The sequence below is a fragment of the Harmonia axyridis genome, chromosome 4, assembly GCF_914767665.1.
Source record: "Harmonia axyridis chromosome 4, icHarAxyr1.1, whole genome shotgun sequence".
Classification (NCBI taxonomy): Eukaryota; Metazoa; Arthropoda; class Insecta; order Coleoptera; family Coccinellidae; genus Harmonia; species Harmonia axyridis.
Genome location: NC_059504.1, coordinates 10,679,721 through 11,244,566, shown reverse-complemented (window position 1 = coordinate 11,244,566; position 564,846 = coordinate 10,679,721). Strand labels below are relative to the sequence as shown.

At 34.7% G+C, this 564,846-nt stretch overlaps 27 protein-coding genes across 45 annotated transcripts; 15 read left to right on the top strand and 12 right to left on the bottom strand.

Annotated features, from left to right (window-relative positions):
• Nucleotides 1–8,135: 8,135 nt before the first annotated feature.
• Nucleotides 8,136–26,317, top strand: LOC123679289. Of its 2 annotated transcripts, none has more exons than XM_045616797.1 (4): nucleotides 8,136–8,315; nucleotides 21,801–21,902; nucleotides 24,150–24,489; nucleotides 26,011–26,317. In XM_045616797.1, the coding sequence occupies exons 1-4, from the start codon at nucleotides 8,286–8,288 to the stop codon at nucleotides 26,043–26,045; spliced, it is 507 nt and encodes a 168-aa protein (XP_045472753.1). In that variant the 5' UTR covers nucleotides 8,136–8,285; the 3' UTR covers nucleotides 26,046–26,317. The 2 variants fall into 2 exon arrangements, with proteins under 2 accessions (XP_045472753.1, XP_045472754.1); XM_045616798.1 differs by lacking the exon at nucleotides 8,136–8,315 and adding an exon at nucleotides 17,464–17,502.
• Nucleotides 26,318–26,430: 113 nt separating this feature from the next.
• On the bottom strand, nucleotides 26,431–34,172 carry LOC123679249 (zinc finger protein 271-like). Its single transcript, XM_045616742.1, has 10 exons — nucleotides 33,664–34,172; nucleotides 33,187–33,594; nucleotides 32,746–33,024; nucleotides 31,765–31,857; nucleotides 31,530–31,704; nucleotides 30,010–30,379; nucleotides 29,460–29,655; nucleotides 29,231–29,398; nucleotides 28,834–29,154; nucleotides 26,431–27,921 (listed from the first exon to the last, which is right to left on the bottom strand). The coding sequence occupies exons 1-10, from the start codon at nucleotides 33,817–33,819 to the stop codon at nucleotides 27,640–27,642; spliced, it is 2,448 nt and encodes an 815-aa protein (XP_045472698.1). The 5' UTR covers nucleotides 33,820–34,172; the 3' UTR covers nucleotides 26,431–27,639.
• A 405-nt stretch (nucleotides 34,173–34,577) lies between these two features.
• On the top strand, nucleotides 34,578–35,822 carry LOC123679287 (DNA-directed RNA polymerase II subunit RPB7). Its single transcript, XM_045616795.1, has 6 exons — nucleotides 34,578–34,734; nucleotides 34,790–34,899; nucleotides 34,951–35,110; nucleotides 35,169–35,219; nucleotides 35,298–35,435; nucleotides 35,711–35,822. The coding sequence occupies exons 1-6, from the start codon at nucleotides 34,723–34,725 to the stop codon at nucleotides 35,759–35,761; spliced, it is 522 nt and encodes a 173-aa protein (XP_045472751.1). The 5' UTR covers nucleotides 34,578–34,722; the 3' UTR covers nucleotides 35,762–35,822.
• A 596-nt stretch (nucleotides 35,823–36,418) lies between these two features.
• On the top strand, nucleotides 36,419–37,956 carry LOC123679276 (mitochondrial uncoupling protein Bmcp). Its single transcript, XM_045616781.1, has 6 exons — nucleotides 36,419–36,627; nucleotides 36,683–36,830; nucleotides 36,992–37,271; nucleotides 37,327–37,445; nucleotides 37,575–37,635; nucleotides 37,691–37,956. Exons 1-6 carry the CDS (start codon nucleotides 36,564–36,566, stop codon nucleotides 37,895–37,897), a joined length of 879 nt encoding a protein of 292 aa, XP_045472737.1. The 5' UTR covers nucleotides 36,419–36,563; the 3' UTR covers nucleotides 37,898–37,956.
• On the bottom strand, nucleotides 37,875–39,079 carry LOC123679293 (ER membrane protein complex subunit 5). The gene is made up of 3 exons (XM_045616801.1): nucleotides 38,807–39,079; nucleotides 38,699–38,751; nucleotides 37,875–38,644 (listed from the first exon to the last, which is right to left on the bottom strand). Exons 1-3 carry the CDS (start codon nucleotides 38,886–38,888, stop codon nucleotides 38,429–38,431), a joined length of 351 nt encoding a protein of 116 aa, XP_045472757.1. The 5' UTR covers nucleotides 38,889–39,079; the 3' UTR covers nucleotides 37,875–38,428.
• A 298-nt stretch (nucleotides 39,080–39,377) lies between these two features.
• Nucleotides 39,378–42,495, bottom strand: LOC123679255 (zinc finger protein 20-like). The gene is made up of 4 exons (XM_045616747.1): nucleotides 42,185–42,495; nucleotides 41,632–42,108; nucleotides 40,993–41,471; nucleotides 39,378–40,131 (listed from the first exon to the last, which is right to left on the bottom strand). The coding sequence occupies exons 1-4, from the start codon at nucleotides 42,356–42,358 to the stop codon at nucleotides 39,540–39,542; spliced, it is 1,722 nt and encodes a 573-aa protein (XP_045472703.1). The 5' UTR covers nucleotides 42,359–42,495; the 3' UTR covers nucleotides 39,378–39,539.
• A 186-nt stretch (nucleotides 42,496–42,681) lies between these two features.
• On the top strand, nucleotides 42,682–43,709 carry LOC123679286 (protein FAM210B, mitochondrial-like). Its single transcript, XM_045616794.1, has 3 exons — nucleotides 42,682–42,923; nucleotides 42,978–43,275; nucleotides 43,326–43,709. Exons 1-3 carry the CDS (start codon nucleotides 42,854–42,856, stop codon nucleotides 43,513–43,515), a joined length of 558 nt encoding a protein of 185 aa, XP_045472750.1. The 5' UTR covers nucleotides 42,682–42,853; the 3' UTR covers nucleotides 43,516–43,709.
• A 127-nt stretch (nucleotides 43,710–43,836) lies between these two features.
• Nucleotides 43,837–47,006, bottom strand: LOC123679263 (probable serine incorporator). 3 transcript variants are annotated; one of them, XM_045616757.1, is made up of 9 exons: nucleotides 46,654–46,911; nucleotides 46,416–46,580; nucleotides 46,160–46,362; nucleotides 45,715–46,012; nucleotides 45,467–45,650; nucleotides 45,021–45,215; nucleotides 44,717–44,731; nucleotides 44,318–44,465; nucleotides 43,837–44,196 (listed from the first exon to the last, which is right to left on the bottom strand). In XM_045616757.1, the coding sequence occupies exons 1-9, from the start codon at nucleotides 46,687–46,689 to the stop codon at nucleotides 44,061–44,063; spliced, it is 1,380 nt and encodes a 459-aa protein (XP_045472713.1). In that variant the 5' UTR covers nucleotides 46,690–46,911; the 3' UTR covers nucleotides 43,837–44,060. The 3 variants fall into 3 exon arrangements, with proteins under 3 accessions (XP_045472713.1, XP_045472714.1, XP_045472712.1); XM_045616758.1 differs by lacking the exon at nucleotides 44,717–44,731 and having other exon boundaries at nucleotides 46,654–47,006; XM_045616756.1 differs by lacking the exon at nucleotides 44,717–44,731 and having other exon boundaries at nucleotides 44,318–44,483; nucleotides 46,654–46,910.
• Nucleotides 46,976–56,793, top strand: LOC123679248 (extended synaptotagmin-2-like). Of its 3 annotated transcripts, XM_045616738.1 has the most exons (20): nucleotides 47,046–47,198; nucleotides 50,369–50,413; nucleotides 51,102–51,343; nucleotides 51,858–52,052; nucleotides 52,107–52,148; nucleotides 52,208–52,333; nucleotides 52,389–52,465; nucleotides 52,550–52,756; nucleotides 52,807–52,927; nucleotides 52,982–53,140; nucleotides 53,820–53,905; nucleotides 53,961–54,096; nucleotides 54,269–54,352; nucleotides 54,450–54,764; nucleotides 54,820–54,919; nucleotides 54,974–55,109; nucleotides 55,273–55,389; nucleotides 55,517–55,610; nucleotides 55,673–55,810; nucleotides 55,988–56,793. In XM_045616738.1, the coding sequence occupies exons 1-20, from the start codon at nucleotides 47,186–47,188 to the stop codon at nucleotides 56,069–56,071; spliced, it is 2,517 nt and encodes an 838-aa protein (XP_045472694.1). In that variant the 5' UTR covers nucleotides 47,046–47,185; the 3' UTR covers nucleotides 56,072–56,793. The 3 variants fall into 3 exon arrangements, with proteins under 3 accessions (XP_045472695.1, XP_045472694.1, XP_045472696.1); XM_045616739.1 differs by lacking the exon at nucleotides 50,369–50,413 and having other exon boundaries at nucleotides 46,976–47,198; XM_045616740.1 differs by lacking the exons at nucleotides 47,046–47,198; nucleotides 50,369–50,413 and adding an exon at nucleotides 48,212–48,349.
• Nucleotides 56,794–58,187: 1,394 nt separating this feature from the next.
• LOC123679241 (protein eyes shut) lies at nucleotides 58,188–68,905 on the top strand. The gene is made up of 17 exons (XM_045616723.1): nucleotides 58,188–58,274; nucleotides 58,591–58,936; nucleotides 60,501–60,731; nucleotides 60,795–60,908; nucleotides 61,219–61,387; nucleotides 61,444–62,374; nucleotides 62,427–62,737; nucleotides 62,790–62,991; nucleotides 63,470–63,621; nucleotides 63,673–63,809; nucleotides 63,880–64,125; nucleotides 64,176–64,349; nucleotides 64,996–65,224; nucleotides 65,286–65,449; nucleotides 65,806–66,198; nucleotides 66,347–66,873; nucleotides 68,353–68,905. Exons 2-17 carry the CDS (start codon nucleotides 58,657–58,659, stop codon nucleotides 68,749–68,751), a joined length of 4,659 nt encoding a protein of 1,552 aa, XP_045472679.1. The 5' UTR covers nucleotides 58,188–58,274; nucleotides 58,591–58,656; the 3' UTR covers nucleotides 68,752–68,905.
• Nucleotides 68,906–69,335: 430 nt separating this feature from the next.
• On the bottom strand, nucleotides 69,336–70,577 carry LOC123679279 (polyglutamine-binding protein 1). Its single transcript, XM_045616787.1, has 3 exons — nucleotides 70,326–70,577; nucleotides 70,034–70,250; nucleotides 69,336–69,922 (listed from the first exon to the last, which is right to left on the bottom strand). The coding sequence occupies exons 1-3, from the start codon at nucleotides 70,384–70,386 to the stop codon at nucleotides 69,463–69,465; spliced, it is 738 nt and encodes a 245-aa protein (XP_045472743.1). The 5' UTR covers nucleotides 70,387–70,577; the 3' UTR covers nucleotides 69,336–69,462.
• A 589-nt stretch (nucleotides 70,578–71,166) lies between these two features.
• On the bottom strand, nucleotides 71,167–71,838 carry LOC123679292. Its single transcript, XM_045616800.1, has 2 exons — nucleotides 71,457–71,838; nucleotides 71,167–71,397 (listed from the first exon to the last, which is right to left on the bottom strand). The coding sequence occupies exons 1-2, from the start codon at nucleotides 71,683–71,685 to the stop codon at nucleotides 71,231–71,233; spliced, it is 396 nt and encodes a 131-aa protein (XP_045472756.1). The 5' UTR covers nucleotides 71,686–71,838; the 3' UTR covers nucleotides 71,167–71,230.
• A 2,553-nt stretch (nucleotides 71,839–74,391) lies between these two features.
• On the top strand, nucleotides 74,392–76,178 carry LOC123679267. Of its 6 annotated transcripts, XM_045616766.1 has the most exons (3): nucleotides 74,392–74,786; nucleotides 74,855–75,241; nucleotides 75,503–76,178. In XM_045616766.1, exons 2-3 carry the CDS (start codon nucleotides 74,899–74,901, stop codon nucleotides 75,889–75,891), a joined length of 732 nt encoding a protein of 243 aa, XP_045472722.1. In that variant the 5' UTR covers nucleotides 74,392–74,786; nucleotides 74,855–74,898; the 3' UTR covers nucleotides 75,892–76,178. The 6 variants fall into 6 exon arrangements, with proteins under 6 accessions (XP_045472722.1, XP_045472717.1, XP_045472720.1 ...); XM_045616761.1 differs by having other exon boundaries at nucleotides 74,392–75,241; XM_045616764.1 differs by having other exon boundaries at nucleotides 74,392–75,241; nucleotides 75,321–76,178.
• A 60-nt stretch (nucleotides 76,179–76,238) lies between these two features.
• LOC123679260 (U4/U6 small nuclear ribonucleoprotein Prp31) lies at nucleotides 76,239–77,937 on the top strand. The gene has a single exon (XM_045616753.1). The coding sequence runs from the start codon at nucleotides 76,326–76,328 to the stop codon at nucleotides 77,817–77,819; it is 1,494 nt and encodes a 497-aa protein (XP_045472709.1). The 5' UTR covers nucleotides 76,239–76,325; the 3' UTR covers nucleotides 77,820–77,937.
• Nucleotides 77,938–86,135: 8,198 nt separating this feature from the next.
• Nucleotides 86,136–118,543, top strand: LOC123678207 (galactose-specific lectin nattectin-like). The gene is made up of 5 exons (XM_045615103.1): nucleotides 86,136–86,349; nucleotides 110,708–110,841; nucleotides 113,898–114,125; nucleotides 116,546–116,708; nucleotides 117,755–118,543. Exons 2-5 carry the CDS (start codon nucleotides 110,802–110,804, stop codon nucleotides 118,188–118,190), a joined length of 867 nt encoding a protein of 288 aa, XP_045471059.1. The 5' UTR covers nucleotides 86,136–86,349; nucleotides 110,708–110,801; the 3' UTR covers nucleotides 118,191–118,543.
• A 1,269-nt stretch (nucleotides 118,544–119,812) lies between these two features.
• Nucleotides 119,813–143,102, bottom strand: LOC123678307 (C-type lectin domain family 2 member G-like). Of its 2 annotated transcripts, none has more exons than XM_045615294.1 (8): nucleotides 142,687–143,102; nucleotides 127,723–127,920; nucleotides 125,799–125,973; nucleotides 124,751–124,953; nucleotides 122,391–122,606; nucleotides 120,291–120,456; nucleotides 120,148–120,236; nucleotides 119,813–120,037 (listed from the first exon to the last, which is right to left on the bottom strand). In XM_045615294.1, exons 1-8 carry the CDS (start codon nucleotides 142,751–142,753, stop codon nucleotides 120,027–120,029), a joined length of 1,125 nt encoding a protein of 374 aa, XP_045471250.1. In that variant the 5' UTR covers nucleotides 142,754–143,102; the 3' UTR covers nucleotides 119,813–120,026. The 2 variants fall into 2 exon arrangements, with proteins under 2 accessions (XP_045471250.1, XP_045471249.1); XM_045615293.1 differs by having other exon boundaries at nucleotides 119,813–120,019.
• Nucleotides 143,103–149,916: 6,814 nt separating this feature from the next.
• On the bottom strand, nucleotides 149,917–164,747 carry LOC123678345. 2 transcript variants are annotated; one of them, XM_045615329.1, is made up of 5 exons: nucleotides 164,611–164,747; nucleotides 154,696–154,795; nucleotides 151,805–152,009; nucleotides 151,281–151,476; nucleotides 149,917–150,295 (listed from the first exon to the last, which is right to left on the bottom strand). In XM_045615329.1, exons 2-5 carry the CDS (start codon nucleotides 154,787–154,789, stop codon nucleotides 150,137–150,139), a joined length of 654 nt encoding a protein of 217 aa, XP_045471285.1. In that variant the 5' UTR covers nucleotides 154,790–154,795; nucleotides 164,611–164,747; the 3' UTR covers nucleotides 149,917–150,136. The 2 variants fall into 2 exon arrangements, with proteins under 2 accessions (XP_045471285.1, XP_045471286.1); XM_045615330.1 differs by lacking the exon at nucleotides 164,611–164,747 and adding an exon at nucleotides 164,239–164,260.
• Nucleotides 164,748–180,889: 16,142 nt separating this feature from the next.
• On the top strand, nucleotides 180,890–183,460 carry LOC123678088 (tudor domain-containing protein 5-like). Of its 2 annotated transcripts, XR_006747191.1 has the most exons (3): nucleotides 180,890–182,770; nucleotides 182,823–182,941; nucleotides 183,306–183,460. XR_006747191.1 is itself a non-coding variant. In XM_045614889.1 (2 exons), the coding sequence occupies exons 1-2, from the start codon at nucleotides 181,019–181,021 to the stop codon at nucleotides 183,402–183,404; spliced, it is 2,022 nt and encodes a 673-aa protein (XP_045470845.1). In that variant the 5' UTR covers nucleotides 180,890–181,018; the 3' UTR covers nucleotides 183,405–183,460. The 2 variants fall into 2 exon arrangements, 1 of the variants encoding a protein (XP_045470845.1); XM_045614889.1 differs by having other exon boundaries at nucleotides 180,890–182,941.
• Nucleotides 183,461–189,070: 5,610 nt separating this feature from the next.
• On the top strand, nucleotides 189,071–191,099 carry LOC123678138 (40S ribosomal protein S4). Of its 2 annotated transcripts, none has more exons than XM_045614978.1 (5): nucleotides 189,071–189,153; nucleotides 189,372–189,630; nucleotides 189,893–189,990; nucleotides 190,045–190,346; nucleotides 190,940–191,099. In XM_045614978.1, the coding sequence occupies exons 1-5, from the start codon at nucleotides 189,151–189,153 to the stop codon at nucleotides 191,061–191,063; spliced, it is 786 nt and encodes a 261-aa protein (XP_045470934.1). In that variant the 5' UTR covers nucleotides 189,071–189,150; the 3' UTR covers nucleotides 191,064–191,099. The 2 variants fall into 2 exon arrangements, with proteins under 2 accessions (XP_045470934.1, XP_045470935.1); XM_045614979.1 differs by having other exon boundaries at nucleotides 189,111–189,231.
• A 409-nt stretch (nucleotides 191,100–191,508) lies between these two features.
• On the bottom strand, nucleotides 191,509–192,359 carry LOC123678139 (V-type proton ATPase 21 kDa proteolipid subunit-like). Its single transcript, XM_045614980.1, has one exon. It carries the CDS (start codon nucleotides 192,264–192,266, stop codon nucleotides 191,640–191,642), a length of 627 nt encoding a protein of 208 aa, XP_045470936.1. The 5' UTR covers nucleotides 192,267–192,359; the 3' UTR covers nucleotides 191,509–191,639.
• Nucleotides 192,360–194,825: 2,466 nt separating this feature from the next.
• LOC123678012 (dynamin-like 120 kDa protein, mitochondrial) lies at nucleotides 194,826–200,932 on the bottom strand. Of its 2 annotated transcripts, XM_045614774.1 has the most exons (15): nucleotides 200,734–200,932; nucleotides 200,427–200,673; nucleotides 200,236–200,371; nucleotides 199,999–200,121; nucleotides 199,803–199,847; nucleotides 199,324–199,744; nucleotides 198,895–199,085; nucleotides 198,276–198,325; nucleotides 198,087–198,185; nucleotides 197,898–198,029; nucleotides 197,700–197,845; nucleotides 197,122–197,471; nucleotides 196,412–196,884; nucleotides 195,959–196,358; nucleotides 194,826–195,191 (listed from the first exon to the last, which is right to left on the bottom strand). In XM_045614774.1, exons 1-15 carry the CDS (start codon nucleotides 200,760–200,762, stop codon nucleotides 195,127–195,129), a joined length of 2,907 nt encoding a protein of 968 aa, XP_045470730.1. In that variant the 5' UTR covers nucleotides 200,763–200,932; the 3' UTR covers nucleotides 194,826–195,126. The 2 variants fall into 2 exon arrangements, with proteins under 2 accessions (XP_045470730.1, XP_045470732.1); XM_045614776.1 differs by lacking the exon at nucleotides 199,803–199,847.
• Nucleotides 200,933–201,307: 375 nt separating this feature from the next.
• LOC123678118 (F-box/SPRY domain-containing protein 1) lies at nucleotides 201,308–205,531 on the top strand. Its single transcript, XM_045614930.1, has 4 exons — nucleotides 201,308–201,735; nucleotides 201,814–202,052; nucleotides 202,424–202,514; nucleotides 202,665–205,531. The coding sequence occupies exons 1-4, from the start codon at nucleotides 201,393–201,395 to the stop codon at nucleotides 202,757–202,759; spliced, it is 768 nt and encodes a 255-aa protein (XP_045470886.1). The 5' UTR covers nucleotides 201,308–201,392; the 3' UTR covers nucleotides 202,760–205,531.
• Nucleotides 205,532–205,652: 121 nt separating this feature from the next.
• Nucleotides 205,653–213,704, bottom strand: LOC123677702 (transmembrane protein 164). Its single transcript, XM_045614383.1, has 6 exons — nucleotides 213,472–213,704; nucleotides 210,239–210,561; nucleotides 209,843–209,959; nucleotides 207,982–208,060; nucleotides 207,828–207,928; nucleotides 205,653–206,514 (listed from the first exon to the last, which is right to left on the bottom strand). Exons 1-6 carry the CDS (start codon nucleotides 213,485–213,487, stop codon nucleotides 206,269–206,271), a joined length of 882 nt encoding a protein of 293 aa, XP_045470339.1. The 5' UTR covers nucleotides 213,488–213,704; the 3' UTR covers nucleotides 205,653–206,268.
• A 9,703-nt stretch (nucleotides 213,705–223,407) lies between these two features.
• LOC123678411 (farnesol dehydrogenase-like) lies at nucleotides 223,408–226,024 on the bottom strand. The gene is made up of 4 exons (XM_045615426.1): nucleotides 225,636–226,024; nucleotides 224,754–225,215; nucleotides 223,676–223,819; nucleotides 223,408–223,620 (listed from the first exon to the last, which is right to left on the bottom strand). Exons 1-4 carry the CDS (start codon nucleotides 225,741–225,743, stop codon nucleotides 223,579–223,581), a joined length of 756 nt encoding a protein of 251 aa, XP_045471382.1. The 5' UTR covers nucleotides 225,744–226,024; the 3' UTR covers nucleotides 223,408–223,578.
• A 46,874-nt stretch (nucleotides 226,025–272,898) lies between these two features.
• On the top strand, nucleotides 272,899–276,020 carry LOC123678173 (farnesol dehydrogenase-like). The gene is made up of 6 exons (XM_045615042.1): nucleotides 272,899–273,065; nucleotides 273,662–273,799; nucleotides 274,126–274,378; nucleotides 274,651–274,859; nucleotides 274,990–275,127; nucleotides 275,849–276,020. Exons 2-6 carry the CDS (start codon nucleotides 273,704–273,706, stop codon nucleotides 275,897–275,899), a joined length of 747 nt encoding a protein of 248 aa, XP_045470998.1. The 5' UTR covers nucleotides 272,899–273,065; nucleotides 273,662–273,703; the 3' UTR covers nucleotides 275,900–276,020.
• Nucleotides 276,021–276,434: 414 nt separating this feature from the next.
• Nucleotides 276,435–282,286, top strand: LOC123678172 (farnesol dehydrogenase-like). 2 transcript variants are annotated; one of them, XM_045615040.1, is made up of 6 exons: nucleotides 276,435–276,626; nucleotides 278,642–278,841; nucleotides 279,482–279,737; nucleotides 279,857–280,065; nucleotides 281,419–281,568; nucleotides 282,069–282,286. In XM_045615040.1, exons 1-6 carry the CDS (start codon nucleotides 276,596–276,598, stop codon nucleotides 282,108–282,110), a joined length of 888 nt encoding a protein of 295 aa, XP_045470996.1. In that variant the 5' UTR covers nucleotides 276,435–276,595; the 3' UTR covers nucleotides 282,111–282,286. The 2 variants fall into 2 exon arrangements, with proteins under 2 accessions (XP_045470996.1, XP_045470997.1); XM_045615041.1 differs by lacking the exon at nucleotides 276,435–276,626 and adding an exon at nucleotides 278,347–278,490.
• Nucleotides 282,287–301,163: 18,877 nt separating this feature from the next.
• On the top strand, nucleotides 301,164–561,875 carry LOC123678984 (neuroligin-1-like). 3 transcript variants are annotated; one of them, XM_045616288.1, is made up of 14 exons: nucleotides 301,164–301,354; nucleotides 372,774–372,804; nucleotides 442,287–442,335; nucleotides 483,150–483,210; nucleotides 499,047–499,370; nucleotides 500,984–501,201; nucleotides 509,554–509,706; nucleotides 515,235–515,450; nucleotides 521,624–521,786; nucleotides 523,420–523,906; nucleotides 540,897–541,176; nucleotides 550,493–550,636; nucleotides 559,373–559,537; nucleotides 561,383–561,875. In XM_045616288.1, the coding sequence occupies exons 5-14, from the start codon at nucleotides 499,141–499,143 to the stop codon at nucleotides 561,802–561,804; spliced, it is 2,478 nt and encodes an 825-aa protein (XP_045472244.1). In that variant the 5' UTR covers nucleotides 301,164–301,354; nucleotides 372,774–372,804; nucleotides 442,287–442,335; nucleotides 483,150–483,210; nucleotides 499,047–499,140; the 3' UTR covers nucleotides 561,805–561,875. The 3 variants fall into 3 exon arrangements, with proteins under 3 accessions (XP_045472244.1, XP_045472245.1, XP_045472246.1); XM_045616289.1 differs by lacking the exon at nucleotides 372,774–372,804; XM_045616290.1 differs by lacking the exon at nucleotides 483,150–483,210.
• Nucleotides 561,876–564,846: the final 2,971 nt, after the last annotated feature.

Below are 564,846 nucleotides of genomic sequence, written 5' to 3'. Positions count from 1 at the left end.
ATAAAATATAGATAATATAGCGAGGAGTAAATGAGTAAACAATTTTTATTACTTAAATATTGTAGTCATTTTTTGCAAGTTTTTAAATTTTACAACAAATAAGCTGTTCGAGCAGATCCGAAGTCGATGTTTAGTTGTTGTTAAAATGCCCAGAGCACGTGTACGCGGAATTTATCACTTGCTAAGTAAATTTGAAAGAGGTCAAATCATTAGTCTACGGAAGGCGCGGTTGTCATTTCGAGAAATCGCTAACTGTACGAACAGAAATCCAAATACTGTTTTGAGATGTTGTCAAGCGTGGTTTGATAATGCCCAAAATCGAAGAAGAGTAGGCACCGGACGTTGAGGGGGCACAAATGAAGTTCAAGATCGACTTCTAAGAATTATGGCCATTAGAGTGGTTAGGAAAACAAGGGCATCCTGTAACTGTCCGAACGGTTTACCGCCGGATAAGGTCTTTGGACTGCAGCATTATCGACCCCATCTCTTGTTACCTCTGTAGTTGAGCATCGCCGGCAACGATTACAGTGGGGCAGAGAACGTCAACATTGGAATGTGGAATGGCATCAGGTCATCTTTTCTGATGAATCTCGATTCTCCTTGGGTGCGCATGATGGCCGAAGAAGGGTTAGACGACGTCGGGAAGAAAGACGTGAACCTCAGTTTGATGTTGAGCGTCATGTACAACGGACAGAAGGCGTTATGGTGTGGGGTGCTATAGCACATGCAAGTAGGTCATCTTTAGTCTTTATTCGAGGTTACATGACAGCACTGCATAACCTTCAAGAAATAGTGGAGCCATATGTTCTCCCTTACCTTAACCGGCTCCAGAAGCCAATTTTTGAGCAAGATACCCGACCTCATGTTGCCAGAGCTAGTTTTTCGAAGCGACCCATGTGAATCTTTTGCCATGGCCGCCCAGATCCCCCGATCTTTCGCCCATAGAGCATGTTTGAGACATCATGGGTAAAAGGCTTGGAAATTTCCCCCCAGCCTCCACGGACTTTGGTGGTTCTGAGACATGAAGTATATGTAGCTTGGGATATATCCCTCAAGAAGAAATAGACCATCTTATTACATCAATGCCGAGACGTGTTCGGGAGTGTATAGATAATCGCGGTGGATAAACACATTATTAACAAATTTATTGAAAAAAGTTGTAAACCCTTCGTTTTTTTTCTGCAAATTTCAATCATTTATTCCTTGCTATACTGTCTATGTTTCACCAAAAAAAAAAAAATAATAAAATTTGAACAGCTCCTTCTGGGTGTTGCAGTTTCTTTGTCAGTTAGTATATTATAACATTAGTTTTTTCACAGATAACTGAGTCGATTTCAGGATGTTAAACGATAAGAATAGCGGCAAATTTGCATATCGCGTGTGTCGTTTATAAGGAAAACTGTTCTGCAAGACCAGATTAACACATAGAACTTCATTACTTCAGGCATGTTACATTGTCTCTTTCCAATTAAAGGAGATGTGATTCAGTTCTTCACAATTATCGTTAGGATGTACATAATAGCTATGCGTATTTAATTATGTATCTTGGTTGGCTGTAATTTTCATGATTTAAATTGAATTTAGGATTTGAATTCTTGAGCACGCGTTCCCTGCAAAAAGCCCTCTATATTTTCGTCTGTAATTTTCGAATTTTCTGCCAGGAATGGTCAGAACCTTAGAAAATGTAAGCAGAATACTGAATGTGGTCCCTGCCATACATTTTTGTGTCCTTAATTGGAGTTCTAAAGGAAAATGAGAGATTCCTTCGATAATTTCAATAAAAATGTCTTTGAATATGGGCCCGCGAACGCTTTGTTTTCGAGATACAGGGTGTTTCTTGTGGTCCCTCTTCTTTGTGATGATTATACTAGTTTATCGAATCTTCGCTACAGAGTTGGTAAATAAGTTTCACAACTTATAATTGATTTATTCATCACAGCTTACTAACTGAATCTTTATAATAATTTGGATTTTCCTGAGGATTGCTAGAGAATACTTATTTGGACTTGTATGTATTTTTAGTTTCCTGAAGAAGATTCCAATTTTGAACCGACATATAACCAATAAAAATATAAAAAAATTCGACTTTATTCATCAACGTATTCACTTCCAAGAATAATACATACACTTAAAAGCCATTGCTTAGTATTTTTCCGATCAGAAAAAAGTGTTTTACCAATACACAAAACTCGTTTTTATCCATTTTTCAAACAACAACGAATAAAGCGTCACTTAACCTTCAACATCTCGATCCAACTTAGGTATTCACGACTTGGCTTGATTTTCAAGCTACTTGGCTTGAGCTTGATTTAATTTCAAGCCAAGTTCAAGTCAAGTAGTACTTTTTCAATCTCAAGTCAAGTCAAGTAGTAATTTATCAAGTATTTGAATCATCTCAAGCTACTTGATTCTTAGAAGTTTCATTGTGTAGTGTCACATCAATAAAAAAATGATAGAATGAGAAGGAACCTTGCAGAAACACTCATATTCATTAAGCTTATTGTATAAAAGAACCGAAAATATCAAATTTTTTGAAATAGAAACATAAATTAAATCACTATAAATCATAACAAAATGAAATATAATCAAAAAATTAAATTTCTTGATATTGAAAAACTTCCAGGCTTTGTTTGATTTCATAATTTAACTAAACTAAAGGCTAAACGAGACGATCTAACTCAATGTTCTGAAATTTTCCATGTATCTTTAGAAGTTGTGGCCCCCAAGAATTTGTGCATGAATGCACAAGCCCTTGAAGACTCCTGCCTCAAAGTCGGTATGATTTCCTAATTTTTTATTCATTGAATTCTTGCAAATGCTGTTAGTAAGTTAGTTAAATTTGTGGCAGTGATGAATTTTTTTTCGATTGTTTTATATCGAAAGATAAAATTGTTCTGTAAAAACTTGAAAATAATTATTTTTCAGTGGAAGCAAATTGATTTCTTCCTCCAAAAAAAAATTCTTCTCAACAATTTGGGTTTGTTACAGAGTAATTTAAAAATGTCGTGAGTAGCCCTTCAAGAACTGTAAGATCCCTATCAGGAAGTATATGCGGGACTTATTTAAATAACGCTCGAAATTTCCTCCATGTCATAACCAATTGCAAAACAGATATTTCATAAAATAGCATAACATTACAGAAATACACACTAGGATACTCTGAGATCTTTCAATGTCATCAAACAATTGCTAAATTGTTTGAATAGGCGCATATGATGTATTACCAATTATCATAACTTATATACACGAGTTAAATACGTCAGCTGTCATAATTTGTAATACCCCGATCACATATTTACCTTCCATGGATTTCAATTACTATTTATCTGTTGGCAAAACTGTCGATAATGTAAGAGCTATTTCATTTTTAGCGTCCGCAAATCTGGTACTTCCCAGTTATGTAATTTAATGCATTCCAATTGATCATTAACGATTGATACTGTCATAAAACAACGACGAAGACATCTTCAGATTTGAAAACAAAAGGCAAATTATGTACGATTGATGACATCAGATATATTTGAGGTGTGTCGTTTGAATAACTATACTAAAGAAATCATCTGAAAATTTGATGATTCACTTAATACATATTTATTTAGTAACTGACACTTTTTCTAATATTTTGAAGTTTTAAAAGACAAAAAAACAGTTCTCCAAAATAAACTCATAAAAGCAATAAGGCTTTGCAATTACATCAGATAAATACCTACACATGTCGACTTTTGCAGTCTTCACATTTCAAAATATTGGCTTTTGAAGGGGAGTTGAATTGTTTTCTTGAAATGACTTCAGAGTCTTATATTGAATAAAATATTTTTTTTTAACTCCGTTTTCGAAATGTTCGCTTGCTAAATGCATTTCCGACCATTCTGAACAAGTTTCGTGTCTGTGTGTTCATCAGTCTAACAGGCCAATTGAAAAGTCCCCAGTCTGCCATAGTAAAACACACCTTTTTGGCAAAATTCGATTTTATATTCAACATAATTGCCTTCGAGGACGATACAGCGATTATAGCGATCTTTCAACAATTCGATACCATTTTTGTAGTACGATTTGTCTTTCGCTTCAAAATAGGACTCAGTTTCGGCGATTACTTCTTCATTGGAGCTAAATTTATTTCCAGCGAGCATTCTTTTGAGGTCTGAGAACAGGAAAAAGTCGCTGGGGGCCAGATCTGGTGAATGCGTTGGATGCAGAAGCAATTCGAAGCCCAATTCATGCAATTTTGACATTGTTTTCATTGATTTGTTACACGGCGTATTGTCTTTATGAAACAGATTTTTTTTTCTTGAAATGGGGCCTTTTTTTAACGATTTCATCCTTCAAACGATTCAATGACGCTTTATAATAATCGTTGTTGATGGTCTGGCCCTTTTGGAGGAAATCAATGAATATTATACCTTGCGCATCCCAGAATACTGATGACATAACCTTGCCAGCTGACTGTTGTGTTTTTTCTCTTTTTGGTTTCGGTTCATCGTGTGCAGTCCACTCAGCTGACTATCGATTGGACTCCGGAGTGAAATTATGGAGCCATGTTTCATCCATTGTCACATATCGACGCAAAAATTCAGGTTTATCACACTTAAACATCTTCAAACACTGCTCAGAATCATTAACACGTTGTTGCTCTTGATCGATCGTGAGTTCGCGCGGCACCCATTTTGCACACAGCTTTCTCATGTATAAATATTCGTGAATTATATGATGTACACGTTCAGATGATATTTTCACAATGTCTGCTATCTCGATCAACTTCACTTTACGGCCATTCAAAATTATTTTGTGAACTTTTTGTTTTTTTCGTCGGTGACAGCCTCTTTTGGGCGTCCACCGCTTTCGCCGTCTTCGGTGCTCATTACACCACGTTTAAACTCAGCATACCAATCAATGATGGCTGATCTTCCTGGTGCAGACCCCGGAAACTCTTCATCAAGCCAAGATTCTGCTTCAACTGTATTTATTCCCTTCAAAAATCAAAATTTTATCAGCACACGAAGTTCTTTTTTCCCTTTTTTTTTCAAATAACAAAAGTAGCTACACTCACAACGCAATATCTCTCAAACTAATTAGATGTTCTATGAAGTGTCACCACCATTGTCAGAGTTTTTATGATCGTCTCAAACTCAATTCCGAGTAAAAGCAAGGTACCTACTTATAGCTTTAAACATAATCATAAATGTCTACTAATTAAATTGCTTCGATCCCATAATTCTAGCCTCAAAATGGATCATTATCTATTTCCAACTTCAATAAATTATTTCCTTAATTCGAAATTCCAGCTAGATTTGTCGAGATAATATGAAAATCAGGAATATGCATTGAATACTGTTTTAATATAATCAATGAGCAATTAACTCTGAATTATTATTCCATCAAATAGGTAATCCAACCGTTTGGGATGTACAATATCAGATAAAATCCAATCAAAGTCGTTCCATATTGATGCCATACATTTAACTGACCTTGAAATACTTCGTGTGTAGCTATCCCCTTCATTTTTTCGAATGTGTTATTCCATTGTCAAATGAAATTATCTTACCATTCGTCCTCTTAGCTGAATATTTGAACAATTGAGGAAAAGAAAACAAATTGGAGATAAGTTCTGAAATCCTTCAAGTAAATATGTTATGATATATGGCTTTTATAAATTCTAGTATGGTCTTAAAAAAAATTGTTAATCTTACACTGAAATTCCCAAAATTTGCTCTACAGGAAATGAGGATTCAAAAATTTGTAAATTTGTGAACTGTGACTGCAAAATTTTCAACATTTTTGTGGTGAATTTTAACAATTTCAATGCGCCGTTTTGCGAAAGATGTAGCGGTAAGTGGTAGTCGAAATAAATAGATCGTAGAGGTCATACTATAAGCTTAGGTATTTGTAAACATAGCGCCATCGAAATATTAGTCGATTTGTGTCTGCACCATAAAGTTATTCTCGATTAAACAAGTCAGCTTAGGATCCAAATTCTCATTTGCGGGAAGTTTTAATTATCTGCTTTAATATGAAGAAATCTGCGGCTGAGGCTCCTCGAATGCTCTCAAATACCTGGGGTGAGGCCGATATTAGTAAAAGAACGGTGCCGAGAGTGGTTTCAACGCTTCAAAAACGGTGATTTTGACATCGAAGACCACGATATGGGTTGGGAGAGAGAAGGTTTTCGATGATGCAGAATTGAAGGCATTACTTGATCGAGACTCGTGTCAAACGCAACAAGAGTTGGCAGCATCATTGCGAGTGAAGCAACAAGCAATTTCAAAAACCCTGAAAGTCATATAAATAATTCAGAAATAAGGAAATTGGGTGCGGTACGAGTTGAATCCGAGAGATGTTGGACGGCGTTTGTTTGCTTGTGAACATCTGCTTGCAAGAAAAGGACTGAAGAGATTTCTGCATCGCATTGTGACTGGATACGAAAATAAGGTTCATTTCGATAATCCCAAGCGTAGAAAATATTGGGGATATCCCGGCCATGCTTCCACGTCAACGGCAAAACCGAATATTAATGTTTCCAAGATCATGCTCAATATTTGGCGGGACCAGCTCAACGTAGTGTGTTATAAGTTGTTAAAACCGACTGAGACAACCACAGGCGATCGTTATCAAACGCAATTAATGCGTTTGAGCCGAGCGTTGAAAGACAGACGGCCGCAATAAAACGAGAGACATGATAAAGTGATTTTAAAGCATGACAATGCTCGACCCCATGTTGCGAAAGTGGTCAAGACATCATTGGAAATGTTGAAATGGAAAGTCCTACCCCACCCGCCATATTCTCCAGACGTTGCTCCCACGGACTATCACTTATTTGGATCAATGGCACACAGTCTGGCTGACCAGCACTTCCGGTATTATGAAGTAGTGAAAAATTGTATCGATTCGTGGATCGCTTCAAATGATGACCAGTTTCTTCAACGCGAGATTTGTACGCTGCCTGAAAGATCGGAGAAAGTAGTGGCCAGAAATGGACAATTTTGAATCATAAATGTACCTATAACCAGTTTTTTTACAATAAAGCCTCGAATTCGAAAAAAAAAACGGCGGAGCAAAGTTGTACGCCTATGTTAATAAATAAAATTTTATAGAATGTTTTTCTTGTTATCTGTTGAAACAAATTCTTACAAGTGTTCTTCTTTCACGTTACAAGAAGCTGGATGAACAAAAAAACAAGATAGGGTCTTAAAATAAGATGGAGAATAATTCTAACAATGACAAAAATCATTAAAAATTCTTAAAATTCCCAAATAGGTACCACCATCCAGTGATATACAGGGTGGGCAAATAAGCGAGGTAAGCGGCTATATCTCAGGATCCACTCATCGTAGAAACTAGGTAGGTGAAACTTTCACCTACCCTTATTTGATGTCGTAAAATCGAAAGTGACAATTTAAAAAGATAGAGAATTTTCCAAGGATTACAGTGATGATATTTTTTCTTCAACTTCATATGAAACATTTTCGAGTAAAATACATTTTTCTTCTCGACGGTAGCTATTACGCCCCCTAGCGGTAGAGGTATGAACTTCTAAACAATTTCCAGTGTGTTTTCTTGTACACTTTAGTGTACAAGAAAACACACAATTAGAGTAGATCCTGAGATATAGCCGCTTACCTCGCTTATTTGCCCACCCTGTACACCTTAAATGTTAAAATTATATATGAAATAAACCTTAATAACCATTTTTCCAAAAAATGAATTCTAAAATTTCATAAAATATTCTTCTATTTCTATTTCTCGAAACGAATTCTCACAAGAGTTCTTCTTCCACATTACAAGAGGCTGGTTGAACAGAAAAAAAACAAAATATGGTCTTAAAATGAGATGGAAACTAATTTTTAATCCTTACCTAATAGGTATAAATAAGAAATCCTTATTATAAAATTTCCCAAATCGCTACCATCATCCATCGATCTACAAAAGACAATTTCAATCAATAAATCATTCAAAGGAGACATTCCGCATTCCTAATTTTTTTTTTCACATTCACCTCCGTCCCATTGTACCAATTAGCAATGCTGAAGTCTATACACACCACCCCGTACACGTGCGTGCAAAGATCCGTCTTGGATCTTGAAAATCCCAAAGTGGCGGCGGCAATCAAGATCGCTTTGATGAAATCCTCTTAAGAAAGTGCGAACCGGATGCTGCACTCAGTACGTCGCGAATCGTAAGTCAGTGCAGTTGCTGGGCAACTAACGTAGGACGAAAACAAGAGCGAAGCTGAGAGTGGTGTGCAGTGGATGATATCTAGGTGCTCTAGTTGACAATTCGAAGAAAAAAAAATGGAAAACAAAAGTTTTGTACCAGATAACGTAAGTGAGAATCGAAACTAAATTTTGAAAAATTGTTAAATCATTTCTGACCCTACCCAATTTATTGGGTAGGTCAGGGTGAGTCAGAAATGTGTACTGAGCTATCTGGGGGTGATAGTACGTTGAAAAAGAAGTATAGTTTGATCAATAAACTTAAGGCCCAAAATGCATATCAAGGGAGATATATCCTTCCAAAGTTGATAAAATTTTTAAAAATTTTGCCTCATAACTTCTAAACAGTGAATGCCACCAGATCGAAATTTCGTGCATAAATGTTTGTTGAAATACATGTTTTTATTACACTTCCACATTTCTGATATTGTTATAAAGGGTGTTTTAAGAGGGTGAGTCATGATTTCTTGGAACAACTTCTATGGTTATCGATGAATCTCGCGATGAATGAATCTGCTGACATCGTGTGATTACAAAAACTTAAATATCTTTTGTATTTGGATAAGAGTACCTTTTTCATGTAATTATCTTCGATCAATCGAATGCTCCTATTTTTTCACCAAAAAGAATACAACGAAAGAAGTTGTCCCAAAAAAAATCAAGACTCACCCTCTAAAAACACCCTTTATAACAATAGCAGAAATGTAGAAGTGTAATAAAAAAATGTATTTCAACAATATACATTTATGCACGAAATTTCAATCTGGTTGCATTCACCGTTTAGAAGTTAAATGGAGAAAGTTTTTTAATTTTATCAACTTTGGAAGAATATATCTCCCTTAATATGTATTTTGGGGCATAAGTTTATTCATCAAACTATACTTATTTTCAATGTACTTTCATCCCCCAGAAAGCTCAGCCTGTATATACTTGCTGAAGGCTCTCAATTTACAAAAAAAACAATACAAAATCTCCGATTTGACAGTAACACAAAGAGAATACGAATAAAACCTAATACCTACTTATAAAGCTGCTATGTCTATGACAGAAATATACCGACAATTCAAAGATTTCAATGCCCTAAAGATCAATCAAGAATTTTCTACCAAGAGTCTGATAATTTTTTTTAAATGAACTTAATATCGGCAAAACCCACTACTTTGCATTTTTAGAGACAAAAATGTATTTTTGAAATTCAACTTCAATTAAGTACATTGAATTATTATAGGTTCGATTGAATCAGTTGAATTGTTTAGAAATTAATCCTGTTCATATTTCTTGATTATTTGGGTTCTTCTTCTTCCATGTGTTCGCATTTTTTGTCATCAGTTTTTAAAATATGTCTTTCCATCTGCGAGTACTTTATATGCATAAACAATTATATGACTCGAGAAATCCAATCAATCAATGAAGATTTCGTTTTTTGAACTAATATATCGCTCTCATTTTTGCAATTGATATTCATCTCGTACTTTGCCTCTTTTACATGAATGGAATCAATTTTCAAATTTGAAATAAATTAAGACAGATATTAGTTTTTTGTAGTTGTATTTTTCATCTTTTTCAAACATACTCTCTACGCAATAAATTCAAAATAAATGTTTTACTGATTTTTCTTAGTTATGCGTAATCCAAAAATTAAAAAAAATTGTTCGCCATACAATATTTCTCTCGAAAACTTTGAAGCTATCCACATAAAATTTGCTAATACATGTTATGAATTTTAAAAACTAAAAATCAATGAAGCATAATTCTTCTTGGAGTTAATAAATGGGCGATAAAATATTGATGAAAACATTGAATTAGAAACAATTGATAAACAATTTATGCTTGTATTCATAAATAAATTGCAAAATATTCAAAATTATGTGTCACATACCCCTATTACATTTAATATGATGCCCCCCTTCAAAAAAATAGGCCTATCTCGGCGTTTTATAAAATACTGTTTTATGTAATAATGATACTATGATGTTTGTGAATTCCGTAAGTCCTAGTCGCAATAGTTTACGAATTATGAATTTTTCGAAATTTATTTTGGATTATTCCTGTTAGAATCCGGATATTTAGTGAAAAATGTTTTTTCATAGATACTCGTTCAGTTATAAAAGAAAAAGAAATAAACTGCAGTCTAAATTCGATATACTTTTAGTCCTCCCACTAACGTAAAAAATTAATTCAAATTGCTGCTTGGGTTCAAGTTTAGCTATAAAAAGTTCGACAATTTAGTATATTATCCTATAGCATTGACCATCTGTTCTGGCAGCAAACAAACTCACAATCCATATTGTTCAAATTATGTGTCTCCCCCAAGGATTTTTCATCTATCATTAACATTTGATTTAATAAATTGCCTTGTGCTACTCTTTCCACCCATCTAATGTATTCCTTAGTATATCATATCAACGGTATTAACACCTCATTGTTGTGCAATGTGAATAAATAATTATGAATTCAATGAAAATCATCAGTGAATCAACTGAATAGAAGGAAGAAAATTCAGTTCCATATAAGTCTTCAACAAGAAAAAAAAATATTTTTTGTATATCTACTTTTATTATGAGGGAGTAGGCAATAAATTTATTGAATATTTCTTCTTTAAATGCAACTCTATAAATTAACACATTTAATGAGAATACATGAATTAATAATTCCATTTCATTGAGAACATTCCGCATGTATCAGTTACATTACATATGTGGTGTAAGTACTTTTGAATAATTCAATTTCTTGAGGAATCCTGCATTAATTATTCATTTTAATCTTTTTTCTGCGAAAGGATCGAATAATGAGGTATAAGCATTTAATTTGAAATATTAAAAAAAATCGATTACCTAAATCCTACTCTGAAGGATATAATTATGATGGGTACGTCACTCTCATTTGAAAATAATAAAACTTAACTAATCAATAGGCCAATTGAAAAGTCCGCGGTCTACCATAGTAAAACCAATTTTTTTTGGCAAAATTCGATTTTATTATTCAACATAGTTGCCTTCGAGGCCGATACAGCGATTATAGCGATCTTCCAACTATTCGATACCATTGTTGTAGTACGATTTGTCTTTCGCTTCAAAATAGGCCTCAGTTTCGGCAATTACTTCCTTATTGGCGCTAAATTTCTTTCCAGCGAGCATTCTTTTGAAGTCTGAGAACAGGAAAAAGTCGCTGGGGGCCAGACCTGACGAATACGGTGGATACAGAAGCAATTCGAAGCCCAATTCATGCAATTTTGCCATTGTTTTCATTGATTTATGACACGACGCATTGTCTTGATGAAACAGCACCTTTTTTTTTTCTTCAAATGAGGCCGTTTCCAGAATACTGATGCCATAACCTTGCCAGCTGACTCGTTTTGGATTCGGTTCATCGTGTGCAGTCCACTCAGCTGACTGTCGATTGGATTGAAATGATGGAACCATGTTGCATCCATTGTTACATATCGACGCAAAAATTCGGGTTTATTTCATTTAAACAGCTTCAAACACTGCTCAGAATCATTAATACGATGTTGCTTTTGATCGATTGTGAGCTCGCGCGGCACCCATTTTGCAAATAGCTTTTTCATGTACAAATATTCGTGAATGATATGATGTACACGTTCAGATGATATCTTCACAATATCTACTATCTCGATCAACTTGACTTTACGGTCATTCAAAATTATATTGTGAATTTTTAGTTTTTTCGTCGATGACAGCCTCTTTTGGGCGTCCACTGCGTTCGCCGTCTTGGGTTCCCTTTTCACCACATTTGAACTTAGCATACCAATCAATGATGATTGATTTTCCTGGTGCCGACCTCGGAAACTCTTCATCGTTCCAAGATTTTGCTTCAACTGTATTTTTTCCCTTCAAAAAGCAATATCTTATCAGCACACGAAATTCTTATTATCCATCTTTTTTCAAATAACAAAAGTAGCTACACTCACAACGCAATATCTCACGAACTAATGGTCGGACTGCTGTCAAATTCTGACACGTAACGTAACATTTGAAGGTTGGTACTAACTAAAAATCATATGGATTTAATACTAGCACCACCATTTGTGCATCAGACCGGGTACTTTTCAATTGGCCTAATAGGAAAAAAGCTCGATTCTTCTACTCTCAATATATTTCATATAAAAAAATTGTTTGATTTTGTCTATTTGTATCTTTTATGTCATCAATGTTATCACATTGATCATCTAATTTTTCTTCTTCTTCTCTCTTTTATTCGTGAACCATCCAATTCCCAATAGAATCCGAACATAGAAATAATTATTAAAACATGATTTATATAGAAAACAACAACTGTTAATTTAATATTGAGACTTGCCTATAATAAAATAGCTTCCAATAATTATATTGAACGATAAATAGGTGAATGAATAAAACTATCACTTCGAAGAGAATATAAAATTACCCAACTCCAATCAACGGAAAGATCAGTTTCCCAAGAATTCTTCCAGTCGCACCAACCCTAGAAGCCTTGAACAAATTCTAATCGTTCACTGATACAGTTACAAGAATCATTGAATAATATCGCAGATTTATTTGACTATCTCCAAGTGACTCTTTGTCCGACGTTGAACTTGATATTTGGCTTTTATTTTATTTCCCAGCCAGTTCAAAACCGCCTACAATAAGGAATTGCAAATTATGCAATATACACCCAACATTTTCTGACGAAAAAAACAGGCAGGTATAACGCGATTCCTATTATAATTTTTGGGGTGTGGTACCCGCCATCCTAATGGGAGCATAGAACCTACCCGGAGATCCCTGTTGTTAACCTTGGTCGAAACCACGATTATCTGGTCATTTTTTTTTATGTTCCTTTTAAAAATTAAACTCGTTGTCGACGTTCTTACCGACATAATTACAAGTGGTCACTGGGAGCATTTCTTCCTCGAAGACATGCAATTAGGTACAGCATTGTTTTAGCAGGAAAAAGTCAATGGCTGTTCTGTAGAAGGTTATCTCTCAAAAATGATATATCTACACATGCATAGCACCAGTCTTCAATGTCGTAGCTGCATCTTGTACTCGCAATAAAAAGTTAATTTTATTATGAAATTTCGCATGAACCTTCAAATCGCTACTATAATAGGTTTTCCAAATATGTAGTTATAATGGCAACACTGTGTATCATTTTTTGACATTTCTTCTTATGTCATTTATGTTCGGTAGGTATTGCCATCATGTAAAAATACACGCTTCAAGCGATTAGAAATTGTTGAATTGTTTTATCGAAATCATTGCTCATTTGAGAATACTAAGAAAAATTTGAGAATAATTCATAAACGACATTTTTCGACTCACTACACATCGTATTGTAGACGATACTTGAGTACCTGTAGGACAGAAAAATGTACGCATTCCAAATAATATTGATTCAGTAGCAGCTTGTGCAAGAGAAAAGTCAATAGAACACCAAAAACGTCGTTTATTTTTTTATTTTGCTCTTGAAAAGCTTGAAAATCAACAATTCTATCGCAAACTTTTATTCAGTGATGAAGCTTATTTTTTGTTGAATGGATATGTGAACGAACAGAATTGCTGAATTTGAACTGGTGAAAATCCACACGAAACTATTGAAAATTACATCCAAATAAAGTCAAATAAAGTGGTAGTGGAAATAAATATATCGTAGATGTCATACAATAAGCTTAGGTATTTATAAACATAACGCCATCGAAATACTAGTCGATTTGTGTCTGCATCATAACGTTATTCTCGATTAAACATGTCAGATTACGAGCTAAATTCTCGTCATTTGCGAGGGGTTTCAAATTTTTACTTTAATATGAAGAAATATGCAGCTGAGACTCATCGAATGCTCCCAGATACTTATGGTGAGGCCGCTATTAGTGAAAGAATGTGCCGAAAGTGGTTTCATCGTTTCAAGAACGGTGATTTTGATGTCGAAGACCATCATGGCGGTGGAAGAAAGAAGGTTTTCGAAGATGCAGAATTGGAGGCATTACTTGATCAAGACTAGTGCCAAACGCAACAAGAATTGGCAGGATCACTGGGAGTGACGCAACAAGCCATTTCAAAACGTCTGAAAGTCATGGAAATGAATCAGAAACGAATAAATTGGGTGCCGTACGAGTTGAAGCCAAGATATGTTGAACGGCGTTTGTTTGCTTGTGAACAGTTGCTTGCAAGGCAAAGACAGAAGTTATTTCTGACTGGACTCGAAAAATGGGTTCATCACGATAATCCCAAGTGCAGAAAATCATGAGAATATCCCGGCCATGCTTCCACGTCGACGGCCAAACCGAATATTCACGGTTCCAAGATAATTCTCAGTTTTTGGTGGCACCAGCTGGGCGTAGTGTATTATGAGTTGTTAAAACCGACTGAAACAATCACAGGTGATCGTTATCGAACCCAATTAATACTTTGAGCCGAGCATTGAAAGACAAACGGCCGAAATATCTCGAGAGACATGAAAAAGTGATTTTACAACTCAACCAAAAACACATTGGGGCCAAAGGACCCCTACGGTTTCCCTGAAACAATCTGAAGGTGCCATATCAGGACAGTACGGTAATTTTTCGATGGTTTTTTGTTTTAGTTTTTAGCCTCAAATCCGTTCAATATAGCCTTGTGAGATGCTGCATTACAGTTATTGAAAATCCATGACATTTCTTCTACAAATCTGTTTTTTACTTCTCTGTCTCTCTCTCTCTCTCTCTCTCTCTCTTTACTTTCATTTAATGTCTTCTTTCATTTTGTATTTCGGCATTTTTAATATGTTTTATTGTCAGCAATATGTCTGGGTTAACCACTTGAAATACTCTTCCACGTACCCAAAGAAGGCCATAACAAGATAATTAATTGCTTTTAAAACAGAGACAATTAATTTCAATATGAAGAAAAACGCACTAAAGAGCTACTAATTTATTACTTCAGTACCTATCAGACAACTACATAATACAATTCGTGTTGGAAAAAATAACATCAACGACCCTGGTGTATTTGCTTCGGTTATTTGTTACTTTATGTTGTAGACATATTCAACTATCAGGGTTATGAATTATAAGATGGGTACGATGCAGAACGATTTCTCAATGATTTTACCTACATACTTGATTATAATCAAATTAATCAGATTCGTTACTCGCTTCCACGAATACTTTTAGCATTGGTCGATAAAAAAAGACATAAATGAGGAATATTATGAATATTGCGGATTACATCAATTATATTATACATTTGCCAAATACCTTCGGTTGCCTCTATTAATTCATTTTAATGACCTGACGGCAGATTCTTTGTTAGTAATGTCACAACAAAAATTACCTTAACCTATATTCACTATTCGTTGGTTTGTTCACATCATTTGGATTATTACAAGAATCGATTTTGTAGTTATATGCAGGTAAACTCAAATACATAGATAATAGATTATACAGGTCATTTCGAATTCATAAATGTTAGACATACTATTACTTCAATACCATGAATATGAACAATACATATCTATTCAATAATATCGACAGACAAATAGAAAACAATAAAATAGAACAATAAAAGCACTGACTTGGTGTCAGCAGTTTTTGAGGGCTCGTTATTTATGAGGCAATTGTACCGTGGAGAACACAGAACTGTATTAGGTTTATGGTTTATTCAAAGGTGAACGCGCTCTCAAAAGCTTCTGAGTTTTAGTCAGTGAGTTCCTCATTTTTTTTCGATATACGAATTTTGCATGAAGCTTTAAATTTTTAGATACTAACTTACTAAAACTAATGATATTCGATTGCCGCGCGAGCTCACAATCGATCAAAAGCAACAAGGTGTTGATGACTGTGAGCAGTGTTTGAAGCTGTTCAAGTGCAATAAACCTGAATTTTTGCGTCGATATGTGACATTGGATGAAATAGGCTCCACCATTTCTCTCCGGAGTCCAATCGACAGTCAGCTGAGTGGACTGCACACGATGAACCGAATCCAAAGCGAGGAAAAACACAACAGTCAGCTGGCAAGGTTATGGCATCAGTATTCTGGGATGCGTAAGGTATAATATTCATTGATTTCCCCCTAAAGGGCCAGACCATCAATAGCGATTATTATAGCATTATTGAATCGTTTAAAGGATGAAATCGTTAAAAAACGGCCCCATTTGAAGAAAAAAAAAAGGTGCTGGTTCATCAATACAATGCGCCTTGTCACAAATCAATGAAAACAATGTCAAAATTGCATTAATTGGTCTTCGAATTGCTTCTGCATCCACCGTATTTGCCAGATCTGGCCCTCAGCGACTGTTTCTCTTCTCAGATCTCAAAAGAATGCTCGTTGGAAAGAAAATTAGCGCCAATGAAGAAGTAATCGCCGAAACTGAGGCCTATTTCGAAGCGAAAGACAAATCGTACTACAAAAATGGTATGGAAAAGTTGGAAGATAGCTATAATCGCTGTATCGCCCTCGAAGGCAACTAGGTTGAATAATAAAATCGAATTTCACGAAAAATATGTGTTTTACCATGGTAGACCGGATAGTATTCAATTGGCCTGTTAAAAATATAAAAAATTATCTCGAATATTAAAATCCATATTTGAAATCCAAACACTCGAAAACCAGCAATATTTGTATAAAGCATGTTGGGCAGAATCGTCAGTAATATTTTGTGGCCTAGAATCTACATTTGAAAGGACATTCTTATCAATCATCCTGTAAAGAAATAGATGCTGTATAAGTAGATAGATTTTGTTCAACCAATTTTCTATTTATCTCTTCGTTAACACACAGGTTGTTCAACTCCTTCCTCATAAAACTGAAAACGATAAGAATGACTCCACTCATGAACCTTCGAATAGATATAGGTGTACAACTAATGACTTTCAGTGGCACCAACATAAAATAATAAAATTTTTAAGGTGTTACCTCTAAATTCCTTCTGTTATGTATGTTGTTAAGCGGTTCCTGACCGTGGCCAAGAAATACGTAACTGCCGAAATATTCAACTATGAATAGTAACCAAGCTGCCTTGAATGACCTAGCGTCGTGATAATGAATTGATGATGCTCATAACGAACACCAGACCGGAGTCTGTTGGAATATCCCGGATTCCGCTAACTTATTGGCGTCATTAGGATTCATCCGAATCCGGTACATGAAATTTTTGTCATTGAAAATTTTTAGGATAACAGAAACTGTTTCAGTATAATTTTAAAAGGTTGTCGCGAACGCTGACGATAAGGTGTTAAAATATAAGTGTTGTGTTTGTCATTAGAGCTACCGTAAACTGGTGACACTTTGAATTTGAAAAAGTGGTCAGAATGAACGCGGCAATTTGTGATTTTGTGAGTTCCTTCTAGTTTTATTTTTTATGAATTCGCATTTGCTAGTATAGGGTTTTATTTTAGAAATGTTTTTTTTTATTTTAGCTTATCATTTGCGTTTTCTACCGTTTCCTATTGAATGAGAAATATTTTCTGGTCAATTTATCAATGATTATAAACAAGAATCAATGATTATAAACAAAAACAAATCTCAGAAATAATGATTGCCTTTGTTGAATTTGTCAAATAGAATGAAGATAAAGAGAAGAAAAATATATAATAATTCAAATTCAATTCCAGGGCGGATGGGTTATTCACCCATATTTGCAGTTTGAAATTAACCCTGCCAAACAGAATTTCCTCCTGTCTTCTCAAATCTGTTTGACTCCTATAATATTTCCTTATATCTCATCATACTTGCATAACCAAAATAAACCAAAAATTCGGAAAAAAAAAGCATTGATTTGAAGGTTTTTTTATTGATGCGACACTACACAATTAAACTACTTAAAATCAAGTAGCTTGATATGATTCAAGTACTTGATAAATAAATACTTGACTTGACTTGAGACTGAAAAACTAGTACTTGACTTGAAATGAAGTCAAGCTCAAGCCAAGTATAGCTTGAAAATCAAGCCGTGAATCCCTAGCACTCATGTATAGTACATATATCCAAAGTCACTTGGAGGAACCAGAATATTTCTATTATACAAGGGTTGTCCAAGTTTCCATAATATCTTTTGGGGCCAGTGAATTTATTGCTCAACAAAACTTTCAAATAAACCCCGATATTTAGAGGATCGCGGTATCCATTTCAAAGCAACATCTGGCCAAGTGTTTTTATGGACTAGTTCAAGTGACTTTGGATATACTATACCTATTAATGAACTGTTGTAATATAAGAATTCACTCATTGAGTCCTGGACTTGACTAGTAAAAACACATTCCTCCTTAAAAATACTTCACCTTCAAAAGTGATGCTTGCACTCTAACGCTTTTCTAACTTTTCAATACCGTTCCTGTATAAAAATTCGTGTTAACTTTCGAAATAGGCTTCAACCTCGGCAATCACTCATTCATTCAATCGATTTCGCCAATTTTCTTTCCCTGGAGCGCCTTTTAACCATTCCTATGCACAGTTGTTTTTCCCATGAAAAGAAACAGTCATTTATCCAATACACCAAACTCGTTTTTGTCCATTTTTCAAACAACAACAAATGTAGCGTCACTTAACCTTCATTTCCTATCGAAACTTTACTCTATGTTCTACGAAATATAGACACGCATCTTCAAAAGCTTGATGCTTACAAGAAAAAAATTGGTATTGCAATGGTAATATCAGCTGTACGCCAGGCCCAGGAATTGAGATATGATTTATTATAAGATTACTGGTTTGAGACCAATCTTGGCTCAAAATTTCACCCTTTTTTCTTCAAAAACCTTATAGACTCCATTACAGCAAGAAAATTATACTTTTACAGCATCGACGAGAAGAGAAATCCTTAATTCTTAATTCACCTCAACTGGAAGCATTTCAATTAACTGTTATAGCTATGTGAAAAATTTTCTCTTTCATTAGTGAGAAGGAAAATAACACCTTCCAGAGCAACAATGATTATAAATACTTGGGAAGTATTAGGTTAATCACTAGTCGATTTACTTACTACAAAATCACTTTGATTAAAGCATAAATGATTGCGTTTACAATGGACAATTATTGAGGCTTTCTCTCGCAATAGTTTCTAACAACTACTCGTTTCAAATAAGAAAACTCCGAAAGCCAATGGACGGAATATTTTTTCTTTGTTGAATTCAATATTTGAAGATTCATTTGTGACGAAAATCATAGCTAGATATTCGAATAGAATCTACATAAAACATTTATTTTTTGTAAATGTTAGTTGTTGTTTCATAAAACTTTGACAACTCGTTAATTGCTCTTTGAATTCTATGGTTGGTCCAAAAATAGACCAAAGTTGAACACAGAAATGGGGAATTTTCAAGTTTTCTGTGGACTTTCAAGTACCTACAAAAATAATACCTGACTGAGGAATAATATTCTGTGCATTTTGATTATGACATTATTCACAATGCTAGTTTTGTGATATCTGCTATAAATTGTTCGTTTTTTGAAACCCTGGACTCCTTTTCAATGGAATATGACCCGAGACAGGTTTTCTTACCGTAGAAGAGCACATTGACAAGGTCAGAAGACCCAAATGATCTCAGTGAAATATTACACCTGACAATTTCTCCGGAAACTGGCCAATTCCCGTGAAATGACTCAAACTCGTATCCTGAAAGATAAAAAATTGGATTTTTCAATGGTAGATCGAACAAAACATGCTCTTTCCAATGCTAAATACCGAACTTATTAGCGATAATCGCTATTTGGTATTTCTCAATCATAAATCGAATTGGCCATGAAGATGAAGCAGTCGATGTTCTTTCTGACCTTAGCAATGACTCAAAAACTGTTTAAGTTATGGCAATTACACTCATCATCTTATGGTATTATGCGGCAATTAACAGTAGGTACATCTTGAATCTACATTTGGATGAACGTCGATTATGTATTTCCGATAACGTTGGTAGCATTGGTATTCCACGAATATCTGCATATGCGTTTTAATATGCATCTTCGCAGAAAATAGCGAGGAGGAAAATGGCAAGATTTCATTAAGAAATTAAGTTTGTTTGAGCAAGGTATGCTTCACTAAGAGCTTATTGGACAATATTGATTTTTCAAAATCTTCCGAGCATGCATTCATAATTTTTATGAGCTTTTTCGTAAACCAAAGAAATTTTTCTTAAAAAGTGATAACATTCTGTGAGAGTATCATTCTATGCTTTCATGGAATGTCACTTTGATGGTTAATATAGGATATAATTTTCAAAATCTTGTAATTAGTTAGCTATTCAAATGAATCGAAAAAATTTCAACTGAACAGCAATGTTTGTTTTTATTAACATTTAAAATTCTAAAAGAAATCATTAAATCTCCTTTTATGTAAAAGAAGATCATATTGTCGCTCTTTTACATTGCCTTATTCTATGGTTTTCACATTGCACGATCTTACGTAATCTTACATCCTGGATGTACTTTGAAAAAGTGGAGAAATGTCTCAGAATTAATCCAGCTCATTTAGAATTCAATAAAACGGACCTAGAATAACCTTCGTCTCCTGCTTTAACCACTTTTTCCGTGTTGTTACCATTTGGTGAAATGATTCATATACGTACCTGAAATGTTGAGGTGGACTTGAACTTTCGGTTACGAAATTGTGTTTCGCCACCTATTCATTGGAAGTCTTTGATTAGAATTCTAATTCTTCGATACCTAATACTTAAACTTCTACGGTGGTGCTTGTTGCGTAAACGATTGTTGTTATTGAGTGCTTACTAGGTTCATGACCATCAAGTTTTAATGGTGTACGAGTCAATGTTAATTCGATTTTTATATTTAGTCGAACCGTCCTCGGTATAATGCTCTTTAGCATAATGTTCATAATAGTGAGAAGATTTTCTTCGAGTAAATGACAAAAAGTTGAATTGTGCAATTTGCAAATTAAAATTAACCTTCCCATTTACTGGCAAATGTAGTAATGCAGTTTTTCAGGAAGAAGGCATCGATCATGTTGGGAACACTGTGAATGTTACTCTATGATTCAATGATTCATTATTCAAATTAATCATAGAGTATTTATGATATTTATCACGTCGAAGGGTTCGAACCTGAGGTTATTCGAAATCCAAATAAAATTTTCAAAAACTTATAACTCCAAAGCATTTGAGAATTCCAATGAAAAGTTTATTCTACATATTTTATTATTTTTGATTATAACCTTCGGAGTTGTTCGAAAACAAAATATGAATAGACTCTAGAGTTACGAGCTTTAGCTCGTCTTTAGTCTGTTCCTCATCGTCAACAGTCATAGAGACAGAAACTAAATTTAATCAGTGTTAACTCAACCATCTCTACTTATCTATGAACTCAACACTAACCATAATAACAAATATAGTTATCACCACCTACATATATTAGATAGAATTATATGAAAATAATTTGATTCAATAGAAAAAACTTCATTGTTATGAAAAGATTTTTGTTCTTCATCTTGGGGAGAATTCTGAAATTTCATATTTTGGAAGTCTTGTGGGTATTTACCCCAAGTCTCCCCATATCTACGCCCTTGGGGCATAAACATCTACTCAATGCCTTCTGTACATAAAAAACTATCATTAACTTAACATTTCATACATTATGGAATATATTTCGAGAGGGAATCATTTTTGACATATTTTTTTATCATTTTCAGATCCCACCAGCAGATCTCAAAAAGAGTTGGCATATCCCAAGGCCCACACTAGCTCGAGATTCGCCAAAATCGCCGGAATCTTCGAGTACAAATAGTAGCCATGTGAGTTGACCTTTATTTTTTTTTAATCAAACTCACACAACTGCATAAATTCTGAACTTTGGTTTCGTATTTCACCAATTTTTCGACAAACGGCTCATTTTGTCGCTTTTTAACATGTATTTATTTTTTTTAAGAGACCTTGTACTGATGCAATTTTCAATAGAAATTATCAATATGGATATTTAGATCGGATAGAAATTAAGTGATTCCATAATTATTTCAGCTCTTTCGGATGTAAATATAGTAGGTACAATGTACAAGCGCAAACGTGAAATTACCGGGATCTCAATATTTCGCGTTTTTCTTGTTTCGATTTTGATGAGAATCGAACGGTAATTGGATTAGGACATAAAAGTTTTTAAATGAATATTTTCGAATATACGGTGTGTCTTGCGCATGAGACAATTTGAACTTCTCTGGGATTGATATAAATAGTGTTACACAAGACCGAAAATATCGATGGCTTTCACAAGAATATATTGATGTCTTTTAAAAGCGAAGCATGAGGTAGCATATAGTATTTTTAGCATATCTTCATTTCCTTAAATACCTTTACGTTTATAGAGAATGTAGGTACTGAGTTGAACTAGTTCCGTTATATCATCGTCAAACACAAAGAAATATAACTATGATAAATAATCATTGTGTAAATCATCATTGCAAAAGCTTAATTTGACAAACCGCGAAGGTTCTACTGAAATACTATGCAATGAGAAAGGAAAGACTGTGAATTATAATAGCATTCAATCAGAAAGCTCGATTGCTATTAATTTTGCAGATGTAAAGCCCATAAGAGCGCTATTTGCGTGAAAATGGTGAAAAAATTAGTTGTTCGTACCAATCTCGAGAATATGATCCATGAATTTCAAAGGCAAAAATTCTAGAAAACATATTGAAAAAATTCAGTTTTCGAATAAGTAACAACTAGTCAAGATCATGATATTTAAAACATGTACAGGGTGGTCCAGATTTCAGTGCAATAACTTTGGCGTCGGATAGAACAACTATTTTCATAAAAAAAATCTATAAACATATATCCTAACAAGCTTCGTTTTCGAGACACAGGATGTTAAAATTTGAAAAAAAAATCAATTTGTCACTATACAACTCTAGTATTATTACATTCATTGTTTTAATTTTTAGGTATTGAAGTTTCGATAGTAATTGTTTTGATTTAGGTAAGTGTCTCCTGCCAAAATTATCCAATGGTGTAGATATAGGGGTGCAATGATCACTTTCCTTATTGAAAATCTACACCACTGTCTCTTTTTCAAAAAAATTGTTTCATTTCTGAAATCAAAGGTCCTTTATTAAAAGAAAAGGTCTCCTGAATTTTTTCATAGAATGTACCATTTTCGAGATAATCGAATACAAAGCAAATACTATCCACAAAAATCTAGAAAAAATAATTTTTCAAATTTTCCCATTTCTGTTATGTGAAAGTACAAAAATTGACGTAGTGTACGATAACGCTTTCAGATGACATTTAATTGAACATTTCAGAAAGAAAATTTATCAGACACTTAAACAATAAAAATTATACAAACAAAATTTTTTATATGAGTGTCTTTCAGAAATGTTTAATTAAATGCCATCTGAAAGCGTTTTGATACATTACATTAATTTTTGTACTTTCATTTATCACTAATGGGAAAATTTGGAACATTAATTTTTGTAGATTTTTGTGGATATAATATTTGCTTTGTACTCGATTATCTCGAAAATGGTACATTCTATGAAAATAATTCAATTGACTTTTTTTATGAAGCTCTGATGATTTCAGAAATGAAACAATTTTTCGAAAAAAAGGGAGTGGTGTAGATTTCAAAAGGAAAAGGATCGTTGCACCCCTTAATCTACACCACTGGATCATTTTGGCAGGAGACACTAACCTAATTCGAAACATTACATTATCAAGACTTCGATACCTAAATATTTAAACAATGAATGTAATAATACTAGAGTTATAAGTGAAAAACTGTTTTTTTTTTCAAACTTTAACACCCTGTATCTCGGAAACGAAGCTTGTTAGGATTTAGGATTTTAGGATCGAAATGATATACATATTGCAATTATTGAGCGCTCATTGATTCATGCGCCATTTGTTACCTTGTAGACCGCATAACTGGCGCATTTGACACATGAATGAAGAATGAACGAGCGCTTCAATGCTCCTAACTTCACGTCAGTATTTTCTTAATTTCTCATTGATCAACAGCTGAATAAATTTTCATAATTTCTTTTCAGAGTGCTAGATCAGGCTCGCTTCTACTGACGGCAGCCAATTTGGCTCAGGTCCAAAAGGCAGAATTGACGAAAGAGGCAGGTAACAGTACCAGAGATCAAAACATACAGTATTACCTGGACCAATTTCCACAAAACGAAAATTTCCCTGGATTGGTCCCCAAAAAGCAAGATCCTGACAGCGCTTCTTTAGCAAGCTCTACACATTTCACCGTTGTGAATATACATACTAGACCACCTAAACCAAGAAGTTTTTGCAGAAAACATCAATTGACTGTCCTTGTTGTTACTATGTCGACGCTTTTCACAATTGGAATCATGGCTGCCATTTGGTTTTTAGAAAGTAAGTAAAAGAGATTGGTCGTTTTAGATTCAGTGAAACTTGGTCCAATCCATTAATAAAAGAATTTCATCGATTTTTTAAATAATCAGTTTGTTTTCTTCTTTTATGAACTGCTTTCATCAAAATCAAATGTTTCTTTTGGTTGATATGAAAATTTTGAAATAATTCTATTCTGAACCAACGTACATAGAATATACATTACGTTATTGTTGGCAATGCCAATTGGAAAAAAGAGGATCTGTCTCTGCAAATCAAAATTCAGATGAACTAGACCGTATCATTTCGAATATGGAGTGTAGAGATAAGAAGAATAATCTTCCCGTTTCAACTGACCCCAATTGGGGGCGCTAGTGTAGCTAGAGGGTGAGTTTCATAGCAAACGTCGTGGAGTACTGATAGAGATAAAGCAAGAAGTCAACAAGCATGGAAGTATGTTCGCCTTCTTGGATTTGTTACCCTCTAGCTATGGAGGGTAGACATATCTATCTCTACCTTCCATACCTCTAGCTACACTAGCGGTTTGCCTTATTGGATTGGTTACCCTCTAGCTACACTAGCACCTCCTATTAATCATTTTCCGCTAGACAATTTCTCAACACTTTTACCATTATAGATCATTCTCCGTTATCTCTAACCAACCTGGGTTAAAGAGTGTGAGTAATGAGTCATCCGGTATCCATATCGCCATTGGCAAAGGTCTATAGATTAGACGTTGTCTTGTAACTTTCAACCAATCATCGTCAACCTCGTGACGTCACCCGGTATCCCCATTCTAGTTGAAAGTTAATACCTCCATAATTTTGAACACGCCTACGTGTACCCCCCCACCCTCAAGTCGATGTTGAAAATGACCGCATCATACTATCTTTATTTAACTAATGGGATTCCATCTCTGTTTCTCTCATTGGATATCTACAATATCAAGACATATTGTTGCCAATACATACATCAAATGTAGAGACATTACAAAGTTTAATATTTCAGTATTAGTTAAATTAGATCTGATCTGGTCAAGATTCCTTTATTTCTAACTATGGAACGTATTTGAGTCATTTGTTATAACATAACAGAGAAGGAAATGAATCACCTCATAAGAAAAAGCCCAACCCATTAATGATTAGATGAAATTATTATTGAATATCCTTTCGAAGTCATTTAGCATAAATTTATAGATTTTTTCTCTGGAAAAGTAACCAACTAGTTGTATAATAAAACTTCCTTAGCAAGAGGAAAAAATACTCTGCCATTGGGTGTGGCACTATGTTTCTCGTCTTTCACTGCTAAAAAATCGGTTCTCTAAAGAACGTTCTCTGTTTTGTAACACAAAAGATTTACGCATGCCCAACAATCAATAAAAGGAACAGAAGCAGTAGAACGTCAGACTTTAGTTTTAGTTGACCAAATTTTATTTATTTAGAGAGCTTCCTTCACCTTTGTTATACCAGAAAACAATAATCCGAATTTTCTGCAAAATTAGATGACTATGATCGCTTATTGAATGAAATTTTTTTTTTTTTTCAGAACGAGCCCAACAAAGAAGATTACAATGGTCATAGTGAATAGGAGACGATCTCTAAGTTTCTTAATGTTTTGTTTTATTTATTTCTGACATCTCCACTGGTGGAGCCTTCATGTAAAATATATCAATTAATCTTCTGTGATATTTTAAGAAATTTTAAGTGTGTTTAGTTTTAAAAAAAATAATGTATTATTTGCTGTAAAATTGAAACCTCCAGCATATTTTAAAAAAACACATGTAGATCAACTTAACCTTATTTATATATTTATTTGGATTGGGCAACTGAAATAAAGTTACCTTGTTAAATAACTGTATTTTTCTTATTTTAGCATACTGGTTTTGGGGGAAAATTATATGAATACAAATAATTTTAACAAGCGCGCAATCTGAGGATAATTTTCGGAAATGCAGAAAAAAAAGAGAATTTTAATATGTTTATTTGAATTAAATACTACGTATTACAATGTATAATTTATAAATATTTACAAATGTACACTAAGTTTACTGTGGTGTGAATTAAAAAAGAAAAAAATATATAGACAGTCAAACAGTGTATGGAATTTACACAACACTGAAAATCTGTGATGATTAATTATATCACTCTACTTCGGAGATTCATACTAAAGATTTCGCCTTTCAAAGTGAGAAATTACATATAAAGCTATAACAGCTTCAATTTTTTTCAACTAATATAGCTACCATTTCACACGAACTATTATTTCACTTCAATCGTTTTACCGAGAAACAAACGCATACAAACAGCATACATTGGAAGTGATAAACGAAATATTCTACTTACATATAAAATTTTGATCATGTGATTCACTAGAGTTTCGTCTCTAAAGTAAATTAAATCTTTTTTCTCTAGAACAGATATATTGCTAAGTTCGAATTAACAGTAGTGACCTTCATTTGTTACACTTATACTTAATTGTTTAAAGTTTAATTCAGTGAAGTCTTCAAAAATAACTAAATTAATATTATAAATATTCCTATCCGATACAGTTACAATAATACAATAGTACTGTTTAGGTGAATCAGGCAATCACCATCACATTTTAAAAATAGCAATACAATTCGTAAATTAAAAGAAAAAGGTTCAGATATTAACGAAAAAATAAAATTAAGACTCAATCGTTCGAAACCCGAGATTAATTAAGGTATTGAATGAATAGAGAAAGAAAACACCAATAAATTTAATAACAGGCTATCCGACATTATGAAACATATTTTCCTATTTGTTGACATACTAATAGATTGAATTTTTAAGAACGATATAAATTAATTTGAAAAACAAAATTATTTTTTGAGTATGTCAAGAAACTTAGAAAATCAAATAATTTGGACCAACTTGAGCCAACTTTCAACACATGTTATTGCATTATTTTTATTATTATTTCTTTCTAACCTCAGACGTGTATGGTACGAATGTATTGAATCAAAATAATCTTTTGAATTTTTAGTTGCTCAATAAAAATTACTGATTTAAAAATTCGTCAAACAACCTATTGCCTCTCGAAAATCAAGGATTAAACAGACGATAAAAATATTCAAATTGAGTCAAGTGATTGTCCAATTCCATAGAATTAATTTTTTCTACCTTAAATATAATTCCTATGAAATTCAGATGGCTACATATAATTTTGAAAGTAACCCTTCTGCAACGCAAATGCATCATGGTGGTAGGAAGTTTCGGCCATAGTTTGGTTTTCTTTCTCCGTACTCTCCATTTTTAGCTTCATATCTGGTGGCAAATTGTTGTGATCCGTTTCATCGGGACGAGGTGCCATTGCTGCTATTGCTTCAGGGGACAAACCGAGGCCTATCAGCTTTGGGGGGCCCGGCACTACCGAAACCATCTGATAGTTATTCATCATTTCTGGTTGCGGAACTGGCTGAATATGATTAATCATCTGAAAGAAATACTACTCTGTAAAACACTCTAACACTCGAATTCCAAGATCAGTCAAGTGTGTAATATAAAATATAGATAATCAATAATGCACAAAATATTGAAAACGAGTTAGTAGTAGATATGTTACAACTTCTACACTAAAGGTAACACATCACAGTAATGTGTATATATCATGTATGAATAAAATAATTGAAGAAATATGAAGAAGAAAATTTGTTGAAAATGTTATTGTTTTATTCTTGATGTAAAATCAAAATACTTTGCTAAGGTACTACTTCCCTAGTAATTAAAGGAAGCAATGACACATATACTCTTATTGCTACTATCAATTAAGGGTATGGTCCGTATATCACCTTGGTTACTATGGTTAGTAAGTTGGTAGTCCGTATAAGTCAAATTCCTCAAAATCCAGTGACAATTTCCTCAAACTTCAGTGAGTTATCTGTCACCAGAGCAACCGTACTTTTATTATGGTTAGGATCGATAACCACGCCCACTCGGTTTGGCAGTTGTCATTTTAATTTTCAGATTATTGTTTATGAACATTTTCCATGACATCTAACACTCAAAAACTTTATTATTTTAATTATGAAACGAATACCCTTCAGAGCCATTAAGAACTGTTAGTTGTTCACAAATTAAAAGTGATCAACCATTTATAACCTCCAAAATTCTGTCAAAGAAAAATTTGGTTGACCAATGACAAATGTCAAGAGGTCTGTCAATACGAAGCAGGTTACCTGAAATAATGAAAACCACTAGTAACCGCTCCGAAATTCTCAGCGATATACGGACCATACCCTGAATGCTCTCTGTTTTCACTAGGTTTTGGTTGTCATCGTTGATTGGGTTATGGGAATTTTTCTACCAGTCCGATATTTTGATTTTTATTTAAATAAAAAATAAATACCTGAGGAAGTGGTTTCTCATCTTCTAATTTTGGTTTGGTCCGGAATCTAACAGGAACTGGATCTAAAATTGGAGTAACAGGTTCTACACGATGACCTCCCTTGAGATCGGGTGGTGTTTCAATCCAATGTCCAGTCGATCTTCTGTGTGCTTTGAGTTGTCCCGACTGTATGAAACGTGCGGGACACATTCCACAACCATATGGACGAGCACCAGTATGTCTTCTCATATGCAAAGCCAAATCGTTAGATTGAGTGAAAGCTCTTCCGCAAATGCTGCAAACATATGGCCTTTCCCCTGTGTGCACTCTTGTGTGTCTCAACTGTAGAAATTAGAAATTGAGTTGGATAATCCTCTTTTTCACCAAACAAACAAAAAAAAATTTAATGACTACTCACCAACTTGTTGCTCTTATTGAAGGATTTTCCACATAATGTACAAAGATATGGCTTTTCACCGGAATGAGTACGTTCATGGCATTTCAGATCATGAGATCTCGGAAAACCTTTACCACACTGACTGCATTTATAAGGTCGTTCACCAGTGTGTCTTCTCATATGAACAATCTGAATAAAAAAATTAATATTACATCTTTCCTAGTGAACAAAAATTGTCAGTAATGCTTACCATATTACTAGAATTATTAAACTCTTTTCCACAATAAATGCACAAGTGCAATTTGGAAGGATCTTTGATTCCTGTGTGTATTCTCTGATGGGTTTTTAAATTGTCCAGTCGATTGAATGCTTTTCCACAATCGGAGCAAACATGACGTTTGTCTTGTAGAAGATGTACCTTAGTATGTCTTGCCAGATGATCAGATCTAGAAAAAAATAACATTGATTTTATTGGAGCGAAGTTCCATGACGTTGCCATGAAGTTTGCACTACAAGCAAGTTCACAGAAACATCACATAAGAAAATAACGTTATGGCTCCGCCAGTAACCTTCAACTATTTTTTGGAACTTTAACAATCTGTATTTTTGCACCAGAGCCAAATACTGGTAAATGAAAAGTGTTTTACTACAAGAATATTCATGAAAACTCAACGTGAAAACGAAAATACACAAATATAATCAATGGTAATCAATATATTTAATCACATTAAGAGTTGACAAAATGATGGATCCCCTATTAGATAGTTTTTTTTTTTTCATATTAGACTAGATGAACTCACCTTGTGAAAGTTTTTTCGCATATAGCACACTTCAAGTCTTCTTCACTGGAATTCTGATGGGTCTTCAAATGCCTAATTAAATGCTCTCCTCTACTGAACTGTTTGTTACACATAGTACAAGCATAAGGTTTATTGACATGGCCTTCTTCCACATGTTTCCTAAGATGCTCTTCCGTTGCATAAGCATTATCACATTGAGTACACTTATGAACGAGAACTGCCCTATGTAAAATCATATGGCGAGTTAAGTGATTAGCTCTATTGAACTCGGTCTGACAAACATGACAAACGTGGACTTTAGCCGGACGTTTCTTATCAGGCGATGGAAAAAGTTCCCCATCTTTTTCTAGTTTATCTTCTTCAGAATCACCTAAGAAAATTGATTAGAAAATTAAATTGTCATGTTATAACAGCATGAACGTTATCAAAACAGCTATTGGAAAAATTTAATTTTATAATGTGTAGTCAATACTATTCTCTATTGATATGAATTTAACCCGTTGACTGCGTTACATAAACTTCAAGATTCGTATCCCGGAGACTGAAACCATAACTTTCTTCTGGTGCGATATAGATATATTTTTCGATCCTCTTAAATTTCTCGAATGTAGCCTTGAAATTTAAAAAGTTTTTGCCAACTTTATCGATTTGAAATCTGCGTTTAGTGCCGCTTTATGCTATAGCAAACTATGTTACATCTAAATTAGGTTTTCTAAAACAGCTATAAAAATTGATTTGAACTGTTTTATTTTTAAGTGATGTCACTCAACATTTGTTTGATTACATTAAACTCAGTTATGCAGTTTGTTGAAGCACAGTAGACACATGCCGGGTTTTCCTGGACAATTCTCACAGAAACTCGTCACTTTGGATACTCTCTTACTCGCCTCATGGCTGGAAAAGCTTTTACGCAGTTCTTTGTAGCATCCCTTGCATAATCTCCTTTTCTTTCTTCCTGGGCCTGTCGGCTTCACAAATGTGTGGAGCCTTTTGCGAAAGTCTTCAGTTTTATTTTCGGAACATTTATCTTCGAGCTCCTCTGCTAAAATTGTCCTGAATGAAGTTATAGACATCCTTCCTGTACCACAATGTGTATATTGTGCCATATCCACAATTTTCTGCGCACGGTTAGGATACATTTTTCAAATTTTTAATTACACGCTTTTTGCAACGACTTTGTTCATCGTACTAATGAAAATCCGAGAAAACTTACTGACTCCTAGAATTGCTTAAATGTCTCCAAGAACCTACCCTGCACTGGATTAACACATCACTTCAGTGCGGTATAGGTTGCCGGAGACCGATACGATTCTTTTACATTGACCAGAATGTGAACATTGCAACAATTTTTTAGCTATATGTAACACATTCCGATCTTGAGCGTCCTGAAAGTTATGGAGTTAGCACATGAGAAAATATTCAATCTAACTTCAATCACACCAGAATACAGATCCGTATATTTCCCTGGGGGCCGATATCGCAGTCAACGTGTTAATTAATTTATTCTAATAATTTCTCACCAGTATTATCTGCATTAGGATTAGGTTTATCTTCCCTTTCCCTTTTAACTTTTTCTGCGATAGTAGAAAGGCAAACATCGCTATCATCACCGTCTACTCCATGCTCGGACTGCATATGATGATTAAAGCTCTTACGATACTTGAAAGTTCTATCACAAAATTCACACTGTAGCAACTAATATGAAAAAAAAAATCATTAAGAGGTTATCCAGCCATGGGAACATAATTTACTTACCTTCTTTTCTTTGGGAACAGGAGCTTCTATTATTCCATGAGTTTGTTGATGACGTTTGAAATGACTTACTTTCGAGAATGTTTTATTACAGATCTGCAAAAGAAACATAACATCACAATTAGAATAATTTGATTTAATATCTAAAATTTATCACGTCGCCTGCTAACCTAAAATTTCTGTTATATTTTGAAATATTATATCAGTAACAGTAACTTAATTAAACATAGTGGCGACGATTCATTCAAATTGAGTCTAAAAATGGCGATTGGGGACATAGAACTTCACTGAACTGAACAGACACACGTCAAAATCAAGATTATTGGGCCTGATAGTATTTGATTGTATACAGAACGAATTTATTTAACTGAAAAATTCTACAATTACTAAATACAATGGGCCTTTTTAAATAAATCCCAAAAGTCAGGTAAATGGAGAATGTAAACAAAAAGCCGCCATATTTAGGCTCAGCGAATCAAAAACAAGACCACACTTGTCGCCAATGTGGTTTATTAAGTCACTAATATCAGTCGACGAAGATCAATACTACAACTTGAATGTGGTGCAATATAGTACAACTTATACAAACTTTCATTTACAGATGTCCTACAAAACCAAATATAGCAACAAGGTGTGCATTCATTTTGGATCCAGGCTACTGATATTGTTTTAAGAAGTAGACAAATTTTAGGATATTTTAATACAGTTGTAAGCTTTTTCAGTGGTCATATCTGGGAAATTTCTCAGTTGTGCTGCTGAGATTGTTTGTGAATACATTTTCTTCATACATTACAGGAGTAATTAATATTCAACCTAATATGATATTCGTAAACAAAGACTGATACACAGTCAATGTGTTATATAATACAACAAAAATAATTTTCTCATTGGTGAAGTACAAGTATTAAAATAATCAATTTGAAGGAGAAAACAATTCAAAAGAGAGATTAAAAATGTCAAAATAAATATAATTCAGGTTTTTACCTCACATACAGATACACTATCTCCAGTATGTTTTCTCATATGAATTTTCAATCCGGTTTGAGTGTTCAATTTTTTGGAACAAATATTACATTGGAATTCTTCTTTTTGTTCCTGATTAGTGTCTTCCTCTGCTGGAATTTCTTGTTCATCATCACTAGCTTTTTCTATATTTGTTGTATTTATTTCCATGGCTTCAATTTTAATTTCATCCTTTAGTTCATCTGAAAATTCCTTAGAAGATCGAGTTTTTCTTGTTTCTTTGGACTCCTTTCTGAGAGCCTAAAAAATTTGAAATAGTCAATTCTTTGTACCTACTATAGCAAAATAATTTGAAGATGTACTTATATCAAAATATTGACACACCCCTACAATGAAAATTTTTAATTATTCATCAAAACATGCTGAAAGAATTATTTCACGACAACTAACATTAATATTTACCTTATTATTATCTCCAGTATGTTTTCTTTCATGAATTTTCAAACCTTTTTTAGAACGAAACTCTTTATCACATTGTGTACAGGCATATTTATGTTTCGATTTCTTTGCCTTTTTTGATTCGATGTCTTCATAATCACTATCTGAGTAATCTCTATCATCAATTTCCATTCCATCATCAGCCCCATTATCAAAATCATCATTCACATCAATATTAGGAAGTTCATCATTTAAATCAGGCTGTATTATTATATTCTCTTGCTTGATGTTATTTTTTTCAGATGCTGATCTAATTAAATCTCTTAACAATAAATCAGACTTCTCACTCAATTGCTTGAAGTCATAAGCTGTAATAAGTTTACCCTCACATGAGGAACACATCAAATTTGGAAGTCCATCTTCACTAGTGATCTAATAGAAAAATAATTAATGTAGAATATGAATATTATCATAATTTTTTTCAATGTAATAATGACTTACTTGGACTGATGTACAAGCCATAAGCATTTCAGCCAATTGAAGTTTGTTATCCTTGAAATATTCTTTATCCTCGAAAACATTTTGCATATTTTCGTTCGTCCCCATACAAGAACGACAGATATTGTTTATATCCACTGGTTCTGAGTTTTCACCCATTTTGATCAATTTTGAAGCGACTTTCTCACCCTATCTATAGAGGCGTAAATTCAATCGAAGTATTATCTCTCCTTAAATCTATTCGTTTGTATCATTTCCATTCAACTATTTTATTCTTCAAATAACAAAAATGTCCATCAAGAAATTCCTGGCTGTAGACAACAAAATAGCAATAATAAAAAAATTCTTACAAAACCGCTAGCGTCTGTCCTGAAAGGCACCCATTGTTGCCAACCTTCACATCAATAGATATTCAATTATTCTATTATTATAACATCAGTTCGTTGATTTCAGACAATTGTCATAATTCGAAAAGAAATAATTATCGGAGGAGGTAATATATTACATGGAATATTCTTCATTATTATTCAAAATTTCCTATTTTAAAAATCAATAAAGTCCGGCTCTGTTGATGTCTACCAATCAAGAAAACTCAAGTGATGAAAAAGTAATCTTTATTTTCAGGATAATTGTAGAACCGAAAAATTATTTATGTTGTAGGTTATTCATTTTTTCAAGTAATTAATTTAATATTTCGCTTTGATTTCAGAGTAACTGAAAATTAATTATAATATTTTTTATATAATGATAAAGTCCAATTAAAGATTACTACCACAGACTAACTAGTGAGTGTACCACTGATCTATGGTTCAACCCATAGACAAAATAATAATTATTAAAATATTTATATAATTAAATTATTTTACATGATTATATTATATTATTCATTAAATGATATTAAATAATATTCATATTATATGTCTATGACTCTATGGACCAACCTCATTTATTAGACAACTGCTATGCTAACAACAACAAACTAACCTACTGAAATTTTTGAATCTTTTGATGATATTCTAGATTTTTTTTGTACAACTTTTAAGCAATAAAATCTAATACAAAATGTTTTTCCATGTAAGTTATTCTAACTTTAGTTTGAAAATCAAATAATAACATCAATTTATTCAAGATATCACTGGAACATGAAATTCTTTTGCATCCCCAATATTTTGGACCTCAGTTACTGGAAATGGTCAAAACAAGACTCTACACAGAAGTAGAAGGTACATGTACGGGAAAGTAAGTTGTTGATTTTTGTGAAAGAATGCTTTTTTACAAGTATTGTTTCAGATATGGTTTCGTTATAGCAGTAACAACAATTGATAGTATTGGAGCAGGTCTCATTTTACCAGGAAAAGGTTTTGTTGTTTATCCTGTAAAATATAAAGCCATTGTCTTCAGGCCATTTAAGGGGGAAGTTTTAGATGCCGTTGTTCGACAAGTCAACAAAGTAAGTCAAATCATTAAAAAATCTCAAGAAATAAGCAATTAAATATTAATTTTCATAGGTTGGAATGTTTGCTGAAATTGGACCCTTATCATGTTTTATATCCCATCATGTAAGTTGTTTTCGCTATGACATATAAAAAATGTTAATAAATTAATGTTAATTTATACATTATTTTATTTTATTCCAGTCCATACCTGCTGAAATGGAGTTCTGTCCTAATATGAATCCACCATGTTATAAAACCAAAGATGAAGATATTGTCATTGCAGCAGAAGGTGAAATTAGATTGAAAATTGTGGGAACAAGGGTGGATGCATCTGGTATTGTAAGTGTTATAATTTGAATATTGCTATTCATAATGAAATTAATGCAATATACCAAATTCTCATTTAATAACATTAGTTTAAAAGTTTTTTATTGATCAAAATTTTATATTATTTTTTCAAAGACTTGTATACTTCTTAGCATGGAGAGTTTTTTAAGTATATGATTTTAATTCATAGAAATCAATTTTAGAACTAAATGATTTGGAAAGGATGATATTGCATTGATAAGGACAGAATTAATACATTATACTCATTTATATATTTTTTATTTCAGTTTGCGATAGGAACTCTCATGGACGATTATTTGGGTCTAGTAACTAACTAGTTTCATTAGTTTCAAACTGTTTTAATGTAATTAAGAAGAATATATATTTTTTAATCTAAAATATTTGTTTCATTGTTACCATCTTAATTCAGAATAATCACATTATACAAGCTATTTTCGAGTGTCAAAACTTAAGTACTTGCATTGAAATATGAGTTTCGCTCTTTCTTTAAAAATTACTTCAAAAACTGCATCCCTGGACTACTCTTAAACATGATTTTTCCTTTTCTTTAGAAAATTTAAATTTGGCTTAAAAGTATAGGTAGTTTTTTTATATGAAATATATCATTTTTTGCGTGATTTCATCTCGTATATTCATTAAAAATGTTGAAGCCTTATTCATATATTCATTGTTAAAAGTTGGTTGTTTCTTTTGATGAATTGTCTGTAAGGTTTTAAAAAGCATTAAGATAGGTAATTCTCTCGAAAAAAGTTTTTTATTGAGTTTGGATCCTCTACAAAAAGACTTTTTTTCATTTAATTCTTGAGAATTTGATGAAAAATCGAATACAGAAAAATATGGCATAGGTCTTACAGCTTTTCGTTTAGAAATAATTTATTGCCCGAAGCTGAATTAGCTGGCTAGTTTATAACAAAAAATGATAATTCAAATCAAGAAGATATCATCTTCATCTGGAGCCGAATCAGGTGAATCACATTCTTCTATGATTTATTACCTAACCAAACATTCTTCAAAGTTAATATAAGTATTAATTTCCTGTGATTTTTTTCAAATTGATATAAGGTATCATAATATTTCAATAATAAGGAATAAATTTTCAATTACAGTCCAATTAGTGGAATGGGCGATAGAGATTGGCGCCCTTTTGTTTATGGAGGACTCGCAAGCTGCGTTGCAGAATTTGGTATAGGTCCAAAAAATCATGCAATCATTCTTAATATAGCTTATCTCACTTTTAGGAACATTTCCAATTGATCTTACGAAAACAAGGCTACAAATTCAAGGACAAGTTCTCGACAAGAAACATGCTGTTCTTAAATACACAGGAATGGTAGATTGTATAGTTAAGGTTGCAAAACAAGAAGGTTTTAAAGCTTTGTACAATGGGTATGTGACTTGAAGTCTTGAATGAAATAAGTCAAGCTTTCAGTCAATAATTACTAAAATGCATAAAAAAAGTAGTCCTGTGAATTAAATACTTATTATTTTAATAACCTAATGATAATGATTTAATTGATCATATTATTACATGGTTTAATTCCTTCTAGAATTTGGCCAGCAGTTCTTCGACAGTCCACTTATGGAACAATAAAATTTGGGACTTACTACACTTTAAAAGACGTAATTTTAAAATATAATGAAGATTATGAACCATTTATGGTTAGTTTATTCTGTGCTGTGATAGCTGGAGCAGTATCTAGTGCAATAGCTAATCCTACTGATGTCCTGAAAGTTCGAATGCAAGTACAAGGAATATCTAGAAATCTGAATCTAGTCAAATGTTTCAGGGAAGTTTATACTCAAGAAGGAATCTCAGGATTGTGGAGAGTAAATATTTGTAAAATTCAATAATATTGAAATTTTCCAAACGCTCTGTTTTTAGGGTGTTACACCAACTGCTCAAAGAGCTGCTGTGATAGCTGCAGTAGAACTGCCAGTATATGACTATTGTAAGAGTAGGCTTCTCAATGTTTTTGGTGATAATGTGGCAAATCACTTTTTGTGAGTATAAGATGCTCTTCTCTTACATTGAATTCATCTTTAACTTTGTTATAAGGAAACATATAAGACCAAACTTCTGCTCTATAAAATAGTGAAACAATTTTTCAAAATTGAAACACTTCTTTTTAGGTCCAGTCTAGTTGCCAGTTTAGGAAGTGCAGTAGCTTCTACACCCATAGATGTAGTCAGGGTAAATGATTTCTTTGAAATTTTTTTGCACAAATACTTAGTCTATTAATTTTCAGACACGTCTAATGAACCAAAGGAAATTCAAAGAAAATTTGAAAACAGATACTTATTTGTACCGTGGTACAGCAGATTGTTTTTATCACACCTTCAAGTACGAAGGTTTCTGGGCTCTTTACAAAGGTTTTATTCCTACATGGTTTCGAATGGGACCATGGAACATAATTTTCTTCATAACCTATGAACAGTTGAAACATTTTTATTGAAATATCCAGTTTTATTGCATTTTTTGTATAGAAAAATTTAATATATTTATTTAAATACAGATGACTCACTACACTTTGAAACTATCCAATCACACAATACTGATTTCATTCTTGGTAAAATGTAATTGCATATTTAGGATAAATCCTAAGAAAATTAACCTTGTATTTCCACTAGTCTATTTTGGTGAAATGAGATATGAAATTAAAATTAATTTTTTCTAACTACACCTTGGAATACTAATTACTCAACCATTCTGAAGTCACCAAATAACAGTAGAAAAGCACTCTAGTTTCATATTACATATTATCATAAATGGTAGATATTTGTGTTTACATAGGATCTTAATGGTATAAGAGTAAAACTGAGTTATTGTATATCGAAATAACAATTTTTATAAGAGGGGGGCTTACAGCTACTTAACTTGCTTTCTATCCTTTAATAAATTACAGGGATAGTTGACAACTGTATATTATTTACCAACACAACGTACCTATATTGATCAATAAATAAAGTTTATAATTTGCACTTGCTTATTCAACTTCCATGTGTTGTTGATTTTGTGCAGTATGATAAACTGAAAACGATTTACCTCTATGACAAAACATGTAAAAAGATGGTATGTTCTTGAATGTTCCCCAAGACTTGTTATCTAATTCTGCGGATGCCTTGATTTCTTTGAAATTACCAGATATTTGGAGAACACCATAAACAATTACATATAAACTGAATATAGCCTGTAAACTAATCTGAAAAGGAGAGTTTAAACGTAAATTGAAAAATCAAAACAAATAAATACTTACATCTAGAGGTAGTGCTAGAAAATCCAATTCATTCAACCTCAAATAAGATCGATCTGAAAAAGTTATAACGTGAACATTCATTGAAAAAATATAAGAAAAGTTACTCACGTTGAGCTGCTGAATAAGCAGAATGAAACAACGAAAGGAAGCCAGCAATAATTACCATTCTATAAACAATTTCTAGCGTCATGTTAGCTTGAAGATAAACAAGTTTATGAAGGATATAAGACAACGAACCAAATGCTCGTTTAGTAAATAGTTACAATTATATCTTAGACCTAGATAACAATCTGATAGGTCTTTTATTATATAATATTATTATATTAATGTAGTAAAGTCATTATTTCTTTACAGATAGTAGTATTAAGGTTAAATATAATGACATTTTCCAGTGTCAATTAAATTACCTACTCCTAATGTAGTGTAGTTCTAGTGACCTAACACCATAGAACACTACAGAATTTGTCCAAAGTGTGGGAAAAAAGTGAATAAAGGATGAAGATGAATAGAATGAATTAATTCTTCATAAAATTATTATTTTATCAGTTATAAAAGGATAAATAATTTCTGGCAATACAACTTTAGTTCTATAGATTGGATAGTTAATTGAATTATTCATTCCTTTTTCAATTTCACTAGGTGAGGGGACAACAAATAAACAATAAGATCTCCGTTACGATTCTCGGAATAAATTTATCTAAAATGAAAGTTTATTGAGCAACATTTTTAGTTACACTTAAGTTTGAATTTTCGTATTGAAAACATATACTCTAATCAAAACATCTGACGATTATACTGGTAAAATAGATTGAAATATCTAAGTCTGACCACATTTGACGATTTATAATTCTGGATGCATCTTTTTCATATGTCTGGTGAGTCTGAGTTGTCTAACAAAAAATCTTCCACAAATTTTACAATCAAATAGCCTACTCGCTCTATGTACTTTCTGGTGTCTAGATAAATCAGTAAACCTTGACGTTTTGTAACTACATAATTCACATGAAAATTTTCGTATTTTAAAATGGTCATTCTCATGCTTTTTGAGTGAACTATTCTGTCCAAATGTTTTTCCACAATCTTTAAAAGTGCATTTAAATGGGTGTTCATTAGAATGCACCCTTAAATGTATATTGAAATCTGACAGAAATCTTGTTGTATAGGAACAATCGGGACAAGTATGAACAGTCCCATTATGACTTCTCAAGTGCTGATGAAAGTGGAATTTAGTCTTATATTTTTTTGGGCAAAGTTGGCATTCATATTTTTTTGTGGTAGAGTGAGTTTCCATATGCTCTTCAAAACTATTTTCCCCACTACAAATCCACATTTTACAAATTGGGCACTTATAATTGTACTGTGGATCTGTCTTATGGTGTTCATTCAGTGCTGCACTACATATGTAACTTGTTTTACATTTCCTACAGCGGTACCTAAAAAATTGAAATATTAGAGTATCATCTAAATGAAATAATAATAGTATATTCTAAAACAAGTTGCAGAATGGGCTCCTTTTCCAACACGAATGCGAAATTCGAAAACGAGCAACGAAGAAGCGAGTTTTTGAACGCAAGAGTGTTGGAATTGCCTTCTGCAACGAGTATTAGACGATATTTTCTCTATTTCAGTCAAGTTTTGTGAAATATTGTCGAAATTCACTGAAAAATTCAGATTATATATCATAGTGACTTTCGTACTGTATCTTGGCAGTTGGTGTGACTGTTACGAAAATTGACAGATTATGGAATTTGAATATGAATCGTATGTTTCGAATTTTAAAAAAAAATTACAATACGCATTGAATTCGTGAATTATGTCTGACGAAATCGATTAAACACCACCAGAATTAAGAGAATTTGCGAATAACCTTCCGAAACATTTCACCATATCCAAATTATATTATATTATATATATCGACGTTTATTGAAATTTGATAGGATTGGAAGTCAGTATAGGCAACCACAAAACGAAAAATATATCTGAAAACGATGCTGTGATTAGTTCATTACAGCACTGTTTTTAGAACTGTAATGAATTCATTACTATACTGAAATAGAGAAAATTTTACTTCTATATATTCTATTCTTATATTGCAGAACCTTAGTAAATTTTATCGCTTGAAGCAATTGATAATACAAGAGGATTTGATAAATTTGTTAAATAGCCTGGCTGAAGAATGAAATCAAAATATATACTTCAAGGGCTCATAGCCTTTTTGACAACAATATTCAAAGAAAAATCTTGGGATGAATTATTTTGGTTTAATAACTAAAACTAAACTATTTATGACATACCTTCTTCTTAAATGCTCAAGAGAATGTATCATCATTTCATTACTATTTGCGAAGCACTTTTTGCATAATAAACATTTGATATCTCCATCAATTTCTTCTTCAAAGTCCTCAATATGATTTTTTTCCAAATGAATTTGCAATTCTGCTACATTTGAAAACCTTATATTACAGTTCTGGCAACTTGATTCTTCTTTATTCTGGTGTTCGGAATTGATATGCTCATTTAATTCTTCTTGTGTAATACTCAGGAGACCACAATGGGTGCAAAATAATCTTTGCGGTACCAATCCTGCTGTTGCCTCCGCTACATGATCTATGTAATGTAAAACCCGTAGATCATCATTACTAAATTTTCTATCACAAAAAAAACATTGCTTGATACAGGTCGGTTCATCTTCTTGGTCTCTCATCTGCTTCTGCGATTTATACTTTACCAATTTAACATTCACGTCATCATTACTATTGGAATCCTGATGTTCCTAAAGCAATAATAAAACAAATAAATTATATATAGAATATATTGGCTACAAAATATTACTAATAGCTAAAGCCAAGACAATTCTGAATATTGAAGTTATTTACTCAAGCAGACCCATAATAACCACTGTCGTGGTTGAAGAAGAAGGAGAAGTTATTTACCTTGTTCTTTTCCAAATTTATATCTAGATAGATAGATCTGATGGAATCAGTTTCTGATGAATTTTCAGAAGGTACTTCATATTTTTGAGTAGATGTTCTAGGTTTTTTTACCAATAACTCTACCCTATCACCCTTTGAAGCCAAATTCAAATTTGCATCTTCTTTATTTTCATCTTTGCTCTCTACACATTTTTCAACATCGGCAAGCTGTTCAATAGTGTTCACATAGTCATGCTCAAATGCTATTATATTCGACAGACTATTTTCATTGTTGTGTGATTTGTAGGATTCATTATAACTTTTAGATGATAGTTTAACTTCACCTTCATCCTCTGAAGTATTAGTAACATCTTCAGAATAAATTAATCGTAGTAATTCTTCATTGCTTTCAATCTTTTCTACAAACAAGAAATATTCTTCTAGGCATTTTATACAGTGACAACATATTCCATTTGGTAAATACTCTGCATAATCAACCTAAAATTTTTTTCTGTTAAAAAGATAACAGTAGATTAAAGCACTATATGTAAACTATAGAAAGAATAATAAATACCTTTAGTGATAACTTCTTGAAAACCTCTGCAATTGTTAGTCTTCCTGCGTTTGGCCATTCAATTGGTGAATAATTGTTGACATTTATAAGATCATTAGATACCTGCAGACAAATTCTACATATAGAATTTTTATCGTTAGGTATTAAGATTTTCGTAGTCTCATTTCTCATCATTTTCAAAATGAATTTGAACTTAGTACATTACAATTACTATTTAGTTTTATCCTTTTTATACGATTTGTTGTGGAAATACTGCAAATGGAACAATTGTTTATTTACACAGATAACAGAGTAGCACAGATAACAGAGTAGTTTATTTATTACAGAAAAACCACAGATAATCAGTAAAATCCATAGAGTAATAGACATATGCATTGAACTAATCATATTAGTTGATTATTTTATGGACATATTTTTTTGAAAGAACATTTATTTATACACAGACTACTACCACAGACTAACTAGTAATCTGTGCTACTAGTCTTTGATTTATACCTACTCTATGCCTCAATCCACACTGACAAATAAATAAATAATCATTTGTATATCTAGATTTGGATTAATCTCACACAATATTAAATGAATCATAATTGAATACCCCTTAATAGTTTTATAAATTCTGTTATCGATTTGCCAAATTAGATCTCGATTATTCAAAGAGACACCATTATGATTCACAATTTCCGTATTTTGTGTTTATCAACTAATCGTAACCAAATAAATATAAATAATTGGAGAAGTGAGTTGAATTGAAATTTGAATATAATATCGAGTATAATTGGAATCATTCAAGGGCTCCACCTCATATCGACTTCGAAGAATACAAATCTGTCATCATATGACAAAGTTCTTAATGGAAATGCTTTTACTAAATGTAGTTTTATGTATGCACCAAAACCAAACAATTATTCATTGATGCCGGTTCAAAAATATTTATCTACTACTAATGTTATGATGGAGAAATCAGAAATAAAGTTATCCAAAAAAGATCAACTTAAGAAAGCAATCAAAGAATATGGTTCAACGGTTATAGTATTTCATGTGACAATATCTTTGGCTTCTCTTGGATTTTTCTACGTTTTAGTTTCTAGGTAACTATGAAATACAATAATTATTCATCAAGTAATATCTTTATTTTCAGTGGTATTGATATGCAACAAGTGATGAATTATTTTGGGGTAAATTATAAATTTGTTGAAAACGCAGGAACATTTGTTACAGCATATGCAATTCATAAACTGTTTGCTCCTGTGAGAATAAGTATCACATTAGGTGCAACTCCTTTTATTGTTAGATATTTGAGGAATAAAGGTATTTTACGTAAAGTTTAGACATTTTAAAAGTGATAAGTTTGGTTTCATTTTGGATGGGTATTTTTATCATATTATGGAAGTTTTTGTTATATTGAAACATCAATTATTATCAGTTCTGGAAGTGGTTATATTACTTGATAATTTCAAGTGAAAATATGAATGCACATGTTTTACCTTGTATATGTATAAATAAAGAATTTTATTTTTTTATAGCCAAGTTTTCAATATGAAATTTTATTCCTGATATTCAAAAAACATGTTTTGATTTAATCTATTAATTTGTTTTTAATAATAAATAATTAATGGTTACCGGTTGATGATCATGTAATCATTGAGTTGTTTTGAATCTTTATTTGATATATTCCAACATACATCACCAATCTTGGTGTTCAAACAAAAAATCAATTAAACTACACATTGACTTTTCCTCATAGTTGAATAATATATATATACATATCAATTTAATTGAAGCATTATTCTAGTGTATAAAATATTTTATTTTAAAGCTGAGAAAATGAATATGAATTTAATAATGAGAAAATACAGTTGAGAATTATATTTCCTTAAAATTCACGATCAACCAAAATTATGGGCGCCAAAAGACTCCAACCATAAAGTGCTATACATAACCAACTTGAAGTCACTTTTACCCACATTGAGGCTGAATTGGCATTCAATGTCTTCAGAGACGAGTTTGGACTGAAAAAGGATAGTATATAATATTTTACATTAATTATTTGTTTTTGGAAGGTTTATAGATTTGAATTTATCTATTATAAGTTAACCATTTTGTATAGAGATATTGATGCTCTGCCCTTACCTGTACCAATTGGTCAAAGTCATCATCACATACAGGGTGGCCAATGCAAACATCACATGGAAGAAGCTCCAAGAATAAGCCGTTCCTTCTTCCTCATTATCCCACACTTTTGCATTTCCTTTCTCTTCGTCGTTATGGTCAGTATTACCTATGATAGGGTTATAGCCTTCAATTACAGAAAAAAAAAGGAAGAAATAAAAAATAAAATAAAGAAAAATAGCAATAAATAAAAGAATTATGTCCCAAAAGCATTCAGATGATTTTCTGTGGATAAAACTGATGGTAGAATGGCGAATTAATAATTAAAGTATAAAGAAATTAAATTTTTAGAACTAATGGGATGAACGAAAAGATAAGACGCTATAAATAAATGAGAATATGTATATGATCAAAACTCACTGTTGAAGGTGGAATCTGCAAACAAACAAAAAATGACATTTTCAGGAAGCTGTGATAATGTTTGCATATTCAAATAATTTTCTTGTGAGTTACATATATTCTATTTTTTTATGGAATAATCAACTCCGGGACATAATGTTGAACCCCTATCAAAACAAAAAAGTTCTCCTGAATTAAAGACGATATCAAGATTTTAAGAAGCCTTTGAGTGTTTTATATTATATAAGCTCTTAAAAGGTTAATTTATTAATGTGATGTAGTTAGTAAAGAATAGAAAGAAGAAATAGTCAACAAAATGACTCACCACTGTCTCCAGTATCTTTCACCAAAATATTATCTGTACCAGTAATCTTAGAAGAGCTACTTGCAGTTCTTAAGGAGGAATATAACACACAGCATGTCCATATGACCAAGCCAATTATACTTTGACTGTCGAAAGATCCACCTGTTTTCTCTCCACCTTGTATCATGTTCATTAAGCCTGGATTACACTCTTTATCTGAAGAAAATTCAATTTATGTAAATAACTTTATTGTTATGTAAAAAAAGATGAATTTCAAAGTTTAAACCTGAATGATGTCGACTGATGAATGCATTTATGTCATGAAAATAGATTATTATAATCTATTGTTGTATTTAACTATCAGCTAAGTGTTATTACTATCAAAGTCTCGCACTGTGAGATATGTGAATAGTTTTTTGGAAAATTTCTCATGAGACATTATAATTATTTTGATTAGATATTTTTACCTGGAGAGTTAGATATAGCGGACCAAGTCAAAAAGATTACATATGAAGATACAACAGCTGATTGTAGAAGTCCAGATCGGGGTAGCTTTTCTTGAACATCAGGCAGAATCGAAATTATACTCACAATAACGCATAGGATGAGGTTGAATGAAATGAAAAATTTGTTCAGTCCACAATCACCTGACTGAAAAAAATTTAGATTTACATATTTTGTATTTAACTTTCTATAAATTATTTTGAAAAGTTACCTTTGAGAAGAAAACGAATAGCATAATAACTCCAACAATGACCAAGCCATACATTGCAAATGTAGCCCCAACAAGAGCTGCATACCATCCTTTACTCTCATTTTCCTCATATTTTTCAACCCAAGATTCAGCCCATGTGTGAGCAAAATCAACGATCAAAATGAGCTGTATTAAAACAAAAATAAAACCTCCTATCATACCGAAATACATCCAAAGTGACCCGAAGAAATAACCCTGAGGTATGAAAAATGCACCAATTGCTATCCCTCCAACTATGAGAAATTTCAATCCCCAGAACCTGTAAAGCAGAACAATCATATAAACTACTGACATTATGAAATAAACCTATCGTAACCATAAATTCAACTCAATAAATTTATGTATCTCCTTTAGTTTTTAAATTGCAATTTTTGTACTTCTAGCAATTACATAAAGTATTACTAACCCGTTTTGAATCCCAGCTCTTGGATCTCTTGAGCTCTTCACCCCAATCATAATCAGTGCCATAAATAAGAAGAATACAACAAGAGCAAAGCTCATTCGGTAAACAGCCAAATATCCTACAAATGTATCCTGGCAATTGAAGGTAACTTTATTTGTTACAGTATCCAAAAAAGACTTCTTCGCAGTATCTTTACAGAAAGGTATCTGAAAAATTAATGTTTATTATGGCAAGAAAGATCAAATAATACCAAACGAACCTTTTCCAATACATCTTGCAGGCCTGGAGATAACATGATCATGGATACAACAAGGCCAACAAGCAGCATGAAGGCATACATTAACCTCGCAGAAGTAGAATTTCGACATGATGGGCATGCAGCACAACACATCGAACAAGCTGCACTGCCACAGCAAGCAGCACACTGAAAGTTGTGAATAGTTTAATATTGGAAATTTTAACACCTTTTGGTCTATAGAATTGATTTTTTAAAATACCTGTGTTGCTGAACAAAGAGCTAGAGCAGCTCCCATTTTAGTAAGTTAAAACGTTGATGCAAAATAAAAACAAATATTCCGGATTTTCAATATGGACACTAACTGCAAGAAAAACTATAAGTTTAACACCTCATTAGAAATGAGCATTACACAAGGAAAACATTGATATGAACGATCAACAATTACAAATAATGCGAAGTTATACCAAAGATGAAAGATTTCACAATTGATTTACTAATAATGACAATAAGTGACAGTTAGCCATCCATCAAATTTCAAAGATAAACATAAGGCTGGGTTCACAACCATAACAAGTCCTACTTCGGACGCCAAAGAGGTTAGAAATTTTGACATCTTTATATTATTTACTTGGTGAAAATGTTTATTGAAAATAACCTCATCTTCCTTAATGCTCTTGAATTGGAAGGACAAAATTAATCTTTGAATCAAATCTTTATCTACTGGAATAAAATAATTACGTAGCCGGTTCAATTAAATTAATATAGTGAAAAAGGTGGACTGAAGTTTAAATATGGAAGGAAAAGGTATTGTAATTTTGTACAATCTATTTTTATAAAACAATTTTATCTTACAGCAAAGATTTGAAAATCGTATTTACTGAAATTTGTAGCATTTATCTAGACCCTATCATATTTTTGTCAGTGAATAAATACAGTAGTCGTTTGCAATTTTTAGGCGGTACAAGCTGAATTGGTACTTAATTATTGATGATGTAATTTTTTATTTTTGCTGTTCCCCCATAAACAAGATTTTTTTTTGCATTCTGAACGAATTCAGGACAGAGAAAATGAAAATTTATAGAAGTCCTATAATCATTTTATACTGTCATAAATATTTCTCATTTTTGTCAGAGAAAATTGTAAAATAAATGGAAATGATAACGTGAATCTTGAATTATTATTGAAATTTTTTTGTCAGTCAACTATATCCTAGGTAAAATTATTATATTCTCTTAATATAAAAAACCCTGAATTAAAATAGGTAGATGAATGCATCAGAGCTTTATTACGTTTGCATCGCGTTCTTTAATTTATATTAATATCTATAAAATGGTTTTAATTCTTAACTAAATAATTCTACGATTTATTGTTGATCGCAATAAGATTTTTTCGAATTATTGGATATTGATATGGAGTTCGTATTTCCAATTATGAATCTTCAAATATTTCATTATTATATGTTTTTTCATCTTCGTCTCGAATTTGAGGCGTTATATTCGAAATTGAGCGTTGGCGTGAGCATTTAGATTGATCAATAATTGTAGTTAAAAATATAACATGTTATCTAGATGATTTCATTGTTATTATCTACCGAATAGTAGCTTTAATTCTGCTGTTTCTAAATAAGTTATTTGGCGATAGGAACTTAGAAGGTTGAAGTGAAAATTCAATAACCAATATATAACTATATTCTGTTTTTTGTATGTTTCAATGTTCATAATTATTCGAAGCGCAATAACAAATCATGGTGATCTATTTGGAACAATTCTGTATGTTTGACCTTCAATATAAAGGTAGGGACAACGCAAATTGTTGAAACGTTTAAAAAGAGAAATGATCCACCTTTATGAAGTGGAAAATGTTTATTTTTAAGTTTATGTTCGGAGTAAAGTTCAAAAAAGTTAGACGAGATATTCGATTAAAAGATCAGAAAGTTTACAGATTGTGCCAATAAAGTAAGTTTGTTGAAGAACCCCAGTAGATGGTTTCAGCTTTAGGGCATAAATAAATCAAAAACCGGGCGCGCTCAAGCCAGTAGTATAAATCTATAATACCTTATAAAAATAATTGAACATTCTAGAGACGGGTATTTCATATAGGCAATACAATAAATGACTTTTTTTACCAATGAGGAAAAAATCTATATTTCTCTGAATACTTGAGAAAATAGCTTTTTCAGAAAAGTACCGGAAATGGGTCAATGAAACAAAAAAATCAATAAATGGGGGAAGCACTGACATGGAGTCTGAATCTTTTGAGCGCTCGTTATTCAATCGACAATTGCACCCTTGAAGAACACATAACCTTATATAGGTATTAGGCTAATTGAAAAGTCCCCGGTCTGGTGCACAGATGGTGGTGCTAGTATTAAATCTATATGATTTTTAGTTAGTACCAAACTTCAAAGGATACATGTTAAAATTTGACAGCAGTCCGACCATTAGTTTGTGATATATTGCGTTGTGAGTGTAGCTACTTTTGTTATTTGAAAAAAATGGAAAAAAAGAATTTCGTGTGCTGATAAAATATTGCTTTTTGAAGAGAAAAAATACAGTTGAAGTAAAATCTTGGCTTGATGAAGAGTTTCCGGAGTTTGCACCAGGAAAACCAATCATCATTGATTGGTATGCTAAGTTTAAACGTGGTGAAATGAACATCGAAGACGGCGAATGCAGTGGACGCCCAAAAGAGGCTGTCACCGATGAAAAAAACAAAAAAGTTCACAAAATAATTTTGAATGACCGTAAAGTGAAGTTGATTGAGATAGCAGACATTGTGAAGATATCATCTGAACGTGTTCATCATATCATTTACGAATATATGTACATGAGAAAGCTGTGTGCAAAATGGGTGCCGCGCGAGCTCACAATCGATCAAAAGCAACAACGTGTTAATGATTCTAAGCAGTGTTTGAAGCTGTTTAAGTGCAATAAAACGGAATTGTTGAGTCGATATGTGACAATGGATAAAACATTGCTCCATCATTTCACTCCGGAGTCCAATCGACAGTCAGCTAAATGGACTGCACACGATGACCGAATCCAATGCGAGGAAAAACACAACAGTCAGCTGGCAAGGTTATGGCATCAGTATTCTGGGATGCGCAAGGTATAATATTCATTGATTACCTTCAAAAGGGCCAGACCATCAACAGCAATAATTGGATCTTTTAAAGGATGAACTCGTTAAAAACGTCCCCATTTGAAGAAAAAAAGGCTGTTTCATCTAGACAATGCGCCATGTCACAAATCAATGACAAAATTGCATGAATTGGGCTTGGAATTGCTTCTGCATCCACCGTATTCGCCAGATCTGACCCCCAGCGACTTTTTCTTGTTCACAGACCTCAAATGCTCGCTGGAAAGAAATTTACCGCCAATATAGAAGTATTCGCCAAAACTGAGGCCTACTTTGAAGCGAAAGACAGATCGTATCACTAAAATGGAATCTAAAAGTATGAAGATCGCTATAATCGCTCTATCGCCCTCGAAGGCATTATGTTGAATAATAAAATCGAATTTTGCCAAAAAAAATGTGTTGTACTATGTTAGACCGGGAACTTTTCAATTGGCCTGTTAAATATCGCAAAACACTTGAAATGAACTGACTAAATGAAGCACTGAGAACAAAATAAAGAACAAATTGCACAAACTTCGCGGGAGTATAGAGGAGTGTTGTGCCAACTTAACGACAAAAATAAATTCGACAATCCCTTTTAAGCGCTTAATATCCTGACAGTATATAATTCGTCTTTTATTACATCTCCGTAATATTTGAATTTTGTGGAGAGGACTTTTCTCAATATTAAAATATTTTTCGCATGGAAATGTGTTTAATGCTTTAATTGTTGTGTTTATCCAGACTTCCCAGGGTTCTATAAGTGCTATCTCAAACTCATGTCATTTTTGAATTCATATCTTTCCTTAAGCATTCACCAAATATTGTTTTGAATTTAATCTCAATTTTTTCAATAGGAAAATGTAAAGCAAAATTGATTCTCTACAGACTAGATACATCTGGTGAGTCGTTTTGTTAGAAAATACCAATTTTCTAATTTGCAGTTGAATGCATACTAAAGATTTTTGTTGTGTTGTATATGAGGTGTGTCAGTCTGTATTAAATAAAGCTGATTAGAGAAATAATAATTACATTATACACACCTGGAAGAAAATTATGGAGTATCAAATTTTATAGAGATAGAACTAAAGGTACAAACTGATGAATTTTCATCTATTCAATTAGATATTTGATAATAAATTTTGTTCTTGTGAAATTGTAAAATCTTGAGTTTGCAGAATTTTCTTCCAGAGTTTTATGAGAGAAGCTCAAATGAGGATATTAAATTTTGGAAATGATTCATTTACTCAAAATTATTTTATTACCATATACATAATTCTACTTTTCCAAAGGTGAAAATTCATTTTCCTGAATCGTATCACTTAATGAGCTACTCAGCTTTAACACAATTGAGTAGAGCGTGCACAAGTTCAGATTTTGTTCAAAAATTTTGCAGAAAGCGATATCAATTGAGCAGTTGTTCCATTTGTGAAGTTGAAATCTTAGAACTACAAATGGATCAAAAAATTTACTCCTGAACTGCATGAATCAAAATTTGTCATCAAGTTTCGCAAACATTTAGAGGACCATCTTTTGTGTCTCATTCTGTATATTTCTGGAATTATCTGTTTATATTTGTCTTTATTGCAGAGTCAACACAAGACTTATTGAATGCAGAAGCTAATAAATCTCCCAAAAATGGTAAAACAACCGAAGAAAAAATAATTGAAAATGGAATTGACAATAAAAGACAAGGTGAAAATGAAGACATAGAACAAATAAAGTTTGCTGCTCCTGAAATTTGGCCAGAAAAAAATCTGAAACCGAAGAAGAAGAAATTTAGGCTAGGTTCCATTATAAATATGCAAGTTTTCTGTTCTTCCATTAGTAAAGTAAGTACATAATTTATTAGTTGTTGGTCATATACAAAATTAGATAAACTGGTATAATCATCACAAAAAAAGTAGGGTTTCAAGATACACCCTGAATCTTGAAAACAAAGCGTTTGCTGGCCCATGTTAATAGGACTTATTTTTCTTGAAATTACCCGAGGAATATCTCTTTTTTTTTGTGCCTCCAATTTAGGAACACCCTGTATATCCCTTTTTAGTTGAATTAAATTATGACTGGTGACATCACAATCGATACACATAAAAGAATTGAGTTGATTTGGTCCTAACTTAATGGAAACTCATTATCAATAAAATAAAATAGTTTCCATAAATATTTAGAAATTAATTCGTTTTATTTCATTCCAAAAAAAAAAAAAATCTTTGGATGAAGTTATTGACTTATTTTTGCATTGCATTGAAAAAAATTTGATGTATGCTTGTAGAATCTTAATCCAAGCAACTTCCTGAACTTAACATTGATTTAATCCAACTTATAACTTGTATCTTAACCCAGGTGTGCCTTGTACTCTTAGGATATCTTATATCTTGTGTGAGCGGGGCCTTAATACTTCTTCCCTTGACTGTGGCTACTTTAATATGGTATGAAACTAAAACAAAAAAGAAAACAAACAAGATTAAAGCCAAAACTAAGGCTATCTCGAGTACCAAAGAACAGCTTCTTGAAAAAATGCAGGAACTTCCTTCATGGGTATGAGATTAAAATTTCTATTAATCATTACAACTAATTTATTACCTTTATTAGGTTTTATTTCCTGATAGAGAAAGAGCAGAATGGGTCAATGATGTAAGAATTTAGCATTCCTAGAAAGATTTCATGTATAAATAATGTTTATCTGACTTCAGATTGTACTCCAGTTATGGCCTAATATAAACTGTTTTTTGATTAAATTTGTCAGAAGCAAGCTCGAAAGCAAAATAAGAAAAAAGTATGACACTTTTAAATTCGAAGAAATATGTTTTGGTAGTATGGTAAGTTTTAAAACTGACGAAAATGAACGAATATTCAAATTTATTTATATTCAAGCCACCAAAAATTGATGGTGTCAAAGTATACAGTCGAAGCACTACTAGGGATTCAATATTGATTGATTTTGATATATTGTGAGTAAATTCTAAAGAAAAACATGGTATAAAGAGAATTTACTATTTCTCATCATATTAATTTTTTTTTAATTTAATTTTTAGTTATGATGGAGACTGTGATATAAACTTCTCGATATCTGGCCACCAAGTAGGTAGGTTGAAAAATTTTCAACTTAGTGTTGATGTCAGGGTGGTTTTGAAACCGCTAATGTTGAAATCTCCAATTGTTGGTGGAGTTCAAGTATTTTTTCTGAACACTCCCGAGATCGATTTTGAATTGGATGGACTTAGTGGTATTCCCGGACTAAGGTGAGCAAGTTTTGAAGCGATTAGCTATGTTACAACTTGAATCATTTCAGTCATGTTCTGAGAAAACAGATTGAAGAAAAACTTAAAAAGAAGATTGTTTTTCCTAATAAAATTACGAAAAGATTCACAAAGAATGTTGAAGCGACTGAATTGAAATCTTTAGAACCAGAGGTGAGGCAAGTAGGAGTTTGGATGATTTTAAAATTTAGTTTCTATATTTTTAAGGGGGTATTACGGATACATATAGCAGAGGCTAAGGATTTGGAAAGAAGAGATGTTACTGGCAAGTCGGATCCCTATGCTGTTATTACTGTGGGGGCTCAGGAGTATAAAACACAAGTGATAAATAGGTCTTTGAATCCAAAATGGGACGAGTGGTGCGAAGTTAGTAAAACAAAGTTATTTATTGTTTTAAAAGAAAGCTAATTTTAAAAACAAACAACAATAGCCGAGTGCTAAATAAAGTTTATTATTAAATTTTATACAAATGTTTTAGAAAAACTATAATACTTTATTTATTAATGAATAGTATGCTCTGCATTTAGCTATTTCATTATTCGTTCTGAAATCCAAATATAATTTTCAAACATCCATAGTCCCGAAAATACACTATGACATAAAAAATTCAATACCCCAAAGGTGTTGAAATTTTTTAATTAAACTTGGCAGAAATGTTCAACTAGTTGAAAGATTTAAATCTCATTCAAAATAATCTTCTTGCCATTGAAATTTTAAGTTTCAATTGTTATTATGATCAAAATTATATGGTGTATTTTTTGAAAGATTGATTCGATCACAGTATTGTTTTTGGTTGAAATTATTTTGTTTTTGTGTTCTTCTTTTCGTTCTGAGGCTTCAATTATACCTAGAGTGCGACAACGTGAAAATTATTGACAAATGAGTGAATTCGACGGAGGTTGCATTATTGGATAACTTGAAGGTGTTGCTTTTTATGTCACAGAGTATATAAGGATAGGACATATCAAAATTTTCTAGAAAACTCCGAATTTCTTCTATTATGAAATTTTGAGTATTGTAGTTGAATTCTTTCTTCTAATTGCAGTTTGTTATATTGGATCCAACAGCTCAGCAAGTGAGATTTAAACTTTTCGATCAGGATGATCTTAACGAGGATGACTTTTTGGGCAGGTAAAAATGGAATCCTGTAAAATAAAATTATTACAGGGGTGTTTACTTCTTTTAGTGGTGTTGTTGATATCAAGAGCGTTTATGATGGAACCATCGACCATTGGATTGTTTTAGATGGTGTAAAACATGGTAAAATTCATTTGAGGTTCACTTGGATGTCTCTCACTTCAGATTATTCTTCCTTGGATAAGGCAAGAATTTACTTTTTATTCATTTTGAACATAGTTTTACATCTTAAATATGTTTATTGAGGTATACAAAAAGAGAAGATATGAATACAAATCTCAGTTTTAATAAATTTTTCTAGATTATTTCAAGAAAATTGTAAAATTAATATTATTCTTTCAATATTAATGTTTTCAGGCATTACATGAAGTCAAGTTGTTGAAAGTGGCTGTTTCTTCTGCTCTATTAACAGTTTACATTGATTCTATAAGAAATCTCTCTGTAAGTACAATTATTTTTCAGTAAAATATCAACATTTATGTACAATGTGTTTGAATTGAAAACTTTTGATTTTTAAATGAAAAAATTCTATTTCCAGAAAATCAAATCTTTCAAAAAACCAGATCCGTACCTCCTCATGCAGATTGGGACTGATCTCCCTCAGAAAAGCAAAGTAAAGAAACATACTACTGATCCGATTTTTGAGCAAGGATTCTCCTTCTTGGTTAAGAATCCAGATAGTGATATCTTTTACATAAGCATCATGGATAAACACAGCAGTTTGAAGATTGATTTCTTTGAATATGAAATAAAAAAATTGGTTCAAGAGAATGAACTTGAGTTCAGTATGAAAGAATTTCCCCTCAAGAGTGGAGGACATGATTGTGTTATAATAATATCGATGCAGTTGAGGGTAAATTGGAGTTAATATAATTTAGCCGCAGTTATGTTACGTTCTTTCATTCAAGGTACTCACCAATGAAACATTTTCTAATGATGACGATTCTAGTGAATCAGTTTCTGACTATGATTTGTCAAGGAATGAATCTGTGAAGTCGCATGTCTCAGGTGAGTATGTATTTTTTTTATTATTATCAATTTTAACTGAAACTATATTCTCAGCCGATCGTCCTGCTGTACCAGAAACACCTATAGAAATGGAGCCACCTATATTTCCTAATGAAGTGCCACTTACTAGCTCCTCTCCTCTGAAAAGTCCAAGATTGAAGAGGTTCAATCTTTTAAATACTAAATCATTGTAAGTACAACCACAAATTTTTATTGAATGCCTGGATATCCAAAAATGCAGATGGGCAGTATTTTTTCTCATTCAAGGAAAAGTATTGCTGGATGATGGAGTGTTGTTGGCAGAAATTTCTTTGTTTGCAGAACACAATCGAAAAACTTGTTTTTTGTTTCAGGAGTACCGAATCTCATCATTCGCATCATAGTGCTAACGGAGATTTGGGTCGTATACATGTTGGATTACATTACAGTGATCGCAGACAAAAATTGATGGTTAATATAATCAGTATTGCGTGAGTTGAAATTCTTTCTTTTTGATTCATTGAAATTTTGATGTTTTTAATTTTATTAGCATAATTTCATTTCGAAACTGTGTGAAGTGAACTATTTCACTTAATTCATTGCTCTTTTATTTTTAAGGAATTTGCCAGTGAAAGATCCCAAGGACATTCCAGATCCCTATGTGAAACTGAAACTTTACTCCGTTTCTAGCACATTGAGGCATAAAACAAAGGTTTATTTTATTTGAGTTTTCTTTTTAGTATACTTTTTGCTTACTATAGTTTTAAATTACAGACTGTTATGGATGATCCGAATGCGGAATTCAAGGAAACATTCGAATACCTTCTATCTCCATCAGAATTAGCAGAACAAACATTATTATTGACTGTGAAAACAAAGAAAAAATTATTTTCTAATAATATGCTGGGTCAGGTAACAGAAATTTTATACTCCAGTTTACTAAAATATTTTTTTTTTTAAATGATTGATTTTATTCTTAAGTAATATAATATTACCTCTTATGGTTATAAAACTAATTTTGCATGGAATTTGAATTATTTTACTACTCAAAGAATCTACATTTTAATGATTATATTTGTATTATTTCAGGTGCTTATTAGTTTGAAGGATTTGGACTTGAACGAACATCTTAATAAGTGGTATGACATAGGACAAGAAATGTATCCAGAATAGATTGAGTTTTAATCCAGTACATAAAGAAACTTAAAATTTCCAGATTTTTTCCAAATACCATAATTGTACAATTTGAATACTCAAATGTGAATTTTAATAACTTGGGAAAATAGTAAATAATTGGTATATTTTGGTTATATACAGCTTTTTAATGCTATTATGAGAGGCTTTGATATAATGACAGACTTAAATAAGGTATAAACTGATGTTTTGAACTCATTCTGAAATTTTGTCAATTACTAATTACTAGATTATTTCAGTATTAGGAAATTATTCTTTCAATGATAGTAATGATAAAGAATTGATATTTTTGTATATATTCTTATACATCTGCAGATTCTATCTACTATTTAGTTCTAATATGGTATGCAAATCTGTTCTCAAAAATACAGCATAACAAATCAAAACTGATGAAAAACCTAAATGATTTTTCATATGTTTGCAATTCTAAAATGCAAGTTTGAGAAATAAATCCTTCCTAGTAGTCCTAACTAGTTGTAATTGTTGAAAAATTATTTTTTCTGTTGTTTACCGTCCATGAGGTGCAAGTACATACATCTTTTATTTTTTTATTGCTATTGATTTTTTTAGAGTTTACTTTTTATAGAACATAATATATTTTATAATATGTCTAATATCTGAGTATAAATCTTGGATTAATGTATCTTATATAGGAATTTCACTTATGAAAGATGTTGATGAAAATAAATGTTTAAACAATATACTGTTTATTATTCGAAAATAATTTTCTTAGCAACAAAATACATCTATTTTGAGTGAGGGATCGTTCTGTTCATTAATTTATGTCTGCAAAATAGCAGATTACGTCAACACAATATTAGATTATTTGAGTTTGATTCATTTTTAATTTTCCAAGATTTCAATTTTTTATTCATGGATCGCTCAGAGAATTTCTACGAGCTAGCAACTGATTTTTTTAACAAATTTTGTACAATTACTTCTATAAATTGAGAAAAGATATCTGGATGTCGACAGATCGATTTTTTTAATTAAAATTTTGGATTCTACACATAACAAAACATAAACTGTTGAAAAGGATTAAAATTTTTTGCCTGGGTGGTTTTAAAATATCATTATGGGAAATAATGAAGAAAAATAATGAAAATGAATCGTCTGAGGTTGACAATTTTAAATTTCTCATAAAAAAAAATATCCTCCCCGGCGGGGAATCGAACCCCGGTCTCCCGCGTGACAGGCGGGGATACTGACCACTATACTACCGAGGATATTGATAATATTAGCGCTTTTCAGATATTCTATTCGCGAAATATCATAACTATCCATAATAATTGGTTCTCAATGCAAAACTATAATTGTATTGTAAGTCTAAAATCCTCCTAGAACTTATCACGGTAGTAAAACAAGTTCAATCGAAAATTAAAACATTTTGGGAAAAATTTTATTGCTCCCTTTCCTTTAGAACAAGAACGCAAAATATTGCAAAGTTTATTAATTGATACAAAATCTTAGAAAAGTAGCGTATTATAAAAATTATCACATATCCATTAACATTATACCTACATTTTTCAATTTCATATTACAAAGCATTAAAGATATTTAAATTTTTTTTTTTAAATTGACTTTTAGGGTTTAAATTAATCTTTATAGAATTCAAAATCTTAAAATTCACCGCTCGATCAATGCTTGATATTAAAAAACGATATTTGTTCTCAATTTCTGGAATTTCATACACTAATATAGAATAATAAAGTGCAATTTTCTTTGAGTGATTTTTCACAAAAACAAATTTTCTCCGCAGAATAATTTTTAGAATGATGATTTTATTAATCATATCATTTCTGTTAAGTAAATTTATACGAAATATCACAGAGATTTCACCCTTAGATTATCGTTGAATACCTATATATATATAACTAATTACCCTATTTTTTTTTATTTATTTTAATCGATGTTATTAATATTTTACAAGGAATCACCTTTTTGAATCATTTATTTTTGGTACCAGGAAGTGAAAGTCTATACTGAATTAAACAACCCCATTTAGAGTTCATGACCTATAGTCATTTACGAATCATTCTCCTTTGAAATGCGTGTTGTTTACCAAAGTTGCCATGGTAACCACACCGCAGAACCTAGATTCACTAAATTTCTGAGTCAGTAGTATCACTGAAGGGTTTTTTACATAACTGTGTTACTTACTATCTATTCATTATTCCAAAATGTAAGTAGATACTGAAATCAGTTGAAAATTTTTTAGAAAATTTGAATGTTTATATGCGGGTATTAGATTTTTTTAGGAAACCTCATAATTTGGAGCTTTCAAAGTAAAAATAAAAACATTTTTAACTGTAATAATATTATTTATTGATGATACAAAGAAAAGTACATCATATAGTAACTGATAAAAACTAGGTATAGAATTTAATCTGTAACTTTATTGTTTTTATGGATTAAATCGGGTTTATATAGGTCCGATACTTTCAAAATAAGTAATTTTATGGTTAAAATTCTAAATTCTTCATTTGATATTTTTACAGGATTCTCAAATGACGATATTGAATTCCATCTATTGAACTTATCGTTCACGAAATTGCCATGGTAACATGAAGATTTATCCCAGCATCGATATGCTCGCTATTTTGATAATATCGATCTTAGTACCATCTGCAAATAGTGGTTTCGCCTGTCTTGAAAATCCATGTGTTCACGGAATTTGCGTAGACGATTTAAACTCAACATATTTATGTTATTGTATTGATGGCTACACTGGAATTCACTGCCAAACAAACTGGAACGAATGCTGGTCAAACCCCTGCCAACATGGGGCCACCTGCATCGACGGAATAGCCATGTTCAATTGTTCATGTCCTCCAGGATTCACAGGTAATGGACAACCTTCAATATCATGATTTTTTTCTCGATAATTAAAAAAAATCTGATAATTAAATAGCATTGAATGGGATAAGTGTCTGGATGCTTGGTCGCTCTATTATACAAACCTATAAAAATTTTCAAGCTCATTTGGTTACTTGAAATTTTCAGGGTGGAAAAAAGTCGGCCGGTACCATATCAGGAGAATACGTTAGCTCTTCCATTAGATTTTACGCTATTAGCTCGAAATTTCGTAAGAAGCTTAAAATTGTTATTCTTTGTACTTTTGGTATTCTTTTTGACTTTTATACGATGCTATTAAATACATATATAGGAGCACAACTTTGCTTCCGCCGTTTTTTTTCCGAAATTCGAGGCTTTATTGTAAAAAACTGGTTATACATTTATGATTCAAAGTATTGTCCATCGCTGGCCACTATTTCTCTCATCTTTCGGACAGCGTACCAATCCCGCGTTGAAAAAACTGGTCATCTTTTGAAGCGATCCAATTCATTACTTCTTCATAAGGCTGATGGAAGTGCTGGTTAGCCATTGATCGAAACAAGTGATAGTGTCGAGAGAGCAAAGTCCGGAGAATACGGCGGGTGGGGTAGGACTTTCCCCAACGTTTACAAGTATGTCTTGACCACTTTCGCAACATGGGGTCGAGCATTGTCATGCTGTACAAAACTTTATCATGTCTCTCGATCGTTGTATTGCGACTGTTTGTCTTTCAATGCTCGGCTCGAACGCGTTAATTGTGATTGTTTCAGTCGGTTTCAACAACGCTGATATGGTCCCACCACATACTGAGCATGACCTTGGAACCGTGAATATTCGGTTTGGACGTCGACGTGAAAGCAAGGCCGAGATATCCCCATGATTTTCTGCGCTTGGGATTATCGTAAAGAATCCATTTTTGCGATGCAGAAATCCCTTTCGTCTTTGCTTTGCAAGCAGCTGTTCACAAACAAACAAACTCCGTTCAACATCTCTCGGCTTCAACTCGTACAGCACCCAATTTTCTTGTTTCTGAATTATTCCCATGACTTTTAGGCGTTTTGAAATGGCTTGTTACTTCACTCCCAATGATTCTGCCAATTCTTGTTGCGTTTGATATGAGTCTTGATCAAGTTATGTCTCCAATTCTGCATCTCTGTAAATCATCTCTCCTCCACTGCCATGCTAGTCTTCGACGTCTAAATCACCGTTTGAAGCTTTGAAACCACTCTCGGCTTGACTTGACTTGACACTATATTCAAACTACTTGACTTGGGCTTGACTTGAAATCAACTCCAGTTCAAGTTAAGTAGTAGTTTTTCAATATCAATTCAAGTACTTGATGAATAAATACTTGACTTGACGAAAAAGTTCTACTTGACTTGAGTAGATTTCAAGTCAATGTCTTCACGTAAATGCTTTAATCCCTCCTTTTCAATGATCATCTTCAATTTTGGTTCTGTTTATTTTCTATTTAAAGATGATTGCCTCTTATCGAGGTACAGAACAAGCTTGTCAGAATTGAGTGTTTGCTTTATTAATATGAATACCTACACCAAAATAATTTATTATATAGGAGACAGATGCGAGATAGATCTAAACGAATGCGAGAGCAGTCCATGCCTTAACAACGGAACTTGCTTGGATGCTGTAAATGGGTATTTCTGTAGCTGCCTTCCAGGATATTCTGGAGACCATTGCGAAGTAGATGAAGCAGTATGTAACACCACAAGCGAGGCAAGATGTGCCAATGGTGGAGTGTGTGAAGAAGGGCCTGGAGAAAGTTTCACTTGTAAATGTTTACCAGGTGAATTTCAGATTTAAAATTTAACATTGCACGTGAAACTATAGTTTTCCCTTCGATTTTCAGGCTGGAATGATCCTTTGTGCAGAACAGAAATAAACGAATGCTTGTCAAATCCTTGCAGAAACGGAGCAGTGTGTGTGGATTTATTAGCTGATTATAACTGCGCCTGTTCTTTTGGTAAGATTATAATTTGTCTTTTAATCTCCCATATGAGAACTGTATGTCTGGAAAAGTTGAAACTCCTTGATACTCAATATGTCAGAGGCAGGAATTTCATGTTTGAGCAAGCCTATATCTGGAAAAGCTGAAATGATAGGAAGCCCAAAAAGGATACCAGCAACAAATCTCCATTAAGTCGTAAAAGAATTGTAGAAGACTGCTAAAATAATCCGCGCACACACAGAAAGACATATAGGTTTCCTCTATCTTCAGTATACTTCGAAACAAAACCACAGTGTAAAATTTGCAGTGTTTTTTCTTTCTACAGGTTTCATGGGAAAGAATTGCGAAGAAGAGATGCATATTTGTGAAACCAACAATTGCAGAAACAATGCTTTATGTTTACTAGAAGATGGCGAGCCAGTTTGTTACTGTGTACCAGATTTTCATGGAGATCTTTGCCAATATCAATACGACGAATGTCAGCTAGGTGTTAGGTAGGTACTGAAGCCTTTTTTCTTTAAATACACAAACCAATTTTCGAATTTCTTAGGTGTGTAAATGGAGGTACTTGCATAGACGGCGTTGATAATTTTACTTGTTCCTGCCTTCCAAATCTGACAGGGGTATTCTGTGAATGCCTGATTTTGCCAGATGGCTCCCAAAACTGCTCAATAGTCGACTTTGAGATGACCACAGTACCTTATACTACCTTTGGGACAAATTTTACATCGCAGAAATTCACCACTATGACTTTACCAGAAACTTCAACATTATTCACAACTACCATGATGGAGTCCAGTACAATATACACAAGTCTTATGACGCATACTCCAATTGTTACTGTAGAAACAACATTCATACCACCTGACACAACTACAATAGAAAATTACCAAAATTTCAGTACTACAGAATCTGTAACAATTACCACAGATGAATCTACATCAGAAACAGAATACATTTCAACGAAACAAACCGAAAAGACTGATATATTTTCTACCTCTGAATATACTTCAACAGAAACAGATACAACAGTTTCAATGCTGAACACAACTCTATGGAGCTCTTCAAGAACTGAATCTATATTTGAAAAGACAACTAGGCCTGATGAAGAAACTACTAGCTTTATGCCAACCGAATTACAAACCCTTACAACGGTTCATTCTACAGATACAAATATATTTACAAACTTTACTTCACTGCCAATCGAATATACATCGACTACTACTTCGAAAGAAGAGACTGGTGCTACAATTAAAGATATATCTTCAACAACTAGTGAAACTACCACTTCTGTTAAAGAAGAAATAACTGTCAGTACCATTACAAAAGGAAGAGAATTTCCTATTCCTTTATCTACTACCACAGAAGTAACAACACAAATTTTCGAGAAAACAACAATTTCAGACACAACAGATTGCTCCCAAGAAGGAAATGAGTGCCTGAACGGAGGAACTTGTATTTTAGAAGAACAAGGTTACAAAGTAAGTCTTAAAAATTTACTTCTTCATTGGTTCATATTATTTTTTATTCCAGTGTTTATGTTCTTTTGATACCGAAGGTGCCTTGTGCGAAATACATCTTGGTGTGAAAAATGCAGCTTTCAATGGTGATTCATATTTAGCTCATCGTTTGAGTGATCTTTCTCTGGTAGATATCGAGTTTGAAGCTAAGACTGTTACGTCTAATGGTCTGATTTTTCATTTGGTAGCAGATAAAATATTTATGAGTTTATATATAAGGAATGGATTTTTGGAGTTTAAATTTTCGTGTGGTTATCAGACTATGCTTCTGAAAGAGCTCAGGACACCAGTTAATGAAGGATATACGATGCATATAGAGGCGAAGTAAGAATAATATAGTAGTTGGTGCAGTGCATGTAATTTTTTTTTAATTTAGGTTACACTTTCGTCCAGATTTCAGTCATTGCGATGCTTCTGTGAATGTGAATAATACTTTATCAATGAGGGGAGATCAAATATCATCAGTGCCACAGTTCCAGAAGCCAACCATTGGGTTATACTTTGGAGGTGTGCCGATGGAATTGAAACACACTGATTTGAATATAGAAGGCTTTGCTGGTTGTATGAAAAATCTCAAGGTAAAAATTTATTACATCTTATATGTATAGGAAATAAAGAAATTATGTACTGTTTCCTCCCAAAGATTGCCATGGAATTTGTTTGCAGTTTTGTTTCTTACTCAATTTTTATATTTTAACATCAAAAAGTTTAGTTTCTTAATGTCATTCCTTTGAAAAAAACTTGGAAGTGTTCCTATCATAAACCTACTAAAGAGGAGTATAGAAATTCTTTTTTCATCAGGTTGTCACTACTGAATTCTTTACTCAAGTGAAGTTTGAGCGCCATCTATTATTTGGAGTATTAAAGACAGGTTTTTCAAGACTTCGATTGACCGATCAACTCGTTGATTGTAGTTTGAAACCTATGAAAGTGTCAAAATGAACATAAATTGAACACACAAATTCTCAGTACTTATTTGTTATAGTAGTAGGTTCGAATTGTTTCTCTGTATCAAAGATTCCTTTGAACTTATTTGATATTTTAATTTATTTCAAGATTTCTGGAAAATCTGTCAACATATTTGGTGATGCTGAAGATGGTACAGCAGTTACCGAATGTTCTTCACTAGCTTGTCTTTCAAATCCTTGTCAGAATGAAGCAACATGTGTTGTAGAAAAAGGAGAATGGACTTGCCACTGTAAAAATGGGTAAATTATATCGTTATACAACAATATATCCCATACATGATCTTTTTTTAGTTATTTAGGGAAGCAATGTGAAAAATCTGTTTGTGACAACAATCCATGTTTATTTGGAGGAACATGTGTCAGTCTTTCAAAAAGTGGCTACATTTGTCTCTGTCCATTTGGCAAACATGGTCACTTCTGTGAAAATGGTGGTTATCATTTTTAACTTTTCTCACTACTATATTTTTAAGCCCGTTCTCTAAATTCTCACAATTTTAGACATGAAAATAACACATCCACATTTCTCCACAATGGCCAAAGGATGGTCATCCTATGTTGCATATTCGGTGCCAAATGAAATATCCAAAAACCTGGAAATCAAATTCAAGTTCATACCAACGGACATGGACCAAATTTCAATGTTGCTATTTATTGGTCAAACTGGATATCATGATGTATTTTCAGATCATTTGGCTGTGAGTTTAATAAAGGGTTATGTCATGTTGACGTGGAATTTGGGCTCTGGTAAGTGAGAATGGGTTGAAAAATAAATTTTGTTAACTGAAAATGTTTAGGTCCAAGGAGGATATTTACGAATCAGCCTCTGCAGAAAGGTTTCAATGACTATACGATACATATAGGATTGAGAGGCAGGAGAGCTTGGTTGTTTGTTGAAAATGTAGGAAATATAACTGGAAAAGCTCCAGGATCTTTTGAAAATTTGGATGTCGCACCCGTTATTTTCATTGGTAAATATTTAATATTTATATTCACGATGATGCAAAGAGCACTCGAAGTATCGAAAAAATATTTTATTTTCATCTGTAAACAAGTTCATTTTCAATATTTTTCACTGATTTTTTAGAAAAACTGGGAAGAATATATCAATTTTCTGATAAGTGTAAAAATTTCATCAATTTAAATTCAGAATAGTATGAAAATCATACCAACTTATGAGGTAGAATATATTAATACTATTGCAATAGTGGAAGAATTCTTGTATGTGTTAATCTGCATATTATAATATGTAATTAATTACGAACTTCTTGTCGCGTTCCGGTAGATGGCGCAACGCATATTTATGATCGAAATTAAATGACAGTTATTCTATTTCCATTTTTTCATTATTTAAACAACAATAATTGTTTTACTACAGAAGCTTCTTCAGATTTCATTTGAATAACAGAAAAATATGGAGAAGCTACTGCGTAGCTTAACAATTATTTTTTGAATAATAGAATAGTGGAAATCGAATAACTTTTATTTAATTTCGATTAAAATGAATTTTCATCAAGTAAAAATCGAGTACATCCAAGCATATTTATAATTTCCGGGAAAAATATTGGAGAAAAATTTTCGTTAATGAATATAAATACATATAATATTTCAATACAGGTGGCCATGAATCTAGGTATTTCAATAAACTACCACATGACTTACCACAGCATGGAGGTTTTATGGGTTGTATTTTTGATATCAAGCTGAAGACTGAAAACGGACTGATACCTGTGAAACAAAATGATCGTACTGTTGGACGAGCGGTGAACCAGTGCGGGGTTTCAGAATGTTATAACAACAGATGCCCCAATAAAGCAGCATGTTTACATCATGGAAGCACTTTTACGTTAGTATTCAAGAAAAACGGCCATAAAGTCTGCTTGAAATTATGGAATTTCTTTTTTCAGATGCCTATGTCAAGATTCCTGGTACGGGCCACTTTGTTTGTCCAAAGTAAATCCTTGCGATTCAACTTATAATAAGTGTTCATCAGGGTCAACTTGTGTACCTTTAATTGAAGGTTATGAATGTGATTGTCCTTTTGGAAAAACTGGAACATACTGTGATAAAGGTAATTGGGTACTATAGCAAACTGAGCATTGACCCAAAGTAATTCAGTCTTTTGGAAAAATATTGAAAAATGTATACTACCATGTAACGAATTTTTTCCATTAACGAAATAAGATATTCGTACACTGAACTTAGTCTGAAAATTTCAAATCTCCAATTCCAATATAATGGGGGTTATCTTGCGATCTTGAATGCGAACCCAATCATTTAAGACAACTCTCAACTCAAAATTCTAAGAAAAAAGAAGTAACAACAAGAATAACACTAGTTCTGGACCAATTTTTCGCAACAAATATATTTATCTGAAAATAAAAACCTGATAATTTTCAGAAACCTAACCTATACACTCTTTTGTAGATGTCAATATTACGGATGTCAGTTTCAAAGGTACACGATCTTTCATAAATTTGGGAAATCACGAATTTCTCAACAACAAATTCAATTTCAAATTAGAAATAAAACCTTTGTCAAATAATGGTTTACTTATTTTCACTGGAAAGGAACATAACTTTGTTTCACTGTATCTACAAAGTGGAACTGTGGAATTGAGGATCAAAAGAGGAAAATTCAAAGTGAGTCACAATCTTGTTACTCTGAGGAGTAGCAGATTGTTAGTTTTAGGAGTATGGCACCAAATAAAATTCGGAATGTTTGGGAGGAAAGTGTATCTATCGGTGGAAAATGTTATGGATACCGCGTTGTTGGAAAAGGAAAGCTATGTGTTGGAGGTCAAAGATACCATTTATTTAGGTAAGGTTTCATTATTATTCTCTCCAAAATCTTTATTTCCTAATATTTTGCCTTTAGCATCTCAATCATGTGAAGATATATAGAAAATATATCAATATACCAATACTTAACATATCGAGTTGTTATACTTCTAATTTCCATGTTTCAGGTGGTCTACCAGATATGTCAAAGCTACCTCTAGATGCTCTCTCCAGCCTTCCATCCCAATATACAGGATGTATTCGCCTACTTGAAATAGACTCACAGTTTCTACCTCTTATTCCTCAAAATGTAGAAAGTGGTCGAAATATTATGGACTGTGACGGAACACCCTGTGGAGGAGATGTCTGTGCTAATGGCGGTACATGCTGGTTAGATTCCTTCAGAATATCCCATTGTCATTGCCCAGCACCTTTCTTTGGGAGTAAATGTGAGAATACCTACAATTGCTCCAATAATAAGTGCAACGATAAGGGAAAATGTAGTAATAACAAGTGCTATTGCATTCCTGGAAGGAATGGTTTCAACTGTGAAAATGAAATTATAGTTAAAATGCCCGAGTTCAAAAAAGGCAGTTATTTGATTATTGATAAGAAGAAAGATAAAAGGAGGGATGCTCTCAACACAAATATTGGTCAAATTTCCATAAACTTCACAACAGCTAGTTCAGATGGCTTACTATTGTGGCATAAAGAGGTTAGTGGAATGAATCTATTGAGTAAAATAGGTTGTTGTGCATCTAATTACGATCTGTGGTTTTAATGATACATCTTAGTTGAGGAATGAGTATGGCACTATGCTCCTTCCTTAACTCCTTAAAATTTAACTCTCCACAGAATGTAAATTTGGGGTAGGATTCTGTAACTTTCGTTATCATAGCAAACGAAAGCGATAACGTTACGAAGCGAAGCTAAGCGGAGCGAATGCGGTATTCTGTAAGCGTCTTTTTCTTTATCGTTTCGTTATCTTTACGCTTTTAGTTTCGTTGTCGGAGCTTACCGACTTTACACGAAGGAACATTGGCAAAGTTGCAAATAAGTAGATATTTGAGCTACTGTAGGATTCTGCAGGTTTTGACATATGAGGTACCTGAGATAATCTCTAATAAGAGCAATGAGATAAGAGTCCCTTTTATGGACTCTAGCTGTAATGTCCTTTGAATAATCCACAGTATTTAACTTGAGTATTGTCAGAAATTATATTTTGATTTATGACTCTCATTGGAAGTTACTTAACAAAGGGTTTCATACCATTTTAAACTGTTTAGTTTATCATTAAGAATGAATTAGCTAATTGAATACAGCACCTGAATGCAAATATTGAGTATTACAAAGTCTTATTTGAGCACTGGAAGAAATTCCAAATGGAACCTCGTTCAATGGATTATAATTTAAAACCTTCATTCTTATTCCAGTTACAAAACCTACCCATACTACAAAATAAGTTCGGGGAGTCAACTAATAGTGTGTATAGGTATAAAGAAATATTCATCATGTTTTCAATGATTCTGATCATCGACGAGGAAATCTCAAGAAGAGTTCGTCTAACTCTTACAAGAGAGGAGAATAGATTTCTTCGAGATAGAAATGATCCATTTAACTTAACGGATGAGAGATTCATAGACGTTTTCCGTTTGTCGAAACATTTAGTTCACGTTCTATTCGATGAATTGAAACCATTTATGGATAATTATTGGAATTGGAGGAACACGAGAACGCCATTTGAACAGCGAATATTGATAACTCTGATAACTTGATATCACTCAATTAATGTGCAGTTGATTTGCAATTCTAATATATATTGTGAAGCAAAACATTCAAAATTATAACCTCGAAATCGAAATCATTCAAGTGTCATAATATGACGCTTAAGACTTGGTCACGTGGTAAAAGTAAACCAATCAAAAACGTCGTCGGACTTTTCGTAATGAAAACGAACCCTAAAATGTTTCGTTATCGTCATGAGGTCGTTCTTTGCTTCGGCAAACACGACTATTGCCGAATCCCTTTACAGAATACCGAACCGAGCAAAACTGTCGTTTCGTCACGTTTTCGCTTCGCTTTGCCGTTACAGAATCCCACCACTTGGTCTTGTAATACTGTTATCTTCTGTAGTAGTTCCAATTTATGCATGCACAAAGCGCACCCCCCTTATTGAAATGAATATAATTTTCAGGAGAATTCCTTCATAGGGTTGGGAATCGAAAGAGGATATCTTAAATTGGCCTATTCTCCTGATAAAAATAATACTTTTTCTGCAATTCTATGGAACAATAGGATGTCAGATGGACTTTGGCACAACATACGTTTGAAATTTTCACCAATGTCCATAGAAGTTGACAAAACATCATTTAGGAAAAATTTACCACTCCAGAAAAACCATGACATGAATTTGACCAATGGAAGATTTTTTCTAGGAAATGTGCCAAGCCCCAAGAGCCTTTCATTTGAAACCAACGGATTTTTTAAGTATCCATTTGAAGGATGCATTGAAAGTTTCAGCGAAAATTCTGAAAAAATTAACGATTTCACAATATTCGAAGGACTAGGAATTGACATTTGCCCCATATTTTGATATAATTTGTCAATATATCAAATTTTTCTCTTCAATTTCTAATTATTTTCCCAAGTCCTATAGAATATTTCATATTGATGGAAAATTGTCTCAATTTATTTGTACAGCTATAGAGTGTTTCAGAAACTAAATGAATAAATGCCAAAGTAATTGAGTGAGTAGTTATTTCATACCTAATAATATAACAGACATCAATTTTTTTCATACTTCTCCCAGATTATCCATACTTTATATTCTGAACTGAACACAAAAATATAGATGAAATTTGATATAAAATCGATTCCTACAACACATTCATTGGGAATCTGACTTTTAACAATCCATTTCCTGAAAATTACATATAATAAAAAAAATTCCAGTCAATGCCTTCATTCAAAGTAAAAAAATAAAAAATCCTGCAGAAAAATGTTGATATCAGTTGTTTTTGTACAAAAAAAAAATGGCAGCACTGCAATCTATATTTTTCAAATGCGAATTATATAATTTGGAATATGCAATAACATTGATGATGCAACCTGTCTATAACGTTATTTCTATAGAATCTCAGAAGAGTGGGAGTTTAAAAGAGAATCAAAGTAGAGATATTTGGTGATATTTCAGTTTATTTAATAAAATGTACTTTATTAATATTTACAACGATTACCAAATATTTTGGTGCATAATATAATTTACAGGTAATGAAGAAAATATATACACGATATTCCATTTATCTCAATGTTTTTTGGAATTTTTATCCTTATTGCCTGATAAAACTTCTCCAGGGGATGGATAGGGCCTCTGCTGATATAAAACTCCAGAAGCTGTGTTATCAGCATGTGTTTTGTTATTTTCCAAACCATCACTCCAGGTTCCAGGTGCAATGTCTGAATATGAAGCTGGATCCATTGGATCTAGAACGTTATCTTTCCTAGGCCTTTTACCACTATTCTTCTCCTCCTTTCTGGACTTATCATCACTATCTCTTCGGCTTAGAAGGCGTGAATTAGGTTTTTTGAATTCTTTATCTTCTGATTCACTTTTATCATCTGATTCTTTCTCCTTATCTGCTTTTTTTGCATTTAAATATTGTTGCCTCAATTTGGCCACACATTTTGTTATTTTGGCTTTTGGATGTTTTGGAGGAAGCCATGATACTAAATCATTCTCAATATTCCAATAATAATATCTTCCACTAAAAAAATTAAAAAAAGAGTTACAATGTTTGTTATGCAATTTTTGTAAAAGTTTCTTCAATAAGAATCATATAAATTTCAATCTCAAAATTAGAAACATAAAGACTTACACTCCCTTATCGAATACTTCAATCCAATTGCTTGGTAATGGATACTTAAATATGAGTTTCTGCATACTCCTGGCATACAATGTATTTGGTGTTGGATGCCCTCTCCAGTTAGTCTCACAGAAGACAGTACAAATGTGAAACATGTTGACTTTATTAGGGCAGTATACATAACCTTTGTAGTCCTCTTTTTTAGTCGCCGCTTTTGTTGGTGGTTTTCCTTAAATGAGTGATAAAATAATTAAAAATGAATAACTAAGTCGCGAACTAATTTAGTGTTTGTCTCACTACTTACCTGGTGGTGGAACAATTCCTCTTTTAGAGAGTTTAGCTAATAATGCAGGTGGTAAAGGCATTCTGAATTTCTTATTATCTTCACTATTTGAAAACCGTCACCAAAACTACAGCTTTTAGTATATTCTCTAAAGTACAGGACTAATATCACATCAAAAGATACACAGTGAAAACATAAACAAACTTTGAAGTACTGTTTAAAATACCTCTGAATAACCAACACTGAATATTGTTTATGAATTTCAGCTCCACAGAATACAATTTACCTTTTCTTCCTTTTTGTGTGCTTGGCTGCGAGGCCATCTAGACATTGTGAAATGTGAATACAACTATTTATGTACTATTTATTTTCTTTTTCTATCCTTAGACATCAAAATTGACTGATTTATTTATGGTTTAATATAACTGCGTTCGGTAAATTCACACCAGTGCGAACGTTTGAACTGAACTGTCGATAGATCACGTGACTATGGTGCAAGAGGAATCTTATATTTTATGGTTTCATATGGCGCTCACTTCGTCTGTCAATGTTGTTTTGAGGTTAAATCAACAAAAATAACAACAAGACCAAGAGACAGAAATTTGTATTGAAGTTACAGAATGGAATGTTATAAGATGAATGGTTGAAAATGTTATGTAATCCATTAATAAAATCCACGAATTTTACCGCATTCATTTCTGTTCAAAAATTCATAGCGAACAAAACCTAATGAGACTTCAACCATCATTTTTCTCTTTCAGAAACAATCAAATATGTAATTATCGACTTTGCAATGAAAATGAATGTTCTTACATGTTTGTTTCTGGAAAACTACTAAGATGTTGTGAGAATTAAAAAATCATTTTCAGTAGGAATATATTTCTCTTTTTAGTTGGTGAATTATAACATTTCATTTCAAAGAAAATTCATGTAGATCCAAAACCCTTATGTAATGTTCTTGCTTCCTTCATAGAGAGGGGTTTCAAGCCAAATCCCACAAGTCGTGGCTCATGTTCAAGATCTCTAAGCATGTTCAATTTATCTTTCAGGGTATTCTGAAGAGCAGCTATGTCGTCTTCAGATTTTTCGATTTCTGAACCAAAAAATATATATTTTCAAATATTCAACTAAAAAATAATACTATTAGAATACCTTTTTTTAAGTGAACCAAACATTCTTGCCTAGGCCTTTGAATAAAAACTGAACCTTCCTTCATCCAGACATTCCTTTCATCAGAATGTTCAATAGCCCGCAAAGCTTCGCGAAATTTATTTTGAGCATTTGATAAATCTAATTTCATATCTTTGAACGTTAAAATATCTTGTGCCACTGTTTCTACCTCTCTCAAATAAGTGAATGTTTTCTGAGTTTCAACATCCATGCTGTTAAATGTATTTTTTCGAAAATTGAAATAAAACCAGTCTGATATAACATAAAATTGAACACTGATATCGTTACTTTTTATTATTTCAAATATTAACAATAAACCTTCAAATCCAAACAAGAATGAGCATAACCTACAAATCCTACAATAATAAATCTTGAATCATACATAGAATTTTTTAACATAGATTAGATCAATTTTTTTATGAAAATGCATGGACCTAATAGGCGAATCAAGATAAGCGCTACGCCACCTGGTGACAATCAGAGTAACTATAAATGTTGCCATGGTTTGCCTCAGAGATAGTCAGCCCTTTTAATTCCTCTGAGGTTCTGGCATTTTGCTTTGTTTTTGTGTGATATTCTACAAATATTTATATATTTTTTAAATCATTTCAATAGTTCTGAGTCGTTCGAATCGCTATTGTTCAGTTCCTCAGTGTTCTTCCTGGGAAAAAAAGGTCAAATATCAAGTTCCATGCTTTCCCTCAAACTGGTAATAAATATCGTGTTTGGATGGAAGGGAAACTGGGGAGTAAAGTGCTGATGGATCGACAAAAAGCTTGGCAACTGAAATTCAAAATCGATAAACCAGTGACAAGAAATATGAAAGTATGTTCCCTGCATTTTATCGATGATGATTATTTTTATCGAGGTAAGCACTGATATCACATGAAATTTTAGATTATATTTATGGGGATAATAAGAATGATAATAATCGTTTACAGGTTCCAGTTCTATACAGAAAGAATGTTTGAAAAAGACTGCTGTGCCTTCCAGAAATCTTCCTGTTGGATCCACTACCACAAAGGAAGAACCTGAATGTTCAAGTAGTAGATCTGAAAGATTGAATCAAAGAAATATCAACAAAGAAAAACTTATTGCTGAAGAATGCTCTTGTGAAGAAATTGAACCTGCTCTACAATCTACTTCCCAAGATGAAATCGAAGCTGCATAAGGTCTATTACAGCTTCTTCAGGGTCAGCCTGATTATAATGGGCCTAAAACTTTCAAGGATTTCGAAGTGCAAGTGAATACTCCTGAAGTATCTTCTTTGTGTGATCTGATAACAACAGATAGTGCTCTGAACAGTTTTACTGGTCTCAATAATATGAAACTATAAGAAACAATAGTAGAAGCAGTACAATCTATTTACAGTGATCAAAGATCAGATCGTTTAACAATCGAGCAGTGTATTGTTTTAGTTTTAACAAAATTGAAATGTGGTGTTTCATATGTGACATTATCTGTTTTATTTGGCATTTCACAAGAATTGTGCCAAAGATACATTGTCTTCAAATCTAAGGTACCTTTACACAATATTGGAAAAATTCCTCAGAAATATTTGGACATGTATTCTGAAATTCTATATATTTTTTTTCAGGGCACACTGATGATACTTCTCTATCACATTTTAATTATTTTAAAATAGTCATATAATATGCCGAATATATTTTCAAAATAAATACATTTCATAAGTGAAATATTTTCAATTGAATTCTCATTATTTTTTGATGATTCATTAGTCAAGCAATAATTTAATTCGATAAATAGGTATCGATATGAGTAGTTTTAAGTAACCTAGTTATTTAAATTTATTTTTAGAAACATTTTATGTGAATTGAGTTATCTCTTAATAAATAAATAGAAATGGATATGCGACTTTCTGTAGTATTCCTAAAAATATTCAATACATTAGCATTTGTAATATTTTGTTGGGACTGTATAATTGAAGGGTAATGTGAAATGATCAATTCGGATAAGTAAAAAAACCTTTCAACTAAAGTTTATTAGTCATGCAAATAACATGTAACATTTTTATTATGTGACCAGCATTTAAAACTTCTTCACCTTCATAAACACTTCTAGAAGTGTTTGTACCTTTAAGATACCCCAAGTATTCTACTCAGTCTTGCCATTTGGACCTAAAAAAGGTACTATTAGAATCCTGTAGTATAATAATGTTGATTGAACCGTTCACATATTATATGCACATGATTTTTATTCCTCATTTATCGAAGTCTTCCATCCTTGCATAACTTTCAATATCACTAGACTGAACTGAAATAAATGATGATACCTACCGCCTTTACCTAAAATGAAAATATTATATACACAGTAACACACTTGTTCACTATAGAAGTCTAAAAAGTTTTTATATTTATTGTAAAATCAAATTTTAATAACGCAAATACACACACAACTAATACAACCAAACACTCCAATGGCAACATTTATAGTTCTACGTTTGCTCACCTTGTCGCTGCATTCTTAATCTCAGATGCCTATCGGAAGCAAATAAAACAATGAATATCTTCGACATATCCATTTAATGAATAATCATGATTTATTGACAAAAAAATTGAAAATGTTCTGTAAGCTAGCTTATATATACAAATATATTCTATTTATTTTACTATTTTTATATAGAATATAAAATTCTGTATGACGTTTTACACAGAACACATGTTTCAATACAAGCATAACCATCAGCGTTGCCAACCGTACGGTAATTACCGTATTTGTACGGTAAATTGATGCCAAATACGGTATACGGTCCGAAGGGGCTACCGTACGCCAAAATACGGTAATTTCGTAATTTCAATTGCGATTTTTTTTTTGAGCTCATTGTAATAGTGGCTTTTGAAATTGTAATGTATCGATAAAAAGAAGTTTTATTTCTGTGTAATAGCACAACATTCTATGTTCATGTAAAATAACAACCTGTAAAAATCATCTCAATTATAATTTACCGAAAATATCAAATTTGAATCAAAATTTTCAGTCAGATAAGGTAGTACTGCCGTATTTGCATAAAATGATGGAGGAAGCTTATAGAAATGTTCTATTATGCTACATGGAAAGACAATACGTAACAAAAACTGCAATATCTGAAATAGATCCGTCTAACAAAACTTGGTTTTTACCAAAGAAAAATGTTTATGTTGGCATAGATGTAATGAATGAAATTTCTAAGCCCATTATTTCAGAAATGCCTACTGAGGCATTTCTAATAACATTTCTAATAACTGTATTAGAAATGTTTTTTGAAAGATGCCAGCTTTTCTACTCATGTCTCTGTGTAGAAATTAGAAAACGGTATGATTTCGACAATTTTATTTTGCCAAAATTGCAGATATTTGTGCCTAAAAATGCAGTTTCTTCAGATATACACCAGCAGTTCCCATCATTAGCTCATTTGCTCCAAAATATGACACGTTTTTATGACAGTAGTGAAGGTCAACTAATCGATGAACAGTGGAGGTTGCTGCCAGATTACCGTTTTACTGCTGATGAAGAAAAAAAAATAGACATCAACGAGGACATTGACATATTCTGGGGAAAACTCCAAAAATATACAAATGAAATGGGTGTATTTGAATTCCAGAAATTGTCACAGTTCGTACTGAATATATTATCCCTTCCACACTCAAATGCTGAATGCGAAAGAGTCTTCAGTAAAATAAACTTGGTTAAAACAAAATCAAGAAATAAGTTAATAACTAATACAATCAATGGTTGTTTATTAACGTCTCAGTGTGTGAAAAAAGATGGTAACTGCGTAGATTTTACACCTACTCAGAATATGTATGCAAGAATGAACAAAATTGATATGTATTCTAATTCTTCTAGTTCTAGTATCGAAGTTGATGAAGATGAATTTGTCATAGACGGTTAAAATATAAATTTTTGAAAAGAGGACACATGAATGCAAATCATATTTGTAAGTCTAGTTACTTGAAGTTGTTGAATGAAATTATCAATTCAAATTAGTGTTAAATGCAATAAGATGAAATTGTTTTTCTTTTTTCTAGATGTTACAATGGAATCAGAAGGTTTTACAGAAGCAAGTAGCAGTTCGGCCACCCCCAAACGTAGTAGTAGTAAGCTGAGCCCCTTAACCAACCAGAGAATTGAAAGAATGAAGGCTAAAATCAATTCTTTGAAGTGCAAAATATTTAGGCGTAAAGTTCCCAACTGTTTTTGCAAAGGAAGACCCATCGAGGCTACCAATAGAACAAATATCTCAAGATTGATATGTGAATCAAAACGATACCTTTCCAAAGATGCTCATATTATTTTTGCTAATGAGTTGAAAGCAAACTTTGTTAATAAATTCAACAGAAGATATGATGATGACTTGAAAGAAATGTGCTTGTTAAGTGAATACAAAAAATCAAAAACTAAGAAATCTATGCAATGAATAATGATTCACATTTAAGATTACTTATATATTACTTATTTTTATGTATATATTCTTCTGTACATTTTATTATGTTTATTCAATTGAATTAAAAATTCCACTAATTTGACAAAGCATTTTTTCTTTCTCTCCCTAATCTTTGATTTAGGGCTTAGTTAAATTTTGACAAGTTTAAATTACAATTTGTAGGTTAGGTATGGCCATAGAATAGAAAGAATTGTTTATCTCTTTCTCTATGTACTTCTGTGGTTCTGTGTACGGTAAAAGTGTCCCAAATACGGTAATTTCTTGTCCCTGATACGGTAATCTCAAGATTTTGGGTTGGCAACGCTGATAACCATAGACAAAGGAATTCATTTCTCTATGTTAAAGGTTAAAGCTGAGTGTAATATAAATAATAAATATTGGATTGTTGAGAATAATTAAGTTACACGATGTCTCTAGCTGATGAATTATTAGCAGATCTAGAAGAAAATGATGAACAGTATGAGGAAATTGATCCAGATGTGGAAATGAATGAAGCTGAAATTGATGAAAAACCTGACATCAAGGAAATAGAAAAGTTTGAACTAGACTGTACACAAATAAAATCAGTTCGTGAATTATGTACCTTGAGAGATTCAGTCAGACTTCTTAAAGTGATAAAAGAAATTGAAGATTATCAAATTAAACCCAGAAAAAACAGTGATGTAATAGGTCCGGTAGAGGCAGATCCAGAGTACCAGCTTATTGTAGAAGCTAATAATGTAGCTGCAGAAATTGACAATGAAATAAATACTATTCATAAGTTTGTGAGAGATAAATATCAAAAAAGATTCCCAGAGTTAGATTCCCTTGTTGTAAGCCCCTTGGAATATGTACGAACTGTTAAAGAATTAGGCAATGACCTAGACCAAGCAAAAAATAATGAGATATTACTTCAGTTTTTAACCCAAGCTACAATAATGGTAGTATCAGTAACAGCTTCTACCACACAAGGAACTCTTTTGAGTGATTTTGAGAAAAAACAAATTGATGAAGCTTGTGACATGGCCATTGAATTAAATAACATAAAACTGAAAATATATGAGTATGTTGAAAGTAGAATGGCCTTTATTGCTCCAAATATGTCAACTATTCTTGGAGCTTCTATTGCAGCTAAAATTATGGGAATAGCTGGAGGTTTGACTAAGTTATCGAACATACCTGCTTGTAATATTCTTTTGTTAGGCCAACAAAAAAAAACATTATCTGGATTTTCTCAAACAAATATGTTACCACATACTGGATTCGTTTATTTTACTGATATCGTTCAAAATACTCCACCAGATCTTAGAAGGAAGGCTGCCACTTTAGTGTCAAACAAATGTGCATTAGCTGCAAGAGTTGATGCTGCTCATGGGTATCCTGATGGAAATGTTGGAAGACAATTGAGGGATGAAATTGAACGTAAATTGGACAAACTTTTAGAACCTCCTCCAGTTAAATTCATCAAGCCTCTTCCAAAGCCAATAGACCAATCTAAAAAAAAGAGAGGAGGAAAGAGAGTGAGGAAAATGAAAGAAAGATACGCAATGACAGAATTCAGAAAACATGCCAATCGAATGAACTTTGCAGATATAGAAGATGATGCATATCAAGAAGATTTGGGATATTCAAGAGGAAGCATTGGCAAAACTGGCACAGGACGAATCAGATTACCACAAATCGATGAAAAGACTAAGGTGAGAATTTCCAAAACCCTCCAAAAAAATCTACAAAAACAGCAAATCTGGGGCGGAAATACAACAGTAAAGAAACAAATTTCTGGTACTGCTTCCAGTGTTGCTTTCACACCTTTACAAGGTCTAGAAATTGTCAATCCTCAAGCTGCAGAGGTTAAAGTGAATGAAGCAAATGCTAAATACTTTTCAAACACTTCAGGTTTTTTGAAATTAGAAAAGAATTGAGTTTTGTAAGTCATATATGTACATATAAGCTAGCTTTTAGAGCATGTTTATTTATTTTTTTGTAAATAAATACTGCAAATAAGTCATGAGTATTCATTAAATTGATATTTTGAAGTTATTCATTGTTTTGTTTGTTATAAACTTTTTATGGTTCTTGAACTATCTTGTTTCTGAATAGGAACATTGAATTTTTATCGAAGGAAAACATGAACAAATTTATGTAAAAATATTTTATGTAAGATTCAAGTTCATTCAATAATGAATGCCATGGTCATTCTAGTCTCGATTAGAAGTTTTAGGATTGATTTTTGAAATAATAAAAGATAACAATGTCATAGGTTCAGCTATATGTAATATTAATATCAGACTCGTCCCATTTAGCACAGCAAAAACATTACATAAGGGTTTTGGATCACGAATTTTCTTTGAAATGAAATGTAATCTGCATCAACGGAACAAAAACTATTCTTATGGATTTTTTTTTTTTTAACTCTGCTTCTCCTATTAAGAGTCTTTGCATTTTCTTAGTTTTATTCCAGAATAAAAAACACCTCGAACCAGTATAGTTTTCAGATACAAACATTGTATGAATATTCAATTTTATTGCCAAGTCAATAAATATATAGATATTTGACTGTTGGTCATAGTAACAAGGGTTTTATGATATGAATCATTGAGCAGAAATCAATTCGGTGATATCCATGAGTTATCTGGATTTCATTGATGAATTAAATAACATTTTCAACGTTTCAGTATATGAAATTCCATTTGAAATACAAATTTGAAGACTGATTCTCTGTTAGAAAATTTTTTTGATTGTAAAAATCACAAAACACATTTCATATATGACTTGAGAGCATGGAGCTTTCGAGTTATTTCATCGGACGCAACAGAAACTTAGATGAAAACGCAATGAAATGAAATAGTTTCTTGGAAACTCACTGCTCGAGAGCTGTAAAATCTCTATATTAGTCGTATTATAATTATACTTTTGAACGAAGCTTAGGGCAGGAAATAAGGGAGTTGCAATTAACTGTTCTGCTAATATCTGAGATTGCAGTGCATTTGATTATTTAATTATATGATTTCTTGACTACAAACCAATTATATACTTCGAATGTTTAAGTATTTTTCATACTAATCGTTTCAAGGTTTCATAACATACAATTTATCAATCTTATGTAGGTATAAGTACTCAAGCAATAATTATTATGGCGCCTATTTGCTTATTCAGTAATAAAAATACTCTACAATATTTCATTTTTCTCTGAATCTCTGAAAAATTATATCGAAATGATCCTTTTTCAAATAATTATTGAAACGAAATATTTTTTTGTATGAAATAAGTAAATTTATTGTATCAGTGAATGCCAAAGGGAAGAGTAATCGTAAAAGCAATAAAACTGTTCACAATAGATTTAGTCGCAACTATTTCAAGGTTCAAAGAACAATGAATCTCTGTTTAAAAATAACATTCGGCAGATCTGAAATCGAAACTTGCTGTCACTAGAAAATTATAAATTTCTGTTAATTAATTTAAGTGAACTACCGAATGATTCACCTTTCGTGTTTTTTTTTTTAGTTCACTTTTAACACCTTTAAATATTAATAAATATCATGACAGTTAATAGAATGTCTATAAATATCATTTACATACAGAGGCGTACAACTTTGCTTCCGCCGTTTTTTTTCCTAAATCCGAGGCTTTATTGCAGAAAATTGGTTATACATTTATGATTCAAAGTATTGTCCATCTCTGGCCAATACTTTCTTCCATCTTTCGGACAGCGTACGTATCCCGCATTGAAAAAATTGGTCTTCTTTTGAAGCGATCCACGAATCGATCCAATTTTTTACTTCTTCATAAGACCGGCAGTGCTGGTTACCAAGGTCGTGTGCCATTGATAGAAACAAGTGATAGTCCGAGAGAGCAACGTCTGGAGAAAACGGCGAGTGGGGTAGGACTTTCCCCAACGTTTCCAAGTATGGCTTGACCAATTTCGCAACATGGGGTCGAGCATTGTCATACTGTAAAATCACTATCATGTCTTTCGTTATATTGCAGCCGTTTGTCTTTCAATGCTCGGCTCGACGTATTAATTGCGTTCGATAGAGATTGCCTGTGATTGTTTCACTTGTTTTTAACAACTCATAATACACTACGCCGAGCTGGTCCAATCAAATACTGAGCATGACCTTGGAAGCGTGAATATTCTGTTTGGCCGTCGACGTGGATACATGGCCGGGATATCCCCATGATTTTATGCGCTTGGGATTATGGTAATGAACCCAATTTTCGTCTCCAGTTACAATGTGATGCAGAAATCCCTTCCGCCTTTGCCTTGCAAGCTGCTGTTCATAAGCAAACAAACGCCGTTCAACATCTCTCGGCTTCAACTCGTGCGGTATTCGATTTCCTTGTGTCTGAATCATTCTCATGACTTTCAGGCCTTTTGAAATGGCTTGTTGCGTCACTCTAAATGATCCTGCCAATTCTTGTTGCGTTTGACATGAGTCTTGATGAAGTAATGCCTCCAATTCTGCATTTTCGAAAACCTTCTCTCTTCCACCGGTCTTCGACGTAAAAATCACCGTTCTTGAAGCGTTAAAACCACTCTCGGCACGTTCTTTCACTAATAGCGGCCTCACCATTAAAATTTCAGAGCATTCGATGAGCCCCAGCCGCATATTCCTTCATATTATAGAAGGAAATTGAATCCTCCCGCAAATGAGAATTTGGCTAGTAAGCCGTCATGTTTAATCGACAATAACTTTATGATGCAGAAATAAATCGACTAATATTTCGATGGCGTTATGTTTACAAATACCTAAGCTTATTGTATGACTTTTACGATCTATTTATTTCCACTACCTCTTACCGCTGAAGCCGAAAAACAGCGGAATCAAAGTTGTACACCTAATATATACAGGGTGAAACATAAGTGGTTGGCCATATAGCCTAGTGTTGAATGCAGATCTTTTAGAAATGTAGCTTGTTGCAGTGGCGGGTCTAGGATTTTTTCAAGGGGAGGGGCGGACAGTACCGAATTCACATGAAAGTTATACAGGAGGATTTTTTTTCCATTTATCAATATGAATAGGTAGTATACCAAACCAATATATGGAGGTAAAATATATAAACCCTGATCTTTATTCATTGTTAAACAATTCACAATATGAAGTACATTCCAGCAAGGCCGTATTTTTCGAATTACAGATTGTGTAGGTATTCAAATTTATCATAATTTGCAAGAGTTGCATGGAAACCTATAATAATTATAGGGTGGCCATATTAAGTCTTTCAAAATGATTGAATATATCAAGGCTCTTGAAAGATGATAACCTACAATTATTATTGAATGCCTGAAGCTGTACTGATGGCATCGCCCATTACATCTCTTCTTTCTCTTTCACTTGGTATGTATAGGTATGGGCAAAGGGAAAATGTGGGAATTCAAGAGTTTAGATTGAATGTACCGGGTGTCCCAAATTCGTTGTCTATAGTGAGGGAATCTCAGAATCCCTATGAGCTCGATTTTTGAGAGAATTAATTTGGTGAAAACAGCAACCTCATAAATTTAACTCTTTTCAAGCTATAAGAGAAAATTGGAAATGGCGTGAAATGAAAAGTTCTCATAACTTCTTTATTTTTTCATGTTTAAAAGTCCTGAACTTAAATCCCGAGGCATAAGTGTTTCATTCATCAATTTTCAGTTCACTTATGATATTCTGCGCTATAGGAAGAAATAATGAAATACTAGGTGAAACTCTGTGATGTTTATTTTTCGAACGGTGGTAAAAATTAGTTATTGATAATAAATCATTTTATTTTCAGCATCGATACGAGAGTTTCAGTTATGATGAAATCGTTACTTGAAAGAATGCCAAGAAATTTCAATTTTCGTTCTTGTAAGTTTTAATTCGAGAAAATATGGCTAGTGATAATTATATTCGATCTCCTTGAGATTGCCAAAAAGTAACTGTAATGGTTTCTTTCTAGACTGACGTAACTATTTGTCTTATAACCATATATTGATTGATGGATTTGCATCATTCGATTTAGATTAATTCTTCCAAAATTCGAGTGGATGTCTGGTTACGAAATGGAAATTTTTAGGGCATATTCAGAGTCCGAATATCTCAGTGAAGTTCGTGAAGGAGCAATATTTTGCTTTTTCATTGATTGAATAATCTGCAATTTAGAAATCAGTAGCACAATAGTGAAACGAATGTTCATGCAGAATTTCGTGAAGGCCATTAAGATATAAAATAATTTTTTTTTTGAAATTTCAATATTTCTCTATCTAGAAGATTTAACTAAAATTTTGTGTGTAGGTATATGAAGTTCTTCGATAAAATGATTTTTTGGAAAATTCATCTTTAATCTTTAAAAGACTATACTATACAGAATGTTCCTAAATTGAAGGTACAAGATATTCCTTGGGTAATTTTAAGAAAAAAAGTCCTATGAAAGTGGTCCCGCAAACGTTTCATTTTCGAGATACGGAGTGTTTCTTGTAGTCCTACTTTTTTGTGATGTTTATACCAGTTTACCGAATCTTTATTAATATTCGCTACAGATTGAGTAAATAAGTACCAAAACATAATTATTTATTTATTACAGCTTACTAACTGGATCTTTAAAATAATTTGAATTTTCCTAAGATCACTGGAAAATCGGTAGCAGATACGACAAAACTACAAAAGACCAAACAGTGTAGTACTGGATCAAAGTTTCTTTTTGCATTTTTCTAAAATACCAGTGGTCCACCAAAAAAAGTTCTGGAGGAAAGAAGCGGGCACCATTCCAGAAAAAATATCACCCTGTAGATTTGCATTCAAAATTAGCTTATCAGATGATGTAAACTTTAAAGTGGGATATCTATGCCAAACTTGAGTAAATTATCTTGTGAAGAGAAGGTGCTATGAAGAAAAAATTCAATTCGAATTTGTGTTTTAGATGATCGAATTGGGTAGATTGAAGAAATTTACATGCGATATTTGTGTAAAATTACTTTGAATGAAAATTTGAACGAGCTCATCGCGAAAGCTCCCGAAGATTCATCTGTGCTTCTTTAATTTTTGTTCTTGAAGAACTATATTTGGATTACCTATATGATGTCATATAACTTGCCTCATAGTTAGGAGAAATCTAGTTTCAAGATTTGAATTCATTGTAATCGATTCGTCATCGTCAAAAAATATTTGTTGCATGTAGATAATAACGGCTGACGTAATTGTTTATGAGAATTTGTGATATCAGTATTCTTTATTTGATAATAAAAGTCAATTGGGGAAATGTATAAATCAATTCTACTAAATTAAAACTTGTATACATAATTGAATTGAGCACACTTATCTATCTTTCTGTAAAAAATATTGAGAAAGAAAATTATCATCTGAGGCGAATATTTTGTTTTGTTTAAGAGGAAACACCATCAAAACGTCATTGCTCAGTTCAAAACGAAATAAGAGATATTTCTTCTTATAAATCATCGATTTTTATGGGGTTTTCACAAAATCTGCCTTGTAGTATTTCAATATTTTTTGCGAATGAAAAAAAAAATTAATTTTGGTAACTTTTCGTTTATCGCAAAAGAATTGGTGATATGGTTTCCCTACAAAGCCCTGAACGATTTTAAAAATATACGTAAAAAAACCTACAAGTTGGAATTATTGTAATATTCGTACTTCTACTGATCTTTCAATTGTTTTGGCAACACTTCACATTATTTTTGTCCCTCATTCTCTGGGCGAATATCGACAGATGACAGATCGCGCGCACTTGGTAGTGTTCCCTACTAAGGAAACATTTACTTTGGTACCTACCTCTCTTTGCCCAGTTCTGTTTCAATAGCATGACATAATATATTAAATTATATGTTGTTGACAGATTCCACAAATAAATATTGCTTCATCATTTCACTCTCAATACCAACACGAAAATTGTAGTTACATTTTGAGCGCCATTTTTTAGTAGTTTCTCTTTTTTTGTCTTCAAATATTTGAAAATATATCTATATATTTCTTCTTCATTGACAGTCATTCTATTTTAATTTTTTCATAGTTCATTGAGTTTATTTATGTTTTTTATATTAGGTAACTAAAGTTGTTCGATGGCGAGTTACATTTGGAAATGATGGAAAAATTTATTCTGGACTGTGTTTCCAACTTCGGAATAATATATAGGTACATATAATATGTATATGCTGATATTATCACGTTGTAGAAACGTTTGTTTATACGTATGCTCCTTCACCATTTTGTACCTCGTAGCAGGTGCCTTTGTATTTAGAATGCATTCTGTTCACAAAAGACAAGAATATCTGGAAAAAACAAAAAAATTATTAATTTTACACAAATATCGCATGTAAATTTCTTCAATTTACCTAATTCGATCATCTGAACACATATTTTAATTTAATTTTTTTTCTCATAGCACCTTCCCTCCACAAGATAATTAACTCGAGTTTGGCATAGATATTCCAAATTGAAGTTTTAATCATGTGATGAACTAATTTTGAATGCATATCTGACGTGAAGTCAGTAACTGTATATAGAGTGTTTTCAAATTCGACGAAAACCTTGAAGGAAGTGATGTTTTAGCAGATTTTATTTGAAAGGGGAAAGGAGCAAATAAAGAAAAGTGCTCTATCAAATATTTTTTTATTGCAATTATTCTCAAAATTTCAGTTAAAAATGTATTCATAAATTATGTGTGAAATGACCTCAGACATTCCTTATACAAGCACATGCCCTATTTCTTATAGTTATTTATGCAACAAGTGCAAAAAGTGAATGTTTATTGCACTTGACGTGAAATTGTCTAATGCAATAAACAATTTTTGCACGAGTTGCATACAACATTTTTTCTACGTTCTTGCAAAAAGCAAAAAATGATTTGTTGAGATGCGGCACTAGATGTAGGAAAATGAAAAGCGCAACTTGAGTACTTTATTATTAATATCGATTTGCATTGAAACAGGAACTAATACGTTACGAACAATTTAACTCAAACTTTATTTTTACCCTCAATGTTGAAAGTGAATGAACAATTGGTGACAGTACGTTGAAGTAGAATGACAGATGAGTGCAATAAAACTTTATTGCAGTAGTGCAATAAAGAACTTCTTTTTCCACTAAATATAGTTCAATAAAGTTTTGCTTTTTGCATGAATGTAGAAAAATTCTTTTAATTGTTACTTTCCGCCTGAAATTTACTGTCAATATTCTCGCTGCTTCGTCGATTCTAAAGGTGTTAGATCCGGACTTCTCGCTGGCCACGAAAATAATCCAAAATTATAATCAAATTTGGTCAACGTAGAAAAAATTGACGGAAAATGAAGTAAGGTGAGACAATCTTTGGAAAATCACAAGAACTCAAATACCTTGTAAACTGTTGATTTTTGGTTATCACTAAAATGACAGCAAATGAGTCATACTAACACGTCCTCCAAGGTTCACGTCTAATTTAGAAACATCCTGTAGATGTGGTCTCCAAGCGTGCAATGAATGCGAACGCTCAAAAGCTCCTGAGTCCTGATTTCCTTATTTTTTTATTGAATAACCCCATAGAGTGATAAACATAGATAGAGGGAGTATACGCAATTTTTATATGTCCCCAAAATGGTTAGATTACGTTGTCGGATTGTGATATATTTTCAAATCCACAATTTTACTATATCGTTATGAATGTATATTATATTCTTTGAAATATATTTATTTGAGTGATTCTCAATTAAATATGCAAATTTGAATATTTGTCAACCGATATTTTTTCTAATTGTCGAATTTATAATAAGCAGAATATTTATTATTTTCTATATCTACCTGCTGAAATACAAGGTTTGGCAACTACTGCTCTCCTAGTGTCATACGTTGTTTCACGTCATTTGGCGTGCTTGAAGTTTGTTTTTTGAATTTCTGATATATTGAGGTGTTTATCTCAATATATTTCGAGTTAATATGAAACGTTGATTCACTATGGGACATAAGAAGTGCGTTCTTTGTGGAGCAACTCGCGAATTGAGTGAAATATCGTATCACTGATATGTCAAATTTGATAGTTCATGTTGGGGATAAAATTTGCTTACTGAAAATGACATATCTTACCTCTATCTATATTTATTACTTTGAGAATTTCCCCAATATGGCAGAAGCTGGATGAATGACATTCTTCAGGTAACCGGTTTTAGCGAAATTGAAGTTTTCGATAAAATATCACAAGAGGTGCGAGAACAAACCGAAATTGAAGCGTTTTCGAGACTTGAAGTCCCATCTCCCGTACATATCAAGTAGTCAGTCGGTCTGCGAACCATTTCGCCGTACTTCTCAACGTGGTTTACTTTTAGTTCGGTTCAGTTCACGAATTGTGCCGCTTGAAAGCCGGCACCGGTAGGTATTTCGCTGTAGTGATTGAAATAGTGGTCAAATTGAATCAAGTGACCGTCCCATTCTGAAAGTTCAGTTTATTCCACTCAGCATCTCGCATGTGACATTCAGAAAGTGATCATTTCGATCAGAGAAATTGGTGAGTTATTAGGGAATAAGTAATTAATAATTTTCCGCGAAAATTTTTGATAATAAATATGCAAATTTATTTTATTTATTTTTTCAATTTGAGATCTTTTATAATTGAAATGATAAATGATGTTCTGAACTTTTTTTTGACAATTTCTTTCGATTCTCTTAGTTTTATTACTAAGTAAAATGCATAAATTATTGCTGAAGTCATGAAGGACAATTTTTCATTGAAAAAAAAATAATTAAAAAAGGAATAAGATGTATACGACTATAACAGATATAAAGTATCCAGAAGCAATTGTGGACTGCTTTCACATCATTGCTAAATATTTCAAAGGGTTCTCCTCGAGCAAAATTTCAAGAAAATGTGCAATATCTTATTTCAGGAATTAAATATCCGCGAACCATTCATTTATAGACTTTTTTCTAATTTCAGCTCAGCATCACTGCTTTATAATTATAATCATTGGTAGCAAATCATTCAATCCAACGGTTTTTTTTTTGTGAATATATGATACGAATTTAATAATTGATGCCATTATGAAATTGCACTTCCCATTATTTGCCATCTATTTATATCTACGTGTGAATAGATAGGGAAGAGAATCAAATTTTCTCTGAAAATTTCAGAACGTCTTTTATTTTTCATAGTTTCATTACGAAAAAAAATGTATGAATCAATTGATTTATTTCCTTCCTGAAAAATCCTGAAGGAAAATTAAATCGGCATTTTATTCCCCACATATTATTGAATGGGAAAAAAATTGAGATAATAAATTATTTACTCGAGTGTAAGAGAAATAAAGTATACAGACATTTTTTTTGACTGCTTTCACATTATTGCGAAACAAAACGAAAAAAAGTTTACAACTGATTCTGAAAATTTCGAAAACATTTCAATATCAGTAAGACGTAGATCTAGTTGACTCGTATCTAATTTCAGGAATAATAATCGTTGATAGCAGAATATGAATCATTTCATTCAGCGGTTTGTTTTGTTTGTAAATATACGAATTTGAAATTGGATGCAGTTATAAAACTGCACTTCACCATTATTTGCCATCTATTTATATCTACGTGTGAATAGTTAGGGACGCGATAATATTTTTCCGTGAAGATGTGTCACTTTAATTTTAAGGACTTTTATAATTGAAATGAAAAATGTGGATCCGAAATAATTTTTTTTAGAAAATTTCTCGACGTCTTTTATTTCTCATAGTTTCATTACGAATTCATAAATCAATTAATTCATTTCCCTCCATGAAGAGTCCTAAAGGATTATGAGACGACATTTTTTACAATTGAATGAGAAAAAAATTGAGGAAATGAATTATACTGGTTGTTCGTAAATTGGAGGTAAGGAAAATGAGAGATTCGTTTGATAATTTTGAGAAAGAAAGTCCTATAAAAATGGGCTCGCAAATGCTTTGTTTTCTAGATACAGGGTGTTTTTTTGCGATGATTGTATCAGTTTATCGAACCTTCATTAATCTTCGATACAGATTGGGTAAATTAGTACCAAAACTATCAATTAATTTATTCATCACAGCTTATTTACTGGATCTTTATAATGATTTCGATTTTCTTAAAGATTTTTAGAGAATTGTTTGAAATTTTTTCTTGAAATTGCTAGCAGATAAGACAAGAAAACAAAAAGTGGACCGAAGTTTTTCTTACATTTTTCTAAACTACGAGTTACTCTATGAAAGAAGCACTGTCGAAATCGATAGCAGATACGACAAAACTAGAAGAAAGCAAAAAGTGTAGTAGTGGACCAAGTTTATTTTCATATTTTTCTAAACTACGAGTGGTCCACAAAAAAAAAAGTTCTGGAAGAAAGAAGGGCACACTGTTCCAGAAAAAATATCACCCTGCAGATATGCTTTCAAAATTAGCATTTCACATAATGAAAGCTTTGAATTGGAATGTCTATGCCAAATTTAAGTTGAATATCTTGCGAAACGAAGGTGCTATTGAAAAAAACCTGAAAAAATATCAAACCGTAACACCCTATATCTCGAACATAAAGCTTTTTCGGGCTCCTGTTTATAGGACTTTTTTTTCAAAATGATCCGAGATCTGTTATTTTTCTTTGTACCTTCAATTCAGGGACACTCTGTATATACGAGTATAACAGATATAAAGTATCCTGAAACACTTGTCGACTGCTTTCACATTATTTCGAAACAAAACGAAAAAATATCACAACTGATTCCGCATAAAAAAAAATTTCTAGAAAATGTCCAATATCAATAAGATATAGCATAGATATGTGCCCAATTTCAGGAGTTAAATATCCGCGAACTACCTATTTATTTATAGACGATTATGCTAGTTTCCTTCAGTGTTTATTAATGATTACCGTGGGTAGCAGAATATAAATTAGTTCATTCAGCGGTTTGTTATACAAATTTGACAATAGATGCAGTCATGAAATTGCATTTCACCATTATTTGTTGCCTATTATGTTGTCTATTTATATCGTCGTGCGAAGTTTGAAATTTTAATTTGGATGCAGTAATTTTGAATACAACAATACGACAATTCTTTTCTATGATATTATTATAGAATTACGAAATAATTATTATTTATTTTATTTATTGTTTTATTATAATAATATATCGTCGTTTTTTTGGTCACGGAAATATTGGGCAATTTTTTTCAGATATTCTTCTTGAATTTTCTATGGTTCTCTGACTAAGCTATAAATACGAAATTTTGCAAGAAGCGAATTGTTATTATATATTCAAAAGTAAAATGAATAGAAAAACACAATTTATAAAACATCATTTCATACAATAAACCTCTTTTGACATGTCTACCATTTCGAATGGGTAGAATATAAAAATCGAATAAAAATCCTAACAACGCTTAATGCCAGACTACTTCTCGGAAACTATAAAAGTTATTCGCATACCTCATTCATTTGAGAATTCGATTCACAAATTTTAAAGGCTGAAATTCAAGGAACCAAACTTAAAAGCATTCATATTTCACTGATTTGTTACTTGCTTGATGTACATTCATTATTAATAAAATAATAACGATCAGCATTATGATAAATTTATTTCACAAAACTGAAAAAATAACGTTTTCATTGTTATGATTTATGTTTTATGATAGGTACTCAATATAATTTGAACGTCATTATGCTTATTAATAGTTTTTTCAATGTGCCTCAATTATTTGCTTGTAAATATGGCATCCAATTTACGCTGGTTAAAAATTTTTATTATTTATAATTTTTTGATTCAATATTTGAATAATTCGTATAAAATTAATATAGTTAAAAACTGATATAGAATAAGAATTGAGATTATATATCATATAAATTACGAATTAAGATTATATTATAGTGCGTGTTTATGAATGTATATCATATTATAGCAACGTTGATGTTTTTTCAATATGAAAAAAAGGACAGAATCTAATTTGCATATATTCTTTCAAATCTATTTATCTGCATTATAAAAATGAATTAAATAAACACCGAAACAATTGAAAATAATTATCAATCGTATGAAATTTTGTATGCCTTCAAGACTAAGATTTCGATAAATGTATGTAAAAGAATGAACAAATATTTAATTTTCAAAACTTTTTCGTAAGGTATTGGCACAAATATATAATGGAAAGTTTTGAGTGAAGTATCTTACTGTTTAAAAGTTTTTTTTGAGAAGAACAGAAACCGTTGATCTCCAGATAGAATCGAGATATTTGTGCATCTTTTTAGTGGAATTTGGTTTGCAAATTAGCTGTTCAAGAATATAATAGATTTCGAGTTCTCTGTGAAGATATATCAGCAGATCCATAAATCGTGTTTTAAGGTCTTATATGTAGGAGTTTTTCGAGAAAATATTATGAGTTTTCATAAATTAATTGTCAATTGAATTGATAATGAATTGAACGATGAAGATAAATATTTATGCTCACCTGAATCTACCTACTATTTGTGAGATTTTTATATTCTTGAATGAGTTTTCATAAAATGATTTTTTTCGGAAATTTTCAACCTCTGTTGAATTGAATAAAAATAATTTAAGTGTTTGTCCGCTCTAATTATATCGAGAGAAACATGGGAAATTATTAAATTATTTTTTCTCATCTCACAAAATAGACCTACAATTAAGTCATATAATTTTTGGGGAAACAATAATTATAATAAGGATAAGAATTCAAAAATTTTCAATAGACCGCTTTTATCTCCTGAAACAATAAAAGCATGCGGTATGAAATATGAACAAAAATTTATGGCTAAAACAAAGATCCCAAATTTCTATAGCTAATTTTCTCCTAATAGTTTCGAAGTTATACAATTTGGAATATTTTATTTAGATTGGCTGTGCAAATTGCACATATTTTCCAAGCCCAACAATCACTAATATATTCAGTCTTGAATTTTATCCAAAAAAAAAACAGGATGTAATAATAAATCTTTATGTTGAATTTTCAGAATTTTATTACTTTTGTATTATTATTTTAAGTATTGAGCATATTGAATTTTATTGGTCGGCATCTTTTAGCTTAAACATATCAGAGCGAATAAATAGAAAATTTGATCTCGTTCATATCACTCATTTTGTTGATCCTAATCCAAAATGAAATCTGAAGCCAAAATCACTGAGTGTTTTGGCAATAAATATTGTTATTGTTCAAGTAGCAAAACTGGATAGTCAAATGAAGCTTCGAAAAAATACTTATTCAATTTTCGATTGGTTCATATTTAGGTGCCAACTATGAAAACTTCAAAAGAAGTTTGTTTTCATATCTCGAGTGTACTTTATGATTGACTTGCAAATAATTAAAGAAAAATAGTGACGATGATCTCGCTCTTATCAGATAAGGAAGCGTTACAAGGATTAACTTTTTTTTTTAATTTACCGAATGGAATCCTCCTCTGGAGGATAGTAGACAATATCCTATTTTTTCATAAAACTAGATGATTTAATCGTTTCATTCATTTCGATATGTCTACAAGTATTCAGAGATCTTTTCAAATTGTAGTTCTCTTATCTAGATCTGCCCTTGATTTTTTTTCTTGTGGAAAATCAAACTGAAAAATATTTATGGAATGTATAAAATAATGATACAATATTTAAAAGTAAAAATATGAGATCAACAAGTTTATTAAGGTATCAAATTTGTCGAAGTTTGAATTACCCTCCACTAAATAAGCTCCAAGCATAACCTATAAAAACATAAAATTTTTTGAAAATTCTACTTTATTCGTCAACATAGTCTCCTTCCAGTGTTGAATTCAAGGGGTGCTATAACACCCTCGGTGTATGAACATTACCCCCCAGAAGATTGTATAAACTGCCCTAAAGTAATTTTAAAATGAAGAATACTGAGAATTCGCAATTCCAATTATTGCCGTCGAGAGCGCTGCAAACTTACTTGTTTTCTTAGTTCAGTCTTTGAACGCAGGGAATATTTACATGTTTTTGTCGATTACCCAATATTTATCAATGAGTTGTATTTGGAGAAATATGGAATGAATTGTTCACTCATTCCTATATTTTCAATTATCTGATCTGAAGTTAATGTAACGACATTCTGTTATTCGTATATGTATATATTGATTATGGAAAATAATTTTAAATTATTTTAATTTAAAAAGGTGTAGAAAGATTGATTGACAGTCAAGTATTATTATTAATTAATGCATTTGCGCCTGAGAATCATTGATAATAGAAATACAGAACTACGTTTATGTTCATAGCTATTTATTGTTTTATGATTATTCAATATAATATGTAAATTTTATTCTTCACAACATTCCTTTTACACAAAAAATCAGGTAAAGGGCGGTCGGCTCCAAATTACCCTATTGGAAGCCTATTGTCTTGATAGCTATGCACTTGAACAAATTAACTTTTGACTACACCCTAGATGTTGAAATTAAAATTGTATGGATTCAATACTGTCACCTTTAAATGTGATGCAATTTTTGAATGCAAATCTACATGGTGATATTTATTCTGGAACAGTGTGAATCCACTCGTAGCTTAGAAAAATATGAAAAAAAACTTGGTCCAATACTACACTTTTTGGTTTCTTTTAGTTCTGTTGTATCCGCTATCGATTTTGAGAGAAAAATTTCGAACAGATCACTAGTAATCCTCAGGAAAATACAAATTATCAAAAAGATCCAGTTAGTGAGCTGTAATGAATAAATCAATTATAAATTTGTACTTCTTATTCACTTTATCTGAAGCGGAGATTAATAAAGATTCGATAAACTGGTATAATCATCACAAAAAAGTAAGACTACAAGAAACACCCTGTATTTTGAAAACAAAGCGTTTCCGGGTCCATGTTTATAGGACTCTCTTCTTAAAATTATCCAAGAAATCTATCATTCTAAATATTTTTTCTTTTTCGAATGCTGTAGTTAGTATTACATAGAGCGTAAAAGACATATAATAATTGAATATTAGAAATGCTTTTTTTCAGTAAAAATTTTGTTGTTATATTATGTTGCTTGGTCCAACCATGGTATCTGCAGTACAATAGAATTAAATGGTGATTTACATAAATTTTGTTGGAATTAAGATAAAATGCATGAATAGAGTGAAAGTTGAAATGTTAAGGATTGGCTGACTCATCGATTTGAAATCGTATCCATGCAACATGTAGAATATTCTTATGGTTTTTGAAGGCAAATTGTACAGTATTGCAAAATATTGGACATGAAGGTTAATTAATTTTGCAGAAATCCTGTAGTCACGATTTAATAATTGTAGGTAATAGGTATGTTTTGAGAAATTTGACCAGAGATTGAGTTTTGAATAGAACCTTATATTTTTATTTTTCTGAATGGATATATAGAATTTCTTGAAATGCGACTACAATAGTATTGCATTCAATTGACAACAAAGGGTGATATAAGGTATAACAAGAAGTAATGGTCTATTAAAAATTATGAGCGCACTTGAGCTTGATATGCACGCGTCTCACGGCATATATTTCTGCAATTTCGTGCGAGCTTGGACTAAATAAGGGGCTTCTTCGAGCGCAGAGAGACTGAAGCATTCGCCAATATGACTTTATCAGTAGTTTTCTCACATTTCTATGAAAACTATTGGAAGATTTTGGTAGTTTTAGAAATATCTTTTCAAACTTGGCCAAAATGGTCAAGGATTTTTTTCAAAGCCAGTATCTTCAGCTCCTATTGAAAAACAATTTTCCAGAGCTGGTCTTACAGTTACAAAAATCCGCAATTGGTTAGGCGACAAATCTATAAGATGCCTCATGTGTCTTAGATCCTGGATGGAAAATTATAAAATCAAACAAAGCCTGGAAGTTTCTCAATATTAAGAAACTAAATTTTTTTTTATTATGTTATAATTTATATTGATTTAATTTATGTTTCTATTTCAAAAAAATTGATATTTCGGTTCTTTTATATAATAAGTTTGATAAATAAAAGTGTTTTTTGCAAAGCTCCTTCTCATTTCATCATTTTTTCATTGATGTGACACTACACAATAAAACTGCTAAAAATCAAGAAACTTGATATGATTCAAGTACTTGATAAATAAATACTTGACTTGATATTGAAAGATTAATACTTGACTTGAGCTTGACTCGAGTTCAAGTCAAGTTCAAGCCAAGTAGCTTGACAATCAAGACAAGACGTGAATTTCTACACTGGATTAATGAAAATCTTATGCCAAAATTGATGTTCCTGGTGTAGGAATTTTATGAAGAGTGATAATTGGAGTTGTTTTATTTTCACGATTTACCGATATCTTCAATTAAAACTAGATGTGGTAGAATTTAGGATTCACTTTGATTTTTCATCAGGAAAAATGGAATCGATTTCAATAATTCAATTATAAAAATTCTAAAACATACTATTACATCATCAGTACCAACTGAGTGGAAATTTTGAGAGGTTGAGTATGTTTATCTAAATAGAATTTCTTGCCAACAGTTGTACGATATTAAATGGTTTTTATTTGCCTTATATATTTATAAATTTCGCACTCTTGGCGAAAATAGAAGATTGAATCATTGGCGATTAGAGCAACATTGTGTAACATAATAATTTGAAACTGAATATCGTTTCATATTTCACAGAAATATGGTTATCGTAAATTGTTGCATTGGAAACATTGTTCTAACACTTCTCTTAATAAGACTCGGGTATAACCAGTAAAAAAACATTTTTCCATAAAAATTCAACAATTTATCAACATAGGCATCTTCAACACGCTCCACTAACTTCAAATACCTTTTCTGTAGAAATATTCGTCTTTGCTCTTGAAATAGACTTCAACATCAGCAATCACTTCTTTATTTAAGCCAAAATTCTTTAACTGGAGCATTCTTTTGTGGTCTGCAAAAAGCCCAGGAATCCTTGGGGGCCAGATCTGGATAATAAGGTGGTAAAGCAGTTGGAGACGCAATTCATACAATTTGACTATGGTTTTCAACGAATTGTGACAAGGAGCATTGTTAATACACGAAACTCGTTTTTATCTACATTTCAAAAAACAAAAAATGAAGCGTTACTTAATCTCTAATATCTCTGATTTAGATTCTAAAATGTTGTTACGTATGTGTTGAAGCTTGGTACTAACGAGAAAAATGTGCTATGACACTAGTGATGTAATATGTGCGCTAGGCTCAGGACTAGTGATGATTTAAATTTATAATAGTTCATTGAGATTAAAACACATTGAATATATTTTTTCTATTCGAATATAAAATATCTCTCGAATAAAGTTTTACTTCCTCAGTTCAAGAAAACTGAGCTTTTCTTAAAACAAACAATTTTACGTGGTGTAAATGTTCATGTGTAAGAACGAAAATAAACAGATCTTTAATACCCGAAGATTTCTAAAACGCTGTTTTCTTCAGGAGATATAAATAATCTTACTATATCTAGGTGGCAGTACCTAAATAAATACCCGATCCTATTGAAATCATGTGTTGAAATTCTCGACATTGATCGAGTCTGTTTTTCTCTGTGTATGACAAAAGAAATGGAATCAGTAATTAGTCAAATAGCTGATCTCAATTAATTCAAATATTCACGAGGATTCCATCATTTTGGTGTTTAGTTTATTCAACTGAAAAAGTTAGTTGGAATGTTCAGGTATTTGTGATCACAAATCTGAAAGAATATTCTATAAAATGAAATTCTATGGGTGTAGTTGAATTTGCAAAACAAATTTTTCAAAGATGCTTTATATTTTCCATTCATGACTGCTTACTCATAGCTTGGATGAGGTAACGTAATACCTCTATAACAAGTAACAAAATGCAAATTTTACGATGGTGTAAATATTTATTGATGCAGTAAGGGTCAAGGAATTTAGTTGTGAGTAATACTCTTACTACAATTTCATGTCATTCATTCGTAAATTGTTATTGTTCGGTAAAAGTTCAGTATCTGCTAAAATAGTAAAGACCGGTATTCTTAAGCATTTATTCCATTCTCATTCAATATGTACAGGGTGGGCAAATTTCGATGTTTTAGCACTACAACTTTTGAACCAGAGTAGATAGACAAAATCTGATACCCACTTCTCGATCTCTTTTTCTGAGAAACTAACAAGGGTAGTATTCATTTTTGGCCACCTTCTTTTGTTTTCGAGTTATAAGCGAAAATTGGAAAAATGGCGATATCGAAAAACATTTATATCTCCGCTAATACTGATGATAGAGCTCTGAAATTAAAACATTATACAGGCACTTTTTTACGTAGAATCCAGTGGCGTGCTCGTATTTTCAAAAGGGTTTTTAGTTAGGAAGCTATGACCCAAAGTTATGTTTTTTTAAATGGGAACACTAGATTTTTGTGTCATTTTCTGAAAGCTTGATTTTTCCTGATTTCAAAAATATATAACATCATATGATTCGTATCAATATAAATAATAGAAAATGGCCAAAAACCTCTTTTCACCTAAGAGTCTCAATATTTCTATGGTTTCAACTGTTGATGAACACAGAAAAATTGAGCTTTCTATAACAAGACCAGTGTCCTTCCGTCAATCTGATTATTTCTATGCTTTTCACTTATTTCTACAAAATTCGAATCTAGATATTATGTTTTATAAATTTTTTATCTAAAAAATGATTTGGAAATAACGGAGAAACCACAAGATCGAATTTTTCAATCGAAAGAGTTGTATTGAGATGCATGTATCAGGAGATTATTTACATAGGTCTCCAGAATCAATACGCACAAGTACCAATCCATTTCAAACAGCATATGAAACAATGCATATATGATTGGACTCAACATTTTAATTACGAAGGGGCAAACAAGAAATAATATTTAACCTAATAATCACAACAATTGCACAATGCACAGTCGACACCTCTTCTCGATATTTCAATAGATGAATATTTGAAACTGTGTTCGAGCTACCTAGGAAACTTTTTTCAAGTTCGTTCATCTTTTCGAAACTATTTGTATAAAATAAATATAGATTCGAATTTTGTAGAAATAAGTGAAAAGCATAAAAATACTCAGATTGACGGAAAGACACTGCTCTTGTTATAGAAAGGCTCATCAACAGTTGAAACCATAGAAATATTGAGACTCTTAAGTAAAAAAAGGTTTTTGACCATTTTCTGTTGAATATTTTGATACGAATCATACGATGTCATATATTTTTGAAATCAGGAAAAATTAAGCTTTCAGAAAATGGCACAAAAATCTAGTGTTCCCATTTAAAAAAACATAACTTTGGGTCATAGCTTCGTAATTAAAAACCCTTTTGAGAATACGAGCACGCCACTGGATTCTACGAGAAAAAGTGCCTGTATAGTGTTTTAATTTCAGAGCTCTAGCATCAGTATTAGTGGAGATATAAAAGTTTTTCGATATCGCCATTTTTCCAATTTTCGCTTATAACTCGAAAACAAAAGAAGGTGGCCAAAAATGAATACTACCCTTGTTAGTTTCTCAGAAAAAGAGATCGAGAAGTGGGTATCAGATTTTGTCTATCTCCTCTGGTTCAAAAGTTGTAGTGCTAAAACATCGAAATTTGCCCACCCTGTACAGGGTGGGCAAATAAGCGAGGTAAGCGGCTATATCTCAGGATCCACTCATCGTAGAGACTTGCGGTAAAAAATTTTATCACTAAAGTGTACAAGAAAACACACTGGAAATTGTTTTGAAGTTCATACCTCTACCGCTAGGGGGCGTAATAGCTACCGTCGAGTGGAAAAATGAATTTTACTCGAAAATGTTTCATATGAAGTTGAAGGAAAAATATAATCACTGTAATCCTTGGAAAATTCTCTATCTTTTCGAATTGTCACTTTCGATTTTACGACATCAATTAAGGGTAGGTGAAAGCGAGAAATCTGACTGATTGAAACGCCTTTAACTTCAGTTGTGCTCAACATTTTTGAGCAAATTAGATCTCGTCTGAAAGATAATATCTTGTTGATTGAGGACAAAATGAAGTCATGATAAATTTGTTTTTGCTGCTTTCGATAGGGGGCGCTAAGTCAGAAGTTCATTGTTTTGTTCATTTTACTCCGAAATTTCAAATGTTCTGATATTATTTTCTCAACAGAAACAGAAGTTCCATCAAATTTGCATGAAAAAATGAAAAAAAAGGTCGTAAAGCGATAGCTTCAGGCGTTCTGGAGTTATGGCCGAAAGAAGACACAATTTAGTTTTTCAGTGCATCAGTTGAATAATATCTTTTTTCGTCCATAACTCCAGAACGCCTGGAGCTATCGCTTTGCGACCTTTTGGTTTTTTCATACAAATTTGATGGGATTTCTGTTTCTGTCAGAACTTAACACACAATTCGATTTTTCGCAGTGTATCAATTGAAGAATATCTTCTTTCGGCCATAACTTCAGAACACCTGAAATTATGGCGACCTTCAGGTGTTTTCATGCAAATTTGATGGAATTTCTGTTTCTGTTACGAAAATCCTATCATCACATTTGAAATTTCGAAGTAAAATGAACAAAACAATGAACTTCTGACTAAGCGCCCCCTATCGAAAGCAGCAAAAACAAATTTATCATGACTTTATTTTGTCCTCAATCAACAAGATATTATCTTTCAGACGAAATCGAATTTGCTCAAAAATGTTGAAACAAATTGAAGTTAAAAGCGTTTCAATCAGTCAGATTTCTCCCTTTCACCTACCCTTATTTGATGTCGTAAAATCGAAAGTGACAATTCAAAAAATAGAGAATTTTCCAAGGATTACAGTGATGATATTTTTTCTTCAACTTCATATGAAATATTTTCGAGTAAAATTCATTTTTCTACTCGACGGTAGCTATTACGCCCCCTAGCGGTAGAGGTATGAACTTCAAAATAATTTCCAGTGTGTTCTCTTGTACACTTTAGTTGTAAAATTTTTTACCGCAAGTCTCTACGATCAGTGGATCCCGAGATATAGCCGCTTACCTCGCTTATTTGCCCACCCTGTACATACGCCTACAACAAATCCTATTGTAGGATAGTAAATGATAGTTTCCTGAAAGACGATATTTTTCTACTGACCTGTATGTCACTTTGAACGCCATTCCGAGTTCTATATTTATCTGGAGATTGTCTCTTGATTGCTGTGGAGGTAATACCAAGCACCACACATATTTGGATGTTGTGGAGGTTGTTGATATATACCTAGTAATAGCAAGAACTCCATGTCTCCTACGATAAGGGTGGAACTTAATATTGTTTAATCTGTTCAGTTTCACGTTTAATATATGACGAATATTGGAAATAAATTCAAATAGATAATTTTCCTTTTATCTTACAATAATAACAAAATAAACGGGGTATAGTTGAGATATTTTCATGGAAAGATTTATCAAGAATTCGTCCATCTACTGTCTCGGTTTTCTCAGGAGTTTCTCAGAATTTTAGATGAAATAATTCAGTTCGATTTTGCTAGATTGATTGAATCTCTTATTGGATGCTCATGTGGTGTTATTACATTTCAAGAATGCTCTTCTCATAACTTTTTTTTCAATTAAATGACTAATTCTAACTCTTATCGGTGGCATTATGGTGATATGATAGCTCCCAAAATAATCTCAAATTTCACACTATGTGAATATTTCATTTTTAATTCATAAATCTTAAGTACAGCTATTTTATCTCTCTTCCTGGCAATAAATTGATAGCTTTGAATCTTGAGAAACGTAATACTAATGAGTGGCTTTTGACTCATACAGAAATCAATTTGACCAGACGAATTGAATTGATGAATCGAACAATAACGTCTGAAGGGTATACTAAAAGTCAATTAGAAGGCAATTATTCAATCGATTGAGTGAGAACCGTCTAAATCAAAGTGGAACTCTTCAATGAAGTCCAATTAAAATCGACAGATTATATGTAAATATTTATTTGGCACCGCCACTTGTATTGTGAGTTTGATTTATTATTTGCAGTGGGGAATCAACATTTAGAAAAATACCTCATTTTTTATTTCCTCTAGAAGCTTCCATTGACAATCAAAATTGAACGTTCATTCCAATCTTAATAATGAACGTTCATTAATAACTTGAATATTATTTAGTTACTCCTGAGGTGCCTCATTTACCATTCGATAGTAGGTATATCATAATAAAGGGTGTTTTTTTTAGAGCTATAGAACTTTAAATTGCAATAAAACAACGATGGATTATTCGATTGACATGAATTTTATTTATCCGCAAGAAAATCTTGTGGCATTACATTTTGAATATGATTTCTGTCATATGACCGCCACGGCTGGCTCGGATGTAGTCCAATCTGGACGTCCAATTTTCGATGACTTTTTCCAACATTTGTGGCCGTATATCGGCAATAACACGGCGAATGTTGTCTTCCAAATGGTCAGTTTGTGACTTATCCGCATAGACCATGACTTTACATAGCCCCACAGAAAGTAGTCTAGCGGTGTTAAATCACAAGATCTTGGAGGCCAATTCACAGGTCCAAAACGTGAAATTAAGCGGTCACCAAACGTGTCTTTCAATAATTCGATTGTGGCACGAGCTGTGTGACATGTTGCGCCGTCTTGTTAGAACCACAGCTCCTGGACATCATGGTTGTTCAATTCAGGAATGGAAATGTTAGTAATCATGGCTCTATACCGATCACCATTGACTGTAACGTTCTGACCATCATCGTTTTTGAAGAAGTACGGACCAATGATTCCACCAGCCCATAAAGCGCACCAAACAGTCAGTTTTTCTGGATGTAACGGTGTTTCGACATACACTTGAGGATTAGCTTCACTCCAAATACGGCAGTTTTGTTTGTTGACGTAGCCATTGAACCAGAAGTGCACTTCATCGCTAAACAAAATAAAATGGACGTAGTGCGCGATACGTTTTCCGCACAGAACCATTATTTTCGAAATGAAATTGCATTATTTGGAAGCGTTGTTCAGGCGTATCTATTCATAATGAATTGCCAAACCAAACTGAGAATAAATCACCCAACAGCTGTTAAATCAGTCGCCATCTTGAACAGTAATGCCAACTTAAAGTTATATACCTCGAAAAAAAACACCTTTACAATCACAAAAATATTCTCATTTCACTCGAATATAAAATCTAATTTTTTGTACGTGAAAAAACAGTCTTTTAAAATGCATGCTTTATTATCTGTATAAAAGGGGTAAATAGTGATTTGTATCATTTCCGAGATTAATACAGGAAAATGTAAAGAAATCATTATTCTGCTGGTAAATAGTAAAGGCAATAAATATACATCGATGATGTCAAGAAATCGCCCGAAAATTTAACACTGATGACATCACCACTGAAGAATTTTCAATGCCGAAATAAGAAAAAGCAAGTCACAATGATTATTGGTTGGATACAAAAACGCCTTTATCTGTTTTATGTAGCTATAAAAATTATTGGATGCTCAATGGGGTTGAATATAAAACGTCTGCTGGTTTTGGTCAACTACTTTGTATGATTTCATAATCACATAATTGATGTTGTGCTTTTATTGATGACAGTTCACTTTAAGTGATTTATGGTGAAGAGAGGGAGAGTAATTTATGATATTTGTATGTAAAATATTAAACTTCATTACCAGACAGAAGTCTAGCTGAGTGTATTTAAAAAATTCAGTTTCAAACTGAACTTGAGTCTATTCTCAACATATGAAAATTATTATGTAGAAGTGATTATGAATTAAAGCTTGGTTCTTCGTGAGTAAATTAGCGTAAATAAGGATAAATTTTGCTTTTAATAATCCTCGTTTTGATGCTTTTGAAAACTGAAGCTTTCTTTTTATTTCTTACTTTTCTACTCCAGAAAAGTGATTGTGTAGTGAATGACTGAAATCCCAATTATGTTCTTCTCGGAATTAACAATACCTATTCAAATTTTACTGGGAAATAGTTCCTATTTCCAGTGAAAGAACTGGTTCCTAAATATTTCAACAGATTTGTTGATAATAGCTTCGATCTTTCACACCTGTTTGTCTTCTTTTGAATAATGCGAATCAGTTTGTTAGTGACATTTGAAGGATAGTTTCATTAGTAAAATTCCGTTAACCTTATCTTTTCTAGAGTTACATGAAGGTGGAAGAAAAAAATGTCCCAATTGTTGTGAAAGTATATTTTTTTATCAATGAGATATTATTATGTGCCTCAAGAGAGGATTAGAAGAAAGTCAGGAAAATTTGTAAAAACTATTATTGGAAATTTTTTCTTACCTATATTAATGAAATATTCAATTTCAATTTGAAAATAACCTTTTATATTGTGTACCTGAGTCGCTTTATGTGTTCATGAACAAATGTTTTAATGTTTAGAAGATAAATCTCACCAACGCAATGCGAATGCAACACAATCGCTAGATCGCTTTATAACATATACTCAGCTTGATAAAGTCAAAAAAAATATAGTTAAATATCTACAATTTATTGAACTAATATGGTGGAGTTGCGTGCTTTTTCATTCACTTCTTTAGATAAAAACATGGTTGTTTGATTGGTTTTCCTTTGTATTCATCCATCGCTAAAGTTTGTCTACTGAAAATTATATCACCCTGTATATTTTTAGAATTCCCTGCTAATAATTGAATCAAATCGAAACTAAGAGTTTGTGGTGGGTTGAAGGTTAAGTGCCAATTTGCAGGAATTTATTTGACAAGTCGTTGACACTTAAGTTGGTATGTAATATTGAGTAATTGAACAATGAAGATCTATAAATTGAATATCTTGAATAATACATAACTCAACATATTTCGTATTTATACTTTTACTGATTTTCATCATTATAATCTCAAGGAATTAATTCAAATGACATGCGTACGTTTTTCGAAATTTCACAACATTTCACAGTCTATATTGATTTTATTTTTAGCCTATGATCCATTAGGCAACTCCTGTACTATAATAATTACTATTCGTAAACAACTTAAATGTATCTGTATATATTAATCAACATTGAAAAAGCCATCAACACGCTTTATTAAGCTTATAAAGCTATTAAATTATACATGTGATATCGCAAAATTGTCCAAGTTTTTGTAATGAACAATATCCATGAAAAGGCTGAAGGTTCCACATTTTTATTAGCATATGCTGTAGGCGTTGATGATTTATCATGAATATCAAAGATATATGATCTCAGGTGAATGTGATAATCATCAGCCATATGCTATTCCAAAAAATGGGAAGTGGCTATACCAAGAATGTTTTCGATGACGATAATATCGAAAGCAAGGATTCAGGATTCTTTAATGGAAACCTCCCAAAGATGTTAATCTACTCATTCATTTATGAATTGATTCATCAAGAGAATTTTGATTTTCATAATTTTGTGTGATTTACATTTGAAATGACTTCCTAAATACTCGAGTAATACGAGTTCATCAATGAATGAAAAGTTTTTAATCACTTTGGTGATTGAGATTCAAGTGACAACAAAGGACTATATACCTAATGGATAACTATATAATATGGTTTATTATGCATTATGCCTTTTTGTGTATACCTAATACTACTTATTTATTCACTAGATCAGTGAGAATATTATACTAGATTTGGTCTTCCTGGTGTGGGAATTTTATGAAGAGACCAGAACTAGACGTGGTAGTATATGAGATTTTCTTTGATTTCTAATCACAAAAAATTGAATCAATTTTGATTTCAATGATTTTTAAAATATATTATTACATCATTAGTACCTTCTGAGTGGTAATTCTGAAAGGTTGAGCATGTTTATCCTAATAGGATTTCTTGCCAACCAGTTGTTCGATATTGAATGGTTTTTATTTGTCTTATAAATTCATAAATTTTGCACTCTTGGCGAAAATAGAAGATTGAATCATTGATCATTCGAGCATCATTGTGCCTTGAAAGTGATTATCGTTTTACTGTATACATATAATGTAAATGCATTTAAATTGTTAAGTGAAAAAGATAAATTAAAATATTTCGAACTTTGTGAATTAATTTCGCAATTATTGATAATTGGGATATTTGCTAAAGCCTTAATTTAATTCAAAGAATATTGAAGAAGTTGTGATTTTTCATCATAGTTCTATTATTTCCTCCAGTTATATAATTTTCATTTGCAAATCTCTACCAAATTATCATTTAATACTCGAGTGATCTTAGAATGTAATAAGGTGCAGATTATATTCAAGGCTAGGATCTAAATGTTTTAAGTTCTGTAATGAAAATAATTTATGTATAGTGGTTTGAGGATGAATGATTATTATGACCGGAGTGTTATTTGATACATCAAACATCAGTATCGCCTGATGTATTTGTATGAGTGTTATATGTGATCGTTATACAATAAACTATCATTTAAATTGATCAGAAACAATGACAATCATAATTTCTTAATTCCAAAACTTCTCAATGATACTCGAAATCAAGTGGATTCTTATACTGATAAAACTCATGAGTGAAGGTAAAGAAAGGATAACATGTAACTCAATGAGTCTCAAACCTGACGCACATTATGGCACCGCTATAGCCATACCACATTCGAAGGTTGAGTGACATTACATTTGTTGTTGTTCGAGAAATGGATAGAACCGACTTTCTTGCATCGATAACAAACTGTTTTTTGATGAGAAAAATACTGTACAAGTAATGAAATGTTCAATTGAATACCATTTGAATGCGTTATAATACACTACGCCAATTTTTGTACTTACATTTATCACTAATGGGAAAATTTGAGAAATTAATTTTTGTAAAATTTTGCTTTGTACTCGATTATCTGGAAAATGGTACATTCTATGAAAAAAAATCAGAAGATATTTTTTCTTAATGAAGCCCTGTTAATTTCAGAAATGAAATAATTTTTCGAAGAAAAGGCAGTGGTGAAGATTTTCAATAAAAAAAGGATAATCGCATCCCTATATCTACGCCACTGGATAAGTTTGGCAGGAGACACTTACCTAATTCGAAACATCACATTATCAAGACTTCAATACCTAAAAATTAAAATAATTAATATAATAATACTAGAGTTATAACTAAAAACTGTTTTTTTTTCAAACTTCAACACCCTGTATCTCGAAAACGAAGCTTATTAGGATATATGTTAATAGGACTTTTTTTCATGAAAAGAGTTGTTTCATCCGACGCCAAAGTTATTGCACTAAAATCTGCATATCTTCATTAATCATAGATTATCTGCTGAAATATCTGCTCCTAATACGATGATATTCTTAGAGTTATCTTTGGGAGAATGCATTCTTAGAAGTTGTTAAAAACCATTTACGATCGTCTTGTGGTGTAAAATTTCATAAGGAGATCATTGTGTTCAGTCGTTATTTCGGACTTTATGTGTTTATTTCATTTGAATTTCAATGAATGCCCAAACCACGAGCTCCGGTTTTACAAATGTGAAGATACCACAATAAATTCTCGAATTGCTGATGAGGTCATCTAGTCGTGCCTATCAGTTTCTTTGAATTTAGATGAAACATTCAGAAGACGATATGTGACAGGATTTACCGAATCTATGAATGAATAAGTGTTTATACGGGCTGTTTCACGGTTCTGGTACTTAAAATCAGGTTGGGATTTTTTGCTGATAGTTCCTGGACTGGTTACACATCTTTATAACCAATCGTGCTATGTCAGTGAAAGTAGGAGTCCTCTACTGACATAAATAAGCTAGGTGTCCCTCAGGGCCCATTATTGGGACCCTAGCTTTTCATACTTTCCATGAACGCTTTGAAATAATAATTTTCACAATGCATTCATTTGACTTACTTAATAGGTAAAAAGGTAGTCAAGTTCCTGGGTGTGTAGGTGGATAATACGTTGAGATGGTGTCATCAGGTAGTCCATATTTGTGTTTATTTAGTTTATATATCTCTTATTCATTCGCCAATGGACCAGTTTTCATTTCTTTGTTTAGGATTAATTCTAAAAATTTAAGTAAAATGAAACAAAAATGTGGAAAAATCATTGAAATATCTCTAGAAATGAAAAAGTTATGGGACTTTGAAGTTGCGCTTGGAAGAATAATTTCATAGTACGTGTAAGTGTCGTGACGTCACACACTAGACGACTGGTATTAGCAGAGTGCTTACGAATTCATTGGTGTACAATCACTTGTGCCGTTCGTGTCGTGTTTTGTTCATTACACGATGGCTGAAATAACTTACTATATACATACATATAAACTAATTTTTTCTCTTTTTACTTTTTACTCCTCACATAAATATGTTTTGCCATTGATAGACTTCAACAACCAGTACTCAACTACAAACTGTTTATGAAACGTTTTTTAAATAAATCATCGTTATAAGTTGAACCATGATGAAGCAAACTCAAAAGTAGATACTTACTTGAAAAGTTTAACTCCTTTTATTTCAGCACTGACATAAGATGGATTTGAAGAAAAAACTCCATCACTGCGAATATATCTATTTTAGGCAAATTGTCACTTTGTCCTTTCACGAAGCCTTCTTCCATTATGGTGACAAAAAAGCAAAACTCGAGTTAAAACTACACTGTACAACTACAAACGGCGCGAGAGCCTTGGCGCGGCTAAGTATTTAAACGTAATTTATGGTGTAGCGATCACAGGCAAGAGCCGTGACGTCACAGACCGAAGACGTTCCGCGCCAAAATACGTAAATTTAAATAATCTATTTCTCAGTCATTTATTGATGGATTTTCAAAATTTTTTCACTGATTTATCAGTTTTGCTCTATATTTTAATTCTATCGTGTCAAATATCGTATTATCAACATCGCTAAACTAGTCCATTGCAACCATTACAGTATACTTTGTCTTATAGGTGTAATCAGCGCTTGAATTAACGAGTAACCAAAGGTGCTTTTTCTTTTCATTTTTTTGGCATGCTAATGCTACGTGAATACGAGTTGAAACAATCGTGCAGAACTTCAAGATTTCACATTTTTCAATTTTGTGAAATCTATGAGATATCCCAGGAGTTGTAGTTTGAATCATTTAAGTCTAAGTGAAATTTCATGTATCGAATTGAAATGTAATCATCAATCACAACAATATGATTAATTGTTGTCGTGAATACATATTAAATTTCTGATCATTTCCGGTTATTACAATACAAGTGGAATCTGGAAGGATAATAAATTGTTATTACACTATTCGAGCAGAAATAAATTACACTTCGAGTGATAAATCTTATTCTTGGGTCAGCTTGTTGTTTCATAACAATCAACATCTGTGTAAAGAAAGTGTGACTTTTATTAATTTGAGTCAATTTGAGTCAAATGTTTTTTTTTCAAGGTTGAATAAAAATGATTTATGATAAATTGATGTAATATTCGTGTCTTCATTTATGCCAATAAGAGAAATTTCATGAATATTGTCGCTTGAGGAAATTTTCATGTAATTGACAAAACACGCATTCATATTGAATGGTCACTATTGATTCTATAAGATATAATATAGAGGGAGAAGCAACTGAAGTAATCCAGTGATTATCTTATATTACGCAAGTCAATATTAAAGTTTGGTTGAAAGTGTTAAATACATTAAAAGAGGTAATTTACATTTTTGTTAATAAAGTGCCAATAATATCAATAGGATTTGATTATACCCTAGTCGTGTAAATAAATTAAATATCAAGAATAACATCCGTCATTTCAAAAAGATTATGATACTAGAAATATATTAAGATTATTTATACATTCTTCTAAGATCTATGATAAATAGTTTAGGATGCCAAATCCTTCGTAAACATTTTTGAACTTTTGCTGAATGACCTTATGTTAACCGATGGTTGACAAACTAATGAGTTAAGTTACTGATCACAAATAGTTTCGTAGTAAAACCAGAACGGAATCCTCGAATACATCAGTTGCTCGTTATTTCTGAATGAATTGTTTCGTTGACAAAATTAGTTCGACATACATATTTCACTATTTCATTGAACTTTTCATGTCGACTACTAAAAATAAAAAAAAACCATATTGATTGTCACTAGTAACCTAGTTTTCATCACGAAACAGAGCATTCATTTTTTATAAACACTGTATTATTTTTTGACATTTCTTATGTCGTTTCTGTTCAGTAGGTTAGGCCATAGTATAGTTCCTTATACTATGGTTAGGCCATGTAAATATATACGCTTCAAATTGTTAAATTGTTTGATCAAAATCAGTGTTTATAGTTGTGACTGTCGAGAGATATTCAAGAAGAATTCAAGGAAGACATTATTAAGTTAGATAAGACCTATAAGATTCAATTAAGGAGGTTCCGTTTCATTGCAACCTAATGGTCTATTGTGCCCCCCATCAGAGCTATTCTCTCCATAACGTGATCTACAGCTCGCCTTCCAGTTCCAGAGTTCTGATGAACTCCAAAATCTGAGATGGCTTCAAGGAGGCTAATTCCACACTTCTACAAGTTTCTTGTCCAAAGCAGATTTTGCGTTGGCTAGTGATGGCGAGGCATTCCATCACCAGGTGATCCGGAGTTTCTTCCTCCTTCCCACAGAATCTGCACTCGCCATTTTCTGCTAGACCCATTTTCGTGAGGTGTTTCCTAAGGTGACAATGCCCTGTGAGTAGTATATTCTAGCTAATATTCAAATACTTCTTGGATCTCGCAGGGTTAAAGTTTCGAAGAAACTTTTTGGAAATATCCAAACCAGGAAGATTCCGCCAGAGTATTTCTCTTTCGCTTTTTCCCTTCCCCTGAAACTATTTCTTGTAGGTATATATATATGCCTATACCACAGAAAGGTTTCGGGCCGATGAGAAGAGTTTATGCACTTTTTCTGGAAAGAGTGTTGGCCTCTTCATTCCCTCTTATTCCCGAGTGGCTGGGAACCGAGATTAAGAAGACCTTGTTATTCTTGCCTATTCCATTGAGTTTTCTTCGGCACCTCAAAATCATCTTAGAATCGATGATATGTGAGCTCAGTGCTTTGATTGCAACCTGACTATCAGAATGTATCGCTATATTACATTTCTGATAGTTTCTTGTTAGGTTCAGTCCCCGTCGTAGTTTTGGAACCATATGTGTACCATTCTTTTTGAGAACTGGGATTATGGACTTTCCCAATCTGCTTTTCTATACTTAGTATAGTAATGAAGGTTTTCTCGATGCTAATTTTCATTATTATTCATCTACTTTCATTATTATTTATCTTCTATTCATCGTATTGTAAAAAATTTGGAAGTGAATTTTCTTTACTGAGCCTTACTTCTTATCACCAAATTTGTCTACAATACGACGAAGAGTGAGTCTAATTTAAATTCTTCCATTCTTCCTGAATTTCTTTCGCGCAGTACTTACAAATGAGCACTGATTTTGATGAAACAATTTACCATTTCTAAATGTTGTTGAAACGTGTACCATTCCACTATTAAATGGCATAACCAATACTGAATACAAATGACAAAAAAAATGTTACAGTGTTGCCATCATAACTTGAATTTTGAAGTAGTGGAAGATAATCAATATCTGCTGTATTTTATTATATGTTGTATTATAAACAACTATTCTTTCACTTTACTTGATATGAAGAATTATTTACTTTGAAGGGAAAAATGATCTTAAACACTTCTTCGTTTCATAAATCCATATCCTTCAACATATTTCCGGAACTTCTAAATCTATTTAAAAAAATCACTAATGTTGCATCTGTTGAAAATTAGGGGTAATTTTTGCAAACTACTGAACTCATGTTACTGTTGTCGATTATTTATGTTAATTTTGTAAACTTCCATGCGTTCCAAGAATGTTCTCTCAAATTATAATCCCTATTCGTGCTCTTCTCATGATTGCAACTAGCTATTCAGTATGCAAGGGAATGTGCAATTTTCATTGCGGTAATCAACACAATGTGATGAAGTTCTTCGAAAATCGACGAAAGGTACAGTTACGTTGATTTCTGCTTTGGAAGAGAAATGGTTGAATTGGCATCATTAAATCAGAAGTTCATATAACTCCATCATGTGCTACAATCTCCTGTAACCGTTATTTGATATGATATAGAAATTATGTAAAAAAAAATGCTTGAACATCTCTTTTGGGGATGCAGGAAAGATTTATATGAATACCAAACATGATGAATGAGTCAGGAATATATAATGTTATTCTAGGCATCTGCAGTTCAAGGTTGTATCTCCGATTGCAGTATTTCATATTCTATCTACTATATTTGGCACATTCCGTAGAGGTTGTCTTTCGAAAGGAATACGTTGAAGCTTAAGTTTTACCATTTTTTCGCATTTAGGTAAATGTAGAATGATTATTCAAAAGTTCGTGCATAATTCCATGTTGATCGCTTGACCAGAACGATAAAAACTTCATGAAGATTATCGAAAAAGAATCTTCCAATATGTTTCGTGCAAGATTTCAAGCTGATCACACGATCAGGAGCATAGAAAATTAATGAAGATCATTGCGAAATAAATCTCCAACTTTCTTTGATTACAAATTCGAATGGGTTGAGATTTTGAATGAATATATCTAGGATAACCATATTTAGATTCGTGAAGAATATCGTGTTGATAGCGTCATGAGAACCATAAAAAAAATCAAGAAGGATATCGAAAAAAACTTGATAATTCAGTGATGAAAGATCCATCCTAGTTGAGATTTCACATGTATAGCTTTAAAGAATAACAATTTCAAACTTCTTGCACAATTTGGTGCTAATGCATAATCAGAATAATAAAAAATTAAAAAATTTCTTAAAAAAATGAGGAAAGTACTGGTGAGAAGTCAGCAGATTTGGACACTCTTTCATTCATTCGCCAATTGCAACCTTGGAAATAGTATTTACATACATGTATACTAGTTTATAGTTATGTGGCCTCCAAGGGTGCTTTTATCAAATAAATGAACGAGTGCTCAAAATCTCCTATCTTACGACTCATTAAAATTGAGAAAATAAAAAAAAATTATCAAATGAAAAAACTTTTTAAATCTTTTTCAGAGACTACAATTCTATGATATGAATAATTGGTGATGCTGTCCATCTTGATGTTAGGAAACTCTGGAGATTAATAGATGTAGTAAATAAAATTCCTATGATGAAGAGAATATTGATCTTATTTTCGTTATTTATAGGTAAGAAGACTTAATTATGTTAATAATTATCATTTTTCTTTGGAGAATTTTTGCAACTTAGATACTGAATATACATTTAATTATAAAGACCTTGAAGAAAGTGAACAGTTTGAAAAAGTAATAAGTTCTGGCAGTTATTATTTTATCTAGTATAGGCAAAATTTATGAGCTCAAGATGAATGAACTGTTGACTTCATTTTTTGATAAAAATTCTTTATTATCAACTACCCAACATGGGTTTACGAATAACTGTAGTACGGAAACTGCACTCTATGAGTTTTATAATGAGATTGTGGCAGATCTAGATTTTGGTATGCATGTTGTGGGTCTGTTTGTAGATTTTTCTAGAGCCTTCGATTTTGTTAACCATGAACTACTTCTGCACAAGCTGTACCGTTATGGGGTTCGAGGTCTTAGTCTGGACCTGTTCCGATCTTATCTGACAGGTAGGTCTCAGGTTGTGAAGATCGGTGGAGTTTTGAGTACCATGAGATATACTAATACAGGTGTTCCCCAGGGGTCGATTCTAGGCCCAAAGCTGTATGTAATTTTTAGTAATGATCTCCCAAAATTTTTGAAGAAGAAATCACCTTCATGTAATATAGTATGTTATGCGGATGACACAAATATTCTTGTTTCTGGTGCTGATATAGAACAAGTCAAAATCTCTGTTGCAAATACTTGCAATGATATTTTTGAATGGTCAAAAAAGAATAATTTATTGCTCAATTGTCCGAAAACTCATGCGGTACATTTCTCATTGAGGGTACCAAGGGTGATAGACAATGTAATTCCGATAGCTGATGGCGAGATTCATTTTGTTCAACACACAAAGCTTCTGGGTGTTGTTATGGATTCTCGATGTCGATGGACAGAGCACATAGAATTTCTGTGTGGTAAAATCCGTAATAGTTGTTTTTCACTCAGATTCATGAAAAAGTATTGTAGCAATACTACATTGAGATCAATTTATTTTGCTAGCATTCACTGTCACTTGAGATATGGTGTGTTGAATTGGGGTTGTGCCACTGATGTTGGGAGAGTATTCATACTGCAAAAGTACGCAATAAGAATAATTGCTGGGATTCCTTTTCGAGAATCATGTAGGTCATCCTTCAAGGATTTAAAAATACTCACTTTGGTAGGAATTTACATTTTTGAAGTTTGTAAATATGTGTTCATGAATAGATATTTATTTGTTAATGATATCAAACATTGTTATAATACCAGAGGAAAATTTTTGTTAGCACCAAAAAATCACAGTACTACGTATTATCAAAAAAATCTGCAGTATATGGGTTGTAAAATTTTCAATAGGTACCTGTAGAAGTACAAAATTCTCCAAATTTATTTATTTTCAAGAAGAGGGTTAAGTCATTACTTTTAGATAAGAATTGCTATTATATTTCTGAGTTTTTTGAATGAATGTATTTATTTTGACGTTTTCTTTTGTTGTATGCTCTCGCTCTGTATATTTAACATAAGAAATAAAGATTATTATTATTATTATTATGTTATTTTCGGGAATTTCACTTTTGAGCATGCTCAACAATTACTCTTCATTATGTAAGCTGAATTTTGTATGGGCCCAAACAAAATATCCATACCATTTCACGATATTGCACGAAAATTTTGATTTACCATCATAGTTAACTGATGTTTCGAATAACAAACATTATTTGCTATCAATGCACAAGTGTTCGTTGTTTAGTCTAATGTAGAATTAACTGCGTTAGGTATGTGTGTGGTCCTGCTAGATGAATTGATGGATAGATTGTCCAAACACCAAGATCTTTTCACGTCGAATGTTGAGAAGAATTTCACAAAAATTACGAGATACTGGTTCAACGAATGACCAGTGGTATTTTATGAAATCAAAGTCTATATACATTCTTAGAGAAAGAGAAGCTGATAAATCATAATCCAAGGACTAATGTCTGAAGAACATAAATGAAGATTAGTTCTTTCGTTTGTATAATTTTCTACTAGAACCTCGGTGCCTTGCTAATTTGCATTATCCTGGAATGGTAATGATTTTCATTCTACATACGATTATTTGGAATAATGAGGTTATCCTTGGAATCTGGATTTCAAGCACGTTTTTCATTCGATGGATTGCCGTTACGATCTGTGTTTTTTCAAACGGATTAACAAGACTGCTTACTCAAACTTATTTGGAACAAAATGTTTTGCACTAATGTAGATGGTATGAAAATACTCGAAGGAATTCGAGAACAATAATATAATAATCATGCCTACCTACTTATCCAAACAATTGTTCAGCATTATGATGTGTTACAGCAATATGGTCTCGTAGAGCTAGTTAAATTAATTCCACCTAAACCTTAGGAAATCAGAAAAAATTAAAAGTTACTTCATGTACTTTTTTATTTTTTATTGATCCAATTACGTAGATAACCAGAGAGTTTTACAGTTGGGCGATTAGTCCATTATTTCAGAAATTAAAGGTTACAAACTAAAATAAAAAAAGAGAAAAAATGGATAAATTTCTCGAGGCTGTCGGTGAGCGGAGTTAAAATTGACATTCCATGATCATTCAAATTTCGATCTCGCCCGAAAATTTTCAAGTCGAAAAATTTTTGTCAAATTTTCCATACTTTAGAAAATTTTAAAAAATTGAAAGTTCCTTCAATTGATCCGATTCAGTAGATCACGAATGTGCTTGCAGTTGGGCGATTAGTCCGTTATTTCAGAAATTATAGATTATAATCTGAAATTATCAAAAATAAAATTTAATAAATTTCCCGAGGCTGCCACCGCTCCTAGATGAAAGATTCGGACTTGACGCCTCATCATGTATTAGACCAGAACTCGATCTTCAAAAAATGTTTTCATTTGAGTGGTCTGTGACGAATATTTTAGGAGATATAACGATTTTTGTATAGAGATTCAATTTTGACGGTTTTTTCTCAAATTTTGAATCCAAATTTTCTTCAAACTGTCAGGTCTACGAAAAATACGAAAATTTTCAAGTAGAAAAATTTTTGTCGAATTTTCCATACCTAGGTTATTGAATGTAATTCAAATTTTTTCAGTAATAATTGCCCAAAATGCAACCAATTCCGACACACCTATCAAGAAGATACACATATGTCCAAAAAACTTCGTGAGGGTAGGAAGAAGGTGTTATTTCTTCAGTAGAAATTCTGTCACATGGCAAGAAGCTATACACAAATGTCGGGATCTTCACAGTAGCATAGCGATTATAAAAACTGCTAATCAAGATAGACGAATCAGGAAAATTTTAAGTAGACCTACACATGGTAAGTGACAATAATACAATCTTTGGTAGTATAATTATATATTTGGAATTTGAAAAAACAATGAGTCATAAATGTGTGTGAAAACATTTTTTATCTTGAGTTTGAAGATTCCATGTTATTTTTTCGGAATTTTATATGGAAGTGTTTTTATTTTTTTAAAATAAAGGAATTGTAAGAAAATATTCATCATTCGACCTTATTTTCTATCAGACTTAAGTTGTGTGAATTTGGAAAAAAATTAAAATCTCATTAACATTTTTTATTACCTACCCATCATATTCAATGGAATACTTTAGTGAACTCATGTGTTTTATGATTATGTTAGTTTTATAATAGCTGAAGTCACGTCTGATTCTTGTTGAAAGTAGTTGACCATTAGCTATACCTGTATTTGCATAATCTTCAGAATCATTGATAGCGTGAAGAAATAACAATGTAGCATAAACACCACATGAAATTAAATGGCGCAAACTAAACAGTTGGTAGCAATTACTTCCTTGAATTATACGTTACAGAAATAGGTATGCCTCAGAATGTAGCTATTAAGCCCTAAAGCCCACTCTGCCTATATTAAGACAATTATATAGTATGACATGATTCTTAATTTTTACTGACACAGATGAGAAGCGCTTTTCATATTAAAATATAACTCATTAATGCATTTATGCAAGCCTATAGCCAGCTTCCAGGCGTAAAACATTTTCCTTGAAAATTATATAAAAATAAAACTTCACTCAATAAGTCCCAGGTCTTACCAGTAACAACACATTTTTTCTTTATTGGTCAGCATTGTTACCTTCAAGACTGATACTTGTACTCCAACGCCTCTCTTACTTTTCAATATCTTTTCTGCAGAAAGATTCGTCTTTGCCATCATTAGAGCCAAATTTCTTTCCCTAGTTAAGCAAATGGAAGCTCAATTCGTTCAATACACGAAAATCATCTTCTCCATATTTTCGAAAGCCTTTCTTTCGACCTCTAGTAACCTCTTGAGATGCTGATGACCAACCATCCTTTCATCTCTTCGTAGAACGCCCCTTGCTCTTTTACTAGCTAGTATAACTTTGGCCAATCTCTCATCGCCCATTCTGGACACATGTTCTAGTATTAGTATCTTCTATTTGCACGTGACCTTCTCACCACATCTGAGATTCCACACTCCTCTTAGATGTCTTCACTTTTCCTGTAGTCTCTCAAGTCTCAATGTATTCCCTGTTATGGCTCTCAAGGTCCTCATCTCGTTTGTACTCATCATCATTTAATGAACGTTGGAGCAGCCTATATAGGCCTCAAAAATGTATGCAATGATTACAATAATCTTCAATTTCATAACTCATATTTCCATCAATGACACTTCTGAAATATATGAAATAATTTGTTTTGCATTATGTAGTGAATCTCTTATCAATCTTCAATTTCATAACTCAGATTTCACACCAGTGACACTTATGAAGGATATGAAATGAGTTTTTTTAGGCAGTATATCTCTATTCAATCTCCAATTTCATAACACAAATTTCACATAATTGACACTTATGAAGAATGCGAAATAAGTTTTATTGTATCATGGAGGAAATATCTAATCAAACAGTCTTGTTTTCTTCTACACTCATACATCGATTTTATGGCTTGAGCAGTTACATGGTTTCTTTCTCTACGCCGTATATAGATTACGGCTTTCTCCATTCAAGTCTATAAATCCTTCATTTTCAAAATATTCTCGTACATATTTCCTTATATGGTATACTTTGAATAGAGATAAACCTACTGAATTATTCCTCAATTATATTTGAAATATTCATTGGGAGTGACCATAACTGAAGAGCATGAAAAGTATTGGATGTCTGAAATACATAACTTGCAGGAATTGGTACATTCAGAACCACTTGATGTCAGTTACAAATCGATAACATTATAATTGCATAAGGGATATGGTTAATAAATAATGAAAGTTGAGTAATTCTTGCAATTCTGAAATTGTTATAGGAAAAGGGTCAGAAAATGCTGAGGATTTTGAAGAATTCCTCTGACCAAGTTATATGTTTCTTTCGATGAGGAATAATTCCATCTTTCTATCTGTAAAAAATATTTAATTCTGAATAATCTTATCACAAATATAATACGCGTATAATCCATGATCAATCAAAAACAATAGCGAAGCTATTCCATACCTGCATCATATCGACTCAAATGTTGTGTGAAAACTTCATCAAAAATATGACCAATCTAATTCGCTACTGCGAAAAAATCTCGGGAGTATATTTAAAAATACAATTGTAATCAGTTCATACGAATGAAGTAATTACATTTTGGCTGCGAATCAATGTTTTTGAAATGTTCTATTTCACCTCAAGGATCTTAAAGCACCAATCAATCAACAAATTTATGTTCCACATTTTTGATCATCATACCCCTTTCAGCTATTCACGAACGATGGATCGGTGGAATGTACAACTGGAAGAAAATGAAGTGGCTATGGGCTACAACTGGCAAAGCACTGACATATCAAGGATTTTATTCGCAGAATTTTACTGAAGTTCAAAAGTGGCACTGTATTATTATGGATCCCGCTGTTAAATATAAGTAAGTACAATCACAGTTCAGGCCTATTCTTTACTCCTCTGGTTTATTTGATTTAACTGACACCGTGAATTTAGCTGTCCTGATTACTACGGTTATTCTAGCAGCGTCCGTTGTCAGTGAAATATAGTGAATCTTAATAGTATAATGTATTGGGTGAAAAATTTGAATTAGCTTAAAGATTAAGATAAATTGCCAGAAATCAAGACGATAAGTCTCCATGTCTTTTCTATCAAAGAATATTTTCGATAATTCTTCTCATTTCTTTCAATAGTTTAAGAATATACCAACTTTAATATACTTTCAGTATGATTTGAGTTGTAAGAATATTGGTATCTAATAGTACCGTTTCAGTAGTTTTTCGTCAAAGAACTGGAATTGCTGAAAAATTAAGAATTATAAACATTAGGGAAAATTCATACGAATGTTGATAATATGTATTGAATCACAGAAGTGACCAACCACATTTCAATAAAATACTCACATACCTGTGCATTGGAATAATCGAAGTATTGATAGTCTATTGTGGAATCATGTTTTATTACTTTTGGGTCGATACAACTGCTGAACTATTGTAAATAATTCTAGCATAACAATTTCACAAGTTGCTTTATTACTTCGAACACAGTGGTCAGTGGCGGCTAGTCTAGGTTGGCCTGACGACTTAAGAAATCGAATATAAACATTGATTTCTGCTTCAACTGACTTGTCGAACAGAAGTATTCATTCTTCTTTCGAGAAACTCTAGAGGAATATGTGAAAATCAAATACAAGATCTAATATCTGTGCAGATGTGTGTTGAAACTAGTTCATTATATAAAAGAGATAATTGATAAATTTAAAAAAAAACTATCTTCTATCATGTTATAGAAATTATTTCAGTTATTTGTATTCGAAAACACAGTTGAATCCTCGGATTTCAGTAATTTACAGCCTCTAAAATCCACAGTTTCAGTTTTTTGAGCTCTGATAGCTCAATACGGCATAGCAGCCCAATTTCTGTAAAAAATTCCATGAAAATGTTTGACTGACAATACCTATATTTTTAGGTGGAATACCAGACCTTGCGTGGAAAGCAAACCATACATTTGTCACACCAAATCTAAGGTAGTCTTCCGAAAACCAAATGCAGATAAAAAATATTCGAATGACATTCTACTCATCAACAATGAAATCGGAGGTCCAGCCAATCTCAAAGAATATCCCAGTGATTTTCGATCTGGGAACCAAAACGATGCTCCAATTATTCCATCAAGGCCAAAAAGAAGAAGGAAGAATAGGAGAAAAAAGATCGATAATAAAGCAATCCTACTACATCGACCGAACTATGTCGCTTTGAACACAACAGATGGTGCTTTTAATGGAAAGCAGAATATCTCGATGGACACTATCAAATATGAAATTTATAAGGAGGATACTAAAATGACCAATTCGCTATATCCAATTCCTATTGTTGAAGAATATAGTTTTGTACAGAAGAACTGAAAGAGAACTTCCTATGATTCACAGCAGTTTTTTGGTTCTATTCATTCGAAATCTGATCCATATATCTTCAAATTTCTTTCATTTAGTCCATATTTAGAAATCCATTCAACGAAGTTTTGATACCTAATTAAGAGAATAGAAATTTCTCCCTATGTTGTGACAACTGCGATTGTTCATAAGAATACCAATAGTATTGTATATATTCATCTGTAGATATATTTCTGACCTTATTTTTTGTATTCATGTACTTTTCTAATAACGTAAGACTTTTTCATTTATATAAATTAAACTTGAAGTTTATTATTATTTATTTAAGGTTTAATGTGTGAGCATTAAAGAATTTCATTAGAAAATTCCTCATTTTTAACATTTGCCCCTAATTTTCTACACTGGCAGATATAGGAATATTAAGGGGGGGCAGACGAGATTAATTATAAATGAAATGTGGGCTTTGATTATTTTTGAACACTGCAGAATTTGTCGGTATTATTCTTATTTATAGGTTAATTTTCATTCAGTAGGTAGTTTTAATTAATGTTGAATATGTAAAAAAAAATATGGGGGACACGACTTCCATGCCCCCTTTTCCGATTCGACAGTGATTCTGCAGATATGTGAGTATTATTTTTTTTATTTTTACCTTGGTGTTTAATTTTATGATCTATTTCATTTAGTTTCTCAATTTTTGTTTTGTGTCTATCTTCACATACATCCACCAGCAGACTGCAAAACTTCATTACATTGTATTATTTTTTATGTTGATTGTGATTGATACAATACTGATGTTGATATTTATTGGTCACATTACCAAAGGAAAGGATTCAATTTAATAATAGTTTGTATTTATACCTCAGAGTAATAAATATAGATAGAGGGAACATATATCATTTTCAATAAGCGAATTTTGTCCCGAACATGAACTATCAAATTTGACATGAAGCGCGCGGAAATTGAAACAAATTAGTGATACGATATTTCACTCAATTCGCGAGTTTCTCTACGAAGATCGCACTTCTTATGTTCCTTAGTGAATCAACGTTTTATATTAATTCAAAATATATTGAAATAAATACCCCAATAAATCATCAGAAATTCATAAAACAAACGACGTGAAACCGATGACACTAGTAGAGCAAAAGTTACCAAATCTTGGATTTCGGCAGGTAGATACAGGAAATAATAAATATTTTGCTTATTATAAAATCGACAATTAGGAAAAATATCTGATTCAAAATTTGGATATTTAATCGGGAATCACTCAAATAAATATATTTCATTCAATATAATATACATTCATAACGATATAATAAAATTGTGGATTTGAAAATATATCACAATCCGACAACGTAATCTAACCATATTGGGGACATATAAAAAAATATAATAAAAATTGGTGAATGCGCTGTCATTGCATGTAGGTTGAAAAAATTGGATAGGATTTTAGTTTTTATGAATATTACACTCTACTCAAGAGCATAGCCGTAACGAGGAGGGATATTGGGAACATAAAATGTAAGATTTTGTTTTTCCAAAGTGGGGCTAAACTCCCCATAAGTAAACTCTTGCTACGCCACTGCTCAAGAAACAAGACTATCCCTTATCTTTATAAGATAACGATTGTATACCTACTACAAAATATTTATTTCAACTATAATTAATGTTATTTATAAAAAATAATACTTTATTTGACGTTCCTATGACTGTACAATATGTGAGATTTTGTAATGTTAATTTTTCGCCACTCATCTTCTTGTTGACTTGATATTTTCTTCGTTTCGTTACTTGGCTCTATGTTGTTGTCTCATTTTCATTTGATACTGCGTTATCTCCTGAAATTCAATATAATGCTGAAACAAACATCATTAAGAAGCTCATGCAGTTAATATTTATTTTTGGTATAAGAAATTTTTTTTGAGATGAGTTGTTTTTTAATTTGAGTACTATAAAATAAAATTACCTGTATTGAAATCACCCAATTTTGCGATCGTTTTCGCTCGTTTTTGACAGATGAAATACTTTTGTTCTGTTCTTAATCGGGAATTCCATCTGAAAATAATTGTATTGAAACTTAATGTAATTATGATCAGTTGTGAAACTCACTTGAATCTGATATTTGGATCCATTGTTATACTTTTCCATTCAAATCCTTCTCCTGTGCTATTCCTGAATTGAAAACCGTGGTATTTAAGGGGTGTTCCTGAATTAGCCCACAACCATCTTTTTTGCTTCCAGTCATAGAGACCTCCTAACCATCTTTCATATCTTCCTACGAAATTCAATCAGTTTTTGACATAAGTATCAGACTTCTAAAATTCGAAATTTAAAAAAAAAGTGACAACAGAAAAAAAACAGAAATTCGTATTATAATTATTTATTATTATTTGGGAGAAAGTTGAAGAATACAACTCAGCTATGGAAAGCTAATGCTATGGATTGAGAAGAAAAAAACTCAAAATAAAAAGTTCTAATTTTGAGAATTTACACGCTTTTCATGTCATGGAACAAGATATGATCTGAGAAAATTGTTTCTCCAATAAAAGTTTTAATCCATAGGCGTAGAAATTTGCTTCCGCCTTTTTTTCTGAAATTCGAGGCTTTATTGTGAAAAACTGGCTTTACATTCATGATTCAAAGTATTGTCCATCGCTGTCTTTCTCTCATCTTTCGGGTTTCTAATGAGTTTTTTATATTTTTTTATAACATTTTGATTAGTTTCTAATGAATTTCTGATTGGTTTATCATGACATTTTCATTAGTTTTTGATGAGCTTCATATTTGTTTGTAATGATATTTTGATTTATTATGAGCTTTTGATTCGTTTTTAATGAGCTTTTGATTTGTTTTTGATGACATTCAGATCAGTTTTCAAAGAGCTTTTGATTTGATTTTAATGACATTTCGATTAGTTTTTGATGAGATTATGATTTGTTTGTGATGACATTTCGGTTCATTTTTAATGAGCTTTTGATTGGTTTCTAATGGAATTCTAATATGTTTTTGATTCATTTTTAATGAGCTTTCGATTCGTTCCTAATGAGCTTTTTATTTGTTTCTGACGACATTTTGATTAGTTTCTGATTGGTTTTTCATGATATTTCGATTAGTTTTCAATGAGTTTCTGATTTGTTTTTCATGATATATTGATTCGTTTTTAATGAGCTTTTGATTTGTTTTTAATGACATCTTTTTAAGCGATCCACGAATTGATCCAATTTTTACTCCTTCATAAGACTGGGAGTGGTGATCAGCCAGGCAGTGTGCCATTGATCGAAAAAAGTGATAGTCCGAAGGAGCAACGTCTGGAGAATACAACGGGTGGGGTAGGACTTCCCATTTCAACGTTCCCAAGTTTGTCCTGACCACTTTCGCCTTAAGGAGTCGAGCATTGTCATGCTGTAATATCAATTATCATATTTCTCGTTTGTCGTATCGGCGGTTTGTCCCTCCGTGCTCGGCTAAAACGCATTAATTGTGTTCGATAACAATCGCCTGTGAATATTTCAGTAAGTTTTAACAACTCATAACACACTACGCCGAGCTAGTCCCACCAAAAACTGAGTATGACCTTGAAACCGTGAATATTCGGTTTGGCCGTCGACGTGGAAGCATTACCGGGATATCCCATGATTTTCTGCGCTTGGCTTCATCTCGTACGGCACCCAATTTCCCTCTTTCTGAATCATTCCCATGACTTTCAAGCGTTTTGAAATGGTTTTTTGAGTCACTCCCAAAGATCCTGCCAATTCTTGTTGCGTTTGACACGAGTCTTAATTAAGTAATGATCCAATTCTGCATATTCGTAAACCTTCTCTCTTGAAACCACTCTCGGCACGTTCTTTCACTAATAGCCTTGAGAGCATTCGATGAGCCTCAGCCGCGGATTTCTTCATATTAAAGCAGAAAATTAAAACCTCCTGCAAATGACGAGAATTTGGCTCGTAAACTTGACATGTTTAATCGAGAATAACTTTATGATGCAGACACAAATCGACTAATATTCTGATGGCGTTATGGCTACAAATACCTAAGCTTATTGTATGACATCTACCATCTATTTATTTCGACTACCACTTACCGCTACAGCCATCTATTGCAAAACGGCGGAAGCAAAGTTGTACACCTAATATAATTTGTTGCTAAAAGGGGGGTAAAGATTCACTGAAAAGCATTTCGAATATCAATATTTTTCCCTCAACTCACCCACAAAACCACTATCAAGGAACTCTCTCAATTTTTTATCTTGCGCCTTGTTGAGAATTACAGCTAAATAAGTTTTGTTGTCTCTGCAGGCCCAATATGCATCATTCCAGTTTAATTTCTGATGGCTGAAATGATAACATCTATTTTTTATGACAAACATATTCGATGGACAGACATATTCCTTCACATTCTTGGCAGTGGGTTTTGGAGTCTGTACTGAAAAAATGTGAGGATTAGTTCGCACATAAATTATTGTAGAAAATGTTATGAATTGCACATCAACGAAAATGTTTAGTAATATACGTGTTGGCAGTACTGTTTTGCGCTTATCTGTTGTTATTATCGAAATACAATCGAGTGTATTATGCGTAGTTTTTTCAACTTCTTCAATTCTCGCTTAGAAGTTAAAGGCTCAAGACTGAAGTAAAAAACCCTCAATGAAGAAGTAGTGTGTGGCTCTGTGGCTAGAAAATATTTTTTTTTTTATTAGGACAATAAAACTCCTATGTATTTGATAGTCATTTCTTTAGTTGGGTGCCAGAAAACTTAACTGTTTCTCACTTCCAAAAATAAGAGCAGTTCACTACGAATGCATTCTTCAGAATAACTCTGACTAATTTCTATTTATTCATTTAAACTGTAACTGGCTTTTTTGCCACAATATTTGTTTTTTTTTCACGAAATACTTATATATCATTATCAGTACTTTGCTATAAGAGATCTCATTTGCGATGGAATGTTCGGTTAAGATACATTTATAAATTAAATGGCATTAGAAGAAACCATCTGAGTATTAAAACACTTGAGACAATTTTTCAGAGTTTTATAGCTTGGCGAGGTGTTCATTTGCTAATATTCGTCCTCTCTCATGGAGTTGGGGTGTTTTATTCCAATACCACTGATGAAATCATCAGTATGGTAACTCAGTGGTCCCTGCCATATACACCTTTCACCTCTCGAGCTAGCAAAGAGTCGCCGCACTATGAATAACACTCAGTATTTTCTTGTTGGAATCATCGTTACAATACTTGATATAATGTAATATTTAATTAAGATAATACATTCAATGAACGTGCATTTCTAATAACGCAGGTGTTTTCATTGTAATCAATGTAAACCGCATAGAAGAACTGGAATAGGTTTTGTTCCATCAATTACACAATATGCAAGTTAAACATGCGAATTGGTGCAAATAACAGTACCTACATATAATTAATTCCTCATTTGTCAATAAACTCTTTTTCAATGGTCATCACGTATATCAATCTAGTACTGTATTCGAACTTTCCATTTGTTCGGAATAATAATCGCATTAAAAAGAGTTATCGGTAATGATTATTCATGAAGACACAAGTATATAGAGATATCTATCGCTTTCAAATTCAAAATTGGAAATAGCAATTTTGAATGAAGGTCAGAATTTAGAAGAATTTGACAAAACATCTCCTATTTTTCATCCACCTTGAATCTTGAATGTATGCAAATATATATTGCTCAATAATTGAAATGAATTGAGGTGAAGAAAATCATCTCTGCAATTGATTTTACTTGTAAGCGAATTGGCGATAATTTAATCAGGAATGACACTGTATTTTTTTTCACATTGTGCTAGAAACACTTCTTGATTTTTGAGGTTTTCCTTGAATAGCAAAAACAAAAAAAAGCTTCAAGAAAGAATTTTTGAGCGTTCGATCATGCATGTGCCACTTGCACCAATGGAGGCCATATACCTGTATATAAGTACATATATCTAAAGGTGCAGGTATTATAGAGCTTTCCTTCATGAGGTTCCTCATTTTTTTCGATATTGGTCTTGAATTTCTTATGGTTTTGACTTTTGATGTTTCTACTAACACGACATTCTGTACGAAGCTTGAAATTGTTATTTTTATATACATTCACGCAAAATCTCAACCAGATCGGATCTGTTGGCACAGAAATATTGGTTATTTCTTTTTCTATAATCTTCTCGACTGTTCCATGAAGTTTTGCTCATGTGATCAGGTTATAATTTCACACGAAGCTTGGAAATATTATTTTGATTTTACATATTTATTTAGGAACATTAGAAATCTTAAACCCTTCAATTTGCGTCAACGAAAAAAAATGTAATTATAGTAGAATAAGAAATATTCAGAATGAAAATTTGTTTCTTATATGAAGTTTAACACTTAGTTATTTAACTCTTTTACTTTTATTCATTGACAATTCATTTCTTTTACGACTTTCAGATACTGTCAATCAATATAAATTTTATACAGTGTGTTCGAAAATTGACACAGAAAATTTATATTCAAGTAAAATCTTCAATTTTAAGTATTAGGAATATCTCTTGTTATAAATAAATTACAATTACTCACTTATAGGTGCAGGAATATTCTGGAACATAACACCGCCATATCCTCCTACTAAACGAAGACACTTGACCTTTTGATTATCAGTAAGCAGCTTGGCAGACTTTCTACAGATTTTAGTATTGAAAGATTTTGTTTTTCCAATCGGATATCTAGTATTTTTCTGGCAGATGAAATGATTTTGTCTTGGGCAGCTGATGGGTGATAATCTGTAATAAATCTGCAGAATTAATTTTTATTCATCATAATAAATGATGAGAGAATGGCAATAGGTACACAATTGAGTGATAAAAGGATTCTTTCACTAGCTTGAATGAATTATAAATGAACTGTTTTGCATATAGTGAAAATGTATGTTGTAAATATTGGAATGGTAATTCAGAATATCAGTTTTGTTTGATATTAACAACAAATTTTTTTTTTCAATTCAAAAAATTTTCCAAATCCAAAGATTTTCCAATAAAAAAAAATTGTGAAATGAAAAAAAAATCCTATTCGGAATCGAACATAAAGTACCGATTTACTGAGAAAATGAGTAAGCTCCATGATTAATCGAGTATGATGGAAAACTTGATTGTGATGTTGATAAGATCAGCGTAGTATTCAAAGAGGAATAAAGAAAAAGTTATTATTCCGAAACTAATTGCGCTAGAATCTTGCGGTAAGAAATATTTTATTCAATTCAACGAAATCATTACAGGTTCGTAAAAATGAATTTTTCAAAATTTGAGTCCTTGATTTTTTGCCTTAAAAACTTATGGATCGTAATCACGAGTTTTGAGTATTAATGCGATATCACGGATAATTTTTCACCAATTTTCATGCAAATAGCTCCAATAGTTTCCAAGAAAAGCTCTGGATTGCATATGTTCCAAAAAGTAGAGGTTTATGATTGAAAATAAAAAAACAAAAATTATGTTGGTTCAACAATATCTGGATACATTTGAAATTTGGGTGATGTTCATTATTTGAACGGAATTGGTCATCTGCAATGTAGAGGAAAGAACTTTGTATTAACAGGTTGCAAAATATTTGGTTCGAAAAATTACTTTACTTGTTCATTCGGTTAGAATCCATCATCAAGCAAGACCAATGCAAAAGTATTGTGTTAGTTGGTAGAGTTTTTGGTAGGGTCTTCAACTTAACTGGCTTGCCGGTTTCAGCCCAAACCCATTTGGAATTTCTCCAGTCGTATTTTCCACCAATCCAATGGTCCATCACACCAAGACCTGCAGAATGAGATCATTCATCTTAAAAATATATTCAGAATCATTCATAAGCTGTATCATCAAATGATACATGGGTTTGAGTACAGATAACATCAGAAAACTTTACGAATCAAATTTTGCTCAGTTCTCTTGATATACACTGCGCAAAAAAATTAACGCACATTATGGAAATCTCAAGTTTATTCTACAACTGAAGGTGTTCTCAAGGATAATTATTTTTATCAGAATTATGCATGCATATGTTATCCACTTTCAACGATTTTCTTCAATACAGATGTTCTTTCCCAGCAGGAATAAAAAAAGATGAGATTATCAGATTTTGAATGTATTGGCCCCATTCTGAAATCAGTTGTTCTCGATCAATTCTAGTGATCAATAGTTTTTCTTTCGTTTGATTTCAGACAATAAGAAATCGCCGCAGAGAATATGATTTAAGGCCTCGTGTCGCGGCAAGAGGTCCAGCTCTTACCCCAGCCCATCGAAGGGCGCGTTTGGATTTTGCGAGAGAGCAGGGAAGAGGCTGATTGGGAAAGAGTTCTCTTTACAGATGAGTCTAGATTCTGCCTCTACCATTGTGATCAACGTTCCCCTGTATACAGACGTCCACATGAAAGATATGCTCAGTGCAGTTTCCTGAATACTACTGGTTTCGGGGGAGGAAACTTCAGAATATTTTCCTATGAATTCAAAACATTATATGAAGAAAATAATTTTTTTGACGAAAGACGGATTCAGTATCATATCATCAAAATATTGTGAATACTCGCAAATATCAATCTAAGGTTAATGCATTATCGACACCAACAATAATTTATACATTTATCTTATCCTTGTCATTTTTACCGATCAGAACTAGCTGCCAATTTCTTCACTTCAATGTTTTATTAAAAAATCTTTTCATTGATAAACTCCAAGTGATAAAGTTTACAAATATGTTAGCAGATAATGTTACTGGGTCCGTTATTGATTCTCAGTTATCAGTATTATTATTACATTATGTACTGATTGTTTTAAGATAGCATCTATATTTTAGCATCTATGATAAGGAACTAAAAAATACTTCTTTCAAACATTGCGAAAAAGCTCTATAAGACAGTTTTAGACTCATATTTTTTTTTCCATTCGAGATGTTGGCCTTCAGACATTCTTGTTTAGAAACTAGTGGACATGACAAACACATTATTCTATATTTATTTTGCTAAATTAATAGACACTCTCGAAGCAAGGCTTTATGAGTTGAATATGACTTTATTGATTTTTCTGAAGCATAATTATGGAGGTAACAGAAGGAATTGATAATTAAGTATCCGATCACATGATTTATGCTTCAAATTGATTTTGTCTAACGTGTATATGGCTTGATTAGAAATAATGGGTAGCTCCAGCCGTTTAAGGTATACGCACGTAGCTACTATACGGAAATAAAAAGTATATACAACATGATTCTATCATAAATTATCTTCACGAACTACGAATTCTACTATGTGTCCTGAAATAATAATAATGTTATGAATGGTTTTTGATCTGAAGGTTTTTATTAGTAGCCTTGACACAATTATAATGAAGGCCTTCTAAAATACTTTAAATTCTTATAAATAAAAATAATTTTTGTAATCGCTCTGTTGATGAACTTTTTGGTGAAATGAGAGAAGACTTAATTTTGGGATTGATATGAGGATGAGAGTTCTTGAAAATCATAGGAAAACCTTCAATAACAAATTTACGTTTGTTCCTGAATGAAGTACTTACTGTTTGAATGACGCTTCAAGTAGTTTCTCATCTGTCTATCTTCTTTAGTACTATTAAAAATTGCTAAAGAGCTATTTTTGCCAATACATTGGTAAAAAGCATCGTTCCAACTCAAGCTTTCTTTGCTGAAGTAATAGCATTTCGAACCAATCAAGGAAAATTCCAATGAACAAGCTGCACTCCTCTTGGCATAACATTCTGAAAAAAAAACGTAAAATCTCATTATATATATATAAATTTTGTTAATTCTATTTGTTTTCATGATAATAGTTTATATCTTTTCAAATTTATTATAATTATTTTTCAATTTATCAACGAAAACATTCATATAAAACTTATAACTGGAGAATACCAATCTGTCAGACAAAATAAAGGATATCAAAATCTCAGCGTAATCATAATTCATAACAATAATAAATGTCACTTCAAATGACATATTTCTCAATAGACCCAACGTTTTTTTTATAAAAATATTCTCAAACGCGCACTTTGAATGATTGCATCCATTAACATTCATTCTATGTCAAAGTAATTCCACACTTTATTAGGACAATCATTTTATTCATCTGTATCAAATTGTGCATTCAATCGTAAAATTGAAATATGGATATCTTATTGAATGAGCTAGTGAAGAAACAGAACCAACACTTCCTTGAAATCTCATCGTTCGATATAGCAAAGCAGAATAATAAATAAAATATGTGGGCAGTCGACCTGAAATATCAATGAGAACATAATTTAGATTGAATTCGATTCAGGTTTCTTATTCATTAAGATATGGGCAATTTTTCACAGGCAATTTCACGTTGATTTCCTCGGATTTATAGTGACATCACTATTTTAAAAATTCTGTCAATTTGATATACTAACTGACAAAGAAACTGCAACACCCAGAAGGAGCTGTATAGCGAGGAGTAAATGATTGAAATTTGGAGAAAAAAACGAAGGGTTTACAATTTTTTTTAATAAATTTGTTAATAATGTGTTTGTCCACGCGATTATTTATATACTCCCCAACACGTCCCGGCATTGATGCAATAAGATGGTCTATTTCTTCCTGAGGGATACTATCCCAAGCTACCTGTACTTGTCTCAGAGCCGCCAAGAACCGTGGGAACTGGGGTAAATTTCCAAGCTTTCTAAACATGATTTCCCAAACATGCTCTATGGGCGAAAGATCAGGAGATCTGGGCGGCCATGGCAAAAGATTCACATGAGTCGCTCCGAAAAAGTTTAAACTAACTCTGGCAACATGAGGTCGGTCATTATTTTGTTGAAATATTGGATTCTCGAACCGGTTAAATTGAGGGAGAAAATATGGCTCCATCATTTCTTGAAGGTAACTCAGCGCTGTCATGTTACCTCGAATAAAGACTAAAGGTGTCCTACTTGCATGTGTAAAGCACCCCATACCATAACCCTTCCTCGGTTTTCATGTGCACCCAAGGAGAATCGAGATTCATCGGAAAATACGACCTGCTGTCATTCCACATTCCAATGTTGACGTTCTCTGCACCACTGTAATCGTTGCCGGCGATGCTCAACCGTCAGAGATAACAAAAGATGGGGTCGATAATAATACAGTCTAAAAGACCCTATCCGGCGATAAACCTTTCGGGCAGTTACAGGATGGCCTTGTTCTCCTAACCACTCATTAGCCAAAGATGGAGATGCTCTAGGCATTGTAACAACAACTAAACATCGACTTTGGATCTCCTCGAACAGCTGGTTTGTTGTAAATTTATACAACTTGCAAAAAAGGACTACAATATTTAAGTAACAAAAATTGTTCACATGAAAAAACCTTCACGATTTTTTCTTCAAATTCAATCATTCCCTCCTTACTATACTATTTATGTTTTACCAAAAAAAAATCAAAGATTTCTGGGAGTGGCAGTTTTTTTGTGAGGTAGCATACTTCATATTGATTATTGATTAATTATACATTTTCGATAAATCTATGATCTTTGGAAAATATTCAGTAATAAATATTGTCCTACTAGACAAAAACAGAACACCCATCATAGGCAGTCAGGCAGATACATCCTATTCAGTTTAACCGATACAGACACTAGATAAGTTTTATTTAAAAAAAAAATGATGATAATAATATGAAGTTTTTCTCTTTTTCATTAATCTTGAATGTTTAGATAAGACTAAATTATTTATTGTTCACCAGACACTAATGAGGTGTTGTTCTATTCTGAATAAGTAAATTATGATTTGGAATAATTTATTTATCGATTTTCTGGCAATACATTAATTGTTTAGAATAGACATAATGATTTATATGAATTATATCTTGCTATTAGCTATATTTATCAGTGCACAACATTAAAATAAGATATCAAATTGAGACAATTCGTGCAATACGCTGATATTTTTTGAGGATTTTTTGTGATCTTGTTCATATTAATTTCACCTTGTTTTATTTTATCAATTTTTGGGAAGAATGATTGAGTTTTGTTTCTTAAAAATCTAAGTATTTGTCAACTTATTCACTTTCAAGAGTGATACTGATATACATCCATTTTAATTTCATACGAGCATTTAACTCCTGAATTTTGTAGTAAGAACTTACATAGGAACATCCTGTATGAACCTACTCCAACGTTCCTTTATCTTTTCAATACCTTTTTTGTAGAAATATTCATATTTGCTTCTAAAATAGGCTTCAATCTTAACAGTCACCTAATCATTACAATCAAATTTCATTCCCAGCAGAATTTTTTGAGGTCTGTAAAGAGGTAATAATCACTGGGGACCAGGTCCGAAGAATAAGTTGGGTGTCAAGCAGGTGAAAGCGCAATTCGTTCTATGTGTAAACAAATACACAAATCAATCACTACGGGGAGACAGAGTTTCTGCTGAGGTTTTTATCTGTTATCTTGTATCCTACGTTGAAATGTATGATGCCCAGTTCACATTTCCTCTGCTGATTCTGAGATTCATCGATCCATGCTTCATTGTTTGATGACACAACAACAATTTTTTGTATTGCTCTTTCTCGAAAGAATATGAAGTGCAAACATTGTGATCACTTTTGCGATGGAAAAAGAATTTGATTTCAGTATTCAAAATTTCCACTTGCAAAATGCATTTCATGCCATCCTGAACAACTTTGGTTTCGTACCTGTCTGTCGATCTGTATGTCTTAACATTCTCGTGATACTACAATTCTGTTCCTCATGCGCAAAAGTAAAATACCTGGGTTCCCGATAATTCGTGTTCTGCACAGTGCTGCCAACCCTACCTAAATTTAGGTAGATCTACCTAAATCCGAACTAATCTACCTATCTACCTTTTTTGAGCTCGATCTACCTTAATTCAGCTCCGCGCGAACTTTACGGTTTTAGATCAACGAAAAACCGTTTTACCGGTAACGTGACTATGAAAAAAATTTATTCCTTATTAACGATTTCACATCTTAATTTTTACGCACGCCATTGGATACGAAGATCTCCGGAGATCAGCGGCGGATTTTCAGAAACATAGAGATGCAAAGAAAGGACCGAAATTGGTAATAAACTGATAAATAACGATGGCTGCGCCTCAATACGCACTTGCTTGATAGAAAAATAGCGATAGTAAATATGGTTGCATGTACGTAGGAAAAATAGATAGGTTCGTATTGCTCGCAGATTAATTGAATCGATCATTATGCTTAAAAAAAAACCAGAATAAAATAAGATCGTCGAAAGGAATGAGATGAGACCCTCTGAATGCATCGAAGGCTGCTGTCGGGAAGCAATAAAAGACCCTTTTGGGTGTTAAAATAATAAAAGTTTTGGACAACAAGCGTTTTCTTGCAAATTATCCACATCTGATGAAATGAAATATTTGAAAGACTATTTATTCTTTCGTGTTCAAGTAGTAAAGAGAACAACTTTCTTTAAAGCAGGCTGCTTTAGTAGAATTGCTGAATCGGGATATTGCGATTTTGACGAAACAGATAAGGTGTCGTTTTGTATAGGTAAGTTTTTTGCTGAATTTATCGAAAATATGAGTGCCAGTGATAGTGGAGGCGTAGGAACAAGTCGTGGTCCATTACCGAAGAAAAGAAAGTATTACCAGACCTATAAGAGTGATTGGGAAAAATTATCATTATTTTATATATATTTGAATTTTAATTTTAAATTATTACATAAATATATTTCTTTGTTTTTCAAATTTTTTTTATTATGTGAATTCTTATATTTTTTTTATTAATTCATCAATATTTATCATTAATAAAGTATAATTCTATGGACTCAGTTCTTTCAAAACTCCTAAAAAAAAAGGAAAAAATAATCTACCTAAATTTGGCAACATCTACCTAAATTTCGAACCTCTATCTACCTTTATTTGAGCTCAGTGGGTTGGCAGCACTGGTTCTGCAGTAGGTAACAGGCCAATTGAAAAGTCCCTTGTATACCATAGTAAAACACATTTTTTTGGTTCAACATAGTTGCCTTCGAGGGCGATACAGCGATTATAGCGATCTTCCAACTTTTGATGCCATTTTTGTAGTACGATTTGTCTTTCGCTTCAAAATAGGCCTCAGTTCCGGCGATTACTTCTTCATTGGTGTTAAATTTATTTTCAGCGAGCATTCTTTTGAGGTCTGAGAACAGAAAAAAGTCACTGGGGGCCAGATCTGGCGAATACGGTGGATGCAGAAGCATTTCGAAGCCCAATTCATGCAATTTTGCCATTGTTTTCATTAATTTGTGACACGGCGCATTGTCTTGATGAAACAGCCTCTTTTGGGCATCCACTGCGTTCGCCGTCTTCGGTGCTCATTTCACCACGTTTGAACTTAGCATACCAATCAATGATGGTTGATTTTCCTGGTGCAGACCCCGGAAACTCTTCATCAACCCAAGATTTTGCTTCACTGTATTTTTTCCCTTCAAAAAGCAATATTTTATCAGTACACGAAATTCCTTTTTTTCCATCTTTTTTCAAATAACAAAAGTAGCTACACTCACAATGCAATATCTCACAAAATAATGGTCAGACTGCTGTCAAATTTTGACACGTATCGTGTGAAGGTTGGTACTAACTAAAAATCATATGGATGTAATACTAGCACCGTCATCTTTGCATCAGACCGAGGAAGCATATTGCTTCAACAACTGGCAGTTTTTTTCCTGTAAAGGTGATGATTTTCCAGTTTTATATTCATTGAATTAAACTGTGGCTGAAATTTATATCCACGGTTCTCTTTTTACTGAACAAATGGTTATTGTTACCATAATTTGATCGGATAATTCGATCTATCACGGATATTATTGATTTATATCTAAAGAATTTAAGATATTGGTAAATGATTTGAGTAAGTATAATCTAATTTGTACGATTAGGCCAGATTGTAGCTATCACGATAATCGAATTTGAAATCGTGTTTGAGCTATAAAAACTATCACGATTTCTCATCTTGGTAACCCTCAGCTACAATCTGATCAACCTTAAAGGAATGTATATCACATATATTTAACCCTCATTAATCTCCAAAAATCAAAATTCGGTTCTCACACCTGATTGTTATCTTACTTAATATATGGAGATTTGTGCACGTTTTTGAGAAATTATACGTAAATTTTCCCATCTGATATATCTTCTCGGAATCATGGATTTTGTATTGGAATGAGAGTCCGAGAATATAGCACATGATCACTTTAAGCTATTATTAACTGTGTTAAAAAGCATTTAAAAATTCGGCATCAAGATGATACCCTAAATTATTTCTATTAATATTGAGGAGCATGCCAATAGATTCCGACCCTGAACTTTCAAATAAAATTGAAATCGAAATAAAACAGACATTAGATCAGGAACAGATTTGTAACCAACGACTGGTTCAATTCATGTTGAAATAAGGAGGGTCATTCTTTGTCGACGATATCTTTGATCTGGTGTCTTATTTGGATGAGTGGAATGTCAATTCTCTTGATCATTATTTAAGTGGCGAAGTCTTCGATTCGTTGAAGTTTTTTGTCGGTTTGTTAACAAATTTTTGGTAATGGCGTTATCTGAATTTTAATAAGGACGGTGTTCCTTGAAATGTGCATACCGCAATTTTTGATGCATATCGTGAATCACATTAAAAGTGAATAAAGCAAATGCATGAAGTCGGTAGCTTTTGCATTAAAATCTTTTTGTACCCTCAAAACGTCATTTTATAAAGTAGTAATTTTCACATTGATCGAAAATAAATTTTCGGAGATATTTAGAGGGTGCTTCAACATAACTAATTTAGTCTTTTCAAAACTACTCTCGAATCAAAACTTTCAGTTATGTCTTAGTTAAAAAAATCATGTGTCCCCTTAATTTTCTTCTTAATGATCATATGTAATAGAATGCAATTAATCAATTGAACTAAAGTGAATTGCCGTGAAAACATAAAATAAAGTTATAATGGGTGTTTTCTTGAGAGTTTTAGAACTTTGAATTATAATACAAGACAGAAATATTGGTGGAATTAATTTTGGATTATTATAATTTGGTAGATAATGTCATAGCATTTATTCAAGGGCGTAGGTTTTTTTTTTTTCTTGGGGGGGGGTAATCGAAAAATTCTTTTTTAAGACAACGTTTACGCATATTTGTAATATGAGAAAGAAAGGTTTGATAACGAAGATTGAACCAACAAGTACTCGAAATAATAGCATTTTCTTATTCGATTGTTCTTAAATTGGAGGTACGAAGAAAACTGAAAAATTCCTTGAATAATTTTAAGAATATTTCATTAGTGAAATTTTGGCACGTAAGCCAAAATTATGACGTAGTAGAAGCGAGAGTAGAAGCACACAGGCCAACCAGTTGAGAATAGCGACGTATCGACATTTAGACATCTTCTTCAACACTTCGCGCTACAAAATCAATTTTCTCTTCGATTCCTTTGTCTTGTTGATGGTTTTGAATCGAGAACAGTAAGATCAGTGCAAATATGATCAATTACTGCACGAATTGCTGGCTCATCAGTATACTTAGATTCCTTCACTGTTCGTTGAAAGTTTTTTTAGGTACTATGTATGTATTATTTTTAGGCTAGGAATATATTCTTCACTTATTATGTATGTGAACTGAAGTTAGTTTTATCTATTGAAATAAACAATCCAAAGATTGAGTTCATATTGAACCTGAAGAAATTTTTCATGATAAAAAAATATAACTATTCTAATGAAGTAGATTACAATCAACTTGGAATAGTCTCCATTATACTGTCCATAAAATTGAAATTTCCAACGGGAATAAATATAGAAATTGAACGATTCAGATGTATTTCAAAGAGCAGCAGACTAACATAAATCGGCAATAAAAATCGCATGTTGGTTTCAGCAATATCCACTATATATAAATTTCTCGATCCAGATAATAAACAATAATTTTGGAAAACATAAATAGAATGTTCAAAACTAATTCGTGGATGTCATATTAGAAGTATATTATTACATCAGCTAGTTTCATTGAATATTCGATGAGATTTCAATTGGAATATTCTAATTTTGAAAATAATCAAATAATTGATAGGTTGGGGAATTGAAGTGAATTAGTTTATAATAAGTTTATAATCACTAAGGTTGCAAAAAATCAATAAAGAAAAAATTCAAAACCTTATAATATTTTCCTACTTCTCGTTCGATGTTAACTATGGCTCTATGAAAACTTTGAGAATAGATAGACATAAAATGAAAATTCTGGCCAGAAGATTATGTTATTAAAAACACCAATAAATATGAAAATACTAATTATATTCTTCTTCTTTTGTAGCTCTACAACCCTGGGTGGATTTTGGCTGACTGCACTACTGCCTTCCACTAATTCTATTATTGTTTTTAAACTTTGATCTATATAATTGCGAATCCTTGAGTATGCAGCTATTATAAAATATATTGTCACATTAATTCCTGCTTGCAGTATAAGTTACTTCCTTACTACCGTATTTTCAGTTGAATGGACAGAAATATATAGACCTTATATCTGAAAATAGACGGATATAATGGTGCATTAACTCTAAACAGAATGCATATCTTTCACATATCACTTACAACTTGGCTTCAATTCCAATTTTAAGTATTTTCAATATCTTGACAATCAATATTTTATGAAATTCTTAAGGTATAATCCAATATCGCATCGAATGCAGAGGAAAATGTAGATATTCGTCAAACATACTATAATTACCTTTAATGCAATCAGACTGATATAATTGTTCCATTGAATCTTGACCGAATAGTAATTAACGTTAATGAATAATAGGCGGTTTGAATGAATTAGCGGATAATTGTGCTTTTTGATCGGAAAAGTTGAACTAATTTCTTCATTCACAAGATTTTGAATATCAATCAATTATTTCCTTATATCTCACAGAAAATTTGAACAACTAAACATTATTTTGTCTATTTTTGTCTAAATTTTAATATGGTTTAAGTTCTGAAATTCAAACCATTTTTATGTATTAGCCCATTTGAAAAGCCCCCGGTCTGATGCACATAATATGGCCGTGCTAGTATAAATCCATATGATTTTTAGTTAGTACCAACCTTCAAACAATACGTGTCAAAATTTGACAGCAGTCCTATCATTAGTTTGTGAGATATTATTATTGTGAGTGTAGCTACTTTTGTTATTTGAAAAAAGATGGAAAAGAATAATTTCGTGTGCTGATAAAATATAGCTTATTGAAGGGGAAAAATACAGTTGAAGTAAAATCTTGGCTTGATGAAGAGTTTCCGGGGTCTGCACCAGGAAAATTAAGCATCATGCTAAGTTTAAACGTGGTGAAATGATCACAGAAGACGGCGAACAGTGGATGCCCAAAAGAGGCTGTAACCGACGAAAAAATTAAAAAAGTTCACAAAATAATTTTGAATGACCGTAAAGTGAAGTTGATTGAGATAGCAGACATTGTGGAGATATCATCTGAACGTGTTCATCATATCATTGACGAATATTTGTACATGAGAAAGCTGTGTGCATAATGGGTGCCACGCGAGCTCACAATCGATCAAAAGCAACAATGCTTTAAGGTTTCTGAGCATTGTTTGAAGCTGTTTAAATGCAATAAACCTTAATTTTCGTGTCGATATGTGAAAATGGATGAAATATGGCTCCATCATTTTACTCCAGAGTCCAATCGACAGTCAGCTGAGTGGACTGCACATGATGAACCGAATCCAAAACGAGGAAAAACACAACAGTCAGCTAGCAAGGTTATGGCATCAGTATTCTGGGATGCGCCAGGTATAATATTCATTCATTACCTCCAAAAGGGCCAGACCATCAACAGCGATTATTATATAGCGGTACTGGATCGTTTAAAGGATGAAATCGTTGAAAAACAACCTCATTTGAATAAAAAAGGTACTGCTTCATCAAGACAATGCGCCATGTCACAAATCAATGGAAACATTGGCAAAATTGCATGAATTGGGCTTCGAATTGCTCCTGCATCCACCGCGACATTTTCCTGTACTCAGACCTCAAAAGAATGCTCGCTGGAAAGAAATTTAGCGCCAATGAAGTAGTAATCGCCGAAACTGAGGCCTGTTTTGAAGCGACAGATAAGTCGTACTACAAAAATGGTATCGAAAAGTTGGAAGATTGCTATAATCGCTATCGCCCTCAAAAGCAACTATGTTGAATAATAAAATAGAATTTTGCCAAAAAAATGTGCTGTACTATGGTAGACCGGGTATTTTTCAATTGGCCTGTTATTACCTCTTGTATTTTCAAGGAAAGAATATTATGGATTTCCTTGATTTTTATAGTATTGTATTTTTGAGCTAAGAACACCAAATAACCTAGTTTTATATCAAATTGCGAAATAAAGTCAATGTTGCATTGAAAGAGAATTAAGTTCTCATTTTCCTGAAATAAAATTCAATCCTCAAGAAAGGAACAATCTTCTCAATTACTCTCAATATTTCTCTGATCCTATATTAACGATGTTTTGATTTGAATTATTCAGCGAAGGCTTTATGGATACTATGAACAATTTTTTGAGTTCAATGATCCTATTGGACTATTTTGCAACGATCCATTTCGAACCACAAACACAGCGTCTTATGAGTAATGGTCCTTCATACGCGATATCGTAAATTTTCATTCATCCATTTCGAGCAACGTGCATTTGTCCGATTTGGATCTACGTACAACTTTTATCATTATCAACAACGTTTAATGATGCTATATTTCGAAGGTCAATTGTATTTTTTTTCGGCGCCAAGGTTTATTGTTGTCGCTATGCTTCCGTTGCTCAATGTTTTGGGCTTACCTGTACCTGTTTCATTACACTTACGTATTTTCAGACAGTTTTTTTTTTAGTTTTTATATCGGATAATCATTTCGTTACAATGTCTGTAATTTTCGAGTTTTGAGCCCAAATGATAAGGTTCTACTCAGCGATGATGAATCCGTCCATAAATTCTGTCTGTCTGTTAGGTTAGATAAAGATCCTGAATGCCGCAAGATGAAAATTTGCATTTGGATGAAGAATAACAATTTAAAGCCTCGTGCAAAATGTCATGTAGACTGCGTCAGAATCATAGAAAATTCAAGTAGAATATTGAAAAAATAATGAAGAGACGACTGGCGTTGAAGTTTTGAGCTCTTGTTCGTTCATCGCCAATTGTGCCTTTTAGACCAATTGAAAAGTCCCTGGTCTACCATAGTAAATCACATTTTTTTTAGAGAAATTCGATTTTTTCATTCAACATAGTTGCCTTCGAAGGCGATATTTTATTTAATTTAGCTTTATTGCACTTAAACAGCTTCAAACACTGTTCAGAATCATTAACACGTTGTTGCTTTAGATCGATTGTGAGCTCGTGCGGCACCCATTTTGCACACAGCTTTCTCATGTTCAAATATTCGTGAATGATATGATGTACACGTTCAGATGATAACTTTACAATGTTTGCTATCTCAATCAACTTCACTTTGCGGTCATTCGAATTTTTTTGTAAACTTAAAAAGAAATATTTTGACACGTATCGTTTGAAGGTTGGTACTATTTAAAAATTATGTGGATTTAATACTAGCACCGCCATGTGTGCATCAGACCGGGGACTTTTCAATTGGCCCTTATACACAGATATCGGTACCTATATGTGGTCTTCAAGGGCGAATTTTTTTCGATATTCCTCTCGAATTTTCTCTCTCATAAAGATGCTATTGATGTGTTGGAGTTTATTATTGACAATTCATGATAGCGGAATCAAAGAGGTATACAGAAAGATTATATTAACGCCTTCAATCTTTTTTTGGCAACAGTATATTTATTTTAGAATCATATCATGCAATTATATCGTGCAAAATTCGGTATTTTATCGTTATTTTTTCAGTGAATTCTTTCAAAGAAAAAATATTTCGAATATCTGCAATTAATGTGTAACATATTCATTCAAAAATACACATGAAGCTGCAATTTCCGATAAATAAAGGAGATGCGTACATTTTGAACAAAATTTTCGACATATATAATTATATCGAAATGAATTAATTGGTTTCCATAATAAACCAATTATAATTAATTGCGATGAATCCATTACAGACACTATTGCTAAAATTATCTCTCATAAATAGATACATAATAAGTACAATGATTCCAATATAATTTGTGAATATAGGTTGCTGTATCTTGCGTGTCGATATCATTTCAAAAACTAATATCAGTTATTTCTACTTCCTCATTATTGTGTTCTGAATTGTGAAGGATTCTGGAGAAAAAAACAAAATAATGAGGATGGTTTGGAGAATCCTTTGATTGGTATATTTTATTCCATTCGAAGCTTCTACAGTATTTTTGTTCAAAACCGGTAAAGTTAACAAAGGAATAAAAATAAGTGGAAATATATTGAAGAATTCACTTAAGTGAGTAACTCGAACTTTTGACTTAATTGTTAACACTATGTTGAAGGAATCACGCAATTAGAGAAGCCCCAAATTGAAATTTAATTAAGAACATTATATTTATCCTTCATTAAAAAGTTTTGAAATGAATGAAAATTCATTATGTTTTTTTGTGTGATTTCGAAAAATTCGCAATTAATACGCTTCAAGTGATATTATTTGCTGATAATTAGAAAATTGATAAGCCCCAATTTCCACATTTTTCATATGGAAAACAACAATGATTTGAGAAACTTTCACGTTTCCGCTAATAATTTAAAAAGTATATTTTCAGTCCAGCAATTTCAACTGATCACCTTATCAAAATTATTCAAGAGATCATAGAAAATTCAAGAAGCATATTGGAAAAAAAAACAATAGCTCATACGATATTTCTTGAAAAAATTACATTATTATGAATTTGAACAAGATTTTAAAAAAATTCTAACTCTACGTCGGTGCTCTCCTCATAGTTTTTATATTGGTGTTTATTATATATTTTTTATATTACAATAAAGGAAGTAATAAACCAAAGAAAAATTAAGAAAACAGGGACATTTAGTCAGGAACTTCAGGGGGCTCGTTTATTCATGCTCCAATTGTGCTCTTGAAGACCATAGAATGGTATATAAGTATATGTGGTCTTCAAGGGCGCAATTGAATGTACGAGAGCTTAAAAGCTTCTGACTTTAAGTCAGTGCTTTCCCAATTATCTGAACCATACGAGCGAAAACGGTAACAGCACTTCTCCAAAAATTCATTTGCGTTTATAAATCGAGTTCATCAACCCAATATTAAAAAATCTTGTATATTTACATAAATGCAAAATTCCAACTATCTTCATTGCCGATTGCGTATGTCTTTATGCATTATAGATCGGCAATGTGACATGCTGTCCGATCTTGAAGTCATGACTAGAAATACTCTTCGAAGATTCTGTTGCATAAATCAGTATAAATCCCAAATTCAAATCAGATCTTGTCGTCATTTTCATTTTCATCATTCTTGCATCATTGTTTACGAACTATCTAGGTTTATGAGACACACCTTCTTTGTATTCGTATATCCAAATATTTCAGTATAAATCTATTGAGTAATAAAAGTAAATAATTATATCAGATCAATGGAAATTCTGCTGGGATTTTAAATATCTGTAATGAAGGCTTTTCCAAAAGATACAATTTAAAATGATTATAATAGCAACACTATGTTATATTGTTTTTGACATTTCTTATGAGATTTTTGTGCAGTAGGTAATGCCATTTGACCGTGGACACGCGCTTCAACAAAGCTTAGAAATTGTTGAATTGTTTTATCAACGTCAATGTTCATTTTTAAATACTGAGAGAGACTTAAAAAAGAATTCATGGACGATATTATTCAGTTAATCGACTCACTATTTGTATTGTAGACACATTTGAAAGTGGTAATTAGTAAGGCTTCTTGTTGGTATACTGATGGTATTCTTGTATCATGTATAGAATATTCTCTTTCAAACTTGTCTAAAATTCGCCAAATAGTGAATCGATCAAATGAATAAATTTCTCTCAGTATTCCCAAATGAGCACTAATTTTTATAATACCATTAAACAATTTCTAAACGTTGTGGAAGCGTGTATCTTTCCATAATTAAATGACATAAACTTCTGAATACAAATGACATAAGAAATGTTAAAAAATAATACACAGTGTTGCATTATAACCCTCTAAAAGTGTATCATTTCCATTGGAAAAACTTATAAAATAAAAATTCAGGCAGATAATTTCTGAAGAATAGCAGACAAATAACAAATAGTAATTTTGAAGCGAGTTCATATATTCCGAATTCGTAATGAAATTTTCAAGAATTGAAGACAGCTATTGGTTTTAATATCTCGCTTAAATTATCATTATATCAGTAATAGTTTCTCATTACATATTTAATGTAATATAGTGTTATTAAATACTTGCGTCCCAACAAAAACAACTTCGAAAATTTAGAGAAGGTTCACTCGAGTGAATAATGAAATGGGCCATTATCAAGAAAGGAAAATTGACATTCTGACCAAGAGACTAATCAATAACTATATCAAAGATTTCATATTGGAAATATAAAGGTTAATACTAAGAAATAAACTTCAGTATTTATTTATGTCAGGTGTTCATGAGATTTTTTTTTATTTAATCATATCGGATAGAATTCTCATTATATATTAAATAATTCAGTTTCTTATCCAGCATTACATTTCTTGGGTTTTTTTATTATGGTAATTATTAGAATGAAAAATGTTGATTTTACGAGAGAATAGAATTAATTCAGTTCTATGGAATTCATAGTAGGTATGTCAATTTTCACTGAAATTGAGCTATGTAACTTTTACACATGAACTGCAGCATTAATTTTTTTTTAATTACAAATTAAAAAAAAATTAAAAAAAAAGAGACCGAGTCGAATCAAGAATGATTCAATATAAACGATTTGAAACATTTTTTAAGCTTTTTCGTATCCTGAAGAAAATTGCCCAAAAAAATTAAAATGACCATTGTGTTGAGAGTATTAAATATTTTATGTTTTCATGGCATGCTATTTTGAAAATTATATGTAGATTAGATCAATCAGAATCTACTATTTAATTATAAATAGCGGTTTTAAGGTTCTTGCCAAATTTCGTGAAAAAATTACATTATCAAACCATGTCATTCGGTCATCAAAATATATTCAATGGAAGAGGGTTGTAGAATTAGAATTTTTTTTTTCGAAATACCAATTTGAAATTGAAATAATTCATTGTTTTCAAGAGCAATGCATTCTAAAGAAGTGCATTGTTATCTAGAAAACATCGCATCGTAAAATTGATTGAGTGAAATTCCAAGAAACCTCAATGTTCAGACCAAGGCAATAAAATATCATTTTCATCTCCGTAACAAACAGCAGAAAAATTTCAATACCCAATGGAATGTGTTTTTACGACATTATCATGGTTCTATTTCCACAACCAATAAAGTAACGCTTACATTGCACAAGCGATTAACAAGTGATGCCTGGCAAACACAATAAGCCAACAAATTTCCTATATTCTATACAGTTTAAGAGAACTGAAAACTCACCGGCACTAACCATCAAAACAAATACTAAAAACAGCATGTTTCTCGGAATGCACTTCGGAAAACTCATCGCAACATTTTCCTTAGGCACTCAGCGAACGCATCTACCGAACTTTTCCAATGAAAATGATCACAGCATGCCGAAGGATCAGCGAGGTGAGGTTGAATGTTTCGAGAGAAAGTCCTTTGAACTCTGGATCAGTTTATTGTTTGGGAGATTCTATCGGAAAAAACTCGACTTCGCGAAACTAGCTCGAATTGCTAGAGGCCGGTAGATTCTATCCAACGAGCTCTAGAATAGCGTTTGTTTATAAGAGAGACCGGCGAATCTAACTCAGTACACAGTAGTACATCATTGTTGGGGGGAGTATAGGAGTTTATGGTCTGACGATTGTCTTTTTGGGAGGTCCCCCAATTCCTAGGTCACTGGATTCGTGTGGTTGAGCTGTTGCAATTATGTAACGACATGTGAATATTGTAGTTTACTGTGATAACGTTATCTATTAATGTTTGATGCGAGCTCTTGTTACGTAACTTATCAAAAATGTTGTAAATTCCGGCACACCTTTTGTTGATCCAGAAATTTTTGGGGTATATCAGAGTAGTTTGCAATAAAATTTTCACAATTTAGGGTTTAGAATGTGTAGAATGGAGAAAGCTGAATTCGCTAATACAGGGTGGTCCAGATTTTAGTGCAATAACTTTGGCGTCGGATAGCACAACCCTTTTCATGAAAATAAATTCCTATAAACATACAGAGTGTATCAGATTTAATCGTTTAAGATTTAATGGGATATTCTCCTCGTTGTCCTGATTCGGAAAAATGTATATTATATACCTCTATCTAGATCCCTAAGAGAGATACAGGGTGTTGAAGTTCACAAGAAAAAATCATTTTTATGCAATAGCTTCCATAAAAAAGGTTGGATTCAAACGAAATTTTGCATGCCTTCCCTACTCCCTAAGGGCTATTTAATGAAGTTATTTTCGATTTTCGGGGAACATCAGTGGCGTGCAATTCGGTCACATCTCAAGTATTTCGAAGAAAAAAGTATACGGCGGTTTTTTTGAAGGAATGAATGAAGCGATATCGAACTGCTTGTTCGATTTGGAGTATAATTTGCTTTTACAGAACAAAATTTGAAATCCAGATCCAGAGATTATTAAATAAAGGTCTCTTGAATTTTTTTCGAAGAATGTACAATTTTCGAGATAATCGAGTACAAAGCAAATACTATTCATAAAAATTTTCAAAAATTGATTTTTCAATTTTTGCCATTAGTGATGAATGACAGTAAAAAAAATGGCGTAGTGTATTACAGTGGCAACGCCAGCTTTCAAAAATAGGGGTGGCCAAGAGGGGGCCAGATTTTTTTTGGGGGGCCAATGTGAAGCGAAACTATAGTTCTGCTAATTTTTCAGCCTTAGTATGTCACATTTTAGGGGGGGACCCGGGCCCCCCTGCCCCCCCTTGCGTCACAACTGGTGCATTATAATGTTTTCAAATGGTATTTAATTGAACACTTCAGAATGAAAATTCACCATCTGAAAGCGTTAAAATACAGTACGTCAATTTTTGTACTTTCATTTATCACTACCTGATGGGAAAATATGAAAAATCAATTTTCGTTGATTTTTGTGGATAGTATTCGCTTTGTACTCGATTATCTCGAAAATGATAAATTCTATGAAAAAAATTCAAGAGACCTTTTATTTTGATGAAGCCCTGTTGATTCAAAAAATGAAACATTTTTTCGAGAAAAAAAGACAGTGTAGATTTTCATCAAGAAAAGGATCATCGCACACCTATATCTACGCCACTGGATAAGTTCGGCAGAAGACACTTACCTAATTCGGAAAATTACATTATCAAGACTTCAATACCTATAAATTAAAACAATTAATGTAATAATATCAAAGTTATAAGTAAAAAACTGATATTTTTTCAAACTTTAAACCCTGTATCTTGAAAACGAAGCTTGTTAGGACATATGTTAATAGGATTTTTTTTTCATGAAAAGAGTTGTTCTTTCCGATGTCAAAGTTATTGCACTAAAATCTGGACCATCCTGTATAAGGACTAGGACTTTATAGTGAAAATTATTGTATTCATTCGTGTTTATTATGCGCTTAGAAAAACAACTGAAATCGTGATCAGCTTATGAATCATAAAGATAAGGACGAAAGTAGTGCACGTTTGATAGTAATTTACGTACCTACTCACTATACAAGATGTTCTTAAATTAGAGGTACAAACGAAAATGGTAGGTTCCCCGGAAAATTTCAAGAAGAAAATGTTCTGTATTTAGAAAACAAAGCGTTTCCGTCCCATGTTTATAGTAATGTTCATACTTAAAAATATCAAAGACATCTCTCATTTTCGAACAAGCGCTCTAAACTAAAAAATGTTACGCTCTTTAGGACCTACAACGTCCTAAGTGAAATTAAAATGAATAAATACTGACAACTCATTGAGAATATGTATTTTGGTGATATTTCAAGTGATTTCAAATAGGTGTCGACTTCATAAATCTTTTATAGAAGATGAAACAATTCTATTGTTGGCCAAGAATGCATTTGTACCTGTACATTTTTATGACTTGCTCACATCTGGCAATGATAGGCACACTTCAAGGACGTATCCAACGACTCAGTCGCCAAAAAATGTATTCGAAATACCTTTTGAAAAATGTTCAAATTTCAGCTAACTCATTAATTGTTTATTTATTTTCACTGGAATTTAAATTATGTTTGTTCCTGTTAATTAAGATAAATATCCTCCAAGTGATCGCCTCTAGTATCTCGGCAGACTGTCAATAACTTTTTTGTATATTTAGGTATAGGACAATTAGTGATATATGTTTCATGCCTCATAGGTGGGAAAAGTTTGAGGATAATTTATATAAATTTCACTTTTGAATAAACTACATAAAAGTTAAATTGTATTACCTTGATGGTGGACAATTTATGAAAAGGTAATTCACAAGAAGACGAAAGTATAGGTAAAGAAAAAGATTCATCAAAATTAATGAGTTCTAATGATCTATTTTTACAAATCAAGTAGCTGTAATTACCTTGAAGATGATAGGCAAATTGGAAAAAAGCTCGTAACATCATTTGAGTATTATCTATACCTATGAAGATTTTTCAACTACAAATATTAATGATATTACCTACACATTTCCGCCATTATAGAATTTTTATTCCCTTTAAATTAAATTTAAATCAGTAATTATTGAAACATCACATGGTTGAAATACATTTTTACATTTTATAGATTACTTCCGAATGTCTGTTACTCATTTCTGCAAAACTGGAAACTGAGAAGCTGAGAATATTATTATTTCGAAAATAGTTCCCGTAAATTCAAATAAAAATAATTCGCTGTAAATTGATATGGAATAAATATGAGTGGGTTCATGAGAAACATAGGTTTGGTTTTTCATGATGCTATTTTAGTGTTCTACTGATTGACAAAAACACTTTACATCCAATTCATATGCTTAGTTTATATATTTTCAAAATAAATATTAGAGCTGACTACATAATTGTATACTTTTTGTAAGGCATTAACCTTTTTATGTCTGAATACTAGTTTTAAATAGAATTACAGACTCAACAATTCCAGGTTATGGATATCATCAATTCGCAATGCATTTATAATGTGAGAAAAAATATATTCTGGTTAAACTTTCCTCTGGAATTAATCATATTCATATTCTCCATTTCATTCGTCTAATTATATAATCATTTCCAAAAATAAGCCTTCATACATTTTTTCATCAGTTGAGATATTTGAAAATTCTCGAATAGACTTCAGGAACCATGTTTTCGATTTTCAGAGCATGAATCAATTGAAGACTACTAAACAGAATGATCTCATGGTATGTACATGCTTCGTAAGGTATCTTATTGAATAAATCCGATGATATACGAGCATCTGCATGATCTACAATGGATAATGATCAGAGTTATTTCCATTCTCCAGTTGTGTTCAATAATTCAAAAAAATGTGTATTACTTTTCATGTCAATTAAATGTATCACCATTCATTAATTTTCTATTAACAATCGAATCTGTGTGAGGAATCTTGCAATTCCAGGCTGTGACAGAGCCACTGAAATATGTATGAATAGAGGACTCTCCTATTTTAATTGGGTATTTTGTGTCCTGATAGGAATTGTCTCATTGTTTCTCCCAATCTTTGATTTTTGCCGCCAAGGTTGACGAACTAAAAATCTAGAACGATATTTTCAGAAGTTATGATCGTTTATATCAATCCAATTAAATTTTATTACTTGTATATTTTATTTGAGTATTTACTATTCTAATATTCAGTTGCAAACGAGATTCAACTGGACACAAAACAAAGTTTGTTTTTCAAACTCGACAAATCAATAAAATCAATGTTTGATTTTGTTTTGATTTATCAGTTCAACGGCCTAACTTAAGAAATAGTTGGCTTGATAATTTTTATTGTGGGACACTCCTTTTTCCTTTTTTTCGAATGCAGAATAATTTACATATAAATGGAAGAAAAGGTGCTACGAGAGCTAGGAGAAAAAAACTCGAAAAAAATTAGCCTTTGACACCCCATTTATCGAAAACAAAGCGTTTGCGGGCCCAAATTCTTTTATATTCGAAGGAACATTTTTTTAATTTTTTTGTATGTATCTTCAATTCACTAACATCCTGTATAGAGACCAAAACATGATGTACAAATGGTAACAAATAAAATAGCGATTTATAAAGGGTTTCCCAATAAGAGATTTCATTTTGAATAGTTCTCTATTGGAGCAACTGTCATCTTCGACATTTGTCAATGGAACGATACACACTTCAACAAAGCATTGAATGTTAAAATTACTAACTAAAGCTCTTTTTGTTCGTCGTGAAGCACCTTCTCTTGGAAATTAGGCATTTCAACGACATAACACCGTATTTTGCATTAATACTTAGGTCTTAAGATATTTTTTGCATTCTCTCTGATCATTTCATGCAAGATGATACTCGAAACATTGCAGATACCTCGATTTTTTTCAGATTTAATGTTAGTATTGAAATGATAAGATTAGGTGGGATAAAATAATAAAAATAAAATATAGGTCAGAAAATAAATATGTGGTGAGTTAGGTGGAAATGAATCATTTAGTAAATAATGATTATTCACATGACAAGTTGTAAAGGAATGGAATAACAGAAGATCTTCAACTAATTTAGTAGGAATTGTATGATTAATTGAATCAATAAAAGCAAATTTTAAATAATTCCTGACATTAAGAACGTAAGATTGTTAGGTACACAAACTTCAGTCATCTTTTAAGTTCATTTCTTATAGTCGGATTTATCCTAGAATAGAAATATTTCCTTCTACATTCATCACAATTTATTCCATAGAAACGAGAAAAATGTTGAAATATAAAAATTTTCTTTAATTATCACCGCTCATAAATTCAAATCATCATATCTGTAAAACTCGACAAGTTTTGGTAGATATTTTTTCTGAATAACTGGAATTAATTAACGAAAATTAGGACCTTGATGAATAATTCGTATTCAAATTTAAATGTAACTGTCCAGCTGTAAGTAAACAACAACACCTAGGATGTAGGTTCATTAAGAAGACGTCAGTGAACTTCTATCATCTGCAGAGAGAATTGTTCATATCGAGAAGCTATGTTATTATTATTATGTATGAAGTTTTTTGGGTTCAAGAATTACCTCTTTTGTTTTCAGAGACTATTTCATGAATTTATCAAATTCAATCGGAAATTTTAAAAAGATAAAAAAAGTGGTTACCAAACTTTATTTAGAGTTAACTATTACACAGGGCAACAACAAAAAATTCTTTAGTGGTGCCTGTGATTTAAGAGCTGATTTTAACAATATTTGGGACCCTAAATCTGTACATGCAATTCGTTTTTCTCTATCAGTTATTTACCAATGTGGATTTCATTCAGTATATTCATTTATGAGAGTTCTTAAATTATTATAAATTAATTAATGTAGGTACAATGGTTTTATTGTCATTCTGTAATTAAGTAAATATGGTTTAATACCACAAGCTTAATCAATATTAAATTCTTAAGGATTTCAGTTACATTTTATTTTATACGTAGATTCTATCGTTTATCCTTTGTCAACTTGAAATCAAGGATAATACAAGTACAGAAAACGCATTTAAATTTGAAATTGGCACTCGTAGTAGAATGTGTGTGCTTTCTGCATTTGTATTAGAAATAATTCTATTACATTTTTCAATTGACACGTGAAAATTCAAATAGAAAAAAACATAATTTCCACCAAAATTTGCAATTGCCTTTCACGTAATACATTATAAGATAAATTTGATAATTACATGAAACGCAAACTGAAAAAAGAATATAATACCATAGCTTTGGTCAACATCAATGGATGATATGTGTAGACTTAAAAATGGTAAACTTTCTTCTTGGAAAGTAAAGTGGTTACACGAAATATCCGTGTTTCTTGTTCCTGTGGAATAGTAGGGATGAAACACACCATTGGGTTAGAAAATATTCCATGTTGAAATGGTTAACAAGATAGTTTCAAATCCTAAGGATACAATATGAGTATTAAAATACACTATTTACACAGCCACTTAGACCGTTTTCCAGAAAATTTAGGAGACATGAGTGAGGAACATGGTGAAAGATTTCACCAATATATTAAAGTTATGGAGGCCCACTATCAAGGACGGGGACATGCTCATGATGGCAGATTACCGATGGAGTTTAAAAAGGGACTGTTTAAGAAAAACATTCGAGAATGTCGCGTAAAAGAAGCTTTCGAAGTGTTGAGTGACTATTTGATTTCTTCAATGTTTTTTTTTGTTTGTAAGTTCGACATATTATTGTATTTTGTATAACTTAAATGAAAATTTCGTATCTAATTTTGTTTACTACACTTACGGATTTGAGTTAAAATAATGTAAGTTATATTTCTCTAAAATTATATATCTTGAAATTTTGAGCTCGTAGGTAAAAATGAATGATTTATTTGAATTCAGGACATCAAATTGATATAGAACCAGGTCAAAAAACCTCGACACCAAAAGAACTGTTTCCTTGTGTTATTCATCGAAGTTCCAGGAAATATATAGTATAATAGCTATAAGTCAAAACTTTTCAAGGAATTGAATTAACACAGTTACTAACCAAAAATATAACCAACTGTAGGTACACATAGAAAGTGAATAAAAAAGCCACCAGATATACATACATTGATTTTTTTATTATTAAAATATAATTTACTGAATAGATAATAATTACCTAAAACTATAAATGAAAGCAAATATTCACATAATGCAATTACAATTTCTGAAATAAATAGAAGAAACAGGACTCAGGATGAAGGAAGGATTTCATAGGAGGTGAGGGTTATGAAGGAATGGAATGGTTACTGGTATGAACAATTGTTGATCTGGTTTTTTTTACAATCTGATGCCAGGGTTTCTGGAAGCAACGAAGTTGAGGAGCTCTTCGCTGTCTTCGCAAACGAATGGTTTGACGTGGTGACAGGCTACATCGTGCCATTTGATTCCATCGTTATAGAAGTTGTTCAAGATGGATAGACAGGATTCATCATTACCCTGAAAAATGAATTTGTAAGTATAGGAATCTATGTATGCATTTCTTTAGTTTAAGTGATTTTTTAGTTGAAATCTCAAACTCATTTCTTTAACTAATGTTCATTTTAAATCTTTAATTTCCATAATTTTATATGAAAATCATAATTTTCAACTTTTTTTTTAATTCAAAATAACCTTTCTATACTAATGGTAATCACTACAATAAGCGATAGCTCACATAATATCTATCGAACTGGAGTCAACCTATATTTTACAACTTCTACATCTACAGATATTTTATTTTATATTAAGTTAGTGGCCTGCATCGACCATGTTGGTTTCTGGAATTGTGAAAATTAAAAAAAGTTGTAACTTCTATGAAATCATCAAAAAACCATTTTTTTTTTCGTTTCAAAATTTAATTTACCCTTCCAAGCGAAGAAATAAAAATTATTCTCTCTGAGTCAATTTTAGGAAATACGTATAAAAATATTCTCTTCAGATTTTTCCGCATTATAAAGTATTCATAAATTTATTTGATATATAAATAAAACTATAAAAGATTCTGTCAAAACCTGAATCTGTGTTGTGATAATAATTGAATTAATTAATAATTCAAATTCTTGGCTAGATTCCATTCTTCGTATAACTGCGTTTCATTTAATTATAAAATTTATCTTAATAGATCTTTTCTATTTGAATTTTCACGTGTCAATTGAAAAATGTAATAGAATTATTTCTAATACAAATGCAGAAGGCACACACTTTCTGATACGAGTCCGAATTTCAAATTTGAATGAGCTTACTGTACTTGTATTATCCTTAATTTCGAGTTGACAAAGGATAAACGATAGTACCAACGTATAAAATAAACATGTAACTGAAATCCTCAAAAATTTAATATTTCTTTCAAGATTTAACGTTACTAGACGTTGGAGAGTTGATCGATTCTTTAGCGATCTTTGTTATATCCACCAAATTCACTCTGAAGGAAGAAGAAACATACCTGGGCAGCTTCTCTGTTGTCAGGTTGAGCTTGGCCGAATCCACCAGTGCTGCTCCAGTCTCCAGAGTTTCTCTGAGTAGTTGGTCCAATTTTAGCTCCAGAACCAGACCAGAACCATCCGTTAATGTTTTGTGGTTGAAGATCTGGTCTGTCACAACCAGCGAAGTTACATTTTCTTCCTGAAGTCCAGATGTACCTACACAGAAAATTCATTAAACACTACTCATATAGAATATTTGGAAATACATAGAATTTCTCATAAAGGGAATGTAATTATCGAAAAATTGATGGATTGCAAAAAAGCTATTTTTCATTTTCGCTATCAAAATAACTTGGCTCGGTGCCGAACACAGCATTCTTTAAGGAAGAGGTATATAATAATGATGTATTTTCATACTTTGGTGCAATTATAACAAGAAATTTAACCATCATCCGATGAAAATACAGATTTGACAACCGAAATAAATAATTCGTTTTTTTGGCGGATGCGCAAAGCGATTCCGCCATTTTGTATTTCATCTTACCTCACATTACCACGAGCAATCCTCTGTTTGACGAATTCGTTTTCTTGGGGGGTTTCGAGAGATACGGCGTCCATACAGTGACGTCTGCAGATGTTTCTGGCGTCCAACCAGTCAACTTCTAATCCCCTGGTTGGTTGATGTTCCCAACTGAAGAAATATGAATGTGTTACTCCACGAGCATCTCTATACGTAGCGTGTCTGACTCCTAGAAGACAATTATATTATTAATAATTATATTTTCCTACAATTTTATATACAGGGTGTCCCAAGTTCGAGTTTTTTCTTCAAAAATCAAAATTTGTGCCTATTAGATGTTACTGGAGAAATGGGCTTATCTCAATTCTCAAAATTGAGATTTTGATATTATTCGATATTCTCTATAGAGATGAAAATAATTCTTCGACGTGAGTACTTCCAGTTATTCAGGGAATGAAAATAATTTTTATAAAAAAAATTTTTTGTTGAATTCATGAAATAACATCACATGGTGTTTCAAATATTGTGTCGAAAATTGTGTGCGTAGGATTCTGCGATGAATTGTAATTAAAAAATTATTATACCTACTTGTCGATAAAATAATTTCTGAGTCATTTAAGATATTCTCGACTTATGTTGTACGTAGAGTCTATTTTTTTCAATAGGTCAATACTTCTTATCAACAATATGGTCATAAAATATTCTTATGAAACACATTCGATGTGCAACATGGGTTAAAAATAATCAATAACTCAGAAATTATTGAATTATTATTCCATACAGAATCCAACGCAATCATGAAAAATGAACTATTCATTAGTGTTATTCGTCCTAGATCCGAAAAATATTTTCTAGAATATCGCAGAGTTTACCTACATATAAACTTATCAAATCAAATAGAATTATTGTAGGCATCAATAATTACGTGCTATACTCGTATGAAGATTCTATTCATAATAAACTTAATTGACGTAATAACGCAACCGTTATTGAACAGCTAGAAAAAAGTATTTAAAATTCTTAATTATCCTGACACTCTTTTCGCATAAACTATGACACATCGTCATTCGAAAACAACTGCTCTTAAATTTTTTTCGGTTTGATCGATTACAGTTAGGAATTTGGGCACATTTATAAGCATCAAATTGGCCAATAAAAGTTGTCATAAATTGATGTATATTAGCTATTCAGATATGGACAGGAAATGTGAATCATTCGAATAATCATTCGAATTCATCGTCAAATTCTTACTATTGTACCAATTATTTCTTGAGTTTCAGGCCAAATTCCGAGTTTACCAAAGGAAGAGAAAAAAAGAGAAAATTTTGCAATCTTTGGTCTCCGATTTCAGGATTTCCGTTCGCAAAATTGATTTTTGTACATTTTGAAATAGCTACTTTGGTAGTGTTTGAATTGATACCAAGTTTTTACGACATATATTTTTTTCATTTTCAAGAGAAATAAGTAGATCTTATTGTTAGTTGCATGCTAATCTTTTGTATATACTCCTATATAATGATAACCTCAGCATGATACGCTTAGCATGGGCAGCCTTCGACAAACTGAGTTTCATTTTTAAGGACCAAAATATTCGCCTACACAAAAAACGCGAAACCTATGACAGCTGCATATTACCAGAGGCAACTTATGGTCTAGAAACTATGGCAATAACGAAAAAAGTGTCAGAACAACTGAGAGTAACTCAAAGAGCCATGGAAAGGATTATGCTGGGTAAAGGCTAAGAGACAGAATTCCGAACAACAAAATACGAAAATGGACCAGGGTAACTGACATCATGATTAGAATAGCGAACAAGGCAGAGTGTGGAGAGATGGTCACACAAAATGGCGTTTTGGAGACCTCGAGAGACAAAAATTAGCATAAGAAGACCGAGGAAAAGATGGATAGACGACATAGTCGCTGTAGCCGGTAATCAATGGACAGCAAAAGACAGAGAAGCATGAAAACACTGGAAGAAACCTATATCCGACACTGGATGAAAAAGGGCTGAAGAAGAAGAAAAATGATAACCTACTACAGCCAAACCGTTTGCTAAATTAAATTACCCTTCTGATTTTCAATTCTCACGTTAATTTCAGTCATGAGAATCGCTGGTTTCTTTTTCTAACAACAGTGTCATGAATCGCAAAGTTCATTGGCGTTCATTGTGAACACGAATGATTTATTAACAACCGAAGAAAGTGGATTCACAGAGGAAGTCAACTAGACAATGCAAATAATGATTGTTATTTTCTCGAACGAGGAAATAAGAAATAATGTCTCAGGATTTAATCACAATTATCGAGCCAAGTACTATTGAAGTGAGTTGTAACATCCATCGATCTCCTCATGGTAGTGATTGTAATTATTTTCTTATTACAACATTTGTGAGCCATTTTCAACCATGCAATCACCTTCTAGCACGACATAAAAAAACATAATTTAGGATTACTTCATTTTGAATTAAGATCAAGTTGTCTGACTTGCAAATTCAATTGAATAACAAGGAGAATGCATTTGAAGGATTGCTTTAGGTGACTATCAGTATATTAACTACATTTTTCCCAGTAATGTCAACTTGTGGCGAAATTTGCAACGATATTGTGAACTTTCAGTATGGGGATGTTGCAGAATAAGTGTTTATATCTATCGCAATTAGTAGCTGTTTCTTTGGGAATTATGATTAATATCGAAATAATTGAAATGGTATTATGATGTTAGGTAACATAATTCAAAAGTTAGTAAAACTAGAATTACATTTCGTGTAATGTTCTAATTGAACAGTCTCTGAGTGTACTCAGTGAAAGAAGAGAAAAAAATTTGAAAGATATCTTTTTTCATTTATTCAAAGTTAAATTTATGATTGATCTTAAAGAATCATATGTTTTAATTTGAATTCCAATTAATTTACTTACTGTTTGAACAACTTCTAGGATCAGGGAGTGCCAATCTTCTTTGTGCCAAAACTACTGTGCCACCTATGGCAAGAAGCAGCAGTTGCTTCAACATTTTGTTCTGTAATAAAAAAATCAATTGAAGTATTGGATATATTAGTGAGTAATATCATGAAAGTCTTTCAATTATAAGCTGCTTTTACTATCTGAATATCACAAAAATTCAGAAGTACAAAAATTCAATACACATTGAGAAATAAAATGAAACTTAAAAAACCAATGAAGATGTCAGATCTATTTGAGCCTGTGAAAATTGAAATAAAATAGTAAATTTTCTCTTCACAATATTTCTTGAAGCAATACAAAATTTTGCAGAGCTATTCTTCATATTACAAGAAGCTCTAAATTGTTTTTTGATATAAAAATCCAATTCTCAATCTCAATTTTGTGGTGTAGTATTAGTTTGTTTTTGTTCGATGTTCTTCATGAATTTTCCATGGTTCTGATCGAGCAATCCATCATTGTCATTTTATATTCAAAGGCAAATTTTCGTCTCGATCGCATATGTAGTTTTAAAATTAACAATTCCCTATTCGCGAATTGATTTATATTCGATATATCGATTTCATCTTTACAGGTTTGTTTGCTTTAATTGTTTTTTATTCATTTAAGATGGACGATATTATTCGGTTAATCTACTCATTATTCGTCGTATTATAGACAAATTTGAAAGTGTATTTCCTTTACACGATACTAGAGGAATACTACCAAGTAGGTACTGAAGCCAATTAACTGAATAATGTTGTCCATGAATTCTTAAATTTCTCATTTTATTCACAAATGAGCTCTGATTTTGGTAAGGCAGTTCAAAATTTCTGAACGTTCTTAAACTTTATATATTTCTATGATAAAATGGCATAACCTACTGAACACAAATAACATAGGAAATGTCAAAAATTACACAGTGTTGCCATTACAACCATTACAAATTGAATCATTCCTACTGGAAAATTCTTCACATGGAAGAAGCAACAACTTCTGTGGATTAATCAACCACAAAATGTGATATGTTTATATTTCAGGTTAACGACTTGTTTGTCAATGTTGTACCACATCTTCTACACAAACAGTTTTCCAATGATTAGTTCTTGCCGTTGCCGATTTACGTCAATCTAGAAGAAAATATTAATAATCAAGCCAATCTTTATCGATTTCGACGATCCTCATCATCTTCATTCAGGTGTTCATGTTAGCGACCGATTGACCGTGAAAGTACGAACGCCTAGGGTCACATGGTGACCCAGATCAACCGGAAGCAGTTCTCTGAACCGGGCCAGGTAAATACCAGACCTGCACTTGACACGGAATACCAAACAATACCATCTGGTTGGTTTATTGGTCGCCCACGTTTTGGGTGATATCGATTTTGGAGACCGCTTTTGAGAAATCGGAAAAAAGGGTGAAAACGATGGGTCATAATGGTGGATCACCTTAACATTCTAGTGATAACAAAAGTAGTTGAAAATAATCGATGGCATTCCACCTGAACTAATGGTGGATTTTATAAAATTTTTATCGTGGTGGTTTGCTAGATCAAATCATTTCTGTGTTCAATTTCAGTTCATTCTTGATATTTCCATTGATTTAAAACTATAATATGTTGATTAGTCAATCAAAGTTTTATGAGACCCGTTGTAGGTCTTTCAAGTGTCAAGTTAGTTCAATTCCATTTAAATTTCAATTGAAGTCCTTCAGTAGGTATGTAGTGTTATGGATCGTCTATATTGTTTTTATAAAAGATTAGAATATTTAATTTTAAATTCGATATTTTGAACCATGGCGCCCAACGTGGGGCCGGAGCGCCAATTCTTCCATACTCAATATTGTTTTTTCATTTTAGAAAAGAATATTTAATTTAAAATTTGATAATCCGATCCACCTAATAATTTTTGGAAGATTTGTATTAATAGGTCAATTACTGTCATTCTTTACCTATGATGATTCAAAAACATTATTTTAGTAATATGTATCTATTAGAATCATTGTTCTCAACTTCAACATTTCAACTTCATGATATTATCAGTAAAAATACCGGAAAATGCTATTATACATCCAGAAAACCAAATCTTTATTCTTATTTTTCCTAGAAAGCATTCACCGATAACGATCTACTGAAATATTTTTGCTTAACGTTACTGTAACTGTCAAACCATGAAATGTTGGACGTTTCTATCAAAACATTAATTATCAACATGATGTTCCTTTATTATATAAAAAAATCGAAAAATGCGTCAGAAGCTTTTAGCTATTTTAAATAATTAAAAAGCATATTGCGTCGCTTTATATTCTTGTTTTATGAGTAACTATTGTTTTTTTTTTAACATAATTTGCATTTTTAAGAAGAATCGTGTTTCTCGTAAATTATAATCACGACAACATGTTACTGACATACTTATGAATTGAATTATTTATATACTAATTATTCATTTCCATTTGCAATGATATTTAGTGAAAGGAATTAAGCTTCCGTGAAAATTTCTGCTATTCAGAAATTATCGGTGAATCTATCATTAAATCCTTGAGAATTATACCAGAAAATGATGTAATACTTGTTGGCTATTATGCACAAGGGAAGATAACAAGAAATCATGAATTTAATGATTCGAACAAAAAAAGTACTAAAATTCACATAAAATAAACATCTTTCAAGATTGGTCAATTAAAACAAACGTAGGCTCAATTTAGTGAATTTTTTGCCAGAAAGATTATACGCTATAAGAAATGTCTTCAAAATAAAATACATTGCCAGACTTTTATTGTTCAAAAAAATATCTCGTACTTGATTCAAACATGATTTGGAACTTGGTCTTCCACCTATAAAATTTTTTTTTAGGTCTGTTCGATATTAAAGTCATGGGAATATGGTGATTAGTGAAAGTTTTTACGTGATTGAAAGTTTAATTATTATTATCAATAAGTTTCGATTCGATTCAATTATCAAACCCTTTTTGTAGTCTGAAACAAGGATGAAACTCATCACATACGGGATTAACGATGACTACGCCAGTATCATAATTAATGAAAGTAAAAGAAAGTTTTGAAGGGGTGGTAAAACAATCGATCGTAGCATAAGGTTTTCAACAAGACTCTTCCATGCCACATTTCTTCGCATTATTTTAACATAGAGCAATTATACTTTTACTTTCCGATCGTGAATCAAATGAACTTAATGATGGTGAAAGATAGATGTACCTACACAAGGTTGATTCAAATAATTTCACTCGCTCATTATTGTTTCATCCATCAAATTAGGCACGACGTTAATATGCCTATAACTATGTATTTAAAAATAACAACTTTCTTTGAGTTTCCAAGAAAAACTATATCGTGAATATGAATCTTTAATATTTCATAAGAATATGTTTGGTTTCGGAAATAATTCAATCAGTAAGGAATTCTTTTTTGGCTGACTTGGCGCAACTGTGCTCTATACTCACTCGGAGTTCGTTCCCTAAACACATCTCTCTATCATTCCGTATCAATGTTCATATTAATGGTCTCAAACGATATGATCGACCCACTGATGACCAATAGGAATGGTACAATCCAAAATGACAACACCGTGTATTTTTTGACATTTCTTATGTCATCATGTCTTATGTGCTTAGAAGGTTATGTCAATCATAAAGGATACACCCTTCAAAAATATTTAGAACCACTTTCAGATCTGTGATTCAATTAGAATAATGTTGTCCATGAATTCATCCCAAATTTGAGCAATGATTTTGATGAAGTAATTTCTAAACGTTGTTGAAGAGTGTATTTTTGCATGATTATTATGAATAACCTACATAAATGTTATAACAAATGTCAGAAGATAATACACAGTGTTGCCATAATACCTATTTTGAATAGTATCACATCTTATATAGATATAGCCCTTCCGCAAAGAATCCAGGTATGTTGGTACACAAAATCACAGCCTAAACGGGACCATCTAGAGCAAAAATTACAAGAATAAGACCTCCCTCGAAATCGTCTCAAAGCCCCAGGAAAACTTCCAAACTTCGATTTTCCTCGCGGTTTTCGAGTATACGGGGTGTTGCGGATTATTTTGACATTCAAGTCTCATTTCTCTGTGGGCAATTTGAAAGTACCACGACGAAAAATCTACTGAGGGTCACAATCTCATATTCGATTAGTTATTATCTCGATATTTGAGGTTTGATGTTTTCTTTAATGATAGAAATTCTGATACTCTTTCTTTCAACCACTTTTATCATAATGAAAAGTTGTTTGCATCAAATATTTTTATATAGGCAGGGGCCAAACGCTAGGTCCTAGGAAAAAAAGTCATATGGAGTACCCCTCCGAGAATCAGACGAGTATACCGGGTGGATCGTCACGATCCTGGGTGTCCGAAAAAAAATTTTTTCTTGATGGATTCCCAGTGAGGGATCTACCGGTATAGTGACAGGGTCCAAGAGGCGGAGCCCCTTCGGCGAGCAAATCAAGTCATTCCCATATAACTAGATGATTATCAGGATTATTTTCATGAATTTTTTCGAAACTGCAATCATATATTCTTCTCAAAACAAACTCGAACTTGGTTATTATGAAGACGTTGTAAATATACGAATTACAATTGGGGAAGAGTTCCAATAAATAAATAACCAAGGTTCAGTAAATAACTTGAATTTTAGAAGGCGGCTTTCATGACTCCATCACTCAATTCTGATTCAAGATAGTACTCAAGGTACGTTGTTGAATAATGCAAAACAGTAGTGAAATTTTTTGCGTTAACCATTGAATCCATTTGGTTCCGTAAGAAGAAATTCCGGGACATGTTATTTCTCCACTTTCACCTCTAGAAACATCTTCTCCTTCGTCCAATTACCTGTTTCCCAATGGGTACCATTGAGATTAATACCAGTGATTCAATAGCCTCAGATGGGTATGGTCAAATCCACAGAATGCGAGGATCTTCATAATGCTTTCTTAACGCTTTGGTGGATTCACTTTCAAATCGAAAAATACACTGGGTGAATGTTAGGTCGTTAAATTATTAGCCAAGGTGCATAAATGCATCACCAAATTTCCCAATAGCGATTGCGGCAGACGCATTATGTTTGTTGAATGACCACCGTTGTTAACAATCCGTAGAACAAGCTTCAAGATGTTCATAGTTGCGTAGATGACACAGTCCATCAACTCAGATTAGCGGAGAATTAGGTAATTTTCAATTCACTTTAGAAACATGAAAGTGCAATGGTTGTTCATTATGACAACATATGCTTATTTTTTTATCGAGAAATAGACAGACTAATGTGAATGAAGAGTTAAATAATTACGTAATTTGAAATAACAGCTTGAACAAATGCAATTGTCAAATTAAACAAGAGTGCAAGTGCTTCAAAGTAGTGTGTTTTTATAGAAATTTTCTGAATGAACTCTATTATCAGTATCACTTTTGCTTCCATTTCTACCAAAAGTAGAGGAAACATTGTGATCACTTCTTCGATTTTCAACTTGCAAAATGCATTTCGAGGACTTTGGTTTCGTGCAGTTCGTCTGTCAGTCTGTATGTCTGCACATTATTGTAATAGCTTCAACTTCTATGATTCTTATCCGATTTTAATGTAATTTGGTGTGTGTATTCAGTTTAGGCTGTAGATGATCCAATGCAATATTCAGCATCTTTAGATGAAGGAGTTTTCGTTGAGGATGCGCAAAGATGAGATTTCCGGGATTTCCATATATCGCGTTCTATACAAGTCCGATATTGATCAAAACTGAAATGCATATGCAAATAGGGTAATATCTGAGTGATTATGTAAAAATTTCAGCTATTTTAGATTTTTTGCAATCCTAATGCATAAGCATCAAGTAAGTACATAAAAAGATAATGCTATGGTTTGGGAAACTCATATAAAACGTAGGATATGTTTTTGTTTTTAATCGTTTTCGATTTTTCTTCATACGAATTAGGTCTTTTAGGTGACTTATGCTTTTATATTGCCAGTACTTTCATTACATGATATACAAGTTGTTCCTAAATTAGAGGTACAATGTAAAATGAGAGATTTGGGAAGAATATCGGAAATAATATCCAATATTGATGACTCGATCACGTTGAGATTTTTCGTGTAAATATACTGGGTGTTCCTTAATTGGAGGTACAAAAGAAAATGGGAGTTTCTTTGGATAATTTTGAGGAAAAAAGTCGTATAAACATGGATGTAGGTATTTCTTCCAGGTTATCGATTCTTCATTAATCTTCGCTACAGAATGATAATTTTATTATGTTTCAATTAATTTATTCATCACAGCTAACTAACTAGATCTTTATAATAATTTGGATTCACCTGAGGATTACTAGAGAATTGTTTGAATTTTTTTTTTCAAAATCTGTAGCAACTACAAGAAACCAAAAAGAAAGTACTGGACTTTTGATATTTCTTTTTACATTTTTTTCTGTATGATAGACGCGGCCACTGTACCAGAAAAAAATCACCCTTTGCATTCAAAATTAGCATATCACTTAAGGAAATCTTCAAATTGAAGGTGCTATGATGAAAAAACATCAGAAAAAGAACAAATTTTATCACCCTGTATCTCGAAAACAAAGCGTTCATAGGAATTTTTTTTCTTAATATGATCCGAAGAATCTGTCATTTTCGTTTGTACCTCTAATTAAGGAACATAATAAAATTGAATCAATTTAGGTAAATACGATTATAAAAACTTTTTTTCAGTTCATTCAATCAATTCCAAACTGAAAGGTATGCACCATTTTTGCTGAGATGCAGTTTTTACATTATTCCTGATTTGAGGAGCTATTTTTCGAGTAACAAGGAACTATCTATGAAATCTGAAGCAGTACATTTATCGTTCAACAATTAAATTTAATGCGAATTTGAATTTATGTAATCTACAATCTACAGGCACTTATATAACACCCACGTGAATGCAGATCGTGAGAACAGTTCTGCTGCAGCATCCTCAGATCGTTAAACCATAACAATCAAACACAAAACGTTTAACCATTTTTGGCGATACGTCGAACCATCAATAGCGAAACAATTGAAGCATAACCAGCATCCTTTGACGTGAATGTTGGATCTGTAGATTTCGAAATGGGAAGGTAATCATTGTACACTTTGAACAATTCACGATCCATAGGTACGTGTGTTTATGAAAAGAATAATTTACCGTTGAATGCTGGTACTTTTACTGATTAGGTACTTCGTGAAAATTTACATTGCGTAAGTTTCCTTTTTTAGTGGGTTGGTACTAGTCGTATAATCGCAGGTCAATGGCAGATGTGAGAATTTCCTGCTAAACTATGAACAATGTAGGTAATCATTTTCATTCATAATCTTTATGTCAACTGGATTTCCGGAAAACCCGAGACCATAGAGTTAGTACGAAAAGGAACTAATAATCATAGAGTAACTAAGTAATTAGAAAGCACCATTAAAGAACTTTATCCTATTCAAAGAAATAATTGATACAAATATAACAATTCTCTTCTTTACGAAAATAGATTTTGAAACTTTAACCTGACTGCTAATAGAAGAAATAGAGAAAGTTCCATGATGAATAACAAATAACAACAGAAAAAACAAAGTTGATATTATTGGAGAACAGCAAAGTGAACAAAGAAGAGGAAAAGTGAGGCAGTATTCATTAATATGAATAGGTACTATCTTTCTTTTTATTTCTGTTCTTTTTAAGTTAGAATTTATGATTACTGTCCAAAGTAATCCCCAATATTATGATACAAGACAAATAGAAAAGGAAAACCAAAAAATGTCTATGCATGCCATAATAACAATCTGACTACATAAAATTTCGATTATTCACTGTATAAATAATATAAAACATGTTCTCATCTACGCGATGCAAATAATTGTATATAATAAAGATATAGAAAACAAATAAATAATATTTAAGTAGAAGGTGTTAACAAGTAAATATGAAGGTATAATTATGATTTTGAGTAACAATTCGAAGACATAATCATACATGAGCTTGCAATATGACAGTAGGAGGCTGATAGAAGATGATATTTTCCCTATTAAAACAGTAGAGATTTCAAATTATTCGATTTTCAAGAAAATAAAAAAATATGTCCTATTATGTCGAGATAAAAGATTTCTTGAGAATAAAATTCAGTGCTGTATGATTTTTGGTCAACTTATCACTTCCTGATTCATTTTAGTCATTGAATCAAAATCATCCGTGAAAGTGTTTTAATTTTCAGATTTCTTTCTTAAAGGTATCTCAATCGTTCAATGGTTCTGAAGTTATTTCAAGGACGTTTATTCAAGAGCTTAACCGCTATAACCTTGACTGTTAATTATCTTGAGAAAGTTGGATAAGATGTCTCAGTGAGTATAAAATGATCGGAGAGTGTAGCTACTTTTAGGGATGTTACAAATTTATGTATTCATAGGTATTAGTTGAATTAAATTATTTTTAATCAACATTTGAATGTGAAACTCTTGTGTTATTTCTCGATGTTCGTATTTCTAGTGGAATAGATGAAAATTGTGTGGATACACAACTATAATATCTTTTGGAATTCCTGGAATTTTGGAGAAAAATTTCAAAAAAAGGATCAATCTAGAAATATAAAAAAATATACTCGATAAATAAAGTACTGAACTTGTAATACACTTTGATCCACAGAATTTTTAAAAGCATTTAAGGAATCATTCAATTATCAAGTTCTCCAATTATGGGGTTTAGAGGGTGGTAACTACAAATGTAGTATAATATTATTTTTACTGTGTATTCAAAAAACTTGATATTGGTAAATATAATTACTGTACATGAATTGTTCGCAATTGAAACATTATCTACACAGATCTAGTTATACAGTTAGTGCACTGTATCAATTCTTCAATTTTTTTTTTATTTGATTTAGGTGTTTCAATTCGAATACCTATCAAATAAAAACTAATTTCGATACGTTTTTAAATGTTTACCTTCATATATCTGTAACGGAGATGGATGAAAAGATTGGCGAATTAGGTTTGAACTTTCATTAATAAGCAATATTTTTCGAATGTTTCCATAATTTTCACTAAATTTTCTTCTCAATAATTCAAAAAATACTAATACAACTACTATTGAGAATAGTAACACTAAAGAAACAATTTTTTCTCATTGAAAACTTCCAAATCCCAAAAACAACAATGTATCTTTTCACGTACTCACAGAGAATCGATTAAATTGAATTATCGAAAAGAAAATCAAGTCAAGCAGCGTTGAACGAGGTCAGTATCAGGTTGGGTTAACGCTCTGTTTCACTTTTGGAAAAACTAAAAAATTAAAATTTCTAGGGTCTGTCTAAGGTATTTATGAAAAGTGTGCTAGTGAAAAACTTGATATTGAAATTTTTTGGTCACTCCTCAAAGATAAGAGTACATAACAAAAATTTTTTTTTATTTTTTTTAAATTTGTCATTTGAAGATGAATTAGATGTATTCCTCAGAACTCATAATTTTTTGTTCATTCCGGCCAAATAATTCACAAAATAAAAATTTTCCAAACTACCTAAAATCCACGAACGAAATAGGACTAGCACAACACAGGACTGCCACAGATAGGACACCAGACACACGCCACTGTTGCTTAACTGTATCTTCAATCATCTGACGACCGACCAACACACTTTTAATAAAACCAATAACTCTTCAGATCCTCACCGGTAACTGTACCATTGTAAACGAAAAACAGGTTTTAAATTCTTCCAGTAGGAACTTCCAAACACGTACCGAGAAAATAAGAACTCAATATTTCCTCACAAGGTTCACACCCCCCAAATATTAAAAACGTCGAATTAGCATTTTAATAGAAATGAAGCTCAAACTTTTTTGAGATTTGGATCTTTGGTTGGATTACGCGAGAGGATGTTCTTTCACTTACCAGTTTTTATGTTTGATGGTTACTGTGGAGAAACACTGTCTACACTGTCAGTCTGCTTGGTAGACAAGTGTATATAGCTTCGTTGTGTGCCCCCCACAATCTTTAACCTAGTTTTAAGACTATGGGGCCTGTATCGAGTCTATCCTCTGGCCATTCTGACATTTGACCAATGGTGCTTTCATGGTACTTGGTACCAGTGTGAGAGTATCTTCATCCTTCGTCAAATATTAGATATTATCAGAGATTAATTTCCTAAATGCCACAAATTGCCGAGAACAAACATGTGTTCATCCCTATATGGATTTTTCTTTTAATGACTAGAAGTTAATTGCAAATTCTATTATATCATATTAAATTGTTGGATGACTTGATGATTAAAATTTCTTTTTTGAATTCTTCCATGTACCTCTTCACTCTCGCTTACTCTGCTGGAGTTGTACATTAACCAACTTGCTTTTGATGAAAGCATACATTTTTGAGGTTCTATACTGATTAGAAATTTGAATATATGTAGATGTTCCAACAATGCCAGAAACCATATGCATCTCCAAAATATTTGCATTCTTTCTTTTATTTGTAATACTGTATTTATGGGTTATTGGCCCATACTCTTCAAGGTTTAATAATAATATTAATAACAATATGATCAACGGGTTTAGAAATATTATCTGACAATATGTTGGGATCACAATTTGTCCAGAAAGGTTGCCTGCCTTTGAAAGAATGTGAAAATTATGATTTTGATGTAGAATTCAGCGATTCCGGCTAGGAATTCACGGCTTGGCATGATTTTCAAGCTACTTGGATTGAGCTTGACTTGATTTCAAGTCAAGTTCAAGTAAAGGAGTATTTTTTCAATCTCATTCAAGTATTTATTTATCAAGTACTTGGATCATATCAAGCTACTTGATTTTCAGCAGTTTAATTGTAGATAGTTATAAATCATAACAAAATAAAAAATGATAAAAAATAAAGTTTCTTAATATTGAGAAACCTCCAGGCTTTTTTTAATTCAATAATTTTCCATTCAGGATCTAAGACACATGAGGCATCTTATAGATTTGTCGCCTAACCTATTGCAGGTTTTTGTAACTGTGAGAGCAGCTCTGGAAAATTGTCTTTCAACAGGAGCTGAAGATGATGTGGTTAAAATTTCCGATAAAAAGCCAAGTTTGGAAAGATATTCTTGAAACTACTAAAATCTACCAATATATTTCATAGAAATGTGAGAAAACTACTAATAAAGTCACACTGGCGAATGCTTCAGTCTCTCGGCGTTCGAGGAATCCCCTTATTTAGTCTAAGCGCGCACGAAATTCCAAAAATATATGCCGTGCGACGCGTGTATATCAAGCTCAAGTAATATGAAGTAGCTCGATATCAAACCAAGCAATAAATAGCTAAAATCAAGTAAGTCAAGCTCAAGTTGGTAATTTTTCACGAGCTTGATTTTCAAGTCAAGTAGTTGGTTAAAATGTCAAGCTACTTGGCATGATGAATCCTTAATTCCGACATCCAAAAATCAGATTTCAATTTAAATGAAATAAACAATTTGGTACAGTTCTGTGGTCTCCAAAGACACGAAAGGAAGTATGAATGAACGAGAGTTCAAAAGCTCCAGACTTGTCAGACAGTACTTTCCTCATAATAAAAAGCCTTTCAATACTTGTTGAATCTTTCGAAAATCATTTCGATGAAGTAATCAATTGGTGTCCAATAGTTTATTACTTAAGTTCATTCTGATAGTCTACCTAAGAAATAATACCTTTGGTATGAACATCCTGGTTGTACAATATCGAATGAAAGAATCCTTGAAATTGTTTATTAGGAATTATTTCATTTCAGACTATTTCGTTATTGTGTTCAATAGATAATTGGTTACACTTAATCGTCAATATAGAAATGGTAGAAAAGATTAAATTTTGGATTGGAAATTTCATGAGAAATTTTATATTATTTGCCCATCAATGGAACTAATATCTGAAATTCCATAACTCCAAAATGATTCCTAGCTTTAAGAACTCATGGATGTTTCATGACTGAAATGATAAATCTTAGCACAAGCTATATACGGGAAATTATTTTTCTCTAATTCTGTGGTTATTCCGTTCATTCTTCCACATCTTGTAGAACAAAATCGTGCGAGAAACGCACAGTTTTCATGGTTATATTTTATTATTATATGTTGGTACTCCAAACTTTCCGCCACGGCTTTATCTGTCAATTCATCAATTTGCCTTAAAGAGATCAGTTCTGGCAACCAACATTTTTCAATGCAAAAATCACTAAATGATATTTATGGAAATATTTCATTAATTTCAATAAAAATGCAATGAATTAGAGAAAATAATGTATAATACTCGTACAGAAGGCTCATTCTACCACTCGTTCATTCAAAAACTCGCCACTTCGTGGCTCGTTTTTGAATTTTGAACTCGTGGAAGAATATCAATGCCTTCTGCACTTGTTTTATGAATAACTATTCCGAAACTGCGTGTGTTCAGCTGAAAAAATGTTTGATATTGGAAAGTCAGAATTTTTTTTCATTTCACAACTATTTTATCGTATCCATCTTAAATAATGTATATAATGTATACCTAATGTATATTATTTTCTATCAATAGTGTTTACTGTCCACTATTTAAATTGTTAAACATTTGAAACAATAGACAATTTTTGCTCATCATCAAGGATTCTTGGTGTTCAAGATGACCTTTGATCTCTCACATCCACACCTTACAGTATTATTATTTTCTGCACAATTTCCTCATATAAGAGGTATGTCCAATTATCCATCGATTGAAGATGGGCTAAGTACCAACTTTCCTTTGAAATTTATATTGATATTTTACGTAATTGTTTTTATGTTCTTGTGTATGTCATCGCACAAATATAGGTATACAAACATTTGGATCTTAAATTATCAATCATGTTATCTTCCATTGAATTTCAATTCAGAATTCATTATACTCTATGTATTGTTAATTAACTCTATTTCCTATATGTATATGCAGAAAGCAATTAGTGTATCAATAAAAGTATGAGATTAAACCAATAAATCCAACAGCTATTAGGTATTAATGAATGATATATTTGGCCAATTGAAAAGTCCCCGGTCTGATGCACAGATGGTGGTGCTAGTATTGAATCCATATGATTTTTGATTTTACCAACCTTCAAACAATAAGTGTCAAATTTTGACAGCAGTCCGACCATTAGTTTGTGAGATATTGCATTGTGAGTGTAACTACTTTTGTTATTTGGAAAAAAAGAGGTGTTTAAGTGCAATAAACCTGAATTTTTGCGTCGTTATGTGACATGGCTCCATCATTTCAATCCGGAGTCCAATCGACAGTCAGCTGAGTGGACTGCACACGATGAACCGAATCCAAAGCGAGGAAAAACACAACAGTCAGCTGGCAAGGTTATGACATCAGTATTCTGGGATGCGCAAGGTATAATATTCATTGATTACCTCAAAAAGGGCCAGACCATCAACAGCGATTATTATATAGCGTTATTGGATCGTTTAAGAGATGAAATCGTTAATAAACATTTGAAGAGAAAAAAGGTGCTGTTTCATCAAGAAAATGCGCCGTGTCACAAATCAATGAAAACAATGGCATAATTGCATGAATTGGGCTTCGAATTGCTTCTGCATCCACCGTATTCGCCAAATTTGGCCCCCAGCGACTTTTTTCTATTATCAGACCTCAAAAGAATGCTCGCTGGAAAGAAATTTAGCGCCAATGAAGATGTAATCGCCGAAACTGATGCCTATTTTGAATCGAAAGACAAATCGTACTAAAAATATGGTATTGAAAAGTTGGAAGATCGCTATAATCGCTGTATCGCCTTCGAATGCAACTATGTTGAATAATAAAATCGAATTTTGCCTAAAAAAATGTGTTTTACTATGGTAGAGCAGGGACTTTTCAATTGACCTGTTATCTACTCGTATAAAATCCAAATTCAATCATGAAATTCAACTATCAAATTTCCATTCAGGTCCTTTTCAAGATTATAAATATTATTCCAAATGTTTTTAAAACTTTCTTTATAATAGAATACACGAAAGATTGAGATATAAGCAGATTCAGCCTTTGCTGAGTATTTACTTCAAGAATCAAGATCAGCATCCAATATAGTAATGATAATTCTAGATGAAGAATTTCATTCTGGTTGTTCGAAACACAATTATTTGCGAAAATTGAGCCCAGTATATTCAAATTTTAAATATCTAATTGCATTAAGTATGCAATACCGTAATTTCGCAAAAAATAGTCCATTACAAAGCTGCAGCATGCCACAAATCTTCCATGTGTGATGAAATTTGAGTGTTTTTCGCGTGACAATGGTCGACTTTCCCAAGTAAACTGAATAAAAGATAAATGGTGTTTAATTTTAATTTCAGGAGAACATTCGAGAACGTCCTTCTTCCCAACAACAATTCTCGACTAGACGTACACGATTTCCTACCGTTTAACTGAAGAAATGCATTAATTGCTGGATATTAAGGTAGGTAGCAACAATAGTATTATGCATAATACCAACATAGCATGTAATTAGTCCATTACTTCCTTCGCGGTTACCATTTCATCGTTTAATTGAGGATCCATATCATCTAATGGTACCATCGTCAGGAAACGATGAAGACGTTAGATATTTCGTGAACAGTTGGATTTGATATTGCGATATACTTTGAAGGTATTATTGGGCGTAATGGTTTGAATCGAGATTTCGATTATTTGAACCTGTGTGTTGACCAATCTGATGCCTTACATAATGAAGGGTGTTCCAATAATTGTTTTATTTTGATATGAAAAATGGGTATATTTCGAGAAATCAATGGATGTTTATTTATTTGTGAAGAGGAACGTATGCCATTACGATGGAAAACGATATGAGCCAAATGGCCATGGCTACAGTTGCAGCACCATGTCCTTTTTATGATCAATTTGCACATTTTCGGTCTATGTCCTCGAAGACTTCATGAATTCCATTTAAAGACTGGAATCGATTGTGAAGTATTGGCATAGACCTCAAAGTAATAAACATAGATAGAAGGAGTATATGTCATTTTCACTAAGCAAATTTTGTGCCCAACATGAACTATCAAATTTGACATGAAGCGCGCGGAAATGAAAACATATCAGTGATACGATATTTCAGTCAATTCGCAAGTTTCTCCACAAAGAACGCACTTCTTATGTCCCATAGCGAATCAACGTTTCATATTAACTCAAAATATATTGAAATAAATACCTAAATATATCAGAAATTCAGAAAACAAACTTCAAGCGCGCCAAACGACGTGGAACAACCGATGACACTAGGAGAGCAAAAGTTACCACCTTGGATTTCAGCAGGTAGATACAGAAAATAATAAATATTCTGCTTATTATTAATTCGACAATTAGTGAAAATATCGGATTCCAAATATTCAAATTTACATATTTAGTCGGGAATCACTCAAATAAATATCTTTCATTCAATATAATATGCATTCATAACGATATAGTAAAATTGTGGATTTGAAAATTTATCACAATCCGACAACGTAATCTAAACATGTTGGCGACATGTAAAAATTTCGTAAACTCCCTCTATCTATGTTCATTACTCTATGGCATAGACCTTATTCTTCATATGATTCCTAAAAAATAGTCTAATATAGTTAAATCACAAGATCTCAGTGGCCAATTGTGATCACCTCTTCGATACATAACACGTCCAGGAAACTTTTCTAGCAAAGTTGCGATTGTTTCGTTGCTTGTTTGGCACGTAGCTTCGTCTTGTTGAGAATAAACCTCCACATCAATTTCTTCCAATTCCGGCCATAAAAATTATCAATAATAGCTCGTAACAGGTGCACCAGCCTCATTTTCGAATAAGTAAGGTCAATCAGAATTGCCAGACAGAAGTGAAGCTGTAGCAGAACATGTAGCCAGAGATCAAGAAAATAAGTGGACTAAACGTTTGTTGGAATAGAGACCAAGAGAACAAAAACGGAATAGAGGTAGACCACAGAGACGTTGGGTGGATGATATAACCGACGAAATTGGAAAGAAGAGGATGAGAGAAGATCAGGACAGAAGAATGTGGAAAACAAAAGAGGCCTATGTCTAGGAGTGGGCTATGAGAGGCTTCTGATGATGATTATGAAGGTCAATAATACCACCAGCCCAAAAACCGCTATAACACGTTGAGGATGTAAAGGCTTTTCAACAACCATTATTGGATTTTCCTTGGAACAAGCTTTTAGCTTCCAAAAAGATTAATAAGAAGGAGATTCTTAGATTTCCCGAGCCCCAAATGTGACAATTCTTCTCTTTAACGTAGCCTCCAAGGTAAAATTGGACCTCATTACTGAAGATGATTTTGCCATGAAAATCCAGATCCTTTTGATGCATTTCAAGGGCACAATAAGCGAAGATATAACGTTGCTAGTGATCGACCGGCTTGAGGTCTGAACTTTGAGAGCCTCAAGGCCTTAGTCTCTATGCAAAATATATTTCAATGTCGTTTTTGAAATGCCTAATTCTTAACAACGACAAACCTGGGTTTTTGTCAACACTACAGGCTATAGCAGCAATATTCTCAGTTGTTTTTGAGCACTGTACACGGTTTATATTCTTCACATCACCAACTCGTCTCAACAGCTCCAATTTTTCCATCAGTTTCACAATTGCTGGCCGAGAAGATGCTTCACGATGACCCAAAATTGCTTTAGTTTTGCAAACTGTGACTGCGAAATTGTCACCATTTTTGTATTGAATTTTAACAATTTAATTGCATTGTTGGAACGTTTATCGTTCCATTTTTAGTAATGGCGTAGTTTAACTTGTCAAATGTCAAAAAAAGACAGTTGCCCAGATAACACGTCATTCAATAAGACCGGTATGTTTGAAAAATGAATAAAAACGGGTTTCGTGTATTGACGAAACATTGATTTTTTATGGGAAAAATACTCTGCAATCAAAGTAATGGCTTGATAACTTTTATTTAGACTCTGTTCCATAGACAACACCGATTAAAAGGTGATCCAGAGAAAAAAAAATTTGACTTTAACGAAGAAGTGACTGCTGGGTTTGAAGCAGCCTAACTTGAAAGCAAAAACGAATCTTTTTAGAGAAAAGCTATTGTGCTGACGAATAAAGTCGAATTTTTGAGAAAACATTGTTTATTTTTTCCTGTTATTTGCAGGTTGTGTGGTCTCAAAGGGCACAAAAGGACCATGAAAGCTTGAGCACTCAAAAGCTCCTGATGTCAGTTCTATTCTCGAATTTTTATTGAAATATATTTACTTTAGAATATGAAAAAAAAAATCTTCCTATAAACAAAGACATACATTATTAAAGACAAATGAGTGATTATTTAATAGAAATATGAACAAGATTTTACTTCGAAACAGAAGAATTGTTCATAATACCTGTTATTAACAATATAGTTTAAATCATCGAAAACTATATTCAATCAGGTTTTTTTTTATGACATTAATGAAATTATTTGGCTAGAGTCAACCTTTTGAATATTAAGTAGAGGATAATCTAGGTACTCATTTCAACCAATAAAACTTGCATATCTAATGCTTATAGGAATCTATCGCATCAAATGAAGAGTGAACAAATGCATTTAACAAATAATTCCAAGGAAATCTAGAATCGAGTCATTAATTAGATGTTGGTGCCTTCACCTTTGGGATTTATCTTTTGTCGACACCAAAACATACCATCCTATCGATACCGCAATTAAATGGTCATTCAATTAACAGCACCTCTCATAGGATGGTCAATTGGCCATCTCTAAATTATCTTAGAGAAGGTTAGTCTACATAAGATCATTCGATTTTTCCTTTTTCGATCGGGAATCGAAAGGATGTTCAAAATTTTCAAGGTGAAAGAGCTTCTTTCGCCTGAGTCATATGATCTTCATTCACTTTACTTACTATTTGGTCTTGACACCAAACGGATGATGAATGAACGATCTGGTTAATATTGGTCGTGATGATACATCCTACAGAACAAATGAGGTTCTCATAGACTGTCATAGAGAGTGAGATACCTATCTTCCAAATTGCTCGATCATTATTATTTACTTACTTCGCCACTCTAAAGGTTTTGGTAAAGAATAATTACACTTTTTTAGTTGATCCGATTAGTTGAATACATTCAAGACAAACAATTATTAATTATATGCCAATGATTGAATTGTAATAGATCCTTGTATTTGTTCCTAGAAAGACAGCTCTCCACACTACGTTATTTTCGAATTTGCAACACTTTTATTTTCTAAAAATTTTTCATTCACTCATATGCAACCTAAGACGTATAATTTAAAAATGCTGATATCGTATGGTTACTTCAAAGTTCCAAACTAAATACCATACCGTTTTCGTATGTCGAATAATAATATGACCTCCTGAACAAAAAAGTCTAGGGTCCAACTCTATGCAGGTCTATCCAGGTCTATGGGTCCAACTCAATCATATGACTAGTTTTTTAGATACAGGGTGTCGAAGTTGGAAAATGGCATTTCTTTGAAATAACATTTCTCATAGGGAAACATCTTAAATGGTACACTTTCGCGCGGTAAATATTTCTTATTCATTAGGTAATAATTTAAGACTGCTTTGATCACAAATTATTGTTAGATACCAGGTGAGTTGAACATTATTCAAAATGAAATTCACCTACATGTACATAGGTGTACAACTTTGCTTCCACCTTTTTTTTTCCGAAATTCGAGGCTTTATTGCAAAAAACTGGTAATACATTCACAATTCAAAGTATTGTCTATCGCTGGCCACTACTTTCTCCCATCTTTCGGGCAACGTACGAATCCCGCGTTGAAAAAACTGGTCATATTTTGAAGCGATCCACGAATCGATCCAATTTTTTACTTCTTCATTAGACCTGCTCTGCTGGCCGTGTGCTATTGATCGAAACAAGTGATACTCCAAGGAAGGAGCTTTTGGAGAATACGGCGGGTGGGGTAGGACTTCCTATTTCAACGTTTCCAAGTATGTCTTGACCACTTTCGCAACATTAGGTCGAGCATTGTCATGCTGTAAAATCACTTTATCCTGTCTCTCGTTGTATTGCGGCCGTTTGTCTTTCAATGCTCAGCTCAAACACATTATTTGCGTTCGATAACGATCGCCTGTGATTGTGTCAGTCGGTTTTAACAACTCATAATACACTTCACCGAGCTGGTACCACCAAATACTTAGCATGACCTTGGAACCGTGTGAATATTCGGTTTGGCCGTCGACGTAGAAGCATGGCCGGAATATCCCCATGATTTTTTGCACTTGGGATTATCGTAATGAACCCATCTTTCGTCTCCAGTCACAATGCGATGCAGAAATCCCTTTCGTCTTTGCCTTGCAAGCAGCTATTCACAAGCAAACAAACGCCGTTCAACATTTCTCGGCTTCAACTCGTACGGCACCCAATTTCCTTGTTTCTGAATCATTCCCATGTTTTGACATGTCTTGTTGCGTCACTCCCAATAATCCTGCCAATTCTTGTTGCGTTTGACACGAGTCTTGATCAAGTAATGCCACCAATTCTGCTTCTTCGAAAACCTCCTCTCTTCTCAGTAATTTTCAGAAAAACTTATACACACTTAAATATCCGATTGGACTGTTTTATAATCACCGCCCTGTATATCTTCTCTTCGCAAAGTTATAATGCATAAATTATTTCACATTCTCATCCCTTTTCATCTCAAGGTCATATCGAAACTTCGCAAAACATATCTTAAAATTATTCTCCTTATTTTAATCCGCTAGCCTCGTCAGAAGGTTATTAATACCTACCAAAGAGTATCAAATGATCTAATCTCTGTCACTACCATCTTCACCGTGGCATTGACTTACAAGCACTCTTCAATCCACTTTCAAGAACTCTCCTTGTATTTCGACTTTAATCCAGCCATTTCAAGTGTCAATTTAATTTATTTATGACGATTCGGATATCGGGTGTAGGTTGAACATAAACGTGATGCAGTTAAAACACGATCTTGGGTCTTGAAGACTTTCTGCTGGAGGTATCTAACGTAAACATGGGGCATCAACTTTATAGTAGTAGTACCTACCTATATATATTATGTGTTAACGAATTCGAAAGAACGTTTCTACTTTCTTGCCAAAGGTGGAAAGCAGGAAATATAAACTAGCTGTCATAAAAAATGTAACGTCCTGAATCGTTGATAAGCTTCAAACATACCTATATTTTGATTAGGCTGAAGCTTATAACTCGTTATGAACAATTTGAGGATTACGAGTATAAAAACAATTCCAGAATTTTACTTGTAATTTATACTTTTGTGATTCACCTAACTAACTATTTGAAATTCCATAAAAAATGAAGTCTTTAATCTGGCTTATTATTAAAGGAAAAAAAACTTGGATACGTTTAAGGAAAGTATTCATCTAACCCATAAAATAATAAACATAGATAGAGGGAGTATACGCAATTTTTACATGTCCCCAACATGGTTAGATTACGTTGTCGGATTGTGATATATTTTCAAATCCACAATTTTACTATATCAATATGAATGTATATTATATTGAATGAAATATAGTTTTTTGAGTGAATCCCGATTAAATATGCAAATTTGAATATTTGGAATCCGATATTATTGCTAATTGTCGAATTCATAATTAGCAGAATATTTATCATTTTCTGTATCTACCTGCTGAAATCCAAGGTTTGACAACTTTTGCTCTCCTAGTGTCATCGGTTGTTTCACGTCGTTTGGCGCGCTTGAAGTTTGTTTTCTGAATTTCTGATATATTTTGGTATTTATTCCAATATATTTTGAGTTAATATGGAACGTTGATTCACTGTGGGACATAAGAAGTGCGTTCTTTGCGGAGAAACTCGAGAATTGAGTGAAATAGCGTATCACTGATATGTTTTCATTTCCGCGCGCTTCATGTCAAATTTGATAGTTCATGTTGGGGACTATTTTGCTTACTGAAAATGACATATGCTCCCTCTATCTATTTTCATTACTCTGAGGTATTTCTAGATATTTCAACACCTTTTTTGTGTCAAACTTGAGGCCTATTTTCAAAACTGTAAGCACTGAATTTATTTTTCATGAATATTTGATAGATTAATATCACATTTTCTGTATTAATGCAGTTATACGCAAAGCTGCAGCCAGGGAGGTTCGTTGAAGAGGAGGAAAGCTTTTTTTCATTTCACAAATTTTTTATTGACTTATTTCGAGCATAAGAAAATGGTAAGTCATAGGATAAAATTTGGAGTAATTTTCGGTCGGCCATATAAAATAGTATATTATATTATAAGGATTAAAAGTGCATATTTTTTTAAGAGCAATACCATGTCAAAATTAAAATGAATTGTGTTTTATTCGAAAATCGTTAATGATTTGGTAATAAATTTGAACACCTATTAATTATAACAGCGATAGCAATTAGGTTGTTTTACTAAGTTTGTAAGAGACAATGTTTTCTTCTTCAAATTTCAATTAGAGAGCTCAAATGCAATTACTTTTAGTCCTTAGGATTAAAAGTAGCGTTTTTAATCCTAGGATTAAAAGTGTTGCTAAGCAACGAGCAAATTTTTGCACGGTAAGGGAATTGATGGCTTTTGCACCTGAAAATAGTACAAAAATGTCAACATTTTTTGATGGATGGAGAAAAATAAAATTTATTTGTTAATTACTCCCCTGAGTGAAAAATATGCTTCCGGCGCCTATGGAACGGGCTCCTTTCCTTCCGAGATACGTGTAATTATATCCCATCTTCCTCATATTCAATCTCGAGAAGATACCGTACTGCCAATCGCTGAAATAGAAAGTTTTTCGACGAAATTATCCATCGCATAAACTGTGATGGAAAATAACGATGAATAAGAAAACATTCCTAATTTCTTTCTGGAATAAGAATAAGGTAAGTCGCTAGGACCATCGCGACCTACAAGGAACCGCCATTGGGCAAAAGAAACTCTGCTTGGTTAGTGTGTATGAATAAGAATGAATAAGATATGAAAAACCGACCGTCATATCATGAATATATGCATATTTCTTATTCAACAGTGAGTCTGGTGATGTTCGTTAAAAATATTGCAAATGCGCTATGGTTTTATGATTTCATCCCTGTTTAAAACCAATCGGTAAAATAAACGTCCAAATTTGCCTGTTTAGTGTAAACCATAATAAATATAGATAGAGGGAATATAATATAATAATATATAAAAAAAATTTTTTTGCATACTGTTGTCACGACGTTCAAGGAAGAGAATTTTTGTTTTTTTTTTTTCAGAACTAACAGGCGAACCTCTAGTGAGACTCTGTTCATCATGTTTGTTTGCAATATTTAATAGAATATTATATTAGGTTGTGTTGAAAGCAAATAAACTTTATTATTATTATTATTAAGTATACGCAATTTTTACAAGTCCCCAACATGGTTAGATTACGTTGTCCTGTCGGATTGTGATATATTTTTAAATCCACAATTTAACTATATCATTATGAATGTATATTATATTGAATGAAATATATTTATTTAAGTGATTCCCGATTAAATAAGCAAATTTGGAACCGATATTTTTCCTAATTGTTGAATTTATTGTATGCAGAATATTTATTATTTTCTGTATCTACCTGCTGAAATCCAAGGTTCGGCAACTTTTGCTCTCCTAGTGTCATCGGTTTTTTCACGTCGTTTGGCTCGCTTGAAGTTTGTTTTCTGAATTTCTGATATATTTAGGTATTTATTTCAATATATTTTGAGTTAATATGAAACATTGATTCACTTTGGGACATAAGAAGTGCGTTCTTTGCGGAGAAACTCGCGAATTAAGTGAAATATCGTATCACTGATATATTTTCATTTCCGCGCGCTTCATGTCAAATTTGATAGTTCATGTTGGGGACAAAATTTGCTTACTGAAAATGACATATGCTCCCTCTGTCTATGTTTATTACTCTGAATGGTAAACAGTGATAATGCCACATGAAACGTCATTTGAAAGATGGTGCAAGAGAGATCAAAAAGTAGTCAACGTTTAAATTTTCAATAAATGTTTTAACGAACGGTGCATCTGGCTCAAATTTTGAGATATACAGATACTGTGACGAAATTATATTGTGTCCGCCCCTGGTTAACTAAAAGAGCCAATTTAAAGTTAAGGGCAGTATTTCAAGAGGTCCTTACTACTGTTCATCATATCAAAATATCTTTAAATTATATTAAGTAGTTTGAAATTTATTCCACTAAAATGGATTTCCATTGACATCATTTAGGAGGCCGTATCTCCGTAGAGAGATTTTCCACATTTTCCCGGACACCCTGTATAAAGAATTCGAATAAAAACTAAAACGATCTCGGAAGTTCCCAGATAAAATGGGATGTTTTTCTTTTTCCTTTCCATTTTGAAGTAAAAAAGAATTAACAAGAATTCGTTTCGCTTTTGAAGCCAAGAAAGACCGTAACAATCAACATTGTCAGTTGTCACTATAAAGAATGAAGTGAAATCGAAACGCTTTCAAAGTAAACAAATTTCATTATATTCTACATGCTGCAGCCTGAGAATCGTATCGATTATCGTTAATACAAAGACTAACCGCACCTAGGAAGAACAAAATAATTGTCAAATAAAACGATTGTGTACACTGGTCGCTGACAAATGAATAAAGGAGTCATTACAATCGATTTCCGGTTTGGTGATCGATTTCTACAACAAGACGAATATTTATTGGTCATTGATTAGATTTGCGGTGTTTGGAGAGAATTCTAAGAGATTTTCCGATGTGCATGAACGAAAAATTGCTGAAGGCGAACGGTTAACTAACATCACACTCAAAAATACCTTCCAAATATGTTATAAAAAACTCAATTTTATACGATAGTTTAGTATTTCCTGTTATGTCATCGAGAATCTTAAGTTCCAAAAACGCTACTCGAAAATTGAAAAAGAATTCTAATATATGAATTTAAATCCTGAAATATAGTAAATTCATTTTATAAATACATATAAAGGGTGCTTTTTTTAAAGCTATAGAACTTTAAATTGCAATAAAACAACGATGGATCATTCGATTGACATGAATTTTATTTATTCGCAAAATAATCTTGTGGCATTACATTTTAAATATGATTTCTGGCATATGACCGCCACGGCTGGCTCGGATGAATTCCAATCTGGACGTCCAATTTTCGATGACTTTTTCCAACATTTGTGGTCGTATATCGGCAATAACACGGCGAATGTTGTCTTCCAAATGGTCAAGGGTTTGTGGCTTATCCGCATAGACCAATGACTTTACATAGCCCCCAGAAAGTAGTCTAGCGGTGTTAAATCACAAGATCTTGGAGGCCAATTCACAGGTCCAAAACGTGAAATTAGGCGGTCACCAAACGTGTCTTTCAATAAATCGATTGTGGCACGAGCTGTGTGACATGTTGCGCCATCTTGTTGGAACCACAGCTCCTGGACATCATGGTTGTTCAATTCAGGAATGAAAAAGTTAGTAATCATGGCTCTATACCGATCACCATTGACTGTAACGTTCTGGCCATCATCGTTTTTGAAGAAGTACGGACCAATGATTCTAGCAGCCCATAAAGCGCACCAAACAGTCAGTTTTTCTGGATGTAACGGTGTTTCGACATACACTTGAGGATTAGCTTCACTCCAAATGCGGCAGTTTTGTTTGTTGACGTAGCCATTCAACCAGAAGTGCGCTAAACAAAATTGGCTTATGAAAATCGGGAACAACGGCAATCTCATTTTGGGCCCATTTGACGAATCTACGCCTTACTTGATGATCGTTGTCTATTCATGATGAATTGCCAAACCAAACTGAGAATAAATCACTTGACAGCTCTCAAATCGGTCGCCATCTTAAACAGTAATGACAACTTAAAGTTATATACGTCGAAAAAAGACACCCGTTATTATATTCATTATCATCTTAGCAATAGCCATAATACGTGTCTTTAATTCTTGTTTCATGCGAATAGCTCTTTTCTTTAGTTTTCAAAAAAGCTTTGAACGGCAGATCTTCCATTCAATTTTTCGATTCTTCAATTCCAAAACGTAAACTGTAAAAATTAAAGGGGGATTGATTTTTCCCCAAATGATTCAAATATTCTTTATTGGAAATACAAAACCAAATGATATCAAATAATGTAATTCAATTTTGAGGATATTGGAATTCATAGAACCAGTGAAATTGCGAAAACCAAGATTTTCAATGAATAATATCGATATGATTAATATGAAAATAAAAATTTCTTCGAGATTGTAACCACCATAACCAAATAATTCTACTCTAAAACAATTCTGCTCCTAACACCAGATTTCACTAATAATAATTCAGTACACCTCTGTGTTCCAACATGTTATATTCCAAACAATTATAAATGAGTGCAAATTCCTATGTGTCGGTTGAACTTGCTAAATATCAAATAGGAGAAATGATATTTTTTAAATATTGAAGAGCGTAAGGTTCAAACAGAAACAAGGACAATGAATCGTTTAATTCTTGAATAATAATTGTGGGTGAAATGCGATACTTATTTGGATCATTATACAGTGCAGAAACTGTATCGTTTATTTCAAAATGTAAAAGAAAATAACTAAAACCATTTCAAGAAGAAGTTAGATCCATACTCTATGCATCCATATACATAGTCTTAAAAACTTCTATAATAGTTTGGCGAGGCGTTCTCGAGCAAATTTCGAAGTTGCGCCTTCTATCTGAGCATTGCATTGTAGAGTCACTACAATAGGAATGCAGAAAATCTTGTTTTGTAGTGATGATCAAGTTACAGTGGTTGAGAAAAAATCTTCAATGGTAGTATAGTCACAGAATAGAGAGGTATTACCTCTCTATTCTGTGGTATAGTTTCTCTAACGTAATGTTTAAATATAAATAAATAGCTACATACACTCATTACTTATTATTTACGAATCATACCATCCATCAATGAATAAGCAAACCCTTTAAATTTTTACCTTAACGATATATGCGCCATCTGGAACTCTGGTGATCTCTCCAAAATCAAGTAGGCATAAATCTGAGAAATCTCCCGTTTTGTCTGAAAGTCTTACAGATATAATTATACACACTAGGGTTTTAATGCATCTTAGACAAAACTAATAACAAATTACAAGCATCTGTATATTATGAGTTTTGAGAATTATAGAAGAACAGAAGAAGAATATACTCTTTGAAATATTTGATCTACTTCCAATTTTCATAGAGAAAGTGTCTCTTCTCTGTCATCATCATCGGCCAGATCTATGGCCTACTTTGTAATCGATGCTCCATAGTTTGTTGATTTTTATGATATACTTTTAAATCTAATAGATAAAATACGATTTTCAATGATATAGTAATAAGTGACTTGATCGTTATGGCACAAATAGATGAGATTAAGAAAATTTTGAGGAGCCTTTTAGTGTCAGCTCCTGTTAAAGTTACAGTTTTTAGTTTGAATAGAGATTTTAAATCTCTTGAAGGATATTATATTCCCTTCAAAGAATTAGGATATAATTCATTACTACACTTATTACATTCAATACCAGACGTTTTGAGGGTGAATGGATCGTCCTTCGATTCAGAAGTTACCTTGGTAATAACTGAAAAGGTAGCTCATGTAAATGATATGGTGATGAAACAAAAGAGACCAACTAAGGGGAAAAATGCATTTGCCGGTAGAAAAAGTTTTATTCAATCTACAATCAAAGGTCCTTCTAATAGAATTAATGTATCCAGTTTCAAAAGTGGTGCAATTAAAAAGATTCAAAATAATATTAGATGTGAGACAGGAAAGTCTTCATTGTCCATTAATTATCTCAAAGGTGTAAGTGAATTATCACCTTTTCCAAGGTCCTTTCCGAACAATTTTAGTGGCCCTAGTTTCACAAAACATTCACAACAGAGGGTTCAGGAAAATGAATTAAATTTTCTTGAAAATTCAACTGAAGCTGTTAATAGTTTTTCTTATAGTAAAGAAGATAATTGTTCTATATCTAGAGCTTGTGAAGATGACATGAATTCACATTTGCCAAAAAAATTAATATCACCAAACTGTGAGAGAGTGCCGAGTTTAGTAAATCATATGCCACATAATACTCATATAAAAGAAATTGATGTTGATAAAGAATACTCAAAAATTCAGTCAAACTTTCAAAAACTTAAAATTAGTAGATTGAAAAATAAGCACACTGAAGACTTTAGTGAAAACAGAACAGTGAGAACAAAAAATGAAACGTCACCTTTAAATTATCATACGATAGAGGGTGGAGGAATAATAACTTTTGAAAATGAAAGCAGTAAGGTTCCAATTGGAATACAAAATAGACTAAGAAAATTAATCAAATTCTATTCTTCTGGAATACGATGTACAGACCTGCCTTCCCTATATAGAAAAATGTTTCATAGAAATCTTGAATATCAAACATATGGATTTAATCGATTAATTAACCTTTGTATACATTTAGATAGTATTTTTTATTGTGAAGAGGAATCAGACTGTGATTTTAAATTATATGATAAAGATAATCCTCCAGTACAAGAAGTACAAATGAATGAAAAATTGAATGGTTCGAATAGATCCGATATTATCACAAGGACAATTGATATTTCTCAAATTAAAGCTGTGAAATCTAGAGATTGGGATATTCACATAGATTGTATACCAGAAGATATTCTTGAATTGGGTGAAATTGTAAATAGTAATTCCCTGAATGAATATGTTGTTAATGATACTTTTCAAATAGTTATTAGTGAAATTTGTGATCCTAGTAAATTTTGGATCTATAAAAATGATGGACATTTAGATGAAATGATGAATTCTATGCAAAATTTTTACAAGGAGAACAAATCAAAATATCTTATTCCAGAATTTTTGATTGAAGTGGGTTTATATTGTGTTGTATATACTCTAAATGAATTTCAGAGATCAGTCGTTGTTGACCTTCTACAAGATGTAGGTGGACATGTCAGAGTATATCTCATAGATTTTGGAACAATGACGAATTTATCAAGAGAAAAAATTTGGTTTTTATCAAAAGAATTTTGTACTTTACCAGCTCAAGCGGTAGAAGCAAAATTAGCTGGAATTGAACCAAAAGACGGAGATGTTTGGACTAAACAAAGCATTGTTAGATTTAAAAATATGGTAGTTTCAAAATACATATTTGCCAAAATTTTAGATAAAAAAGATCAAATACTCAGTGTTGATGTTTCTGCAATGAATATACCCCTTAGAACTTTGAACGATTTATTGGTGCAGGAAGAATATGCTAAATATACTCCTAACTGTGATTTACAGGTAACTAAAAATATTTGAGTGAGGCTGATGCAATTATAAAAATGTAAATTTTTGTAATAAAAGTTCATCAGATGAAAAATATATCAAAATTTAATCGATTCACAGTTTTTGATGAAATTTGATCAATTCTTTCATCAGGAATAAATAATAATCAAATTGAGCATAAATTTCACAATATCAAGATTCAAGCGTCTCACACTTCACACATCAGTGGAATTTCTTTTCAAAAAGCCTTCGAGGTCATCTATCGTAGTAGTAGGCTTTAGATTGTAACATGTAGGGCCTATATAATTGTATAGTTTGATTCTGAAGAAACAAAATACTCTACATAATTTTGTGAATCTAATATTTTATTTTATTTCAGGATTCTACTGCCAGTAATGATGATATTGCAATTGCAGAAACAAATCCCAGGAAAAAATTTATTGACCGAATTCGATGGAAAAATATGATGAAACAATAATTATGTATATAATTGATATTGATGTATATTTTAGAATAATTTTAATTTTACACAGATATATTTGGTTTTATTCCTTATTAAATTTGCATATATATAAATAAGTATATATATACAGGGTGAGTCTTTAACTTGTACATATATTTCAACCAAAGATTCCTGAGGTCAATAGAAATACTTTTTTCCTTCACCATTTTTTCCTATTCGGATCTGTTAAAAAGATAGAGGCTGTTGAAAATCTATAAAAAAATTTAATTTTCACTTATATGTAGCAAATAGTTCATTGAAGGATATGATTTTTGGAATATAGCTTTTCCTTGGTGTGATGAATCTTCTCCGAACAGAAAATTCCATCTATATATATAGATATAAATTCCATGTATATATATATATATTTAGAAAGGAATGTTATTAATTGAACAGCAATGCTTCACTATTTGCACCTATCTCAGCATATTCAGTAGCGGATATATAAAATTTCAACATAGTGATATTTATTCTTAAAAAAATTATCATAACTTTGAAACTATATTAGAGTTTTGTCGTCAACACTGTTCTATTTTATCATTCGAAACCTTTTCTTTAAGATTTCTATACAATCAATTTTCTTTAAATTCAATTCATTATTAATTCCAAGGGTTTCAATTTTTTGAATTCGTCTTATGACCCAGTTGAAATTTTTGTTGAATTATTTTTTTATGAGACTGGTTTTTGCTCAGTGTGTATCCAAACATGCTGTGTTTTATTGAAGATTAATTTGGAAAGTGTTATACTAGTATACTGTAACAATGATATAATATATATATATTGGTAATTAGACTAATAAACTAATTATAAAATCACATGAAATATCAATTACCCTTTTTCTGTATAAAGTTTATTTGACAAATTTTTCAGTTCTTTCCAGATTATCTTAGTGAATAATTTTTTATATATTAAGATAGCAAACAAAAGCAAAATTCGAAGAGGCTGCCAAACCTCAATTTCAACTGCCAATTGAAGATTAGTTGGAATAATTCAAGGTTTTTTGCTTATTTTCTAAATTACCGTTAAAAATGATATAAAATGGTGAGAAAATCTATAATGTGAATTCAAATTTAACAATAATAAATGGAAGTAACAGGCCAATTGAAAAGTTCCCAGTCTACCATAGTAAAAAACATTTTTTTGGCAAAATTCAATTTTATTATTCAACATAGTTGTCTTCGAGGGCGATATAATTCTTTCTTTATTGATCCCTTCGACATTACAAAAAGAATGAATGGAACAAGTTATATACAGGGTGGCCACTTTTTCAATGGGATTGTATTGGTAACTTTTAAATCATAAGAGTTAGAAGGTCGGTCAAATGGAGAAAAAGTTGCATGCATAGAAGCATTATCAAGCAGTTCAAACAAATCGAGATTATCAGGTCCGGATTTCGAGATATCATAAGAAAAGTAAATTATGTCATTTTGATTTTTCTTTTTTTCCCACTTTATTTCAAATATTATCAAAAAATGTTACAGGAACTTTTTATTCGACAGTAAATTATCCTCAATTTGAAGTAATCAGATTTCGTATCCAACGTTTCGTACTCTCTGGGCCACCCTCAACCTCATTTTTTTCAATACGGACCTGCATATTTTATGACATTTTTCGAAATAACTTTTAACGCTGAATTCAATGATATATCATACAATGTCATTCAAAGTTGATTTTCAGGAGATTTTGACCCTCATCCAAATTTAATGGTGTTTATGTAAGAAAAAACAAGTCTATTAACGATATCAATGTTCTGACCCAAATTCAATCGAACCCAGAAAAATAATCGAGAACTGTGGCCAGTGAATGGAATTTTTCAAAAACTGCTGGTAATAAAATAGTCAAGAGACGCGAATACAATGATTTTAAATTTTAATACCAAGCCTTGCAAAAATTATATCGTAATGATCTCAAAATAAAGTTCGAATTTGTAATTTGTTTCAACGATTCAAATGACAAATACAACAATAGTGATACCTCGCGAGAAAATTGAGAATGTTTGGAAGGTATTCAAGGAGACCAAACAAGCAAATGTATAAGAAGTATGGGTTCCAGAACCGTAAAGTGCATTTTACAAAATGGTGGACATTTCAAACACTTACTTCATTAATTTTCATTTATTTTCGAATAATCATTTGATTTTTCTTTCATTAAATGATACTTTCGTTTAATTATTATGAATTGAAATATTTAAATGATTATTATAAAAGAAGAACCAAGAAACCAGTATACTGGTTTCTTTCTTTGATTCTAATATGTTCCATTTAGTTCAAGATGGGTAAGTTGATTTTCTTATCGAAATTTATTGCATATTGCATATTGTTAATTAAACTAAATGAAGGTAATACAGATCCGTCCCGAAGAAAATTGGATAAGGGTCAAAATCACCTGAAAATCTACTTTGAATGACATTGTATGATATATCGTTGAATTCAGCGTTAAAAGTTATTCCGAAAAATGTCATAAAATATGCAGGTCCGTATTGAAAAAAATGAGGTTGAGGGTGGCCCAGAGAGTACGAAACGTTGGATACGAAATCTGATTACGTCAAATTGAGGATAATTTACTGTCGAATAAAAAGTTCCTGTAACATTTTTTGATAATATTTGAAATAAAGTGGGAAAAAAAGAAAAATCAAAATGACATAATTTACTTTTCTTATGATATCTCGAAATCCGGACCTGATAATCTCGATTTGTTTGAACTGCTTGATAATGCTTCTATGCATGCAACTTTTTCTCCATTTGACCGACCTTCTAACTCTTATGGTTTAAAAGTTACCAATACAATCCCATTGAAAAAGTGGCCACCCTGTATAATGAAGTACAAAATAAAAAGCTACTTCTAAGAGAAAAATGAACACAAACATATAATACAATCTTAAAACATAATATGTGAATGAAGATCATCTGAAATGACCATCTGCTATGTATTCCCCCACACTATAATAAGCATTTTCAATTAATATATGCTTTATGTCATCCTTGAATTTGAATTTATTTAAAATCTTAATTTCATCAGGTAGATTATTGAAAATGTTAATACCCTTATAAGATGGGGACAGTTCAAATTATTTTGTTCTATGTTGAGGATCTTTGGTTTCTAATTGTGCTAATTCGACAATCCAACCAAGTTTCTCAGATAACGTCTAGTATGCAAAAGACATTTGTATATATAAATACAAGGAACCGTCAGGATGCAATGCTCAATAAAGAGCAGCATACTTCTTTTTTGTGCTATAAGAATTCTGTTTACGTCGAAGCTGTCAGGATGTTATATTGTAAATGACTGTTAACTCAACTGTAGTAAACATCTAGAATAGATTTCAGTGGCAAACATAGTTTTAATTTGTTTAACGCGAATATAGCAATCATCCAACTTTTCGATATCATTTTTGTAGTAGAATTTGACTTTCACTTCAAAATAGGCCTCAGTTTCAACGATTGCTTCTACATTGGCGCTAAATTTCTTTCCAGCAAGCATTCTTTTGAGATTTGAGAACAGGAAAAAGTCGCTGGGGGCCAGATCTGGCGAATACGGTGGATGCAGAAGCAATTCGAAGCCCAATTCATGCAATTTTGCCATTGTTTTCGTTGATTTGTGACACGGTGCATTGTCTTGATTAAACAGCACCTTTATTTTTTTCAAATCGGGCCGTTTTTTTAACGAGTCCATCTTTTAAACAGTCCAATAACGCTATATCATAGTCGCTGTTGATTGTCTGGCCCTTTTGGAGATAATCAATAAATATTATACCTTGCGCATCCCAGAATACTGATGCCATAATCTTGCCAGCTGACTGTTGTGTTTTTCCTAGCTTTGGATTCGGTTCATCGTGTGCAGTCCACTCAGCTGTTTGTCGATTGGATTCTGGAGAGAAATTATGGAGCCATGTTTCATCCATTGTCACAAATCGACGCAGAATTTCAGGTTAATTGCACGCAAACAACTGCTCAGAATCATTGTTCAGAATCAGAATTCATTGTGAGATCTTGCGACACCCATTTTGTACCCATTTTTCTCATGTCCAAATATTCGTGAATGATATGATGTACACGTTCAGATGATATCTTCACAATGTCTGCTATCTCGACCAATTTCACTTCAGGGTCATCCAAAATTATTTCTTGAACTTTTCTGATTTTTTCTTCGGTGACAGCCTCTTTTCGGCGTCCACTGCGTTCGCCGTCTTCGGTGCTCATTGCACCACGTTTGAACTTAGCATACCAATCAATGATGGTTGATTTTCCTGGTGCAGACCCCGGAAACTCTTCATCAAGCCAAGATTTTGCTTCAGCTATATTTTTTCCTTTCAAAAAGCAATATTTGATCAGCACACGAAATTCTTTTTTTTCCATCTTTTTTCAAATTGTTGTTTGGAAGCTACTCATAAACTAATGGCTGTCAAAATTTTGACTGTTTGAAGCTTAGAATATAGATGTTCTAATGTTTGAAGATTCTATGCTTGTATTGTAACAATCTTCTTACTCTGTCATTATATTCCATTGATTCCATTAAAATTTCGATAGGAACTGAATTGTAATTTATTGTGAAAGTTTGTAAAGTCGAAAATTAATATTTCATTTTTAAACGGCGCCAGGCAGATAGCGGGAATTGGAAAATTTCTGAAGAGCGCCTCCTTTCAGAACTCTGGTGAAGCAGAACTCCAAAACAACAGGTGGATATATCAAAAAGTTTGAAACAAAATCGAATCAGTACCAGAGATCAAGGAGTAGGTATACGATGCATCTTAAGTAGGTACTACTCCATATCTCTGATCAGTACACTTACACACTATGAATCTTAGTACTAACTAAAAATCATATGGATTTACTAGCACTGCCATCTGTGCAGCAGACCGGGGACTTTTCAATTAGCCAAATAAAAGTACAGTAGCCCCAAACAGATCAACTTATGGTCATTATTTCTACTTCTACTTTAGGAACTTAATTCCATTGAAGAATATTATATTTTTATCTTCTCATTCATAGTTTGAACAAGAGTTCATTCTTTGACTGCAATCATTAATTTTATCGAGTGATTCTTTTTGTACTGAGAAATTTTCGGGGTTGATAGCAATATTGAGAATTTTTATTATATATTTATGTATATTCATTCTGTTGGAGTACCTAAATTGTGATCAAATATTTATAGTTCGCTTTTGAATAACGAAAATATTTATCTAGAAAATTAGATTATTTATTCAACAAAAACTCAAAAACAGAACTTCAACCAGCACACTTGGGAAAACATAACATTAATCATAAATTCAAAGAACTTTACGTGTTCATTTCAACATATTCTATTTGGATGAGAATTGAAATATATGAAGGGTTATTCAAAGAAATGAAATGAATTTTTCGTTATTATTACTAACTACTTTTTTGGGATTTAATTAGCGAATTGCATGTTAAATGGGTGTTGTCGTTGGTCTTCATGTTATTACATGAAGTGATGTTTTATTATAGATGTCACCACCTATCCCTTACTGCTCTTCAATTTTTTTTATGGATTTGGGATATTTTATAATAATTAATATTTTATGTCCTGAGAAATATTTTGTACAAATTTTGAATTAACTTATAACTAAAACATCATAAAGATAATATTGAGTCATAAATACTGAGAACCTGATATGAAGATTTCTTATTCTGTGATCAGTACTCTGTGAGGTTGTCAACTGTCATTGCGTCTGCCTTTTTCTGATGAAGTTTGTTGTACCAAGATGGTAAGTCTTTTAAAGTGAGATACATTCTGTTATCATCTGTGTAGTTATCGCTCTTTTTTGTAATTTTAAGTGAAAATGGTAAATCTTAGGCATAATTTATTTTATTTAAACAAATATTTTCATTGAATATTTCCTGTATAGTGTGAAATATAAAATTATTTACTCTCGTGTTAGGTTAAGCAATACCATTCCGTACTCATGTTATTTATTTTTTTTAGGCTCGTGGTCCTAAAAAGCATTTGAAGCGTTTAAACGCTCCCAAAGCATGGATGTTGGACAAATTGGGGGGTGTTTTCGCACCAAGACCCTCAACTGGTCCCCATAAATTGAGGGAATCACTTCCTTTAGTTATATTTTTGAGAAATAGGTTGAAGTACGCTTTAACCAACTGTGAAGTAACTAAAATTGTTAAGCAAAGATTAATTAAAGTTGATAATAAAGTCCGTACTGATCCCAATTATCCTGCTGGTTTTATGGGTAAGTTGAAATCTCTTGAGCTCCTTATAGCTTACCGCAAATTTGATTCTCATATTTTAGATTAGTAAAATAATAGTAACAAGTTCAATTGGTTTTTATAATTTGAAGTAATCGTTTCATTTGTTAAGAAAATATGATTGAAAGCTATAATGCTCCATTTTCAGAACAACAATTCCTATATTATTAATGATAATGTACTAGGTGTAATAGTAATAGTTATTTTTTTTATTGAAATGTGCTTAATCAAGGTAATATTTTTCAGATGTTGTCACCATTGATAAAACTGGTGAATATTTCAGACTCATCTATGATGTTAAAGGCAGATTCACTATTCATCGTATCACAGCTGAAGAAGCTAAGGTAATTACTCTTCTACATTGTAAAAAAATTCGTATAACCTTTCATTGTTTTTAGTACAAACTCTGTAAAGTGAAGAGAGTACAAACTGGACCAAAGGGTATTCCTTTCTTGGTGACGCATGATGGACGTACCATCCGTTATCCTGACCCATTGATCAAAGTCAATGACTCTATTCAATTGGAGATTGCTACATCTAAAATTTTAGATTTTATCAAATTTGATTCTGGAAACCTTTGTATGATCACTGGAGGTAGGAATTTGGGACGTGTTGGTACAGTTTTGAATAGGGAACGTCATCCAGGATCCTTCGATATTGTACATGTTAAAGATGCTAATGGTCATACCTTCGCCACCAGGTTAGTAGATTTTTATTATATGTATTTTAGTATATTTATATAGATTGAATAGGGCTTTCCTGCAAATAATATAGACATGCTATTTTAATGAGCCCATGATTTGATCTCCAGTTCTAATATGTTCTTAAAACAGATACCTTTCTTTTGTACATCTTTTAAGGGGAAACTTCCACTGTTTGATATGGAATATTTTTTTGTATAAGTGTATAGGGTTTGGGATGCCTCATTAACTGATTGAGGGCGCGTTACAGCATTGTGGCCTTGGGAAATTTTTAGTCAACAGGGGTTTCGTAAATTTTAATCGGTAATGCACTATCTATGATTGTCAATTGCAATATTGCCAACATCGTGGTTTGATAGTTATTGTGAAGAAGTACAGTGAAAAGGAATTTTTGGTTGGTACCTTAATCTCATTAGTATGATGTCATTTCAAAGGCCACTTTGATGTTACAATAATTTATGACCCTTTTTTTATTTCCTTTTTAAGTAGTGGAAGCTTATATACTGCTTGTTTTATATCAATCTCAAGTTTTCTTCTATCAATTTAGACCAGCACCCTCAAACAAAAAATTTTATTTACTCTAAATTTTCAGGTTGAACAATGTTTTCATCATTGGTAAAGGAAGCAAGGCCTTCGTCTCCCTCCCAAGAGGAAAGGGTATCAAATTGTCCATTGCAGAAGAAAGAGACAAGAGGTTAGCCTCCAAAACCCATTAATTATGGATTTATAATTAAAGCTAAGAAAACCCTAAATAAATTGTTTTTTTTATTAATTTCCCATTGTCAATCCAAGTAAGAATGACTGATGCAATTGGGCTCTCAACTTCTACATTGACGAGTAGTTATTTACTTTCAGAGTTTTTTTGAACAACAAAAGTATCAATTTATGGATCTAATTTGGAAGAAATTCATTGAAGAATAAAAACATTAAGTGCGATTCGTCTTACTACTTTATTATTTCCTATAACAATTGAAGAGAATATCAACTTCTTGAAAAGACTACATATATTGGTAATTAATAGATTATTCATCTATATTAAAAAATAATAGCCACAAGTTCTTCCTGAATCATGAATATTCTATTTTGCGCTTAATAAAACTTGGAAAGAAATTATAGAGACCACACCAATGGCAATCCTGCCATCAGTTTGCTTCTAAAATGTTAAATTTAAAATACTTTATTGGCAACTTGTAACTTTACAGTATATTATGATACAGATAGTGGAATCTACATTCAAATTATAATAAAGCTATAATAGTTCTCTATAAACAAATATACAAACAGATAATATATTAATTGTTGCCCATGGATCCTTTTGATGTCAAATAAATACCAACAATGAGTCCAAATAGACCTATAGCACTTCCAAAGATCTCAATGATTAGAATTTTTATGAACAGAGAAGCATTGGCAGCATCTGCAATAGCGGCTCCGGAACCAACAATACCAATGCATAGTCCACAGAATAAGTTAACAAAACCGACAGTTAAACCAGCTCCGAAAATTATATGTGCAGCAATGATATTCTTAGCTATCAAATTCTCATCTTCCCATGTTTTTTGTGTCATTTCTATGAAATTACTTGATAAAACAATAGCTAAAATTAAACCATAAATTGCCACAGCCTCACAGAAAATGATGGAAACTAAATTTTTAGTTTTTATCCTTGGAGCCTTAACTCCTGCTCCTACGATACTAACTCCTGTCGTGTGAATACCCATTGCAGCACCAACAACAGATGAGGCAACCGATAATCCAATACCTACTGCACCCCACATATATGGGGACGTTTTTGAAAGAAACCATGCGAAGCTTATTTGTTCTCCTTTTCCCGTTAGAACATAATACAAAACTAAAATAGTTAGCACTGATGTTGTCAGTACACTGAATGTGGAAAGTAAAGCGTATCTTAATTGCATTTTATTTAATGATGACTACCTATATTATAACTGGTGTTCAATTTCGAGTTCTGTGGAATAATTATCACAAGAGTTCGATTGGAGAATATATTCACAGATGAATATTGTATTTAATAGAGAACTTGCCTATGCGTCATCTATATACAATTCACTGAACTAATTCTTATCACAGCCAACCAAAATTAGAATACTGTATGATCGCCATTACATAGGTGTGGTTTTGGCTATTTTTCCTAGATGGCGCCTAGAGAAAACTGGTTGATGTGCTATATTGAAGCGCATCCGCCATTTTGAACAATACTTCATGAAAATAGTTTCTGATTAGATCAACTTCAAAATTTGTTCGAATTCGATCGGGCGATTTTTTCGGAAAAACAAAGGCTATTACCTTGGATATTTTTTCACCAAAAAAAGTTTTTGGTTGGAACTGTAATATAAAATTTTTTTGGCGAAAATAAAAATTTGGCATCGGATCTCCTTCAAAATTTTATTTAATGAGTAAACTTCCATGCTGAATAACTAACTATCTGCAGTCGGTTTTTGTTTACATACCCGAAAAACTGAGATATTGCAAATTTTATAGAGAAATTGTGCTTTAAATTTGTAGACAGTTTTTTTTGTCCTATTTGAAATCTACGACTTCAATATCCTATCATGAAATGTTTGAATTGGATCAGATGATTTTTTCGAATCCTTTTTCGGAAAAAAATTCTTGATTCAGATCGACTTCAGAATTCGATATTATGAAATATTTTTATGCTGAATTCCTATTCGCAATCAGTTCCTCCCTAGAAGACCCCAAAATTGAGTTATTTCAAGATTTATGGGTAAATTTAGAGGCGGTTTGGTCTGCCCCCTGGTGGCATAAATTTGAGGCTTGGAAAATGGGAAAAATGATGCCCCACGACAGTCGTGTAAAAACTATGCTTTTAGGGTGTAGAAAATTTTTTCTGGTGAGAATCAATGCCTAATACGTAATCTACGACCTAGAAACCCTCTAAAAGTAGGATAAAATGTTCGAATTCGATCGGACGATTTTTTCGGAAAAACAATAACCTTTGATATTTTTTCGCCAAAAAAAGTTTTTGGTTGCGATCAACTTTGAAATTTGTTATTAAGAGGAATTTTTCTGCTGAATCAGTATTTGCAATCAGTTCCTACCTAGAAGTCCCCAAAATTGAGTTATCTCGAATTTTGTGGGAAAATATGAAGGGGGTATGGTCTGCCCTCTGGTGGAATAAATCTGACGCTTGTGAAATGAGTATCCCTGCCCCACAACTGAAACATTTCAATTTGCTTTTGAGGTGTAGAAGAAATTTTCTGTTAAGAATCAATGCCTGCTTCGGAATCTACGACCTTAAAACTCTATAAAACTATCATAATATAACCTTGGAAAGAGTTTCGCCAAAAAAGGTTTTTGATTCAGATCGACTTCAACATTTGATGTTACGAAGAATTTTCCATGATGATTTTCCATTTGTAATCAGTTCCTCACTAGAATTCCCCAAAACTGAGTTATTTTGAGTTTTGTGGGAGGAATTTTCATGGGTGATTTTGTCTTCCCTCTGATGGCCAAATTCTATGAATTGTAAACTGGGCAGGCATAGATTCACATCTCCCAAAACTGAGTTATTCCCTTGAACAAATTTCGAAAAAAAAATTTTTTTGGCTCAAAAATTTTATAGACGGATTATTTGACCACACCGAATTACAAATCTGGAATCAATTCGCTCCTGAAAAATTCAATTTCGAGTCTCGTGGAAAAACTTTCAAAAGGTTTGATTGGAGAATATTTTCACCGATGAATCTTGATTCTTATGAGACAGAAGTGATGACATATCAATAATGTCTGTTTCTCTTTGAAAATTTAATTAAAAATTAGAGAATTTTTGTGTAGCGTCATCTATACACAATTTATTGAACTTACTTTTAGCACATCCAACCACGATTAGAATCCTGTAACGTATACGTACTTACCTAGGTGTGGTTTAAGCTACTTTTCCTAGATGTCGTCTAGAGAAATCTGGTGGATGCGCTATATTAAAGTGCATCCGCCGAAAAGATGTATGATTTTAATACCATTTGCAAATATTAGTTCCCGAAGAGTTTCTGATCAGATCAGCTTCAAAATTTGATATTACGAAGAATCTTCAATCTAGGACACCTATTCGCCATAAGATGTTTCCTGAAAGAACTTGGAATCTCGAATAAATCTCAAAAATCAGGTAAACGAAGAATGTAAACAAAGAGCTGCCATATTTAGGCTCAGAAACCGGCATCCAATCAAAAACAAGACCACTAGTGTTGCCACTGTGTTTTATTAAGTCACTGTAGATTAGCTATATCAATCACAAACTTATCAGAACAAAATTATATGCAGTCGATAGCTAGGTTCCAGTGCTAAAGAAAAAATTCCTTCCTACACTGCTTTGGTTTCAATAAAATGGTTAGAGCAAGTACGAGTGCTACACAGGTTTGAACACCTCAAGTGTTATATGCAAAATTTCATGAAGAGACTTTGTTTTTTAAACGACCTAGGTAGGATTTTCAACAATGAGCTGAGAATAATAATTTATTTCATTGACATTGCAAACACATCAATAATGAGTAACAAGGAAAAAAAATAATTCTGTATTTTGAATAAAACAGAAACTTAAGAAGTTTGATTGTTTTATTCGTCCACACATCAGAAACTTCATTTAAAAAAATTGAATATGATGAATGTAAAAAGCCAATTCCACAACAGTAACAATTAAATTGAATCAAATTACATAATCATTCGAACGAAAAAAAAGAAAATATATATATGATTATACCTTAATTAATGAAATATTATTTGATCTTAAATTTAGGACTAGCTTTATTTTTCTTTATTGAGTGCCTGGATGAATTCTTCTAGTTTTTCTTGGATCTGGCGCACTCGTTCTGAAAGAAAAAACAAGGTTAGAAACTATGTCATGTAATAACATTTTGAAATTAGACAAGGTTATTTCTAATCTCCTAAACATTAGTTACTTATGTCTTATGTTACTTATTTTTCATCTCTGTTCCTGGAATTGGAAATCTATAACATCAAAATGTTTTCTTAAAGGGTATGTATGGTCCGTATATCACCTTGGTTACTTTGGTTAGTAAGTTGGTGGTCCGTATATGTCAAATTCCTCAAAAATCGGTGACAATTACCTCAAACTTCGGTGAGTTATCTGTCACCAGAGCAACCGTACTTTTATTCTGGTTAGGTTTGGTAACCACGCCCATTCCAGTTGGCAGTTGTCATTTTAATTTTCAGATTATTGCTTATGAATATTTTCCATGACATCTAACACTCAAAAACCTTAATTTTTTTAATTATGACACAAATACGCTTCAGAGCCATTAAGAACTATTAGTTATTTACAAATTAAAAGAGATCAACCATTTATAACTTCCAAAATTCTGTCAAGGAAAAATTTGTTGACCATTGACAAGTGTCAAGCGATCCGTAAATATGAAGCAGGTTACCTAAAACATTGAAAATCACTAGTAACCGCTTCGAAATTCTCAGCGATATACGGACCATATCCAAAGTTAACCTCACTCTATTGACCTTATGAAGGACAAACTATCTACCGCAAGCTTTGCTAGTAAGCCAATAAGGAATATATCAAGATCTGTGCAAATTAAAAAAGGATTTCATATATGGAATGACTTACTTAATTCTTCAGCTAATGTTACTCTCCTGCCAATCAATAAATTCTCCTTCTTTTCAGAATCTTGACTATATTCTTCGAGAACTTCTTTGATTTCTTTATCTAACCTCCTAGCCTCTCTGTTTGTTATTTGTTGCCTGAGAGCGTTTGCCGTAACTTTAACCATTTGTTGAATCCTGTGGAATAAAACCACATCGCCACAATCACAATCCATTTGTTGGTGATAGAAATAAAAGGCTTTTCTACAGTCATAAGCTCTTCCAAGGGCTTGATGAAGAAAATGTCGGCGGTATACAGGTCTCCACACTTCTCTGATGAAATCATTATCAACTTCCACATCATTTCTACCTACATTGTTTTTTATTACAGTCAATTCATCATAGCTGAGATCGGGTGGGTGTTTCTGAAAATATTCAATAATGCATTGATTTTATAAACAAAATCGAAAAGTAGTACCTCATTGGAGTATAGAATTTTATCAATTTCTGATTTAACTACGTTTCTTCTTGACTGCATTTCAGTTTGATATTTCCAATACATCCATCTTTCCTTGGTCGAAGGTCCAATTAGTTCTTTCAAAATATTTTCACTTTGCTGTAACTTTTCTTTGATGCTATTTTCTAAAAATTTAACTGCTGCATCCCAATCCCTTTTATCTCCTATAGTTCTATCTTCCAAAGTGTTCAACTGAATTATTCTTAACATTTCTGAAGCTTTATTTTCCCATGTATGCCTAACCATAGCTTCATTAACTACGGCTTCTTTTAGTTTATCAAAAATATTATCATGATCAGGGGTATTTTTTGCCTTGTCGAAGAACTTCAAAAATTCGGACTCTAAAGTTTGCCAACCTGACTCCACAGATTCTATGGGGAGACTTTGTTCAGCCCATTGTCTCAATTTGATATCGACGGCTGTGTTGAAGGTTTCTGTAAAAAAATGTGGTGTTATCAAAAAACTCCACCAAGATTAGAGTTTCACTTTGTTCTGGTTCTTTTATTTGGTTAATATTTCAACTCATTCTAGAACACAAAAAAAAATATGTTCTGAAGCTTAGAGAAGTTATATTACTATAAATGAATATCTTTGTATTAAACAAACTTAAAATGAAATTAATTTTAGTAATAAAAAATAGCTGTAATCCAACATGATTATGATCTACTAACCTGAACTTCCCGTTTGTGCTGCTGGTAAATAAATATTTTCAAATACTTTATCTGACATGTTTTGCCATATCCTAGCGGTCAAAACTTCCTCCCATTGTTTTGGACTGACCTGAGACAGATTAACAATTTCATCCAAGATTTCCGATCTTGCCTTTTCGAATAATTCATCTCTATCAAGCTCTCGCAATCTTGGAAAATTGTTTTTCCACTCAGTTTCTAGATTGAAGCGTCTAGCTTTGAAGGAATCGGCTTGTTGTGCTACGGTTTCCTTGACCATTTTCCAGAAGCAGTCCGCAACAGCTAAACTCAAATTTCTTGTTGTAACTTGCGTCGATCTGATGACTCCATCTCTAAGCAAGGGAATTAATACAATTTCCATTTATTGGATTATGTTGCACATACGAGGGCTACTATTTATGTATTGAGAATTGGAACACTGATATTGCCAGGTGAAATCTGATATTGACATTGTAAAATTTGAAATTTTTTGTGATAAGTACTCATAAAGTTTTGACGTACGAGCACAATCACCTTAGATCATCAAACACCTTAGACTTTAGATAATCAAAATTTCTTACTTGAAAAGCTTGGAACCAGTGAAGAATGTTTCCTCATAATCTTTGATAGTTTGGATCGAGTCATCTTGTCTACCTCTACCAGTAACAACAGCAAAGTATCCTAGAGCTTTCATTGGGAACAGTTTTCCAGCCAAAATTTTCCTTATCTGAAATTATGGATGGAAAATTATTGAATTTTTTTTCAAAAATAATTATTACCCTATCGGGATTAGCCAAATTTTCTTCTGCTAGATCCACTTTAGTTAACACAAAAATTGTTCTTTTACCACTGGGATCACAGGAAGCTACCAAATCTGTAACGTTGCTTCTTTCAGCATCTACTGAACCATCCTGAAATCAGAGGTGCAATAAATCAACAGAAATCATTAACTGGTAAGTGATTTTTACCTGAATACACAAAATGATAGCATTTGGGTTATTCATGTATGCTTGAGTCATCTGTTTGATACAATCCCTGGTGTCTGAAGCCATATCAGTGGTTTGAGTCTGAATTAAAAGTAAAAAATGAACCATTATTTTCTTTGAAGTTATTGGTATTTCAATAAAATTAGATAGAAGTCATATGAAATAACTTACTGAAATTATACCAGGCAAATCTACCAACACCATTCTTTGTATTCCAGGGCCTGTTAAATATATATTTTTGAGCTAACAACATACATGGATTAAATTTATCTATATAACATGTTCAGCAAATTGAATTAACGTGTTATATTATGATAGGAAAATTAAATACGGTTAGAGTTATTTGACAATATAGTTCGATTAATTCTACACACATTAAAAGTTAACCTTAAACATTTCAGGAAAAAGTACAGTCTTTATAAATCATTATAGCATCGCAGTTGCCTTTGAATCCCGCCCCTCACTAATAGTCATAGAATTTTGATCAAGGAATTGACAGCCATGACAATTTTGATCCATCAAACAAACTCAATCCTTCAGATTCCAATCTTGTCAGTTATCGAAATCTATAATGCCTTATGTTTTAGGACAAAACAAATTGGTGAATTAACCAAAGATTTATTCAGTAGTCATGTAAAAATGAATACCTGGCGAAATATCCTGATATTCAGATTTAACATATTTAACAGATATTAACACAGTATTTATACGAAGCGGCAAATGGGAATAATTCAAAGGCAACTGAGATGTTACAATTATTCATAGAAAACCTTTATTATTATTGACATACCTTTCACAGTCATAGAGATAACTTCATTAGAGACTGTTTTACCTCCTTTTACACTATTTCTCATTCTTAATTCAACTTCATGCCTTAATTCTGCCAAATCTTTTTCTTTAGTTAAATCGAATTCCCTATTCGAATCTCTGAACTGGGCTACATGATATGGACCTTCTGACAATGTTACCTTTACTGGTGCCCTGCAAAAAATGATTATGGCTATCCTCAATTTCTAATGAATAATGTACCGTTTTACTTCAATAGGCTATTTGACAGTATAAAAAATATTGTGCTGTTTATTGAAATTCTCATAGATTAAATCTTCAAGAAAGATGCATTAGTTTGACAAAATAAATTGACTTAAATTGGAAGGATTTGAAAATTTTGTCAAAAAGTCTATTTTAAGATTGTCATAAGAGGCCTATAACTGAAATATACCTAGTCATCATTTCTCCAGCTCCTCTCGGAAATATTCTAGCTTGGGCAATCATTTCCAAAACGGAAGTTTTTCCGCTGCTTTGATCTCCAACCACTACAACCCTCGGTAACTGATCTTGAGTGTTGTATCCACTATCAAAATCAGCTAATTCATCTAATACTTCACTGTACATATCAATTAGACTTCTTTTGACTTTTCTTAAAGGTGGTTTTCTTCCTTGACGCAATAAGAGATTCTGTTTACGTAATTCCTTATTCTCTTTTTCCAATTTCTCAAGTTCTTTCTGGTATTTAATTTGTGTGAGCATCATTTCTTCTTGTAAACTATTAAGTCGCTCTTGGTCTGATTTTTTGGATTTATCATCTTGTGCAGATGGTTTTGCATACACAGTGCTTCTATCTCTGACTTCTTTTTTAACCTCTGGGAATAATTAATGAATTAAAAAATAAAAATAATCAACACAATTCTTGCATCATACCCGAGTACAGTCTCTCTATAATCTGCAAAAGATTCTGGTGATAGCCTAAGGAAAAAATAAAATAGGTAAATAAAATTATTACTCAATTTGATTGAATGGGAACGTTAGGTGAATTAAATTACGGTTTGATATTTTACCTTTTAGAAGAATGAAAATTGAGAAAGAATGTACTCAGAGATGCCTTGCTGCATTTTACCTTGAATGTTTGATGGACTTGATTCACTATGTTCTGCTGCTTGAATAGCATCTTCAAGTCTTTGATCAAACCAATTTTTAAATTCATAGTATTTTGCTTCTGTCAAAGCTTTGAGTCTTGGATCTACAATATATTAAAATATTGAAACAAAATACAGATTCATATAGCTGTAAACCTCAGTCATTACATGGAAATGATACTTTTATAATAAGAAAATGTGAATTAATTTCAACTAACCAATTTCTATATTATTTTTGATGTTATCTTTTATATCTATCATGGATCCCCTCCATTCTTGCCACTTGTTATTTTCTGGTAGTACATCATTTAACCACTTCAAATCTGGTAAACCATCTCTCCATTCTTGGTATTTCTGAATGCAAAAATAAATGAATTCATTTATTTTTATCAAAAGTCACACCAATTACCTGATTTAATGCACTTCCTCCAGCAACAGCTCCACCAAGTAATAAATATCTAATTTTTAAAACACCTCTTAGAGCTCTCACAACAAACATACCATATTCCCTTCTCTGATATTTAGAATACAATATAGATTTTGGAATACTACTTTCTAGAACTCTGCCAGTCCAAAGCAAGCAAACTTTATTTTTATTGACGCTGTAGGGTCCATATTTGTAAGTGTGGTTTATACATGAATTTATTACCACACGGCTAAAAAAGAATTAAATAAGGAGTTGGATATTAAATAAAGTAACCTATTCCTAGACTCACTGGAATTTTCCCCTTATTAAATGTTCCATCAATTTTTGACCTAGGCACCTGCTTGTTGTATATGTCTATGAAACGTAATAATTAGATTTATTTAAAACATTACAAATTCTGCAAGAATTTGCATTGCGGGAAGATATATATTCTTATTAGACAATTAAGTACCAAAAAGAGCGATTGCCGGACTAACTTGACATTCTTCAAATTTTGACATCTATTTTTTTTTAGGTTAGAATTATCTCCTAAAGGTCTACATACATGTTTCATTTTTCTCTTCATACAAAAAAGTTTGAATTTTTCTAATTTAACAAAATGAATCAGTATGTGAATAATAATGTGAAAATTGAATACTAACAATGAATCTGTAGGTTCATTCAAATATAAGTAAGAAACCTAGGATTTTCATAATTAATAACATTACATTCTACTTGTTTAATTAGATGTTTCATATCATATTAGAAACTATATAATGTTTTGGATATTTCCACCTTTTTTGATGAAATCATTAGGAACTGGTTATATATGAAACTACTGAGATCCACTCTTAAAATGACATACTACTGACTGAATGTCATAAATCATAAAGAAATCTGGAAAAAAAAACCACTAGATTGAAAGTGATGGTTCCTAGATAATAAAATGAAAATATAGGATTATCTTCAATGGAAATGGATGGAATAATTAGTCTTCACGATAATGTATTAGAAGTTATATTTTCCTTTTTATCTTTACACGATCTTAGAAATTGTTCCCTAGTATGTAAGAGGTGGTATGAATTCTTGAATGATGAAAATAATGATGTATGGAGGTTACACTGCATTAGAAAACTTGCAGAAGAAGCTTTGAAATCAGATTTATTATCGTCTGTTCCTACTTACAAAGCGAAACTGCGTGCATTTCATCATGCATGGAACCCAAATGACTGTTCTAGGAATATTTATATTAAACCTAATGGGTTTACATTGCATCGGAATCCAGTAGCACAAAGTACTGATGCTGCAAGAGGTGACAAAATTTCTAAATCAACAGCAATATTTTCAACATTATTGGAGTCTATCTTTCAAACTGAAATGTATTTTGTAGGTAAAATTGGTTTTAGACATGGTAGACATGCATGGGAAGTCATTTGGGAAGGGCCCTTGGGAACAGTTGCTGTTATAGGAATAGCAACTAAGGATTCCCCATTACAATGCCATGGCTATGTGGCTTTATTAGGGACAGATGATCAAAGTTGGGGGTGGAATCTGGTTGATAATCATCTTTTACATAATGGAGATGCTCAGGGAAATTATCCTTTATTAAATAATGCACCAAAATACCAGGTTTGTGTATTCATTAAAACAAAGCAATTGTTGGTCTTTATTCTACTTGGGTCCACACCTCACCTCATCAGGATTCCCATTTTTATGCATGAAAATTATTTAGTATGAATCTCAATTATATTTTTGAAAGAAAATTTCTTTGAATGTTGAATTGTGATGAGAGTAATGCTTAAGTTTTTGTGAAAGGTTTAGTTGGAGAGTTTTCATATGTAGACTTTCACAAAATCATTCTCAGTTCCGATATGAGTTTAAGTCAATTTTAATGAGAGCACCTACCTATATAGATGAAAAAATATCAGTGGTGACAGTATTTGAAGTGGAGCCTATGATATAGTTTTCTGATTTTTTTTATTCTCATTTTCAATTTTTAGGTTGGAGAGAGAATCAGAGTTATTTTAGACTGTGATGATAATACCTTATCTTTTGAAAAGAATTATGAATTTTTGGGAGTAGCATTCAGAGGTATGTAAATATTCATTTATCAAGTTGAGAATCTATGAACAATTTGTATATTAAATCCAAGTGACTTATTTATGTTTTTCATGATTTCACAATACTTTATTTTTATAAGTTTTCAAACTTTTGAAATATTGAAGAACATTTTTATTTCAGGTTTACCTGATAAAAAACTTTATCCAACTGTATCTGCAGTTTATGGTAATACAGAAGTATCGATGGTGTATTTAGGTCCTCCTTTAGATGGCTAACATTGCTTTTTTTTGAGCAGAATGCTCAGAATCAAAGAAGCTGTTTAGAGAGAAACATGTCTGATACAAGATGGAATTAAAGGTCAGTTTGGTTTGCCCATGTGATATTAAAGAAATAATGCTCTTCTCTTGAAGACATGTGGAAGTGTTTATAATAAGGACTTTCCAAAAGTAAGTTAAAATAAAATTGGGATCAATGAAGTATTTGTCAGTCAACAAACACATACACTTTTATTTTCTCACATTTTCATTCAGTAGGAAATATTTAAATACAAAAATATAGTAATTCATATTTGAGATGACACTGAAATTATGTGTGGTAATTTCAATTCAACCTTAATTAATTCATTTAATAAATAAAACTTTGTGGCTACAATACGCTAGGGAATTAAACTTTTTTCTACTCCTATTTCCATTAATAAACAAAAATATAATATTTAAATATAATTTCATAAAAAAAGGTGAAATACATATTAGAAACACAATAACTTCTCTATTGTTTTCTAATACTTTTAAAAAGTAGGATACACACTTTTATTTCAATAAGTGCAAAGGCAATAGTAAATTATTCCATTCAGACTCGCTCTTTGTTCAACTAAACCATTGTTGACTTAATCTTAGTATGGATTGATGGACGATCATATACATTCTTTCAATATATCTCAAGGGCTTAAAAATTCAAAAAAACCATAATATAGCTTATCAGGAAGTTTGTTTTCTATTACCTTGAGATTCAGATAGATATGGGGTAATTTTTTTTTATGAAATAATATATTTAAATATAAAAATCTTCATTTTAATCAATCTCACTATGCCGATTTTTTGAATGAGAATGTTGAGATATGAAATCTACTTTTAGCGTTATTAGCTCATTTTGAGGGTTTACTAGTATTACATATTATTCAACTGTTTCAAATTTAGAAATTTTTTCTGGTTATCTTTCAAGAATGTTTGAAAGGATCATTCTTGGAAAAAATGAATCAAAACTGATGAATACTTCATGAGTTTCCATGGTTACATTATGTGCTCTGATATTTGTCCATAAATTTTCAAATCTGTTGCATTTTCCTGTTATTGGCAGAAGTTTTTTCCAATGGAAAAACAGTTATAAATGGAAGTTTCAGTTATATTGAAACAAGCGAAAATGCAACAAGATGATATGAGAAATGATTGTTTGCCCCCAAAAAAAGTCTTATTGCAGTTTTACTTTTTTTGTACTAAGTGAAACTAAAAGATCTGTTGTTTTCAGTTTCAAATTTCTTTATTTTATTTATACATGTAAATGCACAAGCTCCTGAAGCTTCAGGGATCTATTTTATGTTTACTTAAAACTTTAAACTTTATTATTATTTACTATTGAAATATTTTATCTATGTTTATGATTTTTGTGAAAACTATGTTGTTGGATAAAGAATGTATGAATTCTCGATTCCTTTTAGATGAGGAGGAAGTGTTCAATAATTCGATTGTATAGGTACATCAATGTGTAAATTCTCCTAACTTCTTTCTCTTTATGAACATTTTGGAATATTTATTATCTTGATGGTAGTTTATCACTTAGGTGTGATGCATCTTTTTGGATCATCAAAATACTCGTTTCAGTATTTTTATATGAAACTAGTTTTTTAAACAATTAAATTAGTATAATTCTAGTAATAACATTCTTCAGTACTAATTGTTTTTTTATGAGTTTTGTTTATGCTCATCTGTTATTGTTGCTGAAAGAATACTTTTATCAAAAATGTTCCTTGGCCAATGTCTGGTTTTCTTTTTTACTTTTCAAATTTTATATTTCTTCAAATTTGTATGAAAATTTTCACTTGATTCGATTCCAAATTTTTTTTTGTGGGGAAGACTTTCATTTCTCTCATGACATCAGCAAATAATGCAAATTTTATACTATACCAAAGTTCCATCATTGAAAACTTGAGTTACCTGTCCATTAAGTAATCTTGAAATATTGTATATAAATAACCATAACTATTTAGTTGAATTTAGCGTATAATATCTGAAATATCTTTTTTGATGAAATTTAGCACCAGTCTTTTTAATTGAATCCAATTACCTAATATAGGCTATGTGAAAGATTTCATACCTCAACCAATGTCCTCCAATTTTATTGCAGTTGGGCAAAAATATGTGAATATTACCTAATCCTGATTTTCAATTCCTTATTATTACATTTATCTGAAGTATGAAATCTTCAATGAATTGTGTGTACCGCCGCTCATCATATTTTATTTTATATAATTTTTGATACAACGACATGATATGATAATCATATTTAAAACGTTTTTATGATTTTAATGCATTTAAGCAACTGATTAAATTTTTACCATTTCAGGAACATTTTTTTATATAATTACTGCAATTTGATCCTGAACGAGTATCATGAGTTTATTTATAATTTTTGTGATTTTAATTGACGCTGTGATAATTTTTTTTTGTTAATTTCTTCATGTTATGTAATGTACTGTAATTAACCAAATATTCCCACTAAAAAAATTCTGCGAATGTAGATTTATCATCATAAGTTCAAAATTTGTGTATGTTGTGGAAGTCGTAGTGAATATCCCACCTATGTTGCGATTCATTTGTTATTATTTTGTATTTGAATATAGACATGGTGTCGATTACTAATTATTTGGAATTTATACCTTTTTTCTACCTCTTGATGAACCATACCATTATTGTAGGTATCAATACCATCTGATTGAATATTTGTTATTGTTGCTTCATTTTATTCTTGTAAATATACATAATATGATGTAATTTCTTTGTTTTATTTCAACTTTCAGAAACTGATGTACTTTATATACCGTATTGGCTTAGATAAGTCCAACACATTCAGTAAAGGTATTGACTTTGCAAAGGATTCAAACAGTAACAACACTTTCTCGATAATAGAATTTATTTTAAAACGTAACATTGTATAGATTTTCGTCATCTACCAAATTGCTATTTACAACTTATTGTTCTTTATGATCATAATTTTTACATCTATTTTTAGAATTTAGTTTCACAAATGCCACTGCTCTCAAGTTAATTTAGAATAATTGTGCTCAACGAAGAGATGTTGGCGTTTGAATTGATTGATTGTTCCATTTGTCAAGCTTAAGACTTAAAAATCAATGAAAAAAATTCAAATTTAAATTTTGACTAGGTCCTTTTTTCATTGAATGTTCCTCTGTTAAGAAGCTGTAATTACTTCAAGATTTTTTTTTTAACTATTATAAATAATAAGAATATGAAAATATTTTGCAAAATTCCTATTCGAGGAAGCTAATATCAGAAATATTGAATTTATATTGGCTAGAGAAAATTTTAGAATCACGCATTGTACACCTAATTGAATTTATCTGTATAAATTATGTTATTTAATTTCGAAATAATACCTATATATCATGATATTATTTGAGTGAGACTTAAAATTAATGAGTCATTTTTGTTGGTATTGTCGACTATGATAAATATTGCTTGCTATCATTTGGACAATATGTAATATCGAGTTAATCCAATTTTTCGATATCTTTTGAAGATATTTGTTTGTTCTCATCCAAAGCTGCCACTTCTCTATGTCTATATTTTATCAGCTCGAATATCAATAAACAAAATTCAGCACTAGCATACACAAATTTGCACATAAAGGGGCATAAAAAAGCTTGGTGAATTATACCACAGGTCCGATATAATTGACTGTCGAATGGATCCAAAATCGCTGGACACAACATGTGATTGAGATTGACTTCGGTGGGCTGCAAAAGATTGAACTGTTAATAAGCTTATTCAGTAACAAAAATTGAATTTTAAATTATACAATGCAGAAGAAGTGACATCTAGAAAAAGAACATGGAACTCAATTTTAGTTAGGTTTTCTGTTAAGAGATGGAAGACCGTATAATAGTATAGCATTCTATACTCAAACTGCAGCGGCGATGATTAGTTCAATCAGATTCACATAGATGTCACAAAAATCAATTTTAGACTTATTTTTGAGCGCAATGTCTGTAAATTTCGAATTTTGAGCCGGAGATTTCGCAGTCAATTCAAGTTTATATGTTCGTCGTTGAAATTCTGTTTCTTGAAAATTTGGAAAATTGGTTTCAATGGAGATGAAAATTTGTATTTGGTTGTAAAATAACAATTTTCAGCCCCTTGCTAATTTCAAGTTGATCGCATAACCAGAACCAGAGAAAATTCAAAAAGAACCCAATATTTCCCTTATTTCAAAACCGACGTAGTTGAGATTTTGGGTGATATAAATTGACAATTTCAAGCTTCGTTCGAAGTTGATTACATTATCATAGAAATTCAAGAAGGATATTGGGAAATAAATACACAATATTTCCGTGACGATTCCGATTGGGATGAGATTTTGAGTATATCATAGAGTAATAAACATAGATAAAGGGAGTATACGAAATTTTTACATGTCTCCAACATGGTTAGATTACGTTGTCCGATATTTTTAAATCCACAATTTCACTATATCGTTATGAATGTATATTATATTGAATGGAATATATTTATTTGAGTGATTACCGATTTATATGCAAATTTGAATATTTGGAATTCGATATTTTTCTAATTTTCGAATTTATAATAAGCAGAATATTCATTAGGTATTTTCTGTATCAACCTGCTGAAATCCAAGGTTTGGCAACTTTTGCTCTCCTAGTGTCATCGGTTGCTTCACGTCGTTTGGCGCGCTTGAAGTTTGTTTTCTGAATTTCTGAAATATTTAGATATTTATTTCAATATATTTTGAGATAATATGTAACGTTGATGTACTATGGGACATAAGAAGTGCGTTCTTTGAGGAGAAACTTCGAATTAAGTGAAATATCGTATCACTGATATATTTTCATTTCCGCGCGCTTCATGTCAAATTTGATAGTTCATGTTGGGGACAAAATTTGCTCACTGAAAATGACATATGCTCCCTCTATCTATGTTTATTACTCTGAGGCGTATACCTATATTCAAGAGCGTCCTCAGATTTTTTTTTTGCTTATAAAATCCATGCCTTCCGATGATACACTAGTGGTTGTTTCCAAGTTTTACTTACAATTGAAACAGTTTGCAGAATTCCAAAGTGATATATCATATTAATGCTATAACTGAATGCATTCCAACTGAAATCAGAAAAGCTTTCGGTATTGTATGGACCTGAAAAAGAAACAGATTAAAATCATAAATTCCTCATTTCATAAGGAATTTACCTCTAAGAAACAACAGATAATAAGGCACAACAAACATCATTCCATGCTGTATCCAATAGATAGCAGACTCTAAGGGCAACTTCAAACATCGAAATCGAGTTAAAAAACAACAAAATACAAAGTTAATGGTAACACACAGTTTTTTGAGAAAACAGAATATTATTTTGATAAGTAAATGTGATATTCAACTCCAAAATGGCAGATATTAGTTAATTAAAACCATAAGCAAGTTATAATGATGAAGGCTTTCACGGTCAGATTCGATTGATTCGAGATTGTTCGATTGAATTAGAAAATTCCTAGTCGGTTTTCACCTGATGTTTCGCTTACTACTGCGGTAAGCATCTTCAGAGGTTTCTAAATTGTAGATTGTAACTCGACACTGAATTGCTCCCCTGAAGATGCTTAGGCCAATGGAAAAGTCCCCGGTCTACCATAGTAAAACATATATTTTTTTGGCAAAATTCGATTTTATTATTCAACATAGTTGCCTTCGAGGGCGATACAGAGATTGTCTTTCGCTTGAAAATAGGCCTCAGTTTCGGGGATTTCTTCTTCATAGGCGCAAAATTTCTTTCCAGCGAGCATTCTTTTGAAGTCTGAGAACAGGAAAAAGTCGCTGAGGGCCAGATCTGGCGAATACGGTGGATGCGGAAGCAATTCGAAGTCCAATTCATGCAATTTTGCCATTGCTTTCATTGATTTGTGACACGGCGCATTGTCTTGATGAAACAGCACCTTTTTTTCTTCAAATGGGGCCGTTTTTTAACGATTTCATCCTTTAAACGAACCAATAACGCTATATAATAATCGCTGTTGATGGTCTGACCCTTTTGGAGGTAATCAATGAATATTATACTATATACTATTATTCTGGGATGCTTGCGCATCCCAGAATTCTGATGCCATAACCTTGTCAGCTGATTGTTGTGTTTTTCCTCGCTTTGGATTCGGTTTATCGTGTGTAGTCTACTCAGCTGAATGTCAATTGGACTCCGGAGTGAAATTATGAAGCCATGTGTCATCGATTGTCACATATCGACGCAAAAATTCGGGTTTATAGCACTCAAACAGCTTCAAACACCCCTCAGAATCATTAACACATTTGATCGAATATGACCTCGCGCGGCACCCCATTTTGCACACAGATTTCTCATATACAAATATTCGTGAATGATATGATGTACACGTTCAGATGATATCTTCACAATGTCTGCTATCTTGATCAACTTCACTTTACGGTAATTCAAAATTATTTTGAGAACTTTTTTGATTTTTTCGTCGGTGACAGCCTTTTTGGGCGTCCACTGCGTTCGCCGTCTTCGGTGCTCATTTCATCACGTTTAAACTTATCATACCAATCAATGATGGTTGATTTTCCTGGTGCAGACCCCGGATACTCTTCATCAAGCCAAGATTTTGCTTCAACCGTATTTTTTCCTTTCAAAAAGCAATATTTTATCAACACACGAAATTCTTTTTTTCCATCTTTTTTCAAATAACAAAAGTAGCTACACTCACAACGCAATATCTCACAAACTAATGGTCTGACTGCTGTCAAATTTTGACACTTATCGTTTGAAGATTGGTACTGAGTAAAAATCATATGGATTCAATACTAGCACTACCATCTGTGCATCAGACCGGGGACTTTTCAATTGGCCTAATAGTAGGTATTGAGCGAAACGTTAGTTGAAAAACAGATTAGACCTCTACTAAAAAGACCTGAATTCTTTAGTTCTGCCGAACAAGCAAGTTATAATAAATGAAAAATATTTCATTCATAATATTCTGTGCACTCTATTCAGGGGTTTCTGATTGCAACCAAATGAACATATATTAAAATGCGCTCTACACTTACAATTCTTGTATCTGTTTCTGGAAAAAGGAAAGCTAATAATGGTCCATTCAAAAGATTCATGTGGATTCGAAAAATTGCTGTGGTTAATTTACTTGGTACTGCAGCCAGTAAATAAATCTGAAAAAATAAATGTTACTATACATCGTGTGAAGAAAATATAGGGAAGTGATTTTATAAAAAATACCTTATATGGGAATTGTTAATTGTCTTTTATTTGCGAAATGAAATTTTGTGCCTATTTTCAGTTGATACATACAGAGAGCTTCATTATGGATATACAGGCTGAGTCTTAAAGTTGTACAATAAATTCAACTTTAGCTTCCTGTCACCGAAAAAACTTTTTTAATTTACCATTTTTTTCGAATTTGGCTCAGGTAAACAGTTATAAATATTTACCTGAATCGCGGTAGTAACGTGACAAGGATTTAGAAGGTATATCACAGTCCTAGATGAGAATTTGTAGCCTATTTCCATGCCCCAAACCACGCACATGATGATAAGGAGTACTATTTTAAAATTTCCCATTTCCCTTTTCTTATATACTATTTGATCAATACTGATTCTTTTGTAGCTCCAGTCGAAAAGTTTTATTGCTACTACAAGAATGAACGTGCTTTCAATTTTCCTCCATGTTGGATTCATGTAAGCTGCGCATTCTGGACCGGCATTTCTTGGTACAGTGGTGTTAACACCACCGTATGCCCAGTCCATCAAGGAACCTGCAAAAAATTAGTTCAAAGTAATTTATATTTTTACAGTATTTTTTAGAGTGAAAAAATATTGAAAAAAAATGAGGAAAGCACTGAGGTGTATCCAGTATATACCTTTATGTGGCCTTTAAGAGTGCAATTGCATGACGAGCGCTCAAAAGCTCCTGACTTTACGTCAGTGCTTACCTCATTTTTCAAATATCTACATTTTACACAATAAATTAGTACAAGCACACAATCGACATTACTGAAAATTATCGAATATATTTGTACAAATATCAAACAAAGTTTGTTATAACTATATCTTTGTATATTTATAGTTTTGTAGCAGTTTGTGCAAAAATATATATTACACCCAATTGTCTTTCAATTTGTCACTGTTTCTGAATGTTTCTACATTCATCTGTTAAGTTACCATTTTCGTCTTCGACAATAATACCAATATTGTAAAAACTGTAGAAGTGTGGTGTAATTATAGCAGTTTTTCCCTAATTTTTCAATCTAGGGATTTGGACTGCATTCTTAAAAAGATTTGTTCGTTATGGCATCCTTGCTATTATTTCCAGGAATGATTGAGGAAATGTCAAGATGTAAGAAGATGACAGGAACCCAGGCATTCATTTTTAAAATACCTTTGCCCTTAGGTCGTTCCGCCCTTAGTTCAAGAGATGCGCAACTGTATAAATTGCCGCAGTTGTATTTGACTTTCACGCTTGACCTATTCCCACATTCTGCGATAATGTAATTTCCTCAATAATATTTATTTATTCATTTTGTGATTAATTATAATGTTTCACTGGTTTGCGATGATGAATGAAGATTAAATAAAACTGCAACAGTACTGAAAGATGCAAAATGGCGAATGCACTAGGCTCAAAGTAAATTTTTAAAACTTTCGTACAATTTTTCTGTGATTATCTACTGCTATTCCAATATGCACGTTTTCGAGAAGTTGTTATAGGAAAAAGTTCGTCAAAGTCATGAGCTTCTAATTTATTTTTGTTTCGTATTTTAATTCGCAATGACAAATGATAAATCCTATACTACCTACTCGAGGCTCACAAAATTAATACTTGCTGTCCCAATCGATACTTTCTTAAATAAGTCAAATGGGTCCATGACATTGAAAAATATATTTTATTGAATTATTCATTGCTCAACTGAACAAACGTGAGAATAATTGCACCTGTAGATAGTATACGTTGGGTTTTACAATTTTTTTTGTTCTTGTAAAAAGGAATATACTGTAATGTTCAGAGAACATCGTGAGGAGCAATAGGAATAATACAATTTAGAATTGTTTTGATGGCAACACTGTGTATTATTTTCTGATATATCTTGTGTCATTTGTGTTCAGTAGGAAAGATACACGCTTCAACAACGTTTGTAATACTTAGAGAAATTTGTGAATACTGAGAGAAATTTGACAAAATTATACAGTTAAAAGAATTATTCGTCGTATAGTAGACTAATTTGAAAGTGATACCAAGTACGGCTCAGTACTTGATACTGATTCTGTTGTATCGTGTAAAGAAAATCAACTCGAAATTTTGTCTGCAATACGACAAATAAATAAAATTGAATTCAATTGAAAATTGAATAATGCGTCGTCCATGAATTCTTCCTAAATTTCTCTCAGTACTCACAAAAGAGTACTGATTTTGATTCAACAATTTCTAAACTATGTTGAAGAGTTTTTTTTTTATGGCACTACTTACTGAACACAAATGACATAAGAAATGTCAAAAATAATACAGAGTGGTCATCATAATCATTTTAAATTGTCATTTCTATTGGAAAAACTTTTAGATACTTTATATTTTAGAAACAGGAAGAAATGGAAGATAAGTTATGAAAGCTAGTTATGAGGAAGATAATGAAGAAAGTATCAAATCAATATGAAAAAATGATCTATATTCGAATAATTTTAATTTTGGTTATTCAGGCAAGATTGTGCCAAAAAAACAAGCATATGATGTTATCACATGTTTTTGCATGATTAAATCAGAAGTACACGTTTCTTTTCTGAAATATATACTTCTACATACATACAGGGCGTCCCAATGAAAATTTGACCCTTCCAAACTCAGAAATGAAGAATTTTCGAAGATAAAAAAAAACTGGCCAACTTCTGTTCTGAGAGCGAAGAATTTGCATCCTGAGTTTGTTCCGAAAAAACTTTTTTTGTTTTTTCTGTTCTCTAAACATCGCAGCAACACATCTGCCATCTCTTTCCCATAAAAAAAATTGGGGGTTGTTGCCACCCTCAGGTAGTTTTTTCGGAACAATGTCGTCATAGGAATTCTTTTTCTTTTTAATAAAGAACTTGAAAATTATTTTTGGATTCTCCAAAACTCTTAGTTTCTTGAGTCTGGGCAGTTCAACTGTCTTTTCAACATCACCTTTTGGCGATAAGTTCAATATTACATTATTTCGTGAATAGTGAACCAATTTTGAAAATTTCAACTGAATTGTGTACAGCACATACATAATTTTCAAACTAACCAACACTCGACATCTCTTCCCAATTCAAAAAAATGTTGGGGATTGATGCCACCTTCATGGAGGTGGTTTTTTCGGAATAAATTGAAGGAAATTCATCACCCTCAAATCAGAAGTTGACCTGTTTTTTAAATCTTTGAAAATTCTTCATTTTTGAGTTCTGGGGAAGGGCGTTGAATTTACGTTGGGACACCCTGTATGTAAACCTTCTATTATATCTGATTCGAAGTAGCAACAGAATTACTGCAGTAATTTAATGTTATCGACAAATCTAAAGAATACATTTTCGAAAAAAACTAATGACAAAAGAAATATTCTAAGTCATGTCCATAATTAATAAAAAAAAATTCAATTCAGGGCTACCTTGTCCCTAGAGAAATTAAAAATTCAAAGCGTCGGTTGCAGCGAATTGATTACCTTGAATAATCATCATTGAACGATATCCATTTCAACTGAATTTCAGGTTTTAAAAACGGAATCGTCAATTCCAAAATCACATTTCACTGTCATTTTCAACTGGATGTTTTCTCACTACAGACTTCCGGTTCCCGCTCTAATATTGTCTGAAATCACTGCTGTTTCGGCCGTATTTCCTGATCAAGCGAATCACTGTAGTTGCATTGCAGAATTATCGAGTTCCGTGTTGCACAACAAACGAACATAGGGACATCTGGGATCGATAAGGGAAAGTTGTCATCCTGAAAGCTCTGGATGTGCGCACTTAGTTTGGCTGGAGGCTAGAAGAGGTCGCTATAGGGGTGAGATTAGTTGAAATCTCGCGTTGTATAAGTCCGATCGGGTTCTAATGGATGGCGTTGAAAATATGGGATTTCTTACTACAAAAACTCTTATGACAGTTAAGTGATTAGTTGACTCAGTTGGGTCAAAGATGGACACTAGCAAAGAGAAAACACGCTATATTTTATAGTTTTTCTTTGATAAAGGTGAAAATGCAAGCCAGGTAAACAGTGTTTATGGTTCTGATACTGTAACAGCCAACTAAGCGCAATTATGGTTTCGTCGATTCAGTTTCGGTAATTTCGATGATGCACCACGCACTGAAAGACCAATTGTCGAAAATGTCGATAAAATCATGGACATTTTCGAGTCCTACCGTCATGTAAGCACTGTTTCGATTACCTAAGAGCTAAAGATTGGACAAAAAATCGTTTGAAATCATTTACAAAAGGGTGGTATCAAAAGAAGAAGCTCGAAGTACAGTACAACTTCGATAGTTCGGACAGTCGCTAGTCCGGACACTCCAGTATTCCGGACACTGCTGGGATTCGGGCATTTTGAAATTTTCACCTCTGAAATCCGGGCGCGAAAATATTCATTATGCAAAACAATAGCATTTTCCTGTCTATACATGTAAAAAACGGTTACATGCCGGTTGGAAACAGCGCGGCGGCAGCATCTTTCATTCTGCATTTTGTTTTTGAGCGTGCCGGACGCAATGGCTCCAGTCAAATGATCACATAAGACACTTACACTCATAGAAAAGTCTAGCTATCAGGTGGACTGAGAAGAATAATCTTACCCTTGAAGATTTATAGCTTTTGAAAAGGCTTAAAGACAAGGCAATTGATATAGATGCATCCAAAAAGGTCCAAACTAAAATTGATATGTATTTTTCAAAAAAGTAGAAGATATTTCATTTTGCATACATACATAATATATATGTATACAATATTATAAATACCTACATGTACATATTTACATAACGTGTTACATGTACTTAGGAGTTTTGTTTTATTTTATGAGAAAATAATTTTTTTTTGTGACTTGATTAATAAACCTTATTTTTATAATTTATAAGTTGCTTTATTTATTAACTTAAAATCACTCCAGTAATCCGGACGCCTCAATAATCCGGACAGGTACCGGAACGATATCTGCCCGGACTACTGAAGTTATACTGTATGGTACTAAACGAATTAACGCAAAAAAAAACTCATGAACCAAATTTCAAATTGCGAAGCGCAGCTGAATTGCTACAAAATCGACCCATTTTTGAAGCGGTTGGTGACTGGTGTTGAAAATTGTATCACTTACGACAACGTCAAGCGAAAACGGTCGTGGTCGAAACGCTGTGAGCCGGCGGATATGGTGCTCAAGCTAGGATTGACGGCCAGGAAGGTTTTGCTGTATGTTTGATGAGATTGGCAGGGAATTATCTACAATGAGTTACAGCTTTGGCCAATAGGAGAGGAATTGTGTTCCATCCGGACAACGCCAGGCTACACACATCGATAGAGACTCGCCAGAAGCTACGGCAGCTTGGTTTGGAGGTTCTTATGCCTCTACTTTATAGTCCGTACCTGGCACCAAATGATTTACCATCTGTTCTTGTTTATGGTGAACAATTTTGCTGGTGAAAACAGAGGCTTTAGAAATCGACTATCTCAATTTTTTTGCCAATAGGGACGAGGGCTCCTATGAGAGATAATAATAATAATTCATCACTACATAGTTGAATATTTAATAATAATAATATAATATAATGATAATTCCTCCAAAATAGCAACAAGTTATCGAATAAAACGGCACATATTTGACCTTAATCGAACCAATCTAACTATGGTAATTAAAGCTTTTTGCAAAAATAATGGATTACTTTTTACTACACCTTATACAAGGTGCGGTAGAGCCGATGGACGAGCTTTCACAGATCATTAATGCTATTTTCCTCTTCAACTCCATGGAAGACCACTCCATTCACCTGGAGTCGGTGTTTGTTGTGCTGTGCCTCAATTTGGAGTGAAAATGTCACCGTTACAGTAACTTCCCAGCGTGTCAAAGTTGGAAACCTTCCTACAGCCTGAATTGGAAGAACTTGCTGAAGAAGACGATCTTGGGAGTCTTCTAGGGCATCTAGGCTCGAACTTCATTAGCTATTTTGAGACAGATGTCCCCAGGAAGACTGGTCTCACTGAAAGTGGACATGGGTTGGCCAGTCCTCTGACCAGATTTGAGTATCTGCGACTTCTTTCTTTGGAGCCACCTTGAAGATACGGTGTTCAAACATCGTCCACACATCCTGCCAAAACTCAAGCAGCGAATAACCGAAGAAATCCGGGCCTTACCGCTCGAGATATGCCGAAAAGTGGTCAAAAACTTCTAAAATTGGCTTCATCAGTGTGTCGCTGCTGACAGCCGCCATCTTAGTCATATCGTTTTCAAAACTTGAGTGAAAAAAATATAAATCCTACTGCTTTGAATGAATAAAACCGTTTTTCTCTAACTTTCACCATTTTTTTTTAATAGCCCTCTGAAACTCGTCAGTCGGCTCTGCCGCACCCTGCATAAGATCCATAACGTGTATTTAATAAAGTTAATAACTCAATTTATACAATTCTAAGTCACACGACAGATCCAGAGTCGTCACACCAAGCAGACCTTAAAAGGAGACACGGCTGTGTATAAACCGAGTCCAAATATGGCTTTAATGCGAGACAGTTGTGGTGAATTTAAACCGAAATCGGCTCCTCAAGCATCCGAGTGAAGGTGACAGGATCATCAATATTCCAAGCAGGAGGACAAAACTGCCTATTCTATACATATAGAGAGCGGACGAATGCCGTTTATATTCCTGCAAGCGCGTTCCTGCGAGAGTTTGGTAATAGAAATATAGGGTTAAATGGTGGGTAAGTACCTCGATCTATACAAACTTTGATAAAGAGAGGACGGGGAGACGGGAAAGATTTTCGGGAAGGAGCGTCGGCTGCGTTTGTGTCCAATGTACCGTAGGAATATTCGTGATTTATCTGGCCGTATTAGTATTCAGAGGAATTCGGAGGTATGTGCTGATATTACAAAACTATAAATTACGATTTGCAGAGGGGCATATGTTGCGCTCGTATTCGAAAAATGGCGTTTTTCATGGGTGTGTGGGTTTGTGATTCGATGGAGGGAAGGGAATAGTTTTTATGGTAAAGTTAATATTAAAGTTTGAATTAAAGGGTTAAGAGCATTGAAATCAGATGACCAATTTGGACTAAGCCATCATTTTGTCTATATAAAGGTTGTTTTTTTTAGAGCTATAGAACTTTAAATTGCAATAAAACAACGATGGATTATTCGATTGACATGAATTTTATTTATCCTCAAGATAATCTTGTGGCATTACATTTTGAATATGATTTCTGGCATATGACCGCCACAGCTGGCTCGGATGTTGTCCAGTCTGGACGTCCAATTTTCGATGACTTTTTCCAACGTTTGTGGCCGTATATCGGCAATAACTCGGCGAATGTTGTTGCTTATCCGCATAGACCAATGACTTTACATAGCTCCACAGAAAGTAGTCTAGAGGTGTTGAATCACAAGATTTTGGAGGCCAATTCACAGGTCCAAAACGTGAAATTAGGCGGACACCAAACGTGTCTTTCAATAAATCGATTGTGACACGAGCTGTGTGACATGTTGCGCCGTCTTGTTGAAACCACAGCTCCTGGATATCATGGTTGTTTAATTCAGGAATGAAAAAGTTAGTAATCATTGACTGTAACGTTCTGGCCATCATCGTTTTTGAAGAAGTACGGACCAATGATTCCACCAGCCCATAAAGCGCACCAAACAGTCAGTTTTTTTGGATGTAATGGTGTTTCGACATACACTTGAGGATTAGTTTCACTCCAAATGCGGCAGTTTTGTTTGTTAACGTAGCCATTCAACCAGAAGTGCGCTTCAGTGATAAATCCATGTTTCATCCACTGTCACATATCGAAGCAAAAATCTCTTTTTATTCATTTTTGAAACAACAACGATATAGCGTCATTTAACCTTCAATATCGTGAATTCTTGAGAAGAGTGGTCAAAAGAACCAATCTTGAAGTATGCTAGAGGATTATCATACGAAAAAGTGAACCAAAATGAAATTGTATTATTTGATAATAATAATAATAATAATAATATATATTCATCATCAAAGTTTACATATACATAAACATACATATGAGGGACTAATGATATGAATATTAAAAAATAGAGAAAACCAAGTAAAATGGTTTTCTGTGAGTAAAATCACAAATATAACAAAATGATAGACATACACACACAAATATTTTTTTAACAGTATTTATAAGAGTACACCATTAATATGAATACGACTAGACTGAAAGCATCGTTAATTTGATATTAATTTCCAATAGGCCACGTACATTCTGCGGCAATGAAAACTCGAAACAATAACCATTGTACATTCCAAAACTGGAAAGGGGGACGATAACCTCTTTGTTTCGTTACACCAATTTCATTGAATCACCATGAATCGAGATGAAACTAATGAGCAGACCGTGAGTAACGACCAGATCTAACGGGTTATTCCGATTTTACTGGAATATTGCCATTTTTATTTCGTTATACGACCCCAATCAATTATCCTCACTGATTACAGATGATATTATTGGATTTCAGGGATTTGCAAACAAATATTTTTCAACGAGCATTCATTTCTCAGATTTTTCTTGAAATGAAAGCATATATTTTACTGTGATAATTACTGTACCTATACTTAACGCGTATACTAATGGATACCATAAAGACAACTGAATTATACTGTATATATATTCTTTTGAGAAAGAGCAATACAAATTATTAATTTCAAACAATGAAGCATATGTGTCTATGAATCTCAGTATTAGCAGAGGAAAATGTAACGGGGCATCATACATTTCAACGTATGATACAAGAGAACATATAAAAACCTCAGCAAAAACTCTGTCTCCCCGTATAGGTGTGGTGATTGATTTATGTGTTTGTTTACAAAATAGGCTGACACATTTATATTGAAGGGCTTCTTCTTCATTCAAATAAAATCCTTTTATCCTTCCTCTTCACCAGAAGTTGACAACGCATATATTGTAATTAAATCTGAAAACAAAAAAGAAAAGAACCAGAAAGGAGCAATAAATGTTATAATTTCCATCATATACAACATTGAATGATGACAATTGAAATCATCACAATAAAGGATAAGAAAGAATCAAATCGAAATTTATTGGCCAAAAACTAACTAATGATTTTCCAACATAATAAGCCAGAGAACAAACATAATTCCATAGCCAATATATCAATACATAACCTGCAACACCCAGAAAGAGCTGTTTAAATTAATTTTTTTTTTGGTAAAACATAGATAGTATAGCAAGGAGTAAATGATTGGATTTGGAGAAAAAAATCGCGAAGGTTTTTTCATGTAAACAATTTTTGTTACTTAAATTTTGCAAGTTTTTTTAATTTTACAACAAACCAGTTGTTCGAGGAGATCCAAAGTCGATGTTTAGTTGTTGTTGAAATGCCTAGAGCACGTGTACGCGAAATTAATCGCCAGCTAAGTGAATTTAAAAGAGGTCGAATTAATGGTTTACGGGAGATGGGGTTGTCATTTTGAGAAATCGCTAACCGTACGAACAGAAATCCAACTACTGTTATGAGATGTTGTCAAGCGTGGTTTGATACTGCCTAAAATCGAAGAAAAGTAGGCACCGGACGTCAAAGGGTCACAAATAAAGTTCAAGATCGACGTCTAACACTTGAGGCCATTAGAGACCGATTTGCGACAACTCGATCTTTGCTTGATTAATGGTTAGGAGAACAAGGCTATCCTGTAACTGTCCGAACGGTTTATCCCGGATAAGGCCTTTTGGACTGCAGCATTATCGACCCCATCTTGTGTTACCTTTGACGGTTGAGCATCGCCGGCAACGATTGCAGTGGTGCAGAGAACGTCAACATTGGAATGTGGAAAGTCATCAGGTCGTCTTTTCTGATGAATCTCGATTTTGGCGCACATGATGGCCGAAGAAGGGTCAAATGACGTCAGGGTGAAAGACGTGAACTTCAGTTTGATGTTGAGCGTCATGTACATCGGAAAGTAGGCGTTATGGTATGGAGTGCTATTGCACATTCAAGTAGGTCACCTTTAGTCTTTATTCGAGGTAACATGACAGCGCTGCGTTACCTTCAAGAAATAGTGGCGCCATATGTTCTCCCTTACTTTAACCGGCTCGAGAATCCAATATTTCTGCAAGATAATGCCCGACCTCATGTTGCACATTTTCAAAGCGCCCCATGTGAATCTTTTGCCATGGCCGCCCAGATTCCCCGTTCTTTCGCCCATAGAGCATGTTTGGGACATCATGGGTAGAAGGCTTGGAAATTTACCCCAGCCCACACAGACTATGGCGGCTCTGAGATATGAAGTACAGGTAGTTAGGGATAGTATCCCTCAGGAAGAAATATACCATCTTATTGCATTAATGCCGAGACGTGTTGGGGAGTGTATAGATAATTGCGGTGGACAATCACATTATCAACAAATTTATTGAAAAAAATTATAAACCCTTCGTTTTTTTCTTCAAATTTCAGTCATTTATTCCTTGCTATGCTATCTATGTTTTACCAAAAAAAAATTTGAATTTAAACAGCTTCTTCTGAGTGTTGCAGTTTTTTTTGGCAGTTAGTATATTTCAATGTGAAAGGTTGGACAATACAATAAACTTTCTCCAAAACAAATGACGGTTACAATAAAAGTTCTAACAATATCTTAGTGTCTTGGGGGTCTTCACTTGAACTACTAAATTATCGATGTGACACCATCTGGACAGGGTAGAATAATGAATAAAATCTAATTGATATTTCTCTTCAAGTTTTCTACAATCTACAGAAATTAGTTTTTCCTTTCAATACTCACTTTATATGGAACAAGTTAATACAATGTCCTGCAATATTTTTCAAATGGTTGTAGTTTACTACCTCGGTATTATATTAATATGTATTCCTTCAACGCTTTCTGTTATAAAATATTCCCAAGGGAACATCTTAACCTGGAGCGATATCTCTGTTTCAGTCGAAGGATATTTTATTGTCCACATTCCAATAAAGCGAAACTGGACTTTTATATTTGATGAAGTCATAAAATATGGTTTACAGGTTTTCTTCTTGGAGAAATATGAGAGGTTTCAGACATCTAGGAATTATTAATCAGGAAAAACTGGAATAGAAGCTTATCCCAGTGATCAAGCAGCACCTGCCGAGTTTGATTTTGGTTTACAGTCCATTCAGGAATTATTGACATCGAAGTAGGCCATGAACGTCTAGTCGCGGCTTTATTTCTGGTTACAAAAATATCACTAAAAATTGCTATGGTTCATCATAGAAATAACCAGTTTAAATTATTTTCATCATTTTTGTATCAGAAAGATCCTGAATTTTCGAAATTACGATTATTACGAAGGGACGCATACAATAATGATTTCATAAATTGAAATTCAGATTATATAACGTAAAAATATAGTGAAATGCTATCTCATTTCGAGGAAATCCAATGAAGAGATATCATTAATTTAAGAGTCGCCCATTGAAGATCATTAAAATATGCATATTTCTTTTCACCGAAGGCTCTTCAAAAATTGTTGCATTACTGATGGACACTGGATACCAACCTGCTTGCAAAATTCTTATCAAATAACTCTTATGGATCATTTTAACTGTGGTGTCTAAACTGGTGAAGAAAACAGAAAAAAACTGGTTGATAAATTTAAATAATGTAGCTTAGTGAATGGAAGAGCCATATCATAATAAGACAGAAATAAAATTCAAAGAATCCATTAAGTATATGAAAAATTTTGACATCACAGTTGTACTATAACTTTCAAAATTGGAACCAATTTATCAGCCGATGTGTAAATTTCTTTCTAAAGTCACTAATTATTGAAACTGTTCATGACATCAATGATTGATTAAACTTGTATGAAAAATATAGGTACTATTTGTACTCGAGTTTTCTGTTTTTTATTGAAATGATTTTATACTAGTTTCTATTAAATTACTTAAATTATTTTGCCCATAATAGCTTTAACTCACTCACTAAAAGCATTTTTGCATGAAATTATTTTTAATTTGTGAATTTTAAAATTTTATTGCATTCTATTATAATCTTCAAGAGGGTAAGAGGTGAAGAAATTCTTGAAGTTACTCTTCTGAATATATTTTTCGATTAAATACTCAGTAAAATTCTCTAAAGCAATTGGAATTTATTAGATTTTTGGATTACTCATTGAAGAACAGAAAACAGATATAACAATACTTAATTTCAATAAAGAATATAAATAAACTATAGATGCAATGCCAAGACTTTGTTTAGCAATCCAATTATAAAATAATTCTCTCTTCATAGATTCATATAATCCTCATGATCACCAATGTCATAACAAAACATCTAGGTAAAAATCCAAATATCCAGCATTCAAAATAGTGCTCCTTCTACTTTTACCCTTGAATATACTTGAAAAATATTTTGTTTTCTTTCTAGAGTCCACTGTTGAATAATGCTGGCATTTTCAAATAACCAAGTTTCCTCCAGATAAATGAATTTCACATTTTGTTGCAAATATTCTCTGTATTCACCATAAAATCGTACTCAACTTATTATATTTTTCTGTTTATCAATAAGAATTTTCTTTTTATTAACTGTTTTGAACTTGTAACCAATTAAGTTTATTTAATGATGTCTTTGATTGATTAAAATCCAGATGCTTTTTGGTCAAATTTCATCCAGGCTCGGCTTTTGGTAACAATCAAATCATTCAATGATTCTTTGAAGGTGAAATCGTATTGCACAGGTTTTCTTCCACTAATAATCCAGGTTGTAAGGACTTGTCTTCTTCTTTTTTGAAACAGTACTGTGAGAAATACTCAAATAAACTAATCAATGTGTTTTTGAAATGGATACATTTCCAAAATTTCTTCGATCAAAACCAATAGCACAAACAAACAAATCTAACCTCCTGTCAATGACATTTCCAATGCCAACCCGAAATCTGCAATTCAAAATGTTACTGAATGAGCCAGTACCAACTTAATTTCGATTTTCCAAAGCCACCCGGGATGTCAATAATTCCTGAATGGACTATACTTATATTTACGACGCGACGTTTGATATCATTGGAGGAAAAAAAATACTTGGTATGTAATATTGTTCCTTCCCTGAAATTATTGTGCCAAACCAAAAAGTTGGGGTAAAACGAAGCAAGGAAATATGCAAATGTATTTGGTTTACTTTCGTATAACCTTAATCCATGCAAATAAAGGTGCACATGAATATTTATATTCCGTCCTCTAAACTGAATCTTTGGGAAAAATTGAAAGCAGTGCCACCAACATACACATTATGGTTCGTTAGTTCATGGAAATATACGAAGGAAAATAAGAACGCATAAGGAATATAAGTAGGATCATAATATTTTCTGTCACCCGTTTTTATGTTGTTATACAGACTCCTCAGTGTCTATGTAACTGAAATGAAATTCTTGGAATATACATTTAATCAACACAAAGAAACATTATGAATGGGAGATTAAAATTTATTGAATGATAATCCACACACCTATTTCAAAAAGAAACCCACAATTCAACTCTGCAGATAAATTTTCCTCTGGATAAGAATTGTGTATAATATTATTATTATGAAAAAAGAATCACATTTGGATGATGAAGATTGTAGATCTCTTGTCAAATTCTTCATGGACCTGCACCAACTGGTTTGAGTGTGACTTCATGTACCTGGAAATTCCAGGTTATGTTTTTATTTCTCTTGATAAAATCATGGAAAACTCACCTGAACATGAGGAGGGGTAGAAAGAGCATAAATTGTTGCATCAGCGATATCTTCTGTTTTCAAGATGGGGAGATCATCAGTAAATGAAGTTGCTAATCCAGATACCTCAAATATTTCTGTTTCAGTGAGACCAGGGCTGATACTCTGAAAAGATCACAATACTCTCATTACAAAACAAATATTGATCAAAGTGTATTCACATGGATTGAATCCTAGAATTAAAAAGTCTAATCCATACTGGACATTCCAGTAATTTTAGACATCTCAAGTCAAAGAAGAAATAGATATTTATTTCTATAATATGATTTCAATAGTTTTGTCAATGAGGTACCGGGTTTTTCACCATAATTTGACCCCCCCTTTAATTTTGTTACTAAAAGAGGTACAAAAAAATGTTTTATACAAATCTCGTTGGCAACGATATGTGACATACTTTTGTCATTGAATGAAACTATTCATCGAATATGCATTACACAAAAGTGGAAAAATTTGAAATATTCCACTTTATGTGAAGAACAATAAAAATAAGAGAGCTACAATGAGAGAATATATGGAGTTGCATCCAAATCATCCAATTCCAATTTATAATGAAAAATGTATGTCATATCTCCGTCAACGAGATAACTCAAAAAAGGGCATTTTGAGTTATCGCAGCCTACCACTTGAAAACTGATTACTGAGCAAGCCAGGTGATTCTTAAAAATTGAAACTCTATGGAACTCAGAATAAGAGAGATAGACCAAACATATGTTATATATTCGAAATCAGGGAAAAAAGAGCTAGTCAAATTCAAAAAAATATACAGGGTGTTCCATTTGAAAAAATGAAGTTGCAATCAATATGTTGCCCACTCTGTATATATTTCGTATTGTGAAATCATTTCAAAAAACACTAGTCGATTTCGTGATACCTTTGTAAAAAACATTTTTTTGTACCTCTTTTAGTAACAAAGTTAAAGAGGGGGTCAAATTATAGTGAAAAACCCGGTACATGCTGATTTCTTCAGATAGGTATGGTTGATGACAATCACATAAATAATGAAATATTCTGAAACTATTGTATTGTGAACTATTCTTACTGTTATTTTGATTCTGCTTCCAACTTCAGAAAATTCGTGCCTCAGCGATTCTGTTAAAGCAGTAACAGCATGTTTACTAGCAGGATAAACATTGGTTATAGTGCTTGGGGGTATTCTATGTCCAGCTACACTATTCATATGAACTATATGACCATCAACATTATGCCTTCTCATACTACCTATAGCTTCTTTAGTTGCGCAGCAAAGTCCAATCACATTCACATCGAATACTTTTTTCCACTTTTCTACGTCACCATCCATTATGGTAGTTTTCTGCACAATGCCAGCATTATTGACAAGAATGTGAATGGGTCCATATTTTTCTTCTATGGTTTTGAATGTAGAAACTATTTCATCTGTGTTACTGATATCTGCCTTCAAACCATGGAATGATCCTTTTTTACCACTGAACTTTTCCTCGAGTTCTTTCAAACGGTCTAATCTTCTTGCTAAGCCCACCACCTGGAATCATTTTGGATATTTCCAATGAAATTCTGGCATCCCCTTGAAAATGGGATATAAATTATGGTGAGATAATCTTACTTAGTCAGAAACATCGTTAGAGAATAAGAAAAGGAAGAAGAAATTCACGGTGTACAATATGATTTCATGTTTGTAGCCCAGGTATGAAAACTATGAAAAGTGAGTTCAGTGGTGTATTTTACGAGGTGTTTCAATCAAAGAAAAATCTAACGATCTCATAACAGCCTGACCCCCTCAAAGGAGTCTGCTGAATTACTTGCATCCAGATTAAAACACACTGCATACATCTTGGAACTTGAACTATTAATTATTTCTTTAAAATGGTTCCTACCAATTTATTTCAAGCTGTTAAATTTCAATGGAAGTCCTCTGATAGATTTTTTGATAAGAAAATGTTACCTTCAATCCATGATCCACAAGTTGCTCAGCTATTGCTGCACCGATACCAGCACTAGCTCCAGTTACTACTGCAACTTTTCCATTCCATCTTTCCATAGACAGCACCATTTCACAAACAAAAATATGTCCCGTTTATTTCAAGAACGATAATGAACTGTTTGATAATAAGCGGTAAATTCAATATGGTTAGCATGAAAACATTTGATAAAAGAGATAACAAGCAGAAATATATTTCTTATCTGAGGATTGAATGGGCTATTGAGAATTGAATGAATTACAAATATGAATCACAATCAGTATGATAACGTGAATTTTCCTTCGATTGGAATAAGAACACTTAATTACTTTTTGGTTTTGCTTAAATATATCGATTTTCAATTATTCACCCTAGTACTAGATTAATTCATTGTCTAGAGAAGTAGGGAGTTTCAACCCTGTTCTCGATAGATTTATTTCTCTCTATTCATCCAACATTCTGAATACTGCAATGAATCATATATTGTTAAGTGGGTTTATAAGAATAGTTCGATGTATTCTGGAAAGGAAACCCAACATCATCGTTGTTTTGAGTCATATTGAATTCAACAATTACCTTGAATGATTGGGTTCGACTCACCGATGAAGAATTTGAGGTCAAAATAATTTATGTCCATCCTTGCGACAGGCTGGCTGCCGTATAAATACATCTGTGTTAGATTTTTCATTTTAAATTTAGTTTTCTGAATTATTCATAAAATGACCATCCAATCGTACTAAAGTTGAGAATTCAGTTGTGTTCATGTTCATACAAAATATTAGTTGTACAACTTTGCTTCTGCCGTTTTGCAAGTCGAAAAAAAAATAGATCGTAGATGTCATGCTATAAGCTTATGTGTTTGTAAACATAACGCCATCGAAATATAAGTCGATTTGTGTCTGCATCATGAAGTTATTCTCGATTAAACATGTCAGCTTACGAGCCGAATTCTCGTCATTTGTGGGAGGTTTTAATTTTCTGTTTCAATAGGAAGAAATCTGCGACTGAGGCTCATCGAATGCTCTCAAATAACTTATTCGAGGCCGCTGCTAGTGAGAGGACGTGCCGAGAGTGAAATATGTGACATAAAAAAATACAGCACCAAGAAGGCTTTCATCATTCAATATCTTTGAAATATTGATGAATTACTACCTTCTATCGTAATCCTATTTTGAGTAAGCAAACTTTTTTGGAAAACTTCTCCAAAAGAGGGAAAATTTATACATTTTCGCGTTTGAATACAACAGCTGACACTTCGACAAGTGAAAATCTCTAAATTCAAAGGAAATTGGAAATTAATAACCAATAATTTTTTCGTTTATAACTCTTTATCATCCCAAAGCTTATGTCTGGGTACGCCACTGCTGATATTTGAACATTTTGTCACGTAAAAAAGTGTAGTAATATATATTTTAAAATACTCACTTTCAATGCTCTTATTCAGTATGACTTCTCGAACCTTACTTAATAGTCAATTCTTATCAAATATAAGGTGTTCTTTGAGAATCTGCCAGTTTCTTACGATGAAGATTCCTTTCAAGACATCAAACGACCCCTCCAAGTTATGAGTCTAGCGAAGCCTCTAAGCGTGATATATATCCTTTGTTTCGACTCACCTTCACACCAAGATATTGAATTAAGAAGTGAATGAATGGGGGTAATATTACTCTCCTGACATGAAATGATTACCCCTCGTTCATTTTTTTCTAAAAGTAGTCATTTGAAATCGTTCGAGACTTTTTCAGAATTATAATCAATTGAAAACTAGGTGAATGTCTTTGATCTTGAGCAATGACAGCCCGTTACCTATTAGTATTAGGTGAATTGAAAAGTCCCCGGTCTGATGCAGAGATGGAGGTGCTAGTATTGAATCCATATGATTTTTAGTTAGTACCAACCTTCAAACGATACGTGTCAAAATTTGACAGAAGTCCGACCATAAGTTTGTGAGATAATGCGTTGTGAGTGTAGTTACTTCTGTTATTTGAAAAAAGAAGGAAAAAATAAAAGAATTTCGTATGCTGATAAAATATTGCTCTGTGTAGGGAGAAAATATAGCTGAAGCAAAATCTTGGCTTGATGAAGAGTTTCCGGGGTCTGCACCAGGAAAATCAACCATCATTGATTGGTATGCTAAGTTCAAACGTGGTGAAATGAGCACCGAAGACGGCGAAGGCAGTGGACGTCCCAAAGAGGCTTTCACCGACGAAAAAATTAAAAAAGGTCACAAAATAATTTTGAATGACCGCAAAGTGAAGTTGATCGAGATAGTAGACATTGTGAAGATACCATCCGAACGTGTACATCATATCATTCACGAATTTTTGTACATAAGGAAGCTGTGTGCAAAATGGTTGCCGCGCGAGCTCACAATCGATCAAAAGTAACAACGTGTTGATGATTCTGAGCAGTGTTTGAAGCTGTTTAAGTGCAATAAACCTGAATTTTTACGTCGATATGTGACAATGGACGAAACATGGCTTCATAATTTCACTCCGGAGTCCAATCGACAGTCAGCTGAGTGGGCTGCACCGAATCCAAAGGAAGGAAAAACACAACAGTCAGCTGGCAAGGTTATGACAGTAATATTATGGGATGCGCAAGGTATAATATTCATTGATTTCCTCAAAAAGGGCCAGACCATCAACAGCGATTATGATAAAACGTTATTGGATCGTTTAAAGAATGATATCTTTAAAAAACGACCCCATTTGAATAAAAAAAGGCGCTGTTCCATCAAGACATTTCACCGTGTCCCAAATCAATGACAAAATGCATGAATTGGGCTTCGAATTGCTTCTGCATCCACCGTATTCGCCATATCTGGCCCCCAGCGACTTTTTCCTGTTCTCAGACCTGAAAAGAATGCTCGCTGGAAAGGAATTTAGCGCCAATGAGGAAGTAATCGCCGAAACTGAGGCTTGTTTTGAAGCGAAAAACAAATCGTACTACGAAAATGGTATCGAAAAATTGGAAGATCGCTATAATCGCCGTATCGCCCTCGAAGGCAACTATGTTGAATAATAAAATCGAATTTTGCCAAAAAAATGTGTTCTACCATTATAGACCGGGGACTTTTCAATTGGCCTGTTACTAATGTTATCTTGGCTGATGAAATAAATAGTCTCCTGTCTTTCTTAGCTTTTGTGTGGGAAAAAATATCCCACCACCATGCCATGACAATAAATTAGCGCAAACAAATAAGTGTATTATTATAAAGAGGAGGTAAAATGGATCTGAAAGGGATGAGCTGTACCGGAAAATCGCTAGAAACAAAAGTGGCCGGAAATGATACACTTTCCAGAGCGTTGTAGAGGCTATAACGTGAATTTATTTTGTTTTCCTCTCTCCGAATACCTTTCTAGTTAGTTTTTTTGCTAACATGAAATCTTCATTTCGCGGGAAGCGCTTCAGCAGCTAGGAGATGAGATGGAGAATAAACAAAAACAAACGTCCAAGTTATAATTTCATGAATGCCAAGAGATGAGATTTTCAACTTCGTAATAGCAACGGTTCAAAGGAATAATTAAGCAAACGGTGATGGTGAAAACTAAATTTTTATGTCGCTTTACGGTAGCTTTTCTGTTCCTTAAACTTTAGAAAATATCTTTAAGAGATGCAGTGATGTCGATACTTTCGTAAATACCGATAAAAAAATAGTTCTCAACTAGGTTTTATCATATAGAATGAGCCTTGAGGTTGAACATTAACTTGGAGCATATATTCCTCTCCTTAAATGAAACACTTTTTTTATTTAACAATTTTTCAGATTCGGCTCAAGTGAAGTTTTTCATAACAAAAAGGGTCTTTTTTTGTAAAGGGCTTTCCAATTTGATATTAACAAAAAACGAGTATATTTCAAGAGAAATTTTTATCACATTGTTAAGAGGAAGGTCATCAACGATAGAATACGATACGATATCAGTAAAATGGCCGCCACGTCTACGGTTTCAGCACCATATCCTTTTCATGAAATTTTTCATGATCAATTCGCACATTAGTTGCTCTATGTCCTTGATAACTTCACGAATTCCATCTTTAAGGTCTTAAATCGACTGTGGAGTATTGACATAGAGCTTATCTTTCAAGTGACCTCGAAAAAAGCCCAAAGGTGTAAAATCACATGATCTCGGTGGCAGATTGTGATCACTCCTTCGCGAAATTACATACAAAACCAGGAAACATTTCTTGCAACATTGCGATTGTTTCTTATGTAGCACGTAGCGTTTTATTGTTGGAAATAAACATTGTCCATATCACTATTTTCCAATTTCACAATCTATTCACTGTAACAGTTGAACCAACCTCATTTTAAAATGAGTATGGTAAGCAATATTATCAGTTATTCTTAAGCAACCCACATGTTTTCGAATCTTGATATCACTAATATGTCTTAACAGCTCAAATCTTTCTATCAGTTACACTATTTCTGTCCGAGAAGGTTCTTCACGACGACTAAAAAATTCTTTAGTTTCGAGACTGTACCGCAAAATTTCCACAATTTTTGTAGTAAGTTTTAACAATTTCAACGTGCATTTTTTCCATTTTGAGTGATGGTTCAGTTTTGACTTGTCAAATGTCAAAATATGACAGCTTCAAAAGTGACAGCTACTTCAATAACGAAAGACGGTTCCAAATCACATAATATGAGTATGATTGCAACTTATGTTATATTGTTTTCGATAGAAATTTCTATAATACGTTGAAGTCGTATGCAGTTAAGCCAACACATTCATTTTCAAAGCATAGATTCGCGATTTTATATGATCTCGTAGACCTAGTTGCCTTAAGTGTATATCTATTCTAGATGTATATTACTCTCTAAGTTATCCTCACATAGCATATAATATTTTGACATGGGGAAGCTCATCAGATTTAAACAGAGTTCTGATATGTCAGAAGAGAATAATAAGGATGATCTTCAATATACATCCTCGATCCTCCTGTCGACCATATTTCATTGAGAATAAAATCATGACAGTGACTTGTATATACATATTCAAATGCTTACTTCATATGAAGAAAAATTTTAATTCTGCTACAAAATTATCTGATTTTCATTGTTATTCCACAAGGAACACAAATGTTTTAACTCTACCTAGTCATAGAACCTCCCGGTTTGAACGTTCACCGTCTTATCAGAGCATAAAGCTCTTTAATCATTTACCAGACTCTTTCAAGAATGAAAATCAAATAAAATTCAAAATTTTAATGAAAAAATTATTGTTGAATAAATGTTATTACTCGACTGCTGATTATCTTAGCGATGGATCGTTGGAATTGTGGTCTTGTAAAGTTGAGTGATATATACCTTTGTTTTAGTCAATTGTTATATACCTATGTATTAGAAATTGTATTAATTATGACCTGTCCTATACTGTAACAGTCACAAAGGATCAATAAACTTTATTATTATTATTATTATTATTATTATCTTTACATTGTACAATACCTATACCCTAATCAATATGAAGTCAACTTCTTTTTGTTCTTGCTTGACATACATTAGTAGAAGAATTTTGGTTTGGAGAGATATTATTAAAAAAAAACTAGCTTTCTGTAGCCAAACAATTAAACTTCCATTCTCTATAATATTTTTATGTTTCCGACGATATCTATTTAAAATAATATTGATGATTTGAATTTACATTTGAATTTACGTATGTTAACCACACGATGGAAATATAATTCCTAGTTGAAACCTGAGTTTCTAATAAAGAAAATAATAACAAAAATTGTTGAAAGCAGGGGCCTGGCCTGGCATGGTGGTTACGCACGTAATAAATTCTAGACGAAAAAAATTGGGAAAATAATTACGCTCTGCCATGAAACCCCTTTATAAGTGAACTTTAGACACACACAAAGGAGAAGTGTATTTATGAGGACCCTTTCAATTTTTTTCTCAAGTTTTAATCAGTTTTTCAGCTGCAGGCTGGAAATTTCACATACGTTTGGACTGCAAGAGATTATTTCGTTTATAGAATGCGTTGAATATATGGTCATAGTTGTCACATCAGAGAGAGGTAAAATAATTACCTTCTATTTGGCAAAAAATTTCTTGACAATATGTTGTTGAATCACAATGGTTACAAAACAGATTTGAGATTGAATTTGAGATCAGAATCATTTTTTTTTGTACTAGGTTCTCTGCAAAAATGGTTTCGGAACATGCAATTTTGTTTTCTTACTAATTAGGAAACTACTCATTCGATAGGCTAGCATAAAATGAGTCAATTGTAAAATATCAAAACAAATGTTTCTGCAAAATTTCGTCAAAATCGTATTATCATTGGGATATTGAGAATAAATTGGTAGATAGACTACCCATATGAAGTTCAATGATTAAATGAGTTATTGAAAATTTAGCTATGTTGCTTCCACACGGAAAAAACCAACTACAACAACAATGCTGATATGCAAAAAGGAAGGAATTTTCATGGAATGTGGACTTCATTATAAAAAAGTCAGCACTAATTTTTGAAAATTATAATGAGTTTTCGTCCAACAATGTGAAATGACATTGTCATTTTATGTTTTCAAGACATGTCCAAAAGCTGAATATTTGAGCGACACTTGTGTTTGAAATATTTTACTTTATTGAAGCTTGAATTTAATTTGTTTTAAGAAATTACATGAACACAAATTCAAACAAAAGCTCAAAAACTCCTGATTTCACGTCAATTCTTGACTGATCACCCTTTATACACTATACACCAATATGTTAGTTTTAAATCAACAAATAACTGGTCTATTTAAGTTATCTCATGCTGTAATATCCAGCAAAATGTTGATATTTTGCGAATGGAATGATAATTTTAACACGTTTACGACGTTTTCACATAACTTTGATTGATATATTAATTAATTGCTGAAAGTTTGAAATCTAAAAAAGTGTTGAAATTAAATGGAATTGACTCAATAACGATTTGATCGGGTGAGTCCTCACCATTAAATTTTGTGGAACCCAATATTAATTAATTATAATATAATATAAAAAGCTAATGGACAATATAGATATGCAATCAAAAAGGATGAAGACAGCTTTTCTGATGCTTTCTTGCGTTACTTGAGTTCATTTGGCAGGTGAGATGAATCTCAAACCATGAAACGATATAAAATAGATTATTCGGCTACAAAATTGTGCATCTTTCCATGTTCATCAGTTTTATAGATTCCGCAGACTTTAAAATTGTCATAATCTCCATTCCGATATTATGAGGCGATAAAATTTACGGCCAATAACTCTATCGATTTTTCTTACGCTATCAGAACTTTATGAAGAACGGAGTCATCATAACAAGGAAAAAGTTATTAGCAGCAAATGTCGCAGTAATATTGTTGAGTTCCCAATTAGGAGACTTCGTCGAGGATTTTGTAGCTAAACTGACGCCAAAATCTTCGACAATCAATGTTCATCCATGATGAAAACTTTATCAAACTACCTCGTATGATGTCGAAAATTGTTTTCAATTTTGGTTTATTGCGTCTTTGTTTGAAGGGACAGTTTTGTCTAAGTCCTTGGAGATTTTCGACGAATAGAAGAATAAACTTTGAGAAAAGCTCTGAAATGTGTGTTTCTGCTCTTGGAGGCCCCATAATTGGATTATAAGTGTGATGTGTTTTTTTATGTGAATGGACAATACTTTGAGTCATAAATGTATAATCAGTTTTTCACAATGAAGCATCGAATTTCTGAAAAAAAAAAATGGCGGAATAGCTACAAATATGATGTCGAACAGGATACTAGGGTAGATAATTTACTTTCCCTTTGATTCTAATTGGACATTCACTGATTTTGTAAGGGACTACATTTGTCTTTCGGTGTTATTTAAGAATTTATTTTTGACATTGATATAACATCCCAAGATACCGACTTATCAGCTCTGTATGCGAATTGTATTCCAATCTTGTCATATCTATTGTTACGGAAATATTGAGACTATCTTTTCGTGAGAATTTTTCAATTTAATCAGTTTTAATCTTCAACAGTTTTTTTTAAAGAAACAATTTCAACTTTTCATGATTTGTATACCTTTCAAACCTTCTGCTAGTTGAATCTCGTGCTATGCAAGATACTTAAAGGGGTTTCAACTTTCAACCCTGTTCATGGTAATGGCTTAAGATATATAAATTTATGATTAAATCAGATTCCTCCTGAAAGCAGGAAAGCCCATTTCTAGGTTCTACAGAATAAACTGAACATAATATGGACGGGCGCTTTCGATAAGACTAGGATCATATTAACGTTGAGAAAATTTTGACGGCAATAGTTAGCTACATGTGTTTTCCGAAAGTAACAGACTACTCAAATCAGTTGGAAATTGCGATTTTTGCTTATTTTGAGTGTCCCCTCAGATAAATCTCAAAATTTCAATTCAAAGTAAGATTTTGTTTGAGTAATCGCCCTCTTTTAATACGTAGAATTAACTGAAATAATGAAAAATATAGGTTGAAATTTGAAAATCCTGAGTTTTGATGACTTTGAGTTGTCCAAGTTCATGATCTTCTCTTAAACACCCTGTACATTTTAGGTCCAAACCGCGAACAGTATTATTAGGTTACGTATCGGCAGGATCAAAAATTAAAGAGGTTTTTTTCGAAAAAAAACCTTTTTTGCATAAATGTTCAAAACAATGTGCGTCCACGTAGCCACAATTTTTTCATAAGAATCCTATTAACTCATGAACTGTTGAGTTTTTTTTTTTTACCCAAGTTATGGCATATTGCTGAAATTTTCATTAAATAAACTATCTAATGGTGCAATAATATAATGGGTCTACCATTTGAAATAAAAAAAGTAAGTAGTAGTATGTTTTCGTTATAATCGGAAATTGTAGAGATCTCAGAATATTTTAGAGAAGAAGATCATTGTCACAAACCTCAACATGCAAATTTTCAGCACACAATTATGATTAGTTCATAAACGCCTAATAGGCCATTGAGTTGATTCACCCTGTATATTGTGGAACTCGGGTTTTTCAGTTCCTTTCCTAACTGGTAGCATAGTAATAACTATTATATCGACCTTAGATTTCTTCTCTGAAATATATTAAGTATAGAATCATGGTTCCTATAAACATGTATTTTTTTCTTTTTCTTGGTGTATAGAAAACTGTTGTTATATTTGTATATATCGTACTGCATAGGTTTTTGTGTAAAAATATCCTAAGGCTAAATATTGCTTTGTACAGGGTGTCCCAAATTTGATGCTCACAAAGAACATCTCGAGAACTATAAACCTTAGAGAGAAAATCTTCAAAAATCCCCATCTATTTTATCAGAAGTCAGATCATAAATATCTTGCTTCGTTTTCCAGTTCTGAAAAAATTACCGTTTCTAATACTTTGCTACATCTTGGTTTCTGTTCGAGATATTTGAGAAATTCTGAAACGTTTTTTTTTTCAGTAATTTTTTTTGGTCTATATATTGCTCATAAAAGATTATAGAAATTAATTACCGTTTCAGAGATATTGAGTGAAATGGTATTTTCTAAATAGGACACCCTACATTTTCAACGCAGTTTGTTGGACGCAGATTTGTCGAAAAGCACCCCGAAATCACGAAGACATAGCAAAATATTTTAAACGGTAATTTTTGAGAAACGCCCTGTAAATCGAACAAATCAAGATATCTATGATCTGCTTTGTAATATATTCATATTTCGAAAAAAGAGATCGGGGCCCTTGAATATATTTTCTCTTAGTTCTCGAGATGCTTTCAGTGAGCATCAAATTTGGGACATCCTATACTGAAAAAAGAAAAAATGAAGAAGTTTATTATTATTATTACTATTACTACTCAATTTATCACAATATTTTCAGGTGCGAAATTCTATTGTCAAAATTTGAACAGTATGGATCTCCGAGTTCACCATTACCGGCAATATTCACCTGAATCCAAAACCCCCTACAATTCCATTTTCACCCCTAACAACAGATTGAATACTGTTTGAAACGATTGTCAAAAGTGATTTACGTCCAAAATTTCAATCGTCATAACACATATTAATGGAAACGTTTGTTACAATTGTGTACCTGTCTCTAATGCGTATTAAAACAAAACGATCTGAATGAATAGCATGAACCATGGAGAAACACCCTGATACAATGAAAAACCGGAACTATAACATTTTCATAGAGGAATAACGGGCATTGTCTGTAATGGCCATTTGATTGAATGAAAATACACGCATCGAAAAACATGATTGTTATGTATTTGAGAAATGAACATTCCACAATGAATTACTATATAAGTTCAATCTATTGTTGTTGCAGTTGCATTTCATTGGAAATCGTTTATGACTTTTTTAGGTCTAGCGGAACCATTCTGCATGGAAATTGAAATGCATATTTGGTTTTTTTTTTCGTTTGTGATACGGTATTTCCTCATTTACACAGGGATATTTCCGATGCTCGCTGTTATCGGAAGTAGGTAATTCATTTTCCGGACAGTATACTCATAGCGGGATCAAGGAATATTAACGGATCTAATAGCAAATATTACATTTTGCACTTTGCCGATTCGACTAGATTTGATGAGACTTTTCAGCTCATAAATTCATAATGAAAACCTTAATTGAAAATGGCTGAATTCATTCCATGATTATCTGCCTTCAAACACACTAGAAGGTTGGGCCCTTGCCCTACTTCTGAAAATAGACCGAAACGTTTTTAATACACCTTCGTATATCTGCCAGGACGATGTTGGAAAGGGAATAATTCAAATGTCCACCTCATACTAATACTATTAGTAAATGATTTGATTTCTTCTCCTTTCTTGGCATTGGAAATCTACAATGTCAAGATGTTTTCTTGCCAATACTTTATACAGGGTGTTTCCAAATTAGACGTGAACCTTGAGAGAGGTATTAGTATTAATCATTTGCTGTCGATTGAGCCATATTTATTGATAACCGAAAATCAACAGTTTTCGACATATTTGAGTTCTTGTGTTTTAAAAAAAAAATTGTCACCTCACTTCATTTTCCGTCAATTTTTTCTACAGGCGCATAGTGGCCCTTTTCCTGGAAACTGGCAGTGTTGCCCAGAGACCGGTGCCTGGTCGACTCAGAGTAACATCTGCAAGGGAGCACCATTCTACCCGAGAAGTTGTGTGATTGTTTTGTATTGAGGAATGAACATTCCACAATGAATTACTATATAAGTTCAATCTACTGTTGTTGCAGTTGCATTTCATTGGAAATCGTTTATGACTTTTTTAGGTCTAGCGGAACCATTCTGCATGGAAATTGAAATGCATATTTGTTTTTTTTTTTCGTTTGTGATACGGTATTTCCTCATTTATACAGGGATATCACCAATGCTCGCGTATCGGAAGTAGGTAATTCATTTTCCGGACAGTATATTCATAGCGGGATCAAGGAATATTAACGGATCTAATAGCAAATATTACATTTTGCACTTTGCCGATTCGACTAGATTTGATGAAACTTTTCAGCTCATCAATTAATAATGAAAACCTTAATTGAAAATGGCCGATTCCATTCAATGAATATCTGCCTTCAAACACTGAAGAAGGTTGGGCACTTGCCCTACTTCTGAAAATAGACAGGAACGGTTTGAACACACCTACATATATCTGTCAGAGCGATGTTGAAAAGGGAATAGGTCAAATAACCACATCATACTAATACTATCATTATTATCATTATTTAAATAATGGGATTTATTTTCCTTTTCTGGCATTGGATATCCTAAATGTCAAGATGTCTCCTTGCCAATGCTGTATAGAGGGTGTTTCCAAATTAGACGTAAACATTGAGGAAACCATATTTATTGATAACCAGAAATCAATACTCTCCGAAATATTTGAGTTCTTGTATTGAAAAAAAAATTGTCACCTTACTTCATTTTTCATCAATTTTTTCTACGGGCGCATAGTGGCCTATTTACTGCAACCGGCAACCTTTTTTTCTGCATAACTCATTTGTTTTAGAAGATAACTTCACCAAATTTGGTTTGTAGCCATTATCCAAAATAGAGATTCAATGGTGTCGTCAGATTTTTTCTGTTTTCAATTATATAAGACGCGATTGTCAAGTGATGATTTCACATAACAACTCTTCAAATTTGCGTATCTAGACTCGATATTTTTGTAGAGTGTGATACATAATTGAATTCGTAATTTTTTGCTTTATCAACTCATAAGGAAAACCAATATGGCGTACATAAAAAAAATGACTATCGCACCTCTGAAACAATGGAAAACAAAAAAATCTGACGACACCATTAGAATATCTATATTAAATAATAACTATAAACTGAATTTCGTGAAGTTATTTCTAGAAACAAATGAGTTATACAGAAAAAAAAAATCTCGATTTTCAGGTTTTTCGAGATATTTCGGGAACCATTGGAGATATTTTAGATCTGTGAACACCAACACACTTATCCCTAAATAACGCAACTTTTTTGTAATTTGAGCCATCCTGTATCTCTAACGGTTTTCGATATCCCTGTAGTGTCCCTCTAAATAGTTCTACCCCTGTACATTGCTCATTTTTTTTTAGGAGGATTCTAGTGAAAATAAATTCTTCAGCAGTAAAATCAGTTCAACTGCCTGAAAACTATGAGGAGGAAAGACTGAAGGAAATCTTCCAGTGAACGACCAAACTAATGACTTCCTTTCTTAGTCCCAAGAATGGGGTGTAAAAAAAACCAGTCTAATCATCCGAAGCTTTAGCAGTCACTCCAGTAAGAAAAAGACAAATATCTTAATCAAATTCGCGATTTCAATTGGAAGTTGAATGAGAAAGAACGAAAACGAGTTTTATAAGGATTCCGTTGAATGAAAAGTTAAAGCGGGTAATTTTTCTAGAAAACGCACTGACGGTAGATTTCGCTTTCTTCACTCTTCCGTCCTTTTCATTGGTGGAACGTTCAAGCTTTATTTTCGAACGGACGTAATGAGGTTTACTGGAATAGAATTGGGATATCTATCGTATCGCAGCATTTGACTTCATGATTCAGACTAACCTAATGAAAGGCATTTATAAAGAGTTTTTTCAAATGGAATGTTTCAATTTGAAATGGTAATAATGGCAACAATGTGTATATTTTTTGACATTTGTTATGCCATTCGGGTTGAGTAGGTTATGCCATTTAATCGTGAAAAAATACTGGTTTCAATAGCGTTCAGAAATGATAGTTAAATTGATTTGTCAAAACCAGTGATTATTCAAGAAAACTGAGAGAAGAAGTAGGTATTCATGGACGACATTATTCAGTTGTGTTGATCGATTCACTATTCGTCGTATTGTAGACAAATTTGGAAGTAGTACAAGTATAGCATTGGTTTTTGTTACTTAAATATTGTAGTCGTTTTTTGCAAGTTTTTTAAATTTTAAAACATACCAGCTGTTCGAGGAGATCCAAAGCCGATGTTTAGTTTTTGTTAAAATGCCTAGAGCACGTGTACGCGGAGTTTATCGCCAGCGAAATGAATTTGAAAGAGGTCGAATTATTGGTCTACGGGAGGCGGAGTTGTCATTTCGAGAAATCGCTAACCGTACGAACAGAAATCCAACTACTGTTATGAGATGTTGTCAAGCGTGGTTTGATAATGCCCAAAATCGAAGAAGAGTGGGCACCGGACGTCGAAGAGGCACAAATAAGTTCAAGATCGACGTCTAGATTTATGGCCATTAGAGACCGATTTGTGACAACTCAAATCTTTGGCTGATGAGTGGTCAGGAGAACAAGTCCATCCTGTAACCAGTAGTAACTTCCGAACGGTTTACCGTCGGATGAGGTCTTTTGGACTGCTACATCATCAACCCCATCTTGTGTTACCCTTAACGGTTGAGCATCGCCGACAACGATTACAATGTGCAGAGAACGTCAACATTGGAATGTGGAATGGCATCAGGTAGTCTTTTCTGATGAATCTCGATTCTCTTTGGGTGCATATGATAGCCGAAGAAGGGTTGGACGACGTCGGGGAGAAAGACGTGAACCTCAGTTTTATGTTGAGCCTTATGTACACCGGAAAGTAGGCGTTATGGTATGGGGTGCTATTGCACATGCAAGTAGGTCAACTTTAGTCTTTATTCGAGGTAACATGACAGAGCTGCGTTACATTCAAGAAATTGTGGAGTCATATGTTCTCCCTTACCTTAACCGGAAAATTTTTTGGCAAAAAATTTCCCTTCTTTATTGCAAATCAACTAAATATATATTCGTTACTGTTCTCTACTATAGATGATCATATTGCCATTGAATCTTGGGCATCTCAGGCCGATAAAATTCTATTGTTAAACGGGTCAATCATAATGTTATATTTGGTCATTACAGTATCTACTTTTTTGAACAAGTTTGTACTAAACGTCACACATTGTCTTGGCCGTTGTTTCTTTATATTCGGTCCCGTCTTTCATTCTTATTCGGACCTCCCAATCTTTAAGTATCAAAGTCAATTTTTCTAAGCTCCTATGTCCATTCAATTTATTTTCTCGTTCGAAGCAAAAATCCAAAAATATTCCCCAAATAAATTTGTGACTGTACGTTGTATTTCTAGACATTTATCTTTGATTAGCGCATTTATACTTTGAATGTACGAATTGCCAAAACGTGACGTTTTGAAATTTATTGGGAATGAAGTTGTCAAAAAAAAAGTATTGTCATAGTGATTGATAATTGCACTGAATGCAATTATCAGTGTAATGCTGACATGATTGGGCGAAACTATTTCATATGACACAAAATGACAAGATTTGATTGGTTGTTATAGAACTACCAAAAAATTTCCAATGGAATAATATTGTTTCCATTTGGTTTTAATCGGTGTTGGGTTAACAATCGCTACTCACCTTCGATGACAGCATGTTACTTTCGGGTTAGCTCTTACCGGTGTTACATACTTATTGCTAATAATGTCGACATTTATTAAATTAAACTTTTTCAATTTTGATTTAACGACCTATAAAATTCTTTCATTCCGACATATGAAGTTTATGAAGCCTCGGTTTATTTTTAGGTTTGGGTAAGTTTCATTTCAAATTCTGTTTATCACGCCACCTTTGTATTTTCGTTGTTGTGGCGTCGCTGGTGTAGTTGGCCATCTAGATGATTGTGTGTCACCAACGACAAACAGAAAGGAAGCAGGGATAAAAACCTTCTATTCGTTTTTACTTGCGGACAATGTTGACAATTTTATTAGAATCTTCCTTCTCATTCCAAAGATCAAAGGAAATCTAAAAAGATAAAAAAAATTATCGATTGCTCATGAAATGGCTGCAAAAGAAGCGCATCGATGCAGCATTACAAGCAACAACTATCCCAAGCTATTGATCGTAAAATCGTCACAGACGTCCTATATTTTCAGAGATCGAGCTGGTGGAATGATTCCTGAACTTTGTAGATTGCTCCTCTAAATTGGAATATGTTCGTCGTGAAAAAAGTAGAAAACTTTTTTCGTATTGGGGGAAAGCGGGAAGCAACTAGACTGGAATGTAATGAAATCATTTCCACCAATCAGAATGAGAGCGACTATCATATCAGATAAGTTGGAAGTTGTTGACCATTTGGGGACTTTAATTGATTGCTGTGATTCGTTTCGTTTTATGAAAAAAATATCGGAAAAAGTTACCGCATATTTCCGAGAAAACAACATTTTCGACGATTAGTGTAATATTCAAAGAAATGGAGAAGAAATACCCAATCTTTCCCTGACTGCACATCTGATCGGTTCAAGATTCTGAGTGTTTATAGAAACTATAAATTCAAGCACCATGGCATATTTTTCGCTGATCAAATCATCAGATCCATAGGAAATTTAAAAAGAATACAGGGAAATAAATACCCACTCAATGTTTTCGTGATATCATATTCGATCTGATTGAGATTTCGGGTATATAACGGGAGTTTTTTTCGAGGTATATAACTTTAAGTTAGCATTACTGTTCAAGATGGCGACCGATTTAACAGCTGTCAAGTGATTTATTCTCAGTTTGATTTGGCAATTCATCATGAATAGACTCACGCCTGAACAACGCTTGCAAATAGTGCAATTTCATTTCGAAAATAATGGTTCTGTGCGGAATACGTATCGCGCACTACGTCCATTTTATTTTGTTTAGCGATGAAGCGCACTTCTGGTTGAATGGCTACGTCAACAAACAAAACTGCCGCATTTGAAGTGAAGCTTATCCTCAAGTGTATATCGAAACACCGTAACATCCAGAAAAACTGACTGTTTGGTGCGCTTTATGGGCTGGTGGAATCAATGGTCCGTACTTCTTCAAAAACGATGATGGCCAGAACGTTACAGTCAATGGTGATCAGTATAGAGCCATGATTACTAACTTTTTTATTTCTGAATTGAACAACCATGATGTCCAGGGGCTGTGGTTCCAACAAGACGGCGCAACATGTCACACAGCTCGTGTCACATTCGATTTATTGAAAAACACGTTTGATGACCGCCTAATTTCACGTTTTGGACTGGTGAATTGGCCTCCAAGATGTTGTGATTTAACACCGCTAGACTACTTTCTGTGGGGCTATGTAAATTCATTGGTCTATGCGGATAAGCCACAAACTCTTGACCATCTGGAAGACAACATTCGCCGTGTTATTGCCGATATACGGCCACAAATGTTGGAAAAAGTAATCGAAAATTGGACGTCCAGATTGGACTATATCCGAGCCAGCCGTGGCGGTCATATGCCAGAAATCATATTTAAAATGTAATGCCACAAGATTATCTTGCGGATAAATAAAATTCATGTCAATCGAATAATCCATCGTTGTTTTATTGCAATTTAAAGTTCTAAGCTCTAAAAAAAAAACACCATTTACGTGTATTATATTGAATGAAATATATTTATTTGACTGATTCCCGATTAAATGTACAAATTCGAATATTTGTAATCCGATATTTTTCCTGATTGTCGAATTTATAATGAGCAGAATATTTATTAATTTCTGTATCTACCTGCTGAAATCCAAGATTCGACAACTTTTGCTCTCCTAGTGTTATCGGTTGTTTCACGTCGTTTGGCGCGCTTGAAGTTTGTTTTTTGAATTTTTGAAGTATTTAGGTATTTATTTCAATATATTTTGAGTCAATATGAAACGTTGATTAACTATGGAACATTAGAAGTGCGTTCTTTGTGGAGAAACTCGCGAATTGAGTGAAATATCGTATCACTGATATGTTTTCATTTCCGCGCGCTTCATGTCAAATTTGATAGTTCATGTTGGGGACAAAATTTGCTCACTGAAAATGACATATGCTCCCCCTATCTATGTTGATTACTCTGATATAAGGACCGAATTCATTGAGTGCTAACATTCCTAACACGAGAAATTCTATGTATCAGGGACATATTCCATTCGATGGTTCGCTGTCCCAATTCTACCGATAATTCTGACAGTTTATAAATAAGATCCACAAATACATCCGAGGCAACAAAAAGACCATAGAAAAGCTTCAGCTGACCGGTTCCATTGTAAGAATGCAGGAAGGAGAATAAATTGTGTCAGGTTCTGTATTTAGTGTACGGTCTACGTGACAAGGCAACATTATAACGGAGGAGAAGTATAACGGATCACATTTTTCTTTCCCCTTTCTTTTCTGTTCTGCAGGGCAGGTTTGTTTTTCCTATTCGGAGACATATGTAGACGACAGAAATCTGAATGTGCCCCGGATACAGAGAGCTTGATTAAGAAAAGAGGGTAGCGATTTTCGGAAGAGTGATTCGTGAACATAAAACAATGTTTTCGTGTTCTATGAGGCAGTTACTTTTCACGAGACAAGTATCTTGACATTAAACCAAATTGCAATCACTCTGGATATAGGGACAGGAGTTTCGTGTTTTGCAACTTAGAATAGAATTTATTCAAAAACTTATCGATATTTCTATAAGATATTTCTACAAATTGATGAACTAACTGACAAAGAATCTGCAACACCCAGAAGGAGCTGTTTTTAATTTATTTTGGTGGAACATAGATACCTAGTATAGCAAGGAGTAAATTATTGAATTTGAAGGAAAAAATCGTGAAGTTTATTCATGCGTGAACAATTTTTGTTACTTGAATATTGTAGTCGTTTTTTGCAATTTTTTTAAATTCCACAACAAACATATACAAAGCTATTCGAGGAGATCCAAAGTCGATGTTTAGTTCTTGTTAAAATGCCTAGAGCGAGTGTACGCGAAATTTATTGTTAGCTAAGTGAATTTGAAAGAGGTCGATTATTGGTCTACCGAAGGCGGGCTTGTCATTTCGAGAAATCGCTAACCGTACGAACAGAAATCCAACTACTGTAATGAGATGTTGTCAAGCGTGTTTTGATAATGCCGAAAATCGAAGAAGAGTAGACACTGGACGTCGAAGGGTTACAAATAAAGTTCAAGATCGACGTCTAACACTTGAGGCCATTAGAGACCGATTTGCGACAACTCGATCTTTGGTTGATGAGTGGTTAGGAGAACAAGGCCATCCTGTAACTATCTGAAGGGTTTACCGCCGGATGGAGTCTTTTGGACTGCAGCAATATCGACCCCATCTCTGACGGTTGAGCATCGCCGGCAACGATTACAGTGGTGCAGAGAACTTCAACATTGGAAAGTGGAAAGGCATCAGGTCGTCTTTTCTGATGAATCTCGATTTCCCATGGGTACACATGATGGCCGAAGAAGGATTAGACGACGCTGGGGGGAAAGACGTGAACCTCAGTTTGATGTTGAGCGTTATGTACACCGGAAAGTAGGCGTTATGGTATGGGGTGCTATTGCACATGCAGGTAAGTCACCTTTAGTCTTTATTCAAGGTAACATGACACCCCTGCGTTACCTTCAAGAAATAGTTGAGCCATATGTTATCCCTTAATGATAATGCTTGACCTCATGTTGCCAGAGTTAGCTTCCTCGAAGCGACCCATGTGAATATTTTGCCATGGCCGCCCAGATCCCCCGAATTTTCGCCCATAGAGCATGTTTGGGACTTAATGGGTAGAAGGCTTGGAAATTTACCCCAGCCCCCACAGACTTTGGCGGCTCTGAGACATGAAGTACAGGTAGCTTGGGATAGAATCCCTCAAGAAGGAATAAACAATCTTATTGCATCAATGCCGAGACGTGTTGGGGAGTGTATAGATAATCGCGGTGGACAAACACATTATTAACAAATTTATTGAAAAAAATAGTAAACCCTTCGTTTTTTTCTCCAAATTTCAATCATTTACTCCTTGCTATATCTACTATCTATATTTTACCAAAAAAATAATAAGAAAGTAAATAGCTCCTGCTGGGTGTGGCCGTTTCTTTGTCAATCCCTTACTAAATTTTTTTTCTACTTGTTCTTCCTCTATAACTTTCTCAACTTCTTTCAATAAAATATCTGCAGTTTGCAGTAAACATTTTTCAAGAACGACTTGAAATTTTTTCCTAACCTGCTTGTTCATTATTATGCACTTAAAATAGTGAATAAAGCCCCTTCACCAAAATGAGCATAGTAAAGTTTCTCAGAAAAAAAAAGTGTGCTAGTAAACTCTACTACTATTTATACCAATATAAACCAGGTTTGAGAGCTGAAATTTAAATTAGTCCATCTTTTAAATGGCCATCGGTTTCCCTGCTGCAGTCGACATATCCTGGTGGTGTCATATGGTCACAGTTCCGACGTTGATGTTGGTGTAATGCGCTTCTCCCTGTGTTTTGAACCCTACCTAATCTGGCATACCGCAATCCACAAACTGTCCCTAGTGCACTGGGTATTTAATTAAAATTACACGCTCCTATGATCTGTGATATTATTTTGCATATTTGCGAGGAGAATGTCATACATATTCACCACCGTTTGAGAAAAGGGGAGTTTTCGGGCTTTGTATAATTTATATGTATGTGAGTTTTCCACGTCAATGGGTCTCCAAACAAGAGTCCAGAAAGAGTTTATTTATAGTTACAGAAACTCCGGATCTATTTCGGGACTTTGTTTTCACTGTTCGTTGAGACAAAATGATATCGATAGAATACATTTTTTTCTTTGAATACCTTCGCTAGAATAACCATGCTTTTGTGAAGAATTTCGTATATTCTTTGTCGTCAGTCGAACATGAGAGGGCTTTATTCTGTTGAAAAAAAAATTGACATGATTATTCATTATTCACATTAGTTTACAGGATCTCAACTTCATATTATGAAGTAGTAGATATTACTGATCAAAATTAGTCTGCAGGAATTTTATTTGTCCATTACACGCCACTCAATAAGTGACTGTGATAAATTTTCGTGAATAAGTTTTTATTTTGATAAATAAGTAAAAAAAAGAGTTGAACACTTACTAATACTATTGTACTAACACTTTCTTACTATTGAATTTATTGTTTGAACTGATTTTGAAATAAATAAAATAAATATGAATATCATCTTCTCATTGAACCCTCATAACTGAAGGATACAGAGAAAATAGTACATAGGCCTATGAATTTGCTTCTGCCGTTTTTTTTTCCGAAATTCGAAGCTTTGTTAAGATATTGTCCATCGCTGACCACTACTTTTTCCCATCTTTTGGGCAGCGTACGAATCTTGCGTTGAAAAAACTGTTCATCTTTCGAAGCGATCCACGAATCTATCCAATTTTTTATTTCTTCATAAGACAGGAAGTGCTGGTCATCCAGGACGTGTATCATTGATCTAAATAAGTGATAGTCTGAGGGAATAACGTCTGGAGAATACGGCGGGTGAGGTAAGACTTCCCATTTCAATGTTCTAAGTATGTCTTGACCACTTTCGCAACATGGGGTCGAGCATTGTCATGCTGTAAAATCACTGTATCATGTCTCTCATTGTATTGCGGCCAATTGTCTATCATTTCTCGACTCAAACGCATCGAATGTGTTCCATTACGGTCGCCTGTGATTTTTTCAGTCAGTTTCAACAACTCATAATACACCAAGCAGAGCTGGACTCACCAAATACTGAGTATGACCTTGGAACCGTGAATATTTCGCCGTCGACGTGGAAGCATGGCCGGGATATCCCCATTTGTCGTCTACAGTCTCAATACGATGCAGAAATCCCTTCCATCTTTGCCTTGCAAGCAGTTTTTCACAAGCAAACAAACGCTGTTCAACATCTCTCGGCTTCAACTCGTACGGCACCCAATTTTCTTGTTTTTGAATCATTCCCATGACTTTCAGGCGTTTAGAAATAGCTTGTTGTGTCACTTTCAATGATCCTGCCAATTATTGTTGCGTTTGACACGAGTCTTGATCAAGTAATGCCTCCAATGCCGTATCTTCGAAAACCTTCTTTCGTCCACCGCCATGCTGGTCTTCGACGTCAAAATCACCGTTATTGAAGCGTTGAGAACACTCTCGGCACGTTCTTTCACTAAAAGTGGTCTAATTATTATAGGTATTTGAGAAAATTCGATGAGCCTCAGCCGCAGATTTCTTTATATTGAAACTTAAAAACAAAACCTCCCACAATTATGAGAATTTGGTTTGTAAGATTACATGTTAAATTGAGAATAACTTTATGGTGCAGACACAAATCGACTAATTATGTTTACAAATACCTAACCTTATTGTATGACATCTACGATCTATTTATTATTTATTATCTATCTATTAATTGGTTTCTTTTATTTCTTCTTATGATTGTACCTTACAATAAAATGAAAAAACTTGCCGGGATTCTACAGTTACAACATTTCTTGATGAGTATTCTGCATCAACGATGGCTTACCATCTTCATCAAAAGATAACGAATCCAGCCCACCAGAGAGAAATGAAATCAAAACATCATTAAGCATAAAGCATGAAACAGAATAAATCGAAGTAATTCGCCTTTGGATGTACGCAATTACCTGAAACTAATGAACTACCCACCCGCTAATATAACAAACAAGAAGTTCACATTCAAGGGATATTCCAAGTTTAGAATGGTTGGCCGAAGCTTTTCGTGAACTGCATAGAGCCAAATCCACTTGCGCCATTTTGCATTCACATATGGTTGAAATTACAATTTTCGACGCTTATAATGTTGGCGGAAGTCCTGCCGTAACTCCTTAATCCAATATTTGACTTAGGAATGATCAAATACGTAGTACAAAGCATCGCACGACAACAAGGCCCAGATTGTTCCTCCTAATCTTCACAATAAATTATCATATTTAATCTCTGTGTATTCTGTAAGTTTCCTATGTAATCCAGCCACCCCTTTGCTATTCGAAGCAGGGAAATAAACAAGTAAACATTAAAATCCTCAGTTTCGTTCTGCTTGACGCATGGATGCTGGTCATGATGGCCTTCGATTGGATTAAACTTTTTAACAACAAAGTACAGGAAAGGTGTCAAATTCTGTTTTAAACTTTGACAGTTTCATCAGTAAGATGTACTTGTATTAAGAGACTAATAAACATATTACAATCAGAAGGGTAAATTTCCAGAGCAATTGCTTTAGACTTTTATCGTTCTGCTTGGCTTTAAATAACAGTAACAGTAACAGTAACTGTTACAGTAATAGTATCTGTTACAGTAACAGTAACTGTTACAGTAACAGTAATAATATCACTTTCACCCAAATGATCTACATTGATGATTTTAAACTAATAATAAGGATGACTTAACGACTGAGTTCATTGGAATAATCAGAAGAATATTAGAAACAAACCTCAATAGAAAGAACATGACGAAAGCCATCAATACATATGGATCTCAACATACTCTATAGAAAAACATATATTGAAAATCTGCAACGCAAAATGAGAGCACTCATAATAACTCAAACAAGCTCTACCAGAAAAGCAGCATTGAGAGGACAACACTGCCAAGGAATAAAGGATGCGCAGGAGTCTGCTAGACTTCGTGGAATTTGTTCATGGGCAAATAAAAGCCAACTACCATACTTCAGAGATGAAGCAAGTACGTCAGAGATCTACCAAACATTGACCGAAGCAGACGAATCAACACTTTACCAACTGATCTAGGAGCATGTTTTAAAAACACCAGACAATACTAGAAACTCCTACATAGAAGACATTTCAACGAGGTGAACCAAAATCTTTTCTAATTGGAGCATTGAACTATCGGCTTACATCAAGATCAACGAGAAACTATTGAAAGGATTGAAAAATTTCATGCAGGAGTAGTTTGTTACTTTTTCAGTTGAACTCAATCTAAGAACAGGAGAAACATAAAAGTGATTTCTGTTATTGTAAGGGCGAATCACATATTCAAGCATAGAAACATTATCTATTTTTCAAAAGAAACATAATACTTTGATATAAAGTGTTGAAATAGTCAAGCCATTCAAAAATTTTCTCGATCCTAATTTATTCATTATCCCCATTGCTTTTCCTAAATTTAACCTATCGATTTATTGTAAACCTAACCTAACCTAACCTATCGATATATGTAAACGAATGAGAGCAGGTATAGAACAAAAATATGATATGAAGAAGGCTGAAACATTATCTGTGGTGAAAGAGCAAAGCAACAAATCACATTCTAAGTTCTGATAGGTCTGTCAGAGGACTAACAATATTGGGGATGAGAAACTTGCATGTAAAATCAACCTATTTCTTAATTATAAAATTTTACAATGTTTGAGGCATTCTCACCGTATGATGATCCTATTGTCACTCTGATATGCTAGACATAACAGAATTTGTAAGTCTAGTTTTCGTATTGACGTAAGCCTAATTGAGATAGTTTTGGAACAAGGAATCCATTCGAATTATGTGTAAAATTAATTACCACACAAAATATTTCCCAAGAAAATTTATGGGGATCTGCAGAAACAGTTTCCAATTCGAAGGGCTTGAGAGAAACGAAGCGAGTTCATCAATTTCCAAACAATTTGACTGGAATGTTTCGAACTATTTTAATTTGAAAATTAATTCTTTGGTTTTAGAAGGTTTGAGGTCACTGAAAGAATGAAAATAAAATAAATTTATAACTTATTTGCGAAACGAAGGACATAAGATAAAATTCTAAATTCTTTGCTGTTTATTTTGATGTTGCTTTGTAATGTAACAGATTCACAGTTTTTTTCGTGATGATTGAGTGTTGTGTAAAAGTCAACAAAGAGGTTCAAAAATTATTTTTCAACGTTCGTGCCTCAGAGTGATAAACATAGATAGAAGGAGCATATGTCACTTTTAGTAAGCAAATTTTGTCCCCAACATAAACCATCAAATTCGACATGAAGCGCGCGGAAATGAAAACATATCAGTGATACGATATTTTACTCAATTCACGAGTTCCTCCACAAAGAACGCATTTCTTATGTCCCATAGTGAATCAACGTTTCATATTAACTCAAAATATATTAAAATCAATACCTCAATACTTCAGAAATTCAGAAAACAAACTTCAAGTGCGAAAAGACGTGGAACAACCGATGATACTAGGAGAGTAAAAGTTGCCAAACCTTGGATTTCAGCAGGTATACACAGAAAATGATAAATATTCTGCTTATTCATAACGATATAGTCTTTTGAAGAGAGCATGAATGACGAGTTCTCAAAAGCTCCTAACTCTTTTTACTCTTATAAGTTGCTCTGTATTTGTCTTTAACCTATCATATTCATATTGATTCTCTTAGCCAAATATCAACTATTGATGCAAAAATGTGAAATGAGTTCCTGAATTAGGAATGTTGATTGACCAATTTCCTGTGAGGCCGGATATTAACGAACCCGCATACTCTGGTGTTACATAAGACCTTGCGACCTCAGTCGGATAACACAGCATCCGTTTGATGTGAGGAAGTTGGTATCAGCGGATGATGAATGATGATCTGACTTGGAGATGTAGTGGTTGACCGCAGGAAATCAATTGACATAACCTGTGTTTGTCTGACAGCTATGCTGGGATGTACTGCTCGCGACCAGCCAGCCAATTGTTATTTATCTGCTATTGTGATTGTTGTGGATCCATTATGGCATCTGGAAGCGGTCGAATCTCTTCGATAAGATATCGTTATTGTGTACATCCTGATTGAAAACGATAAAATTCGATCGAACGTTGGATTTGATAACATGATAAAGTGAAAATGGAAATGACACAACAAGGTTCAATTACCGTGTTCTTAGTTTATACAGCGTGGTCTATAGAAAATGTTTAGCTGAATTTTTCCTTGAGTATCTATATATTCAGGATAATATTTATTTGGAGGAACGATTACTTTTTTAAGAACAGTGGCAACCTCTTTAATAACCTTAAATACCATTAGGGGTAGAAAGATACATCAGTTTAAAGCTTTTGTAATTCTGATCTCTGCGTTTTCAGGAAAAAATATCCTGCTCAACTTTATTATATGGCCATCCTACACAATTTAAATTGTTGGTATTGAAAGACTAGATGAATTTCACAAGAAGATAAGATTTTTCCTTAATTAACAGGAATCTGACTGAGGAATTCCAATCATCGCTTGGACAATCTATTGAGATGACAATTCAAAATGAAATAGATAAAATGATTCAGTCAAGCTAATACATGCACTTCAACGCCTTTCTAACTTTTCAATGCCTTTCATATAGGAAGATTCATTTTTGGTTCAGAAGTATGCTTCAACCTTAGCAATCACTTCCTAATTAGAGCCAAATTTTTCTTCCTAGAACATTCATTTGATGTCTGCAAAAAGCCAGTAATCACTGGAAGGGGCATATCTGGAGAAGATGTTGGGTAATCAAGCAGTTCGAAGCGCAATTCGTTCAATTTTACCATTATTTCAATCGATTTGTGACAAGGAGCATTGTCTTGATGAAAAATAATATTTCTTTTGCACTTAAGAAGAACTCGTCAAGTCAAGTTGCTTGATATTTCAAACAACTACTTGACTTGAAAGTTAAGCTCGTGATAAATAACTTACTCGACTCTTGACTTAACTTGATATTTATTTATTGCTTAACTTGATATCAATTTACTTGATAATATCTGGGCTTACAATTCTGCAAGCTCGTGCGCGCCTGACGTAATAATCATATTTAAAGAACAAATACAATGAGTTTGACATCGATCTCCTAATTTTTCAAAGAAAATCTTGTATATCGAGGAAATGAAATGGCTTGGCGTTATGAAATAGATGAATTCTTGACTGAACCACGTGCTGACAGATGTTCTAGAATGGTGGAAGAGGCACGAAAAAGTTTTTCTAAACTTGACTAAAATGGCTACAGATTTTTTACCAATACCAGCGTCTTAGGCTCCTCTTGAAAGACAATTTTCTAGAGCTGCTCTGACTGTTACAAAAACACGCAATAGGTTAGGCAAAACATCCATGAGATGCCTTGTGTCATAGATCCTGGATGGAAAATGATGTAATCAGACAGTGCTTGAGAAACTCAATTTTTATATTTTATAATGTTTTGTTGTGTTTTGTGTTTCCATTTTAAAATAGTTGGTTTGGTTTTTGTAAGTTTCTTTTTAATTTAATCATTTTATTGATTTGCACACTACACAATAAAACTGCTAAACGTCGAGAGGCTTGAAAGAATATAAAGGGTGTTTTTTTAGAGCTATAGAACTTTAAATTGCAATAAAACAACGATTGATTATTCGATTGACATGAATTTTATTTATCCGCAAGATAATCTTGTGGCATTACATTTTAAATATGATTTCAGGCATATGACCGCCACGGCTGGCTCGGATGTAGTCCAATCTGGACGTCCAATTTTCGATGACTTTTTCCAAATTGTGGCCGTATATCGGCAATAACAGGACGAATGTTGTCTTTCAAATGGTCAAGGGTTTGTGGCTTATCCGCATACATCAATGACTTCACATAGCCCCACAGAAAGTAGTCTAGCGGTGTTAAATCACGAGATCTTGGAGGCCCATTCACAGGTCCAAAACGTGAAATTAGGCGGTCACCAAACGTGTCTTTCAATAAATCGATTGTGGCACGAGCTGTGTGACATGTTGCGCCGTCTTGTTGGAACCACAGCCCCTGGACATCATGGTTGTTCAATTCAGAAATGAAAAAGTTAGTAATCATGGCTCTATTCTGATCACCATTGACTGTAACGTTCTGGCCATCATCGTTTTTGAAGAAGTACGGACCAATGATTCCACCAGCCCATAAAGCGCACCAAACAGTCATTTTTTCTGGATGTAACGGAGTTTCGACATACCCTTGAGGATTAGCTTCACTCCAAATGCGGCAGTTTTTGTTTGTTGACGTAGCCATTCAACCAGAAGTAGGCTTCATCGCTAAACAAAATAAAATGGACGTAGTGCGCGATACTTATTCCGCACAGAACCATTATCTTCGAAATGAAATTGCACTATTTGAAAGCGTTGTTTAGGCGTGAGTCTATTCATGATGAATTGCCAAACCAAACTGAGAATAAATCATATGACAGCTGTTAAAACGGTTGCCATCTTGAACAGTATTGCCAACTTAAATATATATACCTCGAAAAAAAACACCCGTTACTTGATGAATAAATTCTTGGCTTAACTTGACATTGAAAAACTACTATTGGACTTGAATTTGACTTAGTTTCAAGTCAAGTAGCTTGAACATCAAGTCAAGCCGTGAATTTCTATCGAATCACGATATTTAAATTTTCACAATTTTCATGGTTTCCTTCATCACCATTAAACTAATTTCATTAAGACCAGTTTCCGAGATTCTCGCACTTGAATTTGAAACGAGCTAGTCCCATCTTCTAGAAGCAAGTGAAGTGATCCATTTTCTCGAGCAGTCTAGCAAGATTGAGAAATAATGACTCTCTCTATTCAAATGGATGGCGTCGTCTTTCATGTGTTAGATTTTCAACTGAACAAAGCCAATGCAACCTCAAATTTACGCGCTACCATAAACAACCCCCACAATGGCAAGAAATTAGGAACGTTCCCTCCCAAGCAAACGAAGTTCAAGTTGCGACTCAGAGAAATACATCAAGTGTTTTATTGTTCATTAGTAAAATTGTATGAAATGCTGAGGGGGCGAAAGGATACGAGGGGGCTCACGCTCCCTCCTAGGGGATGTCGACCAAGGGGGAACTTCTTATGAATAACAAAGGCCGGGAAATAATTTTGTTTTGGATTTAGGAATATTTGAACGAACAAGGAAGTTGCTGTATGTTTAACCTAACGAAGTTCTTGAAGGATAATGGGCTTGAAAATAATCGTTATTTTCGCATTTATAAACTGGAATGAAAGATGGATGATGGATAGACTTTGTGAACGTTACTTCTGAGTGGTTCTTCGTCACTTGTTGTTAGCGTGGTGGAATTAATTTTGAATGGGATGGAAAACAACGAAATTTTGATTATGCACGCGTGAACAGAGGTGTTTCCTGAGGGGTTTTATTCTGGTTAATAATGTCTGAAGGAAACCTTCGGATTCCTTTGAGCTTTTGGAATTTTTATTGTTTGCGTTCTCTGGGGTATTAAACCGAAATCAGTATGGAAAAAAACGTGACGAATTCATGTTTCATTTCAGGATTCAGTATATGCTGAATCCGCAAGAGTATATATGTGTTCTCTTTTCTTTGAATTCATTTCACTGACAATTTTTTGACAGTTCTAACTACCAATCAAATTTTATCATTTCGTGTCATATGAAATTCACCCAATTATGCCAACATTACACTACAAGCAATAAATGTCGTCCCAATTTGAAATTGATTATTCCTGATTAGAATTTGTTCATTCCTAATTGGATTTTGTTAATTCTCAATTTGAATCTGAATAGGTATAGTACGCACATTTTTTTTGACAAAGACAACACACGGTTTCAAAATATAGACTTCAGTTGTTAATATTGTGTGGCTTGAATAACAACAAAGTTGCGTTATTTAGGGATGAGTGTGTTGGTGTGAACATACAACATCTCCATTGGTTCCCGAGATATCTCGAAAAAACATCGAGTTTTTTTTCTGTATAACTCATTTGCTCTTGGAGATAACTTCACGAAATTTGATTTGTAGCCATTATCCAATATAGAGATTTTTATGTTGTCGTCAGATTTTTTCTGTTTTCCATTGTTTCAGAGACGCGATAGTCATAAGTGATGATTTCACACAACAGCTCTTCAAATTTGCGTACCTAGACTCGAAATTTTTGTAGAGTGTGCTACATTATTGAATTTTTGTTTAATAATCTCATAAGAAAAACCAATATGGCGTCCATAAGAAAAAGAAGTTGACTATCGCGTCTCTGAAACAATGGAAAACAGAAAAAATATGACGAGATCATAAGAATCTCTATATTGACTAATGACAACGAACCGAATTTCGTGAAGCTATCTCCAGAAACAAATTAGTTATACAGAAAAAAAACAATCTCGATATTTAGTTTTTTCGAGATATCTCGGGAACCATTAGAGATATTTTGGATCTGTTAACACCAACACATTAATCCCTAAATAACGCAACTTTTTTGTGATTTAAGCCACCCTGTACCTCTAACGGTTTTCGATATCCCTGGAGTGCCCCTCTAAATAGTTCTTACCTTGTATCAAGGGCGTAGAAATGGGGAAGGTACTGGGGATAATTACTCCCCAAGATTTTCAAAATATGAAATTTTAGAAATCTAGCAAAGACGAAGAACAAAAATTCCCCCATAAAATGAACAAATAATAATCATTTTACTTTCCTTTGAAATCGACACGTCAGTAAACAATCGGACCCTTTTACGGATTATGAGTTTATTATCGCCTACAAGATGAGTACTATCATTGCACTACAAGCCCGTCTTTGTCCTAGGTTCATTATTTACCTTTATCTGTCTGCTTTCTCGGCATCGTACCTTATTTGCCATCTGTGATTTTTGTATTCGTCATCGGTATATACTTATACGTTGTTTTCAGGTTTTTGTATCATTCTCGTCAGAAAATTTCAATTTGTAGTTATCAACGAAAACGAACATAGGAATCGAAAAATTGTCTGGGCTGTGTTGTACAATTTATTGTAACTCATTCAAATTGCAATTTATTTGTGAAGACATCAGTTTTGAATTGAATATATCTACAGGGTATTCCTAAATTGGAGGAACAAATGAAAATGAAGAAGTTCTCGGATCATTTCAAGAAAAAAAATCCCTTAACATGAGTCCTCAAACTCCTTGTTTTTGAGATCAAAGCGCCTTCCCTTCACAAGATGTTTAACGTGAATTGGTATAAATATTCCAATTTGAAGCTTTGAAACTTCGTTATCCAACCTATTTTTCTCACATTATAGACATGAGTAAACAATGTTGTCAAATTTTTTTTTTCGGTTATCCTCCCCAAGAAAAAAAAAATAGGTATCAACCTTCGAGAATACATTCAAGAAAACATTTTCAATTCTATCATTATGCACTGGTATTTAAATAACATTGAGATACTGATACAATTAAGAACTTTCTGAAAATTAAGGTTTGAAACCTTTCACCAAGAATTCTCAGTATCGAGTCTCCTATTCGTTGTTTCTATTCAGCTTCCCAATAAAAATAGAAAAACACTCATCCATTCTTCCCGATTCATATAATCCTTAGCTAAAGGAGAGCAGCGCACAAAATCAAATTATTTTTCTGTTGAAAGGCACAATGCAAGTACCCGCTTGCACATAATTGAATTATCCCCCAGTGGAAAACCCCATCGCAAATCAATATTCATACCTCAACTTCCAACGAAAACTAACTCCAATGTAGTAACACTGTTAAGCCCCCAAAACTGCAGATAACGATATTACGTATAATGGCCAAATAGAAAAGAATAACATGGCGAATCCGGGATGTATATCTGGAGATGCTACATCCTCAGGTTATTTGGCCAACTATATCGCACAGTAACAGTTGCGCTACCCTCTGGAGGCACCCCGCTCCAGGTCTGTCGGAAGATAAAGCGACAAAGATAATTTGTCTAGTTTTTTCTTCCCAATGTGTGGCTCTACGATCCTCCAAGCGTCGTTTTTCCTTTTTCCTGAATAAACGACCTAGGGTGGATACTGAGGCAGGAGCGTATTCGATGACAAATTGACTTCTTGGCAATAATATACATCCTACCTAAAAAGTATAGGGAATTGGTAATTCAAAAAAGTTGCTTCGGAATGATTGCCGATATTTAATGATGTGATAATCCCTTATTGAAGATAGGATCTGTTTGTTTTCTTTTCAATTAGTTGGGTCTGAAGATGATCGAAACATGTAGCCATTCATTAAAAATTTTGAAGTCGACGTAGAGAGCTGTTTCATTTCCTTTTGTTTTGTTTATCGTTGAATTGACACAACTTTGCATAACTATATTACTGTGCGGAGTCATCTTTCATTTTATCATCTTAATTCAAGTTCGAGTACAACATATACAGGATGTTAGTGAATAAATGCGATAAACTTCAGAAGTTGAGTCTGGATGGAAAAATATCAAAGTTCGCCATATGTATGAAGTTGTTCTAACAGGCTAATTGAAAAGTCCCTGGACATAGTAAACACATTTTTTTGGCAAAATTCGATTTTATTATTCAACATAGTTGCCTACGAGAGCGATACAGAGATTATAGTGATCTTTCAACTTTTCGATACCATTTTTGTATTACGCTTCAAAAGAGGCCTCATTTACTTCTTCATTGCCGCTAAATTCCTTTCCAGCGAGCATTCTTTTGGGAACTGGAAACAGGAAAAAGTCGCTGGGGTCCAGATCCGGCGAATACGGTGGATGCAGAAGCAATTGGAAGCCTAATTCATGCAATTTTGCCATTGTTTTCATTGATTTGTGACACGGCGCATTGTCTTGGTGAAACAGACTCTTTTTTTTTCTTCAAATGGAGCCGTTTTCTAACGATTTCATCCTTTAAATCATCCAATAACGCTATATAATAATCGCTGTTGATGGTTTGGTTCTTTTGGAGGTAATCAATGAATATTATACTTTGCACATCCCAGAATACTGATGCCATAACCTTGCCAGCTGACTGTTGTGTTTTTCCTCGCTTTGGATTTGGTTCATCGTGTGCAGTCCGCCCAGCTGATTGTCGATTGGACTCCGGAGTGAAATGATGGAGCCATGTTTCATCCATTGTCACGCAAAAATTGAGGTTCATTGCACTTGAACAGCTTCAAACACTGCTAAGAATCATTAACACGTTGTTGCTTTTGATCGATTGTGAACTCGCGTGGAACCCATTTTGCACACAGCTTTCCAATGTACAAATATTCGTGAATGGTACACGTTCAGATGATGTCTTTACAATGTCTGCTATTTCGATCAACTTCACTTTACGCTCATTCAAAATTATTTTGTGAACTTTTTTGATTTTTTCGTCGGTGACAGCTTTTTTTGGGCACCCACTGCGTTCGCCGTCTTCGGTGCTCATTTCATCACGTTTAAACTTAGCATACCAATCAATGATGGTTGATTTTTCTGAGTAGACCCCGGAAACTCTTCATTAAGCCAAGATTTTGCTTCAATTGTATTTTTTCCCTTCAAAGAGCAATATTTCATCAGCACATGAAATTCTTTTTTTTTTCATCTTCGTTCAAATATCAAATGTAGCTACACTCACAACGCAATATCTCACAAACTAATGGCCGGACTGCTGTCAAATTTTGACACGATCATATGGATTTAATACTATCACCGCCATTTGTGCATCTGACCGGGGACTTTTCAATCAGCCTAATACGTGTCAAATGTCAAAACTCAAAAGATAACAGCTCAAAAAGTGACAGCTGCCTGATATTGTGGTATTCTAAATGAAACCCTATACTCATAAAAGCAATAACATCTATCTTGACAGAAATATCAAACTAATTTATAATAAAGCGTGTACGAGTCGATAATGAACAAACTCATACGAAAGAATGTTTGGCTGGCCTATTTATCTTGTTGGTGTGAAATATTGTTAAGAAAGTAACAGATCAAATTTCTCTACGATAGTTTATTAATAATTGTGCTACTGGTAATTTTAATGTTATCGAAGAAGTAAAATAGAAATGAAAAATTCTGGAATGCTTCAATTATGGCTATTATTACCTCGAAATTTCACTCCCTACAGGTATCAGTCCTTAACTATACTCTACTATGATTTTTCTGCACATTTCTGCTTCTCTCATCCCAATTGAAACAATCTAATAACATTTCCTCGGTCTTATATGAACGCTAGGATTCATAATCGCCAAAAGATTAAAAATGACACTCATCCAGCTCAACTAAATCCTGCTCTGATCGTTTTCGCCCAAGGCCACGAAAGAAGTGGCAATCCCGCTGCAAAAACGACATCGACCAAAACTTGATAGTGTTCTCACGTAATATCTCTTAGCTGTTGCGAGGAACTTCAAGATAAAAAAATATAATTAGGTATTGAAGCTGCGACATGTTTGAAATCTCTCTTCAAACACGGCAGTTCCGATGGAACAATAGGATTTCTGACAATGCGCCGTGTGTGTTAGAGCGTTTGTTGATTGCCAAACGAGCAAACGAGGTATGTATCTCCTTGAGAATAGGACAATGCGGATTGCAGACTGAGATAGTGGATGGCAGAAAAAAAATCTTCGCTTATCCAATTCCAAACATATTTGTTAATGCTAGTGAGTCTACCGGAGGTTGGGGAAAATTTTTTATCACTCTTGTAATGAAAAAAATGCTTTCATATATTAGGAGTACAACTTTGCTTCCGCCGTTTTGCAATGGATGGCTGTAGTGGTAAGTAGTAGTCGAAAAATTGTAGATTGCAGATCTACATACAATAAGCTTAGGTATTTGTAAACATATCGTCATCGAAATATTAGTCGATTTGTGTCAGCATCATAAAGTTATTCTCGATTAAACATGCCAGCTTACGAGCCAATTTGAGGGAGGTTTTGTGGTGAGGCCGCTATTGGTGAAAGAATGTGCCGAGAGTAGTTTCAACGCTTCAAGAACGGTGATTTAGACGTCGAAGACCAGGAGAGGGTTTTCGAAGATGCATAATTGGAGGCAATAATTGACTAAGATTTGTGTTAAACGCAACAAGAATTGGCAGGATCATTGGAAGTGGCGCAACAAGCTATTTCAAAACGCCCCAAAGTCATGGAAATGACTCAGAAATAAAGAAATATACGAGTTGAAGCCGAGAGATGTTGAATGGCGTTTTTTTGCTTGTGAACAGCTGCTTGCAAGAGAAAGACGAAACGGATTTTTGCATCGCATTGTGCCTGGAGACCTAAAAAGGGTTCATTAAGATAATCCCAAATGCAGTAAATCATAGGGATATCCCGGCCATGCGAATATTCACGGTTCCGGGTTCATGCTCAGTATTTGGTGGGACCAGCTCAGCGTAGTGTATTATGAGTTGTTAAAACCGACTGAAACAATCACAGGCGATCATTTTCGAACGTAATTGATGCGTTTGAGCTGAGTATTGAAAGACAAATGGCCGCAATACAACGAGAGACATGATAAAGTGATTTTACAGCGGTCAAGACTCAAGTTATCATATCCAGGATGATCGCCAATATTCGGAACGAATAGGCACCCGAAGAAGAAGAAGACTCAAGACATTCTTTGGAAACGTTGAAATGGGAAGTCCTACCCCACCCGCTGTATTCTCCAGACGTTGCTCCTTCGGACTATCTTTTGTTTCGATCAATGCCTGGCTGACCAGCACTTCTCATGAAGAAGTAAATAATTGGATCGATTCGTGGATCGCTTTAAAAGATGACCAGTTTTTTCAACGCGGGATTCGTACACTGTCCGAAAGATAGGAAAAAGTAGTGGTCAGCGATGGACAATACTTGGAATCATAAATGTATAACCAGTTTAACACAATGAATCCTCGCATTGTGGAAAAAAAAGCTGGCAATCTACATCCCAGGAAACAAATACATGAGGAGGAACACGGACTTGAACAGGCAATGCACCTTCTAAAAGAGGAAGAAGGAAAATTCTCAAATTTTTTAAACGTAATTCGAAATAATCACAATTTATGATATTTCATATTCCTCGTACGACCTCTGTGAATAGTTTCTTGAAAAGATTTCTCCTTAATACAAAGTTCGTTTAGGAAATGCTCACCAACTTCATCGTAAATAAGATGGCGGAATATATGTGACCACCCTATGATAATAAAATTTCCACACATTTCCTTGGATTCCTTTTCTCGCCTCGTGAACCGAAAACATATACGACAATAATCGTAAATTCAACCGGATGTCCTCTCATTCGTGAAAGAACCCGGAGGCGCGGCTTCTTCCCTCGTTGAATGCAAGTATTTCAGGCTTCCCCTTTAATTCTCTTGCATATATATCCTCATTAAGATAATAGATTCCATTCTCTTCTGGTTGCTCTGCTGTAAATAATGCTTTCATGATCCTTGAGAAACCAGCCTTCTAAGTGGTTGATTCTTCGTTGCGGAAATTATTGGGTATCATTTTCTTTTTTCGCGCTGAGAAACAACGGGCTATTTTCTGAGCGTTCGTTCTCCATACCGAATACTCTACCATTTCGTCACATTATCTGCCCGATTTTTGAATAAAATGCATATTATACTTGTGAATCTCTTATTACCTCCTTAAAGTTTGTTCATAGATAGCTGTGTCCGAAATGGGTGCCGCGCGAGCTAACAATCGATCGATTCTGAGCAGTGTTTGAAGCTGTTTAAGTGCAATAAACCTGAATTTTTGCATCGATATGTGACAATGGGTGAAACATGGCTCCATCATTTCACTCCGGAGTCCAATCGACAGTCAGCTGAGTGGACTGCACACGATGAACCGAATCCAAAGCGAGGAAGAACACAACAGTCAGCTGGCAAGGTTATGGCATCAGTTGTCTAGGATTCGCAAGGTATAGTATTCATTGATTATCTCCAAAAGGGCCAGACCATCAACAGCGATTATTATATAGCGTTATTGGGTCGTTTAAACGATGAAATCGTTGAAAAAAGGCTTCATTTCAAGAAAAATGAAAACAATGGCAAAATTGCATGAATTGGGCTTCGAATTGCTTCTGCATTCATTGTATTCGCCAGATCTGGCCCCCAGCGACTTTTTCCTGTTCTCAGGCCTCAGAAGAATGCTCACTGCAAAGAAATTTTGCGTCAATGAAGAAATAATTGCCGAAATTGGAGCCTATTTTGAAGCGGAACACAAATCGTACTACAAAAATGGTATCGAAAAGTTTGAAGATCGCTATAATCGCCCTCAGAGGCAACTATGTTGAATAATAAAATCGAATTTTTCCGAAAAATTGTGTTTCACTAAGGTAGACCAGGGACTTTTCAATTGGCCTGTTGAGTATTCATATTAGGTACAGATGGTTCCAAAACCACGACGGGGACTGGCGCTTGAGTATTCGGGACTGGTAAATGGTACCAAATGCTCAATATGGTTAGGCCTCTGTCTAAGTGTGTTTCAGGCAGAGATACTTGCAATCAAAAGATTTGTGAAAATTAACCTAGTAAGAAACCACCAGAAATGTGATATAGCGATACATTCTGATAGTCAGGCTGCAATCAAAGCTCTGAGCTCACATATCATCGCTTCTAAGATGGCATTGGAGTGGCGAAGAAAACTCAACGAAATAGACAAGGGTAACAAGGTCTTTTTAGTCTGGGTTCCTGGCCACTCTGGAATTAAAGGGAATGAAGAGGCCAACACACTTGCCAGAAAAGGAGCACAAACTCCTTTCATCTGCCCAGAACCTTTCTGTGGCGTAGACAAATTTACCTACAAGAAAGAGTTTCAGTAGAAGGAAATAATCGAAAAATGAATACTAGGGCGGAATCTTCCTTGGTTGGATTATTCTAAAAAGTTTCATCGAAACTTTGGCAATGCGAGATCCAAGAAGTATCTGGATCATAGCAAAAATACTGCACCTCCTCACTGGATTCCTCACAGGATATTTTCGCCTTAGAAAACACCTCATGAGAATTGGTCTAGCAGAAAATAACGAGTGCAGATTCTGTGGGGAGGAGGAAGAAACTCCGGATCACCTGGTGACGGAATGCCTCGCCATCACTATGCAAACGCAAAATCTACTTTGGACAAGAAACTTGTAGAAGTGAGGAATTTGGAGTTCATTAGAAATCTGGAACTGAAAGGCTAATAAAAAATATAGGCTATAATTTCAAAATATTGAGTTTTGTTGAATATGTGTTGTCCAAATTCATGATCTTCTGATAACACCCAGTACATTTTTGGTCCAAACCACAAACATTCTTCTTGTACTATGTATTTGCAGAATCTAAAATGAAAAAGGCTTTTTCGAAAAAAACTTATTCTGTAAAATCATTCAAAAAAATGTTAGTCCTCGTCGTCATCATTTTTTCCATAAGAAACCCATTAACTCATGAACCGTTAAGTTTTTACACGAGGTATGTCATATTGTTGAGATTGTCTTAAAAAAACTATCTAATGATGTAATAATATACTGGGTATGTCATTTGAAATGAGGAAGTAGTAGTCTTGTTGTGGTATAACCGGAAAGTTGTACAGATCTGAAAATGTTTTAGGCAGAAAAATCATTGTCTCAAAACCCAACATGCAAATTTTCAGCACAAGTTTTCCATAAACGTCTAATAAGCTATCGCGGTGAATCACCCTATCCATAATACAAATTAGTAGACCTGCAGCTTCAGGTGAATAAAGACAGATCTACTTAATATTATGTAGGAGCGGCAACACTGGGAGGAGTTATATGTCTGGCCTTTCATTAACCGAAGGTATTAGTATTATTTACGTTCGCATTTTGCCCTTGCCCTAAACCTCTCAACACGGCCGGACTACCCAAAACACTCAATAATTCGGATTACAAAGTAAACAATTCCATCAAGCAGGTGTCCGAATTACCGATTAATCCAGACCAATATTCGATTATCGAGTCTCTATTGTTGTAATGTCCCTTTTGGAACCAACGTCCATATCGAATAGATCAATCCGTTTTTGATGTTTGACCTTAATTGAAAACAGGAATTTTTGGTTTTGCATACTAGAGCTTACTTGGGCTCTAACAGGCCAATTGAAAAGTCTCCTGTCTACCATAGTAAAACACTTTTTTGTTTGACAAAATTCGATTTTATTATTCAACATAGTTAGTTTCGAGGGCGATACAGCGATTATAGCGATCTTCCAACTTTTCGATACCATTTTTGTAGTACGATATGTCTTTCGCTTCAAAATAGGCGATTACTTCTTCATTGGCGCTAAATTTCTTTCCAGCAAGCATTCTTTTGAGGTCTGAAAACAGGAAAAAGTCGCTGGGGGCCAGATCTGGTGAATATGGTGGATACAGAAGCATTTCGAAGCCCAATTCATGCAATTTTGCCATTGTTTTCATTGATTTGTGACACGGCGCATCGTCTTGATGAAACAGCATTTTTTTTCTTCAGATGAGGCCGTTTTTTCAACAATTTCATCCTTTTAACGATCCAATAACTCTATATAATTATCGCTGTTGATGGTCTGGCACTTTTAGAAGTAATCAGTGAATATTATACCTTGCGCATTCCAGAATACTGATACCATAACCTTGCCAGCTGAGTGTTGTGTTTCTCCTAGCTTTGGTTTCGTTTCATCGTGTGCAGTCCACTCATCTGACTGTCGATTGGACTCCGGAATGAAATGATGGAGCCATGTTTCATCTATTGTCTCAGATCGACGCATATTTTCAGGTTTATTGCACTTAAATAGCTTTGAACACTGCTCAGAATCATTAACACGTTGTTGCTTTTGATCGATTGTGAGCTTGCGCGGCACTCATTTTCCACACAGCTCTCTCATGTACAAATATCCGGAAATGATATGATGTACACGTTCAGATGATATCTTCACAATGTCTGCTATCTCGATCAAGTTCACTTTACGGTCATTCAAAATTATTATGTGAAGTTTTTTGATGACAGCCTTTTTTGAGTGTCCATTTCGTTCGCCGTCTTCGGTGCTCATTGCACCACGTTTGAACTTAGCATACCAATCAATGATGGTTGATTTTCCTGGTGCAGACCCCGGAAACTTTTCATCAAGCCAAGATTTTGCTTCAACTGTATTTTTTCCCTTCAAAAAGCAATATTTTATCAGCACACGAAATTCTTTTTTTCCATCTTTTTTCAAATAACAAAAGTAGCTACACTCACAACGCAATGGTCTGACTGCTGTCAAATTTTGACACGTATCGTTTGAAGGTTGATAGGAATTTTGAATGGAATGCTGTAGACACAGTTTTTAGGGTAGATTCGAACCGATTTAAAGGATGAAGTCAAATATATCGGAAAAATCACGTAAAACTTCTTTCCAGCTTAAGAGAATAACATTAACTCTTTGTAATTCTTATAGATTGTTGAATATATCACTTTGTATCCGTTATTGCCTCTTGAGAACTGGAATTAAAGCACTAAATAATCCACTAGACAATCTGAGCTTCATCGGTTTCAATTTCAATCAGATAAACATCTCCGAAATAATCTAATTCATGAATGCGGAGACCCAAATAGCAATCATTCACCAAGCTACCCTTTCCAGTCCCAAGACAAAAACACAGCTTCGCGATCGAGGAGATAGAGGGAGGTGCTCCAATTTTTGCATCTAAATCGACAAGAATAAATTGGAAATTATCTCTGAAACTCAATGATACACAATATGGATTAACGACTAAATAAAAATGAAATTTTAATGAGTTTCCGGAGATTTTCAATCTCCGTCTCGTAAACTTTTATAAACACCAATTTATATTCTGGGAAGACAATACCTCCGAGTTGAAGTCGTTCAGGTATTCATAATGTCAATTTCCTATTGAAGTAAAGACGATCCTGAATAATAGAACACAAAATTGAACTTTTACTGTATATAATAAAATCAATTCGGAGTAAGGGATCGAATGTTACTGTGAATTCCAATGCGGACTTTCTTCTTTACAACGCCGTAACCTCATATTCGTGCTAGGTGTCGGCCAAGGGATCAGGAATCAGAGATTCAGGGCTTTCCCGACTTTATCTGAGTTTTTACATGACCTTTTCCAACAAGTTATGCTCTTACTATGAGGTGTTTGATGGAACATATCGGCAAGCGTAAAGAATAATTTTAGAAAAGCATTTACTTGGTATCAAGAGCTCATTCGCAACTTACCTTTTGAGCACTTGGAGATTAAAAAAGGCAATATATTGTACATCTGAATATACAGGGTCCTGCAATAGTGGCGTGGAGCTCCTTATCTCCAATTGGTGGAGAGAAAGAAATCTAACTATGGAAGATAATTCAAAATACAATTCTATTCATTTCTCCGAAACTAATGAAGCTAGGACTTGGAACTAAGGAGCTTTGTATTCAATTTCATTGTAGCAATATACGATTCTAATTCCAAGATTATATGTCTCCAATTATCGACAAATGGTCATTCTCAATATAATACTTCAATTTATATCCTCTAAAATTCATATGTCCTCGATGCTCAATAAATTAATATCTCTGCAACGTATCTCATTTCTCTGATATGGAATTTTTAATATTCAATTCTGAATTAATTTAATAATAGTTATTTACGCATTCAAAGCACACAATATATTATTCAGGCTGTTTCTGATCTATTGAGTATTTCCATGGGATAGAGGAAATAAAATAACAATCTGAATTCAATTCATCGTCTATTATAATTTATAACGTATAATGTTGATATTCGAAAAGGAATTTGAATGGAAACATCGAATGGCCGTATCTGTTTTCTAATTCTATATTCAATAAACTGTTTGGCCAGCTGTTTCAGTTCTCATGAAGAAATATCGATAGTAGCACAACAAAAATATTCGCACATGAATCACTTATAATTTGCATATCCTTCTGAAAAACTGGGATAAGGGTCTCAATACAAATATTTCCTCGATAATTGTTGATATGTTTATGTTATGTTATGCCCATAGAGTAATAAACATAGATAGAGGGAGTATACACAATTTTTACACATCCCCAATATGGTTAGATTACGTTGTCGAATATACACTGCGCAAAAAAATTAACGCACATTATGGAAATCTCAAATTTATTCTACAACTGAAGGTGCTCTCAATGATAATTATTATTATCAGAATTATGCATGCATATGTTATCCACTTTCAACGTTTTTCTTCAATACAGACGTTTTTTTCCAGCAGGAATAAAAAAAGATGAGATTATCAGATTTTGAATGTATTGGCTCCATTCTGAAATCAGTTGTTCTCGATTAATTCTAGTGATCAATAGTTTTTCTTTCGTTTGATTTTCTACACTCGATCGCTATGCAACGCGAAACACGCAATTTGACACAAGAGGAATATGCCCAAGCGGTAGTTTTGCGAGAAGAAGGGTGGACATAACAAGAATTGCAGAAAGGTTTGGAGTTTCCCATACAAGTGTGTCCAGAATGTTGCAGCGATTCAGGGAGACAGGTATGAATGTCCGAAGACCAGGAAAGGGTAGACCACGGGTAACAACTGCCATTCAAGAACGTTACTTGAGAGTTTCTTCGTTGAGACAACGGTTTGCAACCGCTCGCCTCCTTCAAAATCAGCTTGAGCAAACTCATGGGGTGCGAATTAGCACTCAGGCAATAAGAAATCGCCTCAGAGAATATGATTTAAGGCCTCGTGTCGTGGCAAGAGGCCCAGCTTTTACTCCAGCCCATCGAAGGGCGCGTTTGGATTTTGCGAGAGAGCATATCCATTGGGAAGAGGCTGATTGGGAAAGAGTTCTCTTCACAGATGAGTCTAGATTCTGCCTCTACCATTGTGATCGACGTTGCCTTGTATACAGACGTCCACATGAAAGATATGCTCAGTGCAATTTCTTGAATACTACTGGTTTCGGGGGAGGATCGATTATGGTATGGAGTGGAATATCTTTCACTGCTCGCACAGACCTAGTGGTCGTTGATAATGGAGCTATGAATGCTGATAGGTATTTAAGGAACATTCTTGAATGTAGTGCCATTTGCCCCATAAATTGGTGAAAATTTCATTTTTATGGACGTTCAGGAGTACCTTGAAGAGGTTGAAGTCTCTCGAATGGAATGACCAGCAAGAAGTCCAGATATCAATCCGATTGAGTAGGTTTGGGACAACCTCAATAGAAGGCTGAGAAGTTCAGAAAATCATCCAGCTACTCTTAATGACTTAGGAATCGAATCTAACATTTTAAGATCACTCATTTTGAGTATGAACCGTCGTTGCCGAGCTGTAATTAACGCAAGGGGTAGAAATACCAAGTATTAAATCACTTATCAGCATTCCAGTATTTTGAAAATTGTTTATTTCTCTTCTTTCACATAAGATTCGGTGAAATCCTGAATTTTTCTTCCATTTAATGTGTCTTGTTTCGTTCAAAACCTTCCCGAGAGAACATAAAAAATAAGTTTTAAAGTCAATGTAGAGTTAACTTTCATTAAAATTGAGATTTTCAGAATGTGCGTTAATTTTTTTGCGCAGTGTATTTTCAAATTCACAATTTTACTATATCGTTATGAATGTCTATTATATTGAATGAAATATATTTATTTGAGTGATTCCCGATTAAATATGCAAATTTGAATATATATTTTTTTTTATTTAAATTAACGTGTCTCAGCAGCTAGGCCATTGACACCAGGTACAATGTACTCATCCTCTAGGTATAACAAATAATACAGTACATAAAAAAAATTCACAAAAAAGGAAACATTGAACTAAAATGATAACAATCAAATTTGATTATACAGTTGCCAATCTTTCAGAAATTGAATTGATGCTTCGATTTGAATATTTTGAATTCGATATTTTTCCTAATCGTCGAATTTATAATAATAATAATAATAATTTATCATTTTCTGTATCTACCTGCTGAAATCCAAGGTTTGGCAACTTTTGCTCTCCTAGTGTCATCGGTTGTTTCACGTCGTTTGATGCGCTTGAAGTTTGTTTTCTGAATTTCTGATATATTTAGGTATTTATTCTCATATATTTTGAGTTAATATGAAATGTTGATTCACTAGGGGAATAAGAAGTGCGTTCTTTGAGGAAACTCGCAAATTTAGTGAAATTTGGTATCACTGATATGTTTTCGTTTCCTTGCGCTTCATGTCAAATTTGACAGTTCATATTAGAGACAAAATTTGCTTACTGAAAATAACATAATATGCTCCCTCTGTCTATGTTTATTACTCTGAGCCTCATTCAGCGAATCTCAAGCAAAACATTAACGCGTCGAACGTCAACTTTCTGATGTGGCTCATCCTTAAGAAAATTCATTATAAATCACCTTATCACCCCAGTATCTCACTTACAAATCACCTCATTCCACCCACCCCTAATCAGTGTCGAATATAAAGACACCTTGGTACATTTCCCGTCAACTTCACGACCCCCAAAATTGAATAATGCAAATATTTCTATACGAAGAAAATTCACTTAGTCAGACACGATTTCATCCTTATTCGGCAGATCTTGGCGTCTTGTTCCAACCAGATCCGCAATTAGGCCTGGCAAGGCCTCCTACGCGAGTTTCGCGAAACTAATAGGGTACATTATGGCTCAGTTTAATTAAAAGACTGGGGGGGACGTTGATATATTTAACATAATCCTATTCCCGTATAGGTGCAGATTCCTTACCTGCGCTCGGCGGCTGCCGTCTCGACGCTCTCATATGTCGGCGACATGAGGAGGAATGAATGTCGTCTCTGGAGAATTGAAACTGCCGAAGACGTTGCTGCGCCTCAGGATACAGCTTTGATGTGGAGTCCTTGAGGAGGCAAGGGGTTCGAAGACAAAGTAAAAACATCGTGTCTTCATGAAAGTATAATGAACTTTAATGTTGGATGAAAGTATTTGAATTTGACGTTGTGTTTTGCCCTGCTTCGGTTGTGGCGGTGTGTTGTTTGAACGGCCTGGTCGAGATATTCTTGTCTGTACTTCAATTTGGATGATTTGTTTGGGAAATGTTATTTGAAATAATGATTATCGTTTATTTGATCAAAAACGAGGAATGTTAGGATTTTACGAGCTTTCGGACTTATCTTGTTATTACTACGTAAATTTTGTCTCTAACATGAACTATCAAATTTGACATAAAGCGCGCGGAAATGAAAACATATCAGTAATACGATATTTCACTCAATTCGTGAGTTTCTCCACAAAAAATTTCTTATGTCCCATAGTGAATCAACGTTTCATATTGACTCAAAATATATTTAAATGAATACCTTAATATAACAGAAATTTAGAAAACAAACTTCAAGCGCGTCAAACCATATGAAACAACCTATGAGTTTGGAAAGCAAAAGTTGCCAAACCTTGGATTCAGCAGGTAGATATAGAAAATAATAAATATTCTGCTCATTATAAATTCGACAATAAGGAAAAATACCAGATTCCAAATAATCAAATTTGCATATTTAATCGGGAATCACTCAAATAAATACAGGGTGGCCATTTGAAAACGAAACAGACGAGATTACAGACGAAATAAAGTTTTTCGATAGAAATGCTCGGACAGGTCGATTTCTGTTTCGAGGAAGACAACTTAAGATGTAGGTTACGGCCGCATAGCGCTTCAACCCTTGCTACTACAACCCTCACCCCCAAATTTTGAATAGGGAAGATGGGGTGAGTGATACCTCATTTGACAGGTATTTTTATACTGATTTCAGCACAGTAATTGTTTTTTCATTTTATGCATTAGTTCTCGAAATATTCTTAACTAAGTATTTGAAAATGAAGTGGTGTTTTCATGGCACTTGTAGTGTTTTGTGAAAAATCGACATTTTGAGCTTCAAAACAACCATGACTTCCTTCCTAACTAACTAACGCATGAATATTTCGATAACTAATGCATAAAATGAAAAAACAATTACTGCGCTGAAATCAGTATAAAAATACCTTTAAATTGAGGTATCACTCACCCCATCTTCCCTATTCAAAAATTGGGGGTGGGGGTTGTAGCAGCAAGGGTTGAAGCGTGCGTCCGTAACCTACATCTCAAGTTGTCCCCCTCGAAACAGAAATCGACCTGTCCGAGCATTTCTATCGAAAAACTTTATTTCGTCTGTAATCTCGTCTGTTTCGTTTTCAAATGGCCACCCTGTATATTTCATTCAATATAATATACATTCATAACGATATAGTAAAATTGTGGATTTGAAAATATATCACAATCCGACAACGTAATTCAACCATATTGGGGACATGTAAAAATTGCGTGTACTCCCTCTATCTATGTTTATAGATAGTCTATGGTCCAGATGGAGATATTGAAGATTAAATGACGCTACATTTTTTGTTATTTGAAAAGCAATGGCTTGATAAGTGTTAAACAGACTCTGCTTCACGATCATCAACGGCTAACTAATGATATGCTGACTTTGATCCCTGGGAAGTGAGCCCTCTTTCTTGTGAACCGTGATACTAGCTATCCCTACTTGCGCCAAAAAGTGTCAAAAGAAACTTCAAAGAGGCGCGTATTTACATCTCTACGGACAGACAAGGCACACTGTGGTTCCTGGAATCTTACAGCCAGGGGTCTCTATTGACATGAGAGTGCCATACTACCATAAAGCAATTGACCAGAGGCAATAAAGTAACTTTACTATGGGTACCGGGGTATTGTGGGAAATGAAAAAGCCGACGAACAAGCAAAAAGAGCATCAAGGTTAACGCCTGTTGGCCCTGAGCCCTTTTGTGGGATTGGAAAATACCAATACAAGACAGGGACCCAACAAGAGTGAGACCATAGAAAAACCCACTAGAGGAATACTCCGCGTCTTGCTCACGCAAAGAAATTCGAGGTGCTCTCACCGACCTATAGAAGAAAGCTATTGAGCTACCACGAGCTGAGCTTCGGGTAATTTTTTTGGTTTGGTGACACAAGTTGAAAGAATAAAAAATGGTGAGCTGCTGACAGGACACTGTCGGTGCAAATACCTATTGTACCTCATGGGTATGTCCACAGATGAGATCTACAGGCTCTTCTGTGGAAAGGGGGTAGAAATCCGAACACATAGTGTGAAAATGCCCTGCGGTGACGAGCCTAAGAAGTACTCATATGGGAAAGTCAGTTCTGGATACTCACGAAGTAATAGCCAAGGTTCCTAAGGATGTCGTCGATTTCGGTAACAGCATCCATGGCCTTGATGAATAAGTAAGGTGAAAAACAAAAGATTACTTAGGTCGCAGTTGGGCTATCAAAGTCGTAACGACCCTGATTCAGTAAAATGATGATAATCATAACACACACGATGAACCGAATCCAAACCTAGGAAAAACACAACAGTCAGCTGGCAAGGTTATGGCATCAGTATTCTGGGATGTGCAAGGTATAATATTCATTGATTATCTCCAAAAGTGCCAGACCATCAACAGCGTTTATTATACATAAGCGTTATTGGATCGTCTAAAGAATGAAATCATTAAAAGACGGCCCCATTTGAAGAAAAAAAAAGGTGCTGTTTCATCAAGTCAACGCGCCGTGTCACAAATCAATGAAAACAATGGCAAATTTGCATGGATTGGTCTTCGAATTGCTCTTGCATCCATCTTATTCGCCAGATCTGGCTCCCAGCGACTTTTTCCTGTTCTCAGATCTCTAAAGAATGCTCGCTGGAAAGAAATTTAGCGCCAATGAAGAAGAAATCGCCAAAACTGAGCCTATTTTGAAGCGAAAGTCGAATCGTACCAGAAAAATGGTATCGAAAAGTTGGAAGATCGCTATAATCGCTGTATCGCCCTCGAAGGCAACTACGTTGAATAATAAAATCGAATAAAGCCAAAAAAATGTTTTTCATTATGGTAGATCGGGACTTTTCAATTGGCCTAAAGTCTGGGAATAATGATATTGGCCTTCATTTGTTAAATAAAATGGACCTTAAGGGAAAAAAATATAATATATCAAATTCAATTCCAGAGCGTAGTGCAAATGGGTTATTCATCCCCTATTCCTACACTCAAACCCTAAATTCGTTATATAGTGATGGGATCTCAGCTCAGCTCAGCTAGAAATGGCCATTTGGGGGTTCGATTTTTTAGAGAATTAATTTGGTGAAAACTGTAATCTCATAAATTCAACTGTTTTCAAGCTATAAGAGCTAATTGGAAAATGGCGTGAAATGAGGAATTCTCATAATTTCTTTATTACTGGTACTATAAACATGAAACAAAAACATTCTACAGGATTTTTTTTTCAGTAGAATCAATTGGTGCTAGTTTTGAAGTTATAACACAAACTTGTGTTTTCTCAAATGTAAATCATAGAAGTTTCTATAAAAAATAATATCGATTGTTTTTTCGAGAATTATTCATATTGACATTGATTTTTTTCAAGTGTTTTCGAAAAAGGAAATAATAAACAAAAGTATCAAATTAGAATTTATCTTTACAGTATGAAATTTAGTGTATATGGAATAACATATGAAGAAGATATCAATTTAAACTTTTTCATGTATTGAAAATATGCCGAATATTGAGGGCTCAGATAGTTGGAAGTTCTGATTGTGAACATACATACGATTGCAGCTGAATATCGATTACTGAAATATTTTGTAAAAAAGTAAGTAGAGAAACTGTTTTTTCTTACACTGATCTGTAATGATTTCGAACGACATTTCAGATTAATGAAAACTATGATATTTCTATCTTTATATTAGGAATCACCTGTATGGAGTTTCTCTTTCATCTAATAAGATAATTCAGAAATTAAGGTTTAATTCCAAATATTATATACAGGGTGTTCCTACATTACAGGTACAAACGAAAATGACAGGTTCTTAAGATGATTTCGATATACGGGTGTTGAAGTTTTTTTCATGTGTTTTGTTTTTTCTCATAGCATTTCCTTCCACAATTTATATTTAACTGAATAACAATCTACAGAGTAATACTTTTTCTGAAATAATGCCTGCATCTTTGCTAAAGAACTTTTTTTGTGGTCCATTAGTAGTTTATGAAAATGAAAAAAAAAACTTTGCTCTAGTACAGTAGTACTACACTTTTTGGTTTCTTGTAGTATTGTCGGATCGAGAAAAAAATTTCAAACACCCTGCATCATATTAATACCTTTAGTTGTTTGGGTACCAAATTTTACATGATAATTATTAATTATGGAAAGTATTTCAATTATATTTTAGCTTTTTAATAATTTTCCAGAACTGATTTCGATATTCCTTCGAAAACAAAACTCTCAAAAAAATGGAAAGGTGGTCAGAAAAAATAGCTGTTGTCACCGGAGCAAGCTCTGGAATTGGTGCTTCTGTTGTTGAACATCTCGTTGGAAAAGGGATGATGGTGAGAAAAAAATCTTTTTTTTTTGGAATTTGACGGATTTGGTATATACTTGATGAACATTAATTTTGAATGAAAATAATGATAAATGTATTCAATTTTTTTCACACACTATGGCTTGAAGTTTCAAAAAGTGAAAGAAATGAATTTAAGGACGGGTATAACCCAACTGCTGAGGGTTCGTTCTAACGGAATTTTATTATAACTGATCGAATTGTGTTATACGTATGATAAATTCCAGAATTTCTCAAAATTTTTTTGAAAATTCTTTACGGTCCTTTCACCAAACTTTCTCTTCCTGGAAATATCGAAAATTGTTTTAATTCCAGGTCTTTGGATTTGCTCGCAGATTGAGTTGTTTAGATGACGTTGCTGATAGGGTAAAAAATATGGATGGTCTTTTCTATGGTAAACGAGTAAACATGGCAGAGACTGAGGATATAAAGAATGCTTTCAATGAGATAGAACAACAAGTTGGTCCTGTGCAGGTACTTGTGAACTGTGCTGGAACATTTGCTGAAACTTCTTTGTGTGATGGTAATGTTCAGAAGTGGAGGAACACTTTTGAAATTAATGTTATAGGTAGGTTAAACTAACTTCGGGCTTGTTTCACCACTTCCTGATAAGGTCCCTGTTTTTAGACCAGTCATATTAATCAAAATTAGGTATGAATCTCGGAATTTGAGATCTCCAGCAGTTAACTTGTATAAACTTTTATTTTGACATCCTAGAAGCTGCCCCAAAACTTACCTACATGTGGTAGAGTGTACGCGACTTTTTGAAATCTATTTTGAATGTCCAGCAATTGTTTTTTTGTATTCTGTTTGAAAAATATTGAAAGAATATTTTTTTAGGTCTTTGTACAGCGACAAGAGAAGCCGTTGCTCAAATGAAGGGCCACAGCTTAGATGGCCATATAATTCATATGAATTGTTACTCAGGTCATACACCACTAGATTTAGTTGGAGAAAATGTGTACCCTGCATCCAAGTATGCAGTAACAGCCTTAACAAATTCTTGGAGATATGAATTGCAGGAGCTTGGCACTAAAATAAAAGTAACGGTAAGTTGACAAGGAAGATCGATTATGGATCATGCTTTGAAAAAATGTTGAGGAAAAGATTTCGTGAATTTTTTGTGCAATCTACAAATTTTATTTATTCCTTATTTGTGACTTCATGATTTGTTCACAGAGTATAAGTCCTAGCTTTGTTAAAAATACGAAGATTGCTAAAGCATCTGGTATAAGGCCGAGTGTAGTAAACACCCTTACACCAAAAGATGTGAGTGAAGCTGTCCTTTATGTTTTGGGTACACCACCACATGTTCAGGTAATTAGGTAACTCTGTAGGAATCTGTTTAATTATACCTGCATCATAATGCTTGTTCTATTAGTTAAAATGCACCGACTTGAAGTCAGACGCTTCTAAGCTCTCATCCTTCAAGCATTTTTGCACCTTTGGAGATCGCAAAGCAGATAGGTATGTGATTTCTAAGGATAAATGTCGCTCAATGACTCTTGAATTCGAGCCAGTGGTTTTATATATTTTTTATGTTCTAGTCTTTCATTTGGTTCTGTTGAACCTGTCTTGAAAATCTTGACATGGTTGTTCTATAATATATATCCACATGCAGATTCTCAATCTTACCAGATTAATAATTAGGGAAATATTGTATATATCTTTTTCAATATTCGTTTTGAGTTTTTGGAGGTAAGTTCTGCAGGATAATTATTATATAATGGTTGTTCCATATACACACGTAAAATTTCAGCTTTTTCTGATCTAGTTGAGATTTTGTGTGTATATACAGCTTTTTGTTCACCAAGGGTGCATTAATGAACTAGCACTCAAGCCTCTTCAAGTTTACTTCTTCTTGAATTTCAGAAATAACTTCTTAAACCCTCTTCAATATTCACCAATTGATATTGTAGTTGAGATGCAGGTATAATAGAAAATAGCGAAAAGCATTTGCAACGTTGAGAGCTCCATGCTCAGATTTGTTGCCTATGTTGATACATTTGTCCTAATATAATTGCTTTTTTCTTTACAGGTTCATGAATTAATATTGAGAACTGTAGGCTGCAATGATGTGAAATCTTAATGTGCTAAATATTGTGTGCCTATACTTCTATTTATCTACACCTATCTATAATATATTTAATTTAATATATAATATTTTCAGAGGTTAATTGTTGATGTAAGAATTAAAGTTTTGAAATTTATGACGTTCTTCAATTATGATCCTTTCAAATATTAATTCAATTTTTTTGCGACGTAGATGTTCAATGAAAGAAATCATCAAACTCATTTCTCAATAGATTTTTCAATTTATAAGACTTGCAAGCTATATAAATGGGTGATGGATATTTCCGACATGATATATGGAACAATTAAAAAAATTTCGATATTCAGATCGGATAACAACTACACATATTTCATTTGTGCTGAACAGCTGAAATAAAATATTTTTTCAAATTATTGGAATTGCATTCATTACGAATCTGTGTGATGATGAAATGAATAGCATTGATTTGATTTTCTCTAATTGCAATAAAATCAATTCCTTTCGAAGATCAAACAATAACAGAGATAACAGATGCTGAAGGCATTATAATGAATTATATCGATAATATACATCATTGTAGTGAAATATTTTTCATCAGTCGAAAATTCTCCAACATATATTGATTCATTTTGAGTGGTTGTGTCACACAACTGAATCTATTTTCAACTTAGGCTAAAAATTTTCTAGTTAGTGGAATTTTCACTTTGAAACATCAGAGGACTTTGTGTAATTATGATTGTTAGGACAGATCTGAATGTTATGAGTGAGTCTATCAACTTTTGTTAATTGAAAACGATTATTGCAGAAGTTTAAATGAATTTTTTTCAGAAAATATTTCAATCATAGGTCTCTTCGATTAACAGAATATCACTAGAAAGTATTCTTTTGATTATTATCGGAAAACAACCTGGAATTTTATGAGCAATAAAAATATCTGTTTTCAAATTGTCCCTTTACGTCCATTACGTTTAGAAAAACTACACCTAGCATATTTTTACACACAATTCTTCCTCCTCTTCAACTAGCTATCTTCATAATTAATGAATTCATACTCCTGATAAGAGAATGCTTCAAATCATTATGTTAAAGTTTTCAACTGACTTTACTAAATTATGTAGATAAGAAAGGAGAAATGCATCTTGAAATGAAGTGTAATAAATTGAACTCCATTTTATATTTGATATTTGAAGGGATTCTTTTATTCTTGTAGGAGCGTTAGTATAATTTCATCACAAAGAAGCTCACAAAATGTCCAGAGAAAGGGAAAAAAATGAAAAAATTAATCCTTTTTTTCTAGCAAAGATTTCAAGGTTTTCGGACAGTTTTGTCTTTACAGCGTTAGCGAAATTATGAAAAACTATAGCAGAATATTAAAAAAAAAAAAATTTTTGAACTGGTCTGGGTAAACTACATTTTTACAAACATTTTATATATACAAGATTTTTTTTTCTTAATTTTCAGAGCCGTATCTAGATACTATTGCGTTTGTGGCAATATATTAGAAAGCACCGCTCATTTTCGTAGATTTTTTTTTCATCCATCATATTATTTTATAGTATTTTTTCGTTCATAATTTAAGTCATATATTTGCGTTCTGCTGATCTTGTGATTATTTTAGGCTTAGTACGCAAATGCTAGGGAAGGCTAGCAGTATTTAAAATGCTTCCATATTCCTAGCATCTCTTGTTGCCGTGAGAACCGAGTTGTGATCTTTCAAATTATTTCGCCTTGTGCTCCAATATTTTTTCTTTTGATTTTTGGGCGCCACTGCGGACCTTTCGCCCATGTAAAGTGCCACCTTTACCAGGCCCTAGATACGCCCCTGTTTATTTTATATAATTATATATCAATTTGTTTGACGGAATATTTGTTATCGTTTAATTGTTTTATACTTACTTGTAATTATTTATAAGTCATCATCAGTTCGATAACCATATGATCAACACTGTTTCATAATCTAAAATAAGCATGGCTAATGACAATAGTAGTCGATGCTTGACAACAGATCCGACCGAATTGAAATTTTAAGTTTCATAAAAATTTTTATGTTGCCCCTTACACAATGCTTTTCAAGAATTTTTTTGATACTATTTTTCTAATTCAGCAATAATCAACCGTACTTACTATTCTTTTCTTTGGCCACTCGACATATCCTCATATCAAGTCTCTCTGGAACTTAAATTTCTATTAATATAACCGATTGAAAAAAAAAAAATATTTATTTGTTTATGTTGTTTTCCTCTTTTATTTTTTGTTTTTTTTATTTGTACTTTGTCGGGGGTTGAGTGGAGTAGCCTTGCCTAGATTCTGCCCCTATAATTATCAAAAATGAAGACTCAATTATGATTTTATTTTTCTTACCCTATACATGTTTCTAGGTATTATACTAGAAAGAGCTAAGAAGATCTCGTTGTTGTATCATCTTATCTTAATTTCGTATATGTTCTTCGAGTCCACGTACATGTGTAGTTACTTTTTTATATAAAATTGATGGAATTTCCTTCAGAAAATCGAATGATAACAATTCCTACAGTTAACCCAATACTTGTTCATATTGAAAAAAGACTCCGTTTGGTAGTACGATACTGTCCTTTAACTTTATCCGAAATCTTCGTCATCACAATCAGGTAAACCAGAATAATAATAATTCAGAACGCAACTCGAGCTATATCTCTCTCGCTAATATAGTAACCTTGAGACGAGTAGTGGCATTGTTATCGCAATGACAAATTCAGAAAACTGACCATTCTGCGGATAAGTAGAGATTATTCGTTGCAGGGCTATACAGGATATGGTTATTAAAGTTAAATAAGGTGAATTTAGGTCTACTTGTATTGACGATATTATTTCTACCTTACTGTTCTGCAAATATGGCTCCATCGATGGAAAGATGGTCAGGAAAAGTAGCTGTTGTAACTGGAGCTAGTGCTGGGATAGGAGCTTCTATTGCCGAACTCCTAGTTGAGAATGGAATCAAGGTCAGAGAACTTTACTGATGATCATTAGGATTTAAGATTGAGATATTATGCAGATTGAGTTTTAAGTATGGAACGCCTCATTTATCTGTTAAACGGATCGCAGGATTTTTATAGAATTTGGTGTGCGAGGACCTTGTGATATGATCCATGTTATGGTGGTATTTACAATGTTGCCAGATTTTTTCTTTTTCCGGAATAATAATGAATTTGAAGTGTATCCCTTTGTATATTTTCTGCTTTATGAAATTCTCAAGAAACACTAATTACAAAAATGTGAATCTCACCATAATATCAACCATATTACAAAATCCTTGCACACCAAAATCTATAAAAATCGTGCAATCCGTTTTCAAGATATGTGGCATTCTATGCTCAAAAATCATTCTGTATATGAGGTGTTTTAGTATAAAGATTTCAGTTCAAATGTCGAAGGAATGAACCTCTAAAAAAATATCTCCTTATAGATTTTTGCAATCACTCGTCATAATAAAGGAATTCTTGAGAACTGAAGAAGCTATGAAGTAAAAATTAAAAAATTGAAACTGCAATCTTCATTGACAAAAATATCTTATTTCGACTTGAAAAATTAACACCCTGTATAACCCTATGTATAACTATTATCTGAATCTTCGACCTACAGGTTGTTGGGTTTGCAAGAAGAGTTGAGCTAATCACTGCACATGCGGAGAAATTGAAAAACAAGAAAGGTTCACTTCATGGAATGAAGGTTGATTTAACTAAAACCCAGGAAATTATAGATGCCTTCAAGAAGGTTGAAGAGGAGTATGGACCCGTCAGTATTTTAGTCAATAATGCTGGAGTTTTTGAACAGACAACTTTGTGCGATGGTGGCGACATTGAAAAATGGAAGAAGACCTTTGAAATCAATGTTATTGGTGGGATTGAAATTTTTTTAACATAATATTTAAAAAGTTCTCTGTATTATGTGATTTTTCATTCGAAAAATTGATTTGATTTACTTTTTATTCTTACTATTTTATATTTTTTTTGGCAGCTCTCTGTATAGCCACTAAAGAAGCTGTGGCCATAATGAAGAAACACAAGATAAATGGCCATATAATACACATAAACAGCGTTGCCGGACATAGACCAGTAAACTTTGTAGGGGAAAATGTATATCCTGCTTCTAAATATGCTGTAACATCACTGACAGAGTCTTTGAGATACGAATTGTTGAAAACAGGAACTAAGATCAAAGTAACAGTAAGTGAAATAAGCTCATTTATATCTCTATATAAATATAGAAGGTTTTCCATTACAATTCCGTACAATTAAAAATGGTTATAATCGTATCATATGTCTATTGTTTTATTATTTCTTATGTCATTTAAGTTCAGTAGGTTATGCCATCCAATCGTGGAAAGATTCAGTAGGTTATGCCATCCAATCATGGAAAGATTCACGCCTCAGAAATGCTCAGAACTGGACACTGGTTGAATTGCATCTCCGTTCCTTCATATTTCTTTTGAGGTTTCTGGTTAGATACTATTTCAGTTGTTGAGATTATAATTGGGATACTTCTTGTTGAAATCATTTCCTACTGGTGCTTTATCTGGAACTCGAGGCCCTATATTTTGAATTCTTATTCGTTGCCTGCAAACATTTGACATCCACCCATATCAGCATCAATCGTCAATGGTAGTTCGATCCTTTATGATATGTTTGCAGTAGTTTCTCGTTGAGATCACTCAAGCTTGGATGGCTAGAAGAGAACCTTTTGTTTCTGGTTTCTGGATACATTCCTTCTAATGTGAGCTAACAGTTAGACGCTGAACTATCGATAGGATCTTGGTTGTTGTATGAAACATGCTCCTTGTGCAGATATGAAGGTGTTGATTCGTCTGCTTCACACAATATTTGATAGACCTTTGACATACTTGCTTTATCTCTGAAAAGTATGTTCGTAGAATTTCTATTTCTATCAGCCCCATGATATCTTGACTCCTGCCTCCTTTATTCCTTGGCAGTGCTCTCCTTCCTGCTTCCCGGATGGTGCTTGCTTGCTTTTGTCACCAAAGTTCTCAATTTACGTTGCAGGTTTTCGAGATCTGTTTTTGTTATGCATTGATGGTTCTTGTTATGTTCTTGCTGTTAAGTCTTGTTCAATTGATTATTATTGATATGAATAGATTGAATTCAATAATGGAAATAATTCACGCAGATACTTTGTTGAACATACAATCTAGAGAATAGAATAATATATAAACAATGGTATAAGATAAAGTGAAGGTTATTTGATTAGTTTTTATTGAATTTTGCATTGAAATTCATTAATTTCCACTTGAACCTCCTTGATCGAATTTCTTGAAGAAGCTATTACCTTTTTTCATCATGCAGACCTCCTCATTTGACTTGCCAAAAAGAAGTTCATAAATGGATTTCATAGGAAGTTCGTTATATTGGAATTTCAAAAAAATAGCAATTCAGCTGAGAGAATCTTCCCAATAATCCTTCTATTCTGGGAAGACAGTAATCTCATAACAAGGCGGAGGAATCTGCATTCAAAATGTGATATTGATTGAACAAGAAGATCTTCATAGATAATTTCAATTTCAGAGTATAAGCCCAGGACTAGTGAGATCCACAGAAATATTCAAAGCTGCTGGTGCTGAAATTAAAGGTACAGAAGTGGAAGGTATCGCTCTCAACCCTGAAGATGTCAGCTACGCTGTAATTTATGCTTTGTCATCTCCACCCCATGTTCAGGTATTTGATTTTGATGTACATATAGGGTGTTTCCTAACAACTATATGAAAAAAAGGTATTTATTGAATATCATGAATATACTTCAACGATTTGGTTGAAGTTGCCGAATCTGAAAAAAATAAAAAAACTTCAAAGAAGTCAGTGGTTTACTTTATATTCTCAATATTGTTGGCTTTGGTTTCTAATGAGGCTTCACTTAATCAATAATTTCAGTCTCGTTATTAATGAATAAGCGCCTTATCATTTCTAATGACTGTTTCAAGAATAATTCAAGAATAATTTTGATATTTTATAAATACCGATTATTCTTTACTTTAAGTCCTGTGACTCAGAAATGAAGCATGAAATTTTGTAAGCTTATCCGAGAAAAAAATTAGGAACAAATATTCTTTCATAATATTCATGGAGTTGGTTCATTGTTTATAACAATAAACATGCGAAAAACTTTTTCTCTACTAGCATTATTTCATTATCATAAATAATGGTTTTCTCATTTTCAGGTACATGAAGTCACGTTGAAGCCAATAGGATCCGATATATGAAATAGTAATAATAATAATAATGAAGGCTTTCATTCTGCGAACAAAATACATATTCTCTTGGAGAATGGTGCATGCAGGCCGGATGCACTGTTCTATCTAACCCTGGATTCATTGATGATCTTTTCCCATTGTGGAACTTCTATGATATATAAAGAATAAAATATTGTAACAAAGAATTTTGTTCAGTTTGATGCGTTGCAAATCATAATCAAGCCAAAAAAAATCAGTCCTTTCCGAAATTCTCACAGCTTACGTTCTGAAATGTTTGTGAGCTAACAATCGATTCTGTTCGTCCGTCGTATATTATCCTCTATACGCCATTCTCCGTACACAGCTGTTTCCTGAAAATGTAAAAGATGTGCATTAACTATGGTCTATCCAGTTGGTTTGTAAGCAATGCCTTTCGAGTGAAATTTTCGGCTGATATTTGATGTATTTCTCAAAAAGACTTCCATTTTATATGAGAAGCAGTGCCGGTTATTGATTAAGTTCCTTTAGTATCTGAATTCTTTTCCAAAAAGAATGCGTGGGTTACTCAAATTTGAATTATGTAATGAGTTTCATAACGTAACGCAAATGGACCAAATTCTGTGGTCAAATAGCTTCAAAATAAAGCAATCGTAGATAATAGTATATTGTGCAACAAGTATGGAAAGTCCAACTTTTCTCGCGAGTGCTGCAAATACACGAGCGAGAAAAGGACTTTTTCTACAACTGCTATGGAAAGTAGCGTATTCTTCATAGCTTACTCAATTTCAAAACTATGTATTGCTCATACTGTGGGAAATATTATTCCCCACGGCATTTTGCCCACACCTAGCTTGGAATGAATGAAATTGGACTTTTGAGTCGTTTCTATGGAAACGCAATAAATCAGCACATACTGTCAACGAAGGTCATTTCGATTTGAATTAAGTCCATTACTTGAATTATTGTGAAATTTGTGCAGTTGAAGGAAAAGTATAGTGTGAAACATGTGGAGAAAGTCCTTTTCTCGCTCTTGTGTTTGCGGCACTCGCCTTTCAGGCTCGTGCCACAAACTTCCACACTCGCGAGAAAAGTTGGACTTTCCCCACTTGTTGCTCAATATACTACTTTCCACATGTTGCACCCTATACTTCTCCTTCAACTGCACAAATTTCAATAATTCAAATAATGGACTTGATTCAAATCAAAATGGGCTTCGTTGACAGTATGTTCTAATTTATTGCGTTTCCATAGAAACGACTCAAAAGCCCAATTTCATGGGTCTACCAAGCGAGGTGTGGGCAAAGTGCCGTGAGAAAAAATATTTCCCACAGTATGAGCTATACATAGTTTCGAAATTGAGTAAGCTATGAAGAATACGCTACTTTCCATAGCAGTTGTAGGAAAAATAGATTTCTGTTATTACGTGAATGTCGAAAATAACACCTACTGCTATACAGAGCATAATTAAAGTCAAAAACAAAAGTTCTTTAATGTCCTACATGTATAATGAAAAACAAACAAAACCGCCGATTGATTTATTATACCTATTTCAACGGAACCCATGTCAGAGAGAGTTATGGCTTGGAGATGGTTGATTCAGATTGTGGTGGCGAAAAAGCTACGAAAAAGAATGGAATATAATCCAGGTTAACGGCTACAATAACTCTGTTCTTTTACGTATATTAATTGAATAAGTTCATTGTTTCCCCAACACGATTATGATGGAAAGAGGCATCAGTTCCATCAAGTTAAATGATGGCATTACGCCATTTTCTGTATAGAATACATAGAACATATAACCTCATTTCAAGCTCAATTCAACAGTATATACAGAAAGAATAAGACCAATTGAAAAGTTCCCGGACTGATGCACAGATAGCGGGGCTAGTATTAAATCCATATAATTTTTAGTAAGTACTAAACTTCCAACGATACGTGTCAAAATTTAACAGCAGTCCGACGATTAGTTTGTGAGATATTGCGTTGTGAGTGTAGCTTCTTTTGTTATTTGAAAAAAAATGGAAAAAAAGAATTTCGTTTGCTGATAAAATATAACTTTTTGAAATAAAAAAATACAGTTGAAGCGAAATCTTGGATTGATGAAGAGTTTCCGGGGTCTGCACCAGGAAAACAAACCCAAATCATTGATTGGTATGCTAAGTTAAAACGTGGTGAAATGAGCACCGAAGACTGCGAACGCAGTGGACGCACAAAAGAGCATCGACGAAAAAATCACAAAATAATTTTGAATGACCGTAAAGTGGAGTTGATCGAGATAGCAGACATTGTGAAGATATCATCTGAATGTGTACATCATATCATTCACGAATATTAGTACATGAGAAAGCTTTGTGCAAAATGGGTGCCACTCGAGATCACAATCGATCAAAAGCAACAACGTGTTAATGATTCTGAGCAGACTTTGAAGCTGTTTAAGTGCAATAAACCTGAATTTTTGCATCGATATGTGACAATGGACGAAACATGCCATCATCATTTCACTCCGGAGTCCAATCGACAGTTAGCTGAGTGGACTGCACACGATGAACGAGAAAAACACAACAGTCAGCTGGCAAGGTTATGGCAACTATATTCTTGGATGCAAAAGGTATAATATTCATTGACTATTTCCGAAAGGGCCAGACCATCAAGAGCCATTATTATATAGCGGTATTGAATCTTTTGAAGGATGAAATTGTAAAAAAAGGAGAAAAAAGGTAATTTTTTTTGCTTGAATTGCTTTTGCATTCACCAGATCTGGCTCCCAGCGACTTTTTCCTGTTCTCAGACCTCAAAAGAATGCTCGCTGGAAAGAAATTTAGCGCCAATAAAAAAGTAATCGCCGAAACTGGGGCCCATTTTGAGGCGAAAAACAAATCGTACCATGAAAATGGTATCGAAAAGTTGGAATATCGCTATAATCACTGTCTCGCCCTCGAAGGCAACTATGTTGAACAATAAAATCGAATTTTGCCAAAAAAATTTGTTTTAATATGGTAGACCAGGGACCTTTCAATTGGGCTGTTATACATGTTTAGTTATTATATCAACTAAAAATCTAAAATCTATATACATGTTTCAGCGTTAAGGAGAGATGCCTATCTAGAATGTAACGTTGGTAGTGAGTCCACAGTATTTCGTAATGAGTTTTTGACCTGTTATTATACATTTCATGTACAAGCCATTATTCATACTCGGAAAGGGACAGGAAATTCATGAATATTCAGAAAAATTCAATTCTGCTTTTCGTGGTACGAAACTTACAGGTAGGCTATTGATTAACAAACGTTCATAATTCAATTGGGTACATAACAAGTTTTTCTCCAGTATAACCTAAAAATGGGTCATTCACCTTCCCAACCAGTGCTGAATTATAACGAATTCGAAGCGATTACTGAAATTGCGAGTTATATTTAAAAGTTGGAACATTCATTGTTTCATAAATTGAAATTTTCTGAAATCAGTTTTCGCAGAAGTATAAAAAAGTAAAATGATGTTGTTTAGAGAACTCATTCGATCACAGCTATAGAAAAGAAATTTATTATATTCTCCGACATTATGAATACTTTTATTAACATGAATTTGTACATTTTCACGAGAATGGAAAAATTTAAATCAATATAGGGTTTTCAGATAGAAATTATACTATTTTGAATGTTTGTGATGGCAACACTCAAATACCTATGGTAAGGCCGCTTTTTGTGAAACAACGTGCGAAAGTGGTTTCAACGCCTCAAGAACGTCGATCTTTACGTCGAAGACCAGCATGGCGATGGAAGAGAGAATATTTTCGAAGATGCAGAATTGAAGGCATTACTTGATGAAGAATCGCGTCAAACGCAACAAGAATTGGCAGAATCATTAGAAGTGACGCAACAAGCCATCTCAAAACGCCTGAAAGTCATGGGGATGATTCAGAAACAAGGAAATTGGATGTCGTACGAGTTGAAGCCAAGAGATGTTGAACGGCGTTTGTTTGCTTGTGAACAGCTGCTTGCAAAGCAAAGCCGGAAGAGATTTCTGAATCGCATTGTGACTGATAAGGAAAAATGGGTTCATTACGATAATCCCAAGTGCCGAAAATCATGGGGATATCCCGGCCATGCTCCCACGTCGACGGCCAAACCGAATTTTCACGTTTCCAAAGTCTTGCTCAGTATTTGGTGGCACCAGTTGGGCGTAGTGTATTATGAGTTGTTAAAACCGATTGAAAATGCATTTTTGCCGAGTATTGAAGGACAATCGGCTGCAATGCAACGAGAGTCCATATTCTCCAGATATTGCTCCCTCGGATTATCACTAGTTTCGATCAATGGCACACGTCCTGGCTGGCCAGCACTTCCGGTCTTATTGAGAAGAGAAAAAGTGTATCGATTCGTAGATCGCTCCAAAAATGACCAGTTTTTTCGAAGCGGGATTCGTACGCTGCACGAAAGATGAGAGCAAGTAGTGGCTAGCGATGGACAATACTTCGAATCATAGTAGTTATTTATAATACAAGTGCAGAAGGCATTGATATTCTTCCACGAGTTCAAAATTCAAAAACGAGCCACGAAGTGGCGAGTTTTTGAATGAACGAGTGGTAGAATGAGCCTTCTGTACGAGTATTTTACATTATTTTCTCTAATTCATTGAATTTTTATTGAAATCAATGAAATATTTCCATAATAATCATTTAGTGATTTTTGCATTGAAAAATGTTGGTTGGCAGAACTGATTTCTTTAAAGCAAATTGATGAATTGACAAATAAAGCCGTGGCGGAAAGTTCGGAGTACCAACATATAATAATACAATAAAACCATGAAAACTGTGCGTTTCTGATATATTCTCGCACGATTTTGTTCTACGAGATGTGGAAGAATGAACGGAATAACCACAGAATTGAGAAATGTATAACCAGTTTTTCACAATAAAGCCTCGAAATTCGGAAAAAACGACAGAAGCAAAGTTGTACGCCTAAGTATAAATAATATAAGTGTTCAATCAACGTTTTTGTTGATATCATAATGAAACCGTACGTTTGAAAACAACGTTAATATTGATCTAATATACGTCATAGTTGGTTTGGTTACACAACTATTTCACAACGTTAATTCAACGTACCTGTGCCCATTGGGTAGATCCTTCCGTTTGAAAGTTATCGTGTGTACAGACCTAATCCAATTTGAGGATGAATACTTTATCAGTGAGCCCAACCTTATCGTTTGAGACCCCTTTCAAAATTCAAAAATATCATGACAAAGTGATAGAGCGATCTGTTCAGAGAACGAGCCCCGAAAACTGCCATAAGAATATATTCTGCACTAAGCTACTCGGATTGAACGATCGCAACGGTCAAACTGAATGAACAGAAGGAAGGAAGCACTTTGCTGCTCTCCAACATTCGAATAAATATTTTTCTGCGTTCAGGGATCACACAAGCATAAAAGAAAAAGAGGGTTCGAGATTGGGGAAGAATGTCGAGATTTTTCAAGGTAAATGACTGACCATCTAATGGTTGTATATTTAGGAGCTTTTCTGAAAAACTGACGATGTCTAACATAACAATAGAGGGAAGGGAATCCATTTGCGGGAAAATAGAAGGAGAAAATAGAGTATATACAAAGCAACGGATCGAGGGTTCATTTTCCCACTGATTCGTAGTCTTGTACATGCCGGAAGACGTGTTTATGTTATCTTGTTTAGCTTTTCTTATACGAGTATGCTACGAGAACCTTCGCTGATGCGTTATTTTGGATGAGATCACTTTCACTAGAAATGTTTGAAAAAATGTGTTTTTTCATGATGGAAAAAACTATTGACATTATTATTTCTGTTGATCGGTCACAAAATATCACTTTCAATGAAAAAATTGGGTCCTTTTTGCTGAATATAAAAGCTGAGTCAATAGTACTCGTTCAAATGTTTAAAATAATATGTTTTTCATGACAAGAAAAATGATTGACATATTATCTCTGTTGACCGGTCACAAAATATCACTTTCCATAAAATTTTTTCTCTTCCCCAAAAAAACTTAGTATCTATTGCTGGATATACAGAGTGAGTCAATAGTACTCGATCAAATGTTTAAAAAATTTGTTTTTCTATGACAGGAAAAATGATTGATATATTATCTCTGTTGACCGGTTGAAAGCACTCAGCGCATAAGCTTAAATTATTTTTGACTCTACAGGCTGGTCTGAAAGTGGTGAAACACGATACCACCCTGTTTCTTTTCGAAAGAAAATGCTAAATTTTTATATTATAGTGATATTCTTCATGTATGTGTGAAAAGTATACTACAGTAATACTCACCTGAGTATGACGAAACAATTGAGGTAAAAATGAAAATAGTGGAAGTAAAATATTAGGCCAATTGAAAAGTCCCCGGTCTTTAGTTAGTCCCAACCTTCGAACGATACGTGTCAAAATTTGACAGCAGTCCCACCATTAGTTTGTGAGATATTGCGGTGTGAGTGTAGCTACTTTTGTTATATGAAAAAGGATGGAAAGAAAGAATTTCGTGTGTTGATAAAATATTGCATTTTGAAGGGAAAAATACAGTTGAAGCAAAATCTTGGCTTGATGAAGAGTTTCCGGGGTCTGCACAAGGTATTCATTAATTAATTCATTAATTTCCTCCAAAAGGGCCAGACCATCAACAACGATAATTATATAGTGTTATTGGATCATTTGAAGAATGAAATCGTTAAAAAACGGCCCCATTTGAAGAAAAAAAGGGTGCTGTTTCATCAATACAATGCGCCGTGTCACAAATCAATGAAAACAATAGCAAAATTGCATGAATTCGGCTTCGACTTGCTTCTGAATCCACCGTATTCGCCAGATCTGGCCCCCAGTGACATTTTCCTGTTTTCAGACCTCAAAAGAATGCTCGCTGAAAAGAAATTCAGCGCCAATGAAGAAGTAATCGCCGAAACTGAGGCCTATTTTGAAGCGAAAGACAAATCGTTCTACAAAATCGCTGTATCATCACCTTCGAAGGCAACTATGTTGAATAATAAAATCGAATTTTGCCAAAAAAATGTGTTTTACTACGGTAGACCGGAGACTCTTCAATCGGCCTGTTATTGTTTCAAAATGAAGACCGAAAAAATCAAACAGATCTAAAGCATATGACGCGAATTTGGCTCGTAAGCTGACATGTATAATCGAGAATAACTCTATGATGCAGACACAAATCGACTAATATTTCGATTTCGTTATGTTTACAAATACCTAAGTTTATCGTATGACATTTACTTTCTTTTTATTTGACCTACCGCTGCAGCCGTCTATTGCAAAACGGCGGAAGCAAAGTTGTTCACTTAATATTATGATGATTTAATTAATTTGGCTTATCTTCAATCACTATTACCACTTAGTATTAAGTAGAGTTGAGTGTTCTTATCCTTTCAAAACTGTATGCTTGAAAATTTCACTGCCAGCTTCAATATGAAATCCAATACTCACCTGAAGATGTCATGTTATGACGAAACGAACCAGAATATTGTTTCAAAATGAATTTTCTTCAAGTAAATACCGAAACAATCAACAGATCAGAGCCGAAATAAATCAATACAAAATCATCGAGTAAAACTATCGACTTCTACCCTTGATGCTTCGAACTGAGTAATTCAACTCGAATATTAAATCATTTGATCAATTTCGGTAGGTAGAATCAACGTGTGCGCGAAGGGTACAACCCCAATTTCCGTAATGGCAACCCCGTCACCAAGATGGCCGGATAACCTTCTTCCATATGAAGAATTTATTCGGCCCATCAGTTCCGTCTGTCGGAACTAGCACAACGGGTTGTAAAATAAAAACGTCCCTTCCGCTCACGTCAGCCACTGTCTAGGAACGAGGTCCGGGCATTTCCGGTTAGCCGATATTCCGGGGCCTTTCATGCAAAAACAATGTTGAAATAGAAAATTCGTTGGAACGGCGCAGGGAATATCATTTTTCAACGCGGTAAAATAAATCCTAGAGGACCGATATCAGGGTTCTGGCAGATATAATTACTTCGAAATAATGATTTTTTGTATGAAAATATTTTAAGTAAATATATATTGGCATTACAGACAAACTGATCCTCGTATGCGGTTAGAACTACCGGTTCTTCGGTGGCTCGATTGGTGAGAGCATCGGACTAGTGATTCGGAGGTTGCGGGTTCGAATCCCACTAGAGGAGGTAGTTTTTCCCGAATTGAGAAACTTGCCTGTCATGCCAATATATATATTTCTTGATATAATTACTCTGTGTTGCCTTAATTCAAAATGAGTCACCAGATGGCTAGGAGGGTTTCAATAGATCAATAATGCAGTTTATTTACAAAACAGTAATACACATAACTGAATGGAGACACAAAAACTAATAATATAAGTACTTGTCAGCTCTCAAGAAACCTACACAGCTCGTCAAAAGTCTCTTATTTCTCAAGAGATAAACGATCCATGTTCTGGAAATGAGATGAATATTTTCCTCTATTTCAACTGCAATATATTTGATACAAAATCTTTGTTTGTTACTCTTTGCTTTAATGAACAACTATGTTTTTAAATAAAAAAATAATTAAATGCAGGATGAGACGAAAGAAAGAAAACCTAAATTTATCGATTATTTATAGTTACAACTGAATCCAAATTCAATAGTCCGTATTACGAACTCTACTTTCAATCAACTGCTCAATATGCCTAGGCATCTCAGGAATCAAGTCATTAATGAAATTTTCAGGTATATCGTTCCATTCTTCCGAAGGATAGACTAAATTCCTGAAAAGTTGAAGGTGGGTTTTGACGATTGGATATTGCTCTGCCTAAGTGATCCCATACTTGCTCAATTGGATTAATCTCTGGTGAGTTTGATGGCCAGTTCATTCTCTGGATATCGTTCTCTTGAAGAATGTTTTGAACCCTTCGTGTTTGGTGTGGTGGGGCGTTATCATCCAGATAAATGAAATTATCACCAAATTCGTTGCACAGAGGAACAATGATTGGTTCAATGATGTTTTCTACGTAGATGGTACCAGTCATTGTTCGTTCAACAATAAAAAGAGGACTACGGCGACCGATTCTTGTACCCCTCAGCACATAATTGATCCGCCTTGAAAGGGCACAACTTCCCGGACGAAACTGAATCGCTCTAGTCTGCCTGGACCTTTCCGAACCCTTTCTCGTTGACAACACTTTGTAAACCGAATCGTGATTCGTCCGAAAAAAGTACGTTGCGCCATTATGGTAAAAGCCAGTCTTAGTGGTGTGCTGCCTATTGCCAACGGGTAGCTCTATGTCCAGGCAATAGCCGAGGTACTCTTAAAGGTATTCTTGCCTTTAAATTTGAGGAATGCAACCGGCTCCTTGTGGTACTGGTTGAGTTTAAATTAACTCTGGCAATATGTCCTCAAATAATGACTTCAAAGGGCAGTTACATATACCTTTCGATTCCTTCAAGTAAATTTTACGATATAATGGTCTTCCCTTGCAGATGTTACTCTGGATCGACCAGGCACCGGTCTCCGGGCAACACTGCCAGTTTCCAGGGAAAAGGCCACTATTCGCCTTACTGAAGTCCATGGAATATTCAAACATTGTGCAATCTGGAGGTTTGACATCGCTTCTTGATGTAGGGCTACTATCTTGCTCGGTCAAACTGAGAAATTGGTCTCTGCGAAAATATTTTTTTTTCAAAAAGTATTTCTTGTTTCATTGATTGTCGCCCTAGCAAAATGTCAGGTATACCGGTCCTGGGCATAGTAATAAGTTTCCAGTGGTTGCGAATATCTGGGTACTGTACTGGATAACAAATCTAAATAAAAAAATAAGAAATTCTTAGAAAATTGAGTTCATTCAGAAAATAAAATTCAATTTGGAAACTGAAGAAAAATCACGAAGATTGAAGGTTCTCCGCCTTTTCTGAATTGAGCAATACTCTCAAAAATACTCTGATGTGACCAAAAATTTCAATGTTAAAGGCTACATAACGACCACACTCAATAGAATATTGCTCAGAAATGACGTTGAACACCCCGTAACTCGCTTATGCTTCGAAAATAAGGTATATGTCATAAGGCAAAAATGATTCTCCCATTCTTCAACGCTACTTTATATGTTTGCCCGGTGAAGAAACACCCTGTATACTCACTATGTGTTTAGTTCGAATAGAAAATAGAAGAAGTGTCATTTCACGATGAAATACTCCTTCAAATAAGCGATTAAAATACGCACAAAAAAGTTCCAACTATAATACAAACGTGAAAAACCATTTTTGATGTAGAACACCAAAGTCCCTCTCCAAGGCAAAAATTTGCATCGAAATGCGATTGTTTTGGGAGAAAGCTGTTTTATGATTCGCTCTCGCTTTACTCCATCGTAGGGGAATCCTTGAAAGTTCAGAACAAAGGGTTCCCGCTGGTTCGCGTTAAATTTTCCCAATACGAAAAAAAAAGCAACGCAAAAAACGCAACCAGTGGCCCGATCTATCCGTTATCGATCTCGAACTTTTTTTTACGGCGCCCAGAATAAATGTTTCGTCGAATTTACTGCAGTTGCTTTTATATGGTAACTAGACCGGCAAGAATCCGGCCTTTTACTGTCGAAGTAGGCGCTAACTCCAGCCCTTATTTATTAGACGGCACACTGTGTTTAAGCGTGATGGGAAAACTTTATCCAAAGGGCTCATTGCCTCTATTGATAGTGAAATATTCAGGTTCTTATCAGACTGTGTATGAGTTTTTGAAAATTTTCTTCGGGTTATTCAGGTTTGCAGAGAAAGTGGAAACAGAAGATTACAAAATTATATTATAAAAGAAGTTAAACTTGACGAAGGGTATTTGATAAGATCCTTTCATAGTGAATTTTATAATTTTTCATTCAAATATACTTTAACTGGAGTCAATATGGGGCGATTGATGAAATATACTAACTGACAAGAAAACCACAACACTCAGAAGGAGCTGTTTAAATTTGATTTTTTTCTGGTGAAACATAGATACAAGAGCAAGGAGTAAATGACTGAAATTTGAGAAAAAAATGAAGGGTTTACAATTTTTTTTTAATGAATTTGTTTTTAATGTGTTTGTCCACCGCGATTATCTATACACTCTCCAACAAGCCTCGGCATTGATGCAATAAGATGAAATATTTCTTCTTGAGGGTTACTATACCAACCTACCTGTATTTCATGTCTCCAAAGTCCAAGCCTTCTATCCATGATGTCCCAAACATGCTCTATGGGCGAAATATCGAGGGATGTGAACGGCTGTGGCAAAAGATTCACATGAGTCGCTTTGAAAAAGTTTAAACTAACTCTGGCAACATGAGGTCGGGTATTATCTTGCCGAAATATTGAATTCTCGAGCCGGTTAAGGTGAGGGTGAACATATGGCTCCACTATTTCTTGAAGGTTACGCAGCGCTGTTATGTTACCTCAAATAAAAACTAAATGTGACTTACTTGCATGTACAATAGCACTCTATACCAAAACGCCTACTGTCTGATGTACATGACGCTCAAGATCAAACTGAGGTTCACGTCTTTCTCCGCGAAGTCGTCTTACCCTTCTCCGGCCATCATGTGCACTCAAGGAGAATCGAGATTAATCAGAAAAGACGAACTGATGCCATTCCACATTTCAGTGTTCACATTCTCTGCACTACTGTAATCGTTGCTGGCGATGCTCAACCGTCAGAGGTAACACAAGATGGGGTCGATAATGCTGCAGTCCAAAAGACCTTATCCGGCGGTAAAATGATCGGACAGGATGGCCTTGTTCTCCTAACCACTCATCAGACAAAGATCGAGTTGTCGCAAATCGGTCACTAAAGGCCATAAGTCTTAGATGTCGATCTTGAACTTCATTTGTGCCCCTTCGACGTCCTGTGCCTACTCTTCTTCGATTTTGGGCATTATCAAACCACGCCTGACAACATCTCATACCTAACAGTAGTTGGATTTCGGTTCATACGTATAGCGATATCTCGAAATGATAACCCCGACTCCCGTAGACCAATAATTCAACCTTTCACTTGCTCTAGGCATTTTAACAACAACTAAACATCGATTTTGTATCTCCTCGGACAGCTGGTTTGTTGTAAATAAAAAACTTGGAAAAAACCGCTACAATACTCAAGTAACAAAAACTGTTTACATGAAAAACCCTTTTTTATTTCTCCAAATTCAATTAACTCTTTGCTATATTTTCCCTGAAGTTTTGCCATGTATTAATATTTGTATACTTGCTTCATTGACAGTAGAAAAAACTTTGTGACTTTTAGAGTAAGAATGTTATCTCTGTGATCTGTGCATCACCTGCAGTCATAAGTGGTAGATTGTCAACTTCAAGTCGATGAAACTAATGTATAAATTTCAGTTTATAAATGGAAAACTTTTCAGCTCTTCAGTTTATCTGGCCTAGCGAAGAGAATTGTGATCTATTTATATTTCTTTATCTACTCCTATTGAATTATATATTCATTATTCAACTGCTTTCGAGCAAATAATAGTATCTATTAACAAACAGCGTGAGTTATAATAACTCATTACTATAACTCACTATAATAAATCGGAAATGATGGATCTGTGCTTCTATACTTTTGTGCTTCAATTCGATTGGCCGAAAGGGAACATTCCATTATTGTTATTGAGAGGAGGAATGTCACTTTGATAATTTTGACGTTTATTGGTAAGTTTTGGAGTTTGTCAATAAAGTTCTTTCTCTATTCTTGTATTTTAGTATTCATTCTAATAGTCGTAGATAAAGTATAGTATTCAACGGTAATGGTCATAACTCACAACTTCATCTGCGTGAGTTATGACCTACATTACCGCTCGTTGAATAATATACTATTTACAGCTGAAAACCTTGTGGAGCTTTACCTTTCTGTTTCTGTTATCATCACCACATCGCAGCTTCCTGTCTTTGGCAATATGCCGATAATGAGCAATATCATTGCATTGAGGAACCATCCAACAAATCAATGTCTCAAACAGTTATCACCCCTATCGCCTATAATTTAAGCATACTACCGTTCTAATCTGTGTTTGATTTGCAATATTGATGGCGGAGCAGACAGAAGACCCAGCAACGTCGGATTGCGTCTATGGTATCGTCATTTCGTCTCAAACGATGCGTGTGATTTTCCAAAGGCCTCTAACGAGCCGTGCCAGAACAGTACCTAATATTACTCCAAAATGGATTCACACGCACCGGGCCATCTCTAGTAAGAGGGTTGGACACTACAGGTAGTGGGATGCTTAATCCTATCCCTAGTTCCGTTGGCATACACTTACAACTTGGGCTGTTTGGTCCGAATCGTGTCGATTATACTATTAATCTGATGAAATTTCATGTTAATCCGGGGGAGATTCGGGACAGTACAACTCGAGGGAACGAGGGAACAAATAATGCGAAACAACCTCAAGAGGACTTTTTGTTCGTTATTGCTAAAGGAATTGTCGAGCAGATTATTAGTTTAGTTTGAAGCGAACGAGTGAATAAATTAATAAACCTCTAAGGAGATGAATTGTTGGGGGATTCAGAAGAGTATGAAATGATGGAGAAAATGTATGAGTGTATAAATAAATGAATGAAGAAATCAAATATCGAAAAGTAAAAAAAAGAGGAAAGCAGAGATGTGAAGTGGGTAGTTTGTGAGCTATCGTTCATTTGTACACTAACTATACCATTGGAGACCGTATAAGGGTATATATGTGGTCCTCAAGGTGTAAGGAACATAAATGAATGAGCTCTCAAAAGCTCCTCACTTCATGTCAGTGTGCTCCTCTTTTTTTTTACTCATTTATATTTGCGTCTATTCGTTTATTCCTACATACATTCATACATCAGGTAATCATTTTCTTAAATCAGTCAGTGCTCTACTTTTTTTTGGACATTCAACTTGAATTTTCTTTGATTCTGTTGACGCACCAAAATGAAATTTCGCATAAACCGTGAAGGTTGTTATGATATATTCGATAACAAAATCATTAGTCATTTCTTTTTTTTTTTTTGATTGAGTTTCCAATTGTTTTGATGCCGCTATCAACAAGAAATTACACATGAACCTTGAAATGGTTATTTCATATAAATACGAATAATTTCAACCTAGTCAGATCTGTGATTACAAAAATACTAGATATTCCTTTTCCAATTAATTTTTCTATGGTTCCAACAACGCAATCAGCATGAAATTGCTATTTCATCTAAACACTTCAAACCTAAACTACATTGTTTTCGTGGTCACACAATATTGGGTAATTTTTTTCGATATTTTATGTGAATATTCTACTGTTCTGGTTACGCGATCAACAGTAAATTTTCCATGAAACTTGAAATTGTTCTTCTATGCCCAAATACAAATTCTCATCTCCATCTAATCTACAGATTTCAAACTATCAAGAAAATAAAACATCGAACGGTTATATTCACGGAACCTCTAGTCTACTTAGATTTTGCCCATTAACTAGCACAACCGTGGAATTCTAAATCTTAGGTCTTTTCGATTGGAAGTTATAGTGTTTAGGCTGACCAGACGGACAGAATCAAAGTTGAGGACAGATTTTTCATCATTCATTATCATTTTTGATTGTTCCTGGCTCTAAATTCGAAAATTACGGATATTGTGCCGAACAAGTTCTCGAAAATGCAGGAAAAAATGAATTGATGAATCTATGAATGCATATAAATAAATGAAATAATCGATAAACGGATTAATAGATGAAGTAACAATAATTGAAAAAAAAATGAATAGAAAAATCCAATGAATTGAAGGATAATTGAAAGAATATAGAAATAAGTAATGAGAATGAAACAGATTAATCAATAAATGGAGTTATATTTGAAGAGACAAAAACATAAGAAGAATATCAAGAATCAACAAATTCGATTAATTGAAAGAGTATACATATGAATATTTGAGTGAAAAATGAATGAATCAATGAATGCAGAGAAAGGTGAATAAATGTAATGTAAATTAATTGAGAAAAATGAATGAATAAAAAAATTAGTTAGAAAAAAAAAGTTTTAATAAAAAAATGAATGAAGAAATTCAATTGAATGAAAGAGTATATGTTTGAGTGAAAAATGAATGAATTAATGAATGAAGACGAAAGTGAATAAAAAAAATGAAAAATAAATTGAGGAAAATGAATGAATGAAAAAAAAATGTTGAAAAAATGAATGAATTGAAAACTAATAGCAATGGGTTATGGGTGTTTATATTAAATAACAAATTTTAAAAATGAACTAATTGGAAAAAAATGAATCTTCTACTACCGGAAATAAATGAATGATCATATAAATGAATAAATGAATGAATCTCCACTAACTGGCTTAAATTTCCCAGAAACGAGCTCAACCTGATATACTTGATATTACTCAGCGTCAATACTGAAAGCACCCTCATTAAAGGTTGCCACACACGAACGATCGAACGTTGTCCATCTTTTGTCCAAGTACACGACACAACGCCATAAACATTTCCGTTTCGAATATTCGCAAACCTTCATCGTTATTATAAATTTCTGCCCGTTTGTCCGTGGTATTCGGTACGGACGAAATGGAGATATATCAGCCATAAGCAATTCCACTGCCATTTGCGGGGTAAGGCGTATTTCTCTCGGGAGGAATGAGGGTCATACCTTGTGTCGGACCTGCATGGACTGATGGACATATTTGGGGTCTGGAGGATCCGCGTTAAACGCGTCAGGTTTACTTGCGGCCAGCTGAACAGGAACCGTCGTCTGTACGCTCATGGAATGGCTGGGGGGGTGGGGATGATCGATCCTCCGGCGCTCCTTCCCGCTGGGGAGAAAGAGTTACACTTGATCCGGGTTTTCGGGGTGGTGGTAGGAGATTGGCACTTTTATGTGCGGGTCCGTTGATGCCTTTCAGGATTTGTACAATGTCTTGACGTTTTATTGAAAGATGTCCGGTGGGGAGTGGTGGGGGACACAGGGATGGATTAAATAATTAAGGAGATGGTGTCGTGTTGGTGTCGAGGGGTTTCTCGAGAAGGGTTGAGAATTCGGCTTTGTGTTGTTGAAAAATAATAATGAATGAATGCCACTAGAAAAGGTTTCAACATCTGGGATAACAGTAATACTATCACCCTTAATCATCTGCTATACATGGATGATTTAATACCGATAACAGACAACAAGAACCACCTGCAAACTATGGTCAAATTAGTAGAAAATTTTTCGAAGGATCTAGGGATGGCATTAGGACTCGACAAGTGTCTTACTGTCAGCATAGTGCAAGGAAGAATTCAATATGAACAAGTTGACCTTTCATATGGACTAGAGATAGAAGCAATGAAGATGGGGATCTTCATAAATACCTTGCAATTGGAAAAAACTGACAAATCAACCATTATAGAATGGAAGATGACTTAACGACAAAAATTCTATTTATCTAACAGCTAGAACATGATGAGAGTTGTTAATATATAGCTTGTTCAATCCTTATTCCATGGGCCATTATTATTACTGAGGGTCGTTGCGGCTCTGTTAGCTTTCCGGGAACTGCGACCAAATTGATCTTCTGTTCTTAACCCTACCTTTCCATACAAACCCAAATAGGCCGTCAACATCGTTTACAAAGCCGACGACACCCTTAGGAGCCTTGGCGGCTGAAGAATCCAGAACTGACTTTTCCATATGAGTAGTCCTTAGGCCAGTCAATCACGGACATTTACACATTATGGGTTCGGCTGTTTTTAGTTCCTTTCCACAGGGCTTGCAGATCTCATTAGCTCCCTTACCTATGCGGTACAATAGGCATTTGCACCAACAGTGACCTGTAAGCAGTCCCACCATTACCCAAAGCTCAGCTCGTGGTAGCTTCAAGAGCTTCCTGGTATAGGTCGGTGAAAGCACCACTTTTTTTTGCCTGAACAAGAGCAGTACTGTTCCTCCAGAGGGTTTTCCTATTGTTTCACTCTCATTGTTGGACCGCTGCCTTATAATGACCTTTTTCAAGTGCAAAGAAAGGATCAGGACCAACAGGTTGATGCTCTTTTCGCAAATTCATGGCCAGAACAGCTATCAAAACCTGCAACGCAAAATGAGATCTTTGGTGACAAAAGAAAACAAGCACCATCCCAAAAGCAGCATCGAGAGGACAATATTGCCACGAAATAAAGGAGGCAGAGATCTGCAAGACATTGTGGAACTTACTCATGGGTAATGGTAAATAGAAAGTCTACGAATATACTTCAGAGACCAAACAAGCGTGGCAGTGCTCTACGCCTTGGCTAAACTTTGACCCTAAAATTGCCAAATAAAAACTCTTCTATTATTAAACATTGTGTGAAGCCCACGAATTAACACCTTTACAATTGCACAAGAAGCATGTTTCATACAAACATCAGACAATACCAGAAAACTGCAGAGATGTGGGAGAGGCCTCCACATGGAAGACATTTCAAAGAAGTGAATCATGATCACATCGAAATCGAAGCGTCAAACTATTGGCTCACATCAGGTGGAATGTAACCAGAAACGCAAGGTTTTCTCTAGCCATCTAGAATCGAGTGATCTCAACGAGAAACAACTGCAAGCATTGCAGAAAGGATTGCACTATCACTGATAATTGATGCAGAAATTGCAAAAGATTTTGATACATTTTTTGCAATTTCTGCGAAATTCGAGCATTTCAAGCATATCGTTGATGAACAATAAAGAAATTAGAGGTCCCAAAACTGATTCCTGAGGAATGTCTACTTTAATATTGATTCTGACCTTTTATCAAGTACGAATAAGCAAGCTTTTGTATTTTCCTATATTTTTGGGCACTCGTTCTCTGAATCGATTACTCAATCATTTCGAATTTTGAGTCATGAACGGTCTCAAACGATAAGATCCGTCTGTATACACGATAACTTTCGAAGGGGACACATAGAAACTTGAAACTTTTAGGGTATTTTCGAAGTACGTCTTTATCTAACTGGCGAAGATATTCGCTTGTTTCTCATTTCACCAAGATGACCGATCTGTATGTCAATGTGTTGTCATGTGTGCGTTCGTATGTGTTGGAGGAATTTTGTTTTATTGTTCCTGATTCTATCAAGAAAGGTACAATCTATGTTTCGTTCAAAAAATGAATTTTTATTGGAAATGAAACATTCAAAATTAAAAAAAATCAAAAAAAAGTTTTTTGGATTTGCCTCTGGATTATCTCTTGGATTGTTCCAATATTCGTTTCTGGTGTTTGTAAACTTTTTCTGGATTGAAACAATTATATGACGGGTTGAACGGAGACGTTGAAGCTCTTGAGTATAAGGAACCATATAAAGTTGGCCTATTTGAGACAATTCATTGAACCACACCATCTGTTCTGATTGTTATATCATTACTCTGCATCTCAAATCAAATAGGGAAGTTATATTTTGAAGCTACATTTTTTCCATTTTTAACGAATTGTGAATTGATTTATTCCTGAATGTATATACAAATTGTAGGATAATACACTTTTGGTAAATAAAACGAGTGTTTTGTTTAACTTGGTTTATGACTTTCCATTCTTTCCATTTCGTAGAATTGTGAGGTCAGGCTCACGACCCAGTTCAACTGACTACAGAGAGGGTAATAAAATGATAGAGATATCTGTTCGGCGAACGACCACTAAAAAATATGATGAAAAGTATAGTACTGACTGCAGATAATAAAAGTACTGACTAAAACACCTAGTGGCAAGTTTTGAATTTTCATTTCAACAACTTTATACTATTAATTATGAAATTCAGTCAGAAAAAGCATTCACTTATGCAACCTAAATTTTACAAGTACTTTTGAAACATTTTCATCAATGTTAATAAATCCTTATTTCACGTCTCGCTCTCAAGATCAGTAAACACAAAACACCTGAACAAATCACATGCTCCGATCGTTGAATTGAACATTATGAGAGATAACTCCTGCAGTATAAATCACGATAGGTTGAAAGAGCTCAGTCAGACTCCGGGGAAATTTCTCTCTTCGTAATAAATTTCTTACGAAGAAGGATCGTCTGTTGCAAAATCCACCGGAACGAGAATTATTGGAGTACTTTCTCCTTAGAATACATCCCCAATACTGTGACCACCCCCAACGATTCAGGCATTTGTTTCACTGCTCAATGCTCAGTGCTTTCTCGGTCTAACCATCGAGCTGACGTGATAACGTTCTCTATGCTGTGACAGTTCGAAGCTGTTAGTGTTCGTGTGAACTTATTTCCGTCAATTAGGAACATACCCATCGGTAAAACGCAATACTGTGATAAAGTTTTCTGGGAAAATTTGAATATATGTTGGAGGTGAGTTTGTACTAGAGATGCATTGTATATATACGGATAATCATTTGTATATTTGAAAATAGTTATAAATTCGATTTTATTTTGACCGGATTTCATATATCAATATCTCATATATCATATCTCATCTGTTTATTACTGAGTACACAATCTTGACCTATGGACTTCCTTTTGAATGGCATGGGAAGACGATTCAAATCAAATAGGGAGATCAAGAGATTAAATTGAGGGGATGCTGTTAAGTCCTTGGACGGACATTCTCGAATTAACCTTTGATAGAATAACTGAGGCAGAAGATGCCTAAGATAGACTCTCTGAATTCCTGTTCGATACGCTTGGAAGAACAATCTGTGCTAGAGTTTATTATCGATGATTGCACGAAGTAATTGGACAAATGGGTTTGGGAATGATGTTACTCACATTCTTTGGTATGATTTCGGTTTTAGGTTAACAAAGTGAGATTACCATAAGATGATTCGGTATAAATGATTTTCAAATTTACTGAAGAATATTTTAAGTAAAAAGAGGAGAGTATTTTCGTTTTCCTTTGCGGTGTTTCTTCGCATAATTAAGAATGATTGAACACGAAAAAATGCAAATGGCTCTCTGAATATAATTCCCAAAACAAGACGACGCAATAATTTGAATGGATGAAGGTATATTTGAAAATAGAGCCACATCGATAAAATGTATAGGTATTAGATAATAATGAGTTTTCATTCTGAATCATGGATTGCATTCGCCATTTTGCAAGCTTGTAAGTTTTCAGAAACTTTTTTTACTATTTGGATTATTCGACAACGATCAGCATATTGAATTATGTATCAAGGAATTTCAATACCGGGAATTAATTAATGAATACAGTTGTTATTCAAGCAACAATAATATAAAAAATTTTTTTTGCACACAGCATTACATTCCATTTATATACATGTCTTTTCAATATAAGAATGAAAAACTGATTGTTATCAACGTTTCGAAACGCTCATATAATTTTGTAAAGTTTGATGTCACAGTTATATAAAGCGAAGTGATTTAAATCAATAACCTACATGACAAATATTATGTTTTCAGGGTATTCTATTGGTGATAGTAATCACATAACAATTTCAGAATCGAAAACAAGGATGTTGTGAAGCAAGAAATGTTTTTTGATGCAGTATTACCAAAATTACCGTTTGGAATCAAAATAGCTACGTATAGAAAAACAATGCGGATGTTTCAACAAATCTTGCAAAAAAAAGTATGAAAGAACTAAGATTATAATATGTTCGATGAGAAACGTTTGATGAGTTGGATGTTTCACCTGTAGGTTTTCAGAAAACATAATTTTTTTATGTGAATTTTTAAAATTATTCTTCCAGACCATCGTATCAAAAGCACTTCCCAATATTCGCAAAAATTTGATCTTTATTTCGCAATTTTGTTATAGTTTTAGCACTTCGATACAATCAGGTCTTTTGTAAAGCAACATTCTGTTGGATGATTCAAACCGTTATAAAAACCACATAATTTTTTTTCATACAAAAAATCAATTTAGATTGCATTAGAAAAAACATGTAAAAATATTTATAAAAAGAATTTCGGAGAAAAATGAAAATGAGAACCTGCTTCCATTGTATGAATCATTATTTTCGAGATATCGATAGAATTATTTTTGAGATATCGTGAAGATCTGATTATATTTATTTTCTACACTGTGCTCCGATCTGTTGAACGTTGCTATACAGAACGAATTGATAGTTGTTGAGATAGGATGAAATGAATTTGATTTTCTACCAGATCCTTTGTGCAATCTTCCCATTCTGGCTCAATAAAAATGCCTGTCAGAGGAAAAAGGCAAAAACTATATTCCGTTTCGAAGATTCATAGCCAAGACGTTTTTCTCTCAATAGATCTGGAAGCAATTCGTTGGCAGAACGAGACATAGAGCTGAATTGGATCCTCCTGGATATTCGCTAAGGACTTCCCATCCGAAACATTTCCATATTTGTATGCAACAAATCGGTATTACGAAAGAATTTGAATATTCGAAGAATTGAATTCAAAGGAATTCTTGCAGAAAAGTAATCTTAGGGAAATGGAATATTACCTACATAATACCGGAACTACTCACATACATAGTATATTCTACTGAATAATATCAATTATTCTTAAGGTTTCCAGTTAATGATAATGATTTCTGAAAGGGAGAAATTGAAATAATAAGAATTATTTGTAGTGTTTCCAGTTCATGATAATCAATGTTACATAGGCATAAAATTCGCTTTCGCCTTTGTTTTTTTCCAAAATTCGAGGCTTCATTGTGAAATAGTGGTTATACATTTATGATTCAAAGTATTGTCCATCGATCCAATTTTTACTTCTTCATAAGACCGGTAGTGCTGGTCAGCCATTGATTGAAACAAGTGAAGGAGCAACGTCTGGAGAATACGGAGGGTATGGTAGTACTTCCTATTTCAACGTTTCCAAGTATGTCTTGACCACTTTCGCAACATGGGGTCGAGCATTGTCATGCTGTAGAATCACTTTATCTTATCTCTCGTTGTATTGCGGCCGTTTATCCTTCAATGCTTGGCTCGAATGCATTAATTGCGTTCGATAACGATCGCTTGTGATTGTTATAGTCGTTTTTAACAACTCATAATACACTACGCCGAGCTGGTCACACCAAATACTGAGCATAACGTCGGACTTGTGGCTGTCGACGTGGAATCATGGCCAGGATATCCGCATAATTTTCTGTACTCGGAGTTATCGTAATGAACCTATTTTTCGTCTCCAGTCACAAAGAGATGCAGACATCCCTTCCGTCTCTGCCTTGCAAGCAGCTGTTCACAAGCAAACAAACGCCGTTCAACATCTCTCGGCTTAAACTCGTACGGCACCCAGTTTCCTTGTTTCTGAATCATTCTCATGACTTGAGAGCATTCGATGACCCTCAGCAGCAGATTACTTAATATTAAAGCAAAAAATTAAAACCTCAGTCAAATGATGAGAATTTGGCTCGTAAGTTGACATGTTCAATCGAGAATAACTTTATGATGCAGACACAAATCGACTAATATTTCTATGACGTTATGTCAACAAATATCTAAGCTCATTGTATGACATCTACGATCTATTTATTTCGACTACCACTTACCGCTATTGAAAAAATAGTTTCCCTACAACTGCTATGAAAAGTAGCGTATTCTTCATAGCTTACTCAATTTCAAAACTATGTATTGCTCATACTGTGGGAAATATTATTTCTCACGGCACTTTGCCCACACCTCGCTTAGAAGACCAATGAAATTGGGCTTTTGAGTCATTTCTATGGAAACGCAATAAATTATCACATACTGTCAATGAAGGCCATTTTGATTTGAATCAAGTCCATTACTTGAATTATTGAAATTTGTGCAGTTGTAGGAAAAATATAGTGTGCAACATGTGGAGAAAGTCTCTTTTTCGCTCGTGTGTTTGCGGCACTCTCCTTTCAGGCTTATGCCAAAAACTTCCACACTCGCGAGAAAAGTTGGACTTTCCCCACTTGTTGCATTAAACACTATTCCGACTTCTCGTTAGTGATTTTCTCATTTTTGGTCAATGATTTTATCTATGTTGAACACCACAAATTGATAAAGTAAGAACAATATTATTATGAGACATTTCACTCAATTTCTCCACGAATTTGATGCAATTCAAGAAGTTGTTCAACCACAACAAAAAAACATTTATTCTTCATGAACACACTGTAGGACATGTCTCCATAAACTTCATTTCATATATATAAAGGGTGTTTTTTTAGAGCTAAGGAACTTGAAATTGCAATAAAACAACGATGGATTATTTGATTGACATGAATTTTATTTATCCGCAAGATAATCTTGTGGCATTACACTTCAAATATGATTTCTGGCATATGACCGCCACAACTGGCTCGGATGTAGTCCAATCTGGACGTCCAATTTTCGATGACTTTTTCCAACATTTGTGGCCGTATATCGGCAATAACACAGCGAATGTTGTCTTCCAAATGGTCAAGGGTTTGTGACTTATCCGCATAGACCAATGACTTTACATAGCCCCACAGAAAGTAGTCTAGCGGTGTTAAATCACAAGATCTTGGAAGCCAATTCACAGGTCCAAAACGTGAAATTAGACGGTCACCAAACGTGTCTTTCAATAAATCGATTGTGGCACGAGCTGTGTGACATATTGCGCCGTCTTGTTGGAACCACAGCTCCTGGACATCATAGTTGTTCAATTCAGGAATGAAAAAGTTGGTAATCATGGCTCTATACCGATCACCATTGACTGTAACGTTCTGGCCATCATCGTTTATGAAGAAGTACGGACCAATGATTCCACCAGCCCATAAAGCGCACCAACCAGTCAGTTTTTTTGGATGTAACGGTGTTTCGACATACACTTGAGGATTAGCTTCACTACAAATTGTTTGTTGACGTAGCCATTCAACCAGAAGTTTAGCGCTTCATCGCTAAACAAAATAAAATGGACATAGTGCGCGATACGTATTCCGCACAGAACCATTATTTTCGAAATAAAATTGCACTATTTGCAAGCGTTGTTCAGGCGTGAGTCTATTCATGATGAATTGCCAAACCAAACTGATAATAAATCACTTGACAGCTGTTAAATCGGTCGCCATCTTGAACAGTGATGCCAACTTAAAGTTATATACTGTTATAACCTGTGAATGAACGTATACTAATAAATTATACGTAGACTCACTTCAGACTACCATAATTCAGGTATGTTTGACCACTGCGAACGCCAAGAATATGATCAGCTTAAATTATTCCCATGCTCTCTGACCCAAACACAAAACGTTCAGCAAACAGTCATAATTCCGTATTATGACATGCCAGCAGCCAGGGCCAAAGTCATTCGCACAAATTACAGCGAATATATTGAACAACCTTTCAATAGCGGCAAATATAGCAGAAAATTTATCCGAATTTGCATGCAAATACGCGGTGCCAACGGTCGCAGTACATTTGAATTTAAAATTTCGATCGCCTGTGAAGAATGAATGTACAATCAACGCTCGGAATAGAATTCGAGAGCTATGATCATTAATGGTCAATATTTGAAATCGGAGAAAAATTAGATGATTCATATGAAAGGCAATAAAACGTCGAATGATTTTCATTCACATAAAAACGGTTGAAACAAGTGGTAGATTTGAAAATGAACAATTTATAATTAAAAAATTTTCCTAGTTTTGTTCTTCTCTCAGCAGCACAATACATAATAAACAGTGAATCCTTTCAACAGGGAAATTTAATCTAGCACTGACAAATTCACTTCTGGTGAGAGTATAAGAACTATTTCACAGCCTCGAGGAAATTAAACCATTTGCAGTTGATTTCATGAAAAGCTGTGGAATGTAATTAGATTATATTTTGCCCTCTTTCAACATTTACACAACATAACTATGTGTTGTAGTGTATCGACTATTCTTTTATAATTTAAAATAGAATAAATTTTGATAATCCGATCCAATAACAAATAATAATAATGATAATAATAAACAGCTTTATTTTTCGGCAGGTAACCAATTTCAGAAAAATTTACAAAATAAAGTTTAGATTAACAATTGGAAAATAAATCATTATCTTCTAGAGCTGAGAAATCTCTGTTTTACAATATTCAAATTGTCAAAGAAAATATCACAGGTCTCACACAATGCTCACATATGCTGAATTGGCGTTCCAATCATACAATTATTCCTACAAGGATTTTAAATCTTTCTTTCCCAATTCGATGCTTCAATTTTCGTCTGTGGAATGTCTATGGCATTATCACTCAATTTTGAAATTTCCTTCAATCGAATCTGCTTCTTTTCAATACTTATTCTAAATTATATACAATAGTATCTTGTGCAACAAGTGGGGAAAGTTCAACTTTTCTCGCGAGTGTAGAAGTTTGTGCCTGAAAGGCGAGTGCTGCAATCACGAGCGAGAAAATGAGTTTCTCCACATGTTGCTATACTTTTCCTACAACTGCACAAATTTCAATAATTCAAGTAATGGACTTGATTCAAATCAAAATGACCTTCGCTGACAGTAAGTGATAATTTATTGCGTTTCCATAGAAACGTCTCAAAACCCCAATTTCATTGGTCTACCAAGCGAGGTGTGGGCAAAGTGCCGTGAGAAATAATATTTACCACAGTATGAGCAATACATAGTCTTGAAATTGAGTAAGCTATGAAAAATATGCTACTTTTCATAGCAGTTGTAGGGAAACATCTTTTACATTATAATTTGATTGTTAATTTTTTAGCACACTTTGAGTTTCCAAATAGTGGATACTGTGTTGGGTGGTCATCACCTGTTTGTATTCTTTTTTATATAAATAAAAAATTCAAATAATATTTGTATCTAACTGATATATTTAAATTATTTCCGATTCAATTTAAACTCAAATGACTATAAATCTTTGATAGAAAAAATTTCCATAACAGTATGTACATTTGCAACAGGTTTACAATGAGAAAGAGAGCATTAGTTCTGCTTTGAAAACAACTTTATCTCCAATTTGAAATGTGTTCTGATCGAAATCTCCATTATCTAACCTAAAAATATACAAAAGAAACGTAGATAAAAGCTCATTTCAATGTAGTTTGGCTTAAAAGCATCGAAGAAAAATTCACCGACTGATAAAGCGAAGACTAGAAAGACATGAAAATCATAAAAATAAATATCGTGGGTAGACAGTAGCTTAATGGAAGAGAAAATCGAGATATTGGTCATGGTTGTCAAGGCTTTTGTATTTAATGAAGTGTGCTCTGTATTTCATTTTTGCGGTTGTTTAGAGAAAATGGTACTCGACCCTTAAATAAATATCATTTCGTGCTCAAATAGCAAATTTATAGGATTTCGTCCACGATTAGAACGTTTTTGTATTTTCATTTCTGAAGAGTGGGTCTAAATTAGATACCTTGTTTCAAAATCTGAACTTATTTTGAATCATTTTGCTAGAATGCCCAGTGAAATCGTCTTGATTGAAGAGCACTCATAAATTCAATGAAATTCAGATGATCCTTCTTTTCCTTCCTATGTTTTTATTCCACGAATAAACTGTTCTACCGAGATTCCAGGTATGTAGGTATACAACATCACAGTCTAAACGGGACCATCTAGAGCAAAAATGACAAGAATAAGACTTCCCTCGAAATTGTCTTGGAGCCTCATAAAAACTTCCAAACCTTTGATTTTCCTCGCGGTTTTCGAGTATACGGGGTGTAGCGGATTGTACTGACATTCGAGTCTCATTCCTCTGTGGGCAATTTGAAAGTACCACGACGAAAAATCTACTGAGGGTCACAATCTCATATTTGATTAATTATTATCTCGATATTTGAGATTTGATATTTTCTTCGATGATAGAAATTTCGATACTCTTTCTTTCAACCATTTTTGTTATAATAAAAAGTTATTTGCATCAAATATTTTCATGTTAGTAGCGGCCAAACGGTAGGTCCTAGGAAAAAAGTTTTATGGAGTATCCCTCCTAGAATCAAACGAGTATACCGGGTGGATCGTCTAAATTTTTTTTTCTAGACGGATACCCAGTGAGGGATCTACCGGCATAGTAACGGGGTCCAAGGGGTATCACTTATAAACCAAAAAAAAACATCGTTTGCTATCAAATCATATGAAGTACAGAAATATTTTCAATTAGATCCCTGTTGTTGAACAAAACCTAAAAGCATATTGTTGTATGGCGTATTTACGAAAAAAAGTTCAAGAGTAAAGTACATAGATCGTATCACCATGGTGATAGCTTTAACCCAAACTCTAAGATTATTTTTTCCGATGTAGATAGTTCTACTGTATAGCTGAACTTCTGAATAACTCATTCAAATACTGTCATGTAGTTATCGAATTATATGAAATTCTCTTCATCTGGTTGAATCAGTTGCTTTGAGGACGATTCTCGGCTCAAAATTCATCATTACAGTTTCGACTGTTTATAATGACCGACAAATATCTCATGAATACAGAATTAACGCAAATACTCCTGTGTAGTATACAAACCTAACCTCAACAACAGCTGACACATCTCCAGACACCCACACGTCAAAATAGATCTGATACTGTATTACGCATTAGAACTTTCGAGCCCTTTAATGTGGCTCTCAAGAGCATATAATAATTGAAAGCTCTCCACAACTGGTCACTCACTTCGGGAATGAATGCATCTGGAAGTTGCATGCTAGAATTAGAAGGAAACTTCGACTGTGTAAGGTAAGAGGTTATATTGGTTTCTGTAGGGAAACTATCGATGGTTCATGTCCTTATACTTTATGATCTACTATGGTATCAAGTTGAAAAATTCAAATGATTAGTTTGAATATCGCTAATTTCGATTGGAGTGGCAAGAAAAGAACAGAAATTTTGTAGTTCATTCTGCTACTCCCGCCAATGAAGAATTAATGACCGAAACTGAGGCCTATTTTGAAGCGAAAGACAAATCGTACTACAAAAATGGTATCGAGAAGTTGAAAGATCGCTATTATCCCTGCATCGCCCTCGAAGACAACTATGTTGAATAATAAAATCGAATTTTGACAAAAAAATGTGTTTTACTACGGTAGACCGGGTACTTTTCAATTGGCCTGTTATTTGTTCCAATTTTATCTAAACGCTTTATAGTTTCATCTACATTCCTATAGAGAAATATAAAAATGTAAACTAAACTACAAAAATATAAAAAAAGAATACGAATATAAATCAAATTATCTATATTTGTGTAGGGTTTTCATATCGTTGTCTAGGGGTTTATATAAAAGGCTGCCAGTACTTAACTATTGCTCATTTACACCATGTACAATTCAACGTCAATTAAATGTACAGCCACTGAACTTTCGTCTATCGAAGCTATTTTATTCCGTCTAATTGTTAACCGTCCAATTATTCGAGAAGATCCGTCTATATCTAACGTCGAAATTATCTACTTTTTCACGTCGAACTTTATGCATCTAATCACTCTATTCTCTTCCGTCGAATTATAACTATGACCGTCTACTCTCTAACGTCGAAAACCACCCTCATTGGTATCTATCGTACTCCAGTCTCAGTCTTAAGTCTCAAGTACCTCTTCACCCTACTTCTCCTTATATCGATAAATCTGCATGGTCCACCGTTTTAGGATCGATCGCGTAGTTTTCGTATAGTCAAGTCAGTAGCGTATCATTCAGTCGGGTGTTAAGAATTCGGATCCCACATTTGTATTGTTTTATTTATATTATTTGACTATTACTTATATTCTTCCATTAGCCTGTCAACATGAATTTTGGATCAAGTTTCAGAGCATGAAATATTAATATATTTTTCATTGAAAAGTGTTTTGGAAAACATGTTGTGAATGAATATTTCAACGAGCCAATCACTCTAAAATTCCCGATGAGAACCTCAAATTTCACTTCCTTCAAGAATAATTCTCGCCTGAGAGCATCTGCCGTTGGCACAAAAACCATATTGTTTATTGCACCGTTCTGATAGGATATGGTCCCTCGAGATGGATCAGGATTAGACTAGGTATGTGTAATATACGTGGCTCACATCCACACGCTACGAATCCAACCACAGGTAGGTGGAAGGAAACCAGATACATTAGAATGCTCCCAGTGAAACATCGATATATCATGCTTCCGGTATATTTCAATTTTCCGTTTTTCAACCTCCGACTTTTTCGTACAATGGGGTTTGAATTATGGATTTGAACGACCTGAAAAATCACGGATATTTGAGAAGGTGAAAGAGATATGTTGTGATGACGAGGCTTATAACAACTTAGAGTTGGCGTTGATCAATACTAACCGAATTATTTTCAATGATAAACATTTGAAATCTTCAATAAAAAAATTGTTTACTCTACCCTTGATATTCATAGTTTACGTCTTGAAATATTTGAAATAAACAAATCAAGTGAAAAAATCCGTCCGTTCGTCGTTCAAAACTTTTAACGGAAACTTTAAGCATTGAAATGAGCCCTGATTTTCAGAGTAATCAACATAGATAGATGTCACTTTTAGTGAGCCAATTTTGTCCCCAATATGAACTATCAAAGTTGACATGAAGTGCGCGGAAATGAAAACATATCAGTGATACGATAACTCACTCAATTCGTGTGTTTCTCAACAAAAAACGTACTTTTTATGTCCCATAGTGAATCAATGTTTCATACCGACTAAAAATATATTGAAATAAATACCTAAATATATTGGAAATTCAGAAAACAAACTTCAAGCTCGCCAAACGACGTGAAACAACCGATGACACTAGGAGAGCAAAAGTTGCCAAACCTTGGATTTCAGAAGATAGATACAGAAAATAGTACATATTCTGCTTATTATAAATTCGACAATTTGAAAAAATATCGGATTCCAAATATTCAAATTTGCATATTCAATCGGAAATCGCCCAAACAAATATATTTCATTCCATATAATATACATACCTAACGATATAGTAAAATTGTGGATTTGAAAATATATCACAATCCGACAACGTAACCTAACCATGTAGGGGACATGTAAAAATTGCGTATACTGCCTCTATCTATGTTTATTAAGTAAATAATAGTTTTCACGTATATTTGTTAATGTATAAAATTAATTTCACGGCTTAACAGACAATTTTTTTCAATTCTGGAATGAAAGTTTATTACTTTGTGGTATCCACAAATAATAATGATAATCAAGTTTATTTTATGAGCACTGATTTCTATTTTTCCGTGAATAAATGACATAACGTACTGAAGATGAATGACATAATGAATGTCGAAATGATACAAATAGTTACCATTATAACTGTTTTCAATTGTGTAATAATATCGGAAAATACTTAATATACTTACTTACTTGAATATCAAGAACTAAGATACAGTAACTTAAAAATATTTCAAAATGATGACATCATTGATCTAAATCAAAAAAATAAAATTGAATTCTCTAAAATTTTCAAATCAGTTGTAAATATTGATTTGCATATTCATTTCACAGAAGAGTAAGAGGAAAAATACATTGCTACCTTACCATAGAAACTTTTTTTTCACTACGGTGTTCTCCAATGCAAGTAAGTGAAATAAATATGCAATTTGTAAGTTTGTAACTTTAGTAAGCTTTTGAACTGAAATATATTATCTTTCCTTTGATTGGTTTCATTGTTGTGTTTTCCATTTTATTTCTATACAAAAAGTAAATGGCAAAAAGAATATAAGATAGTGAAGGTTTTGGTAGAATGATGTCATATTTTTGATATTGTTATTAGATTGCCACTCATTTGACCTTTATAATCAAGTGAGTAGATACTTCGAAGTAAGTCACAATGAAGTTTTTTGTTTTCTAACCTAACCTCACCTAGGACTTCTCTGAAACTTAGGGATTGCACGAGTTAGGTTGTGTTCTGTGTAGGTTATGTTACTGTGTCCTTCTCCACTTTAATCTTGCTACATTTTATCAACATTCATTAAATCTAATGCATTCCTGTCGATGATACACCTTAATAAGTTTCAAAGAAAATAATATTTCCCAGCTCGAGGACATGTGGATGTTGATAATTGCAAGCATTCCATATCCTGATGAAAATCCACCAACGATGTAAATGAACGTGTATTATTTCATCGTTAGTAAGGTCTTACGCCGAATCCCCTGAGTTCAACCCTTGAACATTGCTCGACACACATTCATTCCATCAGGACTAGAGTGCATTAGATGTAATCGTCGAGTGCTTGATAATTCATACAATATATCAATTTCAAAGTGTATCAATATAGAATTCATGTTTGCACCCTATGAATTATTCATGAGATAATACTGTGTAGATGTTGTTGACAGAGGATATGTTCAAAATACGATTATGAATTACGGCGGCATAAAGCATCACACAATGTAGCCGAGAGCCAAATCAAGGAGTTCTGGATCGTTATTATATACCAGGAATTTCATGGAATATTTGCAGGTGGCAGGTTCTTGATCGGACGATCAATTCGTGGATTATGGGTTTAATTCTGTAGTGGATTGAGAAGCTGTGACTTGGCGTCAAAACTCGTTCATTCATGCGTCAATAGCTCCCTTGGAGATCACGTAAATACCTCTATACAGTTCTTCAGCTTCTCTAACTTTTCATACCTTTTCTGTAGAATGATTTGTTTCTGCTTTCGAAATAGTCTTCAAACTATACAATCTCTTTCATTTGACTCAAATTTCTTTCAGGTCTGCAAAAGTTAGGATTCACTGGGGGCTATATATGGAGAACAAGAAGCAGTTGGATGCGCAATTCATTCAATTTAACTATTAGATCAAAAGCCCATGAAGGCCAGACCTCCGTCATTTTAGGAAAGCTGAAAGTTCTTCTGTGTATGTCTTCTACACAGGTTAAGATGATCAACGACTATAGAGTTTGGTTTGTGGTTTCTTCAGCAGGTAACAGTGAACTGTCTTGGTGAAAAAGCAAGATATTTCTTACTTTCTTCACTCAATAGATCTATTCACGTGATGTAATATTCACTGTTGAAGGTTTTATCTTTATCAAGATAGTCAATGAACCATATATAATGCTTGGAATTTTGGTAGCTTTGGATGGATTTCTCTGACTGGTTTCCACCCAGCTGACGCTCTCTTTTACTCAGTGAATCCATGTTTCATCTGATGCCACATTTAGATGTAAAGGAATCCACTTCATTTTCCTTAAACAGTGTTGCCTTCTTTTCTACTGAGCAAGGGTGCCAATGATTTCGGACAAAGTTTTCTCAAGGACAAATGTTTACGAATTAGTAGCCTTCAGAATCATAGAAAATTCAAGCAAATTATCGAAAAAAATCTTGAAATTTTAGTTACAGAAGATCTCACTGAGATTCTGGGATTAAATATAAAATAACAATATCAAGCTCTACACAAAATTTTATTGATCAACCAGATAGCTTCGTCAGAGCCATAATGAATAGTCTGATATCTATTAAATTGCATAATAGATTATTACTGTATGGGTTTCTGAATTGACGAAAGTGCTCCCCTCCAATTCAGTTTATATCATATTCGATAATAGATAAATAATATGTCATCTACAAATCAAGATTGTTTCTTACATCTTTCATTCTGAGAATCAATTAAAAACTACTCCATACATAAGACCTAATCAATAATAATCACAGGGATTGAGCTCTTTTCATTTGATAATTACTGAACAGCAAAGTCTTTTCAAGTGCCACTACATTCACATTTATGAGGGTTCTTATAGCGTGGCCTCGAATCAACCCTCCTCAATGCTTATGTTCGTCATCGATAAGAAAGATCGTGAAAAACCCGAATAGGGTGGATGAGGTAGCATATTCTATTGTTCAATGATTGATGAGAATACACACATCATTTCTATGAGCCTAGAATATAGAATGAGAATAAAGTGGATAAACATATTTTTTATTCATCAACCTTCCACCAACCTTTTCATTATCACTCTGGAAGTTTCGTTGGACAGACTTTTCATTCTTGTATTCACCAGCAAATTGTAGCCAGATGCCTTCGTTCGGCCTCTTTTGGGTTATTTTTGATTTAAGTGAATTTGTAGATAAACATTAACTTTTTCTGAAGTGGTTCAAAAATATCTACTTTATCGGATACAACAAAATACTCAATATTCGGTATTTTGATTTGTCGCTATGCAAAAAAGTTAACTCTACATGAATGTAGGATCCAGTTACTTATTGTTCCCTGTAACTAATTGAGATGGTCAACCGGATGCTTGGAGACCTATTAATTTCTTCAAGTGTCGACGGCATGGCACTTTCAATGAATTTACAGGGAACGAATTGTTATTGTACATAATGTAAAAAGGATGTGTTATTTTTCGAGGTGTCGAAGATATGTCAAGAGTTGTAAATCTTGAAGAGATTTATTGGGGGGTTGATAAAGTTCGAGAACAACACGGTCGTACCAGATGTGGTACGGTGATCTGTTTATCAGGTTCTAGTCCTTCTAGAATATTCGATTTCCAGGAATCCGCGAAGATCTTTGTGGGCGGTAAGGCAAAGCTCTTATTGGACTAGGGGATGGTACTTTCCCCTAAGGGTGTGGCCAAGACGAAAAGAGGGGAGGTCAATATTCGAGACAGGGTAGTTCCAATCGGCAGAGAGCATAGTTTAACTTAAGTCGAAAACAGGTCAAGTTCGGGAGGTCAACTTAAGACGTAAGACGAAAAGACGTTTCGCGGACTAGATTAAGACGAGTCGCGAACAAGTTAAAGACGAGAGGACCGAAAACTTGAAGTACGAAGTAGACGTGATAATCCAAGACGATTCGAGTAATCAACAAACGAGTTAAAGACGAAATTCAGTACCGTAGTGAGAAACTTGTAATTAAGACGTAATGAGTTTGTACTGTATAATGGTGGCTTTGTAAATAGATGTAAATAATTCAAAAGAGTTTGATTATTACAAATCCAACAAAGTCACGGAGAAAAAGACGAAAGGCCAGGTAATCGAATCATACCTCTAGACGGTCGATTAACCAAGCCTACATGAATATCTAGGTAACTTAAAAATTCTTAGATGCTAAACGTACTTTATTCATTAATTTAATCATTTAATTCGTTTATCAGGCAAAATACCGACATTTTTCAATTCATATTAAACATTCTGACATTCAGAAATATCAACATCTTTTTTGGTAATGAGTGTAGCTTTCAGCATGGAGTATGTAATTTGACCCTTTAATGTTTCACAATACGTGGACAAATGATAGAAGAATTCAATAATCACATTTTCAGATCTTTTTTCTTGATAATAATAGGCCAATTGAAAAGTCTTCGGTCTACCATAGTGAAACACATTTTCTTTTGGCAAAATTCGATTTTATTATTCAATATAATTGCCTTCGAGGGCGATACAGCGATTATAGCGATCTTCCAACTTTTCGATACAATTTTTATAGTACGATTTTGCTTTCGTTTCAAAATAGGCCTCAGTTTCGGCGATTACTTCTTCATTGGCGCTAATTTTTTTCCAGCGAGCGTCATTTGAGGTCTGAGAATAGGAAAAAGTCTCTGGGGCCAGATCTAGCGAATACGGTGGATGTAGAAGTAATTCGAAGCTAAATTTTTGCAATTGTGCCATTGTTGTCATTGATTTGTGACACGGCGCATTGTCTTTTTTTCTTCAAATGGGGTCGTTTTTGAACGATTTCATCCTTTAAACGATCCAATAACGCTATATAATAATCGCTGGTGATGGTCTGGCCCTTTTGGAGGTAATCAATGAATATTATACCTTGCGCATTCCAGAATAATGATGCCATAATCTTGCCAGCTGACTGTTGTGTTTTTCCTCGGCCTGGATTCTGTTCATCGTATGTAGTTCACATACATATATTGAATAGAAATAAGTTAATTGACATTTTTCACGAAAATAATAGAATCGATTGCCAAGGGAACAATTTCGTAGGCAACGAAATAGTGATCAAAAACGGTTATTTATACGAAAAAACCTCAATTTATGATCATATTGAAAGCGAATTAAAAAAAAATTAAATGTTCATTTCATGGTAAAAGTCCATTTCTAAAGTCCCACGTTCAGTTCAAATCGTCGTCCAGAAAAATATGGCTTTACTGTACTTTTAATTGTCTCGCCGACTCGTTAAGCCTCAACTTCAACGTAGCCATCGCCTACTATATTTTCATTCAATGAATATTGAAATACGAATAGTTAAATTAGGAATGATAGAATCATTTCCAATGTTAGGCACTAAATTCACATCATTAGATGATATTGTTCAGAAAAAAAATGAAATTAAGTTTTGGGAATATTTGGGAGAATTGCGGTTATAAAAAGTTATTATGGAATCGCTGGAGAGTCAGGATACAAACACAGACATTTAAGGATCAAAGAAAGGAATCCTCAGGAATTTTTCCATGGGAGAACTGAAAACACCAGAAACATTACAAAATTACGTGTGTGTGAAGAGACAAAAGCATTCTGGAACTTCTTACTCATTCTCAAATATTTTGTAACGTCAGTTACTCTGTTTGTTGCTAGGTTGAGTACAAATTATAGAGTAGGAAGTTGAATGTTGGTAAACTTCATTATTTTTGTTTGTTCCTAATTATGTTATTCCAGTAGGTATTATTTCAAAACAGTGGCTCAGCAATATGGTGTTCATGTATTCTCCATGTTATTTTCACGTTGTATCTACCTGTTTGTAAGTGCCTGTTTCAGGGAAACAGCGGGAAACCATTTAGCCCAAATGGATTGGATCCTAGGGTCACTCGGATCTCGGCTGAAAATTAAAAAATTACAGACCTTTGGGTCAAAATCGATTTTGCTCGTTGTGTGAATGATGATAACTCCCGAACGAAATGTGTTGAATACTTGGAATTTTTAGGTTCTGTTCAGGCTCCTAATATGTCAGTTAAATTCTCTTTAAAATTATTTTCAAATATATACGGTGTTCGAAAAAAAAATTTTTCACAGTTACACTTTTTTTCATGTAACATCGTGTATATGAATTCAAAAATGTCATTCACCAGGAAAATCAACCATCATTGATTGGTATGCTAAGTTTGAACGTGTTGAAATGAGTACCGAAGATCGACGAAAAAATCAAAAAAGTTCACAAAATAATTTTGAATGACCGTGAAAATGATCGAGATAGCAGACATTGTGAAGATATCATCTGAACGTGTACATCATATCATTCACGAATATTTGTACATTAGGAAGCTGTGTGCAAAATGGTGACGCGCGAGCTCACAAATCGATCAAAAGCAACGTGTTAATGATTCTGATCAGTGTTTGAAGGTGTTTAAATGCAATAAACCTGAATTTTTCGTTGATATGTGACAATGGATGAAACATGGCTCCATCATCTCTCTCCAGAATCCACAGCTGAGTGGACTGCACACGATGAACCGAATCCAAAGCGAGGAAAACACAACAGTCAGATGGCAAGGTTATGGCATCAGTATTCTCGGATGCGCAAGGTAAAATATTCATTAATTACCTCCAAAAGGGCCAGACCATCAACAGCGATTATTATATAGCGTTATTGGATGGTTGAAAGAATGAAATCGTTGAAAAACGGCATCATTTGAAGATAAAAAAGGCACTGTTTCATCAAGACAATGCGCCGTGTCACAAATCAAAGAAAACAATGGCAAAATTGCATGAATTGGGCTTCGAATTGCTTCTGCATTCACCGTTTTCGCCAGATCTGGCCCCCATCGACTTTTTACTGTTCTCAGACCACAAGAGAATGCTCGCTGTGAAGAAATTTTGCGTCAATGAAGAAGTAATGGCCGAAACTGAGGCCTATTTTGAAGCGAAAGACAAATCGTACTACAAAAATGGTATCGAAAAGTTGGAAGATCGTTATAATCGCTGTATCGCCCTCGAAGGCAACTATGTTGAATAATAAAATCGAATTTTGCCAAAAAAATATGTTCTTCTATGGTAGACCGGGGTCTTTTCAATTGGCTGTTGACCCCTTGATTTTGAATAGAGATGATGGGTGTTGCGAACTTTATTTTGATGATCTTGTCGAGTACTATTTAATCCTGCAATTCCGCTTCAAAATTTCTATCGATAGCGAAATGACAGGTAAAATAGTGGAAGTGTACCCCCTTGAAATGTGTCGGATGCGAATAATACTCTCGAAATAAATTCCACATTGCCTCTTTCACAATTTTCGCTGTTAATTTATTATCGATGGATATTTTGAAGCGAAATTTCAGGGTTAAATAGCACTCAATAAGATCTTCAAAGTATAAAAAAGGGGTTGTGCTCACTCCTGTTGAAGTAATGAGGATGAAAAGAGCGGAAAACTGGTTCCCCCACGAATCAAAAATTGACGGGTCCGTGTGATTTTCCACATTTTCATTTCAAAGTATTTTCGAGGTACAGTATAACTTCAGTAGTCCGGGCAGATATCGTTCCGGTACCTGTCCGGATTATTGAGGCGTCCGGATTACTGGAGTGATTTTAATTTAATAAATAAAGCAACTTATAAATTATAAAAATAAGGTTTATTAATCAAGTCACAAAAAAAATATTATTTTCTCATAAAATAAAACAAAACTGAACAGAATTCCTAAGTACATGTAACACGTTATGTACATGTAGGTATTTATAATATTGTATACATATATATTATGTATGTATGCAAATGAAATATCTTCTACTTTTTTGAAAAATACATATCAATTTCAGTTTGGACCTTTTTGGATGCATCTATATCAATTGCCTTGTCTTTAAGCGTTTTCAAAAGCTATAAATCTTCAAGGGTAAGATTATTCTTCTCAGTCCACCTGATAGCTAGACTTTTCTCTGAGTGTGTCTTATGTGATCATTTGACTGGAGCCATTACGTCCGGCACGCTCAAAAACAAAGTGCAGAATGAAAGATGCTGCCGCCGCGCTGTTTCCAACCGGCATGTAACCGTTTTTTACATGTATAGACAGGAAAATGCTATTGTTTTGCATAATGAATATTTTCGCGCCCGGATTTCAGAGGTAAAAATTTCAAAATGCCCGAATCCCAGCAGTGTCCGGAATACTGGAGTGTCCGGACTAGCGACTGTCCGAACTATCGAAGTTGTACTGTATTAAGTTTTCGTTGGACTACCCTGTATATTAATCTTCGTACTCAGAGATGTCAGATTGTGGTAAGCGAGCTAAAATACACAAGCAACAATGAGAGAACCAATACCAAATGGATATGATCAATAACACGTTGTCGCTTTCATCTATTTTCTGTTTGGCAATCCTATTGACGGGTCACCGATACGGATCGTAGGTAACAGGATTTGAAATTTTCATCACGCAAATTGCATGTTTGCAGGGTTTGCGATGTTTGTCCCGATTATAAACAACGACAGACGACAGCTCAGGCTGTTGATGTTTTCCTCTGGATTTAGCTTCACAATTACCCATTAATCAACAATTCATATTGAAGAGAAATATACATTTTTTTCATTTAATACTCTTCATATTTTCATTTGATTTTTCTACATGATCACTCTTAGTTTCAAATGAATTTTATCGGGTGTTTTTTTCGAGGTATATAACTTTAAGTTGGCATTACTGTTCAAGATGGCGACCGATTTAACAGCTGTCAAGTGATTTATTCTTAGTTTGGTTTGGCAATTCATCATGAATAGACTCACGCCTGAACAACGCTTGCAAATAGTGCAATTTTATTTCGAAAATAATGGTTCTCTGCGGAATACGTATCCCGATTTTCATAAGCGAATTTTGTTTCGCGATGAAGCGCACTTCTGGTTGAATGGCTACGTCAACAAATAAAACTACCGCATTTAGAGTGAAGCTAATCCTCAAGTGTATGTCGAAACACCGTTACATCCAGAAAAACTGACTGTTTGGTGCGCTTTATGGGCTGGTGGCATCATTGGTCCGTACTTCTTCAAAAACGATGATGGACAGAACGTTACAGTCAATAGTGATCTGTATAGATCCATGATTACGAACTTTTTCATTCCTGAATTGATCAACCATGATGTCCAGGAGCTGTGGTTCCAACAAGACGGCGCAACATGTCACACAGCTCGTGCCACAATCGATTTATTGAAAGACACGTTTGGTGACCGCCTAATTTCACGTTTTGGACCTGTGAATTGGCCTCCAAGATCTTGCGATTTAACACCGCTAGACTACTTCCTGTGGGGCTATGTAAAGTCATTGGTCTATGCGGATAAGCCACAAACCCTTGACCATTTGGAAGACAACATTCGCCGTGTTATTGCCGATATACGGCCACAAATGTTGGAAAAAGTCATCGAAAATTGGACGTCCAGATTGGACTACATCCGAGCCAGCCATGGCAGTCATATGCCAGAAATCATATTTAAAATGTAACGCCACAAGATCATCTTGCGGATAAATAAAATTCATGTCAATCGAATGATCCATCGTTGTTTTATTGCAATTTAAAGTTCTATAGCTCTGAAAAAACCACCCCCTTTACATGGAGTAATGTACGAGTTTCGAAGTACTTGTTTCATAAAATTGATACGAAGAATTTATCTCATTAATGATAAAATCGTACTTGTTCAAATTAGTGCTCGAATAATTTCTTGAAGAAATTTCGTTTGGCATCAATTAATGAATAGACGTACCAAGATATCATGAACAAAATTCGTAGGAAACGGCAAGAAACAACATACCTCTCTCCACAGAAAAAACATAATATCATAAAGATTTAACGTTTTTTCAAGCCCAGCTCCATCTCCTTATTACGTTCGGAATAATAAGTCTTCATTGATTAAGCCGAAACAAAAAGTTGATGCTTCAGAACTTTAAGGCTATAGCTTCAGGGTTTATCAAGGACTATATGAACTGTAATAAGGAGCTGTGAAGCTAACATCTTGGCTTTGATAAGAAAACCGCTTGGAGCTATAGATTATAAAAAGGAAAATGTGTTTTCCATGGTGAAGTTACGATGGGATTACAGCTTTTGTATAATATAATTAATTTCAAATTGATGTAAATTTAGTTTAGAACTTGTGGACTTCTGAGCAGTTGGGTGTTTATCATAGAGGCTAGAGAGGCACAGCTTTCTTTACATTCTAAAAAATCCAGGTGCATTTATAATGAGAGTAAGGTTAATCCAAATACTCTCGATCTATGTTTCTTTCTACGAACTTGTCCAAAACCTGGACGCTGTGATGGAAATGTTGGAATAAGTGCAGGCCTGTGTCGTAATTCACAATTTGATGCCTTCCGCAGAATTACAGTCGAAGGAGCTTCTTCATATATCTATGTTATTTATCATAAGTTTGGATACTGAATAAATATATATATATATATATATATTTGATTAAAAAAATGATAACAACCTTAACAATATCATTAAAAAACAGGTTTTTGAATAGATAGAATAGAAGGTATTTATATAAATGAATATAAATTTTTAAAAACAATAATATCTAACAAAACCTCAGTAGCACCCTTCTAAATAATTTTCTGAAAAATACGAGACACTAAACAGAGACATTATATACCGAATTAAACAGCCCATTTTATTCATTTCAATTTTCTGAGACACCAAAAAAGTCGAAATATAACAAACTTGACCACACTCTCATTGGTTAGCAATATTTCGTTTTTTTCTCAAGGATAGGAGAAACAAAAATAAAGATTGTGCAATATTTCCATCCAGTATCCTCATTGGATTATTTTTATGAATATCATTTTTGAAATATCAGAGAAGCCGCACAAAAAATCCTATTTCCTTCGAGGCATCAAAGAGTTACCGAATAAACCGATCATCTAGTGACGTTAAAGAGAATGCCAACAAGCTTGATGAGTTGAAACGTAAAAAAAAAACTTGAGTCTCTGAGCTGCGTTCTACAGATTATGGCTACTTCAAGGGAAGTGCTAGACGATGATGTCAAAAGGTATATAGGGCTTGGTATCACATAATTTTGATCCTGACAACGCATTTTCTGTAATAAAGTGAAATAAGGATTGAAATATTTTGAAAGAAAAAAAGAGAATATAGGAAGTGGAAGGCCATCCCCCAATTTTTTTTTGATTAAACATAGCAAGGAGTAAATGATTGAAATTTGGAATGAAAATTGGTAGAAAAAAACGAAGGGTTTACAATTTTAATTATAATATGATAATTAATTCTGTACTATTCACGTCCATGTTTAAAATCGATAATTGATTATTTATTATTTCTGTCCAAATTCCTGTGATGAATTGCTCAATGATAATCAATGTTAATTATATGTTTGTCTACCCTGATTATCTGTACACTCCCCAACAAGTCTCCGCATTGAAGCAGTAAGATGGTCTAATTCTTCACTTCGGATACTATCCGAAGTTTTAAGACTCAGAGCCGCCAAAGTCCGTGGGGGCTAGGGTAAATTTCCAAGCCTTCTACCCATGATGTCCCAAACATGCTATATGGGCGAAAGATCTGCTAATCTGGACGGCCATGACAAAAGATTCACATGGGTCGCTTCGAAAAAGTTTAGACTAACTCTGGCAATATGAGGTGGGGCATAATCTTGCTGAATATTGGATTCTCGAGTCGGTTAAGGTAAGGGAGAACATATGGCTCCACTATTTCTTGAAGGTAACGCAGCGCTGTTACCTCGAATGAGGACTAAAGTTGACCTACTTGCATGTGCAGTAGTACCTCATACCATAATGCCCACTGTCCGGTGTACATGACGCTCAACATCAAACTGAGGTTCACGTTTATCTCCTCGACGTCGTCAATCCCTTTTTCGGGCATCATGTGCACCCAAGGAGAATCGAGATTCGTCAGAAAAGATGACCTGATGTCATTTCACATTCCAATGTTGACGTTCTCTGCACCACTGTAATCGTTGACGGCGATGTTCAACCGTCAGAGGTAACACAAGATGGGGTCGATAATGCTGCAGACCAAAAGACCTTATCCGACGGTAAACCGTTCAGACAGTTACAGAATGGCCTTGTTCTCCTAACCACTCATCAGCCAAATTCGAGTTATCGCAAATCGGTCTCTAATGGCCATAAGTCTTAGACGTCGATCTTGAACTTCATTTGTGCCCCTTCGACGTCCGGTGACTACTCTTCTTTGATTTTGGGCATTATCAAACCACGCTTGATAACATCTCATAACAGTAGTTGGATTTTTGTTGATAACCCCGCCTTCCGTAGACCAATAATTAGACTTGTTTCAAATTCACTTAGTTGGCGATAAATTCCGCGTACACGTGATCTTGACATTTCAACAACAACTAAACATCGACTTTGGATCTCCTCGAACAGCTGGTTTGCTGTAAATATAAAAAACTTACAGAAAACGACTACGACATTCTATTAACAAAAATGGTTTACATGAAAAAACCTTCACGATTTTTTTAGCAAATTCAATCATTTACTCCTTGCTTTACTATCAGGGTGGTGAAGTTTCTTTGTCAGTTTGCCTATATTATAGACCTTCTGACAAGCCTTCAAGGTGGTGAAGCAGCTCCCTAAGGTCTAGGGTATAGCCTTGATGAAGTCCAAATTGGTCGCATGATTTCAATGGCCCTAATGCTGTAAGTCGAACTTCATAAGGTTCACTCAAGGGCGTGAAAACATATTAGAGACATTGTGACGAACCTTCGAGGAGGTGGAGCAGCTCCTCAACGTCTAGACATACCATTCCTCGATAAATGAAGTCCCCTCTCCCGAAATCTGGAATGTGTAATCCTAAAACTGGCATATGACATATCTATAATTCGAAAAGAGATATTATAAAAGGTCCTATCGGCAGGGAATGGAGCCTTTATCGTACGATACCTTGCCACATATGTTGATATTTCATAATATAAAATCCAGCTAACGGAATATCAGACGTGGAAAGAAGCCATATCGTTACTATCTCCCTTTATAACCCTTCATTTTTTCGAGCAAGAAATTTTCTGTCGGCCCTTTTAGAAGCGCCATTCTCCATTGAAAAGATCGCAAGGATGCCATGGTAATGTCGATATACGTATTTCGACTGCGGCCGTACCCCATTCTGAATATAAAGTAGATATTCCTTGGATTTACGATATTTGGATGATACGTATTGAATCTTATCGATACCTACCGAAGAATGCCAAGAGGGTTTCGGATCTAATTTCTTTCCGAATTCTATTCGTTTTGTATTACAATAAGAAATATACCACATCATTCTCCCTTTGAGGGTGGAATACGATGCGGCGAAAATGATACAGCGGTATCGTACGCCCTCATCAGTAGGAATCGATTCCTCTCCTCGGAAATGTTTCTTTTGGAACTGATCGCTTTGAAACGCGAAACATTGCCGGTTCTGAGCTCCTTTCGGTTTATTATCTTCAATAATGAATCGTCAAAGAGAAGAAAAAAATTTAACCAGCTTTGCTTTTTTATGAGCGCTCGACGGAGAACAGTTCGTTCTCAATTGACTCAATAAATCCTGGACCTGAAAAGAAAGAGACATTTTTCTCAAAAATTCGGTTATATTGTCAAAAATCAAGCTTCCTCGATGGCTTAGTAGATTGAGCGTCGAACTAGTTATTCGGAAGTTGCGGGTTCGAGTCCCGCTCGAGGAGGTACTTTTTTCAGAGTTGAAAATTTGTGTGAATGCCATGAAATTAATTTCATTTCCAATAAAGTCAACTCCAAAAGTTTTACATGTAGTTTCTTCATAGGAATGTTGTACCTTTTTATTGATGATTCGATTACTTAGATCATAAAAGTGCTTGCAGTTGGACGGATAGTCCGTTATTTCAGTTATGGGTTATAAACTGATATTTTCATAAAAAAATTTAAGAATATTCTCGTGACTTCTACATCTCCTGGACGCAAGATATGGACTTGAACTGTCATCAAGTTCTAGATCAGAGCTCGATCTCTAAAAAACGTTTTCATTTGAGGGGTCTGTGACAAATTTTTCAGGAGATATCACGATTCTTGTATGGAGATTCAATTTTTACGTTATTTTCCCAAATTTCGAGTTCGAATTTTTCTTAAACTGTGAAGTCTACGAAAAATCGCTGTGTGTAGTTAAAATTGACGGTTCCTGATTATTCAAATTTCTATCTCGTCCGAAAATGATTAACTTTATACAACAAAGCATATGTAGATGTAAAAATTAGTATTAGCAGAGGAAACGTAAAGATACAAACATCAGCAAAATCTCTGTCTCCCCGTATATGTAGGTGCAGTTACTGGTTTGTGTATTTGTTTACAAAATAAGCTGACATATTTATATTGAGGGGCTTCCTCTCCATCCAAACAAAATTCTCTTCATCCTTTCTCTTCGCCAACGGTTGACCACTTGCTAATTGAATTTGAAATCAAAAAAGAAAACCAGAAAGGAGTAATAAATGTTAGTTTCCATTATATTGATTTGAAGTTATCGACCCATTCAAAAAAAAAAAAAAAATCTGAAACTGAATGGATAACTTGGAAACCACCATGAAATTCATAAATTGGACAAGTATTCACCAAGTGATTTCTTCTACATCACACTCACATAGTCGGTTTAAAATACACCGAATTCTCCTAGGGAGATTGAAACCTAGAAATTTCTTTGAAGGATCAAGGATTAGACTTTTGTGAAGATATTATAAGAACTTCATTCCGATCGCCAAATTTCCTTATCACTTTCATTAGTTTGAAGGAAGGTATTAATTCATAAAGGCTTGCGTAACTTTATTCTAGCAGTTCTAGTATTCGGGAGGTAAGATACCATTGGAAATATGTTCGAGTAGAAATGAAATTTTTCTCAAGATTTCTTGACTGAGACCTGTCTACGAATCTGAGGCGGAAGTATATGTGATAGCACTAATAACCATTCTGAAGGTGTAGATCTAATAGTTCCACTGATAATTCTCAAAGAAACGTTAAGCTGAACATGAATTTTATCAACATGAGTAGGTACTATTGAACCAAACAGAACAACAGTATTCAGCAGCAAAAAAGCTATTTATTTCATAGATTCGAATCCCGAATGACGAAGTGAATTTCAGTAATCTTTTAACATTGTTTTTTCAAATTCGAGATAACCTACTAAATAATAAACCATAGTGTAAATTCTCAGTATATTTTTATTTCAAACATTCCTTTCCAAACCTCTCTGCTACATCGTAAACCAAAAACTCATATTTATATGCATCCCACACTCCTAGAGGAGTTCAAAGTGGAAAAGAGTAACCACAAACCGGAAGAATCTTCCAAGGAATTCGCTTATATCCACATGTCATTCATAGTGAACTTCCACGTTGGTTTTTCTTTCAGTCGAGACATTTTCTCGGTGAAATTTAATTTCACATTTCTATCTAGCCAGTATGTTTCGTGATGTATTATGAGGATGTGACAAAAAGAGAACATGAAATTTTCATGCCTGTGTAACTTGCATTTATGAAACAATAAAATAATAATGGTTCAGTCCCTGCTGTCACCACTCAGTTGCTCTGTATTATACTAGGCTTTTTTCGGTGCTCCATAATTGTCTTTGGTAGTATTCCTCTTCTTTCTTGTCATTTAAAATTAATTTTCGTAAAGTTTAATTGTTCCATTCATCATTAAAAATTGCATAATTAGTCAGTTCTTTTTCTTCTGAATTGCTTTTTCGTTATTTTCTAATTTTGACCCGGGATTAGGTATGAAGTTATTAGAATGAAAATAATAAAGAGCGTATTCTTGAATTTTTTATGGTTTTGGTTATTCAATCAACACTTAAATTTTACAAGCATCTCGATCAAATAACCTGTTATAAAATTAACAAAAAACAAAATTTTTCTAAGCCCCATTCAAAACACACTCTTTTTACGTATGTGGCCTACTGGACGAAAAGAATCCAAATTCGAAGATAGATTGGTCATAAGTGAATCGCTTGTTCCAACTCCTTAGAAATTAATAATTTCTGAAGAATAAAATGACTCATATCTCTTTCATATCTTCAGGTTTCAAGAAAAGCCTTGATCACACCAAATTCTTTATTATATAAGGGTGTTAAAACTGAACGACCCTTTTAAATTTCGGGTAAGATTTTATTTTCTGTAGAAGAATGGAAGTTATGGCTTCCAATTTTTGGCTGTCCTCCTTTATAGATCGCATTTATGTCTCATTAAAAAGTTGGGTATAACGAAATGAATACTTCAACATTCCCCTATATTTCCGTTGATAGCAATATTTTGTTTCGTCTCAAATGAATTATTATCAAAGAAATATATCCCTCTCTAGTTTCCAAGACTGATCCTGCATTTTCTTTCAAGATTCTTCACCAATTAGGGAACAAAACAAGAACTGTCGAATTAATTCACCGTACTGTGCTCAATTCAATTTCCAAATATTCTGTACGCATGAATATAAAAGATATTTTTGAAAGTTCGATCATTTCTTCACAATGTCTGTAATTTTAAGTCGACTTTCGTCTCAAATTTTAAGGCTCGACACACTTCCTCAAATTCGAATTTTCTGGCAGTACGTAAACACGATAACAATATTCACGATACATTAACCCTCAAACGGAAATTCTCAGAGAAGGTTTCGATTTCGAATTTCGAGGTTAAGTTCGTTGATGGACAGAGTATGACTAGGATAGGGGTTCCGTGAATAAGGCAGTTGGAAATTGGGAATGGAACCAGTTAAGATGTTTCTATTGCAACGAAATACTTACTGCTAAATATTTTCTTGTCGCCTATCCTCTATTTCGAAAAATTCGTCACAATCGATCAAAAACAACAACCTGAATTTTTGCGTCGATATGTGACAATGAATGAAACATGGCTCCATAATTTCACAGAGTCCAAGCGACAGTCAGCTGAGTGGACTGCACACGATGAACCGAATCAAAAGCAAGGAAAAACACAACAGTCAACTGGCAAGGTTATAGTATCAGTATTCTGGGATGTGCAAGGTCATTCAAGGTGCATTCATTGATTACCTCCAAAAGGGCCAGACCATCACAGCGATTATTATATAGCGTTATTGGATCGTTCAAAGGATGAAATCGTTGAAAAACGTCCCCATTTGAAGAAAAAAAGCTGGTGTGTCGTCAAGACAATCCGCCCTGTCATAAATCAATGAAAACAATGGAAAAATTGCATGAATTGGGCTTTGAATTGCTTCTGCATTCACCGTATTTGCCAGATCTGGCGCCCAGCGACTTTTTCCTGTTCTCAGACTACAAAAGAATGCTCGCTGTGAAGAAATTTAGCGTCAATGAAGAATTAATCGCCGAAACTAAGGCCTATTTTGAAGCGAAAGAAAAATCGTACTACAAAAATGGTATCCAAAAGTTGGAAAATCGCTATAATCGATAATCTTCCTCGAATGCAATTATGTTGAAAAATAAAATCGAATTTTGCCAATGAAATGTGTTTTACTATGGTAGACCGGGTACTTTTCAATTGGCCCGTTATTTGTTCCAATTTTATCTATACGCTTTATAGTTTCATCTACATTTCTATAGAGAAATATAAAAATGTAAACTAAACTACTAAAATAAAAAAAAATACGCATATAAATAAAATTATCTATATTTGTATTCTTTATTTAAATTATTTGACTATTGCTTATATTTTTCCATATTCTCCAAATTTTGCATGTATAAAAGAAACAGACCTGAAAGAATAAAGATTTTCTGCGCATTCATAAATAAACAATTTGACGCCACTTGCAAAATTTCGTATTGACAGCTCCTTTAGAACCATGTAAAAGTAAAACAGAATTGTGAAAAAAGCTTTTGATCCCACGTCAGCCTGGTACACTTTTGGAAAAAACTACGCCTACATTACATGAAAATCACATACGAATAATAATGAACATCCATATTTCTCTGCATCTCGTGAAAAACTCCGAATGCAATATTCCATTTCGTTTGAGATGAATAATTAACAATGAAGGAAATATTCCTTTTCTGTTTCCAGGAAGCAATCTGCTCCATCGTGATCCCGAACATGTTGAATATTCCTCCAACATTCCCTTACCAATTAGGGAACAAAAAGAGAACTGCACAATTAATTTACCGTAGATAATTCTACAATTGTAACATTTCTGATGATGAGAATTGCTCTTCCCGTACATCCGATCCTCATAAAGGAAAAATGCTGACTCACTCCACTTCTAATAATGTTCTCCGAAATTAAACTGGTGTTATGGAGGAATTCGCTGGCGAGTTTTCCGGGAAAATGCGCCGTAAGGTCAAACGTGGACCGGTTTTCACGAGTCGGGGGACAGGAAATGAAAAATCTGAAAATTAAAACTACAGTAGCTGTACGCAACATGTGTGGAGACAGACATATTAAAAATTCAGTTGGGCGAGAGGTTGATGTGGAAATGCACGCCTCGAATATATCTCCACGCCTTTTTCCAGTCCACCTAACAATGGCCCAATTGCCTGATGTTGGAGAGTTGGAAGAATGAATGGACTGGATCGCGTGATTTGAGAAAGTTTTTGACCTCCTTTGCAGTCCGTTACAGGGGAATGAACGGACTGGAAGTAAAAAAAAATGTTTGGTTGTGTGATCATCAAGTGTTAGATGAGGTTCTCAAAATATAGTTGGCTTTGTTTTGACGGGAAGAGAAAAACTAGTACTTAATGAGTAATATGAATAAATTTTCGAAAGAATAAATATTCTAGGAGATAAATCAAAATAAAGTCATAACAAAAAATATAAGAAACAAAACTGTAATGAAAATTGATAAAATTAACGAAATGAAAAAAGTAAAACAAGTAAATAATAGAAGAATATTTCACACGATTTCATAAGCTACTAAATTTTGGGTCAGATAAAAAATCTGTTGTTTTCCATCATTCAGTACAGTTTATTTTTGAGTGCTCGTACCAATGTCTGTTATTTTCGAATATTGACCAAAGAAAACTCTTAGATGATAAAGTTTGACTCAAATTCAAGAGGGTCCTTTCCATTCTTCAATGTTCCTTATCCCAAATCGACCAACATGAAATTGAACGAATTGAGCTTATTCTTCATATATGATCTTTACTGATTACTGGCATTCTGCAGACCTCAAGAAATCTACAAATGCTCCAGGGAAAGAAATTTTGATATAAGGAAGAAAGATTGCTTTCAGTTGCATCCTATTTCGAACGCAAAGATGAATCTTTCTGCAGAAAATGTATTGAAAAGTTAACGTTTCAATACTTTTTATTGAAAAGTTAACTTTTCAATACCTTTTCTTTTACCATCCTTATATTCATTTTCGAGTCACTCTTGAAAATGACAGCGTTCAGCAGGACGAGCATTTTCAAATCTGATCCCTGGGTGTTCACGGTTCTTGAAGTGATCAGAAAGAGGTTTTCTGAAGGGCTAGAAAATAACGAGTGTTCATTAAAATTCGTGGTCAAGAGTGTTGTTGAGAAATTTGATTGGATTTTCTGTGATTACAAGTAGCGCTTAGATTGTACCATATCATTATCTGGTAATGTTTCACTTGAAACTGTCATATTTAGAATTTGGTTTTTTGGATATTTGAGAGAAGTACTAATAAATTATAAAAAATGATATTTTCTATAGATATCTAATGAAAATCAGGATTGAGATGTTCCCATTGATTATACATGTTCCCAAAGCACTGTTTCACGATGCGTTAGTGTTTTCCGTGAAACCGACAGCGTGGGAAAAAAGAGTGGAAGTGGTCGACAAACAAAAAGGACAACCGACTTGAGTAATGGAAGAAGCTCCAATAACTTCTATCAGAGGAGTTTTATCCCAACTCATTAGTGTCTCTGTTGGTACACGTCAAGAGATATTGAAACATTAGAATGTGGAGAAGTGAAATACCAGTAATTTTTTTTATTGAGACACCCTTGCATTCTCAAAAAGTTGGAGTTCGGTGCGCTATGGGTCGGAGGCAAATTATTGGCCCATTTTTCTTCAATGAAACTTTAACAGCAGACCGCTGTATATGGAAGAAATTTTTGTATCAATTTTTGTATCAATTTTTGGTGAATTGAATTTTTCGGAATTGACTGGAAGCTTCTTGCGACCTCACACCATGTGATTTTTTTTGTGGCCTCATTTGAAAAATAGTATTTTTCAATTATCTATACCTGATCCAGTACATCTGAAGGACTAAATTATAGAAAGAATCAAATTTAATGTTGAGTTTCATGTTTCTAGCTCTTATTTTTCTCATTAATTCTTAACTTGTTTCAATCTGAATGAGAATTTTCAGCTGATTTTTCGAAATTCCTCGACCTAAAGTTGTCAGAATTTTTATAATTCATAGATTCATGGAAACTTGCCATTGAAATTTGTTGGAAAAAACTATTTTTGTGAATTAGCTCAAGAAAGTCGAAAATTGAACTTGAGATTATGTCACTTACATTTGTTTACAATCTGAAACTATATGGTACAATCTAAGCCCTACTTGTAATCACAGAAAATTAACTCTTATTTCTCAAGATCATTCTTGACCACTAATTCAAATAAAGGGACGTTACCTTACCTCTAAAACCTTAGCTTTGAAAGTTTCCACAACGTGTTGGGCTTGATGAGCGTAATTCGAAGTCACTCAGAGAAATGGAGTCAGCTCACTAAACATATTAGTGTGGGATCCGAATTCTCAACCAATGATACGCTACTGACTTGACTATACGAAAACTACGCGATCGATACTAAAACGGAGGACCATGCAGATTTATCGATATAGGGAGAAGTATGGGGAAGAGGTACTTGAGACTTAAGACTGAGACTGGAGTACGATAGATACCAACGATGGTGGTAATCGACGTTAGAGAATAGACGGAAAAAGTTAAATAATTCGACGTGAGAGATTAAACGCATATGGTTCGACGCAGCGAGTTAGATAATTTCGACGTAAGATATAGACGGATCTACTCGAATTATTAGACGATTAACAATTAGACGGAATAAAATAGCTTCGATAGACGAAAGTTCAGTGGCTGTATATTCATTGACGTTGAGATTGTACAAAGTGTGAATAAACAATAGTTAAGTTCCGGCGGCCTTTTTAAAACCCCTGGACAACGATATAAAAACCCTACATTAGTATGCACTCACTGAACACATTTCTTCAGCAAAAATTCTTCCAACTGTTTTACAACTTTTGTGTTTGTTGAACGCAGCCAATGTTGACAATTGTTCAAGAAAACATGTGTTTTTACCGGCAAGGCCCTGGATTCATTGAGTGAAGTATTACCTACATTATGTAATCTCCAAGAGCGTAATCTTCTCATTGTCTTATTATTATGATCGCCTCCAAAATTTGCCGAATATATTCTCTGAATTACCTCGTTAAAACACTCTATTAATATACATAGAGTATATTTTATAATTGTAGTCTGTTCATTAGTACCTGATGAAGTCACAATATAACAGAAACAATTAAGGTGGAAATAACCACAGTATTGAAGATAAAATCCATTCCGTACTGGATTTTCCTTTGAAAATGATGAATTGAAAGGTGCAGACCTTTCAAATACCTAAAAAGAGATGTTTTCGAAGTATACCACAGTCCGAATCAATATTCGCCCCTAGGAAATAAATCGTTACAAGTTTACCTATGCTGACCAGATCCGAAACGTGACTTCCAGGGATGTTTTCTTGGGGTTGAGTCGTAGAGTGTCGTACGTGAGCCGACTTCAATTTCAGCCCCTATTCTTCGTAACACAAGAAAACCCTAAGTTATTTGGACAACTTGTTAATCAATCTACGGGGAGCCCTGCTTACTCTTTCGCCACGGCATAAAGTCCAAGAGGCGCCTTGTTAAATGAGAAAAGAATTAACGCAACATAATTGGAGATAAAAAGAGCGAAACATGTGCAGAATTGCTTGTTATGAGTGGCATTGGAATTTTCTGCTTGGCCACAAATTGGCACCTCGACCTAATTGGGGTGCCCGCGAAGAAATGAATTTATTACCTCAGGTAAAACTCCAACTTGAAAAATCGATAAGAACAGAAAAGCTCGATTTTTTATTCTGGTTCAGTATTTCCCATTATGGATCTTAGAAAATGTTCGAAGAAAAAATGTCTCATCTCCCCATGATATTTTCACAATTTATATTGAGTATAAAAACCAAATTTCTAATTGAAAAATTTCGTTCGTTCACTATGAAATTTTATCGATGAATTGCAAAGGACAAAAAAGGAGTAGATTTTGAAAAATTCATATTTCGGAAATGTACCTAATTTTGTCAATTATATGGAATACAATAAATTTTATCTTCTCCTATTGAATTATATATTCATTATTCAACTGCTCTAGAGCAATTAATAGTATCTATTAACGAAAAGCGTGAGTTATAATAGCTCACTACTATAACTCACTATAATGAATCGGAAAATATGGATCTGTGCTTCTATACTTCTCTGCTTCTATTCGATGGGCCGAAAAGAAACATTCCATTATTGTTATTAAGGGGAGGAAAGTCCGAGGGAATGTCACTTTAATAATTTAGACGTTTTGAAATTAAGTTGATATCTAATTATTGTGAATGAAAATTATTATTTCAGATAGTGAAGATGAAATTTATACATATAGGAATAGATTTCCAAAAGACAAACAGCTAATGTTACCATACAGAATTAGTTGCCCGAAATAAGTATAAAGGAGTTTGAAAAAAAATTCAAGATTGGTGTAGCAGTATGAGATCATCAAGTCATAGTTTACAGGGAATGTTTTTTGGTATATTTTAATGCATTTTCATAGGCAACTATTAAGCTAGCCGAAGCTAGTTCGATTGTGATTAGTGACAATAAGTTTCCATCTCTCTTGTACTCGGGATCGACGACATATGTTAATTTCCCGTTCCTTCTGTCTATATTCTAAGTCTGTAGTTTTTTCTCAGTCGTAGATAAAGTATAATATTCAACTTGCGGTAATGGTTATAACTCACTTGATGAATTTCAGTACTCGCCTGCGGCTCGTGCTGCAAACTTCATCTGCGTGAGTTATAACCTACATTACCGCTCGTTGAATAATATACTATTACTGCATTGTTCTACCTCAACAACTGAGAGTTATTTATTTTTCAATATTCCACTCTGAATAATATGCTTATGCGATCAAGATAAGAATGGTCTTGTCGTCTAATCCTATGTACGCAGTAAGATATCATCCTCAATAATAGAGAAGTCACTTTTCATGTAGAGCCTGTATTTACCCTTCAATTCGCCTTCAACTGAAGGCGAGCCATGAAAAATCACTTCTCCTCCGAATAAAAAATGTTGATATTTTTTCAAACGTTTTGAAATTCATAAAAATCTGGAGATCCACCTCACATAAGATTGTCAATAGTGTAGAAAGGGTGATGATCATCAGTACAATGTGCTGCAAAGTTGGATTTTCGCTTATTTTATAAAGAATTCATTCTATGTTTGTTAAATTTAATGAATATCCTATCTGTCCTTTGTTCTCATATTGCAAGTTGCACATGTTCATAAGATCCTGATATACCTACTCGTATTTGGAATCGAATATTCAACATTGAATTACAAGGATGATATTTTCTTTATTAGTTTGACGGTCAAACTTCGTCAGATGGCCCCAGATACAAGTATCTGGACACCTTTTGGAAACCTGTAGAAGGATACAAGAAAATGGTGTCCAATAGGGGCCACAAGAAAATAGGACTCGATGGAGTTGACAGAAAGCATGGCTGGGACTCCTTGAGACTCCTTTATATGCACGTATCTGGGGGTCCTTTCACGAGAACTCGAGAGGTGTGGACAAGCATCCAGGGCGACTTACGGAGCCCTAGATTTGGCCCCCATGTTTCTTGTGAGAGCAATGAGGGTGCTAGGATTAAATATGAGCTAGAACTATCAAATAGGTACTCCAAAAAATTAAAATGACATAATAGATTAGACTATATTAGATAAGAGGAGGGGCGGAAAATCATTCGACCTCGCAAGCACCTTGACCTAAAAATCCCTGCAGTTTTTACCAGTCAGGCAATGGTGTCTCAATCGACTTTATCGTCTTTCTGGGGACTACATCCATTACATATTTTGGCTTTAGAAACGAAAAGCTAAGGTGTTGTAGGCGGGTTTGGCTGTCTCAGTGGCTTCTTGACAGAAGCGACATGTGTCCTCAGCAGCTTTTCTCATGTATATCAGATGATACCTCACAGTGAGTGCTCGTCAGTTGCCTCAGTTTCTGCTTACTCAAAATGACAAGATACGTATCACGGTATTCTATGTATTTGTGACATGTTACAAATCATGAAGTTTTCAAGATTTCTGTTGAATTATCAATTAGATAAAATTACAGCAATACCTCAGTGATCTTTCAATTTTTTGTTGTTGAATAAAAACAACTTAGGGTTCTTTTTGAGCCTCAAGAGGATGAACATACGTTCCATTGGTTCACAGCGATTCGTGTTTTGTCGAGATTGAATTATTTTTTTAGGTTATAGATTACTACAACCCTGAAATATTCAAGTAAATAATCTTGTATCCAAATGTGACTCTAACTTTACTCATTTGAATTTTTAGGATCGTCTAAAAACAGATCAAAATAGTGGCTCGCACCTCGTCTTACACAACCATCAATTTAAGACCGATCAGTCTGCATTTCTTCTCGCATCAATCTTCAGCATGTCCCGAATTTAGGGTCGTCTCATAACTCCGCAGCTGCGAGCTGAGAAATTAGCGTCTTGAAGGCTTCGAGGTGAACCTGTCATTCAAAACCGGAGTTCCCATTACGTTCGAGGACGAAAGCCCTCTCATATTTTCCTCAAAGTTGAATTTCATAATCGCTTTCCTATTACTTCGGTATAGTAATCGATATTCATCGACTAAATGGTCTTCCAGGTGGGGTCTGATGAAAGTGTCTCGTCAAAAGAGGTTTTTATTGATGTTAATTAGGTGATTCTTCGATGATAAGTAGAAAACTTTTCAAAGAAAATGAGGAAACATGAAGTCATGAGCTTTTGTGTGCTAGTGTATTCTTGAGCTGAAAGCGCCTTGAAGATATGTATTTGGCCTCTTGAAAAGTTCTCGGTCTGATGCACAGATGGCGGTGATAGTACTAAATCCATATGATTTTTATAAAGTACCAACCTTCAAACGATACTTATCAAAATTTGTAGCAGCCCGACCATTAGTTTGTAAGATATTGCGAAAAATTTCGTGTGCTGTTAAAATATTGCATTTTGAAGGGAAAAAATACAGTTGAAACAAAATATTGGCTTGATGAAGAGTTTCTGGGGTCTGCACCAGGAAAATCAACCATCATTGATTTGTATGCTGAGTTTAAACGTGGTAAAATGAGCACTGAAGACGGCGAACGCAGTGGACGCCCAAAAGAGGCCGTCACTGACGAAAAAATAAAAAAAGTTCACAAAATAATGTTGAATGACCGTAAAGTGAAGTTGATCGAGATAGCAGACATTGTGAAGATATCATCTGAACGTGTACGTCATATCATTCACGAAAATTGTACATAAAAAAGCTGTGTGCAAAATGGGTGCCACACGTGCTCACAATCGATTGAAAGCAACAACGTGATAAAGATTCTGAGCAGTTTTTGAAGCTGTTCAAGTGAAATAAACCTGAATTTTTGCATAGATATGTGACAATGGATGCAACATGGCTCTATCATTTCTCTCCGGAGTCTAATAGACAGTCAGCTTAGTGGACTGCACACGATGGACCGCTTCCAAAGCGAGGAAAAACACAACAGTCAGATGTCAAGGTTTTGACATTAGTATTCTGGGATGCACTAGGTATAATATTCATTGATTAACTTTATTTATTCACTTTTAACATATTACCTCCAAAAGGCCAGACCATCAACAGCGATTATTATATAGCGTTATTGGATAGTTCAAAACTTGAAATCGTTAAAAAACGGCCTCATTTGAAGAAAAAAAGGTGCTGTTGATCAAGACAATACGCCGTGTCACAAATCAATGAAAACAATGGCAAAATTACATGAATTGGGCTTCGAATTGCTTCTGCATCCACCGTATTCGCTAGATCTGGCTCCCAGCGACTTTTTTCATTCTCAGACCTCAAAAGAATGCTCGCTGGAGAGAAATTCAGCGCCAATGGAGAAGTAATCGCCAAAACTGAGGCCTATTTTGAAGCGAAAGACAAATCGTACTACAAAAATGGTATCGAATAGTTGGAAGATCGCTATAATTGCTGTATCCCTTTCGAAGGCAACTATGTTGAATAATAAAATCGAATTTTGCCAAAAAAATGTGTTTACTATGGTAGACCGGGGACTTTTCAATTGGCTCCCCAAAATAGCTCTAGGCGAGGCTAAGCATATAAGTATTGTTGAAAAAGTTTTGAATGATTCTAAACATTGAAAAGTCATCATTATTTCAATTTTAGTGACAAATAATGGACTAGTTTAGTGATGTTGATAATACTAAATTTGACACGATAGAATTTAAAAATAGAGTGAAACTGATAAATCAGTGAAAAAATTTTGAAAATCCATCAATAAATGACTGAGAAATAGATTATTTAAATTTACGTATTTTAGCGCGGAACGTCTTTGGTCTGTGACGTCACGGCTCTTGCCTGTGATCGCTACACCATAAATTACGTTTAAATACTTAGCCGCGCCAAGGCTCTCGCGCCGTTTGTAGTTGTACAGTGTAGTTTTAACTCGAGTTTTGTTTTTATGTCACCATAATGGAAGAAGGCTTCGTGAAAGGACAAAGTGACAATTTGCCTAAAATAGATATATTCGCAGTGATGGAGTTTTTTTCTTCAAATCCATCTTATGTCAGTGCAGAAATAAAAGGAGTTAAACTTTTCAAGTGAGTATCTACTTTTGAGTTTGCGTCAACATGGTTCAGCTTATAACGATGATTTATTTAAGAAACGTTTCATAAACAGTTTGTAGTTGAGTACTGGTTGTTGAAGTCTATCAATGGCAAAACATATTTATGTGAGGAGTAAAAAGTAAAAAGAGAAACAAGTAATTTATATGTATGTATATAGTAAGTTACTTCAGCCATCGTGTAACGAACAGAACACGACACGAACGGCACAAGTGATTGTACACCAATTAATTCGTAAGCACCCTGCGAATACCAGTCATCTAGTGTGTGACGTCACGATACTTACACGTACTATGAAATTATTCTTCCAAGCGCAACTTCAAAGTCCCATAACTTTTTCATTTCTAGAGATATTTCAATGATTTTTCCACATTTTTGTTTCATTTTACTTATATTTTCAGAATTAATCCTTAACAAAAAAATGAAAACTAGTCCATTCCACTTATATAGGAGTCTTTGCTGTGAACAATTCAACTAGCTATACGTTAACGTTTGATGAGATAACCTAAAATCATTTCCTCAACTTCCGATCGTCTTGAATACAATGTGAAATTCCACACGTCCTCCAATAGATAATTTAGTTTTAATATACATGACATTATTCCAGGCTGGCGTTGACATAACCGGGGTAATATATAAACCGCTAAACCGGAGTATCTGCTGGTGCTTTCAGTAGATTTCACGCTGAGTAATCCGTCATTTTCCCTCTTACTCTGTCAAATCTGATATCCCAAGTGATGCATTTTTCCTGCTCTCCAACGTAGGGCAATTTAGTGAATAACCGCAGTCAGTGTGAATCCCGCCCATTTTTCATCATCTCTCCAGTTGAATTCGAATCTCTTTCACGTGAAAAGCACCAAGATTGCCCGAAAAAATTTATTCTTGTCAGGGTGTACTGGACAAGTCAGCTCTTTATGGAGATTTTAGGTTTGGAGGAGAGAGATTTTTTTTTCAGAATTATTATACACTTTCAGGCAGAAAAAAACGGGTCACTTGATTATTATTGTTCAAATACCTGTCTCATTTCTTTTTATTTTTAAGAAAATCATGAAATCCCTGAAATGGTAGGGAAAAGGCTCAAAGAAAAATTAAGTTTTTCATTCGATTAAAGGGATTCACGGCTTAACTTGATATTCAAGCTACTTGACTTGATATTGAAGCTACTTGACTTGAGGCTGACGTGAAATCAACTCAAGTTCAAGTCAAGAAGTAGTTTTTCACTGTCAAGTTGAGTATTTATTCATCAAGCACTCTACTTGACATTGAAAAACTATAACTCGACTTGAACTTGAGTTGATTTCAAGTCAAGCTAGCTCAAGTTAAGTAGCTTGAATTCTCGAGAGAGAACTTCTTTCAAACATCTTTACATGCTCGTGATGAGCCTCCGAATATTCTCTTGTGTTTTTGAGTTTTGTTCCTTGAAAAAAAACGAATGTTTTATTTTTTAAACAACTTCCACAGTTGTGGAGAAAGTATAGTCTGTTACTGAGCCAGAAAGAATGAAAATCCGTAATTTTTCTGGTTCATCTGCGAAATGATTTTGTCACTTTGGATTTTCACTCTAACCTCAATACAGAATTTCCTTTTCCATGATAGTTCAACAATGCCGATAAGTCTCAATTGGCACTAACTCCTAGAGAGGTGTGTGAGATTTCTTTCATCAACTTGACAAGTCTGAAGAGTACCATATGGTGTTACTTCTGTGGGAAGTTTTTGAAAATATAACGTTGTTGTTCCTGAGTATCGGAAAGAGGGCTCAACTATGCAAGGAATTTGACAACATGTCGATGCTAGCTAAGATCCTTCTATCCCATTATAGTAGATGATAGTCACTTAACCAACGACAGGAAGTCAATATCAGTATCACAATTCCCAAGTATTGACTGTTGAGTGAATAATGTTGCTTCAAGAAATAATTGAAATGTTATAACGCTCTTATGTTTAATGATTCAATTGTAATTGCGGGTACGAAATGCATGAACAATATTGTTCTATGTGAAATGGGTAATTGGTGAAATACATATCCACCATTCAGTCGTTTCTATAGGTTTCTCAGTACATGATTTGAGGCCGGTCCTTAGTTGCTATAACATACTATTACGAATAACTGGAATTCCTGTTGTGAATTCGTGTTCCGATTATTGGGTTTGAAACGAATCGGTTATAGGTTACATCAAAGTGGAATATTCGAGGTTAGAACATATCCAATGATTTGACCGAAATTAGGTATATATGTATAGATATATGCATCCCAAGCATTTGATTCTGTTCACTTGTTCTAGGTACTGGCCCTATAAATCCATTGACTGTTATTGGTCTTCGAGATAACTATGATTTTTTTTTATTTACTTCAATTTGTCGTAACTTCTCTCAGTTAGTTTTTTTTTTATCCTCACTCTCTGTAAATATCTTATATTGATCTGTTAACCTTGATACCCTTTTCGATGTCTTTCAGTGCTTCCTCAAAAATGTCCTCAGATTATATATTGAACAACAGTACTGAGAGAATATAACCCTGCCTAAGATCTTTTTGAATTTCAACCTTCTCTGATATGTTCGATTTTATCCTGAAGATTTTGGGTTTCAATAGAGATTTCCGATGGTGTTGAGATCTTCAATTTGAGTTAAATACACTCACCAATGAAACGACGAATAAGAAAAAAAATAAATTCATTCCATACTTTCCCCAGAGATTTTTCTCCATCATATCAGGTTAATATCAGAAATTGGAAAAGCTTAATCCACTGGTATTTCCTTCACATGTACCTCTGCAGGATTGCGGAGTAATTATGTTTCAGTAACGTCTCAGAATTACTTGCCTAGTCCCAATTAACGATCTCCATCGTAAATTTTCCCCTGTATAACTTCGAAAGCTTCGTAACACCCCTGACTGGGTGTCGAAACTATATACCGTAGTTTACGATGAATGGAAGAGCCTAATGCTTAAACTTTGGACTCGATCTGGAGCAGATTGTTATCCATGGTGTTTCTGTCTGAAGGTAGCTAATATTCTAGGGATCAGAAGTACATCAAGTTCTTCGAAGACGGCTCGAAGATTTAGGTGGCATCTAATTAAAAATTACATTCTGTCTGCAGGTTGTTGCTATTATAGGTGGAGGCGAATTAAAACGAAACTATCTCAATTTTTTTCGATTGAAACTTTTCGAATAAAACAGGAGTTCCATTAATAGAAGATGTCTGAAATCCTTTTCTTTCTTGAGGATAATTTATAGTTGCAGCTTCAACAGTATAAGCCCTATGATTTGAAAGACACTTCAGACTGATCTGAATTAATGAAACAACGATAAATGGAGATATTCTCCTTTTTACAGATTGTACTTGTAGATAATAACGAATCATTAATGGCTAATCCATTGATCCGATTTGTTTTTCGTGGAAAAAAATTCTGTCTAGAACTTCCTTAGTGAGTATTTAATAAATTCGGTCCTTACTTGAAGGATATCCATTATAGTTGAAATAGATTCAATTAATGTCTACTAATATTTTATGCTGCTAGCGTTCAATAAGGTGCCTACTATATCATTTGTTTGTCATCTTGGGTTGAGATATGCGGTACTGATGATCCCTAGCAAGGGTGAAACCGGTATATCGCTACTCTCCCTTGCTGACATGCATTCTTCTTGGGTTACTTTCGAATATGATTCCTACGTAATATCGTGGAAGTCTTCTGTCTGACATGGTTATGTTGTTGGCATTTTTGCTGATACATTAACCAGATAGATAATTAATATCGTATGATGTTATTACATACTTGAAATTGTACTTCTTTTCTTTTTGTATTATCTTCATTCACTACCAAGTATCAGCCATTTTATTTATTATATTTCGCGCTGTACGTTGCTTAGGCTGAAAAGCAGAAGATTTTTCTGACTGGCGTGGAAATCTACTTTTTCGGAGTACCCGTGGAGGAAGTAGTTAGGTTTTTGTCCGCTGAGTGGTGCATCGCAGTAATCAAACTGCTCTACGCCTGCCAGCGTTCAATAAGGTGCCTACTATTTCATTTGTTTGTCATCTTGGGTTGAGATATGCGATATTGATGATCCCTAACAAGGGTGAAACCGGTATATCGCTACTCTCCCTTGATGACATGCATTCTCCTTGGGTTACTTTTGATTATGATTTCTACGTAGTATCGTGGAAGTCTTCTGTTTGAAAATGGTTATGTTGATGGCATTGTTGCTGATACATTAACCAGATAGATAATTAATATCGTATGATATTATAACATACTTGAAATTGTACTTTTTTTCTTTTTCTTTTTGTATTTTCTTCATTCACTACCAAGTATCAGCTATTTCATTTATTATTTATAATATTTTATGTTTGCGACAATTGTCTCGCCAACAGTATGGCTGCTTCAGGTTACATCTTGACGGGTAGGTCCTAACCCTGTAATTTAATTGTAATCGAATTATTGGATTCACCTTACTGATGATGAATGATTCAGGTCAAAACCGATTACGTCACTGCTTACGTCATGTGGAGAGATAATAATTCTCAAACAGGATGTGCTAGGGAATAAAACACGTCGGTTGGGTTTTTTGATCAACAAAATATATAATATATATAATGTAATTTGTATAGAAAAAATCTACAAGTTGAATTTCGAAGAGAATTTTCCATCGACACCAATTTAAAAAAAACATTTAAGTTGTCGACTTATTCTCAGTGCTTTTCTTATTTTTATTGTTACTTATTGTGACCTTCACAAATGATTTGTATCTAGGTAAGTTGCATTCTAGTCTTTGGTCATTACCTTAGAATTCGAAATGTTATCTAGTGACATAATGGTATTTCGTGGACAAAGGAAGAAGAGAATATTCCCAGAGAAACATTCTAGATGTTCAGTGTACAGGTGCAGAAAGTTTCGGCAAAATCCAATTTAACATAAAGTTTAGTGCCGAAGTACATGAATAACCAATTTCAAGTTTCAATATGCAGACTTAGACAAAAGGGTTTTATTCTAAATTCCAACAGGTTTCGCTGTGGTTTACTGCAGGCATCTAAAGTAGTTTTTGTTGAATACACTGTTCCCACGCGGGGCAAGTGAACATTTCCAACTTCGACAGCTGTTATGAAGTGTAATGAATGGTTGCTGTTAAGTTTTGTGTTCTTAGAGATTTATTTAGTCCTTCGATGCAGTAACGAATGGGTGTGAGCTTGCAGGAATTGGTATCGATTTTGGAGATATTAAATAGGGATGTTTCTATCTGCGCCAAAATTACTTCTTCAGGTTACTCTAAATAAATATAACTTTGAGCTGAACAAATAAAGAAAATTCCTATTATTTTTCAACTTTCAAACCTACTTCAAGAATTGTATGGCTTTAGGAGATTGAGCTCAGATATTCAAATGATATTAAGCTCAAACTATATGAAGGCTGAATTGATTATTGTGATAGCGTTCAACAATTTCAACGCATATGCCAAGTAGATTAATTATTTTTCTATAGAAATTAAAAAACTGGCTAAACAATTGATGATATTATAATGCATTACAAGTGATCCTTGTTGTGAAACGTAGGTTTCTGACAAAGATATCAAACATAATCCAAGATTTCTGATCGACTAGTGGTGGTTTGGAAGTTGAGTAGATCAGTTAAATTTGAACTGAGAACTGATAAATTGTTACATTGTTAACTGACTGAATGACAGTGAAAACTGAAATTTGAAAGGTGGAATATCATCTATTAGACGTTTCCGAAAAACTTGGCCTATTTGAATATTGAATATTGAGATCAGGATAATATTTTATATTCTCTACTAAGCTGAAATATTTTTGCAACATAAGCACCTTCTTACTTTTTCTGAAACACTTGTAAAAAGTTGTAGTAAAATTTTTCTCACAACTTTGGACATGATCTGGGAAACTCCCAGTGATGATATTCATTGAATTCAAATGTGACATAACATTCTCACATTCTTCTACTTCGAAAATGTGTATGACATATTTACTAATTTTCCCGAAATAATTATCTGATTGCTCCGGAGATTCTCTTAGATGAATCAACGAAAGAATGAGTCATTGGATGACGCAGAAATTCATCTTCGATAATTTTATAAACGGTATAGGGAACTTTCGAACTTAGTCGAGGTAGTTTTCAATTACAACTCCAAGGAGTTCACGTATTTCATTGGCCAAATTGCCAAAGTTTCCTAGAGTATCTGAGCATATTTAATCGAACATTAGGTACACTCCACCGATTATCAGGTGAGAAATTCCATCTAGATTTTGGCTGGGCAAAAGCAAGATTAATAAAGGATAGAATTTATTGTTGAACTAGTAAATTAAGAGAACCAATATAAACAATGAAACATAATGTTGCTTATTATGAGAGTTAAACAAAATGTATAGATTTCAATATGTCTAACAATAGGAATTGTCAACGTATCCATCTCTCATTACCCCATCACTCAATAAGTCGCAGGCTTAGGGCAAAAAGTCTACGAAATGGTTTTCGTGAATTGAAATTGTGGGAAATATCAGTAGAGTTGAAGATATCAAAATACAGTGCATTCACTATTCTGCGTGGACATCTGTCCAAGAGATAGCTTTGTTCGACTTACCAGGTCATTCTTCAGTTCGGACCCTCATTTATTATTGGCTTTTTGAGCTCAGAAGAATGCTTCAAAGATAAAATTTGGATCAAATGAAGAAATGATTGCCGATGTTGAAGCCTATTCGAAAACAAAGACGAATATTTTCACAGAGAAGATAGAAAAGCGTCGGATTCAATGTATAACTTTTGAAAATGACTATGTTGACGAATAAAGTCAAATTTTTGGAAAAAAAGTGTATTTTTTCTGTTTTACTGGGTAGTTTGATTAACTGATAAAGAAACTGAAACACCCAGACGGAGCTTTTTAAATTTGTGATTTTTTTTGGTGAAACATATATGGTATAGCAAGGAGTGAATGATTGAAATTTGGAGAAAAAAACGGAGGGTTTACAATTTATTTCGAAAAATTTGATGATAATGTGTTTGTCCACCGCGATTATCTATTCTTTCCCCAACACGTCTTGGTATTGATGCAATAAGATGGTCTATTTTTTCTTGTACTTCATGTCTCAGCAGAGCCGTCAAAGTCCGTGGGGCTGGAGTAAATTTCCAAGCCTTCTAACATGATATCCCAAACATGCACTATGGCGAAAGATCGGGGGATCTGGGCGGCCATGGCAAAAGATTCATATAGGTCGCTCCAAAAAAGTTTCTGGCAATATGAGGTTGGGCATTATCTTGCTGAAATATTGGATTCTCGAGCCAGTTAAGGTGAGGGGAAACATATAGCTCCACTATTTCTTGAAGGTAACGCAGCGCTGTCATGTTACCTCGAATAAAGACTAAAAGTGACCTACTTGTATGTGCAATAGCGCCCCATACCATAACGCCTACTGTCTGGTGTACATGACGCTCAACATCAAACTGAGGTTCAGTCTGTCTCCCGGACGTTGTCTTCGGCCAACATGTGCACTCAAGGAGAATAAAGATTCATCAGAAAAGATGACCTGAGGCCATTCCACATTTCAATGTTCACGTTCTCTGCACTACGGTAATAGTTGCCGGCGATGCTCAACCGTCAGAGGTAACACAAGATGGGGTCGATAATGTTGCAGTCCAAAAAAACATTATCCGGCGGTAAACCGTTCGGACAGTTACAAGATGGCCTTGTTCTCCTAACCACTCAATACTCATCAGCCAAAGATCGAGTTGTCGCAAATCGGTTTCTAATGGCCATAAGTCTTAGACGTCGATCTTGAACTTCATTTGTGCTCCTTCGACTTCCGGTTCCTACTCTTCTTCGATTTTGGACATTTTGGACTCTCGTAGACTCGTAGATTACCTTGAACAGCTGTTTTTTTTTCTTCCAAATTCAATAATTTACTCCTTGCTATACTATCTATGTTTTACCAACAAAAAAAATAAAATTTAAACAGCTTCTTCCGGGTCTTGCAATTTCTTTGTCAGTTAGTATATTTCCATTGTTAATTATGAGCAGAATTATAGTCTTGTATCAGTTGAGATCAAATAATAGTATCAACTGATTTAATTAACCCGTCCTAATGAGTTCTTCGAGAATCTAATAGCATGATTATGAGAAAGCAATTACAACTACTGTATTTGATGGTACGCAAGAACGGGAAAGTGCAAATACATCTCTCCAAGGAGATGCATTGCCTTTCAAATGAGCTCGAATAAGGAAACCAAGCTACATTAAACAGAGCAATTATCGAAATGGAAATTACTTCACAGAAGATTACAAAGCACTCGCTTTGTTATGGGGTATGTAGATTATGAACAACTATTTGTTAATATCCAGGATGTTTTGCATATCCTGGAGGAGAAGTCATTCAGAGCTGAGAGCTTCATTTTCACAATGTGTTTTCGAATCCAGACGGAGAAAACGAGAATGCGTTTGGCGCCATGCCAAACGCAGGGGCAAACGGCTACCGTGAATGAATTGTTACAATTTGATATAATGCAATTAACGTGATCCTGCATGATGAATAAATCTGTGGGCATGGAAGGATTTCTAGAAATATTTTTTTCCACGACGACGCCAAAAAAATCGACATTTTGTACCTACAAGGAGAAAACCTTAGCGTAAATTAGTAGTAGTGTAGTACCAGAATGTTTATAGTTTATAGTTTTTTCATTACAGTGTCAGCGGTGTTGTTAACTAGAAGATTTAAATTCTGTCAGAGTCTACATCATGATTTTGAGTTTCGAGGTTCTCAAATTCATGATAATAATTTATGTTTCAAATCATGTCATTGTTGTTTATTCTCATTAAATTATTATACAACTTTGCTTCCGCCGCTTTGCAATAGATGACGTAGATGTCATAAAATAACCTTAGGTATTTGTGAATAACGCCATCGAAATATTAGTCACTTTACGAGCCAAATTTTCGCCATTTGCTGGAGGTTTTAATTTTCTTCTATAATATGAAGAAACCTGCGGCCGAGGCTGATCGAATGCTTTCAAATACCTATGGTGAGGCCGCTTCTAGTGAAAGAACGTGATTGGTTTCAACGCTTCAAAAACGGTGATTTTGATGTCGAAGACCAGCATGACGGTGGAAAAGAGGAGGTTTTCGAAGTTGCAGAATTGGAGGCATTCATTGATCAAGACTCGTGTAAAACGCTACAAGAATTGGGAGGATCATTGGGAGTGAGGCAACAAGCCATTTTAAAACAACGCCTGAAAGTCATGGGAATGATTCAGCAACAAGGAAATTGGGTTGAAGCCGAGAGATGTTGAGCAGCGTTTGTTTACTTGTGGAAAGCTGCTTGCAAGGCAAAGACTGACGGGATTTTTGCATCGCATTGCGACTGGAGACGGTTCATTACGATAATCCCAAGCGCAGAAAATCATGGGGATATACCGACCATGTTTCCGCGACGATGGCCAAATCGAATATTCACGGTTCTAAGGTCATGCACATTATTTTGTCAGACCAGCTCGGCGTAGTGTATTACGAGTCGTTAAAACCGACTGAAACAATCACAGGCGATCATTATCAAACGCAATTAATGCGTTTGAGTCGAGCATTGAAAGACAAACGGCCGCAATACAACGAGAGACTTGATGAAGTGTTTTTACAGCATGACAATGCTCGCGAAAATGGTCAAGTCAATTTTGAAAGGTTGAAATTGGAAGTCCTACCCCACCCGCCGTATTCTCCAGACGTTGCTTCCTCGGATTATCACTTATTATCACAATGGCATTCGGCCTGGTTGATCATCACTTCCGGTCTCATGAAGAATTGAAAAATTGGATCGATTCATGGATCGCCTTAAAAGATGACCAGTTTTTTTAACACGGGATTCGTTCGCTGCCTAAAAGATAGGAGAAAGTAACGGGTGTTTTTGTCGAGGTATCTAACTTTAAGTTGGCATTACTGTTCAAGATGGCGACCGATTTAACAGCTGTCAAGTGATTTATTCTCAGTTTGGTTTGGCAATTCATCATGAATAGACACACGCCTGACTAACGCTTGGAAATAGTGCAATTTTATTTCGAAAATAATGGTTCTGTGTGGAATACGTATCGCGCACTGCGTCCATTTAATTTTGTTTAGCGATGAAACGCAGTTCTGGTTGAATGGCTACGTCAACAAACGAAACTGCCACATTTGGAGTGAAGCTAATCCTCAAGTGTATTTCGAAACACCGTTACATCCAGAAAAACTGATTGTTTGGTGCGCTTTATGGGCTGGTGGAATCATTGGTCCGTACTTCTTCAAAAACGATGATGGCCAGAACGTTACAGTCAATGGTGATCGGTATAGAACCATGATTACTAACTTTTTCATTCCTGAATTGAACAACCATGATGTCCAGGAGCTGTTTTTCCAACAAGACGGCGCAACATGTCACACAGCTCTTGCCATAATCGATTTATTGAAAGACACGTTTGGTGACCACCTTATTTCACGTTTTGGACATGTGAATTGGCATCCAAGATCTTGTAATTTAACACCGCTAGACAACTTTCTGTAGGGCTATGTGAAGTCATTGGTCTATGCGGATAAGCCACAAACCCTTGACCATTTGGAAGACAACATTCGCCGTGTTATTGCCGATATACGGCCACAAATGTTGGAAAAGTCATCGAAAATTGGACGTCCAGATTGGACTACATCCGAGTCAGCCGTGGTGGTCATATGCCAGAAATCATATTTAAAATGTAATGCCACAAAATTATCTTGCGGATAAATGAAATTCATGTCAATCGAATAATCCATCGTTGTTTTATTGCAATTTAAAGTTCTATAGCTCTGAAAATAACACCCTTTAGTGGCTAGCGATGAACAATACTTCGAATTGTAAATGTATAACCAGTTTTTCGCAATGAAGCCTCGAATTTCGGTAAAAAACGACGGAATCAAAGTTATACGTTTATGTAGAATATGTAAAGGCCGAATATAATTTGAATTTCTTGTGAAAGGAAGTTGCTTTGATAAAAAAAAACTGGAAAAATATTCAAACGTCAACACCCAGAATCCAGAATTTCAAAAACAAAGCGTACAACATTCTGTATTTCGACTGATTCATTCCGTTAGAACTAGAAACTATGTACATATATTCATGATATTCGATGAAGCATTTATAAACCTGTCAAGATTAAAAATACATAAAGAATTCAAATCCAGTTCCAACTTCCAACCGCAGGTAGTTGCCTTCATTCCTTTTTCCTGCACTTCCTACAACATCAACTCCCGGTCGGGCGTTCTCGCTGCAGAACCCACACACGATTCTGCACTCCGCACTATGCGCACCTATTTGCATTTCCCCCATTTCACGACAGGACGTAGCCACATTTATTTCCCCCGAAATCACTTCAAGCCGCTACCTCTCGACACAATCCCAGTCAATTCGCCTGCTATAACGAACTTTTGAAAAGAAAAACCTCCAACCAAATTACATCTCGCCGTACGTTTGCGGCAATACGTCACTCTAGGGCCCTCGGGCCTGCAACTCCCACGCCCCGGGCCTCAAGCAGTAATCAGTGCTGCTTTTCACCCAGGGATTTATAAGCGGATCCTTAAACTGCAAACTGCCAGGCGTAAACCCAAAGTTCAACCGCTTGGCCCACTTACAACTCATTTAAAGAATTCTGCGTAGCGTACGATGTGATCCCGTGATGCGGTGACTGACGGGGCAATCAGCTCAGGATTATTCTGGGAAAAGATGTGACAATTATGCTTGGAGTCCAGACGGGAGAAAGTTATAATGAGCATCTTCAGGGGAGATGAAAATTTTAATCGATTATTTTCACTATAATCAAAATAAAAGGGGTACCACCTACATGTCGCGCTTAGTCGAACAAATTAGAATTTCCTGGTTAGGTTAGGTTAGGGGAGAATCTATATGAAGAAGTATCTCGATGTTGAGAAAAGATAGAGAAAATCCTATAATAATGCCTAGAATTATGGAGACGTTAGTTGCCTTGCTTCAAAAGAACTTAAGGCCGACCAATGACCATCTACTGAAGGCATTATGAAATCAATATTTCTTCAGTCTATTCAATGAAATTTTTCAAAATCTGTTTAATACCAGGCGTAAATTCAAAATTCAACAGCTTCATGCAGTTGTAGTCTGCAAGTAGCACCTAGTTCACTTTCTGCATTGACTTTTTCAAATCTATGAAGAATGTTTAAAACTCTCTTCCTCATTTCGTATCACACATGTTTAAAAATATTTGAATCCAATGATTATCCATTGCCAAAAATATAGTCTACAGTTTTCAATTAATGTATTCATTAAAGACTTTTTTTACAGAATTTTAGACGAAGACTTTATCGTAATCAATAAAGGCTAGGTATACCTCATGGAATGTTGTCTTCTTTAAACATAGGCGTACAACTTTGCTTCAGCCGTTTTGTTCCGAAATTCGAGATTTTATTGTGAAGATCTGGCAAAACATTTGACGTTGCGTTTGACACTAGTCTTGATCAAGTAATGCTTTCAATTCTGCATCTTCGGAAACCTTCTTTCTTCCTCCTCCATGCTGGTCTTCGACGTCAAAATCACCGTTCTTGTACTGTTGAAACCATTCTCGGCGCGTTCTTTCACTAATAGCGGCCTCACCATAGGCATTTGAGAGCATTAGATGAGCCTCAGCTGCATATTTCTTCATATTAAAGCAGAAAATGGAAACCTCCCTCAAATGACGAGTATTTGGCTCATAAGCTGACATGTTTAATCGAGAATAACATCATAATACAGACACGATATTCCGATGACGTTATGTTTACAAATACATAAGCTTATTGTATGACTTCGACAATCTATTCATTTCGACTACCACTTACCGCTACAACCATCTATTTAAAAACGGCGGAAGCAAAGTTGTACACCTAATATTTTTCAATCATTAAGGCACAAAGATAACAAAGTTGACGTGAAGGAACGCTGGCTAGACCCGATTGACGCGTCGATTGTGCATTCATATGAAACCTGAGTCGACGCTTCAATTCGCTTTTGTGAGAACACCAGTTTGCCAAACAATGAAAATAATAATTATAATATAATAGATTATTCGTATGATAAGCTTTATTTCAATTGAATCGAATTCTTCATTGCTTTTCTTTACGAAATAGAGGGACACAACTTTCAGAGCCTCTAATTCGGTTCTCTTTTCCACAATTTTCAAATCAAACTCAATTTATTTTGACAATTCCAAAAATTCAATTATTGTGTTCCAGGAAACTTTAGAAGAGAAACTAAAGGAAAGCACACAATCTAAACCGTGTTTTATCAGAATTTATATTTTGGTTAGAATTTTGTATTATTGGTGTATATTATTGATGGTGCAATAAACTTATTATTATAATTATTATTCAAATTATTGCGAGTTCACAATAATCAAAATGTACAGAAGTTCTTCTGATATTGTGGTAGAATAATGATACAGAATATTTCGCCAACTCAATTAGAGAAGTATCAGCATGGGTAAGCAATATCTAATCATTCAGCCTTGGGGGTGAGTAGTTCTGCCGTTGAAATACTATGCAGATTTATACTGTTGAACCCAACAGCCAATCTCGATAAATTATCGATGCATAAAGCCCCTCCAACACCATTCATGTTCTGTGTACTCAGTGATGCATTTTCAATTCCAGGTTTCCTTTAATCGCAAGGTGAATTCATAGATATTTTAGGTTGGGATAAACATGAGTTATAATTCAAAGCTTCGATGGAACGTCAGAATTTAGATTAAGTGATATTTAAATGAGCATAACCAATTGACGAGTTCCAGCAGGCTTTGGAAAAGGGGTTTAATTTGTTTATAATTGGTGTCGTTATTTGGTCTCATTTTGACTTTTGAAAAAGACATTATTCAAGCCATTGCAACAATGATAAGGTGAGATAACGTTCATCTACTGAGTGAATTGAACATTCATTAATTCACTAGAGAATCAACTAATTAATTCATTAATTGTAATTCAACTCCCCAATATGAAAACAACCTTCAACAATGAAATTGATAATTCTTATCTGGAGCATATCTCAAAAGCATTTCAACTCTCCTTTTCTGGAATGTTGCTTCAGAAAAAGGCAGTAAAATCTGCTATGCATATATATTTTTCTTTAGAGCAAACAGTTTATTGAGTTGTGAGTGATGGGACTATGAAGATGAAGATTTATCTGTGTTTGATCATTCCAAATATACATTCTTCATTCTGGAAAGTGAAATATTACTTTTTGAAAGGAAAAAATACAGTTGAAGTAGAATCTTGGCTTGATGAAGAGTTTCTGGGGTCTGCACCAGGAAAATCAACCATCATTGATTGGTATGCTAAGTTGAAATATGGTGAAATGAGCATTGAAAACGGCGAACGCAGTGGGCACCCAAAATCGGCTGTCACCGACGAAAAAATAAAAAATGTTCACAAAATAATTTTGAATGACCATAAAGTGAAGTTGATCAAGACAGCAGACATTGTGAAGTTTTAATCATAACGTGTACATCATATCATTCACGAATATTTGTACATGAGAAAGCTTTGTACAAAATGGGTGCCGCGCGAGATCACAATCGAACAAAAGCAACAACGTGTTATTGATTCTGATCAGTGTTTGAAGCTGTTTGAGTGCAATAATTCTGAATTTTTGCGTCGATTTGTGACAATGGATGAAACATGGCTCCATTATTTCACTCCGGAGTCCAATCGACAGTTAGCTAAGTGGACCGCACACGATTAACCAACTCCAAAGCGCGGAAAGATGCAACTGTCTGCTGGCAAGGTTATGGCATCATTATTCAGGGATACGCAAGGTATAATATTCATCAATTACCTCCAAAACGGCCAGACCATCAACAGCGATTATTATATAGCGTTATTGGATGGTTGAAAGAATGAAATCGTTGAAAAACGGCCTCATTTGAAGATAAAAAAGGCACTGTTTCATCAAGACAATGCGCCGTGTCACAAATCAAAGAAAACAATGGCAAAATTACATGAAGTCATCCATATGGTTTACAGATGGATCAAAAACAGAGAAGGGCACCGGCATTGGGATATATGGACCTAGACTGAGGATCTCTAAAGCCCTGGGAAGTGAGCCCTCGATTCTACAAGCCGAGATAATGGCTGTTTATGTATGCGCCCAGGAGTGTCTCAAAATGAACCTCAAAGGGGCGCATATCTACATCACCACGGACAGCCAAGCCACGCTGAGATCCCTGGAATCGTGCTGTCAGGGGTCTCTGCTGACTTGGGAGTGCCGTAACACCATAAAGCAACTGGCCAGAGGAAACAAGGTGACTCTACTATGGGTACCAGGGCACTGTGGTGTTGAAGGAAATGAGAGAGCGGACGAGCTTGCAAAAAGTGCATCTAGGCTAAGACCTGCTGGACCTGAGCCTTTCTGTGGGATAGGAAAAGACCAATACAAAGCTGCGGTCCAGCTATGGGAGTTGAACAGTAGGACAATCCACTGGACTAACACTCCTAGACTTGCTCAGGCAAAGAAATTCGTGAAGATTTCACCTACTTACACCAGAAAACTCCTGAAGCTGTCACGAGCGGAGCTTCGGGTGATGGTGGGACTGCTGACGGGGCACTGTCGGTACAAACATCATTTGTACCGTATGGGTAAGTCAGCAGACGAGATTTGCAGGCTCTGTGGATCGGAAGTAGAAACTTCTGAACACTTGATATGCAAGTGTCCAGAGCTGGCTGGCCTAAGAACCATTCACATGGGCAAGCCGGTCCTGGATACCAGAGAGGTAATGGCCAAGGCCCCTAGGGAGGTTGTCAATTTTATTAACGTCGTTGACGACCTCCCTGGGTTTCTATGAATGAGTAGGGTAGTGAACAAAAGATCTGCATGGTCGCAGTTCCCGGAAGGCTCACCGAAGCAAAACGACCCCAGTTCAAATAATAATAATAATAATAATATAGCGTTATTGGTCGTTTAAAAAATGAAATCGTTAAAATGGGTCTCATTTGAAGAAAAAAATTGCTGTTTCACCAAGACAAGCGACGTGTTACAAATCAATGAAAACAATAGCAAAATTGGACTTCGAATTGTTTCTGCATCCACCGTATTCGCCAGATCTGGCCCCCAGCAACTTTTCCTGTTCTCAGACCTCAAGAGAAGGCTCGCTGAAAAGAAATTTAACGCCAATGAAGAAGTAATCGTCGAAACTGAGGCCTATTTTGAAGCGATAGACAAATCGTACTACAAAAATTGTCTCGAAAAGTTGGAGGATCGCTATAATCGCTGTATCGCCCTCGAAGGCAACTATGTTGAATAATTATATCGAATTTTGCCAAAAAAAATGTGTTTCACTATGGAAGACCAGGGATTTTCCATTGGCCTGATAGCCTCAAAGAAGGCTTAGAGTACTAAAAGGTTCAGCCACCGACCGTCATGTAAAAAAGCATTTTAGTGACAATAGCAATATAGTTCATGCATTTTAGCAATGGCATGGCGTCAACAGTCGAAGTCATATGTCGTTTCCATAATGTTGAACAATCCTTTTAATGCTAACAAAATAAATTTTGAGATTCTATTCCAAACGGTTCATTGTAAACTGTTGAACACACTATTGCACATGAAAATTGAATCGAAAATAACCAAAACTAATGCTTCTCATGAATAAAATAAAAACGATCAATGAAAATAAGTGCATCGGCAACATCGAAAGACGTTGTAAACAAAAACTTTAGAAATTACTCGGTTTTGTGTTCGTTTTATTTTGGATATAGTTGGCCAATTCGCTATCCGTGACTTAATGTCATTGCTAAAATGAATAATCTGCAGTAGTCTTCAAATTTTATGTAACTTATACCGAATCCTCATAGCCCATCAAACTTTCAGTATAACATGTAAAATCTTCGAAATCACGGAAAAAAGAAAACCGAGAATTGGCCACACTGGAGGGTCATGACTTTTACGTCGAAAAACAAGTTGATACCTCACCAACGCACCATATTTCTATGCTAAAATATTGCTTTTATAAGTGCCCCACCAGAACTGATTCTAAAATAACTTTTATACTTATTTTCCTCCTATAAATCTCGGAATCCAGAATATTCCATTTCCATCCTCGCATTTTCGTCTCCTCTCTTTTCTAACCCTATTTCCGTGGTTTTTCCAAGTCCTGGAACCCACCCGTCCGGAAAATAGGAAAGTACAGGTCGGTTCCAGAGGAAATAGCGCATCGAACTGGTTAGCGACCATTTCATGCTGGGGAAATTTCTGGGAATTTTGGAATTATGATTCAGATTCCGCTTCATTCCAGGAAATATACGTCGACCCCAATATTGCGGCTCTTCACACAGGAAAATATCTGGATTAGACCCACAATAAAATTCAAGCGGAAATATTGCATAACTTGAAAAATTTGGAAATTAAGATTTTTTTATACTCCTTTTGAATTGTTTATAGTTCTAATAAAATGATCAATATGCAATTTTGAATAAGTCTTCATTATCATTCTATGTCCAATTGCAGAATGTTATTTTTACCAAACTAACAGTTTTGTTGTAGTAGTACCTACTAGCTAAAAAAGCTAGCTCTATTTTTGTTGGAGACTTCAAAACATATAAAGGGTGTTTTTTTCGAGGTATATAACTTTGAGTTGACATTACTGTTCAAGATGGCGACCGATTTACCAGCTGTCAAGTGATTTATTTTCAGTTTGGTTTGGCAATTCATCATGAATAGACTCACGTCTGAACAAGGCTTGCAAATAGTGCAATTTCATTTCGAAAATAATGGTTCTGTGCGGAATACGTATCGCGCACTACGTCCATTTTAGCGATGAAGCGCACTTCTGGTTGTATTGCTACGTCAACAAACAAAACTGCCGCATTTTGAGTGAAACTAATCTTCAAGTGTATGTCGAAACACCGTTACATCCAGAAAAATTGACTGTTTGGTGCGCTTTATGGGCTGGTGGAATCATTGGTCCGTACTTCTTCAAAAACGATGATGACCAGAACGTTACAGTCAATGGTGATCGGTATAGAGCCATGATTACTAACTTTTTCGTTCCTGAATTGAACAAGCATGATGTCCAGGAGCTGTGGTTCCAACAAGACGGCGCAACATGTCACACAGCTCGTGCCACAATCGATTAATTGAAAGACACCTTTGGTGACTGCCTAATTTCACGTTTTGGACCTGTGAATTGACCTCCAAGATCTTGTGATTTAACACCACTAGACTAGTTTCTGTGGGGCTATGTAAAGTCATTGGTCTATGCGGATAAGCCACAAACCCTTGACCATTTGGAAGACAACATTCGCCGTGTTATTGCCGATATACGGTCAGAAATGTTGGAAAAAGTAATCGAAGATTGGACATCCAGATTGGACTACATCTGAGCCAGCCGTGGCGGTCATTTGCCAGAAATCATAATTCAAATGTAATGCCACAAGATTATCTTGCGGACTGATAAAATTCATGAATATCGAATAATCCATCGTTGTTTATTGCAATTTAAAGTTCTATAGCTCTAAAAAAAACACACTTTAAATGCTCCACAATTGATTCGAGTCCTTAAAGCTGGGATTCATGTTCTCGAGAGGATATTATGTCTATAAGCGAATTGTGAAAATCTCATTCTACGGCCTCAATTAACATTCCTGAATAATTTGATAAGATTTGGCCAAAAGCCTATTCTGAATCAACTTATTTATATCGACTACAGTTTGACTACCACACCCGATATCCTCGAATTGCCCATTCTGAAAATTTGATTTGGAAATTGGGACATTACCAAATGAACAGCTACAAACCCTGAGACTCTGAACCTGCACCCTGAACTAATACAAATAACCATATTCGATCCCATTGATCCGAAATGGACGGAATTTTAAACCATTGTGAAAATATTGCAGTGCCCCTAACTTTCAAATCAGTTCGGTATTGTTAGATTGCTAAAGGAAATCAGAATTTATTTCCGCCAGAAATATTTCTCAACAGGACTAACGCACCATTCATCTGGAATTTATTTCCCAAACCGTACAGTTCCCTCAAGGGAGGATCCCCAGAAGTATACCAGAGAAATTGTTGGTCTCTCCACGAATTCATCCGAATAATTGAGACCGCTCTCCTTAACTGTTCATAATAGATAATAAATTGGAATTTGAAACTTTCGGGCTGTCAGAAAACCTTCCTGGAATCAGTGAAAAATTTGTCGAAGTTAGTTTCAAATAATTAGATTTTAGCAGCCGTTATATGATCGATAAATCTAAATTCATTAGGTGTACAACTTTGCTACCACCGTTTTACAATGGATGGCTGTACCTGTAAGTGGTAGTAGAAATAAATAGATCGTAGATGTCATACAATAAGTATAGGAATTTTTAAACATAACACCATCGAAATATTAGTCGATTTGTGTCTGCATCATAAAGTTATTCTCGATTAAACATGTCAGCTTTCGAGCCAAATTCTCGTCATTTACGGGTGGTTTCAATTTTCTGTTTTAATATGGAGAAATCTGCGGATGAGGCTCATTGAATGCTGTCAAATACCTATGGTGAGGCCACTATTTGTGAAGAACGTGCCGTGAGTGGTTTCAACGCTTCAAGAACGGTGATTTTGACGTCGAAGACCAGCATGTCGGGGAAAGAGAGAAGACTTTCGGAGATGCAGAATTGAAGGCATTACTTGATCAAGACTCTTGTGAAACGCAACAAGAATTGGCAGGATCATTGAGAGTGAGGCAGTAGGCCATTTCAATACGCCTGAAAGTCATGATCATGATTCAGAAAAGAGGAAATTGGGTGCTGTATGATTTGAAGTCGAGAGATCTTGAACGGCGTTTGTTTTCTTGTGAACAGCAGGCAAAGACTGAAGGGATTTCTGCATCGCATTGTAAATAGACACGAAAAATGGATTCATTGCGTAATCCCAAGCACAGAAAATTATGGAGATATCCTGGCCACGCTTCACGTCGACGGCAAATCGAATATTTACTGTTCCAAGGTCATGATCAGTATTTGGCGGGACCAGTTTGGCGTAGTGTATTATGAGTTGTTAAAACTGACTGAAAAGATCACAGGCGATCGTTATCGAACGCAATGAATGCGTTTGAGCCAAGAATTGGAAGATAAATGGCCGCAATACAACAAGAGACATGATAAAGTGATTTTACAGCATGAAAATGCTCGACCTCATGTTACGAAAGTGGTCAAGACATACTTGGAAACGTTGGAATGGGAAGTCCTACCCTACCCGCCGTAATCTCCAGACGTTGCTACCTCGGACTATCACTTGTTTCGATCAATGGCACACGGCGTGGCTGACCAGCAATTCTCGTCTCATGAAGAAGTAAAAAAATGGATCGATTCGTGGATCACTCAGAAGATGACCAGTTTTTTTGACGCGGGATCCGTACGCTGCCAAAAATATGGGAGAAAGTAGTGGACAGCGATGGACAATATCAAGAATCATAAATGTATATGTTGTTCACAATAAATCCTCGAATTTCGCAAAAAAAAGGCGGAAGCAAAGTTGTACGCCTATGTATTCCATGCGATCTGAAAAATAAATAAAAATAGGGGTGTTCCATGAGAAAAAAATATATGTCCAGTCATTCAAACTTTGTTGGAACACCCTGTGTATTTCTAAACAATTTGAGAATGTGGCTCTAATGAAGCCTAATGTTGCTGCATCGAAAAAAATATTTTAAATTTCAGCGATTAACCATAATAGAACGTCGCGTCAATGGTGGAATACCCTGTATGTAGTTGCTCAGAAGATTAAAATTATTAATTAGAAAAAGTTATAATATAAATACATAATATCGAAAATACATGGCATCCAACAAGTTTCGTTGTCCGAAAATTTTCACTCAATGCAATAACACAAGCAAGCACATAAGATATTCAGATCATGTTGAACGTAATATTGTTTTTTCTGTATTGTTTCGTGATCTGGTCTGCGAGCAGCTTGACACTTTCTTGGAATCCGTAGATACAAGCACTGGCATACGAATGGGAATGAGAGACGAGGGAAAGCAATATGAATAATGTGTTTGACCTCTCTGCAGTTAGTGAACAGGCTACATAAATATCGATATTTTCATTCTGACATTATGCGGAGAAAAACAGTCTTAGTGGTTTTTTCGTATTCCGGCCTGGGTTTTTTATGTGCATAGGTAGATGCCGTTAGTTGATATGATGAGGATTTTGAATTTATTGGATGTTTTTAGGGTGGTTTTCTCAAGAAGAATAAAAAAGTTTGAACGGAAGTTTTTTTTATTATAAAACTTCCGTTCGAATAGAACATAAAATCCAATTTTCTCCTTCAGTTGTTGACTGTCTATGATGTTTTTCAATAGATTTGTGAACACGCTGATAAACATATATAATTTTGCTGATGTTACCTTATTCTCGCTAGTTTAAATTAATTCAATTCTTTTTGCAAGCTTGTTCGTTGTGTTCTTGCATGTTATCATTTTTCACTAGAATGATTTTCGAATGATTATTATTATTATATAATACATATACAGTGTGGTCCAACGACAACTTAACACCTCGATTTTCCAGCTTCAAATTGACAATATGGAAAATCGCTCGGACCCGTTAATTTCTGATTCGAGGGGGAACAACCCCTTATCGGGATTGTGTACAACCCTTTGAATTTGAATTGATATACTGAATACCTTCGAAATGTGTCGGATACAAATATTATTTGCCAATCTCATTTCTATTCAAAATCAAGTAGTTGTCCTTACCTCCGTTAGGGGGTTGAAGAAACGGGGATGAAAAAAGCGGATATGTTGTTTCCCCTCCAATCAGAAATTGTCGGGTTTGTGGAATTTTCCACATTTTCATTTTAACGTCGGAAAATCGAAGTGTCAAATTTTCTTTAGACCACCCTCTATATATAATTGTAACGTCAAGAAATTTTTACAGTATGACTCTGCAAATGGACTGATTTTTCAGTGCGGAATATTTCGAATACAACTTTCACATTCTTCTGAAAGGAATACTCCGTATATTCATCCTAATGTGATATTCGAAAACGAGCGACGAAGGTGCGAGTTTTCGAACGTATGAGTGTTGGAATTGCCTTCTGCAACGAGTATAAGACTATATTTTCTCTGTTTCAGTCAATTTTTGTGAAATATTGTCGAAATTCAATGAAAAATTCACATTATACATCCTAGTGACTTTTGTATTGTATCTTTGAAGTTGTGACTATTATGAAAATTGACAGATTACGGGATTCGAATTTGAATCAAACGTTTCGAATTTTCAAATAATTTATAATTACGCATTAAATTCGTGAATTATGTCAGACGGAATCGATTTAATAACACTAGAATTAATTGAAATTGCGAATAACGTTGCAAATCAGTCCACTTCATCCAAATTATATTATATTGACAATTGAGGTGTGTTGAAATTTGATAGGATCGAAAGGCAGTGAAGACAACCACGAAACGATGAATATAACTGGAAACAATGCTATAATGAGTTCATTACAGCACTGGTTTTAATACGGTAATGAACTCATTACAACACTGAATAACTGAAATAGAGAAAAATTAATTAGAACGCTGCTCATTATATGTAGTCGTAGATAAAACTTTGTACTATACATGTGTTATAACTTATAATGTATCATTACTAACGGGTGTTTTTTTCGAGGTATATAACTTCAAAATGGCATTTCTGTTCAAGATGGCGACCGAATTAACAGCTGTCAAGTGATTTATTCTCAGTTTGGTTTGGCAATTCATCATGAATAGACTCACGCGTGAACAACGCTTGCAAATAGTGCAATTTTATTTCGAAAATAATGGTTCTGTGCGGAATACGTATCGCGCACTAGGTCCATTTTATTTTGTTTAGCGATGAAGCGCACTTCTGGTTGGATGGCTACGTCAACAAACAAAACTACCGCATTTGGAGTGAAGCTAATTCTCAAGTGTATGTCGAAACACCGTTACATCCAGAACAACTGACTGTTTGATGCGCTTTATGGGCTGGTGGAATCATTGGTCCGTACTTCTTCGAAAACGATGATGGCCAGAACGTTACAGTCAATGGTGATCGGTATAGAGCCATGATTACTAATTTTTTCATTCCTGAATTGAACAACCATGATGTCTAGGAGCTGTGGTTCCAACAAGACGGCGCAAAATGTCACACAGCTCGTGCCACAATCGATTTATTGAAAGACACGTTTGGTGATCGCCTAATTTCACGTTTCGGACCTGTGAATTGACCTCCAAGATCTTGTGATTTAACACCGCTAGACTACTTTCTGTGGGGCTATGTAAAGTCATTGGTCTATGCGGATAAGCCACAAACCTTGGACCATTTGGAAGACAACATTTGCCGTGTTATTGCCGATATACGGCCACAAATGTTGGAAAATGTCATCGAAAATTGGACGTCCAGATTGGACTACATACGAGCCAGCCGTGGCTGTCATATGCCAGAAATCATATGTAAAATGTAATGCCACAAGATTGTCTTGCGGATAAATGAAATCAATGTCAATCGAATAATCCATCGTTGTTTTATTGCAATTTAAAGATCTATAGCTCTAAAAAAAACACCCATTATATTCGTGTGCCTACATAACTCGTTTGCAACTTAGACACTCATATACTAATGATGCCTTTATCTCACTTGTTTAGGAAATATCTAATAAAGTGATAAAAGGATGTTTTACTCAGTGTATGCTACATCTCTGAACAATCTTCATCGAAGATAGAGACACGAAGGAGCCAACTCATAACTCGCTTACCAAGGACCCATCCCGGGTGACAAATATGAAGTGCAAACAATATTCGCGCTGTTATCTAAGGCAGGGGCCCCAACTATCCATTACCCCATAGGGTGTAATAGCCAAATTGTCGACATATCTCCCCGAGACGGTAAAGTTTCTGACAACACATTCCCACGAATGATGGGCTAACGGAAGGAAATTCGGAAAACCCGATAAATTCAATTGTTGGCGGATATTTTCCGTCTGACTCATTTTGGAGCTGACGACTGCAAAACGTCCTTCCTCGTCCCAGCCAGTGGCAGAATAAATTGCCGCCAGATAGGATCACGTGCTTGTCCAAGCCCTCAGAATTGACGTGGGAAGACCCCTTTTTCGTCTATTTTAATTTTGGGTTGCTCTATCAGATGTTGAGAAGCCGTGGCTTTTACGACGGGATTCGGGAAATATCCTGAGTGGGGGGGATAATTGAAATTGGGAAGAGTTGCGAAATGGGAGGGGATTTTGAAGTTTATGTAAGTATCTGAGGACAGTTTAATTGACCGATTCATTTTGGATTTCAATTGCCTACATTCCTTGAGTTGGGCGTTTGATTGCATGACACATATTTAATCAAAGTATAGATTGATAAAGGAAATGAAATTTTCTTTTACGTTCAACGTTTTTTCTTCTACTATGTTATAATCTTTAGAAAATCCGTCTGAGTGGGACAGATAAGAATAATAAATCATTTGGATTCAAGTTTTATATCCAACCTCACGAAGATAATGACGATAATATTTGATTTCATAACATACTTTACAAAGATTATTAGTTACTGTTGAAGTGAACTCACGGAATAATAAAAAATCCATTACAGTATAGAGATATATAAAATCTGAATGAAGACGGACTCAAAAGACTATGAACTATATAAACCCAAACTGCCATATATCTGGCTCAGGAACCTTTGATGTTGCATTCTTAAGAGTGTCTCTAGATGAACCTAAAGAGGAGCACTATATATTACGGTCTGTCCAGCCATTCTGAAGAAAGAAGAATTACATTGCCACAGCCTTAGATTGAGCTCAGTGTGCGTTATGATATAAAACATCTACTTGAAGGCAGATAAGTGACTCTGCTATAGGTGTTAGAGAGAAGTCATATTGAAGCAGCGCACTTTGCAAAAAAAGGATCAAGGGTCACACCTTCTGAAGTTGAACCCTTGAATGGTGAGCAATGTTGCAGAAATCGGAACTCAGATATGAAAGATTTAAATGGATAAATACATACGAAATTCTTCTAGTTGAAGGCAGAAGCAGTTGCACAAATACTGTGCAAATATCTAAAACTGACAAGCTGAAAAAGCACACTTCTGCATCATTATAATAGTAATAGCCAAGGGTACAATGATCGTTTTCAGATTTGGATGTGGTAGACCATTTACTTGGGAATTATCGAGTAGTTTATAAAAAAACTGATTGGTGTGCTGACAGACTTTTTTCCGGCCACTTGACACTAATATGCTTTTGAATATAAAGTAACATTTGACTCAATAAGTCCCTAGCCTGGTGCACAGTTGCCACCTCCATCATCACATCAAATTTTCTCTTTAGGACCATGCTTCAAAAGATGAGTGTCAAAATTTCAGAACATAAAGTTGAATCTGGATCGAGATTTTGAAGGTTTAGTGACTCTAGATTTATTGTTGTTTGAGAAATTGATGAAACAAGTCACGTATATAAAACACTGTTTTCCGTGTAAGCGAAGCAATGGCTTGATAGGGGTTACTCAGACTCTGTTCCATCGAAAACAATGGTTAAGTGGTGCCTCAAGGAGAGAAATTTCGCTATAATGAAGAAGATATTGCCAAATTCTTAAGAAAATGTATATATTGTAGCTGGTCTATTGTGAGTCATCATCAGAAGCGTTCTCGCGATTAGTCGTCGTAGTCTAAGGCTTGCCTCTCAGTTCCAGAGTTCTAATGAACTCCAGTATCTGGAAAGGCTTCAAGGAGGTTACTTCCTCACCTCTACAAATCTCTTTTCCAAAGCAGTTTTTTCGTTGGCTAGCGATGGTGAGGCATTCCGTCACCAGGTGTACCGAAGTTCCTTCCTCTTCCTAAATTAGAATCTGCTCGCTTCGTATTCTGCTAGTCTAGTTCTCATGAGGTACTTCCTGAGGTGGAAATGTCCTGTAAGGAATACAGTGAAGAGGTGTAGCATATTCTTGCTAAGGTCTCTATACTTTTTAGATCTCGCAGAATCAAAGTTTCGAAGAAACTTTTCAGAGGTATATTCACCTATGCTACAAAAGAGTTCTGGGCCAATGAAAGGAGTTTGGGCTCCTTTTCTGGCAAGTGTGTTAGCCTCTTCATTTCCTCGAATTCCCGAGTTGCCAGGATCCTGATTGAATAGATTTTGTTATTCTTGTCTACTTTGTTGAGTTTTCTTCGGCACTCCAATACCATCTGAGAATCAATGAGCTCAACGCTTTGATTGGAGCCTGACTTTCAGGATCTTTATATCACATTTTCAACCATCTTTTGATTGTGAGTAGGTATCTCTGCCTGAAAGACAGTTAAATAGCACCCTAGCGATAGTGAGAATTTGGTACTCCAATATCCCTTGTGGCCTGGAAAATATCAAGTGTTAGTTCCTAGTATACAAATTTTGTGTGTATAAATATAATACACGACAGAGAACTTATTCTTTCCCAACTGAAAAAATTCATCCCCTTCTCAGGAAATGTTAACACTCGGTGCAACGACCGGAATTCATCTTCGAAATCTTCCAAATCCTCTCAGAATTAATCATCATAAAGTAACGCAGTGTCTTTTTCTGTCTTCCCCGTCTGACGGCTCACCTGAATTATGAAATTCCTCTTCCATTTTCATCAGGTGCATGATTGATTCAAAGGCGAAGTGCTCCATTACCGCTCGTAAGCTATTAACTTGTAAGGGTTACACTTTTTGTAGATACTTGGAACGTTTTAACGAGGAGGAAGCTTTTGTGGTTGTCTTCAGGGCTAATATCGGGGTAGGAAAATGGTGCTCTTCAAATAATAATGAAAATGCTCTAACGTATGTACGTGATGACACAGAAACGTACTCAGGAATTTATTTTGTCGGGAGATTGTTTTCCTATGAACATAACATGAAATATACAGGGTGTTCATTCTTGATATAGGGTTTTTCAATAAGAGGTTTCATTTTGAGTAGCTAGCTATCTGAGCAGCTATCACTTTCAAAGCTGTCATTTTAATGTTTAATGTGACGAATAATTCAGGAGATATAACGATTTTTAGAGGCATATTCAATTTTTTCTTACCCTTAGAAAATTGAAAAAAAATAAAAGTTCATTCACAGGAATATTGTATCACTTTTTTGATTGATTCGACTATGAAGATCACGAAAATGTTTGCAGTTTGGCGATCAGTACATTATTTCAAAAATTATAGGTGAAAATCTGAAATATTCGAGAAAAAAATTGATGATATTCCCGAGGCTGGAACTTCACCTGGACGTGAGCTACTCCCAAAACCTCAGTATGTTTTAGATCGGAACTTGATGTTCAAAAAACGTTCGTATATGAGGGGTCTGTGATGAATAATTCAGGAGATATAATGATTTTTAGAGGCAAAATCAATTTTTTCCAAATTTCGAGTTCAATTTTCTTCAAAACCGTGAGCTCTACGAAGAATCGGTGAGCGGTGCGAAAATTGACGATCTCTGATTAGCCGAATTCCGATCTCACCTGAAAAATTTTATGTCCAAAAATTTTCTCTTATGAATTTTCGTGGACATACAGCCCCAAATTTACCCGTTGGTCATAGAAATATCTCGAAAAGCATATTGTTCTGCAGCCGTAGCTTTTATGGCCATTTGACTGAAATCGTTTTCCATGTTGAATAGCATACATTTCTCTTCCAAATGGAATAAACACCCATCGATTTATCTCAAAATGTACCAGTTTTTTTTTAATATCAACATAAAACTTCTAATTGGAAAACCTTTTACTATTTTAAGAAAAATAGTTCCGCGAACGCTTTCTTACAAAAATAAAATCCTTACATCAACAAGTATTGAAATTCTTCCAAGTGCTCAGTGTCGGAGAATACAGGATCTTTTGAATATATCTTTCCTTTGAAAAGAGATTTCACTTAAAAAAATATAGGAGCCCTGGTTTTTCACAATACGTCATGTTTCAAAAGTTAAAATATTTCTTTCGGTTTCCAAGTGTTTTGTTCTATTTCAAATAAAGAGTAAATAATATTATTTTTTTTGTAAGCATTTGTGAAACAAAGCTCATGACATTTTATTTTTCTTGAAATAGTGTCCGTATTTTCTTGTTCCACCTGTATAATGATAAGTATACGAAGTATACTTTCAAATACAATTTCTCTAAATGGGTGGCAATATTCCTTCTAAAAAAATAATACCAATTTAACTTGAAATATTTTGAAGTGAGATAGTAAACGTTGATAACGTGTAAATTATTTCACCTGAAATTCTAATCCTGAATTACCCTGTAAGATATGAAGGATTGCACCACAAACATAAAGCATTTACTGCTGTTTCATTCCCCTTATGTTTGCTATATTCCAGAGATAATAGAATACTAATTAAGCAGACTGTCCAATCCCTTTACATAACCTCATCTGGCTGCATCTCCGACACCCACAGCATCCGAGTATCCTCTACACGTTGATGTGGCGCCTAGAATCTATCTTTCGAGAACGGTATTGCAACAGATGGAGGAAGAGAAACAACCACAGTTTGGCCATGTTTTTATTCACATTATGTTAATCCTCCACATATATCAAGTGACTTTCGGAACAGACCAATTTTTCATATATTCATGAATCTGAGAAATGAAGAATTTTCGGGTTTTTGTAAATTCAATTCCGTTCTCCAAGCATTAATCATTTTAAGTATACTCTTCCTTCAAATGTTTAGCTGTCCAGTGATCAATTACCCCTGAGCAATTCATCAGCAAGTCTGTAGAATTTACCGTTGATTTCTGACAAACCTGCAGTGTATCCCGCCTTACAGTACTTGTGAATTGCAAATTTGAATTAATGTTTATACAGCCCAGTCCATGTATACATCAACATAAATTAATCAAATCGATTCTCCTAATGTGTAATAGATGTTAATGAAAGATGAATTGACCTATTACTCATCCTCAATTGCAGATTAATCTGCATCAATTATAATGCATCACTATGCGCCCATTAATTGGATGTAATCGTCAGCCTTAGAAATGTCCCATCATTAAATTATGGGAATGATACTTAAGCGTTCTTCGATTTTCTAATGAGGTATGGCCGTAATCTGTCAGTGCTTACTGACGTTGGTCAACCTGCATTATGAGTGAGACAGGAGTTATTACAGTATTGGCAAAGATATGTCTCGATGGAGTAGACATCTGGGAGGAATAGAGATAAAATCCCATTAGGTGTTATGATGTAATCATTTGAACAATTTCCTTTCCAAAATCGCTTTAAAGGATGAAGGATAAATGTAGGGGCGTTCGAAATGATTTGTTTTAGATTATTATATATTTATAGATTTCACAGAAGCATTTGATTCAGTTGTACATGAAGTTTTACTCAATAAGTTAGAAAATTATGGCATTAGAGATAAACAACTTCATCTACTCAGATCATCACTACAAATCAGGGTGTTCCGCAGGGAAGCAATCTTGGACCCCTTTTGTTTTTAATACATGTCAATGATCTGCCTAATGTCATTACCTGTTGGCAAGAATTCTTCACCAATTTTGCTGACGACACTAATGTCTTGATAAAGGCTAAATCTTCAGATTCATTGAAGATTCTTGCCCAAGATATCATATTTTCAATGGATGAGTGGTGTTTAGCTCATAATTTGCGGATCAACCGAATTTTGTTTTCTCATTGCCGTTCTCGATCTGTCGACACTTACTGAACAGACTAAGTTTTTGGGTTTAACTCTCGACTCACACCTAAGTTGGCAGCCTCACACGGAGAATGTACTTGTCAGACTTAGATCAATAATTTATGCTCTAAGGGTATTGAGGAATGACTCTTCGAAATCCTTTCTGATGGCAGTTTATTACGCCAACTTTCAGTCCATACTGTCATATGGTCACGCAGAATCAGTTTTCAAATATTTGGATTAGCTCATAAACAATACTGTAGAGGCTTTTTCTGGAAGAATGAAATGCTCACACTGTCTGGTTTGTTATACAAGTTAATGCAATTTTTTCACGAAAATCAACAATATTTTCATAGGTTCATACGCTCAGATCTGTATCCTACTCGCCACAATATGTTGGTGTATCTGTAGACTTTCTTCCTTTCTTCTACCGAAAGGTGAAGCTTCTACATGGCGGTGAGACTGTACAGGGTGGGCAAATAAGCGAGGTAAGCGGCTATATCTCAGGATCCACTCATCGTAGAGACTTGCGGTAAAAAATTTTACCACTAAAGTGTACAAGAGAACGCACTGGAAATTGTTTTGGAATTGTTTTGAAGTTCATACCTCTACCGCTAGGGGGCTTAAGAGCTACCGTCGAGTAGAAAAATGAATTTTACTCGACCCGCAAGACCCGCAGTATTCTTCTAGAGGGTTTTCCTATTGCCCTTCTCCCATTGTTTCCTATTGTCCCTATTCCATTGTTATTCCAAGCCCACAGAAGGGTTCAGGACCAACAGGTGAGTACCTTGATTCTGTTATGAGAAATCTGGAAAGGTATCAACTTCTACAATTTGTAAGAGCATTGGATGAAGAAGAATATCATGGTTGAAGAATTTGTAGGTTTGGTTCAACTCAAAACAACCACAGGGCTATTTCTGCCAGCAATTGAAAAGGTGCGTTGTGCCAATATGTTGCCAAAATCCAGAGTGGATAGGCTCTAAGAGAAGAAGAGGTCGAAATGGATACCGTAACCTTGGTGATCTACAAGGAGCTGTGTTGTTGCCTCTCCTTTTGAAGTGTAAAGGCAGCTTCATTCTTCAAAGACAGTAACAGTGAAATTTAACCCAATTTCATTCGTTGAAATGAGTTGAAAACATTAATTTCGAATGACTGATTGCTGGTGAATTCCCCCCCACGCTTCAAATATAACTAACTCATTATGGCAAACACCCCGGGCGATAACATCGGAACAATCTCAAGAATACATAGAATGAAGATGTAATCGCTGAAAGTTCGGAATGAAATATCCGGCATTTCTCCACGCTTTTACAGGAATTCCTTCCGGAATATCCGGGAAACTTTTTCAATTTCAAACTGAATAATTACCATGGACCGATTGACTGATCAGCATATTCGTATTTATGAAAGGATGAAAATCGTTTCTCGCCAATACGAAAAAGTTATTTCAACTTCTAGCCAAAGTGCTAAACACGCTGAAAGCTTTGTAACGTATTTCCATCTCCAAGTTACGTCAGCGCTGATTATGAATGTGAAAAATTCGGGATGCTTTGCTCGAATCAGATAGGAAAGTTCAACATGGCTGATGCTTGAACAGCGTCCCTGAGCAAATAGAGGGTGTGTTCCAAATTTTGCGCTTTGTGGAAATTCATAAGAGATTTTTATATGGTTGATCTATGTGAAAATATGGAAATGGCATTTCAAGTGGAGTAAAATCATTTTTTATTGATATTACCTTCCTGGCATTGAATGTATGAAACTGATGTTCTAACGTTTTGAATGATTGCTCTATACAATGTGTTCTTCGCAGAAAGTTTCCGCAAATTGTTTGCCCTACCTAAACATTAGTTAAACCTTTGAAAAGTCTTCAAATCAATCATGGCTACCTCCGTTTTCAATAAATCACGTTTGTTTTTGTTTGAAATTTAACAATTCTGTATAAAAACTTGTATCCACAGAAAATCTTTATGAATGCTAATAAATCTGTATATTTGGCAACATTGGTACCAGTTAGGAAAATCGATTGTGTTACTGTGTCTTCTCACCACTCCAGGTACAGGCTTCAAAAGATATTTGCTTGACAGTGGCTTGTCAGCAGTCTCACCAATACCTGAAGCTCAGTTTATGGTGCTCAAACGAGAGCTTTCTGTTTTAAGTCGGTTGAAGCACCACAAATTTCTATGCCTGAGCAAAACAAGGAGTGATCCTCTAGAGGGTTATTCTGTTTTCCAACCACTATTGTTAAACTGTTGGCCTTACTATGATCTTTTCAAGCTCACAGAAAAGCTCAGGTTCAACAGGTGTTGACCTTGATGATCTTTTCTCAATTTCATCGGCTCTTTCATCCCCACCAAAACCTCTGTACCCATAATAGAGTTATTTTATTGCCTCTGGCCAGTTGATATAACGACAATCTCATGTCAGTAGAGAACCCTGGCTATGTGAGTCCAGGGACATAGGGTCATTCAACCTTAAATATTAGGTGTAAAACTTTTCTTTCGTCTTTTTGTAATAGATTTGATTGTAAACATAACGCCATCGAAATATTAGTCGATTTGTGTTCGCATCATGAAGCTATTCTCGATTAAACATGTCAGCTTACGAGCTAAATTTCCTTCAGCAGGAGGTTTTGATTTTCTGCTTACATATGGAGAAATAAATATGCGGCTGAGGCTCATCGAATGCTATCAAATACCAAAGGAGAGGCCAATATTAGTCAAAGAACATGCCGAGAGTGGTTTTAACGATTCAAGAATGGTGATTTTTCGTCGTAGACCAGCATGGTGGTGAAATAAATACACTTTGATGAGTCTGCAGAGTATTAATTGACCATTCCTTCAACTGTATAACGATTGACCGAACCTACCCTAGCTGGGTACATTACAGAGAGACGGTTTTCGAAGATGATCAAGTCTCGTGTTAAACGCAACAAGAATTGACAGGATTATAGGGAGTTATGCAACAAGTAAAAATATTTCAAAACTCCTGAAAGTCTTGAAAATGATTCAGAAACAAGGAAATTGGGTGCCGTACGAGTTGAGCCGAGAGATGTTGAACGGCATTTGTTTACTTGTGAACATCTGCAAGGCAAAAACGGAAGGGATTTCTGTATCGAATTGTGACTGGAGATGAAAAATGGGTTCATTACGATAATCCCAAGCGCAGAAAATCGTTGGGATATCCAGGCCATGCTTCCACGTCCACGGCCAAATATTCACGCTTCCAAGGTCATGCTCGGTTTTTGGTGGGACCAGCTCGACGTACTGTATTATGAGTTGTTGAAACTGACTCAAACAATCACAGGCGATTGTTATTGAACGCAATTAAACCTTTTGAGCCAAGCATCGATAGACAAACGGCCGCAATACAACGAGAGACATGATTAAGTAATTTTACAGCATGACAATGCTCGACCCCATGTTGCGAAAGTGGTCAAGACATACTTCCGAACGTTAAAATGGAAAGTCCAACCCCATCCACCATATTCTCCAGACGTTGCTTCCTCGGACTATCATTTGTTTCGATCAATGGTACACTGTCCGGCTGAGCAGCTCTTCCGATCTTATGAAGAAGTGAAAAATTGGTTCGATTCGTGAATAGCTTCAAAAGTTGACCAGTTTTTTCAACGCGGGATTCGTATACTGCCCGAAAAATAGGAGAAAGTAGTGGTCAACGGTGGACAATACTTTGAATCAAAAATGTTCAACCAGTTCCTCAAAATAAAGCCTCGAATTTCGGGAAAAAACAGCGGAAGTAAAGTTGTACGTCTATGTATCTCGATCTAGATTTACCTTTATATTCCGAAATTTCAACAAGTATCTTCGGAAGCATTTTTACATTTTTTATGAAGCATTGAATTAAAGCGAAAAATACGAAATAACTTTCTCCCAACTCGATATTTTCTTTCAGCACTTATTCCGAAATGAAAATACCCCAACGAATGCAATATAAGTGGATTTGAAAGTTCCTGATATCTGAGAATAATATCCATTAAGAAAATGGAATACGTAAATTAGTACTTTCCGTCTGCGAGAACTTATTTCACAACTTTGATAAAACTTAATGAACACTTAATACTTGAAAGGTAAGAAAGAGGTTTATATTTGATGAAGAGCGAGATGACCTGGTTCTGAAATACGTAGTGTTTTCAGGAGCTTTTCTCCTGGTCTCGTTATGAGAGAAAATGTATTTTATTCAGATACGTGCCACTACTTCTCTTTCTAATTCCTCAAATGTATAAACCGAGAAAATCATTTGTAACTGACACTCCGCTCCTGAAATAAATTCTGGTGGAATAAAGTACATTCGGGTAAAATATACAGGGTTTACGTAGGGAGAAAATGTCGACTTGGTTCTGCGCTTTTCCTCTGTGTATTTTCCCTCTATTGGACTATTTTCTCATTAACTACTGGCTGGTGATTAATCGTTATCCTTCGAATTTTTCGAAGATGAATTATACGCCAGAAATGTTTCCGAATTATTATTTGGTTCGTTTGATAAAATACTGTTTGTTGTTTCAGATTGCTGGATAGTTTTTCTGACGAATTCTTGGTAAGTTTCCACTGTTCACAATCTTCATTTTTGATATTGTTCGATACATTCTGGAATATGTGTTTGGCCTCATTTCAGATATATCAGGATGGGTTGTAAAATTTTGGAACTTTATGCAGAATATTGATTTCTAGAATTCTGCCGAAAGGGCGATTAGTCCATTCTTTCAGAAATTATAGTTTATAATCTGAATTTTCAAAGAAAAATTTTTGACAATTTTCTCGAGGTTGTCCCATCTCCTGAACGCAAGATACAAAATAAAGCTCTTATCAAGTTCTAGATCAGTCCTTGATCAATCGAAAAAAATTTTTATTTGAAGGGTCTGTGACAAATATTTTCAAGAGATATAACGATTCTTGTATAGAAATTTAATTTTTACAGTTTTTTCCCCAATTTTGAATTCAAATTTTTCTCTGTGTGGTCTACAAAAAATCGGTGAGGGTAGTTAGAATAGATGATACCAGATTATTCAAATTTTTATCTCGCCCTAACATTTTTATGTCGAAAAATTTTTGTCGAAATTTCCATTCTCAAACCTTACAAAAATTCGGAAAAATTTAAAGTTCCTTCATGGAAATGTTGTACCTTTTAATTGGTTGATTTGATTACGTAGATCACGAAAGTGCTTGCTGTTGTGTGATTAGTCCATGTTGCAATATGAAGAAGGTGAAAATTTTGATATAAAATTCTTTATTCAATTCAATAAAAGTTTAAACTTACGATGAACCAAGTAAATGTTAAACAAATCTCAAATCTGCGTCGCTAATTAGATACAATGAAATTTCAATTGTCATTGCAAGAGATAAAATGTAAACTTTTTAAGCTCTACTCTCAATTAATTTCGAATTGTAATCTTTAATGATATATCCAATACATACATCCATATTTCGATGATATTAATAACATTTCCGCATGAAAAAATATACACAACGGATCAAAGCAAATTGTATTTTACCCTTCGAAACTTATGGAAATCATCAAATTTCATATTCATTTCGATCAAACAACAAATCAACTCATACATATTCATAAATATAAAATTGGGCTACACTTTAATTGATATTCGAAACTGTCGCATGTGCCACATGGGAAAGAACCCATTCACATTAAATTTCCGAATTTTCCATTTAAAAGTTCATTCATAGAAATGTTGCAACTCTTTATTGATTGATTCGATTAAGTAGATCACGAAAGTGCTTGAAGTTTGGCGATTAGTCCATGTTGCAATAGGAAGAAGGTGAAAATTTTGATATAAAATTCTTTATTCAATTCAATAAAAGTTTAAACTTACAATGAATAAGTGTTAAACAAATCTCAAATCTGCGTCACTAATTGGATGAAATCAAATTTCAATTTCAATTCGCATTATAAGAGTCAAAAAATGCAATGAATTTTTAAGCTCTACTTTCAATTAATTTCGAATTGTAATCTTTAATGAAATATCCAATACATACATCCATATTTCGATGATATTAATAACATTTCTGCATGAAAAAATATACACAACGGATCAAAGCAAATTACACCCTTGGAAACTTTATGAAAACCATCAAATTTCATATTCATTTCTATCAAACAACAAATCAACTCATACATATTCATAAAAATAAAATTGGGCTACACTTTAATTGATATTCGAAATTGTCACATGCGCCATATGGGAAAGAACCCATTAACATTAAATTTCCGAATTTTTCATTTAAAATTTCAATCATAGAAATTGTACCTCTTTATTGATTGATTCGATTACGTAGATCATAAAAGTGCTCGCATTTAGGCGATTAGTCCAAGATGCAATAGGAAGAAGCTGAAAATTTTGATATGAAATTCTTTATTCAATTCAATAAAAGTTTAAACGCAAAATGAATCAAGTAAGTTTTAAACAAATCTCAAATCTGCATCACTAATTGGATAAAATCAAATTTCAATTTCAATTCTCATTGCAAGAGACAAAACATAAAATAAATTTTTAAGCTCTACTTCCAATTATTTTCGAATTGTAATCTTTAATTACAATATCCAATACAAATTCCATATTTCAATGATATTAATAACATTTCCGCATGAAAAAATATACACAACGTTTCAAAGCAAATTATACCCTTCGAAACTTTATGAAAACCATCAAATTTCATATTCATTTCGATCAAACAACAAATCAATTCATACATATTCATAAAAATAAAATTGGGATACACTTTAATTGATATTCGAAATTGTCACATGCGTCACATGGGAAAGGACCCATTCTACATTCAATTTCCGAGCAGCCTTCTACACTTGTTTATTTTTCGTGGCCAGGAGCGTAGGAGTACGTCTGGGTAGCGAAGCTGGGACTATATTTTACGCTTTTTCCTGGACACCTAAATTTTATTAGTATCGCGCTGGCAGCTAAGTGCTTTCGGTTAGAAACTGTTCGTTATATAAAAAAAGGCCCGAGAAGGCCCCAGGAAACAGGAGAATAGTAAATTTCAGCCTTTCCACTAACGGCTTTGCAGAATAAGCGACTTAGCTAGTTGTCGGTGCGTTTCCAATAATCGAATGAAAAATGTGCCTACCCCCTGAAAAACTGACTCGGTCTTCCTAATTGGATGTGGAGGAAATTTGTTCGATTCGATATCCTCATATTGATGGGATCGGGGAGGGAGATAATCAAGTTGGTCCTTCACACAAGGATTAATAGGCGTTTGAGATACTTCGAATCTTATAGATTCTTGATTTTCAATTGCAACACTTCGGAATTGAATTTTGCACGCCTCCTTATTCGTTTTGTTATCTTTGCTACAAAAATAGAATGAAATTTGTTTGTATGTCTCCAGAAATCTGAATAACAACGCTACTAAACCTCAACATTTTTTGGATATTTAGAAGAACAAACTGTTGTCAAACCTATTACATATATTCAATGCTTGCAGAAGTCCGCATACAGTGTGAAATGAATCTTAGAAAATATGTTACAAAATGGCGAATGCGTTAGAAAATTTCATGATTACTATAATTCAAAAATATTATCCGTCAGGTGGCCGAAGTTTCCTTACAAAAGATCAACAGACATATTGTCTGATTTGTTCAGAATGAGCAATGAGCAATGTAACAGGTCAATTGAAAAGTCTCCGATCCACCATAGTAAAACACATTTTTTGCAAAATTCGATTTTATTATTCAACGAGAGGAAATAGCGATTATAGCAATATTCCAACTTTTCGATACCATATTCGTAGTACGATTTGTTTTTCGCTTCAAAATAGACCTCAGTTTAGGGGATTCCTTCTTATTGGCGTTTAATTTCTTTCCAGCGAGCATTATTTGAGGTCTGAGAACACGAAAAGTCGCTGGGAGCTAGATCTGGCGAATACGGTGGCTACAGAAGCAGTTCGAAGTCCAATTCATGCAATTTTGCCACTGTTTTCATTGATTTGTGACACAGCGCATTGTCTTGATGAAACAACACCTTTTTTTTCTTTAAATGGGGCCGTTTTTAAACGATTTCATCCTTCAGACGATCCAATAACGCAATATGATAGTCGCTGTTGATGGTCCGGCCGTTTTGGAGGTAATCAATGAATATTATACCTTGCGCATCCCAGAATACTAATGCCATAACCTTGCCAGTTGACTGTTGTTCCTCGCTTTAGATTCGGTTCATCGTGTTCAGTCCATTCAGTTGACTGTCGATCGGACACCGGAGAGAAATGATGCAGCCAATGTCACATATCGACGCAAAACTTCAGGTTTATTGCACTCAAACAGCCTCAAACACTGCTCAGAATCATTGTCGTTGCTTTTGATCGACTGTGAGCTCGCGCGGCACCCATTTTCCAGTTTGCTTTCTCATGTACAAATATGGATGGTATGATGTACGCATTCAGATAATATCTTCACAATGTCTGCTATCTCGATCAACTTCACTTTACGATAATTCAAAATTATTTTGTGAACTTTTATGATTTTTTCGTTGGTGACAGCCTCTTTTGGGCGTCCACTTCATTCGCCGTCTTCGGTGCTCATTTCACCACGTTTAGACTTAGCATACCAATCAATGATGGTTGATTTTCCTGGTGCAAACCCCGGAAACTCTTCATCAAGCCAAAATTTCGCTTCAAATGTATTTTTTCTCTTCAAAAAGCAATATTTCAGCAGCACAGGAAATTTTTTATCTTCCATCTTTTTTCAAAAAAGATCAGTAGCTGCACTCACAATGCAATATATAACAAACTGATAGCCGGACTGCTATCAGATTTTGACACGTATCGTTTGAAGGTTGGTACCAACTAAAAATCATATAAATTCAAATCTAGCACCACCATCTGTGCATCAGACCGGAGACTTTTCAATTGGCCTGATAGGTTCTAATCAATTCACATTTTTAACTTCACTTTCGCATGAGCTCATGAGATTAGCATATTTGTTGACTGAAATTTCCTGTAGAGCTTAAGGAATATTTTTCGGGCATCCTGCAAAAAAATATCGATCAATTGTTACCGCAGATAACTCTGCCACAATTTCCTCAAGATTCCCTTCGTAGGCTAGAGACTCTAATCGATAGGTCACTTATCAAACCATTAGTAGGGAACAGATACCGAGCTGAACTTCCTGGTTGGAAAATCAGGAACGAGAATAGTTTTTCCACTCCATTCCAACTCCTCAAGATACTTCCACTTGTCTGCCCCAGCTGGTAGAAATTAGTCCAGATCGATTTAACATTCTGCCACCAAGAATGAAATTGAGATAATTCAGCGCTTTTGCAGGTTTTTCGATGAATGTTTGAATGAATATTATATGAATATTGCATCATATTTTCTACAGAAAACGAAAAATAATTGTTTGTATGTCGCTTAAAATTTCAGGAATTGTTGAATCGTATCTCAAATATTTTCCCCTTATCAGAAATATGACTCTGTTAAACAGTGAGGTCTACGAAAAATAGTTGATCTTCATTATAATTCTGTTATTTCAATAATACTTCGTTATGCACTGAATTTAAAAAAAAAATTGATGATTTTCTCGGGACTGCCTCAACTCCTGGACGCCAGATATGGACTTGAACTCTCATCAAGTTTTAGATAATATCTCAATCTTCAAAAAACATTTTTATTTGAGTAGTCTGTGACAACTATGTCAGGAGATATAACGATCAATAGAAATTCAATTTTCACGATTTCCAGAAATTTCTCAAACTGTGTGATCAACGAAAAATTCGGTGAGCTTAGTTAGAATTGACTATACCTGATTATTCAAATTTCGAACTCACCCGAAAATTTTTATGTCGAAAAATATTTGTTGAATTTTTTTTTTTCACCCTGGAAAATTCACAAAAATTAAAAGATCATTTATAGGAATGTTGTCCCTCTACATCGATTGATTCGATTCCGAGAATCACGAAAGTGCTAGTAGTTGGGCGATTAGTCCTTTATTTCAGAAATTATTCGTTATAAACTGAAATTTTCAAAAAAAAATTTGGTACTTTTCTCAAGACTGCCACAACTCCTGGACGCAAGATACGGACTCGAACTCTCATCAAGTTCTAGATCATACACGAATCTTCAAAATACGGGGTCTGTGACAAATATTTCAGGAGATATAACGATTCTTCTATAGAAATTTTCACGGTTTTTTTCCCAAATTTCGAGTTGAGAAATTTCTTAAACTGTGTGATCTACGAAAAATCGGTGAGCGTAGTTAGAATTGACGATACCTGATTTTTCAAATTTCGATTTCGGCCGGAACTTTGTATGTCGAAAAATTTTTGTCAAATTTTTCATACACAGACCTTAGAAAATTCGAAAAAATTAAGAAATCCTTCATTGAAATGTTGTACCTCTTCATCGTTCAATTCGATTACGTAGATCACGAAATTGCTTGCAGTTGCAGTTTGTCTGTTATTTCAGAAATTATATGTTATAAACTGAAATTTTCGAAAGATAATTGGATAAATTTCTCTAGGCTGCCACATCTCCTGGACGCAAGATACGGATCAATCAAAATCATCTGACAAGTTTTTGGCATTATGCACTATTCATTGACCATCTGGAAAAAGGTTGAAGCATCAGAGGCGAATATTGAATAACGTTAATGTGATTGAGTGCAGAAAGTAGGAAAATATATCCTCAAATTCATAAGAAAATATTCTCTTCCACCAAGACGATCTAAAAACTGCGGTCAAATTCAACAGCTTGACCTCCAGCTCATTTTCTAGATTTGGCCCAAAGTGATAATTGGCTTTTTGTAGCCCTAAAAGAATGCTTCAGATAAAGAAATTTGGCTCTGATAAAGAAATTATGGCTCCTATTTCGTGAGCAAAGCATCTTTCTACAGAAAAGGTATTCAAAAGTCAGGAGAGCGTTGTAGTCTTCAGAAGGTGAAGAAACATGTTGACGAATAAAGTGGAATTCTCAAGACAAAATGTATTTTTAACTGAGTGTCAGAGATCCGACCAAAAAACTAAAACCGCCACCAATAAAAAAAACTGACTGAGAATAATATTCCTCATATCTCCACAACTTTCGCCATACGTTTTGAACTACAGTCATCCAAAGTACACTCGGGGCTCGCACTCACATAAATTACGTGGGATACCAGTTTGATCCGAAAAAAGATTCGGTATTATGTTCGAGGGGAGAGAAGAATGTGGAAAAATCTCCCCGTAGGTGCCAGAGCCGATATTACAGATTGTGAAAGTTCAGAAAGCGCGACCTTACTCGTCGGGTTGCATTGCATGAATATTTCCCAGCCCTCTCATCCATCTGCGAATTACCATTCCGGGTCCAGGCGGCGTGAAATCCTGAGACATTCCACAGTGATGAGGCGAGATGAGTTTTATGACATCCCCTGTGTTTTGGACGCATCTCTCATAACATTATACATCATAACGGCTCGAGGAGGAATCTATGAAAATGGTGATGATTTTAAATTTTAATGTGATCCACTTCCTGGAGTTCTGCCAGAGTGCTTCGTGTATTCGTTCCACGATCGGGTTTGATTATTTTATTGGGATGGGAAATCCAGTTATTCTGTAGTCGTTGTTATTTTACTGCTTTCATTTCATTCATAATGCCAATCGGAGAGTTTCGGAGAGTTGATCGTGATGCAAATGGTCGATAGGATACTTCGATGAACTTATAAAAACATTTTCTTGTTGCAGAATCCACCCGAGATATTTAATTGGCAACGTTAGCAATTCAATGCACCAATAATTATTGGTTCATTGAATTATTGGAGTTGATGTTCTGAAAATATCTCTAAGGGAAGGAAGAAGAACATATACAACATAATGACCAAGGGCGTACAACTCTACTTCCGCCGTTTTTTCCGAAATTTGAGACTTTATTGTAACAAATTGGTTTACATTTATGACTCAAAGTATTGTCCATCGCTGACCACTTCTTTCTCACATCTCTCGGGCAGCGTACGAATCCCGCGTTGAAAAAACTGGTCATCTTTTGAAGTGATCAACGAACCTATCCTAGTTTTTACTTGTTCATAAGAGCGGAAGTGCTGGTCAGCCAGGCCGTACGCCAATGATCGAAATAAGTTATAGTTCGAGGGAGCAACTTCTGGAGAATACGACAGGTGGGGTAGGACTTCCCATTTCAACGTTTCCAAGTATGTCTTGACCACTTTCGCAACATGTCATGCTGTAAAATCAATGTATAATGTCTCTCGTTATATTGCGGCCGTGTGTCTTTCAATGCTCGGCTCAAACGCATTAATTGCGTTCGAAAACAATCGCCTGTGATTATCAAAGACGATTTTAACAACTTATAATACACTACGCCGAGCTGGTCCCACTAAATACTGAGCATGACATTAGAACCGAGAATATTCGGTTAGAAGTATCGTGATGAACCCATTTTTCGTCTCCAGTCACAATGCGATGCAGGAAACCTTTGCGTCGTTACCTTGTAAGCAGTTCACAAGTAAACAAACGCCGTTCAATATCTCTCGGCTTCAACTCGTACGGCACCTGTTTCTGAATCATTCCCATGACTTTGAGGCGTTTTGAAATAGCTTGTTGCGTCACTTCCAATGATCCTGCAAATTCTTGTTGCGTTTGATACGAGTCTTAATCAAGTATTGCCTCCAATTCTGCATCTTGGAAAACCTTCAACATACAAATTACCGTTCTTGGTGCGTTGAAACCACTCAGAGCACGTTCTTTCACTAAGAGAGGTTTGAGAGAGGTAGACCAGAACCAGAATATCTTCATATAATATAATATGGTTCAATGAGCGAAGCAATCATAACTAGGAATTTACGAGAAGGTGAACCTTCAAACAGAAATGTCTGCAAGAGGTAAATCGGAAGGCCGTAGCTTGGGTTTTTTCTTTCATTTCCCTAATTCTAGGAATTGAAGAGCTAGATTGTTCAGATAATGTTCTGACGTAACCTGAAAGTACTGCATGCAAATTTGCTCGGAATCGATTTGCATTGCATTCAACTCTTCTCATCGATTAGTGGAGTACGATTTTGTTTTGACACGAATGACAAATATCGTAATATGAAAACTTCTCGGGATAGAGCATTGAAGAAAAATTGAAAATTAAATCGAAGGATTCCGCTCTACTGCACAGCCTTTTAACCACATCTCGAGTTCTGATAGATATCAAACGGAATTCTCCTCTCATTTTTAATGAAAGACGACAAAAATATTATAATGGAAAGAGAGCTCGAAAAGGAATGCTTCTAGGTTTTAGCAAATTACTGTACTTAAACTCGAGTGACGTTTCCTATGAAAACGAGGACTTTTTTCTCCAACGCCTGCTGTCCCCGAGTATCATTAGTGGCAGCAAACGCTACATAAAAACGGTAATCGAAGAAAATACTGCCAGAAACGCCTCTTTCCACTCAGGACACTGCGTTAACCCATAACCACTCAACGTTAATTTCTACAAAGTGGAAAAAAGATTGAATCCTTAATTTAGAAACAAGGATTTCACATTAGCCGCCTGTTTTCCCGAGGGACCAGTAATTGAACAATCGATTAACCTGCCAAGAGAGGCAGACCACCCTGATAGGGTTCGACTTCAGAACGTTAAGATAAATGACACCCTATTTCTTACTTCGAAGCCGGTAAAAATCCCCTAACGTGTTTCATTCGCTGAAATATTTTCAGAGTTAGATTCACAGGGGCTCCTGAATAATGTACAAATGAGTTTCAGGTGTTCGTAAGTCTTGAGTGCTATTAATCTTTGAGGAGCTGAGTTTAAACGATATTTCTCAGTTTCATGGCGGTAATTCTGTGATATCCCTGGAACCATCTATTTCTTCCTTGCCTCGGGTACACTGGAGAACATGTCGTTATTTCCGGTTCTTAGAATTGTGGGTAATCCTTAAAATTTAATGGTTTACAATTCCTCTCTTTGAGAAAATCATCTCATTCCGTCGAGTTCAAAGAGATCAATTTGTTGTTGGTAACTTTGTAGAAAATTGATATTGGAATATCAAATTTGGCATTTCATTATGTCCAAATATCTAAAATTTTCTGATTTTGGGATCGAAATGCTATCGAAGAATATGGTTTGATTTTGTCCCTCCGGTTGTGCGTTTATTGCTCTTCAAAGGATACATCCAAGAACTTGACATTTTCAGGGTATGTTTGGAGCTTGAATGCCAAGGTTAAGTTCCATGAATATGGCTGTTTGATATTTTGTTTTCCTGATAATTTCAAAACTATAGATTTTGATCGAGATAAAATCTTGCAATACCCAATATTTCCTTGACCATTAAATTGACGGAGTTGAGGTTTTGGGAATTGATATAAAATAGCAATTTCTAGCTATTTGCGAAATTTTGATCTAACCACGTCATCAGAACCATGTAAAATTCAAAGGAAATATTAGAAGAGCAATTTACAATATTCCACTGAGAACAGATGACATTGGGCTAGGATCAAGTGAATATAAAATAACAATTTCAAATATTAGGTATTCTAAATTATGCTGTTATCAGAATCATAGAAAATTCGAGCAGGATATAAAAAAATGGCATTGATTTGGAATCAGGAGATTTTGAATACTATTTCATTCATACGTCAATTGCACCCTTGCAACACTACATAGGCGTATATGTAATCTGAAAGGGTATAATTATTATTTGAACTGGAGTCTTTGTGGCTCGGTGAGCCTACCGGGAACTGCGACCATGTAGATCTTTTGTTCTCTACCCTACTCATTCATGGAAATCCAAGGAGGTCGTCAATGACGTTGATAAAACTGAAAACCTCCTTAGGGGACTTGACCATTACCCCTCGGGTATCCAGGACCGGCTTCCACACATGAATGGTTCTAAGGCCAGCCAGCTCTGGACACTTGCATACCATGAGTTCGGATGTTTCTGCTTCTGATCCACAGAGCCTGCAAATCTCATCTGCTGACTTTGCAATACGGTACAGATGATGTTTGTACCGACAGAGCTCCGTCAGCAGTATCTGAAAAGGTATATAAATGATGAGCATTTGAATGCTCCTGATTGGCGTCATTGAAATTTTTCTACCCACAAAGTGTCAATTCCTTCGGAAAATTACTTTTTTCACCAAGAAAACACCGAGAAAATTAGGGGTTAGCTAGCCCAAAAACTTACATAAACATTACTGGTTAGAGTGGAAGAACCTCACGGTTAAAAAATTAATATTTGTAGAACCTCAATTGTCGTCAGTTGAAAACATTCCTCTTGAATAATAATACTTCCTTTTATGTTAGCTGATCTGACAAAGAGAAACATCTAATAGTCTTTGTTATACATCCAAGGAATATACACGCGAATTGTCAGTTCATTTTGAATTGGTAACAGAAAAATCTAAAGGTAGAAGCACAGACCGATTCTAGCACTATCAAAAACTAAAACACTTGTGGATAGAACTGGACGTATATGTGAATTGAAATAACTTGAATAAGAGTTGATATTATATCAATTTGGGACAAACTTTTTTGTCCAAAGATTAGAGCAAAAGAAAATTCGAACCAGCTCAGGGTTAAGACAAGGAAACAATAGGAAGCGTTTCCAGAAATTATTCTGAGGAAAACGCCGGCTTAATGAGATCTTAGAATGAAATTGATCCGCTTTTCGAAAGTGGAGTTCTGCCACTGTCAAAAGTTTTCATCAGGAATCAGACAGATGTGTTCACATTCATCGAATTTGCTCTGAAAGAAGACGCAACAATTATTTTGGAAGAACTGCAGTCTTTCAAACATGAATAACTACTACCCAAGAATATATTCCGAATCATTTCAATAACATCAACAGTAGATAAGAGACACCAATCGTTCAGACCTCCTGGTTACCAGCAACCAAGTGTATGCAAACCTAACAAAAAAGTGAATAGAATGAGTTTGTATCTTCACATCATCTAATGAAGTCAGTATAAATATGTCTAGTCCATAAGAGATAAGGGTCAGTCTACACTTAAAAACCTCTGGTAATGCCTAGCACAGTTGAAAAACCAACTAAGCCACTGAAATTTCTAACTCTGTTGTAAAATACTTCGTCACTTGTCTTCAATCCTCCATAACTATATTGGGTGTTCCTGAATTGTAGGTTCAAACGGGAATAAATGATTCTTTTGATAATTTTAAGAAAACTAAGTCTCTCAAACATGAACCCGCACAGCTTTACAGGTTGTTTTTTATAGTCCAATTATTTGTGATGATTATACAAATATATTGAATCTTTAGAAATTATTGTTATAGTTCGGAGAAATAAGCAGCAAAACTTATAAAGAATTTATGCATTACAGCCTAGTACCTGAATATTTATTGTAATTTGATTTTTTCTGAGCACTTTGAGACAATTGTTTAAAATTTTTTTTTGGGATCGATATCAGATACAACAAAAGTAAAAAAGGAATAACAAAAACTTTAGTAACTAGATCAAAGTTCCTCTAAGATGTTCTTAAACTACTAGCAGTCCAACTAAACAATGTTCTGGAGGAAAGAACCGGCACTGTTCCAGAAAACATAGCACTCGGAATATTTGCAATAGAAATAGGTATATTACTTGATGTGAAATTTGAATTCGAAGGTATATGCCAAATTTCAGTCGAATATCTTGTGTACTCTGAAAGAAGTATTAAAAAAAAATCAAACTTTTACACCCTGTATTTCCCAAACCAAACATTTGTGGGCCTATGTTTATATGACTCTTTTTCTCAAAAGTATTTCCGTTTATGCCACCAATATCGGAAGATGAATCTGGGATTATCAGATACACGAATAAAAACGATAATCAAGAGACTTCAACCTTATTTTTTTATTGAAAACACATTATGAATTCATGGAGCATTCTTAGCCCATACGATTCTCATAACTCAACTCGCCCACTCCACAATTACATAATCCAAAATGACTTCGGCAACTATAGAAGCAATACGTACCCCATAAACTGATTGATAAGTTTAACAAGCGAGTCAGCTAACGAAGCACGATTGGATTCTCAGTTGCGAATTGTCAGTCGTTTTCCATCGAATTATTCGCAAATCACCCCGGCCCAAGGCCTCCCGAATATCGTTTGAGATCACAAGCGAAGGGGGGTGAATTAAATGCCTCAATCAGTGTTTGTGGATAGGAGCCTGCGAATAATACAAATAGGCTCTACGGTTATCGAATTCGTCAGCAGAAAATATCTGCTGCTCAGAATTATCAGCATTGATTCTGTTATAATCAACCTGAGTCATTAAGTATTGGATTCGACAGAGGGTTGTGAATTTTTCACAGCAGGAACGTTTGCCAACAACTAACTGGCTATCCTTGTTGTCTCTGTCAATATTTTATCTGATGGGGAACGAATTTCTGTTGATGGAGTTGAGATCTTATATTATGAGTTTCCTTAACTCTAAAATACCCTTATAAGGTTCAGATCATCAGATACTATTCCCCCTATAATAATAATAATAATAATAAGTTTATTCATCCATTAAGACACCATACAAAAGGTATATAGGATAAGTCAACATGAAAAAAAAATTTACATAGAAGCTTAAATCTAAGACAAAATATCAATACAATATTCCCCTACTGAATAATAACATTTCTTCAACAAAATTTCCTTTACTTCAAGTTTGAATTTACGTAAGTCCAGTGATTTCACAGAAGATGGTAAATGATTGAATAACTTAATGCTCTGATAAAGTGGAGAGCATTCAAATTTGTGAGTTCGGTGCTTAGGCACTAAAAGAATCTGTGAATTCCTGGTCTTGTATTCATGGTTGCTGGATAGTCTTGTCCAGTTTTTTTCATTTTCCTTTGCATACACAAGACATTTCAAAATATAAATGCAAGGTAAGGGCAATAACCTATTTGCATTAAATACTGGCCGACAACTTGTTCGAGAACTCAAATTAAATATTTTTCTTATTATTCTTTTCTGTGCGATGAAGATTCTTGAGATATCCACACAGATGCCCCACAAAATAATATTGTACGTTAAATGGCAATAAACCAGGCTATAATAAATGTCTAATAGTGAACCAACAGGTAGTACATTTTTAACTCTTAGTATTGCAAAAAAAGTGGTGTTGAGTTTTTTGCAGAGATAATCAACATGGGTAGTCCAACTTAGATTTCGGTCTATATAGACACCCAGGAATTTGGTACATTCACTTGGAACAATGGTGTCCTCCATATAACGAATTCTCAAATTACCCCTCTCGAAATTTTTCAGGCCGAAGTAAACACACACCGTCTTATCTACATTCAATATCAACCTATTCGAGTGACACCAATTCACAAATTGTTTTACAAGGGTCTCACAAGCTACTTGTAATTCCCCACAGCTCCGGGCCGAAATAACAAGCGAAGTGTCATCCGCAAACAGTGTCAGCAACAGGCACGTTAAATGATGAGGCAAATCATTGATAAATAATAGAAACATTAACGGTCCCAGCACGGAGCCCTGGGGAACGCCAAGTTCCACACCATACTCATCCGAAAAACGATCATCCAGTCTAACCGACATGGTTCTCTCGTCGAGAAAACTTCTAAGCCATTCCAAAAATATCCCCCTGAATCCTAAACTATAACATTTATCTAGAATGAACTGGAAGGAAAGTGTGTCGAAAGCACAGGAGAGATCAAAAAACAATCCCGCTACACATAAGTTGTTATCCAGACACTCGTAAACAGATTCTACAAACGAAAGTGCAGCTGTCTGGGTTGACCGACCAGTACGAAAACCATGCTGAGCCGAATTAAGCAATTTGAATTTATCCAAATAATCCATAATTCTAGTGAGGACAATCTTCTCGAAAACTTTGGAGAATACACTAAGTAGAGATATAGGCCGGTAATTGGTTATCTCATTCACGTCACCCTTTTTGTAAATGGGAACAACTATTGATTTTTTCAAAATTTTAGGAAATTTACCTGTACTGATGGAAAGGTTTATTAAGTGAGCAAAGTGTTCACAAACAACGTCAGCAACTGATTTCAAAATTTGAACCGAAATGCAATCAACACCAGTGCTTTTTTTATTTTTCAACTTTTTTATTGTTTCCAACACCTCATCCTTAGAAACGGGATAGAAAAAGAAATTGTTGCATGATAATGGTGATGTAGTGCAAGAAACAGATAGATCACCATCATAACATGAATTTAACTTAGATCTTGCTACTGAAGAGAAATAACGACCGAATATATCAACCAACTCAATTGGATCGTCATGTGTTATTCCATTGATATTAATACAAATAGGATTACTATTTTTTATGCCTCTTGTTGTTAAAGTATCAACCAAGCTCCAAACGGTTTTAGCTTTGTTGTCTGATTTTTCAATCATCGAACAATGAAAACTGAGTTTGGTTTTTATTATAAGCTTGTTATGTTGGTTTTTCGCTCTTCTATACATTTCAAGAGTGTCTGGCGAACCTATATTCTTGTAAAGCCAGTATAAATTATTTAAATTCCGCTTGCTACTTTTAATTTCAGTGGTAACCCACTTTTTCCTATTATTGCCTGAATACTGTCGCATAAGAGGACAACATTGCTCCAAGTGATACTGCATTATGTTAATGAATCCTTGAAAACACAGATCAACGTTTGGTTCCAAATAAAGTTCATCAAAACATTCAGCAGAAATACAGGACACCAAATCGGACAAGTTACTCTGACTGATATTACGTACCCACCTGAACTCTGGTATTTGTTTTTTTAGGAAGCCAGAACCTAAATGTAGAAAGATGGCTCTATGATCACTAATATGCGCCTCGAATACTGTTGATTTATAATCTTTTAGTTCGGTATTGGTGATGACATAATCTACTTTGGAAACAGAAGTGTTCCCATTTATATTGGTGAATACTCTAGTAGCCACCGTTGAAGTTACCCCTAGTCCGAAGCAGAGCAATAAATCAGTTAATTTCTTATTTTTACAATCCTGCCTGAAATAATCAATATTAAAATCTCCGCACAGAAAAATATAATCTACAACATTGAAACAGGCCTGCAACGCATAATGCAATTTATCAAAAAATAGATCAATATCCCCATTACAGGGTCTATATATGCTTAAGATACCCAACCGAGCATTCCGAAAAGATACCTCAATTCCACAAATCTCGATATGCATCTCCTCGGAGAACTCGGATAACAATAAATTTTTAAACTTTAAACCTGCTTTACATAACAGCATAGAACCTCCATGCTCTCTGCAGGAACGGCAAAAATAATCAGCCTGTATATAACCAGGTATAACCATTGCACCAATACTGTCCTTGTTGCACCAGTGTTCCACTACACTAATAACATCAGGATTTCTTTCCTCGAATAGTATTTCCAGGTTTTCCAATTTATTGGAGATGCTCTGTACATTCAGCTGCATTAGTTTGAAGTCATCAGCAATTGAACGGTTTTGTACCAGGTTTAATTCTTGTTTTCTAGATTCATTTTTCTTCTGTGAAAAAAATGATGAACATTTACTTTGTTGGGCCAGTTTGAACCATCGAGCGCTTTTTTGTATTCTGAGCTGGGAATGAGTACTTTAAATGAAGAATAAGCGTCAGGAAAACGTGAAGACAGCTTTTCACATTTCACAACAGAGAAATTCTGTTTCAAAAATGTTTGCAATTCCTCAGCAGTGGTATCTGGTCTTAAATTAGAAACATGTAAAGCTTTATAGCTATCTACGCCCTCTATAGAAGACGAACCAGAATAACTACCTACAACTAGAGTTTTTCGTTTTTTACGGTTTGTTTTTTTATTGTTGACTAATTTCCATTCTGTATCATCTTTATGCACTCGCTTTGGAACTTGTACTTCCACTTTTTCAACTGAATTCAAATTTTCTGTCAGTTTTTGAAATTTTTGGGCGCCTATTATCGCCGACTCAACTTGCTCCTGCGTGAATTGATTCCGGTCATTATGTTTTCGTTCTATCGGATTCGGAACACTTGTTGAAGGTCCCGCAAACGCAACGTTCGGGTAGGAAGGTAGACGCTTCGGATCACCAGTTGCAGTATTCGTTGATGGAACGATTGTATTCTTCGACATCTTCGTATTATCGATACTAATATATCGCTTATCAGTAGACAACTTTTTATTCAAGTTGCTTATCTCGATGTCTTTCGTTAAGATGTTGTTTTCCAATGTAGCGATCTTGAATTTCAGTAATGAATTATTTTCAACAAGGATATTATTTTTCGCTTCTAATTCATGGATAATCTTAAGAAGCAGATCTTGATGTGTGGAATCACCTGACACACTCCTAGAATCTATATCACTCAACGGTGAAATATCACCTGCATGTTTCTCTCTGAAAAGATCCATTTCGCAACATTTTTTCATTTTCACGCCACAGCCAGCATGAAAAACTTTGTCGCAAGAATTACACTTCCAGCCAATTTTCACAATATTTTTTTTACAGTAACCGCATTGGGGAACAATTACTTGTAGAGAATCACGAACTTCTGCTTTACTCGTCGACATATTCGAACGATATGATATATTAAATTCACCTTGCAATGATTTTGCACGCTTCCATTCATGTTACGCTCCTAGAATTTTCAAAGACGCGGTAATTTGTCAATTAATCGTATGCTATTGGTCGCCGGCGAAGTGCCAACGGATGCGCGTATCTAGATAAAGAAAAAGAGAGAATTTTCTGGAAGATTTTAAGAATGATCGAGACGGTTATCGAATTTGTCAGCAGAAAATATCTGCTGCTCAGAATTATCAGCACTGATTCTGTTATAATCTACTTGAGTCATTGAGTATTGGATTCGACAGAGGGTTGTGAATTTTTCACAGCAGGAACGTTTGCCAACAACTAACTGGCTATCCTTGTTGTCTCTGTCAATATTTTATCTGATGGGGAACGAATTTCTGTACGTTGATGATTTTGAGACCTTTTATTATAAGTTTCCTTAACCTAAAATACCCTTATAAGGTTCAGATCATCAAATACTATTCCCCCTATATATTAAATTCACCTTGCAACGATTTTGCACGCTTCCATTCATGTTACGCTACTAGAATTTTCAAAGACGCGGTAATTTGTCAATTAATCGTATGCTATTGGTCGCCGGTGAGGTGCCAACGGATGCGCGTATGTAGATAAAGAAAAAGAGAGAATTTTCTGAAAGATTTTAAGAATGATCGAGATGGTTATTGAATTTGTCAGCAGAAAATATCTGCTCCTCAGAATTATCAGCATTGATTCTGTTATAATCAACCTGAGTCATTAAGTATTGGATTCGACAAAGGTTTGTGAATTTTTCACAGCAGGAACGTTTGCCAACAACTAACTGGCTATCCTTGTTGTCTTTGTCAATATTTTTATCTGATGGGGAACGAATTTCTGTACGTTGATGGAGTTGAGATCTTATAATATGAGTTTCCTTAATCCTAAAATACTCTTATAAGGTTGAGATCATCAAATACTATTTCCCCTATATATTAAATTCATCTTGCAACGATTTTGCATGCTTCAATTCATGTTACAATGTCAATTAATCGTATGCTATTGGTCGTCGGTGAAGCGCCAACGGATGCGCGTATCTAGATAAAGAAGCATGGAGAATTTTCTGAAAAATTTTAATAATGATCGAGACTTCAGGAAAGAAACGTACCTTGTTTTAGATTTCAGCCATTACTAGTTCAATTTAAGTTTTAGAATTTGATTTATCGGCGAGAATTGTGTCGGGATTCTCGCACCTTCCGTAGGATTGGAACAACAGAAACCTCTATTGGGATTGAAAAATATCAAGAAGTACTTCCTTGAGATAGAGAATTTGGAATAGTACGTACGTTAAACCATATTAGTTCCTGAAGCTAAGGGAATACCTGCGTAATACCTGGTTATTACATCAACTTCGCTGAATGGGAATTGTACTATAGCTTCCTGATAAGATCTGGTGTTCAGAAGGCTGAAAATAATTCACAGAAGAAGTTCCATCCTAATAGCAGAGTGATTCATTAAAAACCGATTTAAGTAAAGTTTTCATGACAATATTATTTGTTCAGAGTGAGAAGGATCGACATTTGTAAAATTTAATTTAATTAAATTTGTAAAAACCTGGGTAGGAGTTTTGTTGCTAAATAAGCCAAACCACCTCTAGAAATCAGTCATTAGAGTCTCATGGGTAATTGTAACGTTACAATATATAGATTCTTCTGATCGAATGGAATACTTTTCCACTTTCCAGATTCGACTCAGGAGAAAAAATGACACCAACATGAGAGAAGGGACACCAATCGTTCAAAACTCCTTGTTACTGAAAGTGAAAGATCAATCTTGATCACAAAGCCTAGAAGAAATTGCTCCAAAAAGTAATTAAGATAAAATTTTTACACGGAATTTGAAACAATTTGCTTTCATCATTCATATATCCAATATTAGAATAAAATTTATTTACTCTTAAACATCACAAATAAATCAAATTAACCTTCAATAGCTTACAAGGTGCGTCAAGGTTGATGTTCAAATGTTCTCTCCAATTCACCTGAGGGAGTCACTCTGTATATCGAAGGAATATGCTCATAAAACTCCACCAGAATGTTGGTTCAATTCAGGATCCTCATGACCTCGCTCGAAATCGAACGCTATTGGACAGAATTTGTCGGACGTCCAATTGAGTGCAAATTCGGAAAAGAATGTATCCCCAGAGGGTTCGAATGGTCAGTAAAGAACAACAACATTTATAAGAAACACGAACTTTCCTTCCGGGTGACCTTTGAGTCAGCTAGACGAGTCCAAAAAGCTCGATTCCTTCGATAACTTTTCGAACTTGTTGTGAATGGCATATTTCCTTTAAAAAAGTTCCGAGTTCCAACGAAACAAGAGTTTTCTCGATTTCCAGAATAATTAGTTGCTTGTTGTTGATGAACTTGAAGCTCGGGGGCAACACTTCTATTCCAACGTCATTTACCAACTTCCGAACCAATTTCATCAGTTAAGATCAGCTCGTCTTTGAGAGTTGGTTTTGACAGCTTCATTAAGTGGTAAACATATCTTGGGGAAATTCGGAATGAGCATTATGATATATTTGCGTTTGCTTTGATAACAGCAATTGTTTTGTATCTAAGGGACTAGGTAGGGGATTCTTGATTTGAAAATTGCTAGGAGTAGGAAGTATGCAATACTAGATGATTCGAATATGGGTTCAGGAAAATTAAGTTCGAATGTGATTTTGGGCAAAAAAAAAACTAATTCTTCAAGTAATAGTATATTATTCAACGAGCGGTAATGTAGGTCATAACTCACTTGATGAATTATGGCCTTAACGACAGCACATGAGTCATACTAACACGTCATCCAAGGTTCATGTCTAATTTGGAAACATCTTGTATAGTCTTCTTATTATAATTTTATTCAATTACAACTGGAATTATGTTTCCATATTTTGTCACCGTATTATTGATCGGTTTGGACATCAAGCACTCAAAAATAAAAATGAAACGTTTCGAAGTTAGTAGAAATATCCAAACTTTCGGTTATCATTTCCATCATAAAACTCAATTACGATTGTCACAATAAAAGTATGCGATAAAAAATAACATTTCGTGCACAACATGTTTCGGCAACCAATAACCTGAGCATAACCTAACCTTTACTATTCAACCCCACCACTCAACCTTCGGCTCGTAAATCGGCTTCCCAATCAAGAATTCAAAAACTAATTCCCAAGAAGTTCAGCCGAAACGACCATAAATTGGTTCTCCGTATTATATATCCAATTTGTAGCAGAGCGAATTTCTATAGCGTTCATTTCTTCAAGAACACAATGGTTTCCAAGTTAATTTACTGTGCAAACTATTTACTTAGTTGATTCTGAACGTCTGGAGGCGGTCCAGGGATGCTGATGAAATATAGATATATTGAAAATGGAAACTTCGAAAAACAATTACCCCCGAAACGTAATAGCCGAGACGCTGTAGGAGCAATATGCCACGATGAAATATTTGAACAGGAATGAGAATTCACAATAATCTAGCGGAGACTGGGTTCGATGCTATCTTTCGTCTTAGTGTTTGTTTATTGTGTTTTGGTGTTTACTGGAGTATTCGTCATCAAATAAGTGAGATGGAGATCTTATTTTCTCATTTTTGAGAGATCGCTGTACAAAATGATTGCTCTCTCATTTCGTTAGAATGTCTATATTTTGAGCCGGGATTGGTAATCTAGAAGACCAGTAATATTTGTGCCTAGAGTCCAAACCCAGACATCAAAATATTATTACCAGAGTACTTACGGCTCGGATAGCCTTCCGGGAACTTCGACATCAGGGATCTTCTGTTCTTAACCCTACCATCCATGCAAATCCAAAGAGATCCTCGATGCTGTTAACGAAATCGATGACATTCTTAGGAGCATTGGCTCTGTTACTTCATGAGTATCCAGGACTGACTTTCCTATATGAATGGTTCTTGGGCCAGTTAAAACTATGTGTTTGGCTGTTTCTATCTGCTCTCCACAGAGCCGGCAAATCTCATCTGCTGACTTACCATGTTGTACAAAAGATATTTGCTCCGATAGTTTCCTGTCAGCAGTCCCACCATAACCCGAAGCTCAGCTTGTGGCAGCTTTAAGAGCTTCTTGGTATAGTTGGATGAATTTACCACCAATTTCTTTGCCTGGGCAAGATCAGGAGTGTTCCTCTGAAGTGTTGTTCTATTGTCTTCCATTGTTGGACTGCTAACGTTCAAGAGTTCTTAGTAACGTATCCTTGAGACATACTATATACATACAGTGTATTCCGGGAGTAACTGTACATATTCTTATCAGAGGTAGAGTAGGAATAGAGGGGTACGGATTGACCATTGAAAATTAATTTCTGCCATTCTTAAGAAAGCTACTGGGAGAAGGTTATCATATTCATGGAAATACTGAAACCATCATCAGAACCAAACTTATCAGCGGAATTCATTGAAACTTGTTATGTTATTGACATATGCTGGGATCGAGTCAGAGTTCGAAAAATTTGATTTATTGTCATAAGCAGGACTGAAAATTTAATATCTTTCTGACTCGATCCAAGCGTCATTCAATCAAAATTTCATCTTGATAGCGGCATTAGTAGGTATCATAAAAAATTCAAGGAGGATATGAGGAAAGTAGCGATTGAATAGCTATGCCTGTCCAATTATCGATAACTGCTGCAAAATACCTATTTATTTCAATCCTACATTCAACAGCCTGACATCATCAGTAGAAAAGAATCTCAAAAACGATCGCTGTACAGTTATCGATGAAGAGCAACTTAAATGAAAAACCCAATAAACCAATTTCTGAGAAAAATGAACAAAACAATGAACTTCTAACTCAGCAGCTAAAACAAATTCTTCATGAGTAAATTTTTTCCTTACTAAACAAGATGTTATCACTCAAACTAGATCTAATTCGCTCAAAAATGTTGAGACAAACTGAAGTTACAGACATTTGAATCTGTCAAATTTCTCCCTTTCCCCTACCCTTACTGGATGTCGTAAAATCGAAAGAGATAATTTGAAAAGATACAAAATTTTCCAAGGATAACAGTGAAGATTTGATATAAAACATTTTCGAGTAAAATGCATCTTTCTTTTCGACGATACTTATTACGCCCTCTAGCGGTGGTGGTTACCACTTTAGTGGTAAAATTTTTTACCGCAAGTCTCTACGATGAGTGGATCCTGAGATATAGCCGCTTACCTCTCTTATTTGCCTACCCTGTACTCATCGATGAAGAGCAACTTAAATGAAAAACCCAATAAACCATTTCATTCACCCACATCAACTGAAATGTGTGGTACACATCGATGAATAGGACCAGAAGGCACATAATGTTTATTCGATACCCTGCTCCATATTTGCTTTACAAAATAAACTGGTCATAGTAGGGCAAGCAAGCCATGGTATTGGTGATTTGTGGGACGCTATAAAACCACATCTGCTTTGAAGCAGCGCTTCATCTCTGTCGATATTACTACACTGACCGAAATATCAAGTTTACCTGTATTTCTCTATTGATTCCAGATCAATGAGCTTTACAAAAAATTCGTAAGAGCTTGGATGTCACATGTAATATCAGAAGTTGTTTATTGACAGCAACTTTGGGGGTTGAAACGTAATTTTTTCTGGTTTCAAATAGATTACTGAACAGCAAGAGACAAAACGGCTTTCGAGCGCTCGTTCCATAAACATCACAATTTCTGTATTTTTCGTGTTCAAGCTGGAAATGACGAATCCATATTCAAATTCAAGAATGTCTGGTTGTAAACACAATGACTCTCGAAAGTGAACGAGACTGACCATTTTATGCTTCGTGCTAAATTTTATGTTCCACGCACAGCCTGAAGGGAGCGACTGTTTCTACAAACATTGTTGGAACTTATCATAATTTTGTACTGAAAATTTGCAAGTTGGAGTTTGAGACAATGATTTTTCTCCCAAAAATATTCACAGACCTCTACAGCTTCTGGTTATACCGGAAACAGATTACTGCTTTCTTGTTTTGAGTGGCACACCTGGTATATTATTGCATCATTAGGTAGCTCATTTAATGACAATTTTAGCAATAGGCCATAATTTTGGTGAGAACTCAACGATTCCTGAGATAATCGGATTTTTTTGAAGGAATTGCTGTTCACATTCTCACATTCTTTTAAATAATTCTGCAGAAAAAGTTTTTCTCTTAAAACCTTTTTTCATTTTCGATTCTACCATTAGGTAGTATTGTAAGACTGTATGAATTTGGGCCAAAAATTTACAGAGTATTCATGAGAAGATCACTATCTTGGAAAATCAGATTAATCAAAACTCAAGATTCTCAAATTACAATGTATTTTTTTTCTCTCAGATAATTCTGCGTATGAAAATAGGAGGAATTACTCAAGCAAAACCTATACTTAAAATGGAAACTTGAAGAGTTATCTACGAAGAACTTGAAATGAGGAAAAACCTCAATTTCTCACTATGAAAAGTAATAATATACAGGGTGTTCTATTTGAAATATCGAAGTTGTAAGTACTTTTTTATAGAAGCGACACCGCAGTAGTGAAATGTTTAAGATCGATAGAGCTGTGGTTTCTAACCAAGAAACCAAATCTTCAATTGAATCCTAATTAAAGTCTAGGGCACCTTCGATCGTGGTCCACCCTGTATATACGAGTAGAAACGTGTACTTAGTCCAAATATGTTGCCTGATTTCAATGGTCCTAACCCTTTAATTTGAACTCAAATTATAGCCACCAAGGCTTTATTCCTCTTACTCAAAAGAATCTCGTCAAAACTAATGCGTTGAAAATATCTACTCATTTCCAACAAACTTCAATTACGTCTCCACCGGAAATGGCCAGATCTGCAGACCATCACCTCTTCAATAGCCTACCGACATAAAAACAAAGCAAAAGAAATATACGTGTGGATAGACTCCATTGAAGTCATTCCAACTCACCCTTTGGGCAATAATCGGTCAGTCGATAAACTGTGAAAATGAAAGTCCTCAGTCCATTAGATAGAGTAAAAGAAACTCGTTCTCTTGATCCCTCAAGTTCGGCTCTAATCGAATCGTTGCTGAAAGCCTACGTTGTACCACCCCGAAAACCCGGATTTCAGTTGATTACAAATCTGGGAAAAATAATGAAATGATTTCTGTTTAATTCACTCGGATGTTGCAGGTTCAGTTGGGGAAGATCTCGGTACTCATTTCGGTTAATCTGAACTGAGACCATCTTTGCTAATGTTCGCAGAACATGTTTTTGTCATTGGGTGGGGAAGGAGAAAATTGCGGAGAAAATGAGCTGGATGTCTAACTAAGGGTGATCGAATGAAACATTTCCAGTGGAGCTGAAACTGTTATGGTGAAGCCACATCCAGTTAGCTCAAGAAAGGAAAAGTGGCATATTAAACAATTAGGTTGGATTGAATAAGAAAACCAACAATAATTCCTTCAATTCAGTTCTCTATTGAAATGTGAGTAGGAAAAACTCAATCATGACGTGAGTACTATGAGACTGCAGTTTGGAGCTTTTGAGTGCTCATCATTCATGCACCAATTGCGCTGTTAGAGACCACATAACTATATAAAGGTATATACAGTATTGGTGAACATAATTCTCGATAGAATGAGAAACAGAGATGAAAATATGAGTAAACCACTGAAGTGAATTCTAAGCGTTCGAGCGCTGTGTGCGAGACACCACAAGAAATGGTAAATGTTTCTGCCATCTTGAATTTTCTGTCAAATAAATCCAACGATAAATATAAATAACGCTCACAAATGTTTCAGGTATTATTGCTAGGAAAGGAATATGTCCTCTCGATCTGAGAATGTAATAATTGCATACTTTTCTCATTTGTCAACGAAGTTGGAAGCATCTACATCATGATCAAATTACTCCATGCTGAATGCTGAAGGAACTCTAAATATTCTAAGTAACTTGCTTTTTGAAAAGCTAGAAGGATTAGCATATGAGAAAAAAATAAGTGAGATAAACAAATTAAGACATTTAGTACAGAAACTTTCAATGACATATACTTAAAAAATTAATGCATAAGGTACGTTTAGCACCTAACAATTTTAATGTTACTTAGATATAAAGTATAGTGTGAAAAAATCCATTATTTTTGCATGCAAAACAAATCTTTAATCACTTTAGTTAGAATGATTCGATTTAGGTCGCATAAGCGCAGTTTTGTTCGACAACTTATTGCCATTTTGAAGGTAATATTATTATGACTCTCTCATAGAAGCCTTCGTCCCTATTGGCAAAAAATGGAGACAGTCGATGTTCACAAACCTTTGTCGAAGCAAATTTTTCACCAAAAAAATTATTCGCCATGGAAAGAAGCAGTTGGTTGTCCTTGTCACTTGGACCCAGGTCTGGACTATAAGGTGGATGCATAAGAACTTCACAACCAAGCTCCCAGAGCTTCTGGCGAGTCACTATCGATGTATGTGGCCTGACGTTGTCTTGATGGAACAAAATTCCTTTCCTATTGGCCAAAGCTGGCCGCTTCTGGGCGATTGCTTCCTTCAGACGGTCCTATTGTAGACAGTAAAATTCCGAGTTAACAGTTGTGCCGTAGAAGAGGTGTTTATAGTAGAAAATTCTCTGCCATTTCCACCAAATACACAGCAAAACCTTCTTGGCCGCCAATTTTAGCTTGGCACTTTTTCCGCCGGCTCACCGCGTTTAAAAAACCATGACTGTTTTCACTTGAAGTTGTCGTAAGTGATGCACTTTTCATTAAAAATCACCAAACGAATTTGAAATGGGTTGATTTTGTTGTGATTCAGCAGCGATTCGCAGATGTAAATTCGTTCCACTTTGTGTTGTACCCATAAATCAGCTTTTTCTCGAGACCAGCCTTATCCAAATAGTTCCAAACGGTTTTTAGTACATTCTTTAGCTTTTGGGAAATCAAAATAGATCTTTCATAATGGCTAGATAGTGGTGAAAAAAATTACATATCAGGTAGAGATCAATCTATATTCAATAATTAGACTAAGTGTAACTTACTGTAAAAATACAGAAATGGAACATAATCAATGTATGTTCTTCATGTGAGTTTATTTCGAACCTGCATTTACCTTCTACTCAAAGCGTACCTATATCAAAAACCAATAGGGATACATTTTGATAGATTATGCGGAAAAGGTAACTTTTCCGAATCGAAAACAGTCCAGGAAAGTTCGTCACCTAGCAACGGATCAGAATACAGGATTAGCGTGTCTCGAGATCTGAATTTGCTGCGACAATTCTTGCATTCTTGAACGAAAAAATTTCCACAGTGGATCAACTCGGAGAAACTCCGTCCTTAATCATACAGCAACACAACTCGGAACGTCACATTCCATAAACTACAATCCGAATGAACACCCTTGCCGGATTCGACACACTCTCAGGTCATGGGTTTCCATATATCCAAGCCCTTAGACAAAGCCATAGCGAATAAACCGAAAACAATCAAGCCGAAATTACGCTCCAATCTCTGAATTGCCGCTGTCCCAAGATGTCTCTCAATATAGCGTAGGTCCTCGACAACAACAATTGTTCGCATAATTTCGGGATTATTATGTCATATTCAGGGACCGACGGTGTCGTATAACGCCATTCCAGGGAGAATACCTCAATCTGTCAACCGAACCTGAGGATGAATCGCTAGCACACCGGGTGGTATCAGATCAGGGGACAGGCAAGCCTCCGGCATGATCGATGGAAGGAGGTTGCTAGATAGTGTTGGGGCTGACGATTACCTCATTACCTTGTTGAAAGTAAACGTGAAGGGGTGGAGATAATTGCATCTCCTCAAGGTTTCACGACTGTCAGTCAGCTCGACTGTTTTAAGTGAAGGCTGATGTAGAGCGAAACATTTGCGTAGTCGAAGGAACTGCTTTTGTTAACGTCAACATCTTCATACGATGTCATTAGCTATTTACATATCGTTTCGTACCATTTCTCTTGTAGATTGTTACGGAGTTACGGATCAGCAATATAATAAAAGCTCAACATTGGGGTTCTGCTTGTATCGACTGAATTCACTTTACACTCTCTCTTTTCGTTTTTTTATGGAACTTTTTTATGATATGTAATACTACTATAGCAAAATTCATCGATTCGAAATGAAAGTTTACACAGACAGTATCTGAAGATGAACTGAGTACGAAAGAGCATGTCTACATAATGTAATCCTCAAATTGTCAATATCGTATTTTGAAGTATAGTTATTTTTATCACGAGCAACTACCAAATAGTGAAGGCAGTAATATAATTGATAGGCCAATTGAAAAGTCCCCGGTCCACCATAGTAAAACACATTTTTTTGGCAAAATTCGATTTCATTATTCAATATAGTTGCTTTCGAGGGCGATAATACGATTATAGCGATCTTCCAATTTTTCGATACCATTTTTGTAGTACGATTTGTCTTTCGCTTCAAAATAGGCCTTGTTTTCCGCGATTACTTCTTCATTGGCGCTAAATTTCTTTCCAGCGAGCATTCTTTTGAGGTCTGAGAACAGGTAAAAGTCGGTGGGGGTCCGATCTAGCGAATTCGATGGATGTAGAAGCAATTCGAAGCCTTATGCATGCAATTTTGTTATTGTTTTAATTGATTTGTGACACGGCGCATTGTCTTGATGAAACAGCCGTTTTTTAACGATTTCATCCTTTAAACGATCTCATAACGCTATACATATATTAATCGCTGTTGATGGTCTGGCCCTTTTGGAGGTAATCAATATATTATACTTTACGCATCCCAGAATACTCATGCCATAACCTTGCCAGCTGACTGTTGTGTATTTCCTCGCTTTGGATTCGCTTCAACGTATATAGTCCACTCAGCATACTGTCGATTGGGACTCCGGAGTGAAATGATGGAGCCATGTTTCATCCATTGTCACATATCGACGCAAAAATTTAGGTTTATTGCACTTAAACAGCTTCAAATACCGCTCAGAATCATCAACAGGTTTCTTTTGATCCATTGTGAGCTCGCGCGGCACCCATTTTGCACTCAGCTTTCTCATGTATAAATATTCGTGAATGATATGATGCATGGTATATCCAAAGTAACTTGAACTAGTCTATAACAACGCTTGGCCATAGATGTCCTTTTAAAGTGGATACCGCGATCCGCTAAATATCGGGGTTTATTTGAAAGTACTGTTGGGCAATAAATACACAGGCCCCAAAAAAATTTCTGGAAACTTGGACAATCCTTGTATGATCGAAATATTCAGTTTCCTCCAAGTGACTTTGTATATACTATACACGTTCAGATGATATCTTCACAATGTCTGCTATCTCGATCAATTCATTGATCGAGATAGCAGAGATCGGTGAATTCTCGAACGGTCAGTGATCCGGTATGACATATATTTTTTTTTTAATTCAGGAAAAAATATCTCCTCGAGCGGGAATCGAACCCGCAACCTTCGAATCACTAGTCCAACGCTCAAACCGATGAGCTACCGAGAAAGCTGAAAGTTCCAACCGCATACGAGGAAACTCTTCTCCCAGAATCAAATTTTAGTGGGAAGTTAATGTTGAAAGGAAACTAATTCACTATAAGTGATCTCACAATTCAATTAACCTTTCATCCAAGTCGTCTTCGTCATAAAGTGACATCAGTAGGATTCAGGTTTATGAATCTACAAATCGAACAACTTGACAATTAAATACTCTCCGCACATTACTTCCAATTAGTTTTTCACATAGAAATGAATATCAAACAGACATTTTTTCAGCAGATTCATAAATAGAATTTAAATACCTTTAAATTCATGTGTCCTCAGACACCTATTGCCACTCAAGATTTTTCAGGGAATGCTTAAGTGGATGATCGTTCAACCATGAACTCGGAATCCCAAGATCTCTCCCTTTCACGCCCTTTCATATGAGCCACCCAGTATAAAAGAACTTAATATCCGTTGAAACCCCCCCAACACCAGGAGAAATCATTCGGAAAACACAGTAGGTCAGTTTACCCGATTGAATCCAAGTGTGCAGGACCAATGTAGATTTTTCACAGATGCGGGTGAAAAATTCTCCTCTCATCCGTAACGTATTTATTCCGCCCTCTGCACCCGAGTTCGTTGACCATGACAAAAAGTGACCATTCGCGATGGCGGAGTTTTTTCTATTTTAATTCCGATCCAATTTAATCCGGCTGCGGGTAGGGGGACCGTCCAATAACTATCCTATTGGGCACGTTTCGCTCAATTGAGATGAACACATTCGGAACCGTCCGAAAATTTAGATAGTTGGCGAGATTTTTCGATTATAAAGGGATTGGAATCTGTCGAGAAACTCTATGGTTATAACCTTCTATCTTAGATTCTACTTGTATGCAGGTTATTCATCGAATGATGTTTGAATCTTATCAACTCTATGAATATCAATGACATTCACGAATACTGTAATTATGACTTGAGTTGGTAAAGAAGGAAACATTCACATTGGTTTCGTAGATGAACATGATTGTCTCATAACAAAAGTTTCTTCTGATAATTCGATGAATTTCTTTTTGCGGAATACTGATATGAATATCTTGTTTTTTTATAGTGTAATTCATTAAAAGTGATGATGAGAATCCTACATTATGCTATTTAATTTTGAATAGCCATAGGTAAACATCTTGACATTTCCTTCGATGATATTACTGTAATAAAAATCTATGACAGTGAGTAAATCAAACATCCCTCTGACTGACATGTCAATTAGTGTTTTAGAAACAATTCTAGAATTATAAATACTCGAATAGAGTTAGTGTTCTTGGTCATTGAAGTGAATGGAACGATTAAAACTCCAGAAATAATGTATGTTCATTTAAATACCGTCCAGACGTATTTCCAGCAGGCAAGAGAACAACTTGGGATATCAGCTTTTGCGCAGAATATTCCGATGTAAGTTTATGCTTTATTCTGGTAATTTCTTTTATTACTATTATTAAATTGAATGATAATATTAGACATTCTTTTTCGTGATTATTGGGATTAGATTCTCACATATCTACATACAACTAATCCATCAAAATAATATCACTAATCATAGTTCGGTAGTTCAAGCTATTCATAGTAGAAATAGTTGCAACAAACTCATTCTAGAATAGCTAAAGTAAAATCACATCATCGCACCAAACAGTGACACGTTGAGGATGGAGAGGCTTTCTAGCAATTATTCTTGGAGTTTCCGAGCCTTAAATGCGATAATTCTGTTCAACAACATAGTATTCTAGTTGAAAATGAGCCTTATCATTGAAAATGGTTATTCTATAAAAATCAGGATCATTTTGATGCATTTCAAGGATCTAATCTCCATGATACGACGTCGATGGTATTCGACCTTCTTGAGTTGTTGTGTTAACTGAACCGATATTGACAAACCTGGTCAATGCTACGGGCTACAGTAGCAATATTCTTAGTTATTATTTAACAACGCACAGTGTTTCGATTCTTCACGTCATTTACTTATCCAAACAGGTTAAATTTTTCTGCCAGTTTCACTATTGGCGATCGAGAAATTTTCCCAATTTTTTTAGTGAACAATTTCAATGCGTTGTTGAAGCTTTTATTGTTCCATTTTTAGCAATGGCATAGTTTCAATTGTTGAATGTTACAAGATGAGTGCGTTAATAGAGACAGCTGCCCAGATAGCGGACTTTTTAGAATGAAAACTCTTATTGGAAAAACCTTTATATAGGTAAACAGTTCTGTGATCTCAAATAGGTACAAGTTTATAAAAGTATACAGGGTGGCCATTTGAAAACGAAACAGACGAGATTACAGACGAAATAAAGTTTTTCGATAGAAATGCTCGGACAGGTCGATTTCTGTTTCGAGGGGGACAACTTAAGATGTAGGTTACGGACGCATAGCGCTTCAACCCTTGCTGCTACAACCCCCAATTTTTGAATAGGGAAAATGGGGTGAGTGATACCTCAATTTGAAGGTATTTTTATACTGATTTCAGCACAGTAATTGTTTTTTCATTTTATGCATTAGTTCTCGAAATATTCATGCGTTAGTTAGTTAGGAAGGAAGCCACAGTCATAGTTGTTTTGAAGCTCAAAATGTCGATTACTACCTATACAAGTGCCATGAAAACACCACTTCATTTTCAAATACTTAGTTGAGAATATTTCGAGAACTAATGCATAAAATGAAAAAACAATTACTGTGCTGAAATCAGTATGAAAATACCTTTCAAATGAGGTATCACTCACCCCATCTTCCCTATTCAAAATTTGGGGGTGAGGGTTGTAGTAGCAAGGGTTGAAGCGCTATGCGTCCGTAACCTACATCTTAAGTTGTCCCCCTCGAAACAGAAATCGACCTGTCCGAGCATTTCTATCGAAAAACTTTATTTCGTCTGTAATCTCGTCTGTTTCGTTTTCAAATGGCCACCCTGTATAAAAGATCCTGACACCAAGTCAGTGGGTTTCTCAAATTTTAATAAGGAATCAAACATCAGTTCTGTTCTTCTTTATTTAGGAGGTATAAGTTCATGTTCATAATACAAGAATAATAATGATGATAAAGAAAATAGTAATGTTTATTGAGCTAAATGAAAAAAGTGAGGTTCCAGAGTATCACCTGTGGCTTTCTTATGAAAGCAATGTTTTCCAACTATATTTTGTGATTCGACTAGGTTATTTATCATTTATCAAGGCTATGTTCTCCACTTCTGTCTTGAAAGACTGTGTCTTACCTTCTGTCTTGAAAGACTCTCTCTTACCTTGAGACCGAAGGGTCTCAATAGTTCTTTGTATCATAGAATTTAAATTACCATATGGCGTTTTCACTGGAACTGTCCCTTTTATCGCGTATTGGCATTACGGTGGCAATCTAGGAGAATTTTTCTTGTTCTTTCTGATATATTCTGCTGTATAAGTTGAAGAAAAGACCATATTTCATTTTCGTTCGATCGAGTGAACCCTCTCAACCGCAGCTAGAAATTGTGATGACCAGTGTTCGAAACCAATTTCAGTTTCCCGAAAATTAAGTGCAGACATTAAACTTCGCCAAACGCCAAAGTTATAGCCGAGTCGTTTATAATTAAACTTCGAGATTAGTATAGTAGCAACCTTTTGTACTGGTCGAAGTTTATCGCGATTTAATCAATTTCGCCACAGTTGCTCCAAACGAAAAGAATGTAAGGAACGCATACTACCGAGCCAGCACCAATTAATATTCCCCGCGGAATCCCACATGCTCGACTTTCAATTTGGGCGATGTAAAAAGCGAGGAAATATCCCGAGAATCCCTTTTTTTCCGGCTAAACTGTTTCATTATCGTCCCACACGATTTCGTCGCATATAGGAGGAGAATCAATTCCTCCAATCCTTGAATATCTGATTGAACGGCATGAGTACGAGGCAGTGGTGTGGTTACCGTAGAAGCCGGGCGAGCGCAGCTCCCAAAATAAATTCGTCTATATTTAGTCTAGTAATGACGTCACTGATGACGCAATCATACTGTATCAACTGTATCCACCTTGAAAACCAACCAAAGGCTAAGTTTTAATTGTCAAATCTTTTCTATGCTGCTGATTCACTTATTCTGTTAATGCGTATTTATTTCATCGTAATAAGATCTGTTTTCGGTTTTTTTCGATCAAATTCATGGTACACTCATGTTGATCAGCATTTGGATGTGATATTGATCGATGTGAGAAGAATTTGAATAATAATAATAATAAAATGGTTTATTCTGTAAGCTACAGGGTATAAACATATAGTCACAGAGGCGTGAGCCTGTACGTGACTTCTAAATAAACAAAATATAATGCAGTAGCCAGTATTCAAATAAATTCACAAATCAAGATCAAATTCTTTTAACATATTTCAATAAAAATATAAAAATCAACAAAAACTCAATAGCCCAGTAATGATCATAGATAAGTGCCCATTCTATACATACAATTATATACATATATTATACCATAAACTCAGGGGCGCACTCATTCGGTCATGTCCACTATCAGCTACTCGGTCATCAAATAACACTGCATCAAAAAGCTCATTCTCTATTTCAAGTTACATCAATATACTTATATGGAGGAAGGTTGAATCCAGTAAGTTATTTATTCATTTCTCTTCTAGCAAAAATCAGTGAAAAATGGTGAGCGTTATTGGGGATTTATTATTGAATTAAAATATCTTCTGCCCTTGTCAATTACCCAATTTTTCAATCTTTTTCTCTTCTTAATGAGTGTTGTGATGTTCTTCAATTCTTTTGGAACAGCGGCATATATTCTTGGGGCCAGATAGGCAAAGCATCTTTGGCCTATACGTTTTCCTGCTCTTGGAGTAAGGTATTGATTCGTCTTGTTCCGTGTTTAATATTCACACTTAGTTATTATTTCAGTATACAATGACACGAAAGAAAAAGAATCTCAAATTTGTTTTGTATGCAATGAAACTAGTGTGTCAACAAACTGGAACGACATTTTCTTTTGACCGTTTACGTCATACCATTCTGCAAAAAATAAACTATACAGTTGAAGAAGCTGTGGAAACAAGGCTTTTGTCATTTTTTAGGATATCGCGACCTTTCTTATTGATACGATGAAATATTTATTTTCTGGAAATTAATATCGGAATACTGAAGGAGGTGACTATTATTATAATTGCTGATACATTAGATAACCAGATAAATAATTAATATCATACGATGATATTACTCGTTTGGATATTGTACTAAATATTGTACTCATTGTTAATTTCATCAATTATATCCAAATAACAGCCATTTTATTTTGTTATATTATAATTGTTATTATGTGAACTGGTGTCGTTGTGGCTCGGTAAGCCTTCCGGGAACTGCGACCATGTAGATCTTTTGTTCTCTACCCAAATCATTCATGGAAACCCAAGGAGTTCGTCAATGGCGTTGACAAAACTGACAACCTCCTTAGGGGCCTTGTCCGTTACCTCACGGATGTCCAGGGCCGGCTTCCCCATATGAATGGTTCTTAGATCAACTAGCTCTGGACACTTGCATACCATGTGTTCAGCTGTTTCTGCTTCTGATCCACAGAGCATGCAAACCTCATCTGCTGACTTTCCCATACGGTACAAGTGATGTTTGTACCGACAGTTTTCAGTCAGCAGTCCCAACACCACCCGAAGCTCAGCTCGTGAGTGTTTGTCCAGTGGGTTTTCCTGTTATTCAACTCCCATTCCTGGACTACAGGAAGGCTCAGGTCCAGCAAGGACCTTGATGCTTTTTTTGCAAGTTCATCGGCTTTTTCGTTTCCTTCAACACCACAGTGCCCTGGTACCCATAGTAGAGTCACTTTATTGCCTCTGGCCAGTTGCTTTATGGTGTTTAGGCACTCCCAGGTCAACAGAGACTCCTGGCAGTACGATTCCAGGGATTTCAGCGTAGTCTGGCTATCCGTGGTGATGTAGACATGCGCCCCCTTGAGGTTCATTTCAAGACACTCCTGCGCGCAAACGTGAACAGCCAGTATCTCGATCTGTGAAATAAAGAGCTCATTTCCCTGGGTTTTAGAGATCCTCAGTTTTGGAAGGAGGTGACTATTAAAGATTCAATTGTAAAGATATATTTTTGTCAATTCGTTATTTTACTGAATGTTTCTTTCGAAATCTTCTGAAGAATGCTAGGGATGTTTTCGATTTATAGAATTGGGAATGGGCTCATTTGCTTCTATAGGTTCTTTGAATAATAGTGACAGGTACCTAGACAGTGCACTATTTCAAATGAAACCTTTTATTGGAAAACCCTTCATAAAAGTGAATTCATTTTGACTCCTGTGGGGTACCAGTTTCCTTATTATCTTGCTAGTATTTATCACATACTGAGTTTTTCGGAAAAATTAGAAATATTTAAAACTTAGAACGATTATTCTCAATAATTCGGAATGAGGCTCTCACGAATAGCTGAAAGTCAATGAAACTACGAGTATGATGATGACACCAAAGAAGATTTGCTCAGGAAGTGAATGAGTTTCCCCTATTTTTTAATGTGACTTTCATAAGCATTTCTTTCTAACTCATTGATTTCACATCATGAGATAACGTCAACCTTCATCATGAGATGACCTTCAACCCTTTAACCAAATAATTCATAACGTCAGCATTGCCTACTAGATAATTATTGAAAATTGGCTTGTATTAGGAAGAGAGAAATACCGCGAGATGCTCGAAAACATGATTTATATTTTCGAAATATGAGAGCTCAAGAAATATCTGAAAATGTTTGATTTTGTTGCAACAAAAAAAGCAAAATGGTTTAACAGCATTTCTACTTCTCAAGTTCTAGACACACCACTGATACGGGACCCAGACGAATGGGAAACTAACGGAAAATACATCGGTTTCTCGTTTCAACTCCTGCATTGCGGTCTGAGATTCAATGTTGGACACATCATTTCCGAGTCGACAAGTAATAACGGAGGAAAAGCAAATAGACGAAGTCATCCAGTGGTGGAGAATGAGAACGATGCGGCCCGGTTCCCCGGAGGGAGTTTAATTGGGATTCAGACCTGACTGAAATCGAATATTGTCTTGAGAATTCTTCCGGAAGTACACAACCAACTCTTGAGTCCGTTTCGCAATCCGGAAGTTTTCTGCTACGCTACCATTTTGACTGGAGTATCTAAACTTTGTTCAAAGAAACCTCCTTCCGTTTCCTGCGATGATAATTTATAATATTCGCCAGGCATCGATCCCTTAGGGGGAAGAAGTGAAAGTTCTTAACTCTTGAAAGAAGGGTGTCAATTTTCTTTATATCTGATTGTCGAATTTTTTAGGAACAAACATTCTTGGATCTGAAGAATTCACATCGATTTCTGCTATCGTTTCTATGGAGATTGGGTCAACATTTTATATCGCGCCACTGGTCCATCTCTAGTCCATTTCACCTGAAAAAACTCGAGCTAAATCTAATCAGCAGACATACCTATATTTCTTGGAACCGTTATATCTTCTTAGGGTATCAGACTATCAGAAATGCGATATATGCGAATATATACATTCAGATAGTCAGGCTGCAATCATCACTGAGCTCACATACAATCGATTCTGAGATGGTATTGGAGTGCCGAAGAAAACTCGATGAATTAGGCAAGAATAACAAGGCCTTTTTATTCTGTGTTCCCGAGAGAGGGAATGAAGAGGCCAACACACTTGCTAGAAAAATAGCACAAACACCTTTCATCGGCCGGAACCTTTCTGTGGTGTAGACAAATGTACCTACAAGAAAGAGTTCCAGGAGAAGGAAGAAACAGTAAGAGAAATACTCTGGCGGAATCTTCCTGGTTTGGGTCACTTCAAAAAGTGTCTTCGAAACTTCGACTCTACGAGATCCAAGAAGTATCTAGATCTCAGTAAAAATATACTACACCTCCTCACTGGATTCCTCACGGGGTATTGTCGCTTCAGGAAACACCTCATGAGAATGGGTCTAACAGAAGATGACCAGTGCAGATTCTGTGGGGAAGAGGAAGAAATTCCCGGTCACCTGGTGACGGAATGCCTCGCCATCACTAGCCAACGCGAAACCTGCTTTCGACCCGAAATTTGTAGAAGTGAGGAATTGGCTTCATTGAAGCCATATCAGATATTTGAGTTCATTAGAACTTTGGAACTGAAAGTATATGAGGTGTTGTATACCTCATGAGTATATTATATTTTATTTTTTTTTTATAGTAATAGCATTTTTCCTAGAATTGACAGATTCCCATAAAAAATTTACACTAACAATAAATGAGAAAACCACTGATTTGAAGTCAAGAGCTTTTGAGCTCACCTACACTTATACTCCATATGCACTTTTGGAGACCACACATATACCTACCTACATAGAGTTATATGGTGATCACGGAATCGAATCCACAAATCACAGATATTGTGATGAAATTATAGAGTGCTCTATTCGGAGTTATCTAAAATTGCCTTCTCGAGATCTGGAGCGCCACTGACTTTTGAACGGTTTGTGCAGGAATCCTGAACAATATCGAAAATACAGCAGTCAAGTTCGCGCAAATTACTATCAACATCAGGACAGACATCTGTGGCAGACTATTCTATTTTGTTGGTCTCCACATCGTTGAAACCTTTGTCGAGGAGAGATCCCTCTATCTGTAATACAGTGAGACCACGAGTGAATTATTAGTTTCATTCCACCCACATCTATAAATGTTGTTTAATATTACATCCTATTCAAACATGTCGGGCTTCACATTCCAATGCATGGATTAGTTTCTATTGTTATTCCTAATTTTCAATTATTAGAATCAGCAGGTTGATTTTGCAATACGTTGCCAGATGATTGAAACCAAGGCTGATTTTCCAATGGGCAATATTAATCAATTGACGTAGAGCATCAGCATCACATTTGACGAAATTCCATGTAACATTAGGAAATATGTTGGTTGGTGTGATCCTGAAGAATATACAGGTTCACTGTCTGCATCGAACATTAGTAATTTTTCTAGCAGAAGCTGGAACATCATGATGGTTGAAAGAGTTCTCTTGAGTAAAATACAGATGACAGTAATTCTTTGAAAGATAAGATTTCAAGAATTTTTGCTAGCATATCTTCTGAGTCTGGTTCTTCTTCAAAGAATGTAGTGACTGTCTGCTCGAGAGGTGCCGTTATGGGTATCGCGCTATACTTGAATGCGGCCCCTGCGGGTTTAAGAGAGCCACCGCGTTGCAGCAGAGTCACGTCTCCACGATAGTGTGAGCGGGTGTCTTAGGTAGAAACCGTTGGATTGTCTAACTGAAAAGTCCACCAGCGATTTCTGAACGAAACACCGTAATCCTTTGAGGGAGGGCGCACCTATAAAAACTTGGCTCGAGAAATACTCACAAAGCAAATATCAGAAGTGAAGTAATATTTGAGCTACTACTTACCGATTAAGAAGACCTATCATCTTGGCAACAGATACTGTAAGTAATCCAGAATTCTGGATGGCGTAAAAGAATTGTGAGGGGCTTCAAACAGAAAACTATAGTAGTTTGCGCATGTAATTCAGCTCAAAAAATACTTTGGTTAACATTCGATGAAAGAGTAATGGTGCTTTTCCAGATGTAGACGAATGAAAAACTGATCAAATAAATTTTCGTGTTCCATCTCCATTAATGCTCTCCGAGTGCAGATAAGTTTGGATGTCGAAGCAAAAAAGAATGGAAAGGAACCTTTGGATAAAAACCAGAAATTTATACATGTATAAAACTTGTTTCATGCCTGCTTCTGTTTATGGAATTAATTAAACCCGTTTGCTCCACAAATTTCATGGATCATAAACTTCGATATAATTTTCGCAGTGATATTGCTCAGAAGTGGATGAACTAAATGTGGGAGTTCTGGGTGGGCTACTCTTGATTGAGACGCTATAATTGCTCCGGTTTGCATAGAGCTTGATGTGTTAGATCACATGCTCTGGAATAGAGAATAGATAATTCGAGGCTAATAATTTGTTTCGATTTTTCAATTGACCAGCACCTTTCGACTTTGTTATTTCAGAAAAATGTCAGAATTCTACATATTTCATATTGAATCAAGGGTTGCTGCATTTCAAATGTGAAAGACAAGGAGTGGTATTATTTTCCATTTCTGATAATTCTTCATCGAATATTACCCATCTCTACTAGGTGCCAAGCCTGCTGATAATTTTATCGTTACCAGGAATGAATGAGTTAGTACCAAGTTCGTTTTGTGGTATGTTTGGAATAGTTTAATGGATTCGGTCCTTACTTGGCGGAAATTTATTATAAATAAAATAAAACGAAGTAATTTCCACTATGTTATCATAGTGGAAATTACTTCGTTTTATTTTATTTGTTTGGAATAGAGTGTATCGACTGAAATATGAACTTGGCATTGTTTTTTGTCTAATCTCAAATTAGCAGCAGTGCTGGCAATGGATCTTCGAAGGAATATATGCATATACTACCAATGGATCTGAGATACACTTTTCATATTAGTAAACAAAGATATACCTACTGATTTTGCTCTACCTCTGATTGCAGAGGTAGAGCAAAATCAGTAGGTATATCTTTGTTTACTAATATGAAAAGTGTATCTCAGAAAAAATTCCCATTGATAAAAATAAAAATAAAATAAATAAATAAATAAAATGAATAAAAATAAAAATAAAAATATTTTGGTTCATTTATTCCAAATAAGACCTTTTCAATCAATTTGTAGGTTGGAATAACACAGCTTTCACATCAAACAAAAAGAGAGGGGTTCAGGTGATCCAATTCCATTTTTCTTCTGCATCACTTTCCACCCCCAGGACCATAAAAATGATATCACTCAATTTCACCCCGTCCATAAATGTTTCCATTAAACAATGAGAATCCATTCTAGTATTACAACTCTCCGAACAATTACTGGGAGATCGTAAATTCAATTACCTTCACGTAATCGAAAGAAAATAGTAAAATAAATTGTTATAACTGAATCTACTCGTTGGGTGCATTTATGTTTTCTTCTTCCAATGCATATCCATTAATGGATGTTTGCGATAACATTTTCCATTTGTTCTTTATTTCTGGCGGTGTGTATCAATGACTGTACATCGCGTAGTCCTGTCCATTGCCTGATGTTTCGCAGCCAAGACATTTTCGTCCGTCCGATTCCTCTCCGACCTTCGATCTTGCCTTCAATTAACAAATGCAAGAATTGATATTTCGTGTTTCGATTTATATGCCCTAGATATGTTGTTTTCCTCTTTTTGATCACCTCAAACAGTTCACGTTGTTTGTTAACACGTTTAAGAACTTCCTCATTTGTCATCCTAGCCGTCCACGGCACCTTAAATATTCTGTGTTATAGCCACAATTAATGTTTTATCTGTTATATTTTGATGTGAACCCCCGGATGTTTTGGTTTATTATTTGCACCTTTGGGAACTTACCCCCTTGACATTTTCACAGTTTGACTATTGTCTATAATAATTTAATCGATAAATCCCGGGATTAACCAATAACGAACCCATTTCTTCTTAAAAATTCGACTTTATTCGTTAACATGGTAACTTTCAAAAATATAAGATCTCTGAAAAACTCGAAAATACCAGGGAATTTGTAGGTGTGCTTTAGGTGATTATTTTTGTGACGTTTTAAACCATTGACACTTACTGGACGACAGACTTATTAATGCAGAACTAATATACTAACTCACAAAGAAAGGGCAACACCCAGAAGGAGATGCTTAAATTCAAAATTTTTTTTGGTAAAATATATAGTATTGCTGAAATATTGGATTCGCGAGCCGGTTGAGGTAAGGGAGAACATATGGCTCCACTATTTCTTAAAGATACTGCAGCGCTGTCATGTTACCTCGAGAAAAGGCTAAAGGTGGCCTACTTGCATGTGCAATAGCACCCAATACCATAACGCCTACTGTTCGGTGTACATGACGCTCAACATCAAACTGAGGTTCACGTCTTTCTCCCCGACGTCATCTAACCCTTCTTCGGCCATCATGTACACCCAAGGAGAATCGAGATTCCTCAGGAAAAACGACCTGATGCCATTTTACAATCCAATGTTGATGTTCTCTGCACCACTGTAATCATTGCCGGCGATGCTCAACCCTCAGAGGTCGATAATGCTACAGTTCAAAAGACTTTATCCGGAGGTGTTCTCTCAACTACTCTTCAGCCAAATATCGAGTTGTCGCAAATCGGCCTTTAATGGCCATAACTCTTAGACGTCGATCTTGAACGTCATTTGTGCCCCTTCAACGTCCGGTGCCTACTCTTCTTCGATTTTGGGCATTATCAAACCACGCATGACAACATTTCATAACAGAAGTTGGATTTCTGTTCGTACGGTTAGCGATTCCTCAAAATGACAACCCCGCCTTCCGTAGAACAATAATTCGACTTCTTTCAGATTCAATTATCTGGACATAAATTCTGCGTACACGTGCTCTAGGCATTTTAACAACAACTTAATATCGACTTCGGATCTCCTCGAACAGCTTGTTTGTTGTAAAATTTGAAGAACTAAAAACGGCTACAATATTTAAGTAACAAAAATTGTCTACATGAAAAAATCATCTTTTTCTCTCTTTTTTTTTCTCCAAATTCAATCATTTACTTCTTGCTATACTATCTATGTTTTACCAAAAAATATATAAAATTTTAAACAGCTCCCTCTGGGAGTTGCAGTTTCTTTGTCAATTAGTATAAATTTCCGTTTTGTATTATATTCGCCCTACAATTGAAATTGTGTGAAATTTTTGCCGGGAAATAGTCGTTCATATACCTCTCGTGCTTGCCAAATTATCGATTATTATTTCCCGACTGCACTGCAAGTGCAGGAGTATTATTTTGACAAGCACTCCGGATATAACTACTGATTATAACTCTGAGCTCTCTACTAACTTATATAGTGACGTGGTAAATTTTGACATAGTTTATCCACAAACTTTAATGGACTAAAAACGTAGTGCTGTAAGCACATAAGTGCTTAAATTATTAAGTTTGATATTCCAACATATATAACAAAGTATCACAAGGACGACGTTAACGCCGAATATCACTAGTTGATAAGATTTCATCACTATAAATAATACAGTCTTCTTAATCCGGCTTTACTCAGCGCTAGAAATTAAACCGTAGATCATAATTGAATCCAAACCTCGCCATTCCCGGAACCGAAATTGAATGTGGAAAACTGTTTCCGAATCAAATTATGCCATTCGCAACACAAACCCCGAATATCCGAAAAATTTCATAACACACATCCACCTAGAAATATGGGAGAGCGATCCAATTCGTATCATCGTAAACTAGTTTTACGAGATTATACGGAGATAAACGTAGGTGGCTCCCTCTCACAAAGGATGTGCGGAATTAATCTTCATTCGTTCAGATCTGAGAATAATAACCCGAATTTAATCTCCATTGAAACGGAAATATCGGATCCTAATCCCGGCAATCAGATGAATTTGAAATATTCGTATTGGACTCCGGGGGTTTTATCCATATTTATACGGGTTCCTAGGATTTCGGTAACCGAATTCTGGGAGAACAAAGCGCGCACCGCCCTGCTCTTCGGGGGGGGGTTCTACGTTTCCGACGCAGGGTCGGGCTGGCCGAATTGCCGTGATGTGGAGGATTTGTTGTATGATCTCAGTAATTGAAATGATTCAGAGGTTACTGATGGGTGTCCGACCGAGATACTGGCTGTTTACGTATGCGCTCGAGAGTGTCTTGAAATGAACCCCAAGAAGGCGCATGTCTACATCACCACAGACAGACAAACCACGCTCAGATCCCTGGAATCGTACTGCCAGGGGTCTCTGTTGACCTTGGAATGCCGAAACACCATAAGGCAGCAGGTCAGAAGCAATGAAGTGACTCTACTAAGGGTACCAGGGTACTGTGGTGTTGAAGGAAACTAAAAAGTGCATAAAGGTTAACTTTCTGTGGGCTAGGGAAAAGACCAATATAAGGCAGCGGTTCCATACCTAACCCTTAAAAAATTGAAAAAAAAACGTCAGTATGTTTCAGATCGGAACTTGATCATTCGAAACGTTTTTATTTGAGCGGTCTGTGATTGATAATTCTGGAGATATAACGATTTTTAGGGGGAAATTCAATTTTTTCCCAAATTTCGAGTTCAGATTTCCTCAAAACCGTGAGTTCTACGAGGAATCGATAAGCGGAGCCATAATTCACGATATCTGATTAGCCGAATTCCGATCTCACCTGTAAAATTTTTTGGGAAAAAATTCTCGTGAAATTTTCCATACCTAACCCTTAGAAAATTAAAAAAAAAATAAAAGTTCCCACATGAGAATATTGTTTTATTTTATTGATTGATATCACGAAAATGCTAGCATTTGGGCGATCATCAGCAATGGGAGTTGAATAACAGGATAACCCACTGCCCAAATACTCCTAGACACACTCAGGCCAAGAAATTCGTGACGATTTCACCGACCTACGCCAGAAAGCTCCTGAAGCTGTCACGAGCTGAGCTTCGGGTGTTGGTGGAATTGCTGACGGAGCACTGTCGGTACAAACATCAATTGATTGTACCGTATAGGAGTCAGCAGATGAGATTTGCAGGCTCTGTGGATCAGAAGCAGAAACAGCTTAACACATGGTATGCAACTGTCCAGAGCTGGATGGCCTAAGAACCATTCATATGAGGAAGTTGGTCTTGGGATACCCGTGAGGTATCGGCCAAGTCCCCTAAGAAGGTTGTCAGCTTTATCAACGCCATTGACGACCTCTTTGGGTTTCCATGAATGAGTAGGGTAACAATAAAAAAAACAACAAAAGATCTACACGGTCGCAGTTCAGTTATGGCAGAAAGAAGATATTCTTCAACTGATGCACTGAAAAACCAAATTGTGTCTTCTTTCGGCCATAACCCCAGAACGCCTGAAGCTATCGCTCTGCGACCTTTAGTTTTTTTCATACAAATTTGATGGGATTTCTGTTTCTGCCAGAACCTAAAGATAATTAAGTTTTTCAGTGCATCAGTTGAACAATATCTTCTTTCGACCATAACTCCAGAACGCCTGAAACTATCGCTTTGCGACCTTCAGGTCATTACCAGGCATTTCATTCAGTCAGATTTCTCCCTTTTCCCTACCCTTATTTTATGTCGTAAAATCGAAAGTGACAATTCAAAAAGATAGAGAATTTTCCAAGGATTGCAGTGATGATATTTTTTCTTCAACTTCATATGAAACATTTTCGAGTAAAATTGATTTTTCTACTCGACGATAGCTATGACGTCCCCTAGCGTTGGATGTATGAACTTCAAAACAAAATTTTTTACCGCAAGTCTCTACGATGAGTGGATCATGAGATATAGCCGCTTACCTCGCTTATTTGCCCACCCTGTAGAATGGGACGTGAGAGATTGACTTGGATCGCTCCGTTGAATATTATTCAATTTTATTACCTTCGATATCCACCGCTGCACCGTTGCTTAACTGTCGATGTCACACATCAATCTGAAGCTAAAGGTCGGTATGGACTATCGCACTTTTTTCGACCCGTAGTTCACATGGTTTTGTATCATCCATAAGCCTTCATTCATTACAATTTATAAGCTGTTGATCTCTTTCCCTCCGCAAATACCAACTAGCAGGCGGCGCTTCCATTCTTTTACGGCCCTAATAACTCAGCTTCCGATGGACTTTACATCCTGGCTAAACGCCTACAACTGCGCAGACTAACCGCCGATATCCGAAACGTAATCCAAGCCATCGTCGTTCGAATTTCAACCCGTAGAGGAGTGAGCGAGTGTATGGGAATAATCGAAAAGGCCACGGTTTATTTTTTCGCACATCCATTACCCGTTTCGGCGCGGGGTAATGGCGGACGATTTTTCGTTATATTTCGCATTCATAAATGCGATACGGCCCCGACGTCTCGAACGAACGATTCGGGGGTAGGTAATGTATCTGGAAAAACAGGGGCGGCATGTATAGAAATACGATCGCGATTCGTTATATCCGATTTTGGAAACAATCAGCGTGGTTTATGCGGATGAGATAATGGCATCGGGGAGAGGGAGTCCCAACGCTGTGGCTTTATATGTATCGTTGTTGGGACCGTCTTTAACTCATGGACCGTGTGCAACGATTTGGTAATAGTCCGGGAGCCAGTAACAGATATACATGACCAAGTTCCTCTCAAACAGTAATTAGTAGAATGCATCAGGTAATAGTAATAAAAAGCCTTGTGAACGTCAACTGCGACTCTGCTGGGGGGGAGAGCGGCGGCAGCCCCCCAAACAAGAAGAAAAAAAAATAAATTCAGTCATTTCCTTCCAACTGAAAATTTGTCAAATTGTAGCTAACCCAATATCTAGACGAAAAAATACAATCAGCTGGCTATAGCATGGTGGATTATACGTCATATTTAATGGATTCGGTCCTTACTTGGCGGAAATTCATTATAAATAAAATAAAACGAAGTAATTTCCACTATGTTATTTAATTGTTAGCAACAATTGTTTCGCCACACTGTGGCTTCATCAGGCTACATTTCTGAACTGATAAGAGTACAAAGGTTTTCGGAATCTTATATAGGAACAAAATTGACACAAAAATATTCGAAAGGGTATAAATTACAAAGTTATATTGGACCATTTACAGCCTGGGATTTCCAAACTATCGGAAGAAATTCAATAAAGGGGATGAGTTTACATCCGTTTGTTCGTTCAACAGAATATTTTGGGTATTATACCTGTTTATTTCCAGGGATTCTAAGAGTGTTAGTCTTAAGCTCTTGTTTTCTAAATGAAGAATTTTAAAGTTATTATTGAAGGTATGGTCCCATTCTTTTAAGTGATTCGCGTAGGTTGAAAACGAACTATCAGATGTATAACTCTTTTGGTGTTCCTTTATCCTTTTATTGAACGATCTTCCTGTTTGTCCAATATAAACCATAGGGCAATCATTACAGGTTAACTTGTAGACACCGGATTTAGTTTCTTTATCTGTTTTGTCTTTATTGTTTTTAATGAACATCTCTAAGTTGTTACTTGTTTTGAAGGATATTGTGTAATTGAATTTTGTTTTCAAGTATTTAGCAATCTTTTCAGAAATATTATTAACATAAGTTAACGAAAAAAATTTAGTATCAATACCATAATTTACCTTAGGGTATGTTAGACTCAAAGCTTGCTTTCTTTGTTTATTCCTCAAAATTTGATCAATAACATGTGGACTGTAACAGTTATTCACAGCTATTTGTTTAATTAAATTTAATTCTTTACAAAAATTAGCATGATTCATAGGTATATTGATTAATCTATGGATCATACAATTGTATGCAGCCATTTTTTGGTTTAACGGGTGGTTAGAAGTAGCATGGATGGTAGTATCAGTATGTGTAGGTTTTCTAAAAATACTGAAACTATGATAGTTATTATTTCTGGTAATTGTTAAATCAAGAAAGTTGAGAGAATTGTTATGTTCAATTTCAGAAGTGAATTTGATACTTGGGTGAATGTTATTGATAAATTCAATGATAAATGATAAATGAATTTATCAATAACATTCACCCAAGTATCAAATTCACTTCTGAAATTGAACATAACAATTCTCTCAACTTTCTTGATTTAACAATTACCAGAAATAATAACTATCATAGTTTCAGTATTTTTAGAAAACCTACACATACTGATACTACCATCCATGCTACTTCTAACCACCCGTTAAACCAAAAAATGGCTGCATACAATTGTATGATCCATAGATTAATCAATATACCTATGAATCATGCTAATTTTTGTAAAGAATTAAATTTAATTAAACAAATAGCTGTGAATAACTGTTACAGTCCACATGTTATTGATCAAATTTTGAGGAATAAACAAAGAAAGCAAGCTTTGAGTCTAACATACCCTAAGGTAAATTATGGTATTGATACTAAATTTTTTTCGTTAACTTATGTTAATAATATTTCTGAAAAGATTGCTAAATACTTGAAAACAAAATTCAATTACACAATATCCTTCAAAACAAGTAACAACTTAGAGATGTTCATTAAAAACAATAAAGACAAAACAGATAAAGAAACTAAATCCGGTGTCTACAAGTTAACCTGTAATGATTGCCCTATGGTTTATATTGGACAAACAGGAAGATCGTTCAATAAAAGGATAAAGGAACACCAAAAGAGTTATACATCTGATAGTTCGTTTTCAACCTACGCGAATCACTTAAAAGAATGGGACCATACCTTCAATAATAACTTTAAAATTCTTCATTTAGAAAACAAGAGCTTAAGACTAACACTCTTAGAATCCCTGGAAATAAACAGGTATAATACCCAAAATATTCTGTTGAACGAACAAACGGATGTAAACTCATCCCCTTTATTGAATTTCTTCCGATAGTTTGGAAATCCCAGGCTGTAAATGGTCCAATATAACTTTGTAATTTATACCCTTTCGAATATTTTTGTGTCAATTTTGTTCCTATATAAGATTCCGAAAACCTTTGTACTCTTATCAGTTCAGAAATGTAGCCTGATGAAGCCACAGTGTGGCGAAACAATTGTTGCTAACAATTAAATAACATAGTGGAAATTACTTCGTTTTATTTTATTTTTGATTATACGTCAGCTGGTGCCTCAAACCATGAAAAAAAAGTTATATTTTCAATGACAGCTCTGACAGCGAACATAAAATTTAGTCAGATATCAGAGTATTTTCAGTTGATAATATGGTTCACTTGAGAAAAGAATGAAAAAATGGAAAGTTAAAGAGAAAAAAAGACTTTATTAGGAACACTCAAAATTCTGTGTTTGAATAACATAAAAATTTTATGATGAAACCACAAGAAGGCCGAAGTTTCGGTTAAGCTAGTACCTAGTTGGTCCCCCACGAGCTCGTCTCAAGCATTCTACCCTACGAGGCATACTTTCGATCAAACGATTTATAAAATTTTGGGGCAAATTCGTCCAAATATCACGTAAAGCGTTAGAAAGGTCCTCCAGATTATTGATCGGTTGTTCTAAGGTTGACAATTGTCTAGACATCTCAGACCAGACATGTTCGATGCAATTCATGTCTGGAGAGTGAGCTGGCCAGTCCATCCTATCAATAGCATGAGTTTCTAGCGCTTCATTAACCAGACGACTACGGTGTGGACGAGCATTATCGTCAATTAAAATGAAATTCTCACCCACGGCAGCCGCAAACGGAACAATTATGGGTTCAATAATCATATCGTGATATCTCTGGCTGGTCATGGTGGTGTTCTGCAGAACAACCAACTCTGTGCGTTGGTTCAATCAAATGCCTCCCCATACACATATAGAACCTCCGCCAAAAGCTGTTGTGGGTACCATAAACTGTTCTGCATACCTTCGACCTCTTTCCCTCCAAGCAAGAATACGTCCAACGGAGTTGACCAAACGAAATCTAGACTCATCAGTAAATAAACATCGGCTCCAATCTTCAAGTGTCCAATTGCGGTGATCCTCAGCCCATTGCCGTCGATGAACCCGGTGTTCCCTATTCAAACGGGGATGTTGTACCCTCCTACGTGCTCTCAAACCACGAACATGTAGTCGTCGTCTTACAGTCTGGTCCGAAATTACAACTCCTGTTGCAACTCTCAGTGATCTATTGAGCCGCGACGTCGGGTAAGTGGGATTTCTCCTAGCATTGAGGATCAAAAGACGATCTTGGGCAGCTGTTGTACTGCGTTGCCGACCTCCCCCATGAACATAAGCTACTGAGTCGTTTTGTATGAACCTATTCCAAGCCCGACTCACGACACTTTGCGAAACATTCAACCGCCGGGACACTTCTCGCTGGGACAAACCTTCCTGTATCCACCGTATGATTTGGTCCAGTTGCACAGGAGCCAAATGTCTTCTCGGCATGACTGATAAGCTGATATTGTTCACATTTCTTCAATTATTGTCACCTGTGTTTGAACGAGAGAAAAAACAGATTTAATAACAAATACCTCATTGCTTTTCACTCCACCTGTAACAGCCTACAGATAATAATCGAACAAGAGCCGATGAAGTGAGGAAGACTTTGATGTAATCAACTCAAAACATCTTACTTTTTCCTTAGAGAACATATAATGTACAGATATTCACGAGATAACTTGAAAAAAATACAAATGAAGAGAAGTTCATAAGTGATCCCTAGCAATTGTTGATCAGTGTATATCCCAGTTGAAGGTTCCATTCACATGTTCTCTATGATTTATTCCCGCCTAGAAATCCATGTTCATTGTCAGATCGATCATAGATATGCAGATTCCCTCATCCGAATAACATGGCTCAATCTCTCAGAAAGAACCCACCCGAAACCATCAAACCGAATTCTCATCGTTCCTCTTCAACATTGTCTACGTAAAGCTCAAAGGAAGAACATGCTATAGATTTGCATTCCTTATTCAAATCCTCCCACTAAGGCATCGCTCACCTTCTACGCTCCTATTTCATAACAACCCGCCCCCCCTCTGGAAGTTCTTTCATCTGAATAATATTATTCTTTTTACCGAAAACTCGGCCGACGACGGTCTCGTACTTATCGAGATGTAAAAATTTGAGAATTTAGCACCTACATTCCCGAGACAAGAAAAAAGTCCAGTTTCTGCCGTTCACAGTTCGGTTAAATTGGTGTATATTTTTTTTGTCTGGTTCACTGAAATTGTGGTCTGTGGGGAAGTTTGAGGAGGTGGAAGAATGTCAGACTTTTCGTCTCAGGAAAATAATGAGTTTCAGAACACTGTTCAGGATAATACAGTTATAAAATAAAAAACATCACAGCCATTGTTTACAATTTAAAACGCGCTGAAATACAGAGGTGTTGGTTCTTAAGAGGGATCACCACGACGTAAGAATGTTGATTATTTCCCCACAAAATCATAGTTTTACCTCTTTTGTAATGATTTTTTGTAGTTTTTATTCATGATTATTCTTAAAATATATCAGTGCTTTGTTAAGGGTTTCTTTTTAGAACTTTAAATTGCAATGAAACAACGATGGATTATTCGATTGATATGAATTTTATTTATCCGCGAGATAATCTTGTGGCATTATATTTCAAATATGATTTCTGGCATATGACCACGGCTGGCTCGGATGTAGTCAAATCTGGACGTCCAATTTTCGATTACTCTTTCCAACATTTGTGGCCGTATATCGGCAATAACACGGCGAATATTGTCTTCCAAATGGTGAAGGGTTTGTGGCTTATCCGCATAGAACAATGACTTTACATAGCCCCACAGAAAGTTGTCTGGTGGTGTTAAATCACAAGATCTTGGAGGCCAATTCACAGGTCCAAAACGTGAAATTAGGCGGTTACCAAACGTGTCTTTCTATAAATCGATTGTGGCACGAGCTGTGTGACATTTTGCGCCGTCTTGTTGGAACCACAGCTCCTGGACATCATGGTTGTTCAATCCAGGAATGAAAAAGTAAGTAATCATGGCTCTATACCGATCACCATTGACTGTAACGTTCTGGTCATCATTGTTTTTGAAGAAGTACGGATCAAAGATTCCTCCAGCCCATAAAGCGCAACAAACAGTCAGTTTTTCTGGATGTAACGGTGTTTCGACATACACTTGAGGATTAGTTTCACTCCAAATGCGGCAGTTTTGTTTGTTGACTTAGCCATTCAACCAGAAGTGCGCTTCATCGCTAATTAAAATAAAATGGACGTAGTGCGCGATACGTATTCCGCACAGAACCATTATTTTCGAACTGAAATTGCACTATTTGCAAGCGTTGTTGAGGCGTGAGTCCATTCATGATGAATTGCCAAACCAAACTGAGAATAAATCACTTGACAGCTGTTAAATCGGTCGCCATCTTGAACAGGAATACCAAATTAAAGTTATATACCTCGAAAAAAAAACACCCGTTCCATATAAACAACGAGTTTTAAGAACTAACCATGTACAATAAGATGAAAATGGGGCTGTAGATTATTGTGGACATATTTTTTCGCCGAAGTTCTATATTATATATTGAATCTCGGAAAAGTTATGGATTCAAAATGAGTCGGAGTTGGCTGCCAGCCCGAAAAATGGATAAAGTTGATGGACGGATAAATCAATGAGGGACATTTTCCTTGCTTTTACAGTCTCGTTATAAATTTATTGGGAAATTACCAAGTTTTGATCTATAGACTCTGCTGGATAAGATGAAATACGGACTTTCCCATTAGTTCATAACTTCAGGTTGAAGAAGTTTTGCCGCATTTTGCGCATCTGGAAAAGAAAAAAAGAAGAGGAGGAGCTTATTGATAGCTAACTCCAAGCGAAGACTGGAGCATCTCTACCTCTTGGTAATTGTGGATTGGAGTGTGGTAATTTTCCAGAAAATGTGCCCTGATTTTATATAATAATGAATCTTGAGAATACAAATGAAATAAAAATATAACAAATGATATTCAATGATAGTTGAAATAATGAAATATTTCATAACAAGCAAAATTAAACATTTTTGACTCAATATTTTGATGACAAAAAACCTGGGTTCGAGTCCACCCTATTCCGATAGTTTTTTTCATTCTTTTAACATCTTCTTTCGATAATTTTAGATATTCTTGTAGGAGAAAATTATATAGCATTGTGGGAAATTTTCATTGTATTGAATTATCATATCGACATTACACTGAAAGATTATTTCAATATTTTTATAACTTCACACTTCTTCCCACTCGAATAAAGCTCATCGAAATGGAAGGATCTGTATGATCAGTATGCAGTATACATTGGCTCCTATACCTTGACCACACAGAAGTAAGCATCTCCCACTTTTTAAGATCGATACTAATGTATTCTACTATTCATCGGCAAATCATTAAATGAGACCAGTCTCGTCTTCTAACTGGTGTTGGGGAAATTCAGTCCAACCTTCAAAGGACCGATAATACTCTTCAGCATCAAGAAGATTCCTTTGAAAACCAAAACTAAACTGATTTGAACTTATTATCCGTATAATCTAACAAAATGATAACGTTCAAGCAGCCCAAAGTTATTATCTCATAATCTCATAGTCCGACTACAGTTTACAACACAATGAAACTTTTTAATTACTTAATCCAATCAATTTATGAGTATACCCATTAAAGAGCGAAATGCAAAAGACTTCAATAGGATTTGTCTAATCACAGAGAGATTTTTCCAGCCTGTTTATCACAGCAAAAGAATGTTATTTAATTACTATCGATCTTCACGAATGTTTTGATCTCTGATTACCCTGTGATCTAATTACAATGTTTTTCTGTCGAGGTGGAGAATTACTGAAGTGCATCGAATCTGTTTGCAGGGAACGTTGTTTCAAAGAATTAATTGGTTTTAATTATTTGACTTTCTAATCTTACAAGGTCTCACAATGTATATAAATAACTGTACGAATACTTTCCAAATTTTGAGAAGGCAAAAAAACAATAAAACATTAGTTTCATGAAATGTAATCATTTTATCTTCATCTTCTAGGAATTTCATTTATATCTTTCAGGAATTTCATTTTTTATCTTCTGGGAATTTTAATTTTATCTCATAGGAAAGTTGAGTAGTATAATTTTAAAAATAAAATAACAACAATTCGAAGAAAATAGTGATTCGAGTAATGTTATTTGCAATTATGCATAGACAAATAGATCGAGCAGCTCTGAATATAATCTTTTAGGAAAAATAAGAACTAAAATGCGAATAGACTTGTAATGGCTTAATTACAAGCTAATACAAAACCACACTCTAGAAAAAAGTTGGCACATTTGAATGAAGATTCATCTACATCATAAATGGTAGTTTTGCCAAAAAACTCACTTACTCATTTGTTTATGAATACCTACTTCATGTAGATAATTTTAATAGCATAGTCAATGGGCGAATTTCACTAGACTAGAGAATTTTCATATCAATTGAATTGAGCCACAAATATTACAACGTTATCAGTTCAAGGAGCATTCGAAGAGTTTCGTACTGTATATATATATATATATATATATATATCTCCTCAGGTTATTGGTGTTTCCACCACATTAATCCGGTATTGACGTGAACGTCACTTGATTAATGGAACACTTCGTGAAGATTACCGAGATGATCGATCTCGAAACTGATTGAAAGCAGGGATATTTTCCTATTTTATGTGAGAAATATTTTTATCACCCAAGCTGTTGATGTGGTGTTATATGATTTATGAATGCAAAATTTATAGAGGACCATCAACACTTCTGTGATAGGACATAAATTTCAAGGGGTGGTTCATTCCATCCAGGTTATATCTTTTAGAGTATTGTTAAAAATTTCATGGGAAATTCAATGCTCTTTTTGAATTCAGGTTGACCTGAAGTGCTTAATTTATAATCAAAGGGATAGAGTTGGTGAACCATTTTCTACAATTTTTTTTTGTAGTATTCGAAAGTAGTTAGTTTTGATAGGATTGGAAGAATTATCATAGAACTTATGATATGTTACAATAATCGTAGGGAAACAGCTGTTTTGGTGTCGAGGATTTTTGAGCTGATTCTATATCAATTTGATGTCCTGAATTCAAATAACGTATTCATTTCAAATTAGTAGCTCGAATTTTTGAGGTATACAATTTTAGAGAAATATAAGTTACATTATTTTGACTCAATTCCGTAAGTGTAATAAAAAAAGTAGAAACGAAATTTTGATTTTAGTTATATAAAATACACTATTTTGTCGTATATCGAATAGTCACGCAACACTTCGAAATATTTTTCCGCGACATTCTCGAATGTTTTTATCAACAGTTTTTTTTAAATTCCAGCAGTAATCTGCCATCATGTGCTTGTCTCATATTCCTTGGTAACAATCCTCCATAACTTTAATATCTTGGTGAAATCTTTCACCTTGTTCCTTCCCATGTCTTCTAAATTTTCTGTAAAACGGTCTAAGCGGCTGTGTAAATAGTATATTTAAATACTCATTTTGCACCCTAAGGATTTGAAACTCTTGAGCATTTTGTTAACCATTTCAAAATAGTTTTGATCTTTATGTTTGTCTAGAAAATTTTATACAGGGTGTTTCATCATAAACTGGACAAACATATATATTCGTGTAGAGGACATCGGGAGAATCATTTTTGGCTTATATAATATATCCCGTTTTCGACGCATAAGCGAGATACAGGGTGTTAAACGTCAATTTTGAGCAATATTCTTATGGGTGTGGTCAGTTTTGTATAACACTCAAAGAAACGGTTTTTGGTCAAATCTCAGTATTTTTGGGTCCTCTATTCAGAAAAGTTGATGAAATCCGAAAAAAGAATTACAAAATGGCGGAAAACCTGCAACGTTTCTAATTTTTTTTTCCGGTGGTCAAATTGAATTTTAGTTTCTGAATGAACACAATTTTCTAAGAATTTCTGTGCAAAATTTTTTTCAAAAATCGAACACAAATTTTTTTTTACATGTCTACAGCGATAAAAAAATTTCACCCGAAATGGATGAAATTTTGTACAATTGTACTCCGTCAATTATCAATCACGAATATGAAAACAGAATTGTAAAATATTAAACGGTTCCGTTACTACAACCATTCAAATGTTTCGTTCAAACCTCCAAAAGAAATTTAGAATGGCTTCTTAGAGTCAAAATTATTAAATTATTGCTATTTCCAAAAATTCCGGATGCTAAAATGCATTTATACAAAAAAAATTCGGTGAAACTTAGTTGGGAGTCGAACCCTCGATTCCAACGTAAGTATTAATGAAGAAATTAAGACAGTTCTAAGGATATTAATATTCGTTGCTAAGCAACGGAAGTTCGTAGCTCATAGAATTCTACTGGTTATTTGAATTTCACTGAATATAATCTGACTCAGCGGAATATCTTCAAGAAGATCTGGCAGAAACTCCGTCAGGAGGTGATAATAGCCGTTTCCAGTCAATGTTTGAGGAAGAATGTATGGTCCGATAATGAATTTATTTTTTATTCCCGCCCAAACATTAACTGAAAACCTCTTCTGGTTATTTTTTGATACCGTGGCATGCGGATTTTCTCTATGCCGTAAAATATTATTTTTTCTGTTGAAGAAACCATCCCTATGAAAAGTAGCTTCATCCGTAAATAAAATTTGATGGGGAAAATCCCTATTTCCACGTACTCTTCTCAGAATAAACTGACAGAATTCTTTTCTTCTATGAAAATCACCGTCTTCTAAAATTTGGCAAAGTTGGAAATGGAACGGATGGAAGCTGTTCCTTCTGAGTACTCTCCAAACAGTAGTTTTACTTTTATTCACTGGAGGGTGGTTCGAAAGAGTTCTTGTTGAAATCATTGGGTTATCTCCTACTAAATTAAGGATGCGATCATCGTTTGTTCTTATTGTTTCCTTCTTTTTCCGGTGCAAACTTCCTTCTTCACGTAATTTGCGTACTGTTTCATAAGAAGTTGTGAAGTTCGGCAAATTTCTGCTTGGAAATCTGCGGGAGTAAATTTCCCATGCTTTTCTGCCTGAGCAATTCGCTTCATAATAAGCCTGCATATATCATTTTTTTCCAAAAGAGAATATTTCATTTTCGTTTCCAAACAAATTCGTGTCACGATACTTGCGAAATTATATTCAGTGAAATTCAAATAACCAGTAGAATTCTATGAGCTACGAACTTCCGTTGCTTAGCAACGAATATTAATACCCTTAAAACTGTCTTAATTTCTTCATTAATACTTACGTTGGAATCGAGGGTTCGACTCCCAACTAAGTTTCACCGAAATATTTTTGTATAAATGCATTTTAGCATCCGGAATTTTTGGAAATAGCAATAATTTAATAATTTTGACTCTAAGAAGCCATTCTAAATTTTTTTTGGAGGTTTGAACGAAACATTTGAATGGTTGTAGTAACGGAACCGTTTAATATTTTACAATTCTGTTTTCATATTCGTGATTGATAATTGAAGGAGTACAATTGTACAAAATTTCATGCATTTCGGGTGAAATTTTTTTATCGCTGTAGACATGTAAAAAAAAATTTGTGTTCGATTTTTGAAAAAATGTTTGCACAGAAATTCTTAGAAAATTGTGTTCATTCAGAAACTAAAATTCAATTTGACCACCGGAAAAAAAAATTAGAAACGTTGCAGGTTTTCCGCCATTTTGTAATTCCTTTTTCGGATGTCATCAACTTTTCTGAATAGAGGACCCAAAAATACTGAGATTTGACCAAAAACCGTTTCTTTGAGTGTTATACAAAACTGACCACACCCATAAGAATATTGCTCAAAATTGACGTTTAACACCCTGTATCTCGCTTATGCGTCGAAAACGGGATATATTGTATAAGGCAAAAATGATTCTCCCGATGTCCTCTACACGAATATATATGTTTGTCCAGTTTATGATGAAACACCCTGTATAAATGCAAAAATGATGTCCAAGCTACTCATTCAACTTGATTCATTGAATTTATGAAGGCAGGATCCTTAATTAATTGTCTTATTTTTGGGCCGTCCAATATCCCTGCTTTGAGTTTTTCGGTGATCAACTGCCCCTATATATGCAAAACATGACCCATTCTTATCAAGAGCCTTTACAAATTGCTTCATTAAGACTAACTTTATATGTAACGGAGGAAGTATGGTTTTTTTCTCTTACTTACCCGAGTTAAGGGATTAAAAGGGTCAGTTCAGGTACCTGATAGGCAATGGTTCCACTAATGATAGATATACCTGGAATAAACTCAATTACAGACTGACAATAAAACCATTGTACCTACATTAATAATTTTAGAACTCTCGTAAATGAATATCTTGAATGAAACCCATATTGGTAGATAAGTTGATGTATCTAAAAAAGTAGAGTAATAAAGTAAATATCAGTTCTAAAATCCCAGGCACAAAAAAAAATTGTTTTTGTTGCCCTGTGATAATCAACCAATCTGGATTGGATGGAATTCACTTACTACAAAAATGACGATATTCGTTCGATGCACAAGTAGAAGTTCAGTCATGTATTATATAATCTATTATCAGCAGTCGAAATTGATTTCTAGGCTTCAGAGAAATTTCCAGGGATTATCACAGAACGGAAAAGTTTAGATTGCATTGTAGTTGAATTGAATTTCAGCTCCAGAATTCACGAGAGGATCACAAAGTTCAGGAAACAAAATGAATATTAGCTTGTCATCTCTTTTCTTTTCCTTTGTGGGTTAGAGAACAGAACGAGGAATATTTATTTTATTCTTTATGGAAAATATATGAGAGCTGGCAGTGAAAAGGCAGAGAAATACGAAAAATACTGGAATATTAGATAATTCATTCAGGAAGACGATTATATTAACTATCTGCTATTGTTAATTCTACAATAATCGTGAAGCCAAAATCTGTTACCATTCTGAATAAGCAAATGATTTCATGATATTGCACGTCTTCGAAGTAATAGATTCCTGAATATCCTTGTATATGCTTGCATTAATTTCAAGCTGTAGTAGGTGCTATGTGCATGTTGCCACTGTTATGCCTCCTATTGCAATAACGAAGGGAATAAAAACGATTTTTCCTCTCCTTACTGCTCTTCAAGTCATTTGTTATCTTTATTCTCTGGTATTATCTCAAAAATATTTGTCTATCGTTAAGGATAACTATCTCGAATATGTATGAGATTTTTCTACTTCATATTTAAAGTGTATGTTTAATCTACTGCCTGAATTAATTCCAAACACAGTTAATTTCACTGAAACCATTGGAATGAACAAAGATAAATAGTTTTTCATTATAATTAGTCTCTATATGAGATAAACATTACTTCGAAATCGATACAGTAACAATTATTCACAAGTGTTATACAATATATAGTAGGTATGGAAATTATTCATAACTCATTGAAATAAACATACTATGTTTTAGATTCACTCAACAGTTCTTTTGTTACGGATATCAAATATTTTGGTCCTACATGCCATACATGAATTGACTGGTTAACATGAACATTTCGAATTCGATCTCAACATGTTAATATTCCATCAATTGATATGTAATACTTAATAATTCTACAACACCTGGTTTCGTGAGCATTTTGACTGAATTTTATTCCATCACTTGTTATGGAATGGATATTCAGCAACTTTTTTAAAAACATAGGGAATAAAATCTAACTGTCATCCGAATTGATTGTCATATCAATTGCACTTTTCAAAATGTCATACACATTTTTTATTACATGATTGAATATTTAGCGTTGAAACAAACAAAAATGGATGCATCAAGCGAATTAGATCTGGAATTCCGAAATACTCCAACTGAAATTATGGATTGTGCTTTCGCAATAACAGAAAGTTTACCACTTCTGAAATCAAAGGATTTACAGGGTTTTCCTGAATTTGAGGTTCCAACGAAAATGATAGATTCTTTAGATAATTCAAGAGAAAAATTTTATCGAGATGCAGGGAGCTGAAGTTTGATTTCTTTTCTCAATTTTTTTTCTCATAGCACCATCCCTTTTTGATATATCTAACTTAAGTTTGGCACAGATGCAGAAATCCCTTCCGTCTTTGCCTTGCAAGCAGCTGTTCACAAGCAAACAAACGCCGTTCAACATCTCTCGGCTTCAACTCGTACGCCACCCAATTTCCTTTTTTCTGAATCATTCTCATGACTTTCAGCCGTTCTGAAATGGCATGTTGCGTCACTACCAATGATCCTGACGATTTTTATAGCATTTGACACGAGTCTTGATGAAGTAACGACTCCAATTCTGCATCTTCACAAACATTCTCCCTTCCATCTGTTCTTCGACGTGAAAATCACCGTTCTTGAAGCGTTGAAACCACTCTCGGCAAGTTCTTCCACATTAGTGGACCTAGCGGCCTCACCATATGTGTTTGAGAGCATTCGATGAGCCTCAGTCGCAGATTTCTTTATATTGAAGCCAAAAATTAAAACCTCCCGCAAATGACGAGAATTTGGCTCGTAAGCTGACATGTTTAATCTAGAATAACTTCATGATGCAGACACAAATCGACTAACATTTCGATGGAGTTATGTTAACAAATACCTGAGCTTATTGTAAATATATTTATTTCGACTACCACTTACCGCAAGAGCCATCTATTGCAAAACAAAACGACGGTTTATGATAAAGGCCACGGCGGATAGCCACAGTTTGCACCAAGTGCGATATAAAAAGGACTTCAGATGATAGATGATAAATTATCTAATTTGCAGATTCCGCACAACACAATATTATCACGAGGAAAGCGGAATCCTTCATCTCGAAAGTTTTCGAAGGTTCATTATTAAAAATAATAAACCAAATTAATTACGGTCAAGACAGCATCACACTGAAAAGTTCCGCACGTCGGACGATCTAGAGAATTTTTCAATTTGAACCCAATTGCTGCTACCTACCGAGGTGAGATAAAATAATAATTCATTATCTCGGTATGAATCACCCACGCCGTAACCATCGGGGTGAACCGGAAACGGGCAGAACATCCCCGTATTCCTCGGGGATCATACAATAACTTACGCTTTAGAGAGAGAATAAGCTTCATAATTCAAAATTTTAATTTCGCTGAAATGAACGTTTACTTCCCTGGATTAATTAACGCGAGCATTGATTTACGTCCGGGCGAACAATGAAAAAAACTCGAAAGGGGTCGATTAAGAAACGCCCACGTCTTGTGGAGATCGCTAAACTGCTCGGCTGTAAAAACACGGATTTGTCTTAGAGGGCACAATGCGGTTTTTTTTTGAAGGGTAAGATGAATGCGGGGTTTCGATGTTTAACTGATGATTTTGCGATTCTCGAAGAACTCTTCTTTTAGTGATTCTTCGAATACTCAATTCTTGGCGTTTTTTCAGAACTTTTTCATTTATTTGAGAGGTAATGCAATCTTCTATATATAGGTACTAACTGACGAAGAAACTGCAACACCCAGAAGGAGCTGTTCAAATTTTAATTTCTTTTTTGGTAAAACATAGATAGTATAGCAAGGAGTATTGAAATTTGGAGAAAAAACGAAGGGTTTACAATTTTTTTTTTAAATTTGTAAATAATATCCACGGCGACTATCTATCTATGTAGGGTCCAGTTATTGTTCCCTGTAAATAATTGCGATGGTCAACCGGATGCTTGGAGACCTATTAGTTTCTTTTAGTGTCGAGGGCATGACAGTTTCAATTGATTTACAGGGAACGAATTGTTATTGTACATATAATGTAAAAAGGATGTGTAATTCTTCGGGGTGTCGAAGAATGTGTCATGTCGGTTGTAAAACTTAAGAGATTTACTGGGGTTGGGAAAGTTCTAGAACAAGACGGTTGTACCAGATGTGTTACATCTGTTTATCAGTTTCTAGTCCTTCTAGAATATTCGATTTCCAGGAATCCCCGAAGATCTATAGGGGCGGTACGGCAGAAGCCCTTATTGGACTAGGGGATGGTACCTTCCCTTAAGGGTGTGGTCAAACCGAGAGAAGGGAGGTCTATATTCGAGAGAGGGTAGTTCCAACCGGCAGAGAACACAGTTTGACTTAAGTCGAAGACGAGTCAAGTTCGGGCGGTCAACTTAAGACGTAAGACGAAAAGACGTTTCGCGGACTAGATTAAGACGAGTCGCGAACAAGTTAAAGAAGAGACGACCGAAAACTGGAAGTACGACGAAGACGTGATAATCCAAGAAGTTTCGAGTAATCAACAAACGAGTTAAAGACGAAATTCAGTAGCGTAGTGAGAAACTTGTAATTAAGACGTAATCAAGATCTTCTCAATACTGAGTTTGTACTGTATAATTGTGGCTTTGTAAATAGATGTAAATAATTCAAAAGAGTTTAATTATTACAAATCCAACAAAGTCACGGAGAAAAAGACGAAAGGCCAGGTAATCGAATCATACCTCTAGACGATCGAGTAACCAAGCCTACATCTATACACTCTCCAAAACGTCTCGGCATTGATGCAATAAGATGATCCATTTCTTCTTGAAGGATACCATCCGAAGCTACATGTACTTCATGTCTCAGAGCCGCCAAAGTCCGTGGGGACTGGGGTAAATTTCAAAGCCTTCTACCCAAAATGTACCAAACATGCTCTATGGGCGAAAGATCGGGGGTATCTGGGCGGCCATGGCAAAAGATTCACAAGGGTCGCTTCGAAAAAGTTTAAACTAACTCTGGCAACATGAGTCGGGCATTATCTTGCTGAATATTGGATTCTAGAGCCGATTAAGGTAAGGGACAACATATGGCTTCACTATTTCTTGAAGGTAACGCAGCACAATCATGTCACCTCGAATAAAGACTAGATAAAGCTTGCAACATGTCCATGTTGCACGCCAGAATCCGAATAGATGGACATTGAAAATAACTCATTGACGACCACGCATGAGTAAAAGAAGCGATGGGAGACCACTCAAGAGATGGCGAGATGACATCAAGGAGATCGCAGGAAATCAGTGGATGAAGAAAGCACGGGATAGGAAAATATGGAAGAGTTTAGAAGTGGCCTATATCCAATATTGAAAGTCAAACGGCTGAAGAGAGAAAGGTGATCTACTTGCATGTGTTATAGCACCCATAACATAACACCTACTGTCCGGTATACATGACGCTCAACATTAAACTGAGGTTCTCCCCGACATCGTCTAACACTTCTTCGGCCATCATGTGCACCCAAGGAGAATCGAGAAATCAGAAAAGACGACCTGATTCCATTCCACATTCCAATGTTGACGTTCTCTGCACCACTGTAATCGTTGAGGCGTTGTTCAACCGTCAGAGGTGACACATAATAGGGTCGATAATGCTGAAGTCCCAAAGACCTTATCCGGCGGTAAACCGTTCGGACAGTTAAAAAATGGCCTTGTTTTCGTAACCACTCATCAGTCAAAGATCGAGTTGTCGCAAATCGGTCTCTAATGGTCATAAGTTTTAGTCATCGATCTTGAATTTCATTGGTGCCTCTTCGAAGTCCGGTGCCTACTCTTCTTCGATTTTGGACATTATCAAACCGCGCTTGACAACATCTCATAACAGTAGTAGTAGATTTCTCGAAATGACAACCCCGCCTCCTGTAGTCCAATAATTCGACCTCTTTCAAATTCACTTAGCTGGTGATAAATTTGGAACTTGGGATCTCCTCGAACAGCTGTTTTCTTTGGAAAATTTGAAAAACTTGCAAAAAACATGCACCTGCATTATTTTTCAATTTTTCTAACAGCTAAATCTACTAAATATTACAATATCGGGGTTTTATTTCTAATACAAGATACATTTATTCAGAGGATCAAATTCAAATCCATCAGTATGACAACAAACAACATGATAAGCGTCGTTTTCTGTATAAACCAGAAATTATTCAATTTGAAATCCATTTATGTTGGATGCATTGTTAAAGAACTACGACTTCCATTAAAATTTTACGATTATGTTGACATTCAAATTGAATTGGTATCATACCAGTCAGATGCTTCTGTTAGTAGAATACGGTTTCCAACGTTATGGATCGTAAGAAAAGAATATTTTAACTTTTATCTCTACCAAGCTGTTTACAAAAACACAGATTTTTTCGATGAAGATTTACTGTTTGATTTCGAACAAGATTGTTTTAAAGATTTTTTTGCATGCGGTGAAATGATGCTTTCAGTTTCAAATGGCACATCCTGTATTTTATCAAATAGCAAATTTTTTTTTTATTCAAAAAATTGTTTAACAAATGAGAAAATGAAATATATAAATATAATTGGAATAAGTTCAAGGAAGTTTGGAAAATTCAATTAACAAAACCAGAGTATTCCATAGGAAGAAACAGATATTTGGTCATTCATATTTTTTTTTACTTTTGTATTTCCAAACTTTAGAAAATATAGCTCTGATGGGATCTACTGTGTTGAAAAAAAAAAGTCAGCGCTTAAGCATAATAAAGCGTCACGACAATGGTGGAACACCCTGTATATATCTACACAAAATATTTGATGAATAATTTCTGGAATATCAGTTTTAGTTCTATTATGTTGTCCCCATGAAGGTTTGCATTCACTTCTATGTGGTTTGCCTACAAATAAATACGTAGGCACTGAGTTTTAATGAAAAATTAATATTCTCCGGATTATTGACAACCCGATATTTCAACTGGTGAATCTCAAAGCATTCAGCGATCATCAATTATTAATTATTTTCTCTGTTCATTAATAAATATTCATCGGCTCAACTCAACCGCTTCAATTTGCTATTCAAACACTTGAAGTAATTAACGCAATTCCAAAGTAGAATTATTGACTCGGGTATAATACTCGATGTTCATAAAGCGGAGTTTCCTTTCTGTGTAAGCAAGCGTTATAAAAAAAACTATCGAATAGAAAAATATCGTGTAATTTCAGTAAAGCACTGGATTGGGGCAGACACAATAAGAATGTGGGAATGAGATAGCGGAAGATGAAAAATCGGTTACATTTGTGAGATGATGTTCGAACGAATGGAAAATTTGGTTATTTGAGTGTCGAGTCAATAATTTCGATCATCGTATTTTGTCGAATAGATTTGAATTATTCGAAGACATCTTAGGATTTGATTGACAGTTCGCTTAGGCTTCTATCCACTACATTCCACTCGAGTGTTTTGAACTGGCAAAATACTATAGCAAAAGGCTCCAATTCTAGTGACTTAAATCTTATTTCCTGTCTGTGTTGCCGACATGACATTCAATTAATGAATGAAGGTAACTTTAATTGCGTTTGAGAGGTTTTTGCACAAATAGTTCGAGGAATTTTTGTATTTGGAGCCAGAGGAAGTCTCAAAAGAGAATGTTCATGGTCAAATTAAAGACTTTCCACCCATAAAATCTGTAGTGACTCCGTCGTCCCGAGAGGTGGCGTTATGGGTGTCGCGTTACACTCTACTTCGCCCTTGACGGATTTATGGTGGTCGACGCGTTGCAACAGAGTCACCTCTCCACGATGGTGTAGAGGGTGTCGTAGGCAGAGTTCGCTGGATTGCCTTACTGAAGAGTCCACCAACAATTTTGGGACGAAACACCGTACTCCCTTGAAAGAGAGGACACCTACGACATTCAGCTTGAGAAAGTCTCACCAGAAATCAATACTACCAATTAATCGCGTATCTAGGCAAATGACAAATCAAGTGATTGGTTGTTTGAATATGACATACTTCTTTCTCATACTGTTCTCGGGCTTTATCGACTGTAAAATTTCTCGATTTATATATGAATATAGTGCATTCTGTCATTTCAAATTTCTGGTACATTATATTTTTTCATTGGAGTGTCTCATTCACACTCAAAATGTAATTCTATGGGAGAACTAAATGTTAACGATTCTGCATTGAATGAATAACTGATATCCAAAAAATTCAACTACCTCTACGGATAGAGTATGAAACAACAAATTCCTCCACTCTGATACATTGCTTAATCTCGGAACGCTATATAGTGCTACAATTTATAAACAAACGATATTTGAAAATGGATTTATTTTTTACAGTGACTGATTCGTGAGTTACGTTCAAAAATATTCAATTTGAAAGAAAGATAAACGTAAATTGAGACGTCATTCAAACAAACGCCAGAGTTCTTCAAATGTCAGATAATCCATTCAATAGAGAGTCAAGAAAAATATCCAGTTACCATCACAAATGTCGAATCTAAGAGTATAATAGTTATTTATAATACAAGTGCAGAAGGCATTGATATTCTTCCACGAGTTAAAAATTCAAAAACGAGCCACGAAGTGGCGAGTTTTGGAATGAACGAGTGGTAGAATGAGCCTTCTGTACGAGTATTATACATTATTTTCTCTAATTCATTGCATTTTCATTGAAATTAATGAAATATTCCCATAAATATAATTTAGTGATTTTTGCGTTGAAAACTGTTGGTTGGCAGAACTGATTTCTTTAAGGCAAATTGATGAATTGACAGATAAAGCCGTGGCGGAAAGTTCGGAGTACCAACATAGAATAATAAAATATAACCATGAAAACTGTGCGTTTCTGACATATTCTCGCACGATTTCGTTCTACAAGATGTGGAAGAATGAACGGAATAACCACAGAATTAGAGAAAATTCTAGAATAGCACTGATGTCAGTTCAGAAGTTTTTACATGCCTGATCAATAACTGTGGAATTAATTTCACTGATTGATGGAGTGAATTATCGAATCTTAATCTCAATTATATTATGTGGTCTATCTGATTCGATTGTTATCCACTTCAGTTTTGTGAAAAAAATCGAATTGAGAATTTGATTTGAATATAATTTTATTTGTAAAGTCCGATACCATCAATTCATTCAAAAACGTAACATAACTGACATATAATAATTCATTGTTTGAGTTCAGAGTTTTCAAATGAATATCGAAATGAACCATTTTATTGATGCTTCATGTACTGACACCAAATTTCAGCAATATGATGAATAAAAACAATGACAACTCTTCAAAAAGATTTAATTCAGCATACTGCGATTAGCCCTTGTTTTATTCTACATCGAACCACTAAATTCAAATTCAATCGAATCTGTATTTTCGGTTGTTGCAAATAAATCCTTTTAGTATGTTCTGAATCAATAGCTACAAATATATCCCTGCTAATCTGTTCGAGGAAAATCGTGTTAAGTATTTCCGGATGCCCCGTAAAACCAATAGAGATCAGTATTTATTTCGAACGACCTGCTACAGTGACAACATAAAATCAGCTAATAGGTTCCCGTGAAATAGCAGTAAATTTAACACCCCAACAAGATCACACATTCCCACTACTCTTGCATTCTACACAATGCGCAAAACAAGGCGATAACTTTTTCAACATTGCTGCATAACTGAATGATGCAGGTCTCCATCGTGCAATCTCGTCTTGTGGTCTATTATTCGATTTAGCACCCAAAAACGATTTGTTGATCTCTCTAAAATAGTCGAATTGACTCGTTAAATATATAATATGAAATAAAGGAACCCCTACTGTATCAATCAATTTAGGTTATGGGCCCAGACACTCAGTAGTGTTTCTCTATTAATAAAATCTAAGTGATTTGAGAAAATAAAGAAAAGCTAAACGTTCTACATCCGGCATCTTCCACAAAATTGGGAACAAGAACTGAAACGAGTGCTCAAATAACAAAGAGATATTGTAAATGAACAGCTAGAAAAATATTTCTAATGATCTACATGAAGAGAAAGGTGCGAAGGATTCCAAATTGCTTAATAAGAATAATATAAATTAACGATATATATCATTATAAACAATCGGAAAAAAATGATATGTTCAACTCGGCAACAAACTAGATTGACTACCTTGGCTGAATTCCTAGCTGAGCGTAGCGAGTCTATGAACTATAAACCGCAGCAGTCAATCTACTACTGTACTGCCTAGTAAAACAAATGACTATTTACTGGTTAGGCCGGAAATTACCGAGTGAAGTGTTTTAATTTCAACATCCGATACAGTGACAAAACAAAATTAACTAGTACGTCCCCATGAAGCTGCGATAAATTCAACTGCCCAACAAGAACACACATTCGTACAACTCTTGCATCCCATACACACAATGCGGAAAACAAGGCGATAACTTTTTCAACAGGACTGCATAACTGAATGATGCAGGCCCTCCACAGGGCATCCGGGCAATCTCGTCCTGTGGTCCATTCTCCGTTGCAGCAACAAACAAACGAACGAACAGAGATTTGGCATACGTTTACGTCCTTTCCCTGCCGCGTCGAGGTGAACTCCGAAACTTTTCGCATTAAAACCAAATTGAATACAGTTCTGCTCTAGGAAACTTGTTAATTTCGAGCCGAAACTAGATGTCGACTTCCAATTAATATTTGGAAGATTAGGGCACGGAAGTGCCGCTCTCTGCATGTGAATTTTCATGTGTAAATGTGTTTTAGATTCGGCGTCGTATAATTTCTTCTGCATTTGCAGGATCCTGCTGGATGCGCCATTTATGTGTCCCCTTATTTCCATATAGCTCTACCGTCGAATTAGCATTCCGCGTTGGATAGATCCAACGGGATCTACCCAAAAATTTAATGAAACCAGGAAACATGTTCGTGAGGTTCGAATATGTTCCCGGAATTTTTTTTAGGTGTTATTATTGGGATACTATGTGTATCGATGGTTATTTCTGTTATTCAGTCACCAATTCGATGTTTTTGGGGTGAAATTTCATGAAGTATTGGGAGTTCCAAAATGGTAGTCACGGTGAAAAGACTACTTTTCGGGTTTTGGAGCTCCATAATTTGAAAGAATCTTTTTGAAAATAATACTAAAGTGTTCATGAAGTTGAAATTGTAAACGTAGTTTGTGATTGTTGAGATTTTATGTGATTTGTGTTGCAGATTGTTTAATGTGTCGTTGGCGACCAGCAAAGCACCTGGTTAAAAGATTGATCAATCAATCAATTCATGAAGTATTATAGCTAAATCATAAAGCTATAACAGAATATTATTATTATGATACACATGCATAAAGCTACTAAAGTAGGAAGTAACATTATGTGTAGATACTCATGACAAAACTATAAAAGGAAAGCATCAACAAATTGAAGAAAATTTATATTATAATTCTTCAGAGAAATCCTAGAAAACTATTAAAAATGCTCAATAATGTTCGAGCATTTATCGATATTCAGTAACATTCAGTATTTCTCGAGCCAAATGTCTTAGTTGCGCCCTCTTCAAGGGATCACGGTGCTACGTCCCAAGATCGCTGGTGGACTCATTAGTTGGGCTATCCAACGATCTCTGCCCAAGACACACCCTCTTACACTATCGTGAAGAGGTAACTCTGCGCAAATTCGGGAATTCTACATGAACCCACCGATGCCTTACTAGAGAGTGATTGGAAACCAGCAACGCCACCTCTCGGGCATGCAGAGTCACTACGAAGTCATACAGTTATTTTATTTCTCATATCTCATTAGAATGTTATGAAACTATATGTATGTTACTGTGTATTTGCTTATCTATATTTGGATCTTTGAATGATGTTAAAGTGACGATGTTGACGAACAATGTCGAATTTTAAAGAAAAAAGGTGTTTTCAGTTATTCGGCTCAGGACTTATCGAGTGAAGTGTTTCACTAGACTTTTGTCTTGACTGTTTGAATTTTCGATGATTTTTAAATTATAATAGAATCAAAAATTTTTTTTCTCCATAGAATATCAATGTCAACAACATTAACAGTTTATTTATATCAATTTGATTCCAATAAAAATTAATGAAAGATCCCGCATAGATCTTCTTCATTGTGATTCAAATGCAATTAACTATTAAACGTTAATTCGCATGGTGTGCCATATATGATCATAAACGAAATTACCCTTCATTATAATCGTGCATAAATTTTAACTATTATAGCTGATAACAACCCCCTGTTTATTAGAATCATGGAAATATATGCCCTTATTGAACATAATTGCAGACTTGAATTCATTTCTGAGGTCTCTTTGGGGTTTGAAGGTATTTATTCAACAAGAATGGTAGGCGTTAGTGCACTATTTCAAAAAATTAGTTAGAAGATATGCTAATATAGAATAAAGATTCTCAAACAGATTCATAAGAACCACAGAGAATTTTAAAGCGCAGTGAAAAACTCGATATCAGAGCTATCCAAATGTTAACTTTAATGCAATAATGAACTGGAAAATTTTCTGAGCTCTAATTCCAATACTAGATTTCTTTCTTTGTTACCAAGAAGGCATTGACATGGCAAATCGGATAATCTGGCAGAATGTCTGCTAGGGAACTAATCCGTGAGAAGAAAGAAGAGACGAATGATATAATTGGGTATTATCTAAAGTTCTCTTCTTTAACTCGCATTCTTAAAAATCACACACAGAGCAAACTGAGCTTTTCGAATAAAGAAAATAACTTCATCTGAAACATTTACTCCGATCACTGTATGCGAAACTGGGAAATCCATAGTTTTATGCATCTATTTTCTACGATATGAAACAAATATGCGGAAGAATGTTGATCCTAAACATTTTTTTCGATATTTTCGAAAAATAACTTCATTCCATTCAATAGAATAAGTCAAATCAAAAGAAGAATATTTCAAGCAGAGAATCAGCTACCTGTAGACCTTTATGTCCTCAATAAGAAAAGCTGATCAGAAGAGCTAGTTCCTGAGTTTTACGGCATTCAATGATAAAAGCTACATTTCATATGTAGCGTTCATTTCATATGTAGCTTACTATCATAACTTTTATGTTATATAAAGTAAAAATTTTAATATTATGAAACATGAAAAAAAAATATTGTTACCTGTCAAAAAAAAAAATTTAATCGTGTATAAATTATTGAAGTTTAGAGGTGTCTGGCAGGAGTTAGCAACTGTCATAACTATCCACCATTAGATGACGAGTTTTCTTAAGTTATCCCGGAGAAATTTGAAAAAAATTGATCTTTATATTTTAACGAATTCACGGTACTTTTTAAACACCTTAACCACCTATAATCTGACAAAGTAACCACAACCCAAACACTATAGTCGCTGGTCGTCTTTACTTGTGTAGGGGACATGCACAGAAAAACTTTCAGCTTTCATAAAATGACGAAAGTCTGGCTGTGGTTGGCACTTTCTATACAGTCTTCTACGAATACATTAATTTGTGTTACTTAGTCTTAACATTGAAGGATGATTCATTATTTTTGATTACGTTAAATTCTCCTTACTCATCATGAGAATTTAATAAAATATAATCAAACTCCGAAGTTTTCGCTCGCCCGGACAATCTAAATCATTCACGCTTCCCCGAATAATGTCATAACAATTTTTCTTCGTGATCCATCTTATCCCCTATGATATCCATAGGAGGATCTTAAAAATTGTAATAACCTGCGGGATATTCGGGACGGCCTTTTCAGTCGAAATTTTAATTTCATATCCTCCACTGCCTCTGCTTTAGTCGTTGAAGATTTGTTCTCTGTTCTGGGATTTCTTCCTCTTTATTGAAAATCCGAACAATTGATGAGAGTGAAATTGAATTTGGGGTGTCAACAAAAGAATCCACTGGTTCAAGGTTGGGATATTTCGAAAGCTCACTCGGCTTTTATAATGGGGTCGTCGATTATGTTTGTAAACTTTTGATGTGAAATATGGAGGGTATATAGAGTTGATTCATTCATTTTTTTCAGGTTCCTTCGAATTGATGGTAGATTCTGGATACCCACAACAGCCGTTCAAGTAAGTGAATACATTATGCCTCCAATTCAGTCAGTTCTTCACTCTAATTGAGTGTGAATTGGGATTTCTTTCGAATTGCGATTGTTGAATCATTAAAAGTATTAACTCTAATTTTTCAATTGAATATTTAGTAACTGTTCTTGGATTCCATTTGACTGGAGTCTTCCAATAGGATAAAAATGCAGTTATTCGAAGATTCGTGGTATTTCGTTTGATTTTATACACATATTCAATACATTTCTCAGATCGCAAAGCTTTAATTATCTAACATATGTTAACAACGCTGCCAAATTATGAAAATTCACTCTGAGAGAAATGAATCTATTTGTCCATTTTACAATTAACATTTAACGATTTCTCAATTAACAGAATCAAACTAACAAGCCAGTTGGTTGTCCAGTTATTAGTCCTTTTTGTAATAACTCTACTCTTTTCTCGATTCAAAACCATCTACAATACAAAAAATATGGGTACCAAAGAGAATATCGCTGCTGTAGCGCGAAGCTTTGAACGCCAAAATGTTGATATAGCTCCGTTCTCACTTTGTTGGCCTCTGCCCTTCGACTACGTGGCAAATTTTATTTTGGCTTACTTGCCTTGAAATGTAGTACATGCAAGAAATACAACCCTCCCTTTTTCCGCCACTGTGTTAACTGGACTCCACGTTCGTGCGACTTAATGCCTCTCGATTACTTTAATAGGCCTTTGTTAAATCAACTGTGCGGACATATGCCAACAAACTCTTGAGACATTGGAAGCCAATATTCAAGCCACCATACGGCCAGATTTATTGGAAAAAATTTGGATTGATTGAATGGGCTATGTAACTCTTAGCCGCGGCGGACATATGCCGGAAATCATATTTGAAAAATAAATGCCATGAAATTATCCACCAGACAATGAAAATAAGAAATTAAAAAACACTCTTTATAAAGTACTCATTTGACAAGGTGTCGTTAATGAGTCTTCATCATGTGTAACTTGACAGCGCTGAAGACTACCTTTTGGCATTACTTTCTTGGTGGGTTATATTTGAACTAGATTTCAGGAGTATTGATAATTATATCATAATGAATGTTATTTTGCGGCATGTTTTCTTCAACCTATTGCAGTGGTATAATTAAATTTCTGACTGTTGAAAAACATTTTTACGAAAAAAAACATTTTTGAGAAAATGATTTTTTTATGGATCTCTGTTCTGTTTCTTGTATTCTTCATTATTTTATGACAGTTTTTTCGGAATTTCCTCAATGTACGTCTGAACAAAAAAAATGATGAAACACATTCCTTTTCATATTCATTCCAATCCCAATCATATTCATTCCAATTCCAATCGAACGAATCCAACCGGAAGACAGTTCCTTTCACGAAATATTTTATCCTATCATAGACTAACTCCTTCCGCCAATTTGTTAGAAGAAACACTTCGACCTAGTGGGGCGCATTATCGATCTGAAGGGTAGTTCGAATAACGCGAAACGCTACACTCGTTACAGACTCCCATAGCCGGGGTAGTCCTGGTAAAAGATTGTCACAATAAAGTGTAGAATCGAGGATTCCATAGTCTATCCCATCTTGTTTACGCGATCCCGATGATTTGTTCCACTCCTTGTTTTATCGAATCCAGCCGGAAAATCGGAAAATCCCTCTTTTCCTTAGAAAGTGACTTCGTTTGTTGGGAGAAGAGGAGGGACGGACTGTTGGAGAACAGACGTGAAAATAGTTGGAAGTAACCAGCGCGGGAATGGCATAAAGAGCGGTGGTATGCTGAGTGAATTATGGTTGGGGAGGGGAACTGATGGAGGTTTGAGGCGAAATGATGCTTTTTCCGGTATTTCTCACGTTGAACCGATCAATCGTGAGATCTGTTCTTTTTTTTTTGTGAAGTATCTGGAGTTGAGTTGCATAATATTTACACATCCGCTATATACATACAGGGGTATTCAAGTTGACCATTAGTTAGAATATTTCAGAGGTAGACTCCAGATAAACACTTGAAATTTTATAGTTGAGGTTTGTTCGATGAGATGACTGAATATCTCGGGAAATGTGCATTCACAGACAGAATTATAGATATAGATAAGAAAATAGTTTTCGGCGTGCAGACAAATTTTCAATATACAGGGTGTTTCCTAAACATGCGGCAAAAATTCAGGGGGTTGTTCCTTGGACTATTTTAAGCATGTTTTGTCCTTGGATGATTTTTGAAAAACCTCTTTGTTTCGAAGATACAGGGCGAACAACATTTTTCATATTTTTAAAATTAATAATAGTTTAAATAAAAATGCGTACCGCACTGTGTTTACTAAGTAGGTACAATTTATTTTTAAATATATATTCATATATTCAATATAGACATAGATTCCATCTGACCAAAGAGAAACATATCTCATTTTGTAAACTTATTTTTGAGGTACCAATCAATAAAAACACACCTTCTGCACAATCAATATTAGGCCAATTGAAAAGTCCCCGGTCTGATGCACAGATGGCGGTGCTAATATTGAATCCATATGATTTTTAGTCTTAGTACCAACCTTCAAATGATACGTGTCAGAATTCAACAGCAGTCCGACCATTAGTTTGTGAGATATTGCGTTGTGACTGTAGCTACTTTTGTTATTTGAAAAAAATGAAAAAAAAAATTCGTGTGCTGATAAAAAATTACTTTTTGAAGAAAAAAATACAATCGAAGCAAAATCTTGGCTTGATGAAGATTTGCCGAGATCTGCACCAGGAAAATCAACTATCATTGATTGGTATGCCAAGTTTAAAAGTGGTGAAATGAGCACCGAAGATGCCGAACGCACTAGATGCCCAAAAGAGGCTGTCACCGACGAAAAAATCAAAAAAGTTCACAAAATAATTTTGAATTACCGTAAAGTGAAGTTGATCGAGATAGCAGACATTGTGAAGATATCTTCTGAACGCAAACATTATATCATTCACGAATATTCGTACATGAGAAAGCTGTGTGCAAAATTGGTTCCGCGCGAGCTCACAATGGATCGAAAGCAACTACGTGTTAATGATTCTGAGCAGTGTTTGAAGCTGTTTAAGTGCAATAAACCTGAATTTTTGCATCGGTATGTCACAATGGATGAAACATGTCTTCACCATTTCACTCCGGAGTCCAATCGACAGTCATCTGAGTGGACTGCACACGATGAACCGAATCCAAAGCGAGGAAAAACACTACAGTCAGCTGGTAAGGTTATGGCATCAGTATTTTGGGATGCGCAAGGTATAATATTCATTCATTACCACCAAAGGGGTCAGACCATCAACAGCGATTATTATATAGCGTTATTGGATCGTTTAAAGGATGAAATCGTTAAAAAACGGCCCCATTTGAAGAGAAAAAAGGTGGTGTTTCATCAAGAAAATGCACCGTGTCACATGATAACAATGGCAAAATTGCATGAATTGGGTTTCGAATTGCTTCTGCATCCACCGTATTTGTCAGATCTGGCCCCCAGCGACTTTTTCTGTTCTCAGACCTCAAAAGAATGCTCGCTAGAAAGAAATTTTGCGCCAATGAAGACGTAATCACCGAAACTGAGGCATATTTCGAAGCGAAAGACAAATCGTACTACAAAAATGGTATCGAATAGTTGTAAGATCGCTATAATCGCTGTATCGCCCTCGAAGGCAACTATGTTGATAATAAAATCGAATTTTGCCAAAAAAATGTGTTTTATTACGGCAGACCGGGGACTTTTCAATTGGCCTGTTACTAAATGCAGCACTTGCTCAAGTACTTAATCAAGCAGTTCAAACGATGCAAGTAATTAAATGTCTTCAATTGATTGAGTAACTAGCTTCAGCCACTTGACACCTGTAAATTGGGTATTAATGAGAAGTCAGCTCCATAAAATTTTCCAGCTGACCAGCCATTTGTTCCGCACAGGGATAATTAGAGACAAGTGTGCCTTGGAACTTCACCCTGTATAATAATCCGTCCGATGACTTCTAAGGGTTCCGGCAATACTTATTGGAAGTTAACTGCTCTTCATTAAGTTAATTAGGTTGAAAGTTCCAGAATGGCCGTTTCCATAAGTCAAAGGGAACAAAAGGGAAGGAAATATTATATTGTTCGTGGCGAAAGACCCCAAAGGACCTTTCGGCCGTTCCTTCCAGTTGCGGTTTTTCCAGTGTGCCCTGAAAAATAAAGGAGGGTCGCCACTTTCAAGGGCGTAGGAATGGCAGAACTGGGGGTAATTACTACCACCCCTAAGATTTTCAAAATATGAAAATCAGAGATCTCGTAAGACGAAGAATGAAAATTTCTCCATAAAATGAACCACTAATAATCATTTTACTTTCCTTTGAAATCGACACGTCAGTGACAAATCTGACACCTTTACGATTTATGAATTTATTATCGCTTTCAAGATGAGTACTTATATTACACTACTAACTCGTCTTTGTCCGAGGTTTATTATTTATCTATCAGCTTTCTCAGCATCGCCCCCTATTTATTATTTGCCATCTGTGATTTTTGCATTCATCATCGGTATACACTTACCCGTTGTTTTCGGTTTTTTATGTCATTCTGGTCACAAAATTTCAATATGTAGTAATCAAAGAACTGAACTGAGTAATGCGCTTCGAAAAAGTGTCTGGGCTGTGTTGTATAATTCATTGTGTTTCATTCAAATTGCAGTTTATTTGTGGAGACATCCGTTTTGAATTGACTATATCTACAGGATGTTCTTAAATTGGAGGTACAAATGAAAATGACACATTTCTCGGATCATTAAAAAAAAAAGAGTCCTATAACATGAGTCCGCATACGCTTTGTTTTTGAGATACAGGTGTTAAAGTTCAAGTGTTTCTCTCATAGCACCTTCTCTTCACAAGATATTTAACTTGAATTGGCATAGATATTCCAATTTGAAGTTTCCATCATGTGATTTCCTAATTTCGAATGCAAATCTGCAGGGTGATTTTTTTCTGGAATGGTGCCCGCTTCTTTCCCCCAGAATTATCTTTCTGTGAACCACTGGTAATTTAGAAAAATTTATTATAAAGAAACTCTGTGTACGAAACGTACAGAAAATCCTATTCATATCATAATTTCCCAATAATATTCATACAAATTAATTTCAGAAGGTATTTCATATTTCTCAATCAAACGTAGATTGAAGGATGTGTGTCTTCAATTTGTCTATAAAATCAGCATTTTCATTTCCGTTCGAAGTTCGTTAACCAGAGAAATACCTAGTTACTTTCATATTTCCGGTGAACTGTGGAATTCGTATTGTATCAGTAAATATATTGTCATCATATTTACGCTTGGTCTTGACGTCACTAGAATTATATTATAAATAGTTGTTAGTTTTAGAAATAAAGTGCATTTTACACACGATCTGCCTTTCAGTCATAACCCTTGAGTCCTTAACAAATCCTTTACTTTGAAACTCAAGGTAACGTTGTGACGCTACCCCAACATTGGTCCTTCGAGCCGGATTACAACCCAACATTGGTCCTTCGAGCTAACACAAAAACTACCAGGGACTTTGGAACTTCAACCACTGCACCCCAGAACTACAAGTCATTGGATTTACGACCCATTGGCACCAGGGACTTTGGAACTTCAACCACTGAACCCCAGAACTACCAGTCATTGGATTTACGACCCATTGGCACCAGGGACTTTGGAACTTCAACCACTGCACCCCAGAACTACCAGTCATTGGATTTACGACCCATTGGCACCAGGGACTTTGGAACTTCAACCACTGAACCCCAGAACTACCAGTCATTGGATTTACGACCCATTGGCACCAGGGACTTTGGAACTTCAACCACTGAACCCCAGAACTACCAGTCATTGGATTTACGACCCATTGGCACCAGGGACTTTGGAACTTCAACCACTGAACCCCAGAACTACAAGTCATTGGATTTACGACCCATTGGCACCAACTACCAGGGACTTTGGAACCACAACCACTGCACCCCATAACCAACAATCACCAGTAATTATCTTTCCTATCATATTCCTATCACATTTCATCATTCTTTCGAACCAATCCTTCAATTTTGTTGACAAGCTGTGGAATTAAGACTGCCCTTGAACTTCTGAGCCTGGTTGTTCAGTTTGTCGAACAAAATTCCTTCTTATTCGAACCGATCCTGTTACCTTTTACCTTGTTGACAAGCTGTGGAATTAAGACTGCCCTTGAACTTCTGAGCCTGGTTGTTCAGTTTGTCGAACAAAATTCCTTCTCATTCGAACCGATCCTTTAACCTTATAAATCAAACCTCATATAACTAGACTTGACTAGACTTAGACTACTTACCTAATTCAAAATGGAAAACCTCATCGCAGATCAGATCAAAACGGCAGAAGCCATCGAAAGAATTCTTTATTACTTGAAGAAGGAAGGAGAAAGAAGAAACGAAGAATACTACCAAATGAAAATGGAAATACTGGAGGAAGAATGGAATTACTTCAAGGAAACGCACCAAAATTTAGACGATAATATACCAGAAACTGATGAATACTTCACCAAAAACATATATGGGCAGGCAGAAAAGATATACAATGAAGCATTGTCCCACATTATAAAAATACAGGAAAAACTCCGAGACGACCAAGGAATTACAGAAGAAAAAGAAACGACGAACAGCGATTGCCCAATCATCAAAGAGCAAATCTCAAGAATCGAAATGTTTATGAGACAGCTAGCAAAAATTGAAGACTTGATGGAAAAATCAGATAACATAGCACTTATGAAGATCAAACAACAATCTATTGAAAACATGTGGAATGGTATCATCTCACATGAAATCCAAATAAACGCAATGGATAACAAAGATTCCGAATCATATATGGAACGCGGACTGTTCGATGAAGCAAATGACAAATACGAAGAAATCCAAGTAAAAATCCTAAAAGCAATTCAAATGGGAGAAACAAGAAAATATTCAAGAACAAATTTGTCAGCAGTTTCCACTCCAATACTTACTGTACAATATGACTCATGGCCCAAAACGAATTATAGTTTAGTGGCACAGAACACTCACAAGAATGCACAACTCACGAATTTCTGGAATACTGAAAAAACAGAAAATTCAAATGAAACAACCCACGACGATACCCCAGTCGAAGAATCTTATACTTACACCATTCAGAGAAACGAACACGATTACACTGTGAAAATCCCAAATGAAGACAAGAAATATTCAACTCAGCTTGAAGAATCTCGAACCCAGGCAATGACACGACTACTTCAATTAGAAAATGAGTTGAAAAAGAATGAAAAGCTCAGCATTGTAAACAAGGAATCTATGCAGAAATACATTGACCCAGGCCACATGAAGATTGCAAGTACAAACGATTCAATGCCAAGATATCATATTCCTCATCAGCCTGTAATCAAAGAAGAACGCGATACGACAAAAGTAAGAGTTATATTCGATGCAAGTTCAAAAACCAGTACTGGACTCAGCCTCAATGACATCTTTCACACCGGACCGAAATTGCAGCAAGATCTTATAGATATTCCGATCAGATGGCGAAAACAAAAAATTGCATTGACTACGGACATCGAAAAAATGCCCAGGCAGGTGAAATTAGACAGCGGAAATCAACCATTACACTCAATCCTTTGGAGAAAAAACAAGGACAAGCCTATACAAACTCATGAGTTAACCACAACAGCCTACTGCACAGGACCGACAGCCTTTCAAATTCAGGCGAAAATGCTAATGCAAAAACTACGGAAAAACAAGACCTCATGGTACAAATCAATGTCAGAGCAAATAAGACACATTTGCAGAAACTTCAAGATCGACCTAGGAGAAATTCAAGTGCAACGTTGGATTCATCTAAACCGCTCTCAACATTTGGAATTACACGGATTCTCAGATGCATCCCTAATGTCAAATGTCATACCAGTATACACCAAAACGATGGACTCCAGTGAAAATATACCAAGGCGAATGTTCACATCAAAATCAAGAGTTGCGCCATTAAGAAACACGAAGAAAGTCCCTCAGCTAGAACTCTGCGAATCCCTCCCTTTGGAAAAACCCATCAAGCGCTGTGTTACGGCCCTGAAACACAACAATTCAAAAGAATTCGCCTGGCCCGACTGGGAATTTCTCATATCATGGATAAAAGCTGACGTACGAAAATGGAGAACATTCGTCGCCAACACAGTTCAATGCATCCACGAGCTACTAGGTCAAGTTCACTGGTACTACGTTAAATCGACCGACAATCCTGCAGATCTGATTTCACGTGGATTGAAACCCAGAACAATACCAATGAATGATCTTTGGTGGAATGGACCCGAATGGTTGAAACTTCTAGTTACAACAGAGGATGAACAAGATCTGAACTATCCGAAAACGACTACAAACTAGTAGTCGGATGCACAATAATCTCCATGCATCATCATTATAAATTTCATTTAATATTTAGTATTCTATTATTTAAGGTTAAGAAAGTGACCACGAGACACAGCCCACACGAGCAATGTACCAGTTCATCCTGAAGAAGAAGAGTTGCAGCCAATGTACAGCCAACCCCATGACAGACCGATGAACCCTCACCTGGCTTAGAATAGATAGATAGATATGTTCTTTATTTCAGATTTTAAATTTTCATATACCATTCAGGACGTCATGACTCCAACCACAATACTAAGGCCGCCGGGAATATGTACGAAACGTACAGAAAATCCTATTCATATCATAATTTCCCAATAATATTCATACAAATTAATTTCAGAAGGTATTTCATATTTCTCAATCAAACGTAGATTGAAGGATGTGTGTCTTCAATTTGTCTATAAAATCAGCATTTTCATTTCCGTTCGAAGTTCGTTAACCAGAGAAATACCTAGTTACTTTCATATTTCCGGTGAACTGTGGAATTCGTATTGTATCAGTAAATATATTGTCATCATATTTACGCTTGGTCTTGACGTCACTAGAATTATATTATAAATAGTTGTTAGTTTTAGAAATAAAGTGCATTTTACACACGATCTGCCTTTCAGTCATAACCCTTGAGTCCTTAACAAATCCTTTACTTTGAAACTCAAGGTAACGTTGTGACGCTACCCCAACACTCTGGTTCAGTACTACACTTTCTGGTTTATTTAAGATTTTTCGTATTTGCAATAGATTTCGAGAAAAAGATTCAAACATCTCTTTATAGTAATTCTCAGGAAAATCCAATTTATTATGAGGATCCAGTTAGGTAGCTGTGATAAATATATTGATTATAAGTTTTGGTGCTTATTTACCAACTCTGTAGCGAAGATTGATAAAGATTCGATAAACTGGTGAAGCATCACAAAAAAGTAGGACTACAATAAACATCCTATATCTCGAAAACAAAGCGTTTGTGGGCTCGTGTTTATGGGCCATTTCATTTCAAAATTACCAAGGAATCTCTCATTTTCCTTCGTAAATCCAATTAAGTTTTAATTAAATTTAGATTGAAGTATAAGATAAAAACAATCGAATTGGTAATCAAAAAAAAATATTTCGAGTAATTTGGTTCAAACTTTGTTATGAAATTTCTTCTTCTCACATTATAGATATGAGTAAACGATGTCGTCAAAAAAAATTTTTTTTCGATTACCTCCCCCCAAGAAAAAAAAGATCTACGCCCTTGCGGTCGCCACTTTATCGATCTGACTCCAAGGCTCCAAGAAAGCCGGTGCTAATCATTAACGCATTTCATTCGGACGCCGACACTTCGCCAGCTCGGGATTGAGGAAAGTAACCGGCACTTGGTGTGCTCGGAATGAATGACCAACGAACAGAATAATTATCCGAGATTTGAGAGTGCTTCGGGGTTAGTCGTGGGAATTCGGGGAATTTTGGCGCGGATTCTGATGAGTCGAAGTTTCTAGAATTACCGGCGAAACTTCTCAGACGTCTCGGATGGTGTTTCATTATTCTACTGCTACTGGTGGAAATCATTCTGCGACTAATACCGGCGCTGAGGAATTCTTGCAGGATTGCACGATGCAGAAAGGATCCAGTCGTGGATACGACTGTTCAAACCAAAAATAAATGTTTTGTTATTTCAATGAATACTGGAGTTGAGACTGAACGTTTCACAATTTTATTCGAGTCAGAATAAAAAAAAACAAAGTATATTTCAAATGAGTTTCAATGCGACTCATAGATCTAGAAAGAGATAAAGCTTCATCCCTGTGACTACCAAATTTTATGGGCTCAAAGCAAAAAAAAAATGGGTATTCTACATTATAATCGTCAGATCATTAAGGTCATAACGCTGGAGTTGTGTCATCTTGAAGCAATGAAAAAAAACTGAACTATTAAACTGCAGCAAATTATGTTTTTAGTGAATGAAATAGAAAGTGTATTGAATTTGTATGGTGCAAAATAATTATGATGTTATAATCAACAATGTTCCCTGAGTCTTATCCATTATATTCATTGATTATATATTCGACAACATACCAGCTGACCAAACATGTTCATGGGCAGCTGGCACATTCATGCTTAAAAAATCAACATCCAAATTCATTATGTACGAGAAGACAAAGATTACCGAAGCTAGTGCTCCAACTTAATTTTCGATCAATAAAACTCACATAATTGCTTTCACATAACATATTTAGGGGTAGAGTTAGAATCAAGTCTAAACTGAAGTACATAAATAATTCATGTAGGAAGTTGTCCACTTTTGTCTTCATGGATTAGGCAAATAGTGCAATTAGCCATTAGCTTTCCATAGTCTGACTGTGATGGAATTTGTGGTGTCACAGTCCTGATGCGTGAAATATTCTCATGCTGCAAAATAAAGCTATATGGGGCATATTACAGCTGAAGTGCATTCTTCAGCTGCAGATATGTCTTCAGAAATGGAAGGATACTAACAGTAACAGCAGTATTCATTCTAACATGTGTGAGTTGCGTTCATTTAGAGATCCGTACAAATTCCTTTAGAACCGCACCTTCCATTAATATCACACTCGTGAAAAATATAATAATAATAATGATTGATTTTTCCTACACTGCTATGAAAAGTAGCATACTCTTCATAGCTTACTCAATTTCAAAACTATGTATTGCTCATACTGTGGGAAATATTATTTCTCACGTCACTTTGCCCACAACTCGCTTGGTAGACCAATGAAATTGGGCTTTTAAGTCGTTTCTATGGAAATGCAATAAATTAGCAGATACTGTCAACGAAGGCCATTTTGATTTGAATCAAGTCCATCACTTGAATTATTGAAATTTGTGCAGTTGTAGGAAAAGTATAGTGGGCAACATGTAGAGAATGTCCTTTTCTCGCTCGTGTGTTTGCGGCACTCGCCTTTCAGGCTCGTGCCACAAACTTCCACACTCGCGAGAAAAGTTGAACTTTCCCCATTTGTTGCACAAGCACAATATACTATTATACTATTATTTCCACAGCTGAATGTTGATACAGATAACTACGCAATTTTTTCGGCTAGACTAAAAAATCAACAGGGAGCAAACCACACCTGTCTGAAGTTTCAAAAACAGACTTCCAGATGGAATTAAAGAATTAAATGAACAGATTTCAACAGCTATATAATACTTTGTGACAAAAAAAAAAACAAATGAAATTTTCAACCAAATGTTGCAGGAATGTTCACCTAGTAAAAGGTGGTAATTGATTCAAACAAAGGCATTGACTAATTGCTTAAGTCTTCTCCCCATCAAGTCTCATATTTATGTTCGATAGGAAAAGATCTGAATATCTGGATGCCTCGTAATGTGGGTACGGGCATTATCCAGTTGGAAGCCTGGGTTCTGCAGCTCTTAAAGGAATTCCAGAATTAATTTATCAACATATCGGTAGGAAATCAAATGGCCAACAGACCTATATTTCCATAAAAAGCATCACATACCATAACCCTACATTGTGGTTGACATGTCGCTATTCTCTTTTTTTTTCGTTATTTCTGTGTTTCTCAGGAGTTAATTTTTGCATCAACCAAATGAACGAACCCAAAATGAAATCGACATTTTCAGACTTTCGCAAAAAAATTGTATTAAATATTCAGGTCCAAATGAAGTAATGATGCATACCTGTAGATGGTTTCATTAATAGACAAAACTATTCCATTCATGAGAATGTAATGAGTCCAAAACATTTCAACGTCCTCTCGATATTGTCAATTAAATTAATTCTGTCGGTTCCTTCAACGTTACAAGAACAAAATGAACCCCCGTTAGTTACCCGCTCAATTTAGTTTTCAAGAGGTGAAAATTGAAAGGAGTTACCCTTTTTCTCTCCCAGTGGAATGTTAAATTGAACGAGCAACGTTTCGCCCTCAGTTCCTTATTATCTTCGATGGAAGGGGTCCCGGAAGATATTTCAGAGCCTTAGGTATTACATGGGAGGCATCGAATATTGTTCCTCTAAATTCAATCAGCATTCCGGCCGAAACCCCCAGATGGCAGCACCGGAAATCTCCCGTCTACCCTTTCCGAAATCTCCATAATTAGATAGGACAGTGCATCGGCGGGCCGTTTGTATAACTCGAATTTCCAGACGAAAATAGCTCGGGCACGAAGATTTAAATTATTTACAAGTGCGAAAGCGCCATACACTTGAGCGAAATAACGTATTTTGCCAGTTTGCGGGCTGGGGCTCCGCACGGCCCCGGCCTACGTCGAATAATTTACAGCATCTGGCGAATCTGGAATGTGGAGAGGCCCCCATCTAATTGCGAATCACGTCATGCATGCGAGGCGGGAGCGATTCGGGACGACAATCTTTCAGTACCTACTCGCCGATTTCCGTTCAAAGGTTCCGAAACGGATGGCGAAGTGGGTACTTCAATTTCTGTCGGAGCGCCCTCTTTCGTATTCGGATTACATCGTATAGGTGGAATCGGATAATACTTTCTAGCTATGACGAACAGATATGGAGATGGTTTTCCACTTTTTTTTATCCATATTCTGCTATGGATTTGTATGGAACGTTATGCTATGATTATTCTACATAGGCGTACAACTTTGCTACCGCTGTTTTGTCCGGAATTCGGAGCTTCATTGTGAAAAACTGGTGATACATTCATGATTCAAAGTATTGTCCATCGCTGGCTACTACTTTCTCTCAACTTTCGGGCAGCGTACGAATCTCGCATTGAAAAAACTTGTCATCTTTTAAAGTGATCCACGAATCGATCTAATTCTTCACTTCTTCATAAGACCGGAAGTGCTGGTCAGCCAGGCCATGTGCCATTGAAAGAAACAAGTAATATTCCAAGGAAGCAACGTCTGGACAATAAGGTGGGTGGGGTAGGACTTCCCATTTCAACGTTTCCAAGTATGTCTTGACTGCTTTCGCAACAAGGTGTCGAGCATTGTCATGCTGTAAAATCAATTTATCATGTTTCTCGTTATTTTGCGGTCATATGTCTTTCAATGCTCGGCTCAAATGCATTGATTGCTATCGATAACGATCACCTGTGATTTTTTCAGTCGGTTTTAATAACCGATAATACACTAAGCCGAGATGCACCCACCAAATACTGAGAAAGACCTTGGAACCTTGAATATTTGGTTTGGCGATCGCAGTGAAAGCATGGCCGGGATATCCTCATGATTTGCTGCGCTTGGGATTATAGCAATGAAACCATTTTTCCTCTCCAGTCACAATGTGATGCAGAAATCCCTTCAGTCTTTGCCTTACAAGCAGCTGTTCACAAGCAAACAAACGCCGTTCAACATATATCGGCTTCAACTCGTACGGCACCAAAGTTCCTTGGTTCTGAATCATTGCCATGACTTTCAGGCGTTTATTTGCGTCCCTCCCGATGATCCTGTCAATTCTTGTTTCGTTTGACACGAGTCTTGATCAAGTTATGCCTCCAATTCTCCATCTTCGAAAACCTTCTCTCTTCCACCGCCATGCCATGCTAGTCTTCGACGTCAAAATTACCGTTCTTGAAGCGTTGAAACCACTCGACAGGTTCACTAATAGCGGCCTCACTATAGGTATTTCAGAGCATTCGATGAGCCACATTCGCAGATTTTTTTATATTAAAGCAGAAAATTAAAACCTCCAGCAAATGACGAAAAATTGGCTCGTAAGCTGACATGTTTAATCGAGAATAACTTCATGATGCAAACACAAATCGACCAATATTTCGATGGCGTAATGTTTACAAATACCTTAGCTTATTGTTTGACATCTACGATCTATTTATTTCGGCTACCACTCCGCGACAGCCATCTATTGCAAAACGGCGGAAGCAAAGTTGTACACCTAATATTTCCCAAGATTGCTTTTCTGGACCTTCCTACAAAACATTGCATCCGATCTTCGAAGGAAATTGGTTCCATCGTAAGCCAATTGACAACAACAAATTCTTTGGACCTTCAAGAAGTAGAAACTATAAAGGCTTTCTACATTATTTGCAGTTTCAATAATCGGGATCTTACAGGTGAACACTCAAAATCACAACCCGATGGCATCTGTAATCTCGGGAATTTTGAGTATTTTTTTCCGAGATCCTACTTTATTTTTGTCATTTTCAGGACTCGGTCGACATGAAATGTTGTATAGAGCTCATAATCATTTTATTTGCATCCGCAAATTCTTAACTTGGCCCGATGTGTTGTTACAGAATTCTTGGGTAATTTTTTCTGTTGCAAGAGGTTTTATAATTGTTATTCTTTATAAACGCGCGAAATCTCATACAGAATCATCATAATCTTTTATAAATTTTCATTTCGATCAGTTTTGAAATTAGCAGGTAAACGAATTTTCCAACGTTCATATTTACGGAACACCTATTCGGATTTGAAAGTCAGGACTGTCATTCAAATCGGAATAGTCATAAACATTCTATATAATGCCACAACCAGGGCAGTATTCAATCCATTCAAAATAGTCCATATGGTTTGGGTTTTTATAGATTAAACTCTAAACATAATCCTTCTACACAGTTTTTCCATTTCTTAGATGGAATTTCAAAGAACATTGAAAGAATTCCTTCAGTTGAGGGGCCGACCATCTTGTTTTATTTCGTGGATAAGAAAGATTGTGCAGGATGATGAGAATCAGGGTTAGGTTTGTAGGACGAATGAATAGCCATAGTAAAATTGAAATTGTTTATGGGATTGGATGTTCATCGATATTCCTTTCGATGAGAGATCTGATTGAGGTAGATCCAGCATCATATGATTCAAACATTAATATCTCTTGACATACATAGTGAATTCATTCATATGGGAATTTCTTGATTGTATCTCGCTTTCATTATGGTTCCATTGCGCAGTCTAGGTGCAACGAGTTGTAGTAATTGAAGGTAATAATCAAATGTGTCCTGGTTATCTTTCTAATTCAAAGGAATATGGAACTGTTTTCAACAGTCTTCAACCTTTCTCTTTGCTGATTCTGGAGCTGATCTTTCAACCGTAAAAATACATGCTGGCTGAAAACCTAACCCAGTCGCTGAAGGCTTCATTGAAACTTCTAAATAAAATAAAAAAGAACGGCTATCAAAACTAAGTGCTAACAAAGCTGTTTCCTAAAAGCTGAGACTATTGTCTCAATATCTAAATATATTAATCAAATAAAATCCACAAAGGACGTTCACACTCACAACATATCTGGTGAAGTGTTAGCATATGTTTACACTCACAACATATCTAGTGAAGTGTTAGCATATGGCAAGATCTATCTAACTGTGAAGATTTTGTTTTCAATATGTACAATAAATGAGTTTTCAAATAATCGTATTCAGAATATTTTCAATTTCAAATGGTGCAATGAGTTTGATTTTATTGGATATCATTACCATACTAGTACGGTAAGGAATGTTTTTATGACATTAAAATCAGTGTCAAATCTTTATCAACCACTGTTGTAGATAAAATCACCGGCGATGTCTTTGATCTAACAAAAAAACAAGACCTTAGAATATTGAATATCTTCTGAACTGAAAATATGCATAAAGAATTGATAATATTCATTAGTAGAAATAATACTGAAAGCTTTCTGTACTCTATTTTAGTGGTGTAGTATTTGACCTGAAAGCCCTTGAAGGCAAAACGCCAAATAAAATTAGAGTAGACCAGGGTTGAAGAGCACAAAATAGTCAAACTATGTTTAACGTCAATTAGCGAAAAACGACACACCAATCGAACCTCAATTTGTTTGATCCCAGTTTGCAATAAAGGGCTAAAAACTCATAAACTGCATTCGAACTCCTGTAATTGGAAGTTCCTAGAATTTTCAATTGATGAAAGCGAGATACAGCGACTAATTGGTAGCATATCCTAATTCACTCCCCGAGATCTGAGTCAGGATGACAAAGTGATGGAAAATGTTTCGACTGTGGCAATTCGGAGTTGAAGAGCATCGGCCAATTTAAAACTCCTGAATCTCAATAAAAGTTGCGGAATAAACTCAACTAGTTTGTGAAGTTTAGGGGTTGGAAAGCTGAGATATGACAAGTGTGGTAGGGGTGTACCGCCGAGTTTTCCCTTAACAATAATCGTATAATGCCCCAACTCACGTAGAGCTCGTAATCCGGGTTACTCCGGTTTTATGCGCTAATATATTTTATTCGTTACCTAGAGTGGTCTATCTGCACATGAAGAGCTTTACACACATGATACTTCTTCGGAGTTTGGATATCCGCAAATGTGATTATAGTGACAATTTCATGAATATCTGATGGTTATACTGTAAGTATCACCTGAGAATGAAATTAATTTCAACTCTGTATGGTAAATGACTTTCCTAGCACTTTTGTATCGTATACAGGGTGTCCCGTGAAGACCACGTCAAACCAAGGGAGAATGTAGATCAAAGGATAACCCACCTGCTATGACAAAATTCCCATTATAAAAGTCTTACCGTTTTCGAGATATTTTTTTTTTTGTAAATAATTAATTTTTGCCCCTTTCAATAGTTTTGTGCTTACGGTTGGTACAATTTTACATCTTTTTGGTTAATTTTTTCAGTAGAATATTGCTGAAGAACGATTTTAACGTTTACATTAAAAACATCCTCCGAACATTTTGGGCTATGAGAAATATTTTCATTGGAAATTTTGGTAGTGGATTATTTTGTTCATGAAGTTTAGCCCATCGTAGTGGAAAAAAAGTACCGAGCTACTGCTGCACATTACACCAATAAATTGTCCATTTTATAGTGATTTCAAAAAGGTATCACACAAGTCATTTGTTGCTCAAAGAAAAAAATATATGGGATTATAATGGGAATTTTGTCATAGCAGGTGGGTTATCCTTAGATCAACATTCTCCCTCGGTAACCCTCTATAATGAATGCTTCGTGTCACATCAATCATAATAGGCGAAAAATACTCTAACTGGGAGCTGGTTGAAATTGGAGTTCCACAAGGATCAATTTTGGGACCAATTATTTTTCTGGTGTATGTAAATGATCTGCCTGCGACTATAGAATAGATGGATGTGGTTATGTTCGTGGATGGCACCAGCTTCCTCCATTCGGCCGTCAACCAACAGGAACTAAATGATAGCACTAGAAAGACATTGGTGGAAGCTCAACATTGATTTACTCTTAATAAAGGGTGTTTTTTTTGGAGCTGAAGAACTGTAAATTGCAATAAAACAACGATGGATTATTCGATTGACGTGAATTTTATTTATCCGCAAGATAATCTTGTGGCATTACATTTTGAATATGATTTCTGTCAAATGACTGCCACGGCTGGCTCGGATGTAGTCCAATCTGGAAGTCCAATTTTCGATGACTTTTTCCAACATTTGTGGCCGTATATCGGCAATAACACGGCGAATGTTGTCTTCCCAATGGTCAAGGGTTTCTGGCTTATCCGAATAGACCAATGACTTTATATAGCCCCACAGAAAGTAGTCTAGCGGTGTTAAATCACAAGAACTTGGAGGCCAATTCACAGGACCAAAACGTGAAATTAGGCGGTCATCAAACGTGTCTTTCAATAAATCGATTGTGGCACGAGCTGTGTGACATGTTGCGCCGTCTTGTTGGAACCACAGCTCCTGGACATCATGGTTGTTCAATTCAGGAATGGAAAAGTAAGTAATCATGGCTCTATACCGATCACCATTGACTGTAACGTTCTTGGCATCATCGTTTTTGAAGAAGTACGGACCAATGATTCCACCAGCCCATAAAGCGCACCAAACAGTCTGTTTTTCTGGATGTAACATTGTTTCGACATACACTTGAGGATTAGCTTCACTCCAAATGCGGCAGTTTTGTTTGTTGACGTAGCCATTCAACCAGAAGTGCGCTTCATGGCTAATGGACGTAGTGTGCGATACGTATTCCGCACAGAACCATTATTTTCGAAATAAAATTGCACTATTTGCGAGCGTTGTTCAAGCGTGAGTCTATTCATGATGAATTGCCAAACCAAACTGAGAATAAATCACTTGACAGTTGTTGAAGCGGTCGCGATCTTGAACAGTAATGCCAAGTTAAAGTTACATACCTCGAAAAAAAACACCCAATAGAATAAGGATGAACCCCGAAAAGACATAATCATTGTGCTTCACACCGACTCTGGGACTCTGGCACTAACTACCTCAAATTCCTTGGAATACAAATCCAGTCAGATCTAAAGTTCTCATATCACATAAATGAACTTGTTAAGAGTCTCTCTAGAGGAATCTTCGTCATAAGGAGAATGAAGCAGTTGGCCTGCCAACAGGCAGCGAAAGTGGCATATTTTGGCTTTTTTGACTCGGCCATTTCGTACGGAGTACTTGCTTGGGGAAACATGCCTGGAAGAGAGCGCATATTCGTCAAGCAAAAAATGGCTTTGAGAATAATGCAGAGAGAACATCGAGCTTTAGGCAATTATTCAGGCAGAAAAACATCCTCACTTTGACATCTTTATTTATACTTGCCTGTGTCACTTACATCCATGAACATAAAAATAGTTTACAGCTCAATAACTTTAACCATGAGTACAAAACCAGAAATGCAAGTGAGTTCATCATCACCCACCACAGACTGGCCACGACCCAAATAATGAATCACCAAGCGGAAAAAATATATAATAGACTACCGGAATAACATAAGAAATTGAGCAACAAAAAATTACGGAATGTACTCAAGACGGAACTGTAACTGGAAGAGTACTTCACAGATCCTATAAAGTGAAAAAATGTATGTTACTCCTATAAGAATGTCCATTGTCGTATGCTTACCTTTACAAGTAAATGTTATCTGACTGCTTTACATAATTTCAAGAAAAAAAGAATAAGAACATACCCTCAAGGAGAAGTGCTAACCGCAGAAACGTGTTTCGGGATTTTGGCCCTCAACAGTACGGTAAAAAAGTGTAAGGATGAGCAACACTTGAAAGAAACAACAAACAAATGGAGTAAGCAACAGAAGCCAGACGTCCAATGTGTTTTCCGGCAACAACCAACATCACCACGAGGGAAGCCATACCTGCGTGACATCCGAGTCCAGGAATAATAGTTAATAATTTCAAAAAGTATTATAGTGTTCGGATATCAATGATGACAACTTTTTTACCTTTACAGCTATAAAATTAATACCTGTAGATACCCTGCATTTTTTTTCAAAAATAGTCTCATTGATTCATTCGGAGATATGCAATTTTTATTTCTCACCCAAAACTTCCAATCCTGCCTCAAAAAGTCAAGTTCGACTTGTATTAAAACAATCCACTCTTTTTACCACCAGAATTCCATCAATTCTATTGGGAAAGGAATGAAAAATGGGCATCGTATTCAATGATTTGTCTAACTGAATAATTATGAGGCTGAGTACCAGAAATCCTGCCGAAAATGAAAAATTACACAATAAATCCTCGGCAACGAGCAGCTTCACCGGTAGAAGATTCAGATAGGATCCTTTCTCTCCTATTTAAGCTTCAGGGATTATATATGTATTATTCATTGTTACTCCTGTTTTTTTTTTCCCTGAATGAGATACACCTTAGGGTGTATCGGTTCCATCACTTCCTATGTAAATTAAGAAGGAATAGAAAAAGGTACAGATGAATTGGTGATTCGGACAAAATGTTTGTATCCAACATGCTTGCTGAACCTTTTTACCAATCTTTGAGAAAGCGAGTTCGTTTTGTTATGTTGATATATTCCTGAAAGCTGGAGATCAACAAAAGAAGGTTCTGTATTTCATTTTGGTTAATTGTTATTCTTCAGAGGTGGAAATAGCTGAAACTACAGTTTTCTCGTTTTATCAAGTGTGAAGAGGTATTTTAGGGGATAACTAAGATGTCTAAAATACTGGTGTCCCCATGAGTACACCATTACTTCACTCTTGAAAAACCTTAAGGTTGAAATGCCGACTTTTGAAGGGGCCAGTCTTCTTCGATTTTAATGATATTGTTCTTTTCCACTTGATTTCCGCATCTTTCCTTTGACAGTGCTCACGTCGCTTTTCTGTCAATGACGTTTTGAGGTTAAATCAACAATCAACTACTTTGACAGAACAAAAGAAAAGTGAACACACCAGTATTTTTGAAATCTTAGGAGTAACCAGAGTTTTCTGTGAAGAATCAACGCTGGATAGGTTTCTATAGGTCACACTGTATATTCCGTTGGTCCTTTTTATAAATTTTCTAGATGCTAGAAAATGAGAGTTCCTAATGTTTGAAGATCCTGAAAATGAAGAATGGACAAATCGACAAGAGTCTATAGAACACTTGATTGTGGATGATGTAAAACAATGTTTCAGGTTTATTGCCCACCTTCTATGGTTCAAACTCCCGATCTGTTTCTGCGGTATTATCCTCAAGCAGATGAGAAAAAGTTTTAATCTCACCACCCCCAAGAGGATGGTGTTAATAGCCTCTGTCGCAATAAAATAGGAGAGTTTATAAAGCCTGTTTTTGTAATAGTAATCGTATAACCTTTAACACTCAGAAAAATCGTAATCTTTATTACATTCTGGATTTTTATGAGAGGGTTTGTATATTTTATGATTGAGCTAAAAAACACGCCAGGCGTTGAAAAACATTGAAATTCCGGTACATTAACAGGCACCCAGCTTTTCGGTGAGAAATATTTGTTTTTACCCTCGCATATACGTATGTCGAGTGTGGATCTTTTTGTTATTTGACTACAACTTATTATAGAGACCTACATATCGCGAAGCCAATAGTTTTCGAGTAGCTATAATATATCTTAGAACATATCATTTCATTTTAAATATCAGTCAATTCAAATAGAGAAGAATTATTCATTATATTTGAAGATAGTCGTCAAATAATTTTCATGATAAAATGTCAGCATCATATCTCAAAAAGCATCAACAATGGTAAACAGCATTCATTTTTCATTTGAACTTATAGAAATATTTGCCCAACTTGCACAAGCTCTGAGAGGACAGATATTCAGGGCCAGAGAAGAGAAAAAACCCTCGTATCAAACATTCTTTTTATTCTTCTTTCTTGAAACCAAATGGTCTGTTTGGTTAGGATCTTCGTTGGAAGTGAACTATCTTTCTTTCTATTTCGTGGTCTATCAGGAAGTTGTTAGTTTCTGATGAATGGTTTTTGTGAGTAATATAATCAATAAAATTATCAATGCATCATGTTCAAAATTTAGGAAAATCGAGCTGGAGCTGAAAGAAACTCATATTCATCCATGTGTAACAGCACGAAGCGAGCTATACGAAAGCAACTTCAATTTAGAGCCAAGCCTTTTCGCAATATACATAATAATGTATTTTGTGTGCCATGTTGATGAAGAATAACTGTAATCAAGAAACCAGGTCACATTAGGGTTAACAAAAACAACAAAAACTACTGTTAAGTTCCAGACTTGGTCAAATAAATCCAGTATTGTAGTTGTGTAAGTCTACATAATTTCTGAAAAAAAAATCGAAGTTTGAGTTGTGTTGGGCTTGAATTAAAACAGTCACAATTCGTGCTTCTGAATTGATTTTACTTTCAGAAGTGAAAAATTTAATTTTTACTAACTTAAACAAGCCATAAATTTCTGTGAAGTTCCACAGAGGCCTAGGAGGATCGAGAGAGAAAACATTAACATAATCATCAAATAAGAAGTTAAGGAAACCGTATCTGTTCCATGAGACTATTGAAGCAGTATTAAATATAGTTTAGTATATTGAGGAGAGTGAATTCATTTTGAAGATGTAATTCAATGAAAATAATGGATAACCTACAGAATTACCAAGAAAATTTTTTCGACAATATAATAAAAACTTATAAATAAGATATTGGAGACGGTAAATGTTCAGTCAGTTTTCTTGAGGTTCAAGCCGGATATTGACCTACCACTAGCTGAGCTTCGAATTTTTATGAAACTGTTGACTAGGCACTGTCGGCATAAGTACTTGTTGTACAAATTTAAGATGGAACGAACCCGACACTTACTATTCAAATGTCAAGAAATTGAGAAGCACAATCCTGAGCAAGTCAGTTCTTTCACATTTCATTAAGTGAGTGTCAGGGGTTCCATTTGTTGATATGCTGGACGATCTTCTTAGGAATTGTTAAACAGGATACAGAATGAATGAACAAATAGGTTGCAGTTCTGGAAGACTGCCAATCGACTCTCATTGAAGAATAGAATACATCTGTAATTGTATATCATATAGTTGCAAAGAAGAAAAAAAGCATAATGAAATTAATAAAAATAGGTATTAAAGCACATGAAGAAAATTATAATTTCAAATAATTTCTATATTTTCATTCTTCATTTTCTTTCTGATGCATTCATTTCCATCAGCGGTGTTATATCATCTATCAGTGATCTATCATCCATACTCATAGTTAAGTCACTGTTGGTGAATTGTACTTAATCAAATAGTAAAGTACTCAGAATGGATCCTTGGGGAACTCCTATATCGACGTGTTTCCTGTGATCGTTATTTTTTGGGTTACATTTGTCATATAAGATTGAATGAGCGTCCTCATATTAAGCATTTTTTTCCAATTTTAGTAATAGGATGATTTACTCAATCGAATGTTTTTGATGAGTCTAAGCAAAGCGTAGCGGTGGTTTTATTCTCATTCAGTGATACTAGTAAGAGCTTGATATATTCTTGTCTGAAAACATATTTATGTAAAATCATTATTCGTTTTGTTTTGTAAGAATTCGATAAGTTTAGTTCGCTCTCAGCTTTTCTGCACAAAAGTTATACCGATATACAAATCAAAATTACATCCATTTCGTTTAATCCCTATATCCAACCGTGGGAGCGAAGGATTGTTAACGTAATACCCGAAGAGATCCACATTTTTCTGCGATTATAGAGCCGTCTTTATAGCGAATCCGATTACATGGAATATCACGTACCGTCTTAATTCTCAGATTAGTGGCTCATCGTCCACGGTACAAGCCGGATGGATAGTTGGAAATTGGCCTTCGTCGTGTCTTCAAATACGGACGACTGGCCTAGCTTGGGGGAGTTCAGGTACACGTTACACGTTCCTATCTCGATTAGCAACCAGCTCCACTTTGCTCCAAACCCCCTTGCTAATAAGAATAATATTGTCTCGCAGACGCTAGCCGATTAAGCAACGACAACGATCGATAGATGGGAAGTCTGTTTGGCTTCGTGCTACAATGTTCCCATTTCGTACGTGGTTTTATGCAATTATGAATAAAACAGTATTCAAATTATTTTTCATTTCACTACTATTTTTCGATTTCATAACATTACTTTGTCATGAGGAAAAGATTGTCTTGAAGCCTGAAGATTTTAAATCTCGTTCATTCATTTGCCATTAGTTGCGTCCAAGGGAACCCTAGTACCATATATAGATAGGGTATCTGTGGTCTACAAGCGTAATTTGCGTATGATTGCAAAAAATTTCTTGGTGCTTTCTTTTTTTGATTCGATATTCTGCTTGAATTTTTTATGGTTCTGATGAATCTATTGATACGAAATTCTGCACGAAACTTGGTATTGTTATTCAATGGAAGATCTCAACTCGATCAGATCAGTAATCACGGAAATATGTGGTATTCATTTTGAAATGTTCATCTTAAATTTTTTATGGTTTTGATGATATGCTTAGCTTAAAATATACATACAAATCAATCCTATTTAAGACAGAAATCCATAATGACCACACCATCAGACTTTTGTGGTCACTGAAATATTGGATAATATTTTTTTTCGATATTCCTCTTGAATTTTCTATGGTCTTGGTTGTTATTCTATATATAAGGCGAATCTGAAAAAAACTTCTTTACATGAAAAACAAGACTCTAATAACTTACATAGTAAGTAGTTAATGGTCAAATATGCGCCGTTTTGTTCGATAACTTGTTGACTTTTTGAAGATAAGATCATTATGCCTCCCTCATTGGAGCCCTCGTCCCTATTGGCAAAAAATTGAGACAACCGATTTTCACATGCCTGTGTTGAAGCGAATTTTTCACCAGCAAAATTGTTCGTTATGGACAGGAACAGATGGTAATCACTAGGTGCCAGCTCCGGACTAAAAAGTGGGTACATAAGAACCTTCCAACCAAGCTCCCGGAGCTTCTGTCGGTCCAATTGTTGACAGTACAGTTCCGATTCAACATTTGTGCCGTATGGAAGCAGCTCATGGTAGATAATTCTCTGCCAATACCACCAAACACACACTACAACCTTTTTGCCCGTCAATTCTAGCTTGGCCACCGTTTCCGTCGGTACATCATTTTGATCACGACCGTTTTCGCTTGACGTTGTCATAAGTGATCGTTTTTTCATCACCAGTCACCAACCACTTCAAACTTAGGTCGATTTTGTTGCGATTTAATGATTCGGTCCATGACATTTTTTTGAGTTAACTTTAACTCATATGTTACCCATACATCGAACTTCTTGAGACCAACCTCATGCGAATGATTCCAAACGGTGCAAATGGTTTATCTCTTGGGCAATCCAAACGGTGCTCACATGACAGTCGGACTTAACAATGTTCATTATTTATCAACATTTCCGACTATTGGCCTTTCAGTGCGTGGTCTTTGACAGCGAAATTACCGACACGGAATCGATGGAACTAAAATTGCGCGTGATTGGCTGTTACAGTACCAGGACCATAAACACTTTATATTTTTAGCCGCCTGACTTGCATTTTTGCGTGTTTTTGTTCGGTTTCATTATCACAGAAATATTCAGTATTTAATATTTACGGAACCTCTTGTTGGATTCTTTTTGTTAACGAACTTGACCACGGCTTTTAAGATCGGAAATAACTCTGAAAATTTCAAGTTCCTCGGCCCTTTCATTCGAAAGTTATCGTGTATTCGAATGATCGAACGCACAGGATCGAATTCGTCATCAGTGATCCATTTTTGACTCAAATTTCCAAAAATATAGACCTTGGGACGAAAAATGTTCAGTAAGTATAGTAATAGACAAACAGATCTCTCCACTGAACATTTTCTGATTTAACTTGAAATGAAATCAAAAGTAGAATATTGTTTCTCTAATTCTGTGGTGATTCCGTTCATTCTTCCACATCTTGTAGAACAAAATCGTGCGAGAATATATCAGAAACGCACAGTTTTCATAGTTATATTTTATTATTCTATGGTGGTACTCCGAACTTTCCGCCACGGCTTTATCTGTCAATTCATCAATTTGCCTTAAAGAAATCAGTTCTGCCCACCAACATTTTTCAATGCAAAAATCACTAAAATATATTTATGGAAATATTTCATTAATTTCAATGAAAATGCAATGAATTAGAGAAAATAATGTATAATACTCGTACAGAAGGCTCATTCTACCACTCGTTCATTCCAAAACTCGTTTTTGAATTTTGAACTCGTGGAAGAATATCAATGCCTTCTGCACTTGTATTATAAATAACTATTCTACTCATAATTTCGAGATGAACTTCCATCAAGTACAGACCGAAACAATCGAATACGCTTTCATAAGAGGAACGTTTGTTTTTCAAACAGAAGCGTAACGTTTTTTTTCTGCCGGCGCGGCGTAGTTGAAAACTGATATCAAAGATATATGTCTTCGACATAGATTGTGAGGTTTATGCTGCGTGGAGGAAAAACATTTTATCGGGAAGTTTCTTTTAAGGAAGTCCTTCGCATGACGTTGATTGAGGACCTCTATATCCACTGTCTTAGCGATAGGAACTTTTCGTGGTATATTCACCTCATGGTGGAGCGAAGTAACTGATCTGTTGATCTTTGTTCTCAAACAGTTAGATTTACGTCCCTGCTCTCTGAAACTGATGCTTGGATTTCCTTCATACAATAACATTTGCTGTATATCTCATGGTGTCCTGATAATGAACCCAGATGCGTGTTAAGTTTTTTCTTGATGGAGCTAGAAGAAATAACCGATGAATTAAAGCTAATATTAGGCCAATAAGGTCTGATGCACAGATGGCGGTGCTAGTATTGAATTCATATGATTTTTAGTTAGTACCAACTTTCAAACGATACGTGTTCAATTTTGACAGCAGTCCGACCATTAGTTTGTGAGATATTGCGTTGTGAGGGTAGCTACTTTTGTTATTTGGAAAAAGAAGAAGAAGAAGAATTTCGTGTGCTGATAAAATATTGGTTTTTGAAGGGAAAGAATACAGTTGAAGAAGAATCTTGGTTTGATGAAGTGTTTCCGGGGTCTGCACCAGGAAGATCAACCATCATTGATTGGTATGCTAAGTGTAAACGTGGTGGAGCACCGAAGACGGCGAACGCAGTGAACGCCCAAAAGAGGCTTTCACCGACGAAAAAATCAACAAAGTTCACAGAATGATTTTGAATGACCGTAAAGTGGAGTTGATCGAGATAGCAGACATTGTGAAGATATTATCTGAACGTGTACATCATATTATCATTCACGAATATTTGTAGGTACATGAGAAAGCTTTGTGCAAAATGAGTGCCGCGCGAGCTCACGATCGATCAAAAGCAACAACGTGTTAATGATTCTGAGCAGTGTTTGAAGCTATTTGAGTGCAATAAACCTGAATTTTTGCGTCGATATGTGTCAATGGATGGAACATGGCTCCATCATTTCGCTCCGGAGTCCAATCGACAGTCAGCTGAGTGGACTGCATACGATAAACCGAATCCAAAGTTAGGAAAAACACGACAGTCAGCTGGCAAGGTTATGGCATCAGTATTCTGTGATGCACAAGGTATAATATTCATTGCTTACCTCCAAAAGGGCCAGACCATCAACAGCGATTATTATATAGCGTTATTGGATCGTTTAATGGATGAAATCGTTTAAAAATGGCCCCATTTGAAGAAGAAAAGGTGCTGTTTCTTCAAGACAATACGCCGTGTAACGAATCAATGAAAACAATGGCAAAATTACATGGATTAGGCTTCGAATTGCTTATGCATCCACCATATTCGCCAGATCAGGCCCCCTGCGACTTTTTCCTGTTCTCAAAAGAATGCTCGTTGGAAAGAAATTTAGCGCCAATAAAGAAGTAATCGCCGAAACTGAGGCCTATTTTGAAGCGAAAGACAAATCGTTTTTCAAAAATGGTATCGAAAAGTTGGAAGATCGCTTTAATCGCTGTATCGCCCTCGAAGGCAACTATGTTGAATAATAAAATCGAATTTTGCCAGAAAAATGTCTTACTATGGTAGACCGGAGACTTTTCAATTGGCCTGTTAAGGTCTCGTTGAATCTGATCATCCAGATAGATAACTGGAAATTGGCCTTCTTTGTATCGTTCCCGATTTCAAACACAGACTGGACCAGGTTTGGAAGTTCAGGTACACGACACACATTCCTATCTAGATTAGCAAACAGCGCCACTTTGCCTCAAACCCCCTTGCTAATAAGAATAATAGTGTCTCGCAGATGCTCGCCGATTAAGCAACGAAAACGATCGATAGAGAGGAAGCTTCGTGCTGTAATGTCCCTATTTCGTACACGGTTCTATAAGAGGAACGTTTGTTTTTGAAACGGAAGGTGAAGTCTTTCCCTGCCGCTATAGCGGAAAACTGGTATCGAAGAGACATGTCTTCCACATTGATTGTGAGATTCATGCTGAGTTGAAATGAAACATTATATCGCGAAGTTTCTTTCGAAAAGGTTTTTCGCATGGCGTTGTTTGAGGACCACTTATTTAGTACCTACTGATGGGAACTTTATAGATTATATTTAGCTCACAATGACGCAAAGTAACTGATTTGTTGATCACTATAATCGAATTTGAATTTGTTGTATTTTTACATTCAAGCTACAAAATGACCATGATTCCTGGATTTTCAAGATCCTAACAGATAAAAAAATTAGTTAACACTGGCGACCTAGACAGACAAAACATAGCTTGAGGAGACCGCAAAAAAAAGATCGATGATGTGAAGACTTGAGTTCGAAATGAAATGGGAAGAAAGCAAACAGATTGATCTGTTTGTTCTCTTCCCAATTATTAGGATCTGAAGATGATCTCTAGGAGATCGAAACATGTAGCCATTCAATGGAACATTTGGAATCGACATAGAAAAATCTTTCTTCTCCTTTTACTTAGTATTACTCCAATAAGAAATTGGATCAGGTTTCTTTGAATTTGAATGAACCCTTTGTCCAGGAGTGTATCAATAAAGGATGGAGAAGAAGAAAAAGGAGAAGGAACTGTTGTACTCTAAACATGCTTTTTCTCAACTGAACTGAATAGTTTATTATAGCATAGTTTAGAATAGGACACATTTAAAAGAGGACAGTTAAAGATAGGTTGAGTTTAGCATAGGACAGCTTAGAAAAAACAAACTGAGTATAATTTCAGGATATAATTTCATAGTAGGACAGATGAATATAGGTTTAGACTAATAAAATTTAGTAAAGAACGATTTTAGCGTGAGACTGTTTAGAATTGGGCAAATTTAGGTTAGAAAAGACTCCATAAAATATTTTTATTATGTGTTAAAAGGTATCTTTGAAATATCTATATTACTCTAACGACATGCGTTAATATTGATGTACAAGAATAAACCATTCAGTAAGTGTTTTTTTGATTAAAACTCAATCAAATATTCTGACGATCTAGAATTATCGTATCAAGTTTTACTCCACTCAACTACCTAATAAAAAAGTATATGGAATTTCAGAATACGCTCGATGTTCTTACCCTCGTATCTCGCCTCATATGTATTTTGTACAAGACTACACAGAATATTGAACGGAACGCTGAATCGTGTACCACTCGATCTTATTTCGGATGCTAATACAGCCGAGAAAATTGAATATTCTGATTAATATTCCTCGAATGAAAGTTTTATGAATTGGTATGTAAAGTGTGAACGCGACCGAGCTACAAATGTTCACATTACTAGATTTGAACGAACCTTCAACATTCGACAATTATGTAGTTTCCAAAGTACTTCGTGTACTCCAATCTGAGATTCGATCACTCGCAAACATTCTAACTCGTTCGGTTCTGCAAGCTTAGTTGAGTGCTTTCAAACTGCTGCAAATATTACACAGAGATTTGTTATTAATTTCTCCTATTTCGAGCAATATTCAAAATCCAATGATTTTCAATAGAAGGCGACGAAAGACCTGAAGTTATTTGGTTACATCATAGAGTAATAAACATAGATAGAGGAAGTATACGCAACTTTTACATGTCCCCAACATGGTTAGATTACGTTGTCCAATTGTGATATATTTTCAAACCCACAATTTTACTATATCGTTATGAATGTGAATTATATTGAATGAAATATATTTATTTGAGTGATTCTCAATTAAATATGCAAATTTGAAAACTTGGAATCCGATTTTTTTCCTAAATGTCGAATTTATAACAAGTAGAATATTTATTATTCCTGCTGAAATCCAAGGTTTGGCAACTTTTGCTCTCCTACTGTCATCGGTTGTTTCACGTTGTTTGGCGCGCTTGTAGTTTGTTTTCTGAATTTCTGATATATTTAGGTATTTATTTTGATATATTTTTTGTTGATATGAAAGGTTTATTCACTATGGACATAAGAAGTGCGTTCTTTGTGGAGAAACTCGCGAATTGAGTGAAATATCGTATCACTTATGTTTTCATTTCCGCGCGCTTCATGTCAAATTTGATAGTTCATGTTGGGGATAATATTTGCTCATTGAAAATGATATATGCTCTCTCTACCAATGTGTCTTACTCTGAGGGTTACACGATCCGATCGACATGAAATTTTACACGAGGTTTGTAATGGACTAGTTTAGTGATGTTGATAATACTATATTTGACACGATGGAATTAAAATATAGAGCAAAACTGATAAATCAGTGAAAAAATTTTGAAAATCCATCAATAAATGACTGAGAAATAGATTATTTCAATTTACGTATTTTAGCGCGGAACGTCTTTGGTCTCCGACTCATCTGTGACGTCACGCTACTTGCCTGTGATCGCTACACCATAAATTACGTTTAAATACTTAGCCGCGCCAAGGCTCTCGCGCCGTTTGTAGTTGTACAGTGTAGTTTTAATTCGAGTTTTGTTTTTATGTCACCATAATGGAAGAAGGATTCGTGAAAGGACAAAGTGACAATTTGCCTAAAATAGATATATTAGCAGTGATGGAGTTTTTTTCTTCAAATCCATGTTATGTCAGTGCTGAAATGAAAGGAGTAAAACTTTTCAAGTGACTATCTACTTTTGAGTTTGCTTCATCATGGTTCAACTTATAACGATGATTTATTTAAAAAACGTTTCATAAACAGTTTGTAGTTGAGTACTGGTTGTTGAAGTCTATCCATTATCAATGGCAAAACATATTTATGTGAGGAGTAAAATGTAAAAAAAAAAGTAATGTTTACTGCCCGTATAAAATCCGGTATGAATCAATTCTATGAAAGTGCACCACTTCTTCCTTTGATTCATGTCATTTAGTATATGAACAAACAATTTATTGGGGTTTTTAATTGTCGTGCTTGCACACATAGGCACAATACAATATTTGTAGGATCTTTTTTTTATTTCAGCCATCGTGTAACGAACAAAACACGACACGAACGGCACAAGTGATTGTACACCAATGAATTCGTGAGCACTCTGCGAATACCAGTCGCCTCGTGTAAGTGGCGTGACGTCACACACTAGACTATGAAATTATTCTTCCAAGCGCAACTTCAAAGTCCCATAACTTTTTCATTTCTAGAGATATTTCAATGATTCTTCCACATTTTTGTTTCATTTTACTTAAATTTTTAGAATTGATCCTTAACAAAAAAATGAAAACTAGTCCATTGTCATTCATTCTAATATAGTAGTTTACGGATCCCTTAATCGGTTTTGTCCGTCAACTCGAAAAATTATAAGGATTATAACAAAATGAAGAATTATTCGGCGACGATCGCTCAATAATATGCAAATGGTTCTCTTTCGAGAATCAGTATAATTTTTTTCAACAGCAACTATCCTATCAAGATCTTCTTCATCAGACTTCAAAGTTAAGAATTAAGCAATAAGATTAAAAATTTAAATGAACAACTAAAAATATCGTTACCGTAAAACAACCGGATAAGATGCAACGCAAGCGAACACTAAAAATTATTATTCTCCCAGAATCCATTAGCTAAAGTCAACAAGAGTTTGCATACTCGGGAATAATATTTTCCCACCTAGTTTGAAACTACTTATAAGTTAAGAACTTCTGATTTCAAACTCCCGATTTACGAATGTCTTACTTCCATATATCTTGGAAACTTGTTTTCTCGCCTCCTTTGTTTTCTCCCACCTCAGAGAATCCTTCGAAAATTCCACCGGCTCTCACTTTTCTTGATAACTGAATCCAGGATTCCATTCAAACCCTTGTCGCAGTCTCAAGTTTGCGCCTGGCAAGCTTGTCGTATTTGCTGTATGTATGAAAACGGGTTTTGTTTCAAAGCTTTGTCCCACCGAATGCTTGGATTACGCACTGATGGCTCTGTTTGGTGGAGGGTATAATTTAAAGCTCATTTACTTTTGTTTGAATTATATTTCGTTTGTTTTCTGGCGAAAGAAACGGCCGTAACACTAGAAAAACCATAGCGAATTATGCGCAGTGGTTTATTATTTCCTCTGATGTCAGACAATATAAATCAACTCATCTGGAAAAATTTGATTATAATTATTATGCTGTATGGTTTATGTGTTTTGTACGGTGTGCGTTGTATTTAATGTTAAGTACATAATATATGAGTTAGTGCGCTGGGAATTATAATTTAATGGCTTGCTAATATGATAACGTATGTTGCTGGAATTCAATACTACAATATAACCCAGCTTGATAATGTAAATGAAACCTTAATTCCCTCGCTTTTTCATAATTGTGTGCTTGAAATTTTAGGGTGTAGGGTATATCGATAACACTTTTCGAAAATATTTATCGACAATGAAACTATGCTGTATAGATTGTTTTTCAACACATCACTCAGTGAGAGTCAGGCCTAACCAGTAAATTGTATATTATTTCATAAGGGAAAGTGTCACTTCTGATGGTGACCTTGTGGTTTATCTGCCAAACGTATCTCGAGGCGAATATTTCAAAAGAAGCCATGAAAAGTCACTCCTCCTCTGAATTAAGTATGTATTTTTTTTTCAAACGTTTCGAAATAAATTCATAAAAATCTGGCCCCATTAGAGATAGATTTTAAAATTGTGGAAGTACACAGGTGTTCCATAAAAGAGTGAATAACCATAAATATGATTTTTTCTTATAGAACACCCTGTATTTTATAAAATTGTCAGTTTGTATGGAATTAATGAACCCAAGTTTGTTCGAAGCTTCATATGCTTAAAACTTACCGTTTTTGAGATATACTAACTGACAAAGAAACTCTAACACCTAGAAGGAGCTGTTTAAATTTTAAATTTGAATAGTTTAGCAAAGACTAAATGATTGAAATTTGGCAAAAAACAAAGGGTTTCAAATTTTTAATGAATTTGTTAATAATGTGTTGGTTTACCGCGATTATCTATACACTCCCCAGCATGTCTCGGCATTGATGCAATAAGATGGTCTATTTCCTTCTTGACACAAGTTACCTGTACTTTATGTCTCAGAGCCGCCAGACTGGGGAAATTTCCAAGTCTTCTACCCATGATGTCCCAAACATGCTCTATAAGCGAAAGATCTGGAGATTTGGGGGCCTTGGTAAAATAATTACAAGGGTCGCTTCGAAAAAGTTTAAACTAACTCTGGCAACATGAGGTCGGGCACTATCTTGCAAAAATATTGGATTCTCGAGCAGGTTGAGGAAAGGAAGAACATATGGCTTCACTATATCTTGAAGGTAACGCAGCGCTGTCATGCTACCTCGAATAAAGACTAAAGGTGACCTACTTGCATGTGCAATAGCACCCCATACCCTAATCGTCTACTGTACGATGTACATGACGCTCAACATCAAACTGAGGTTCACGTCTTTCTCCCCGACGTCGACTAACCCTTCTTCGGCCATCATGTGCACCCAAAGAGAATCGAGATTCATCAGAAAAGAAGACCTGATGCAATTCCACATTCCAATTTTGACGTTCTCTGTACCACAGTAATCGTTCCCGGCGATGCTCAACCGTCAGAGGTAACACAAGATGGGGTCGATAATGCTGCAGTCCTAAAGACCTCATTCGGCGTTAAACCGTTCGGACAGTAACAGGATGGCCTTGTTCTCCTAATCACTCATCAGCCAAAGATCGAGTTGTCGCAAATCGGTCTCTTATTGCCAGAAATCTTAGACGTCGATCTTGAACTTCATTTGTGCCTCTGCGACGTCGATTTTGGGGATTATCAAACCACGCTTGACAACATTTCATAACAGTTGTTGGATTTCTGTTCGTACGGTTAGCGTTTTCTCGAAATGCCTAATTGAGTTCTACTGTATACTAGGACAAAAAAAATGGGAAATTTCAGGCTTAACCGTAATTCATCTTCGTGTCATTAGTGAAACATCCTGTATATTGCATTGTAAAGTTCGTCCTGTGAAACTCGAATCACAGTATATGTTCAGATAGCATGCAGGTTACGCTATCTGATCATCGAAGAGTTCCAGTACGAAATCACCACGGTATTCCAACTTTCCATACGAAACGCTCCAAGCAAATACAGACCCTCCTTTCCGAGGGACAACAGCATGCTAGGGACAACCCAATAAATCACAGATGGATCAGTGGTGTCGTCCGAAATTTGCAAAACTAGCCGTCGGGTGTGGTCGGAACTTTTCCCAATCCCGCAGATCCTATTTACTATTTATTGAGTTCATTCGGAGCATAGAATTTCAATTAGCGCTCCAGAAAGTTCCACATCATATGGCCCGTTTTCCATTAGTCACGTTGTTTACTGTACTCGGATTTGAGGTGAAAAATTGTAGGTTATACACCGCGGGAATAAAATTATTCATTCACTAGGTGTGTATATTATTTTTGCGTGATTGGGATGAGAACGTACCAACGATTTTAATTCAAAAAAATCTAAAGAGAATTTAATCAATTGTCATATTGACATTGACATTTCAACTGTAGGAACACAGAAATTTGGATGGAATACAAAACTGAATTATGACAACTGATTAATAAATGAAGCCATATTGCTTTTGTGGAAACAAATAAAAGTGTGTGAATATCGAAAAATGTGTCTTTGAATGAGCTGCTGCAAATATAGTGGTGGATTTATTGTCACAAGCATTACGTAAAATTCTCGATAAATCTCTCAAGAAATTTTTTGCTTGCTTTCTGATATAATTTTGAGGAATAACTATAAAAAAATTGTTAACTCCGAACAATGCAGCATGGGTTAATACATTTCAGTATTGACAGAGGAAATGTGAAAGGGGCATCATACATTTCCAAAAAAAATACAAGAGCACAGATGAAAACGTCAACAAAAAATCTCCCAATATTTGGTTTTGTTTGGTTTGTTCCTTTTTTGGCAGCATAAGCTGACATATTTTTATTGAAGGGCTTCTTCTTCATCCAAATAAATTTTTTTTTCATCCTTTTTCTTCACCGAAAGTTGGCGACGCTGTAACCTCTTTGTTACAACTCAAAATGCCCGAGAACAGTCGTTTGATTTGGGTCGTGGTTCTGATCTCTGAATTCACCAAATGGAAGGGACAAAAACCCAGGTCGATCAAACATCTCTTATATTTACACAAGTATTTCACAATCTGAATCTTTAAAATATCTGTTACCAGAAGAATTGACATACAATATTTTATAAAATGAAAATATATATAAGTGAAGCCGAAATTTATAAATGTACAAAAATAAAGAATGAAATTTTCTAAATTCACAAATTACTTCCCTGAAGAGGTAAGAGTCCTAGCTCTATACTGAGCCAATTTTCCTCCACCGAAGTTGATACAAACTTAGGTCTGACAGTCTTACAATAGTAAGGAGAGAACATACTTCGGCTTGTAAGTAGACAATTGACAATGATGATAGGCTGTCTTTTGAAGAAGGACTCTCAATGTAATCATCAAGCTTTCAGCGTTTATTAGGAACACCAATCAGGAATTCAGTTAACAAAATATACCCAAAAAAAAACCTTTTTTGAGGTTTTTACGAATATAATAGAGGGAAACAATTATAATAATTTCGCTGCGATAATTATCGATATACATTCAAAGAAACCAGAAAAAGAAATCATATCACATATCACATGTATCGGGTACATATGCACGAAGATACGCATTGGCGTACGCCCAGATTTTCCTGTTTCGTTGAATAAATTGAATTTGCAATGTAGCATGCTACAAAGCATATATTATAGTTGAATCTGAAAAAAAGTAGTAATAAAAGTGATTACTTCCATTGTATTGATTTGAAGTTGACATTCAACTGCAAAAAAAAACTTGAAGGTGGATGCATAGCTTGAAAACCAGTATCAAACTGATAAATTGAACAATTATTCAACAAATTAGTGGACAATGGTTTCTTCCACGCAACACTCACATTAGGCTTTATATTGAATGTCATTTGCAGAACATACTATTGCAACAACCTTGACCAGTCCTAAGTATACCAAATTTTCCTAGGAAGATTGAAACCAGGAATTTTCTTTGAAGAATCAATGATTATACTTGATTATAGTCTGGGCAGAAATAAAATTTATCCCAAGATTTCTCGACAACAATGAATCGTAAATACTAACCCTATTGTTTCAACCCATCATCCCTGTTATTACTTGTGAAGCATCATATTCAACATCGAAGAGACCAACTGGAAACTTCCAGGTTAAAATTCGCAAACAACAGTCTCTTGATCTATTCAAATCAAAATGTAAATAATCATAATTTTTCATTTTTATTCGTGAATTGGAAATATAATATGATGCATTTTATTCACTTGGTGTATATTCTACAACATTATATCACCACCAATGTGCTCTTTTTCATCGAATTCTGAAAGGTCACGTAATAATCATGCTTCAAACTAATCAGTTGATGATTGAAAGCAGCTTTGGCAACTAATTAGCGTTGAATAACCTTTCAGAAGCTGGCCATTATAGAGTCCAATGTAACCACTAATTTTCATCAGTAAATTCTCACTCAATAGTTTGGGACCGTTTTAGGCTTATGCTCGAAAACTGCATAATATATTTGGGCAAAACCATAGCGCAGTATTTCCTAGAACAAGCACCCAAAAACTAAATCGATTGATTACGAATTATGTGCGAGTATAATGCTATTATCTTTCATTTTCATTTCTCCGAAAAATTCGATAGCTTTCGGAGTATATCGGTGAACCCGTTATTGGAAAATTCAATTGGAATATTCGAAGCGATGAAAGCTTTTTATCGCTGGCGTCCCAACAATTTTTCACGGCCTTATTGTCTTCCGTCTGGATAAAATATTCTTGAAATGATTTTATTGAGTCATTCCGTTTGTCTTGAAGATTGGTTGCGTCACATTATCTCCTGGAAAGGAATTTGGCATGTAATTTTCTCATGTCACTTTTAACAGAGCATGTTAGTAAATTTTTTCAGCTTCGTGAGAAGTTTCTAGTGTTGTCTTTGATTTGACAGTTGAGAATGTCAAACTGTTACTCTTCAGTTAGATTTGGAAATTCTTCATGAATCGGTTAACACCAAAACAACGCTTCCAAATTGTGAAAATTCATTTTGAAAATAATGAACCTGTTCTCGAAGATCATAAACCACTTTCTCCATTTCACAGTGATTATAATCGGCCTAGTGAGCAAGCAATTCGTACAGTTATTGATTGTTTTCGCTCTAATTCTGCTCTTCTCAATTCTAAACCATCAAAAACACATAGAAATATGCGTAATGTGACCAATATAAGGCAGCGGTCCAGCAATGGGAGTTAAATGACAGGATCACCCACTGGACAAAGACTCCTGGTTTTATTCAGGCCAAGAAATTCGTGATGATTTCACCTATCTACGCCAGAAAGCTCTTGAAGCTGTCACGAGCTGAGCTTCGGGTGATGGTGGGGTTGCTGACGGGTTACTGTCAGTACAAACATCATTTGTACCGTATGGGAAAGTCAGCAGATGATAATAATAAAAATCAAAACAACGAAACAACGCCCATTATAAAGTAATTATGTATCCACAAGCCGTCGTAAATGAGTTTCCATCATATGTGACTTGACAGCGCTGAAGAGTATCTTTTGGTGCCACTTTCTTGGAGGGTTATATTTGCAATAAATTTCACGAGCATTGATAATTTTATCATTATGAATGTTATTCAGAACCTTAAAAATTCGAGCAAAATATCTTAAATAATGAAGAAAGTACTGACGGGAATTCAGGGGCTTTTTAGCGCTTGTATATTATTCATACAACTCTTGTAAAATACTTGAACGTATATGCAGTTCTATGATTTCCAATCAACCCATCGGCGTATGAATGACGAGCGATCGAAGGCAATCGATTTCACCTCAGTGTTTCCCACAGTTTTCCAATTTCATGAATTGCTTCATATTGACAAATCTTTGGATTTGAAATGTTCTTCGAGACGGAAAGAATAAAGCCATGTTCTTAATTTAACTCCACCTACAACTACGCCTCCACTCCATCGATCGCTGCTCCATCTGACTGCAAACCTGAGAAAAACCCGGTATATCCCCATAAATTTATTCATACCCCGAAATGACAACGGCTGTCGGATCTAGCAACCTCCTCGTCTGCTGCGAGGTCACTACCTCTATTAAACTCTGCTCAGTCTTCCTGTCACTGTTTTTGTAACGTCTCGTCCCTAGTCTCGACATCCTGTGTGTATACAAATAGATCCACTCGCATAATTCAATCCATAGTTGCGGATTTTTTGCGTCTCCTTCTTTCGACAGAACGTTCAGCAAGGGAAGAATTATGTTCATCCTCAGGAATTTCCAGATGTTGACTTTTTCTGGCGATGTGGAGAATTACGGAATCGGGTGTTATGTTTTTATCATCAATGTATTTGCGAAAACAATAATTTTAGTACCAATTCATACCAATAGTTGTCATACTTCCCGAATTCCAAGGGTTAGAAACAGAATTAAATATTTCAAGGATCAATGCAATTCATGTGCCAAGATCATTTTGATATCCAAGAAAATGTCATGGAGTTTTATGGTTTTTATTCATTCTATTCTTAGATTTTAATTGATTCTTATAAAAGTAAATAATGATAGCTATTCATTCGCTTACAGAATTAAATCGGGAGTACCCCAAGGTTCCCATTTGAGACCTCTCCTCTTCATTTTATATATCAACTATATGCACATGTTTTCTTCGAACTCCACGCGGATCACATTGAAATTTTGAGATTTAACCACTTATATCTAATAGCTTGTGTTATTATCAACTCCACATTTCTTCTGTTTTTTTTTTGTGAATCCTTTCAAGTTGTAATAGGGTTTTTCCTGTTAGAATTTCACTTTTTGATGGATAATTAAAATAATTATTTATTTTACAAAGGAAACTCTTTTAGATTTCTGTCGATTTAATTCTGTTAAAGATCAAAGAATTAAAGAATTCGATTTTACTTGTTCTCTGGTACTACTCACTTCGGTGGATTCAGGGGAAACTCGGAATTAGGCATTTTTCCACCTCAAAGTAATCAAAATAACTCTAGTTATTTTTCCACTTCAAAGTAATCAAAATAACTAGAGTTATTTTGATATTAATAACTAGAGTTATTTTTATTTTTCCACCTCAAAGTAATCAAAATAACTAGAGTTATTTTGATTACTTTGAGGTGGAAAAATGCCTAATTCCGAGTTTCCCCTGAATCCACCGAAGTGAGTAGAAACAGCTAAAGTAGCTTTCCAAACATTAATACCACCTAAACCACGTATTTAAGATCCATTGAATGGAAGATGAAAAATACTCACATGCAATTTTTTCTCAGAGACAATATTATTGGCTCATTTTTCAAAACTTACACAATAGCCAAAGCCATCAACATTGTGGTCGAATTATTCAATGATTAAATCTATGTTATTATCCGATAGTAATTTGGACATGTCCAAATATTCCAAGCTGATATCAAATAAAAAAAATGAGGAAAGGTTACATACCCAAGAAAGCTGAAATTTTTTCAAGTGCACAAATAAAGGATTTGATGATGCTCTTGGTGAAGTTTATTCAAGTGCCAAGGTTGTTGTGGGATTTGGGAGCGTCGAAGAAATACCTAGATGGAAAAAAATGTGCATAGAGCTTTAAATCATTTCCTGATGCCACCACACAAAATCGCAACTCTGTTAGATACATTTCAACAGAATAGTTGAGTTTTTTTCGACATTCTTCTTGAATTTTATCTGTTTCGAGTGACGCCATTGAAATAAATTTTCCATGAAGCTTGGAATTATTATGGGTCATCTGTATAAAGTATTTCATCTCGATCGAATACGTTATTTTAGTATCATTTCAAAAACTAAACTCGAACAACCATATTCACGGAACTTTACAACCGGTAAAAGTGAATTTCCCATCTCAAATTCTGAAATTACAAACATCATAACATAATATAATACTTCATTTAAGGATGAGCGTTATAAAACAAATCAAAGCAGTTCCAATATTCAGCGTCAGAAATACAATTAACCGAAGGGACGTACTCCCCCCATTGAAAAATGCCGGTCATGAACTCGACTTCGAAAAACAGACCGGAAATGTCACCGAACAAGGTAAAATCGTTTTCAATCTGCACGCATAACGAAAGACTTCGAGCGAAGATCAAAAGTTCTAATTAAGGTTCTAATGATAACGGCCATATTGCTTCAGGAGTTTATTGCTTTTTGTGCCGTTGGTGGTTGAACCAGTCTCCGCTCCCGTTAGAAGTAAGGTGGGGTCGTATTATTCAGTTATTTATTTTTTATCCTCAATTACGCTTCCATTCTACTCTGACGTCGCTTCTAATTGGGAATACAACGATTTCTGCTACAAAGGCTCATTATTTATTTCGGTAACACGTGATTAATGTTCATTTAGAGGTTATGTAATAAAACAGGCATCGGTTTAGCAAACGGTTTTCTTCAACATGAAAAGTAAACGAGAATACTGCATCATTCGAAAATTTCCAATGACAGCAAATTCAGATTTTATGGAATTCTCTTTGTGATTAGTTGTCAATATGCTATTCGTTTTTGTTTCAAGTTTTTTTGATATATCAAAAATAATTTTAGTTTATTATTTTCAATATTAATGAACATTTAACATCGTTCCAGAAAAAACACTTCTATAGTTCTATACCCAATATTTCTACAGCTTGCATTCCTCAAACGATATTACAGCGTATTTTGCATGAAGACTTAGATTGTAAGGACTTGAAAATCTTAAGTGTGAAGGTTGCAATAGTCCTATATAATGTATACTGACTACAAAAAGATATAAGCATGCAAATTTGAATATTATGTTGCGAGCCATCCTTCAATAGCTAGTTTTCTTTCAGTAATGATCTCTCTTTTTTTTCAGAATTCTTTTCAACAATTCCTAGTAGAATCGAATTGATCCTGAGTCCTTCTCGTACAAAAAGGTATGTTTATTTTCTGTTTTTCCTTCACTACACGTACTCCTTTGAAGGTATTTTCGATACGCAATGTCTTTTTGTTTCCAGTGCGATTTCTTGTCAGAACATTTTGCTTTTGTTAGCGAGGAGCCGACAGATGGAACAGAGTTACCAATGGTAACGTAATATGTTTTTTTTAACTCTGCTTTTCAGACAATATTCATAATTCTGAGCATTTCCAGAGGGAAAGTTCAGCTTTTATCAGTAGCTCAGATTCTTGGCAACAAATAACTTGAAGAGTGAAACAAGATTTGAATTATTCATTTTTTTATAAGCAATGTAAAAAGACACTCGGAGGAATATCGATGAATTGAGAATATGAATCTATACGAATTACCGTATATTATTACTAATTAGCTAATGAGTCGAAAATTGAGGAAGGATATTTTTTTTTTCAATTCCTTGGATTTTTTTACTGTGAATCAAATCCTTGGGCTGAAAAGTTTCTTCAATGATATTACAATTTGTTTGATATGTACAGGGTGGGCAAATAAGCGAGGTAAGCGGTTATACCTCAGGATCCACTCATCGTAGAGACTTGCGGTAAAAAATTTTACCACTTAAGTGTACGAGAGAACACACTGGAAATTATTTTGAAGTTCATACTTTTACCGCTAGGGGGCGTAATAGCTACCGTCGAGTAGAAAAATGAATTTTACTCGAAAATGTTTCATATAGAGTTGAAGATAAAATATCATCATTGTAATCCTTGGAAAATTCTCTATCTTTTTGAATTGTCACTTTCGGTTTTACGACATCAAATTAAGGTAGATGAAAGGGAGAAATCTGACTGATTGAAACGCCTGTAACTTCAGTTTGGCTCAACATTTTTGAGCAAATTAGATCTCGTCTGAAAGATAATATCTTGTTGATTGAGGACAAAATATACTCATAATAAATTTACTTTTATACTGCTTTAGAAAGAGGGCGCTGAGTCAGAAGTTCATTGTTTTGTTCATTTCACTCCGACCTGAAGGTCGCAAAGCGATAGTTTCAGGCGTTCTGAAGTTATGGCCGAAAGAAGCTATTCTTCAACTGATGCACTGTGAAAAACCAAATTGTGGCTTTAAGTTCTGACAGAAACAGAAATCCTATCGAATTTGTATGAAAAAACCAAAAGGTCGCAAAGCGATAGCTTCAGGCACTGGAATTATGGCCGAAAGAAGACACATTTTAGTTTTTCAGTGCATCAGTTGGAGAATATATTTTTTCGGCCATAACTCCAGAACGCCTGAAGCTATCGCTTTGCGATCTTTTGGTTTTTTCATACAAATTTGATAGGATTTCTTTTTCTGTCAGAACTTAAAGCCACAATTTGGTTTTTCACATTGCATCAGTTGAAGAATATCTCCTTTCGGCCATAAGTTCAGAACGCAAACCCCAATCTTTTTTCAGTTTTCTACCGACCCTAAAAACGGAGTTATCTTTTTTTGAAACACCCTGTATTGTCATGAATTAGATTGGGCCGAAGGATATAGTAATCAAACGTGAAAGTCTTATTCTGAATATATATTGATGAAATATTTGATTGGTGAAAAACATAACGTGCTCTTTGTTCAATCCCTGTACTTTGGATGATTCCATAAACTAACTTCAACACATTCATTTCGAATCATTCCTACCCATTCATCTCAAGTAAAACTTAGCAGCGAGATGCAGCTCTCTTCCCTGAATAAATCATATCATTTCAGTTATCTCTCGACCAAGACAAACAAAAGACGAAATAATTCCGATGAGAGACATTCTCGCTAAAACTCCAATACTCGCAATTAAATATTCAATGAGGTCAGATGATTTCGGTCGAGCCGGCTGTGGAATATTCAACGAAATTTTCCCGTAATTGGATTTCCTTCTAGAACACTAGCGAAACATCCATATTTTATTATCGTATCGGAAAAATCTTGAAAAGAGCATCTGGAATAACGACCTGAATACTTCAATTTGGCACAATGTCTGATTCGGTGCTGGACTTCGAGTGCAATTCTTCGGATGAGATTTGTCGACCTGGTTACGGTAGAAGAGGAACGAGATCTTATTGTCCTGAGCATTCTTCTTCTTGTCGATTTTTTTTTTTTTTTGTTTGGACATTGCGATCGAAACACCAGATATATCGTTATGAAATGCTGCTATGCCAATTATTTTGCTATAACAGGTACATCTATAAGAAAATAAGTCGAACAATAACTGAGCTTTTAAGCTCTCGTTCATTCATTTGAGACCAGAAAGCTATTAATATTCAGGGTATTCCTAAACTGAAGGTAAAAAGGAAAATGAGAGATTTAGATACTCAAAAAAAAGTTGAATAAACATGGACCCGCAAACTTTTTGTTCTCGAGATACGAGGTGTTTCTTGTACTCTTACTTTTTTATGATGATTATATCAGTTTATCAGATCTTCATTAATCTTCTATGCAGAATGGGTAAATGAGTGCTAAAACTTATAATCAATTTATTCATCTTACTAACTGGATCTTTATGATAATTTGGATTTTCCCCAGAATTACTACAGGATTGTTTGAATTCTTTTTCTAGAAATCGGTAGCAGGTACAACAAAATTTCGAGAAATCAAAAAGTGTAGTACCTACTGGACCAAAGTTTTTTCACAGGTTGCTACCATTAGTCCATCAAGAAAATATCTATATGCCGGATTCAAGTTGAAAATCTTGTGAAAGGAGAAATCTTGAATCTTGAAAAAAATATGTTTACAGAACTTTTTTTCCAAAATGATCCTTGGAATGTTTCGTTTGCGTTAGTATCTAAAATTCAGGAATACTCTGTTTAGATACTCCAAGAGTTCAATTGGCGCATAAATAAATGAGTGCTCAAAAGATCCTGCGTGTGATTTCCTCATTTACTCGGTATTCTGTTTTAATTTGCTAAAAACCTGATGACGCAAAAAACATGAATTTTCTCATGAAGCTTACAATTGTAATTCAATATCAACTTAAAATCACGACATCATCGGTTTTTTGATCTCGAAAATATTGACTGAATGTATTCGAAATTTTTCTTGAAGTTTTTATGATGCATGTTACGCAACCAACATTTGGCACAAAGCTTCATATCCGATTGCAAATCTTAACTCGATCGTAAAACCATTTCGGAAGTTTTCATTCAAACAAAAACGACAATCAAATACATTGTAACAAAATGTTAAAGAGATATAGGGTACCCTCAAAAGCCAATTTATGTCAATTTGTCCCTTATAAACTATCATAATATTCATACAATCATCTTGAAACTTGAAGGAATGGTTGAATGCAATCCCGCGAAAGTTTTCGATAAAAGGAAATTCCAGAATAAAAACTTCATGAATATTTAGCGAACAAACCCGAAACCAGCGCATTCGCCATTTTGTACTGAATAATTTTTGTATGGTTCAGATGAATTAACCAATGGATTCAATGTTCCCGAAGAGTTTGTAGGGATGATATACTCTTTATAGTTCAAGATATTCAAATTGTTTATTATTTCAAAATCTTCGCCCATCGGTAACCTTGGTTCTATCAATATTACTCAATCTATAAAATTATTTATCACTCTAATCATTTAAGGTCGCACACAAATTTGTATCGAAAAATATGCATTCTGTGGAATTCCATCCATCAATTCTATCTCTATTCTTCGAATCGAAAAGAGTATAATGCGAAATTCTCCAGAAATCTCAATCGCTTTGTGTAACATAGTCTTCAATCGATCGAAGTAAATCTCCATTTCATCCCAATAGCATTTCCCTTTCGGAACGTCCGCGAAGGATGGAAACTGCGGAATAAAAATGAAACTTAAAAGCGGCGAGGCAAAGTGGCTATCTTAGGATCACTCCTCTGGGCCATAAATGCATACAGTGGATAAAGTAAACATCAGTTTTACTGGCTGCCTTTTTTCATAAAAAAAAACAACAACCTCTTCACCTGCGAAACCCAAAAGAAGGGGTGAATAATAAAAAAACAGACTCTCCTTCAACGTGAGCAGATTGAGTCGCTTAGATCGTTTTAAGGCTAACCCTATTTCCTAAAATAGAAGTCAGTAACTTCTTCTCCAAGTACATAGGCGTACAACTTTGCTTCCGCCGTTTTTTTCGGAATTCGAAGCTTTATTGTAGAAAACTAGATATACATTTATGATTCAAAGTATTGTCCATCGCTGAATACAATTTTCTCTCATCTTCCCGCCAGCGTACGAATCCTGCGTTGAAAAAACTGGTCATCTTTTGAAGCGATCCACGAATCGATCCAATTTTTACTTCTTCAAAAGACCGAAAGTGCTGGTCAGCCATGCCGTGTGCCAATGATCGAAACAAGTGATAGTCCGAAGGAGATTACATTCGCAACATAGGGTAGAGCATTGTCTTGCTGTAAAATCACTTCATCATGTCTCTCGTTCTATTGCGGCTGTTTGTCTTTCAATACTCGGCTCAAACACATTAATTGCATTGGATAACGATCATCTGTGATTGTTTCAGTCAGTTTTAACAACTCATAATACACTACGCCAAACTGGTCCCACCAAATACTGAGCATGACCTTGGAACCGTGAAAATTTCGGTTTGGCCTTCGACGTGGAACCATACCTTATAATATTCTTATAATTTTCTGTGCTGGAGATTATCATGATTAACCTATTTTTCGTCTCCAGTCACAATGCGATGCAGAAATCCTTTCCGTCCTTGCCTTGCAAGCAGCTGTTCACAAGCAAACAAACGCCGTTCAACCTCTTACGGCTTCAACTTGTACGGCACCCAATTTCATTATTTTTGCATCATTCCCATGACTTTCAGGCGTTTTGAAATGGCTTGTTGCGTTACTCCCGATCATCCTGCGAATTCTTGTTACGTTTGACACGAGTCTTGATCGAGTAATGCCTTCAATTCTGCATCTTCGAAAACTCTCTCTCTTCCACCGCTATGCTGGTCTTCGACGTCAAAATGACCGTTTTGAAGCGTTGAAATAATTCTTGGCACGTTCTTTCACTGATAGCGGCCTCACTATAGGTATTTGAGAGCTTCCGATGAGCCGAAGCCGCAGATTTCTTCATATTAAAGCAGAAAATTAAAGCCTTCTGCAAATGACGAGAATTTGGTTCGTAGACTGATATGTTTAATCGAGAATAACTTTATGATGCAGACACAAATCGACTTATATTTCGATGACGTTATGTTTACAAATACCTAAGCTTAGACGCTTAGTGTACGATATCTACGATCTATTTATTTCGACTACCACTTACCGATACAGCAATCTTTTGCAAAACGCCGGAAGCAATGTTGTACACCTAATAATGCCATTGTAAAAAAAATAGGGAGAAGATTTTTGAGAATTTGAATTTGATATCGATATAAGTGAAGATAATAATATTAAAGAGGTTCAAATTGGAATTTGAAGTTGGAATTGTAAAGAATTTGGAGTTGGAGAGGAAAATATAAAGTTATTGGAAGAAATTGAAATATGGAATAAGAGTATGTAAATAGAAATTACAATAATAATAAGTATTAATAGTAATTCGGATAAAACTGTTGAGCTTTTTTCAAGTATGATATCAATTGCCCAGCTTTATATCAATCACGTATGGAAATTCCATTCAAAGTTAACAATTATAATTCACGGTATTTGTTGAGAACGGACAAGTCAATGAACACATTACGTGCTAGTTAAAATTCTAGTTGAAACCGAATACCAGCGAGTACAATGAAATGAATATTTATTGGATCAGATTTATTCCATAAAATAATTATGCGCTGGCGTTTCAACAAAATGGCTCATGAGTCGTTTCGTTTATTTTCCGATCCGAAATAATTGGTGAAATATTGGAAATTCATATTTGATTACATTTCGGCATATTGACATTCAATTAAAATTAATGTCGTGAAATTTATTGTCAGGGTCAAGAAGTAATTGAAAACGAGATGAATTATGATCGAGAGCATTCATGCCATTTCAGAGTGTAAAACTTGTATTAAAATTGTATTAGGCCAATTGAAAAGTCCCCAGTCGGGTGCACACGTGGCGGTGCTAGTGTTAAATCCATATGATTTTTAGTTAGTACAAACCTTCAAACGATACGAGTCAAAATTTTGCAGCAGTCTGACCATTAGTTTGTCAGATATTGCGTTGTGAGTGTAGCTACTTTTGTTAATTTGAAAAAAGATGGAAAAAAAAATTTCGTGTGCTGATATAATATTGCTGTTTGAAGAAAAAAAATACAGTTGAAGCGAATCTTGGCTTGATGAAGCGTTTCCGGGGTCTGCACCAGAAAAATCAACCATCATTGATTGTTATGCTAAGTTTAAACGGGGTGAAATGAGTACCGAAGACGGCGAACGCAGTGGACGCCCAAAAGAGGCTGTCACCGACGAAAAAATCAAAAGAGTTCACAAAATAATTTTGAATGACCGTGAAGTGGAGTTGATCGAAATAGCAGACATAGTTAAGATATCATCTGAACGTGTACATCATATCATTCACGAATATTTGAACATGAGGAAGCTGTGTGCGAAATGGGTGCGGCGTGAGCTCACAATCGAACTAAAGCAACAACGTGTTCTGAGCAGTGTTTGAAGCTGTTTTAGTGCAATAAACCTGAATTTTTGCAATGGATGAAACATGGCTCCATCATTTCACTCCAGATTGCAATCAACAGTCAGCTGAGTGACTCCACACGATGCACCGAATCCAAAGCAACGAAAAACACAACAGTCAGCTGGCAAGGTTATGGCATCAGTATTCTGGGCCAGTCCATCAACTGCGGTTATTATATAGCGTTATTGGATCGTTCAAAAGCTGAAATCGTTAAAAAACGGCCTCATTTGAAAAAAAGGTGGTCTTTCATCAAGACAATGCGCCGTGTCACAAATCAATGAAAACAATGGCGAAATTGCATGAATTGGGCTTCGAATTGCTTCTGCACCCACCGTATTCGCTAGATCTGGCTCCCAGCGACTTTTTCCTGTTCTCATACCTCAAAAGAATGCTCGCTGGAAAGAAATTTAGCGGAAATGAAGAAGTGATCGCCGAAGCTGAGGCCTATTTTGAAGCGAAAGACAAATCGTACTACAAAAATGGTATCGAAAAGTTGGAAGAACGCTATAATTACTGAATTGCTCCCGAAAGCAACTATATTGATTAGTAAAATCGAATTTTGCCAAAAAAATGTGTTTTTCTATGGTAGACTGCGGACTTTTCAATTGGCCTGTTATGTACATTAACAACCAAGTTTTCTATCAAGTTGGTTCGTTAACAAGGCCTTTTAAGTGAAATTTGGGGCTGGAATGTGATGTTTTTGGTCGAAATGAGTTATTCAAAATAAAACTTCCATCGTGAATAGAGGAAACAGTGCCAGTTATTGATTAAGTATAAGTTTTTTTAGTATCAGAAGTCTTCTCCGAAAAATGAGTTACGTAATGAAATTTGAGTGGTGTGATGAGTTTTATCACGTAACGCAAATCGACCAAATTCAATAAATCAATGGTAGAATAGCTTCGAAATAAAGCAGTCGTAGATAAAAAGTGAAAAAGTGGACACAACATAACTGTAATTTAATTTTGATCTAGATGAATTTCTATAAATTGAAGACTGATTCAACCCAACAACAAAACTTAACACCAAAAAGACATTCCCAATACTCAACAACTTCCAAATGAAGTTCCACTCTGTATATTTCCAAAAATCCTAACCAAGTGATGAATGATGAACATCATCGTGAATTTATGTTTCATTATGTTTCGTAAATTCAGCAAAATTCAGATCCTCTTTATGATCGATGCTCTCATTTCTGAGAGCATTGCAGCAGTGTCGGATGTTGTGATTTCGAGGGCGCTCCTGTTTAACAGGAAGATTAATTCATCTCTTGTGCTTCTAAAGCGAGAGATTCTATCGCGCCTGCTATGCCCGTTTTTCCTTTGATTCCAGATTGGAGAGGTCTGGAATGGAATTATCATGAGGTGGGCTCAAAAGCGAGCGTAATTACCCCCGGAAAAAATAATGACTTAACTTTCAGATTTTCACCCTGTGTGAGACTCGTAATTTCGGTGGAATGCCGTCGCGAATGTACAGGGTGGCTCAGGGTTGCTCCGTCAAACGTTGAGGGTGGGTTATAATTTTTCTGACTTGTTTTGTTTTCAAGTTACACCAAAAATTGAATTTGATGAGAATTGTCATGTAAATCTTGTCGTTCGACGTTTTGTTTTCCTTTCAATTTCGAAAAGCAGCTGATCTCATTTTGATGGAATCTAACAATTTCAAACTTCGTGCAAAATTTTATTTTGATCGCCGAGAACAATATTTCCGTAACCAAAAACTAGAAGTGCTTGAAGATTTTGAAATCGATATGGAAATAGTTTATTCTAAAACAAGTTGCAGGATGGGCTCCTATTCCAACACGAATGCGAAATTGGGTGTTGAAATTGCTTTCTGCAACAAGTATTAGACGATATTTCAGTCAAGTTTCATGAAATATTATCAAAATTCAATAAAATTAAGATTAAACATCCTACTGACATTTCGATCGTATATTGGCAGTTGGTGTGACTGTTACAAAAATTGACAGATTAAGGAATTTCAAGTTGAATCGTACGTTTCGAATATTTTAATTATAATTATGCATTTAATTCGGGAATTATGTATGACGAAATCTATTTAACACAACCAGAATTAAGAGAAATTGCAAATAATGTCATAGATCATTTCACTAAATTCAAATTATATTACATTGACAATTGACGTGTGCTGAATTTTGATAGGGTAGACAACCACAAAACGAAAAAAATAACTGAAAGCAATGATGTAATGAGTTTACAGCACTGTATTAGAACTAGGTATTTTCATGTAAAAGTTGCTTTATTGATAGGACGTAGCGGAACTCATATACAGAAATAATGAATTGATCAAAATGTCTGAAACGATATTAAGATTATGAAGAATGAAACGATTGTGACCATTTCTGACACAAAACTCCAAGGAAAAGATATGTTTTTGTATAACTGCACCTTATAGTAACCTTGTGACATTATTAGAATATTCAACCATCTCATATTACAAACAAAAGTCTCCGTATCTCCTACTGAAAAGGTAAATGATCAATTTCGGCTTTGTGGTATTCACTTCCTTTTTCAAATACCTGAGAAATAACAATGTAAGAGGAGATTGTCAGCAATATTCCTTTTCAATGTTGATGGAGATATCTTAGATCTGAAAGAGCTGGGTAGATGGGAATCAAGTAAGGTTGCCAGAGGATATTTAGGATAAAATTTCAATCGCGCAGGAGATCTAGATGGAAGACGTTTTGATAAGAAATTTTTCAAATACTTGTGTTGAATGCATATCAGTTTCGGTCGTCCTTTAATATACAGATTCAGGTGAAGGGTTCAAGTAGCAGCTCGAAATTCGAGGGTGTTGAATCATCCGACTCAGAAGCAATGAAAATACCAGGCAAAGAATTACAAAGAAATCACCCTTCAATTCTGGATATTCTCAAAATATCCCTCTCATCAATCAGAAATAATTTTTATAATATCTAGATCAATTCAGTTTTATGAATTGGTAACTATCAATGTAATTTATTATTAGAAACTACAGAATAATTGTCTCCTATACTTTGATTTTATGTTCCTCATATTTATGAAGTAAAAACATAAAAGGATCTTAATATTGGATGATACAATAAAAACCCAATCTTCACTTTCCATGCCCCTTCGAATATTCTCACTTTCTAAAGCCTCATAAAGCTTCAACCCCGTAGAATTGATACGGCCCTGCCCAGAAATCAGATTCGTCTTCCATCGGGTACAATTTAGTTGCGCAGCCTTCAGCTAGCCCGGGATTTAATCTAGGAATCCCGTTTTTCAGCGTTTATTTGGTGGTATCGTACAGAAGCACACTATCGAAGAAAGGAGAAAAACACGTCAGTATTCCCCTGTGGCTTGAGGAGTTTAGATAGCGTTTCTGTATTCAGTTCTGTTCTCAAACAATGCTATCTGGAGTTTCGTGTTTGAAACTGGGAGGAGGAAAGAACCTGCAGTTCCACGGATTATTGAATAGCTGAGATGGTTCGCATTTTCCGAATTGTAGGAATCAGTTTCGGCGATGCAGACTACCAATCATTACTGCTCGAAATTCCTCTGACCTTAGAGTAGTTTGCTTAGTTTATAGCATTGTTGCCGAACGAGGGGGTTTTTCTAGAAGGAGGCAGTAAATATTAGCTCCCTATCCTCTTCTCATTCTTAATCGAATTGAATGATAGTAGATTATGTACTGGGTTTTTCATCATAATTTGACCCCCCCTTCAACGTTGTTACTAAAAGAGGTACAAAAAAATGTTTTCTACAAAAGTTTCACGAAATCGACTAGTGTTTTTCAAAATGATTTCACAAAACGAAATACAGAGTGAGCAACATATTGATTGCATCTTCATTCTTTCAAACGGAACCCCCTGTATATTTCTCTATATTTGACTAGCTCTTCTAATAATCAGTAATCAGTTTTCAAGAGTGAAGGCTGCGATAATTCAAAATGCCCTTTTTTGAGTTATTTCGTTGGCCATGATATATGTCATGCGCTTGTCATTGAATTTAACTATTCATCGAATATTCACTACACAGAAGAGAAAAAATTTGAAATATTTTCACATTATGTGAAGAACAATAAAAATAAGAGAGCTACAAGGAGAGAATATATGGAGTTGCATCCAAATCATCCAATTCCAATTGATAGTGAAAAACGTATGTTATATCGTTGCCAACGAGATAACTCAAAAAAAGGCATTTTGAGTTATCGCAGCCTACCACTTTAAAACTGATTACTGAGCATGCCAGGTGGTTCTTAAAATTTGAAACTCTGTGGTACTCAGAATAAGAGAGAGATAGGCCAAACATATGTTATATATTCGAAATCAGGGGAAAAAGAGCTAGTCAAATATAGAAAAATATACCATATGATAATTTTCGCTTTTCCTGAAGTGAAGTTCTCAGGTATTATAAAATAAAATCTATAAACCTCTCACAAATTCAGAGGTTATTGAAAATATCGAAATTATACAAAATATTAAACTGAACCTGAAGAAAAATCAGTTATACAAACTAATAAAAACGGAATAAACGGTTAATAAATTTACTAGCTGAATCAATATGAAAACCGACTAACGTTTCGGAATTTTGTATTTTTTATTACAATTTTTCCAATATCAATTTCTTTACATGTATCACTTATTTGCATTCGAGAACACCATAAAACACGAATAGATAGTTTTTCTGCTACAGAAATAGTAGGTCTCAGGTAGTCATAAATTTTTCCCTCTTACTCTACTGTGAAATGAATATGCAAATCAACAATTGAAATAGCAATTTTAGATAATTTTGTTTCATCTCCAGGTTGATGTTGTCGCCAATCGATATTTGATTACTTTAAATTATGAAGGCCAAATTTGACCTTTATGAGATAATAACTATGATTAAACAATTTTATTCTTTCTATATTTTTACTACCAGAAAGTCGATATTGAGAATTTAAGTATAAAATTGTAACCGCGGGGTTTCGAGCTCATTTTCATCTTCAGACACTGAAGGTCTACAAATGGAAAATAGTGTTTATATTCAACTATAGAGTTTGGTAAAAAAGGAGAAACTATTTCTTGAAGTTATGCAAATGTCTAGAATTGCAGGTATCATTCGAACGCGTTGAATATATTCGAATAACACAGCGCTCTTTGTTAATTCATAACTTTGACACTAATGAACTAATGAATCTTTCGTGATTAATGTACAATAGAAATGACTATGAACGTTATGGCTTCGACGCTTGAAGGAACTTATAGATGACCAAGCATTCTGGTGACCATATGTCAATTATCTACAGAGGACCCTACATATGTATATGAGAAAATTTATTGGAAAGAACATACAAAACTATTCAAGATAAGGGCGAAGACATATTATGGAAAAAAAACCATATAAACGTGACCACAAGAACAATGGAGATAAAACCTCATAAATATTAGAAAATAAGTCTACCAAATCTGTCTGCGAGCTGAGAGAAGACAAATTGTTCAGCGAACAAGGCTTTTTCTGTTATCTAGAGCAGCATAATTCGCGAATATATAACTTATAACTTAATTAATCGCATGATTAGACCAACAACCACGTCTGCTTATTATTGCCCTTCCCCGTTCACACAATAAGCTATCTTCGCTATCTGTGACGAGACAGCAGGACAAATATGCATTCCGGGGAAATTGCGCGCAATTGTGTACCTTGTGATAAATCCCGGCGTTACACCGAGGACAAACCAACCCAATATATCCGTCATAAACAGGGAATCCAGTTCTGAAAAACGGGATAGCTCTGGCGCGATAAACTATTAAGCCGACGGATCTCCGGCTGAAAATTTTAATTCAGCTCTATCTCCGACTCTAAACGGTCGCTGTTTTTCGACCGAAGCCAATTAAAAACTTTATGATTCTCTCACAAATCCCCAAACTTGGCGGACGGAAACAATTTAAAAAAGTCATTTGTGCAAGTTCTGGAGATCCGAGGCGCTCAAACGCCTCGTTTTGTTTGTGCAAGGACACCTCTCCACTCGTTCGGCAGCCTGTATTTATTGCAATTAGGAAGCAGATGCTTTTAATTGGCTTACTCTAATTTATAATCGCAGACAGTTATTATCTTTTTTTTTCATTCCCGGATTTCGGGTTTATCCAGAAAAGAGCTCTGCGGAGAGCTTTTGTTCGTAAATTAATAAGGTCTTTTGGTCGAGGAGGCAGGAAACTACGTCCGAGCTTTTTCGAATTTCGGCGCATTCCTGCAGACGTCGGAGCGATAATTTTCATGAATTAGGGGTAATTTCTAACACAACCCTCAAAATTTCTCTTTGCTCAGCTTCGGTTCTGTTGACTGTTTGTTCTTTCATGTCAGCCGAATTAAAGCTTTAATGTCGCTGTACTTCTATTACTTACGAAGACAATAGTTTCGTTCTAGATAACGCACATCCTTTGACCTAAGTTTTGCTAGGAAACTGTATATCCTCTTGATCAAACTAGTAGGATCTGTAAATTCTGAAAGCTCATCTGAGGAGTGGAATTATTTGAAATCGAAATTGCTATTGAAGTTTCAACTTGACAGCACTGAAGAGTTCTATAATGTACTAATAGATAGATACTTCTTCTAGTATAAGAAAATTAATTCTCAAGTCAATGCATTTCTTATTTCATGACTTAAGAGTGCGAAACATATTAATTGCTTCAGAAATATAATTCAGGATTGTATTAAAGGTGATAAGAGGATACTGAAGGTTGTGGCTCAAGTTTGAAGGTTGGAGTTTTAAGACAAAATGTAAAATAATCAATCGAATGCCTGAAACAGTACAGTAGAGATGCCGATGAAAGTTGTAGAATCAGATTATTGATATGTTTTATGATACAGACTGACATAAACCAAAACTATTTCGAGAAGTAAAAGACAATTTGAAAAATAATAGTACATATTGAATCAAAAAGTGTGGAATTTGTTTCAAATTCCTAGACAACCGATGAATGAACTTCCATGCATATAAGAACTTATAGAATCGGAGTACTTATTAATTATAGTGTACTATCAATTGCTTATCAACTCTTGAATTTCGCGAAAAATTTTTTACAAACAAAATGAAGAGTTTTCCAAAGAGAAGTTTCATTTGGATATTAAAAACAACGTCTATATTTTATGAGAGATCAATGGATGTTCATCTCATTGTAGACAGTAAGGTATGCCATTATTGAAGGCAACAGCTATAATTACAACATCACATCATTTTCATGGAATTAGCCATGACCAATTCAAATAATCGCTTTTGTATGTCCTCGATAAATTCACGAATTCCATCTTCTTGAGATCTTGAATCGATTGAGCAGCTCTGGCTTAGACTTTTTCTCCAACTCTTTTTCCTCATTATGTGGCACGTAGCGCTGTCTTATTGAAAAATTAAGGTTAATACCTAAGTCTTTAAGCGAAATAAATATAATGTTTAATAATGTCCAAGATCGAAGAGGAATCGAAAAACTTGTACGCTACAACAATATTTTCCGTTGATATAGTCTTTACTTGTCAATTGTCGAAAGATGACAGCTTCAAAAGTGAAAGCTGCGCAGATAGCAGGATATTCAAAATGAAACTTTCCATTGGAAAACCCTAATATGAAACAATATTCAGAAATATATAAATGTTTATTTTCTAAGGAAAGTACTAATGTTTTGATTTTCAACTTCGACGGAAGTCGTCTACCAGCAAATAGTTTAATGGACAAGGAACCCTTCTTGACACAATATGGGACATTTCACCCCAAAACGAACCATGATGCTGCAATTACAATGCACCTCAACGTTGAGGTTAAGTAAGATTCTGAATATTAATAGCCTACTTGACACAATATGCATTCGGTCTACGTCACACCAAGATCCAGCATGCTCTTCTGCTACACTTTATCATAACATATTCGATTAATCCCAGCCTCAAGATTACATTAGGGATAATTTATACTACAGCCCTCACAACAAGTAGATCCCTGGTGGTTCGGAACAAAAACATGAGACAAGCGAAAAGATGGAGTGGAAAATGATGATGCAGACGTAAAATGTGTTTACCAGACTGTTGAGCTCAGACGATGAATACTTAGGCGTAACTTGAGTGCTCTTCGAGGATAGAAGGTTGATTTCGTAGCATGTGTTGTTGCCATCTTTAATTTTAATAGCTCGAGGCGGTGCAAAATGGCGAATGCGAAAATATAATTTTACGCTTGAAACTTTTATAATGGAAAACATTCATTTCTCGAATGACATTCATTCCAAAGCATTGTCTGTGAAACGAAAAAGTATCTAGAATCAGAATATCGGGCTGTGCAGTGAATTCTCATCATTAGATTTCACTTCTTTAGTTGAAATTGTTTTTTTTTTTCATTATTTTCTGGTATGTTGCTGATTCATCAAGCCAAGTAGCTTGATATCTTAACCAACTACTTGATTTGAAAATCAAGCTCGTGAAAAATTACATACTTGAGCTTGACTTGACTTGATTTTAGATATTTATTGCTTGACTTGATATCAAGCTAATTGATGTTACTTGAGTTTGTTATGCACGAGTCACACGGCATATATTTCTGCATTCTCGTGCGCGCTTAGACTAAATAAGGGGATTCTCCGAGCGCTGAGAGACTGAAGCATTCGCCAGTGTGACTATTAGTAGTTTTCTCACATTTCTATGAAATCTTCTGGTAGATTTTGGTAATTTCAGAAATATTATTCCAAACTTGGCCACAATGGCGTAGGATTTTTTATCAACGCCAGCATCTTCAGCTCTCCTGTTAAATAACAATTTTCCAGAGCTGCTCTTTTTGTCACAAAAACCAGCAATAGGTTAGGCGACAAATCTATAAGATGCCTCATGTGCCATAGATTCTGGATGGAAAATTATGAAATCAAACAAAACCTGGAGGATTTTCAATATCAAGAAACCTAATTTTTTAATTTTGTTATGATTTATAGTTATTTAATTTATGTTTCTATTTCAAAAGAGTTGATATTTTCGGTTCTTCCATACAATAAGTTCAATAAATAAAAGTGTTTTTTGCAAGGTTCCTTTCCTTTCATAATTTTTTTATTGATGTGACACGCTACACAATGAAACGGCTACTTGATAAATGAATACTTGACTTGAGATTGAAAAACCTCTACTTGTAGTGGTAGTTTGAAAATCAATCGAATTTTTCGGAAATTTCTATAAGATCAATTGAACGACTGATTGATTTAGATATAATATGACCTTACTACAATATCTCTATTGTTCCAGTTCTCAACATTGACTAACCTCATTGAGTAGATGCTTCGAAAGAGGCCAAAGAAACTGGAGTAATGCCCAAACGAAAACCTCTACTGTGCAAATCATGCTACAACTATTCGGCAGCGGGACCACCACCTTAGTGTTTTCAGTTCTTTTACTGCTGGCCGTCAGCTTCAAAGAGGCTGTTTCCAGTCTCAGATACAGCTCGAGAATAGTTGATACACAGTCAGGTGGAATAAGAGGAATCATATTGGAACTGAATTCTAGGCATTTGGAGCCAGTGGAAGTTTTCAGGGGAGTACCGTACGCTGCGCCACCTGTTGGGAATTTGAGGTGAGGAATGATACACATCCATATGCCTTGTAATTTCTCAAAAACTTATGGGTTTTAAATCCTCCGATATCAGTTCAACTGTGATCACTATGAATACAATAATACACTAATACTAATACTAATAATAACAGAAACTCCCAGAGTTTCTTTACTAAAAATATGTACAAGATGTAGGGTTCTTCAATGAGAGGTTTTGTTAAATAACAAACACAAACGAGTCTATATCAAGAGAAATTAATGCAAGTTCTTTTCATTTTCAAGAGAAAAGTATCATTAACGATGAAAAACGATAATAAACAAATATTCGCTTCAGACAGTAATTGGACCAGCAAATAACTTCATTTTACTTTAGGATGTTGTAAAATGCGCAGCAAGTTTTCAGGATACATTAGGGCTACTCAGGTTTTTTTTTTTTGGGAGCTTCGCCTCTTACCTATCGACTTTTTTCCTATACTCGGGACGCAAGCTTCTTATATGATAGTCGTGGTCTAATAAAAGTTATTTGAGCTCCTTTCACAGGGAAAGCGAACATTCCAACTTTTCCCTAAGTACTTTGGTGAGCAAGTATACAAACTACGCAAAAAGTTTATTGCTCTTTCCAATCGTAGGAAACACATCTGGAATATGAAGACCCAACTAGAATTTTTTTATAGGAAAAATATAATTATATGTGATTATCTTTAAACTTAACATGGGTGTAAGTATTGTTAATAGTTGAATTGAAAATTTTGAATTGTTACAATACTTGATACTGAATAAAATATACGCTTCATATAATCCCATGTTCAAACCTTGAAGCGTGATAGCACTATAAATTTCTTAAACGAAGGGGAAAATGTCTTCTCTAGAATGATGTGAACCTACCCTCGGAATGAACCCATTTTAGCCCTCTACATGAACATGAATCCATATATTCCCCAGTCGTTGTTTTGTTTATGTAGTTCTATATATTATTCAGATAAACAACGTCAAGTTCCGTATCTGTTTTTCTAGCAATTTGAATAATTAAACCAACTCCCAGTTCACATTTCCCTATGGGATTTTTTCCATTTCTCGTCTATGATATTTCGGTTGGAATGCTAGATTATGTAGACTTCTTCTTGTCTGACATATGGAAAAATAACAGGAATATTCCTGAAGTGATCTGAAAATGTCGACCTACTTTTGATGTACGTAACTATGATATGCCAATGCAGATATCTAGATAACTAAATTCAGTCACGCGTGAAATTCAATAGTCAATTCTATGGCGTAAAAAATGATATTCTAGAATTAACAATGTATAAGTCATCAACAAGTTCTGACTCGTCAAACCTGGCGCTATAGAAAGATTGAATGTATTCCTCTGGATATTTTAAGGTGATACTAATGATTCTTTCATCGTGACAACAGTTTAATCAACATAAATATCAAAAAGAATTACTCATCGACTTCAACTATCAATTTTTCAAAATGAATTTTCATCATCCAAATATACTCGGACTAGTAATTCGGAGGTTGCGGGTTCGAGCCCCGTTCAGGGAGGTAATTTTTCTAGAATTGAAAAATTGTCTGAATGCTGTGAAATTAATTTGATATGTAACAAATTTTCTCCTAAATTTTTCTCTTCGCAGGTTTGAACCACCACAACCACCATTGCCTTGGGCTGGAACTAGACTAGCTGACACATTTGGTGCTGTGTGTCCACAAAAATTACCCGATTTGAGTAATAGAACGGCTGCCCTTCAGCATATGCCGAAGGGCAGATACAATTTTTTAAAGAAACTACTTCCACTTCTAGAAAAACAATCAGAGGATTGTTTGTTTCTCAACATGTATATTCCTGGCAGTGGTAAGTGATACATTTTTATTCATCAAATTATGTTTTGTATGTAAAATAGTATTGAAATAAGTTAACATAATTTGGTTAGTTCAATCTTTCTCAAAAACTGGATGACATACATTCCGATATACAGGTTTGGAAAATTCACTCGGAACCATGGGATTTAGCGCTGACTCCAATAGAACAGTGGAAGAATCGAAACATAAGTGCGATGCCATATCAAATAAAAATCTGGTCTTCGCGAATGGCCACTGGCAAGCGTAGTCGGAGATCTATTAGTCGGGTCTGAATCTGAAGTCTCTCGGTCTCGACCTGCGTGCGCGATGGAATCTACGCCTGCCAGCAGCCGTTCGCGTTATTTGATATGGCATAGCACTCATGTTTCGATTCTTTCACTGTTGGTTCCATTGGAACCAGAGCGACTTGGAGGTTTGTACGCTAAATCCTATGGTTCCGAGTGAATTTTCCAAACTTGTATACATGATCCATGCCGAGTCGAGTCGCCAGAATAATTTCAAAAATAATGTTATTAGTGAACATTAGTGACATTTCAGTTTTTCTTTAATTTTCATTAAACACCAAACTGTCTTGTAATGAATGAGAATTCCTACACCCCTCTGAGGTAATTGGGTTTTTGATGACCTAATTACATAATATGGTACCATTCGGATCAGATGATATACTTCAAGGTCCCTAATTGATATTGTATATTTCATGAAGACGAATTGTGGATTAAGTTTGTCTCATTAAGGAAATGTGCGGGTGAATCAATCGCCTTGTTGAAATATACGATGTATTTTCGGTTCTTTTGTTCTTAATTGGCTTATTCAGCGATATTCCAGGTGTCCAGGACCACACCAAATTTATTATAGACAAGATGATGTCATGAATAGTTCAAATGTTGTTTTGATGGTCAGATAAATAAATCAATTAGAGTCCGTAAAAATAATTAAATCAGAGAGGCAAAGGAGAAAACAGAGTAACTGACAGTTGGTTTTGAGAATTCGAGAAGAGTTGTAATATCAGAATGTGCCTTTGCGGATGACATCGTATTGATGGCGGGAACAAGGAGGAGTATGCAGGGAAATTTGGATATATGGAATGGAGTACTGAGAAAATATGGGATGGAAATAAATGACCGTGTTTAAGTCGATATTCAGACCTGTTCTGTAGTATGGATGTGAAACTTGGAACACAACAAAGAGATTAAGGAGTAAACTACAGGCAGTAGAAATGAAATTTTTGAGAGGACTGAAGGGGATTACAAGGATGGACAGAAGGAGAAATGAGGACATAAGAGGTGAATTAGGGATAAAATCATTGGAAAGGTTTGTGGGTGAGAGGCAGTTGGGATGGTGGGGACACTTACATCGTATGGAGGAGGAGAGATCAATCAAACAAATATGGGAGGCAAAAGTCGAGACAAAAGCAAAAAGGGTGAGACCGCAACAAACATGGGAGGATATGGTAGAAGAGGAAATAAAGAAGAGAGGAAAAAGCGTCAGGGAAGCTAAGATGATGACATCAAATAGGACAGAATGGAAGAAATTTATTGGATCAAATTAAAATTATTCTTGAATTGTTGTTAAGTAAGAAAATGTAGATAATGAAACCCATACACCGAAAGGTAACAAATGGGATACAGATTATATATATAAAAAAAATTAAGAAGACGAATCAACAATTTAACAGAGCCCCTCATTTCATCAACTTCAACAAACACTATCCCGCAGTGGTCCACGCCATTTCCTACGAGATGAGAGGCTGACACAGGCATAACCAACCTGGATGTAAATCGAGCAACGTTTTTCAGCCGGACCCGAATCAACACCACCACCGATTACCGCCAATCCATCTTTATCACGCTGCCCAGTCTCAGACTTGCAATCAAACAAATGAGAACAAATGAATGCGGTAATCAGGGCATTTGGCATCCCGGACAGAAATGATTGATAGGGATCAGTCCGGAACGTCCTCCCGATCCCGATGCGCAGTTTTTTTTTAACCGGAAACGTCGACGTGAGGGACAAAACCTCGCGCCAAACCGGAGAACCGGCGGCGGCCATGGCCAACTGCGAAATCAATCAATTTCTGGGAGCGGGCATAAAGGACGACTGTAATACTGATGTTTGCGAATGAACGAACGTTTGAGTGTAAACGGGCCATCGAATAAACGATTATTGAATAAAGGTTCTACAGACTGTTTGCTTTCGATTGAACTCTCCGTATAACGGTAATGCTTTGAAGCTTTGTCGGTGGCAAACAGAGTCCTGGCATTATGTTGACACGTTTATCTCTAGTTTTTTATCTATCGCAGTTCGATAATTCATGAGGAGTTATGGAGAAATGAATTAATTGTTTTTTTGCATCACCAGCTGATAATTTTGAGCTGAAAATTTGCGTATTGTGGTTTCCGGCAATGATTTTTCTCCCTAGAATATTTCCAGATATATAGAACTTCCAGTCATATCAGAAACAGACTAATACTTGTTTATTTCAAACCCCTACACACAGTATGTTATTGCATCGTTAGATAGCTTTTTTCAAGACAATTTGGCAATATGCCATACCTCGAGTAAAAACTCAACGGTTCATGAGTTAAAAAATAAAGGTAGCGACATTTTCTCGAATCTTTTTGAAGAAAAATATTTTTCATTAACTCATGGACCCTATTTGGAATAAGGAAGTAGTAGTCTGTTTCCGGTATAACTGGAAGTTGTAGAAGTCTGAAAATGTTTTAAGCTGAAAGATCATCGTCTCTAACCCCAATCTGCAAATTTTCAGCTCAAAATTATGACTAGTTTTCTATAAACGTCTAATAGGCCATCCCGGTGAATCACCCTTTATTGGTTTCAATGCATAGACATCTACACCTTCACATTGGTTACCAATGCTATCACAAATACTTCCGCCTCATATTCGATGGTCTCAGTCCAGAAAAAATGTCTTTTCCACCCGCACTTATTCCAATTGTTTTTTACCTCCCAGATACTAGAACTGTCAGGTTAAAATGACGCAAACCTTTATGGATTAATACCTTTCTTGACGAGGAAATTTGGCGTTCGAAATGGAGTTCTTGTAATGTAATGTCTTCAATAAAAGTCTAATCGTTGATCTTTCAGAGAAAGTTCTAGGTTTCAATCTCCCTAGGAAAATTTGGTGTACTTTAAATCGACTAAGGACTGGTCATGGTCGTTGTAATTGTATGCTCTTCAAATGGCATTCTATTGATAGCCCACTACGTGAGTGTGGTTTAGAAGAAACCATTGGTAAATACTTGTCCAATTTATAAATTTCATGGTGGTTTTCAAGCTATCCATTCAGATTCAGATTTTTTTTAGAATTACAATTTTACTGGAACAAAATGTGGCGAATGCTCTGAAAACTCCGAAAATGAAATGTTTTATGATTTTTTCCCGTAAATTCGATGAAGTTGAAATGTTTATCGTTTCTGCTTTCAATTCTTGTTTGTCCACTTATCGAACCGTATGTTTCCGATGCGTCGACATATGGAATGTTATTTCTGTCTAGGAGAGGTCACATTTGAAACATGAATGAACAGTGCACGAAAGCTCCTGACACGTCATTTTTGATTATCGCTTAATTTCTATGAGGCTTGAATAACTAATAAACTGGCAGGCAACAAAAAGGATCACTAACATTTCAAACTTCTTTTTCCAATAGCCTCACGTTCTTCATTAAAACAATCAACTAAATATGCACAAGATGTAGGTATATGGGCTTAAAAACTTGATAAAAGAAAGCATCTTAGAATAATTCTTCACGATAAATTCATCGTTTATCAGTTGCGTTCAACATTGGTTATTGAAAAGTTTCTATTCCACGCTATGAAGGAAACAATTTCATAAAATAATTTTTACCGAATGAAAATCGTGCGAGAATAGTAGCACTTATGAAAAATAGGCTGAACCAGACATCTGTTGCTATGGAAGAATGAATGTAAGCATATAAACAACAGTCCAAAGAAAATTGACAAGGTATCAGGAGGCACGCTGACCGGATGACCTGGATCTGGAAGAAGACCGTTAACATCGTTCAGGGATGACAGATTCATAGTTTCCACAAGTCTTCGAAATCGCCATCTTACTGCTGTTGAAGATTGGAATCGATTGATGGAGATACGTCAGATGAACGTAAGTAAATAGACCGTGAGAGGACGTCTCTCAGAATCGAATTTACCAATATACAGACCTTCGACAGGTCCAGAACTTCTCACAGATCATTGAGGGTCTTCAATTTGCACGAGACTACATAAACTAGTTAGAGGTTCTGAAGGCTCAAGTACTTTTTTCTGATGAATCCAGGTTCAGCATTCGAGGAGCTGATGGTCCTTGACGCGTTTAGAGATATCCAGGAGAAAGATACGCCAATGGCTGTATGGAGGAACAAGTTCCATTCGATGGAGGATCTGCTAAGGTCAGGGGAGGTGTGTCTTCAGGGAGGTACACATAGTTGGTTTTTATAAATGGATTTTTAACAGCAGTAAGGTACAAAGGAGAAATCGTACATAAAAAAACGTTTCTCTTTGTATATATTTCTGGGGGACCAAGTCATTTTCATTCCTGATAATACAAGCCCGCATACTGCTCGAATAGTGACAGCAAACTTGAATGAGGATGGAATTTCAGGGATCAACTGGCCAGCTTGTAGTCCTGACTTGAATCCCATCAATCATCTATTGGAACTGGGAATGAAAGTCAGCTCAATAATTCACAAGAGCTCCAAGAATCTTTTCGTCATAAATGGGAGAATATTGCACAAAAGAATATTTGAAGGCTCATCAGGAGCATGCCAAGACGTTCCTATCTGGCTGTAATCAGAGCTAGGGGAGGTCACACGTCATATTGACACCGAAGTTTTCAGTTACGATAGTTTTGAATTTTGTCAAAAATGAGTTTTCATTTTAATACAGAACAGAAATTTCATTGTTCTTTAGGCAATTCTCTTTTTCCTATATTTTCAGAAATTTCATGATTCTCGTTGAAATTGAAACTAAGAGCTCTATTTGAACAAGAATGATCAAGGGACCCGCATTTTCTGCTCGCCAGCAGTATTTATCAAAATCGAATCTAATTTCGAACTACTAGAACTACAAGTTCTATAACAACAAACGTTCTTTATAATTACTTCAGAATTCGTCGAGTCGCCAGCATGAGCAAACTTACAGTTCGATAATTCAAAAGTACATTCGTTTCTCCTACTACGAATCGAATCGTTTCAGTGACAAAAACACTCCCGCAAATCGATTTATGAACGTTGTCAGTTTATCTTGTGCAATTAGTGCAGGATGAGGGCCTCTCCAAAATTAGGAGAGTCTAATTTATTGTCCATGTCCTAGAACCGAAGAGAAATGGAGGCAGGATTGGACTCCGGACCGCCCAGCCTCGAATACATGCGGCATCTGGTTCTGATAAGAATGTGGACATGTCTTGCGGCGATTTATTTCTTTGGCTTGCAGCTGCATAATCGAGATCTGGATCTGGAAGGTCTTTCCAATTTTTTCAGTTTACCAAACTGCATGCTTTGAGCGTAAATTGAATAATTTTTTCTCGAAATTCAGATTGAACTCTCAGTAATCTGAAAAACTTAAGATTGCAATATTTTCAAAAATGTTGCTCAATAACAAGACCACTTCCCTCATTTTAACGAGGAACTACTTGGTAGTTACTATTGCACTATCACGACGACTATTGCAGTATCAGGATAGAAGTTGTGAGTGAGATTAGATTAGATTTAATTGAGGAGGTTCCGTTTCACTGCGACCTAATGGTTTATTGTGCCCCCATCAGAGCTATTCTCTTCATAACGTCATTTAAAACTCGCCTTCTAGTTCCAGAGTTCTAATGAACTCCAATATCTGGGATGTCTTCAAAGGGGCTAATTCTTCACATCAACAAGTTTTGTGTCCAAAGCAGGTTTTGCGTTAGCTAGCGATAGCAAGTCATTCCGCCACCAGTTGATCTGTAGTTTCTACCTCCTAACCACAGGATCTTGACTCGCCATTTTCTGTTAAACCTATTCTCATGAGGTGTTTCCTAAGGCGACAATGTTCTGTTAGGAATCCAGTGAGGAGATGTAGCATATTTTTACTAAGATCCAGATACTTCTTGGATCTCGTAGAGTCAAACTTTTTGGAGTGATCCAAACCAGGAAGATTCCGCCAGAGTATTTCTCTTTTGGTTTCTTCCTTCTCCTGAAGTTTTTTCTTGTAGGTACATTTGTCTACGCCACAGAAAGATTCCGGGCCGATGATATGAGTTGATGCTTCTTTTCTGGCAAGAGACCTCTTTATTCCCTCTTATTCCCTAGTGGCTGGAAACCCAGATTAAAATGACATTGTGATATTTGCTTATTTCATTTAGTTTTCTCCGGAACTCCAATAATATCTTAGAATCGATGATATGTGAGTCCAGTGTTTCAATTGCAGCCTGACTATCAGAATGTATCGCTTCATCACATTTCAGATAGATAGATAGTCTCAGGCCTCATAGGCTAATCTCTCTACATTACAAGATGAAGAGGTGTCAGATCTGTAATGATCCTTAATGTAGTTGGGCATGTTCTCATAGCTCCAGCGATACAAACACGGTTTAACCTTTGTATTGTATCAAGGGCTGCTGTTTTGACTTGCTCCAGCATGCCAGACTATTGATTCATATGTTATTATCGGCCTCACAATCATGACGTACATCCATCGCAGTATTTTTTTGTTGAATCCCCAAGTCTTACCAGCCAAACAACTGCACGTCGTCAAGGCCTTCGTTGAGAGTTACTATCATCGTTAAAATAAGCATTCATATCCAGTACATCTTTCGGTGTTTCTTCACCGTTTCTTCATGATTCAATTAAATTATAATTACTTGGCTTTCGAACAAATCTACATCTTCGCATACAGCAATTGAGTCCTTCTGGAAATTTTAAACGTTGTAAGAATGTTGTCACAGGGGTATAGGTAAATATAATTCTACCAACTGAAAATATATGGACTCTACAGGGAACTGGTGTCTTGTCAATAATCATATAGTATTGGAACAGGCATATTCCTCTGCAAACAAGGAACTAGTTCCTTGTCAAATATCTGATAGATAAATTCTATTCTCGCGAACAATAATTATTTATCCCTCTCTCTCTTCTAAAAACAGCTTTTAAGAGTTTAGAGTCAGTTGTTTTGTGGAAGTAAATAATACCTTCTACGTATCCCCACAGAAAAAGGTAAATTGTGGCTAGCCTCTTCGCTACAGTTATTGAGCGATGAACACTTTGCATGCATGGAAATTCAAATCAGTCTGCCGGAACATACGCACTCAATCTTAGTTCTCTTGTTTGTCGTCTCTCTGAGCACTCTCCTAATCAAGAGTTGAATCACTTTGGTCATTTGTGCGTGCGAGACCAGTTTTATTTTTAAAAATATTACTATTTTCTTTCAGATTTTTGAACCAACTCGGTATTATATCGCGTCTTGGAACAACCTTATTGCGTTGCAAACATTTGAATGATCCACTGTTCTATTGGTATTGAAATGAAGAAGACAATAAAACACATTCTGAAAACATCATCCTATCGTTGGTCATCCTATTCGATAATGAATGTGTTTACTGAAGTTTTTTTCTGAAGAAACATTTGAAGAAATACTCTCAGGAAGTCCCAGGCTGAGCAAGCAAAAGAATGTCTAGATGAGTGTTATTCAGACTCTGCTCCACCGACAATAATGGTTGAAAGATGTCGAGTTTTGAGCCTATTTCGAAAGCAAAAACGAATCTTTTCACATCAAAGGTTTTCAGAAGTTAGAGAAGCGTTGAAGTACATAAATCATTTTCAAAGGTGACTATTTTGACGAATAAAGTCGAATTTTCAAGGAGAAATATGTTTTAACTATTCAGGCCCGAGGCTTATTGAGTGAAGTGTTGAACACTCCATAACAAGACACATTAGTGTGTTACTAATTGTATTGCCAGAATATGAATTTTCATGAAAAATATTGTAGATATGTATCAATTTCAATAGACGTCAGAATCCTTTTTTGTGTAGTATCAAGCATTATTCGTTCTGCAAAATGTTTGGATACTACCCCTCATATTTACATTTAGATTAATTCGTAGAAGTCATGAAACAATTCACATAAGCGGAAATTTATCCATTATCAGAATATAGTTATACCAAACTGTTCATTCCAAAACGTTCGCAACGATCATATAAACCCAAAGTTTGTGATTGGCGAACGTGTTCATCGAATTTCCAACGGATCCGATGAAAAACTTTCCGGTATATCCGACGAGATTAGTTATGGTCGCTCTCTAGTCCGCCAAATTAACGAATGATATTAATCTTGTTCCGTTTCAGGCAATCGAGGCTTGGAGGCGCCCTACTCCGTGATGGTTTTTGTCCACGGCGAGAGTTTCGAATTCGGCGCTGGCCATCCCTACGACGGCAGCGTCGTTTCGAGCTACGGCCATGTCATCGTGGTCACTTTGAATTATCGACTGGGGATCCTAGGTAAGTGGAATGTATTCGTCGATAACCCGTTGCGGTACTCGGTTCCGTTGTTCTATTGATTCGTCAAATGGTCTAATGGGTTTGTGGCAGGTGTTGATCCGAGGCCGGTGTACCGTACCGTGTGGCTGCTCGGTCGATTTCGAGTGCACTCTTGTCATTAGTCGAACGTGTACTGTCGACAGGTAGCTAATGAATCGAGAGGATGTGGGAGAGGGGTGATCTTCCCCCTTAGGATCCGATACTGGGAACTGTACTTTTTGTCATAATATATGTGTAGGCTTGGTTAATCGATCGTCTAGAGGTATGATTCGATTACCTGGCCTTTCGTCTTTTTCCCCGTGACTTTGTTGGATTTGTAATAATTAAACTCTTTTGAATTATTTACATCTATTTACAAAGCCACAATTATACAGTACAAACTCAGTATCGAGAAGATCTTAATTACGTCTTAATTACAAGTTTCTCACTACGGTACTGAATTTCGTCTTTAACTCTAGTTTGATTACTCGAAACGTCTTCGTTTATCACGTCTTCGTCGTACTTCAAGTTTTCGGTCGTCTCGTCTTTGATTTGTTCGCGACTCATCTTAATCTAGTCCGCGAAACGTCTTTTCGTCTTACGTCTTAAGTTGACCGCCCGAACTTGACTCGTCTTCAGTTAAACTGTACCGTCTGTACCCGTCTTCGGTTTAATTTGAACTGTGCTCTCTGCCCTTTTGGAACTACCCGGTCTCGAACATAGACCCCTCTTCTCTCGGTTTGACCACACCCTTAGGGAAAGGTACCATCTCCTAGTCCAATAAGGGATTTTGCCGTACCGCCCCCAAAGATCTTCTGGAAATCGAATATTCTAGAAGGACTAGAACCTGAGAAACATATGTAACACATCTGGTACAACCGTCTTGTTCTAGAGCTTTCCCAACCCCAGTAAATCTTTTAAGTTTTACAACCGACATGACACATTCTTCGACACCCCGAAGAATTACACAACCTTTTTACATTATGTACAATAACAATTCGTTCCCTGTAAATTCATTCAATTTATCATGCCCTTGGCACTTGAAGAGACTAATAGGTCTCCAAGCATCCGGTTGACCATCTCAATTATTTACAGGGAACAATAAACTGGATCCTACATATGTAGAATCCATATTTATTGTTCCCTGTAAATAATTGAGATGGTCAACAGGATGCTTAGAGACCTATTAGTTTCTTCAAGTGCCAAGGGCATGACACAGATGTGACACATCTGGTTTAACCGTCTTGTCCTCGATCTTTCCTAACCCCTTAGGATTTACAATCGAGTAATTGACATTTTCTTTCTAAGTTATATACAAAAGCAATTCGTTCCCTGTAAATTCATTGAAACTGTCATGCCCTCGACACTTGAAGAGACTAATAGGTCTCCAAGCATCCGGTTGACCATCTCAATTATTTACAGGGAACAATAAACTGGATCCTACATATGTAGAATCCATATATATTTTTTGTTCCTTGTAAATAATTGAGATGGTCAACAGGATGCTTGGAGACCTATTAGTTTCTTCAAGTGTCGAGGGCATGACAGTTTCAATGGATTTACAGGGAACGAATTGCTTTTGTATATAACTTAGAAAGAAAATGTCAATTACTCGATTGTAAATCCTAGGGGGTTAGGAAAGATCGAAGACAAGACGGTTGTACCAGATGTGTCACATCTGTGTATCAGGTTCTAGTCCTTCGAGAATATTCGATTTCCAGGAATCCGCGAAGAGCTTTGTGGCGATACGGCAAAACTCTTATTGGACTAGGGGATGGTACTTTCCCTAAGGGTGTGGTCAAGCCGGAAGAAGGGAAGTCGATATTCAGAGTAGGCAGAGTAAGTCCGAGCCGGTAGCAGTTGAAGATCGGTCTAAGTCGAAGTAAGAGTAAGTTCAGTCAGTCGAAACTCAAGACGAAAAGACGGTTTGCATACTAGATTAAGACAAGTCGCGAAAGAGTTAAAGACGAGACGGCTGAAACTAGAATTAAAGACAAAGACGAAACATATCGAAGACATTTAGTAATTAACACTCAAGTAAGACGAAATTCAGTACCGTACAAACTGTGTTTGTACTGTAAGTGTGGCTTTGTAAATATACGTAAATAATTAAAAAGAGTTTAATTATTGCAAACCCGAACAAAGCCAGGCCTTGGGCCATTAATCGAAACAAGTGATAGTCTAAAAAAGAAACATCTGGAGAATACAGTGGGTAGGGTAGTACTTCCCATTTAAACGTTTTCAAGTGTGTCTTGACCACTTTCGCAACATGGGGTCAAGCATTGTCATGCTGTAAAATCACTTTATCATGTCACTCGTTGTATTGCGGCCATTTGTCTTTCAATGCTCGACTCAAACGCATCAATTACGTTCGATAACGATCGCCTGTTATTGTTTCAGTCGGTTTTAACAACTCATAATACACTACGCCGAGCTGGTCCTACCAAATACTGGGCATTCCCTTGCAACCGTAAATATTCGGTTTGGCATGTCGACGTAGAGGCATGGCCGGGATATCCCCATGACTTTCTGCGCTTGGAATTATCTCAATGAACCCATTTTTAGCGTCCAGTCACAATGCGATGCAGAAATCCCTTCCGTCTCTGCCTTGCAAGCAAACGTTCACAAGCAAACAAACGCCGTTCAACATCTCTCGCCTCAACTAGCACGGCACCCAATGTAAAGAATTCATGTCTTGCAAATCACCATATTTCAATTATTATTCTGTTACGAAATAAGGACTTCAAAAAATTCAAATTATTGCTGTAGGTTTATATTTGGACTAAGAAAATATGATAGGGTCTCCAATACAATCAATGACTTCCGGTGATTAAGGTCCTAATAGTTATTCAAGTGTCAAGGTGACAGTATATTCATCAGGTTATTGCCCATCTCAGCCTTATGTGATGTTAGACATAGATGCAGCCTCATATTGTCTAGAATCAGATAAGTCAAGTTTCAGGGATCGTTTACTTCAATGCAGTCACAAGTTTTTATAGCACTCCAATTTTTTTTAATGACAGTTCTTTCTACGATTTGGAGAAAAACTTCCGTGAGAAATTAATTTAGACTCAGCTCAGTCAATTCAGTTTTAGTGGTTGCTTTATGAATGACCTCCCAAAGGTTCAAGCTTGGGTATTTCAGCCAGAATAGCGCTGTTTGAGTGTTTATGAACGTTCCATTCATTCCTGCATTATTGTGTGATTTGATTGACAACAAGGAATAAACCCCAAACAGCAGGGTGTGCTGTGTCAAAGTCTTTATGTTGATGTGTGGACATTCTTCAACGTAAAGGAAATTAATTTCGACAAAGAGTTGAATTACATCACATGTGGAATTCATTTCTCATGTGCCTCTCCTACGAGGTATATGTTCGTTTAAGTGAAAATTTACATTCTTCGAATGATTAACACCTTCACACCAGGAGAATGCATCGCTTTTGTAGTTTATCTGGTGTATTCTTCCAAATCCGTCAGTTTTGTTTGTTACTTTAATCATCATAAGTGAAAATGGTTGCGTTAGCAACATTGAAATACCAACTTATTGTTGTTCAGGAAACCAATTGATGCTGTGGTTCTATCTTGTTGTTCACCAATTCACCCATATTTTTGTCATGATATAATTATTAAATTATTCGAATTGTAGCCCAATCTCAAGAATGAACCCTCTTTGTGGAAATTTTGTTACACATAATATACTAAGCATATTCATTCTATTTCACCTGAAATAACTTTGTAACATCATCAAAAACAGATATAATATCCAGAGGGTTGTGATTTCCCAAGCAACTCACATAGCATCTTTATGTGCCATTCATGTTTTAGTTCCCTCCATAAAATGAACCGGGTTAACAGTTCACAAAGTCTTAAATCGAATGAAGTACTTAACCCACCATAAAAGTGTCGAGATGTTTTAATCTCGGGTTACCAGGAGTAACTGAACAACAATGCTTGCCCTAATTGCGTCATTCGTTATATGAAACATAATTCGAAATATATGTGTTTGCTTTAACCTCATAAAATATCAATATTGGACGTATAACGTTTTTCTTCTACGTTGGAACTGAACAATGTTTCAGTTCAATGTTTCACTGATTGTTTCAAGAATAGAGAGGAGAAAATTCTTTATACTTGTACAACTTTGCTTCCGCTATTTTGCGATATATGACTGTAGCGGTAAGTGGTAGTCGAAATAAATAGATCGTAGATGTCATACAATAAGCTTAGGTATTTTCAAACATAATGCCATCGAAATATTAGTCCATTTGTATCTGAATCATAAATTTATTCTCGATCAAACATGTCAGCTTTCTAGCAAAATTCTCGTCATTTGCGGAAGGTTTCAATTCTCTGCTTTAATATGAAGAAATCTGAGGCTGAGGCTTATCGAATGCTCTCAAATACCTATGGTGAGGCTGCTATCAGTGGAAGAACGTGCCGGAGAGTGTTTCAAACGCCTCAAGAACAGTGATATTGACGTCGAAGACCAGTGGATGACAGAAAGTTTTCGAATATGCAGAATTTGAGGCATTGCTTGATCAAGACCCGTCTCAAACGCAAAAAAAATTGACAAGATCATTGGGAGTGACGCAACAAGTCATTTTAAAACGCCTGAAATTCATGGAAATGATTCAGAAACAAGGCAATTGGGTGCCGTATGAGTTGAAGCCGAGAGATGTTGAACGACATTTGTTTGATTGTGAACAGCTGCTTGCAAGGCAAATACGGAAGGGAATTCTGAATTGCATTGTTATTGGAGACAAAAAATGGGTTCATTGAGATAATCCCAAGCGCAGAAAATCATGAGGATATCCCGGCCATGCTTCTACGTCGACGGCCAAACCAAATATTCACGGTTCCAAGGTCATGCTCAGTATTTGGTGAGACCAGCGCGGCGTATTGTATTTTGAGTAGTTGAAACCGACTGAAACAATCACAGGCAATCGTTATCGAACTCAATCACTGCGTTTAAGGCAAGCATTGACAGACAAACATCCGGAATACAACGAGAGACCTGATTTTACAGCATGACAATGCTCGATCCCATGTTCCGAAAGTGGTCAAGATATACTTGGAAATATTGCCCGCCGTATTCTCCAGAACTTGCTCCTTTTGCTGACCAGTATTTCCGGTCATATGAAGAAGTAAAAAATTGGATCGCTTCAAAAAATGGCCAGTTTTTCAAGGCGAATTAGTACGTTGCCCGAAAGATGTGAGGAAGTAGTGCCATCGATGGATAATACTTTGAATCATAAATGTATAACCAGTTTCTTACAATTAAGCTTCGAATTTCGAAAAAAACGGCGGAATCAAAGTTGTACGCCTATGTATATTTTTAGCATCATCAATAAATTGTCTTACAACTATTTTCTCATATTTTTCTTTCGGATTACGAGTGACATCATGAATGAAAAATAAAACACATGCTTCACAAGTATTTGGAAGTGGAGTAGAGAATAAAGCCCCAAAATTTTTCATTCGAAACAGATCATGAATTTCATTTATTTCTAGGTCTTCTGAGGACACGACCCGCCCCTGACGTTGGAAGAAGTCGTTCGTCATCAACCAGTGGGGGTAATTTGGCGGTGAAAGATATTGATATGGCTTTGCGCTGGGTCAAATTGAACATAGCCTCATTTGGTGGAGATCCGAACAGAATAATTTTAGTTGGACATGACACTGGCGCTGCTCTAGTCAATTTTCTCCTAGTGGCTCCAAGTTCGAAAGGTACGTTGAAATATCAATTCCTCTCATTTGTACATTTTGAGTGGAAGTTATGAATCTATCCTTAATTTTGGATAACAATTATTTTAGCACTTAAAATGTTGCATAATTCGTCAAAAAATACCATATTGAACAATTTGTGGTGAAAACCCTTTTTTTTGTATTACGATAACGCATTTTAAAAGAATTTCTTGCAGAAACAGAAATTCTAACGTTATTCTCCAGATGAAGCTCCTATCGACTTTTTCCACTTCCTAAAACTCCAAAAACATTTTTTAAACACCAATGTTTTTATTATTAGATCATCCATTGTCATTATGTCATTTTGGGAGGGGTCTGCTTTGAAAGAAATGTAATATATATGAATATTTTAATGTTTCCTATCCTGTATTTCCTATTCCTCTCTGAGAACTTGTTTTGTTCTGTATAAACTTGTTACAATATCCTATCGTCACTTCTGGCAAGGCACTGTTTTTTTTTTGCAAAACGAATATTTGGTCGATCCACCGTACTATAAGACTTGTATTATTGTTTTGATTTGAGGCTCCAACTGACGACCTCCACAAGAGGCGTACTAGAGAATCATTACCATTGGACAGCCGGATCCTTTGGATGATAAAATATTTAGTTTTCAATCAACCAACGTCTCGTATATTGTTGACACTATAATATGACGTTAAACTTGTATCCAACAAATCATTAATCACCTCTATCCATAACACTTGGTCAGGACTCTACGTTGTAGGTAAGCACTTTAATTGCATATGATCAAGAGAGATTTAAGTGGAACTTCAAGGAAGCCCAAATGTATATTATGGCGGACAGTAAGGTCACACTGACAACCTTTGAATCAAATAGGCAAATCATTTTGCTGGCCTAGCAGAGCCTTTGTACCATAAAACATCTCATTAGGGTCGGCAAAGTGACTGTGTTATGGATAACAGAGCGTATTAGACGATTGAAATTGAAGTTAATGAACAAGCCGATGAACTTGCAAAAAAGATATCAGTTAGTAATCATGGCTCTATACCGATCACCATTGACTGTAACGTTCTGGCCCTCATCGTTTTTGAAGAAGTACGGACTAATGATTCCACCAGCCCATAAAGCGCACCAAACAGTCAGTTTTTCTTGATGTAACGGTGTTTCGACATACACTTGAGGATTAGGTTCACTCCAAATGCGGCAGTTTTGTTTGTTGATGTAGCCATTCAACCAGAAGTGCGCTTCATCGCTAAACAAAATTCGCTCATGAAAATTGGAAACAACGGCATTGGGCCCATTCGACGAATCTACGCCTTACTTGATGATCGTTTGGCTTCAATTCTTGCACGGGTTGGATTTTGTATGCACGCAAACCAAGATCCTTCCGCAAAATCTTCCATAAAGTGGATGGACACAGATCCAATTCCTGTGCTCGATGGCGGATAGACTCAGTCGGGTCTTCCTCAATGCTACGTTCTACAGCAGCAATAGCTTCTTCTGTACGCACCCTACGGCGTCTTTGGGGATGCGAGTTATCTATAAAAGTAAACTTGGTGCGAAAACGTTCCATGGTTAATCGAATTACCTGCTCTGATGGACGATTTTGTCGACGATAACATGGACGTAGTGCACGATACGTATTCCGCACAGAACCATTATTTTCGAAATGAAATTGCACTATTTGCAAGCGTTGTTCAGGCGTGAGTCTATTCATGATGAATTGCCAAACAAAACTGAGAATAAATCACTTGACAGCTGTTAAATCGGTCGCCATCTTGAACAGTAACTTAAAGTTATATACCTCGAAAAAAACACCCTTAACGACCCTCTTATTCGTAGACTTTTGGATGTTCTATGCAAAGAAGCTCGTGCAGGTGCCAAGTGCTAAAGAATGATTTTGAGAGTGCCAACAAGGGTACTGTGTTTATAAGTACCTTCTATACCTCACAAGTCTGTCGAAAGATCAAACTGGTCGCAGTTCTGCTTTCTAGTTAATCAATTCAATCGAATCTACCTCTACATCGACAGTTTGACATAAGTTGTTTCAGAATAGCAATTCAAAATATCAAGACAGCCAATCAAGAATTAGTTTATGGCTTGCAATGCAGTTGATAAAGCGTTTCCGATAAAAAAAAAGCCATCTCCCATCGATTTCCACATTGAATTCCCATTGGCTCGGCAGTTAACTGTTAGTTCCCATGAAAGCGTCCCGCTATCGCCTCTAAACTCCCGATAAAATGTCGGGAATCCTCCCAATATTGTTGCGGAAGGAAATGAAGTCCTATGAAGGGAGTCATTCGATCCTCCGGCAACTGAAGAGAAACAAACGAACAATTAACAAACTTCCACTCTGCTTCACCGAATGAACAGCCAAATGGAAAGACAAACCAGTATAAAGATGAATGATAGCGGAGTTTCGCAATGGACAGATCCGTCTTCGAGGGCGTTTTTAAGATTGAAGTTGGTCATGTGAAAAATCGCTGAATTCGATTCAATAGGACATGTCGAGTCCGCTTATTATTTTTTCTGCTCTGGGAGGATGTTTATACAGTTGACTCGTTTCTGGCCATTATACTTGAAGTAATATGAGGACAGTGCAGATTCCATATAACGGTCAATTACTTTCAATAATTTCTGTAAAGAAGAGGAGCAATTGAAGTACTTTCAGTTTAACTACGAAGTTCGGAATCATCCTGATTTTCTCATTTTTTGTAGTTATCTACGATGAAAAATGAAGTATTAACAAAAAAAAAGATGTGTTTCATCAACAAAAAAGAATCAATTTTGCCAATAAAAAACTTATGAGTGAATGTATACCCCAAAGTTAGCCTAAGTTATTTTTTCAAAAGATTCCAACTATTGTGTCCACAGCAGAAAAAATCTAAAGCCAAAATTTGATCACACGTTCTTCCTCATCTCAAATTAGAACAAAATAATCATTTGACAAGACTTCCTTGAAAATAAAGATTCTTAACGTGAAATTATAAATTTCAAACATTTGAGTTATCTGTACCAATACTACCACTAATATTTGTAATACAGTTCCTGATAACTTCTAATGGATATTTGATATTAATATCCACTATTCATCGATATTCAATACATGATAGTTGCTTTCTATGTGCACATCTATGGTAACTAATAACTAATCCATCCATCTAACTTTTAATGTATCCCGATTTGAAATACTCATAACAAGTATTGAGCATAAACATGATCGATTATATTTATGTTATCCCAATATGTTGGGATGCAAACAGATCATATCTGATCAGGCAAAACTCATTATCACATTCGGGATGTTATTTCGAATATTTCCCTCCTGTCAAAAATTCTATGTATGTGGAGAACAATTATCGAAAATTACAGCGATTGTAGGAAGCGAAACAGCACTGCGATAATTGTTATGTTCATAGATGCATAGTTTCTATGCATCTTACACAGTTCGAATCTATGGCAATTCCATTCTACATCAGTTTGACAAGTGATGAACTCATGCAGTTTTTATGACAACACGCTGTCATGCAAAATTATCGGTAATTTTGATGCACTTGTGCAATTACTTACGAATATGTATTTTTAAAGTTATTAATAATTCCCTGAAAGATGATGCAGGATTATTCAATAGACAATCTAATGAATTCTTCACAATTCAATATTCGGTTTTATACAAAAAAATACCGGAGATGAATGAAACACAAATAGTAGATCAAACCAAGTGCAATTAAGTACAGGGCTCTGTAAATTAATTGAAAGACAGATGCAACAATACCGTGAGAAGAATTGAATTGAACTATCTTTGCAACAAAAAAATTGAAAATCCCTTCGAGTGGTCCTTCTACATCTTTCTACATCACGTCCTGGTATACTTCTTTGACATAATGTAGATTATTCTTATTGCTCAGGTACATACTTCAACAAATGCGGCATGAAATCTTCATAATTACTGAATCTCCTCGAATAGCTGGATGACATTTTGTACTTCAACAAGGTGTTCTCGACCAATTCCAATGGTACGTCCTCTTTCCGCGATAACAATATTCTTTCAAGGAACACTTATGGAATCATCACTATGGCAACTCAGTAGTCTCAGCCATATAGACCTCTCACCTCTTCAAAAATTCGAATCGATGAAAAAATAGTGGCCAACAAATTTCGAAATAGTTGTAGACATAAATGCGTGGAGAATAAGTTTTTCAAAATTCAAATGATCTTAACAAAATAAGCCATTCAGGTGAATCAAGCATCCATTTTATCGTTTAAACATAGGATAAGTCAAGCGAACTTGACAGCGCTGGAGAGTATCTTAATGTATTACTTTCGGTAAACACCACTGGAAGGATTTGCTTGTCTGTGAAATACTATCAGAAGATATCAGAAATCACTGATGGAATCGTCAGTATGCCTTATACTTCTCTTCTTTGGTTTATTTCCCAAGCGTTACGTTCTCCCGAGCAATGCGAAACTTGCGGTGCCATCTTTTGAGCTAGCGAAGAGCCAGCATTTTATGAAAACAACCCAACAGCCACCAAAAATGTTGCACTTTCCCTCATCTACCCTTTTACAATCTGGTAAATTCTGATTCATATCACCTCGACAGTTTTTCATTGCATTTTTATCGAAGATCTACACCAACTTAGGCCGCCATCAATACCCACGGCGAAAATGATCTCCGATACCCAGCGCCATTCGGCCCGCCTCTCGAGGAACCCCCAATCTGAAATTTATATAAGGGTAGGCGCGAATCGTTATCAGTCTCTCTTTCGTTATCTCTTCCTCCCCAGCCTCCTCAGACAAGAAGCGCATTGTTTTATGGAACAAGCTCGGAAACCCTATCAAGGAGTCGAAAAACTTACGTTCCTCGGAACAAAGTTGACCGCATCTGCTGCGGCCAGATCATTACGGGTTTTCTTCCCTGTATAGCGGTCTTTTTCTGTGGCCTTGGAGTGTTTTCTTGTCGTTGGAAAATTAGGTGTGCGGAAATTTTCCCTAGAGGAATTGGAAATTGACAAGTGACAAAGAGGTTTCGAGGTTGTTACATCTCCAAAAAAATGTTAACAGCAATATCAAAGTGAAACTCGAAATCAATACACTACAATGTGTGGTTTTATGTTTCCTCATCTTTCGCTCTGCAAGGAGTTTCATTACCAGTCTTGTGAAACTCCAATTTCCCGGAAAAACGCACAACTCTCAATAGAGAAGCTCAACGCCTATCCTTTATCTAGAAAAGCTTAATTTTGTATGAAACTATCTATGGCACAAACTGAATGTCCATAACAAGTTTCAAAATTATCGGATAAAAATTGGAGAAATTGAGTCTGTTGAAAGGATGTGAGGACAAACAGAGCGACAGACATGCATGAATCCAAAGTGGTTGAAGATGGTCTAAAATGTTTTTGCGAGCAGAAATTTCGATTCCAAAAGTAATCACAATGCTTCAACTACCTTCGCTAGATTCTGATGCAAAACTGTTAGTTCAATTTTGTTTTCGCAAAAAAAAACCTCAAAAATAAAGCAGTAGAAATGTTTTTGGTTTGGAAAAAAAAACAACGTGCATATTTCCTGCCTTTTCATAGTTATATTTTAAAGGCCCGATTTCATTAGTCTTAAACTTTGCGGGATCATTCTGGACAGCCTGAATTTTGGAAAATGATTATGCACTGCTTACAAGCGATCAGTATAATACTACATGGTTTTTGCGAATAACAGGCAAAATCTCTTGCTGTGAATTCAAGTAAAAGATAATAGGTATGTATAAATGCGATATTCACTAACCGTCGTAGAAAAGATTTATTTCAGTTAACTCTTGTAAAAGTTTCTATTTCATTTTAGGTGTCAAAATCACCTTCGTGTATTCCTTTGTGCATAAATAAATGAATACCCCAATTAGTTCGTTAGAGTAATCAATATAATTTATAGTTAAGCAGCTATGTATCGAAGCAGGAAGGTTATTGATTAAATTATTATCAGATTAGCATAATTCCTGATTCGGTGACAAGCAGTGGCAGAAGCATCAAATGAGACGCATCTGATATTAATTTCCATTAATAACATAACATCTGCAATTGAATACATGAGGTTTCCACTGTAAACTGATGATGTTTTCACTTCTACTTCCCAGTTGATAGGAAAACATCACAAACTTACTATCATCTGTGGATTTTCACTCCGTAGAAATTCATTTATTTCAGGTCTGTTCAGCCGGGTAATTCTGTTGAGCGGAAGTGCCCTAAGCCCATGGGCGACAACACACAATGGGGAGTCCATTAGACTCAACGTGGGACGGCAAACTGGATGCATATCTGTAAATAAGACAAACGAAGAGGAAGACATAACTCATTGTCTAAAATCCAGGTAATGTGGTTTGTTTGGTGATTTTCAATTCCATCACGAGTTTGTCAAAATGATGTGTGCTACCAAAGTTTGATTATAATATGATATTATTTATAACAAAACAGCAACTATCAACATTTTGTAAATTGATTGCTGATCCAGTTAGTTAATTTGATTAGTGGCTTATGGAATGACTTCAAAAAGACTGACAGTTTAAAAGGCTATTTGATATTATAACTTGATAAAGAATAAATCACCTCAAGGTAGTTGTTCCAATGGGTTGCTGAAAGTGCATTCAACTGCGAATTAAAGTTGTTTAATGTTGATTTAACTCAGAGGGCACATACTTATACCCATGAGACTATTGTGTATATTTACTTCACTTTAGACAAAAATTAAAATTGATTATCTAACTGTATCTACCTTGAAAATGAGTATAAAAATGTCTAAAATTCAAAAAGTTTCTGTCTCCTCTTCACAGAATCTGAACTCGTCATTTTCTGCTAGATCTATTCTCATTAGGTGTTTCCTGAGGCTAAAATCCCATTTGGGGTATCCAGTTAGGAGCTGTAGATATTCTTGTTAAGACCAAATACTTCTTGAATCACGCAGTGTCAATGTTCCGAAGAAACTTTCGATGATCCTACTTAGGAAGATTCAGCCAGAGTGTTTCTCTTCTCCCCAAACTCTTTCTTGCAGGTACATTTGCCTATACCACAGAAAGGAGTTTGTGCTCCTTTTTTGGCAGTCTCTTCGAGGTTAACCCGTCAAGTTCAGTCTTCACACCCCTTTGTGGTCGCGTTGGAGACCTGCAGAACATCTCTCTTCAAAGACTCGTTCATCCAACGAACAGCAATGCTCTGGAATACATTGACTAGGAAGGTGTTCCCCGAGGCATATAACCTTCATAAATTCAAAAAGAACACCAATTCCTACCTTCTTTTCCTTGTTTCTCACGATGTTCTCTGAACATTACAGGATATCTCCTTTCGTGGGAACCAGAACATGAAAAAAAAGAAAAAAAGTGTGTTGGCCTTATCATTCCCTCTAATTCCATATCGTCACTGGAAAGGTTCGCTGATGGTATGTTATTTGCCAGGGAAGACCAGGCTTTCTGATTTCTAATTCTCTCATCCCGGTCCCTTTCCTGGATAGTCTTAGAGCGTCCTCATAGGCCAAACATAGAGTTAAATCTTGAACAAGATACTGAAGATCAAGTGACGCTACATTTTTTTTATTGAAAAATGATTCTCGTGAATTGATCATGCTCCCTGTCACAAATCGATTAAAACCATGGTCAAATTGAGCAAATTGCGATTCCAAATGCTTGACCACCCAGCTCATTCCATAAATTTGTCCCTCTATGATAACTGGCTTTTTGTTGATCTCGAAAGAATGCCCCAGGTGAAGAACTTAGGCTCTCTTAAAGGTGTTGACGAATAAAGTCGAAAAAAAAATGTGTTTATAGTGGTAAGACCTGGGACTCATCGATTGAAGTGTTACACTCATTTGGTTTCGAAGAGCAAAATTTGTGCATGAATGAACGAGCGCTCAAAAGATCTCGAATCACGTAGGAGCTTTCCTAATTTCATTTCTTGAGCGTAATAGCATTTGAAAAAATTCTTCAAATATTTTGATCACGACTCTCCCCCAGGTCCCTGGAGGAGCTGATGGACGTCCAACTGGACACGGTGCGTTTCATCCCCCGCATAGCCCCAAGCCTGCCCATAGACGAGCGAGCCCCTGATCCCCTCTACGCGATGGAGCACTCGTCAGAGACGTTCATAACGTGCGAAGTGATGATCGGTGTGACGACGACCGAGTCCTACAATGACTTCAACGCGAACGATATACAGTACGGTTTCGAGGAGGACCAACGCAACCGGATATTGAGGACTTACATCCGGAACACCTATATGTACCACCTGAACGAGATCTTCTCGGCGGTGCGAAACGAATACACGGACTGGGATAAGCCGATACAGCATCCCATCAATGTGCGCGACAGTACGATGGAAGCCTTGAGTGACGGACACACGGTGGCGCCCTTAGTGCATGTGGGGTATCTTCACGCGAGGAGGGGGGCCAAAACGTATTTCTTCCATTTCAGTTATCAGACCAAGGAGGGGGATTATCCTCAGGTGAGTGAAGGGGATTTTTTTTCGAGATAGTGACGGGAATACATGTGTAAAGTTATAAGAGTGTGTTTCCTATCTGAGGGTTGAATGGAAAATGATAGAAACTGAACTAGTGTATAGCATATAACTAATTGTTACTTGCCATCGTGGGATACTAGGGGAAGAATATAATCTTTTTGAAAAACCCTAAAATTCAAATATGGTATACCGCAGGGAACAATCTTTGGTCCACAACTTTTCTCATATATAAGAATATTATCTTGAATATTTCCCTCCTGTCAAAAATTATATGTATATGGAGAACAATTATCGAAAATTACAGCGAATATTTCCCTTCTGTCAAAAATTCTATGTATATGGAAAACAATTATCGAAAATTACAGCTATAATTTCATTGTAGGCAGCGAAACAGCACTGCGATAATTGTTCTGTTCATAGATGCATAGTTTCTATGCATCTTACACAGTTCGAATCTATGGCAATTCCATTCTACATCAGTTTGACAAGTGATGTAACAGTTTATTCGGGAAATATTCCCCCGAATTACACTCGTGCATCAAAATGACCGGATAATTTCGCATTCCAGCGTGTTTTCTTTGAAAACTGCATTCGGTCATTTTCAAATTTGAAAATGAACTCATGCAGTTTTTATGACAACTCGCTGTCATGCAAAATTATCGATAATTTTGATGCACTTGTGCAATTACTTACGAAAATTAATATAGAAGGAGATATCATCTCATTCGTCGATGACATGGTTTTAATTTTCGCCAAAGATACCTGGAAACATAAATAAACTACTTCAGAAATGAGTGAATCTATATAATTTGGCTAGATATGAACTTATTATGCTCAAACTTTCAAAAATAAATTCGTGACATTTAAAATTTCCCCAGCATTTGAGCCCACTCCTTTCAATCTTATTTACGATACAAAATGCATTATCAATAAATATTTTTTCGAAAGAGAAAGGCACAACTGATAAAATAAAATATCTGAGCTTAATCATGAGCAACATATTAAAAAAATTTGTACAAATTTTTACGAGCTGAGAAAATTCCTTTCGATGAAAATCCTGAAAAAAGCTTATGAAGCTTTGGTTGGATCTATTCTCTCCAATGTAATAGTTATTTGGTGTGATACTTACGGAAGACAGTTAAAAACTTTGATTCTATCAAAAGAGTGGATTCTGAAGGTGATGATCTAAGAGCCACAAAAATTTTCCACATATCAGCTCTTCTTAACAGTTGGAAAATCGACATATTAAAGTTAAAACGTGAGCTCTTTGGATTGGAAGGAGAGAGGGCGGGAAAGTCGTGCAAACTTACAGCCAAATTTGACCTACACGCCTGCCATCTTTCTCTCGGAAAACTGTCGAATTCTTCATTTTAAGACACCATGTTGAGAAGCCAGTTAATTAGAAGAGTTATAGGATTTGGTTTATTGATAGAAGAGAGTTGCAAAAGTGGATATTGTATCAACGAAGTTTTTTTGAACATTTGTGAAGTACAAGTTCATAGTCTCATTATTAAAGGTGAAAAATATTTTTCAGTTTCTTGAGGAACAACTCAATTTTCGGTTAGCCTTAATAGCAGTTTGTTTCAGTTTGATAGTAGGTGAAAGCTTGGACATTATGAAATAGAGAGTGTTTTAAAGATCCTTTTATTCTTTACCCAATACTTACCACCTTGTATACGGATTCTCCTTTTTCCTCATTTTCTAGGACATGGTCCTGTTTTGTAGCACGTCTTGGCCTCATTCTTGGGAAGCTGAGTTCCAGCTTTCATACCATCTCTTCGGTGGTCTGCCTCGAGATCTTCTCCAGCTTGGTGCACATTCCTTGACAATTTTAGCTATACGATCTTCAACCTTCCTGTCTACATGATCTCTCCAGCCTCTCCTTCTACCTCTTACCCATCTGACAACATCTTCTACTTCGCAGCGTTGTCTTATCCTGTTGTTCCTCTGGTGGTACCGCAAAGTTGTTTAGGTTGTCATTTCGCTGTTAATTGACATATGCTTCTTACTCCAAATGATGTCCCTCAAAAATCCCGATATCATAAAAGCCGTACTCACCTGGCTCTTCACTATGTTAGATTTCTGCTTCTAGTAATGTTGATAACTAGGTATTTGAAACTCATCCCCTGATTAACTGCCTAATCGTAGACAGCTAATTTGAAACGCCTTGGTTCCTTGTATGTTGTAAGGGATTCAGTTTACTGTACAGATATGCTCAGGTTGAATGTCTTTGATTCTTGCTGAAATTTATATGTATATTTTTAAATTCGTATACAGATTGAGCATCGACATTTATGATATCATCAAAAGTACCACTTGTGGAGAAATTGTTAATGTATATTTTCACCAAGATAACCCACATTCTCTCGTAGATTATAGCACGAATACCAGATTGATCAACTCGCATGTTATGAAACCACCGCACATGTACAAACAAACCCTATTCCTAGAGTGACATATATCCTACAAAAACACGCAGTTCTCTTCGGAAAATAGCTGCACTTGTTTATTTCTGGTCGTTTCCTGGAAGTAGCGCGAAATCATCTGGCAGCTGATTGAAAATTCCACATAACCGTTGAAAATTCCGTTCGCCCCGAGACATAAACACGTGTATAGCTACCGCGGAGGAAATCGGTTCCGCCAATAAAAACATCGAACGTGTCTTCGACTGCCATATTTTATAGAGAATATTTACCATCGGCATCTCTATTGAAAGGAACCGTAACACGTGTGATATGTACGGTTGGGATTTTGGAAGGAAAAACTCCGAAGCGGATAACAGTCGAGGAATAATTTATGGCACCGGATGAAAGCAAGATATCTGACATTGCTTCAATTTCGTCCCATCCGTTATATCGGAGACTGGATGCAGTACCAGTGGAGATGAGCGATATTTCACGAACTGTGATTTAATCACTGATATCAGAATTTCACAGTTCCGCAAAACTAATACAGAGCGTGACGTGATCACAGTTGGTACAGATCATAGATCGTATCATTCCAGGGCATATCACATTAAAACTCGCATATATCAGCACTAAATTCCTTATTTTTGCAATCGTAGATTCCGAAACCAGCTGTTTCTATTGCTTCGGAAAATTTTTCGCCTACCATTGCATTATTATGACAATCCCAGCAGCATCCGTTGGCAACTACGTCGACTTTGGGAAGTATTTTTGTAGAACGTGTGCAACTATAATACCTGCTACAAAGAAATTATAACTAAGTACATACTGAAGTACTGCCTAATTGGTGGTGGCAATAACATTCGAATTATATTATTTATTCAATTTTTAATATATATTTACGTTTAAATTTGTGTGTATTCTTTATTATTGGATGTCCAAAATGATTATTTAATTGATTCAGTCCTTACTTGGTGGAAAATCATATTGATTTGGTAAAAAATAATTGTAAACACTCACTACTTTCCACAGTTTTTAATTATTTACGACAATTGTTTCGCCGTCTAAGCGGCTTCATCAGGATTACAATGTAACCCTGATAAATCCCAAATTATTCATATCCATAATATAAGGTTTTCAAAAATCTGTTATCTCTAAGAAAATTTCAGAATTCCAGATAAACGAGCCAAGATTAGGGTGATTCATACAAATATTGACAATCATAGAACAGAACGTAACCAAATCCGATACCTAAGTAGTGATCACGTCAAGCTTTAATTTCACGGATATCATAAAGTAACGATCACGTTTTACAACGTGATTTTAAAATCACGGTATCGCCGAGGGTATCGCTTATCTCTAACTACGACGTTACCAAATGGGCGGTTTGTTGTGATGAAATTCCAATAATCCGGGAGCAACGATTCAATAATGCCATAGAGTGATAAACATAAATAGAGGAAGTATACGCAATTTTCACATGTCTCGAACATGGCTAGATTACGTTGTCGGATTGTGATATATATTCAAATCCACAATTTTATTATATCGTTATGCATGTATTTTATATTGAATGATATATATTTATTTGAGTGATTCCCGATTAAATATGCAAATATGAATATTTGAAATCCGATATTTTTCCTAATTGTCGTAATTATAATAAGCAGAATATTTATTATTTTCTGTATCTACATGCTGAAATCCAAGGTTTGGCATTTTTTGTTCTCCAAGTGTCATCGGTTGTTTCACGTCGTTTGGCGCGCTTGTAGTTTGTTTTCTGAATTTATGATATATCTAGGCATTTATTTCGTAATATTCTGAGTTAATATGAAACGTTGATTCACTATGGGACATAAGATGTGCATTCTTTGTGGAGAAATTTGCGAATTGAGTGAAATGTCGTATCACTGATATGTTTTCATTTCCGCGTGCTTCATGTCAAATATGATAGTTCATGTTAGGGAAAAAATTTGCTTCTGGAAAATGACATACGCTCCCTTTATCTATGCTTATTACTCTGAGAATAATCCTAATGCTGTTGATAGTCATATTATTCACACCCTTATAATTCATCACAAATTGTCGTTTATGTCTTCTATGCACCGAGAATAGTTACCTCGAAGTGGTGATTTGAGTTATGAGAAGTTTCTTACAGATTTATATCACAGGAATAGGATAGTTGTTCAAAAAGATTTGTTAGGTTATCAACCTGCAATCTCTTTGGGTTTTCTTTCCACAGGTCTGTTGTCTTTAGATGAAATTTATAATAGTATCAGCGTTTCAACACGAAAAATTTCAACAATATCCAAGAAAAATTCAGTGCTTGATATTTTCATGTATTGTAATATTACAAAACAGACGTGAAAAACCTTCAACATGAAACAAAAACAAACCTTATGACATACTCATCTAACAAGTTCCAAATATTTGGGAAGCGATATCCGAGGCATCCTCGATCAATGCCAGATTTTCGCATATAGTGAACGATCTTCTTCTGTTTTTGAGCATGATATAGACTAGCGTCCATCTGGAGATATTTGATCGCCCTACTGTTGGTCTCAATTTGCAGTGCTGATGGGTCATTCTATTCGTGCCTAATTCAAATTTAACACTTTGATTACATCAGTTCAAAATAACTGAATATTCCTTCGAAAAAAGTATCTAGTTTCAAGGATTCGAATACAATAGAGAAAAAACAAATTTTATCACTCTTCTGTAAAATTGAATGCTTTTATTATTGAAGGTCCGAAATGTAGAATTGTTCATCGCAGCATTGTTTTTTGTACTGTAATGAACTCATTACTATACTTAAATAGAGTAGATAAAGGACTGTTTCCCAACCAATCGATATCTAAATATAATCTCATCCAAAATAATCGAATGACAGGTCACTTTAGATCTCCACATTGAAAAACAGTCAGGCCAACTTGGCGGAGAAAGGATTTCGACAATCCCGGTCTCCTCAAATGATCAATTCCCTTTGTAATTCCTTGACAGTGGGTATATGCGAAAGAGTGAACATTCAGCTGACAAAATCATTCCTGCAGAAATATACCTCCGAATATTATATATCATGCTAAATAGCATTTCCAGCAATTCGAGTATCTTGAATAAGGCCTCTATCCCTTTACCTACAAAGACGGCCTTTTGTTGGCGTTGCCGGGGATCAATATCCATCATATAAATTGTGGATAAGCCATCGCTTTATCCAGTGACGTATAAATTCGTAGCGAATTTATGCCCGACTGATATCGAGTTCGAATTGTCGATTGAAATATTAGGGATATAACCGTTACGGGTGTAGGTAACGTAGCGGGATCGCTCAAACTAAAGGCGGGGATCCTATGGGATTAATTGGGATGTAGCCATGCAGGGGGCAGCGGAATCGCTGTAATAGGCCAGTCGACGGTGGCGATCGACGAAGTACGGAAATGGAATTTTTTAGGGTTATTTTGCAATGCTCGTTACATGTATGCATAAATTTATGCAATTCTTCGTGTTCCATTAGCTGGGCTTGAGCGTTGGTGTTTAGGTATTCGAAACGCGAGCTTGGGTGTTGAAGATCAAAGGTTTTTCGGTGCGAACAACGAATACTCTGGCAATGGGAAAAGGTGGATAAAAATTTTAGGACGATCTCAATAATAATAATCTCAGTGCATACAAGTTGCCCTTTTTATTGCGGGAATGAAAAAGGAAACACACGATAGATATCATTTGAACGGCTTTTTTGTATCTCCAAATATTCTGCAGAAGATTAATTCGTTTCTATACGTTTAAACCAATAATCAAAACAATGTTTCCACTCCAAATTAGATGTACTAGATGGAGCTCCAAATCATGCATTTTGAAGGCCTCAACTGCCTTTTCTGGTGTAATTGGGTGTTAAATCAGGACTATAAGGTGGCCCATCACTTCACATTCAGAATTCACTTGTTGGAGCCGAAGTATGAGAGCTAGAATTGTTACGATGAGAGATGATTCCTTTGTGCGATTTTTTTTTAGAATTTCTGCAAACACTTCAGGTAGACAAATGGTCATATACTATTCAGAATTGAATCTTCTAAGTAGCTCAAAAGGCACTTTGTACCTTGACCACCTGTCCGAAGAAATAAACTAATATTTGCTTGAAAACGATAAATTTTTTGCATGATAACTATCGATCGGTAGATTATTTTCACTGGTTGCTAAGTTATAAGTTAGCACAATCAATCAAAAGAAATTAGTTCGTTCAAGTCGGTCTTAAGTAATTTCTTGTTAATATTTCATTATGTACAAGAATATTTGATCAGTTGAAATATATGTATTTATCTACTCCTATTGAATTATATATTCATTATTCAACTGCTTTTGATCAATTTATAGTAATCTATCAACAAACAACGTGAGTTATAATAACTCACTGCTATAACTCACTATAATAAATCGAAAAAGATGGCTCCGTGCTTCTATTCGGTTGGCCGAAAGGTAACATTCCATTATTGTTATTGAGGGGAGGAATGTCACTTTGATAATTTTGACGTTTAGAGGTAGCTTAACAATAAAGTTCTTCCTCTTTTCTTGTATTTTAGTATTCATTGTTATAGTTGAACATAAACTATAGTATTCAACTTGCGGTAATGGTCTTAACTCGCCTGATGAATTACAGCGTGAGTTCATCTGCGTGAGTTATAACCTACATTACCGCTCATCGAATAATATACTATTTTTTCATTGTTTTAAATTCTGCTTTATATTCAATTCAAGTTTATTATTTTTGGTGTTTTGAAATATCTTACAGAAATTGTGTTTGTCGCAGAGGAAATAAAGTTGATAAAAATAAGTAAAGTGTGTGTAATAAAATGCCACCTCTTCTTTTTCCCTAAAAACACTAGAACAAAGATTGTCACTTTTTAGGAATGAGTAATTTTGTGAATATTCATTGGTGAATTCATATTTAAATCTTCAAACTTCACGACATCCAGATCTTGTTTAACATAATGTTTTAAAGTCCATTTGAAGATCCTATTCATAATCCCAAACAATTTTAAAAGGAACCCCGCCAACTTTCTCTCGAATACATTTGCTACTTAGACAGCTACCTTTTGATTAATTTCATGAGCTTTTTCATAAAGTTCATCCCGAAACCTCTGAGAATAGAAGTTCTGCCCGACATTCATCAATTCTCGTAAGTCTTGAAGCGAAAGAGTTGTAAACAAATTGCGCCAAATGAAAATGAACATTTAATTTCGTGATTGATGTTAGGGCTTGAGGATGCGTAATTAATTAAACTGATAAGTGGGCTTCTCGATAAAAAGTTTGAAGGAATGAGATATTGTAATAACTTTATGTCAGGGTGATTTATTAATTGGTGTAACAGCTGAGCAGCTGAAGTACACACATGGATTAAAAAGGAATTTTCTCTGATATCCAGTGTATATAAGATTGAATATTTCTGCCCTCAGAGTAATAAACATAGATAGAAGGAGCATATGTCATTTTCAGTAAGAAAATTTTGTCCCCAAAATGAACTATCTAATTTGACATGAAGCGCGCGGAAATGAAAACATATCAGTGATACGATATTTCACTAAATTCTCGAGTTTCTCTACAGAGAACGCACTTCTTATGTCCCAATGTTTCATTTCAACTCAAAATATATTGAAATGAATACCTAAATATATCACAAATTCAGAAAACAAACTTCAAGCGCGCCAAACGACGTAAAACAACCGATGTCACTAGGAAAGCAAAAGTTGTCAAACCTTGGATTTCAGCAGGTAGATACAGAAAATAATAAATATTCTGCTTATTATAAATTCGACAATTAGGAAAAACATCGGATTCCAAATATTCAATATTTCATCGGGAATCACTCAAACAAATATATTTCATTCAATATAATATACATTCATAATGATATAGTAAACTTGTGGATTAGAAAATATATCACAATCCGACAACGGAATGTAATCGTATTGGGGATATTCAAAAACTGCGTATACTTCCTCTATCTATGTTTAGTTTTTAGTTAGTACTATATTTTGTTCCTGACAAACTTAATCAATTGATTTAGATGTCATATTTCGTTTAATCTATTTAATTAAATATCGAAATTGGTATTTATATTCAGTTTTGTAGTTTTTTAGAGTAATTAATTGTTCATTATTGTAAATACTTTTTTCATTTCAGTTATTAAAATACATCAATACATGTTTGGAGATAACCTTCAAAAATCTTATCGAAAAAAGTTGATACTAACACGGAGGCAAACTCACACGAATCATTCGAGACACAGCAAATAACAACAAAGCGAAAACTAACCCGATTTTTCGATTTCCGAATATTGTAGAATAATTGCAGTTCGCTTTGCAGCATCGGCATGCCTCAAATCTATTTTAAGCCAGCTTCAAATACGTAGGCCTATTCTCGATTTCCCGCCAAGCCAATAAGACAACGCGCTAAACAAGGAAGTGTGTTAGGCATGCCTCGAACCGTTTACTTCTTGAAGAGGAAGAGAGATGAACATACAAGAGTCGTGAGATTGAGATGGATATTAATGGACAGAGACCCAGTGCCGTACCCAAAAATGTGAAATTGAGTTTTGAATTGATTAATAAAATACTCGATTAATACGTGTAATTTTCAGAAATTATTTGGTGAGGCACTGCCTCACCTGTCCCATAGGACAAGTCGCCACTGGTTTTAACGTTTTTAATAAATGACTCGTCAAATATTTCATTCGAATCGATTTTCGGTATTAACTAGCACCTTCGCCACTTTGCAGAATGTTAATTAATCCATTTTGATTACGAAGAATCTATTAATATCGATAATGATGAACTGAGTACTCTTCATATCAAGTTATTGAATCCGTGTTTAAAAAATCCCACCGTGAAATAAAATTTGAAACGGTAACGAATTTATTCCAGTTTGTGACTCGAATAAAATAGAATTACCCCCAGCAAATCTAATGGACAACAATTGTTTCGCATCTGTCATCATCACTGAGTAAATTAAGCCTTGTTTTCTGACATTTTTGCTGTCAATTCAATATTTCTGGCGCCACTTATCTAAACCCCAAATTAAACTCATTATCTTTCCGACGCACGGAATAATTAACGGGAAAGTTCAACTGGAATGTCCGCAGTAATGCCAACATGAGTGTTCGCATAAAATACTGAAATTCAACTCTTTGAGTCCTAATTTGTGGGAGAAAACTGGAGCATGCTAAATTGCTGGAAGTTGTTAATTTGGATAACATTCCCTGCCCCTCATAAATTAGCGAATGGCTTGAGGACATAATGAAATTTGATTGTGTATTTTTAATTATTGCGCTTTTGACCTGGTTTGTAACAGCGTGATCGGTAATCAGATTCAGAGAACACGTCGAGCTGCTAGCATAGAAAAAGAGTAAATCGAAAATTGTTTTATTTCTGTGAAACCATTGAAAATACTCCATTTCATAATTCATTTCTACTCGCTCGTGTTTTTATAGGTGTTCTAAATTTTAGTAGACTTGAAATTTAAATGGATCGGTTTCAAAAATTCGAAATCATAAAAGAACAGGAAAACCAAACTGAAAAAATATCAAGCCATTTGAATAAATTAAAAATATTATCAGACCAAACACGGATCCCTGTGGAATTCCCATTGTTTCAATTTTTAGCTAATAACAACAGATTGAGTAGGTAATTTCGTATCATATATAACCTATATTATTTGAAGTTTCAAAATTGCCTTCAACATAGATTCCCTTCTGCCAAATCCAAGATTGATATCCTGCAAATAATGTTTGAGGTGGTGAAGCCAAAGTGATTGAAATTTAACAATAGGGTACAAAATTCGCCATATATGAAAGTTTCTCCGAGTTGAAGAGAATTCAATCTGTTATATTCCCCATAAAATGAGATTATGAATTCTCCATGGAACAGTGCAATATTCATACGCTTAGCCGAACAAGACAATCTCTTTCTCTCTCTTTCGTACCCAAGAGACTGGTTTCAAAGGAATCTATAGTATACCACTTTACCCACACCGTTCTTTCTCGTGTGGATATATGACAGAGTTGTATTGTTATTGAGATTTTTATGCAGAACTAGCTTACCAGTAGCGCTTTGCTGGATCTGGGAAGAAAAGGAATTTGAGGAAACTCGTTGAGATGACATCCAATATGCATCGTGTCACTTTCATTGAAACTTGTACATTTTCATATGAAAAACATTTTTGGTCTAATGCAAGACAGAAAAGTTGGGTTGCAAAATGGCGAATGCGCCGGTATCGGATTTTCACCAGTAAATTTTAAGATTTTTTCTGTTTCTAATGCAAAGCAAAGAAAAGTTCTTTCATACACAAAGTACACAGTACATTTTTCAGTAAATATTTTTTCATCTTTTTGTAGAATTTTCATGAAAATTTTTGATTCTATACGAAATTTCTTCCATGCAACATATCGAAAAATAGGATAAGAGTCAATCGCTTCTACTTCATGGAGGCAATCTAATATGAATATCAAAATTATGAAAACATTCTGACGAGAACTTCTTCATCTCATATATTTTCTTGATATGAAGAATATATTAAAATAAATAGAAAGATACTGATGCTTTTAGCACAATATTGTCATAATTATTTCGATTGAAAAAACCTTATATTTCTGTGGAAACAGATCCGACCAATTTGAAAGGACCACGCTCTAAATTTGACCGTTTAGATTATATAAGGTGCTAAAAATAATTCTTCCAAAATATCAAATGGCCAGTGTGAGCAAACTTTTTTAATATATAAAACAAATCGTGCATATATCGATTGTTCATACAGCTGATTGAAATTCACTATAGAGAAAAATTGTTCTTTCACGCACAGATTATATAAAGCTTAGGGTGAGTCTAAATATATCAAGTTTCGGTGATTTCCAAAAAAATTGCAATCGATGGATTAAAAATGAATTAAACTGACATCTCAATAACCATTATGTATGTCTCTGTAAGGAAATATGAGCATATTCAGTAACCTCAAATATTGTTATTCAATGATTTTATTCTATTTTTTTGTTATTTTCGAGATTTCTTTATCTTCATTTGTGTCGATGTTCCACCTTCTAGTAGTATATAGGTTTATACATATCAATCAAAATTGTTCAGAATTCCTCAGCAGATTTGTGTTGAGCCCATTTTTGTGAAAGTGTTGCCAATGAAATTGAAATCAAACGGAATTTCTTCGAAGAAATTATCAGTAAATGAAAAAATTTTGTGCTCTACCCTGTATATTTTATTTACCTGTCTTCCGAGTGAACTTTTTGTCTCATTTGCCAATTTCACCCTTGGAGATCACTGTTATGGGGCGATTGAATGGAGAAGCGCTCAAAAACTTCTGATTTTTTGCGTTTGTTTACTTGTTTTTGTTCACGTTTTTGCTCCCTCGCTGGAAAAAGAAGTGTTATTGTTCTGCATAAATCATTTCTATTCCTATTCGAAAAGAGGATGCATTAAACTAACTCCTGGAGTATTCAAAATGATCTATAGAATTATACACACCGATAAAAGGTTGGACAGAGCAGCAGATATTCCAATGCTGATTTTGTCTCCAAAAAATTTCTTAGATCTTTATTTACCAGACCAAGAGAGAATTCCTAAAAGGACACGAGATATATTTTTTTGCTCCTTTCGCAGCGACAAGATAAAACTTGCCCACCACTGAATCAAGTCGAAAATTGAATTTATCCACGTATTTATATTTTCCAGAATTCTCTAGCGCAATCCCTGCAGGGTCAAATTAAGCTTGAAAGATGAGTCATCGTGGATTTTCGAATGAATATCAGAGTCGGCAGTTTTAGATTTCCCCAAGGCACGTGTGAAGATAAGAATTTCACCGGTACAGTTCTTCAGCGCGGAGTTTCTTCCTTTGGAAAACGTCTACTCTCCTTCTTGTTCCGTATTAGACGTCAGATTTTCAATATTGACCGAGCTAAACAGGCTCGAGTTTTCGCCTCCCCTCCCCATTTTCCTTTCCCTAGGAAAATGTTTCTCCCGTGTAGACATAAATTATTTTTCCCTTTTATTCCCGGGATGTAGGCTGCGAATATATTGGATGAAAAGTTGCTTCTGTTTTGAAAGGAAGAGATAAAATAGGCGGCTCTGATGATATAACACTATCATTAGTCAAAATAACGGTTCTGCTGCTTCTGTAACTGACGTTTTTTCTTTTCAATTTTCGACAATTTGGAAACCGACGTAATGTACTGCGAAGATCATCATTTCTACCTTATATGCAAGATTAGCTATGAACAATTCCCCAATTCCCCCTACTTACAGATGGTGGTGAAAGATTGTATTGCGAAGAATGCCACAAGAAAATAAATGGATAATTCCATTGTAATATTAGATGAGTTCGTATCTTTAGTTGACAGAAAATGGAATAATAGGAATGAGATAGGAAGTAGCAAACTTTTCCTTGATCATCTGGATCCTTTGTCTTTTTGAGAATCCAACTCATCGCAAAATTTATGTAGTTTTGAAAATTCCAAAAAGGGTTTCACAGACTAAATGAAAACAGTGGTGTGCTATTTGCTGAGTATATCTTTATATAAATCATTATTAATCTCGAAATGTAGGAAATGGTTCAGCTATGCTGATCAGCAACAAAGTAAAAACAAAGAAAAAAGCTCGAACAAGGGAATGCATTTTCTTCAGGTACACAATAGATCACCATGTCAAAAAAATGTAGGGCTAATGGACTTCCACATTATGAAAAGGAATATCTTACAGATGGTGGTGAAAGATTGTATTGCCAAGAATGCCGCAAGAAAATAAATGGATAATTTCATTGTAATATTAGATGAGTTCGTATCTTTAGTTGACAGAAAATGAAATAATAGGAATAAGATAGGAAGCAGCAAACTTTTCCTTGATCATCTGGATCCTTTGTCCTTTTGAGAATCCAACTCATCGCAAAATTTATGTAGTTTTGAAAATTCCAAAAAGGGTTTCACAGACTAAATGAAAACAGTGGTGTGCTATTTGCTGAGTATATCTTTATATAAATCATTATTAATCTCGAAATGTAGGAAATGGTTCAGCTATGCTGATCAGCAACAAAGTAAAAACAAAGAAAAAAGCTCGAACAAGGGAATGCATTTTCTTCAGGTACACAATAGATCACCATGTCAAAAAAATGTAGGGCTAATGGACTTCCACATTATGAAAAGGAATATCTTACAGATGGTGGTGAAAGATTGTATTGCCAAGAATGCCGCAAGAAAATAAATGGATAATTTCATTGTAATATTAGATGAGTTCGTATCTTTAGTTGACAGAAAATGAAATAAGAGGAATAAGATAGGAAATAGCAAACTTTTCCTTGATCATCTGGATCCTTTGTCCTTTTGAGAATCCAACTCATCGCAAAATTTATGTAGTTTTGAATATTCCAAAAAGGGTTTCACAGACTAAATGAGAACAGTTATGGTGTGCTATTTGCTGAGTATATTTTCATATAGATCATTATTAATCTCGAAATGTAGGAAATGGTTCACATATGCTGATCAGCAACAAAGTAAAAAAAAAAAAAAACTCGAACAAAAAAATGCATTTTCTTCAGGTACACAATAGATCACCATGTCCATCGCTGGCCACTACTTTCTCCCATCTTTTGGGCAGTGTACGAATCCTGCGTTGAAAAAACTGGTCACCTCCACGGATCGATCCAATCTTTTACTTCTTCATAATACCGGAAGTGCTAGTCAGCCAGGCAGTGCGCCAAGTGATAGTCTGAGGGAGTAACATCAGGAGAATACCGCGGGTGGGGTCGAACATTGTCATGCTGTAAAATCACTTTATCATGTATCTCGTTGTATTGCGGCCGTTTGTCTTTCGATGCTCGACTCAAACGCATTAATTGCATTCGATAACGATCACCTGGGATTGTTCAAAACGCTTTTAACAACTCATAATACACTACGCCGAGCTGGTCCCAACAAATACTGAGCATGACCTTGGAACTGTGTATATTCGGTTTAGCCGTCGACGTGGAAGCATGGGCGGGAGATCCCCATGATTTTCTGCGTTTGGGATCATCGAAATAAACTCAGTTTTCGTCTCCAGTCACAATGCGATGCAGAAATCCCTTCCTTTTTCGCTTTGCAAGCAGCTGTTCACAAGCAAATAAACGCCGTTCAACATCTTTCGGCTTCAACTAGTACGGTACCAAATTTTCTTATTTCTGAATCATTCCCATGACTTCCAGGCCTTTTGAAATGGCATTTTGCCTCAATTTAAATCTTCTTCTTCTTCTTCATCGTATGTTAGGACTAATCCTGTGTTTTCATCAATGGTTTTCTAGCTGCTGCTGGGACGACGAAGACCAGCTTTCATACCACCTTGTAGGTGGTCGTCCTGGTGGTCGGGATGTATTTGGTTTTTCCTCCTTTGCGATCTTTGCCAAGCGGTCATCCGACATTCTGTCCACATGATCTCTCCATGCTCTTCGCCGTTTTCTTGCCCATCTCACCACATCCTGGATGTCACATATATCTCTTATTTCTTCGTTTCTTTTGCGGTCAAGTAATGTGTATCCCGCTATAGATCTCAGCGCTCGCATCTCAGTTGTTCTTAGAAGACGCTTAGTTACGGTGTTCTCTGCTCTGGTCTCTATCGCGTATGTCATCACCGGTCTCACACAGGTCTTGTATATTCTGACTTTGCTCCTGGTGCTCATATATTTATTCCGCCAGAATAGATCTCGCAAGTACCCCGATATTAATGATGCCTTCGTTGTTTGAGCTTTCACTTCGTTCTTCAAATTCCTATTGCAATTTAAATGATCTGGCCAATACTTTTTCCGTTTGACACGAGTCTTGATCAAGTAATGCCTCTAATTCTGCATCTTCGAAAACCTTCTCTCTTCCATCGCCATGCTGGTCTTCGACGTCAAAATCACCGTTCTTGAAGCGTTGAAACCACTCTCGGTACATTCTTCCACTAAGAGCGGCCTCACCATAGGTGTTTAAGAGCATTCGATGAGCCTCAGCCACATATTTCTTCATATTAAAGCAGAAAATTCAAACATCTCGCAAATGACGACAATTTGGCTCATAAGATGACATGCTTAATCAAGAATAACTTCATGGTGCAAACACGAATCGACTAATATTTAGATGGCGTTATGTTTACAAATAAATAAATCTACGATTTATATATTTCGACTACCACTTACCGCTACAGCCATCTATTTCAAAACGGCGCCGGCGGAAGTGAAGCTGTACACCTAATAATTATTTAATAATCTCAAGAATATCCTAGTCCGGATTAACAAAAAATTACGAAACGACTGTATGCTTGAAACAACATAGTTTGACTTGAGAAATTGATTTTATACAATCTCAAATAAACATCTAGTGCTTTCAGTCAACATTGATATCCGATTTGATTTGTCACTGTAAAAAACGACGTTTTATCGGCCTCAAAGTAACAAGAACGCAAAAACATACATAAAGACATTCATATATTCTCGTCCAAAAGAAGCCAGCAAGTCAGCAAAAATGTTTCAACCTAGTCCTGCAGAAGGGACGATTGAATAAAATGGATAATTTTATTATCTTGAGTTTGCATTCTCCATTGAAAAACTCAAATTGATAACCTTCAAGTTATTTCATACTAATACTCAGCAAAGTATGTTGAAAACACAACAATGTCATGTTTTTCTCTCTGCGAAACCTTCCAGAAATAAAAGTTTAAATGTTTTCTTCTTGCAAACTCAATCCACTAGAGAATAGAAGTACTGAGTTCCCCTTCCAATATTATAATTCACATCATTCAACTGAAGGAACTTTCTGCGAAAAGTTTGAAATTTTTTTATATATTTTCCTCAGACGCAACCAACTTGGGTAAACTTAAGGCCTTGGAAGAACATATAGAAATAGCTCTCAGAGGAATAGGCCTGAAGCCTGCATGTATGATTTGTCCATTTCCAATAAGCATACTTTTTTTATTTCCACCTATATTTGGATCTAAGTATATTATATCGATGAAATTTCAGTTTTTGCGTGTTTTTTGAAGTGACCAATTCGTATTCGTATTCAGTATTTCTATTATTCAAAGATCCATTCCCAAAAAAGCAAATGAAAACAGAGAAAACTATAAAAGATAAAATTAAAAACAAAATTAAAAAAAATCAATAAAACCTAACCCATTTGTATGGCTAAATCGAAAGTATTTTGTAGGGATTACTAAGTTCTGTCTGTCGATTAGAGCAGACTTAACATTTTTAATCAGTTTGGGTGGATAATATGTTTATAAATATATGCAAGCATTGGGAGAATTGTTTTTTCGCTTTTTCCAGAGTCTTCTCTTTCCGTATATCTGCTTCTATTCTTATAAAAAAAGTAGGTTTTTCAATTGTTGTTATAATATTTCCAAAAATCATATAAAAACACGATAAAAAAATAATGTTTCAAACATAAGGTTTTCAGGAATACTTTATGTGCATTTCGCATCTTGATATATTTTCTTCGAGATATATAGAGGAAAAGACAATTCTATTCCTTCTATATAAATACTCGTCTACTACCATCTACAACCATTATTTTTTTGCAGAGACTGGGTAGTGTTAGAGGTGAAGATTTGATCTACATCCTTGGCATGCCTCTGGTTGGAGGTCATCCTTTCTTCCCACAGAACTTCACTAGACAAGACATGGGAGTTTCGGAAGCTCTCCTAAATTTCTTCAGCAATTTCGCCAAATGCGGTGATCCAAATGGTTGTGGAACTGTTAACAAAGATGTGCCAGATTACGGCACTATCAAAGAGAAAACTAGGTACAAGAGCATCTCATGGGATCCCTACGAAGTTAGCACCCAATATTATCTCAGCATCAGTAAGTTGGATTTTGACCCTATCCTTCAATGAGAGTAAAAGAAATTGTAATCAAGACGTTTTAGGAAATCAGAGAGCAATATTTTCCTCGGCCTTCCAAAATGTCTTGATTGTAATCAAACTCAGCAAATTTGTCTGAGATCAAGAACACATTTTATAAGGTATATACACTGCGCAAAAGAATTAACGCACATTATGGAAATCTCAAATTTATTCTACAACTGAAGGTGTTCTCAATGATGATTATTTTTATCAGAATTATGCATGCATATCTTATCCACTTTCAACGTTTTTCTTCAATACCGATGTTTTTTCCCAGCAGAAATAAAAAAAGATGAGATTATCAGATTTTGAATGTATTGGCGCCATTCTGAAATCAGTTGTTCTCGATCAATTCTAGTGAACAATAGTTTTTCTTTCGTTTGATTTTCTACATTCGATCGCTATGCAACGCGAAACACGCAATTTGACCCAAGAGGAATGTGCCCAAGCGGTAGTTTTGTGAGAAGAAGGATGGACATACACAAGAATTGCAGAAAGGTTTGGAGTTTTCCATACAAGTGTGTCCAGAATGTTGCAGCGATTCAGGGAGACAGGTATGAATGTCCAAAGACCAGGACAGGGTAGACCACGGGTAACAACTGCCATTCAAGAATGTTACTTGAGAGTTTCTTCGTTGAGACAACGGTTTGCAACCGCTCGCCTCCTTCAAAATCAGCTTGAGTAAACTCATGGGGTGCAAATTAGCACTCAGACAATAAGAAATCGCCTCAGCCCATCGAAGGGCGCGTTTGGATTTTGCGAGAGAGCATATCCATTGGGAAGAGGCTGATTGGGAAAGAGTGCACTGAGCATATCTTTCATGTGGACGTCTGTATAAAAGGGAACGTCGATCACAATGGTAGAGGCAGAATCTAGACTCATCTGTGAAGAGAACTCTTTCCCAATCAGCCTCTTCCCAATGGATATGCTCTCTCGCAAAATCCAAACGCGCCCTTCGATGGGCTGGGGTAAGAGCTGGGCCTCTTGCCGCGACACGAGGCCTTAAATCATATTCTCTGAGGCGATTGCTTATTGTCTGAGTGCTAATTTGCACCCCATGAGTTTGATCAAGCTGATTTTGAAGGAGGCGAGCGGTTGCAAACCGTTGTCTCAACGAAGAAACTCTCAAGTAACGTTCTTGAATGGCAACCTGTCCTGGTCTTTGGACATTCATACCTGTCTCCCTGAATCGCTGCAACATTCTGGACACACTTGTATGGAAAACTCCAAACCTTTCTGCAATTCTGGTGTATGTTCATCCTTCTTCTCGCAAAACTACCGCTTGGGCACATTCCTCTTGGGTCAAATTGCGTGTTTCGCGTTGCATAGCGATCGAGTGTAGAAAATCAAACGAAAGAAAAACTATTGATCACTAGAATTGATCGAGAACAACTGATTTCAGAATGGAGCCAATACATTCAAAATCTGATAATCTCATCTTTTTTTATTTCTGATGGGAAAAAACATCTGTATTGAAGAAAAACGTTGAAAGTGGATAACATATGCATGCATAATTCTGATAAAAATAATTATCATTGAGAACACCTCAGTTGTAAAATAAATTTGAGATTTCCATAATGTGCGTTAATTCTTTTGCGCAGTGTATTTCTTTGTAGTCGAGCGCTGAATTTTTGCTATGTATACAATTTTTTGGGCTGGATGTTCAGCAAAACATCACATACTTCAATCTTGACATGTGACATAATTAGCAATTTGCTAGAACCCCAATTTCTCGTAGGTTCAGGTACGTGCATTCATCATATACCTGATGATATCCCCTGTGATGTTATCTGATTAATTAATTTGGGTTAGCCAGATAATAGGAACATTTGGGCGAGTGCACAGAATAGAAAGCCATTAGGCGTTCCAGTCTCGCTCTTGATGTAGATTATGAAATATGAATGAAAAAGTAATGGCCAACCAAGGGAAATATTTCACACAAAGATTTATTCGCCACACGTCAGGTTTGCAACAATATGTGGATTTTTAAATGCACAGTAGGGCATGATGCTGTCTATGAATCGAAAAAAATGCTTCAGCACTAATTGATCAACAAAATGATGTATGATATGGGTTTATTGGAATATTTCTCGAATCAATTCTGAGTTACATGGTTGAGTCTATTTTTAATATGTTTGTTGATGTTCACCTAAGCCATTATTCCAGAGGAATTGTTGTCTACATGTGATCTCTTAATCCAACAACAATGAAAGAAAAAAACCAAAAGGTCGCAAAATGATAGCTTCAGGCGTTCTGGAGTCATGGCCGAAAAAATATATTATTCAACTGATGCACTGAAAAACCAGAATGTGTCTTCTTTAGGCCATAACTCCAGAACGCCTGAAGCTATCGCTTTACGACCTTCTGGTTTTTTTAGACAAATATGATGGGATTTCTTTTTCTGTCAGAACCTAAAAACACAATTTGGTTTTTCAGTGCATCAGTTGAAGAATATCTTCTTTCGGCCATAACTTCAGAACGCCTGAAACTATCGCTTTGCGACCTTCAGGTTTTTTTATGCAAATTTGATGGAACTTCTGTTTTTGTTGAAAAAATCTTATCATTACATTTGAAATTTCGAAGTTAAATGAATAAAACAATGAACTACTGACTTAGCGCCCCCTATCGAAAACAGCGAAAACAAATTTATCATTAGTATATTTTGTTCTCAATCAACAAGATATTATCTCTCAGACGAGATCTAATTTGCTCAAAAATGTTGAGCCAAATTGATGTTACAGGCATTTCAATCAGTCCGATTTCTCCCTTTCACCTACCCTTATTTGATGTCGTAAAATCGAAAGTGGCAATTCAAGAAGATAGAGAATTTTCCAAGGATTACAGTGATGATATTTTCTCTTCAACTTCATATGAAACATTTCCGAGTAAAATTCAATATTCTACTCGACGATAGCTATTACGCCCCCTAGCAGTAGAGGTATGAACTTCAAAACAATTTCCAGTGTGTTTTCTTGTACACTTTAGTGGTGAAAATTTTTACCGCAAGTCTCTACGATGAGTGGATCCTGAGATATAGCCGCTCACTTCGCTTATTTGCCCACCCTGTACATTGATAGTTTTTGATCATTCTTCCTGGTCTGGGAATTATTCATGACCTAACACATATATTGAATCTATAAACTGCAATAATTCTATCACATATTTTACCATCAATTCAACTCTAATAATGTGACAAAAACCATGTTATTTCAACACAGAAAAACAGTTAACAACTGTTAACTGTAAACAAAGTCCACTATATATAAACGTATCACATAACCTTTTCAGTCCATCATCGCACGCGTATAAATATTGACAAAAATATCGGTGTCATATATCAAAATTTGATAGCTTAATTTCCAATGTATACATTCCCATCGTCAATTCAAACATATCATTCCGCTTCCAGTTCCATGGTTTAAACTGGGCTTAATTCCAAACAGACTAGACTGCACATATGCTCCGCCATTAGGTGATAGTTTTAAACTCAATTAGCCAAAGCTGGGTATATCTCAGGATAGTTTCTCGAGTGATAAATCTGGGATTAACGAAATTATTCGTTGCATTGGTGCTCTTCCTAAATGAACGTTTTGTAATCGAATAACGAATCGATTAATTTAATGGGAAAAATTCGGTTCCGAATATTTATTCTCGTATAGGTGAATGTTGAATGAAAAATTGAGCACAGGATTTACAAGATTGTATTAAAGTTTATATTGTTCACTCCGTGAAGCAGGAAAAAATATACTATTCGATTGACTACAAAGGAAAAATCTTGAATTGTTGAACGCTTGGTGTCGCTTAGTAACGGGTGTTTTTTTCGAGGATTTAACAGCTGTCAAGTGATTTATTCGCAGTTTGGTTTGGCATTTCATCATGAATAGACTCACGCCTGAATAACGCTTGCAAATAGTGCAATTTTATTTCGAAAATAATGGTTCTGTGCGGAATACGTATCGCGTACTACGTCCATTTTATTTTGTTTAGCGATGAAGCGCACTTCTGGTTGAATGGCTACGTTAGCAAAAAAAACTGCCGCATTTGGAGTAAAGCTAATCCTCAAGTGTATGTCGAAACACCGTTACATCCAGAAAAACTGACTGTTTGGTGCGCTTTATGGGCTGGTGGAATCATTGGTCCGTAGTTCTTCAAAAACGATGATGGCCAGAACGTTACAGTCAATGGTGATCGGTATAGAGCCATGATTACTAACATTTCCATTCCTGAATTGAATAACCATGATGTCCAGGAGCTGTGGTTTCAACAAGACGGCGCAACATGTCAGACAGCTCGTGCCACAATCGATTTATTGAAATACACGTTTGGTGACCGCCTAATTTCACGTTTTGGACCTGTGAATTGGCCTCCAAGATCTTGCTATTTAACACCACTAGACTACTTTCTGTGGGGCTATGTGAAGTCATTGGTCTATGCGGATTAGCCACAAACCCTTGACCATTTGGAAGATAACATCCGCCGTGTTATTGTCGATATAAGACCACAAATGTTGGAAAAAGTCATCGAAAATTGGACGTCCTGATTGGACAACATCCGAGCGAGCCGTGGTGGTCATTTGCCAGAAATCATATTTAAAATGCAATGCCACAAGATTATCTTGCGGATAAATGTAATTCATATGAATCGAATAATCCATCGTTGTTTTATTGCAATTTAAAGTTCTATAGCTCTAAAAAAAACACCCTTTAGTACTTGATGGGTGTGTTGACTTATAATATAATACACACTTCTGATTCGCTACTGATGAGCTTCCACAAAAGCTATTTAGTTGGCCTCCTCTCCCACAATGGTGAAGGCAATGGAAGAGACGGTAAGATAAGTGGACTTCCTTCACAAAACCATCAAATATTTTTCCACAAGATGTTTCCTTACCGAGAGTTTCAACTAATTCAAGTTGAAAAATCCACCCAGTATAATCAACAAGTCAACCACTGAATAAATTTTCTACTCTCGATAAAAAGTTATCAGTGCTCTTTAAACCAAAATAATATACGACATACCTTCATGAGATCAATTACCCTTCAGCTTGAGAAACAGCTCGGATTCATGCAAAATACAAAATCAATAGATTTCCTCTTCGAAATTGCAAAAGATGATAAATCTCCACGGACAAGTCATCATTCTTTCACCGGTTTCAAATTGCAGCCATTATTTCCAGTCGCCACGCGGTGGAATGGATAAAAAGCAGAAAAATAAAGCGATATATGTAACGTGCGATGCTACGTACCTACCCTTGTACTTCATGTATTATCCCTCATTCGTTGGGGGTATGATGAATTGCCAGAGTGTCAGGTTGCTCCTGCCACCAGGCCAAAATCCTGCGGATTCTGAAAATTTAATGAACAATACAACTTTCCTATAGGGTCCCATTTGGACAGTTCATTTATAATGCATATTAGTTGCGTTTTTGCCTGTTTATATGAATGCAGAAGAAATAACATTTGGAAGTTTTCGCATTTTTCCGTTATGATTTTTGGGGGTGGGCAATTAATTTTTTTGCATTTCGCCCGGAACAAGGCTTGCCTTTTGACCAGATGTCCTTGAATTGTGAATTTTTTGCTGAATTTGATCCCAAGACAAGGCTCTGTCTGTTTCATGGGCTCCTTATTTCAAACTTGATGTTCGTGTGATTTTCTCATGGATAATTCTGAAAATCACATTATTGAGATTGATCTAGATATTTAAGGATAGATATCCTGAAGAAAAAATGAACCTGTGTGATATTCTCAATTTTATTCTGACTAATTGAATTGAAATCAATCAACTGATCTTTATCAATAACTATTTTCGTCTAGTATACATTCTTCAAAGGTTGCTATGGTTTCTGAATTGTTGATTTGAATTATTGAAGAATTTTTTTATGGATAGTTTCCATACCGCTTTTACCTTGTACCACTGCTTTTCACTTTTACTACATTTCATTCTATAGACTATATTTTTTATATCCATAATCATGAGTTGTGTATTATCTATTATCATCTAAATCATTCTTATTTAAATTATTATCTCCAAACTCGGTAGGAACACCCACTATCAAATAAAAATCAGTAAGGTGTACCATAGAGAAATAAACATAGATAGAGATAGTATTCGCAATTTTTACATGTCCCCAACATGGTTAGATTACGTTGTCGGATTGTGATATATTCTCAAATCCACAATTTTACTATATCGATATGAATGCATATTATATTGAAGGAAATATATTTATTTGAGTGATTCCCGATTAAATATGCAAATTTGATCACTTTGAATCCGATAATTTTCCTGATTGTCGAATTTATAATGAGCAGAATTTTCATTATTATCTGTATTATTTATCTACCTGCTGATATCCAAGGTTTGTCAACTTTTACTCTCCTAGTGTCATCGGTTGTTTCACGTCGTTTGATGTACTTGAAGTTTGTTTTCTGAATTTCTGATATACTTAGGTATTCATTTCAATATATTTGAGTTAACATGAAACGTTCATTCACTAAGAAGTGCGTTCTATGTGGAGAAACTCGCGAATTGGGTGAAATATCGTATCACTGATATGTTTTCATTTCCACGCGCTTCATGTCAAATTTGATAGTTCATGTTGGAGTCAAAATTTGCTTACTGGAAATAACATATGCTTTCTCCATGTATGTTTGTCACTGTTAGATTTATACCAATTCTGCATTTTTTTTTAACTTCTCTTGTCAATTTACATTCTATAATCTGCATTTATACTGACTGATTTCATCATTGAATGAACTGAATTGTTGAATAAAAATATCAGAGAATGTTCGAATATGGTTCTCAAAGTTATCATCAAATTAATTCTACAATATTTAACGATTATTTTCATTGGATTCGTTTTATATTCACTGCAGAGGATTCGATGTTATCCTCGTTGAGCACAAAATTGCGCTTTTTTCTTGAACTAGCACTTGAGCAATAATGAATTCACGATCCTAAAGGTTTTCCCGGAATATCCATCGCTCAACAATTCCCAGTATCGGTTTCCACAGCAATAATTTAAGAGTGGATGATAAAAAGCACTCGATTAAATCAAGGAATTGATTGATATTCTTGCGAAGATGATATCTCGCTGTATCATGGGATTCTCCGCCTCCACTGTTCATCTCTTCAGTGTTAGCGCCTCTATTCAAATTTAAATCTTGAGCTTGTGTTCGTTGAACGATGAAATATCGGTCAATATCTAAACTATGTAGATGCAGAACGTATAGAATGTTGAAAACGATAAGCATAAATGAGTCTCTTATTTTTTATCAACCCATTTTCTAAATGGGTAGTACAATGTAAAGAAAAGTTTTGAGAATGGGATGAAACCCGAAACATGCAACAAAACAAAAATTGTGAAACGTACAGTCAAGTGTTTTATTTATCTTCTTTCATTAATATTGAAAGTATGCTTAACCAAGGATTATGCGAGGAATCAATTTCGGATAGAAAACTATTTCAGTGACAATGGAACAGTGGACCAGGCTACATAGTATGGTGCATTTGTTGACGGTGTCGGCTCTATTATAACAGTACAATAAGTTTTTCATCGAGAATTTAATGTTGAATCCTGAAATCTACTGAAAATCCAAGAGAGCCTAGTAACGTCGTGAAATAAAAATCACCTGGACCCACGCGTACAGTTAGGACACAAGGAAACAACCGCTATTGAGATAAGCCTGGTCGTTCTGCACAACGATACACAAAACAATTGAGGTTAAGTTATAAAAAAAGTACGTTGGATCTTGCAGAACGATTTGAAAGTTACAAAATGTGTATAGTCCAAAAATTACAGCAGATAGAGATACCGACAATAATCATGACGCTTATTTTCACTTCACGGAAGTCAAACTTTAACTATTGGCTGCTGAAAACACAAGAATCTACCTAAAATATTGTGTCGAGTAATGTCGAGATTTTACAGGATATTAATTTTACAGCTGACTCTTTAGAGACAAAAACGACGATACTACAGTTAAGGGTTGAAGATATTTAGAGATGTAATAACCACTTGAACCTATGAGAAAAGTACTAAAATGAAGTCGGAAGCTTTTGAGCAACCTTGGAGACCACATAATATAGGGTGTTTTTTTTCGAGGTATATAACTTTAAGTTGGCATCACTGTTCAAGATGGCGACCGATTTAACAGCTGTTAAGTGATTTATTCTCAGTTTGGTTTGGCAATTCATCACGACTAGACTCAAGCCTGAACAACGCTCGCAAATAGTGCAATTTCATTTCGAAAATAGTGCGGAATACGTATCGCGCACTACGTCCATTAGCGATGAAGCGCACTTCTGGTTGAATGGCTACGTCAACAAACAAAACTGCCACATTTGGAGTGAAGCTAATTCTCAAGTGTATGTCGAAACACCGTTTCATTCAGAAAAACTGACTGTTTGGTGCGCTTTATGGGCTGGTGGAATCATTGGTCCATACTTCTTCAAAAATTATGTTGGCCAGAACGTTACAGTCAATGGTGATCGGTATAGAGCCATGATTACTAACTTTTTCATTCCTGAATTGGACAACCATGATGTCCAGGAGCTGTGGTTCCAACAAGACGGCGCAACATGTCACACAGCTCGTGCCACAATCGATTTATTGAAAGACACGTTTGGTGACCGCCTAATTTCACGTTTTGGACCTGTGATTTAACACCGCTAGACTACTTTCTATGGAACTATGTAAAGTCATTGGTCTATACAGATAACCCACAAATCCTTGACCATTTGGAAGACAACATTCGCCGTGTTATTGCCGATATACGACCACAAATGTTGGAAAAAGTCATCGAAAATTGGACGTCCAGATTGGACTACATCCGAGCCAGCCGTAGCGGTCATATGCCAAAAATCATATTCAAAATGTAATGCCATAAGATTATCTTGCGGATAAATGAAATTCATGTCAATCGAATAATCCATCGTTGTTTTATTGCAATTTAAAGTTCTATAGCTCTAAAAAAACACCCTCTATATACAGTATATACAGTAATGTAGTCTCAATGGGCACATGAATGAAAGAGCTCCGGAATTCATTCTTTATTCAAACTTGAAATAAATCAACTCTTTTCTCTGAACATAAATAAAATAATATTTTTCATGAAAAAATAGAAAGAGTAAAGTAAAAAAAGGTGCCCGTGTGTCACCCTTCATATCTAGTGAATAAGAAAATGAAATGTTGGAGATCTTATATTTAATAACTTCCAGTCCAACTTCACTCACGTACAGTTCCTTGCCTCATTCATTTCATTTTCCATTTCCAGCTTCCAAGCCGAAAATGAGGAGCCATTACCGGGGTCACAAGATGGCCGTGTGGTTAAATTTGATTCCGCAACTTCATCAGCCCGGAGATGATGTGAGCATGAGGCATCATCATTTCCACGAAAGAGAGCCACATTTTTATTCTGGTGAGCATTATTTTTCTCCTCAAAGAAACGTAATTGGAAAGATTCAAGGAAGCGTTTTTTATATGTACGTTCATGATGGTCTAATTGAGAATGTAGTCTTGGAGAGCGTAAGATTTCCATTTTTAGTTAATGTATGTAATAATTGTGGAAATTATAATTGATAATTTTTTCCATTCCATTGATGGAATTTGCCAAGATATGTGAACATAAGGCAGTGCTTATATTCAAGTAGAATTTTCTGATAAGTAGTATTAATGAGTTACTTTAGGTTTTTTCAATGAAAAAGATTCAATTTAAAATTGTTATATAATATCAACACTATGTTGCAACGATTTGGCAAGTTTCAATTCATGCTACACTACTGGAAATTAAAAAAACGCGGTGGTTTGTCGATTCGTCGTGTGTGGTTGGTCGCCGATGAAGCGCCAACGGATGCGCGTTTTTAGAGAAAGAAACAGAGAGAATTTTATGAAAGATTTTCAATAATTATCGAGACTTCAGGAAAGATACATACCTTGTTTTAGATTTCAGCCATTACTAGTTTTTGAGTTGTAGAATTTAATTCTATCTCCCGTCGGAATGTAACAACAGAAACCTCTGTTGGAATTGAAAAATATTAAAATGTACAACCACCCTTGGGATTTAATAATGAAAATCTCCATTGGGATTGAAATATCGTGAAAAGGAACTTCCTTGAGATATACAAGTTGGAATAGTAGGTACGTTGAATCACTTTAGTTCCTGAATCTGAGAGAATACCTGCGTAATACCTGACGTTATTACATCAACTTCGCTATGGGAATTGGATTACATAATAGCTACCTTATAAGGTATGGTGTTCAGAAGACTGAAAATAATTTACAGAAGAGGTTCCATCCTTATAGCAGAGTAATTCAGTAAAAACCGACTTAAGTTCAGTTTTCATTTAAATATTATTTGTTGAGAGTGGGTAGGAGTTTTGTTGCCAAATAAACCAAACCACCCCTAGAAATCAGTCTTAGAGTCTCATGGGCAATTGTAACGTAACAATGTTTTATTTAAAATTTCATGTCATTTGTGTTCAGTAGGTTTACCATTCAATCAAGGAGAAATGCACGCTTCAACAACGTTCAGAAATTATTTTATCAAGATCAGTACTCATCAGTCAATGTTGAGAAATTTGAGAATAATTCATGGACGACAATATTCAGTTGATCGACTCACTATTCATCGTATTGCAGACGTATTGCAATAAGCTCTATTAGTGTGACGTCACACACCGCCATTTTTGGTTCTCATGTCAGTGTTCGGAATCCGAACTAATAAATTGTCATTCAAATTAGTACGGTGTCGTTGAAGGAATTGGCTTATTTTCATAAATAAGTATATTTGAGGAACTATTTCAGTATTAATTGATAGACAGAAGGAACGAGGTTGATACCAGTAAGTTTGAATCCTGTATCATTCCCCAGATTTTGAAGGAATTGGCTTATTTTCATAAATAAGTGTATTTGAGGAACGATTTCAGTATTAATTGATAGACAGAAGGAACGAGGTTAATACCAGTAAGTTTGAATCCTGTATCATTCCCCAGATTCTGTATAAAGTATAAATCTTATTCATCAAAATAAGCCAATTTCTTCAACGACAAAGTACTAATTTGATGACAATTTGTTTGTTTGGATTCCGAACACTGATAGGAGAACCAATAATAGCGGTGTGTGACGTTATCACTAATAGAGCGTATTATGTCCATTTCAAATTGTATCATTGCTATTATAAAACCTAGGATTAGGTAACATTGGATCATTCTCCTATAACAGAGAATAATATCCATTTCTATATTTCTGTACCCTAAAAATTTACACGGTATCACATTGAAAAGGAAACATAGTTCTTTTGGGATATTGAAAAACCGCTCAGATCCCTCAATTTTGTTCTCAAAGGGGACTTTTTACATAAAAATCAAATCATTTCATCCCTCTTCGCGGCAAATACAATCCCCAATATATTTGAAAAATATCTCCCTCTGGAACTAAATTGATGGGTACGATAGATTCCCCAAAATCCTCATTTTTCTACCCGAAAAGACCACCGTTTCTTTTTCAACGTGACACCGTGTATAATAATACTCTAAACCTATCTGGTAGCTCGTTCCATATCGGTACCTAATAAGCTTCTAAATCGAATGAGTATATCCAGCCCATTCACAGCATCTTCAGATAAGACCTTATTACCCCATCAAGAAAGCTATTCGGGCGATGTTACGGTACGATTTTCTCCCAATATTGCTTCCTGTTTCTCGTGGAACTTGTGGAAAACTAAGATAGAGATCCGGAGTAATAAAGTTGCATATGATCTTTCCTCACTTAGCCGGATATTTGGGTTTGGGTCCCCGAACGAATTTCAAGTTTAATAGTCGCTCAGGAAAACACAAGTCTCTTGAATGTGTAGATTACTGGCTTTGTTATGGTCCAAACGATCGAAATTTCCGTCAACTAATGATTTTGGATATTCGGATAATGCGACCCTGGATTTCAAATTTTAGAATAGTTACTGACTGTGCTGACTAATGTTGTTTAGGAATTGAAACGGTCATGAAAAATTAGCCCTGAATGTGAATCAAGCATACGTTTCTACGGAAGATTGGTCAAGCGAACTTGACAGCGCTGAAGAGTATCATAATGTACTACTTTTTGAAAGGTCACATATAAGATTTGCTTTCCCCTTGAATGCTGTCAGTGGTTATCAGAAACCAATCGATTCCCACATAATAAAATGCACTACTTAGCCATGTTTCTTTGCAGATGTAACTAAGCAATCGATGAACAAACGATTTATTCCATTATTTATGTATTTTACAAGAATATTTCATCATTAAGCTTTCACAGGCCATCGAAGAGAGTTATATTTCTCCTTCAATAATATTCGCAATGAATATAGGTTATTCCAATAGGAATTAAATAATTTGAAATGGTTATAATGGCACTATGTGTATTATGGAAAAAAGTTGTGAAAAATTGGAATGATCGAATGGACTTAGTAACAGGTCAATTGAAAAGTTCCCGTTCTACCATAGTAAAAAACATTTTTTTGGCGAAACTCGATTTTATTATTCAACTCAGTTGCCTGCGAGGGCAATACAGCGATTATAGCGATCTTTCAACTTTTCGATACCATTATGTAGTACAATTTGTCTTTCACATCAAAATAGGCCTCAGTTTCAACGATTGCTACTTCTTGGCGCTAAATTTCTTTTCAGCGAGCATTCTTTTGAGGACTGAGAACAGAAGTGGATTCAGAAGCATTTCGAAACCCAATTCATGCAATTTTGTCATTGTTTTCATTAATTTTTGACAAGGCGCATTGTCTTGATGAAACAGCACCTTTTTTTAACGGTTTCATCCTTTAAACGATCCAATAACGCTATATAATAATCGATGTTGATGGTCTGGCCCTTTTGGAAGTAATCAATGAATATTATACCTTACGCATCCCAGAATACTGATGCCATAATCTTGCCAGCTGACTGTTGTGTTTTCCCTCGCTTTGGACTCGGTTCATCGTGTGCAGTCCACTCAGCTGACTTTCGATTGGACTCCGGAGTAAAATGATGTAGCCATGTTTCATCCATTGTCGCATATCGAAGCAAAAATTCAGGTTTATTGCACTTAATCAGCTTTAAACACTGCTCAGAATCATTAACACGCTGTTGCTCTTGATCGATTGTGAGCTCGCGCGGCATCCATTTTGCACACAGCTTTCTCATGTATATTCGTGAATGATATGATGTACACGTTCAGATGATATCTTCACAATGTCTGCTATCTTGATCAACTTCACTTTACGGTCATTCAAAATCATTTTGAGAACTTTTTTTATTTTTTCGTCGGTTACAGCCTCTTTTGGGCGTCCACTGCGTTCGCCATTCAGTGCTCATTTCGTTACATTTAAACTTAGCATATCAATCAATTATGGTGGATTTTCCTGGTGCCAACCCCGGAAACTCTACATCAAGCCAAGATTTTGCTTCGACTGTATTTTTTCCTCTCGAAAATCAATATTTTATCAGCACACGAAATTCTTTTTTTCTATATTTTTTCAAATAACAAAAGTAGCTACACTCACAACGCAATATCTCACAAACTAATGGTCGGACTGCTGTCAAGTTTTGACACATATCGTTTGAAGGTTGGTACTAACTAAAAATCATATGGATTTAATACTAACACCTCCATCTGTGCATCAGACCGGGGACTTTTCAATTGGCCTAATACGCCAGAAATAATATTTAAAAAATAAGTGCAATGAAGTTATCTGCCAGATTGAAATAATGATAATGCATTCCAACAATATTTCTGTCTTCTATTATCAAGTTCTCGAACTCTTACAAAAAAACACCCATTTAAACTTCAACATAAAATCCTCTCTCAAAGTTGATCCCCATTTTCGCGAATGAGAAGGAATTCCTCGTTTTTCTATATGACGAAGAATTCTCCCCAGATTGGCAAGCTCAGGTAATTGATCAACGTTCCACTTCTCAATCACTTTGAAGGCCTTTTTTCACGTAATTCGAGAACGAGGTTCAATCAAAACGAGTCATCCATAAATTCACGATCCCTGGGTAAACAACAACCGTACGATCAAAATTGGATTTGTGCGCTTTTTAGCCGTATTGCCGTACGTAGGGAATGCCGCTGGCAAGAAATCTTCCGTAACGGGATAGTTTGATCGAATTCTCAAGAAAATTCCACTTGACAGCTCGTTCTAGGGGTTTTCACCTTTTGTTAGAAGAAAAAGACGGCTAGAGGTTCCATTCGTTCTTGATAATTATTCTTCATTATTAGTTCTTTTTATATAACAGATTTTAGCGATTAATGTGTTAAAGTAATAGTTTTAGGATAATCAGAAATTGACCGCATTGTTTCAAAAAGAAACATACTTAGTGGTCACTAAGTATGACTGATACTAATAGTAATAAAGGCAACACTGTGTATAATCTTTTGACATTGCTTATGTCAGTTGATTTCAGTAGTTTATGTCATTTTTTATGGAAAGATACACGCTTCAACTACGCCTAGAAATCTTTGAATTGTTTCTGCATAGTGAGAGAATTTTGAGGAGAAATTTTGGATGACAATATTCAATTGAATGACTCACTATTCGTCGTATTGTCCTAAATGTGTTGCCATTATGTTCATTAGTCCATGAGTCAAGCGAACTTAACAGCGCTGAAGAGTCTCCTAATGTAATACTTTTTGAAAGGTCACTCCTTCGGATTATAAACAAATTTGAAATGAAATTTTTTTCTTTAAATTTGTCCACAACACGAGGATTAGTGAATCGATCTACTAAATAATATTGTCAATGAATTATTCTAACTACCTATTCACAAATGAACACTGATCTTGATGAATCAATTCAACAATTTCTAAACGTGTATCTCTTCATGATTGTATGGCATAACCTATTGAAAACAAATGACATAAAAATGTCAAAACGTGAAAAATCTTTCGATTCATATTATTTTTCAATCCATTCAAGTTTCGTAGAAATTTTATACATATATTTCCTACCTACAGTATGCTAAAACAAATCCAAGTTAAAATACTGTAGAGATTAATTTTTCATACAAGAAATCATAGCTTCACACACCTATAAGGAAAGTATTTTTTCAATGTCATGAAAAAGATCTCACTCACTGGTTTAATATCATGAAATAGAATAAGTGTCACTTCTCCTCTGAATAAAATATGTTAGTTTTTTTCAAGCGTTCAGAAATTATATAAAATCTGAAGAGCAAAGTTTAAATAAGTTCTATCTTAACTATAACGATCATTAAATTGATTGACCAATGAAAAATTCGCCTAGTTATGGTTGTCATGCTGAATTAATTTTGACAGACATGAAGTATTGGGTACATAGCAGAGATGCTGAGCCCATGATTGCTGCCCTGGATCCCCAAGAGCCAGTTGGTGTCCAAACAGGCAGTTGTTGAGAAAAGAAGAAGAAGAAGACATGAAGTACAATAGTTGATATCATTGCTAGGCTACACTTTTCCCTCCGTCGTTCATCGTTGACATAGCAACAATTTTCACTCACAAAGTAGAACTTTCCGATCATCTTGTCAGTCAAAATATTACATTGTTATTGTTCGTTCGAAAAAAAAAACATTTTATATCAGATTTTGAAACAGCCAGGAATACTTTTTAAGGAATATAATAAGATAAACCAATTATTTTTCGTTCCAGACCTATTCTCCTGTTATTGATAAGATCTCCGTCTTATATTCACAGCAAAAAAAAAAACTATTAATGTAAACGAAATTAAATACGAATACCAGCATTTCCACGAATTAAACCTTATACCAAGAAACATGAGGTTTCGCGCAGTTTTCTATCCCGAGAACTCGTAGAAAGTCGCAAAGGGCGTAATTAAATGAGAAACTTCAAAGAGCTCCCGGTGGAAAGTTGAAAATGCGTAGCCCCAATTTTATAATCTTTGCCGGCTTGAAAGAACACGGCTTAGGAAAAGAAGGACCTATTAATTTCCAGCGTGTTTTCGTCAGGCAATTAATGGAATTGTTTATTTTCCACCATTCATAATAATTAAGATGCATTAACGTACCTAGCCGACTCGGTGAGATTGAGATGAATAAGAAGGGGAAGTATTTGAATGTATTCATCCTCCGATTTTGTGTAATGATTCATTATGTAAGGTGTAGTACAAAGAAATCCATTATTTTTGCATGAAAAACAAGTCTTTAATTACTATAGTTAAAATTACCCGATTTAAGTCAAATATGCGCCGTTTTGTTCGATAACTCGTTACCATATTGAAGGTAACATCATTATGCCTTCCTCATAGAAGCCCTCGTGTCTGTCGACAAAAAATTGAGACAGTATATTTTAACAAGCCTCTGTTGAAAAGAATTTTTCACGAGCAAAATTGTTCGCTATGGACAAGAACAGATGGTAATCACTTGGAGCCAGGTCCGGACTATAAGGTGGATGCATAAGAACTTCCCAACCAAGCTTACGGAGCTTCTGACGAGTACTATCGATGTATGTGGCCTGGCATTATCCCGTTGGAACACAATTCCTCTCCTATTGGCCAAAGCTGGCCGCTACTTGGCGATTGCTTCCTTCAGATGGTCCAATTGTTGACAGTACAGTTCCGAGTTAACAGTTGTGCCGTAGGGGAGCAGCTCATAGTAGATTAATCCTTGCCAATCCCACCAAACACATAACAAAACTTCCTGGCCGTCAATCCAAGCTATCACGACCGTTTTCGCTTGACGTTGTCGTGAGTGGTCCACTTTTCATCACCAATCACTTCAAAAAGGGGTCGATTTTGTTGCGAGTCAGAAGCAATTCGCACATGAAAATTCAGTCCATGACGTTTTTTGCGTTAACTCGTGTGTTACCCATACATCAAGCTTCTTCTTGAGACCAACCTTATGGAAAGGGTTCCTAACTGCTTTTTATGTAATCTTTAGTTCTTGGACAACCGAAACTGTACTTGCATGACAGTCGGACTCGATGATGTCCAAGATTTTCATTGATATTTTCGACAATTGGCCTTCCAGTGCGTGATGCATTTTTGATATCCAGAACGAAATCGAGGAAACCAAAATTGTGCATGATTGGCTGTTAGAGTAGCAGGGCCATAAGCGCTATTTACATTTTCAGCCGCTTCACGCCTGGCTTGCATTTTCGCCTTTATCGAAGAAAAACTGTGATAGAATCAAGCCTTGGAGATGTGTGGCTGCCGTAAACATTTACGGTGATCGAACTTATCATTGACAAATTTCCTCATAAAGATTGTTCATTTAAACTTTACTATTGAAAATTTTTCACTTCTCGGTTAGCCGATAGAGTGACTTAATTAATTATACATGTTAATTTACAATTTATTTCTAATTTTCGAGATATTAGAATGAAATTAACAATAATTATTATTCAAAATGAAAATTTTTCGATCTTCCTCACACATAAGTATTTTCCTTTGAAATTTTTCACTGACCATTTCGATGTGCACCCACCTGAACATAATTGAAGTGCAACCCTGCTAAAGGTTCTCTGATCTGAATCCGAACAAATTTCAACTCTCATGTAGGAGCTACTTATGGAGCTAATAATCCTCTTTTGCGTGAACGTTTCAACCATGACGAGGAAATCTGAGAGTGGCAAACTCAGGTAATTGATCAACGTTCCCCCCTGCAATCAATCTGAAAGCTCTTTTTCCGAATAAGTTGAGAACGAAGTTCAATCGAAACGAGCCTGCTATAAATTCACCTTGAGTAAACAACAACAGTGTGATCAAAATTGGATTTGTGTGTTTTTTAGGCGTATTAGCGACTATAAAGATTGCCTCCGTTAAAAATTCTGAGGAAGAGTTTGCTCAAATAATCAAGAAAACTTGGGTTATTTGCGCGGGATACTTTAAGATAATCAAGAATCAATTGCTATACACCATCATAATCGTAGTTTCATTTTTACTCTCCTTTCTTGAGAGTTTATGCAGAGTAAGAATTGTTATTCTAAAATAAAATGTATTCGCGTGAACAAATAATTTAACTCATCATATGCTATTTGAAAGCTGACAGCGAAGATGAAGTGATTTATTTTATCTCTGAGAAGACAGATCAAACATTCTTGGATAATTTTCATCGTTTCGAAAAATACATTTGCATTCAGTAAATGCTATCATTTTTCCTAATGAATAGAAATTGATGATTGAATTTTTGAATTCTAGGCCCCGTAAGACCAGAATCGTTGTCTCACATGCCACCACCTCTTTTTCCTGCTCCTATGACAGATTCACATGCCAATGTTGCCAGTGGAATGGGTGGTAGCAACACGGAATGCATTTCCAGCACCACTGAAGAAGATATTGGGGCCAAACTAGATATCAGAGATGGTGAGTATATTAGAAAAGCTTTTTTTTCGTTTTTATATACTTTAGAAAATCTCAAAGCTTGACTCATTCGCTTAAAAAGTCGATTCTTATCAAAACTGAATTTCTAAGAACCTTTTTTTCTCAAGTTTCACAGGAGGAATAGGTGAATTTTTGAATTTGAGCAACCTTTTGTTCAGTATATTCAAAGTCACTTGAACTAATCCATAAAAACGCTTGGCCACTTTGAAGTGGATACCGCGATCCGCTAAATACCGAGATTCATTTTGAAGTATTATTAGGCAATTAATTCACTGGTCCCAAAGGAATTTCTGGAAACTTGGACAATAATCGAAATATTCTAGCTTGCTCCAAGTGACTTCGAATAAACTCTACACCTCAGTAAGATATACCGACGCCTCCGTCATTTTGCAACATATTTTCTGAAAACTGTTTCGATTAGCTAATTACCATTTATATTTTCAAAACACAAAAATTGTGAATACGATTGATAAATTTGGTGTTCAATGACATTCGTATATATTTATCAGTAACCATTCATCACAAAATATAGACAAACATAAAAAATCAAATTGCTAAATATGCTTTGCTGTTAAACAAGTCTGAAAAAATGTATAATCTACAGGTAAATACAATCAAATCAGCCCGCATTTCCTAACAAATTCTGAGGCCTTTGCTGGAATTGAATTAAAAGAACAATAGAATAATTTAGCCCGTATTCTCTCACTATTCCGAAAACCATTACTGGAATTGCATTGGGAGAACAATAAATGTTAATGCGTTTATTTCATTTAAATTATACGTGTGTATAGTTTTGTAGATATCTAAAATTGGAGTTTCTCGTATATTTTTGGTATCAATTGATGGAAAAAAATCAACTGATGTGCATGATCAGTAGTATTTCAAGCTGTCTAATAAAATAATATGATTTACACAGTTGTTTTCAACGAAAAAAATTAGCCTATACTTTTTTTATAATATATTTATTTTTATATTTTTGGTTCAATATTTCTAATAAAAGAATAGAAGTTTATTGACCATACACTACAATATGTTAACAACAGAGTCAATGACTTTATCTTTAGTTTACAGTTTCTTAGTTTAGAGAATCAAAACAATTTTCATTCTGACCCTGACCCATTAAAGCAAAACTCAAAAGAGGAGTGTCACAATCAGTAGTAAACGTCATCGGTTTAAAGGTAGTAAGTCCAAGTTAATATAAATGTCATATTCAGTTTTGAGCTAGAATTAGTAAAGTCGCTATTTGAAAATTCAAGAATAAAGAAAACCAAATTTTTTTTACTATTATAAAATGGTCTAATATTCAAAATTTATAATTTTATGAATTTTTCTCTATCCGTTATCAATATCCAGTTTTTCGCTCGCAATCTGAACTGCATATGACTTTTTTCATTCATCAATTCCTTAGGAGCAACATCTTGGAGGTATATAAGTAAAATATCTCTGTCCAATATTTTTCTTGCATCTAGGCCTACTGTATTTGTGTTTTTCCTGGTATTGTATTTGTATTGGACATTGAAAACAATAACAATAAAAGAATGCGCTCTTGGAGACCCCACATACCTATAAAGAGTTCTGACTCTAGGAAATCGCTGACTCGAAGGCAGCAGCTTTTGAGCTTCCTCGTTCTCATCATTTTGTCTATTTACTGTAAAAATCATTCTAATTCTAATATTCTTGAATATTTTCCAACTATTTATTGAAAAATCATTAGATTTTCAATATTCTCCGAAGTAGGAACAAGCAATAAACCATTAATTCCATGTAAAAACAACTCGAAAATATCTTCGATAAATCTAACACAGAATTATTCATGCTTTGTTGCAGGTGACGTTGAAGAGAATGAGGAGATCCTCCAGCAACTAGCGTCCCGAAATTACTACAGCTACACTGCCGCCTTGGGGGTAACCGTTGGGGTCGGATGTCTCCTCCTTGTGCTCAATATGTTGATATATGCCGGAATTTACTACCAGCGAGATAGACGTAGGAAAGACGAAGATTGTTCGATACAGTTAAGCTCCATACCTACCTCCTCAGAGATGAGCTGTCAACAAGGACTCTCATGCGATTCCATCGATCAGAAATCGAAGCAAAACGATGAAATGCCCCCAAGGTATTCCACGAGGGGTCCTCCTGAAGGCCAGAATACCTCTAAGAAAGAGAAACCACTTCCTCCAGTCAGAACATCGAGTAGCATCTCGAATGCTACGGTTAAAAAGAGAGTGCAAATTCAGGAAATTTCTGTATAGTATTTACCATAACTTTAATATCTCAAGTTAAATCATTATTGTATTGTTTACTAATAAAAATTTTTCTTCAATTGTGGTAATATGTTTAATCCTGTTGGAGATTTCTATAAAAAGTCTAGAAACTCGAGATAGGTGTTTGAAAGTGAATGCTGCTCAAAAAAAAAACTCTTCAATTATTGCGAGCCGATTATATTGAATGAAGAGCATCAGCATCAGCTTTGAAAATGAGAAATGAGTGGTTCTTCGCTAGCCCGAGAGGTGATGTCGAAGGCTGCGCAATTCTCAGAACGACAAAGCTTGGGGCATAAACCCAACCGTTCTACCTCAAAATTACCATGCTGTATTATGAGGATGAGGTGTATATGGCAGGAGCCACTGATTTGTCATACGGACGATTCCATCAGTGGTCACGTGATGAAATAGCAATCGGTAAGAAAGGACAAACCTCAAAAATTTTCTGAGGGCACTTCGCCAAAAATGAGGAAAGCACTGGTATAAAGTCAAGAGCTGGCGCCCTTGAAGACCACCTGATTGCATATAGATATCTGTAGTCTCCATAAATAGTTTATCTAATACGAGCGCTCAAAAGCTCCAAATTTCACGTCAGTGCTTTACTCATTTTATTTTTCGATATTCTGTTTGAGTTGACTCTGTGCTTGCACGAGAGATGGCGTCGTGAGCTGCGCATCACTCTCTAATTCGGCACCGCTGGGTATTTAAACTCACCGCATTGCAGGAAAGTCACCATGCTCCACTCTTGAGTTTTTGATATATTTGACAAAGATCACTAGATGTCATTAGTGATTTCGAGATGAAACGTCGTCGTAATCCTCAGTAGAGGGGCCCACCTTCGAAATAGGCTCTAGAAAGTTTTCTATGATTAGGAGGAAATTATAAACACGAAATATTGTATGAATTATTCTATATATACAAGCAAAATGTCAATATAGAAAAATACTAATGTTAAAATAGAGTCCCATACTAAGATCCGAAACAGTAAATTTGCGCCACATATTGGCTTGGGGTGGGCTAATGGAGTTTTTTCAATGGATGGTCAATAGATGACGCTGTATGATCCTCAATAATTATATTATATGATACGAATTTCTGTTTTCGAACCAAGAATCAAAAATTTAGTCTTCGAATTGAGTAACAGGATCATATAAGACCGAAGAGGTATATCAGGAGCAGGAGAACTATTGAATAGGCAACACATAAAACGCTTCCAAGTATGATTGATTGCCTGCAGAAGATCTGCGACTCGTTTACATCCTTAGTAATCATATGTTCCTGATACGAATTTATATTTTCGGATTCGATTTTCGTGTGTGAAATGAGTAAATTCGAATCAAAAATTTAGTCTTCGAATTTTGTAACAGGATCATATGACACCGGAGAAGTATATTAAGAGTAGAATAACAATTGCATAGGCAACACACAAAACGCCTCCGAGTATGATTGATTGCCTGGAGAAGATCTGCGACCCCTTAACCTCCTTCGAAATTATATGTTCCTGATACGAATTTCTGTTTTCGGATTTGATTTTCATGTGTGAAATGAGTAAATTCGAACCAAGAATCAGAAATTTAGTCTTCGAATTTTGTAAAAGGATCATATGAAACCGAGGAGGTAAATCAGGAGCAGGAGAACAATTGCATAGGCAACACACAAAACGCTTCCAAGTATGATTGATTGCCTGCAGAAGATTCGCGACTCGTTTACATCCTTAGTAACTATATGTTCCTCATACGAGTTTCTGTTTTCGGATTTGATTTTCGTGTGTGAAATGAGTAAATTCGAACCAAGAATCAGAAATTTAGTCTTCGAATTTTGTAACAGGATCATATGAAACCGAGGAGGTAAATCAGGAGCAGGAGAACAATTGCATAGGCAACACACAAAACGCTTCCAAGTATGATTGATTGCCTGCAGAAGATTCGCGACTCGTTTACATCCTTAGTAACTATATGTTCCTCATACGAGTTTCTGTTTTCGGATTTGATTTTCGTGTGTGAAATGAGTGAATTCGAACCAAGAATCAGAAATTTAGTCTTCGAATTTTGTAACAGGATCATATGAAACCGAGGAGGTAAATCAGGAGCAGGAGAACAATTGCATAGGCAACACACAAAACGCTTCCAAGTATGATTGATTGCCTGCAGAAGATTCGCGACTCGTTTACATCCTTAGCAACTATATGTTCCTCATACGAGTTTCTGTTTTCGGATTTGATTTTGTGATTTTGTGTGTGAAATGAGTAAATTCGAACCAAGAATCAAATATTTGAGTTTCATTTAGTCTTCGAATTTTGTAACAGGATCATATGAAACCGAGGAGGTAAATCAGGAGCAGGAGAACAATTGCATAGGCAACACACAAAACGCTTCCAAGTATGATTGATTGCCTGCAGAAGATTCGCGACTCGTTTACATCCTTAGTAACTATATGTTCCGCATACGAGTTTCTGTTTTCGGATTTGATTTTGTGATTTTGTGTGTGAAATGAGTAAATTCGAACCAAGAATCAAAAATTTAGTCTTCGAATTTTGTAACAGGATCATATGAAACCGAGGAGGTAAATCAGGAGCAGGAGAACAATTGCATAGGCAACACACAAAACGCTTCCTAGTATGATTGATTGCCTGCAGAAGATTCGCGACTCGTTTACATCCTTAGTAACTATATGTTCCTGATACGAATTTCTGTTTTCGGATTTGATTTTCGTGTGTGAAATGAGTAAATTCGAACCAAGAATCAGAAATTTAGTCTTCGAATTTTGTAACAGGATCATATGAAACCGAGGAGGTAAATCAGGAGCAGGAGAACAATTGCATAGGCAACACACAAAACGCTTCCTCATACGAGTTTCTGTTTTCGGATTTGATTTTGTGATTTTGTGTGTGAAATGAGTAAATTCGAACCAAGAATCAAAAATTTAGTCTTCGAATTTTGTAAAAGGATCATATGAAACCGAGGAGGTAAATCAGGAGCAGGAGAACAATTGCATAGGCAACACACAAAACGCTTCCAAGTATGATTGATT

Bases quoted from the DNA above. Each gene is read 5' to 3' on its own strand.
- LOC123678138 (XM_045614978.1), top strand. The intron at 189,991-190,044 runs GTAATTACTCTT...CATTGTTTTTAG, and splicing joins TCACAGCTGAAGAAGCTAAG to TACAAACTCTGTAAAGTGAA. The intron at 190,347-190,939 runs GTTAGTAGATTT...CTAAATTTTCAG, and splicing joins GGTCATACCTTCGCCACCAG to GTTGAACAATGTTTTCATCA.
- LOC123679260 (XM_045616753.1), top strand. From the start codon at position 76,326: ATGTCTCTAGCTGATGAATTATTAGCAGATCTAGAAGAAAATGATGAA.
- LOC123679279 (XM_045616787.1), bottom strand. From the start codon at position 70,386: ATGCCTTTACCACCTGCATTATTAGCTAAACTCTCTAAAAGAGGAATT. The intron at 70,251-70,325 runs GTAAGTAGTGAG...CACTCATTTAAG, and splicing joins AGGAATTGTTCCACCACCAG to GAAAACCACCAACAAAAGCG. The intron at 69,923-70,033 runs GTAAGTCTTTAT...TAATTTTTTTAG, and splicing joins GAAGTATTCGATAAGGGAGT to TGGAAGATATTATTATTGGA.
- LOC123679241 (XM_045616723.1), top strand. From the start codon at position 58,657: ATGAAGATTTATCCCAGCATCGATATGCTCGCTATTTTGATAATATCG. The intron at 58,937-60,500 runs GTAATGGACAAC...TTTATTATATAG, and splicing joins ATGTCCTCCAGGATTCACAG to GAGACAGATGCGAGATAGAT. The intron at 61,388-61,443 runs GTAGGTACTGAA...CGAATTTCTTAG, and splicing joins GAATGTCAGCTAGGTGTTAG to GTGTGTAAATGGAGGTACTT.
- LOC123679289 (XM_045616797.1), top strand. From the start codon at position 8,286: ATGGAAAACAAAAGTTTTGTACCAGATAAC. The intron at 21,903-24,149 runs GTGAGTTGACCT...ATTTCTTTTCAG, and splicing joins CGAGTACAAATAGTAGCCAT to AGTGCTAGATCAGGCTCGCT. The intron at 24,490-26,010 runs GTAAGTAAAAGA...TTTTTTTTTCAG, and splicing joins TGCCATTTGGTTTTTAGAAA to AACGAGCCCAACAAAGAAGA.
- LOC123678012 (XM_045614774.1), bottom strand. From the start codon at position 200,762: ATGGAACATTTAATAAGGGGAAAATTCCA. The intron at 199,086-199,323 runs GTATATTTCAGT...CATTTTTTGCAG, and splicing joins GCTGGAGAAATGATGACTAG to GGCACCAGTAAAGGTAACAT. The intron at 197,472-197,699 runs GTAAGAAATTTT...TCCCTTGCTTAG, and splicing joins ACTGGTTCCAAGCTTTTCAA to AGATGGAGTCATCAGATCGA.
- LOC123679286 (XM_045616794.1), top strand. From the start codon at position 42,854: ATGATTCACAATTTCCGTATTTTGTGTTTATCAACTAATCGTAACCAA. The intron at 42,924-42,977 runs GTGAGTTGAATT...GAATCATTCAAG, and splicing joins AAATATAAATAATTGGAGAA to GGCTCCACCTCATATCGACT. The intron at 43,276-43,325 runs GTAACTATGAAA...CTTTATTTTCAG, and splicing joins TTCTACGTTTTAGTTTCTAG to TGGTATTGATATGCAACAAG.
- LOC123678088 (XM_045614889.1), top strand. From the start codon at position 181,019: ATGGCACAAATAGATGAGATTAAGAAAATTTTGAGGAGCCTTTTAGTG. The intron at 182,942-183,305 runs GTAACTAAAAAT...ATTTTATTTCAG, and splicing joins CTCCTAACTGTGATTTACAG to GATTCTACTGCCAGTAATGA.
- LOC123678345 (XM_045615329.1), bottom strand. From the start codon at position 154,789: ATGTTGAAGCAACTGCTGCTTCTTGCCATAGGTGGCACAGTAGTTTTG. The intron at 152,010-154,695 runs GTAAGTAAATTA...ATTGTCTTCTAG, and splicing joins TCCTAGAAGTTGTTCAAACA to GAGTCAGACACGCTACGTAT. The intron at 150,296-151,280 runs GTATGTTTCTTC...TTCATTTTTCAG, and splicing joins ACAACAGAGAAGCTGCCCAG to GGTAATGATGAATCCTGTCT.
- LOC123677702 (XM_045614383.1), bottom strand. The intron at 209,960-210,238 runs GTAAATATTTAT...TTATTTTTTCAG, and splicing joins ACGTTACTACCGCGATTCAG to ATTTATTTACTGGCTGCAGT. The intron at 206,515-207,827 runs GTAAGTAAAACT...AATCTTTTGCAG, and splicing joins TTCTGCAAACTGTTTCAATT to CCCACCGAAGTCAATCTCAA.
- LOC123678411 (XM_045615426.1), bottom strand. From the start codon at position 225,743: ATGGTGCTGTCTATGGAAAGATGGAATGGAAAAGTTGCAGTAGTAACT. The intron at 225,216-225,635 runs GTAACATTTTCT...AAATGATTCCAG, and splicing joins TTGTGGATCATGGATTGAAG to GTGGTGGGCTTAGCAAGAAG. The intron at 223,820-224,753 runs GTAAGAATAGTT...TGATCTTTTCAG, and splicing joins GAAGCAGAATCAAAATAACA to AGTATCAGCCCTGGTCTCAC.
- LOC123679292 (XM_045616800.1), bottom strand. From the start codon at position 71,685: ATGGATGTTGAAACTCAGAAAACATTCACTTATTTGAGAGAGGTAGAA. The intron at 71,398-71,456 runs GTATTCTAATAG...TTTTTGGTTCAG, and splicing joins TTTGGTTCACTTAAAAAAAG to AAATCGAAAAATCTGAAGAC.
- LOC123679248 (XM_045616738.1), top strand. The intron at 52,053-52,106 runs GTATGAGATTAA...TACCTTTATTAG, and splicing joins TGCAGGAACTTCCTTCATGG to GTTTTATTTCCTGATAGAGA. The intron at 55,390-55,516 runs GTGAGTTGAAAT...TTTATTTTTAAG, and splicing joins GTTAATATAATCAGTATTGC to GAATTTGCCAGTGAAAGATC.
- LOC123679287 (XM_045616795.1), top strand. The intron at 35,111-35,168 runs GTAAGTCAAATC...TAATTTTCATAG, and splicing joins TTGTTCGACAAGTCAACAAA to GTTGGAATGTTTGCTGAAAT. The intron at 35,436-35,710 runs GTAAGTGTTATA...TTTTTATTTCAG, and splicing joins GGGTGGATGCATCTGGTATT to TTTGCGATAGGAACTCTCAT.
- LOC123679293 (XM_045616801.1), bottom strand. From the start codon at position 38,888: ATGACGCTAGAAATTGTTTATAGAATGGTAATTATTGCTGGCTTCCTT. The intron at 38,752-38,806 runs GTGAGTAACTTT...TAACTTTTTCAG, and splicing joins TGCTTATTCAGCAGCTCAAC to ATCGATCTTATTTGAGGTTG. The intron at 38,645-38,698 runs GTAAGTATTTAT...TCTCCTTTTCAG, and splicing joins TTCTAGCACTACCTCTAGAT to ATTAGTTTACAGGCTATATT.
- LOC123679249 (XM_045616742.1), bottom strand. From the start codon at position 33,819: ATGGGTGAAAACTCAGAACCAGTGGATATAAACAATATCTGTCGTTCT. The intron at 29,155-29,230 runs GTGAGTAGTCAT...TAATTTCTACAG, and splicing joins TCAATAAGAGCAACAAGTTG to TTGAGACACACAAGAGTGCA. The intron at 27,922-28,833 runs GTATTTATTTTT...TATTTCTTTCAG, and splicing joins ATGAGAAACCACTTCCTCAG to ATGATTAATCATATTCAGCC.
- LOC123678118 (XM_045614930.1), top strand. From the start codon at position 201,393: ATGGAAATGGATGGAATAATTAGTCTTCACGATAATGTATTAGAAGTT. The intron at 201,736-201,813 runs GTGACAAAATTT...TGTATTTTGTAG, and splicing joins AAGTACTGATGCTGCAAGAG to GTAAAATTGGTTTTAGACAT. The intron at 202,053-202,423 runs GTTTGTGTATTC...TTCAATTTTTAG, and splicing joins ATAATGCACCAAAATACCAG to GTTGGAGAGAGAATCAGAGT.
- LOC123678173 (XM_045615042.1), top strand. From the start codon at position 273,704: ATGGAAAGGTGGTCAGAAAAAATAGCTGTTGTCACCGGAGCAAGCTCT. The intron at 274,379-274,650 runs GTAGGTTAAACT...ATATTTTTTTAG, and splicing joins TTTTGAAATTAATGTTATAG to GTCTTTGTACAGCGACAAGA. The intron at 275,128-275,848 runs GTAATTAGGTAA...TTTTCTTTACAG, and splicing joins GTACACCACCACATGTTCAG to GTTCATGAATTAATATTGAG.
- LOC123679263 (XM_045616756.1), bottom strand. From the start codon at position 46,689: ATGGGAGCTGCTCTAGCTCTTTGTTCAGCAACACAG. The intron at 46,581-46,653 runs GTATTTTAAAAA...CACAACTTTCAG, and splicing joins CTCTTTGTTCAGCAACACAG to TGTGCTGCTTGCTGTGGCAG. The intron at 45,651-45,714 runs GTAACTTTTCAA...AATTTTTTTCAG, and splicing joins TATTCGTTTTCTTCTCAAAG to TCAGGTGATTGTGGACTGAA.
- LOC123678984 (XM_045616289.1), top strand. From the start codon at position 499,141: ATGCTACAACTATTCGGCAGCGGGACCACCACCTTAGTGTTTTCAGTT. The intron at 515,451-521,623 runs GTACGTTGAAAT...CATTTATTTCAG, and splicing joins AGTGGCTCCAAGTTCGAAAG to GTCTGTTCAGCCGGGTAATT. The intron at 523,907-540,896 runs GTGAGTGAAGGG...ATTTTTTTGCAG, and splicing joins AGGAGGGGGATTATCCTCAG to AGACTGGGTAGTGTTAGAGG.
- LOC123678139 (XM_045614980.1), bottom strand. From the start codon at position 192,266: ATGCAATTAAGATACGCTTTACTTTCCACATTCAGTGTACTGACAACA.
- LOC123679267 (XM_045616761.1), top strand. From the start codon at position 74,506: ATGATGGAGGAAGCTTATAGAAATGTTCTATTATGCTACATGGAAAGA. The intron at 75,242-75,502 runs GTAACTGCGTAG...TCTTTTTTCTAG, and splicing joins TCAGTGTGTGAAAAAAGATG to ATGTTACAATGGAATCAGAA.
- LOC123679276 (XM_045616781.1), top strand. From the start codon at position 36,564: ATGGGCGATAGAGATTGGCGCCCTTTTGTTTATGGAGGACTCGCAAGC. The intron at 36,831-36,991 runs GTATGTGACTTG...AATTCCTTCTAG, and splicing joins TTTAAAGCTTTGTACAATGG to AATTTGGCCAGCAGTTCTTC. The intron at 37,272-37,326 runs GTAAATATTTGT...CTCTGTTTTTAG, and splicing joins GAATCTCAGGATTGTGGAGA to GGTGTTACACCAACTGCTCA.
- LOC123678172 (XM_045615040.1), top strand. From the start codon at position 276,596: ATGATTGTTAGGACAGATCTGAATGTTATGA. The intron at 279,738-279,856 runs GTGGGATTGAAA...TTTTTTTGGCAG, and splicing joins CTTTGAAATCAATGTTATTG to CTCTCTGTATAGCCACTAAA. The intron at 281,569-282,068 runs GTATTTGATTTT...TCTCATTTTCAG, and splicing joins CATCTCCACCCCATGTTCAG to GTACATGAAGTCACGTTGAA.
- LOC123678207 (XM_045615103.1), top strand. From the start codon at position 110,802: ATGATGAAGAGAATATTGATCTTATTTTCGTTATTTATAG. The intron at 110,842-113,897 runs GTAAGAAGACTT...AAATTTTTTCAG, and splicing joins CTTATTTTCGTTATTTATAG to TAATAATTGCCCAAAATGCA. The intron at 116,709-117,754 runs GTAAGTACAATC...CTATATTTTTAG, and splicing joins GATCCCGCTGTTAAATATAA to GTGGAATACCAGACCTTGCG.
- LOC123678307 (XM_045615293.1), bottom strand. From the start codon at position 142,753: ATGAGTTTTCCGAAGTGCATTCCGAGAAACATGCTGTTTTTAGTATTT. The intron at 125,974-127,722 runs GTAAGTACTTCA...CTCATTCTGCAG, and splicing joins CTTGAAGCGTCATTCAAACA to GTCTTGGTGTGATGGACCAT. The intron at 120,457-122,390 runs GTGAGTTGAGGG...TGAATTTCGTAG, and splicing joins CCTTGATAGTGGTTTTGTGG to GAAGATATGAAAGATGGTTA.
- LOC123679255 (XM_045616747.1), bottom strand. From the start codon at position 42,358: ATGATGAGAAATGAGACTACGAAAATCTTAATACCTAACGATAAAAAT. The intron at 42,109-42,184 runs GTATTTATTATT...AAAAAATTTTAG, and splicing joins TCAAGAAGTTATCACTAAAG to GTTGATTATGCAGAGTATTT. The intron at 40,132-40,992 runs GTATGTCATAAA...TCAATTTTTTAG, and splicing joins CTTGAGCATTTAAGAAGAAG to GTACCGCTGTAGGAAATGTA.